Here is a 487,587-nt window from a genome sequence, read left to right as displayed (position 1 = left end):
CACAAACCCCTGTGAGCAGCGATAGCTACATCAGTGGGAGAAACTCTGTGCATGCTGCTGCTTATGCTAGTGTACCTTATTCTGCTCAGGGGGTTGGAATACTCACACCCCAAGTGACACAAGTTTTGCTGACCTAAGTGGTAGTGTAGACATGGGCTATAGCATGAAGAGATTTAGAAGCACCCACCCCATTGACTTCCAGGGAGATTTGTGCTCCTAAGTCCCTCAGACACTTCTGAAAACTTCCTCCTGCAGAAAAAATTTCTGGGGTTGGATAGAAAGTAGAAAGTACAGAAAATAAAATAGGAAAGACTGATTTTCACTGAGATACTGACGAGCTTAAGAACTGCCAGATACGGTCAGACCAATGGTCCATTTAGCCCAAAGGTGGGCAAATTCCAGTCAACGGGCTGAATCCATTCCACAGGGTTAGTCCCTGGCAGGTCCTCACCTCTATATTTACCTGTGCCTCCACAGGTGTTGGGCAATTGCAGCTCTTGTTGGCCACAGATCGCCATTCGCAGCCAATGGGAATGGCAGGAAGCGGTGTCCCGCCATTCCTATTGGCTGCGTACAGCGAGCCGTGGCCAATAAGAGCTGCGACCAATATCTGCGGAGGTGGAGGTAAATAAAGGGGCCTGCCAGGAACAATGGGCTGCATTTTTCTTTTATTGCCCACCTCTGATCTTGCCCCATATCCTGTCCACAGTATCTAGAAATTGTCCTCCCAACTCCTTTCCATAATCACACAAACTCCTTTGCTGACTAACTACTGGTACAGGCTGCCTGATATTAAATACATGAACTAGTGTACGGTCTGACTGGGAAAACTTTGCTAGACTATTCTCCTGTGGGTACTTGCAATTATATAAACCACAGAATGTGTGTGAAGTAACCCTTCTTTGACCCCTCGGCTTGTGTAGTGGTTTGCTAACTAGATATTTCCCCCCTTCTTGCAATTAAAATATACATTTTAAATGGTGAAAGGGGGAGGGGAGAAAAATATTTATTTTGCCGGTGGGACTGTAAAACTTCCCTCAGATTGGCCAGGTCACAAGAGACCCAAAGCTAACAAATTGATCTTAGTCATATAATAAACTAATTTATTAGATTTTTATTTTAAGAGATGGTGGCATTAATTAGACTGATGTGGGCCATAAATCACTTGGTTGGGATAAGTCCTCAGATACTTGTAATTTAAATTAATACAACTGCATCTTAATTAATCCGATTAAATCCCAGGCCCAGTCATGTACAGCCTGTACCATGTAGGAGGTAAGTGTCAGAGGGAAAAAGTATATTAATGAAAGGCAGATTTCTCATTGCGTGTTGGATCTGCTCAGCTGGTGGATGGTGGGAGGTGGGAGTTGAAAATGGCCTGCAGAGGAGGTGCCCTCAGGAAAAAATGGAGATGGATGACAGGTACGAAAATGTAACTAAAGCCTTGTGTTTAATGGACTCTTTCCCTGGATACAGCCACCAGCTGTTGAGTTATGAAACCTGAATGCGGTCTCACTCCTCAGCGCATGCTGGCAGTACCAGGAAGTACAACTTTATTGGTTCTTTAGATATTGGATATGACCAGAAAGGGGCTATCCCTTCACGCTAGTTCCCCTCTGGCAGTATGATGCACTAGGCTGTATGCCATGAAGCACTTGGGTTTTGCAATGAACACTGTTGATGAAAATGCATCCCCGCTCGGATGTTGGTTTCTCTGAGACATTTGCAGATATTGTTCTTTTCCCCCACTTGTTTTGTTCCATTTGTGTCTGGGTGACATGTATCCACATTGTGGGGGCTGTACTACTGTGCATGAGGGTTTAGATGGGTAGAGAATAAGACAAAGAATACTTTATTGCCTCTGTATACACCAATGGTACACCCACATCTTGAATACTGTTATACGGATGTGGTTGCCTCATCTCAAAAAAGATATATTGGCATTGGAAAAGGTACAGAAAAGGGCAACAAAAATGATGAGGGGTTTGGAATGGCTGCCGTATGAAGAGAGATTAAAAAGACTGGGACTTTTCATCTTAGAAAAGAGGAGACTAAGGGGGGATATGATAGAGGTCTATAAAATCATGACTGGTATGGAGAAAGTGAATAAGGAAAAGTTATTTACTTGTTCTCATAACATAAGAACTAGGGGTCACCAATTGAAATCAATAGGTAGCAGGTTTAAAACAAGTAAAAGGAAGTATTTCTTGACACAACACACAGTCAACCTGTGGAACTCCTTGCCAGAGGGTGTTGTGAAGACCAGGACTTTAACAGGGTTCGATAAATTCATGGAGGTTAGGTCCATCAATGGCTATTAGCCAGGATGATAAGGACGGTGTCCCCAGCCTCTGTTTGTCAGAGGCTGGAAATGGGTGACAGGGGAGGGATCACTTGTTGATTCCCTGTTCTGTTCACTTCCCCAGGGGCATCTAGCATTGTCCACTGTCAGCAGACAGGATACTGGGCTAGATGGATCTTTGATCTGACCCAGTTTGGCCATTCTTATGTTCTTCCTGTTCTTGCTGATATTTTCTTTTCAGACTTAACAAGCCAGAGTCTGCACAGCTGTTTATAGAACAACTTACTTTTGATCAAAGGCTCTGGGCTGAGAGCAACAGAGAAAGATGCTGTTTATTCTTCTGCCCACCGTGCATAGACAACTGCAGTTCAAGCTTCTCCACATCTCCCCACTAATCTGTCCAAATCCTGAGCTTGCGAGACCTCCCCTAGGAATTAAAAATGGAATTCATTTTCTGTTGACCATTCTATCCTTGATGCTTCTACTGAGTCTGCCCACAAGAGTTCTGAGCATGAGAGTGACATAGGTTTGATGTGAAGGACTAATAACTAGATGTCTGCCCCTATAGAGAGGTCACTAAATGCTCATGCCTGCTGATCACTAATGATGTAGCCCACGATCCATGCACTTCTGCATATATAACTAGGTTCCCTGAGCCAAACAACTAATTCCTCCATGGTACATGTGAATGAAACAGATTTTCTTTTCAGGCGGGAGGTTATTGTAGTGATTGCCTATCTACACAATATCCAATAGAAGAGGACAGAGGAATCTTATTAATCCAAAGAGAAATCTGATTTGTGGCTCATTCTTACAAGCTATCAATAAATGTATCCAAGAAAACCTTATGAGGCATGGATAGTACTAGCAAACCTTTTAGCTCAATAAATAGAAATTAAATTTCCCCACAGATTTCACTTTTAGCATGAAACAACCTCTTCATGTTACAGCTGTAGATAGTTGCTTTACACACATTTTGAATATTCTTATTCCCACCCCAGTTGGGAGCAGAACAATAATGCTGAAAACCCTAAACAAATCTAACACAGGAGAAATAATGGACCAATTAGAGGCAACGTTCTCTTAACGATCTCTGGCCAGCAGAGGAAGCACATGTAAAACAATAGCTTTATTTGTGGATATTTTAATTGGATAGCTCCCAGGGAAGCTGATGAGACGTCTCTGATTTCTTAGACTTAGCGGAACTTTTAGATCTGTTTCAAAAGCATTTCTGAATGCTGCGCGGCAGTCCTGCCTGCTGGCCAGGGCGATGACCTTTGGTGTTAATTAGAGTTTATGTGAAATCAAATTAGCTTGCAAAAGAGGGCTGTAAAATGAAGATGGCAGGGTAATTGCCGATTTGTGTGCTTCTAAATGAAAGGGATAAACAGGTCTTTGGATTAAGAGGTTTACATGAAAATAATTCTGGAGACGTTTTACTTTTTTGCTATGTTTCACTATCACTCCACATCAAATGATATTATTTCTCTTATTAATACTCAACGCTGCCTTCATCTTTGCTGAGCCCACCGGTCCATGATGCTCATTGGAACTTAAACCATAAACCAACACTGAACAATGATAAATTATTTATAGCAGACCTGTAGAGCTGTCAATAGTGCAAAGCTTTTCTTGCTTGTGGTCAGCAATCCATAAATAAATAGATCATTTACTTAGGTTTGTCGAGCAATCAGAGAAGTGGGAGCACCCTTCATCATTCAACGAGGGTACTGAAGACATTGTGAAAGATTTTCAAAGAGAGCAAAATTTTCAGTTCCAAATGACACGGTGAAAACCTGTTACTGTGAAAATTTAGCAGAGGACTAAAATCTGCACATTCCTAGTGTCCCTCCTAGCACGCACCAGTGGAACGTTATCAAAGAAGGCAAAAGAGATTGGGATCAATTTTCACTGCCGGAATAGATAAAAACTGGTTAGACTAATTCTTTGTGAAATATTCAACAAGTGAGGAAATCGTATGTCTCAACTAAATGCATCGGCAGGAGAGGCAGGCGCAAGAGTCGGCCTGGACCAGAGACACACAATTCATCTCACTGTCCAGATCTGAATTCCTGAACGTTTTAAGATCTGGGACTGTATGTAGGTTCAGTCTATACAGAGATCAGATCCAAACTTGTCCAAAGTTCAATAGTGTATCCATACAGGCCCAAACTTTGCTTCTGAAGTATCACCAGGTGTGATGCCAAATGAAGGCGTGAATGTAGAGGCATACATACAGACACCTCATTTGTTGGCAGGATCAAACGCAAGCCCATCAGCACAAAGTTCTGCCCTTTGAGCTAAAGCAGTTAGTCTGTTAGCTCTGACAGCTGGTTGTTATGTTTTCGGAGGCCAGCCACTAGAGGGCGACATGATCACATGTTCTAAACCTCTTTAAGGGTTTGACTATATTTTCCCAAGCTTGTCGTTTTACCATAATCTTTGCACGCTTTATGAAACACTGGAACAGATCTTAATTTTTGGCACATGGATACATTTGCTAGCACAAAGGCGCATGACTCTTATTTCTGAAGGCATACCCCGCTGTGCTGGACTCTTTGATGTCACATGTGTTATTTACACTGAAAACCAGTCCTGGTTAGTAAGTTTTGTAACAAGCTATGAAATGTGAGTAACTTAACAGATTCAGACTTCAGGGTGACCATTCTTTAAAAAGTTCTTCAGGGTAAAGCGTAGATATTCTTTTATAACACTGAGCAAATATTATTTTTCATAATCAGAATCTTGTAAACAGGCCTATCAAACTGCCACATAATATACTGAGATGTTTCCAGTAAAAATGTATTTTATTATATTGGTAGTGAATTTGTTTAGAAAAAGGGAGTGAACTAATGTGACGGTACAGGAGACTCAAACGAATTGGATGAGGCTAATCTAAAAGATGTCCTTTATGTGCTGTTCATATAAATCCTGCATAATTTTTGTGAATTTAGAATTTCATAAATCTAGCTCAACCCAGTAGTCCTGTCAGAGCTTCAATAATGATCCAATTGGGGGGTGTCTGTGTAAAAATTAAGGGAAGTTACCATTTGGTTCTACTCTCACAAACTCACATAGTTAGTCCCGTTAAGTAACTCACGAGCGGAAGGGTTCATTGCATTTAGAAAATACCAACTAGTAGAACAAATGCTGCATGTATTTTACGTGCGTGGAGTTTGAAACCTTACTTGTTTTGGTGTAACTTAAGAAGTAAAACCCCTTAAGAAGTAAAACCCCTTCTTCTTAGACTGTAACCCTTTTTATATAAAAATAGCTCAGTGCGGCAGTGGTATTTAAAATACTCTTTGGCCATACTATGTACCGTGTCGAGGTCTGACAATAGACCATGGTAAAAAAGTCCCAGCCTCCGTGCTATCATTGGATCTGTGCAGAGGCCTACGAGGGTATAAGACTCTGTCCCTGGGGATCAGATTTGGGGAGCGGGGCTCTAGTTTGCAGAAAGGTATCATGCAGTGAGCGTATTTTGAAGACAGGATGTCTATAGTTGCACTACTTTCTGCCTCTGTCCGGCCTGCCCGCCCTGGAAAATACAGCTGCAATTGTCCAGCTGTAAAGTCCTGTGTTAGGTGACATTTTATACTATTATGTCACTCTCATTTATCCCCTCTCCCTGACTTCCAGCTGCAGAAGGGGACAGCCGGCAGCAGGAGGCTGAGGACCAGAAGAGCAGGGAAAGCCGCCTGTGCATATAACAATAATGCAACACCCATTCTAGGAAGAATGATGAGGTATTATGTGTAATAAATATTTATGAGGGCAAGCATAATGAAATGAACGTGTATTATACAGCGGCTCCCTTAGGGCCTGGCTATCAAATGCCTCTCCCCTCGCCCTCCCTTTTTCTTTTCTGTTATACAGAATTGTGCTGATGTCCCTGGGTTGTTGAGCAAATTGCTTACTGTGCTGCTCACTTACACAATGCGTGTTATTAAATGTAAGCAGCTGCTCTCCGTTTGGCATTGCTCACACATACAGAACAGGAGGGCGCGGACACTGGGTTGTTGTTTTTTTCTTTCTGCATTTCCAGTAGCACACGCAGCACCACCAGATTGGAATAACATTGGCCAGGAAGATCTCCCTGGTCCCCAGGGCCACGTTCCCAGACGGACTCATTCTCCCAAGAGACAGAGCATTGGTGGCCTGTGCTGGGGTCAGAGAAATGCAGCAAGGAGTTGTATTTGGGAATGCCTGTGGGGTGTTATTCATGCTAGGGAACGAACGGCTTTGTGGTTAAGGCACTAGACTCCTGCCATATTTACATGCTCACTGTGTTAATCTTGGTAGGCAGATCATGGCTCAGCGCCATTCAGGGAGGTGGTTTTATTGTGTAGCCCTAATGGGGTACTTACAGCAGCTGAAGACAAATTTAACGCACAAATAGGGCAATGCATAGCAGCTTCCAGAAACCAAACTCTGTTCTGTAGACCAGCCCTACGACTCCAGAGTCTTATTGTCTCGGCCTCCGACCTTCTTGGTGACCTTGGGAGTCACTAAGGACTTACATACACAGAGACACTGAGGAAAGCTAAGGGTTTGTCTAGGCTACCTCTTAAGCTGATGTAAAAACTGCCCCCAGAGGGACGTCAGTCACGCTGACTTAAAGCAGCGTCTGTACAGAGATATGCTGCCAAAATAGCATCTGCGTCTCGCTGAGGTAGAGTAATTATGCCCACAGGAGAGTGCTCTCCTGTCCACATAGCAGGTCTTTACGTGCTGTAGACTAACCCCAAGACAAAGCAAGTCAAGGTGTGACATGAAACCCTATGAAACTCCCAGTACAGTATCCACCTAGACAAGCCATACGTTGCACTGTGCCTCCATTGTTCCTCATCTGTAAAATGGGGCTAGTCACTTTGCCTTGTCTGTCTTTTCTCTTCAGATTACTAGCTCCTTGGGACTGTTTCTAGTTGTGCATTTGTTCAGATTACACCTCTCCTGTCACTGCCAATACTTGTTCATCGACTGGAAATAGACTAGCACTACTGTTAAAAGCCTGAAGATCTTTTGGTTCTGACCATCTCTCGGGTGCTTGGATCCAAGGTTTAGGTTTTGATCCTCACCCTCCCCAACACAGATCGTTGCTCTTTGTCCATTTCTTGTGTCGTTAACGACAAACAATTGGTGGCGACACTTTAAAAGGGACGGGACCCCAATTGTTGCACTGTAGCTGCCTCTGCCAGAGCCGTGCTGAGCTTGGGGAGTTTACCGAAGCTTTTATGGCTTCCAGCAGGCTTGTGACAGGAATTCCCTCTGCTCTCTCTATTGCCGGGTTCTTATGCAAACCAGTATGCAATTTATTGCTCTTATACTTGAATTATTGCAGGGGTTTTGGAGTGCTGCAATGATGGCTCCAGTGTGGGGAACAAAAGGCTGCCCCACAAACACCTGCCGGTGCTGCAGCTGGTTTGTATCGTCCAGAGTGTGTGTGTGTGTTTGCTCAGCACACCTGAGGCTCTGCAGATACCGGAAGCTTGACTGAAGCTGCCTGCTGAAGGGAACGGAAAGTTCCTGCTGGTAACATCTGAGCTGTTCTACCATAAATTCGGCTGGCTTCTTGCTTCTAAGAAGGGTCGAAGAGGAAATGCCAGCACCTGGGACGGCAGAGCTCCTTTTATTGGCACAGTTGTGTTCCGAGAGTTTGCTGTGAGCTTCCTCTTGACAGGACATGGGATGCTTGAGAAATGCAAGCAGAATGCCTCTTCCTTCTGGCTTCCTCTGTCTGCAAATACCACAACAAATCTTCTTTAAAAAGGAGTAGGGCACCCCAGGGCTTTTAGAGCTAGCTACCTCACACCTGCCAGGGGTTCCCCGGGATTCCATGAAGGCTAGCTCCAGTTGTTGGCCATACTTCAGTGGGTGTTTTGCCTGAATAAATCCTGCTGGAGGTGGGCCCACATCTTCTCCTGAGATCACCGTGTCCATGTCCACCCCACAGGGGCCTTGACACTACACTTAGCAAATAGCCAGTTGCCGGTGAGGCCACGCCTGGCTTTGAAAGTCAGACACAGCACCTGAATGGTGTTTCTGATTCCCTCTGCCCAGGTGCTATTCATTCGTATATTGCTAGTGTGTAAGTCACTATAGAGGCGTAAGTCACTATAGTGTAGGAGACAGACCCTGTCTCAAATTGCTTACAATATACATAGGCAGGAGAGGCAAAGGAAGGGGAAAAAAAGAAGTATTATTTTATGATCATTTTATTTTATTAATTTTATTACAGCTGGTTGGAAAATGGAATGGGTCTTTTAATGGAAAATGTGCTATATTCTTTTTAAGGAAAGAATTACATTTTCTGCAGAGAACAGATGCTTTCTGTGGAAAACTTAGTTTAACGGAAAACCCAGCCTTAATTTTCATTTCATAGAATCATAGAATAATAGGACTGGAAGGGACCTCGAGAGGTCATCGAGTCCAGCCCCCCGCCCTCAAGGCAGGACCAAGCTCCGTCTACACCATCCCTGACAGATGTCTATCTAACCTGTTCTTAAATATCTCCAGAGAGGGAGATTCCACCACTTCCCTTGGCAATTTATTCCAATATTTGACCACCCTGACAGTTAGGAATTTTTTCCTAATGTCCAATCTAAACCTCCCCTGCTGCACTTTAAGCCCATTACTCCTTGTCCTGTCCTCAGTAACCAAGAGGAACAAATTTTCTCCTTCCTCCTTGTGACACCCTTTTAGATATTTGAAACCCGCTATCATGTCCCCCCTTAATCTTCTTTTTTCCAAACTAAACAAGCCCAGTTCATGAAGCCTGGCTTCATAGGTCATGTTCTCTAAACCTTTAATCATTCTTGTCGCTCTTCTCTGTACCCTTTCCAATTTCTCCACATCTTTCTTGAAATGTGGCGCCCAGAACTGGACACAGTACTCCAGCTGAGGCCTAACTAGTGCAGAGTAGAGCGGCAGAATGACTTCACGAGTTTTGCTTACAACACACCTGTTGATACAACCTAGAATCATATTTGCTTTTTTTGCAGCAGCGTCATACTGTTGACTCATATTCAACTTGTGGTCCACTATGACCCCTAGATCCCTTTCTGCCATGCTCTTTCCTAGATATTTTTCATATGGGAAACTGAGGCACAGAGCGATTAAATGATTCACTGAGCACAGGTGTGGGCAACCTTTGGCTCCTGGTCCATCAGGGGATGCAGCTGGTGTGGCCGCGAGATGCTTTGTTTACCTTGAGTGCCGGTAGATACGGTGGCCCGCATCTCCCAGTGGCGCTGTGTGGCAGTTCCTGGCCAATGGGGGTTGCGAGACGTGGTGCAGGACACAGGGATGTGCTGGCTGCTGCTTTCTGCAACTCCCATGGCTGTGAATGGCAACCACAGCCACTTAGAGCAGTGGGCAGTCCGACCTGTGGGCGCTGATGGTAAACAAAGCATCTTGTGGCCAAACCCATCTTAAGGGTCTTCAAGCAAAGCCACCCTTGCTCATCTTTCTAGGCTAGCTTGGTGCGGGAAACCTCAGTGGGTGGATTTTCCTTCATGGTCTTGATGACCAATGTAGATGGGGGTGCCGTGAGCCAGGTTATGTGTTTCAATATGGACACTTCTCTGGAGTCATTTTTCTGTCACTGGTTTCACTTATAGGCAAGTCATGCCTCTAGGCCTGGCTGTGGAACACCCTCTTGTGGTTCTGTGAGTTTGGAGGAAAATCCGAATATACCAGCCAAATCCTAGCTCTTGCTGCGGGTGCAGATTTTCTGATAGGTGCACAGATGCTGCACCTGTCTGAATTAGCCACAGAATTTGGCCCATAATTCCTAGGGCACCATATCTGGTCTCTTAATAGTCCTGAATTATTGCACTAGTTTACACAAATGAAGTGCTGTTAATCTTACCAGGGAAAGCCCATCTCTTCTGTGCCAGTTTAAGTCTTTCCTCATTTTTGTTGTTGTTTTGAAGATGGGGACTTTCAAAAAGAGCCCACAGAGGCCCTTAGCTGACCTTTATTGTCAGGGTGATTTAGGGATCCAGTTCTCTTTAGAAATCTTAGCCTAGTCAAAATTGCTGGCAAAGGAACCAACAGTATGCTGTCAAAAAGACAAAGGAATGTGGCCTCATTATAATCTTGTGCCCAGCAAGCTATACTGCACTGTATCACTAGATATGCAACAGAGCTGGGCTCTGAGCTAAGGCAAAGTTGAGAAATGGATCAGAACCTCCTGGCCCACCTCTAATGCATGCCCGAGACACACGTTCAGCCATAGCACCGCACTGTTGGCTCACAGTCTGTCAGTGCAGCCTGGTAACTAAGTGCCAAGTGCAAAGTTAAAGTTGCATAACTAGTAAACATGAGAAATTTGCTTCGCACATGCAACCTTTCTTGTTTTCATAGTTCACTGAGCAAGCTCATAAATAGAAAGCTCTGGAATAAAGAGGTTTCTTTGGTGCAGGAAGGGGTTTTTATTTCCACAGTGGTCAGCACTCTGTGGTTTTTTTTCACACTGCAGTGGTAAACCATCTCTCTGCACCAGGCAAACCTGTTTCCGACTTCCTAGCCCACAGCACTCAATCGCCTACCTGTGTGGGAGATGAATGCCTTCTGGTTTATGGAATGACCACGTTCAGGGTGCTGGAGGGCAAAGCAGTCACTGGGATGTTATTCTCCTCTTGGGCCAGAAATGCACCTGCGTGGATTTACATGAGTGTGCATTGAAATAACTTTTTGTTATTTGCCAAGCTACTGAGGCAGCGGTATTTTTGCAGCATCTCCCAATGCCTGAGGAATGGGCCATAGAATATAAGAACTGAAAGGGACATCTAGAGGTTATCAAGTTAAGTCCCCTGCCCTCATGGCAGGACCAAGCACCTGTCTGGTTCTACGGTACAGAATCCCTATGTTCAGAACAAGTGAAATCAATCCAGAGTAAAAGGCCATCAACTAGGACTATCCATCCCTGATAGATATCTATCTAACCTGCTCTTGAATATATCCAGAGATGGAGATTCCACAACTTGCAGTTTAAGCCCATTGCTTCTTGTCCTATTATCAGAGGCCAAGGAAAACAATTTTTCTCCCTCCTCTTTGTGACACCCTTTTAGATAATTGAAAACTGCTATCATGTCCCCTCTCAGAGTATGTTTACACTACTGCCATTTTTCCAGAAAAACTTGTTACGTCCACACTGCAACTGTGTTCTTTCAAAAGAAAATCAAAAGAATAGAGGTTTTTTTTCCAACATTGGTAATCCTCATTCTACGAGGAAGAAGCATTTTTCCGAAAAAGCTTTTTTGGAAAAAGGCCTGTGTCGATGGGGAAAGAGGGAATTCTTTCGAAAGAAGAGGAAAAAGCACAGGTGCCCTGGTGGCCACTCCCTCCATAGTAATCACAGCTAACATGCGAGATAGCGTCCATTCAGTGTGGACGCTCTCTTTTGAAAAAGCAGATGGCTTTTTTGATGTGCTTTTGCAGTGTGGACACTTTCTTTTGGAAGACGTTTTTCTGGAAGATCTCTTCCAGAAAAGCTTTTTCCGAAAGAAGCCTGCAGTCTAGACATAGCCTCGGTCTTCTCCTTTCCAAACTAAACACACCCAATTTTTCCAGTCTTCCTTCATAGCTCATGTTCTCTAGATCTTTAATCTTTAATCATTCTTGTTGCTCATCTCTGGACCCTCTCCAATTTCTCCACATTTTTCTTGAAATAAAAATCATCTGATATATTTTATTTAAAAAGCAATGAAGCTGTAAGTCAGGGGTTGCATATCACCAACACCAGGAAAGCCTGGAGACACATGACTAAGACCCCAACCTCACACTCAGGTATGTGGAGCTTATGGTTAATGACTGGCCCAGTTTGGATTTGGTCTTGTGGGAGTGATTTGGGGCTTTAGTTCAGGCCAGCAGCTCCAATTTTGATGAAAGTATAATCCATAGATTTTTAAAAAAAATACCAGATACATTCAAGTGCTTCTTACATTTGCATGATCTTTGGATCTAGATTCTAGCCAGGGCTCTGCAGGAGGGAGGAGATGGAATCTTTTTTTTCTTTCCTATGCATCCTGGTCCATTTTGACTGCTGCTGGCTCCTACCTCACACTGCTGTGCGAGTGTGGGGAATGTCAATGAATCTGTGCTGTCATGGTCCACCAGCTCAGCCTCTTTCCTGGCCCACTCCCCAAAATCCATTTGCAAATGAAAGAAAACGCTGCCCCCAAGGAATTCAGCCCTGTAGCTCCACATGGTACAAAGCTTCATCTTCCTCCCAGCTACCCTGTGCGCTGCTTCTGCTGTCTAGAGAGCCTCCTGCTCCCACCCACTGTGGCTGACTAGGATTTGATCCTTAAAAAGAGAATAGGGTGAATACATACGTAGGGCAAATATGACTGGACGTGGCCCCTATCTTGCAGCTGGAGCATTGGACTAAACTGCCACATAGCCATGCTCTGGAGTGACTTAGGAAGAGAAATGTTGGGTTAAAATTCTTGTTTAGCAAAATTATTTACTGTAGAATGTACTTGATTGCATGCTTTATGTCCAGCATGCCAAGGCTGGGATCCGTGCTCAACTATCCCCCTGCCCTAAATTCCCATGTAAGACAGCGGGCACTTGTCTAATGAAGACCAGAGTGAATAAAACAAAGGTCCTGATCCTGCAGTCAGAGACAACTGGGTGGGATTGGCTGAGACTCCACCCTGTTTGTTTCTAATCACGGAGGTTCTCAAGCATTAGCCTAATTCTGCAAGGCTTGGAGTTCTGTGGGGAAATCTTTGTTTCCCCCTTAAATATGCATTTCTCTCTAGCTCCCTCCTGGTAGCATTTCTTGTGCAATCTCTTTTGTAAAAGTGCAGGAGTGTTTCTCATTTCTCTCCCCAAAATATTCTCATCTGGGACTGAAATTGACCTGCCCCTTCTCGTAGGTGTTTGCAAAACACTTTGAAGAGGAAAAGTGTGAAGAGTGAAATGTTTATATCCCTCAAGCGCTCCCGATTCTTGGGGAAGGGGAAAGTCTGAGACTTTCTGAAGCTTTTAGCAACCTGTTGAATGAGTCCTTACTTTTAAAAAAAATGGCATTCTTGGGTGACGGTCACCCCGTCTTGCTAAGCTAGCGGCAGGGTGTGCAAGCGAAGATCTGAGCCCTCCAATTCTCCCCACTCTCACAAAAAAAATCCCCACAAAAAACCCAGCAGCCCTTTTATTTTTGTCACATTCTGGGGCTTGTTTGCTAACCCTGCACACAGAGCAGGGCTTTTCAGCAGCTGGGCGCTGCACAAGGAGTGACCAATCTGTTTCCCTCAAAGCTTCCAGCATGCGGCTGCATGGAGAAACAGAAAGGGGGGTGTGTGCGCTGGGTTGTTGGCAGAGGTTCAGGCGTCTCTAGTGGACACCTAAAGTGGGACTTGAGTGTGTGTGTGTGTGTGTGTGTGCATGTGTGTGTGCAAGCCAGCAACTCACATAGTCTCTAACATTCACACAAGATGGCGATGGAGTGGAGGGAGACTCAGCTGCCCTCTTAAATGTTCTTCTGGACATTCAAGGAGCCCTGCTTTTTTTTCCCTCCTGGAGATTTTAAGGGTTTACATGGCGCTAGAGGACTTGCTTTGTCTCTGTGTTTTCTCCTTGACCTTCTGTGTCCTGGCGGTGGAAGGTAATCAGTGCTGCGGGGGAGGCTCTTTTGTGTGGCTGATGTGGGCAGCGGAGGGGGGTCTGTATTTGGGGATAGCCCCCTGCCCCCCTCTTCTAGGCGAGCAAGCAGGGGGCTGGGCTGGGGCAGGCTTGGCCGCTCCCCTTCCACTCCCTGCCTGCCGGAGGAGCGTGCACCTCGCCCCTGACCACACAATACCGCCTCGGCGGGGGCTGCAGCGAGCTGCGCGGGGTGGGGATCGGCGGCCGGGAGCCCGGTGCCAGCGCAGCCCCGCCGCTGCGGGGACGGGCATGGCCCGGCAGCCGCTCCCGGGCGTGGTGGCCCGGCCCCTTGGCCCGCCGCGCCCGGGGGACACCCGCCCCGAGTTAGCGGGGCCGGGCTGGGGCGGGGGGAATTGGGTCCCCCCCCAACACACACCCCCGGCAGGCAGCTGCGCTGGGCGGGCAGCGGTGCCCGGGAGCGGCCGCTCCGTGCCATGTGCTGCCGGGGCGGGGGGAGCCGGGCTGGAGGGCCCGGGGGTTGCTTTGGAGTTGGGGAGACCAGGGCACAGGCTGGGGGGGGGGGGAAGATTGGCCCGTGCCCCCCCCCCCCCCCCGTTCAGTTCTCCGCTGCTGGCGCTTGGGGAGGGGGACCGTGTTGCCGACGCCACGTGCCTGTCCCAGCCCTGGGCAGAGCAGCAGCTGCGCCCTGGGGATCCCGGGGCTGGGGCGCGAATTCCTCTCTCTAGGGGCCGGGGCAGTGGGTGGGGAGCAGGGAGCAGGGAGAGCAATTAACCCCCTAGCCTGTGCCCCCGCCTCCTTCCCTCCCTCGGGGTGTTGTGCCAGGCTGGAGCGGGGCTCCCTTGCTAGCGGGGGTTCCGGGTGCCAGTGCTGCTGCTGCGCCCCTGTACACGGGGGGGGGGGGGACAGCGGTCTCTTCTCTCCACATTTAGGGTGGCTCATTCAGAGGGGGCATTTCCAACCAGAGGAGAGTGGGGCAGGCTGGAGGGCATCCCTGGCAGGGGCCAAAAAGGGGAGAGTGGGGCGCGCTTGTGGCAGGGAAGGTGCAGGCCACAGGAGAGGTGGAGAGGAGAGGCCAGGTGAGGCGGAGGACCAGGGAGGTGATGGAGAGCAGAATTTGGAGGCAAGGAGCAGCCTGAAGCTTTCTCCTGGCAGGGGAGAGCTTGCTGGTGGGATCTTACGATGCTGAGCACCCCATCAGCATTTCTGATGCATCCACTTGCAGAGTCCGTAGATCAGGGCCTGAAATGCCAGCGCCCGGCTCATGGGGGTGCAGCGGGTGCTCCTGCTGGGCTCCGCGAGGCCTTTGCGTTGTGCATGCTCCAAGTGGTGCCCAGCAAAACAGTCAGGTGTCCTTTTCAACCAGGGGAAGCGTGGTATAAAGCTCTGTGTAGCCAATTGAAACAGCCTCCCTTCTTCAAATGGGAACCTCTGGGTGAGCATGACATTTTGCGCCCAGTATTGTCCAGTCAGGCCAGCGGCTTCTTTATACCTTTTTTATAAATTTTGTTTTTAAAGGCACCATGACTCTACTTTCAGTTCACTTGCTTCCTGCTTACCAGCGCAGTTTTCTGAGTTCTACTGTATTAGCAAATATTTAGTTGATCAGTCAGGTAATCCAATAATAAACATACCGGTCACTCCCCTGTTTGTGAGGATTGGCTACATAAATGGGCGGTGAGCCTGCCTTCACATATCCATCTCTCCGATCTAAATCCTTGACTCTCTCTGTTTAGCCATGGAAGTGTTCAAGGTTTGTTCACGTTGTGAACCCTTTGGATGTGTTGCTTTTTCCAAGGTGTCTGTTTGCCCGTGTAAGCATTTAGCACTGTCTCTGGAAGAAGTATTAGAAAGGCATGGTTTGATAGAACTGCACTATCATGCACATTAAATGTCCACTAGACTTATGTGTTTGGTGTAAGATAAATGCACAAAACAAAAATGAAAGCCAGGAATGTTACGCCTGTTTCGCTGCCTGTACTTATTCAGTCCTCTGATTCAGTTTCAGCAGAGTATAAGCTTCCATTTCTTAAAGTTATCTAGCCCTTACAATTGCAAAGATAACCCCTTTTCATGTGTGTGCGTGGATGCTGGGATGTATTAATCCTGAGAGATATGAACTGCTGTTTTGCGAGAAGCTGGGAATGGACGACTTGGTTACTTGTTCTATTCATTCCCTCTGGGGCATCTGGCATTGGCCTCTGTCGGAGGACAGGACACTGGGCGAGATTAAGGATGTTAAATTGTATTTAATCAACTAATTGAGTAGTTAATGGAATTTCCATTGACTACTCGATTAGTTGATAAGAGGGAGAAACTGCAGAGCTACAGCTATGTCTCTGCCTTTTAAATGTAGTAAGAGCTGGGCAGCTCTTACTACATTTAAAAGGCAGAGGCGCAGTGGGGGACTGGGTGTGAGCCGGGATAGCTGAGTCCCCTGCTGCACCTCTGCCTCCCCTGCCCCCGTCCGGAGATGGTGCTGGGGGCGGGGGACCAGCTTTTAAGCTGACTTCTGCTCCCCCTCCTTGCTTCCTCTGATAGAGGCAGCAAGCGGGGGAGAAGCAACTAGTCAAGTAGTGGCTCACCTAGGCTTATTGGGCAGTCAGCTGTTCGATTAGTCGCTTACAACCTTAGACGAGATGGACCTTAGGTTAGACCCAGCATGTCTGATCTTATGTTGAACAAACAGCACAGTGGGTGGAGCCTTTGGGTACCACTGCAGTATTTATAACCAATAATAATGATTTTAAAAGTTTGAAACTTTAGTTTGCAAACAAGATTCAAAAAGAGATCTGGAATTCCTTCTCTAGGATTTTGTAATTGTGGCTTGCCCTGTTTTTGAAATCAGTGTAAAGAGAATAATCAAAATTTGGTTTTTAACGGTTGAGTATATGTTGTTGTGCAAGAAAAAAATTACCTCTACTGTAATATTGCTACTTGCCAGGCTCGCCGATGGCAAAGAAGACAATTGCCCCAGGGCCTGGCAATTTAAAGGCGCAGTGGCGGTGGCTGAAGACCAGGGCCCTTTAAATCACCGCTGGAGTGCCATGGAGAAAGCTCCAGGTGTCTCTGAGGGCTGGATTCCCCGGCCCTGCCTCTTCCACCAGAGGCCCCGCCCCTTTCAGGAGTGCAGAGCCAGCCCCTCCCATACCTTGTCCAGGTGCCTGTGGAGGCTTTCAGCTCTCCTGCTACTTGCTGGTTTACACCAGTGCGGGAATATCCTAGTGTGCAGAAAGGTTTAGAAGCAAAGTTGTCAGTGGTGGTGGAAATGTGTGTCGTCAACAGGTGGATTTCACTGTGAAAACAAAAGTCTTGAGTTACTTTAATCTCAAATTCATTCTCTGAAAAGTTGAAATGCTTTTGAAAAGTTGTGAACTTGAACCCACGGCCACTTATTTTCAATCCAAAAATCAATCATCAGGTGGCATGAGATACTTCTGAAGAAACTGGAGTGGAAAAATCCTCTCCCTATTTACTTTAATGAAGCTATGCTGAGGATCGGGCCCAATATTTTTCAAAACCGCCTGTTGTCTAATTTGACACAGTTTTCCTTGAAGAGCCAGGAAGGATTTTTTTTTTTGAAAGACTCTAGCTTGGCCCTGCTGAGGAGATTTGTATGGCTTGCTTGACAGGGGGCTCTCTAAAGGGATACAGCTTGCACTTGGGCAGCGGGAGGGGGGAGTGCCGGCTTTCCAATGGAATGATCAGATGAAATCCACCTAGATTGTTGTAATTGGTGTCTTGTAAAATCCCCTATGTGGTTTCTGAGCTGTTTTTCTTCCTAAATTACCTAACTTTTCACTCTGTTTTGTTCTTGGTGCATTCTTTCTGGCTCCATAGCACTGCGGCGGGCTGAGTACAGTTTCGTGCCTTTGCCTCGGAAAGTCAGTTCTCACAATTGTTGCAGAGGTCACATGTCTTGTCTTTTGCTATGGGAGCCTGTTTTTTGCAGTCTGTCCACGGCATGCAGATTCGCCTACTCTGCTGCCTGCACTCATGCAGTGTCACCTGATTGCAGTCTTGTTTTGGTGATGCGTGAATTGGCAGTTTGTTTGGTGAGCCGAGGGGAGCTGCGTGGCTCAGGACTCAATTTGCCATTACGTTTGAGATACGCCCGGAGCATCTGCCGTGCCCTTGTGAAAGGCCATATACTGATGCACACAGGAATCTGATTTCACACATGGCTCCTGTCCAGGTGCAAGTCTTTCCCATTCTTGAGCTTGCCGCAGTGGTGCTGTGGCGGTTGGGAGAGTTTTTTCTGGCAGATCAGTAGGTCACTTCTAATGTCAGGTCTCTAAAGAATAAAATCTGGCCGGCGTAGTTTTTTTTCTTTACACCAGGTGAAGGGGAATATTGACTGTGTCGGGGTGTCTCTCTCCAGCTCCATACAGAGAGACTTGCTATTGCTTCAGAGCAACTCTCACGTTACTCTGAAGCAATAAGAAAAAAGAAAAAGCTAAACTCTTAAATACAAAACCCTCCCCACTAGGGATGTTAGCGACTAGTTGACTAGCCGATAAGCATAAGCTTACTGGGCGTTTGACTGGAATATCGACTATTCACCCTCCCCCCTTTCTGCCTCCTATAGAGGCAGCAAGGAACAGGAACTGGTACTGGGGGAGCGAGCTTAAAAGCTGGTTTCCCCTCAGCATCATCTCCCCGGTGCTGCCTGCCCGCCCCCCCATTGCCTTTATCAGAGGCAGTGGCGGGTGGGAGGCTGTTGCAGGCAGAGGCTGCTCTGGCAGCAGCCCATGTCTGCGAGGGTCGCACCAAGCAGCCCCTGTTCGTGGCAGCCTGAGCTGGCTGCTGCAAACAGGGGCTGCTGGAGTCAGGGCGAGCCAGGACCGAGCAGTCCCAGCTCGTTCTGCTCCGGGACACCGTGGCTCTGTATTTTAAATGTAGTAAGAGCCTGGCAGCTCTTACTAAATTTAAATTCCAGAGCCTCAGTATGGGTGGCTTGTGCCTCTGCTCCTGGCGCTACCCCTGCCACGCTCTGCAGAATGGTCCTTATTGGCTAATTGTGCAGTTAGCCAGATAACCTCATTTCAACATCCTTACTTCTACTTTTCTCCTATTTTTTTGTAGTGAACTTTGCTTCCAGTTACGGGGTGCTTGGTCTAGTGAGTAGGGCACTGAACTCTGTGTTCAGTTGCCAGCTCAGCTTCTGCTGAGAGTATGGGCAAGTGACTTAATTTACCTTTGTGCTCACGTTGTCCCTCTTAGAATCCATTAATGATTGTGTGGCACTTAAATGCTGCAATGATGAATACCAGATGGCACAGAGATGGGTGCGCTAGAAAACCGTAAAGACACAGATTGCCGGCTTGCCGGGTGTGCGTAGAAGTTTGATTGTGACCCTTTGGTACTGGTGCCACTACAGCCTTTGTGTACAATAGCAGAAGCTTTTGAGTGGTGTTCCTGTAGGTCAGCCATAGGAAGGCAGCTAGCTGTGCACTGCCACAGGCAAAATGCAGCTGTATTTATTTATTTGCATCATTGCAAGTACTTGGCACCCTGAAAGGGCCAGGACTGTACACTTAACACACTTTTCTGGCTTTTAATGGCTGTGATACCGCTGAACCTAGTCCTGGTTATATAATGAAGATGGGAATTAATATTTAATCTGGTTGTAATTTGTTGTTGGAATCCATCCCAAACCTTTGCGTGGGTGTGTGTGATGGAAGTGTTACAGTCAGGGGATTTTTGCGTGGGTAATTGAGAGATTCTTAGCCCTACTGGGGAAGGGTAACCCAAACATTTACAAATCCAATCTGATCATCTTAGTCATTTTGTTATCTGTAGAAAGCAAATGTTTGCTTCACAGTCAGCTGTAGTACTTAAGGGAATATGATAAACCTTTGTTATAAGTGCTTGCCTAGTACATATTAGACCAAATCCAACCCTGATGCAACTCCATCATCTTCAGGAGAGGAACTTGGCCCAATGTCTGTAATTTTTTAAAATCTAGTTTTATGCTTCAACAACAACAATCCAGAAGCATGGTGCAAGCACTTGTGTCAAGTGGCTGCCTCGCTATTGTGCTCTTAGGGGTTTTGGACTGCCATATGATGAGCGATTAAAAAGACTGGGACTTTGCTGCTTTAGAAAAGAGGGGACTAAAGAGAGAGTATGATAAGAGGTCTATAACATCATGACTGGTGTGGAGAAAGTGAATGAGGAAAACTTATTTACTTGTTCCCACAATATAAGACCTAAGGGCCACCAAATGAAATTAATAGGCAGCAGATTTAAAACAAACAAAAGGAAGTTCTCCATACAACACAAAGTCAACCTGTGGAACTCCTTGCCAGAGGATGTTGTGAAGATCAGGACTTAAACAGGATTAAAAAATGAACTAGATGATAAATTCATGGAGGTTAGGTCCATCAATGGCTGTTAGCTAGGGCTACATCTACACTGCTTCTTTCTTGTGCAAAAGCCTTTGCAAATGAAGCATGGATTAGCATATTGCCATGTTTCATTTGCATAATTAATTAGGAGCCGTTTTTGTGCAAAATGGCTCCTAATTAATTATTCGAATGAAGAGCGGCAATATGCTAATCTGTGCTTCATTTGCATAGGCTTTTGTGCAGGAAGGAAGCAGTGTAGACGTAGCCTAGGATGGTTAAGAATAGTGTCCCTGGCCTCTGTTTGTCAGAATCTGGGAATGGGTGACGGGTGGGATTGCTTGATGATTCCCTGTTCTGTTTATTCCCTGTGGGGGCACCCAGCATTGGTCACTGTTGGCAGACAGGATACTGGGCTAGATGGGACCTTTGGTCTGACCCAGTATGGCCCTCATGTTCTTATGCTCTTTCATTTCTTGTAGCGAGAGCATGATTTGAAAATAGCATTGAAAGCCAAGAATCCCTGTGCTCCTACATTGACACCCTTGGATCTGGGCAGGCTATTCAACCTCTCTGCCTCAGTTTCCCCCTTTTTAAAGGGCAGATATTACTGTTTACCTACCTGGCAGGGAATGTCATAAGGTGCTGGGAACGTGTGGAGAAGTCTGTCACCCTAAGGAGCTTTATTGCCTTTATTTGCCTCCTATGCTTCTGTAACCCCAAATACACTCCTTTCTGATTTATCCACCTGCAGCTGGTTTATGTGTTTAAATAATGGTGCCACTCCTTGTCACTGAGGTGCTACAGCCTTCCAGCCTCTGAATTATTCCTTTAAAAAAAAAAAGCCCCATTTTCCTCTGATTTGCTTTCCTTTTCCCACGTAGAAAAGAGCAGCATGTAATGGTTTGTATAGCATGCTTGTACTAGGGATGTTAAGTAGCGATTCATTTGGTAGTCAAGTAGTCGATGGAATTTCCATTGACTAGTCAATAATCACTTCCATGTTCCGCCTTGGAAATGTACGAGAGTCCCCCGTTGACCCCAGGCTGCATGCTGCGCTTCCTCTTTGAAATGCATAAGAGCCCCTGCTGAGGGCTCTTGTACACTTCAAAGCTGGTATGCAGTGTGGAGCCTGGGGACAGTCCCCAGCTGATCCTGGGCTCCATGTGACGCTGCCGCTTTTAAATGCTGCAAGGAGCCTGACGCCGGGCTCCCTGGGGCATTTAAAGCGACAGCGCTGCACGGATCAACTGTCCCCGGGCTCTGTGCGGTGCTGCCACTTTTAAGTACCCCTTCTTCTCCCCCCACCCTGCATCTATCAAATAGAGGCAGCAAGGGGGGGAGCGACTAGTTGACTATGCTGTCAGCTAGTCCTTTACATCCCTAGCTTGTACCGTGGAAGGAGAGCTAGAAAAGTGGCAAGGAATTGTGTTGTTAGTTTCACGTGGGCAGTGAGAATTTGTGAGTCCGACGGCAGTGGTGGAAGGCGTAGGCACCCCGCAGGATTGCCTTTTTGTCTATTCCGCGTGTTGCGGAAATTGAATCTTGGTGCTCAGGCCCACAGTGTGGAAATGCTGACTTTGGCCTCGGTCCTCTGTGTTATCCAGAGTGGTCCTGTCACTGAGCTTTATGAGTCTGGTGCCATGCGGAAGCTCTAGACAGATCCTAGGAATGCTTAACGGCATGCTGGGGATTGCGTCCTGGTGGTAGGGAAGAGACCTCACCAGCATTTACCCTGCCGGAGTGCTGAATCCAACCCCTGTCGCAGTTCTGTGGGCTGCTAGCGAGAAACGTAACCGTCGGGGAAGAGCTAATCAGTGTTTACGTGAGGCAAGGTAAAAACCAGCTAGAGTGGCAGCTGCTGAGAAGTGAAATTCCCTGCAGGGCTTGGCTTGCTGATTGTGTGTGGGTTGACAGCAAATCCTCATTACAAGGCAAATCTGAGCAGAGGGGGGAATCTTCGGCATGCCACCTCCATGCTCGTTTCCCCTCCCCCTGACTTTCTCGCCCCCGCTTCCCCCCACTTCGTGTGTGGCTCTCAAAGCACTTTGCCTGCGGAGGTTGGATGGGCGAGGTTCCTAATTTACAGACGCTCCTGTGAACTTTTTATTTCCGGGGCTATGATGCGTGTGGCTGGGCTTCTCTCTGTTTCTAGGGCAATGTGCGATCCCATTGATCCACCCTGGTAAAAGTCCAGTCCTGCTCAAAGAGTGCCACGGATTGCAAGTGGTTGGGGTGTGATTACTCTGCCTCATTGCCCATCTTAATTAGAGATGTAAAGGGTTAACGGTTTACCTGGTAAGCATGCATTTTACTGGCACGCTTACTGGGCTAGCTAGTTAACCGGCGGAGGGCTGCGGCCAGGCCTGGCTGGAGCAGCCTGCGGCTGGCCTGTTCGTGTCCTGCTGTGGGAGGGGTCTTCTCCACCCTGGCTGGGCTCACCGGGCCTCAGGCCGGGTGCTGCTCTGTCCCAGCTGGGCTGGAGCAGCCCCCCACCATGGGGGTCACCATAACTGGTTAAACGTTACGTTAGAAACGGGATTTTATATCCCTGATCGGAATGGGTGATAACATGGTCTAGTGTTCATCATGGAGAGGGAGTGGTTTTCACAGGAGATGCGCTCAATTAAGAGCTGCATTTTGGGCCCAAATTACCTGGCCCTGCCTCTTTAAATGTGTGTAACCCAGGTAGTGACGCTCCTGCCCTAGCTTGTGCTTATTCTTTTTTAAAATTCAGTGACACAGATTCATGGCATGAGGGCTGTTAATATTTAAGAGAGCTGCTCGTCCTGCGTAGGCCCTGGTGGGGCTACACACTAGCTAGGCGGTTAGCCGCGGGTAGGGGAGCAAAGTTTGTTCCAGGCACAGAACCTGTCAGGGCTTGGACTCTGGGATCAGAGGCTGCAGCAAAGTCAGCAGGAGCCTACCCGGCTGTCTGCCCAGGGGGCGTGTGCCCCACACGACCTCCTGCCACTTCCCCACACCCTTCGGGCCTTAAACACGGTGACCATGACAACGTGGCTGTGGCCGGAGGTTTCTTTGTGCAATGGTGTTGCCTGAGCTCCCCCACCCTAGGGGGGCAGAACTGGAGTACAGAGAGGAGTACCCCTTTACACCAGCTTCACCCCCTTTATGCTCAGGCCCCCCTCAGAAGGCCATTGATTGTGAGGTTCGGCAGTGCTCCCCTGCTTTGCTTCCCTGCCCTCCCCAGATTGGCTGGGCTTTCGTTCCTGTAGCGTTGGAACCATTTGGCCAGGGATGGTGGGTGACCCATGGCTTGGGGAGGCAAGCCCCCCCCCCCATGCCTGCCCATGAAAGACCCTGCGTCCCCTCACACACTGTGGCTGGCTGGCCCCTGCCCTGCCACCTCCTTCCCCACCTGTTACTCCCTGTAACGTGGCTGCTGGCCCTTGCCCCCTCCCTGCCTCAGGGTAGCAGCACCCAACCTCCCCTGGCCCCAGAGCTCCGGAGAGCCAGTTGGCAGCGTGGTCCCAGCCCCAGAGCTCCAGAGAGCCGGTCGGCAGCCTGGTTCCAGCCCCAAAGCTCTGGAGAGCCGGCGGGTGGCATGGCCCCAGCCTGCCCCAAACTGGAACTCTGGAGAGCTGGCCAGACTGGGCACGGGCGTGGCCAGTTGAGGCAGTTTCTGCCTAGGATACCTGCTGCTTGTGCGTTTGGCCCCATTTTAATTTTACAGGCCAAGACCTGAGCAGGTTAAAATGCATCGCCAGGTGGGAAAAGGTCTCAGGGACTCTTCCTGGTGAAAAGCAGCAGTCGTGTTTCACCCGTTAGTTGTGAGTAGGAGAGGAAGGACCAGGATACATCTGAAGGGGACAGGCTGTCTGTACTTGAGGATCTGCCCCCTTGCTAATCTGTAAATAAAAAAATCAATAAGCCATTCGGTTAATTGGTGTGACCAGATAGGTCTTTCTTGCCAGGGTGGGTTTCTCATGCTGTCTCCTCTGAGTCTATTAAGCATTTTGGGCCAAATACTTTGGTTGCCTACAAGGACTTTGGTTATCTATTTGTCAGGGGAGCATCCTTGGTGACCAATGTTCTAATTTTTTCCATCCATGCACACAATACATTTTGTTATGTGCACTGAGGCATGTGCAGATGTGCACCACCAGTAGAAACACATGGTGTGTTGGCTGTGAGTGCTGTCCTGATAAGATGGGTAGCATTTGAATCGCTCCTGAGCGGCTGTTCAAGTGCTCAGCTTACAGGGAACACTGGTGGTGACTCCATTGTTTAAAGCTGCCTTTATATTTACAGTTAAATCAGGACTAACCTCAGTGGTTCCCAACCTTTTTGAGCACACAGACCCCTTTTCAATGTATTACAGTTTCACAGACACCCTTTGCCCCCGCGGTCTATTTTTGCTAGTAGCCCAACTAAACCCTTCCCACTACTCTAATAGCTTTTGAATGGTTACAGCAGGGTGACATATTTAAAAAAGTGGTAAAAAGTGACTGTCCCATTTATAAGCCGGCTCCAGGGCACAGTCACAGCTTGTCAGCTTCAGCGTGGGCTGATGGACGTGCAGACTGCAGAGCACAGAGCTTCTGAGGTCCCGTTGGCTTCTGCTCACCCATGCTGCTTCCTCTGCTGCCGTCCCCTGCCCATCCATGGAGCAAAGGGACTCTCGTAGCCAAAGTGAGCTCTGGAGTTGCCAGCTCCTCAAAGGTGGAATTTGGGAGGGTAGAGGGCAAGGGCAGAACTTTGGCAGTGCAGAGGGGTTGGGCAGGGCAGTGGCCATGTGCTCTGGATTGTGCCTTACTTTTAATCCTGTTCCCCGGACATCAAGGGAGCGAGGGGAAAGTGCTTGCATGCCATGCATGCCTCACACATCAGCCAGGTGAGAGGGGCATGCATGGTATGCAAATACTTTCCCCGTGCTCCCTTAGCTTCTGGAGAATGGGATCAAAAGCAAACCGTGTCCCGGCGTGCATGGCAACTGCCTCCCCGCACTCCAGGAATGGGGGGGGAGATGAAAAGGAAAAGAAAAGTAAGGATTGGGCCCACTGCAGTAGACCTGATTCTTTCTGTGGACCCCCTGCAGTGCAGACCACAGGTTGGGAACCACTGCACCACACCTCGCTGGTTGAATCAGATCACCAGATTGGGCACACTGACTCACCAGAGTGTAATAGAATTTCCCATGACATCTAAAAAAATGAATACACATGTTGGCTTTAGCCGAGGAAAGAGTGAAACCTGCAGCTTTTGGAAATTTCTTTGGGTTAATCAAAGCAACCCAGAGTTTCCGCCGAGCCTCCACTGTGATGCACTCCCCATTCTGCTAACATTAGAGCCACCTGAAAAAATGCGACACGGGGTTGTGCTCCTCATCAGAGTCATCCAGGTGAGCTGTACTAGTTCCATTAGCTAATTTGGTTCCCAGTCACTGCCAGGCTTGCATGCTAGCCCTGCTCCTGACAAAGCTTTGGGAAAACATGCTGGGCGTCCGAGGAGAGGTGGAGCTCGAGGAGAGGACAGATGCCTGGGGAAGCAGAAGAATGAGCCAGGCGTTGGAGGTGAGAGTGGTTCTGCAGGGGGTGGGAGAGACGTAGGTTTACCTTGAAGGCTGGGGCTCACTGCAGGAGATGGGGCTGATTTGCACATGTTCACAGCTGTTTGCCAGGACCTGGGTTGCAGGAAGCCCAGTGCCTTTTGCTGGGTTTTGTTGGCTTGTCCAGTATTATTCCCCTACAGGGTGTGGTGTAGTATTCTGCCAGTGGGGTCAATTGTCCACTCCTGCTCTAGCTAGGGATGTAAAGGGTTATGCTTATGGGGAAGCGGTTAACTAATGGGCTGGAGTAGCCGTGGTGTCGTGGGGCTGGAACAGCCTGCAGCCATGCATGGGAAGTTCATAGAATCATAGGACTGGAAGGGACCTCGAGAGGTCATCGAGTCCAGCCCCCTGCCCTCAAGGCAGGACCAAGTTGCTGGGCCAGAGCAGTTCCCGCGGCGTGGTGAGGGGGGGTTGCTTGGCGTGTGGGAAGCTGCTCCAGCCGAGCTGGGCCCACTGCGTTGCCAGTGCTCCAAGGTGAACATTTTAAAGCTAGAGGTTAACATTTTAAACAGTGGCTTAATAGTTTAAAATAGTTTTAAACAGTTTAAACAATAGTTAACATCCTAGTTATAACACAGGAAGTTCTGTTGTTACAGATGCCCGTTGACGGTGCTACTAGTCAAGGCGTGATTTCACTAGGGAGGGAGCGTTTACTAGTCATCTGCTAATCCATTGCATAGGCTTCTTTGCATACTTGCATGGGCTGCATGCGTTATTGCTTAGTCAGTGCCGCCTCTGAGATCCCTGCATCGAAGATCAGCGGGTCCAAAGCAAGCCAGTGTCCGATCAGATACTGACTGCCAATCTCTCTCATCTGGGCTGGCCAAGAAAATAGTTGCAATCACCCTTCCCAAGCATGATTTTGTAAACATAACGCAGGCCATTAGGCAGTGATAGGAAAACGCTTAGTCAGCTCAACGAGGTCCTGCTTGACAAGTTTATCCCGCAGGCCCTTGAGATGGTGTAAACAAGGAAATACTTTAACAACGGGAAAAGATCAAACAGAGCGATGGGCAAGAGGTGCTAAAGAGACAGCTACTGAAGGGAACTATTGACTTTGACAAAGAAGCCAATACAAATATTAAAATCTGAGACAGAAGCTGGTGGAGTCAGAGGCTTTGTCTACGTTTAACTGTTTAAAGCACAGCCGCACCAGTGCTTTTAACTAAAAGGATGGCCATGGCACGCGTGCTGGGAGAGCTCTGCCAGTGCTCTGCGTAAACCACTTCTGCAAGGGGGGTAGCTAACAGTGCGGTAGCCTGGTTCCCACTGGCACTTTTCAGCACTGTAACTTGGGTGTGTGTGTGTGTGTGTGTGTTAGTTAGTTAGTTAGTTACACCTTGGAGCCAGAAAGTCACAGCCCTATAAAGTGCCAGTGTGAACTTAGCTCAAGTGAATGGAGAAATGCCAAAAGCTTGAGCTGATGAGACCTAGGATGGGGAAAAAGTCTCCAGAACACAGGAAATCTGAGATGAGAGTCAAGATACCTAAGAAAGCTGGTATAAGTGGCTGCAGTAACTGGTGATGTGGTACAGGTGGAACCTCTCTAGTCTGGCACCCTCCGGACCTGACCGGTGTCAAACCAGCGAGAAGGTCAATATTGTCTAGGAGCATTACCAACCTTTCCACTGCTCACTGGACTTTGAGAATACATTTTGGGATAAATTAAAGCTGAATAAAGCTCAGAACACTTCAGAGGGGTAGCCGAGTTATTCTGCAACTGGAAAAAACTTTAGACTAACAAATCAGGTAGATGGTATCATGAGCTTTCGTGGGCACAGCCCACTTCTTCAGAACACTGAGAGCCAGGACTGGTGGCTGTAAACAAACTTTATGGGACCGTGGGAAACTTGGCCACACCCATGGTAAGTGGACATTCGGCTAACTGAAATCATGCCGGACCATGGATGTTGCTGGAGCAGAGAGGATCAACCTGTACATTTCTATCAGCCAGAGGCAGTCCACTGCTATAGCATTTTAAGTAGAATAAAGAAGGTGGTTGTGGTGAATCTGGATTTCAGCCCACAAGATCACGTGCTGGCCAGATTTCCACGTTTAGAATGATCGTCAAAGGGCAAAAAACACTTCAACTTTGTGGATTTCAGGAAAGTATTTCACAGGCCCCGTTGTGGTTCATTCTGGAACATCTTGGAGTGGCTACAGCAGGCCATCAAATAGCTTTAGAACAAGATGAAATTTGTGCAGTTAAAATAAATACAGGCTTGAGTAAATGGCTCAGACATAGACACTGGTGTCAAACAAAGATGGATTTTTTCACGTCGCTGTCAGCTTCCCTATGTGAATGAGGCTAGATGGGTACAAAACAAGCACGACGAGGTGCAGCAGCAGTCCACAAGAAGCTCTAGGTTTTACTGTTGATATAGCTGTTTTCTCGACCAGCACCCAGGTGACAGCTGCCTACAATGCAACAAAGTGGGATTACTGGGAAAACCAATCTTAATTTACCCCCATGACTTTTGAAGGCAAAGGAAGACAAGGTACGTATTTCAGCAGGAATGTGCAAACCAATGGGGATGTTCAGATGGAAATAATGTCACAAATTATATGTGGTGAGCTGCATTCATCAGCTTCAATAAGTTTTGGTCCCTGAAAAATCTGAAGTTTAAAGGCTGAATTACAACTCTTCAACTTCAGCGCTGTTTCCATCCTAGCATTTGGATGAGAGAGCTGGAAATCCACCAAAGGGAAGGAGAGACTTCTGAATGCCATAGAAGAATACTAGCTCTTAAGTGGAATGAGCTTGTTACAAACGCTGGGGTTCGTCTCACACAGTTCAATAGTCCTTTATCTCTTGAGTTATTCAGAAAAGAAAATGGAAATATCTGGGACATGTGTTAAGACTGATTCTGCTAGGGCAGGTGAGCCATTGGGCAACTGAAAGAACACGTAAGAAGGGTTGACCAAATAGTATTTGGAGGAATTCATTTGGAGTGGGAAAATGTATGGGAATTAACACAACAGAAGAGACATACAAAGAACAACCCAGGATAGATATAGAGTGCAGAGCCTTTGTATGCCCTAAGAGATATTTAAAAATGAGTAGTCCTCTAGCATCTTAGAGACTAACAAAAATCTCTATGGTATCATGAGCTTTCATGGGGAAAACCCACTTATATTTTTGTTAGTCTCTAAGGCTACGTCTACACTGTGATCTTCCACAAAAGATCTTGCGTAAGAGAGGGTCCAAACTGCATGGATGCTCTTGCGCAAGAAAGCTCTGATTGCCATTAACAGAATGGCCATCAGAGCACCTGTGCTTTTTCCAGTAGGCTAGTTTTGCGCAAGAAACCCGTTTGCCATCCACATTCATCTTTTTGCATAAGAGCTTTTGCACAAAAAGGCTTATTCCTCGTAGAAAGAGGAATAACTCTTGCGCAAAAAGCCCTCTCTTCTTACGATGTACTGTCAATTGTCTTGCGCAAAAACATGCTTTTAGTGTGGACACTCTGTGAGTTTTTGTGCAAAAACTCTGCAGTGTAGACATAGCCTAAGGTGCCTCAGGACTCCTCGTTTCTTGAGGTGAGATGATAGAAGAGATATTTAACAGCAAGGGAAGAATTCAGGTTTAGGTATTAGCAATGTGAATTACTGTGATGGAAAAGTAAGTGTCTTGAAACTCTGGTTTGATTTTCTTCTTAGGGTTCCTAGCTAGTTGTTTATTGATTGCAGCTTTTGTTAGAGGACACAAAATATTGATCTGAATAATTTAGCTTCATTTTTGTAGAGCAAGGTAAATCCAGCTTGTTTCTTCCTCTCTGCCCTCTCTTATCTCTGAATAATGCACAATGAACATTTTGCTGAGGAGAGAGACTTTTGGTCCAGAATATCAAATGGTGACCTATTAGTGAATGGCCTGTAGGAGCACACTTGGTATCTTGTATCCTTTCAAATGTTACTAGTTGAAAAGCAAATTAGGAAGGTTTCAGAGAGGTAGCCGTGTTAGTCTGTTTCAGCAAAAACGATAAGGAGTCTAATACCTTCTAAATTGGTTAGTCATTAAGTGCCACCGGACTCCATTCAAATTAGGAATGTTGTCTCAAGCATTGTGGTTGGTATTTCTGTGGAGGTTGTGTCTAGCTGCCAGCACAGAATAGCTTCCAATTTAGGCAGTGTTTGGGGTGTTGTCAAAATGTTTTGTACTAGCAGAGATCCTTCTAGTAGTGTGAAAGGCTTTCGGCAACACTTCAGCTGCATGGTGAGCTGTCCAATTGTTCATTTTACTCTTTGTTCTTCTGGAGGGCTGTGCCTAGACTGGCAAGTTTTTCCACAAAGGCAGCTGCTTTTGCGGAAAAACTTGCCAGCTGTCTACACTGGCTGCTTGAATTTCCGCAAAAGCACTGACTTCCTACTGTCTGAAACCAGTGCTTTTTGCGGAAATACTATGCTGCTCCCGTTTGGGCAAAAGTCCCTTTTGCGCAAAGCTTTTGTGCAAAAGGGCCAGTGTAGACAGCTGAGATTTGTTTTGTGCAAAGAAGCCCCGATCGGGGCTTTTTTGTGCAAAACTGTGTCTAGATTGGCACGGACACTTTTCCGCAAAAAGTGCTTTTGCGGAAAAGCGTCCGTGCCAATCTAGACGCTCTTTTCCGCAAATGCTTCTAACGGAAAACTTTTCCGTTAAAAACATTTGCAGAAAATCATGCCAGTCTAGACGTAGCCGAGCAGTCCAGACACTTTGGTCAAGCTCCTTTCAGCCCTCAGGCGGAGACGTTGCTGTGGCACTGTTCTGGTTCACCACACCCACGTTTTAGTCCCTGTGCAGAACCAGGGTAGGTAGGGAGCCTGGCTTAGCCTTGGGCCATAGGCCCCAGGAGGCACTGGGAGGGAGGGGGAAAATTTGTTCGGCTGGGCTTGTGGACTCCAGTCATAGGTGCTGGGAGGAGGAGTGTGCGGGTGCTCTAGCACTCCCAGGTTTTGCACCCAGCATGGCCCTGCTCCAGGGGCTCAGCTGCCAGCTCCGGGGTCCTGGCCGTCGGTCCTGGAGTCCTGGCCATTGACCTGGATTGCAGTGGCTCCATCCCTGGCCCTGGAGATTTCCTTCCAGGCTTCTGCCTGTGGCCCCAGTCTGGGGCAGTGTGGGTCACGGAGAGGAGCAAGTGGGGGGGTACAACTCAGTACCCCCAAAAAAGATTGTTCCAGCGCCACTGCCCCCAGTTTGAGAAGGATCTTCCCTAATAGCCCCCCTCCCCCACAGATGCAGCAGCGTAGAGGGCTGCCTTCGGCAGATGCAGGATAACTGGCCACTGGTCACCTGCAGCCAACCCTTGAGGGAGCCCTGCCTCCCCACCTGGCCCTCAACTCTCCTTGCTGGTGAGTCTTGGCTCTGTCCCGTTTCCTGGGGCTGAACGGAGCCATGGTTGGCAGGCTGAGCATGCAGAGCCAGGCCTGGTAGGCTCAGCCACACGAAGTGTGTGGGGCTTACCAGCTCCCGGCCCAGCTGACAGGGAACACTGGTCCTGAGTGGAAAAACGGGGCACCTGACATCTTTTCACCAGCAACGGGCAGGGCAGTACAAAGAGTGGCCGGGGGCACTTTGCGGGGTAAGCCACTAGAGGAAAGGGCTGAGCCCAGATCATTTCTGCAGGCCTGGTACGTGGTCACTAAGGCGCGAGGCTTTTCGATTGGACTCTGTACCTAGCTGGGGTGAGGGTCTAAGCATCTTGGCCAAAGGCCTGGGCCAAAGAGTGACCAGCAGGGGGTGACCGAGACAGAACGGTGGCTGTGCTGTGGCCAGCCATGAGGGGACACAGACATTGGGGACTGAACTTTCTATGGGCAGGAAGAGTGGGATCTGAGACCCCTTTGTGACGCCAACCTGTCCCCCCTTGTGAGATGGCCGACCGCCCAGTCTGGCCAGTGGAGCGACAGTGGTCATCACAGGAGTTCTGGTGTCACTCGGCAGGGACCCAGTGGCTGCAGCAGGTTCCAGACTGTCATGGGTGGTGGAAGAGGAGACCAGTAGTCTGGCCAGGTGGGTGCATGGACTGTGGGCAAAAGAGGCGTGTAAGTGGTGCCAGCCCCTTGAGGAACTGTAGCTATAGGGATTGGTGGGTGACATGTAACACTGGGGAATTCCAGGCTGTTGCAGATGCTGCGAAGCCAGAGTCCGGGTACCCGCGTAGCTGAAGGAAGCTGAATGGAGGAGCTTTCTCATGTGGCTCCTAGAATCCCTGGCAGCCTCCTGGAGGCTCTTTACCCCCGCTGCCCTCTCCCTTCAGGGCAAAGCCCAGTGGGGGATTATGCTCAGCCTTGCAGCTCACCTCTCTCACTCTCTCCCCATTAACCCTTTATAGGAACCACCAGCTTGGTTCTGCCCAGCTGGATCCAAGTCTTAATCGAGGGGCCACAGAATAGGCTAGTTGGCTTCACTGGCTCCCATGAACCATGTCACTCCCAGAGTGGTGTTTATACTCCGACCACTAAGGATGTTCAGGAGCAGGTATGTTGCTAATCGTGTAGTCGATACAATTCGTATTGACTACAGGATTAGTCAATAAGGGGAGGCTCACTCTGGGCCACTGCGCTTTCTGCATTTTAAATGTAGGAAGAGGAGCAGCAGTCCTGCACCCATACGAACTGGGACTGCTTGGTCCCGGTTGTGCCGGGTCCAGCAGCCCTATTCATGGTGGCCCAGCCGGTCGGAGTCAGGGCTGCTCCGGCAACAGCCCCTGTCCGCGGCCAGCCCAGGCTGTGGTGAACAGGGGCTGCTTCACAGCAGCAGCACCTTCCCCGTCCTGTTTCTGATAGAAGAGACAGTGCTGGGGGAACTGGCTTTTAAGCTGGCTCCCCCCACCCTTGGCTCCTGTTTTCCCCTCCCCTTGCTACAGAGGCAGTGGGGGTGGTGGGGAAAGCAATTGGTAAATTACTCCACTTGACTACCTGACAAGCTTATGCTTATGCTTGTTGAGTAGTCAACTACTCACTTTCATCCCTACCTACCACACTTACATATATGTTTATAATAGGTTGTGGTTTAAAAATGTACATAGCCCAGTAAGGCATATTCTCATCAGAAACTAGTTAGACTGGAAATTTCACATTATTAATTTTATTGCATTTCCTAAGCTGAACTAATTGGGTATTTTGGGGAGGGGGGGGGGAGTAGTGTGTGTATGTGTTTCTTGTAGATTTCATTTAAAAAATGTGACTTGGATTATCCTAGATCTGAGCGATACATGTAAGAGCTGTATTGGAAAATGTAAGTGATTATAGGCTGGTAACTAACGAATAATCCCTAGCTAATGTGAAGTGAGCTCAGTTAAGGCTAATCCTGCTCAACGGTAGTGAAAGTTGGATCAAGTCAGTGAGCCTTTGCAAGGCTTTCCTGGCCTTTCCATGAGAGAGACGTGCGTGGGTTGGTGGGGAAATAGTCCATTTCTTTTTGTGTTTAATAGGAAAGCAGAATGTCCAGAAGTTTCAAAGTGAAATGAAATTTGTCCTGCAGTCAAGATGCATGCTGGAGCAGGTAGGCCTTGTGAGCCGCACCTTGGGCAGTAGCAGGTTGTTCTGATTTATGGAAATACAGGCAGTCCCCGAGTTACGCGGATCTGACTTATGTCGGATCCGCAGTTACGAACGGGGCCCTCCCTCTCCCTGGTCTCCAGCAGACCAGGGAGAGGAAGCAAAGCGGCGGAACACGCGGGCAGCGGACAGCCCAGACGCGTCTGGGCTGCCCGCTGCCCGCGTGCTCCGCCGCTTTGCTCCCCGTCCCCCTGGTCTGCAGACCAGGGGGACGGGGAGCAAAGCAGAGCAAAGCCACGGAGCCCGAAGGCAGCAGGACAGCCACGGCGCGTCTGGGCTGTCCCGCTGCCCCCGTGCTCCGCGGCTTTGCTTCCGATGCCTGTGGTACAGCAGCTGGGGCGCTGCCGGTTGGTCCCGTAGCGCCGCTCTGGGCGCTACTGGACCAACCCGGCAGTACCCCAGCTGCTCTGCCCCAGGCGTCCCCATGTCAGCTGCTGCTGAAACTGACCAGTGGCTGACTACAGGAAGCCCCTGCCCCGAGCTTCCTGGAATCAGCCGCTGATCAGTTTCAGCAGCAGCTGACTTGGGGATGCCTGGGGTTCTTAAGTTGAATCTGTATGTAAGTCAGAACTGGCGGTCAGTTTCAGCAGCGGCTGAATCTGGACGCCAGTTCCGACTTACATACAGATTCAACTTAAGAACAAACCTACAGTCCCTATCTTGTACGTAACCCGGGGACTGCCTGTACCAGTGTTTGGGTTTTAGATACAACTGAGACTTGGCCCTGCCCAGCGGAGCTTGCAGGAAAAAAAAGTACTGATTAGGAATGTTAAATTTCAATTAATTGACTAATCAAATAGTCAATGGAATTTCCATCCACTACTTGATTAGTCGATAAGGGCACGTCTGCCTTTGAAATGTACAAGAGCCCTGGGGGGCTCTTGCACATTTAAAAGGCAGACGCACCTTGGGGAGCCAGTGGGGGACTCAAGCAGTCCTCCCTTGACCCCTTGCTCTTGAAATGTACAAGAGTCTTGTATATTTCAAAAGCAGGGAGGGGGGGGAGGGCGGGGGATGACTACGACTGCTTGAATCCTCTGCTCGCCCTACCCTTCTCCTCAGCGCTTCCGCTTTTGAAATGTACGAGAGCCCAGCTCTTGCTACATTTCAAAGGCGGAAGTGCCACCAGTTCCTGCCTGAGCCCCTATCTCCTCCTCTCTCCCCCACGGAGACGGTGCTGCGTGGAACCGACTTTTAAACCGGCTCCCCCCTAGCACCCGCTCCTGCCCCGCCCCCCCACTTGCTGCTTCCCTCTGATAGAGACAGCGGGGAGGGGGAAAAGCAACTAGTTCCTTGCATCCCTAGTACTGCTCCTCCCTCGTGATTCACACGGGTGGACCTTTTACACTTGCATGGTGCCCTGTTGACTTCATTTGGTTTATGCATGGATGCAATAGGATCTCCCGGCTGCCCTGGTTCTAGACATGATTCAACAAGTGCAGCAAAGAGCAAGGAGGGTTGGAGCAGAAAGAGAACCCAGGGGTTGCAAAATAAGGGTATCCTATGTGGCACGAGACTCAAATTATGCAACAGGAACCTCAGAACTGTTAACTGTGGTGTTTAAAGCATCTTGTCTGGGCTTCCGTGTGACCTGCCCAGCACAAGAAACAGGCCAGTGCCCAGCTGTTTTGTGTTTGAAGGTTTTTGTTGCCACTGGACAGGCTGGAGATGTAAACTTTTTGGTGGGTGTTACTGAAAGCTGAGATTCCAGAGCACAGTGAGTTACGTGCCAGATGTGAAAAATGAACCAGCAAGTTCTGTGGCAGGTCTCACAGCCATCTAATCACAGCTCTGAAACCCCAAAGCCCTTGTAAGAACCAACACCTAGTTACGGGCACATCTTGATGGCATTGGAGTGTAAAGTTTTGTTCTCAAGTCTGCGTATCGTGGCCTTGTGTTTTCCCCTCGTGTTTTACAGTGGAGCGGTGTGGCTGTCTGACTGCACCTCGATGATAGTTGTCCTTAATTATGTGAAGGGAGAAGGGTAGCTAAGGCCAAGCTTTTTCCCTCTCCATCACGTGAGGCTGGCAAGTAGACTCAGCTCCAGTCTGCGCCCAGGGCAATGGAGGAGTATCTGGGTTTTGTGACTTGCCCACATCCATGCTGTTGAATGAGCGATTGAGCCGGGTCTAGTTCTGACGTGCTCCATCCTCCCAGACCATTCTGGGTCTCTAGCGTTATGTTAATGAGACCCTGGCAGGTTCCCTGTGGTCATGACTCGGGTCGGTCCTGGGCACCTATGCTGCCACGGTAGTGGAGATGATCTGTGGGGTCTTTCTCTTTTCTCCCGGGCTGTGTGCTGTTAAGGTGGCAGGAGACGAGTTGTGATACCATCGTCCACAATGAAATATTTAAATACATTTTCCTATTAGTTGTCTTTGCTGCCACATCGGGCTGCATGCCAGGTCATTATTTCTCATTAAGTCCTAGTGTGCCCAATTACCTGGGAAATGCAGGGTGATGAACGGAGACTTCATGTGCCTGACTTCTCTTCCCAGGCATTAGCGTTGACTTTGTAAGTGCAGCGAATGATGTTTGGCTCTCTCACTCCTGGAATACTTATGGATGCACGAGGAGCTGCCCGCCTGCTCCTGTCTAGTCCTAGGTGTTCCGGTTGCTAGCTGTATTATTGTCTGAGCAACGGAAAAGAACGAGAGTTAGATACAGAGGCTCCCTGTCCAGTTTTCTCACATTCCTCGCGGGACCGAAACAGGAGCTATTCTGGGGAGCAAGTCTTGTGGCTTAGGTGTATGCTGATATTCTACATCGTACCCTGGAGAGAATTTGCCGCTATTTCAGACCCATGTGTCAGCACATGAGGCGAAATAGCGCAAAGGAAGAGAAAATGGCAGTTTAACCTTTTTTTTTTAAAATAAACTTCAGATTAGGGATGTGAATGGTTAACTAGTGGGGGCTGGAGCGGACAGAGGGTTGCTCTTGTGGGGCTCTTCCCGAGGTGGGGGCTGCTTCAGTGTCTGGAGCAGCTTCTGTCCGTGGTGGGCCCGGCTGCCCCACAGGCTGGGGCTGCTGTGGCCCGGTTGGAGCAGCCGCTGTCTGTGGCAAGGGGGATACTCCAACCTACTGATGGGTGCTCGCTCCCCTTTAACCGGTTAATCCAACGGGATTTTACATCTCTACTTCAGGATGTTTAAATATAACTGAGTTGCTTTTAGTCTCTACAGAGGCTTCCAGTTTGTCTGAGAAATGATTCCATCTTGTGCCCAGGAACTGAAGTGTAATCAAGCCCTTGTTTTCACTTACACAGTGCTCTTCACAGCGCTGCCCACGGCACTCCTTCTAGGGAAGTCGGACACCCGTCACTTTATCCCCTTTTTTAGAGAGGGAGAAACTGAGGCCCGGCTGGTGAAGTGACCTGCTGGATTAGTGATGTCAAATCATCGTCATGTTTTGTGCAGTCGTTCCCCTCTCGCGTGTGGCTGCATTTGTGCGCTACGTCCACAACCCCTGCAAAGGCTGAAGAAATGAGATTGTGGTTTGACAGTAGGGATGTAAAATTCCATTTAATTGGTTAACTGGTTAAACAATATATATTAAAGCACTGTGTTAACCAGTTAAAGGGGTGTGAGGGGGGTCTCTCCAGGACTTCTGGAGTGGCTTCCCTGCCTGCTGCTGGGCTGGAAAAGTCCTCCCAACCGTCCTACGCCCTCCCGTGGCAGGCAGCGGCTGCTCCAGCCCCTACGGGTTAACGGATAACATGTTCACATCCCTATTTGACAGATAACTCTCAGATACGAGATTTTGGCTTGTCACAGCAGAATGGGCTTCCCTTGTATAACGCCGCACTTTCTTTTTTTTTTTCCCCATGTGAATTGTAAAATCTTCATTAGCAACAGCAGTGGCAGCACTTTGAAGATTTTCACTCGGATCATGCGATTTGTGCTCTGTTTAGAAGTGGAAATCCATTGTGATTTTTTGTTATGCCCCTGGGATTATTATTTTTTTTGAACCGTCTGGGGAGCATGTGATCTGTAACCCTCTGGTTTGCACTCCCAGCATAGCTTGTGCTAAGCAATTGCTAACCGGCCTGTCCTAAATAATTCTTCAGAGGGGTAGCCTGTACAGGATAAACTTTAAAAACAACAAATAGTCTGGTATATTCTCAGGAGGCAGAAGAAGTAGAGAAAATGTTTTAATTTGAGTGGGAAATGGACAGGTCAGAGGAACGTGGGGGTACGCAGGCCCTGTTCTGTTTAGCCACAGATCATTTCTGGAGAAAGATGATTTGGAGAGGGGTGAGACTCTGGTTTTGGCGAATGGAGAAGAAAGAGGCAGAAGGGCTGCTGATGAGAGAACAGAGAAGGTGGTAAGGACTGATAGAGAGGATGGCAGCTACTCTTGCTGGGTGAGGCATATTTTTATGTTGACTGGAATTGGGAATAGAATGGGATTGGCAGTGTAAAGATTGGTGGTGTCTGCAAAAAGAATGAGACTTTAACCTCTTTTGAAAAAACAACAAATAGTCCCGCAGCACCTTAGAGACTAACAAAACATGTAGACGGTATCGTGAGCTTTCGTGGGCACAACCCACTTCTCCACATGCCCGGAGTTAAAGGTCCAGGGTACCAATAAATAGCAGAGAAAGAGAAGGGATGGAGAGGGAAAGAGAAGAAAAAAATATTGTCAATTAACGTGTCCATGCAAAATGAGGCTAATAGAATGGGCTCTAAGTCTTTCTCTGCTATTTATTGGTACCCTGGACCCCTTAACTCCAGTCATTTGAAGAAGTGGGCTGTGCCCACGAAAGCTCATGATACCATCGACATGTTTTGTTAGTCTTTAAGGTGCTGCAGGACTATTTGTTGTTTAAGTTTTTTCAGTTCTAGACTAACACGGCTACCCTCTGTAACTTCTTGTCAGCCTCAGCTGATGGGCAAAGGAATATATGAACTGTGAAGACCTGAATTTTATGATATCCCCTCAGCTTTACCTGGTCCATGTGGGTTAGGGTGAAGCACTGTAGTAGGCGGCTTTTGGAGCCATGCATTACCATGGCTCATGGTCCTGCCCTCCTTTTAGGAAAATCAGGCACCTGTCACAAGTTCTAAATCTACCAGGATTATTATTCCTTTATTTGATTTTCTTTTCCAGTGGTGGTTTTTGTAGAAGCACACCCACTCTGACAGCCCAGGGCCTGGTAGAGGCAGCTGAATTTCCATTGGTTGAAATACTGCTAGCAGCTATGCATATGCACAGCTAGGTCTGTGCATGCGAGGTGTCCATGTAGGCAAAAAGCTCTTGACACTTAATGTCTGGTTCAGAAGGATCTGGTGTGTTGGCCTCCTAGCACCTGTACATTGAGTGTGTGATTGTTTTCTTGGCACTGTCAGGTTTCTAATCCGCTACTTAAATTATTCAGCTCTAAGAAGAATGCAGATTTTTGAAATAATGACAATAACTAGCAGTGTTTGAAGATCAAGTTCTTCATAGGTAGATCTCAACACACGATGCAAAGGTGGGTAAGTATAATTATTCCTGTTTTGGAGATGAAGTGTCTTAGAGACAAGAGAGGTTGAGTGAAGACAGTGAGCCTAGTGACAGTCAGGCATGGAAATCCGGTCTCCTTCCTGGTGTCTTGTTTCCTGCATTTCTGCCATACTTCTTCTTGGCAAAGAACGAAGAGACAAACCCTATAGTCAACTTAGGCCAGGTCTATACTGGGGGGAGAAATTCTATTTAAGATACACAGATACGAGATTTACGATACAAGAATAGTGCAGCTGAAGTCAACCTACCTTAAATCAAATTTTCGTGGCAGCCCTACTGGAGGAGGTTGATAGAAGGAACTCTCCCATCAACTTCCCTTACTCCTTATGACCATATGAAGTACTAGTGTTGATGGGAGCACTGTCAGTGTTTGATTTAGCATGTCCTTACTAGACCTGCTAAGTCGAACCCTGGAAGATTGATCTGTGACGCATCGATCTCTGAGTAATTATAGACAAAGCCATAGTGATGCTGACACCCCTTCACCCTCTGTGTGGACAAAGTGCTTCTGTCAGCAAAGCTAAGCTCATATCGGCTGGGGAGGTGGCTTAGCTGAGCTAGCAGAATTTCTTCTGTTGGCTTACGCTGCATTTCCATTGAGGGCTCTGCCCTCACAGTGATGCCATTTGAAGTATGGAGAAGCCCTAAGTATTGTAACTGGTTGCAATACTAAGCAGTGCTTTCAGAGCTAGGTCTGCCATGACTATTTACATATGACTGACCTGCTGGTCTCTGTCCAGTCCTCCTATCTGTTCTGTTGCAGGCAGAAAAGATTGTGTAACCTCTATAGAACATAAGAACGTCCATACTGGGTCAGACCAACGGTCCATCCAGCCCAGTATCCTGGCTGCCGACAGTGGCCAATGCCAGATGCCCCAGAAGGGAGGGAACACAATGGCTGTGTCTAGACTGGCCAGTTTTTCCGGAAAATCAGCCGCTTTTCCGGAAAAACTTGCCAGCTGTCTACACTGGTCACTTGAATTTCCACAAAAGCACCGACTTCCTACTGTAAGAAATCAGTGATTTTTGCGGAAATACTATGCTGCTCCCGTTCGGGCAAAAGTCCCTTTTGTGCAAAACTTTTGCACAAAAGGGCCAGTGTAGACAGCTGAGATTTGTTTTCCGCAAAAAAGCCCCGATCGCGAAAATGGCGATCGGGGCTTTTTTGCGGAAAAGTGCGTCTAGATTGGCCACGGACGCTTTTCCGCAAAAAGTGCTTTTACGGAAAAGCATCCATGCCAATCTAGACGCTCTGTTCCGAAAATGCTTTTAACGGAAAACTTTTCCATTAAAAGCATTTCCGGAAAATCATGCCAGTCTAGACGTAGCCAACAGGTAATCCTCATGTGATCCCTCCCCTCCAGATAAAGAGGTTAGGGACACCATTCCTACCCATTCTGGCTAATAGCCATTGATGGACCTAACCTTCATGAATCTATCTAGCTCTTTTTTGAATCCTGTTCTAGTCCTAGTCTTCACCACATCCTCTGGCAAGGAGTTCCACAGGTTGACTGAGAGACGAAAACTTCCTTTTGTTTGTTTTAAACCTGCTGCCTATTAATTTCATTTGGTGACCCCTAGTTCTTATATTGTGGGAATAAGTATATAACTTTTACCACACCAATCATGATTTTATGGACTTCTATCATATCCCCCTTAGTCTTCTCTTTTCTAAGCTGAAAAATCCAAGTCTTTTTAAACTCTCTTCATGTGGGACCCATTCCAAACCCCTAATCATTTTTGTTGCCCTTTTCTGAATCTTTTCCAATGCCAATATATTTGTTTTGAGATGAGGCAACCACATCTGTATGCGGTATTCAAGATGTGGGCGTATCATGGTTTTATATAGAGGCAATAAGATGTTTTCTATTTTATTCTCTATCCCTTTTTTAATAATTTCTAACATTCTGTTTGTTTTTTGACTGCTATTGCACACTGAGTGGATGTTTTCAGAGAACTATCCACAATGACTCCAAGATCTCTCTCTTGAGTAGTGGTAGTAATAGAGAGGTAGCCGTGTTAGTCTGATCTTGCTAAAACAAAAGGAAAAACTATGTAGCACTTTAAAGACTAACAAGATGGTTTATTAGGTGATGGGGATAGAGATGTAGCCGTGTTGATGAGCTTTCATGGGCCAGGCCCACTTCCTCAGATCATATTCTGGAAGAGAATTGGCATGACCATATATACCAAAGGAATACAATGAAAAAAGTGAACACGTTATTAAACTGACAAATCAGATTTAGTACAGGGAGAGGGAGGGTTTGAGACTCTGGATAGCATAGCATTCAGCGCGTCTGAAATTATATGTCACTTGTTGTTGTTTGTGCATAATGTCAGTCTGTGCATTGTTGCCCCATTTAAAGGATAGGTTACAAGCCACAGCTATTAGTTCCTCATTTTCACATTTGAGTTCTTTCAGAACTCTTGGGTGAACGCCATCTGGTCCTGGTGGCTTGTTACTGGTAAGTTTATCAATTTGTTCTTAAACCTCCTCTAATGACACCTCAATCTGGGACAATTCCTCAGATTCGTCACCTAAAAAGAATGGCTCAGGGTTGGGAATCTTCCCCCAGTATCCTCAGCTGTGAAGACTGAAGCAAAGAATTCATTTAGCTTTTCCGCAGTGACTTTGAGTGCTCCTTTAGCATCTCGATTGCTAAAGTCGTGTCCACCATCTAGGTCCCTTTGGCTTGCTCAGCAGAAGGGGGCCTCATTTGATAAGGGAGGGAGAAAGAATTGCTTTAATAGTTTTATGTAAGTGCAAAATACCAGTGTTCAAATCATACAGACATTCGTTTTCTTATTCCTTACTGGCAGCTCTTATCAACCCGACAAAGCATCAGTGATTCTAGATTAAACATAAAGCAAGTGTTTGTACACTCGATGGAAAATCCTGCAAGTGCAATTGGTGTTCTTTGTCAGCTATTCTTCTGCTAAATGCATACGCAGCATAAGCTGTTATTGCAAACTCATGAATGCTGCTCAACAACTTTAACCTTTTCAACTGCCTTTGGAAGATCAGTCCTGCATGTTTTGATCTCCTTGTTGTTCGGTCTTTACAGTCACATGAATAGGATGCTGGTGAACCCCTCTGGATTAATTTAGTCCACAAAATGTTTGTAACAAAGCACTTAAGAAATCTGCTACTTTGAAGCCAACTGAGGTTGTGAACGTAATGGATCTTACTTAGCCTGGCTTCATCAGAGCTTCTAAGGAAAATGAAAACTACTGCCTGGTTCTCCCACCCTCCTGTTTCTGAAATTAAGCAGTTTGTTTTTGAAGGCTTGATGGAGTCTTTGGGTCAGATCTTTACGGTCATCTTTGGTTAAATTGTCCCTGCATTAGCTTGGAAGCAGCCTCTGAGTTTCCTTGTTTGGGAGAAATAAAAGTGAGTCTCCCTCCATGCTAGTGTTATATGGCAGTGGGGGTATGTCTACACTAGCTTGTTAGTTCGAGCTAAGTAGGCAAATGAGGGCAACCGGAGTTGCAAATGAAGCCCGGGATGTAAATATCCTGGGCTTCATTTGCATTTTCCTGGATACCGCCATTTTTAAATCCCCCTTAGTCTGAACTCCGGGCCCACGGCTACACGCGGCACGGAGTAGGTAGTTCGAATTAGGATCTCTAATTCAAACTACCTACTCTGTACCACGTGTCGCCGCGGGCACGGAGTTCGGACTAAGGGGGATTTAAAAATGGCGGCACCCGGGAAGATACAAATGAAGCCCGGGATATTTAAATCCCGGGCTTCATTTGCAACTCCGGTTGCCCTCATTTGCCTACCTAGCTCGAACTAACGAGCTAGTGTAGACATACCCTGGGGTATTAATTTAGCTTAATCAACTAATCGACTAGTCTGTGGAATTTCCATCGATTAGTCAATAAGCATGGGAGCCACAGCGGGGTTAGCTCCCGACCCCAGGAGCTAACCCCGCTGTTCTTCTGCTTTTTGAATGTATTAAAAGCCGGCAGGCTCTTAATACTTACAAAGCAGAGGTGCAGTGTCTGAGAATGTGAGCTGGGAATCAGCTGATTCCCGGCTCGTGCCTGGTCCCCTCTGCCATCCCTGCTTCCTGTGGAGACGGTGATGAGGGGAACTGGCTTTTGAGCTGACTCCTCCCAGCACCGGCTCTTGCTCCCCCCACCCTTGCTGCCTCTAATAGAGGCAGCAAGGGGTGGGGGAAGAAGCGACTTGTCGACGATCAGATAAGCTTATGCTTATCGGATAATCGACTAGTCATTTACATCCCTAGTATTAATAGTCATTTTTGTCTTCGCTTTTCCCCACGAAAAGGGAGTTGGGAGACTAAGATTGCAATAGCCACATGCAACATTTGCGGATTTTCCTTCTGTACTTGTAGGTTAATGAGCAAGGGTATTCAGTTACATTATTTATTTTGGCATAACTCAGAAAGCCCACCAAAGGGATTTCCCTTCAACTTTCACTGTCCTGAGATTTGACAAAGAAAGTTTGAACAAAATAAGTGAGTGAGGCCAAAAGGCTGTAATAGAGATCATTTTACTATAGTAAAAATGATCTTATATGTTGTTTCGGAATCCTCCTTGTTGAAAAGGGCCCATCGAAGAGAAATGGAATGGAATATGGGATTTTATGAATGGTGTATAAAGGAACGGCATACACCCGCATGCCCCTTCCCACGAGAGTTTTGTCACCTTTTTGCCAGCATTTCTCTGTGAAGCCTCAGATCCTGTTTGACTTCCACTTGAAGTAATAAAGGGAGGGATTCACTTCATGGTTCGATGGGTTTAGCCTGCCTTAAATGAGGATCTGGATCTTGTTTTCTATTCTGACATGATTTATATCTCAGGCCATAGCTGGTGGGACGGTCATGGTTGCAGTCACTTTTCCTCTCTGCCCCAGTATTATTAGCTGTGATAGTTAGATGGGAAATTTGATAGAACGCAGACCTGGAGACTGTGGCTGCATTATATGTGGCTGTTAGGGCATGTGATGCAGCCAGCATGCTAATTGCTTTTAGTCTTATCTCTGAAGAAGTAGGAGGTACTGAGCAGGGTTAGGGTGAGTCACAAGGACAGATGGGAAATCTTTGAAATATGGACCATTGTATTGAGATGTGTCCGAGGATGGAATATTGACAGACAATGCAATATTGACAGACAATGGTATCTCTAAATGTTGCATATCAGTGTGAGCTGGGGATTGTATTCGGGCTCCCTTGAAGAAGGTCAGAGAGCTTTTTCCAGGAACTAAACCCAGTGAGTGGTAATTACAGCAAAGCCCCGAACAGGCAAACAGCTCCAGAGAAGTGCCACCTGCTGCGCAGCAATGCATAGACTTGTTCAGACTTGTTTTAAGAGACCCAAGAGAAAACAACAGGTACAAAGGGGCATCAAAGGCAGGAAGAGGTGGGGAGGCAGGAGCCGGCAAAAGCTGGTGGGAGCCAGCACTCCTGGGAAGCCAGCTATCAGAGGCAGCAGCAAGGGGTAGAGAACAGGGGAGACTGTCACATCATGGACAGATGTTGGTCTAACCTTGTCTTCAAAACTCTCAGTGCTGGGGACTCCACAACTCCCTTCTGAATCCTGTTCTAGTACTTGGCTTTCCTTATAACTAGCTTTTTTTTTCTGCCTAATAGAGTAGCTAATCTAAATGTCTCTTGCTGCAAACTAAGCACCATTCTCTTTATAACAGACCTTTTATAGTTGAAGACGACTATCATGTCCTGTCCCATGCCCTCAGTCTCGTCTTCCTTAGGCTAACTGTGCCCTGTTCTTTCTCTCTTTCCTCTCAGGTCATGTTTTCTAAGCTCGGTATAATCTTTTTTGTTCTCCTCTGGACTCTCTCCAATTTGTCCACATCTTTCTATAAACTAAATATGTGGTGCCCAAAATCGGACACAGTTCTCCAGGTGCGACCTCAGCCGTTCTATCAAACCAGACAGCTCTCCTAGTGGGTTATATGGATGGAATTTCTAGAACAGCAATGAAAGTGATTAAGTGGCTGGAGGAACTGATATAGGAGGGAAGATTAAAAAAGTTAAATATGTATAAGCTTGGTTCAAAGCTTATTAAGAGGGCGGAAAAACATGAGATAACCGGGTGCTTGTGTTTGAAAGGTGTAATGGGATGAAATTAAGAATGGGAAATAAAAGATTGAATGTCTGGCCAGTGAAATATAATAGACTGTAGACCAGTGGTTCCCAAACTTTTCAGCATCACGCCCCCCTTTCTGATTTTTGAAAAACCCTCACGCCCCCTCCCCAAAAAAGGAACTGAGCAGGGCAGCAACACTTGACCTGGGGGGGGAGGGGCTGGGTCACCTCACGCCCCCCTTGGAATTTCTTCCCCCCCTCCCCCCCCAGTTTTGGAATCCATGCTGGAGACTAACGTCTCAAGGGAGTTGGTGGGAATGCTGTCGATTTGAACTCTGCAAGCTAGAATATTGTTTCTTCTCCGAGTCGAAACTTTGTGCCCACAAAGGCTGAAGAAACAGCATGGGGTGGCATCTTGAAATATTAGGTGGGACCCATGCCGTGACTTCCATCTCAAAGCTCTTTGCAGCCAGTCCTCCCTTAGCACTGCTGTGAAGTAAGACAATATGGTCTTACAGACAGACAAAGGAGTGATTTACCCAAGATCCCACAGGGGCAAAGCAGAGCTAGAAATACAAGCCAAATCTCCTGAGCCTTGAGTCTGTGTTTTAGCTGCAAGGCCACCCTTCCTTCCTTGGAATGCGATGAAATGGTGGAGAGGCAATTTCTAATCTGTCCCCTGGAACATAGTACTTTAAGGTAGACACGGGAGATCTCCCAAAAGTTCAATCGAAAAGGTGCGGTCAGTATATTCTTAACAGCAGGTATTCCAGCCCATTCACCTTGGCCAAGAGGCTCCACATCTTTCTGTAGAACAAACATCTCTAACTGAGCCAATCCATTTGAAAAAAAATTGAATATTTAAATGATCTGAAGGCAAACAACAAGTGGTAGGCGCAAAGGAATATTGCAAATTGGATAATCAATAAAGGACAGATGGACGGGGAGTATCTGTGCTATTTACACTGTTTTCCTGCGTTTTAGAAATGGTTTTATTAAAAAGCACCTCCCCCACCCCGCAGCACTATAACGAGGCATCGCTTAAGTACTGACACTGAAGGGGAAACGTGCCTTCCTTTAAAATAAATCACCACCACCATTTCCTGCAGTTACCTGCATTTTCCTTGCGTCAGCAGCTAAATACTGCATGGGTCGGATCGTGTTTCTTTTAATTAATAAGATCAAAACCAGAAGAGGCTGTAGGCAAGAATTTGTCTCTTTGGGTAGTTTGTGCAGGAAATCTGCCCCCGGCAGCGAATCTCAGAGCCTGGGTCAACCGAGGCAGGCCCCAGGGACTTGTGTTGCAGGGCTAGAAGTAGCCTCGTAGACACTTGGGCTTGGGGTGGCGCCCGGTCTCCAAGAGCTTACCCCTGGATTTTTTTGGTTTTCTCCACTGCTATTATTGCCCCAGCAGTGAGATGCCAAGGTAGATGACCCAGACTCCAAGAATTGTTGACTTGCGAGATTTTCTGCTATATAGATGTTCCTTTCTATGCCAAGTAGCCTTTTGCCTGAGGTCAGTAATAGCATCCTGGCATGCTATGTTAGCGTACCTTGGCTTATACAATCTCGAAGTCACCTTCCTGGGGCACCCAATTACCAGCTCATTGCACGGCAGCCGTTCCACAGAGATATGTAGATCTTGTGAATGTGGCAGGTTGAGTTGGCACAAATGCTCAGTAAACAAAGGGGACCCTGGGGCTTGAACGAATCCTCACGTTATTGATGTGCTGCTTTGCACTTGCATCCGGCTGGCCTCTAAAAAACGATCATTTATTCCTACTAACACACCTCTGTGGGTTGTAGATCTAGAATACTGATGGTGTAGTCAAATATATGTATGGAGAGAAATAATTCTTGCACGTTTGCCGGGAAGAAAAATAATTCTTCCACATTTGCGGTAACTCCAAATCTCATTCCCTTGCAGTGGGCTCCGAATTAGCAGCTGGAAGAATGTAATTTTAGAAAACAAAAGCTGTTTGGGATTTATCAGTTCAGATGCCAGGCAAAAAAGCAGCAGAAAACATATTTCCCCTTCCACCTACCATCTCCTTCTACGTTAATATGGACAAATTGATTTATAATCAGTTCATAAAAATGTATTTCCCACAACCTGTATATATACTATTGAGACTATTCTTTTCTAGAGAACAGGGGTTTAGGCATGTAATCCTGGTTTATCCACATGACGACACACCTATGTTTTAACTGGAGCTAGAGTTCGTAATAGTTATAAACCTTTTAAGGCTGGATTTCCTAATGTTAAACAGTGAGGCATCATTAAAGTCTAGCAATGCAAACATACCACTGTAATACTGTCATTATCAAATGCCAACTGCCTTATTATTCTACACCTAACTGGAATCATTCAGGCTGGTGAGAGATAACATACTGTCTCTGAGAAGGCTTTAGAATGGGCTTAGATTAGAGGCTAATTTTAGTTTCTCAGGCAATTTCTTCCTTTCCTCAGGAGAGAGATAAGGAACCAGCTTATGCTGTGTTATCTCGTCTTCCCTGACAGAACAACTTGGGGGGAGGAGCAGCCTCGGAAGAGCAGACTAGAGTGTGTATGATCTGGAATAAACCAGCCATTACCGAGTGGCCTCCTACCCTCTGTTCAGAGCTGAATCTCAACTGCCCCAGACTTGGGTGGGGTGAGAATGCTTTTGGCGCTAGAAGTTGGGTTTAGTTCATCACGGAGAGATGGGCAGTACCAGACGGTACTGAAATGTCCTCTAGGGCTAGGTCTACACTACAGAGTTTTTGCACAAAAACAGCTGTTTTGAGGCAAAAACTTGCAGAGCGTCCACACCTCAAGCGCGTTTTTGCACAAGTAAAACGAAAGAACAGAGGGGTTTTCCGGTGTAGGTATTCCTCCTTCTACAAGGAATAACTCCTTTTTGTGCAAGAGTTCTTGCGCAAAAAGGTGTGTGTGGACAGGCAACAGGGGGTTTTTGCACAAAAACAGGAAAGAGGAAAAAGTACAAGTGCCCTGGTAGCCATTCTGTGGATAGGGATCAGCACTTTCTTTTGAGAGAGCGTCCTTGCAGTGTGGACGCGCTCTTGTGCAAAAGTGCACTGCTTTTTTCAATGCGCTTTTGCAGTGTGGACTCTCTTGCGCAAGAAGTTTTTGCAGAAGATCTCTTCCACAAAAAGCTTCTTGCTCATGAAGCCTATAGTGTAGACATAGCCTTAGTTTGTGAGGGCTTTAGGTTATGTGTAATTCTCTCCTATCCGCACACACGTTGCATTAGCTTGTAGGCCCAAAGAAGGAATTCCAATGAAATAAAAATTCCCCACTAATGCATCTTCATCCAAATCTGTGCTCCACTTGCGGGGATTGGAATTTGGATCTTGGCCTTCCAAGCCTGCATGTCCTGGCCCTTGTTGCGTTTCTGAAAGGGTGGTATAGATAGGTTCTGGAGTTGTCAGAGCCTAGGTCTCTATATTAGAGAGAAGGGTTGCTGTCTGGGTTCAGGGATGCTGAGGGGGTAAACCGTAAGGGAAGGAGAAATAATTAGACCATTTAAAAATATTCCTTATGCTTCATCTAGTACTGAAGCCCTGGTCCTGTAGGCAAAGCCCGGGGTTGGATGACAAGGTTCTATTCCCAGGTCAAGTCATTTCATATCTATGGGTCTCCTGCCCTTAGTTCGTCTTGTCTGTTTAGAAGGTTCTCGTTAGTGCAGGGACTGTCTCTAGCTCTTTGTACAGCCCCTAGCGCAGTAGGTCTACCAGCTCAGTCAGGACCTTTTGTACAGTAATACACATCTAATATCTAATACTCCTATGGAATCTGTCAGAGTTTTTTTCAGTGCTAAAAGGAGGTGCCTTTAGAACAGGGGTGGGTAATAATATTTTGCTTGCTGGGGGCCACTTCAGAAATGTTTGAAGTGGCCCTGGGCTGCACCGGAAGGGACAGGTCCTCATGTGGAAGGGTGGGGCCAGGCTACTTCCCTGCTTCCCCACCCACAGACCATGATTGGTCTGGGGGTGGGAGAGCGCCAATGCCCCCTCGCAGAGGTTCCCCCTAGGCATCCATGCCCCTAGTGGTGGGAGGAGAATTTGTGCGCTTCCCGTTCTGCTCCCACACCAATCAGAGTTTGGGGGCAGGAGAGCATGCGAAGTCTCCTCCTGCCCTGTCAGGAGGGCGTGGTGCTTCTAAGCGCCATATGTTCCTGGCAGGGAAGAGGAAACTTTGTGCGCTTCTCTGCCGCCCCCGGCCCTAATTTGCCTGGGAGCAGGGGAGCGGCAGGCCCTCTGTGGGCTGGATTAACGCACTTGGTGGGCCATATCCGGCCCGTGGAGGCCCTTTTGCCCCCCCTTGCTTTAGAACAGGATTTCCCAACCTATGGGTTGGGACCCAAATATGGGTCATCATTACATTTCAAAAGGGTTGCAAGGTGTCTCCCCAGGTGGCTCTTAAGGAGCCCTTCACACATTTTTTGAATTGCCCTGGGTCACCAAGTCTTCCTGAATTGTCAAAATGGGTCTCCATCTGGAAAAGATTGGGAACCGCTGCTTTAGACATTCAGGACTAGAACTTGGGATATTTGGCTACTCCTGGCTTTGTAGCCGATTTCCTGTGTGACGTTGGGCAAGTCAGTTGCTTTGTGCTTTGCTTTAGTTTCCACATCAGATGGGAATATTGATGCTTCCCTACCCCACAGGGGAAATGTGCGATATATTAATTAATGTGAATCACTGTTAGCTCCTTGGAGAGAGGTGCAATATTAGTGTCAAATCTTATTTTAAATATAACATCAATGGCTTGCCTAATAGTCAGGTTCGTTTTCCCTGGAAGTAATTGAGGTATTAAGTACCTGATCACGAACGAAGAGCTAGTAATTAACAAAAGCTTTTTAATGCTTAAGAAACTCTGAAGTAAAAGAGAAGAATAAACTTTGACTCTAGATTTTTCAGCTGTTTTCTCCCCACTGATATTTCCCAGAGTTCCAGATGATATCACCATTCTGTCTTTGCTTGGTGCCAGCTAGGGATGTAAAAATGTAACCGTGTAACCACTAAAAATCCATAAACGTTTCAGAAAGGCAGTGAGATGTTGCCCAGGGTCAATGTGAAACATTTCAGAGAACTCTTCTTGACGTGGAATAGGGCCCATCCTTTCGGTGTTGTGAAGCCCCTGGGGTAAGTCCCGTGGAAATGAAGATGTGTCAGGAGGACTGGTGTGATTGTAGCTTTACAAATAAGCACAGTAGTGAGCATGAGCCACTAGTTTTCAGAACCCCCCTTTTGTTTGCTTTGGAAGTTGTTCGCCTGAGTGCAGGTGCCAATGTCAGCGCCAGTGCGTGAAGCTCACGTTGCAAATGTGAGATTACAACTGTGGGCTGATTTAAATGGGTGTCTGTGGAGACCGTGCAGTGGTGCTGGGAAGCAACCCATGGCACAACGTTGTGATCGCCAGCAATGCCCCCTGCCATGTACCTTGGACAGTCTGGACTGTCCTTATGCAACAGAATAAATGGCCACAAATCAGGCATCAAGAATGGTAACATACAAAAACAAGTGGGAGAACGTTTTATCTTCCCTGGAAACACAGTTGCAGACTTGAAAGCTGCCATCCTCAAGAAAAAAAAAATCTTCAAAAACACGCTTCAAGGTGAAACTGCTGGGTTGGAATTCATATGCAAATTTGACACCATCAGAATGGGTCTGAATAGGGACTGGGAATGGCTCTCTCATTACACTCATGACCATCAATGGAGCCATGTAGATTAGGCTGATCGGCAAAGGGAAATGAAGCCGCGATTTAAATAATCGTGGCTTCATTTAAATTTAAATGGCTTCCGCGCTGAGCCGACAAAAAGCTGATCAACTGTTTGTCGGCTCAGCGCGCTAGTCTGGACGCTCCCGCGCCGACCTGAAAGCCCTTTATCGACCTCCCTGTTATTCCTCGTAGGATGAGGTTTACCGGGGAGGTCGATAAAGGGCTTTCATGTCGGCAGGGGAATGTCCAGACTAGCGTGCTAATCAGCTGTTTGTCGGCTCAGCGCAGCAGCCATTTAAATTTAAATGAAGCCGCGATTATTTAAATCGCGGCTTCATTTCCCTTTGCTGAACAAACAAATCTACATGGCTCCGTTGACAGGGCCATGTAGTTTAGACGTACCCAAGTAATTTTCCACTTTAGGTATTCTCACCTTCTTACCCACTTCCACCCTCATTGAATTAGCTCTGATGTACTCTCATCTCTGTATCTCTCCTATCTTTTTCTTTTTCTTTCACTTCATGCATGTGATGAAGTGAGTTGCAACTCACTTGAACTTTATGCCATAGTAAAATCGTTAGTCGTTAAGGTGCACCAGACTCTATGTCCCCTGAAATCGTCACCAAGCAATTGTGATGGGAAAGGGTTTTTTTCCTTCCCAATAAAGCAGGGGTGGGCAAATTCCTGCCTGTGAGCCAGATACGGTCTGCAGGGTTAGACCCTGGCAGGCCCTCACTGCTATGTTCACCTGCGCTTTCACAGGTGGAGGATTGCAGCTCTTGTTGGCCACGCATTGCTGTTCCCGGCCGAGGTGAGCAGCGGGACGTGGCATCCCGGTCCATGCTGCTTCCTGCTACTCTCATTGGCTGCGAACAGTGATCCGCGGCCAATGTGAGCTGTGATGGTTCGATACCTGCAAAAGCACAAGTAAATATGGGACAGCGGCCCACCGGAGACCAACAGTGGCGGGCTGCCACTTTTTTTATTGCGCACCCCTGTTCTGGAATGACGTGTACAGGTGGGCGTCTTTCGTAGATAACTGCGATCGACGTGCTAGCTGGGCAAGGCAGAGGAGCTCTGCCGTGGGGGAGACCACCCCAATCAATCTGCGCTCTCTCTGCTGAATCGGCCAACCGTCATGGCGTAGCGCCGTCTCCGATATTGACCCTGTCTCAGAAGAGCCCAACTTCGTTTCACTGAAACTGCCATTATCAAAGGGAGAACTGCTCTTGATCACTACCTACTCAGAGCCCTTTCCTGGAAAGGCTGACATAGGTGGGTTCAGTCAGACCCTGCGCAGGGTGTCAAGCTCTTGTCTCTGTTGGATAAGGAAAAATGTTGGCTTTTGGTCATTAGTTCAAGTGCCTGAGTCATTGAGTCTGCTAAGTGGAAGGGGATAATACCACGCTGGTTGTATAGTACTTTCCAGTGCCAACTCACTGTGTGACCGTTTGCTAGTCCTCACAACGCCTTGCTGAGGAAGGAAAAGAAGTGCTGGCCAATGTTCCCTCTAATTTTTCCACCCATATGTGCAGAATAAATTGTATGTGCACTAAGGCATGTGCAGGCATGCACCACCAGGAGAAGCACATGCTGCCAGCTTGGCTGTGGGCCCTCTGCTAATCAGGTGGGAGGCATTTGACACTCTCCTCTGTGGCTGCCCAAGTGCTCAGTTTACAGGGACCACTAGCACTGCTGGCCTTACTGGCTTTTGGGATTGGCTCCTATTTCATCCATTGGTGGTTGATCACTGGGGTGGCTGCACGGTTGCAATCTCTACTGTAGACTGGAAAAGCTGTTATTTGAACTGGGGACATTTATTTCTGTTGGAAACTGTGTATCCTAATGGCTGGCCACACTGGTGGCTGAAATAAGGCAGTGTAGACAAAGCCTTAGCAAAGCATTAGTGCATGTCAGCAAATCAGTCTTCGCTCCTTCCACTGAGTGATGTTTAAAAGGAGGCTGGGGCAGGAGAGCAGTTTTCATTTGTAGATGTAGCTGCCAGTCAGTGAGTTTAGGAACTTTAAGAGCAGATCTGCAGCTTTTTTAGGGACAGCGAGCAATTTAAAGTGCATCCTCCCAATGCAAGTCAGACCTGAAGGAGGTTGGTTGTTTTAATCTGTTGTTTCATATGGAGTCAGTTGGATTTTTTTTTAATGTTTCCTTCTGGAAAACTTCCCCTTTTTTCAAAACTGCTGTGAAAAATTGTCAGTTTTGTTGAATTCTTCTTCTTCGCGGAAAACATCAAAAGCATTATAAAAACAGCATGACTGCAATTTGAAAACCTGGTTGAGAGGATTTATGTCAGATTTTTTTTTTTTTTTAAAAAGCACATTTTGAACCCTTCAGTATGAAGACAACTCCAAGATTTTGAAATATTTCAGGAAACCTCTTCAGTTGTTACATGTAAATAGATTTAGTCAACAAATGAAATGACTTAAATGGATCAAAGTTAGAAGAAAAAAGTGGGCTGTTTTTCCCTAGTTGTTTTCAGTGAACATTAAACTGTACTATGTGCATAGCTCCCAACTCAGTATGATACTTAATAGGATTGTTAAATATCGGTTAATTGAAAAGTTGATTAACCTCATGAATTCTTATATGTTGGTCGACAATTCTATAGTCCTCAGGGGTGGGATTGGCAGCCAGCTCCCCATTCCCAGGGAGCCCTCTGCCACACCGTGTGGCTGCCTCTTTATCAGAGGCAGCAATGCAGGGAGCCAGGCAGGAGCTGGTCCTCGAGGGGAGCCAGTTTAAAAACCAGCTCCCCTCGTGAACTGGCTGTCTGTCACCTTGGGCTGCTGCCTCTGATACAGAGGCAGCAGCACGGAGTGGCAGTAGCCCCTGTCTGGGGAGGACTGAGTTCCCAGACCCAGTGTGAGCTGGAACTGAGCTGGGCTTCCTGCCCACCTGGCTCCCAATGCGCTTTAAATACAGAGCCGCAGCAGCGGTAGGTCCTGGACCTGGCGCAAGCTGGGACTGAGCTGGGCTGCTGACCAGTCTGCTAAAATATTTACTTGGGGGGGGGAGGAGGGGAAATGCATGTAGTCTATAGCATTCACCCAGGGGTGGGCAATAATTTTTGACCGGGGACCATTGCAGAAATTTCTGGAGTGGCCCCTGACTGTCCTGGAAGAGGTGGGGCCAGAACACTTCCGCGCTTCCCTGCCCACAGACCCCGATTGATCTGGGAGAGGGAGGAGAGCGCATGAAGTCTTTGCCTCTCCCACAGAGAGAACCACCAGGTGTTCTGAACAGCTGATGGTTCCCTCTAGGTGCCTATGCCCCTGACAGTGGGAGGAGACTTTGCATGCTCCCCTCCATCCACGGCCAATCAGGGCTTGGGGGTAGGGAGGAGCATGTGAAGTCTCCTCCCACCCTGCCCTTGTCCTGCAAGGAGTATGCGGCACTTGGAAGCGTTGTGCCCCTTGCAGGGTGGGGGAAGCGCACGAAGTCTCCTCCTGCCCTGCCCTGTTCCTACAAGGAGTGTGTGGCGCTTCTAAGCACCTTGTGTTCCATGCAGGATGGGAGCAGGGTGGGAGGAGACTTTGTGCGCTCTCTCCCGCCCCCAAGTCTCTTGCTTCCTGCCCTCGGGCTTGTGGGGCTTAGACTCAGCCACCAGGTTGACTCTAAGCACTGCACGTTCCCCGGTCTCTAGGCCCTGATTGGCCTGGATCCGACCCACAGAGGCCCTTTTGCCCACCCCTGCATTAACCTATAAGCTTTTGCTTATCAATTAATCAATTAATCGACTGTGCTATTACATCCCTAATACTTAAGCACATGAATGTGCTAAAAGTTATGCTCACGCTTAAGTACTTCTCTAGATCTGGGCCATGGTGAGTTCCCCTTGTTTGTGTGGGTTTTTCATTCAGCAACATGGTACAGAGGCATATTTTTAAAATTGCCTAAGGTGTTCGGGCAATAGTAATACCTGAAACTACTTCAATTCAGGCTTGACGTTGATTAGATTTTATGCTGCCAGTGTTTTTCCTAAATTCCAGATGTTCACATTGAGTTTATGGCTAGCAAAGGCATCCAGCCATGTCCACGTTCCCTAGCCTGGCGGTGAGTGTTGCATCCTTTGTTCTCGATGTTGCTGTGTGTCATCGCAAGATTGTGGGCGACTGCTTGAATCCTGGGTCAAATGTGTAAAACTCCCCAGTGAAGGTTTCCAGTTTATAGAGCAGCTTCCCTCTAGAAGGTTTGCAAAACTCTTACGAGCCCTATTGTGTAGCTGTTGTGGGTGTGGAACTAACATCAGTTTTGTCATGATGATTGCTGCATTGAGTCCTTATGCAGTCATGTACTCTGTTTCTGGTGGTCCTCTGTTCTCATTCCTTTAGGCTATTTGCAGGAATACGGGATCTCTGTACTAGACAACTTCAGGTGGATAATAAGCAGCCAGAGGAGGTGAATGGCTGAGAAGTGGAACTTCTGTTTCCATGCAAATAGCCCTTGTGATAAAGAATAAAAGAACAAGAGGGCTGCATGCAGACGGCAGATGGTCTGTAAACAGAATTGTTTCTAAGTAGGTTATCCAGGAGGCGGCAGCAGCAGCTCCTCCTCAAGGACATCATTTCTGTGCTTAAGTGTCAAGTTGAACACAAATGCACGACAGCTTTTGTTAGTAACTTCTCTAGGATTAAATCCGCAGCCCATTGAAGTCAATGCGAATTTTGCCATGGACTTCAGCGGGATGAGGATTTGACCTTTAGGGCTTATCAGTGCTGCAAAGTGAACTTGAGTTCCCTACGCGAGTTGCCCCATTAGAGTCAGAGTGACCACCTAGAGAAATAACCCTGGAGCAGTTGTGTCCACATGGAACGGCACTCACTTGTGTGGTGCTAAGACTTCTGAGACATATCTTGGGGTTCTTAGAACTGCAGTAAGAGGAGCCTCTCTCATTCTCTCCCTGTGAATTGTGGGAGAACGTGTCTGTCCTTTCTAGTCACTCAGTGGGAATTGTGGGAAGACATTGGTGGACTTTTGGTACTCTGATGGAGCCAGCCTGCTGGAGTGATCGTGTTAGCAGCTGACAAGCTGTGCGGACTTGAGTTGTATCCTGTACACCTCTGGAGCCAAGTAACTCAAGTTAAAAGCACCACTACTCTTGATTTAAGGGGTTCGTGTATGGAGAGTCATGAGTTAGGCGCAACACTCTTGTTAATTTTGCAGTGAAGACAAGCTCTTAGTTGAACAGTGGAGTTAAAAAAAAAAAAAAGCCCGTCTTTTCTCCATGATTTTATCTGTACAGATTTGGGTTCAGACTAGCTGTGTATACATGTTGGAACTCTCTCTCGATTGCTGCTCTATGTTATATGTTGACATAGAGTGCAGAGAAAGTTCTGTAAGCTGCACTGTTTACCTACAGTAGACTTGGTAATTTGCAGACAAAATATGATTCCTCCCTACTCTTCAAAGATTGAACAGTCGTGTTGTCTCATAACTCCTAAGACCTCATCTATGTGATAGAATTACTATTAGGGATGTAATAGTGTAGCCATTTAAATGGGCAACTGATGAGCTCATGCTTATTGGTTACCCAAACGGCTACATGTAGGTCAAGGTTTGGCTCCTAGGAGTGGTGTGGCAGGTGGGAACCCATGTGTGCCGGGAGCTGGCTTAAAAGCCAGCTCACAACATGTACCGGCTCCCGGGGAGCTGGCTGCCGCCCTGTGTGTAATCATGTAATCGCTGATACTTTCAGCGGTTACAGAGTTAATCAATTACTTGCGTTTTAACATCTCTAATTACTATACAGATCACTTCCTAATTTATTATTCTAAGTAGAAAATAAGCTACATTTGTGGCCCGTTACGTTTTATCCATTCACGTACTTGTCAATTGAACAACGTCCGTTGTTTTTGTTTGGTCTCCTCCCAGGCATTGGAGTGCAGTTGGGAGGTTGTACCTTTTGGGTGTTTTCTCTCGTGCGTATAGGCCAGTTATTAGAGACTGATGCTTGTTTTGTCTAGTTGGAAAACCACTTAAACATGGCGCGTTTAAAAATTTGAGTCCCACTAGAATGTTATCAGAGAAGTGAGTCATTAAGGGGAGACTGGGGGAGAACGGGATGTGAAATGGAGCACCAAAGAGAATTATAGAGGAAAAAATAAATATAGATAGTGTCAGTGGACACCGTTGTTTGCCAGCCTGCTTTGGGGACAACCCCAGGAATAGTTTAGAGCAGTGTTTCCCAAATGGTGCTCCGCGGAACCCTGGGGTTCTGCGAAGCGAACGTAAGGGTTCCGCGAGAACCCGAACGCTCCCCTCCCCCTGCCCATAAAGAGACAGAGGAGCCCAGCGCGCAAAGACGCTGGCTCCTTCCCCACTCCCCTTTCAGACATCTCCCGCGTCCCCCGCTGCCACTCTGCTTTTACCACTGGACCTAGCAATAGCAACAGCTGCTTGTCCCGCTTCTGCCCGATCCACCCAAGATCCCTCTCCCGCGTCCCCTGCTGCCGCTCTGCTTTTACCACCGGAAAAAGCAGAGTGGCAGTGGGGGATGCGGGAGAGGGATCTTGGGTTGATCGGGCAGAAGCGGGACAAGCAGCTGTTGCTGCTGCTAGGTCCCTTGGTAAAGGCAGCATGTGTGTGTGTGTGTGGAGGGGCGGGGGGAGTACTATCAGTGAGTGGAACACCGGAATTCCTACTCACTGTGAGGATCGGAACAAATCCCCATACACACTGTGAGGACACGTGGCTCCTGTGTGTGACTTTAAGTTTAAAAATTCAATCTAATATCAAAATTCCCCATGGATTGTTGGTTAAAAGAAGGAACTTTAAAGAGAAAAGTGAGTACTTCAAACTCCAATATTTTTACTGAAACCAGCAAGGAAAATACTGAGGCAGCTCAAGTTAATTATGAAAAATTTCAGCTGACTAATAAGAAACGCAGGTATTGTGAGGACTATTTGGCATTTGGATTCACAAGCAATGGAAATGAAGATGCTCCAGGTGCCCAGCGTGTAGTGTGCAACAAAATATTATCTAATAGTTGTTTAGTTCCTGCTAAATTGCAAAGACATTTTGAAACAAATCATCCAGAATACAAAGATAAAGACATTAGTTTTTTAAGCAAAAGCTTGAATCGCTTGAAAAAAGTAAACTCTTCATGTCAAAAATTGCCAAATCTGATAATGAAAATGCAACAGAGGCATCTTACAAAGTAAGCTATCGTATATCGCTTGCCGAAGAAGCACACGCTATTAGGGAATCACTCATAAAACCATGTGCAAAAGATATTGTGATGTGTATGTTGGATCAGGAGTCTAGTAAAAAAGTTGAGGCTGTGCCACTATCAAACAATACTGTCACATGTCGTATTCACGATCTTGCTGCTGACATCGAGAAGGAGCTTATTTTTCGGCTGCATTTATGTGATGCATATGCATTACAATTAGACGAGTCCACTGACGTTGCAGGTCTTGCAGTTCTGCTTGTATTTGTCCGTTATGATTTTAATAGTTCTATTGAAGAAGACTTACTTTTATGTGAATTTTTGCAAACCAATACAACTGGTGAGAATATATTCAATTGTATCAATAACTTTATGAAAACACATCAAATAAGCTGGGAAAATTGTGTTGATGTGTGCAGTGATGGTGCCAAAGCAATGGTAGGAACAGTGGCTGGCGCTGTAACACGAATAAAAAATGTAGCACCAAACTGCACCAGCAGTCACTGCATTCTCCACAGACACGCTCTGGTAGTTAAGAATATTTCTCCCTCTCTTAAAAATGTGTTGGACGAAGCAGTACAGATTATTAATTATATAAAAACTCGACCATTACAATCAAGACTGTTCAAAATTATGTGTGAAGATATGGGTAGTCAGCACACAGCCCTGCTTCTACATACAGAAGTCCAGGTGGCTATCATGAGGAAAAGTGCTGGTTAGATTATTTGAATTGCGTCATGAGCTCTCCGCAAATCTGATGGATCACAAATTCCAACTGTCTGATCATTTAACAGACTTTTTGTGGTTATCTAGAGTTGCGTATCTTGCAGACATCTTTACAAAACTAAATGAAGTAAATATGTCGCTGCAAGGAAAGAATGTAAATATTTTTAATGCGAAAGACAAAATTTTGTCATTGTCACGGAAGCTACAGTTTTGGATCTCATTTGTAGGACGAAATGATTTGGATTGTTTACCAACTCTGAATGATTTCCTTGAAGAAAATGGATACAAACTTGATGAAGATATTCACAGCAACATTGCAGATCATCTCTGCGATTTATACACGAACATCATTAAGTATTTTCCAAACATCAATGACAACAATAACTGGATTCGAAATCCATTAAGTTTAACAGAAAAGCCAGTCAGTTTTTCTACACAAGATTATGAAAACCTAATTGAAATTGCTTCAGATGGCCAATTAATACAAAAATTTAAAGAAGTTTCTCTGATTACATTTTGGAGTGACTTATGTCAAAGTCAAGAATATTCATCTTTATCAAGACGCGCAGTTCGTCAGCTGTTACCCTTTGCCAGTACATACTTGTACGAAACTGGGTTCTCGAACTATGCAGCAATGAAAATGAAATACAGAAATCGACTGAATGCTGCGCCAGATATGCAAATCCAACTTTCTAGTATTAAACCAAATATAAAAAGAATTTGCCAAGAAAAGAAGAAAAACCACTCTTTGCATTGAAAACTATGAATATAATTAATATTATTTGATAGTTTTATTTTTTGTACATATTTAATATGACTTTTGTTGAATATAAATGAATGGGGTTATATTCATTATGTTGAATTTAAATGAATGGTGATCTCATGACCGTATTTAGCATCTTATTACTACCAATTGTGGTGTACTGGCAGTCTGTGTGTGTTTGGGTATGGTTTTTTTTTTTTGCTTGCTCGACAAACTTAATCCCTGGCTAGGGGGTTCCTTGAAATTTTTCTGAGTTTGAAAGGGTTCCGTGGTCACAAAAAATTGGGAAACACTGGTTTAGAGAGACGCTCCCTTCTCTGCTGTTGATTGTGGGAGTGCTTCAGTATACAGTGCCAACAGGAGTGGATGGTATATAATTAATTTTCTTTTCTTTTCTCTTTTCTCTTTTCTCTTTTCTCTTTTCTTATCAACTAGTGTTAGTGTTCCACACTGGGTGTGAGCGCGTTGTCGATTTGCTGATCTAGTTAACCCCCCTGGAAAGTGCCTGTCACTGTGGTATCTAAACATTCTCCATAGTTTAGTTTTTGTTTGCAGCATTTCTTCAAGGGTCGCGAGCAGGTTGCTCTAGGTGTTGGTATACATGCTAGGGGTGATCTGCCTCCAGTACGTGTGTTTGTACAGTCACTGTTCCACCAACCCGAGTTCTGCTCTTGGTGGCATTGTAACAGAGAATGTGGCTCCCGGTTTCCAGCTCATTTCTTTGTCAAGTGCTTAGAGAAGTTTGGCGCATGAAAGATGCGATATAAAACTACTCTCTGTTCTGTTCTGTTCTGTTCTGTTCTGTTCTGTTCTGTTCTGTTCTGTTCTGTTCTGTTCTGTTCTGTTCTGTAGTAAAACAGTCCTGGCAAGGCCAGGAAGACCCACAGTGACTACAGCATAAGGCCTGATTTAAAGGCAACCGCTTCCCTTCATTTATTGAAAAATATTACCCAGTGGCATGGCTGAAAGCCAGATACGGGCTGATAGAGTGATTATGACAAGCAAGCGGTGTTCAGGACTGTCCAAAGAAAGATTAACTTTTCAAGTCAGCTTTGACTGATGCAAACTGTCAACCACTGTGTTGCAATAAAGAGTAGAAATAACTAAATACGATACACTGACCCTTAAAGGGGTCACGGAAAGTGTTTTGTGTTGCAAGATGAAATGAAAATGGTTTTGAAACGGTCTACTGCGTTTACTTTTTAAAAAGTGAGTTCTGCCAACTGACAAAGTATTGTCAACACCAGATCAGTTCATAGATATTAGGGTGAAATAGATGCATCAGAGCATCTAGCCCATGTTGAAGGGCCAGTGCAGGATTGTTCCTTAAACGTTATTGTTTTATCCTCCATGGTTTTAAAAAACACCAGAGATTGGGCTTCCACCATTTTACTTGGGTGACAGTTCCACGGACCATTACATCTCCCAGTCAGGAAGGTTTTTCCTGACGTTAAAGAAGTGCTCTCTAAATGAGCTGTCTGCACGTATGTAAAGAGTCAGTTAATAGATAAATTGCCATTAGATGGCACTCAAGAATATGTAGCATGGTACCTGGGTTTTGTAGGATCAATACAACTTGTGGTGCCCTCCAAATAGTGTCCTCTTTCTTAGAGTTCTTGACCTCTAAACTCCAGCGTGATTCTTTTTTCTTTGCTCGTTCCCATCCTTGTCCTCACTGCTCCCTAATCCCTGTCCCTCTACAATGATTATTCATCCCATAAACAGGTGTTTATTAATTCCTCAGTTATTTACAATGGCACTCTGTTTCTTAAAATTTCCCTGTCACCTCCCCTTTGTGTTCTCCAATCGTATTTTACATTCTAATCTAAAACAGTGAAGTCTTTGGGTCAAGGACTTTTGTCTTGACTTTTTACTTCTGCGTCTGTATAGTGCAGGGGTGGTTAAAATAGTTGTAAATATAGCGCAAAGAACCAGGGGGAAATAGCTGTCGAGCAAAAAGGAAAAAAAAAGATACTACCCCTTTAAAAAAACATCAGGTTTTTGGCCACATCAGGCTGGTGCCATCTTGCAGGCACCATTTTGCTTTGCCACGCCGAAAGGCTCCCCAGCACCCAGAGAGCACAGGGAACCGGGGGCCGTTTTTAAGGGTGCAGGGGCAGCTTCGCGAGGCGCACTTTAAGGGGGGAAGAGCTGCATACAGCTTGCGAGCCACAGCTGGTATAGTGCTTATTACAGTGAGGCTACAGTATGAAATAATGTATGAAAACCTCTTAGGCAAAGCCTTTCACAGTTTGGAGGGTCAGACTCATGACCAAGCTATGAAACGGGTTCTGTTGGGCTGAGCCAAAACTGTGCGTTCAAACCTCTCAGGCTTTTTCAGAAACTTGCTGCAGCTTTAAACTTTGCAGCCTCCAGTTCCTCTCTAATTAAAACCATTGTGCCAAGCTCTCATGAAGCCTGCCCCAATGCCTTGGCAGGTGATGTAAAGGACTAGTCGACTACCTGATAAGCAGGTGCTTATGGGGAAACACTATCAACTACTCACTCATTTCCACACCACCACCCCGTGTTTTTAAAGGGAAGCCGGCAGGAGAGCTTGCTGGATGGGTCCCCAGTTTCAGCACTCACACTCGCTTCCCTTTAAAAATGCAGAGTGGCAACCAGCGGGGAGGGGTGTGGGTGTGGGTGTAGACCCAGGAACAGGGATTCAGCCAGTGTTCTCTACTGCTGGCTTCCCTTTAAAAATGCCAAGTGGCAGTGGGAGGTTGTGCTGAGACTCGGCGTGAGCTGGGAGGGAGTGCTGACACTGCCCTCCTTTATCGACTAATCGAGCAATTGATGGAAATTCCATCGACTACTCGATTAGCCAATTAACCGCTACTTAACATCTCTAATAAATACAGATCAGTGAAAACTCTGGCTAACCCATCCATGCTATGTAGTCATAAGAATCTTGTTAATTTTTAAAAAGCCCTTGATGCCCACTAATCCAAATCAATTTTCATTTCTTTCATAAAGTCGAGCTTCCATTTAGACTTCAGCTAAGAATTACGGCTAATTTGTTCGATTTTATAACAGTATAATTGAAAAAGTGATTTGAATGCCCTGGCAACCGTATTCCCTTTCTTTGGTTGTTAATGAAAGAATCCATTAAAGTTAAATGATTTGGGCACCGTTTCAAGTTGAATTGCCTGAATATTCTAGGAGAGTGTTTCTGGCCATCTGCTGTTCCGGGTCCGTCACCAATGTTTATATTGTAAATGAGGATGAGAGAAGGACTTCGTATGTCTCCTTTGTGCCGCTGAGTACAAAATATCTTTTTAATTTTCAGATCTCATTGTAAATGGTGGAAATATACCGGAGAGCTAAAGCTGTTCTATTCTGCAGCATCCTATGCTCATAAATATCATTTGACGAGCGCTCTGTGCATGTGGCTTTCAGAGTCTGCCTGTGGCTGTTTGTATTGATTCACAGTACATCATACAGTGGTGCATTTAAGGATGTAAAATCCCATTTAATTGGTTAACCGGTTAAGCTTATTGTTTAACTGGTTAACCGAATAAGGGGACGGTCGATGGGGGGGGGGGGGGTCACTCCAGCTCGGCTGGGCTGGAGCAGCCCCCCTGACTGCTGCTGGGCTGGAGTGGCCTCCTGCCACGCCGTAGGCACCCAGGCCTGCCACGGAGAGAAGCTGCTCTAGAGTTAGGCCCCTGGCCGAGCAGGCAGGGAGTTGTTCCAGCTCCCACCGATGAACCGGTCAGCATCACCTTTAACTGGTTAACCTTTCACATCCCTAGTTGTGTTGTCATTTTTTTATGACAACTCACGGTAGAGTCTGTGAAGGGTAATGTACATTTGAAGGAGAAGTAATTAAAAAAAATCCACCCTCAATGTGTTTATCGAGTTATGGAATGATTCCTCGTTGTGAATAGTGTGGAACGGGGAAGCCTTGTTAGTTGCTGAATTTTGCTTTTTTAAATGAGGGGAGTGATTAATCAGAACTTTCTTCTCATCTTCTTCCACATCCTGCCATCAGACTGCACAGGTAATGAATGGGGAGGCTCTGATTCCAATACCCAAACCCAAGGCTCTCAAAGGGAATGGTGAAACCCCATCATTTAATTTCCCACATGGGGTCAGAGGTATGACAGGGCCCTGTATACCTCGACAAGGTAGCCGATTAAAGGGTCAAATTCTGCTGCCACTTCCCAAGTCAATGTTGTGTGTAGTCATCATGCACATCACTCCACATGCCCTTGTTTTATGTGTGTGTCACTTTAGTAATATCACTGGGAAAAAGATGACACAGATGGAAACCAGCGGAATCTGGCAACCCTGCGTGTGGGCAACATTAAACAAAATGTCTCACAAGCCACACATAGAACCCTGATGGGGCCGCATGTGGTCCGGGAGCCACAGGTTGTCCACCATTGATCTAAGTAGAGCTCATACTGTGCTCCTTCTATTCTTTGTATCATGACTGTGGACTGTTTATAGAAGTGGTTAATGTTTATCCATTCAGTTCTGGGCCACACTGTTCCACTCTCTCAGGAATATGTATAATACAAATTATTCACCAGTAATTTACGTACCAGCCTTGCATGGAAATCACCCACTGTACATCCCGGCTGGATACATAGAGGCTTTTAAAAAATGAATAGATTAGGGCAAGACCAACTCTGCCACTTAGTTTCGCAGAAGTGCGAGTAAAAATCTTCATGAAATTTGCCTTGGGGAGGTATACGTTCAAAGAGGTCAGCAGCCTGGTGCGGGGCCTAGAGCAGTGGAGGCGTCAGGAAACCTGGATTCTTTCACCAGTTCTGCCGCTGAGGCCTTGTTTATATTAGCCGTTGACCTAGGTGACACAACTTCAGCTATGTGAATAACTTAGCAGAAGTTAATGTACTTAGTCTGCCTTACTGCGGTATCTTCATAATGGTTAGTTGACAGCTGATGCTCTCCCGTTGACTCTGACTACTCTTCTCATGTTGATGAATTACCAGAGTGGACAGGAGAATACTCAGTAGTCGATTATTGTGTCTGTACTAGACACGATAAATTGACTCCCGCTGGATTGATCCCTGCATGTTAATCCAACGGGTAGTGAAGACATGCCTTGAACAAGTCACTTCACTGCTCTCCATGTCAGATTCTCCATCTTTAAAAAAGAGATGGCAATCCCTCTCTTCCTGTGTAAAATGCTTTGAAATGTACAGATGATGACCTGCATATTATTATTACATTTTTTGGTTTAATGTTTTTGGAGTACACAGAAACCTCTGGGAAAGGAACTGCAAAATGTATTCCATCTATTAAGTACAGAATTGGAATTGTTAAGAAATAGCCAGAATACTTCTTTACCCCTTTTCTTTCTTTATTTTTATTTAGGAATATTAGGTCCAAGTTAAAGAAGTGCTGTCAACTAGCATACATTTTTGTATCAACCCTCGTTTAATTTAATTGCTGTAAAAGCATTGAGACACAAAGATGCTAAAATTAGAATTAATTAGCGTAGGCTCCATATTTAGATGTTAGGTAACTTTGTAATAATACGTTTCATTCAAGCTCCCCTCTGGCATTTGCATCCCAAGTCCTTGCAACCTTGCAAATGCATGACAAGACTAATTTCACTCTTTCAGGCCAGATCTGTAATATAGGAGAAGGTCAGCTTAAGGTATACAATTCCAGCTATGAAATGCTCCCATCAATTTCCCTTACTCCTCGCAACAACAGGGAGTACTGGTGCTGATGGGGGCACTCTCAATGTTCGATTTAGTGGGTCTTTTCTAGACCCGCTAAATCGAATGCCAGAAGGTTCACTGCCATAGTATCGATCTTCCCGCAAGTGTAGGTGTGGCCTAAACCAGTGGTTTTCAACTCTTCCAGACTACTGTATTCTTTCAGGAGTCTGATTTGTCTTGGGTAGCCCAAAATTTACTTCATTTAAAAACTATTTGCTAACAAAATCAGACCTAAATATACAAGTGTCACAGAACAGTATTACTGAAAAATTGTTTATTTTCCCATTTTTCCATATAATTATAAAATAACCAATTGGAATATAAATGTAGTGCTTACATTTTAGTGTATAATATATAAAGCGCGATAAACAAATAATTGTCTGTATGAAATTTTAGTTTGTTCTGACTTCACTAGGGCTTTTATGTAGCCTGTTGTAAAACTAGGCAAATATTATCTAAATGAGTTAATGTACCTGCTGGAAAATATCTGCATACCCCTAAGGATACACGTCGCCCTGGTTGAAAACCATTGCTCTAAGCTGAAAGAAATGCAGAAACTAATTGTGTTTGTAAATGTTGTGCATGAAATTCTGAAAATCTGGACAATTAATTTTAACCGTACAATCCCCTTCTAGATTCTTGAATCTCAAATTTTAGTTTGGACCACAGTTTAGCAGCAAAGTTTTGAACACCTCCACAAATGGAAGTGGTATTAGCAACATAGGGAGATAACAGTAATGGGATCACTTCTACACTACAAAGTTTTGTCAACAAGAATTATGGCAGCCTGCAGCCGCTGCGGGTTGTATATTGCTTGTGCACTTGCACACTTGGTTCCTTGTGTTGGCACCAGACACACTCACCAGGAGCGCTTGTGTCGCTGCACAGTGTAGTGCATGATGGGTAAATCATTGTGCCACTCACCACTGTTCAGCGCACTGTTTTTTGCATAGTTTTGGCAGTGCATGGTGGGGCAGAAATAACTTGTGCAGGGGTGCAAGACACACTACAGGAAACATGCTGATTTCCTGGCAGTCAGCTTGCTGTGGGACATAGCGAGAACCAATTCATGGTGGTGGTTGGCATTTATTGAGCAGCTGCAGATGGTAGAATGCTGATTTTGGGCCTGAGAATGATCACTCCCTGATGGGACAGTGAGCAGAGGCTGCAGTATTTCGGACGCAGAAGGTTACATTTCTAGATCTGTGCGCTGCGCTTGCCCTTGCCACCCAATGTGGAGCTGCAGGGACAGGGTAGAAACAAGTGGTGATCACACTGTGGAAACTTGCAGTGCCAAATTGCTACAGGTTGAACCTCTCTAGTCCAGCACACTCGGGACCTGACTGGTGTCGAATCAGAGCATTTGCTGGACCACATGAGGTCAATATTGTAGCAAGTGGGTCTTTATTTTTATTTCGCTGAGGCGACTAAATGGAACAGTGCTTGCACTGCTGCTTAATAATGCAGGACTGTACTGATATACCTATATAAACCTACGCCCAGCTCTTTTCATAACAACATGTTAGTGCCGTTACACAATCTTACTATATTGGCACAAAGAAACAAGTAGATAAAGCATGAAAGCCACGCTTACGCTTTGTGGCATTATCAGTACTTCCACTGCTTACTGGGCTCTTAGAAGACACTTAGGGGTAAATTAGAGCTAAATAACAGCACAGAACATTGTGAGCCAGGACTGGTGTCTGTAAACAAACTTCATGGGATCACGAGAAACTTGCCCACATCCATGATAAGTGGCTATCCAGCTAACTCAAATCATGCCAGACCTCGGATGTTGCCGGACCAGAGAGGGCCAGACTAGAGGGCTGTGTCTACACCGCACCCCTTTTCCGGAAAAGGGATGCAGATGAGACAAGTTGGAATTGCAAATGAAGCGGGGGATTTAAATATCCCCCGCTTCATTTGTATAAACATGGTTGCTGCTTTTTTCCGGCTCGGGGCTTTGCCGGAGAAAAGCGCCAGTCTAGATGGGGTCTTTTGGAAAATAAAGCCTTTTCTGAAAGATCCCTTATTAATCAGGAATAAGGGATCTTTCGGAAAAGGCTTTATTTTCCGAAAGATCCCGTCTAGACTGGCGCTTTTCTCCGGCAAAGCCCCAAGCCGGAAAAAAGCGGCAGCCCTGTTTATACAAATGAAACGGGAGATATTTAAATCCCCCGCTTCATTTGCAATTCCGACTTGTCTCATCTGCATCCCTTTTCCGGAAAAGGGGTGCAGTGTAGACACAGCCGAGAGGTTTAACCTTTACTGGTCAGTGAGAAGCCATTTAGGAGTGGGACAATCAACTATGAGGGCCATTGTCATGCAAGTGTGCAGGACCTGCTGTGCAGGACTGTGACTCTCAGCAATGTGCAGGACTGAAGGGGTGGCTTTGCAGGTATGGGGTTCCCAAATTGCAGTGGAGCAATACACAGTATGCGTATCCCTGTTCTGGTCCCACACCACCTTTCCATAGAGCACACCGACAGAAAGGGCTGTTGTCCTGTGGTTAAGCCAGTACCGGCAGATCTGTGGGGATGCTCCAGTGACCTCAATGGGAAGGTGCAGGATGCAAGCCTGTTCAGAGAGCTATAAACAGAGACCTTCTCTCCTGACACAGATTACCAGGGGTGACTGCTGAGGAGGGACACGTGTGGGTGGCAGCTCCTCCCCATGTCACCCCTGACAATTCCTCTCAGCCCCACGCCCTGCTCAGCCTGGGGAACTAGTGGGGGTCTGGTGTTGGCAGCAAGGGTCTTCCCCCTGCACACTCCCCGGCAGGAAACAGAGTGATAAACCAGGAGCAGGGGACCTGAACAGGAGAGGGCCATGTCCGTCTCCCAGGACACCTCATGTCCCTGCTCCCCTCCACACTTGGCCCCTGCAGATTGCCATTAGCAATGTTGAAATGCTCTTAGTGGTTCTGGGGATCCAGCCTGCTCCGTACTCCCCTGCTCACAAAGCTGTACACTGGAAATGGGTATCAGAGGCAGCGAGCGGAGGGTGAGGAGGAAAAGGCAGGAATTGGTGCCTGTGGGCTTTTAAGCCGGCTCCCTGCACATGCTGGTTCCCATGGAGCCACCTCCTCCCCACCCTGCTTCCTTCCACAGAGGCAGAAACCCGGAGGGCAGGCTGGAGCAGCCTGCCTCCCCACTCCTGCGCTGCTGCCTCTGATAGAGAGGCAGCAGCGTGTGATGGCTGGGGGCTCCCCAGGAGTGGGGCCAGGAGCTGGGAGTGCACTGGCTGCCAGCCCTGCTCCTGGGGTGTATTTTAGTCAAACCAATACATGTTTTTGCGGCTACATGATTACTAAAATAAACGCGATTAAACATCCCTAATTTAGATGCCCTTGACAATGGGCTTAGACCCCCTCGGTCTCTTAAACCCTTTCGAAAATGTAGTTTTATGCGGTTTGTAAAGGGGACCTTAGTGTGACACACCACGACAGTGAGGGGCACACACAGACACAGAGGTGCTAGAACCAGGGGTGCTGAGGTTGCTGCTGTCCCCCGCTCCCTTCCCTCTTGGAGTGCTTTCCATTATACACAGGGTTAACAGTTTGGTCAATGGCTCTCATACAAATTGTTCCAGCACCCCTGTCCAATGGACAAAGACAAACCATTCACTTTGCATTCAGTCCTAATTTGGATAAAACCTCTATAGAGGGTCCTGATGAATGTTCCCTCTAATTTTTTCCATCCATGTGCGGAACGAATATTGTTCTGCATACCAAGGCATGTGCAGATGTGCATCACCCATAGAAACACTATGGCTGTGTCTACACTGGGCCACTTATTCCGGAAAAGCAGCCGCTTTTCCAGAATAAGCTGCGAGCTGTCTACACTGGCCCCTTGAATTTCCGGAAAAGCAGTGACGATTTACTGTAAGAAATCAGCTGCTTTTCCGGAAAAACTATGCTGCTCCCGCTCGGGCAAAAGTCCTTTTTCCGGAAAACTGTTCCGGAAAAGGGCCAGTATAGACAGCACAGTAGTCTTTTCCGGAAAAAAGCCCCGATCGCGAAAATGACGATCGGGGCTTTTTTCCGGAAAAGCGCGTCTACATTGGCCACGGACGCTTTTCTGGAAAAAGAGCTTTTCCGGAAAAGCATCCTGCCAATGTAGACACACTTTTTCCGGAAATACTTATAATGGAAAACTGTTCCGTTTTAAGCATTTCCGGAAAAAGGTGCCAGTGTAGACACAGCCTATGGGAGGCTGTGCCTGCTATGCTAATCAACAGGGCGGCATTTGAATCTCTCCCAGGCAGCTGCCCAAGCACTTCTCTTGTAGGGAAAACTGGTCCTGATGAAAGACTGAGTTCAGACCTGTAGTTTTTAGTCCACGGTTTAGTACCTGCGGGTTTAAAGAGCTTTCTGGAGGCGGAGAGAAGGAGAGTGAGCGACTGCCATTTATGAAGCTGTGACAGACACTGATAATTCAACACAATGAATAAATTATTATTGCTATTGATTTGTTTTATCTTTCGGAGAGATTTGTTTTCAGAGGATGTGCTGGAGGAGCTGAGTTGCAATGAAATATAACATCCATTCCATGTGAAATCTATTTGTGTATAACCGCTCTCTGGAGTGTCACAGTACGTAGATAAAAGCGGGTAGGCAATGACAGCCAAGCGCGAGACTCGCATGGAAGTGCCTTCCTGTCATCCTTTCTAATGGCTGATCTGCTGCAGAATAAATCTACTGCTGCTGCCTGCTAATGGCGTTATTCCTTTTGCTCACGACAGAGAGTTTTAACGGTGTATTGGGCTGCGTTAGTAGGAGCATTGCCAGCAGATCAAGAGAAATGATTATATTCCCTTCTATTCTGCACTGGTAAGGCCGTGTTTAGAGTATTACGTCCAGTTCCCCTCCCCCCCACTACTGAATCAATGTGGACAAATTGGAGAAAGTCCAGCAGAGGGCGAGGAGACGCTGAGGGATTTGGGCTTATTGAGTCTGCAGAAGAGAAGAGTGAGGGGGGTTTGTTAGCAGCCTTCTACGATCTGAAGGAGGTTCCAAAGAGGGCGGAGCCAGGCATCTCAGTGGAGACAGATGACAAAACGAGGAGCAATGGTCTCAAGTTACAGGGGGGAAGGTCTAGGTTGGATGGTAGGAAAAATGACGTCCCTAGGAGGGTGGTGAAGCACTGGAATGGGTTACGTAGGGAGGTGGTGGAATCTCCATCCCTAGAGGTTTTAAAGGCCAGCAGTCTTGACAAAGACCTGGCTGGAGTTAGGGATCTAAACTAACATGTATTTGTGTAAATGTGTAACTGCTGGGTTTTTAGTAGTTACACGTTTACACGTTGAGGGGCAGGTGGGAGCCAGTGCTCCTTCCCCTTCCTCCCCCCCCCCCCCGCAGCCTCTGACAAAGAGGCAGCAGCAGCGCAAGGGGCGGGTGGCTTTGCGGGATACTTGCAGGGAGCTGGCTTGAAAGCTGCTTCTCGTGTGTACCGGTTCCTGCCTGCCTTCCCGCCTTCCCCTTTGCACTGCTACCTCCCACAGCAGAGAAGGCATCTGGCTCTATGGGAGCCAGCACACACGGGGGCCTCCCCAAGGGCACCGGCTCCTGCCCCCTCTTGCTGCCTCTGATACAGATGCAGCAAGGGAGAGGTGCATGTCGTCCTTAGGATTAATTGATAAGCCCAGGTTTATTGCTTAATTGTGTCACCAACTACACGCTAACCTGCCTGGCTGGGGCGATTTAGTTGGGATTGGTCCTGCTTTGAGCCAGGGTTGAACTAGATGACCATCTGAGGTCTCTTCCAACCCTCATCTTTTATGATTCTATGTAGTCTCCGCTCTGGTACTCGAAGTACTAAGTTCCAACCCTGCTGATGATCCATGTGGGTGGTTTTCATGTAAGCCTGAGATCAGAACTGATCTAGTTTTATATCACTTCTTTGAATTTATATTGGGTTTATACCCCTGTCTGACTGCTGGGTAGGAGGATTGTTCCAGAGATCAGCTCTCCATTCTATAATATGTGCAGCATCTTCAGCTCCCAGTAATGTGAGAGGGATTTGCAATCACCTTCGTGTATCCTAGAAATTGCTTGACACCTCTCCAGATTGGACACAGGCTGGCTAAAGCAGTCAGATAGGTATAAGACCAATAGTGAAAAGGGATGGTAGAAAGAGGGAAGAATCAGCACAAAATGGAGACATTGAAAACAGAATTAATCAAGGAGCTAAAGGATGTGAAGAGCAGAAATTCTTTAGTTTCCTATATACCAATGCTAGGGGCTTGGGGAACAAAAGGAGTTGGAAATACTCATTTAGGAGCATACATTGTATCGAGCTGGTAATACTGAAATCTGCTGGGTCGTTTCTCATTCCTGAAATGTTAGCATCAGGGGATATAACCTATTTAGGAACGAGTGAGTGGACAAAAACAGAAGTAGCACTCTGTGTTAAAAATCTGTTTCCAAGCCACCGATACCTCAGAAGACAGTGATCTTGAATGCTTATGGATCCTTGTCCTGATCAGCAAAGCGCAAGATGGGACATTAGTTGGTGCCTGTGGTAGATCATCGAATTACACTGAGGAGGAGGACGACGTGCTCCCTATGCACCTGTCTGTAGTGGGTAGGAAAAAACTGTGAGATCGTGGGGGACTTAATTTGACTTCCATGTGCAGGAGGGTTCATGGCTCCAGGACTAAACCATGCTCATTACTAACTCAAACAGTGTTGCATCCGAGATGTGGGGACCTTACCTTGACAGATAAAGACAGAACTGATCGCGGAACTAAAAAGTAGTGATCATGTTGTTGCTTGATCATGTTTATAGTGTGTAAACAGAGTGAAGTCCAGACCAGTGAGATTATATATTTTTTTCCTGGTGTTTTTAAATGGGCCAGCTTCAGAAAGCTGAAAACTACTATTAGCTAAATGAACTGGGAGGAATCATTTAATCAAAAAAAGGGCATGATAATTTCACATTAAGACCTCTCATTAAGAATCCCTAAGCGCCGACTGAGGAAGAAAGGCCATATTGGTTCAAAAATCAACCTGGTTTAGAGGGGTTGTGAAGGCAGTTGTACAAAATAAAAATAAAAAAGCAACATATGACAAACAGAAGAAAGGGGAAATTGATCGTAATGAGTATGAATCAAGAGTTGGCTGCCTCTAGCCTTACCCCTTGTACCTGAGGTCCCACCCCTTCCAGGGGCCTGGAGCCAAGCCAGCCTGTGCTAGGGCTACAGCTCGCTGCTTCCTGCTGCTGTGGTGAAGCAGAGCAACTGGGCTGGCCTGGGAGACGGTGATGGAAAGGAGAAGGCTGTCACACAGCTCCGCTTCCCCATGGCTCTCACTCCGGTGGTGAGCATGGGGAGGGGCCCAAAGCCCACATCACTTGGGGGAGGGCAGAGCAGGAGCAGGAAGATGCACAGCGGAGGCAGAGCAGGGCTGGACTTGGGGGAAGGGTATAGACACCTCCCCCAGGACGGCAGGGACTGATGTGCCATCAGCCATGTGTGGATTGTGGAACTGCTCGGGTCACGGATGAAGTCTGGGCCATGAGTTTGAGACTCCTGTTGTAAACAGTAGAATCTCAAGTAAGAATAGTTTGTTACCTGCGTATTTGGTACTGGTGCGACTCCTGCTGAAATATTCTGTCCAGTTCTGACAGTCACAATTTAAGAAGGATGCTGATAATTTGGAGAGGGTTCAGAGAAGGAGCCACAAGAATGATTCAAGGCCAGGAAAACCTGTTTTTTAGTGATAGCCTCGAAGAACTCAGTGTTTGGCTTAACAAAGAGAAGATTTAAGGGCTGACTCGACCTCAGTCTATAAGTATCTTCATGGGGAACAAATATTTAACATAGACTCTTCATTCTGTCAGAGAAAAGTATTACATGGTCCAGTGGCTGGAAGTTAGACAAATTCCGGTTGGAAATAAGGTGTAATTTTTTTATAGTGAAGGCAATTAGCTAGAAGAACAGTTTTCCAAGAGTTGTTGTGGATGCTCCATCACCGATGATTTGTAAATCAAGATTGGATGTTTTTCTAGAAGCTCTGATCTAGGAATTATATTGGGGAAGTTCTAAGGCCTGTGTGATACAGGAGGTCAGACACAGCTAGTTCAGATGGCCTTTGAATCTCTCCACTTGCGGACGATCAACATTCTGGCAATCGATCTTCTGGGGTTTAATTTAGCAGGTCTAGGAAAGACCTGCTAAATCGAATGCTTCGGGCACCCATTTCCTACTCCTTTCAAGGAATAAGGGAAGTCAATGGGAGTATTTTTTCCTGTCGACCTCCCACTGTGAAGCTGCCCCAGAAAATTGGTGCAAGGTACGTCGACTCCAGCTATGCAATTCACGTAGCTGGACTGGCATATCTTACACTGATTTTCTTTGCCATTGTAGACTTGGCCTATGACTGTAAAGCAGGTGTGGGGATCCTCAGGCTCAGGGCTGGATGCGGTCCCTGGCTTGCCTGGATCTGGCCCCCAAGTTTCAGCCCCCTCCCCAAGCATTGGGGAGTCCACGCTGTGCTTCAGCCCCCCACTGTACCAGCACAGAGCTGGAGCATGCAAAATCTACTAGTCGTCTTTCCCCCCCAAGATCTGGTGTGCAAGGGGAATGTGAGGAGTGTCTTTCTCCTTTTCAGTCGGGGCCACATTTTTTTTTCTTCTCACTTGTGTGCGGTCCCCAACTGATTTTTCTGTGGTTCAGTGGCCCCCAACCCAAAAAAGGTTCCTCACTCCTGCTGTAAAGGAAAGTGATATCTCATCATGACACCAACCACAGTCTTGCCACGCCCTAGTATGAGAGGTGGCGAATCTTGGCAGCAGTGCTTGATTTGAGAATGCTTGAAATAGCAGGAGTGTTGCAAACCACAGCTTAGTCGGTAGTTGTGGAGAAACAGTCTAACCTATATTCATTTAATTGATGCTGTGTGCGCCATGCACCCGCCCAATGATATTCATCTACCAAAGTGACTTTGGCAGCCTTTGGAAACATTTAGAGAAAAGCAATGAATAACACACTGTACCCTAATTATAGTTTCAAATAGCTCTTGTATGCAGCTATGTCCTCTGCGCAGCAACACAGCACAGTGGTTGTTGAGGCATCTATAATGCAAGTGCTTTCTGGGTTTTTTCTGAGTGTGGAAGAGGTAATGGAAAACTGATCCGAAAGAGAAGCAAAATAAGTGTAAAAGATTTACCTCAGCTCCATTATTTAGTGGCAAGTATCAGTGGGGTAGCCGTGTTAGTCTGAATCTGCAAAAGCGGCGAGGAGTCCTGTGGCACCTTATAGACTAACTGAAGTGTAGGAGCATAAGCTTTCGTGGGTCTTTGCCCATGAAAGCTTATGCTCCTACACTTCAGTTAGTCTATTATTTAGTGGGCGATGCTATTAGCGTCGGGGGAATGCCATTACTTCCTTCTGATTTATTTAAAATGCACACAGAGTCCTAGATGGGCCCGCGCAAATAAGACCAGCCACTGGATGGACACACTGGATCAATGTCCCACAGCCTCCTTAATGCAGCTCCCCGCTCACAGTTGCCAAGCACTTTACTGTCAGCCGCCTGATCCTGTTTTGCCATAGGCCAGGCTGTTTGATTTGAGAGCCAGTGGAGTGCTGGGGCAGTGTGGACCCCTACACAATGCCTCCAATAAGGCAGTGAGGAGTATGTTCTGAAGCGGCATCTGCCACCACTCTAGAGAAGTGCAGCAGGGCTGTTCTCCCCCTTGTTTAGAAGGAGAACTGGGGCCACGCTCACACAGGAAGTCTCTGGAAGAGCAGGGATTTGACCTGGGCTTTTCCCAGTTCTAACATAGCACCTTAACCACTGAGCCATCCTTTGAGTACGTTGTGTCGTGCTCTAACTGCTACGCAGTACTGCCTCCACAGTATTGCACAATACTTTTCCTCCTCCGAATGCAATACGATACTGCAATTTCAGTCCCCGTGTCTTTCCGAGACCACCCTCCACAGCGTGTGATTGTCCGGAACAAGGGTGGAAGCCAAGCTCTTCCTTTTTTATTGAGCAGTGCTTCGGGTTGTCTGGAAGCACATGATGAGGACGCACTCAAATGGAATTGCTCTTTGAAGTAGACAATAGAATTTAAAGATTTAAGCTCAGAGCACGTGAAGAGTTGCAGCAGAAATGTTACACTGCTGGGAGGAAAATGCAGCAGTATTTGGCTCCCTGATATGGTAGGAAACCCCTTTGGAAGGGAGTAACTTTTGTTTGTCTTCAATGCTATTCACTCCTAATTAAATGAGCTGAATCGTGCTGTTGAATCTCTTGGTTCGACCTCCAAAATAAATACATAAATTAAGACAGGAGACAATTTAGAGGCTTAACTGTTATTTGAATTTGTGCCCATACTCTGCAAAGAGAAGGGGAAAAAAGCCCTTTAAGAGAAAAGTGTGATATCTAGCAGAACACACACGATTAGGGAGCGTTTTCCGCATGCTGTTCCAAAAGCTTTTCTTGCTTTTTGGAAGGTTTTCTTTGGCTTGGTTTCTGCAAGGTGCACAAGCCAGTTCCAATGTGCCAGATGTGTATGGAATAGGAAATGCACTGGCTGGTCTCCAGGCAAAGTGGGACCTGTAGCACAGTAGCAGCTCTCCAGGAAAACCTCTTGCTGCCAAGAACGAAAAGTGATGTCAGCGCTGGAAGTGTGTCAGATTAGCAAACTTTTGTGCTTTGCTCTTTGTGAAGCATTAATCTTCCAAGGCCCATGGTATAATGAGTCCTCTCTTGCTACATCCTTATTTTTTTTAACTGCATTCAAAGATTTGCACATAAATACTTTGGAAGCTTTCAGCTGGTGATAATTTAATTTGGGGCAAATCCTGTCCAAAAGCTGATCCTTGGTATCAAGATACACTCCAGCTATGTTAATAGTTGGAATCAATGTACCTTGATTCGAGTTTCCCAGCCATCCTCACAGTGGGAGGCTGACAGGAGCAAAAGCTCATGTTGACTTTCCTTACTCCTTGCAGGAGCAGGAGAACTGGCTGCTGATGGGGGCGCCCTCTGAGTTTGGTTTAGCCGGTCTTAACTAGACCTGCTAAATCAAACTCCGAAAGATTGATTGCAGCAGCGTTGATCTTCCGTGTACTAGAGCACCTTAGGGTAATGGCCCAGAACATGACAGCATACAATGGAGAGAGTTCATGCTTGGGGGCATGTTTATAGGTGGCTTTAGCGATTTTTGTCAGAGCAGCAGGATTCCTACTTAGGTCAGTGCAAGTGAGGACTTTGGCTCATTGTGAATAATAATTGATTATTAACCCGAAACGAGCATTTAGAGTCCTTGTGTAACAGCACTACTCACAATTGTCATTGAGGCTCAGAACCAGAACCACCTAACAGACCTCTGCTGCTTCAGCTGAAGGAATAACTCCATTAGTAACTGGCAGTAGTAGGCTTGTACCTTCTATGTGGACCAGCCACTTGATGGAAGACCAGACAGACACTATGCAAGGGTATGTCTACACTACAGCACTAATTCGAACTAACTTAGTTAATTAACTAATTCGAATTAGTTAATTCAAACTAAGCTAATTCGAATTAGTGCATCTAGACCTAAAAACTAGTTCGAATTAGCATTTTGCTAATTCGAACTAGCATGTCCACATTGAGTGGATCCTGAACCGAGGTTAAGGATGGCCGGAAGCAGTGCCGGCAGGGCATCAGAGTAGGACTTAGAGTGTGGAGCTGTTGTCTCAGGCTAGCCGAGGGCTGTGCTTAAAGGGACCTGACCCCCCACCCCGGACAGACTGTTCTCAGGGGTTCCCAGCTTGCAAAGCAGTCCTGGCTTGGAGTGCCCTGAGTGCCCACACTCGGCACATCACAGCACTCGGCCATCAGCCCGGCTGCACTTGCCGCAGGCTGCCATACGGGGGAGGGCGGGTGGTGTCAATTGGGGGGCTGCAGGAGAGCTTCCACCCCGAAGAGCCCGCAGAGCCAACCCAGTCCTCCCCATCGGGGGCTCGTGCCCCATTCCTCCCTCACCTCCTTCCACTTACCCCTCCCTAGCCCCCTTTCCTGATGTACAAAATAAAGGACAAGTGTGTTCAAAAATAGAAACTCTCTTTATTGAACAAAACTGGGGGAGACTGGGAAAAGGAGGTGGGAGAGGGGAAGAGAGAGGGTGGAAGAGGGGAGGGCAACTAAAATGATCAGGGGTTGGGAACAGGTCCCATATGAAGAGAGGCTAAAGAGACTGGGACTTTTCAGCTTAGAAAAGAGGAGACCGAGGAGGGATATGATAGAGGTCTATAAAAGCATGAGTGGTGTGGAGAGGGTGCATAAAGAAAAGTTCTTCATTAGTTCCCATAATAGAAGGACTAGAGGACACCAAATGAAATGAATGGGTAGCAGGCTTCAAACTAACAGCAGAAAGTTCTTCTTCACAAAGCAGATAGTCAACCTGTGGAACTCCTTGCTGCAGGAGGCTGTGAAGGCTAGAACTATAACAGAGTTTAAAGAGAAGTGAGATAAAGTCATGAAGGTTGGGTCCATGGAGTGGTATTAGCCAGGGGGTAGAAATGGTGTCCCTGGCCTCTGTTTGTGGAAGGCTGGAGATGGATGGCACGAGACAAATGGCTTGGTCACTGTCTTTGGTCCATCCCCTCCAGGGTCCCTAGGGTTGGCCGCTGTTGACAGACAGGCTACTGGGCTAGATGGACCTTTGGTCTGACCCAGTACGGCCATTCTAAGCTCAGGGCTCAGGGTTGGGGGGTCTCACTGGACCACCTTGATTTTCATGCAAACCTGCTCCTGGGTGGCCACGCTGGCAGCTCTCCTGCCCTAAACGGCCACTTTCCTGTGCCTAGTGCGGAGGTCGTGGATGAGGTCCATGATGTCCGCACTAGACCAGGTGGGCGCCCGCCTCTTGCAGACCTGTGCAGGCCCCCGGGAGCCGCCAGCCTGGTCCCGGGAAGAGGCGGAGGGCTGGGTGACAGCGGGTGGCTGGCTCGAGCCGTGCCAGGTGCAGGGTCTGCTGGCTGGGTGCTGGCAGGCTTGCACCTGGCACGGGCACCGTAGCCAGCCTGTGCCCCTTTAAGGGCTCCGGGGCCGGGAGGGGGGCGGACGAGTTTCCCTGGTGGTGCCCAGAGTGGCCATCAGGGAAAGCTGGGGAGGGCTAGCCTCCCACTAGTTCGAATTAAGAGGCTACACAGCCCTTAATTCGAACTAGTTAATTCGAAGTAGGCGTTAGTCCTCGTGGAATGAGGTTTACCTAGTTCGAATTAAGCGCTCCGCTAGTTCAAATTAAGTTCGAACTAGCGGTTTGTATGTGTAGTGCCTATCAAAGTTAATTCGAACTAACGGCTGTTAGTTCGAATTAACTTTGTAGTGTAGACATACCCCCCAAGTGTGTTGAATGAATATAACTCCTACTTGCCTTTTCATGGACTCATAGACTACTAGAACTGAAGGGATCTCAAGAGGTCATCAAGTCCAGTCCCCTGCCCTCATGCAGGACCAAACAGCATATCTAGATCAGTGTTTCTCGACCAGTGGTATGAGTACTCTTAGGGGTACTCGAGAGGAGTCTGGGGCGTGCGTCAACACAACTGAAATGTGAAGAAAACTGAATTTTTGTTTTAAGTTTCACAGTGCTTTATTATTTTTGTACTTTTTACACCCAAAAATTTCATCGCCCACCCGGCTACAATTAAGTTGTTTAAACAAATGTATTGCAATGGTAGAGGAAAAATGTTGTGTGTGTGAAAACTGTAGGTACTGGGGGTACTTATAATTTGTTTTTAATGGGGTAGTTAATAAAAAAAGGTTGAGAAACACTGATCTAGGTCATCCCTGCCAGATGTCTGTCTAACATGCTTTTAAATATCTCCAATGATGGAGATTCCACAACTTCCCTGGGGAATTTATTCCAGTGTATAACCACATTTTCCTAATGTCCAACTTAAACTGCCCTTGCTGCAATTTAAACCCATTGCTTCTTGTCCTATTATCAGAGGCCAAGGAGAACAATTTTTCTTCCTCACCCTTTTAGATACTCGAAAACTGCTAACATGTCCTCTCTGTCATCTCTTTTCTTAACTAAACAAGCCCAGTTCTTTCAGTCTTCCCTCATAGCTGATGTTTTTCTAGACCTTTAATCATTTTTGTTGCTCTTCTCCGGACCCTCTCCAATTTCTCCACTTCTTTCTTGAAATGTGGTGCCCGGAACAGGACACAATACTCCAATTGAGGCCGTATCAGCGCAGAGTAGAGCGGAAGAATGACTTCTCGTGTCTTGCTCCCAACACTCCTGTTAATGCAGCCCAGAATGATGTTTGCTTTTTTCTTTTTGCAAGTGTCACACTGTTGGCTCAAATTTAGCTTGTGGTCCACTATGACACCGAGATCCCTTTCTGCAGTACTCCGTCCTAGACAGTTACTTCCCATTCTGTATGTGTTCCCGTTCTGTATGTATTTTCATTGCCTTTCACTCATTTCTCAATGTTTTATTCCACTGCCACAAAAATGCAAAAAAAATGTGGCAAAGTAACAAAAGGGCCAGGCCTGATACGGCAGGGTCCTTTACCCCATGATGATCCAAGAGACATAGCACTCTCAACCACAGAGCCAGCCTGCCTGCCTTTGCCCAGTTGCAGCCTTCTGGGGCTGCCCAGGGAGGCATTTGTTCCTCCTCCCTGCAGAGCTGGGTCTAGCTGGGAATCAGAGCCAAACATTAGCTCCTGATCAGTTGATTTCCAACAGCTGAGGGCTTGCTGCTACCTGGCTCTGCAGGCCCTTAAGGGGCAGACTGCGCTGCTACCAGCCCTTCTCTGTGCACACCTTCTCTCTCCAGAATCTTGCCTGTCCGCTCAGCTCCATAACCTGGGCATCTGCTTCAGCTTGGATTTCTCTCTTGAGCCGCACATCCTGCCTGTGCGTAAATCTTGCCTGTATTTCTCTACAGCACCTGTAAGAAGCTGCCTTTTCCCCAGCTAAAACCTCTTCTCCAAGCTCTGCTCCAATCACATCTTGATCCCTGCTCCATCTTCCTCTCTGGGCCTTGACAAACACAATCTTGCCCCCCCCTCAGAATAGGGATGTGAATGACTAGTCGCCTATCCGCTAAGCAAATTGACTAGTTGCTCCCCCCCCCCCCTTGCTGCCTCTCTCAGAAAGATGCATGCGGGGGGGAAGGGGAGGAGAGAAGAAAGGGGTACTTCAAAGTGACAGTGCCACCACGGGCTCCACATGGTGCTGCCACTTTGAAATGCCACCATGAGAGCTCAGCATCAGGCTCCTCCCGGTGTTTCAAAGCAGTAGAGCCGCATGAAGCTCAGGGTCATAGGGGAATCCCCAGCTGATCCCGGGCTCCACATGGCGCTTTCGCCTTTAAAATGTAGCAACAGCCCTGGGGCTGTTTCTACACTTCAGAGGTGGAGACGCCCTATCGACTAGTCATAGTCAATGCAAAATGCATCGACTATTCAATTAGTCGATTACCTGCAATTTAACATCTCTAACTGAGAATGCAACTCTGACCACGTCACCTGTCTCTTGGAATCTCTCCACCTGGCTCCCCCTTTTCTTTCACATGTAGCTTAAGCTGCTGCTTGTCACTTTCAGGGCCTTTCATGCCCTGTCTCCACTCTGCCTACCATCTTGATGTCACTAACAATTGATTGTGCTGCCAGCCTCCATCCTTCATTTGATACATTTTCAAACAAGACCTTTTGTGCTTTCTCCCCTGCTAACTTACATGCTTGGGAGAAGTTCCCTGCACACAACTACAGATTTCACTCAGGCCAGGTCTACACTATGGGGTAATGGTGACCTAAGGTGCACAGCTCCAGCTACGTGAATACCATAGCTGGAGTTGACATACCTTAGGGTGAGTTGCCACAGGGTCTTCACCAGGAGTTGATGGGAGAAACCTACCTTTTCTTGTTTTGTTCTTGAGAAGTTATCTTAAGATGTTCTTAATTACTCTCAGGCAGTTTGTGGATAGTGGGTAGCAAGGTCAGAGTATCCCTGTGGTCTAAAAAGCTGTTTTAAATTTAGCACTTCATGGTGCTGTCCCAGAAGTTCTCAGTGCTGGATGTGGAAGTCCATGCAAGTAGAATATTTTATGTCATGCTGGACATTTGCACTTGAAATTATCATGCCGCTAAGAAGAGCCAATTCTAGCAAGCAAGTTCTAAATTCAGAAGTAAATATGATTCATAAGGCCTTATCTTGACTCCTCAGAGGATCACTGCTGCCACGATCAATATTCCGGAGTTTGATTTAGCAAGTCTAGTTAAGACTCACTAAATCGAACTCAGAGGGTGCCCCCAGCAGCGGCTGGTACTTCTGCTCTTCTGAGGAGTAAGGGAAACTCCTGTTGGTCTCCCACTGTGGGAACGCTGCCAAGCTTGGCTTAAGGTAAGCCGACTCTGTAGCTGGGGTTACGTAACTTGAGCTGAGCAGCTGTGTCTAGGGTATACCTGGCCTAAGTGTCGACTCTGCGGTTAAAACATTTGACAGCTGGCATCTAGAGAGACTTTGTGACTATTGAATCATGAGTCCACTTAATTAGAAATAATTCTGGAATAACCATTGTTTGTATATTAAAAGCACATTCTATTAGCTAGTAAATTCTTTTCAGTTTTGATTCATTAGTAAATTAACTCCAGCAGATAGGTAGCTAGGTATGTGGGTTTAAACAGCCATATCTCTTTCCATCGGTACATAATAATAAACAGAAATGGAAATAGTCGGCAACATTTAAGAATCCTTGATTGCATTTGTTTTTCCTCTGTTGTGATCCTTTTCCTTGAAAGTACTTTCATCTTGTTGTCGGGCGCACTAATGTATGATGGAACCAGCCCTCCTGCTACATCTCCAGATGTGGTGAGAGGTTTCTCTTTCAGTCCATTAATGTTTGCATCGTTCTTTGAACATCTAGGACCATATTATGATTATTTTTATCATAGAAGTGCCTAGCACTCAGTCAGGAAACAGAGCCCTATTGTACTTAGCACTGTGCAGATGAACCCCAAGTCCCTGCCCCCTGGAACTCACAATCCAGGGTTTTGATAAAATGCAACAGCAGACGAATGGGGCAGGTGGGAGGATGAGGTGACTATAGAGAGGTGCAGTTACATGGCTATCACAGCAGTCATGTGGAAGTCAATGGAGCTGCATGTCCTTATACCAGTTCTGATTTAGGGGTGTAAAAGCCCGTTTAATTGGTGGTAAACGTAATGTTTATCCAGTTAACCGATTAAAGGGAGAATGGCGGGGAGGGGGAGCCCAGCTAGGCGGAAACAGTCCGCTCCCCAAGGCGGGGACTGCTCCAGCCCAGCCGGAGCTAGGTGATGTTAAATTTATATTAATGGGCTAATCGAATAGTCGATGCAATTTGCATCAACTATTCAATTGGTCGATAAGGGCGCTTCCACCTTTGAAAGTGTAGCAATAGCCCCAGGGTTGTTGCTGCATTTCAAAGGTGAAAGCGGTGGTTCCGTGCTCCCTGTGGCATTTCAAAGTGGCAGCGCCGCATGGATCCCGGGGTCCCCAGCTGACCCTGGACTCCATGCGGCGCTGCTGCTTAGAAGCACCCCCTCCTCTTCCTCTTCCCCTTGCTGCCTCTTTCTTATAGAGGCAGAAAAGGGTGGAGGGAGCGATTAGTTGACTAGGGTGTCGACGCTCAGATAAGCATTTGCTTACCGGATAGCTGACTAGTCGACAAGTCGTTCACGTCCCTAGCTGGAGCAGCCCTGCCTGCGCCCCCTCTCCCCCGAGCCCGCTGTGGACAAGGGCTGCTCCTGCCATGAAACATGATGCTTACCTGTTAACCTTTCACATCCCTGGTCTGAATGTGGGTTGTCAAGTGCTATGCGTAGTGCTAAGCAATGGTGAGTTGTCACATGTGTCTGAGCAGAGATTCTTCCTCGTTAGGACTCATCACGGTCAGACACTAACCGGGCTATTAATTCATAGACTGTAAGCAATTTGAGAGAAGGCCTGGACTTTACTTGTCTCCGTGGTGAAGCACATTTTGGATGCCAATGAAACGCAGCTAATGAATTGTAGCTGCTCAGATATGGCCATATGGCTTCTGCCAGCCCTTTCCTTCAGATGCTACAGTTCTTTCCTCTCCACTCCTTTGCTCTGTGTGTCAGCAAGAGCTGTATCTCTAGGCAACTCCATCGAATAACGGCGGAGCTGGGACCGCTTGGAGATGCTGATGGTGTCCTGTCTTTGGCTCTACTACTGACTGGCCTGTTCTGGAGCCAGTGGGACTTTAATGGCAGGACAAGGTCTGCAGGTGTTGCCAGTGCGAAATGTGCCTTTGGCCAGCACCTGTGTGTTCTCTCAGGGCCTGGACATTGGCATGGCGAACAGCGCACATGTGAGGAGGCCCACTGCATATCCATGCTGGTGCGGCAGGTTGGGATTAGAGATGTTAAAAGGTAACTGGTTAACCAGTGAGCATATGCTTTCCAGCTAACTGGAGCCCTCACTCCCTTGCCTGTGGCACAACAAGGCTGGCCAGAGCAGCCCCTGTCACCCACAGCGAGCTGGGGCTGGAGAAGTCCCTGCTGCCCGCGGCATGGTAGGACTAGGCCGAAGCAGTCCACGCCTCCTGCAGCAAGCTGGGGCCGGAGCAGCCCCCACCTTCCGCGGCTGCGGCATGGTGGGCCTGGAACAGCACCTGCTGCCCACAGAAAGCCCAGGCTGGAGCGTCCCTGCTGTCTGCCATCTGTGGTTAACTATTCTGGGTGGTTTTTAACTGAGTTGGGGGGGGCTTTGTCTGCTGGGATGCAGGAGTGTAGACAGCCCATCAGAGCATTTCATAGGACCTGTGGCTTGCTTTGGCACAGTATACTAAGGGCCACTTCATTAGCGTATTGTCATCATGTTTACATCATTTTAGTGTCCTCGGGTTTAATTTATATAAGAAAGTATCAAAAAATACTTAACAACAAATAATCTAGCAGCATCTTAAAGTCTAACAAAACACGTAGATGGTCTCATGAGCTTTAGGGGCACAACCCACTTCTTCCGATGACTGGAGTATTAAACATCCAGATCCAATACTGTGCATGGAGACTATCTAGCTATCTAAATAAGCTGAACATAAAATGTGAATCAATACAAGAGACTGCAAATATTATTAAAATATATGTAGAATCTGGCCTGCACAAGATTGTGCCCAGGTCTGTACGGCCCTTCTTCCTGGGTAATAAGATCGCATTAGCCCAGCGGCGCCCATAGGGGATGGGAAACACGGTTTCCCCGAATTGGACTAGAAGACAGACCCAGCAAATTCTACTAGTTGTGTGTGATATGAGCGCATTAGTTCATCACCAGAGCACAGTGCTGTGAGTGCAGGACAAGAGCCAATATTCTGTTACCAGCGGTGTTCTCTGTACGCTGGGCTGCTGCTGCGATTTGATGCAAGGTGCTTCCCCATGGAACTCAATGGAAGTGGGTGTTTGGCTCCCATTTATGCCTTTGACAATGACCCCCGTAGTGTCTGCAATGCCTGTATTTGCAGGGAGACCAAGAGAGGGAACAAGATGTTTTGCTTGCTCAGCGCTGGGGGAACTAGCTCGTTAACGCCAAACATGCAGGAACTTGTCCAACGGCCACTTATTCTTGTGAAATCCTGACCTCTGGTGTTGCTCGTTCAGGTCAGCGAGGCCTTTGGTGATCTGCTTGAGTGAGTGCTGGCCCCCAGAATGACCCATGCCTATGGTCACGTTTGAACTCCCCTCCGCCCCCGCTTCTTAAGGTGATGGTGCGGGGACGTGCACCTGCGTGCGTGCCCCGGTCTTACTGGTAATGGTGATTAAAGTGCACGAGGCTAGGGTGAGAAACAGACTTTTCATTTTTGGGGGGATGGTTTCTACTGTTCACCTTCCAGGGTCCACGTCCCCCTTCTGTTTCCCATGCCAGGCATGTCTGAGAGGCGTGTGCATGATTACGTACAGCTGTAACACTTCTGGGTGCGCTGGAAGGGTGCCGCAGGCATTTCAGTGTAGGGATGTAAAATGTCAATTATTCAGCTAATCGAATAGTCGATGCAGTTTGCTTTGACTTTTCGATTAGTCGATAAGGTGCTTCTGCCTTTGAAGTGTAGCAACACCGCTGACCCCAGGCACCACCTGGCGCTGCTGCTTTGCAACACCGTGTGCAGCCCGGGCTAGCTGCTGATCCTGGGCTGCTCGTGGCGTTTCAAAGTGGCAACACTGCATGGAGCCCAGGCTCTGGCCCCAGGCTCCATGTGGCGCTGAGGCTTTGAAGCACTTCCTTCTCTTCCCCTCCCTTGCTGCCTCTTTCTGATAGAGGCAGCAAGTGCAGGAGGAAGCGACTAGTCAACTAGCCGAGCGTTTCTCAAACTGTGGGTTCTGACTCCCTGGGGGGTCGCGAGCAAGTGAGAAGCTGGTTGCAGCAATGGAGAGGGGGGTCGCGGTATCACACGTTTGAGAACCCCTGGACTAGCCTGTTGACTATCCGATTAGCGTTTGCTTATCAGATAGCTGACGAGTCGTTCACATCCCTATTTCAGTGTAAAACTTGTCCTTGTGTCGAGGGGCTGAATGGCTCAGAGCATGGGAATTGTAGTCTGAACAGGTTAACGTCTAGGGCGGCAGCTGTTTCGACGAGGAATGTAAAATCTATTCTGTATTTTGATGAGATTGTTTGTGGCAAATAGTCACACTTCATGATTACCTACAGATATCAAATTTTGCATAAACAATTCTGCCACGTAAGTTAGCTGAATGCACTACTTTTTACACCAGAATATGCTGGGTGAAAAGTTTAAATCAGTGGTTCCCAACCTATGGTCCGTGTCAGTACTGCAGGAGGTTTGTGGAAAGTCCGTGGTGGGCCCAATCCTTACTTTTTCTTTTCTTTTTCTTCCCTTGCTTTTCCTTTCCTCTTCTTTTTTTTTCCCCTCCCCTACGGAGGGGGGTCCATGACATTTTAACAGATTGAAAAGGGGTCCTGTGAGGGGTACGATCACCCCCTCCAGAGCGAGAGGGGGGCTCGGTGAACCCCTTTGCCCTCTTTCCGCCAGTATCCCGTCTCGGGCCTCTGCTTGTGAGCCCGGATAATTGGGTGCGATCACCCCCCCCTCCAGGAGGGGAGGGGGGTCAGCGGACCCTGCAGTTATCACCCGTCCCTGCGGGATGGGGCCTGAGCCCACAGTCCAGCCTCCTCTTGTTTGGCTGTCGCCTGGTTCTATCGCACGCCTGAGCCAGCGCTGCCCAGGACGGAATGCTCCTCGGGGGTGAGGGAGGGGGACTCGGTCCCACCCTCTCTCCGGGTCCCAGCCCGGGGCCCTCAGCATCAGGGCTTGCTCGCACCCCGACGCGGTAGACGGGGGTCACTCCTGCCGTGACCCGTCTACCCACGGACGCCAAAAGAGCCCCGCCCCGGGCTTCTTCCTCCCTTCCCAGGTACTTTCGCACCGTCGTCCTGTCTCCCGGAGCCTACCCTGGTTCAGGAGTCCGGGTCTGGAGTCGCTCCGGCGATGCCTCATGGGTCCGCTCCCTCTGCCGGGTCCGATCCCTACCGGGCCGTTCCTTCCAGGGCCGGCGGGGAGGGGTCTAATCCCCGTCGGAGCCGGGGCTGGTCGACTGCAAGCTGCGGTGGCTGTCCCGGGAACCCCTGGGCCGAGGCCGGGCTGACTGCCGGCCTCGGTGTCGTTCGGGGTCCGTCTTGGGGTCGGGGGTTCTCCTCCCTCTTTGGCGGCGAGCCTTTTTAAAATGGCCCGCTGCGCCGGACGCCTCCCGGGGCTCCGCCCCTTCCGGCGGTGTGCCGGCATTCTGAGCAGCCACCTGGCTGCATGGCTCCACCCAGCGCGGCCCCCAGGGAGGGACCAGCAGTTCCCTGCCGGCGCAGCCGCAGGGACTGAGCATGGCCCCGCCGGCTTCCCCCGCTCGTGCCAAGGCTGGTGGGAGGGGCTTGGGCCGCGCCGCCGCTTTCTGCAGCCCAGCGGCCCCAGCCGTCGGCCGTGCGGGTCGCTGGCGGCCCGTCACAGGTCCGTATGCTCGAAAAGGTTAGGAACCATGGCTTTAAATCACTGTTTCTCAAACGACGAACCACAGCCAAAGGGAGTTGTGAGGCGCCGGCGCTCCGGAGCCAGTGAGTAAACAAACCAGAATGGCCCAGTAGCAGCGTTCTCAGAGAGGGTCCACGGATCACTTTGAGAAACACGGATTTAAATCATTATTTTTGTTTTTCGTCAGAAAAAAGTCATGACTGTTATGATTAGAGTTCATAAAAATATTTGCTAACGATGGGTCTCACCTTCTAGTTAGTAATAAAACATGGGAAAACAGTATAAATCATAGCCATCAAAAGGCCCAGGATGCAAGGTACTTGTGCACAGCTTGTGAAATATGCTATGGCCACAACTGAGTGGCTTCGGTGGGCGTTGGGGGTGGGCAGCATTTTGTAGAACTTTGGCCCCAAGGAAGCTACAAGAGAAACAGTTTGTTCCTGTCTGATCCACGGACATGTATTTATTGGGATAACAAATGGCTTTACCCTTGTCGAGAGCCCCCACTGGATTTGTATTGCTTGAGTCTCAAATCTCTGTGTCTCATGTTTTCATTCTGTGAGAAAAGACGAGTAGGCACTTTTACTCTGCTAATAACTGGTGCTATACTGAACACACACCCTGCTGACCGTGTTCAAAGACTTCACAGATTTCAGTCCTCCAAACACCGCAGGCAGGACAGGCAGTGAATATTACACGGGAAGTGGTGTTTTAGGGTAATAAGAGAAATGCAGTACTCTGAAAATGCCAGGTGGGGTAGTAGGTTTGATGCAAGGCAGAAGGTAAACTGAGGCACGAGCAGGGCTCTACTCCAGGTCTGAAGAACTAAAAAATGTATTTTTGAGGCTGGATGCAAATTAGTTTCTTAATCATCAGAACCTTTTAACTCGCTGTTAATTTTCTTCTTGGCTACAAAAAGCCATTGTTTGGATGAAAAGGGGGTGGGAGGAGAAGCCATTATAATCTGTAGGGGTGTGTCTACACTGCACCCAGAGCTCAAAATAAGCTACACAGTCTGAGCTACGCAAATTGTGTAGGTTATTTCAAGTTAATTTCAAAATAGCTTATATTGAAATTTGGCGCTTATTTCAAAATAAATCGCTATTCCGAAATGTCCCTTACTCCTCATGGAATGAGGTTTACAGGGACTTTGGAATAGCAAGCCCATTATATTTTGAAATAACGGGTGCGCTCAAAAGACATGGAATAGCTATTTCAGGATACCTCTGGTATCCGAAAATGGCGCTGCAGTGTAGACGTAGCCTAGGAGAGTAATAGAAGAGAACATCTCTGATTGTGAGTGTGAGCCCATGTCTATACTTACTGGGCTGGAGATTGATCTTCTGGTGTTCGACTTTTTTCTTCACGCAGTGCACAGTCAACTTGTGGAACTCCTTGCCAGAGGAGGTTGTGAAGACCAGGACTTTAACAGGGTTCAAAAAAGAATTAAAGAAATTCATGGAGGATAGGTCCATCAATACTTATTCGCCAGGATGGGTAGGGATGGTTTCCCTAGCCTCTGTTTGTCAAGGGCTGGAAATGGATGGCAGGAGAGAGGTCACTTGATGATTACCTGTTCCGATTCACTCCCTGTGGGGCATCTGGCATTGGCCAGTGTCAGCAGACAGGACACTGGGCTAGATGGACCTTTGGTCTGACCCAGTGTGGCCATTCTTATGTTCTTCTGATTAAGTGGGTCTAGTAAAGACCTGCTAAATCAAACGCTGAGTGTGTCCTTGATTGGCACCAGTACTCCTTGGAGTCGCAAGGAGTAAGGGAAGCTGACAGGAGCATTTGCTCCCATCGACCTCTCATTGTGAGGACGGCTCCAAACTCAGCTTAAGATACGTTGGCTCCAGCTACGTTATTTATCTAGCTGGAGTTGCGTACCTTAAGTCGACCTTCCCCGTCTAGTATAGGCCTGGCCTGAGTTGAGACCGCACATCAGCAGGCCTCTGTGGACACGAATGCCTAGCCCTGAGCTAGCTGCAAGCGGACAGGTTTTCTGCACAGCTGGGGAATCACCAAATTAACGGTTCACTTGTGCAGTGCAAATTCATTCTTTTCAGTTGCACCTGAAGTTCCCACTGCCTGCCTAGAAACAATGCCATTCCCCTGCCTGGGTAATTTTGCGTGTCATTGCCCCTAATTGCATGCTTAAAGTGCGCTCTTTTAAAAGGCAGCCCTTTTATCAGCCGTAGGTAGTAGCAGGTTTAATAGAGTGTTTGAATTCCTATAAAATTAATCTGTAGCTTTCTGTGATAGGGGACGGGCAGAGAGCCATGTGGTTCATATCCAGTGTTGATAAACTCGTTAGAGAGGCAGGAAACATTGTCGATTGGAGCAGTGACAAAATAATTTGGAGGGGAGCCATAAAAAGAGTGGATGTGATGCTTCTAGCAGAGTGGAGATTGAAATTGCTGGTGTGTGGAAGGAGCACTGCCAGCTAACATTGACTTAGTGTCTCTGGAGACCTGTAATAGCAAATGCATTTTATTAATGACCATATTCTTTCAGGAAATGCTGAGGCATTGTTGTTAGAGGTGGAACTCTCTTGCAAGTGGAATTGGGTGTGTGGGTTTGGAAACCCTCCTGACCAAGACCTGTTCAAGTTCACTGTCTCCCTGCTGGTAACTGATCAAACATCTCATTGCGGCAAGCAGGCTGCGATCAGTTTGGTAAGAAGACATGGTGCTGGCTTATCAGTGTGCAGTTATTCCTTTTGGCCGACAGTGGAGATACGGCACTTTCAGACGTGCTTGCAGGTAGGGGCGTAAAATCCTGTTTAATTGGCTAACTGGTCACATGTAGTGTTTAACTGGTAAAGGGGCGGTGGAGGGGTGGGGGGTGGGGTTAAGCAGGGGCAGGAGGGGGTGGGGCACTGCCGGCTCCTGGCCCCTCGCAGGGTGGCTGCTTCTGGCCCGGTCTGGGGGTGGGCAGCTCTGCACAGGGGCCCAGCGGGGCTGGAGCAGCCCTGTGCCCAAGGGCAGGGGGCTGCTTCTGGGTATCGGAAAACTGTTACCCAGTAAGCATCACATATTAAGAGTGATGCTGATTGGGTAACTGGTTAACTGGTTACCCATTTACATCCCTAATCGCATGAGTCATCAAGGGATTATAGTGCGAAGACAGTGGGACCAATATTTTGATAGTTTTTCTGTTGCTTGTTCACTTCTGACTGTGCAGTTATGTTATGGTAAACTCTAAGCCTTGCATTATTTGTTACTCATTAAAGCAGGAAACAGATATTCCTACTTTTAACTTTTTTCACCCTTCTTGTCCCTTGCTGTGTTTCTCTCTTGATTTGTTGCTAATCAGCCCTTGACCTTGATCTTGTTGATGTTCGATCTCTCTGAATGAATTTTTTTGGAAGACAGATTTGGTTCTCAGCTGAGGACTGCACTGCTCATGTCCAGCTGTCCAGGTTTGATTTTTCTCCCGTCCATGTGATGGAGGGGTGGTTGTTTCATGGTGCCCTGCTCTTCAGTTTTCACCAGTTGACCCACAGCGTTGGAGTTCTGCATGCAAACATGTAAAATGCCCTTTCTGTTAGAAATAGTGACATGCCTGAATCAGATCCCTAGGTCTGACCCCTGGATCTGAACTTTGTGGCAATTTACATCTGGATCCACTTATGGACCTGAACTTCTTTTCTTGTGCTTACTTCGATAGGGGGGGGTCTGAAAACCCTCGAAGTTAGGGCTTGGTTTATAAGTGCCTACTCCTGGGGGAATTTTGCGCCAAAAAATTAAGTCCTTTGTCAAAAAGGGATGTAAGTGGCTAGTTGACTAGTCGACTATCCAACAAGCAAAGCTTATCAGATAGTCGAGTAGTGACTCGTTGCTTCCCCCTCTTGCTGCCTCCATTTCCGTGGGGGAAGCAGGGGTGCAGCAGTGAAATGGTGTGAGTGGGGATTGAAGCAGTTCTTGCTTGCACCGGTTCCTGCTGCGGCGCTTCAGCCTTTGAAATGTACAAGAGCCCGGCGGGGCTGCAGTGGGAACACGTGGCCAGCGGGGACTGCTTTAGTCCCTGCTGGCTCCATGCTCCCTGCGGCGCCCCCCCCCCCCCACATTGCTACCTCTATGAGAGGTAGCAAGAGGCGGGGGGGATTAGGAGCCAGTGCTGGGGGGAGCCGACTTAAAAGCCAGTTCCCTCAGTACTATCTCCAGGGTGCCTCCTGCTCCCCCCCGCTGCCTGTACCGGAGGCATCAGGGTGGAGGGATAGGGGAGGCTGCTGCGATGCAGCCCCTGTCCTCAGGGTCCCAGTGGGGAGCTGGGTCCTCCCGCGGACAGGGGATGCTGATGCCAAGCAGCCCCTGTGTGCAGCAGCAAGGGCCGCTGTGACCAGAGGCTGCTTCAGCACCAGCCCGTGTTTGCAGCAGAAAGGGCTGTCCACCCGCAACAGGGGTTGCTGGACTCAGCACCGAGCTGATCTCTGCCCCTCTGCATTGTAAATATCGTAAGAGCCCGGGGCACTTTTTGCATTGCGGGTGGCGCACTGTTTCAAAATTCTGCATATTTGATTTGTCGGGGTAACGCTCCACAGTCATGCCAGTTTCCGTTATTATGGTGATTCGTTTTAGCAAACATACCTGTCAGCATGTATATCTGTAACAGGACAGACACACAGCAATTCCCCCAGGAGTAGAGAGTTAAAGAACCCCCTATGACAACCCACTTCCTGTTTGTCTGCCTCCCAAAAGCCCAGCAGGGGAGGGGGCAGATACCCATAACACCTGCCCATGAACCCGACATGCCTCCCACATGTTCCCATGTCCCAGCCAATACACCCGAACCCCCTCTAGCCCAAGCCCAGCTATGGGGACCCCCAGCCCGGATATCTGCACCCCAGTTGCCCCCCAGAGCCCAGTCAGGCCCCGCCTGCCAGTCCAGACACCTGTCCCCCTCCTGCCCAGTGATCCAGAAAGAGAAACAGCCTATTGCTGGCTCCCAGACCTGTGTACAGGGATCTGCAGCTGCTAAGAATTCTCTGCTCCCTGCTCCTTCCCCACCTGTAGTGTCTTCTGTGTGCCAGCTGCGTTCTGCTTGGTCCAGGTGCCTCTAGAGGCAGCCAGCTGCACTGCAACCCATTTCTGGTGGCAAGGGAGGGGGGCTGGGATTGGGCACACAAACCATTAATTTCTGCAAAATTCTGCATTGCGCAGACTTCCCCCCCGGAAGTAGACTACCCAAAATAGCCCCGCTCCCTCCGTGCAGCCAGGCTAAGCGGCATGGCTGAGCATTCTCAGCAAAAGACTTTTGACTAAAATTCTCTTCTTTATGGAAAAGTTCTGCAGACCTTAATAAGGGTGAGATCGGTAGGGTTACACTATCAAATTAAAGGAGCTAAGAATATCAAAGACTTTCTATAGGCTTTTAGCCATCCTAGAGAATGCTGTTGCAGGGCTATCCTTCTCGGTTACGTCTTATAAGGCAGTTAAAGTTGCTAGGAAAATCTGATTTTCTTTAATTTTGGAGGACGATAAGAACGGCCACACTGTGTCAGACCAAGGCATATTGAGCCCAGTGCCAATGCCCGGCGCCCCAGAGGGAATGACCAGAACAAATAATAATCAAGAGATCCATCCTCTGTCGCGCATCCGCAACTTCTGCCAGACAGAGGCTCCGGACATCACCCTGCTGATGTGTCTGCCTGACTTTGTGCAGCTCTGGGTGTGACATTTCATGTTAATGTCTTGACTAATTTACATACTTGCAGAGAATTTGTCCATAGCCATACATTTCAGTGTATGTGTAACCGCCTGCAGGCAGCACCGAGCCTGGAGCCTCTGGCTCTCAGCTTAAGCTGTAGAGCTCACTCGTTCTGATCTCTTGCCGTAAGTGGTCCAAGGGCCACTACATGGGACAGTGAATCACACCGACTAGGGGTATGTCTAGATTACATGCCTCTGTTGGCAGAGTCATGTAATCTAGACATACCCTAAGTGTGTATGTTCCATATGCTCAACACACCCTGCCCTCTAGCTAGGGGTGTCACAGGGTAACGAGAAGCCTGGGTGTATCGGTTACATTCAGGCTCCTGCCCCTTTCCCGGGAAGCGGGTTGCTGCTTCCTGCTGCGGGCTCTGCATTAGAACACGCAGCCTGGGGCAGCAGCCAGCTCCCTGGGAGCGGGGTTGGCAGCTGGCTCCCTGGGAGCAGGCTGGGAGCCAATATGCACTTGGAGCCAGCTTAAAAGCCAGCTCTCGGCACACACCGGTTCCTGCAGAGATGGCTGCCACCCCTCACTGCGGGTGTGTGCAACTGCTGACATTTTCAACAGTTACCCAATTACCTGCTTTTGAACATCCCTACCTCTAGCAGGGCAAAGGATTGGACAGGGGGCTGTAAGGAACTGGACAACTGGCTTGAGGAGGCAGATGGGTGTCTGGCAGTATAGGATCGCATGGGGGGATGCTGAAGGGAGTGTGGGGGTGCTGGGGTATTTGGGATCGCTAGATGCTGTGGTGGAGGGATCGCTGGGGTGAGTGGATGGGGTGTCTGGGAGACAGGTGGGAGAGACCGAGGCTGGTGCTTGCTCCCCATTGCCCTGTCTGTCTGATGCCGCTGTCCCTGCCACCTCTGCGGCCTCCTGTTGGCGCCATCGCCACTTGGCTCAGCACAGGTGTAGCAGCCTGGGAGGCAGAGCGGCTGTCTGCAGCACTGACCCCGTAGCCTGGAGGCCATGCTGCAGGTCCTGTCTGTAGCCCAGTGTCATGGGAGGCAGCTCAGCCGTGCAGGAGAGAAACACCGGAAGGGCTGCCCCCGGGAGTGACATGTTGGCTGCCAGGCCTCCGTCTGGGCAGACGTTTGTGTTATGTGCGAAAAGTCCCATCCCTCCTGATTGCCCCCCGTCTTTTTCCAGCAGGGAAGCTGTTGCAGGAGTCGTCTCTGGAGCTGAGCTGCAGCGCTGCCTCCGCGAAGGTGACCCTAGAGCCGAGCCAAGCCGTGGTGTTGGACTGTAACCTGGCTCCCGCCGAGCAGCTCATCAATATCACATGGAGGAAGAACGGGCTTCCATTAGTGGAGCAGGAGCACCTTCACATGCTTCCCAATGGCTCGCTCCTCGTCTCGTCCCCGGCTGCTGCTAAGGAGAGCAAATACCCCGAGAGGCCGGGCACGGATGGTAATTACTCCTGCGTCTCCCAGAGCTCCTTAGGTGCCGTGGCCAGTCAAACGGCCGCAGTTCGATTTTCAAGTAAGTATTTTTCTGATCTTGATACTGACTATTCAGCCCCGACTTCAGAGCTGAGAAAGAATCGTCTGGAAAAGTGCGGTGCCTTGAAACGTCGGCAGACCTCAGAGTGGCCTGTAAAATAAGTTACGACAACGTGTTCTTTTTCTCCCTTCCCAGTTACGTTTTAATTTGCTCTGGAACCTTTCCAGATTCCCTTCCTGATACGTCCCTCCTGTTCTCAGAAAGCCTGCCTTTTCCCTTGGGCATCGCCTTGTCAAGTCCTTTTTGTTTCAGGACATTCGGTCTGTATCCAGCATGCCCTATATTTCTGCACTAGGTTCAGTGAGGGCTAGATCGTTAGGTGGCCTAAATCAGTGGGAGTCAAGGGGGTTACACCTGCTTACACCCTCGAGGATCTGCTAGCGTTCCTTCAGCGACAAAAAGCCGTTCCGTCCTGTGGTAAACTGATGTCCTTCCTCTGTTAGTCAGTCTCTTAATTGGTCGTTTATGCTCCAGTGTTATTACAGAAACTGCGGTGCTGGGTTTTGTGAAGATGAATTATTCTGGGGGGCATATATATCTAATTATCCTGGCACATCCGAGCTGTCCTTTGATTAGCTGTTGGTATTAATTAGTGTTACCCCACCCGTGGCAAGAAGAATAGCTTGAAGCGTGACTTACATGGGACCTGAGTAATGAGATCAGAGGTCAAAATATTTTCTTAGCGTGTCACCATTCAGTTATTTCCATTGGGATCTGGTAGATGATTAGCTCTGCTTTATGCTCATCTCATGTGGGGAAGTGAGAGGTGCTGTAGTCTTTTCTCCTTTTCTTTAGTATTCAGATCGCATGTTAGCACAGAGGAGGGATGGCATGGGGCGGGGGGAAAAGGGAAAACAATACTCAAGAACAATGGATGCTGAAATAGACCCTACTGAGGAACAAGGGGAAAGAAATAATAAGATTGGTGCGTGTCTTTGAATAATGCAAAGGCATCACACATTCTGACTTCTCCTTAAGCTAAAAATTCCATGCCCTCATTGCAGGCCATCTGCTGTGCCATGGTAGGTCCCGTCTCCCTGGGCCATATATAGAGATTTGGGCGCCTGCTACAGCCTTGGTTAAAAAAGCAGAGGCCCTGTAGCACAAACAGTAGAAAACGCCGTATTTAAGATCCAGAAGTCCTTGCTTTGTTCCCCACTTGGGAGAGCAACCCACACAGGTGTGTCGTATTACACAGAACCAGTTCATCTGTTAACTTTTTCTTATTCCATGTTTTCTGTCCTTGATGGTGATGTTATTTTTTTAAAGCTACTGATAGATACATCAGCATAGTCCCCTTGGAGTGTGCCACAGGGTCATTTGTGGAGACTGAAGCACTTTTGGCTCATATAACAGCCCCTCCCCCGCACACACTTTACAAAGCTGTGTTGACTCTTCCCTAGAAAACGGTTCATCTACATGTCTAATAATTCTCTCCTTTTTTTTTTTTGCTATTAGTTTTAGTGTCTTGAGCTAGCTGCGCTTCTAATTCTCTTGGGGTGTGTCTAATTAAACGGGACTGTCTGGCCCCTTCTCCTAACACCGATTTAAGGAACCAGGTGGACATGATCAGCTCCCAAAAGATGCTGAGATACAGCCACATAAAGAGCAGCAGGTGAAGAGGTGCATGATGAACGTCAGGGTTGGATTTGGTCTATATTTAAAGCAGGGCCTCCATCAACAGAGCTGTGTGAAAAATACACTACAGGGCTAGAGAACTTCCGGGCGGTGGATACACACGGTGCGTGTCTGTGTTTCCAGAGATTGAATTGAATTGGAGATCACCTGAGCTAAAAGCACATGTGTCTACTGCTTGAGCTAAAGAGAGCCATGCTCTCTAGTTGGGAGATGCAGCCGTGGTATGCTCCGTGAATAGGTCTGAGAGAGGGCACATTGTACACTGTCTCTGTGTGGGCTGAGAGGAAGGCATGGGTGAGCTAAAGCGAGGTGAAGATCCTAAGACCCAAGGGCTGCATGCGGCCCCCTGGCTTGCACATCACTGAGGGTTTTTTGTTTTGTTTTGTTTTGTTTTTTGCTTCTCACTTGTGTCCGGCCTCTGGCTGATTTTTCTGGGCTCCTGGCCTAAAAAAGTTTCCCCACCGCTAAACTAAAGACTAATGAATGGATATGAAACAGAAAGATAAACCACAATGGGATGGAGCCTCTCAAGACAAGAGGGAAGAACAATTCTGTGAGATCCTGGCATAGCTGGTAGCTACAAAATTTCAGAGACCTAAAGATTCGGCAGCACCATTTCATTGCCAGGAGCCAGATTATGCACTGGGGTCCCACCTGAAGAATGGATACTTGCCCTACCGACCTCTCCTTTCTCCCCAGAAAGAGCGTTGGCTGCTTCGGTTCTGCTCAGACCTGGAGGATTACGCTCTCTAGGCAGGGCCAGTGCACACGCATGCCATGTCCACCCCTCAGAGAGCCAGGGGATGCAGTGGGGACTGTATTCACCCTTGTAGTCCCTGTATTCACTCTGTTTTGTATTCACTCTGTTTGCTCTGTTGTGTTGTATGTGATTCTGCTGTGCTGTGCTGTGCTGTAGTAACTGTGTGTGTGTGTCTGTGTGTGTGTCTGTGTGTGTGTGCGTGCCTGCCTGCCTCAGTTTCCATGGGCACTCCAACACTATCTGGATGAGGAGGGGAATGCTGAGCAGGACTCACTGTGGAAGTATGTTCAGTCTCTCACGTCCTCAGGACCAGGTGACAGCAGATAACACCTTGGGGCCAGGAAACTGGACAGAGGAGTGGGAGGGGCTGCCTAGAGGGCTGAGACCAGTTGCTGGGTGTGAGAGTTCAGTTTTTTGGCTGGCTTAGGGAGAAGGGAGTCTAGCTGGCGTGGGGGGCCGGGCAAGGGCCCAGAGCCCTGGCTCTGGCCCCCCTATCCCGAAGATGGATCGTACTGACTGCTCCTGGTACCTGTAACAACAAGTCTGGCTACTCTCTGTTCTACCTGCTGTCTGAGAGTCACATTTGGCTGCGGATGGGGGTGACTCCCATCATACTCCGTGACTCCCCTACACCCCAGTGACTCCCCCATACTCCGTGACAGATGCATGTTGGGAAAGGCCTTTAACGGCAGGGAGCGGGAAGCTGCTTCAGTCAAAAGAGGTTTCTGATGACAAGTAAGATCTTGCACCATGAGTGATTTCATTGTATGACAGAGTTAATACGTAGAAAGGCCTGACCGATAACGTGCTGCGTGGATGGCTGGCTTTCATTTTTTGTCTTTGTTTGTTTTGTGGTACCTTATCTAACGGTTACCTCTTCCACACAGTAAATGAGACATGCTTTGGTAAATAATGGAGAGACGCTAAGTGGCACTTTTGCAAAATGTACAATAAAAATCAATGCCTCTGCCCTGGCTGGGGAGTTTGTTGTAAATTACAGAGCTAACGTTTAAAGAGCAAATAATTTTAAGGACGTTGGCAGCTTGAAAATCACGCTTTTCTCCAAATGGTTGAGTTATTGTGGGTTGTAAACTTAGAGAACAATATTTGTGCCTTTCTCTTGAGTAGCTGCTCTCCCCTGTAATTTGTTTTGAACTTTCTCACATACGTCTTCTTCGTAGCATATGTGCAACATGCTTTAGGAGGCACGTGACCGGGATTCATCACCGAATTTGGTCCACTGGTTGGATCATTAGCTTCCCTGGCCCGGGCCAGGTACTGACATGGGACATGACATGAATGTTGATCCATGCCCCCTATCCATTGTAAAAATTGATAGAAAACATAAGAAATAGACATGGTGACACCACAAAGCCCAGCAAGGGGATTCAGGGCGGGAAACACTATCTGCTCTTAAAATGACTTGATTTCAGATGAATAATATTCCTTTGATGTGAGTGTTTGCCTGTTCATTATTATTATTTGTATTTTGGACCACAGTCCCTTTGAGCTACATGTTATACAAACACATAGATAACTTTAAAAAATGTATACCACAAATGACAGAAAACATGTGGTAAGAAATCTTAATGGTTTAATTAACTATATGTAACTGTGTGACATACCTGTGTGGGTTGTCGGCCCAAGTGGGGATCAAGTCAAGGACTTCTGAGTCTTAAATATTGTGTTTTCTACAGTCAGCGATGGAAAGGCCCTGGCTCTTTTAATCAAGGCTGTGGCAGGCTCCTTGAGCTCTCAGTGGAAGGCTGCAGCGTGTCACTAGGGATGTAAGTGACTAATCGACTCTCTGATCAGCAAAAGCTTATTGGACGGACGACACACTAGTCGACGAGTCACTTCCTCCCCCCTTGCTGCAGGCTACCTTGCAGCTCCCTGGGTGGGGGCAGGGGCGCAGTGGTGGCATTTCACCTTCGAAATGTACAAGAGTCCCCTCTGGGACTCTTGTATATTTCAAAACGGCAGCGCCACATGGAGCCTGGAGCCAGCGGGGACTTAAAGTTCCCACTGGCCCCAGGTTCCATACCGCATTTCAATCTTGTACATTTCAAAGGCGGAACACCTTTGAAATGTAGCAACAGTTCTTGCTACGTTTCAAAGTGGAAGCGCCCTTATTGACTAATTGAATAGTCGATGGACATTCCATCGACTGTTTGATTAGCTGCTTAATCTAATTTTAACATCCCTACGTGTCTCACAGAGTAAGCCTTGGTTACATGGGTAAAACTGAAAGGACCCTCTCTAGATGATGCAGTAGATGGATTGATTGACTGAGAGTATTGGATTCTTATAGGGAGGTAGTTCCCTTGCAGGATGTGGCCTGATGCACTAACGGGCTTACTTGTGAACTGTAAAAAGGAAACAAAATAGTAGAAATGTCGAGTGCTGCGGGTTGTAATCTAACTTTTGGTGAATAGGCTTGTATGGGAGGGGTGTGTTTCCCTTTAAAAAGCGAGGCCTTCATTAAGTCAGTGTGTGCAAAAAGCCATCAAAAAGGAGAAAGGGGGGGGGGTTGTTCTAAATGGCATGTTAGACGAATTAGTGAGACCTGACCTTACCAGGAGTCCTGGCAGGTGAAATTAGCCCGTACGTTTTGTAAAACGAGTTCTTAGGGAAGCCATCAGTAATCTCATTCAGCGAAACAGAAAATGTGACAAAGGAAAATGCCGAGGCGTCCCAAAGTGCTCAGATATGCTGGAGGTGAGCGCAGAATGGCTAGACAGACAGATGGGCGTGCTGAGACAGTAGGTCCTCCAGGACTCAACATTGGACAGGTATGTTTCCATGTCTCTCTCACAAAAAGCCAGCAAAAAACTTTTCATTGTATTTGTAAGGTATGAAAACATTTTTATTACTCAAGTATCAGAGGGGTGGCCGTGTTAGTCTGAATTTGCAAAAGCAACAAGGAGTCCTGTGGCACCTTATAGACTAACAGATATATTGGAGCATAAGCTTTCGTGGGCAAAGACCCACTTCGTCAGATGCATGTAGCGGAAATTCCAGAGGCAGGTATAAATATACAGGCATAAGAAAAGAGTACCAATCAAGAGTAAGGCTAGAGATAACGAGGTCAATTCAGTCAGGGAGGATGAGGCCCACTTCTAGTAGCTGATGTGGAGGTGTGAACACCAAGAGAGGAGAAACTGCTTTTGTAGTTGGCTAGCCATTCACAGTCTTTGTTTAATCCTAAACTGATGGTGTCAGATTTGCAGATGAACTGTAGCTCAGCAGTTTCTCTTTGAAGTCTGGTCTTGACTTTTTTGTTGCAGGATGGCTACTTTTAAATCTGCTATTGTGTGTCCAGGGAGATTGAAGTGTTCTCCTATAGGTTTTTATATATTACCATTCCTGATATCTGATTTGTGTCCATTTATTCTTTTACGTAGGGACTGTCCAGTTTGGCTGATGTATATAGCAGAGGGTATGTCTACACTACCCTCATAGTTCGAACTAGGAGGGTAATGTAGGCATACCGCACTTGCAAATGAAGCCCGGGATTTGAATTTCCCGGGCTTCATTTGCATAAGCAGGGCGCTGCCATTTTTAAAACCCCGCTCGTTCGAACCCTGTGCAGCGCGGCTACACGGGGCTCGAACTAGGTAGTTCGGACTAGGCTTCCTCATTCCTTGTGGAATGAGGAGTAACGGTAGTTCGAACTAGGAAGCCTAGTTCGAACTACCTAGTTCGTGCCCCGTGTAGCCGCGCTGCACGGGGTTCGAACCAGCAGGGTTTTAAAAATGGCGTCTCCCCGCTTATGCAAATGAAGCCTGGGAAATTCAAATCCCGGGCTTCATTTGCAAGTGCGGTATGCCTACATTACCCTCCTAGTTCGAACTATGAGGGTAGTGTAGACATACCCTCTGCTATATACATCAGCCAAACTGGACAGTCCCTACGTAAAAGAATAAATGGACACAAATCAGATATCAGGAATGGTAATATATAAAAACCTGTAGGAGAACACTTCAATCTCCCTGGACACACAATAGCAGATTTAAAGGTAGCCATCCTGCAACAAAAAAAGTCAAGAACAGACTTCAAAGAGAAACTGCTGAGCTACAGTTCATCTGCAAATCTGACACCATCAGTTTAGGATTAAACAAAGACTGTGAATGGCTAGCCAACTACAAAAGCAGTTTCTCCTCTCTTGGTGTTCACATCTCCACATCAGCTGCTAGAAGTGGGCTTCATCTGCCGTGACTGAATTGACCTCGTTATCTCTAGCCTTACTCTTGATTGGTACTCTTTTCTTATGCCTGTATATTTATACCTGCCTCTGGAATTTCCACTACATGCATCTGACGAAGTGGGTCTTTGCCCACGAAAGCTTATGCTCCAATATATCTGTTAGTCTATAAGGTGCCACAGGACTCCTCGTCGCATTTTTATTACTGTGAGATTTCTTCATATAATTTAACAAAACCTAAATACTGAAAACAGTTCTATTAATATTGGATTTTGAAAAATAATTGAATGAAATCTAAATAGTGAGTGGTGTCCCTTTAATTATAATTGCCTTAGAAGGCCACCAGGGACTGTAATTAGAAACAGTTACTTTTACACTAGTCATATCAAGGTTACTCTGAAATTATAATTGCACAATAACTTGTTGTTGGTAATAAAATACTGTAAATGTATCACTGTTCTTGGTAATGGATAACCCTCAAGGAAGGATTTACTGCAACATATTACTTATAAAGTTCCAAAGCAGCTACAAACTATGTTTTCTTATTTCTGTCAGTCCTGTATATTTGCTCCTTAACCACAACTTGGGTATTGTGGTTAGTAGTGCCAGTCTGAGCAGAACTGGTCAGGCTGGCCAAGTGACTTGCATGGAATGTTTCTACAAAAATAAATCTAGGGGCTGCTGGGAAAACTGGTGGTTCGTATGGAGTTTATAATGATAGCCTATTGCAGATTCCCAGATGGGCGGTGGAGATAGAATAAACTACCTTTAAAAAGCAACTTAAATTTGATCTGTGTGGTGCTTTTCTGGAGAACACTGGCGGCCATGACCGGGTTCTGATCACAAACGCACGGTAATTTTCTCAAGCACGCCTTTTGGTTTGGAGATGGAGATTCTAGAAGGAGACGGTGTTGACAATTCCAGCAACGATGAGAGCAGGCAGGCAGAGAGGGAGTGTGGGTTTTTAAAAAGGCAGTCCCTAGCCCGTGGCATGCTTTGCAAACCAGATTGGAGGGGGCCTTTCTAGAAAAGGTCTTTCAGATTAGCCATTGAAACACTCGGAGCTTACTGCGCATCCTTGTCTGCCCAACTGGAAGCTGCAATTAGGCTGCAGGTGCTCAGTCCATCTTCATCCAGGGGGAGCTACAGCAGCCCAGAATCGTAGCAGCATGATGGGCCCAGTCCTACTCGGTTACTAATGCATGTTGCTTCTCTTGCATTACTTGGGAGGATCAGGCCGGTGTGGAGTGCAAAGGGACCCAAGAGCTCCTGCCATTGGATTTTCCGTGGGAGCCCCAACGAAAAGTTAAACCAAGAGGCACAGCCTCACCCAGTATACATTGCCACACTCCTGTTGAAGTCACTGGAGCAGTGGCAGCGGATGCCAGCAAGGGATCTGCCCCCAGACAAATTGGTTAAAGATGTTAATGAAGCAGTTCCCATGAGGCAGCAGTCCAGGGAATTTGATGGGCCACTTCAGGGTTAGAAAAGGGCTCTGAATGGGCCAGGACCTGATGGATCTGATACAGGCACAGGTTGGTTAGTTTGGAGGTGGAGTTACCGTTCGGGAGCTGGCGGCTTCTCTTCATGTAGGTGGGGAGCTCTTCTTTGGCAGTGGTGCCTTATGTTTGTGAAAGCTAAGCTCCGCCCCCGGCCCTGAGCAAGGTGGGGGGTGGAGCTCTGCTCTGGGTCCCCAGAAGTAGTGGGGCTTCGGGCAGAAAGGGCGGGGCTGAGAGCTAGCCCCCATCCCCGGCTCTTAGGGTACGTCTAGACTACAGGCTTTTGTCGACAGAAGTTTTGTCGACAGATACTGTCGACAAAGCTTCTGTTGACAAAGAGCGTCTAGACTACATCCAGTTCTGTCGACAGAGCAAGACGCTTTGTCGACATGACCGTGTAGATGCAATAATGCCTTCTGTCGACAGAACTCTATCGACAAAAGGCATTATTCCTCGTAGAATGAGGTTTACCGCCGTTGACAAAACTGCTGAGTTCTGTTGACATTATGTCGACAGAACTCAGTGGCAGTGTAGATGCAGGTATAGTTTTGTTGACAAAAGTCCACTTCTGTTGACAAAACCCTGTAGTCTAGACACGCCCTTAGTGCCACCCAGACCTGTGGCGATTGAAAGGGCCCCGCGCTCAGGGCAGCTATCCCCTTTACTCCTCCCTGTCAGCAGCCCTGGCTTTCCCTTTGCTCCATTAAGTAGCAGCAGGGCAGGGGTTTAATGTTTGGCAGAGAAAGAGATGTGAGCAGTGTCCCAGCTGGCAATAAAGCAAGAACAGACGGCTCTTGTTCTCAGGTGTCTGGTGTAGTGTTCTACGGCACCCCGGGAAGTGGCTGAGAGAGGTAAAATGGGTTTTGGTCCCAAGCTTTACGTTCCTTTAGTACAACAGCTCTGATTGCGGGTGCCAAAGAAAACCAGGTGGTGCCTTTATTCGCCAGGCTGCTGCACAAGGCAATGCCAATGAATCCAGCCCAACACAGCAGGAGCAGTCGGGAGGAGATAGAAATGCACCCTCCGCCTTCCAGGGTAAGCATCAAATCTTCCGTTTGCCATCACCATTGAAAATGAGGGCAAGACACAGCCCGCCAAGCCTTTTAATCAGCCCTGCACCAGAGCAATCCCAGGCCACGTAAAGCGGCTGGCTGCTCCATGTGGCTCTCTGTGCCGATTGGGAGTGGGGGAAGCTTCATGCGCTGCTCCACCCCCAGTTCAGTCTCTCAGCTCCTATTGGTCAGAAACTGGCCAGTGGGAGCTGCAAGACTGTTCTGGGGGTGGGGACACTGTTCTGGCCAATAGGAGCTTGAGAGATTGTGCTGGGGGGTGAAGGCAGAGTGGAAGGCCCCATCCCCACCCTCCCCCGCAGTGCAGAGAGCCACACAGGAGCTTGCCTGAGAGTGCTGCAGGGCTGCCGGCTGAGAACTGCCTCGGTAAGCATCTCCCAGCCAGAGCCTGCCTCTGGCACCCCAGCGTCTCCCTCCCTCCAACTCTCTGACCCAGGTTACCACCTCCATGTGCCCCAAGTCAAAAATCAAAATTCGCTGCATCCCCTCCCACAACTCGCTCCCAGACTGTTCACCCCCTCCTAAACAACTCTCCCAGGCCAGAACCGTCTCCGGCACCCAAACCCTCTCCCCGACCCTGCACCCCAATATCCTGCCCCAGGTCACAACAACCCCCTCCTTTACCCAAACACCCTCTCAGACCCCAGACCCTCCCCTGCACCCTAATCCCCTTCCCCAGGTCACAACAACTCCCTCCTTCACTCAAACACCCTCTCAGACCCCACACCCTCCCCTGCACCCTACTCCCCTGCCTCAAACTCCCTTCTGCATCCAGCTTCCATCCCAGACCCTGCACCCTTCTCCATAGAAAAGCGCGGCCCTCGTCCACTTATCAACATTTTGGAGTGGGCCCCCCCTCAACAATTATTGCCCACCCCTGTCGTAGATGGAAGTGGCAGTAGAGGCCTCACCCTTGAGTGCTCAGTTGGAACTTTCCCGAGGAGAGGCACAACCGAGACAGGGCAGGGATGAGCCCCTCAGGCCTTCCTGCCCAATCCCCTTCTGAGCCACCTTGGCCCCAGAGCCAGGATTTAGGGCTGCAGGCTGAAAATTGTCCTTTGGAAGCTTTTTTCAGTGTGTCCTGAGAAGTGTCTGCTTTCTAGGGATGTGATATTGTACACAGTTAACTGTCACAGCACACACACCCCCAGCCCCCCAGTACTCAAGGGGAACCAGCTTTTCCTTCCCCCACCCCCTACGCTGCTGCCTCTGATACAGAGGCAGCAGGGCATGCGGGGGTACGGCAGGCTCACCGGCTCCCTGGGAACCACCTCTGCCCATGAGTGAACCAGTAACCGCTGTCAATTTCAGCAGTTACATGTTCACCCTAATAAACACCTTTTAACGTCTCTATTGCTTTCTGCAGAAGAGTTCGAGGTTTTGACAAAAAATGATCTTTTTTGCATGTGGGGGGGGGGGGGGGGGGGAAGAACCCGGCTTTCCATTTGTCCCATTCTGTCTTTTTTTCTTTTACTGACCTTTCTGTAAAAAGTAAAAAATCAAATCACATAAAATCTGCCCTGTGTTGAGTGAGGACAATAAACACTCAGCCCCTCCAGCTGTCACCAACCTCAGAGATATGTGTCCCCCTTCGGACGGGCGGCTTCCAGTGCAGGACAGGCTAGAATTGTAGGGGATGGGCATGCATCCAGAATATTTGAATCGTGCGTTTCCAAACCTTCCTTTCTTTTCACATTCAGAGTAATCCCTGGGACTGGATTGAATTGGAACAGGTGTGTTGGTCTTGTTTTTAAAGGGTGTCTTTGAGCAGTGGGGGTCACAACCCTGTTGTTGGTCCAGAGGCAGCATTCTCCACTCTCCTTGGGGGGGTGCTGATGCCTAGAACTCAGCTGCTGTGTCATTAGAAGTGCTCAGAGCCCGGTAGCCCCCGGGCAGGGGAACTGTGCAGTGAAGACATATCAGGAGAGAGAGCATGGGAGGGACCTAGAGAGGTCAGGGAAAGAAATAAGAGGTTGCATTCTGCCGTAAGGGTCCATGCCTGCAACTGAGCATCACGGGTGCTACTGAAGGCAGAATTTGTCCCAGTGTCTTTTCATGCAACAGCCAGGAGGAGGAGTGGTCACGTGTGTCTGACGGCCCCTCTCTTGTGCTCCAGGGGAAAAGTTCTAGACAGTGAGGAGCAGTAAAAAGCGGGAGCAGCTGTCTGTTGCAAGGATTCTGCATCTTCTGTGCCGTTTCGCAAGGTGACTATCCATTTATAAAAGGAAGCAGAGATGAAAGGAAGGGCTCTCCAGTTCTGGCTGGTATTAATTTTAGGCCCAGAAATATATCTCTTAGGATCTGAGGAATTGCAATAATAAAACAAAGTAATATCCTAGATTAAAGACCCTTGCATTTGGAAATTGCCCCCAGAGCTTTTAAGAATGTGAGAGCCAATAAATAACCAGTCCTTGACTTAAAAACGAAGCTAGGAGAGGAAATAATGGGAATACGGTAATATTTTTCTGTGCTAGAATGCCGCTCACCCTGCGATCTTAGTGTCTGCTAATGAACGCGAGGCAGGTAAGTAATATTATTATCCTTGTTTGCCACTGGGGAAATTGAGTTACAGATTGGTTTGCATTTACACAGCATCTGCAGTAGGATCAGGGATGGGACCCAGGTGTCCTGACGTCCAGACGAGGGATGTGAATATTTAACTGAAGCTGCCTCTGTCCGCAGTGGACCCCTCTTCCCTCCACTGACAGGGGCTGCTCTGGCATCCAGAGCAGTTTCTAAGTTCATGATGGGCCTGGCGCCCCACAGGCAGGGGCTGCTCCGGCCCCTCTGCCCACCTCCTTTAATCGGTTAAACATTACGTTTAACTGGTTAACCAATTAAATGGGATTTTACATCCCTAATCCAGGCCTGTGCTTGATCCACTGGAAGACAATTACTCTAAGAGAAGGACAGATAGTCCCGTAGCCTGTCAAACATGTGTTTAGCTGTGTGCTGTGTGAGCTGTGCCTCTGAAGCCAGTGCTACTCACAGTGCGCAACATCTTTGCCAGATTGGAACTGTAATCCTTTGGCTCTCAGTTGACGTAAGCTTCTGTGTAAACCAGTTGGTTTGCTGAGGATATATTAGTGACAGTGTACCCAAAATGGTTTCCCTTCCCATTTTCTCTTCCTTCAATACCAGATGGATAACGACAGGCAGTATTTAATAAACTGGGTCACTTCTGGGGCTTGTGTCATGCTGGGGATCGGACAGGAGAAAGACCCGTATAGTGCAGTCAGACAATGAGCAAATCTTGATGGTTAGAGCTGGAAAAACCACCATAGGTCCATTCAGCCCTTCCCCTTGGTAGTGCAGGATTGCCTGTCTGCCTTGCACTTCTCTCAGACCGGACGGAAAATTTCTCACCTTACATAGCAATTAATTTCATTCAGAGATTCTAAACACAAATGGGCTGTGTGGATCATAGGTCCTAACGTGTTAGGCAACCATGGTCATTGTGATAATCAACGTTCCCTCTAATCTTTTCCATCCAGGTGTGGAATAATTTTTTGTGCACTGCGGCATGTGCAAATGTGCACTATTAGTAGAAACAAAAAACCTGGCTGGGGGCGTTCTGCTAGTCAGCTGAGCAGCATTTGAATTTCTCCTGAGTGGCTGCACAAGTGCACAGTTGAAAGGAAACGGTGATAGTCTAGTCTGACGCCCCCATGCCCCTGTACAAAATCAGCCTTAAACCTCACCTGACAATTCCCACATCAAAGCCAGTAACTTCGGGTTGAACTAGAGTGCATTTCACAGAAGAGATGCCTCCTTTGAGCTAAGGTCTCTGAGCGAGAGTTAACCACATCCCTTGGTAAATTATCCCAAAGAGTAATTACTCTCACTGCTAAAATCTTGCACTATATGATACAGCAATGCACTTTACAGTCTGCTTTTGTTGACTGGTTCCCTCTAGGGCAGACCAATGGAAAAGATACTGGCTCAAAAACAGGACAACGTCCTCATTTTTTTTTAAAAGATCCCAACATTTTTGTCTAGCTCTTTGAAAATGGATATTTGTAAGAATATGGGGAAAGACAGCCCTTCCCCCTCCCCGCCACGCTGAAAGTGTCACATGGCATCCAAATTCAGACGAACGAAGACTTGTCGCTCTTCATGCATTCATTCATATGTCTCATTTTATTCCCGTCTGCCTTGGGAAAGTGCTCAGTCCTCCAGCGAGCACTTGCACCTGACATAACATGTTTATTTCTGAATCAAGGGTGATGAGGAAGTTGATGAATGAAATGCATCCCCCCCCCCCCCCCCCCCCCCCCCCACGCTCATTTTGTTTTTTGCAGGCTGGAGAGCAGTGTGTGCGAGATTAGCATGCGTTTTTGTGGGAGTGGCGTATTCCAAGGGCTCTGTTTCTGGGCAAGCGGAATGGAGCCCTGTGTTCTATCAGATGCAGCTGAAGTTATTCTTTATCCCAATTGCCTCGGCCCTGGCTGATTAATATTAGGTGATAGAACAAGACTCATCTGAAAGGCAGGGGAGAGAAGTCAGCCAGCAACCTTTTGCTCGGGGGGGGGGGGGGGGTTCTGTCACTATATGGGCCTGTGCTGAAGATCATCAGTATGGCTCTGGGACTCTTTTTTGATCACTGGGATGATGCAACAACAACAATAATAATTAATGACAATACTTGGCTCTGATAAAGCATCCAGACGTCTCCAGGTGCTTAATATGAACTTAGCATTGTAATATCAGTGATAGGACAAGAAGCAATGGGCTTAAATTGCAACAAGGGAGGTTTAGGTTGGACATTAGGAAAAAGTTCCTAACTGTCAGGGTGGTTAAACACTGGAATAAATTGCCCAGGGGGGTTGTGGACTCTCCGTCACTGGAGATATTTAAGAGCGGGTTAGGCAGACTCCTGTTAGGGATGGTAGTTCAGTGGTTTTCAAACTATGGGTCACGCCCCAGCACTGGGTGGTGGAATGTCAGGTGCTGGGTCTCCTTGCTGCAGGGGGATCAGGTGGCCGGGGGATGTTAAGGCAGGATTGTGCTGCACCCTGGAAGCAGCCAGCAGCAGGCCTGGCTCCTAGGGAAGGAGAGTGCACAGGGCTCTGCCCCCGCACTAGCTCCGCACTCCCATTGGCTGGGAACCTGCTGCCGGCTGCTTCTGGGGCGCAGCGTGGTCTGCGGTGCCAGGAGAGGCAGGAAGCGGCCTTAGCACCCTCCCCTCCCCCGCTGCACCGCTGACCGGGAGCCACTGGAGGTCAGCTCCTGTTGCCACAACCCTGACCCCCCTCAAAAGCTGGAGCCCCCTCCTGCACCCCAAAGCTCCTCCTCAGCACCACCCTGGAGCCCACACCCCAGTCAAACGACGTTGGGTTGCGGCATCCACAATATTCTTCAACTTGGTCATGAGAAAAAAAGTTTGAAAACCCTTGGGCTAGATGGTGCTTGGTCCTGGCGTGAGGGCAGGGGGCTGGACTCGATGACCTCTCGGGGTCCCTTCCAGCTCTAGGATTCTAGGGTTAAGCAGGGATGTGAACTCCTGGTTAAACAGTTAGCCAGTCAAACAGTAGGTTAGCCTAACGTTCAACTGGCTAACTGCCTAAGTGGGATCCGGGCAGGGGATTGCTCCAGTACAGCTGGAGCAGCTCCCAGCCTGTGGGGCTCCTGCTCCCATCCCCGCACTAGGGCTGGCTGCCCGCTCCCAGCCTCTGCCAGAGCAGCTCCTCTGCTACACACTGGGCTGGGCTCCCTGCAGACAGAGGCTGCTCCAGGGTCTGTGCCTATGGGGCACTAGGGCCCACTGCGGACAGAGGCTGCTCCGGACGAGAGCAGCTCCTCTCCATGGCGGGGCCCCTGAGGGGCTGGAGCAGCCCCCACCATAACCTGTTAACCTTTCACATCCCTAATGTGAAGTAGGGAACTATCGTGTTCACAAGCAAAGCAAGGGTCTGCCCGCTAAGTGGGCCAGTCAGGTCACAAGCTTCCTGCAGAGTCAGTAAGCCACTCGCATGGATTCTGCCGGACACAGGAGACGGTGGCTATGGAGCAGGAGTTTATAGTCTCAGAAATTTGGGATCACTGTGACGTTTCCATTTATAAGGACTTTTGGCTCCCACACTGGAGAAGAGAAAGTATCCGATGGAAACTAGTTGAGAGTCTCAAAGAACCTGAAGAGCGGAGACAGTCTGTCTCACCAGGAAAGTTTGCAAGTGGCTAGGTTTGGAAGCTATGTACAGGCCTGGCCGCGTGACAAGGAATCCAATGTCATCAGAAAGAGCCGAGTGTTTTTCCTTAGTTTATGGGATTGTGACAGCTGTTGTTAGAAGAGGATACGTTGGACAAAAGCTCATTTCCTTTATAGGATCGTATTTGCCAAGATGTATGGGTACTTGTCCTGTGTGTCGAGCTGTAAGAATTGCTCTATCGTAAGAGTCCCTGGATGCATGCAGCCCAGCATCCTGTCTGGCTGAGACTGGGTGCTTTAAAGACAGGTGGAAGTGTTGGCAATGCTGCTAGACAATATTGGCCTCCTATGGTCCACCAAATTCCCTGATTTGGCGCTGGTCAGGTCCCGAGGGTGCCGGACTAGAGAGGTTCAAGCTCTAGGAGCAGGCCCGTGGAGAGCAATTCCAGGCCTTAGAGCAGAACAATCAATGCTCCCCCCCCCCACACTGTCCCATCTAGTGCACTTAGACCTCTTACAGCAGTGGTCCCCAACCTTTCATGGCTGCCGGACGCTCAGGGGTGGGGCCGCTCACGCACTGCGCTTCTGGGGGTGGGGCCATGCATGTGCCATGCGCCCGGGGGTGGGGACCCCCCACGCGCCCTGCACCCGGGGTCGGCCCTGCGCATGTGCCGTGCGCCGAGGGCGGGGCCAGCCCAGATGTTTCGGCGGGCGCCCGTAAATGCCCCGACGGGCGCCATGGCACCTGCGGGCACCGCGTTGGGGACCACTGTCTTACAGCGAGAGAGAGAATGAATCTGCTCTACAGCCTTAGCTGAGAGCCAGCTGGCTTCTAGCTCAAGCATTAGAGACTCATGCACTAAAGCTTATGGTCCACTATAGCCCCTAGATCCCTTTCTGCCGTACTCCTTCCTACACAGTCGCTTCCCATTCTGTATGTGTGAAACGGATTGTTCCTTCCTCAGTGGAAGTGGAATCGTATTAAGTTGTATATTTTCCGTCAGGCAAATGGGCATTCTTATCCGGCTCTTTGTTGACTTGTCTGAATGTTGATGTAGCTTGGTGCTTTGGTTTGAAAAGGTTGCCGACCCCTGCACTATAGCCTCAAAGGTCCCAGGCTTGGTTCTGCCTGGCGGCATCACACTGGCATGACCAGGGCTTCTACATGTTTCACCAGCAGGGCTGCCAATTGTCTAATCATGCAAACCCAAATACTCTCATCCTGCCTCTGCCCTGAGGTTCTGCCCCATCCCACCTCTTTCCTGAGGCCCTGTCCCCACTCCCTCCAGCCCTCATCCCTCTATCACTTGCTCTCCCCCGCCCTCACTCGCTTTCACCGGGCTGGGACTCCTGGGCCCTTTTAAATCACCCAGGCAGCTGGGCAATTGTCCCCTGTGCTCCCCTCCCATCAGTGGGCCTCTGTGGCAGGTGATACTTTTGAAACCTTTGCAGCATAGAGATTTGCTGCTACGGTTACAGCCTTGTGGCGCTGAGCTGCTGCTCCTTTTCCTGCAGCATGTGGGTTTCCTTTACCCTACCAAGACTGGCTGCACTTAAGTCTCTGCTGCCTTTGGACTGATGCACCCCATAGAAAACCATTTTATCCCCAGGTTCAGCCCCCGGATTCAGCAGAATGCAGAGGTTGGCTCCTGCGGCCGAACTTTTATGTTCTTCTGAAATCTGGCTGCCTGCCAGAGACAGAAAGACAAAGCGAGGGGAAGGACGGGTCTTTTCGCAGCCCCCCTCGGGAAGGATGGATTGCTCACTCTTCTGTCCAGCGTTTGGCCGGTTTCCGTTGCTTCTCAAGAAGATTGTGCTATTGATTTGGGACTAGTTCTCGGAGAGGACCACCTTGATTCAGGTATCCAAGTGTGTACGTGACATGTCATCTGCCCTCTTCTAAATGGGAATGATGGTGGATAGTTGCTTGGATTTCTTCTTTTGCCAGCCGTGTTCAGACGTAGCCCTAGCCACCTGATGGCATATAGGGACCTGTGTTCACAGTGGAACACGGGAGACAGTGGGTACTGAGTCCTGTCACATGCAGCAGTGTGGGATAGTTCACCTTCTCTGAGTGGTCAGCAGTACTGGCTGGAAAATTTGGCAGCACTTCCTGGACTTCTCTGGCAGCGTTATTCCCAAACCAGTGAAGTTGGGTGGCCTCATTCTGGCCAAAGGTTCAGACACAACTTAGTACGTGCTGTGCAAGAGAGGCAAGGTGAGTGAGGCAGTATATTTGTATTCTGGGACCGATATAGCCACAACAACATTGTGTACAACATGCAACAAGGCTGGTCAGAGGCTGGTTTACAGAGTCCTGTGCGGCTACAAAATGCAAAAATGAGCCGCAGATATCCATATCCACATCTGCAGCTATAAAGCGGATATCCATGGATGTGCAGAGCTCACCTGATTTACTGGTGTCAGTCAAATGCCCTGTATCAGGGATACAAAGGGATGGATTTTACCCTGGCCACTTGGCAGAATTAATATGCTGATTTTAGGGGTTACTGTTACAAATGAGACAGCGTTAATCTGTGATGACTTCTAGTTCCAATCTGTTTTCTAGGTGAATAGATGTTGAGTCAATTAATTAGATTTGCAGGTTTCTCGAAGCCCTAAATACTCCCCATTTTTGCTGCAGAAAGGTGTATCTCTGCATTTTAATCACGCCGTTTGTCAAGTTTTGTGAAAGCTGTGAATTTACTGTAAACAGTTTTGTGAGGGAGAATCTATAAAATTACAGTAATTGTGGCCTCCGGGTGAATGTGTTTGCTGTGTCTGGAAGGAGTGGTGCTGGAGCGTATCACGTTTCTGCCGACAGAAGCTGAACATGAATGCCAAAGTGCTGCATTATATGCATGATATTTACTTTGTGTTTTGGGTGTCATGCGATTGTGTTAGAAGGGTCACACAAAGCTTACAGAGGACGTAGAAGCAAACTTGATTGTGGGTTTGTCTCTCCTGCATTCCAGCTGCTTGAAGAATTAGCGATTGTAGTGAATTTGCACGGCCATTGATTTTAAAGGACACGGAGAAGTGAAGCCATGCAGAGTCCTAAAACATTTTGGCGGTATCTAGACTGGCCAGTTTTTCCGGAAAATCAGCTGCTTTTCTGGAAAAACTTGCCAGCTGTCTACACTGGCCGCTTGAATTTCCACAAAACCACTGACTTCCTACTGTAAGAAATCAGCGCTTTTTGCGGAAATACTATTCTGCTCCCGTTCGAGCAAAAGTCCCTTTTACGCAAAACTTTTGTGCAAAAGGGCCAGTGTAGACAGCTCAGATTTCTTTGTGCAAAAAGCCCCGATCGCGAAAATGGCCACTGGGGCTTTTTTGCACAAAAGCGCGTCCAGATTGGCACGGACGCTTTTCCACAAAAAGTGCGTTTGCAGAAAAGCATCCGTGCCAATCTAGACGCTCTTTTCCGAAAATGCTTTTAACGGAAAACTTTTCCGTTAAAAGCATTTCTGGAAAATCATGCCAGTCTAGATGTAGCCTTTAAGTGTGGATGAATGATCCCAGACTGGCAGCCCCAGAGAGCAAAGTCCTCACTGCAGAGTGAGCTGTGCAGCGGTAGTGCAAGCTCTTCTCCTTGCCCACCAGTTATGGAATGAGCCATTCTGGAATGAGCACCTTCATTATGAGAGGGTAGTTTCACTCCTTGGTCCATTTACTCCTGGGTGTAGGCACAGATTTCCCACTCTCGCTTCCGTAATTGCAGTGGTGTTTTGGGGGACATCTACTGAGACTACCAGCTCATTGCACACACGGGCCATGGGACAGTCACCAGATGTTACTTTGAGTCTGACCTGGAAGCAGAAGACTCGAGGTCAAAGGCGCTGCATGTCATTAGTAGTCGCTGGGAGATTGGCGTGTGCAAGAGACCCAACAAAACTTAGAGGGGCAAGTGTGGAGAAGGTATCAGGCTCCGGCTTAGGAGATCTGGGCTCCATTCCTAACTGCTACTAGTCTGCTGGGTGACCTCTGGCAAGTCCGTTCCTCTCTCCAGGCTTCTATTTGCCTCCCCCGCTCTTTGCTAGTCCGGTCAATGTAAGGCAGGGTACTCAATTCGCGGCCCGTGGCCCGCTTACTTGCGGCCCACGGTGCAGTTCGGGTTTACCCGGGGCTCAACATGCAGCCCACGGTGGGATCCTTTGAACATGGCTCCACTGGGAACACGCTCCACAACGGCGAACCATCTACCAGGCGGGGTGAGCACTGAAAGATGCAAGCGGACGGGCTGGCTGAAACAGACAGGTACAGGTGTCGGCATTTCTAGCCCCCAGGGAGGAGGTGCTGGGAGCACTGGGGCATTGTGGGAAGTCCTTTGTATTCATGCCCGTCAGTGTGAAAGAAGCTATTTGCATATATTTGCATGTATATGTGTATGTATATGCAACTACACTTAAGTTGTGGCCCCCGGGTTTCCAAAGTTGAGTAGCCCTGTTGTAGGGCATGCAGGGGTTTTGTTACAGTGGTTTCCTACAGTGTCCTCAGCTGGGCTATCTGGATGGTACCATCCTATAAATAAATACTAATAATTGTAACAGGAACAAAGGGAGAAAATACATGAAGACAGAATTTGGTGGCAAGATGAGAGAGGCATTTTGAGAAGGCTGAAATTCCACTCATAGAGGGCCTTTTCTGACCAGGGTGTAATGTCTCTGGCAGGGAATCTCTCCAAGCTCAGAGCTCTCTGTACTGCTCAACCTGACCTTTGGGGAGAAGGGTGGGCGGTCGTCTCTCGAGACAGGTTAAAAGTCTGATTGGGCGGGGGGGAGGAGGGCTTAGCTCCAGCTCAGTGTAAAATGTCAGCGGAAGGCCGTGCGCTAGATTTGAATGTGCCATTATTGACGTGCAGCCGCTTGGGTTCCGTTTCATCCCCAGGCAGGCTTGCAGAGTGGCACTCGCTCACCTGCAGCATGCTGCTTCGGCGACCGGAAGGTAAAATAAGAAGCTTTTCGTTCTAGTCATCGTCCTGGGAAGGGCGGGGATGGAGGTTTTCTGGCCAGCTGAGTCAGTTTTCATGACAGATTTGCAAGGCTGAAGGGAGACTTCCAGCTAAACCCGACAGAGTGATTTAAACGATGACATTCCTGTCTTTCGCCATTGCATGCCAGCCACCTTGCCTTTTCAATGCCCACGTGGTTGCAATGCTTCACCATTACTCTCCCCACTGGAGTGTACTGCAGGACTTATCCAGTCCTTCATCACTGAGCCCTGGAAAATGGCCTTCTAGTAAAATGGTCCAGGCTTTGCTCCTGGATCCTACCTTAAGGTCAGATTTTGATACCCTGAGGAGCACTGTAATGCAGGGGTGAGGAACCCAAGGCCCAGGGGGCTGGATCTGGCTCGGCCCCCAAGGCTCTTCAGCATTGGAGAGTCTGCATTGGTGCTCCAGCCTCCCCCCCCCGCACCCCTCACTATTCTTCCGTGGGGCTGGAGCACACAAAATCTACTAGCCTGGCCCCCCCCCAAGCTCTGGTGTGTAAGGGGAATGTGGGGAGTGTCTGTCCCCTTCTCAGTTGGGGTCCGTGTCAGCGCGGGATTGGTTGGGTTTTGTTTGCTTCTCACTTGTGTGGCCCTTGACTGATTTTTCTGTGGGTCAGCGGCCCCTGGCCCAAAAAAGGTTCCTCCTCACCCCTGATTCAATGGATAGTCTTGCTTAGGGTTCCCAGATGGTTTCAACAAAAATACCGGACACACTTGACATTCCATCACAATCGACATTCCATCTTATTTAGAACATACCGGACGTTTCTATTTTCTCAGTGTGTTTCCCCAACAGAAAGCTCAAATACTGGACTGTCCGGTTCAAAACCAGACACCTGGCAACCCTAGTCTTGCTGGTTTCAGTGAGACTCCTAGCAGAATATAGTACTCCCCCCTCTCCCCCTCGGTCCCACTGATTGGGGCGGGGAAAGGGGTCAACTGCCCCATGGCCTGGACTATTGAAATGGCTGCCAGAGCCCCAGGTAGCATGCTCCGGATGGCACTGGGGGGGTATCCGGGCTGCACTGAGGGCCAGATGCCTGGCCCCACCCCTTCCACCTGAGACCCCGCCCTTTCCAAGGAGGGGTTTGCCATTCAGTCCTGGGGCTCTCTTCTGAGATTGCCAGCCTGGGGCTTGGTCTACACTTACCTGTTTAGAGCGCAGCCGTGGCAGCGTTTGAAACGGAAAGTGGCCACGACGTAAGGGGAGTAGCTAATAGTGCCGGGAGTGCAGCTCCCAGTGCTGTGGCCTGGTGCACGCTGGCGCTTTACAGCGCTGTCGCTTGCTGTGCTCCGGGAGGGGCATCCGCCCCGCCGAGCCGGTAGCCTATAAAGATCTAGTGTAGACTTGGCCGCAGGGGAATAATTCTTGTGGGGCAGACACAGGCCCTCAGAGTACCACACTGATACCACCATCTGCTCTCGGGTGACGTAGGGCACTGGAGTGGGAGAAGGTTGGGGCCCCAGGGCAGGTGTGACTGGACACTCACCCTGGGTGAGACGGGAGCAGGAAGAGCAGACGCAAATTTCCACCTCCTTACTCTAAAGAGTAAAACTTGACAAGGGGGCTCTGAGGCTTGGGTGCGTTTTAGGAGGGAAGCCCAGTGCTCTTCGTTGGACCGAGGCCTCCGGGTACATCCTCTGTGGCCCCACAGCCAATCAGCTCCTTGGCAAGAGGGAGAAAAGCCCAGTGGGTAGAGCAATGGCCTGGCACTCAGTAGGCAGGTCTCGGCTTCTGGCTCAGACACACTCGCTGTGTGACCGTGGGCCAGTCCCTTCACCTTTCAGTGCCTCAGGCCTTCGTCTGTCCAGTGCCAATAATAATACTCCCCTTGTCTGTCTGTCTGCTTAGCTTATAAACTCGTCGGGGCAGGGAGTGTGCAGGCCGCCACCAAGGGGGTCAAAGAGAGCAATTGCCTCGGTGCCCTGCAACTGGAGCAGAGGCGGTGTCCAGAACCCCCCTCTCCTTAAATTGCTAGCCAAGTGCCGGGCTGCGTGCTCCAGGAAGCACTAAGGGTTGGGGGGGACAGATATGCCGTGTTCTGGGCAGCACTGAGGACTGGCGCCCTTGGCTCTACCCAGTCTACCCTTGGCCCCGCCCCTTCCACCATTGGCTCCACCCCTTCTGGGAGCACAGAGCTCCCCCTGCCCCAGCCTTGTCCAGGGGCTCGCGGAAGCTGTCAACTCTGCTGGGAGTGTGTGTCCTTGTGTGTCTGTGCCGTGCCTAGCCCAGGGGGCCCTGACTTGGGTGTGGGCTCTAGGTGCTAGTGTAATGTCAATGGACAAGCGGGTTTTCCTGCTTTACACCTGTTTGTGCAACACATGTGCTGGGCAGTGCTGAGCGGGTGAAATTCACCCTTCTCTGCACAAATTGTATGGCTCATCCAAAAGCAACCTGGGTCCAGCAGCAGCCGGCAAGTGGGAGCTGGACTGAAAGCTGCGCACGGCAGGGACAGGATGGGGCTGGTGGGGGGACACTCTGGGGCTGGGTCCGGGGGGAACGCCCTGGGGCCGGGGTGGAAGGAGGCGCAGTGGGGGGGTAGCATGAGGGGGCTGGGGCCTGCTCCAGGTGGGGCCGGGGGAGAGACCCAGCTCCAAATATTGCTGGAGCAGGGCCCCCGGCTCTGAATATTGGTGGAGCAAGGGCACCATGAACCCATGTAACTCGCCGCCCATGAATGTGAATTCTCTTCTCTTCTCTTCTCTTCTCTTCTCTTCTCTTCTCTTCTCTTCTCTTCTCTTCTCTTCTCTTCTCTTCTCTTCTCTTCTCATCTAGCTTCTCAAACAACTGAGAATGCGTTTGTTTCTCAGAGCACAGATGTCAAGCAATGAACTCTTTTCTTTTTTCCAGGTTTATCGCGTTTTTTTCAACAGCCAGAATCCCAGACAGTGGAAGAAAATGGTATGGCTCGATTTGAGTGTCGGATCGAAGGATTGCCCACCCCTGTCATCACCTGGGAGAAGGATCACACAGCTGTTCCTGCAGAGCCCAGGTAAGTGGCCTGTGTTTTTCTGTAATAATACAACTTTACTACTAACAAGTTGAAGTGAGCGTCTTTTATAAAAATGTGGTATTTAAGGTCCAGTGTTAGGGCAGTTTTGGACCTAAAATGTAGACTTTGTAAGGACAGATGTTTTCAGAACCACTAGAAATGTATCCATAAAACTTTGGAAAAAGAAAACAAATTTCCTTCCCCCAAATGTGCCCTTCCCCTGCAGCATTTGCTACATTAGATCTACTGCATTATAAGTGGTAATGGACAATTTCATAGAAGTGAAATTGACTAATAATGAAAACCATCAAACAGGGCTGTGGCGTGCCGGTTGTCCATTCATCAAAGGGCGGTGTTCAGTGTAAGTCTGTAAGTAAGCATGTCTCCTTTTGTCCATTCAGTGTGTTTAATGATTGATTGGAATTAGGCACTATGGCAATGGAGAGAACTAGCGAAGGAGACAAATGGCATAAAGCGTGTCAAGGAAATGCAGCTATTTGATATTCAGTTGAGTTTTTGGTCCTGCAAAGACTTAAGAGCACGTTTAACTTCCACCCAGTTACCAGCCCCATTGACTGACCTGGGTCTGCTTACCATGTGTAAAGTTAAGTCTTTGCAAGGGCTGTTGCTGAAGGCAATGTTTTGTAACAAACTGAGACTGTGTGTGGCTGTCTCTAAACTGTGCACTGTGGGATATGGTGTTCGCTGGTGGAACTGAGTGCAGAGTTTGGTTCTGAAGACATTTCTGGGCCAACTGGTCCAAATTCTCTTTCTTTAACTATTTTGCTCGGAGATGTAACAAGGGCTAAAGATTCTGTTAGCGGATCCTCTGGGACCATCCAGTCAGAATGTGGACTTCCTCTTAGCAAAATATATAAATACATTTTTAAAAATCCTTCTGCCCTGCTTCTTTGTCTTAATCAAAGTGTATGTGGTTTGGGAAAGAGAAGAGGACCTTCTTCTAGTGGCGGATACGCAGACTTCACAGGTCTCTGCGGATCTAATGATGACATTGTTCTTCAGTCCCTTAAAGTTCATCAGGTTTCACTTTCTGAGGAAAGAACCATTCCCTCAGAGGAGAACGTTAAACATGTGATCGCAGGGGGAGATAAAAAAAACACCCAACAAGATTCAGAAATGATTTGGGAACAAAGGCTGTTTCTGCAAGAATAGTTGTTTATATCCTTGAGGCTGTCATGATATCATTGGTATTACAGAAACCTGGTGGGATGGGATGCATGATTGGAGTGTTGGTATGGAAGGGTACGGCTTGCTCAGGAAGGACAGACAGGGAAAAAAGGGAGGAGGGGTTGCCTTGTATATTAAAAATGTACACACTTGGACTGAAGTGGAGATGAACGTAGGAGATAGCTGTGTAGAGAGTCTCTGGGTTAAGCTAAAAGGGGTAAAAAATGAGGGTGATGTCATGCTAGGAGTCTACTACAGGCCACCTAGCCAGGTGGAAGAGGTGGATGAGGCCTTTTTTAAACAATTAACAAAACTATCCAAAGCCCAAGATTTGGTGGTGATGGGGGACTTCAACTATCCAGACATATGTTGGGAAACTAACACAGCGGGGCACAGGCTATCCAATAAGTTTCTGGACTGCATTGGAGACAACTTTCTGTTTCAGAAGGTTGAAAAAGCTACCAGAGGAGAAGCTGTTCTGGATTTGATTTTAACAAATAGGGAGGAACTAGTTGAGAACTTGAAAGTGGAAGACAGTATGGGGGACAGTGATCACGAAATAATAGAATTCATGATCTTAAGGAAAGGTAGAAGGGAGACCAGCACAATTGAGGTAATGGATTTCAGGAAGGCAGATTTTGATAAGCTCAGAGAACTTGTAGGTAAGGTCCCATGGGAAGCAAGACTGAAGGGAAAAACAACTGAGGAGAGTTGGAAGTATTTCAAAGGGACGTTGTTAAGGGCCCAAAAGCAAACAATTCCGCTGTGTAGGAAAGATAGAAAATATGGCAAAAGACCGCCTTGGCTTAACAAGGAGATCTTGCATGATCTCAAAATAAAAAAGGAGTCCTATAAAAAATGGAAACTAGGACAACTAACAAAGGATGAATATAGGCAAGCAACACGGGAATGCAGGGGCAAGATTAGAAAGGCAAAGGCACAAAATGAGATTAAACTAGCTACAGGCATAAAGGGAAACAAGAAGACCTTTTATAAATACATTAAAAGCAAGAGGAAGACCAAGGACAGGGTAGGCCCACTGCTTAGTGAGGAGGGAGAAGCAGTAACAGGAAACTTGGAAATGGCGGAGATGCTCAATGACTTCTTTGTTTCGGTCTTCACCGAGAAGTCTGGAGGTGTGCCTAACGTAGTGAATACAAGCAGAGAGAGGGTAAGTTTAGAAGATAGGATACACAAAGAACAAGTTAAAAATCACTTAGGAAAGTTAGATGTCAGCAAGTCACCAGGTCCTGATGAAATGCATCCCAGGATACTCAAGGAGCTGATAGAGGAGGTATCTGAGCCTTTAGCTATGATCTTTGAAAAATCATGGAAGACAGGGGAGATTCCAGAAGACTGGAAAAGGGCAAATATTGTGCCCATCTATAAAAAGGGGAATAAGAACAACCCAGGAAACTACAGACCGGTCAGTTTAACGTCTGTCCCAGGGAAGATAATGGAGCAGGTAATTAAGGAAATCATATGCAAACACTTGGAAGGTAATAAAGTGATAGGGAATAGCCAGCATGGGTTTGTGAAGAACAAGTCATGCCAAACTAATCTGATAGCTTTCTTTGATAGGATAACGAGCCTTGTGGATAAGGGAGAAGCGGTGGATGTCATATACCTAGACTTTAGTAAGGCATTTGATACGGTCTCTCATGATATTCTTATTGATAAACTAGGCAAATATAACTTAGATAGGGCCACGATAAGGTGGGTGCATAATTGGCTGGATACCCGTAGTCAGAGAGTTGTTGTTAACGGTGCTAAATCCTGCTGGAAAGGGATAACAAGTGGAGTTCCTCAAGGGTCTGTTTTGGGACCCGTACTGTTCAATATCTTCATCAATGATGTAGATATTGGGATAAAGAGTACGCTTATTAAGTTTGCAGATGATACCAAACTGGGTGGGGTTGCAACTTCTTTGGAGGATAGGGACATAATTCAAAATGACCTTAGCAAATTAGAGAAATGGTCAGAGGTAAACAGGATGAGGTTTAATAAAGAGAAATGCAAAGTGCTCCACTTAGGAAGGAACAATCAGTTCCATACATACAAGATGGGAAGCGACTGTCTAGGAAGGAGCATGGCGGAAAGGGATCTCGGGGTCATAGTGGACCACAAGTTGAATATGAGTCAACAGTGTGACGCTGCTGCAAAAAAAGCAAATATGATTCTAGGTTGTATCAACAGGTGTGTTGTAAGCAAAACTCGTGAAGTCATTCTGCCGCTCTACTCTGCACTAGTTAGGCCTCAGCTGGAGTACTGTGTCCAGTTCTGGGCGCCACATTTCAAGAAAGATGTGGAGAAATTGGAAAGGGTACAGAGAAGAGTGACAAGAATGATTAAAGGTCTAGAGAACATGACCAATGAAGCCAGGCTTCATGAACTGGGCTTGTTTAGTTTGGAAAAAAGAAGATTAAGGGGGGACATGATAGAGGTGTTCAAATATCTAAAAGGGTGTCACAAGGAGGAAGGAGAAAATTTGTTCCTCTTGGTTTCTGAGGACAGGACAAGGAGTAATGGGCTTAAAGTGCAGCAGGGGAGGTTTAGATTGGACATTAGGAAAAAACTCCTAACTGTCAGGGTGGTCAAATATTGGAATAAATTGCCAAGGGAGGTGGTGGAATCTCCCTCTCTGGAGATATTTAAGAACAGGTTAGATAGACATCTGTCAGGGATGGTGTAGACAGAGCTTGGTCCTGCCTTGAGGGCGGGGGGCTGGACTCGATGACCTCTCGAGGTCCCTTCCAGTCCTATGATTCTATGATTCTATGCGGAGATCTGAAGCTTGTGGGAAGCTGTTGCTTTGTATGAGAAGAAAAATAAGTGTTTTTTAAAAAAAAGTGGGGGCATGGGGGAGGGGAGACGCATGCCATAGATAGGGCAATGGCTTTTTAATATGACAGCTCGATGGATGTTGTGAAATTACTTGCTTGGAGATTGCTTTCAACATAGGCGGCTTGAAAATTGCTTTCCTTGTAACAGCCAGGCATAATCATTGGCTTCAGAGCTTGCTTTTAAATCATGTTTAGCTAATATACTATTTCAGGGAGATTTGCTTGCTGGGGTTGACTTTATACAATCAGCTTTTGAAAGAATTAAGCGCTCAAAGACATGTTGGCTGCGGAGCATTTGCGGTGTCCATCAGCCATACCTCCCTGTGTCTAAGGATCTCAGGTTGCTGACACCCAGAATCTCTCTACAGTACCAGATTCCAGGCAAACCGTATGCTGGCCATTGATTTTTGCAGCTCACCCTTCTCGAGGCATCTGATTGGACCTGTGGAAGTGTGTACATTTGTGCACACAAATGGGATGAGTTAGTCACCCAGTGCTTTGACTTGCACATCCAAAGTTGGAGGGAAGAGGTCATTTGAGCAATGATAATGAGATAACTTAATCATCAAGGAGGGAAAGCAGTTAAACTATCTATATGAGCAATAGTGTTTCATCTCACATTGTTTTAATCACTTGACATCTCTAGTCATTTGTTTAACACCCGGTTTTTCAAGGGATAGTTTTTCTGCAATATCAAAGACTAGAGCTGTAAACATGACCCTTACTTGTATCTTAAGGTATCATTGCATTTACTTTCCCTGAGCCATAGCATAAGCAATGTGCTTCCGTTAAAATAATCCTGCCTTTGAGATCCATTCTTCATTGCTTTTTGATATTGACTTGGGTCCATAGATGGTCCTTTGGGTGCCGGTGGGACACGGGACTGCTGTCTCTCTAATTGGAGAACTACGCATGAGCAGATGGTTGCATTTGCCAGGGTTTGTGTTATATGAGACCCGAGCATTGGCAAGGCGCTTGTTTTCATCTACTGTATTGTGCGAGAATCCCGAAATCTTGGAATGCAAAATGGCATTGAGGCCCCTCGCCGGCATTTCCTGTGGGACACCAGATGGAGGGAATGTCTCCGAGGGCCAAGCCCTCAGACGGAGGGAGCTGCTTTAGCTGTCATTGTAAACATCAGCTGCTCACCGTCCCTGTGGGCCCTGCTAAAAGGCACCCTTGCGGTTTTTGGACACGCTCCCTCAAGGTGTCTGCTGCTGCAATGGCCAGTAGGTATTGCCGGTGTTTGAAGAGAGAGGCCTTGAAGTGAAAAGGAAACTTCTAGAATAGCTGTGGGGACTCATGCCTCCGAGAGCCGAAGTCCTCAATGGCAGCTACGGGGTTGCAAGTCTTGTGGACTAAACTCTGCCTCTGCAGATTATGCTGGGGGCTTGGCTGCGTCTTTTGAAGCGGGGTATCCAGTAAGGATGTTAAAATGCGATTATCTGACTAATCCTATAGTTGATACAGTTTGTATCGACTGTACGATTAGTCGATATGCGCTGCTCTGCAGAGCCGCAGCAGGGTAGTTCCAGCAGCTGACTCGAGCCGGGACTGAGCAGTCCTGGCTCATGCTGGCTCCAGAGCAACCAGCACTGTGGCTCTGCATTTTAACTGTAGTAAGAGCCGCCGGGCTCTTACTACATTTAAGATGCAGAGGCACAGTGATCAGTGCGAGCTGGGACTGCTCGGCTTGCGCTGAGTCCAGCAGCCCCTGTTTGCAGCAGCCAGCCCTGGCAGCAAGGGCAGGGAAGGACTAGTCGAGTTGCTACTCAGCTATCGGAGAAGCGTTTGCTTATCGGATAGTCAACTAGGCGCTCACATCCAGAGCCGGCCCACAACATTTTGGCACCTGAGGTGGGGAGCACAAATGACACCCCCATGGCCCCTCGCTTGGGCCAAAACTTTGAAAAGTCTCAATTCTGCCTTTTTCCTGTTCTACTCCTCTCCTAGTACTGCTCTGCTACCTACATATGCACCAGCAGCAGTCACAATTTTCTACACTCTGGGTCCTAATGGCACCCCCCACAGTCTGGCACCTGAGGCGGCCGCCTCCGTTCACCTCATGGTAAGGCCAGTCCTGCTCCCATCCCTAGTATCCAGCTCAACCAGCAGGTTTCAAGTTAGATCATGAGGTTTTCGGGGTCTGCCTTGCAGTTGTAGTACAGCACTGAGCACCCGGGGCGTACTACCAGAAATCGGCCATGAGAGTTAAAGTCCCTCTGCAGATGTTGGTGGGTTTGAGGTTGGTTGTTTTTATAAACTGGGTTTCCGTTTCCTCGTGGAGCAGGAAAGTATTTACGCAATGGATCTCCACCGTATGCGTTGGGAAGTGTGTTTGACTTCTATGTTTGGAACCGGTAGATGCCTTTCCTAGTGTTTGAAATTACTGATAGTAATTATGCACACTCAGAGCAGATGTGTGATAAAAATAAATCTTATCGCACTGGGGAGCTTTCTCGGCAGAGAGAGAGAGAGACAAATATTTGGTTTAGTGCTGCTGCATTCGCAGTGGTTCTCAGGATAACACTGTCCTGTCCGGAGCATACGTGACCCGGTCCTGCAATCCTGACTCCAGTGACTGGACACATTGGCTCCAACAAGACTGCTCCTGTCAATAAGGACTGCGGGTTGGGCCCCATGCTGACATCACTCCCCTGGCTGAGCTGCCTTAAAATGCTCTCTCGAAGTCGCCAGCGTACACAAGCCGGAGGAGCTGATGTGTGAGTATCGAGCGGGATCAGTGAACAGAGCACCCATGACTTGTGTGCTGCTACAAACAGCTGAGTTTCCCATCAGGATTTTGTAGAGTGGAGCATTAGCGCAGCGGGACCATGAAACTAGCATTCCTGCTTTATTGCTCCTCTCCCTTCCACATGTGCAGAATATCCGCTGCCTCTTCTTTACCTGTCCTCTTCGCAGGCTGATAACCCACAGCTGCCTCTCAAAGCTCTGCAGCTCCATTTATAGCCGCCTTCAATTAAAACTGGGTCTCCTCTATAATTAAAAAGGCTTGCGGAGGCTTGGGCCTCATATTAAAAGATAAAGAGGCTGTGGTGTAGGAATCCAGGCAGCCACCTTGTTCTTTGTGCTAATGGCTAATCAGGTGTATGATTTAGAGTGATACCGCATAAGCTGGGTTTTTAATTACAGACCAGTGTAGCCGTCAATAGTCGGCCACGGCAGCCTGGGTGGTAAGAGATCAGAGCAGCGCTGCCACTAATTCCTCAGTCTCCAGGAGCTACCTGCCAGCACCGCAAGGAACTGCATGAAACTTCTCGGGCACATGGCGGCCTGCACGTGTGTTGTGCAACATGCCAGGCTGCGCCTTCGCCCCCTACAGGCTCGATTCGTCGGCGTGCACAAGCCCAACGGGCACCTGCTGGGCATTCTGGTCCCGCTTCCACCTCTGTTCTCCACTCCCTCGACTGGTGGCTTCAGCCTCAGGACATCCGTGCTGGAGTGCCCTTCACCAACCCTCCATGGCTCTGGTCACAGCCGCCTCTGAGACAGGCACCTGGGCGGTTCCAGAAGGCAGGGACTCTGGTTGCGAGCAGCGCTCTCACTGCACGTGGATGCTGGAGAGTTCAGAGCGGTTTGCCTTGCTGGCCACACCTTTCTGCCCCAGCCACAGGGCAAGTGCATCGCAGTACTGACAGAGCACACGCAGGGGCGTGCTCTATAGACGGGGCGGCGCTCGCTCCTCTCCCCTGGACCTAGAAGCCCTTTGCCCTACAGGGTTCCTACTTGCCAGGGTCACAGAACAACCTGGCCGACCGTCTCAGCCGCTCCTTCAGCACCCTCAGGGCAGACCCCAGAGGTGGGGTCATCCCCATATGAACCTCTTAACCACAGGGAGCAAAAGGAAGAGCCACTGGTTCTGCTTCTTTCGGAATCACAGTCCCGGCTCCTTGGCAGACACGTTCCACCTCTTGTGGTCCAATCACCTGCCTTACGCATGCCCACTCTTCCTGCTAGGTCCCAAGATCCAGCAGGACAAGATGGCGATCATCCTCCTAACGCCCACGTGGCTCCAGCAGCATTGGTTCACCAGACTGTACAGTCTATCGGTAGACAAGCCAATAGTCTTCCTGCTCTATCCTGATCTCATCACTCAGGACCGTGGCCAGTTGCAGCATCCTAACCAGGAGACCCTTCACCTCATGGCATGGAAACGCCATGGCTAAACCAACTGGAGCTCCAGTACTTGGACTTGGTCCTGATAGGTAGTCTGGGCAGCATACCCAGTGGGAGCATTTCTTGGTTTGGCTCCTCCAGAAGGACATTCGCCCACAACAGGCAGCCATATCTTTGGTGCTTGGATACCTTTTACACCTAAAACACCAGGGACTGGTACTATCCTCCATTAAGGTCCACTTAGTGGCCATTTCCACCTTTCACCCAAAGTGGAGGACAGATTTTGGTTTGCCAGCCTCCTGGTAGAAATTTCCTCATGGGTCTGGAGAGGCTGAGACACCCTGTTCCTAGGTGGGATCTTAACCTGGTCCTACCTCAACTCATGCCTCCTCACTCTTTGAAGACCTTGTGACCTGCTCTCTGTCCACCCTGGATGGTGGTGGCCTTCTGAGTGTTTATAATTTCAACCAGATGAGTCTCAGAGCTCCAACCCCTTATCTCCAAACCCCATACATTGACTTGTACAAGGACAAAGTGCAACTCTACCCTTACCTGGCATTTCTGCCCAAGATAGTCTCCAGCTTCCATGTCAACCAGGACATATTCCTACCAGTGTTCTTCCCAAAGCCACACACCAACTCTCAGGAGCAGGTCCTCCATTCACTAGATGACAGACGCGCCCTCGCTTTCTGTATTGAATGCACAAAGCTCTTTGGTAAGTCTCTGCAGCTGTTCATTGCAATAGTTGACAGGATGGACTCCCCATCTCAACCCAGTGCTTCTCGTTGTGACTCAGATCCTACATCAGAACCTGGCCCTGGCCCTGGCATTGACAGCTCACTGACTGAGAGCACAGGCTTCTTCAGCAGCATTCCTTGCACAGATCTCCATTCAGGACGTTTGCAGGGCAGCAACGTGGTTGCTTTGCGTCGCGCTATGCCATCACTCAACAGGCAAGGGGTGGCACATCGCTTGGTAGAGCAGTTCTTCTGGCAGCAGCGTAGTAACTTATGACCCCTTCTCCAGGTAAACTACTGGGGAGTCACCTGCTGAAATGCACCCAAGCAATCAGTGGAAGAAGGACAAGTGGTTACCTGCCTTACCTAACTGCTGTTCTTCGAGACGTGTTGCTCTTGTCCATTCCAGTTCCCACCCACCTCCCCTCTGTCAGACTATTCCAGCAAGGAGAAACTGAAGGGGTGGGGGCAAGGGAGTAGGCAGAGCCCCATATACTGCCCCAGGAAGGTGCCACTCTAGGGTGCTGCATGGCTTACCCCCTTGGTACCATGAGGAGTAACATGCAAAAGGTGCACGCATGTAACTGGTGGAATGGACATGAGCAACACTTCTCGAAGAGCAACAGTCACAAGAGGTCGGTAAACCATTTTATCTTTTGAAACAGAACTTTTTCACACCCCCATCGTCAATTCTGAGTGACTTCAATAGAGTTTCTCAGGATTTAACTGAGATCTGAATTTAGCCCTTGCACTATTTCAGGTATTTTTTAATTGTCTGGGAAAAATAGGAACGGCCTTGGTTACATAGCATGTGCCAGACTGTTTTAGGACTCTGAATTTTTTGTTTTCAGGTGCAAAGGGTTAGGAAAGTAGGGGAGGAGTAGAAAGTGCAAACGGGAAGGTGTGGAGAATAGGGGCGTGAAAGAATGTGAAAGGTTAACCGGTAGGCCTCACCTTTAACGGTATGCGGCAGGCCCAGCCTGGCAGGAGCAGCTCCCATCCATGGAGGGAGGCAGGGGGTGCTCCAGATCACCCACCCCCATTTAATCACATTTAACTGGTTCAACAAAGTTTTATGTAGGGGCCTAAAGGAGGGGCAAGAAAGAGCTGGGCTGGGCTGGGCTGGGCCGGGGCAGGAAGAAGGAGTGAGAGTCATGGAGGGGGAAAAGCTGGGGCCAGGGTGGCCTTGGCCTGGGTCCCCTCAGGCTGGGAGGGGTGTGTGTGAGTGTAGCAAGCAGGAGGCTCAGCCCCCTGGTATACTTTGAAGCCAGATGGACATAGGAGATGGAAGTGTTGAGAGTCTCTGGGTTAGGCTAAAAGGGGTTAAAAACAAGGGTGATGTCATGCGAGGAGTCTACTACAGGCCACCTACCCAGGTGGAAGAAGTGGATGAGGCTTTTTTTTAAACAACTAACAAAATCATCCTAAGCCCAGGATTTGGTGGTGAAGGGGGACTTCAACTCTCCAGATATATGTTGGGAAAATAACACAGTGGGGCACAGATGATCCAATAAGTTCTTGGACTGCATTGAAGACAACTTTTTATTTCAGAAGACTGAAAAAGCTACAGGGGGGAAGCTGTTCTAGATTTGATCCTAACAAATAGGGAGGAACTGGTTGAGAATTTGAAAGTGGAAGGCAGCTTGGGTGAAAGTGACCATGAAATCGTAGAGTTCACGATTCTAAGGAAGGGTAGAAGGGAGAACAGCAAAATAGAGACAATGGATTTTGGGAAGGCGGATTTTGGTAAGCTCAGAGAGCTGATAGGTAAGGTCCCGTGGGAATCAAGACTGAGGGGAAAAACAACTGAAGAGAGTTGGCAGTTTTTCAAAGGGACATTGTTAAGGGCCCAAAAGCAAGCTATTCCGCTGTGTTGGAAAGATAGAAAATATGGCAAAAGACCGCCTTGGCTTAACCACGAGACCTTGCATGATCTAAAAATAAAAAAGGAGTCCTATAAAAAATGGAAAGTAGGACAAATGACAAAGGATGAATAAAGGCAAACAGCACAGGAATGCAGGGACAAGATTAGAAAGGCAAAGGCACAAAATGAGCTCAAACTAGCTACGGCAGTAGCTACCAACCAGTAGATGGGGGTCTACTGGTAGATCTTGGCACCTCTGACAGGTGATCCTGACAGGTTTGGCTGGGAGGCTATCAAGTGCCGGCACTGCCCCTCTCTGCACTGCCATGCTGCTCCTGCCCTCTGCCTTGGAGGTGCCCCTCACCCCTGAAAGCCTCCTGCTTGCTGTACAGCACACAGGAAAAAGAGGAAGGGGTGCTGATGTCAGGGTGCCCCTCCCTCCACCCTGTACCCCATCTCCACAGAGCAGAGGGGGGTAGGGAGGGAGAGAGAGTTTGCTGGCTGCTTTTAGGAGTGGTGCAGGGCCAAGGCAGGGATGAGCCTGCCATAGCCCTCTGTACCCCCACCCAGAAGACACCTGTGGTAAGCAGTGCCCAGCTGGAGCCAGCATTCCGAACCCTGCTCCCAGGCCCGAACCTCTCCTGCACCCAAACCCCTGCCCCCAGCCTGATAAAAGTGAATGAGATGAGGGAGGGAGGATGAAGTGAGCAGGGGCAGGAAGGAGGCAGGTAAGGATGTTTGGGTTTGAGGTAGATCCTGGATTGCACTTAAATTCAAAAAGTGATCTTGTGCTTAAAAAGGTTGGGGACCACTGAGCTACAGGAATAAAGGGAAACAAGAAGACTTTTTATAAATACATTAGAAGCAAGAGGAAGACCAAGGACAGGGTAGGCCCACTGGTCAGTGAGGAGGGAGAAACAGTAACAGGAAACTTGGAAATGGCAGAGACGCTTAATGACTTCTTTGTTTTGGTCTTCACCAAGAAGTCTGAAGGAATGCCTAACGTAGTGAATGCTAGTGGGAAGGGGGTAGGTTTAGAAGATAAAATAAAAAAAGGACAAGTTAAAAATCACCTAGAAAAGTTAGATGCCTGCAAGTCACCAGGGCCTGGTGAAATGCATCCTACAATACTCAAGGAGCTGATAGAGGAGGTATCTGAGCCTCTAGCTATCATGTTTGGAAAATCATGGGAGACAGGAGAGATTCCAGAAGACTGGAAAAGGGCAATATAGTGCCCATTTTTAAAAAGGGAAATAAGAACAACCCAGCAAACTACAGACTAGTTAGTTTAACTTCTGTGCCAGGGAAGATAATGGAGCAAGTAATTAAGGAAATCATCTGAAAACACTTGGAAGGTGGCAAGGTGATAGGGAACAGCCAGCATGGATTTGTAAAGAACAAATCATGTCAAACCAATCTGATAGCTTTCTTTGATAGGATAACAAGTCTTGTGGATAAGGGAGAAGCGGTGGATGTGGTATACCTAGACTTCAGTAAGGCATTTGATATGGTCTCGCATGATATTCTTATCAATAAACTAGGCAAATACAACTTAGATGGGGCTACTATCAGGCAGGTGCATAACTGGCTGTATAACTGTACTCAGAGAGTAGTTATTAATGGTTCACAATCCTGCTGGAAAGGTGTAAGAAGTGGGGTTCCTCAGGGGTCTGTTTTGGGACCGGCTCTGTTCAATATCTTCATCAGCGATTTAGATATTGGCATAGAAAGTACGCTTATTAAGTTTGCAGATGATACCAAGCTGGGAGAGGTTGCGACTGCTCTGGAGGATAGGGTCATAATTCAAAATGATCTGGACAAAGTGGAGAAATGGTCTGAGGTAAACAGGATGAAGTTTAATAAAGACAAATGCAAAGTGCTCCACTTAGGAAGGAACAATCAGTTTCACACATACAGAATGGGAAGCGACTGTCTTGGAAGGAGTACGGCAGAAAGGGATCTAGGAATAATAGTGGACCACAAGCTGAATATGAGTCAGCAGTGTGATGCTGTTGCAAAAAAAGCAAACATGATTCTGGGATGCATTAACGTGTGTTGTGAGGAAGACATGAGAAGTCATTCTTCCGCTCTACTCTGCACTGGTTAGGCCTCAGTTGGAGTATTGTGTCCAGTTCTGGGCACCGCATTTCAAGAAAGATGTGGAGAAATTGGAGAGGGTCCAGAGAAGAGCAAAACGAATGATGAAAGGTCTAGAGAACATGACCTATGAAGGAAGCCTGAAAGAATTGGGTTTGTTTAGTTTAGAAAAGGGAAGATTGGGGAGGGGAGACATGATAGCAGTTTTCAGGTATCTAAATGGGTGTCATGAGGAGGGAGAAAACTTGTTCATCTTGGCCTCTGAGGATAGAACAAGAAGCAATGGGCTTAAACCACAGCAAGGGAGGGCCTGCACGACCTCTCCACTCCACCATTGACTTTCCAATATGTTGTATTCCACACCGTTTGCACCCCTTTTACATCCAGTGGGCAGCAATTACCACGGACCACTGTGTCCTAGACATTATCAAGTGCGGATACTCCATTCCCCTCATTTCTGTCCCACTAGCCTCCCACCCTTCTCGTCCCCAGTGGGTGCTTACTTCACATGGCTCCTGGAGCTGGTCGGCATGTCCCTCTTGTTCCTAGGCACAGTGCCAGCCAAGCGGCTCTGCCGATGGGTTCTCGGCCAACGGGAAATGCAGAGCCAGCACTCGGAGTGGGGGCAGTGCGGTGAGCCCCCTGAGCATAAGAACCAGAGGGACATGTTGGCCACTTCCTGGAGCTGTGCAGAGCCAGCTAGGGAGGGAGCCTGACTCTGCCGCCAATTGGACTTTTAATGGCTCACTCGGTGGTGCTGACCAGAGCTGCCAGGGAGCCTTTTTGACCTAGTGGGAGGTAGGTAAGTCTTTTATAGGCATGGTTTTCAGTCGGGCACGTCGGAATCTTCCGCGGGTAAATCAGCTCATCTAGCTATTTCTCTTGTTTTATAACATGCTACGTAAAAAGCACTAGTAAAGTCTGTAGAAGCTAGACTTTCATACAGACAAGGACTTGTTTATACTGCTTTATGTACTATACGCTGACATGTAAGTGCAATATTTATACTTCAATTGATGTATAATTATAGGGTAAAAATGAGAAAATCAGCAATTTTTCAGTCACATTGGGCTGTGACACTTTTTTTTGTATTTTTATGTCTGATTCTGTAAGCTAGTAGTTTTTCAGCAAGATGTAACTTTGTGATACACAAGAGAAGTCAGATTCCTGAAAGGGATACAATAGTCTGGCAAAGTTAAGAACCACCGCTTTATGGTATTTTACCAAAGGGAGAAACTGAGACACAGACAGAATAAATGACATGCCTGAGGCTAGCCAGTGAGTCAGTGGCAGAACTGGGAAGAAAACCCATAAGTTTGACTCTCAGTCCCTCTCTCTATCCGCTTACTCCCCTGTGGAATTGCTAACGCAAGTATGCTATGAGCATTACTTAGTCTGCAGTTCCCTTTCGCCTTACCCAACATTCTGTTACAAATGGCGTTTGCTGACCAAAAGATCATGGCTTCCAAGGCAAATTCCTGTTTGTTTTTGGAACGGTTGTGAGGAGGTTCTTCCTTACCAATATCTAATTATTTTTACATGCGTTGGGTGCACGATCCCCTGCATTTAGCTTCCATGCAGAAAATGCAGCTTCCCGCTTGGAGACATCAGCAAATCATGTAACGAAGAATTAATTGAAAACAAGTGTTCTTGGATCCTTATCCTAGGGCAACCCCCTGAAATCCTCTTAGCGGGGGGAAGTTCTTAGAAGTTCTGGCCCCTTGTTCAAACAAAGGCAAATCTAGTGGGTTTCTGCAGCCAGGAAGGCAAATTAATGCTACCACCTGTCTGCATGTGCAGCCAAATATATTTGTTATTCATTCTTGTGTGTCCGATGGCACAGAAAATAGATTTTTCAGCTCCCGTCTCAACAGCTGGTACAACCCTGATTGCTGGGACTTCCTATTAATCAAGGCACCAAGACGTGCCAGTGGAGTAGGTAACGTTAAACTACATTGGTTGTTGGCCTCATTCGCTGCCCAGTGGACACTAAGCTGGAGTGAGCCCCTGGTGGGGAGGAAAGTTTGCCAGTAGCTGGCTCAGTGGGTTTCTAAGCAACCCCCACAGCACTGGGGGATCTGGACCTGGACAGGGAGACCTAGAGATGGAGCACGGACAGCTGAAAAGCTGGCAGGGCCAGGGGTCCTGCTACCTGGGGGAGATGCTGAATTAGTGCCCTTGGGGATGACTCTGGCACTAGGGGTCTGATCCTGCGAGATGCTGAGCTCCCTCAAATCCAGATCAATAAGATCCAAAGGGTGCTAAGTGCCTTGCAGGATTGGGCCCTGTTTGAACGTGCACAGTGCTACAGTGGAGGAGGGGTTTTCTGGGGGCTGGAATCTGCTCAGGAAATCTCCGGGATATCTCAGCAGCCATGTCTCAGTGAGGTGGGAGTGAAAAGCCCTTTGACCTCAGAGAAGAGCCTCCGCAGCAGACCGTAAGCTAAAGAATCCATTTGCAACGCATAGCTGCAGCTTCACCGAACATGCAGATTTATGAGCATTCATGCCCTTATAGGATCGCAGATGGCATTCTTCCTGCTAACCATCAACGTACTTTAGGGATGCGAAAGATTAACTAGTTAACTGGTAAGCATCACCCTTAATGGGTGAGGCTTACTGGTTCCGGTTAACTAGTGGTGGCAAGAGGGTCAGGGCCTGCCGTGGGCAGAGATCCCCCTGTCTGCCCCCCCTTAACTATTTAACCAGTTAACCAATTAAACGGGATTTTACATTCCTAACATACATATGCACACCCACACTCACATACACATTTATATAACACGTATACATGTGTGGGTGCATATATTTTTCAATATAGAGTGCTTTCAGCAGCCAAGATCTGTAGGCTTAGTTTTATTGCTGCATCAGAATTCACGGCTTATAACGGGTTGTACATTTTGCTTTATTTAAAGCTCTTCTATTGGGAGGTTATTGTCACCCACTCTTCTCTGCCAGGACTTGGGTGCTGTGCACATCATACTTTCCCAAGTACAGTAGACCTCCGATAATCCGGAACCTTTGGGACCTAGGTGGTGCCGGATTATCGGATATGCTGGACTATCAGGAGGTACTATAAGCTGGTTATATATATACTGTATACATTATACTGTATATAAAGTGTTCTTAACCCTTTTTATTGTACATACTGTATACAGTATACTGTGATGTTTTAGGTTTTTTAACCCTTTTTTACCCTTTTCGCTCGGTTCAGCTGCTGCCACTGTTGCCTTGTGACTTGATTTTTGCCGAAACTCACTCACTAGGCTCTTGCCATTTTGATGCCGGACTATCAGGAGTGCTGTACAATTGGATGCCAGACTATTGGAGTTTTACTGTATAAGGAAAGGATAAAAGTAGCTGCAATCCAGCAGCGAGGGTATGAATTGTCTTAGCTGTGAAAAGCACATCTCATGCTCTTTATTTTACTTATTCAGGTTTATAACTCTCCCCAATGGTGTCCTCCAAATTGTAGATGTGCGGGAAAGCGACGCCGGGGCCTACCACTGTGTAGCCACCAATGCAGCACGAAAACGCTACAGTAACGACGCTATTCTTAGCGTCCTAAGAGGTAAGACACACAAGGGCATTTTGTGTGGCTGTGTACATCTGAGCTGGGGATTCTGCTCTCTAACGAAGGAAGAGCTTCCAGGAAATGCTGATGATGGTGTGTGGGTGTGACTATGGTTGTGGGATAGCTGGGCTGTTTCTAGGGGTGCTGTTAAATGACTCCCTTTATAAAAAAGGAGTATCCTTGCATCTGTTACTTAAAGTGCTGAACAGACTTGCACAGCTTATTCACGCATTGTACTCGGTGTGCAAAGATGAGGTGTTTTTGCCCAAGAAGTTACCAACACGACTGGGATAAAATGGTGTCCCTGGCCTCTGTTTGTCAGAGGCTGGAGAGGGATGGCACGAGACAAATCGCTTGATCATTGTCGTTGGTCCACCCTCTCTGGGGCACCTGGAGCTGGCCACCGTCAGCAGACAGGCTACAGGACTAGATGGACCTTTGGTCTGACCCAGTACGGCCGTTCTTATGTTCTCATGTTTGCTGTACTTGGTTCTAGCGCCCTAAAGCCCATGGAGTTGACCAGTGTAGATTCTCTGTGTGTCCACAGTGCATTGAGCTGTGGATGGTTCCATGCTGCGGTGTGGATATCTGGCGTGGATGCATCCTTAATCCGGGATTTTCAAAGGTGTCTCACCCTGGCTCCTTTGACTGTCCCAGCCTGAGTCCCTGTGCACCCTCTCTTATTGGGGTTGTGGCTGCTTCATGCAGGAGTCATCTGTGCGTGCGGCTGAACGGGGGGCTGCACAGGGTTCGCTGTACAGCCAGGAAATGGGTGCAAACCCATTCTGGGGTCATCTGTCCTGGAGGTAAGGGTGAAAGGATCCAGATAAGTCACACCCTGTTCGTCCTGTGACCGCCAATGGCTCTGTCAGAACCCGGCCTTTCTCCCAGGCCTGCAGGGTGACCTCTAGTCCAGTGTTTTGTAGCCATGTCAGCTGGAAGGTTCCCATTCCTGTTTGGTGCATGTTTCCTGACTCTAGCGGGGAGGGAGCCTCTCTCGGAACTGAAAGGGGGAGGAGATCAGGGGTGCACAACCTCTTCTGTGTAATAGTGTCTGCCGGGCTGATTTCTCTCTTTTGTGTGCCATTCCCGTGATTGCTTCTTACCCCCTTACTAGGGATTTAACCTGTTCCTTCGGACCCGGGGAGAGAGGTAGGGTCACAGAGATCCCCTTGGGACTGTCACCTGAGGGGCTGATCACACCACTGAACCCACCTCCCTGCCCTATAGCTCTGGGAGGGTTCAGTTACAGGGACTTTATAGCACCCAGGTGCACCACCCCAATGGGACCAAAACCCCAGATACATCCGCCTCATTCTATATAAAGGTTCTGCATAGAGAAAGCTCATAAAGTTCGCTTCCTTTATCAATGAGAGATATGTACAGCTCTTGTCCCCCACCTCTCCCTCGTTACAGTTATTTACACTGGGTTTGTTAATAAACAAAAGTGATTTTATTAAGTATAGAAAGTAGGGTTTAAGTCATTGTAAGTGAAAACAGAGCAAAGTAAGTTACTAAGTTAAAATAAAATATGCCAGCTAAGCCTAATACAATAAGAGAAATTGTTACAAATCATCATTTCTCACCCTAGTTCTTATTTCAGGTGAAGTTCTTCTCAGGCCGGAGCTGATATTTTTTCTGACCTGAGTCTAGTTGTGTCTCCCTCTCTTGTCAGAATTCTTTTGTTCCCAGATCTTTTCATGTGTCCTCTTGTGGTGGGGAGCAGTCTGTAAAGCCAACTGAAGACAATCACTGTTTGGTTCCCATTCCTTTAAATAGAATTTCCCCTTTCTCCCTCCCCCGGAAAAAATACAAAATTCAAAATGGATTCCAACCCCAAGTTGCATGATTACATGTCTTTGTAGGATCAAGCATAGTTTAGGCGTTCAGGAAAAAGCAAAAACAAAAGGAAAAACTATGTAGCACTTTGAAGACTAACAATATGGTTTAATAGGTGATGAGCTTTCATGGGTCAGACCCAGGTCCTCAGATCTGGGCCATGAAAGCTCATCACCTATTAAACCATCTTGTTAGTCTTTAAAGTGCTACATAGTTTTTCCTTTTGTTTTAGAGAGATCAGACTAACAGGGCTACTTCTCTATTACTATTCAGCAGGAAAAAGCAAGACTATTTACAGATCATTGTCTTGAGCACCAGGCTAATGAAGTCCTTAAGTACCACTAATGGCTCTCACTAGAAGACCTAGATTAATAAACAGGTTTACGCTTCACATTTATAACTTCACATACAAGAAAGATGCATGCGCACAAATAGAATATACACATTCAAGGAATTACAAGCTTTTGAATGATAGGTCACATGCCCCGATTTGCATAAACCATATTTGAGTTATGCATATTCATACTCAAACCCACATTTCCATAAAAATATGGGGGCATGGCACCACACCCAGATCCCTTGGTCTCTCTCATAACTCAGGCCTTCATAAGCCATTGTCATTGTGATATCTGAGAACTGTATGTGTAATGTCCTGCCATCCCTGGCCAATGTATAATTCATTTTGGTGGTAGGTGAAAGCCAGTTTTCTTCCTCTGACCAGACATGGTCAGGCAGGCTGTCATGGGCAGGGGTTCAAAAATCATGTGAGATGACGATTTTAAAAAACTCTTGCTTAATCACCCTGTTTAGAAAATGGAATTGAGTTGTCTGGGAAAATATCAGGCTTGTTTGTCTTTTGGAAGTTTGGTTTCTGTGTTCCATTTCTGTTTCCCCCCTGGGTGTTTTTCTTGGTGGGAAGGAATTGCAGAAGACTGTTTTAATTGGAGACCTCTTGAGCCAGAAGAGTCTTGGGAGCTACAGCATGGATATTTCCCTCCTTACCAAAATCTAGCAACATACAGAGCTTTCCATGGTGGATTCAACTTTAATCAAAGCCCATCTGATGATCCCATTTTCAGGCATTGTGTATTAAGGAGATTTGGATGTATGCATTCCTTCTGACCCCTCCTAAAAAGGAGATAACTCCTTCCTCAGGAATTCAGTTGTAATAACTATAGGTCCCTGGAATTCAGCCTAGATGACTTCAGCTCAGGAATAGACAGCAGATGAGCCTTTTAAAGGCCATGGTCTAGTTCTCATGCAAAGTGCAATAGGCATGAGCTACAAGAATGTTGCATTGGTGCTTTCGGGTTTGGTCCATCACTAGATAGGCAACAAGAGGCTAGAAATAGAGAAAATTGCACCAGATGTTAATTCGGTCTAAGCAGGACGTTTTCCAAAACCCCGTTTGCTCTTTGGGATGTCCCTTGCAGGGGAAGGAGGGTAAATGTGACACTCGAAGGCTTTTAAAGACTTTGGCCTTCTCCATACTCAGATGCTGCTGTTGGGCACGGCACAGAACAGATCACGTCCTTTCCCAGAAGCCTTCCTTGTGTTTTCAAAAGCGGCCCCATGTCTTCCACTCATCATCAAGTTTACAGATGGAGCAGCCTTAGAATCTGTCCAAGGCTCCTCTGGTCGGCTGACGCTGCCTACGGCTTTGCCAAGGAGACCCCAAACTGCAGAGCAGGGGTTGTCCCCAGAGACCCCACAACGCTGTCTACACCATGTGATGGTTGGGCTCTGAAGGGCGGCACCGGCTGGGCCCAGGCAGTAGTCTTGCTGTACGAGGGAGCCTCTCCATTGGCCTCAGAGCAGTGACCCCTGCTGACACAAGGGGTGATATCATCCCAGTGGCCTGCAGGAGGTACAGCAGGAGGTTACTGCTCCGTGAGCTTTGGGTGAGAGGATCTCTGGATGGCTGGATGCAGGGGGCCAGTTACGGGGCTGGTTAGAGTGGGACTTCCTACCCTACATTAAAGTACCAGATCTCTGCTTTGGCCCATGCCTCTTGTTCAGAAAAGTTGAGAGGAGGATAGGACCAGAGGTCAGTGTCAGAGCCAGGATTAGACGCCCGGGCTCCTGACTTCCAGTTCCACAGCCTGTTCACGAGACCTTGCTTCCCCCTGAGTGTTATCCCCATTGGAGAGTCTGAGGCACAGAATGGTTAGAGTGGCGGCCAAAGAGCCAGGTATGCTGGATGTGCCGTCCATAGGGCAAAACTCCCGTGCAAGCTCCAAGATCCTCCCCGGTCCTTTTTGTAGAAGCATCTTGCTTGTTCCTCGGCTGCTCGTGCGTTTTCATAGAGATGTCTTTGCCGTTCATCTGTCAGCAGAGAGTGTAATTAACTGCGGAGTCCAAGAACATACCTTTGATCAATGAACTGAGTTACAGAGGTAATCTGTGTTCAGTCTCCAGAGAATTCTCGAGGAGTCTTATACTCTATCTAATTACCAAATCCCGTGCGTTCCTAATGAAACACAGGGTGCCGGGAACTCTTGTATCAGGTGCTTCAGCATCCCATAGACCCTCCCCACTTTGGCCTGATGTGTTATTGATAAGTCCTATCGATCAAGCCACACTTTAGATAACCTCTCCCCAGCACCATTCGTCGAGATTTCTGCGTAATTATAGCTTGGAACTTGAAGGCGTTTACTCTGCTTTTTCCAAATTGAAAGCAATCAAAGAGGTTAAAAAGGGATCATTCCTTCTGCCACGCAAGCGAGTCTGAGCAGGTTTCTGGTTTGGTTTTTCTCCTCCCTCACTCCATTTCTGAAGCGTTAAGCTGCCCGGTGATTAGACAAAGGAATACTCTGGCTTGACATTTTCACTGGATTTAGCAAATAGTGATGAAAATCATGTCTCTGGTAAATCTCTGGAGATTTTTATAATTGGGAAAAGGATATGCGAGTCGGGTGGAAGGCAGCAGAGCCCTCTGTGGGTGACTCACCTTTTGTTGATCGTTTTTTCAAGGGATTTCCAGAAGGTGTATGTTATTTTTGGCACCTTTATAATCCCAGCAGGTGGCTTATTCACTCCCTCGCAATCTGGTTTTCATCTGTAAATGGTAGAGGATGCAAACAGGTAATTAAAAAACCCCTTTGGTTTAGAATAAAAAAGCAAAGAAAGAAAGAAAGCTGTTGGGTGTGGATAAAAGATGCCTAATTGAAATCGTGAAGACCAGCCTTTGTGGGCATCTGTGGTCTTGGTTTGCCTTGATCCTGTCTGTTCTCAGCCTGTGGACACAACAGTCCACTCCCCAGAGAGGTGCAATAGTTTGGTCTAATTCTGGTTGTGGAGCAGAGTGTGTGGGGCAGTTGCTCGTGGCTTGCGATATGCAGGAGGTCAGAGTAGATGGTTGTGGTCTATTCTGGCCTTAAACACCATGACAAGCTCCTCCGTTCATCCACCCAATGGTGGGCAGCAGCAGCTAACCATCCCATCACTCCCTTACGGTGTGTAATGAAGAATTGACTTGGGAGCAGCGAGTCCAGCCTCTAATCTGGCCTGGGTCTCCACTAGCTGCTTCTAAAGACACTAATTGTGTGGATGGTGATTTGTGACCTGACAATGGGACCGACTGTGGTGGAAACATGGCCGCCAACGGAGGTGGGGAAGGGAGCAATTGCCCTGGGGCCCAGTGATTTAAAAGGGCCCAGGGCTCCTGCCCGCTACCACTGTTACCATGGTAGCAGCAGCATCCGGAACTTCGGCTCCATGTAGCATGGTCCAGGGAGGGCTGGGTGGGAGAGGCTAGTCCCAGCCCCGCCTCTTCCACCTGAAGCCCCACCCCTTCCAGGGGACCTGGAACCAAGCCCCACCCCTACTTGCCCAGAGCCTGGCGAAGTCTGTCATCAGTCCTGAGTAGAAATGTTGCCACAGCCACTACATTGCAAGCCACCAACCTTCTGAATGCAGGCCCGGGAATCTCGCTTGTGGCCACCAGTCACTTCCAAATGGAGCTGGATTTGAATGAGCAGCTGCTCCCTCTTAGTGAAGGAAAGGCTCTGTTCCCCTCAGCCAGCCATCCTCTGGCTCTGGCCAGTCTTCCTGTTTTTCCGATCCAGATACCGTCCCTGGGATAGTGTTACATTTTCCTTGTTAGGTAAATGTCTTTGCTCGGCTGAGAGGGGGATTCTCTTCGCACTGTTCTGCATCCAGATTTTCTGCATGAGCTAACAAACCAAGCAGATGTCATTTCCCTCCACTGAAGGCCTGGCGACCCTGGGAAAGCCCCGCTGTCTCTCTGCGACTGGATGTGTGCTGGGATCAGATGAACAGCGGGATAGACAGCATCTGTGGCAGGCAGCGCTGTGTGTGCTGCAGATGTTTGGGTTGCACAGCCGTCACGGCGTAAATTTCCAGACATTCCTTGGGGAGCCGCAGTTTGAGCAGGAATGAGGATACCAGGAGGTAGGGCAGGATCCAGGCATGCAGCCCTGAAACAGAGCTGTGTCCTGCTGCTGCGGAAATAGAAACAGAAGAATACGTTAGATTTACCTCTTCTCTCTGTCGCTCGCCAGGACGCTTGGCTCCGTGGCCTGAGTGCAACACACACCTGCCGACTGTGTCCCCGACGCCTTCATCTGCACAGATGGGAAACAGGCTCCCGATCCCCACTTTTGTTTTTGCCAAAAATGGCATTGGGAACTGGCCATGGAACGCTTTGCTCTGCCCTGTGTAAGTTCCCCCTTCTTCAGCTTCCTACAGGGGAGCGCTATAGGGTTGCCTTTTGGTATCTGTTTTCGCCCTTTGGCAGGGCACAAAGATTTGCTCCAAAGCCAGCACGTGAGGGGTGTGTTGTAAGAACTTCAGAACATCCATGTTGGGTCAGACCAAAGGTCCACCCAACCCAGTATGCTGTCTTCTGACAGCGGCCAGTGCTGGGTGCCCCAGAGGGAATGAACAGAACAGGGAATCATCAAGTGATCTATTCCCTGTCACCCACGCTCAGCTTCTGGAAACATGGGAATCCATCCCGCCTTCCCACGATAGAGCTCTGAGGTGCTCTGGTTAGAGGAGGAGGGCTCTGTTGGCTTACCTCATAACCAAATTGAGCAGAATGACCGATAGAAGAAGAGGAGGTGAAGCTTAGCAGGGCATGCTAACCAAGGCCACACCTCCACCTACGGCAGGATCAACACTCTGGCCATCAATCTTCTAGGGTTTGATTTAGCAGGCCTAGTAAAGACCTGCTGAATTGAATGGTGAGGCGCCCAATTGCTGCCGGTACTCCTTGCGAGGGAAGTTGATGAGAGCGTTTCTCCCATCAACCTCCTGCTGTAGAGACTGCACCAACCTCGGCTTAAGGAGTTTACTAAGGCCAGGAAGGTCGACTTAAGTTACGCAGCTCAGCTTACCTTAAGCTTACCTTAAGCTGAGCTTGGCGGTGGCCCCACAGCTGGAGGTTTGCTCCCATCAGCTTCCCTGACTCCTTGTGACTGCGAGGAGTACAGGTACCGGCCAGAGCTGCCCCCAGCATTCAATTTATGGGTCTATACTAGATCCGCAAAATTGAACACCTGAACGTTGAAGACGTGTCCCAAGATCTACTAGGATAACCACACTGGGCAGGGTGTGGGTCTGTGATGATGATGTGGCATTATGGTCTAATAGGGTATGTTTACACTAGCCACCCGAGTTCGAACTTGCAAATGAAGCCTGGGATTAAAATATCCCGGGCTTTATTTGCATGTTCCCGGGTGCTGCCATTTTTAAATGCCCCGTAGTTCGGACTCCGTGCCCGCGGCTACACGCGGCACGGTCTAGGTCATCTCTCCTGGCCGGCCACACTGTCCCCTCCCCCTCTCCCCCCATCTCCTCAGGCCAGCCACGCTGCTCCCGAATCCCTCCCCATCTCCCTGGGCCAGCCGCACTGCCCCCTGCCCGCCAGCCTCTGCCCCTCCATCTCCCTGGGCCAGCCACGCTGCCCCTGACCCCTCCCCATGTCCCTGAACCAGCTGTGCTGCCCCCGCTCTCCCCTCCCGGCCAGCCCAGCCCCCCTTCCGGCTGGTCTCCACCCCCCCCCCATCAAGTGAGTCCAGTATTTTTTCTAAACCTACCTGGTAACCCTAATACCAGGGCGGGGTACAGCTTGTTTTCAAGTACTTTGTCCAGCTGACATTTCAAATGTCGCAAGCACTGGAGTTTCCACCTCTGCCCTTGAAAGGCTGTTCCTCAGTTGTCCATCTTTCTTGATATCCATTTCAAATTCCCCTTTCCTTAAATTCATGCTGTTCTTTCTAGTTACACATTGTCCAGCCACCCTAAGAAATCCCTCTCTCAATTTGTGGATGTTTTTGTTGCTGTGGCTTCAGAAGAGCTTGACTTAGGGAAAGTTCGAGATAAAAGCAATTTCACTTTTGAATTGTGTTTGGACTGGGCTGGGAAAAGTGAAAGAAAAGCGATCCATTTGGAGTATTCTGGCCTCTCTCCATTTCTCATCCCTTTGGAGGGCAGCATTTATTTCTAGTTATGGTCGTAGTCAGCTTCAGGATAGTCTACCGGATAGAGCACAAGTCTGGGCATCAGGAAACCTGGGTCCTTGTTCCAGTTCTGCCAGTGACTCCATGCCACATTGGCAGAGTTGCTTGCCATTCCTGTGTGTCAAATTCTGCCTCAGTAAAATGAAGCCAATGATACTTATCCAGCTTATAAAAGTACCTTGAGGTTGACAATAGAAAGTGATAGATAAATATGAAGGATTTCAACTATTACAATATTTGGAATTTGAGTGATAAGGCTGTGGCGCTACCTGTGTGAATTTCTTAGGCACACTGCCAAATGGCAAATTTGTGTGATTGCCGTTATTGGTAAGCTCAACCATTTAATGTTGCATGGTTTCTCATGGGCCATTTGCATGTGCAGTTTCCTGATAGGTGCGCATAATATCAGACATTTGGTGCAGGAATTTGTTTGAATGCCCATCCCCTTGGTTTTTGTATGTAGCCTTCAAATAAAGCCAACTTGCGAAGACTGGGGAAGGAACAATGGTTTTCCTTCTTATGGCTACAATCATAGAATCACAGAATACTAGAACTAGAAGGGACCTTGAAAGGTCATCAAGTCCAGTCCCCTGCCCTCACCGCAGGACCAAGCACCATTTCATCCATCCCTGATACATGTCTGTCTAACCTGCTCTTAAATATCTCCAGTGATGGAGATTCCACCACCTCTCTAGGCAATTTATTCCAGTGTTTCACCACCCCAACAGTTAGGAGGTTTTTCCTCATGTCCAACCTAAACCTCCCTTGCTGCAATTTAAGCCCATTGCTTCTTGTCCTATCCTCAGAGGCCAAGGAGAACAATTTTTCTCCCTCCTTGTAACACCCTTTTAGGTACTTGAAAGGTGCTATCATGTCCCCTCTCAGTCTTCTCTTTTCTAAACTAAACAAGCCCAGTTCTTTCAGTCTTCCCTCATAGCTCATGTTTTCTAGACCTTTAGTGATTTTTGTTGCTCTTCTCCGGACCTTCTCCAATTTCGCCACATCTTTCCTGACATGTGGTGCCCAGAACTAGATCCCTTTCTGCAGTACTCCTTCCTAGACAGTCACTTCCCATTCTGTATGTATTCCAGTATCAGGTGGGTTGGCTTTTAAAGGCTATGGCTGCTCACATCGACGTGTCTTCCAAAAGCAGACACAGGAATGGATGGACAATTCTCTGGGATGGACTGAGAGAGGGTGATCCTTGTGTCTGGACAGAGCCTGCTTCTGTGAAGGCTTTCTGCAGACAAGCATATTCCCGGTGGTCTGGGATGTAATACGCTGTTCTTAGAGACGATGCTGGGAGATTGCCCTCGGCAGAACATTTACATCGACAGTTCTAACAGCTTGCTGCGTCAACGTCCCATGAAATGTGTTTTCAGTCAAATATTTGTGTGAAATACGATAATTGGGGCAGAGCTGAAGGTCGGTGGTGACACTTTTTGCTGTGAGAGTGAGGCTGTGGAATCAAACACAGTGGGTTAGGGCTGTGATGTCTTAAGGTGATCTTGCCTCTTTTAGTTCTTGTGGCTTCAGCTACGTTTAGATTAGCGAAATCTCTGCCTAGTGGGTAAAAATACATCCCCATCCAGTTTCTGATTTACTGTGGCCGTTTGTGTTGCTGTAGTGCCTAGCACCCTCATCCTTCTCAGGGCATTGATGGATTCTAGAGAGAGCCTCGTGCAGCCTTCTTTTGCAGGAACGCTCCGAATGGGAGGCTGGGCCTTTGGAGATGAGGAGGCCAGAGGAGTATGGAAAGCCTCGTGGAGAAGAACGTGGCATTTGCTTGCCTTGAACGTGCAACCACTCTGTGGAGTCTTTCCAATGGCACTGGGAAAGGATTCCCATGTTAACAGGCTGCAGGACAATGAGTTTTCCTCATCTGAACAAGACCTGCAGGGTTTTCTTGTTTATATCTGAGAGAAACAGCTGGCAGCTTTGGTTCTCTGCGCCAATCGTATCCCCCCGGGCTAGCTCAGAGCTGCTGTTGTAAAGGACACGCTCCCGCCTTGTTTTATGAAACATGGAAATGTTGCCATACCCATCTTTCACGTGATTGGTGGTTTTCATGCTGAGCAATTCTGCTGTCCTTGACACTGTAGGTCAAAATGTGTTTTCATTTACACTGGTGTAAATCCAGATCGACCCTATTGTTTTTAAACAGAGCTCCTTAAAGTAATGGAGTTATTCCTGTTTTTACACTAGTGTTAAATAAAGGAAAGCAGAATCTGGCCTGTTTGGGATCGTTTTGACCTACCATTATATGTGCATCGACTTCTGATGTGGAAGGAGACAACTGTGCTTTCATTCTGAGGTTTTAATTTTAAAATCCATTTAAAGTTGCTTCTGCAAAAAGAGGTTCAGGTCCAATCATCCCTGCATTTATTGTAACTTATTTTGTAAGTGACACGATCTGTTCCTTTTTCAGTGCATTTTCCCAGTGGGGCTGATAACCCTCTTTTCTAGTGTTGTGATCTCTCACTTTTTTCCATTTCCTTTTTACTTGCTATTAAATAAGGTATTGTAACCCATTTGAAAATAGTGAAAGCTCAGCGTTGGGCAGACTCAGTTTACATGAGGTCAGGTTTCTCAGGGGGCTGCTATTTGAAGTTGTTTGCATAAGGAACCTGTTGGGTCATTAAACATGCTCCTAATTTTTTTTCCCTCTGGCAGGAAGTGGTAAGTGATTCTGTGACTCTAAAATGCAGAGAGGGTGTGGGATGAAATGCAGACCTGTTCTTTTAAGGCCAGAAGAAACCATTAGATTAGTGTTTCTGAACTAGGGGTACTCGAGAGACGTCTGGGAGGTATGTCAACACAACTGAAATTTGGAGAAAACTGAATTTTTGTTTTAAGTTTTACAGCGTTTTATTATTTTTGTACTTTTTACACCCAAAAATTTCATCGCCCACCCGGCTACAAGTAAGTTGTTTAAACAAATGTGTTGCAATGGTAGGACGTTTTTGTGTGTGTCTGAAAACTGTAGGGGCTCGTCTACATTGGCCCCTTTTCCGGAAGGGGCATGGTAATTTTTGAAATCGCAATAGGGAAATGCGCGGGGGATTTAAATATCCCCCGCGGCATTTAAATAAAAATGTCTGCCGCTTTTCTCCGGCTTTTAGAAAAGCCGGAAAAGAGTGTCTACACTGGCCCCGATCCTCCGGAAAAAAAGCCCTTTTCCGGAGGATCTTATTCCTACTTTGAAGTAGGAATAAGATCCTCCGGAAAAGGGCGCTTTTTCCGGAGGATCGGGGCCAGTCTACACGCTCTTTTCCGGCTTTTCTAAAAGCCGGAAAAAAGCGGCGGACATTTTTATTTAAATGCCGCGGGGGATATTTAAATCCCCCGCGCATTTCCCTATTGCGATTTCAAAAATTACCATGCCCCTTCCGGAAAAGGGGCCAATGTAGACGTAGCCTAGGTGTTGGGGGTACTTATATTTTTTTTTTTTTTTTTTGAAAAAGGGGTACTTTATAAAAAGAGGTTGAGAAGCACTGCATTAGATCATGTAGTCTGAGCGCCTGTGTAACACAGAGGGTTAAATTTCATGCACATCGCTCTGTAGTGAACCCAGTAATTTGTATTTGATTAAAACATATCAGCTCTTCTCAAATGGACATGAAATGGTATTTCACACTGCTAGGTATTTTACAGATTATCAAAAACTATGATGAAGATTAATATTTTATTACTGATACAGCTGGGGGGGTGGGAAGAGTCAGGATTTGTGCCCTGTAACTCTGTCTTACTGAGCCCCGCTCTTCAGCCTGTTTCAGCACAGGGACAGGGCCACAACCCCAAAGCTTCAGACACACACACCCAGGTGCTAAATCCTGCTGGAAAGGGATAACAAGTGGAGTTCCGCAAGGGTCTGTTTTGGGACCCGTACTGTTCAATATCTTCATCAATGATGTAGATATTGGGATAGAGAGTACGCTTATTAAGTTTGCAGATGATACCAAACTGGGTGGGGTTGCGACTTCTTTGGAGGATAGGGACATAATTCAAAATGACCTTAGCAAGTTAGAGAAATGGTTAGAGGTAAACAGGATGAAGTTTAATAAAGAGAAATGCAAAGTGCTCCACTTAGGAAGGAACAATCAGTTCCATACATACAAGATGGGAAGTGACTGTCTAGGAAGGAGCATGGCGGAAAGGGATCTAGGGGTCATAGTGGACCACAAGTTGAATATGTCAACAGTGTGATGCTGTTGCAAAAAAAGCAAATATGATTCTAGGTTGTATCAACAGGTGTGTTGTAAGCAAAACTCGTGAAGTCATTCTGCCGCTCTACTCTGCACTAGTTAGGCCTCAGCTGGAGTAATGTGTCCAGTTCTGGGCGCCACATTTCAAGAAAGATGTGGAGAAATTGGAAAGGGTACAGAGAAGAGCGACAAGAATGATTAAAGGTCTAGAGAACATGACCTATGAAGCCAGGCTTCATGAACTGGACTTGTTTAGTTTGGAAAAAAAGAAGATTAAGGGGGGACATGATAGCGGTTTTCAAATATCTAAAAGGGTGTCACAAGGAGGAAGGAGAAAATTTGTTCCTCTTGGTTTCAGAGGACAGGACAAGGAGTAATGGGCTTAAAGTGCAGCAGGGGAGGTTTAGATTGGACATTAGGAAAAAATTCCTAACTGTCAGGGTGGTCAAATATTGGAATAAATTTGCCAAGGGAGGTGGTGGAATCTCCCTCTCTGGAGATATTTAAGAACAGGTTAGATAGACATCTGTCAGGGATGGTGTAGATGGAGCGTGGTCCTTCCTTGAGGGCAGGGGGCTGGACTCGATGACCTCTCGAGGTCCCTTCCAGTCCTATGATTCTATAAGCAGCACAGTGTAAGCCCTTTTCCCAGTACTCAGGTACACAGCCCCTCTGAAAGCTGTACCCTAGATAAATCTGTCTTATGCTGTAGAGAGATCTCTACAGTATAAGCTCATGAAATGTACCCTCTTTCTCCATGAAAAGAGATAAATGCACAATTCTTTGCCCCCCAGTAACAATTATTTACATTGTGTTCATTAATAAACAAAGTGATTTCATTAAATATAAAAAGATTAGAAAGTGGTCCTAAGAGGTAGCAGACAGAATAAAGTAAGTAACTGAGCAAAATATAACAGAACACACAAGCTAAGCTTAATACACTAAAGTAGCTAGTGACATGGAATATCTCACCCTAAAAGTTGTTCTAATAATACTCACAGACTAGACATCCTTCCATCCTGGACCCAGCTTCTTCCTCCCATTCAGTCTGAGTTATTTCCAGCAGTCATCTTGGGCAGGATACCCAGGAAGATCTGGCAACCTGCATTACCTCACTCTCTACCCTTAAATAGATTTTGCAAAAGGTGGGAATCCTTTGCGTTCATTCTAAACTTTCCCTCAGCTCATGTGGAAAAATTCATCATCCAAAGTGGATCCCAGCATCAGATAACATGGCCACAGGTCTTGGCGTGTATTGGCAAATCATTATCCTGAGTACCGGGCCATTAAGTTCCTTGAGTATTACTAATGGCCATCACTTAGTATGATTACATTATTAACGCAGGTTTATCTACATTATATTTTAGAGAATTTGTGCATCTGTCTGTGTGTCTGTCCATTTGTCCAAAAACTCTTTCTAAATGGTAAGAGCCAGGATCACCAAATTTGGTATGCAGCTTCCTCTTATCATAACTTAAAGTATGGTCAGTGTTTGGCTGTGCCAGGAGAATGGGATGTGCATGGAATGTTATTGTTTTGCATCAAACAGAAGGGGAAAGTTGTGGTAATAGTGACCGTTATACTCATGAATGACCATGAGGGGCAGCGAGGGCCCAAGGAGATGAAGCTGAAGAAAAGAAGGTTTGGTGTATGGGCTATTGAACAAAATGTGCTAACAGCATTAGTGGGAGCTGGCCAGCAGTTGTTCGTTCATAGAATAAGTTCATGGACTTCTGAACTTTTTCTAGTGATGCTGCCACTGAAATGACCTTTACCCCTAAAGGGTTTGGAAGCTGGAATTTTCCAAGTACCTGAAAATTTGTTTCTTGGAAGAGCCCAGCCTGTCTTTCTTCTTGTTTCTTATACTTTCTTCCCTCCATTTTTTCCCTTCCTAACTGAAAAATGTGGCGGCAGCCACCACCACAGCACCTTTGGGACCTGCACAGTGAAGCAGAATTTGGTTTTTTTTCTTGAGGTTTCTGGTCCTAGCTTGAGTCTGGGGTTTGATTTTAGTCCTGTTAAAAACAGAGGGAGGGAAGAAAGAAATGGAACGATGCCAACCTGAGATGGTCCTTCTAGCAGGAGAACTCCCAAGAGAGGCAGTGCCTAAGCAATGTTCCCTCGAATCTTTTCCAGCCACGTGTGGATTTTTTCCATCCATGTGCAGAATAAATTTTGTATGTGCACCGAGGCGTGTGTGAACGTGTATCACCAAGGGAAACACAAAACCTAGCTGTGGGCAGTCTGCTAATTGGCTCGGCAGCATTGAAATATCTCCTGAGTAGACGCACAAGTGCACAGCTTACAGTAAACACTGCTGCTAAGGAAACTGCTGTGTTTATTGTAAGGGGCTTTCACCACCATTCTTGTTTGTGTTGTTATTGTACCTAGCTGCACAACCAGGGTCCTAGCTTCATTGTGCATGAAGCAGGATACACTCATGGTAAAAGGGTCCCTGTCCCAAAGAGCTTACAATCTCAATAGATAAGATAGACGGTGGTAGAGCTGGGTTGTGGTGCAGCTCTCCAGAGCTGGAGCTCACAGCAGCTGAAGGTAGAGAGGTTGGCTGTGGCTCAGTGGCCTAATGCATAAGGCATCAGTTTCCAGAGCTTGAGATTGTGGGTTCAAGTCCCTCCCTGGCATTAGAATCTCCGACCTTGGGTATCCTGACCTCTTGTCAGATCGTTCTGGTTCATCTGGCATCCAACTTAGAATTTGCCCTGGATAAATTCCAGATGTTTCAGCATAAATCACAGATTGTATATTTGTTTGTCACATTCCCAATCCATACATATGCAAAGCAAGGCTCATTTGCAGAAGCAAATAAGTGGCTAATAAACCCATTAAAGAACCTGGTGATCTGCTTATGGGTGGATCAAGAACTGAAAAATAAGGTAACAGCCATGGAACTAATGACTCGTTGTGAACGATTCACCCGGCTCCAACATCAGGGGTCTAAAGGGAATGGCTCACATGGTGAATTCCTTTCCTGGGAGAGTTTTACACAGCATAGTTGAGCGTGGCAAAGAAGGGGGAGCAATCGTCGCCCAAGTTATGACCTAGTGAATGGAAGGAATGGCCGTCAAGTTTGCTGAGGCAGCAGATCCACATATGTACCCATATTGTGGTTAGGAAAGGCATGGCACTAAACCCAAGGGACAACTTTACTTAGATCAGCAGCAAGAAAGCTTCCACGTCGACCATATGAGACTTTCGTACTTCTTGGACAGTGGCAATGACCATGAAGAACAGAAGAATTTCCCTCGGCTCGCCAACCAAACCAAACCTTATTTGCAGATCTGCAGGGTCCCATAGGATTTGATCACAGCTTGAGAAATCAACTCTTCGTCTTTTCAAACTGCCAGTCTGTGACTCTTCCAAGGAAGAGCCATTCAGAAAGGTCATTAGTGAATTTCCAAGATTGCCTGGAAAACACTTGGTCTGTGTCTTCACTAGGAGAAAGGCGCTTGGGTAAAATCTTAGTAAGGACAGAACAGTTTGTAGCTTTCACCCACGTTAACAGGTTGAGTTAGAAACTGGGCACCCCTATAGCCATTAACTTGCCCTTGATTTAAGAACATACCTTTTTTTAAAAAAAATTCCTAGTCAAGATAGGACCTTGGTCCTGGTCTACACTAGGGCTTTATTTTGAAATAACTGGCTGGTTATTTTACAATCTGGACTGCTTTTCTCGGGCAATAACGCTTATTTCACAATCGTTATTTTGAAATAGCGGTAGAGTGGATGCTCTGCTGCTGCTCTTTTGAAATAATGACTCCCCAGAGTCATTCAAAGTAATTACTCCCCGGTGCTTCCTGGGGCTCTATGTCGAGGTAGTGTGTCCACATTAATGGACCCTGCCTCGGACTAATTTTGAGGCTCCCCCATAGTGTGGACACACTTTCGATTTTGTAAAATTGGTAGTTGTCCAATTTAGTTATTTTGAAATAATTTCCTAGTGTAGACGTGGTCTTGGAGGGGATGGGATTGTCTGCTTTTTGCAGTGATCTACCCTTAGGCTCTCTGCTTTTTCTGGAGAGTTTCAGGAGCAGAGTCGTCCTACCCAGCATGGCTTCCTCCCCCAGAAACGAACCCCATAAAAAGTGCATTGAGGTGGCCAGACGCTTCAGAGACATTTTTAACAGGCTCAAAAAGAGATACTTTGTCTTCTGCTTTTAATCCGACAGTTGGATCCCGACAGGATCTTCTTTCTCAGAGGTCTCCTTTATAGTAGCAGCTTTCACTCTCTCTTCTTACTCATTATATCTGAACGCCTCACATACAGGGTGGACAGTCCCCATTCCTGAGGAGATATTACTACATTTCCTTTTTCTTCTGAGGGCCAGACCTCTTTCTGGGCTTTCCATGGCTGGGCGAGCATCTATTTTTTAAGGCATTACATCTCTTGGTTTTATTTTTCCTGCCAAGTAGCTGTCATGCATTGTTTGCCCCCCCAGCCCCTCCCGATCCCCCTTGATTCGCTATTAGTATGACTGTAGTCTTCCCGACTAGCGGTTGTGACTCCTCAAATGCAACGCTCGCTTGGCTCTTCCTCCAAGAAAGCACTCTGCATGACCGGACACTGACTGCAGAAGCAAGTTTGTGTGTGATATGTGGGGGAGACCTGAAAGGTTTTTCTTATCTGCCCCCGGCTGCCTCAGCCCCTGCAAATTAGCATTGTTTACCCAACACCAGAAGTGTAAAGCTGCCTCTGTCACCAGGCAGAGCGCCATCAGTTAATGACCCTTATCAGAAAGCAGCATGTGCAGTGTTTTGCTGTGTAACCTAGAGCCATAAATATATTTCCCTGCTACTCCTCTAGATGTACGGTAGTCGGAACTGCAACTAGATTTCAGCCCAACTGGAAAACTCACCCGTGAAACCCTGAGAAAATCTCTGTGCAGCTGCATAGGGGGCAGCGATAGGGCTGCTGATCTGTGGGGACAAGGGGTATTTTCTCGAGCACTCTTCTCTACGAGGTGTCGCACAATATCCTGGGCTGCTCTGCCGTGTCCCTGGAAGTATCTCCTTCAACAGCACCCTGGAAGTTGAATCGCCGGCACTGGCCATGCAGGGTTGGCGGGGCAGACATGATTCCAGGGAACCGATGAGCCGAGGTGGGTACATGAGTCCGTTGCCATGTGTTGGCATAGCTGGTTTTGTTCCCTCGCACCTGGGGATTTCAGCCATACCCCCCTTGCTGCAGAGGATGTCCCTGGGCATGCCTGCTTTGGGACTTAGTGCTGGTGAAAGGTGCCAACGTCACAGCTCTGGGGACAGGAGTCCAGCCACCGAACAGGTGATTTCAAGCTGCCCAGGACTTCCCTCTAGTGTTGGGAGAAGACCTTTCTGCTGTGAATGACACAGCCCAATGATGCTGTCTTACCCCTTTCAGCCCTGCTGGCTCTTGCACATGCGCCCAATTCCTTCTCTTCCGGCCCTTGTCTCCACTCCTTAGGCCTCCCGTGCCTGAGATTGTGGATTTGAGATCCCCCTCCCCTGCCCCAGGAGCAGCTGGGCAGCTTCCAGCAGCTTCCCCAAGTCCCTCCCTGTTTAGCCAGATCTCCAGTTGGATTTGATAACTGGCCTGGAATCCCTAAACTGTTGGCTGATGTGTAGGGCCTCCAGTAGGGAAACATAAAGGGCCACAAGTCTCCTTTCTAAAAAGGTGTCATCTTTACATAGTTATTCTTCGGAATGGAGCCCACTGGAAGATCAAACACACACCCTGCAAAGCTTGGCTGGCTAACGTTTGAGCAAGTCTTCATGTTTATGAGTGAGTAAAGGGGCATCCGTAGCGCAGTCTGGCTGGCACTGCTCCCTTTTGGCTTAATGAAGAACAGTGCGAAACGTGTGTAGGGAAACAGCGAGCCATTGTTGACAGCTTTACAGGAGGCTGACTGGCGGGCAAAGCGTACCCTGACTGATTAGCAGCAGACCTTAAGGGTGCCTTTAAATGCAGCGTTGTGCCCGGAGGCTTCAAGGCTTCTTAAATAAATAAATAAATAAATAAAAACACTCAAACCCAACTCAGTTCCTGGAAGAATGCCACGGCTCGGTTTCTTGCTGGGCTTCTGGGAACACATAGTTTAGAATGTTGACTTCTTAGCTGAATCAGTACATTAAAGGATTTTATGTCTGAGCAGAATCCATGTTGGCTGTGTAAGGAAGCAGAGAGAAATGAAACAGAACTGTCTGGTGGCCTCTCCTTTCCCCGGGATTAAGTTCCATTTGCTTCCCAGAGCTTCAATTCAAGGGCACGGGGAAGGGAAAACTATTTTCCAGAGTTCATCTCAAGCCAGCAATCCTGCTCCCAGCAATCCTGCTTAACCAGTGTAATATTCTCTGTAGAAACACTTTGGAAGTCTTTTGTGACTTTTACCCTGTGTGCATGCACACGTGCTTTATGTACTTTCTTTGATCCTCACGTTGAAAGAGCCTTGAATGAGCCTTTTTTTTTTGTTTGTTTCTTTTGAAGGTGCCATTTTATCCTTCCACTTTGATTTCTAAGTACTTGACTTTGCTCATAAATCAGGTACTTATATACATGTGTACGAAGTGGTAACATTTGTACCAGCTGTTATGCATGCAAGAGAGCGGCTGCGTTTTAAAAGCGGGAGTGGATTTTTATTTGTTAGTGACTTGGGGATATTTTTTCCGATGGTCTAGACTTCCAGCTATTGCAGTTAAGGCTAATGATTTGGGTGCCGCAGGTGAAAACTTGAGTCTAATCTGCATACCTTCACTGGCATTAGGAAAATCATTTAACTTCTCAGTGCTTTTGTCTCCCATTCTCTGTTTATTATCATCCCTTTAAATACTTATTACTTTTTAGTAATATTCATATTACCCTAGCATGGACCTGATATGGAAAGACGCATTCTCTGTTCCAAAGAGTTAGAAACTAAAAGATGGTGATATTTTCTTACCTGTTGTCTTGCTCAGAGAATCTTTACACTGCCAAGGGCTTAGCTGTCTACAAAGCAATGGAAAGTTATGCAATATAAAAGATACAGTATTAAAGCTCATGTATATAGTGGGCAGAAAAAGACCAAGGCTGGCTAATGCAGCACCCTCTGTATAATCAAAGCAGAGAGAAAAGCATCTTCACATTCAAAAATCGTCCTTATGATGCCTTTGCTCACTGACCCACCTGCTCCACTGCAGCATAAGAAAGAAAGACATGAATGGAACGAGGAACATTGGCATTGCCCGACCCCATCAGCGCAATGGTCTGCGTAGCCCGGAGACATGTCCCCAACGGGGCTCTTGTACATTTCAAAGGCTGAGGTTCTGCACTCTCTGTGGGGTTTCCACTTTTGAACTATAGCAAGAGTCCAGTAGGGCTTTTGCTACAGTTCAAAGGAACAGGCACCCTTATAGACTAATCGGATAGTCAATGGAAATCCCATCAACTATTCCATTAGTTAATTAATCTGAATTTAACATCGCTACTCTCCAGGCTTCCTGCCAACACTTCCTGCTTCCCTAGTATTCCCGGAGACTCTCTAGGACCCAATCTCTATGGTGTTAACTCTAACAGGCCAGTTTGTTAACTGGCTGGCTGGCATGTCTGGAAAAGGGCAGTACTCCTCCCATTCATCACAGCCCACCTTGAGACCGTCGGAAGGGGCCTGAATTTCTACTGTCTCGAATGGGCCGCCCCGAATCTCTAGCTGAAAATGTTGGTGACAGGACTTTGTTCTGGGGCCAGCTCATGTCTGGGCCACTGTGTGTTGTGTTTCCCTGTGGCCCGGAATCACTGTGTACACACTCTCGGTGTGTTCTGACAAGACTGCATGAAATGCAGCGTGACACCGCTTTGGAGCCTGTTGAGTAGATTGTTCCACAACAGTTCATGGCAGAGTTTGACTATGTAGCTGTGCAAGCACCCAGCTCCTGAGAGCTTAGAATCTAATTATTCCAGACGTCTTTACTCTCCAGTTCTTCCCCAATAGGCAGCATCCATAGGAACCACTCATAGACAGTGCCACAAGAGGGAAAGGCAGCTTTGTGGGTTGTTACTTTTCTTCCTTTGTCATCATCAGCTTTTTCTCTGCACGATCCATATGGCCCCTGAGTTGAGGGGAATTCTGTAGGCACAATGTCTGCATTTCTGAAGGGGCATGCTTTGCAATGGATAATCTGTCTCTCTATTGTCTGCAGAATAACAGGAGCAATAGTACTGACTTTTTCTATTGAACAGCTGCTCAGTGCTAGTCTCTGCTCCCAGAGGGGATCTGTAAGGATGAATTGATTTCAGACTCCTCCTCTGGAAAGGGTGAGAAAGTTCATGGAAAAGAAGATTGAGATACTGAGATCTGACAGTCAGGCAACAAAATGTTGATATGTGAGAGCTGGCTATACCGTGTCATGTGTAACCTACAGTGGCTTAGGTGAGGCAGGGTATTTATGGAATTCACGGGAGATGTGACAATTCCATCTCGGAAAGAGGTCCTCTAGTCACTGAAAGTGACAGTCAGAAATTAGCTGAGGAAATAGCATCCCCCCCCCGTTGCATTTGGAGTATTTTAGCTGATGCTCTACACTAACAACAACCGAAAAGGATAATGGATAACTTTTTGTCTGCCGTTTGGCCCTATTTTTAATAAATCGGTCTCAAAGTTTTGAGATTGCCCATTTGTCAAATTTTCAAACAAGCAGCTGCATCTTTCTCCTGCATTGCTGCTCATGCCGGGAGACGCTCCCTTTAAAAAGGCCTCAAAGCCACCTCATTGTCTTCCTTCGGATTCCTGTTTCAAACTCTGCTTTGCTGTGATGCCTTCAAAAACCTGACAATGGTTAGTTATTTGGTGGGCTGAGAGACCGCTGTCTGTCCTTGTACTCTCCTGTCTGTCTGTATCCATGTGTCCTCTCTTAGCTTATAATTAGATTCTAAGATCTTTGGGGCAGGAAAATGTCTTTATTTTCTCTTGTGTTGCACCTAGCCAGAATGGATTAAATCAAGGTAATTTAAATCACAAAAAAAAACCCCAAAAATGTAATCATTGATTTAAATCAAGTTTCCCAGTGATACGTCGTCCCATATTTCCTCAAACAGTGGTGCAAATCTGATCTCTAAAACTTGTTAATTCATAGCTCAGCACAGCGTTTTACAACATCTAGGAGGGGACACGTGTAATTTTTTAGATAAATTGATTTTTATTAATTTAGAAATGGTACATAATAGTCATTACCCTGTGTCAAGGTGCAGATGCAGCAGCAGTACCTTAGCAATGGTAAGAACTAAATCACACACACAAACACAACCGCACTTGTAACATTTAAGATTTAGTTTAATAAGATACGTAAATGCTTCACATTTGCAGTTGCAGTAAGTAGTCTCCTGAGTTGCTGGCTGACAGCTGACCTTAAACTTTTTTTTTTTTTAATTTTCAAATGTTATAAACTCCAACAGACAAGCCCTCAGAACTCCAAATGTACTGTGTCCTTAAAACTTCTACAGCTAGCTTGCATCTTCCCCACTCCCAGTCATTTTGATGCAGATCTGATTCCAAGTTACCAAAAAAGCTAAGACTGAACTGCTTAAAGTGCACTTAATTTTGGAATACGCCCCATTGAAAACTAGTATAGGATGAGGGTTCCTTTGGGAAAGCTGAGTTATGCTGAAATCAAACAGGGAATAGACTTATGGCATCACCATTATGGGCTGTAGCCATGATGTTCCAAAATAATTATCTCATGTAGTATAAAAAAAATGACATTCAGTGGCAACTGGCAACTCTAGATTTCTGACTACAGCTTTCTGTACTCTACACTTGGGTGAGAGATTCTTAATTTAGGTAACTAATTAAACAAGCCATGAGGATTAGCGAAGCTAAACTTCTTTTTTAGCAACATCCAACACAGCAAACAGCTTGGGAATGTACTTGTCAACGCACACTTACAGTAAAGGGCACGGAGAGAGTCTTGAAGAATGATTCATCGCAATTGTTCTTCAGGCAGATGCACATCTTTGTCTTTCTCCCAATCAGCAGTTTTCCTTATGATGTTTCATTCTTGCAGCGAGATCCTGCATCTTCTTCTTGCCCTGCTTATACTTGGTGCATTTTCCGTTTTTACCCAGAGAGCAAATTTCTTCAGATATTCCCAGGCAGGATCTCTTTCGCACCCAGAGACCATGACAGTTTTTCTGTGGCAAAAGTGTAGGGGAATATAGAAAGCTGTGAGTATGCTAAATAATGTCTCCCCTTTTTCTTTCCAGTCCACTCCACTCTTCCTTTCTACGGTGCCTCTGTCCTTTCCTACGTATTGTTTCTCTGTCTTGAGACAATGTCTTAACTAGGGATGTAAGTGACTACAGGCAGTCCCCGGGTTACGTACAAGATAGGGACTGTAGGTTTGTTCTTAAGTTGAATCTGTATGTAAGTCGGAACTGGCGTCCAGATTCAGCCGCTGCTGAAACTGACCAGCAGTGGCTGAATCAGGACGCCTGGGGCAGAGCAGCTGGGGTGCTGCCGGGTTAGTCCAGTAGCGCCCAGAGCAGTGCTACGGGACCAACCGGCAGCGCCCCAGCTGCTGTACCACAGGCGTCCGGAGCAAAGCCGCGGAGCACGGGGGCAGCGGGACAGCCCAGACGTGCCGTGGCTGTCCTGCTGCCCTTGGGCTCCGTGGCTTTGCTCTGCTTTGCTCCCCGTCCCCCTGGTCTGCCCGCGTGCTCCACCGCTTTGCTTCCTCTCCCTGGTCTGCTGGAGACCAGGGAGAGGGCCCCGTTCGTAACTGCGGATCCGACATAAGTCGGATCCACGTAACTCGGGGACTGCCTGTAGTTGACTACCCAATAAGCATATGCTTATCAGGTAGTCGAGTAGCAACTTCACTAGTCACACTGCGCCCCCCTCGATCAGAGAGAGGCAGCAAGGGGGCGGAGAAGGAGCCACTGCTGGGGGGAGCCAACTTAAAAGCTGGTTTCCCCCAGCACTATCTGCACAGAGGGGCAGAGGCATAGAGGGGGCACTGGGTGCAAGCCAAGTATCAGCTGTCCTGGCTTGTGCCCGATCCCAGATGCTGCACCTGGCGGCTCTTCATACATTTAAAAGGCAGGGGTTAGCCCCAGGACCTAACCCAGCTGTGGTTCTGCAGTTCCCCCCCTTATCGACTAAGCGAGTAGTCGATGGAAATTCCACCGACTACTCGATTAGCTGATTAAACTCAGTTTAACATCCCTAGTCTTAACTAACTCCTCTGCCATACTTAGCCTAGCTCCACCACCACATAAGCACAGGAAAAAAAGAATCCCTATCCAGCCTGTGCCTGTTTTCGCACACGTCAGTCTGCTGAGAAACAGGCTACGGCTACACTGCCGCTTTTTTGAGGAAGAGGATATGCAAATTGCACTCGCATTTTCATATCTTCTTCCGATTCTTTTTGCAGAAGAGGTTTTGCCGATTAAAAAGCCCCATATAGACGGGGCCATTTATCGGAAAAAAACCCTCTTTCGCAAGATCTCTTATTCCTCAAAAATTGAGGTTTACAGGATCCTGCGAAAGAGAGGGTTTTCCTGACAAATGGCCCCATCTACCTGGGTCTTTTTATCGGCAAAACCCCTTCTGCAAAAAGAATCGGAAGAAGATATGCAAATGTAAGTGCGATTTGCATATCCTCTTCTGCAAAAAAGCATCAGTGTAACTGTAGCCACAGAGATTGAAAGCCGAGAACTTTCAAGAGCAAGGGCTGGTCATGAGGCTGGACAGACTAGAGCCATTAATGCATTGTTACGAGGCTGCAGGTGTAGCATGTTTGTGACGCTATTTAATTGCAATGATTATCTATAAATGAGAAATGTAATATTTTATCGATGATTTAAAAATATCTGATTTTAAAAAACCTGATTTAAATAAAAAATCCACATTTTAAATTTTTAAAAAAAGTTATTGGTTTGTATCCACTCTGCACCTCGCACAATGAGGTCCTGGTTCATGACTGGAGCTCCAGCAATACAGATAGTAATGATGTTAGAATCTCAAATCTGGGTTTGATATTTCTCCAGTATTTATTTGATTACTCTTCTGATTGAAAACAGGAGCAATCTTTCTGATGCCTGGAAACACTTTCACCAAAGGCTTGGAAGATTTTTACAAATCACATTCACTTTTCACTGCTTACACTACACAACAGCTATTCCCATGTTGACAAGACACTTTTCAAGAGCTACAGAGATAATATTTCTGGACACGGTTAATGATTGCTTTTTGAAGCAGCTAGTCCTGGAACCACAGAGAAAGAGGCAATTCTTGATCTAGTCTGAAGTACAGCAGCTCGAAAATAAGCAAATACGATATTTTGTAGCTTCAGGGGGTAGCCGAGTTAGTCTGTTACAGAAAAAAACAACAAATGGTCTGGTAGCACTGGTCATCTGAAGAAGTGGGCTGTGCCCACGAAAGCTCATAATACCATCTGCATGTTTTGTTAGTCTGTAAAGTGCTACCAGACCATTTGTTATGATATTTTGTGTTTGTGTTGGGGTAGAGGGGCGGGGTGTTGAGATTCCAAAGAGCCCACTATTATAGCATTTAACTTCAAAAATAGGAACTACATAGAATCATAGAATAATAGGACTGGAAGGGACCTCAAGAGGTCATCGAGTCCAGCCCCCCGCCCTCAAGGCAAGACCAAGCTCCGTCTACACCATCCCTGACAGATGTCTATCTAACCTGTTCTTAAATATCTCCAGGGAGGGAGATTCCACCACCTCCCTTGGCAATTTATTCCAATATTTGACCACCCTGACAGTTAGGAGTTTTTTCCTAATGTCCAATCTAAACCTCCCCTGCTGCACTTTAAGCCCATTACTCCTTGTCCTGTCCTCAGAAACCAAGAGGAACAAATTTTCTCCTTCCTCCTTGTGACACCCTTTTAGATATTTGAAAACCTCTATCATGTCCCCCCTTAATCTTCTTTTTTCCAAACTAAACAAGTCCAGTTCATGAAGCCTGGCTTCATAGGTCATGTTCTCTAAACCTTTAATCATTCTTGTCGCTCTTCTCTGTACCCTTTCCAATTTCTCCATACATAACAAAGTTAAATGGAAATTAAATGGAACAAAGAGTGAAATACCTGAAAGCTTCATAGTAACTTTTTAAGAAGAACAACTACAAAGCAGTGAGAATACCACCATGGCTAAAAATTGCAAAAGAATCCATTAGAGGCAAAAAGGCATCCTTTAAAAATTGGAAGTCAACTTCTACTGAGAAAAATACACAAACACACAGATACTGGCAAGTCATGTGTAAAACTATAATCAGGCAGGCAAAAAAGCATCTGAGGAGCAATTAGCAAAAGACACAAAACCTCACAGTAACATTTTTAGGTATATCAGAAGTAGGAAGCATGCTAATCAGTGGGGCCGTTGGATGATCAAGATGCAAAAGAAGACAAAACCTTTGTGAAGAATCAAAATAAATTCTTTTCATTGGTCTTCATAGCACAGAGTGGGAGGGGGATTCCCATTCTTGATTTGTTTTTTGGTGACAAATCTAAGGAGCAGTCCCAGTGTTACAGGGTGCGTGGGCGTGCCCCACCTGGGGCTCGCAGGCCCATGCCCCAATATCGGTTCCGTGCACTTAAACCGCGCGCCGTGTGCTCCCCGTCACCCACCCTGCCCCGAGTCCAGCAGGGTTGGTCCACTCCTAAAGGAGCCTCTCTCTCCCGTGGTGTCGGCAGGCTGGCGAGGTGAGGTTGGGGGGCTCGGGCCTGCCCTCATTCCGAGCCCTGACCCAGGGCCCTAAGGTCTGGTTGATGTGGGGAAACCTCTGCCCTGAAACACACCAACCCCCCCCCCCCCCCGGGATCAATACCCTGCCCTAGGTCGCTTCCTACCTCCCCCGCCGAGTCGCGGTGGCAGACTTGTCCGGTGGCCCCTGAAGGGGCGGCTCGTGCAGCCTCCGCGAGGCCCTCTGTTGGTCGTCTCCCTCCGTCTCCTCCACTCTCCTCTCCTCTGGGCTCCGCACCTCTGGGTCCATCAGTCCTCCTGGGCTCTCTGCCCCTTGGCTCCTCCTTCCCTGCTTCTGGTGGCGGCGCTCCTCTTAAGTGTCCCGCTGCTGCTACATCTGGTGCGCCAGGGGCGGAGGCTGCTTCCGCTCCTCCCGACGCCCCCCTTCTTGGCCTCTCCGCCGAGTCCGACTCGGGTCGGAGCCGCCCTGAGTCTGCGCATGCGCCACCCCTGGCCACATCGGTTCGCCGACCCCGCGACTTCCCCGCTCTCGCCGGGGCCGTGGGCACTCGGGCGCTCCCTGCCCATCTGCTCCCCCGGCCCCTCCTCTGCCCGCGGCGGAGCAAGCCGCGCAGGGCCGGAGCCGGCGCGGGGCCGCCGCTTCTCCCCAACACACCGGGGACAGGGCTGCAATCGTGTGGGGCGTGGCAGCCGCCCCGTCATACCCAGACTGAAATATCAATAGAGGAGGCTTTGGAACAAACTGAAAAATTAAACAGTGGTAAGTTACCAGGACCACATGATACTCACCCATGAGTTCTGAAGGAACTCAATTATGGAATTATAGAAATACTAACGATGGTATTGCACCCCACCATCAACCTTAGCCTAGACCAGTCCACACAAAAGATCCACTTCCCTGACACTACAGTACAATTAAATGATGGCCACATTTCCACCACCTTATACCAGAAACTTACCGACTGTTATACTTACCTACATGCCTCTAGCTTCCATCCTGGACACATCACCCGATCAACTGTTTACAGCCAGGCCCTAAGATACAACTGGATTTGCTCCAATCCCACAGACAGAGACACACACCTACAGGATCTCTGTCAGGCATTCTTAAAACTTAAATACCCACCTGGGGAAGTGAAAAAACAGATTGACAGAGCCAGACAAGTATCCAGACATCAGCTTCTTCAAGACAGGCCCAACAAACAACATAACAGAACACCACAAGTCATCACCCACAGCCCCCAACTTAAAACCTTCCAGCTCATCATTAACAATCTTCAACCTATCCTGAAAAATGACCCCTCACTCTCACAGGCCTTGGGGGACAGGCCAGTCCTCGCCTACAGACAACTCCCTAACCTGAAAAAAATTCTTTCCAGTAACCACGCAATACCTCAAACACACTGTCAGGAATCCACCCCTGCAATAAACCCCATTGCCAGCTCTGTCCACAGCTCTACACAAGCGACACCATTACAGGACCTAACCACATAAGCCACCACATCAGAGGCTCATACAACTACACATCCTCTAAAGTAATATATGCCATCAAGTGCCAGCAATGCTCCTTTGCCATGTAAGTTGGCCAAACTGGACAGTCTTTATGACAAAGGATTAATGAACACAAATCAGATATTTGAAATGGTAACACACGGTAACCTGGGGAACATTTTAACTTGTCAGGACACTCACTAGTGGATCTAAAAGTTGCCATCCTCTTACAGAATATTTTCAGGAACCAACTAGAGATAGAAACTGCAGAACTGGCCTTCATGTGCACATTTGACACATTTAAGCCAAAGACTGAACAAAGACATGAACTTGATGGGCTGTTATATTCAGGGTTTGCCGAGCAGCGGTGAGCCCCGCTTGCCAGCTGTGCGGTTCTGTGCTCTGCGCATGCGCAGATCGTTCTGCGCCAGCTCGTCCGAGTGTAATCTACTTGCCACGGGCGAGTAGATTACATTGTTTGTCGAGCACTGGCTATATTCAACACCCAAATTACATCAAAAGCTAAGTATCAGCATTTACAGCCCACTTTATCAGCCTCATTTAACATGGACACGTTAATTGACAGATTTTTTTCCCTCTTCCCCTGTCCCCTCTTTTGCTGTTTTATATTTGAACCTCTGTACTTCTTGCTCCATTTTTGTCATCTGAAGAAGCGGGTTTTGCCCGTAAAAGCTCATGATACTATCTATAGTTTTTGGTTAGTCTCTAAAGTTCTACAGGACTGTTGCTGTTTTTACGTTGTTTTTTTTAAGTTACAGAATAACACGGCTACCTCTGAGACTTTTAACTGTGGTATGTACCTATTGCTTAAATCAGCCTCTGTACCAGGTGACTGGAGGGTAGCTCACCCCTGGTATTCCTATCCACTGTAGTTTAGGACTTCAAACTGTAGCATAATTTGGCAGCTGGGACACATAAGCTAAGCTTGAATGCAGCTGCATGCAGAACTCGAGGAATGAGGACTGAATTGTTTCCATAGCAACCACTAGCCAAAGTGGCGTGGCTTTCTGATTTTATGGTAAAAGATCCAAAAATTTATGGCAAGTTGTAACACCCTTTTGGAAAGTGTTGTGAGGCACGAGGATCCATTTTACAGAAAACAAACAAACCCTGAAACGCTTTAATCCCGCACCTCCAAACTCTAGCCCTGGGGTTTACCAGGTGCACCCAGAAGATTCCAGCAAAGCTTTGTGCTGGAAATTGGTGTCGGTCTGATTAAGCAAACTGCTTTCAAAGTGCGCCGCCGCGCTCTGTTCTGAAGCAGTGCAAGGGGGCTGCAGAAGGAGAGCTGGAGTAGCAGCTGTGAACCATGGCTGAGAGGAACATGAAAACCTGGGCACTTTGGCTCCCCGCCCCCTGGAGTTGGTTGGGGATTCTGGCACCGCTCAGTAATAGCTTCGAGGAAAGTCTTAAAACAGGCAGAAGAAGAGACATGTCCATTAAACTCAGTGATCGCGACTGCTTTGTCCCATGCCACGGTTAGTGAGCAACAAGGGGCCTCACTGGCCCAAGCAGAGGGGAATAGGGCTCCGCTTTATCACTGGCTTCTACTTGGAAATGCACAGGCTGGCTCCGGAATGGCCACGCTCATGCCTAGTTCAGTCAGCACAGCAAGCTGGTGTGTGTGTGTCTTTGGTGCTGTATGCACTCTGTGAAGAAGGCCCTGAACAGCTACAATGGGTCTACACCAGTGGTCCCCAACCATTAGAGGTTGCCGGGCGCCAGGGGGCATGGCCGTTCGCCCACCGGGCACCAGGGTGCAGGGACACTTGTGCACCCGGGGGCGGCCTTCCCCATAGCCGCATGCCTGGGGCCGGGGCACCCCCATAGCCATGGGGCCGGGGCGCCCCCATAGCCACGGGGCTGGGGGCCCCCCCATAGCCACGGGCCGGGGCCCCCTCCAAGCACCGCGCGCCCGGGGCCGGTGCTCCTCCCCCAAGCGCCGCATGCCCAGAGCGCGGGCGGCCAATCCGCGGCACTCCTGGGGCCAGCGCTCACCATGCGCCATGTGCCCGGGGCCGGCTCCGGCACCGCGTATGCGCCACGTGCCCGGGGCCAGGCCAGCCCCGAGCACTTGGTGGGCGCGCACAAATGCCCCCGCGAGCACCGTGTTGGGGACCACGGATCTACACCAATGTTCCCTTTAATCGTTTCCATCTCTGTGCGGAATAAATGTTATGTGTACCAAGGCATGTGCCAATGTGCACCACCACCAGAAACAGAAAACCTAGTTGTGGGCACTCTGCTAATCTGCTGGGTGGCATCAGAATTTCCCCTAAATGCCTGCCCAAGCACCCACTTACAGAGAACCCTGGTCCGTACCCCATCCATGCTACCAGCCTTAAAGAGGGCTCTGCACAAGAGGTTTTGGGGGCAGGCCCAGAGCAGGCCCGTGGGGCTATGGATGTTAAGAGGCAGGTAACTGGGTAAATCGTGTAGTCGGTACAATTTGTATTGAGAACACGATTCGTCAAGAAGGGAAGGCGCTCCGAAGGAGCTACCCCCGCTGCTGCTCTGCAGTTTAAATGGTTAGAGCTAGGCACTCAGGCAGCCCGGCTCCTACTACATTTAAATTGCAAAGCTACAGTGCAGGGTAGGTCCTGGACAGGGCACAAGCAGGGTTTGTTCAGTCCCAGCTTGCGCCGGGTCCAGCAGCCCCTGTCTGCAGAGGGAAAGGGGGTCGAGTGGGGAGCTGGGAACCTCCTCCCCCCCCCTCCCCCCCCCTCCCCCCGTGGCCAGGGGCTGCTGCAGAGCAGCCTCTGTTCGCGGAAGCCAGGGCTGGCAAGTGGGGGAGGGGCAAGCGGCACCATGGAGATGGTGCTGGGGGGGGGCACTAGCTTTTAAGCTGACTCACCTCAGCACCAGCTCCTGCTTCCCCCCTCCGCCGCTGCCTTTGATGTAGAGTAGTCGACTGGTTTCTCAGGTGGCCAAGTAACGGACTACACCTTTACATCCCTCCATGGGGTGTGTTTGTGCCCCGCGCCAGAGGCCCAGTTCTCCCTGGGAGGGGTGCAGGAGGAGTGTGGGTGCCCGTGCAGCTCACAGGTGTGTTAGATTCAGAGGGTGGACTGGGAACTCCGTGGCTAGCGGCTTCCCAGGGTAACGGGAACATAAATAATAACAACTCCCCGACCCCGTCACACGGCCAGAGCAGATGTCCCCCTGCATGCATGCACAGACACCTGAGGATGTGCCCACCAGGTGACTCTGCCCTAGATCTGCTTGCATGTTTGCAGCATAGTGACCCACTCTGGTGTCCTCCACTGTCTCCCTTACTCCCTCCCTCCTTCCCCCTGTCCCCGGTTCCCTTCTGGTTCCATCTCAAAACTACCCTCCCACTTTCCATTTGTTGAGAGCTCCCTCCTTGACCTTACGTCACCTCCTTCCCAGTTGGCTCATTTAGAAGGAGCCTCCTTGCCCTCCGTGGAAAATGCCCACCCTGGTGCAGAAGCTTTTTAATCTGCAGCAGGGGCAGCCTCCCTGTGTCTCGCCACTGGAGCATTTCCTTTCAAATCTGGGCTGCAAACCTCCCTCCCCTGCTCTCCTACAAAACCTCCACTCTGCACCGTTTCTCCTTTCATGGAACACTAGAACTGGAAAGGACCTAGTCCCCTGCCTTCACGGCAGGACCAGGCACCGTCTAGAACAGTGGTCTCCAACCTTTCCAAGGACAAGATCACTTTTTTAATTTAAGTGCAATGCAAGATCTACCTCAAACCTGAATAACCTTGCCCCTTCTCCGAGGCCCCACGCCCCAGCTCACTCCATCCTCCCTTCCTCCTGCACCATCCCTCATTTTCACTAGTCTGGGGAAGAGGGTTGGGGTGCGGGCTCAGGTCTTGGATTAAAGGATTTGGAGTGTGAGAGGAGCTCTGAGCCCTGCTGGAGTGCCAGAGGGAGTTCTAGGTGCAGGCTCTGGGAAGGTGCAGGCAGTTTGGAGTGCAGGATGGGGTTCGTGACTGGGATAGGGTTTTGGGATGTGAGCACCAGCTGGGCACTGCTTCCCTCAGGTGGCTCCTGGGTGGTGGTGCAGTGGGGCTAAGGCAGGCTCATCCCTGTCCTGGCCCTGCACCTCTCCCAAAAGCAGCCAGCAAGCTCCATCCCAAATCCTGCTGTGTCCCCTCTCTGCTCTGTGGAGATAGGACACAGGATGGGAGGGGGGCACCTGTACATCAGCAGCCCCTCCTCTATCTCCCCTGCACTGCACAGAAAGCAGAGGCTCCCAAGGGTCAGCTCCAAGGCAAAGGGTAGGAGGGGCGGGGCAGCTGAAGTGCTGGGCTTGAGAACCTTTTGGCCAAACCAGTCAGGATCACCTGTCAGAGACTCCAAAATCCACCAGTAGATCCGGATCTACTGATTGGTGACCACTGATCTGGAATCATTCCTGAGACATTTATCTAACCTGCCCTTAAATCCCTCCAGTGATGGAGATTCCACAACCTCCCTAGGCAGTTCATGCCAGTGCTTAACCACCTGACAGAAGTTTTTCCTAATGCCCAACCTAAACCTCCCTTGCTGCAATTTAAGCCCATTGCTTCTTGTCCTAGCCTCCGAGGTTATCATGTCCCCTCTCAGTTTTGCAAACAAAACAAGCCCGATTCTTTCAGTCTTCCCTCACAGGTGATGTTTTCTAGATCTGTAATCATTTTTGTGGCTCTTTTCTGGACCCTCTCCAATTTCTCCATGTCTTTCCTTTTGTTGCGGTGTTATTTCTTGATCAAAAGCACGGTTGGGATATAGGCCCCCATTCAACCCAGCACGTGTCTGGGAGTAACATTTCCCCAACGTGCTCAGTTGTGTCAGTGAACAGAGATAGCGTTGCTCATGGGCTGTCCTGAAGCTGTAGTTTTGAAGAAAGATGCTGTTCAGAACAGTCACCTCGATTTGATACTTCAGCCAACGTGGCTCTTTTTAACGCTCCACGTACATTTTTATGTTAAATGCCTCCCGCGTATTTCAAGGAAATCCGTGGCCAAGAACAACTGCAATTGGGTGTTACAAGTAGCAAACCCGAGGGCTTTGCTCGGAGTGACAGGCAGTGTCTCCGTTGCATTGGCACGCTTATCGCTGATGTTTTCTAACACATACCCGAGTAACAGAGCGAGTGTGGTCCTTAGTGCCTGATACCCAAGCAGCATACAAGGGGAAACCCCAGTGACTTCAAGGTAGAGATTCAATCTCCTGGAGGCCAGATTTTTGGCTGGCATAACTCTACTGAAATCGGTATTTGGCCCAGTGGGTGTAGCAAGGAATACAGTGGTCTCCAACCTTTTTACACCCAAGATCACTTTTTAAATGACAGACCAAGCCAAGATCTACCGCCCCGCCCCTTCCTTGAAGCCCTGCCCTCTCTATTCTCCTCCTCTCCATCACTTGCTATCCCCAATCCTTATACTGCTCCTTTAAAAAAAAATTCCCACCATTTCTCGCAGCTACTCACCTGTGCTATTGCTTGGTGAGTAGCTGCTCCTCAAATGAGGAAATCTAATAAATGTACTGCGCAGGCGCGCAGTTCGGAGAGGGCTCAAGAGCTACTCTGAGAGCCTCCGAGATCTACCGGTAGATCACGATCTACTGGTTGGTGACCACAGGAATAGAATGTCTGACCATCCAAGGTATCCTAGCCAGGATGCTAATCCAAGTATCTCTTGAATACTGCTATAGCGTGATCAGCCCTTTGGCTGTTAATCCAAAGGGGTTTGTAACGCTGTGTGTGATAGACGTTGGCCTGAAAAGCTAATGTAATTGAATGTAGCAAAATCCTGTTCAGCTCCCAGCATATTATCAGCATGAAACCAGATCACTTATGTTCCTTTGTCCATCAGCCGTTCCTTCTCATGTGTGAAGTGATGATATGCACTCAGACCTAGCTGAAATACCTACTTTTTTCTGTGAACTTTGTTGCCCCTTTGCTTGGGTGTTTGGAAAGCGTTTGGAGGTTAAATCGTAAGACCATCCCATATAAATGTTCTTTGTATCTCTGCCTCCATCTGGTGGACAAATGCTGGTTGCTGGTCTTTTGCTGAACAGGGTCCTGACTCAGGGATTTCCCGCAGTCCTCTGTTAGAGGACGTTCCTGCCGAATTCTAGAAAAGAGACCTTCATACAAACTCACCTGGGACTTCATCAAAATTTGGATCCAGATTTGGACACGACTCTAGTAAAAGTCCATATTCATTTTGCAGTATGGTGGGTAGAATGGATTTCATACAGTGTGTAAACTTGGTGCCTTGTTGGGCTAGAGGGTAGGAGACTGCAGAAGCAGCCTGTGTTTCTGGAAGTCCACTCTCTAACACTGCAGGAAAATCTTCTATCTTAGAGTTTGAAGCTGACGTGCCAATGGGTTGAATTTCCTAATCCCAAACTTCCTTGTCAATAATCCTCCCACTCTACACTAACATAATTTGTGTAATTTCTAGATTGAGTGTTTACTTGTGCATAAGATTCCATGTTTCCTTGCTTGCCTTGGAGTTTGTGTTAACACCAAGAAAGAGGTTAATTAGGCACTTTGATACCATTGGGCTAGGCACCGGCATAAGAACCAGAAAGCTAGAGGGCTGTGCTAGTTAGTAAACTGTAGATACATGCTTATTCTGCTAATATGGTGTCTCCTGGAAGATTTTTTAAATCTGACATGCCACTCATAAAACCTGCACCTGATATTTCTCTAATAGGGTTACAGGGATGAGATTTTTTGCTGTCATTGTACATGCAAATGAAGGGATTCTAATTAGACCAATGAAGGGTGGCCAATTGCTGAAAATGATTTTTATTCATAGATCACAACAGCAATGTTATTCTGCTAATTTAACCTACTTATTAGCAACATCGGCACCCTCTGGATTCGCCAGTTTGTGATCACACATAGTAGCAGCCTCACTGTCAATGTTGCTTTAGCAATTTTTTCCAGTCCATTTTTGACTGTCAATAATCCTCCCAGCAGTGGACAGCTTTTCTAATACTTAAATGACCACCCCACTGTGGCAGTGTCCCCTGTATGCTAAATGCACTGAGGAGAGACCGAAATGCTGCCCAGTGATTAGCAGAGTGCCCACAGCCGGCTACTGGTGGTGCACATCCACACATCTTGGTGCACATAACAAAACTTATTCCGTCTTTGGATGGAAAAAATTAGAAGGAACCCTTGCTTACTGGTGGGGTGGCTGTGGGAGGTTGTTGTGGCCAGCCTGCTGTCCTCTGTCCCCTCCCCTTCTGCAGCTGTGGGAGCCTGGTAAGGGTATGTTCTGCACACACACCTACCAAAAGTTGCTGCTGTGCTGATGCTAGCGATGCCAAAGAAGAGTTCAAAGTTGGAGGCGGAGAAGAGCAGCTCTTCATTTATGGACAGAGGACTGTTCTCTCGGGATGGACTTCACCTAAGTAGGGAGGGAAATAGACTTCTAGGATGGAGGCTGGCTCAACTGGTTAAGAGAGTTTTAAACTAGGTATTTGGGGGAGACGGTTGGGAGATGTCCAGGTAATCTCTACGCCGGATTTTAACACTGAGAGGGAGGAAAACAAAGTAAGAAAGGATATAGCTGGGGGTAGGAGAATGTACATGAGGAAGGGTAGGGTGGATACTAGTCTAATAGGTCATATTGGAGGTACAATGTCCGGGCCAAATTGGGTAAAGAATGTGAATGAGGCCAAACAGCAAAAATTAAGATGTTTGTACACCAATGCGAGGAGCCTAGGTAACAAAAAGGAGGAACTAGAGCTATTGGTTCAGGAAGTGAAACCAGATATTATAGGAATAACAGAAACATGGTGGAATACTAGGCATGACTGGAGTACAGGTATTGAAGGGTACGTGCTGTTTAGACAGAAATAAGGGTAAAGGTGGTAAAGGTGGTGGAGTCGCATTGTATATCAAAGATGAGGTAGATTGTAAAGAAATAAAAAGTGATGGAATGGAGAAGACAGAGTCTGTTTGGGCAAAAATCACATTGGGAAAGAAAACTATCAGATCCTCCCCTGGGATAGTGCATGGGGTGTATTATAGACCACCAGGATCCAATTTAGATATGGATAGAGACCTCTTTAATGTTTTTAATGAAGTAAATACTCATGGAAACTGCGTGATCATGGGAGATTTCAACTTTCCAGATATAGACTGGAGAACAAGTGCTAGTGATAATAATAGGGCTCAGATTTTCCTAGATGTGATAGCTGACAAATTCCTTCATCAAGTAGTTGCTGAACCAACAAGGGGGGATGCTATTTTAGATTTGGTTTTGGTGAGTAGCGAGGACCTCATAGATGAAATGGTTGTAGGGGACAACCTTGGCTCGAGTGATCATGAGCTAATTCAGTTCAAATTAAATGGAAGGATAAACAAAAATAAATCTGAGACTAGGGTTTTTGATTTCAAAAGGGCTGACTTTAATAAATTAAAGAAATTAGTTAGGGAAGTTGATTGGACTAAAGAAATTATGGATCTTGAGGTGGAGGAGGCCTGGAATTATTTTAAGTTAAAGTTGCAGAAGCTGTCAGAAGCCTGTATCCCAAGAAAAGGGAAAAAATTTATAGGCAGGTGTGTTAGACCAAGCTGGATGAGCAAGCATCTCAGAGAGGTGATTAAGAAAAAGCAGAAAGCATATAAGGAGTGGAAAATGGGAAGGATCATTAAAGAAAGCTACCTTATTGAGGTTAGAGCAGGGACAAAGTGAGAAAGGCTAAAAGTCAGGTGGAGTTGGACCTTGCAAAAGGAATTAAAACCAATAGTAAAAGGTTTTATAGTCATATAAATAGGAAAAAAACAAAAAAAGAAGAAGTAGGACCGCTAATTACTAAGGATGGAGTGGAGGTTAAGGATAATCTAGGAATGGCCCAATATCTAAACAAATAATTTGCTTCTGTCTTTAATGAGGCTAATGAAGAGCTTAGGGATAATGGTAACATAACAAATGGGACTAAGGATGTGGAGGTAGATATTACCATATCCGAGGTAAAAGCCAAACTTGAACAGCTTAATGGGAGTAAATCGGGGGGCCCAGATAATCTTCATCCATGAATATTAAAGGAACTGGCACATGAACTCGCAAGTCCATTAGCAAAATTTTTTAATACATCTCTAAACTCAGGGGTTGTACCATTTGACTGGAGAATTGCTAATATAGTTCCTATTTTTAAGAAAGGGAAAAAAAGCGACCCGGGTAACTATAGGCCTGTTAGTTTGACATCTGTAGTATGCAAGATCTTGGAAAAATTTTTGAAGGAGAAAGTAGTTAGAGACATTGAGGCTAATGGCAATTGGGGCAAATTACAACATGGTTTTACAAAAGGTAGATTGTGCCAAACCAACCTGATCTCCTTTTTTGAGAAAGTAACAGATTTTTTAGATAAAGGAAATGCAGTGGATCTAATCTACCTCGACTGCAGTAAGGCATTTGATACAGTACCACATGGGGAATTACTGGTTAAATTGAAAAAGATAGGGATTAATATGAAAGTTGAGAGGTGGATAAGCAACTGGTTAAAGGGGAGACTACAGCAGGTCATACTGAAAGGTGAACTGTCAGGTTGGAGGAAGGTTACTAGCGGAGTTCCTCAGGGATCAGTTTTGGGGCCAATTTTATTTAATCTTTTTATCACTGACCTTGGCACCAAAAGTGGAAGTGTCCTGATAAAATTTGCGGATGACACAAAGTTGGGAGCTATTGCCAATTCAGAAAAGGATCGGGATATCATACAGGAAGATCTGGATGATCTTGTAAATTGGAGTGATAGCAATAGGATGAAATGTAATAGTGAGAAGTGTAAGGTTATGCATTTAGGGATTAATAACAAGAATTTTAGTTATAAGCTGGGGACACATCAGTTGGAAGTAACGGAGGAGGAGAAGGACCTCGGAGTCCTGGTTGCTTATAGGAAGACTATGAGCCGCCATTGTGACATGGCCGTGAAAAAGGCTAATACGGTCTTGGGATGTATTAGGCGAGGTATTTCCAGTAGGGATAAGGAGGTGTTAGTGCCGTTATACAAGGCATTGGTGAGACCCCATTTGGAATACTGTGTGCAGTTCTGGTCTCCCATGTTTAAGAAGGATGAATTCAAACTGGAACAGGTACAAAGAAGGGCCACTAGGATGATCCGAGGAATGGAAAACCTGTCTTGTGAAAGGAGACTTAAGGAGCTTGGCTTGTTTACATTAACCAAAAGAAGGCTGAGGGGGGACATGATTGCACTCTTTAAATATATTAGAGGGATAAATACCAGGGAGGGAGAGGAATTATTTAAGCTTAATACCAATGTGGACACAAGAACAAATGGATATAAGCTGGCTAGCAGGAAGTTTAGACTTGAGATTAGACGAAGGTTTCTAACCATTAGAGGAGTGAGGTTCTGGAACGGCCTTCCAAGGGAAGTAGTGGGGGCAAAAGATCTATCTGGTTTCAAGATTAAACTAGATGGGTTTATGAAGGGGATGGTTTGATGAGATAACATGATTTTGGTAACTAATTGACCATTCAATATCAGTGGGAAATAGGTCAATGGAGGGATGATAGGAGTTACTATAGAGAACTTTCTGGGTGTCTGGCTGATGAGTCTTGCCCACATGCTCAGGGTTTAGCTGATTGCCATATTTGGGGTCGGGAAGGAATTTTCCTCCGGGGTAGATTGGCAGAGGCCCTGGAGGTTTTTCGCCTTCCTCTGTAGCATGGGGTACAGATCACAGCTGGAGGATTCTCTGCATCTTGGGGTCTTCAAACTATTTGAAGGCTTCAATATCTGAGATATAGGTGAGAGGATTATTCTAGGAGGGGTGGGTGAGATTCTGTGGCCTGCACTGTGCAGAGGGTCAGACTAGATGATTGTAATGGTCCCTTCTGACCTTAAAGTCTATGGCTACGTCTACATTGGCCCCTTCTCCGGAAGAGGCATGTTAATTTCCAACTTCAGAATAGGGAAATCCGCGGGGGATTTAAATATCCCCCACGGGATTTAAATAAACATGTCCGCCGCTTTTTTCCGACTTGGGGAAAAGCCAGAAAAAAGCGTCTAGACTGGCGCGATCCTCCGGAATAAAGCCCTTTTCCGGAGGATCTCTCATTCCTACTTCAAAGTACTTCCCTATTCTGAAGTTGAAAATTAACATGCCTCTTCCAGAGAAGGGGCCAATGTAGACGTAGCCTATGAGTCTGAGCTCTCACCGACCAGCAGCAGGTTGGAAGGAGTCCCCACTAGGAGAATCCCCCTCTCTGTCCCTGCCCCAGGAATTGTAGACTCTCTGGAGCAGCCCTGCAATACAGAGCTTTACTTTTCAGCTTAGAAAAGCAGAGATTAAGGGGGGATATGCTAGAGGTCTATAAAATCATGACAGGTGTGGAGAAAATCAATAAGGAAAAAATATTTACTTGCTCCCATAACATAAGAGCTAGGGGTCACCACATGAAATTAATAGATAGCAGGTTTAAAACAAACAAAAGGGAAGTATTTCCTCCCACAAAACATAATCAGCCTGTGGAACTCCTTGCCAGAGGATGCGGTGAAGACCAGGACTTTAACAGAGTTCAAAAAAGACCATAAATTCATGGAGCATAGGTCCATCAGTGCTAGCTCCTGTTCGTGAGAGGCTGGAAATGGGTGACAGGGGAGGTGTCATTTGATGATTCCCTGTGCCAGATCATTCCCTGTGTGGCACCTGGCATTGGCCACTGTCAGAAGGCAGGATACTGGGCTAGATAGACATTTGGGCTGACCCAGTATGGTTGTTCTTATGGCTCCTCACCTCCTCTACAAAGCTCTGATATCTAAATATTTTTACAGACAAGTTCAATTTTCGCTCTTTTTATGGACTGCCCATGAATTTACTTATGGTTAGCAACCCTGGACTAAAATGTGGGGGGGGCAGAGAGGGGGGCTAACATCACTTGATACAGTCAGATCCCAGCAAAGAGGCAGAACTCAGCTGTGAGAGGCAATCTGGCTTTGATGCCAGCTGCCATCCAGGAAGACTGAGAAGTCCATGGACTGTCCCAATGCTTATGTGCTTTGCCCTCCTGCCTGCTCCGGAGTTGATGCGCCACTTCCGCCGGCCTGTGTCATGTCTTGGTCTGAGAGAATTTCTGGGCTGAGACCAGTTTCTGGCACATGGCTGTCTGCAGAGCTGTGACTCTGTGCACCATTGTCAGGGAGCTAGAAACATGAAGGTGTTTTGCTGACTCAGGGTGAAATGGTTGGGGGGCTGGCCCTGCCCTCAGAGGAGCCATTGGACTGGATCTCATCTTTTAAAGGACCATCTTCTGTTAGGGAGCAGTCTCTTTCACCAGCCGATGTTGGTCTAATAAAAGATATCACCTCACCCACCTTGTGTGTCTAATATTCTGGGACTGTCCCAGCTACAACCACGCTGCATATTTACCCCTGAGTCACCATGTGGACAATGCCCCAGCTAATCCTTAGGAGCACATGCATTGCCATAACAGAGGCACTAGCCCAGAGCATCCATTGTTCCGCTGCTGATCGGGACCCAGGTTTCATACTTCAGAGCCCCCTCCTGCTAGTACAGCCCTCTCCCCCTGCTAGTACAGCTTGTAGCTCTGCAGTGCTGTACCTGTAGGAGAGCTGGAAAGCGTGCGAAGTGCACGTCTGTATGCAGTTCCTTCCTGTCCCCCACCTGATCACTTTACCCTTTAAAGCATAAGATTCAACTCCCCTTGTTTTAGCTTGTGTTAGGCAGGGGCAGACTCTCATCTCGTGCTGCATGTGGCTTTGTTGGCTGGTTTGTTCCAAAAGAGGTGACGCATTGCAATGAAAACCAGTAACTTAGGGTGTGTCTAGACTACAGGGTTTTGTCGACAAAAATGGACTTTTGTCGTCAAAACTATACCTGTGTCTACACTACTGCCGAGTTCTGTCAACATAACATCAACAGAACTCGGCAGTTTTGTCGACGGCGGTAAACCTTATTCTACAAGGAATAACGCCTTCTGTTGACAGAGTTCTGTCGACAGAAGGCGTTATTGCATCTACACTGTCCTTTGCGTCTACACTGTCCTGTTGACAAAGCGGCTTGCTCTGTCGACAGAACTGGCTGTAGTCTAGACGCTCTTTGTCGACAGAACTGGAGGTAGTCTAGACGCTCTTTGTCGACAGAACTGGAGGTAGTCTAGACGCTCTTTGTCGACAGTAGCTTTGTTGACAGTATTTCCTGTCTCCCTAACCTCTCCTTATAAACTTGGCTGAGAGAGTCAGACGGTCCACTTCAAACAAACAAACAAAAGCCTCTGTCAACAAAAGCCTATAATCTAGACGTACCCTTAGAGTGTTGAGAGACTTGGGGGCGGGGATAGATCCTGACCTTTTTGGGGTCCATAGCAAAACTTCCTTTGATTTCATTGAGATCACAGTTTCACCCAGATCATTCCCTCCCTCTCTTTGCCCTAAACATGGTTACGTGACCCTTTCCCCTGCCAGTCGTGGATGGGTCCGGAAGGTGCATTTTCATTGCTAGTGGGAAGCTGCTGCTTCAGGATTAGGAGCCAGGAATTCTTCCACTATCCCTCCCCATGGTCTGTTTGGCGTTCTCACTCCTCTGCTGAAGGGGGAGGGATGGAGGTAAAGTGGAGAGATTACTTACCTATCTTTATCAAGTGCTTTGAGATCTATGGATTAAACGCTGCTGTACCTATCAGCAAAGTACTGATGTTAATGGGTGCGTTTTGCAATGCACCGGGCTGACAAAGAACGTTCCCTCTTGTATGAGGGCTGTGCCTCCCAGCAAAAAGATGTGCAGCTTCAATGACTTCAGCAAGCAGGATCTAAAAGAATGACAGCATCCTTGAAGGCACCCAGTAGCCTTTGTCAGGAATGAGAGCACCCGGAGCAACCTTAAGGGAGGCTGTAATTACTTCTAGTGTGCAGCACTGCAGATCGCCTACCTGGTGAAGACAATAACAGCATCCTTCAGAAAGCCGTGTGAACCTCTTTCATTAGCTGCAGAGAGAACAGGCTTCCTAGTGGCAAAGCTGCTGTCAACTGGGGAAAAAAAATCTATCTCATCAAAGACATTTCCTGTCTCCCTAACCTCTCCTTATAAACTTGGCCGAGAGAGTCAGACGGCCCACTTCAGACAAACAAACAAATCCCCACTTCTGAGTGTCTGGAAGAAGGGAAACATATTGCACAGTCTCAATACATAAACACTATGCATTATCTATATATACATCTATACTGTGTGCATTGTGTGTAATGTAATGTACAGGAAGCCCCTGACTTGTGACGCGATTGGTTCTGCGGGAAGCATCGCAAGTCGGGGCGTCGTAACTCAAACCCTCGTTTACGATAGGCGCCGTGCGCTGTCGTAAATGCGGGCAGAGGATGTAAGTCAGGGGTTTCTAGCCCCTTCCCCACTTACAACCATTTTTGTAAGTACGGGGGGGTCAGAACTTGGGCGGTCGCAAGTCTGGGGCCTCCTGAATAGGACTTGTTTTACATGCACGAAGGTGAAGAAGGTGCCATGTGCAGAGAACTGATACCTCGGTGATTTTCTTTATAGCAGTGATGGGCAACTTACGCTAGTGAGTGGGCTCCATGAGGAACCCTCCATCTCCGTGGGCTGCAAGATTGTTGTAACTGGGATGGTCTCCTAGGCTAGGGCAGTTTTGCTAATGGTCCTTGCGTACCTAGAGTTTGCGGGGTGACGACAGAGCCGTAGCAGCGCTCTGATTGGATGCAGAGGGAGAGCCGGCTCTCACAGTCAGTGTTGTGTGCAATCCGCACCCACCTCGCTTCACATGGCCTCGCTTTACATGTGTGTCACTGGTAGGGAAAGAACTATGCAGATGGACTCCATCAGAATCTGACCACCCTGTGTGGTCTCATGGGCCACACATAGAACTCCCGTGGTCCACCGGTTGCCGCTTTAAAACCTACTAGCTGGTTCTCCAAGTGTCATTTTTAAAATTTTCATATTAAAAAAGAGGGCCTCTTTTCTGCTTCAAGATGTGATTCAGCTGTTAGCAGGTGAATGCAAATAAAGGATTTCTAGTATTTTAGTCGGTCGCTTGCTGAGAAGCCTTAGAAAAGCCTTTTCTGACCACAGTTCGGTGCAAAACTTTGCCAGTTTAAACACCTGTGGAATTGTTGGTCCCTCATTTTGTGCACAGAGCATTTGAGCTAAAAACCCCTTAAAATTCTGGCCCTTTGTGCTTGCTAGGAATGCTGTCAATTAGAGTAAGTTTGAGATTTCACAATTTTAAGTAATTAAATTGAACTTTTTGTCCTGAAGACAAAAATAATGGCGATGCAGGTTGGTTCCCAGATTTAATGTGATAAGAAATTAGATGCACCTAAGATGTAGATTCCAGATCAGATGTTGCATAGGAATTCCTCTAAGATTGGGCATATTCAGATCTGGGCTTCTGGTTTGGTTCACTATAGAGGTGCTGAACCACAAAGTGCCTGATCTTTAGAGCCCTGCAAATTTGAGGAGAGCTCCTTTTTATCTACGTGTATCTGCACTCGTGGATGTGGACGCCGATATCGGCGGCTTGTTTTGTGGATACGGATGCGGATACATAATTTGTATCTAGAACCCTGCAAATTTGTGGATATCTGCTTTATAACCAAGGGTAGCTGCATCCGTGGATGTGGATGCAGATACCCATGGCTCATTTTTTCAAGGACAGATGCGGATACAATTTTGATCTTTCTCTTGGGGCTGTGTGAATGGGATCTGTGGCTAGAGCAGAACTTCAGTAGGGTTCCATGCATGCATCCTCTTCCACTCTCGTGGATCTGATTTGAAGGATCGGGGCAGATCAGGTTCTGACCTCTCTGGGGCTACTTCTAGACTGCAGGCTTCTTTTGGAAGAAGCTTTTCCTGAAGAGATCTTCCGAAAAAGCTTCTTCAGAAAGAGAGTGTGCACACTGAAAAAGCGCATTGAAAAAGCGATTTGCCATTTCGACAGATAGCGTCCACGCTGAATGGATGCTGAATGGGCGCTCTCTCGCATGTCAGCTGTGATTACTATGGGCGGAATGGCCACCAGGGCACCTGTGCTTTCTCCTCTTTCCTCTTCTTCCGAAAGAACTCCCTCTTCCCCCTCCACACGCGCCTTTTTCTGAAAAAGCTCTTTTGCAAAAAGGCTTCTTCTTTCCAATGTCGGAAAAACCCCTCCGTTCTTTCGATTTTGTTTCAAAAGAACGCAATTGCAGTGTGGACATAAGTGACGTTTTTTTGGAAAAATGGCCATTTTTCCAAAAAAACTCTGTAGTGTAGCCATAACCTGGGTCTCACAGCATGTGGTTTTGGGCTTGCAATTCAAGCCTTGAAGCATTGTCCTGAAATAGAAACTCGATCCCCGGAAGTCTCCTGTGTCCATTCCAAACCCAGCCATATGGCACTCTTACCTGGAAACCAGGAAGTGAAAGTAACCAGAAAGAAAGGTGAAATTGACCAGACTGGTTGAGTGACCTGCAGAAGAGGTAAACAAACCGTGAGGAAGAAAAGTCTGTTTTCTGTGATGGTTTGAGATGAAGGTAAAAATGGTTGGTTTTTAATATAAATGGAATGTGGCCCACACTGCTTTAAAGAGATTGTTTTATCCCTCTCTCTCCTCCCCCGCCCTCCCGGTGTGTATTAGGTTCCCAACCAGCAGTGACGCGGGATGTCGCTATATTTGCTGCTCCAGAAAACACCACTGTGGTAGTCGGAGAGAGTGCGGTGATGGAGTGCATGGCCTCTGCAGATCCTACCCCATTTGTCTCTTGGATACGACAGGGTAAATGAAGATAATTATTCTTTTGATGTTGAGAGGAGTCTATGGACACTTTGTTTTTAAAATCTATTAAAAGGGAAAGCGCTGTTCAAGAGAGGGCACTTTTTTAAATTGCTTATATGCATAGGGGCGGCGGACCTGGTGATCTGGAGCATCCTCTCGGAGCTGGGATTACTAATTGAATCTACAATGCTATAAAGCATGCAACTTATTTGATAGCTGTTTGATCTGTAAACTACATGAAATTCTGGTTGCTGGATGCCTTTTGATCTAAATTAGTCATGGCAGTATTGTATGAGCCAAAGCCATTGAGGGTCACCCTAGAGGGGTCGGGTTTATGACACTTCTTTTGTAGTGGTCCAGAAAGGTTTGCGGGAATTCTAACACATCTGCAGTTGCTTTGTAAAAATAACGTGTGCTATCTTGCAGGGTTATAAAATGCGATAAAGATCCTTTAGGCATTTAAGGGGCCTTGTTTTCAGAAGTAAATCCTCTTGTGGTCAAGACGGCGCTTCAAAATGAATGAAGGTCTGAGAAACAGTCAAGATATCTTTTATTTAGGGCCTATAAACGAGCCAGACTGACTTTCATGCATCAAGGGCTGATCAGCTGAAATCAGTAGGGCTGGTGTCACTGAGCTCGTGTCCCATGTGTCATGTGAGCTGTTAAATATTGAAGCTTGCCACGTGGGTTCTCGGCCCAGGAATCATTTCTCAAAAAACATATTGAATTGGCTTTCAAAAATCTACGTTATGACATAAAATTCTTTCCCCGCCTTTATAACCATATAATCAAATCAGTCTTTAGTTGTAGCTTGCCAGCTTCCGTAACTCTTCGTTAATGGCAGTGTTTTTGGACACGCTAAGATTTCCTCCCCAGAACAAAAAATCTTGCAGGACTTAGTGTAGGGAAGCAAAACAGGGAGGATGAATCATTTAAGCAGAGCTGGAAGCTTGCATTTCATCCGGTGTATTTAAGACATAATTAGCAATGCCCAGCTTTCCCATGCTAAATAATTTATTCATTGCAACACTGAGAGTGGTAGGAGCCCAGAGTATTTATAATCAGAGTCAATTAGCACCATTAGAGTGTAACGTTAGAGTGCGTATTTTTTTATTAAATGAGCGTTGCCTCCTCTTTCATGCTCTGTGTTTTCAATATTTGCTCCGTGCCCTCGGTTTTTCTGTCCGGAGGTCCTTGGCGAAGTGTGGATGGGTCTCTCCAAACTTCGTGTGGTTATTTAACTAGATTTGCTTCCAAAATTGCAGTAAAAAGCAGGACTGAGAGTCTCCATGCAGGAGTAAACGCCAGTATCATTGAGGATTTCACCTGTAGGTTGCCGGTTCAAATTCTCCCATGGTTGGTATGGACTGTCAGTCAGTTCCACTGGGGATCAGATTTTCAAGTCACTTGTGGCCAGGGGTATGTGCAAGTCGTGCTTCTGAATTGAACACCTGGTTCCTGAATTGTGGGCCCCTCTGGGGACCAGGGGAATCAACAAGTCACCACTCAGTGGAGGTTGCATCTGCCCACCCCTGGAAGGCAGGAAGCTTGTCTCAGTCTCCACGTCTAGCTGAATGCAGCCAGCAGTGGGGTGTGGAGCTAGCCAGGCGTTTTGGCCTCACTCTAGTGCCATGTGCTTGGGAGGGGGGCAATGGCAGAGCTCCCTGCTGGTGTTTTTGTCATTGCTTGCTGTGGATCACAGCAAGGAGGAGACCTTACAGAAGCAGCAGGGATGCTAGCGCCAGTATCAGTGGAAAGCAAGGGGTAGCAAATAACATGGTTTCTCACCGTGCGCTGGAAGCTGGTGGGTTATTTTTAAAACCTAAGCCAAAGTTCTACCATAGTAAATCGTGCGTGAGTGCAAAACCTGAGCCCCCAGCCCTGTGCAGCTCAGCCCGACAGCAGGCAGGCTGGATTACGAGTGCCCAGAGAAGCCCCGCCTCCTCCCAGCACATTCACCCACCAACTCAATCTTGCCCCAAGTCCCCCGGCTTTGCTTAAGCCTTGACACGGATCAGGCTGGGGATTCCCCAACAGAGGAGAGACTTGGGTGGCAGAGAGTGAACTCCCTCTGGGCTCTGTTGGGAGCAAGGAGGGTGGCAGGAGCGGCCGGGGAGGCCTGCGTGGCGATCCATCTAATCCCTGGTTGGCAGAGGGGCCAAGGGTTGCTTTAAATCACACTTGGGCCATTTTGATTCGTGACCACCCCTGAATCAGGCTCCCCCCCACACCTCACCCCGTGTTGCTTCCTGCTCTCAGCTGTGCGGAATAGCCGGGCCTTTGGCCCAGAACTGCGCCTTCAGCTTTGGAGCGGTGACATCACTGTTTACGGTGTTCTGGGAAGGAACAGATGTTGGGCATCGTGCCTCTTTCTCCCATGCCCCGAGAGGCCCTCTGGCAAAACGAGGCAAGGCCAACCCAACTCCTCCTGCCTTTCGGGGGAAGCGGAGATAGCTCACTGCCTCCCAGGATCAGGCCGGGAAGCCCTTCGTTACTTTCTCCAAGAACTCAGTCTCTTTGCTGAAATGTCTCATGTCCAGAGAACGGTAGCACCCCTGGGCTATCCTGTTTTTGAAGTGACAGTGCAGTGCGTGGCGGGGTCCTCTCCGCAGCAAGACGCTGCCCCCAAGTCTTCAGATGTAGCCGATTTGACAAATCTTGGCCGGTTCCGAGCGAAAGGCTCATGTGGAAAATTCATCCTTTGCGGTTGGTGACAGGGTTAGGTTTCAAAACCCGTCCAGTAAATTCCCGTGTAATCAAACTGGGTAATACGTTACAGGTCAGTAACCAGAGCAGGCCCATAAAACTTTATTAGCGGCTTTGGCAAATTCATTGCATCCCCGGTGCATTCAGTCCAGCTCCCAGGAGCCGGCAGGAGAAAATCTCTTTCCCTTCGTGGTGATTCAGGGGACTGGCTCCTTGTCAAGCCCAATGTCTGAGTGCGGCGTTAGCAGACAGATACATGCTGGAGTCCATCCTGCAAGGTAGCAAGCCTCTTCTGCACAGAGGTCGACAGGTGTGGTCCGAATCCAGACATCCCGGAGCAGTTTGGCCCCAAGTCAGAACTTTGGCACTAGTGGGCTAACCTCAAATCCGAACTTGGGATCAGTTAGGCTCAGGATAAGAACTCGTGTGGGTCCAACCCTTGGAAACACACAAGGGTGAAAATGACAAGAACAGGCTCTCTCCTTGCCAGCAATATAGGTTCTTCTTGGGACGTGCTGGGGTGTGCATTAACTCTGGGATTGAATCTACACCACGGCTCTACATCTGGAAGGTGCCACCCGTTGCTTAGCTGCAGGACAGCTTGTACTTTCACTGGGGTGGAGCACCTGCTCTGCTCCAGTTAAGGTTGGGTAGAGTGCTAGCATAGACCTGGGAGCTTAGCACAAAGAGGGCACAGTTAAGGTTATTTTGTGGGGGTATTATCCGAATATACCCTGGTTTTCAGAGGTTTGCGTCAGCCACTCTCCATATCCTGGAAAGGTGGTCTGGGGTGGGCAAACTTTTGCTCTTTGTTAATGACATTTGGGACATTTATTTTTTTATCAAAGAGACTATTAAAAATTGCTTGGGTGCCACATTTTTCTCCTGGTTGATTTTGCGATAGGCAGTGAATTAAAATAAAAAATGGTTTCTGCTTTTTCCTCCATTCTCCTTAGTTATTCAGCTGAATTACCCATCTTTTAATAATAGTTAAAAACTGCCTTTTATTGCTGTTTCATTTATTTTTTGAAAGGTTTTTCCAGGGCGCTCCTTGTCCATAGCATCAAAGCACCTCACGGACATTGCAGACTCTTGCTAGCCATTCAGAGAGGCAGGGAAGTAATACTCCCCACATTCAAAGGAGAACACCGAGGCTCAGCGTGATTAAGTGACTTGATTGAGGCTACACATGCAGGATGTCAGTGGCAGAGCTTGGAAGGGAAGCCATGTCATTATTAATTATATTACAGTCGTCCCTCAAGGCCTCAATCAAATCAGGGCCGTGTTGTGCTGCACAGACATGTAGTGAGATCCTGTGCTGATCTTCCTGCCTCAACAGTCAAGACACAGAATGGGTGAGAAATAAGTGCTCTTCATTCCCATTTCACAGATGGGAAACTGAGGCCAAGAGAGACTCGCTCAATATCACACATAAAGTCAGAGGTAGAGTTGGGAAAGGAACCTTTTGTGAGGGTTATGAGTTTAAAAACTGGGATCCCTGATGTAGCTGTTCCATCCATGGCCTGTGTTTTTGTTCTCCACAGACGGGAAGCCTATTTCCACGGAAGTGATTGTGTTAGGTCGGACAAACCTCCTCATTCCTCAAGCACAGCCCCATCACTCCGGCGTGTACGTCTGTCGGGCGAACAAACCCCAGACCAGGCAGTTTGTTACGGCGGCGGCAGAGCTGAGTGTCCTCGGTGAGTTGACAGAATAAACATTGCAGATGTAAGCCCCTCTCCGGATAATTGCTTTTCTCTTAGACTCCCGCTCAGAGGCTCCCCCAGAAGCGATGCTCGCAGCTCCCTGGCTGTGTCTAAGAGGGGAACGTAATTAGAAGAAAGCCCTCCGGTCCCAATTATTCAATCGGTGCGTGGAATAGTTCTCGGTGGCATTATTACCATGTCATTGTTTTTTAACGTACTGAGGCATTTTTATTTCTTTTTGCAGAGTTCCCCTGTAAAAATCAGAATGCGCAACTAACAGCCAAGACTAGGGACAGGGAACGGAGGCTGCGAGTAGATATAGATTTGGGGGGGGCTAGTCTAGCCCAGCAGGTTTCAAACTTGTTTTCTCAGAAGAAAATTGTGGATGTCACAACCCAACATAGTTTGACTGGAGTGTGGGCTCCGGGGTGGGGCTGAGGAGAGCTTTGGGGCATAGGAGGGGGCCAGGGCTGGGGCAGGCCAGGTGGGGCTTACCTTGAGCAGCTCCCAGTCAGCGGTGCAGCGGGGGTGCTAAGGCCTCTTCCTGCCTCTCCTGGCACCGCAGACCAGGCTGCGCCCCAGAAGCAGCCTTCAGCAGGTTCCCAGCCAATGGGAGTGCGGAGCTACTGCTCAGGGCAAGCTCTATTCCCTCCACCCCCTCCAAGCCAGGCCTGTTGCCAGCCACTTCTGGGGCGCAGCGCAGTCTGTGGTGCAAGACAGGCAGGGAGCTGCCTTAGCCCCCCCCACTGCTCACCTGATCCCCCTGCGCCCAACATCCCATCCCTCAGTCCAGGGTCGTGACCCATCGTTTGAAAACCACTGGTCTACCCTACGGTGTACTGGCAGCTGTTTCTGACACTATGTGGCCTGGGAGGAAAGGGCTTGTCTTGGCTTTTTCTTTTACATGTTCATTTCTCTGCTCTTCCTTCAGCGCCTCCCAGCATCACCCAGTCCCCCGAAACCATTTCCCGCACCCGCGCCAGCACGGCCCGGTTTGTCTGCAAAGCAGAAGGGGAGCCAGCCCCCGTCATCCATTGGCTGAAAAACGGCGAACCCCTCCTCTCCAACGGCCGTGTGAAAATTCAGAGCAGCGGCAGCTTGGTGATCAACCAGATCGGGCTGGAGGATGCCGGCTATTACCAGTGCGTGGCAGAGAACAGGCTAGGCATGGCGTGCGCCACAGCCAAGCTCTCGGTCATCGTGCGAGAGGGCTTACCCAGTGCTCCCAAAAAGGTGTCGGCTGTCTCCCTCTCCAGCACCACCGTCTTAGTGTCCTGGGAGCGCCCCGAGTACAACAGTGAACAGATCATTGGCTTTTCCCTGCATTATCAGAAGGCCCTGGGTATGTGCTCGCGGTTTGCGTCATTGGGGTTCGTCACCCCCACGGTAGAACAGCAGCGATAGCACCAACCCACGTCCTGCACGCCCCTTTTGGGGCTTGCGCTTCGTTCTTTATTTTGTAGCAAGATCGTGTCCAGACAGAAGGGCTGTTTGCGTGTTCTTATCACGTCAGACAGGGTGTGACCAAACTGGGTGTGTTCAGCCGCAGCCTGGAGGCAGTGGCATTCTGGCGTTTGCAGCCTTTTCTTTGCTTGTCTCTCGTGCTATTGTCTTCTCCCTGCTAGGGGCCGATAATCTAATGATTCAAAGGGGTTTCAAAGGTCTATAGTGCAGCAGTGTTTTGGAAGCTCAATTTCTATGGCAGATTTGTAGCTGCTCCCCAACTCTCCCATGCACACTTGTTAACACTGGTGTGATACTCCTGGGATGGAGCGAAGGATTCGGAGCCTGAAGACCATCTCTGTCGTTGCACGCCCACTTTTGCACATGCAGTTCATTGCACCCGCCAGTTTTGCACGTGCATATTGGGTGTTTGGGTGCCCATCTCCCCATTCTGCTTTTGCAATGCAGTTGGTTGCATGAGCAGAATGGGCTGTGCACAAGTGGAAGGCTGGAATGAAAATTTGAGTTTGAGTGTCTCTGGGGGGTGCATGTTCGAAACAGGCCCTGCTGAACCCCACAGATGCAATGAAGAAACAACCATGTTGGGATTCTTATCTGGCATCCCAGCCAGACTAAGCAATCTCCCACCTTCCACACCTCTGCTACGTCCTCCGGATGGCTGTGAAAAACTGAGCCATGAGTACGTGAACCTCTACAACGTGCTCACTCAGACACTCCTGAAAATTTTACTCTGCGAGATTTATAGGAGCTTAAATCCCAGAGATATAGGCACTTCTGAAAACGTTGCTGTTAGCCTGTCTTCTGTTCTGACCCTGGTGTGCTTTTGATTTTGTGTACCACATTTATTATGACCGATGAACCTCTGAAACACCAGAAAAATTCTTGGTGCCAAGAGGCAACGACAATGGCTAAAATGGTCAAACTCAGGTCCCAAAAGCGAGGCATCAAAATCTACAGTTGAGGGTCTGGCGTTCAGAGAATTTCTCGCAGAACTTCCCACTTCTGTGGATGTCGGTGGGAAGCAAGAGCTCAGCTGAAAAATCAAGTGTCTGGTGTAGGTGCCTTAATATGGATTTAGGTGTCAGTTAACTGTGGCCAAAATGTTCGCACGTGGGCATCTAATGTCCCAGCTCAGAGAGCTCAGTGCTTAAGATATGATGGAACGTGACAGAAGAAGGTGGTAGACACCAGGGAGGGTGGCAGAGGAAGGACCAGAGTCAAGCCATAATGGTTTCAAAGAGGGAAAGCTACAGTGTGTTGGCCTTGTGGACGAGCAAATTTTGAACTTGACAGGTGTCTTGCTTCCTACTTGCTGTACTGATGATGGGTTTGTGCCTTGTCTCCAGGAACCGACAATGTGGAATACCAGTTTGCTGTCAATAATGATACCACTGAGCTTCAAGTAAAAGACCTGGAACCCGACACCAATTACGTTTTCTACATGGTTGCATACTCCCAGCTAGGAGCCAGTCGGACGTCCTCTTCCGTTATCGTGCGGACACTGGAGGATGGTGCGTTGAGTAGACCTGCACTGACTGGGGTTTCTGAAAATGTTTTCAAACAACCAATAAATCAACGAGTAGTCCTGTGGCACTTTAGAGACTACAAGCATATAGAATCCTGAGCTTTCATGGGTAAGACCCACTTCATCAGATGAGTTAGGGTATGTCTACACTGCCACCGTAGTTCGAACTAGGGTGGCTAATGTAGGCATTCGAACTTGCAAATGAAGCCCAGGATTTAAATATCCCGGGCTTCATTTGCATGTTCCCGGGCGCTGCCATTTTTAAATGCCCTGTAGTTCGAACTATCTGCCCGCAGTTACACGCGGCCCAGGCTAGGTAGTTCCAATTAAAGCTCCTAATTCGATCTACCATTATTCCTCCTACAAGGTATATTTAAATCCTGGGCTTCATTTGCAAGTTCGAATGCCTACATTAGCCACCCTAGTTCTAACTAGGGTGGCAGTGTAGACATACCCTTGGAGTGGAAATAACTGAATCCGAGAGAGAGAGAGAGAGATAACACAAAAGAATTACAGATTGTACCTCCGTTACCGAGGCTCTCCAGTTTGGCAACATCCATGGTCTGTCTGGGACCAGAGAGCCCGGGTATAAGGAAGTCGGGCTACGGGGCAGGAGTTGGGGGAGGGGCAACAACTTAGCCAGGAGCCTTGTGTTGAGGGAGGGGCAGGCAGCGCCCTGCAGCCAGGTGGTAGGGGGAGGGCCAGCAGCAACTGCAGAGCACCGGCCCCAGCCACAGAGTCCGAGGGCCTGCCGCAGCAGCCACAGAGATCCAGCTGTAGCGCTCCGGTCCTGGCAGCAGCAGCTGTGGAGCTCTGGCCCCAGGAGTGGCAGCTGCTGAGCTCCGGCCTGGGGAGCCACAGCTGGGTAGGAAGCAGTGGAGCTGGGCTGGAGTCCTAGCCAGGGGCAGCACGGGCCATGTTGGGAGGGACCTCCCCTTGTTTGGGAGCAGTCAGGTTCCAAGGGTGCCCGAGGAGGGAGGTCCAACCTGTACCTGTCAAATTTAGGACCTGTGTTAATGAAGCTAATTAAGTGGGTTAGATGTTTCCAATTCATAGCATATCCATAGCAATTCTGCATATTCATGTGAAAATGCAGATTTTAAAGTCAGGGGAAATTGGCTTTGTAGTGCGTTAGCTAGTTAATGTCTTTATTCAAGCCTAGGGTAACAGGGTCAAATTTGTAGATGAATTCCAGTTCTGCAATTTCTCTCTGTAACTGGCTGGTGAAATTCCTTTGTAGAAGATTGGCTATTTGTACGTGCACAGTTGAATGACTAGGTAGGTCAAGAAATCGTTATGCTTCCACAAATGGAGACATCACAAAATGCCCTACACAGAATGGCATCAACTTGCAGAAATCAAGGTGTATTGCTAATGTGGCTTGTTGCATCTGGGTATTTATTTAGGCTTTTTGTTCATGGAGGGGGGACTAGTGATCTGCGGAGCAGCAGAAGGCTTTAGATGTTATCTTGCTGGCTTCTGATCCTGGTTCAGTTGCCACACAGGCACCGTTACTTGCATTGCAGTCAGCCATTCTGGATTTTACTTAGGCATCAGTGATTTCACTCTGCGTGAACTTGATCCAAAGCCCATTAAAGTAAATGAAACGACTCCCATTGACAGCAGTGGTTTGGGATCAGGCCTGCAGTCAAGTTTATGTAAAAAATAACATTTAGCATTTCTATCCCCTTTCTTTCCAAAGCAATTTATGCACAGTATAGACAGAATGCTACCAAAAGGCACCCACCCAGGCATAGAGGGCACAGGCCAGCCATCCCACAACATGCTATATGATAGTGGCATTAAGGGGAGTTTTGGGCCACATACCAGGCAAACCCCTTCGGTTATGGGATCTGTCAAGTCCACACATGACTTGTAAAGTTTAATCTGAAATCCACTCATATAGGGCACGTCTACACGGCAGGGCTAAAGTCGAATTAATCTAGGCAACTTGAGCTACATCGGTTGCGTAGCTGAAGTCGAAATAGTTTAACTCAGCTTTTGGCGCTGTCTATGCAAGCCCTGCCTGCTCCTGTCCAGCTGGTCCTCGTGTTCCGTTAGACTTACCCAGTCGAGATGGACTCCCCCTGAGGTGCAGTAGAAGGTTAATTGGCCCCTCATGAGCCACCGTAACCCCGTCAGGGCTGGCATGGAGCGCACTCCCCATCACATCCTGCCTCGGAGTAGGAACGGCTGCCTGGAATACAAATCTGTAGTTCCAGGGAGTCTTGTGTTTTTTCAGACCCGATGCTTAGATCCGTGAGCCTTCCCCCGTGGCCTTCAATCTTTCTGTTTCCGTGGCAAAAAACTGAAAGCAGGCAGGCCTGTCTGAGTCCAACTTCCCCATCCGGAGTGGAAGCGGGAGCATTTCTGAGCGTCGGCAGGGTAATCTGTGTTTACATTCGGGAAGCAAACGGATAACGGGACAGCGAAATGCCAGGAGAAGGGGTCCAGCTTGGGCAATACTAAAGCTGATGCCAGAACCCCTGAAGCCCTTTGGCTCAGACCTATGCGCTCCAAAGTGGAGCTAGTCCCTCCTCCGGAAGCAGCGTGTGGCTCTTGGTTTGGGTGTGAGGCGAAATCTCCTCCGTGTGTTGCTCCTGTCCTAGTTCCCAGCGCTGCTCCTCAGCTGTCTCTGTCGAGCACCACCCCTGCCGATATCAGAGTGACGTGGCTGCCGCTTCCACCGGAACTGAGCAACGGGAAGATCACGAAATATAAAATTGACTACTGTACCCTGAAGGAAGGTGAGGAGGAAAGGGGCTCTGTGGGAAGCCGAGAGGGGGTGCATGAGGGCAGTTCTCAGGAGTGGATGCCTTTAATGCTGGCCAAGGAGCTGGGCTGGGCCCTTTGGGAGCAGACGTCTCTCTTTATCCACAGGAGATGCACAGCTTAGAGAGCCGTGCCGCAGGCCTTCCTATACTGCCCCACCAACGTGTCTCAATCCGCCCCTGAAAGGGTGAGGCAGGAATTCAAACCCCAGAGCCAACCCGTGGCTGTGGATTTTGCCCCGTGGGCCTGTGGCCACGTGGGAGCTGGACTGAGCGTTGCATTTCATGCAGGCCAGCATCAGAGGGTAATTGGTGGGTGGTTTGGCAGGGGTTTAATGTTTCGGGGGTAGATGGGGAAGTGCAGTGGATGAACTGGAATTGGAATTACCTCAGATCATGGTGTCCTGGCAAGCCCATGTAACCACCATTGCCAGGTTTCAGCTTTGTCTGGCTTTATTTGTGGAGTTCGTACAATAACCCTTCAGTGGGGTCGTGGATGCTTTCTCCTCAGGGCCGGCGTCCCAGCCCCTATCGCGTTCCTAGCTCTGCGCCCGCGCCCCATGGCTGTGGGGAGGGGCTAGAGAAGGCGGCAAAGTGTCACATTCCCCTGGGTTTGCGCTGTGTTTATGTTCTGTGCCGTGACGCCTGCTTCTTGGTGCTCAGAGGTGGCGGCTCACAACCTGATGGGCCAGCGGGCAGCATTTGAAACGTCTGCGCCGCGGCATGTGGGCGTGGTGTCTGCACTGCTGCCGGGAGGTGGGATTCCCAGCATGGCCAGAGGAGCTCTGCTCCTGCTAGCGTGCCAAAAATAGCAGTGTGGATTTGGCAGCCTGATGGGCGGCTCCTCTAGCTTCCCAGCTCAGACCTACGGGATCAGGTGGGCATGGACTTGGGAAGCTACTGCCAGACCTGCTGCTTCGATAGCGCTGTTTTTAGTGCAATAGCGTGAGCAGAACTAGCCTGCATCTGTCTACGCGCGCTGGGGGACGCCTCCCGGCTGCAGCGTAGACCCTGCCTTAACGTTAAGGGCAGAATGCCCCCGGGTGCGCAGGCAGGATGTCATGTCGCTCCAGTGGAAACCACCAACCAGGCTCTGTTTAAAGCTTTAGCTAATGGCACCTTATAGCAGGGATGATCTGAGGAGACCGTGTTCAGATCTGGGCCTGGATTAGATTTAGGCTGGATTTGAAGGGCCACGACTCAGGGCTAAGGCCCTTGGTTCGTATCGGTTAATTACGACAAGCCTTTGGCTGCAGGGTTGATGGCGCCGAAATCTCAGGAGGAGCTCTTCTGAGATTTGTCCCAAGACATTGCGATGTCTGGCAGCTCGAATGATGGAAATTTCACCCCCTCAGCTGTTCCGGTGAGATTCCGGCTGTCTCCAGCTAGGAACGGTGGGGAGGGGGGAGTGCGTTGTGGAGCACAGACCCCTTCCAGTGCCGAGTGCGACCCTGAGTCACAGCAGGAAAGGGATTCCCGAGTCCCAGTTCCCACACGGGCCCCTTTCTCATTAGAAATCAGCCTTGCGCTGTTGCCTGACCGTGTGGCGTGGAGGGACGTTGGCCGCTGGGCAGAGCACCATGCGAGTCCCTCCTCCTCCGAACGTGCAGCATGGGGCTTGCGCTGCTGGCTCTGCGCCCCAGGGCACGTGCGCCCTGCTTGGAATGGAGACGTCTCACTGGCGTTCCCTTGGCTTTCGCAGATCAGATCTCCTCCACCGAGGTGGGCGCGAACGAGACGCAAATCACCCTGGAGTCGCTGCATCCCAATAAAGTCTATAAAGTGCGCATTGCGGCCAGCACCAGTGCGGGCTACGGAGCCCCGTCGGAGTGGACGCAGCATCGTACTCCGGACAGGGACAACCAAACTCACGGTAGAGGGCTGGGCGCGGGCAGCCTCCCTCGTTTCTCTGAGCTGGGGCTTGTAGCAGCTTCCCGGTGAAGGGGGGAGATCAGTCCCCTGGTGCCCATTTCACAGCCGGGGATGCGGAGGCAGGCAGACTAGATGACTCACTCAACCTCACGTGGCTTGTGTCTACCTGAGGGAATTGCCGCGCAGGGTCGCGGTTGCACCAGAACTCCTTCCCTAGTTTCCCATTTATGGTAGAGAACCAGAATTGTTTCTCCATGTGCCTTGCTGATGGGTCCTTCCCCCACCTCCCAGATCTGTTCAGGCTGCAGGATTAAAAACAAAGACTCATGACAAATGAGCATGGGGATGTTTGGAGGTGGGGAGGCAAAACGGACGTGCAGAGATGAACACAGCACCAACGGCTACCAGCCAGGCAAGGGAGCACTGCAGCTGACTCAGACTAGGGCGGGCAAACCCTCCCCCGCCTCTGTAGCTCCCAGTCTCTAGCTCTGCCTGCTAGATTGCACCCCCTTGGTATGTAGATGAACATCAGTTGCATTCGTCTGTGTTTAGCTGCTTGGCCCATGCAGGGATAGACTCATCACAGCGCCTCTGCACCAGGGGTGGACAGATCCTTCCTGTCCTTCTGAGGTGGAGAGAAGGAAGCCCCTTAGCAAAGCAAGGAAATTACTAACCTCTCTGGTCTGGGACTCTGAGAAGCCCGGCAGCAGAAAGCCCCAGAAGAGCAGTTGGCTGCGGAACCCCAGTGGCCATGGGTTGAGTCTCTGGGGCAGTAGAGTCCTTGCAGCCCGGTGGAGCCAGGAGCGCAGTGACCTGGGGACAGGGAAGCCTGACAATTTGCTGGCAGAGACCGTGCATCGGCAGAGGGGCCCAACTCCCCTGATCTGGCAAACTCCCCCCTTCAGGACCGGTGAGGTCCCAGAGGTTCCAGACCAGGGAGGTCTAACGTGCACTGAGCAGTTGCTGAAATGTGGGTTTCTTTCCTCTTGTTTTTCTAGTTCCATTTGCCCCGACGGAATTAAAAGTCCGAGCGAAAATGGAATCCCTCTTGCTCACGTGGCAGCCCCCAGCCAACCATGGCCAGATTTCAGGCTACAAGCTGTACTATCGGGAAGTGGGCACAGAGGAGGCAAGCGACGAGAGCCCGTCCGATGGCACAGAAGAGGAGAGCTGGGACGTGGGGCCCATAAAGCTCAAGAAGAAAGTGAAGCAGTATGAGTTAACTCGTCTAGGTGAGCTGGTTAAGTCTACTTCCTAAGGTGTGCTGGTGCTGCGGTTCCACCTGGCCATGCCAGGAGGTTGTGATCAAGAATTTCTACAAAAGGGCAAGGTTTTTTGGCTGTAAGACCTTCAGATGTACCCAGGGCTGGACTGAGCCATTCCAGCGCCCCGGGCAGATAGTTTAATTGCGCCCCAGGTTGGGGGAGGGCGTATGCGCGGCTCCGCCCCCACGCCGGCGTGTGGGGGAGGGCACACGGAGCTGGTGGCAGCAGGATGCACGTGCCTGACTCGGCCCAGCCCGGCTACCACCACTGGCGTGCACCCGGGGCGGGCTGAGCCAGGCCGTGCAGGGCCCCGTGGCCACGGGGGGAAGGGTGCTGCTGGCCAGCGCTGCAGGGAGGCCGCTGGGAGCTGCTGCAGCCTGCGATCTGGGGGCCAGGTGCACAGTGCCTGATGGCAGCTGTAAGGGGCGCTGCCCGCCCCTTACAGCTGCCATCAGGTGCCCCCCCATAGGTTGGCACCCTGGACAGCTGCCCAGCTAGCCCATGCCTTAATCCAGCCCTGGATGTACCATTGCGTCTTACAGAGTCTACAAAATGTACCCGCGTTCTAAGCTCCTCCCATGGATCGTTTTTTAGCCGACTGTTCCAAGGTGGAGTGTTCTGAGAGCGCAAGGGGCAGACATTAATCTCTGTCTCTTTCAGCTTCTCGTAAGACCCCCTGTCGGTGCAGGATCCAAGCGCTGCCTTATTTTCAGTAAATGTTTTTAAAATGTAGAAAATCCTGGCCGTGAACGTAGGAGCAGATGGTTCTTTAACCAGCGATTACCTTATAACTGGTGACAGGCACCTTGAAATGGTGGGAGTGTCCCTACATTCTTATCTCATAACTCCGGGCAGAACAATCACCTATCTCCGACCTATATCATTGTAAGAACTTCTCTAATGCAGCCAAGCTTGTATGTTACTTACGGTACTAAAGCTCCTGATTAAAATACAACCCTGAATTAACCCTCACCCACCCCTCTCTCGTATTATTTCCCCCGTTTTACAGATGCAAAAAGCTTCAGAGTTGGCCGGTCAGAGAATGAGTCTGGGATCAGCTGCAATTAGATCTTTAGCTAAACTTTAGCTAACAAGATGCTTGTAACCATTTATAACAACAGACTATTTGTATCGCATCTGATTATCCTAATTAGTTAATTAAGCAACTGATAAGAAATCAGACACGCCACATGTACTCTGGAAACAGGACTCTCTTCCTTCGTCTGTTTCCGTCCTCTGCTCCCTCCAACCACCTCTCTGTGTGGTTGTCACATCCTGTAAGTAGTTGGTTAATTACTAGACTCAGACTTACAGTATATGGGCTCTATGGGTGTGAACTTCGGCTGATATAAAATCAACGTTATTCCCTTGAAGTCAACACAGTTGTGCTGGTTTTCAGGAGCTAAGGATCTAGCCCAGGGTTTCCCAAGCTATGGGTCGCGACCCAAATGTGGGTCACCATTACATTTCAAAAGGGTTGCCAAGTGTCTCCCCAGGTGGCCCTCCCCCCCTCCCCCCGTTTTTGAATTGCCTTGGGTCACCAAGCCTTCCTGAATTGTCACAATGGGTCCCCAGCTGGAAAAGGTTGGAAACCACTGATCTAGCCCCATATAATCCAGCATTTTGCTTTGTTGCCAAAGGCCAGCAGTTCAAACAGCAGCCGGTGTGTGATGTACACACCTAGCATCGCGAGTGGATGGTTTAACAGTCTGAATACAGCACCGGAGAGGCTGACTTGTGTCACCACGAAATAAACTTCCCCTCCAGAATGGCAGTACAGCTGGGTCTCCTCGGAGCATTGAGACGGTGTTAACAGTTACATGTCGTGCTGAAGAATTTAGGTCTGGAATTACTGCACTGAGGAAGCCCACATCTGTACATCAACCCTGCGAGGATGGTGTGAATTGGTTCCAAATGCTCAGAACATCACTTGCCCGAATGTAGGGAAGTAATTACGGATGAACAACAGTCCTCTCTGGATGGTTTCCTTATGCCTGGGCTGCTGTGGATTAACTAGCGTAACTCCACGAGGAGGCTGAAATTTCTGCCAGGGGGGTTTCCTCTTTCCCTTTTCTTTGGAATGACGTGCTCCTGGATGCCTGGAGAAGGGAAGGAATAGAAGCGCCTAGAGCATGCCGAGAAGGCAGGAGTGTGAAAATCCATCCCCTTTGAAGCAGGAGCTTGCTCGTTTAGGGCTGGGCTGTGCAGCCCACGCACTGGGGCGTGCCCGCTCGCACGAGCAGGCGTAGCTTTCGGCGAGGTTATATGTGCGAGTCAGGAGTGCACGACGTGGACCGTGGGCATGTGGTGAGGTTATTGCCGTTGCGATACAGTTGAGATGAGGGGTGGGATGATAAGGAACTGCAACGTATTAAAAAGGGAACAGAGTTGGGAAAGTCATCGTACAGGAATTGGAAACAGGCCATTGTAATCAACCCACGTCTGTCATTCTGGGCTTAACCCTGAGACGTGCTGAGCACCAGCAACTCTCAGTGGACATCCTAGCTCTGACACTAGCAATTAATCACCACCACTAACAATGCAACAGCCACGGCCATGATTTAGGAGAAAAATAAACACCGAGGGCCAGTGTTCCCTCCAAGCTGAGCACTTGGGCAGGAGAAAATGCCACCCAGTTGATTAGCAGAGCGCCCGCAGCGTGTGTTTCTGGTAGCGGTGCACATCAGCACATGCCTTGGTGCATGTAACAAAATTTATTCTGCGCCTGGATGGAAAAAAATTAGAGGGATCATTGAGGTCCTGATTCTGTCATTGATGTTAATGGCTGGTGTGATATAATGGGGACTGTATGCATTAATGAAATCCTTGTATTCACTCTTTTATATTCGCTCTGTTTGCTTTGTTGTGTTGAAGGGCTGTGGTGTTCTGTAGTAACTCTGTGTGTGTGTGTGCCTGCCTCAGTTTCCCTGGGCACTGCAACATTATCTGGATGAGGAGGGGAAGGCTGAGCAGGACTCACTGTGGAAGTATGTTCAGTCTCTCATGTCCTGAGGACCAGGTGACAGCAGATAACACCTTGGGCCCAGGAAACAGGACAGAGGAGTGGGTGGGGCTGCCTAGAGGGCTGAGACCAGTTGCTGGGTGTGTGAGTTCAGTTTTTCGGCTGGCTTAGGGAGAAGGGAGTCTAGCTGGGTTGGGGGGCCGTGCAAGGGCCAGAGCCAGGGGTCTGGGTCCCCCTGTCCTCAAGATGGATTGTACTGACGGTTCCTGTAACAACAAGTCTGTGCTACTCTGTGCCCCTGTCAGCAAATAAATCTTCTGTTCTTCCTGCTGGCTGGTAGATGGGGGTGTAGGGCTGAGTGATTCCCCCACACTCTGACAGCTGGCGAGTGGTATCACACTTTGGGGTGGTACCAGGTACCTCTGGGCCTGAGCCAGAGTGGGAGAAGCAACACCCAAACAAGCCTTTAAAAAATGAATGCCACAATATATATTCGTGCATTGGAAATATTTATCCAGACCCCGTATTTGAAATGATACAGTCTACAACAGAGCCTTGCCGGGCTACAAAATTGGTATCCGCATCTGCATCCAAAAAACCGATACTCAGATATCTACGTCCATCCGGATATAAAGCGGATATCTGCACATTTGCAGGGTTCTAGATACAAAATTTGTATCCACAGCCGCAAAAATGAGCCGCGGATATCTGCATCCATATCTGCAGCTGTGGATACCCGCACCTATAAAGCGGATATCTGCAGTTTTGTAGGGCTCTAGCCTGGCTTATTCTGGGTCTGTTTAATATAGGCATACACATACATGAGGGGATGCAGCAAAACCTGTCGGTTTTCACTCTGCCTGCTAGCTTTGCTGGCACCTCTTAGCAGGCTGATAAAAGTTCAAGTCTGTTCGCTTTCAGACCCGGACCTTCTGGGCCTAGATGATAAGAAACAGGAGCGCAAAGCCAGCCCACGTGGCCTGGTTTTCAGGAGTGCGGTTGCTTGGTTGTGCCGTGGAAATTATCTGGGTTCGTGTGCCAAGGTCACAGGTTCAAATCTCACCTGCTAGCTGGCGTAAGTGGCACAGATTGATGCTAGGAATCTCTAACGTTAGATCGGCCGCCCCGGTAGAAAAGTTGCAGTGGGAAACCTGACATTTCGTAGTCTCTGTTAGCGAGATGGGGGCAGATTGTCCCACTTCGGCTGGCTGTGGGGTTTCCTGCCCCTTGCTGAAGCATATGGCATTGGCCACTGTCCCCGACTGGGCGAAATGGACCTCAGATCTGGTCCAGTCTAGCAATTCCTGTATCAGTACTGAGCCCCCGGTGGCAACTTCTGGTGTCCATGGGATCCGCTGGATACTTCATGTCTGGAAATGAGCCATGGATTTGAGTGCCTAAATGGGGGATTTAGGAGCCTGACTCTCATCACTGTAAAATGTTGGCAATGAGGTTTGGAAGGAAAAAGTTCCTCTGTGAACAGCATGTGGGCAGAGTGAGGCCTGGCCTTTCCAGCCCGTCTTCATGCTGTTTCTCCCAAGGCAGGCTGTCCGCTACGGTCACCAGCGTCTTTTGCCCTGACTCTCCCGCACCCGAACCAGACTCATTTCCCTCTGACGCTTTCGTGCAGCTGAAGAAACAGGGCCCAGAGTGAAGCTGAGCCAGGCCACGGATCAGTTACGTTGCACTGAGCCTGGGAACCTGGTGACGGCACAGTCCACCAACGATAGCCCTTGCCTCGGTGAATTTGAGTGGCTCTCCTTTGCTCCACGGAGGCATGAATGCAGGTCAAGCAGTCTGTTTTCATCGTAGCGCAACACCCAGGCGGCTTCTGGAGGAGACAAAAGGGTGTTTGCTTTGGGAAAGCCTTTCAGCAAGAAAAATGCGGCTGACCTGTTTTTAGATTCCGAACGTGAACACGCATTGTGAAGCCGGGGCCGCCTTCCGAGCACTCGTTGGGTAATTGGCACCAACAGGCCCAGGGAGCATAATTGGAGCAGTAATAATAAAATTGGCATCAATGAGACAGGCTTTGTGCTGCTTACGTTGGCACGGCGAAGGAGCCGGTGAGCCGTGGGGGCAGGAAATGAATAAGCATATCCCTAATTAACAAACTTCATCAACTAAATGCAGCCGGGGGAACCAAAGAGACAGTGGGCTGCTTTCAATGCATTTCAGGACAAGGGACTAGATGCCCAGAGAGAGAATTGCCAGTTTCTCTCTATTTCAAAACTTTGAATCTTTTAAGTAGTTTCCTTGAATAAACATCTCGGCTAAAATGTCCCCCAACATGGCAGGCGAGAGTTCTCCTTTGTGAAAGACGGGAAGAAAGAGCAGGCGAGCTTTTGCAGCAGCCTTTTGGACTGCACGAGCGAAGTTTGGTGTCTGCTGTAGGACTGACTAACGCGCAGCTAATGCTGCTGGGAGACCTGCAACCCCGTTTGGGGTGAGTGGAAGAGCTGCCCTTGAAACGGGGCCCTCTGTTTCCTTTCCCAAGTTGCCTGATGAAAGCAGCTGGAGGCTCTATGGAGGCTCCGTGGGTCGGGGGGCACCCCTGAGTTTCTATGAGTGTAAGAATCTTGGTCGGCAGGTCAGACAAGTGGGGACTGATCCCGCATTTCTTTTGGTCCCAAAAACTCTTGTTGGCGTCACTAGAAATTTTCAGGGTGTGAGGAATTGCAGGATCCAGCAGCCATGTGTTTAGTTGTTCCCCCATGGGGCTGTGTGTCCTTCCGATCGGGATTCATGAACTGAGCTGTCTCTGAGGGTGGATGACTGGCACAGTCACACCATGAATCGCTTAGAGGGAGGTTCTGCCACCACGCTAGGGGCCCTCTCCATAATCAGAGGGCCGTTGGGCAGTGGGGCCCGCAGCGTTTTGTAGATTCTTGGGGGTGTGGTTGAGTTCAAAGGATCAACTCAGTGCAACCCTTTTGCATGCTTTGAGCGGTCAGCTTTGTTACACGCCCGTGTGTGCGTGTGGGAGAGAGAAATAAACACGCCCCTGTTCCGCTGGAGGTCAGTCTTGCAGGGATGCAAAGTTAGTAAGAGCTAAGAGATTTCTTAGAAGCTCGTTAGTGTGTTATCTAAGCAAATAATCTGAGGACCAGGCTCTAAATTCCTGGGTAGAGTAGCTGGACCAGAGTGTGAATGTTTCACCTAGCTTTGGAGAAGCCACTGGGCACCTATCACCCATCCAGGTTTTCCCAGGATTCTCCTGGTTTTCTCAGGATAATCCAACTCCAGTGCTTGCAGATCATTCCTAGCTCCCCTGTCAACTCCAGGTCCTCTTAAACACAGTCCTCTTGCACTGTGGGGGCAGGTCATTAGGGATGTCAACATGTAGTTGAGTACACGATTAACCGATACGCCTGGGCTAATCGGTTAATCTTATCGACTACACGCACTCCCCCCCTCCCTTGCCTCCGCATGAGAGGCAGAAAGTGTGTGTGTGGGTGGGGGGGGGGGGGGGACCAGCTTTTAAGCCAGCTCTTCACAAGCACTGGGTCTGTGGAGGTGTCAGCCCCTCCCCCACCCCAGTGCTGCTGCCTCTGATAGAGAGGCAGCGCCTCAGAGGATGAGGGGAGCAGGCAGGAGCCAGTCCACGTGGGAAGCCGGCTTTCAAGCTAGCTCCCTGTGCCTATCAGCTGCCACGAGCCGCTTTCCCCTTCCCCCCACCCCATTGTTGCCTCTATATCAGAGGCAGCTGTGCGAGGTGGGGGAGACGGAGGAGCCGATACACATGGGGAGCCAGCTTTTAAGCCAGCTCTCCTCACATTCCTCTTGGGGAGGGGGGACAGGGAAGACTGCTGCAGAGCAGCCTCTGTCCGCAGCGGGCCCAGGCTCAGAGACAGCTCTGTGTGATGCTGGTGCAGCCTCTGTACCTGGGGAGCTAGGGCCCCCCGCAGATAGAGGCTTCTGGCTCTGATACAGAGGCGGCAGTGCAGGGTGGCTCCCCGGGAGTGGGGCTGGGAGCGCACTGGCTGTGGGGCCCGCTCCTGGGGACTATTGAATAGTCGTGTCACTGCTACTGTTTTGTCCAGTTACATGACTATTCAGTTAATCGCTGTCTAACATCCCTACAGGTCATGATGAAACGTTAAGGCAACATGATGCTCCTTTCAGTAAGCGAGGCAGGCACATGGGCTTGGGGGCAGGAAATCGCGTGTTCTTACCCTACCGGCTTTGCCACTGACTCGGCCTGTGACCCTGAGCTAGTCCCTTTGCCTCTCTTGGCCTTGGCTTCTCCATCAGTAGCAAGGGGACAATAACACGGTGTCGGGTGTGTGTATCCTATCGACTTAGCTGGTAACTGAACCGAATGGCGGTAAACCAGGGCCGCTCTGTGGAGATGCCTGGCCGAAGATTAACTTCTGCGGCGTATTTATTCCAAAAAGCGATGTTTGCAGCCCAAAACCTTGTTATTTTTTCCAGCCCCCGGGAGACTTTATGAGGTGAAGCTGGTGGCGTTCAATAAGCACGAAGACGGCTATGCAGCTGTATGGAAGGGCAAAACAGAAAAGGCACCCGTGACGGCCGTAGGTAAGAAATATCCCCATGACTCGCAACCTTCTGCCCGCATGTCCAGCTCTCTTCTGCTCTGCCCCTGGTTCTGATGGCGCGAACAGGACACAGAAACGGAGGCAGACCAAGAGACGGCTCTAGCCCTGGTGTGCAACGTGCTCATTCCCCATTGAGAAGTAAGGGGGCTTTCCAAACTCTCAGAGCCACCAAAAATTGTTTCTTGGGTGGCAGCTGGAGAGTTCAGCATGTTATGGGATCAACCTTAATTATTCAGAGTAAAGCATCTTAGAGCAGGGAATGTCTCCCCTCTGTGTTACTACAATTGGTTGCCACTGCACTTAGATGGTCTGCATCCCTTCGGGTCCCTCTCCTGCCCCTGTAGCCCTTTCCCAGAAACTCGGGGGGAGCTGTGCTGGAAATGCAAGCTAGCTCTAGGTTCCACCCATTGTGCAGGGAAGGTCCAGCTGGCAGCATAGGCCCAGGAGTGGCCCTCTGGGGACCTGGGTTCTATTCCCAGGTCTGACACCAATCTGTTGTAGCAGGCCCTTTAATCCTGCTCCTTGGGCCTCTCTCTCTGCTCCTGCCCTTTGTCTGTTTAGAGTTTAAGCTCTTTGGGGAGGAACTTTTTCGAATTCAATGTTGGTACCTCACCCTAGCACGGTGGGGCCTCTCGTGGCTGTTGTCCTGCAACACATAAATCAAATGCAGCTACCAGGCCGAGTTTTTGAAGTGTAATACAAATTTGTTTCTAAATGTGCCAAAACTACAAATTTGGTGGTCTCATTTGTACAGCGCCTAGCACCGTGTTGTCCTGGTTCAAGACTAGGGCTCTTGGGCATTAGGATAATACAGATACATAATAATACAGACATGCACCAGTTTGTTTGTCTGGAAATGGGTGACAGGAGAGGGATCATGTGTGGATTAGCTGTTGTGTTCCCTCCCTCTGGAGCACCTGGGATTGACCACTGTCAGAAGACAGGATACAGGGCTAGATGGACCTTTGGTCTGACCCAGTGTGGTCATTCTTGCGTTCTTATTATTTCTTTCCCTTCGTGGTGAAATTAGGCTATTCTTGCAATCCCCAAAGCATCTTGTGTGTCTATTCATGATGATTGTGTGGCCCAACACTATTTTATCTGATCACCTGACAACCTTTAGTGGATTTCTCCCACACCGCTGACAGGCAGGGCTGTTATCCCCATTACACAGATGGGAAACTGAGGTAGAAGGTAACGAAGTGACTTGCCCGAGGTCACAAAGGAAGCCTGTGGCGGAACAGAGAATTTCTCCCATGTCCCAGGCTAGTGCTCTAACCACTGGGCCCCTCTTCCTCTTGATTCATCAGCATGAATATTTGTCTCCCATGCCTCTGATACTTGGGTATTTCTTTCTTCTTTCTGTACCATAGACCCGCCAGTTCAGAAGGGCCCCCCACTGCCCCCAGCCCATGTCTATGCAGAGTCCAACAGTTCAACCTCAATTTGGCTCAGATGGAAGAAACCAGACTTCACAACTGTCAAGATTGTCAATTACACCGTGCGTTTCAGCCCTTGGGGGCTGAAAAATGCCTCTCTCGTCACTTATTACACAAGGTAAGAGTGTCGCACAATAGGCCAAGACAGACAACGGCTGCCCTGTTGGAAAGCAAAGAGGCATGCAGGAGAAATGCAAGGGAACCTTGGAGCTTGGGGCATTAGTAGACCCTGTGCCTTTTGTGTCCAGGATGCACATGTCTCTGATTTGTGTCTGTTCACTTAATTTCTGAGTCAGGCAAAAAGTGGCTCCGGGAGAACCATCCATATCTGAAACACATAGGCTGTGTCTACATTGGCACCCCTTTCCAGAAAAGGGATGCTAATGAGACACTTCGGAATTGCAAATCCGCGGGGGATTTAAATATCCCCCGCGGCATTTGCATTTACATGGCTGCCGCTATTTTTCGGCTCGGGGTTAAGCCGGAGAAAAGCGCCAGTCTAGACGCGATTTTCCGGAAAATAAACCCTTTTCCGAAAGATCCCTTATTCCTACGCTTGAAAGTAGGAATAAGGGATCTTCCGGAAAAGGGTTTATTTTCCGGAAAATCGCGTCTAGACTGGCGCTTTTCTCCGGCTTAACCCCGAGCCGGAAAAAAGCGGCAGCCATGTAAATGCAAATGCCGCGGGGGATATTTAAATCCCCCGGGGCATTTGCAATTCCGACTGGTCTCATTAGCTTCCCTTTTCCGGAAAGGGGTGCCAATGTAGACACAGCCATAGTGTGGGCTTAGGAGAAAACACGTTTTTCATCTTTATTTACAGGGACCAGGTTGCCTGCTGGGATTTGTAATTCCCATGTTTTTATATTAAGGATAAAGCCATCTGTGGTAATGCCAGGTTTCTCCAAAATGGAGCTTTGCTTTAAAAATCCTGGTGTGTGTGTGTGTGTGTGTGTGTGTGTGTGTGTGTGTGTGTGTGTGTGTGTGTGTGTGTGTGTGTGTGTGTGTGTGTGCGCGCGCGCACACATGTGCGCGTGTATTTTTGGTGTCTTGTAGATTTACCTTCCAAGTTTCGATGCTTTTGTGGGTTCACGTTGTCCAAATTTTTCTCTGCAACAATCCGTACATAAAAGAATAACCACAAAGACTAGAAATGTTCTATTTTTGTGAATGGAGGCTGAGTCTCACATAATCCCATGACTCCTGGAGCTTGGGCTTTAAGAAACATCGGAAAGGTTGTGAGACTTGTGATAGGCTCGTGAGAGATGGGAGCACTCCTGCTTGGATCCGCTCCATTGCTGTTGTGGGTTCCGGGCAAGCTGCGGAGGCAGCTGGCGATGGGCCGCCCCGGCCTGTTTTAATCTGCTCCTTGTGTCTGTGTGCCTTGGCAGTTCTGATGAAGGGATTCTCATCAGCGGCTTGAAACCCTACACCAAGTATGAGTTTGCAGTCCAGTCGAACGGAGTTGGGATTGACGGGCCGTTCAGCAGCGTGGTGGAGAGTTTCACCCTGCCTGACCGTACGTACCGCCGTAATTGGGAAAAAATAGATCCCCAGACTCATGGAGAAGGCCAGTCCCACCCCATGTGCTTTGCCTGCCAGTGGCCTCTCTAATGACTGTTCTCAGCTGCCAATTCTTTTGTTCCCACGGTGCACTCAGGGGGCAGATGGAGCGTACGTGTGCAGTGAAAGGCTCGGGTGTCCTCTTCCCTGTCACTTGTCGCCCCTTGGTCCTCTTCTGCTTAGAGGTGTTTGAAAACACGTGAGCCATTCCAAAGCACAAGAAAGAGAGGCTGCCACTGGGCATGGTGAGCCCAGGAGAAAAGAATCAGAACTCAAGAGGAGCGACTGATACGAATCAGGGCAAACGTGCTTAGTGCAGATTTGGGTTTTCTTTTATTTGGGGGCAAGGTTCCCCCCAGAGGAATCCGGCTTCTAGTGAGAAATTGAGCTGCCCGAGGGCAGCTTGGAGCGATGGGCTAATGTGGTGAATGCCGACCAATGTCAAAAAGAGAGTAGCTGAGCCCAGCATGATGGGGTAGAGACCGTGGCAGGCGTTCAGACCTCCTGCTCCACCCTAAGGCTGCCAGCGGCTGAGCTCCCTTGGCTCTGGCCTACACTAGGGCTTTTCTTTTGAAATAATCCCTTGTAGGTCGAATTAAGAAGTGGAGCGTCCACACTCCCAAGCCTGTTGTTTTGCAATAAGGAGCCAGTTATTTTGAAATCTGTACCCCTGTTTTCCTCGGGGAATAGTGCTAATTTTAAAATAGTTATTACAAAACAGCGGCGGTCTGGTCACTCTGGTGCTGCTATTTCGAAATAACAACTCCCCAGAGTCATTCGAACGAATTACTTCCCAGTGCTTCCTGGGGCTCTATGTCGAGGTAGCGCGTCCACATTAATGGAACCTGCCTCGAACTCATTTCGAGGCTTCCCTGTAGTGTGGACACGCTAGTTCGATTTTGTTAAATCGGGAGTTAAGTCGATTTAAGTAATTTCGAACTAGTTTCCTAGTGTAGACATGCCCTGAGAAGCACTGCTAGTTCCAGGAAGCCCAGGGACAGCCTTTCTTGTCCAGTAGCTACCTCCAGAGGCTGCTTTGGGAATGAGTTTACCGCCAGGGTGGCCTCCCCAGCTAGCATTCCTAAGCCAGCTGTGGTGCCAGGAGAGCTTGATGGGAGGGGAAATTCAAATCCAGAAGGATGCATGGGGTGCAGAGGATGAGAAAGGTATCCGCATATTTTTTATCCAGTATCTGTTACTGAGCTGTGCTGCTGCACCCGCGTTTTCCTGCTGTGCCTTTGCTCGCTGGGCGAGACAGCCAACCTCCTCCACCTCTTGTTTGTGCTGCCGAGAGCAAGCCCTTCCATTCACTCCGAAGCGAACAGTGAGCAGCCCTGTTTGGGCACCATTCGCATCCACCAAAGTAGGTCCGTGTCTCCCTGGCACGTGCAGGTCACATCCGGCCGCCCAGCTCCCGTCGGCAAAGGCAGCGTTGGCACATGCCTGCTTCTGGGGTACCAACTTGGAGGGGTGGCCCAAGGAGCGGCGTTGTCACCGTTCCCCCTTTTGCTATCGGCACGCCCTTTCTCCCTCTTCAGGGCCGTCGACACCCCCCTCTGACCTCAGGCTGCATCCAATCAACCCGTACGCCGTACAGGTGCACTGGTGTCCCCCGGTCGAGCCCAACGGCATCATCGTGGAGTACGTCATCCTGTACAATGCGAACGACACGCAGCCCGACGACATGTGGACGCTGCTGAGGAAAGAAGGTGAGCCCCCGGCGTAGCTCAGGAGTGTGTCCGTTGGGTCCTGTCCACAGCAGAGGTGCGTTGACTTTGATCCCAGGTGGGCACATGTGCCAATCCTATTAAATGTCAGTTCAAAATCCCCCCTTTGCCCTCCCCTGTCTGCTTTCTATCGGAGGAGCGGGGTCGTGTGTCTGCTGTCCAGAGACATCTAATGAGCTGGCGGGCAGATAACGTCAGACAAGGCTGAGCTAAGCTGCAGGTGAATTAGAAATACCAGCCGCAAGGGAGCCCCGCCACGGAGAGCGAAGCATGAGCACTGAGAAGAGACTCTTGTGGGAGAGGAGATGGGTTGAGAGAGAGCTGGCTTCGCTTGCCAGCCGCCTCTTTAGCCAGGCTCGAGTGCTCTCCGGATCGGAACTGCGGAGAAACAAGAGCCCACTGCGCGCGGAAATTTCCATTGACAGAGCGCCTGGGCTGTGGCTCAGAGATAAGAGAGGCGACGAAAGCGGCAGGGTCGGGCACGTTCGCAGCTGCTCAGAAGCGAGGCTCTGCGAGCTAGAGGCTGTGAGCACTTCGGCTTCCTGAGATCATCCAGAAAGCCCCCCGCCAAACAAGGTCGCGCCCGGGTGTATCAGTTTTCACTGACCGCGAACAGTGCTGGGGCAAAGCCGCTGGCGGGGGGTGAAGCTCCTGCCAGTGACACAGGTCGGCGGGTCTGCTCCATGCAAAGGGCAGTGAAAAGTTAAGAGCCCCCCTGCTCGTTTCTTGCGGTTCGTTCACTCACTGGCCTGAAGAGGGACCGCACTTTTCAATAAGCTGGGCGGGTACGACATCAACAGGGCGCACACTGCACGGGTTACAGCCTGCCTAACCTACAGCTGGGTCTCCGGGTGTAACTCCAGTGGGGAATCCGCTTCCAGCGGGGGTATTTCTAGTGGGATCGGTTCTCAGCCTTACTCTGTGTGTCCGTGACCTGGAAGAAAAGAACCGCTACTGAGGAGGGGGAGAGACGACCCAGAGCGTGCGGGAGGGGTAAGTAAGGAAGAGGATAGGTCCGGGAGAGAGCGATCTGGATTGCTTGATAAGCTGGATGCAGACAATCAATCTGCATTTAGCACGGCCCAACGCTAAGGTAGATAGCTAGGAACAAAGACTGGGGGTCTGCTTACCAGCTGGGGGGCACGAGTCTGGGCAGCAGGGACGTATGTCTGTATTACTATTGCTGTGGATTACCCTAATGCCCAGGAGCCCTGGGCATGGACCCCAACAACACTGTGCCAATCAGCTGTTGGATAGTCAGCTGACCACTGTGGCCAAAAGGCCTAATGCCGTCCTTGGATGCCCAAGGAGGGATACTGATAAATGGAGAGGGTTCGGCCAGGGCTGTCCTTAGGATTTAAAGGGCCCTGCGCAGTGCTGTTAAACTGGTGGCCCTATGTCCGATGGCAGCCCATAGCAGATGACAGTTTTTCAAAGATGTGATTTTATGATCTTCAGCAACACGCTAATGACCTATTTTTAAAACAGATTTTAAACTCAGGTCCTGTCGACTAACACAGTACATTAGGAAACTGACAGCATATACCTGGGGTTGGCAAATGCCTGTTAAATGCCTTCATTACACCTAGACTGGCTCTTTCACAGGTTTGATGTTCTGCTAATAGCTCTGGCAGGCGTCTTCGCTTTTAAGTTAGCCAGATCCTCTCTGGAGGAGGTAGAGCCTCAGAACAGGGCTAGGAAGAGGCAGGTGGGTGGACACAAAGACCCAGTGCTGCCCCAAAATTTCAGGTGCCCTACACAACTGAGTCTTCTGCATCTTGGCAAGGACGGCTCTGGGTTCAGAGCTGAGCCACGAGAGTGAGTAAAGGACGTAAAGGGGGAAACCTGCCTTTCAGCGAGAGACACATGTAGCTCAGTCAGTTTAGCGTCCCAGGCAGGTTGCGGGGTGACTTGGCTGCAGTTGTTGAGCACTTCCACGGGGAACAGAAACGTGAGACTAGAACTGTGTTTCCCAAATGGTGTTCCACGGAACCCCAAATAAGGGTTCCACGAGAAAATTCCATTACAATAACATGTTATGATTTTTAAAAAATTAATATTTAAGCATTTATGAATGTTATTGAAAACAATTTCCATGTATGTTTTTCCATAAGCGTCCCTGTGTAATGTCAACCTAGCCAGAGACTGGAGACCATGATGTCACTACTCAGTCAGTCAGTGGTGCGATCACCTGTTATATACCCCCATAAATCCCCCTACTCACTCTCAGGGAGCGTGGACCCCGTGGGTGATCGAATACGAATATACTAGCACCGTGTCGGACAAAGTCGAAGCTTCAGCTGTCAAACTGGTTGCTTATTATTCTCCTTACTTATTTGTAGTGTACTTTTTCAGCTCTGTATATAAAACTGTTATTAGGGGGTTTGCAAAACTCTTTCAAGATTGAAAGGGTTCCGTGGCCACATAAAATTGGGAAACACAGACTAGAACCATCTCCAATGGCCGGCCTTTGAAACTAGATCCATTCAGACTGGAAATGTGGCACGTGTTTTTCATCGTGATGGTAACTAACGATTGGAGTCGCTTGCCAAGGGACGTGGTGCATTCTCCCTTGCTGCAATGTAAGCCAATTGCTTCTTGTCCTGATTGTGAACTGTTAATAGCTACTCTCTGAGACTGCTTATCCGAACAGTTATGCACCCACCTTATAGTAGTACATGAGTGAAGTTTCACACATGCTGGACCTGGCTGCTAGCAAGCGTAGTCGTTAGCGAAAACTTAACTGCCCTGGGGTAGAGAAGGTACCTCCTTACGGTGTGCTCCTTATGGTGCAGCAAAGAGAGCGGAACACAGTTCTGCAACCCCGCTCCCCCAGCATTTAAACTCTAACCATTAAACCTTCTTGCCTGCCTTTTTGAACAGGAAATATTTTCAGCACGGAGGTACATGGCTTGGAGAGCGACACCAGGTATTACTTTAAGATGGGAGCGAAGACAGTGGCAGGATCTGGGCCGTACTCGAACGTAAAGGATGTGCATACCCTCCGCGAGAAGCTGTCAGGTATTCCAGTGTCTGCTACCCACGGCACAGCCTCGAGGAGTCACGCCGAGCATTGAGACACGCTCCTTGCGTGCCCTTAGTTAGTCGTGCCAGGTAGCTGTGTGTGCAGGCGAATGCGTGAAACCACCTGATCCCGCCATGTGCTGCACACGGTATGAACATGCTTAAACCAGTGCAGGGGATCGAGACAAATTCAGTGCACACAGCTCCTGGTGGCAGTTGCCTTTATGTGTCTCGGGGCAGGATTTGGTTCTAATTCCCCACTTTGTGGCAGCCACGTTAGCTCACGTAGTGTTAAGGCCGCTGTATTTTAGACAGGTGCCGGTTTGTATCTGCTTCTGCGGTCACTGCCAAGTACTTCTTCTAATAGTGTGCATATTGGTGTGTGTTTTACGGGTCCCGCTGGAGGTCAACTCGTCCCATTTCCTCTGGGCTTTGGGGAATACTAGATCTCAATCAAGTATCAGAGGGGCGGCCGTGTTAGTCTGAATTTGCATGAACAACGAAAAGTCCTGTGGTACCTTATAGACTAACAGATTTATTGGAGCATAAAAAGCACAAAAGCTTATGCTCCAATAGATCCGAATCAGTAATCGGTGCCTATAATAAACACTCCCAAAGTTGATCGCGTCAGATGCACTGCGTCCCTTTCCTGTTAGAGCGCAAGACACTGATCATCTCTGTCCTTCACCTACTAGATGTTCTGGACATCCACTCGGTCACCGGGATCATCGTGGGAGTCTGCTTAGGTCTCCTCTGCATACTCTTCTGTATGTGTGCCAGCTTCCGCAGCAGCAAGCAAAGGTATGCATTGCATTTCTGGACAGCAAGTACTTTGCAGTTTCTTTCCCACATTGAGAGAGAACAATTGCATATCAGGCTCTTACAGATGCAGGCTGTAAGAATAATCTAGGCCATTCAGTATAAAATTCCTTCTCTGTAATGTTGCTTTGAGGGGCGTGCCTGCCAAGGAGCGCTTCCTAGTGAATGTCGTCTCCTCTGCTGGTGTTGCATGCTGTTGCAGTTGCTTCTCTTTAATTAGTATTGTTAGAGTAATTATCTTTGGACTAAAATAGAACGCTAATTGCCAGCAAAGAACATTGTCTTTTCCTCGTGTCTATGGACGCGCAGTACGGCTCTGATGTGTTTGGGTGCCCGGCTGATCATTAAAGACAGGCCCCGAGCTTCTTGCTGGGAAGTCTAGTACAGGATTCCCTTTCTTCCTGACGTAACGGAGCGTGTCAGCAGGGTCAGACCAGATCCTCAGTGGGGGTATGTTGGCCGAGCCAAGTTCTACTCTCTGTGCCAGCACCTGCCTGGAGGTGCCGAGAAAGGAAACCATTTGAAGTCCAACTTTTGACATCAGCTGTGGTTGTCGAGAGAGGCCTTGTGAGTAGGGATGTTAAAAAGCGTTTGTTTTTTTCAGTAAACGTGTAACCCCTGACATTTTTACCGTTTACACGTTTACCGTGGTGCTGTATCAGAGACAGCGAGGGGTGGGGGGGCGTGTGTGTAACCAGGAAGTTTACCCATGAGCCCATTTAAATGTGCACACTATCACCTCCCTAATTGTGAGCGGGTGGATTGAGCACAGGGCTGGGAAGTAGGAGCTCCCGAAGTCTCATTCGGGCTCTGCCCCAACCCACCCCCTCCCACAGCCTCTGACATGGGGATGACGAAACGTGTCAGCTCCCCGCGGGCGCACTCATCGTGAGGTGAATTCTAGCCGTTTTGCTCACGTTACAGGGCACGAAGCACCAGCCGGTGGGATCCGCTGGCCGGGGGCAGCTTGTAGAGACCGCACTGTGCTGGCGACAGTGCCCTGGCTCAGGGTGTATTGGCACAGGGCGCAGGCATTGGGTCTGAACCCTGAGCCCCGCACCCCGCGGAGCAGACCACAGCCGAACAGGTCCAGAGCTGGTGCGAACAGCCCAAGCAGAGAGGGGCACTTTGGTCCAGCAGCTACCAAATGCTCACAAGCTGGGACAGGAAGCACCTTGAGCTCTGATTGGCTGGCCAGGAGAGCACAGAGCTGTCAGCCCTCCGAGGTGCAAACCTTTGTTTGTTTCCTGTCCCCTGCAGGGAGGCTCTGCCGGGCCTAGATTCTCAAGCAGCCGGGAACCACCCCTCCTATCACCGGGGCAGGCAGGGACCGCCCGGGCCCAGCGCCAAGTCCGATTCTCATGAGCTGGAATCGCTCATGTCCCCGCTGTCTGAAGAGGCGCCCTTGCCCCTGCTGGACATCACGGAGCTGACGGAAGTGCACAGCCTCATCCATGCCGGCCTCCCCGATGATGGCGTTCGCGGGATAAGAAAGGTATTGCCCGTGCAAACGCTCCCCGCCGCCTGGCTCAGATAGGCCTCGTAGCCTGGAGCGGCATCACGGAGCCACGCTGTAGTGCACCGAGTCAGGGTCTGATTTCCCCTCTGGCTCTGGAAAGTGCTGGCCTGAATGCCATGCTAGCAAGGCGGGCTCCGGAATCAGCCGAGTATCCGTCACTAGAGAGTATTTCCTCTCGTGTGGCTATCCTGAGCTATTCCCCCCCCCCCCCCCAACACGCTGCTTTTCCTATCCAGCTGTGGTAAAAATTCCCCAGTTCCTACAGAGAGACCATCTCCTCACCGGTGACATACCCCTGCGATGCTTTGGGGGTCCACCCAGACTATTAAGGGGGTGAGTCACCACCTGCCCTGTAGCTCTGGATGCTTCTGTGCTGGGCAGTTTTGACTCAGAGCTCCACCACCAGCAGCCGCTCTCAGCACAACGACCTCCCCATGGCCTCCACCAGCCTGATTCCGCCTTGCCAGGTGACATCAACAGCCCTTCCAGTCCTGAGTCACTGCAAACCATCTCCCTTGCAGCATCCAGCCCCCCTCACAGGAGTTACCATGTTCACTGACTCCAGAGAGACAGCGCGCACGCCAACCTGCTAGAAGAGCAGAAGCTGCTGCCCTTAGGCTTAATACAAAATACTGAGAGTAATACAAGAGTAAGGCCTTGTCTTCACTCCGTGGAAGATTGACGCTGCCACGATCGATCTTCCGGAGCTCGATTTAGCGAGTCTAGTTAAGACTCGCTAAATCAAACTCAGAGGGCGCCCCTGCTGGCTGGCAGCCGGTACTCCTGCTCTTGTGAGGAGTAATGGAAGCCAACGGGAGCGTTTTTCCCCCATTGGCCTCCTGCTGTGGGGTTGCCGCCAAGCTGGTGTAGCTGGAGTTGCGTACATTTAAACCAAGCTGCCAAGTCTAGTATAGACCTGGCCTATGTCTGTTAGCAAAGGGCAGCGATGTAAGTGATAGGCAAGCAAGCATAGAAGACGCAGATGTGGTTCCAAGTCCAACCAAACAAAGCACCCTTTCTGCTGACAAAACCTCCCTCTCAGCCCCTTACACCTTTAGTCCAAGGAGGTTTCTCACTCATATTATGTCTCCAGCAACTCTGGCCTTCCAGGCTAAGAGAATGCAACTCTCAAGGCCTGAAGGGTGCTGTACCCCATTGTCCTGCAGTGGTGGACACCTCAAGTCTTTGGACGCATCAAGTCTCTCAGCAGGTCCTGATATCCTCAAGGTTCATGTCTGTTTGGAAGCCCTGCTGGGGGTTTTGCTCGCTGTGTTCTCCAGGGAGCTGATGCCGTGTTAGTTTTGGCAGTCCCCTGGGAGTTTGCAATGCAAATGGTATGCCTGTGGTCCCCGAAGTAAATGGACGTTCTTGCTTTGTGGTTGCCTCCAAGAGGTGCTGGCCATTCTCCTTTAGAAAAACCTGCTTTGCCTCCTTGGTTTGTTTACCAACTCCAAGGCAGAGAGTATCCAGAATGTCACGTACAGCGTCACATTCGTACACTTAGTGTTGAGTTTAACGGCCAAAGTGGGGTTCAATCTCAAGGCACCTTTTAAATAAGTATCATGACAAGAGAGAGTGAGGTGTATTTAGCTGATCCATCCAGGTGAGTTTTAGGATTTCAGGCTAGAGGGCCCTTTGCCACCTGCTCTTAGGGTCACATCCAGTCTCCTGTGTGCTGGAGAGACCCAACAGAAAAGCAGGGGAGAGTCCCGGAGCTCAGTCTGCTACACTCCTGTGACGCTGATCCATAGATGCTGTTGTAGCTTCCAGACGGGGTAGATCCTCTGGCTGCCAGGATACCGTCTTGGGGAGGGACGGAATAGTGGCTGGAGCTTCATAGTTATAGATTCGTGACTTGTGGCTTCTTCTGCCTCAGTTCAGCTCCACCTCCTCACTGGGGCACAACTCTGGGGCTAGAGCAGAGAGTCTGGCCTCGCAGAAGTGCAGTTCTTCTGCTCCATCCAGGTCCTTCGTGCCCAAAATGGAGGAGGGTCAGGGTTTGTTCCAGGCTTCTGTATCCAGTCCAAATGTCCCAGTGGCCTTCGCAGCTAGAGAACCAAGGGGAGAGACAAGGGGAAAATGTCTCACCTTCTCAATCTACTTAGCACCATCATGAGTCCACTCGGACCAAACCATGATCGGCCCCTAGAATTTCATAGGGTTGAGACTAACCGAGTTCTGTAGGAAACAATTAGGGATTTTTAGAAATTAAACCTACAGCATTTAAAAGAGACATAATAGGCTTTCTTTAGCTTTTTCCATCCTGTGGAATGAGGACATAGGAGAGATTTCAATCTCCACACTATTCTATGAGATGGTTAAAAATACTGTATAGGAAGGTCCCAATGACCTAATTTTGGACTTTCCCATAAGGGTTCTGCTGAAAGCCAGACCTTACTGTCCTGCATCAGCCAGCCGTGCAAATTGTGCAGAGGGATTCCCCTTCTCCAAAGGCCAATAGACGTGCAGAATTGTGCTGGGGTTTGGCCTGCCTATAGGACAGTGACAATATCATTTCCGATTCTGATGTTTGCTAGCAATGAGCCTAATGAGGCCTTTCTCAAAGCCTGATGCTATTCCGAACCGGGCCTGGATTTGGACCAGGCTTTGGTGTTGATCAGACTGATCCAAAGGCCAATAAGTCAATATAAAGGCTCCCCTTTGACTTCTGTAGAATTTGAAGGAGGTTCCTTCTTAGCTCCGTGAGCTCTTCTGTAAAGCACGTCTCTCAGAAGACCCCGCAGTATCATATTGCGATTCTACGAAGGAGAATTTCCTCCAGCCTTTTGGTGGACTCCACTTTGTTGTCTGTCTGGTCGTTACTCTGGTTCCTTTGCAAACCGGGTGCAATTTCATCACCTTGACCAAGAAACTTGACTTTCCTCTTAAGACTAATAACTGTACCAGGATCTTGTGGCAATCTGTAAATGAAAAGTGTGATGCTCTACCTGAAGCAGACATGATGGGCTTGATGCAGAAATGATGGGGTGAGATTGTAGGGCCGGTGTTAGGCAGAAGTTTGATCATAATGGTCTCTTCTGGCCTTAGAATCAGACGATGCTGGCAGTTTCTCTTTGGATTGAAGCGATAAGAGTCTCCAGTTAGTTAAAAACTCAGACAATGACGCTCAAAAGGGAGAGCATTGGGAGCAAAGCCAGAATGCTGGGTCTGAGCATTTGTACTGAGACATATCTGAGGCTTTTTATAGAGGAAATTGGTTTGACCTGTTTGATATTGTGGATGCTCTCCGGAGCCAATCCCTTTTGTGAATCTTGCTAAAATCTCAACCTCCGTGAGATCTTGCGGCCATGAATACCACAGATTAACAATTGGATTTCCAATGCAAATATTTGTGATAATGAATTTAAGTGTGCTTTCTACAATATGCTCTCCAGTATTCATTTAAAATGGGCCGTTTATATAAAAATGGCATTCTCTAGCATCGGGCGAATGTAGTTGAAGGGAGCTTGTGTTTTTATTTGTGGAGCTGTGTGTTTGGAGGCATTCTCTGAGCATTGTGTAATTTGCCTGACATTGCCTCATCTTTCTCGTCTCCCTGCCCCCCCCTTTCTCTCTCAAGCTTGTCTGAAGCATTTCATTCCATTAGGGAACCTTTAATTGGCCTAATTTAGTTAATCTGTTTATGTCTTTCTTTGTAGCCCGGGGAGAGTGTGTAAGGTAATTAGTAGGTTGAGTAAAACAGGCGCATTGTGAGCACCTGGGATCTCATGTTTGCATCAATCATACGCTTGTATGTCACTGGTGTTAAGGTGTATTCACGAGATCAAACTTTAATCAGATCTAAGTGCCAAATAAAGGAGATGTGCGAGAAGCTAGTTCTGCAGCCCAGCCTTGGAGAATTTGCCTCTCCAGGGGAGAATGCGCAGACTCATTCTGTTGGATACCTCACCTCCTTATCTGCCGTAACCGTCACCAGGGTCCGAGCGATTCATCTTGGTTTCCCAGATGTCCCATCGGATCAAGACTAACAGGAGAGAGAGCATGAGGTTTCCAGTGTCGCGAGCACAGCTCATGGCACTGTTAGTATCTAAGGGTTGGGTAACAGCCCTTTCTATGAAATGAGTTACGTAGCCCCAAAGCTCTGATTCAGGGGTCCTGCAGGTAAAACTCTCATGATTGAGCGACTTTTTTTCCAGCCCTTTGGGGATAATCCATCCAGACCTCTCTGTAGATACTGCCCCAGAATTTAATGTCTAGAAACACAAGATCTGCTCCCCGAAGGAGCGTCAGCTACAGCAATGCCAATCACAGTCTGTTCCGGATTTGTCTGGGGAGAATTTAGGGTCCCAAAAGCTCCGTGTTGGAGTCCCATCTTGTGGCTGGGCAGATGGATTATCAAGGATCAAAGGTTTGCAAAGTGGGCAGCCAGGCCATAATTGAATCTGCTGAGAAGGAGACTGGCTAATGTGCCTACATCCAGCATTTCACTTTCATTCCTCATCTGCTAGAGCTGCTCATAGCTCAGCCGGCCCTGGCCGCCTGCGTGGTGGAACTGTCTATGCTATGGAGACGCACGCGTTCTATTCAAGCACTGTGATGTCTTCTGCAGCCCCTGGTTTTGATTCCCAGTCTCCAGAAATCCAGACTCCCCAGTGAAATTATAGCGAAGACCCTCCCGGACTCAGCGAGCAGGAGAAATGTGTGAAAGTTAGCTTCTGGAGGCCAGAAGTTTACAACCTACTAAGAACCTGGACCCCAGAACTCAGACAGGAAGAAACTTTCTTCTTGTACATGGATTCAATCAGTAATGCATTTCTGGGGCATCTGTGTTACCCACTAGACAGCAAACTGTATGTCTTAACCTGGAGAGTGCCAAGGAGAAGTGCACATGCTTGGGGCAAAATCTGCCACCAGATGGGATACATTAAGGCTCACAGCACTGGCCTCACACGGGGCAGGGAAGGGAGGCTACCCCCTGAAAAGGCTCATACAGCAGCAGTGCACTCTGGAGTCTCAGGAGGCATTGAGTCTGGCCAAGCATAGAGCTCCTGCTGACATGGGGCACATCCCTATAGCTCCAGCTGTGGCTGAGAAGAGACAATTTCTTAACAGAGGAAGGCTTGCCCACTGGTTCGGGCACTGGACCATATGGGAGACCTGGGTTTGGTTCCCTGATCACCTATGGCTTGACAGTGAGCAAGTCACTTGAGCCTCCCCGTGCCTCAGTTTTTCTCTCTGTAGAATGGGGATATGAACATTGCACTGGTGCTCAGGCATGAATAAAGACTGTGAGGTGCTATGAGGCAATGGTGAGAGGGGCTAAATATGAGTGGTGGCCATTACAATACTCGTTAACCTTTTCTTGGTTTGGGTTTTTTTCATGACTATCTCTAGTCTCTTCCCTAGCAGAACTGTAACTCTGCACCATCGTGCCGTGGTGCACACTGAGAAGCAGCTACCACCACTCCCAGTCCCCATATGGAGCACTTCAAAATCAGGTAGGGGGGCCACTGAATGCTAAAGAAATTATATCGCTGCTTGTGTTTGGGAAGAATCAGGCCCTGAGTTTGTGGCAAAGAAAGGGATACAAACGTGAGGGAGCATGTCTTCAAAAGTGCATGTGGGATGAAGCCTATAGATAGGGCCCTACCAAATCCATAGCCATTCCAGTCGATGTCATGATCATAGGATATTGAAACCTAAAATGTCACGTGTTGCAATTGTAGGTATCCCAAAAAGGAGTGGGGGAGAAGAAAGTAGGCGTGGGGGCGGTCCTGGTACCCTGCCCTCTGAGCTGCTGCAGATGCTGGGCGGCTGGAGGGCAGCAGCTGCTGAGCAGGTGTCAAGCTTTGAAGGAGGAGCCACCGCCAGCAGCCGCACAGAAGCCCGGCATGGTATCGCCACTCTACCTTCCATGCTGCTGCCTGTAGAGCTGGGCCCTTGCTCAGCAGCTGCCACTCTCCTGCCGTCCAGCTCTGCAGGTGGAATACGGATGGCATGGTATGGCACAGCCACGCTCACTGCTGTGCTGCTGCCGGCTGGCGCTGCCTTCAGAGCTGGGCATCTGCCAGCAGCAGCCACTCAGCTCTGAAGGCAGCACAGAAGGGAAGCAATAAAGCAAAACCTCTAAAATAACCTTGTGACCCCCTCCCCCCCCCACATCTCCTTTTTGGGTCAGGACCCCCAATCTGGTCTTCACCATGGAATCAATTTCAGATAGGATCAAAGCGCTGAACAGACCAGATTGCACAGATTTCATGATCTGTGATGCGTTTTTCATGGCTGTGAATTTGGTAGGGCCCTATCCATGGGGTCATTCTCAAAGCAGAAGAGGCTACTTGCTGGGTGCAGTCACTGAGAGGACTTCCCCGTGTGTGTCCCTGTGGGGGCTCCGTTACCCACCCTCCTTCCCCTGCTTTGCAGTCCCCGTGTGCACACGCAGTGAAGCGAGGCCCGTCTGCCCGGGCAGCAGCATAGAGCCTCCGTGCGGGACACAGGCCCCGTGGGGGTTCCGTGCATGCGTGAGACAAACAGGCACCGCTCTCAAAAATCACAGAAGCGCCGGAGGCATTGGGCACCAGAAGTGAGAGCCAGGCGGGGACGCACGTCTCAAATGCAGCTGGGATTTCCGAGGCTGAGGAACCACTCCCCTCTCTTGGATCGCCGTGAAGGGCACCGACAGAGAGAGAACAGCAAGGGGGTTTCTTAAGTGATTTATTTGCCCGATTTTAGGGCGCAGGCCTGACGTGCCACCACTGGGCTCTGGACGAAGTCACGGTGCAGAGTCGTCTTAGCTCCATATTGATTCATCTCCGGGTTTCCACTGGATGCGTCTTCACTGCCACGTTGGCACATTGCCCGCCCGGACCCTTGGAACTCAGCTAGCAGAGGAGACACTCAGGAACTTGCCACTTGCCCGGCTCCTGTCACTGAAGGAAGAAACCTCCCGTCACCTCCCCGATCCCTGGGAAGCTGCAAGGGAGACGCACAACGGCACAATTTGCAAGGCTTCTCGTCTGTTCATTGCTACACCCAGGTCACAGTCTCTGTGGGGAGGAGGGATCCGATTCCTGGTGTTAGAAGGTTTGGGGTTGGCCATGCTACAGTCCCATATCTCTCCCGTGCTCCCCTCCTGGCAAGCGGCCAACTCTCCAGAGCATCCGCGTGGGACCCTTGGAGGAGACTCGGCATTTCCCACGTCAGCCTCCCCAAAAGTGGGGGTTAACCCGGATGGTCTGGAGATCAGGGAGAGCTCTGTTCCCTCCCCACGCCGCCGCTGGGCGCAGTCCCCGGGAAAGGACAATGTGAGACACGTCTCTGAAAGTGCCCATTGATTCCGTCTCACTGGTGCAGTGTCCCTGGGACTGTCCCCCTCACTCCACCCTTCACTCCTCTGCCACTCAGGGCAAGAAGCCGGGGTGGCCGTGACGACTCAGCTAGCCCATGCCCCTGCTGTGACCGGAATCGGAGAGTTAAGGCCTTTGCAGTGCACAACGTGGCCGTTCCCCTGCGCTTGCTCGGAGCGAGCGGGCACGGCTGTCTATCCTCCGCCAGAGGCTACGCCCTCTTCGCCCCTGGCAGTCGACCTGTGGGTGCAGATTGGACAGTCGCCAGAGGGTGGTCTCTGCTGTCTGGAATCAACACAGACACTAGCCCCCGGGAGAAGCCTCTAGCTGGTCCCCCTTGGGGACAAGGGCGGGTTTCCCCCCCTATACTCAGCCCTTACCCACTAGTCTGAGTTGCACTGTCTCGTGGAGGGAATTCAATGCCGCTCAGAGTGAGGGACCCCAGCAGAACTAGGCGGCTGTTTTCAGCTCCTACTGATCTCTCTCTCCCTGTTGGGATCGAGTGTAACCGTTCTGCCCAATGTCTCCTCTGGGCTGGGCCCTTCCTGGGGTAAGTGCCCTGCCCTCCCTAGGCTCCCCCTGGTGGCTTTGTGGGGGAAGAAGCGAGCGCTCTGCTAATTTGCATATCTTCTTCCGATCACTTTTTTGAAAGTGTTTTTTTCAAAAGTGAAAGCAGTTTAGACTTTTTTTTTTCGAAAGAACCCTGTACACCTCATTTTTTAGGGAAGAACGGTTCTTTCGAAACCCCCCCATCTAAACTGCTTTCGCTTTAGAAAAAAACGCTTTTGAAAAAGTGATCAAGAAGATATGCAAATTACCACCAAATCTGCATATCTCCTTTCAAAAAAAGAACATAGTCTAGAGGTGCCCTATAAGTGTGTTTCTGTAAAAATCCCGTGGCCACAAAAGGCTGGATTTTTTTAATAACTTATGAGCACGATTTTTCCTTCCCATAGATTTTTCACCAGTGTAATCTCATGGGCTAATGTCGAGTTACTTCCGGAAAGTGAGCCAGAACTGCATGATATTTAAATGGCATGACCACCATCAGGAAGAAGAAAGTAGGAGATGCAAACCCAGTGGACACCCAGAGAGGAAGGATTAGTGCAACTGACGTAACAGAGGCGAGATCAAAGGCTCAGTAACATTTCCTGCTCCCCGGTTCCGGACAGCGGGGAATGGGAAGGTGACTGCTTTGCTCTTAGTAACGGGAAAGTTTCCATCATACGCGGATTTACAGTTTGGTCCAGTGGCTCTCAGCAAGGCGCCCCCTCTCCAAATGCTTCCCCGTTACTAAGAGCAAAGCAGTCACCCACCTTCCGTGCTGCTGCCTGCAGAGCTGGGCCCTCACTTAGCAGCTACCACTCTCCTGCCATCCAGCTCTGCAGGCAGAATATGGATGGCATGGTAGGGTATTGACACCCTCACTTCTGTACTGCTGCTGGCGGGCGCTGCCTTCAGACCTCCTAGCCAGCAGCGGCTGCTCAGCTCTGCAGTGGCAATACTGCAACCCCCGAAAATAAACTCGTGGACTCCCTGCAACTCCCTTTTGGGTCAAAACCCCCAATTTGAGAAATTCCCTATGAATTAAGCACTCAAAAGACCAGATTTCATGGGGGGACACACCAGATTTCATGGCTTGTGACACATTTTTCATGGCCATGAATTTGGGAGGGCCCTACCTAAAGGGTGGGCAAAATACAGCCCGTGGGGCGCTTCTAACCTGCCGAACATTTGGATCTGGCGCACAACGACCCTCCAGGCCACGGATGTCCTGCAGCTCAGCTGTCTGCCTGCTGGGACCCCATATGCTACTCAAAGCTGCCGGCTGCTGGGGCAAGTGTTTCTCTGCATGCTCCTTGGGGGAGGAGCCGCAGGGACAGGGCTTGCAGGTGGGGACAGTGCTCAGAGACCCTCTGCATTCCTCCCCCCAGGGGCCATGCCGGGACATGCTTGCCCCCACAGCTTTGAGCAGCATATGAAGCCACAGCAGGCAGACTCCTTTAGCAGGCTGTTGTAGTTGCTGGCCATGGGCAGCAGAGGGAGACATCGTGACACGGCGTGAACGATACAGACACTTCTAAAATTCCAAACGGAACCCGTGCACTCACCCTCCAGTCGTGTGCACGCCTCCGGTGCTTTTTGCGTGCAATCGGGAGCATGTGCATCCGGGCACACTAGCAGAAAATGGTCTTTCCAGCAGCTGCTTTTTTCTGCTCTTTGGTCACTGGCGGGAGGCATGGCCTTATGGCTGCAGCTCAGGGCTGTGTGTCAGAGAATGACTTTGTTGGCAGTTCTGACACATTCTTCACGTGGCCTTTGTCAAGTCACTTAATGTATCACACCTGGGTTTCCTCCTCCATAAAATGGTGATGATGCTACTTTCCTACAGCAGTCGTCATTACAACCAGGATGTGGTCTCCTCTGTAGCTGTCACATTTCCCATCCTAAGGAAAGGGAGTCCTGTAAATACTAAAGGGAGCTATCAGACTTACCCAGCACAGTGATTTGCAAGCCTCCCTTGGACTGCATTAGCCTTCTTTCTGGCTTCCCTGCCTTTTTCTCTCTCAGCTTTCTCAAACAGACTATGACAGAAATTCTTTGGACATTAGCATGGCCCGGATGCTAATCTGTAAATCCATTGGCACTCCGGGGAACAGCTGCATGGAGGGGCATGGCTGGCAGACGCCCTGCAATCCCATGCGGATGGTTGCGAAGGCGCTCTGCGTCTGTCTACAATGTACATGGGGAATGGATCAGGAAGGGGTGGAGCTCAAATTGATTGGTGGTTGCATGCAGCATCCTCTGTGCAGCTTGTTTCATGCCACTTAGCCTAGACGCTGCTGCTGCAGGTAGTGTGAATACATGGGCCAGGAACCCCGGGGAGCGGGGAGGAGGGGAGTATTGCTGGGGGGCGTTGCTCTGTTGTGCTGAGGAGCTTTTGGCTCTGAGCGGGGAGTGGGCAGGACAGGGGGCGGGGCTTAGGAAAGTGACCTCACTTAGGAAATTGCATCATCGCCCGGAGTTTGGAGCTTGCTCGCCTTTTCCAAGCCTGCGTCTGAAGCCTGCTGGGAGAGGGGTACTGCTGGCTGTGTGGGGTGGCCTGATGTCTTTCCAAATGAGGGACGCTGTGGGCAAGTCTCGCTCCCGAGATGGATGGAGCATCCCCCAGAACAGGACTAAGGCACGTCTACACTGCACGCTTATTTCGGAAAAGGCTGTTCCGGAAGAGATCTTCTGGAATAGCTTATTTCGAAATAGAGCATCCACACTACAGGGAAGCCTCAAAATGAGTGCGAGGCCGGCTCCCCTAATGAGCACGGCTACCTCGACTTAGAACCCCAGGAGGCGCTGGGGAGCAATTACTTAGAACGGCCCGGGGGAGGAGCTGTTTCGACATAGCGGCAGTGGAGCGTCCACACACACCCTCTTCTGAAATAGCTTTTTTGGAAGATGCGTTCTTCCTCGTGGAATGAGGTTTACCAAGGCCGGAAAAAGCCCCCCGTTATTTTGATTCTCTTTCAAAATAACGCAGTTGCTGTGTGACCACTAGGATTGCTTTTCCGGAGTAACGGTGCCGTGTAGACGCACCCTAACGCTCACGACAGCTCCCCGCCCTGGGCTTCCCTGCCTTCCCCACCCCCGCCCCTCCAGACTGACCCCGGGTAGTGAGGAACTAATTCCTCCTCCACCCCCTGCTCTGACATGTCTGCTAAGAGTCCTGAGGAGGCTGCCCATTGGTCTGGTGGTCCCATTCCCATGGCACCAGACAGCCATGTGGTGGTAGCAGCTGGACTCAGAGCAGGCCTGGTGACCCAGGGGTGAAAGGCTCTCCTGTGTCCCTGCTGTGTGCCCAGCCACATGCTGCGCAGCCCAGCAGGCCCCCGGGAGCTGTCCCTTTCTCAGGCAGTAACTTGCCTGTGGAGCGGAGAAGGCTTCCGAGCCGTGGAATTAAAGTGCGGCTGGAGGGCAGGCCTCTTCCTCCTCCTCTTCCTCTGTAGCCAGCCACTAGGACAGGCAGGAGCCCAGTGCATGCTGCACTCTGCCCTCCTCTCCTTCCCAGAGTGACATCCCCACGGCTGCTCCCAACCTGGGTCTGTGCGAGGCAGGGCGCCCTGGTCTGTGTGTGACGGAGGACTCCGGGCTGTGCATGGCGAGGCGCCCTGGTCTGTGCATGGCGAGGCGCCCTGGTCTGTGTGTGACGAGGCGCCCTGGTCTGTGTGTGGCGGGGCGCTCCAGGCTGTGTGTGACTAGGCGCCCTGGTCTGTGCATGGCGAGGCGCCCTGGTCTGTGTGTGACGAGGCGCCCTGGTCTGTGTGTGGCGGGGCGCTCCGGTCTGTGTGTGACGAGGCGCCCTGGTCTGTGTGTGACGAGGCGCCCTGGTCTGTGTGTGGCGGGGCGCTCCGGTCTGTGTGTGACGAGGCGCCCTGGTCTGTGTGTGACGAGGCGCCCTGGTCTGTGTGTGGCGGGGCGCTCCAGGCTGTGTGTGACTAGGCGCCCTGGTCTGTGCATGGCGGGGCGCTCCAGGCTGTGTGTGACGAGGCGTCCTGGTCTGTGTGTGGCGGGGCGCTCCAGGCTGTGTGTGGCGGGGTGCCCTGGTCTGTGTGTGGCGGGGCGCTCCAGGCTGTGTGTGACAAGGCGCCCTGGTCTGTGTGTGGCGGGGCGCTCCAGGCTGTGTGTGGTGGGGTGCCCTGGTCTGTGCGTGGCGGGGCGCTCCAGGCTGTGTGTGGAGGGGTACACTCTCGCCCACTGCATCATCCAGCCATCCCTGCAACCCATGGCCTGCAAGATATTAAAGTAAAGCAATTGCCAGAAGGGACTGAGATGCCCTCGTTCTCTGGGAACAGGAGCAGCATGGCAGACTTTCCTGGCGTGCCTGTGCGCTTTCAAGAAGGGCCTAGTTACCAGGAAGCTGAGTGTGGGGAAGGAGAGCAGGTCAGTCTTCATGACCCAGTCACTCCTGACCTTCTGTGCTGTGAATGCCAACCCGATATTCACACCCAGCAGGGTGTTCCTGTTCCTCGGGACTGGGATGAGACAGCTCCTTTCACTGCGCTGTCCTGGGTTTGCATTCAAACCATGTCACGAGAGAGGTCACTGAACTATCCAGCCTCTTCCTGTTGGGTTTTGACGTTAACAGGAAGGCAGTGCAGCCTAATGGCTAGAACAGAAGCGCGCCAGTCACAAGATCTACCTCTTCCATGGGACTTTACAGCAGTAGACTCCAAGGAGCTCAGTGTCATTAGGGCCTTTTTGCAGATGGGAAGATTGATGCCCAGAGCTGTGAGGTGACTTGACCAAGGTTCCCCAACAGCAGTAGCAGAGCCAGGAACAGAAGCTGGGCCTCTTTAATACCAATCCAGGGCACCACCCCCTTGGCCACATGGATGCTGGGGAGCTAATTCCGGCTGTACCACTGATGCAAACACATCACGCCACTTCTCTCTGCCACAATCCTCCATCTGTCAAATGAATACTGTGCAATTAATAGCATTTATCAGCCTCTCAGGGTTATCAGAGGACCTTCTCAATTTAAAATGCTTGTGAGACCCCACTGAAACAGGCAATCTGGTATTATTCTGGATCAGGGTCTCCTGACTGTTCAAGGTCCACCATACGTGGCCTGTACAATCACCGTTACACAGTGTGATGTAATGGGGATGCCAAGACGTTTGTAACTAGCAATCTGGATTTGAAATCGTTCAACCAGAAATCTGCTGTGCTGTGAGCACCTTGTGCTGGGCGCCACAGCCGTGTTCAAAGAGCAGCTTTCAGCACTGTGGGGTCTCTCTCTCTCCATGAATTCACGCTCAGGCTCTGGGCTGGCTTTTGGTCTTTATGCCCCAACTGAGACTGTTGCACTAAGTTCCATATCCGCTCTAGGGAAGTGAAGGGTTAACTGGTGGGGGCTGGAGTAGCTCCCCATCCGCTGCAGGCAGGGGGCTGTTCCAGCCCCACAGGGCCCACTGCGGGCACAGGCACTCCAGTCCGGCCAGCACAGCCGCTATCTGCGTTAACCAATTACACGGGATTTTAAATCCCTAATCAGCACCCAATTAGAATCATAGAATACTAGGACAGGAAGGGACCTCGAGAGGTCATCGAATCCAGTCCCCTGCCCTCATGGCAGGAACCAGCACTGTCTAGACCATCCCTGATAGACATTTATCTAACCTGCTCTTAAATATCTCCAGAGATGGGGATTCCACAACCTCCCTGGGCAATTTATTCCAGTGTTTGACCACCCTGACAGTTAGGAACTTTTTCCTAATGTCCAACCTAAACCTCCCTTGCTGCAGTTTAAGCCCATTGCTTCTTGTTCTATCCTCAGAGGCCAAGATGAACAAGTTTTCGCCCTCCTCCTTATGACACCCTTTTAGATACCTGAAAACCGCTCTCATGTCCCCTCTCAATCTTCTCTTTTCCAAACTAAACAAGCCCAATTCTTTCAGTCTTCCTTCACAGGTCATGTTCTCTAGACCTTTCGTCATTCTTGTTGCTCTTCTCTGGACCTTTTCCAGTTTCTCCACATCTTTCTTGAAATGTGGTGCCCAGAACTGGACACAATACTCCAATTGAGGCCTTATCAGCGCAGAGTAGAGCGGAAGAATGACTTCTCGTGTCTTGCTCACAACACACCTGTTAATGCATCCCAGGGTATGTCTACATTACCACCCTAGTTCGAACTAGGGTGGTAATGTAGGCAACCGGAGTTTCAAATGAAGCCCGGGATTTGAGTTTCCTGGGCTTCATTTGCATCTTGCCGGGTGCCGCCATTTTTAAATGTCTGCTAGTGCGGACTCCGTGCCACGCGGCTACACACGGCACGGACTAGGTAGTTCGGACTAGGCTTCCTATTCCGAACTACCGTTACTCCTCATTTCACTAGACCTTTCGTCATTCTTGTTGCTCTTCTCTGAACCTTTTCCAGTTTCTCCACATCTTTCTTGAAATGTGGTGCCCAGAACTGGACACAACACTCCAACTGAGGCCTAATCAGCTCAGAGTAGAGCGGAAGAATGACTTCTCGTGTCTTGCTCACAACACATCTGTTAATGCATCTTAGAGAGTTCTACTCCAAAGAGCTTACAGTCTAAGACAGGGAGGAAGATAGTATTATCGTATCCAGGCTACCGAGGAGGAAACTGAGGCACAGAAGACTGTGTACAGGATGCGTCTAGCAGAGCCAAGAACTGAACAGGCCTCTCCAGCCAAGCACCTTTCCCACAAAGCCATCCTTTCTCCTTGCTTATTAATAAACCAGGGGTCACCACCCCGTAGATCGGCATCTATCCCCTCTGACAGGATCCTGACTAGTTTGGCCGGGAGGCTTTCAAGTGTCGGCACCTCAGTTGCGCCCCCTTCTGCTGCCTTGCTTGTTCTGCCCTCTGCCTTGGAGAGCCTCTTGCTTTCTGCGCAGGGTGGGAGAGGTTGGGAAGGAGGTGCTGATGTCAGGGTGTCCCTCTCCATCCAACTCTGTGCCTCATCTCCATAAAGCGAGCTGGGTGGGGCAGGGGAAAGGATGGTGAAGGAGGCAGGCGGATCCTGGGTTAACTTCAATTCAAAACCTGATCTTGTGCTTAGAAGGAAATAAACATTTGAGCCACCCAGCTGCAGTGCGAGCCAGGGGAGGCTCGTGCCTGTTCTGTGATCGTTTTTTGTCTGCTGGATTCCATTGGTCACGAATGCACCAATAGGCTGACTTCTCACAGCTTCCTTGCCCTCCCAAATGCACCTCCTAGACTCCACTGCCTTAGGTATCCAGGCAACACACGATGTTTGGAACCCAGCAGCTAAGGATGGTGCAGCTCTGTCTCCCTCTAGTAGGCCGGGTAGGTCGCACACTTTCTGTCGAAACTGTTTTGGACTAAATTAAATTTTTTCGTAAAACGTGGGCCCTTTCCATGGAAAGTGTTTGTCCAAAAACTGAATGCTCAGACAGCACTTTCGGCCAACACCCAACGTTTTTTTATTTGGAGTACCTCATGGGAGTTGTTGTTCGGCTGCCTTATGCCTCTTTTTCTTGATAGAGCAGTGGACTGCAGTTTCCATGAGACACCACAGCGGCTCAGGAAGAGGGTGGGAAGTAGTGCATCATGGGAGATGTTTTTCATTTTAGTTGAAATTTGGTGTGCATGCGGTAGTGGTAATGGGGAATATTCCATCCAGCTCTCAGTAGACGTCCTGCTCCTGCTGACAACTCATGGAAAATTTCCTTTATCTGAAGTGGTAGAGGCCAGAGCTTTGTTTTATATTGGGGCAGCGGCGGATTTAGGGCAGGGCAGGCGGGGCGGCTACCCTGGGCCCTGCGCTTCCCAAGGCCCCGCGCATGCGCCTTGGCACCACGGCGCATGCACTGTGTCAACGGGGGGGCCCTGCGAAATTTTGCTGCCCGGGGCCCCGCGGCGCTGCCCTGGGCCCCGCGACACTCTCATCCGCCCCTGTATTGGGGTCCAATGTTCCTACATTGTCTCCCTGCTGCCTACCATGAGGTCTGTGTGTTTGTGTAACAAGGGGTCACTGTACCCATCTACAGACGGAGGCACAAAATCTGTGATGAATCAACTCTTTTCGGCACGATGCACTTCAAATGGGCATGGCAGAAATTTCCCAGGGTTGCCTTGCACGGCGTTTAAATTGAGTCTAAGCAGATGTGGTCCCAGAGCAAATAAGGTTTCAGGGTGGGCTGATGATGTGAGAGGCAGTGTTCTTTAGACTCCTTTGGCACTTGGGGTATAAATGGCTGTGTACGTATTTGAAGTGTGGATCACCAGCTAACAGAGTTGCGGGAAATCACTAGCTGTTGCTGATGAAGGAAACATGAGCCAATATCAGGCATAGCTGATACTACAAAGAAGTTGCAATGAAAAGATCTGTTTGCTTTTATACGAGTTTAACTGAAACTGAAATGTCTTTGCTAGCATTCCTTTATTGGATGATGGTTACGTTTTCATTCTCTTGTTTGACATGAACAGTTTATTATTGGGAGTGACTTCCCCCCCTCGAAATTAAATCTAAGACTTACACTCCCTTCTCTAGTTAATATACTATAAAACTCCAGAGACCTTTTTCCAAACTTCCTACAACCTCTCCCCCAGCCTTCTCAAACTAAGCTATAACAAACAGACCTGAGCTAATTGTAAGTGCTTGACCTAGGAGATATTAATCCCCAAGGAAGGTTTTTTTTTGTAAATGAAACCTTTTTGAGTAACACGGTATATGGTTGCCTGGCGATGCAGCTTTTTTTTAATTTGTTTGAAAATAGAAAACGGGTACTAAAAATTTTTTGCTTTTCCTCACAAGCTAATTTCAGCCGGGGCTGAACAGTTCGTTCCCAGAGTCATCAAAACCTATGTAAACACGGCAGATTGACGTTTCCGCTAGCAGCTGTTCCTGTGGCAATTGCACCGGGATGGCTGTTTCTTGCCACATGTTTGCTTTGCACAGGAAGCCTTCAAGAAGAGTGTGCGAGCATTCAAGGGTTGTGGGGGTGTTATGTGTGTGCAGATCTCTCTGGTAGTGTGCGCGTGTGTGTCTGCACATGCATGTGTGTCTGTACCGTCTCATTTGAAATGTCCAGTTTTTGTTTGCTCAGTAATGGTAGGATCTTTGGAACAGGTCCCTAATCCACCAGTCATTGACCTATCAGCAGAAAGCCACGCAGATGGTAGCAGGAGCAATTAGTGTAATTAAGTACTGTTCCATTTATTAATATTCCTTATTGTGTTTCATCCCACCCAGCTATCTGTGGTCATCAGGCCCGCTGACCGAGGAGGGGCAGCTGCAGTAGTGGTGGCCGTCGGAGCCCTGGGCCTTTAAATCTCCGCTGGAGTACCATGCGGTATTCTCTGGGCAGCATTGTAGGCTGCACAGCTCCACCCCTTCTGTCTGAGGCCCCGCCTCTTCCAGGGCATAGAGCAGGGTCCACCCTGCCTTGCCCAGGAGCCCAGCCAGGCTGTCAGCCCTGCTGGTGATCACTGATCTGGTTTTGCATTATTTACGGTTAGCTTCATTATCACTGACCCAAACAAAGGAGAGGAGCGAGGGGTATTGGTCCAGAACAGGCTGTGTTGTTAATGTATGTGAAGTGAGCCGTAGCCGGGATGCTCACTCCAGGATTAGCACGTTGCGTGCATTGAAAATGGGTACCTGAAATCCACAACTTTGGATTGACACTTTTTTTTTTACCCCCCTCCACCCCAGAAACCCACTTCTGCATAAACAGCTGTGAGATTTGGCCTCTTCAGGCCTTAGCCTGTAGCAATGGGACTTCAGTGGGAGCAAGGTTTGGCCCTAGAGGTCTTTGTGCAAAGCTGTTAGCATCTAGAGAGGTGTGGTCCTGGGAGATGCTCAGCACCCTCAGTTGCTGTTGGATGTCAGAGTGGGCTGAGGGCACTCAGCACCTCCTAGGCTTGTCCAGGAGCATTTTGTTTTTATTTTCTGGGTGCCGGTCCCCACCTCCTGTCTAACGTCCGACTTTTGTGAGGGACTGACTTTGAAACGCTCGACTTCCATGCCACATCTGGTGCTGCATTTCTGCCTCATTTCCAGCCAGATGGACTGAGGCTCAAGGAGGTCAAATGACTCATACAAGGTCAGCAGCGAGACACAGGATCTGTAATATGCTCACTGAGCATTAGCTGTAGGGAGAAAGGGAGAGAGACGTTCCTCCATTTAAACCTTACACCTTCTTCCTCACCCCCATGCTCTTCTCTTGTTCTCAGGGAATGTATTGTTTGTGGGACAAATTGACCCGTACAGAAAAATGGGGTGACGTTTCTGTTTGACACCCTCCAAGACAGAAAGTGGAGTTGCTCTAGCCGTGCTAAGCTTTTGGTAATAAGGTGAGTCCGCATAAACACGAGGCTGCCCCGTAAAATCAGGCCCTGAAAAGAAATTACCTCTGCCCATGAACTAACAGTCTGAGCTGTGAAATAATCCGAGCTCTTAAAGGCACACATTTCCCGTGCACAAAGGTGTGCATTCAACAGTTTATTACAAGGGGAAGGCAAGAGAACCCAGAACAAATTGCATTCAGCCCATAGAATTTAATTAGATCTACAAACAAGGTAACACTGGTTGCCGGAGGGATTTGAAGCACAGCTAAGAACAGCTTGGTGGTCTGCTTAAAAAAAAAAAAAGTCTCCCCCCCAAAATGTGCTGCTGTATTGGTGAGGCTACCACATTGCTTGGGTGGGCTCGAACTTGAAGCAGACAATCCGTTCATATAGGAGTGATGAGCCAAAAGCCATCTTCACACCTGGACGTGACTGCGCCTTGATAGCATGCTTGTGTGAGGAATCTTTCTCCTAGTGCAGAATACTGATTGCTCCAATCACCAAAGTAAATGCTGCCAGGAGACAGCTCTGAAATACCCATTTATTTCCCAAAAAGGGCCATTTGTTTCTGTCACTGAATTAATTTTCAACAGACTAGAATTGTTCCTGGTTTCTTTCTGGTCTCACATTTCTCCGCGTGGGGAGTTGGTACATTCTCCCACAATAAAAATCTACGTGTTTCCTTTCTCCCACCAGGAAGGTACCCCATGTATCAGCTTCTCCCTTTCTCTCTCTCTCTGATTTTCTCAAGCCTGGTCTCCCACCCTCTTAGCTCAACCCAAATGTCACTGCTAACTTGTTCCCATCACTCGTTCCTGTGCCGCTGTAGTGCATTAGTGAACGATGGTAGAACGTCTCCCATCGGAATAGTTAATCCACCTCCCCAAGAGGCCGTAGCTATGCCACTCTCCCGTTTACATAACGCTGTCTATGCTGGGGGTTAGATGGGTATACCTGTGTCACGCAGGGGTGTGGATTTTCACACCCTGAGGAAAGTAGTTGTGATGTATGGTGTAGACCTGGGCTAAGCAGGCAAGTTTATTTTTAAGATGAAAGCATTACAGAGAAAAGATCATAACAATAAAAGTTCCTGGACGCATGCTAAACTCTTACCAGAGGCCACCGATCAGTCTTATGGGCCCGCAGTAGGGATGTGAAAGGTTAAGCGGTAAGCCTCGTCCTAAACGGGTATGGCTTACCGCTTCCGGTTAACCACGGGTACTGGAACAGCTCTCTGACCGCCTCAAGCGGAGGATTGCTCCAGCCCCATACAGCCCACCGCAAGCAGGGGCTGCTCCAGAGCAACCCCTGTCTGTGGCAGGCCCCGTCCCCCCAACAGGTTACACGCTGGCTCCCCTGGAGTGGCTGTTGCCTGCTATGCTTCCAGGGAAATGGCTTCACTGTGGCAGGGAAACCTCCTCCGTGGGGAGGCGGAGCTGGCAGTTCCCCGCCGGCGTGGTTCCCAGGGAGGCAGTTTTGCTGTGGCAGAGAAGCCACCTCCTCCCGAGCTACTCCTGGGGAGGCTTCCCTGCAGGCTCTGCTTATTTAAGTTTGATATTGCAGCGCGTGGAGCCGCGGCGATTTTCAGCCGTGACACGGTTACCTTTGTCACCGACTTTTTACATTCCTAGTCCTCAGTGGGCAAAGATCTTCCGACCCGTCCCAGGAAGGCCTGGGGTCTCTCTGTGACAGATTAGAAAGACATCCCTTAGTCAGTTCAAACTTAGGGGCTGTGTCTACACTGGGCCACTTATTCCGGAAAAGCAGCCGCTTTTCCGGAATAACTTGCCAGCTGTCTACACTGGCCGCTTGCTTTTCCGGAAAAGCAATGACGATCTACTGTAAAATTGTCAGGGTTTTTCCGGAAAAACTATGCTGCTCCCGTTCGGGCAAAAGTCCTTTTCCGGAAAAACTGTTCCGGAAAAGGGCCAGTGTAGACAGCACGGTAGTCTTTTCCGCAAAAAAAGCCCCGATCGCGAAAATGACGATTGGGGCTTTTTTCTGGAAAAGCGCGTCTACGTTGGCCACGGACGCTTTTCCGGAAAAGCATCCTGCCAATGTAGATGCGCTTTTTTCAGAAATACTTATAACGGAAAACTGTTCCATTTTAAGCATTTCCGGAAAAGGGTGCCAGTGTAGACGTAGCCAGGCTGTTTGTCCAAAAGTTTTTTTCGTTGTTTGTTGGTCTCTGAGGAATCCAGTTTGAACCAGTATATGCAAGCCTGTTCAGGTGGTGGTACATCTCTGGGGCTGTGTCTAGACTGGCCAGTTTTTTCCGGAAAATCAGCCCCTTTTCTGGAAAAACTTGCCAGCTGTCTACACTGCCCGCTTGAATTTCTGCAAAAGCACTGACTTCCTACTGTAAGAAATCAGCGCTTTTTGCGGAAATACTATGCTGCTCCCGTTCAGGCAAAAGTCCCTTTTGCGCAAAACTTTTGCGCAAAAGGGCCAGGGTAGACAGCTGAGATTTGTTTTCCGCAAAAAAGCCCCGATCGCGAAAATGGTGATTTTTTGCGCAAAAGCGCGTCTAGATTGGCCATGGACGCTTTTCTGCAAAAAGTGCTTTTGCGGAAAAGCGTCCATGCCAATCTAGACACCCTTTTCTGAAAATGCTTTTAACAGAAAACTTTTCCGTTAAAAGCATTTCCGGAAAATCATGCCAGTCTAGACGTAGCCTGGAAGTGTTATACTTGCACCCAGTCACCCCTCACTGATCTTAATTCCTGAGTTTGTGGTCCGCATCTCCCCTGGAATTACAGATAATCCCTGGCCCGCAGTGATACATACACTTGAGATCAACCAGAGAGACTGTGGGATATTGTCATAGCTATCACAGCAACTCATTTACTGTCCTACGTCATTCTGTCCTGCAGCAGCTCTAGGCAAACCAATTGCCGCAACGAAATTCTTTTTAACTTTTTTAGAATAAAAAAATTGGCTTTCTGACAAAATGGAACATTAAAAAAAATTGTAAAAACGTGTTTTTTGTTTGATACATATCAAATAGATCTCTTACAAAATCCCATTAAAGCTTTCAAAGACCAATTGCAGTGGAGACAAAAAATTTTCATTTTTGGTGATATGTTTCATGAAGGAAGAAAATAAATTCCTAACCAGTTGTTCTAGGCAGCCTTCAAAGTAAAGACGGAGCCAATTGATTACTTTCTCTTACTGCACAGTCCTGTGCCCATACAATGGTAGATAAATAGTAATGATGTACTGATAGAACTTGAGTTTTGACTTCGATCCTTCCATCACAGAAAGTATGGTGCAGGTTGAACCTCTCTAGTTCAGCACCCTTAGGACCTGACTGGGTGCCAAATGAGAGAGTTTGCTGAACTACGGAAGGTCAATATTGTCTAGCAGCATTACCAACACTTCCAGTGCTTACTAGTGTCTTAGAAGAAAGTAGGGGTAAATTAGAGCACAGAACAGACATCCACAGAACACTAAGGATCAGGAAAGATTGCTATAAACAAACTTGGAACCACGGGAAACTTGGCCACACCCATGGTAAGTGGACATCTGGCTCACTAAAATCATGCTGGACCACGGATGTTGCCGGATCAAAGAGTGCTGGATCAGAGAGATTCAACCTGTAGTTAAAGTGTCGAGAGAGACTAGGATAGCTAGAATAATACAAGACAAGCATGTGGCAAATTTGCTGGTGAGTTATGGATAAATGCCTATAATTGTCATGGTACAGTTTATTTCTCAAATAACATTCATTGTCCTAAATGAAAATGTTACATTGCTTATTCCCATAGACAGCCAATAATTGTTCTGTTCCATCCAGGAGAGTTACTATGTTGTTGTTGTGTAATAACTTGAATAGAGAAAATGTTGAAGGTGTTTCCTGTTTATAAGGTTACAACTGAGTAGCCTGAGTAACTCCAAGGTCAAAAGTGGCTTGTTAGTCCAGAATACTGTTGTTATTGGGTCAAGAGAAGCACCTCAAGTTACAGTTATTATACAGAAATGTCTAACAAAGAGATGTTTGAGACACATAATTGTGTTTTTTTTCTGTCAGTTGGATGAGACGAGAAGTTGTGGCAACCATGTTTGTTATGGGCATGTGGGTGGTGAGTTCTAAGGACAGTAGCCAATGAGAGTGCAGTAATTTGCATACTGTGCAAGTACTGAAAACTACCATGCCCATTAGTGAGTCAGTAACTGTGCAGGGTCCCTGCCCTCCGATTTGTTTAGCCATTGCTATTTTAGTATAATACACAGTAATGCTGAAATTAATTTGTCATTGCTCCGCATATGTATCGATTGTAGCTTTGCTGAACTTGGTTAACCATTTTGCTAACAAAGTGTGTGAATAAAAATCGGCCCATGTGCACCAGTTTCTACTACAGTGCATTTCAAAAGTAACCTACCTGCTTTGTCTGCTGTTGCTACTGCTAGGTTTCCTAGGATGAGATTCATAGCAGAATTCATTAATAGAAAGCACCTTAATTTTTCAGCCCACAGACTCTATGTGCGCACATACAAAATTGCACGTGCACACACATGCGTGTGCTGCAAGTTTCAGGGTCAAACATTTGCCTACACCGTGGAACACCTCTGCATGCTCAAGGGTTAAAATGTGCCTCCGCAAAACCCCTTCACCTTAATGGAGTTTGCAGGTGCACATTCTAACTCGTGCGTGTACGTAAGTGTTAAACATTTCAAGATGTCGGTGTTTGAGCCTGCAAAGTGTGGGTGAATAGAGGCAAGTGTGGCGTTTTCTTATGCACACTCAAAAGGAAGCGTGAAAGAAGCTCAGCGGAAGATTTGACCTGAAATGGGATCCTTCCTTCTACAAAACATGCAAAATGGAAAAGCTCAACTGATAAAATGCTAGAAGATTCTAGTTGTTACAGGGGAGCTTAGCACAAAGAAGCAGAGTGGTGTATTGGAAACTGACTTTATAAGCCTAACTTTTTACTACTGAGACACTATTTGATATTAGGCAGGTCAGGTAGCTTCTCTGCACCTGAGTTTCTCCATGGAGATAAGAATCTTTATTCACCTGTATAAAGTGCTTTGAGATCATTGTATGAAGTAGCTACGGACGTGTAGAGTGTTAGTCCCACTGCCTCTGACCCACGGCCATCTTGTACATGCAGTGGAATCTGATGCCAAACTAACGGAGTTAAAAAACATTTTCCCACTAACTTCAGTGGGCTTTAAATGAGGCCTTCAAAAGGAAAATGCCTACGGTGTGGGGCTATGTGATCAACTGTATCCTGTGGGTCTTGGAATCAACTTTGATCTGATTTGGAGCATGAGCTCTTACTGTAATGTGACACAGACAGAACAGTATTAGCAATAGTGGGTCAGAACTAAGAAAACCCCCATTGTCCACTTTCTCTCCACCAGGCCATAACAAATCACTGCAGTCAACCCCCAAGTCCTCTGGTAATAATGTCAGTTTGATAGGGTTAGCGTTGTTTTGACATCATTGAAAGTGTGTTTGCTGCATTGAACCGACCTCTTTAAGCAATATGGGATTTCTCCAACGTGTGTGTGTGTTGAACTGCCTGTGCTTTCGGGCCTGTAGAGATAAGGATCTGTGTCTCAGAAATAATCTGATCATTGTTTCCCTTTTGATTATGCAGTCTACATGGAATAAATCAATTAACCAGAACTGGACAAGTAGCATAGCCAGATCTGGAGATGCCATTACAAAAGGCCCTACCACTGCTGTGAATGGAACGCTGATGCCGCCTTCTAATGCCGGACAAAAGCTTTTGCTACAAGCCCTGGTTTACGATGCTGTTACGGTGGGTGTCTTTGGTTCTTTAGTGTCAGCAGCTTGTGCGCTATGGTACCTTTGTTATGTGTCTTTTGTCCTTTCCCCTGCTTCTGGAGGGAGAGAAAATATTTTCCCCTTTGTGTTAGTCGGTTTGCTGATTGTTGTTTTTGTTTTGTTGCCCAAGTATAACACTGCATGTTATTTAATTGTAAAGTTGTTCTATTTTTCAAGAAGTTTTCTGTATCTCTGAGGTCCAGCAAACCCCGTGTTCTCACACCTCTACTTTCCCCAGCCCTAGAGGTCTTGAATCAGTACTCTCATATGGGGAGCAGGAATGACGCTCCAAAACAGACTTGGTTTTTTTTTTTTTGTATGTAGCAGTATTGTAAACAACATGTGAAATGAGTTAGGATCTACAATACCCAGCATGGAGAAGGAATTGCATTTTTGCCTTTATTAAGAGTCAAAAAGCAAGGCTTGTTTTAAATTCCTCTGAAAGGGCATGTAAAGCACTTCCCATTAGCCATCATCTACAGATCAGGAGAAAATGCAGGCATCCTCATTTCCAAGCCCAGAAAGGCCCACTGCAGGTTTGACCAAAGATGGGGGGAGTGATTTTAACCGCGAAAGCTCATGATTCTATATAATTTTGTTAGTCTCTAACTACTTGTTTTTAAAGTTACAGACTAACACAGCTACCCCTCTGAGACTGTATAGCATAAGATAAAAGCTCCCCAAAGACCAGATTTGCATGGTCCATGACATGGTTTTTTATTGCCATGAATTTGGTAGGGCCTTACCTATCGCTTAGCCAGGTTTTCATCCAATTAATGTGTTAATTTTATATAGTTTTACCTAGAGGAGAAAGTAAGCAGGTGCGGCTCGTGTGCCGCTCCAGCAAGAGCTGGATGAGCTGTGGCAAAAGCCAGTAGGGAGCTACGGAAAGAGCTGGCAGATACCCACGTTGCAATAGGACGGTATCTGTACTTTCACCGCTGGTTCTATATCTTTCTAATTTTTAAATAAAATGTGTGGTACTCTCAAATGCCTTACAGAAATCCAGCGGATTACATCAATATTATTACCCTAGCAACCAAACCTGTAATCTCATTAAAAAAAAAAAGCTATCAAGTTTGTTTGACATGATCTATTTTCCATAAATGCTTGTTGATAAGTGTTAATTAAATTACCCTCCTTTAATTCTTTATTAATCATGTCCCATATCAGCTGCTCCATTATCTTGCCCAGGATCGATATGAAGGTGACAGGTCTGCATCACCCTTTTTACCCTTTTTTAAAAAATATTGGCACATTTGCTTTCTTCTAGTCATCTGGAACTTCTCCCATGTTCCAAGACTTAGTATTGAAAATTAACAGGTACATTTCTGATGTTGTGTTCTCAAACTTGGGAATACAGATTGGTTCCAGCGAAGCATTGGCTAAGATCGTACTCTGTGACAATACCCCATTCAAGCTCTTTGATACAAACTCAGACTGATGCTATAAAGCCTGGTGTAGCTTTTAGGTTTTGTCTCGTCTAATAAGTACCTCCACATATCCCATGTCTCCTTCCTAGATAGCAGTGTGAAAATCAGTTATACACAGGATGTAATTAATGTTGTGTAGAGAGCTGACACAATGTTTTACAACCGAATTATAGTGTGCCAGTTACATCACACTTTAGCTACCCACCAGAGTTTGTCAACAAAAGGAGAGAAGTGTTAAAACCTGTAAATGTTACATAAAATTGGTTTAAATAGGAAGCCGGCGAGTTACACATAGGTTGGTTCACTTCCTTGTTTTGGATTGTTTCCTTTTAGTAAGCGAAGTTGTTAACTAGCAAAGGCAATAAGCATTGAAAAGATGTTAAAGCTAATTGTCTAGGAGACTCTGCATAGGCTTTCAAAATAGAGAAATCTGCTTCGTTAACACATTGTAGTTGAATCTAGTAATAGCCTGCTTAAAAATAAAAGCAGACGATGCATGTAGGCAGGGCACTATTTAAATGTTGTGTGAGCGAACTCACTTTGTGCGTTGTTTGGTAACAGCGTTAGCCAATTATAAAATAGGATTAAGGTAACCTGCAAATCTTGCTCTGCTTGTACACTGAAGCCAACGTTTTCAGAAGCAAATAGACAAATTCGGTGCCTCGTGTTTTGCCTCATGTGCCAGCTTCAGATGTGACAATGGGGTCTGATATTTAGCCAGTGCCAAACACACGCCTTCTGAAAATCTGTCCCTTTAAGCACCCGAAATCACTAGGATTTTTGAATATCTCAGCATTTGTCTTTAGAGGGGGCGAGCCTCGCGGAATCATTGCAGTGTACATGTTCCAGTGTCGATGCAGGTCGAACCTCTCTAGTCTGGTCCAGCAACATCTGTGGTCTGCCATGATTTGAGTGAGCTGGATGGCCACTTCTCAGGGTGTGGGCAAGTTTCCCACAGTCCCATAAAGTTTGTTTACAGCCACCAGTCTTGGCTCTCACTAGGGAGGTCAGATATCGGGTAGTAGAATAGATGAGTAATCACATGAATTCTCATTGGTTACTTGACTATTCTATAGTCCCCGGGGGCAGGGCCAGCAGCCAGTGCACTCCAGACCCAGGGAGCCCCCGATGCCCCACGCTGCTGCCTCAGTATCAGAGGCGGAGGTGCAGGGGAGCTGGTTTGCAAGGGGATCCAGTTTAAAAACCAGCTCCCCTCGTGGACGAGCTGCCTGCCACTCCATACTACTGCCTCTGATACAGAGGCAGCAGTGCAGGGCGGCAGCAGCCCCTGTCTCCGGGGGTCCGAGCTCCCTGCAGACAGAGGCTGCTCCATCTCCCACAGAGCAGCCTCTGTCCACGGCAAGCCTCCGTGGGAGGCGGAGCAGCCTCTGTCTGGGGAGCTCAGGCCCACCATGGACAGAGGCTGCTTCGCGGCAGCCTCCCCTGCTCCCCCCGCTACTGCTGCTCGAACTCATGAATTCTCAAGGCTCAACACCCTAAGGCAAATAAATCCTGCACTTGCCACTTTTAAAACTCTCCTCAGTCTTTGGAACCTGAGTCATGACCTTTGAATGCTGAGGGGGAAGGCGGGGATTGGCAGTACCTCTCTCCTGCCACTTAATGTCACTGTACGCCATTGGCCGGACCTTTAAGCCACCTCCTGGTACAGTTGGCTGGGACCATGGAGTCGAGTCCCCTTTCTGCCGCTGGGTAACCCGTGGAAGTCTCTGCACAGCTTTGTGACTCAGTTTCCCCACGGGTAGCTATGTGGGTTGTGAGGCTTCTAAAGCATCCGGAGGCCCTGTGGTGGCAAGTGGTGTATAAGTGCAGAGGACAGGTATCTGGGCACACTCTCCCTGCCCCGTTTTCAGTGTGAATCCACTGCACTCCTTGCCAAGGGAGGGCTTTCGCTGTCACAAGCGGGCACTCTGCACTAGGGATGTAAATAGCTAACCGGTTAACCAATAGGGGCTGGAGCGGCTCCCTACTTCCCCAGGAAGGGACTGCTCCATCCCCATGGGGTCGGTCCCCCCCACCACCACAGGCAGGGGTTGCTCCATCCCCATGGGGTCGGTCCCCCCCCACCACCACAGGCAGGGGTTGCTCCATCCCCATGGGGTCGGTCCCCCCCCACCACCACAGGCAGGGGTTGCTCCATCCCCATGGGGTCGGTCCCCCCCCCACCACCACAGGCAGGAGTTGCTCCATCCCCACGGGGTCCATCCCCACCACCATAGGCAGCAGCTGCGTCATCCCCATGGGTTCCACTTCCCCCCACCACCACCACCGTAAGCAGGGGCTGCTCCATTCCCATGGGGTCAGCCCCCACCACCATAGGCAGGGGCTTCTCCAGCCAGAGCGTTCCCCCCCCACCCCCCCGCTGCAGGTTATACTCTGGCTCTCTGGGAGAGGCTGTATAAAGCTTATTTACCTGCAGCGTGTAACCAGGTCACAGCTACGATTTTTAGCAGTGCCACGGTTCCATTTTTAAATGGAGTTTTACGTCCCTTCTCTGTGCACAGTGTCTGCCCTGGGGATCAGCCGTCCAAACTGGGGAGATGACTGCAATACCTTGTGTGTGCTGACTTCAGAGTTGCAAATACAGTTGACCACACAGCCCTTCCGACCTCGCACACTTGCCAAGCCCCGACCTTAGGAAATATTTCCCCCCTGAAATCATTGCCGGGCTCACAACAGTCTAAACTCATAAGAACAAACGCCCGGAAATGCTTTGGGCTATTGATCTGCCCAGGCTTTTGTTAGAGTGTTTACCTTTTAAAATGACATAGCCCAATGTTTGTTTTTTAAATGACGTATATAGTTTTGGGCGTACAGTGAGCTCCGTTTCCACCATTAATTGCCAAACGCTGATGGAAAATCTGGCTGGGACTGAAAGGACACACTGTGGAAGACACCTTGTGAGGCGGAGAAGCCTCTGTCCGTGGGGAGCTCGGATCCCCGCAGAGAGGGGCTGCTGCCGCCCCGCACTGCTGCCTCTGTATCGTACACTCTTGTTCCTGAGCGGCCCAAAGTTGTCATGCCTTTAAGCCAGTCTGCTGGGCGACTTGGGCTGTTGCTTGTATCCCAGCCTGAGCCGTGTTTAAGATTCCAATCCAGTAAGGCATATAAAACTGCACTTAATTTTAAGCATGTGCGTAGGCCTATTGAAATCAGTGGGCCTACACGTGCTTCCGGTTAAACAAGGGCTTCTCCGTTTGTCGGGCTCCAGGGGCGACGTGATCCGAGTTTAGTCACTTTAATCCCTTTGCTTTCTGCTTCACAACAGAACGAAGTGGTGAAAACTCAACCGCCCATCGGCCTCCATCAAGTGGAGGCCGAAGTCATCGTCCATTCCGATTTTTCCGCCGCTGACAGAGACTGTGGCTCTCGGCTTCACCCGCTGGACATTGAAGAAACGGAGCCCGAGGAGCACAGCCCAGACAACTTCCCCTCCGACGAGCCGCTCCTGGACACCTCCCTGATCGCCAGGTCGAATGTCAGCAAAGCGATAGTGGACAGCCCTGGCCAGCCTGAGCGGCACGCCCAGGAGAGCCCGTTAAGTACTGACAGAAAAACGAACAAAGTGGAAGCCGTCGGCACTTGTGGGCTCACCAATGGCTTCCCCAGGCATGGAGAAAATGGGAACTCTGTGGAAAGTGGAGATTCGGGCTGTCTGCAAGCCGGCCGAGGGAACATCCAGCCAGCCAAGTGCCAAGCTTTTCCCACAGGCCCACAGGACGCACCTCTGTGTAGTATCTCAGCGCTAATCAATTCATCCTCAGCATCTGAGAACGTGACGCGTGTCCATAACCATTAAAGAGGAAATTAATCTGATTTTGATCACGGGAGAGCTGGAAGAGGGAGGCGCGAGCTACGATGGGGGCCAGATCCGGGGGAGAGCTGTGAACAACTCACCTCACAGTCAGTTCGGTGTGGCTGAGGGTGTTCAGCACCTAACGGGACAGGTTCCTGGACAGGCGAACAGCCCTAAATCCACCCTAAATAAATCAACGTGTAGATTGGCATGAGCCCAGAACTCAAACAGACCCTCCCGCCCTCAGCTGTGCAGGGGTTTCCATTTGTTCCATGCGGAGGCCTGCCAGGACCTTGTTACAGGTGGCAAGAAGGAGATGACATTAAGCTTCTCTTCTCCCGTGTTGCTGTTCATCAGGGCAGAGGGCTGCTGCCTCACCTTGCCCTCTGCAGCTTTGTGATGCATTTTGTGGAGCAAGCAACCCAAGCAGTTGAACCAGCCCCCTGCCGAAAGGCAGCTAGCTATAGCCAGTGGCCTTCTCCGCTCGCCCATGGTTAAAATGATTTTAATGATCCCTTTGTACACTACCACAGTAGATACTACTAGCAGGCTGACGTAGTGGCCTTTTATTACACACTCTGCGAGTGCTTCTAACAACTTGTACGATATAGAACCTTTTCCAGCGTCTCGGTCACTTCACCGAGCTGGACTTTGTGTTACGTAGGTTCTTGTACCTATCATTTTAGGTACAGCCTCTCTCCTTTTAATGTACGACAATGTATTTTTATTTCCTCGGAGCATCTTTATATTATTTAATTTTATAAAGTGGAGTAGCGTGTGGTATAGAGTAGCATTTTTACTACTTCTCTCTTTATTTTTTCCTCCTTAACAACGCAACTACCTCATGTCTGTTGGAGAGAAAAAAAAAAAGCCGTAGATTTACTCTTTTGTTATAGTCCATTTTAGTTTTTAACTTATTCTTATACTGCCTTTTTCTAAAGAATATGTTTGCACTGGTTGTGGACTATTTTTTAATGAATAGCGCTGCAGGTCTGACGTCTCGCTTGCTTTGTTTCTTCTTAATATGTTGCTGCAGGCCCACCTGCCCTAGGACTGGCGTGTCGGATGTGTGTGGCCGTAGAAGCCTGTGCTTTGCAAAAAGGCCATGTCAGATGGGGAGATGTTCAGCAGCATGTTGTTAAGGGGCTCGTATCGGTAAAGAGAATGGTGCCGCGATGTTTGGAGGTGTTACTTTGTTTGGGCTCAGTGTGCGACACTTTAAAGCAGCCGGATTGTCTGAGGGTGGGTACCCAGGGGTTTCAGAAAATCGGGTCCCTTTCCAGTGGCTCAAATTAAGCAGCCAAAATCACGAGTCATTTGGCAATATTGGCCCAAGTGCATTGTTAGGCTGGGTCCAGCATGCGGGCAGGGGTTGGAGGAGACTGACTTACTCAGAGACAACCGAGAGAGGGGGGTAGAGCGAGAGCAGGTGGCTTCAGCAGTGTTATTGAGCATGCTCCGTCCATGTGAGCTGCAAATCAGGGGGCGAGGGGACTTGGCTCCCCCAGCAAGTCACCTCTGCTTACACCAGCTGGCATGAAGTGTGAAAACAGAGTGTGGCCATGGAAGGGGCGAGCCTCCCCCACTACGGACCCATCTAAGACCGATGCCACATAGTCACGCAGCTGGCCTGTTCTGCTGCTCGTGCCCTGCACTGCGCTGTTTTTAGCACACAGGGTCCATCAGCAGGGGCGGCCCGTGTGTATAGGCTGACTCGGCCGTCACCTAGGGCGCCGCGTTAAACGGGGCGCCCAGTGATGCCATCACGCCATTGAGGGCTGTGGAGGTGGGGGCGCCGATCGCGCATTCCGCCTGGGGCACCAGCTGCCGGCAGCCCGCCTCGGGCCGCCCCTGTCCATGAGCACGAGCATGAGTCTGCCCCGTCACACTGGGATTCGCACCTGCTGCTCGGAGTGTGAATTTACCCTGCAAAGGGCAGTGCCGAGATTTGAAAAAAAATTTTAAAAAATCGTGCGTTCTTGTTCAAACAGCACCTTGAGTTCCCACCGACAGATTTGAAAGAATCTCGTCTGCTCTTCGTTATTGATGCTGTTTCCTGAGGGTCTTTTCTCTCCGCTTGACCCGCTGAAAAGAAAGGAGTCACTTGCCGCCTGGTCGTTCGCCGGTCGCTTTCAGATTCTCAACAGCCATGTGTAAATAGGGCACCTTGCGGACTGCGCCAGACCGGGACAGGCGCTGAGGGTCTGAATGCATTGAACAGTGCGGGTGTTGAGCAGACGTGCCCCCACCCGTCCCAACCTGGCTTCCATTGGAACTGGCCAGAAAAATGTCCTGGAGACCTTCGTGCTGATCTGTGAAAGGTTCCTCCATCTCGATCCAGCCCTGGTGAGCAGCAGAGAACCGTGTACTCACAGGCAGCCCGAGTCGCTCCCCCTGGTGCAAGAGGCCACTTACAGCAAACGTTTTGCAGGGTCTTCCCATCCTGCAGGGCTAGTCTTCCCGTACTGCTTGCCATTCCCATTCGTGTTAATGGCGTTTCCTGGGGCACGGCACGGAAACAATCAGATACCTCTTGAGCAGGCTGGTCCTGCCTCAGGTTCTTCCGGGAGGCTCCCTTTGATTCCAGGTGGAACCCGATGTGTGTGCCCAGCCATAAGGCTGAACTAAAAGGCCCTGTCCAGCCAGGGCCGGCCCAAGCCATTCTGGCACCCTGGGCGTGCAGCGCATGTGCGGCTCCGCCCCCAACTGGCCTGGCAGCACCGCGTGGCGCCCCTCAAAATCGGGCACCCCGGGCTGTCGCCCGGTCAGCCCGTAGCTTGGGCTGGCTCTGTGTCCAGCACCCAGTCAAGCCCTGTATGAGCTAACCCACGTTTAAGGATCTTGCTTCCCCTGCCATTGGGCTCCCTGTCTCTGGCGTAGAACTTCTGTCCCCAGTATTGTAAGTGATCCCTGCCACAGCTCTGTCCTTCCCGCCCTTGCCCAGCCCCGGGGGGAAGCTAGAGTAGGCTCTGGAGCACCAGTCCACGAGCTGCCACAAAGTGGCAGACACCAGTGGCTCCCCGCACCGAATGGAAGGGCTTGTCTGTACAGAGCGGCAAATCGGGTACCAATCTACGGCGCTCTAGCCTTCCGCACGCTAGCCGCCAGGCGGGCCCTGCCACCCGGCTTTGCCATCGGCACGGCAGCCTCGTGCTCTGTAGATTGACACCCCAGTCTACTGCTCTCAGCCTCTCCCTACAGGCGAGCGCTGCGGTCCCCTTTGACCGGGCCTGTCGTTTGTCGCCATTGCCTGAGAGACCCTCCGGCGCGCCTGCCCCTCTGCCACGGGATGGTAGAGTCAGTGCCGAGCTCAACAATTCCATTAAAAGAATAAAAAGCGGCTCTGCTCTTCCGAAAGAGCCTTTGGAGAGGCCTGGTTGTGCCTGGTCTGGGGGAGTCTCCCCGGGGCCTCCTGTTTCGTGGGTGGAGAGCTCACACTCTCACCGTTCTGTGTGGGGCACGTATGGGCAGGTGCAACCTGGCTGCCATGCCCTGTGAGATCGCAGCTGCCCCTCGTGTCTTCACGACCTCATCCATGCCCACATTTCTTTACCTACATGTCGATGGGTTTTAAATTCACTGGACCCACTCAGGAAGTAACCCTGGCTGCCAATACAGCCATTGCAGTGGAAACACGTGTTCGGTGTGCTGCAGCAGTCAAAGGGGGAGGGGGGGATAAAAGCAAACCAGATGTTTGGCGTACTTAAGAAAGGGATAGAGAGCAATTCTGGAACCCGGAGTGCCATGGGCTAATTCGCGCATGCTAACTCTGTGCAGAGACAGTGTTTAATGTGGGTTCCCCTGCTCCGAAAGCCTCTGGGAGAAATTGAAAGGCTGCAGGGGAAGGCACCGGCCAGGATTAAAGGCTTAGACAGGAGATTAGAATAAAATAGAGCAATATACTCTTGTGGGGACAAGCGTCCCGTTTCCCACCGATAACTAAGATTGGCGGCGAACTAACCTCCGTACTTACGGGACTCCTCGTGCTAGGACTAGGAAAGGCTAGTGCCGCTTACGAACAGCGATTACCGTTTTGCTGGGAACCAGTCCCGTCCTATTGATCTTAATGTCAAGGGAATGCAGATAGTGGCCGCAGCACGTCGCCACTCACTGGCAGCTGCTTCTGGAGGAAAGGCCTCCACCATGGGCAGGTTTGTGAGGCTGCAGACAATGAAGGAAGCTCTGAACGATCCCTTCCCTACCTGGAGCCACGTAGACCTGCCGAGTGGCAACAGCTGGAGAAAGGCCATTTGTGGCCGGCAGTGGAGGGGTGGCTAATGAACAGGAACACGTACAGAATTGGAGTCCTGTTCACACACGGCTTTATTAACGCTGGCACCTTCCTAAGGACTACCACCATAGTTTAATGATGGGCAGATCAGAGGAGAGATGGTTAGTTGGGAGCTCCTCATTTATTCATGTAATACCAGAGCAGCGGGACACACACAGAACTGTAACAGCACCCAGTCTGAAGTGGATGAAAAGAAATGAGTTCTCAACAATGCATGATTCAGCTGTGGAACTCAGTGCTGCAGGACATTTTGCTAAGAGCTTAGCAGACTGGAACATTAAAAGATGAAACATTCCATGGCCCATAAGATCAACCCACAATTACATGAAATAGGATAAAATACATTGGGGATATAGCCCCTTTTGTTTTAGTGCATAAGGCAACTACTAGCTGCCTGAGGTTAAGAAGGAGTTTGCTTAGATGCACCATAATTCCTCTATGGGGCTTTCGGGGCCTTCCTCCAAAGTATCTGGTAGTGGCCACGCTCAGAGATGGGATCACAGACTATATGGATCATTCACTGGTATGAGCCATTTCACCATTTGCAGTGTTCCTATTTGTCCCTCCTAAATTGTGGGCGCAAAACAGAAAGAGGCCACGTCTCGAAATCAGTCTCTTTACTAGACCGGCCCACTGCAGTTAAGGGAAAGACCAGCTTTCTGTTTAAATCTTGACTCATTTAAATGCTAGTACTGACTTATACATCATTCTCTTCTCACTAGCCAATAGCAATTGCTGATTTCCTCCGGCCTGATGGAATCGAGAGACCTGATTGGCTGTTACTGTACTAACCCTTCTCCCTGCTCTGCTCCAAAGAGTACGAGTCTAAGGCTACGTCTAGACTACATGCCTCTGGCGACAGAGGCATGTAGATGAGGCTACCAGGCATAGGAAAATGAAGCGGCGATTTAAATAATTGCCGCTTCATTTAAATTTACATGGCTGCCGCGCTGAGCCGATCAGCTGTTTGTCGGCTCTGCACGGTAGTCTGGACGCGCGGGCGTCGACATCAAAGGCATTTGTCGACCACCCAGGTAAACCTCATTCCAGGAGGCCCTGGGGAGGAATAACTTAGAATGGCTCTGGTAAGGGGCTATTTCAAAATAGCAGAAGGGGAGCATCTGTACACACCTTATTTCGAAATAGCTATTTTGGAATAGGAGTTATTCTTTGTAGAATGAGGTTTACAGATTTCGGAATAGACTGCCCATTATTTTGAAACTATTTCGAAATAATGGAATGGCTGTGTAGATGCTCGCATAGTTATTTCGGAATAACAACCATTATTCCAAAAGAACTTTGCTGTGTAGGTGCACCCTTAGAAACAAACACTGGGGCGATTCTTATACAACTGGAAATATAATCAAAGAGAAAAACTATGGTAAGTTGATATGTAATCGTTGGGTGCATTTTTCCAGACAGAAATGATTGGTGCTGGTCGCTGAACCGCTGTCCCATCTGACCCTTCCAGTGACACACTTCTCTGCTCTGTAGTTTAATTCACATTCAGGAAGGGAGTTGAGTTTCAAGACTAGGGTGTAGAACTAGCATCCAGGAGTTGTGGCTTCTGCTTCCCACCTCTGCCACACTGACTTGCTGTGTAACCTTGGTTAAGTCATGTAATCTGCCCGTGCCTCGGTTTCCCTATCTGTACAAAGCTACCTCACAGGGTTTTGTGCGGCTTAGTTCAATGCTTTGCGATCCTCAGAGGAAAGATGCTATGAAAAGTGTGAAGGATTCTCTTTATGCTCCTGACCGCTACTGTGTAGGCAGAAAGCTTGCATCACATGGCTACTTTGTTTCCTTGCATCCAGCCTTCTTCTTCTCCTCTTATTCCACCAAACCCAATTGTTCCAGAGCATGAAACGTACAGCACTTGGTACATCAGAGTACGGCCGTGACCCGGGATTGGTGAGAACCATAAAAGCAAACGAATCTATTGGTGTCAACCAGTGTCATTCCCGTGAGGCTGAGGACCTGAACCCAAAACTGTACTGAAGTCACTTTTTAACATGATCTTCCACATTAGCGCACACAATGGATTATGTCCAGTGTCTGGTCACCTAATTTATGTGGCTGTTTCCCTGCCTCTGTACTTATTCTACATGTATTGGGCTTTTACGTTTTCCTTGTTGACTAAAAGCTGAAGAAATGGGGTAATATGCATTATGTGTACACAGCTGAAATAACCAGTGCATATATTTTTTTATCATGAAATGTTTCGAGAAGTAGCTTTCTTGCACCTTTCTCACAGACATACAAAAAAAGTTGATACCTTTACTTATACATCAGAGTTCATGTATCTTACTAAAAGTTAGCATTATTTTTTCCTCTACCCGCCCATTCTTTTCCTTCAGTAACACTAAAGATTATTGCTAGTCAACTTTTTGCCTATATATATTGTTTTTACATTGCTTAAATATCAAATCTGTCTCCCCAACTTAAGTTTTGTAGTGTTAATGTTACCATTGGGTTACGCAACTACATTTTCCTTGATGCCGTGAAAGTCAAAATTCTGATTCTTTTCTTTGAATTTCTTATGTGAAACATGATTTGGTTCTCAAAAATCTGTTTGTCATTTTTTTTCATTTTGTTGATTTGGTTTCTTTTCTTTTTTAACAGAGTGTAAAGTTCTGGTTTATATAGTTACAACTGAGCTAATTTGTAACCTTCTAGGTTTTCTGATTTTTGAAAAGTAAATAATTAATAACTGATATCAGCCCATACAGGATGTATCATAGGAAAGCGACCACTTTTATATAACACTATATATATATATATTTTTGTTCTCATTAGAAACTGATCCCTTTGCAAGGATGACTGTGTCTTTTCTAACCAGGATCCTTGTTTGAAATGAGAAGTTTAGTCCAGCAAAATCTTTTATCTAGTTCTATTTGTGTCATTTTCCCCTTGCTAATATTTTAAAATTTAATTTAATTTACTATTTTTTACACGATGCATAAGGAAGGGTAACCAGAACTTGACCGTGTTAAAAGATTGTCTGTATTTGGTTCCATGCTGTATTTAATTATAACTTTCTTTCTTCAGAGACTATTCTTACTTCACAAATACTCTTTAGTGTTAAAATGTAAGAAGAAATTGTCCTTATATTCCTTAACTAATGTATTATTAATAAAATATTTACAAAAAAGATAGAGTCCAGTTTCAGAGTGACTCTGTATGTAGAACTAATTCTAAAGGAAAATCTTTTCCAGGTGGGAGATGGCTTTCTTAACAGTGTTTGGGCTACTGAGTTGTTGAAATCAGTGGGAGTTTTGCTATTAAACAGTGGCACTTACTGGGTACGTCTAGACTACATGGCTGCGTCGACGGAGCCATGTAGATTTGTTTGTTCGGCAAAGGGAAATGAAGCCGCGATTTAAATAATCGCGGCTTCATTTAAATTTAAATGGCTGCCCTGCTCTGCCGATCAGCTGTTTGTCGGCAGATCGGGGCAGTCTGGACGTTCCCCTGCCGACATGAAAACCCTTTATCGACCTCCCCGGTAAACCTCATCCTACAAGGCATAACGGGGAGGTCGATAAAGGGCTTTCAGGTCGGCGCAGGAGCTTCCAGGCTAGCGCGCTGAGCTGACAAACAGCTGATCAGCTGTTTGTCGGCTCAGCGCGGCAGCCATTTAAATTTAAATGAAGCTGCGATTATTTAAATCGTGGCTTCATTTCCCTCTGCCGATCAGCCTAATCTACGTGGCTCCATCGATGGAGCCATGTAGTTTAGACACACCCACTAGGGGCAGTGGATGAAGGTAAGGCTGGGGGAGGCAAGCCCCCAGCCCTGCCCCGTCTGCCCAGGCCCTGCCTCCCATGGGAGCCAAGCCCTTAGAACCCTCTTATGCTCTTTGGTTCAAATGTGTTGAGCTGCACAAGATTCCTGGTTTCCAACATTTCAAATCCAGAGGATTGTCTGCTGGAGCAACACCTGCCTGCGGCCAGCCGAGCCTCTGCAAACAGGGGCTGTTGGACCCGGCGCGAGAGGAGACCGAGCAGTCCCCACTCACGCAGGTCTGGGACTGCTGCGCCTCTGCATTTCAAATGTAGTAAGGGCTGCCGGGCTCTTGCTACATTTAAAATGCAGAGGCGCCGTGGCCCAGAGCGAGCCTCCCCTTATCGACTAATCGTGTAGACCAGCGTTTCCCAAACTATGGGCTGCGGCCTGGTACCGGTCCGCGGGAAAAAATACCAGGCCTCGGCATGGCTGCCAGGATGTTCCGGGCTCCTGGAGTGCCTTGCAGTGCTGGTCCCCCAAGCCCTGGGCCGGGCTGGGGGGAGGATGCAGCTGGATGTTCCAGGCTCCCGGCAGAGGTGTAGCGGGGGGCAGTTGCCCCCAGGTGCCGCACTAGGGGGGCGCCAGGCTGGGCTGCAGTGGGGGGAGGTACAGGGCCCTGAGCTCAGCTGGGCTGCAGGAGGGAGGTGCCGGGAACCCAGCCCTGGACTCCAGAGGAGGGAGGCAGGGGCAGGGAATCAGCGCTGGGCTCGGTATGTCTGCGCGGTTTGGGGGGAGGTGCAGGGAAACGGGGCTCAGCTGGGCTGTGGGGGAGGCATGCAGGGAACCAGGGCAGGGCTCAGCTGGGCTGAGGTGAATGGGGGAAGGCAGAGGGAACAGAAGGGCAGCTCAGCTGGGCTGGGAGGGGCTGCAGGGAACTGGTGCTGCACTCCCTTGGATTGGGGATGGTTTTCCGCGAGGTGCAGGGAACTAGCGGGGGTGGGCAGCTCAGCTGGGTTGCAGAGCAGGGAGGTGCAAAGAAGCCTAGTGGGGGAGGGGACCCAGGAGCCCTGAAATTACCTCCCCTGATCCAAAAAATCCCTCATCTGGGACCAGTCAGGTCCAGAGGGTGCCAGACCAGGGAGGTCCAACTCCTACCCAAGTCCCCTCCGTGCACCCTCCCTCCTAGCCAGATACCCTACCCCAATCTGCTCCTGCCTCCCGGAGTGCCCGTGCGGCACCGGCTACCCCAAGCCCTGGCCCGGGCTGGGCAGAGGATGCAGCCAGGTAAAACTGAAAACTTACTTGTTTTTCATTCTTTTTTTATATGCGTTTATATTTTGGGGCTGCAAAAAACAGTACTGAAAAAACAGGTTCCAACTAAAGTAAAAAGTTTGGGTAACCCTGGGTTAGCCAGCTTTCTATCCATCTTACAGTCCATGTATCCAATTCATACTCCCTTAACTTGCTGGCAAGAATATTGTGGGTGACGGTATCAAAAGCTTTGCTAAAGCTGGCACTGGGGGCTTTGGGAGGACCAGAAATATCTTATTTGCATATTAATCATTTGCTTAATGAATATGCAAATGAATGTTACCGGTCTTCCAAAAGCTTGTGAATGGATTTACTGGTCCCCGTATCAAAAAGTTTGGGAACCCCTAGTGTAGACAATACAAATTGTATTGACTACACAATTTGCAACATACCTGTTCCTTAACACCCTTACATAGATATGGGGGATTTGATCATTAGAAACATAGCTAGCTGGGCGGGTGATAAGCGGGAGAGCCTCATTGTGACTTGCTGTCTAGTACAAAGGTTGTGGCTCTCTTGAGAGATCTAGATAGACTTGTGTGTAGTGCTGGGGAGGAGCTGGTGGTCATGATACATGTAGGTACCAGTGACATAGGGAAGGATAGGAGAGAGGTCTGCAGGCCAAATTAAGCCACTAGGTAAGAGACAGAAGACCAGGATCTCCATGAGAAGCTTCCAGTTAGTACAGAGCCAGTTAGACAGGCAGAACCATGGGGCAACACTGGGGAGCCGGCGTTCCTGCCTGGCAGCCCCTCTCCTGCCAGATCCCGCACCCCCACTCCATTCCTGCACCTACCTCCAGCCCAGCTCTCCCACCCTCAGCCCTCTCCTGCACCCTTCCTCCCACCCAGACCCCAAGCCCACTTCCCGGCAGCCCACTCCCACACATTTTGGCTCCACCCAAGAGCATAGGCAGACCCACAAAATCTACTAGCTTGGACCCCTCTGGGCTCTGTATGTGTGGGGGGGAATGTGTTTTTTTTTGTTTTGGGGGGGATGGGTTGTTTGTTTGTTTTTTTGTGTTTTGGGGGGTGTAGGTTGTTTGTTTTGGTTTTGGTTTTTTTTTCTTGCTTCTCACTTTTGTGCGGCCCCCTACTGATTTTTCTGATGCCAAAAAAGGTTCCCCACCCCTGGTCTATAAAACCATGACTGGTGTAGAGATTAGTGATAGAAATGTAGCCGTGTTAGTCTGGTGTAGCTGAAACAAAATACAGGACTATGTAGCACTTTAAAGACTAACAAGATGGTTTATTAGATGATGAGCTTTCGTGGGCCAGACCCACTTTTTTTGATCTGAGGAAGTGGGTCTGGCCCACGAAAGCTCATCGTCTAATAAACCATCTTGTTAGTCTTTAAAGTGCTACATAGTCCTGCATTTTGGTGTAGAGAAAGCGTATTCACAAGTGCTATTTACTTCTCATGACACAAGAACTAGGGGTCACCAAAGGAAATGAATAGGCAGCAGGAAGTACTTCTTCACATGGTTAAAGGAAGTACTTCTTCACATGGTGCACAGTCAGCCTGTGGATTTTCTTGCCAGAGGATGTTGTGAAGGCGAAGTTGATAACTGTGTTCAAAAGAGAACTAGATAAATTCGTGGAGCATCAATGGCTATTAGCCGGGATGGGCAGGAATGCTGTCCCTAGCCACTGTTTGTCAGAAGCTGGAATGGATCACTTGATGGTTACCTGTCGTGTTCATTCCCTCTGGGGCACCTGGTGCTGGCCACTGTCAGGAGACAGGCTACTGGGCTAGATGGACCTTTGGTTTGACCCAGTGTGGCTGTTCTGATGTTCAGCCTTAAATCACGTGTCTGAACATGCCAGCCAGGCAAATCAGCAGAGCTAGGAACAGAATCCAAGAGCCTGGTTTCTGAGTTGCCTGAGCTAATCACGTGGTCACAGAGCAGCACATGCGATTTAACTGCCTTGCGTCATGAGCGGAGTGAAACCTTGTTCTGGCTTGTGACCTCTGTTTGAAAGAGACGTGCTAGTCCTGCGATAAAGCAGTGTCCCTGGGGAGAGATCTCTGCTCCTGGGGCGCCACAGGTGTCAGATCGATGGGCTGAAAGTCACGCTGGTCGATGCAATGAGCGCGGGAGGCTCTAGGAACACACGGAGACTGACGACAGAACCATAAATACGGCCACACGTACGAAGTCTTGACTGTCGTGTACGTTGTACTAAGCAGATGATTGAGGTTACCACCAAGTGCACAAACCCCGAGAGAGTTCATGCCATAGCAATTGCTGTGTTCATACTCTCGTTGGCTGAGGTGTTAGCCTCTGGTGGCTCTCAACAGGTGGTCGCTGATAGAGGGGACGTTCCTGCAAGGGTCTTCCTTTGCTAGCCAGACCAGGAAACCCTGTGTTTATGACCATGTCCAACCGTATGCCTATGTACGAGGGTTCAAAGCGTCTGTTCCTTACCTCTACTTCCATATTGTATCTATTTTGGGGTGCCCCACTTTTCACAGATTGTCCCCTCATTCTTAGAAACATTTATGGAGGCATGTTCCCATGGTAACCCACGATAAGAGCAGAACTTTTCATGACACTACCCTCAAGTGCCTCGTGTGGGCTAGCCAGGCACTTCGCAGTCTGGTTCCTTGGAGCGTCACTTAGTGCCACGTGCTTGACAGGAATCTTGTCATCGGACTGGCATACGATTCCTCCTGGCTCATCTAGTTGTGTCAAAAACCTTGAGGCCTACTATGGCCAAGCTGAAATCTTACAGGCCTCTGCCTGTAGCCTTGTATTACATACCTAGCCAGGGTCGTCCTTACACAGATTACGCAGCTGTGTAGGACAGCCAAAAATTTGGGGCACCGTTGGGTCCTAACGTCCACCCATCTGCCTCTTCCTAGCCCTGTTCTATGACTCTGCTTCCTCCGGAGAGGATCTAGTTAACTTGCAAGTGACAACACCTGCCAGAGCGATTAGCAGAATACTGGACCTGTGTCCTGGAGCCCCTTTAAATCCCTGCCAGAGCACCATGTGTCACACTCCAGGCAGCACTGAGGGCAGTTGGGGGGCGGCACAGCCTACTTGCAGCCCCGCCCCTCCCACGTGAGGCCCCGCCCCTACTGGGGGTGCAGAGCAGGGCCCTCTCCCACCTTGCTCGGGGGCCTGGTGAGGCTGTTAGCCCCACTGGCTGTGAGAGCAGAGTGTAATGCTGGAAAACGCTAGAGAGTGTCTTGGCTGAAGAGGCTTGGGGTGCAAGCGAGGCAGCTGCTCCTTTTGTTCTTGCGTGTTCAGAGACACAAGACCTTGGCCATGGTTTCTAAACAAACAAAACAGCACAGAGAAATACCTGACAGTGACCGATTTCTACACCCAGTTGGAACATCCCTAGAGCCCCGAAATCCAGCGACCCGCTCTGGGTGGAAAGATGCAGCCCTGTCTTTACCAGAGAAGATAGCTTCCACTTCTCTCATCGGCAGCCAGGGGCTCTTTCTCTCCATGTTAACAGAGAGGACTGGGACTTCCTTCTTTTTCTTGCCCTCAGAGGGTTAGCAGCTTCCCTTACTTCTCTGCCTGCACATCTGCAATAATTTGTCATCATGGAGCTGGGCCCTCCAAAAGGCCAGGATCTGAATGAGTCATTCGTTTGCATTTCCTTCTCTCTGCTATCTTTTATTACCCCCAGACGCTCTGTGTTACAATACAGCTGGCAATACTATGACAGGCGTGGGGCTAATCGGCTCGGAGGCGTGATGTAATTCAGTAGCTGTCCCATGCAATGAATTACACAGCTCCGCGCTCTGGCGCGTGATATAATGAGATTCAATTGGCTGCAGTGCAAGATGGCCCAGTCAGGGACCAGCCAAGCAAATTCGGAGGGATTGTGTGTAGCCCGTGAAAGCCGGTTGTGGGATGGGGGGAGGGGTTCTCTGAGCTGCTGCGCCAGCAGACAGTCGTTAGCGGTTGCTGATTCATATGACGACGACCCCTGCCTGCCGATAATGGGGCACAGAGTGAGGTCAGCCAGCTTCAGCAGTGTTACTGAGCATGCTCAGTGCAAGCCACGCAGCAAATCCGACGGGGTGGGAGGATGTGACCCTGCATACAGAGCTGTATTGACACAGGGGCCCAGGGCCTCAGGCAAGGCTGGGGGGAAACCGCAGGCTGGATGGGGCCCAATGCTTCCTTTGATCCTGCCTGTGACCGTGGAAACCAGCCCCAGAGCCCAAGGGGTTGGAGCTGCAAGCACCAGCTTGCCCTTTCAGTCCCTTGGTGAGGGGTGTTCAGGGATCTCTGTGCACTGTCTCTACCTCCAGGGCTGGCTCTGTAGCTCCTGTTAGTTATGGCCGGAGGGAGCTGTGGGGTTGGGCCGGAGGGCATGGGCAGCGTGCACCACACAGAACGACCTGACCCCTCTGCCTCGGGACGACATGCCGGCCACCTTGGGTAGCAGAGCAACACAAAGCCAGGGCAGGCAGAGGTCCTGCCTTAGTCCGACTACACCACCGACCGGGAGCCTCCAGATGTTAGCGCTTACCAGCTGGAGCCTGCACCCCACAACCCTTCCTGCACCCAACCCCCCTAGCCCAGCCTGGAGCCCACTTCTGCACCCCAACTCTTCCCAGACCCTGCCCCCCAACTTCCTACCCCATCCCTGGATCTCACCCTTGACCCATCCTCCCACCTGGAGATGTATCCCCTCTTGCACCTCAATCCCCTAAGCCCACTCCTGCACTCCAAACCTCCAGAGACCCTACAAAATCTAATAGCCTTGGGTCCCAGGAAAATTAATCCAACTCTGCCTGCAACACCCCCCAGTGCATTGTCTCTGGCACCATAGATGCCTACAGTGTTGCACAAAATGAATTAAAACAGTCCGTTTCCAAAGCTCTGAACAATGAGACTAACAGGAGGCCATTACATGGAGAAAGGCTTCTGGAGAGAGAGGAAGGGTGAAAACAAGATGGCGGTGTACGTGAATGTTGCATAGGGTCCTCTCTTCTGTTTGCAGAGGGAGAATGGTTCTGTAGCTAGTGAATCGACAGCACGGGTGAGCTTCCTCCAGAAGTGATTTTCACAAAGGGCCTTCAATGAGGAGAGGGCAGAGTCGTGGTGGCGAGGAATTGGGTTCCAAGGAAAAGAAGATGTTGGAGCCTTCCAGTTTAGCATGGAGCGAGGGGCAGGAAGGAATTTAAACCGTGACAAGACTCAGCTCATCAACAAAGGTGTGAATTAATGCTAGAGCTAGGGCTGGTTTTCTGAGGGGTTGTTTACATGGGGTTTTTTTCAGCTGTATAATTACACCACAATAGTTATATCAGTGTAACAATCGCGTTAGGCATTCCTATTCTAGACGGCATGGTTTTGTTGGTGTAGCTTGAACTCCTCCTAAACTACCAGTTGAATTGGAAAAAAAAAGTCAACTTAGACCATCGTATGAATGTCCACATGGTCCTGCTCAGGAACAGCAGTACTCAAATTGCGAGCCCCAGGAGCACAGGGTGCCTCTGATCTCCCACGCATATACTTTATAATGTTCCATTATAATCGTACCTAATGTGTTAATAGGAACACAAAAGCCAAATCTGCTGCATTGTTCACACAGTGACAGGTTGACATTTTCTGCATAAACTACAAGGTACGACTGTAATATTTTCTTGATGTAAAAATGACAAGCATAAATTGGCAAGAACTCAGTTTACTACCAATACAATTAATGTATTGAAGGTTGATTGACTGATTTAGAAAACGAGTGCCGCTGTGTTTATGTTCATTCTGTTATTGCACGTGTAATGATGATATCTATCTGACAGCATAAGACTTTCCTTTGGGTCAATCAGCATCTGCTGGCCAGCCGTGGTCTCCGTGCACACCCTCTGCGGCAGGATGGCCGAGTGCCCCTTGGACTGGACAAACCAGATTTTCAGTGTTGGTCCTCCGAGGTCAACAGAGCAACATTGATTTCCTCCTGCTGGGGAGCTGACCCACCATGTGCAGTGATCTAGAGAAGCAGAATTATCATTAATGCTTTTATGACATGCCTTCCCTGCCGTGGGCCTAGGTCCCATTGCATGGCACACGCCACTGGCAACTGAAACTGAATATACATTGAATTTCCACAGCACCCCCCAGCCCAAAAGTCTCCAACCACTTTACACACTTTAACCACAATTAAGCCGCATATTATCTGCATGAGCTATTATTCTTATTTTCTAGCTTGGAAGGGGGGAGGGGAAAGAGGCTCATCCAGGTTAAGTGACTTGCCCAAGGGCCCAGGGTATGTCGGTGTCAGAGCCTGACTCCCTGACAGGCACAGTACTGCCATGTGAGCCTCTATCCTGCATGGCTCTGAGCAATTCCTGAAATATGCTGCCAACTACTCCAGTCAAAGTTGAGGCCATGGCACACCTTGCAGTATCTGACCTGTGGGCTAAATGGGACTCTATTGGCCTGAGCCAAAGCTCACAGAAGTCAATATGGGCAAACTTTTCTAAAGCACCAAGTGATTTAGGAGCCTAAATCTCATTGCAAATCCTAGGGATTTAGTCTCCTAAATGCCCAAGTCGCTTTCTGAAAACGGGACTTAGGTTCCTAAATCACTTAATCTCAAATCCTCCAAGGGAAATACATGAGCGTTAGGCACCTAAATGCCTCTGACAACCTGGGCATTAGGCACTTTTGAAAATTTTACCCTGCTACTAGTTCCATTGACTTCAACAGATGTTGAACTCCGGCCAGGTACCCAATGCTGACCATGGGCTCCTTGAGCTGCATTCTGATCTGCTGTCAGGGTTTAGAGCAGGGAAAAAAAAGAACTACAAATCCCACCCAGCCAAGCTCTTCAGATCCCAGTCAGATCAGGTAAATTAGTCTACAGGCATTCTTGGTGTGTCGTGCTGCAGCTGATGATCATCGGCATTAATGCATCATCTCTTAAGTGAGACGCTAATGCAAAGGGGCAAAGGAAAGAAGGGATGTAAAATCCCATTTAATTGGTGAACAGGTTAAACGTAGTTAAGCCTCTGCTTGCAGCCCCCCCATGGCCCACCACAGACAGTGGTTGCTTCAGTTTGACCACAGCAGCCCCTGCCTGCAGCACCCCCAGCTGTGGACAGGAGCTGTTCCGGCTGGGCTGGTCCAGCCCCTGTCTGTGGCGGGCTCTGTGGGGCTAGAGCAGCCCCCTGCCCGTGGCAGGTGGAGACTGCTCCATCCCCCAGCGGTTAACCTTTCACATTCCTAGGAGGCAGGGGAGCTAGAGTGTCTATGCCAGAAGGATACTTTGTTGGATTTTCCTGGCTCATCTCATTGGCATGGGATGTTCAGTCGTGTGCCTCTCTTTTCTCTAAGGAGTCATTAATGCAGGTGCCACATGCTCATTTCCGCTGACAGCAAAACGGCAGGCTCACCGGGGCAGTTGCTTGCAATTAACTGAGGCGATATAGCTCCTCCTCAGCTCAGACAGCTAATGGCCATGCAAAATCTCCCACTGTTTGCACAGCAAGGCACAGTGGCACCGGACACCCTGGCTATGTCTACACTGGCGCGATCTTGCGTCAGAAGTATGCAAATGAGGCTAAGCGTGGAATATCGCCGAGCCTCATTTGCATATCCAATGAGCTGCCATTTTTGCGGAAGAGGCTCTTGCGTCAGAAGGAGCATCTACACTGCCCCTTCTTGCGCAAGAAAAACCCTCTCGCGCAAGGCCGTTATTCCACGCTTAGCCTCATTTGCATACTTCTGGCGCAAGATCGCGCCAGTGTAGACATAGCCCCTTTGTTTCCATCTGTAATGAACTGGCTAAGGCTGTTCTTTAACAACCACTAGTACTTGCGCAAGAGGGCTTATCCCTGAGTGGGAGCGTCGGCATATTTGCGCAACCACTGATTTTGTACAGTACAAAGTCAGTGTTCTTGCGCAAATACTCACTGCCAGTCTAGACAGGCGGCAAGATTTTGCACAAAAGCATTCGCTTGTGCGCAAAATCTTGCCAGTGTAGTCACAGCCTTTGTGTGTAGAGGGGCTCAGGGTTGGGGCAGAGGCTTGGGGTGCAGGCAGAGGCTGGGACAGGGATGCAGGCTACAGCTGGACACTGCTTACCACAGGTACCACCACCTGGGTGGTGGTGCAGTGGGGCAAAAGCAGGCTCACCCCTGCTCTGGCCTTGCACCCCTGTCAAAGCAGTCAGAAAACTCCCTACATACCAAGTCCTGTTGTGCCCCTCCACCCCTGTTCTGTGGAGATAGACTACAGAGTGGGAGAGGGAAACAGCTCCAAGGCAAAGGGCAGGAAATGCACAGCAGAAGTGGGGAGAGACATCTGACGTTCTAGAGCCTCTTGGTCAAACTAGTCAAGAACACCTGTCAGAGGTGCCAAGATCTACCAGTAGATCCCGATCAACTAGTTGGTGACCGCTGCCCTAGTGAGTATCCCGAAATAGCTATCCCACGTCTTCACAGCAAGCCTGTTACTTTGGGCTTGCTACCCTGACATCCCTGTACACCTCTTTCCACAAGGAGTAAAGGATGTTTCGGAATCGCGCTTTATTTTGAAATTTGGCGCTGTCGACGAAATATGCTGTTTTGAAATAGCATCGCAATAAGATGCACAAGTTGCGTATCTTAGTTTGAGCTACGGTGCAATGTAGATGCACGCGAAGGCACCTCAACTGGTCATCTGACAGCCTCCCGCACTTACGTGTATTCCAGGCAGGACAACGTGAAAAGGGGCCAGTGTAGACGAGCCCGAAGTGTTTCACTGGTACTTTTTGAATTTCCCTTTGTACATCTTACCAAAAAAGGGACCAAAGTTACTTCTTTTCTCATCTGACCCATGTTCTTTGTGAACTTTCTGATTGTTGGGCACAGTGAATTAAATTCAAGGGAACAACATTCAAGGCATTTCAATATTCAAAAGTCCTAGAGGGATAGCCAAGTAGTCCTGTAGCACCTTAGGCTATGTCTACACTGTGGAGCTATTTCAGGATACGTCTGGTATCTGAAAATAGCTATTCTGCATCTTAAGAGCAAGCCTGTTATACTGAAATATAACGGGTTTGCTGTTCCAATGTTCCTATAAACCTTATTGCACAAGGGATGTTTTGGAATAGTGCCTTAGTTCAAAATTTGGTGCTGTGTAGACAGTGCCAAATTTCGAAATAAGGTATTTTGAAATTACCTCTAAATAAGCTACTCAATTTGCATAGTGCAAATTACGTAGCTTATTTTGAGGTAAAAGTGCTGTGTAGACTAACGATAGTATGATGAGCTTTCTTAGGCAAATCCCACTTTCTCAAATGAGCAGAGTGGAATTTTTCTCATGATACTATATATCTAGATCTTGTTAGTCTAGGGCTTCGTCTACACTGCTGGTTTTGCTGGCAGTGAGTATGCAAATGAGGCATGGATTAGCATATCACTGTGCCTCGTTTACATAATTTATGCACACCATTTTTGCGCCAAGGGTTTTTGCGGGAAAAAGGAGTGTGGACAGGGTTTTTTTGTACAACCTCCCCCCCCATTTTCCACAAGATCCTCATTCCTCTGTGGGCAAAAAAAGTGTGAATAAATTATGCAAATGAGGCAAACAATATGCTAATCCACGCCTCCTTTGCATACTCACTGCCTGCAAAACTGGCAGTGTAGACGTAGCCTCGGAGTGCATCTACACAGCACAATTATTTCAAAATAACTGACTTTATTTCAAAATAACAATGTGGGCGTCCACACAGCAATACTGTTATTTCGAAATAACTGATGGCTTATTCTGACTTCTGTAAACCTCATTCCACGAGGAATAGTGCCTATTCAGAAATAGCTATTTTTAAATAGCTGTAGCGTGGATGCTCTACTGCTGCTATTTCGAAATAGCTCCTCCCAGGGGCCATTCAAATGAATTACTGCCCAGTGCTTCCTGGGGCTCTAAATCGAGGTAGGATGTCCACATTAGGGAAGCCCCCCATGGACTAATTTTGAGGCTTCCCTGCAGTGTAGACAGCTTATTTCAAAATAGCACATTTCAGAGTACATCTTCCCGAATAGCTTATTTCGAAATAAGTGTACAGTGTAGATGTACTACAGGGCTACTCTTAGCCCTATTTAAAAAACATCCCAACCAAGACACCAAGCCAATAGAAAAAAAGCCATTTCCTTCAGAACCTGACCATAGAGGGTCATTAAGGAGAATAACTTTCCCCTGAGAAGGTATGTTTAACTCTGAAAGACAAATCGCTCCTTTCTTGAGTGTAAAATCATTTGTTTGCTCTTAATTTGATCCTCTAGAATTAGCATGTAAAGCAATTGTCACTTTTCTTTCAGGGCAATAAATCAGTCCATTATAGCCAGATACGTTGTTTATATCCTGTAAAACAGTGTCGCGGGTGGGGGCACCTGGGAGTTAGAGAAGAACTCCCTCTATGGCTTTGTGTTTTAGCGAGCATAGAAATCAGGCTTCAGCTTCTTGCATAGTGAAGCTCTTTCTCATAGATGCAGCAGGTAAATGCATAACACACTTCCTCCTGTAATTCCGCTCTCTCGGAATTTACTGATTTCGAGAGCAGAGCTCGAAGTTAACATGGGTCACATGGCAGACGTTTGTTTTCATTAATTTCCAGAGGACTAAACTCATCCGTGTTATGTACCTGCATTGACTCCAGTCAAGGCACAACACAAATACACGCCGCCGAATAGGTCTTGGGTGACTTTTTTCCCAGGGTCTGGAGGAGGGAATATTTGAATCCTTTCCCCTGCAGCCTCCTAACTCTTCAACTCCCTTCCTCTGCTCCCCCCCGGTAGATAAGTTTTACCATATGAAACGGGAGATTTTTCCCCCTCGCTCGTTGCATCCCGCCTGCTCTGTCACACACCCCAGCATAAATCCGGAGGAATTCAACGGACACACAATGCAAAGTCTCTTTTGTGGAGCCGCGTGTGCGATCCGAGCTGCAGCCTGGGATGCGTTGGCACAGGGAAATAAACGGGGAGGGCGGAGGCTTTGCAAGTTGGGCCATATGAAAACGTGTGTGTGTGTGTGTGTGTGTGCGCGCGTTGGCACAGGGAAATAAACGGGAAGGGGGAGGCTTTGCAAGTTGGGCCATATGAAAACGTGTGTGTGTGTGTGTGTGGGTGTGGGTGGGTGTGTGTGTGCGTGCGCGTTGGCACAGGGAAATAAACGGGGAGGGGGAGGCTTTGCAAGTTGGGCCATATGAAAACACGTGTGTGTGTGTGTGTGTGTGTCCGTGTGTGTCCCCGTGTGTGTGTGTGTGTGTGTGTCCCCGTGTGTGTCCGTGTGTGTGTGTGTCCCCGTGTGTGTGTGTGTGTGGGTGTCCCCTTTAATTATTGTTTAAAACTCCAGTGCGAACACGAGCATCACTTTCCCTCCCTGCCTTTGCTTTGGGGCGAGGGAAAGCCGCTCCCTGCCGGGGCACAAAAGAAAGCGCAGGAGGCTTTTGATCTGCCCCGGCAGCAGCCCGGCTCCAGTTCAAAGCCGGCTGGGGCAAGGAAGGGGGGATCCGCTTGCTTCGCCGGGCCATGTCCAGCCGCATAAAGCGCCGCTTGGATCTTTTGTCCCCCCAGAAGGGGCCTCCAGGAGAGAGGGCGGCGAGTGTGGCGGGGGGTAGCGAGGGCTAATGCCTGCGCGCTTGCAGGGAGATGCTGACAGATCCCTGATAGATGTGCAAGATGGCGCGAGCTCCTGCCAGCAGCTCCAGCCAGCGATGGTCGTAGGCAGCCGCCTCCGCACCGGGAGGGTGTAGCCGGGCTCCCAGCTCGGCGCTTGGGTGCATTGGGAGGGGGCTGAGTCTTCACCCCGGAGAAGGAGCAGCACCAGGGAACGTGGCCCCCATGGCTGCCCCGGACTCGCCTCTGCCGGCCGGCGTGCTCGGATTCCTTCTGCTCGCCTTCGCGGGAGGTAAGCGGGGCGACCCCCCAGCCCATCCACCCCGGCTCCGGGCGGGCTGCTGAGCCGCTCCTGGGGAGGGGCCCCGTGCACCCCCCCGGGCGTGGGCTGCCTGGTTATTTTTGCTTTAAAAGGGGACCGAGGAGGGGAAGGGGGGCGCTGGCCAGCGCCGATCCAGCCTCACGCTCCCCGCCTGTGTTTTGATTTTCCTCGCTGCTCGGCGAGGAGCACATGGCTCTGTCAACAAGCTACTTTCCAAGCAGGGAAATTTGCCAAACCGCCGTGAATGCTGCTGCTGCTGCTGCTGCGCGCTCTCTCTTTCCACACACACACACGCTGGGTTGTTATCACCCCCCCCTACACTCACACACACACTCACACACACACACACACACACACGGTGCCTGATCTCTCCTTTCGGAGCCCAGCTAGGCTCCTGCGATCCTTGGGATCCGCGTCTCCCCTGAAACTAGGCCAGCTGGCTGCAGGTCGGCAGCGAGGAAACTTTTTCCAAAACACCCTCTGTCGATCACGCACCCAGGCATGGGAGTCCAGCGCGCCGCATGGCTGCGAAGTGCGGCAAGATTTCTTCTCTCCCGTGGGCTCCTTGAAGAGGGGGGTGGGGGAGGGTTGAAAAGCTACAAACTGTTTAAAACGTGCCCTGCACAGGTTTGGGGAAGTTCGGCTTGAGTGGGGAAGATGGTGTGGGGCTGTGTAGGATGGAGAGAAGGGGTCTAAATGAAATAATGGGGGGTCTCCTCCTTCCCCCACCCCCAGCTGTTCCCCTAGAATTTTATGCTGGCCTGTCAATGATAAACCAGTTTAATTCGGGTTAATTGGAACGGTCCCTACTGTTTTGGAAAAGCTGTACGTTTAATTGGAAGAAAGGACAGAATCCCCTTGACTATAGATTTAGAACATACCCCATGGCATTCATGATCACCGACGGGAATGAAAGTTGGAGTTACTGAGTGGTCTGAGGATTGCAATGCTGTTTGCATCACACCTACAATATATACAAAGTGTGTGTGTGTATGTGTGTGTTTGGGAGGGAGAAATCCTCCCCTATAACAATGCACCATCTTTGTCATTGCAAATGATAGCAGAAAAAGGGAAGAAGAGTTATAGTAAAAGTTACAAGGGAAATAGCAAAATATTTTAAACCTACAAGTGTTATGCTTTTATGTAATGTTTGGCTTTAGTTCACACAAAAACGCCAGCACTGCCAGTAACACCCCCATAGGTCTAAGACTGAATTACAAAAACATCAAAGGGATTTTCCCCTGGACCTACCACAAACCCTGCTGATAAAGTGTAACGTTTTCTCCTCTACTCGGGGTGCTGTTAAAAATACAGAATCAATGTAAAAAGAGAGCCAAGAAAGGCAGTGATCTTCTTTGGTAAAAGAGGAAATACTGATGTGGGAAGATGATTTTCCCCTTTACTCCTTCCCTCCTCCCCCTTAATAGAGGAACCTGAACAAAATACAGTATGAGTTGTTTTAGAAACCACTCAGCCTTCTCAGAGTGGGAGGAACAGTGTTACACTTAACCTGAGAGTATGAAAAATGTCTAGGAAATCAGCTTGTTGGGTTATGAGGGTAATAAACCTGCTGCGTGGTCCTTAGCAGCCAATAGTAAAAGATGTGTGTGTAGCTACTGGAAAATTATAAAAAGAATGATGAACTGAGCAGTAATGAGACAGGTCTCCTTATTACAATCAGCCTCGTATACTTTCTGGATAGATAATAGTGCAATTAAGGTGATTGAAATAATACTTCTGGTGTTTTTAACCGCTTTTTTATGGCAAGTTATTGAAAGTTTAACCTTCAAAAATCAAGCTCATTATTAATGTATTGTCTATTGAGCTTTTAGATTGTATCTTGTTTTTATTTGTATTACAGTGTGTAAGTTGTATTGGCGACTTTGTGGTATGCTTTCCTGGTCTTTCTTAGGAACATTTGGCTGCGGTTTAAAAGGTTACCTCCCCCTCCTCCTCCTCCTAGGATTTTTTGTTCCCTCCGTAGGCTTCAACACAGTAGAAACAGTGAGTGTAAGTTTCTGTGCTCTGCTGAATTTAATAAAACATTCTATGTGCATGTCAATCAGTAACTCAATAGAAACCTTTTCCACGGTGAGGAAATCTGTGACTCAGAGGTTCTGCATACAGGAGGTACTGTGTCATGTTGGATTTTCTTTTTCTCAGGATGCTCTCTCTGCTCGTTACATAATGCTTGAGTTCCATCCTCCTGTTTTTTCAAACTTTCCAAAATTAGGCTGCCTCTTAAATAAACTAAGTGAAAGCTGAACCCACTCGGGGCTCGGTTCATGGGAGCCGGGTTCTGCTCCAAGACAGAATTTCCTCTTCTTTTAATTTCCTGGAGTTCTTTGTTCTGGGTGACGGACAGCTTTTGTCTGTCATTGCTGAGCCCTGCATTCAAAGAAAGGCACAGGATATGAGATGCACCCAGGTTCTGCTTAGTAACAGCCTTGGAATTAAATGCTGTCATTTATATTTAAGTAGGCTTAACTTTTTAAATTATTGAAGCTATAAGCTTTCGCTAATTCCTATTCTCTACATGGCTTTAGGGTTTTGTTCTTAATGTGGTAAAGGATTGCTTTCTCCTAAATTGGCATAAGACCTGTCTTTTCTCTTAAAATACATACAGGGTATCTGGTATCATTTCCCTAATAAAGCTCAAAGACAATATATGAAATTCAAACCCTCATTCAGCCTTTGTTTCAGGCGGGAGTTCAGCTTGAGAATGTGTTTAAGTGCTAAGAGCTGCTCCGTTTTCATTTACAATCAAAATCTCATGGTTAATAAAATGACAGGCTGGGTTGTCTAGCAATAACTAAGTTGCATGTAAAATATGAGAGGGCTGAAAAGAGAGTGTGTCGAGTGTACCTGCACCTCTGCATTGTGTAAATACACAATTTTGTTACCAACACCATGTCATCAGCGTACCTAGTTTTATGATTATTTAATATTTAGGTTCAGATGTGTTACCCACATACCCAGTGTGTGGGTTACAGATGCACCTAATGGCTAAGGCAGATATTGCTTCGTTGCATTGGGTGCTGTAGAAACACAGAGTCAGTCCCCAACTCGAGCAGCTATAACTCTCAGAATAATGGTAATACACACAGAAATGTTATACATCTATCTAATAATTTCTACCTGTTCTATATTGCCTATCACCCTCCTGTCCTTCTATACCCAAAACTCCCTGCAAAGTCCACTGGGAGTTCAGCGTGTGTAAAGAATATGGATTTGGGCCCAGGGTCTACACTACAATCCTGACCCCGCCCCACCATTTCTGCACCCACCCACCTGATTCCACTGCCTTTATTGGTGTATATGAGAGCAGAATCAGGCTCCTGGCAGTAACTATTGCCAAAGAGGGGAGCAGAGGCTTTTATCGTACTCGTACGAACCAGGAACTATCTTTTTTCCTTCGCACTGACTTTTTACTTTTCGGATTTTCTTCTTTGCGCCTGGAATTTCTCTCTCCTTCTCTTCCGCTTGAAGCATGCTAAGTGCATCGCTCCGGCCCCTGTGCAGTACCAGTCCCTGCACAGCTATGCTCTGCAGATACTTTAGAAGTAGTTCCATCCAGTGTGTGCTCCTTTATTCCCCCCCCCCCATGCTTTCACTTCCCCAGGGCCCCAAAGGAACTCCTTTGTCTGGCGTGTGGAGATCAAGAGAGCGTGTCTTTCTCACCATGGTGGAGCACTGACATTCAAAGGCTGGCTTCTGCTCCCTTGAAGTCAATGGAGCTTTCTTATTGACTTCAGCGGGAACAGGATCGGGCCCCAACCGTGTGGTTTCTGTGTGAGGAGCAGCGTGGCAGGATAGCGCCATGCTGAGCGTCTGGCTTTCTCCTGTTGAAAAGCAGAGAGCTAATTCTGCATTGATTAGAGGGCATGCCATGCATTTCATTTTGTAGATTGCAGCAGCCTCAGAACATGAGCCGCTTTGTGTTTTTTGGATCCATCATATCACCCTTTTATTTGATCTTACCGGACAAGCCTAGCCAAGCTTGTTCAGATTAAGATTTAAAAAAAAAAAGAAATTAAATTAGCCTAAATCCAAATGTGGTGGGAGGGGAAATAGTCAATTCAAAATTACTTTGGAATCACAAACTTATTTAAACTTTACTGCGGCTTGTCGTTTTACAGAGTTTTGAGACTAATAAATTACAGAGCAGCGCTCATGAAAATCTACCCAAGTCACTTTATCCAAAAGAATATGCAACATTTTGGTTTTTCAGGGAAATAAAAATAATTGTTGACACATGTCCGGGAGTCACTGGCAAGCATATAAACCCAATGTTTAAGGGGAGGACATGTCAATAATTGCACTTTAAAAGAGGAGTGAGGCAAACAGGCTGACATATTGGGGAAAGCACATAACTACTAATCTGGCGTTGCTATTATATCAGATGTCACGGTTCCACCGCAGCATGCACTTGACTGGAGCCTAGACACTTAACAGTCCAGACCTGCTGCTGCTTTGGTAATTTAAAACCGGAGTTTCATAGCAGAGGCCAGGATTAATTTCATTTTTGCTCATTGTTTTGATGAAGCTAATCGTAAAACAAAAGTTGGGGCTTTTTTTTTTTCTTTCTTCAGCAGAAGCAGTGGGACTGGACAACAGGGGATGGCTCACTCGATAGTTGCCCTGTCCTGTGATTTTCCTCTGAAGCATCGGGCACAGTGTTGGGTGCTGGGTTAGAGGGGAGGTTGGTTTGACCCTGTTGGGCAGCTCTTACATAAAGCAGTGCTTTTGCAAAAGAAATCTTTGCCTCTCACACCCACGCAATGAGTGTGAAGGGGCAGAGTGTTGGTACTTCATCAAAAAATAAAAGGCCCTGATGTGTGTCCCACTCTACTGATGCCCCCTGGAGGTGGAGCCCGGACTGATCAATCAGCCCTTCCTACTTTTCAGTAAGGTGTGGAATGAGAAATGATAAAGCAAAGAAAATCTAAGGGTCTGGAAAGTATTAGTGCGGTATCGTTCATTTTTCACATCCCCTGGAAATTAATAAAACAACTCAAAGATTAGATTACAAATACGCTGGGGATTTTTGACTCCAAAGAAACCTGCTGTGTCTATCATATAGTCATCTTCCCTTCCAAGACAGCGTAGAGAGACTCTTGGGGTCGGCTGTCGACTTCACACGTTGTGAGGCTAGAGAGAATTGTGAGGTCTCCATAGGCATGTCTACACAGCAGGGCGAAAGTTGGAATAAGCTACACAACTTGAACTAAGTCAATTGCATAGCTCAATTCGAAATAGTTTATTTCGGCTTTTGGCGCTGTCTACACAGCAGGAAGTCGAAGGAAGAACACTCTCTGTGTGAGGCACCAGGCACCCTGGGGTGCCACATAGAGACGGTTTAGCTGGTTGCCCCATGGTGGCTTGGATTCCACTGCTATCTCTGGGCATTGGTTAGCATAGATACCTAAAGGTAGCAGTTCTAGCCCACCGACAGCCGGGTTTTCCCCAGCATCCCTGGAAGTCAGTAGGGGAAGGATCCCATTCACTTTCTGAAAGGTCAGGGGGTTACACAAGGTTACGTACAATGTACCATGTTTGGGAGCTGGGAAGAGTCTCTAACATGTCATATGAGGCTATCAACTTAGTTGTATTTGGAGTGGGAGGAGCAATTGCACTTTGGTCCCGAAGGGAAAGAGGAGAGGACCAAGGTGGGAGCCAGAAGGGAAAGAATGGTAAAGAGAGAAAAGGCTAGTGGTTTTTTTTAAAATGAGGGAGAAAGTCAGATTAAAGAAGAAAACTTTACTAGGAACCACTAGATTCTGCTCTCTTCATTAAATGTAACTTTTCTGAATTCAGAAAGAGCCAGTTGTGCAGTATACTACAGTGTAGTCAGTGATGCGGTCAGCTTCAGGAAGACTTGAAGAGACTCTGTCAAGATATTTAACACCCCAGTTTCATTAGCCTTGGAACAGTTGTAATCTACTTAAGAATCTCTACTAAGAACTGAAGAATGACCATATTGGGTCAGCCCAACGGTCTATGTAGCATGGTACCTTGACTTCCTGCAGTGAGCAATGCCGGATGCTTTAGAGAGAATGAACAGAACAGGGAAATTGAGTGATCCACCCTCTTTTGTCTGTCCTAGCATCTGGCAGGCAAAGACTCGGAGTCCCAGAGCATAGGGTTATGTCAGTGATCATCTTGGCCAGTAGCCACTATAGACCTGTCTTCCATGGACTTGTGTAATTATTTTTTGAAGCTAGTTATAGTTTTGCATGTCACGAGATCCTCTGGCAAGGAGTTCCACAGGTTGATTCTGAGTTGTGTTAAATGTTTCTTTTTGTTTGTGTTAAACCTTCTGCCAATTAAATTTGCTGGGTGACCCTGTTTCTTGTGTTGTATGAAGGGGTAAATAACATGTCCCTATTCACTTTCTTCACACCACTCATGATTTTATAGATCTTTATCATATTGCCCCTTTATTGTCTTTTTTTCAAAGATGAACAGTCCCAGTCTTTTAAATCTCTCCTCATGTGGAAGCTGTTCCATACTCCTAATCATTTTCACTGTACCTCGTCCAGTTCTAAATAGTTTTTTTGAGATGAGGCAGTGACAACTGCATGCCATATTCAAGGTGTGGGTCTACCATGGCTTTATACAGTTGTATTCTGATATTTTCTGTCTTATTAGCTTATCTCTTGCTTAATGGTTCCTAACATTCTGTTAACTTTTTTGATTGCTGCTGCATGTTGAGTGGATGTTTTCAGAGATCTATTACAATGATGCCAGGATCATATCTTGAGTGGTAGCAGCTAATTCAGAACCCATCATTTTGTATGGCTAGTTGGGTTTATGTTTTCCAGTGTTCATTACTTGGCAGTTATCAACACGGAATTTCATCTGCCACTGTGTTGCCCAGTCACCCAGATTTGTGAACTCCCTTTGCAGTCTGCTTTGAACATTTATCTTGAGTACTTTTGTATGATCTGCAAACTTTGCCACCTCACTCTTTACCCCTTCTTCCAGATAAGTTATGAATATATTACACAGCCCTGGTCCCAATACAGACCGCTAGGAGGGACCTAGTTATTTATCACTGTGTACTGTGAAAACTAACCATTTATTCCCGTCCTTTGTTTCGTGTCTTTTAACCAGCTACTGATGCATGAAACGACCTTCCCTCTCATCCCATGATTTCTCAGTTTGCTTAAGGCTTCCTCAAAGGCTTTCTGAAAGTCCAGTTACACTGTATTCACTTGTCCACATGTTTGTTGACCCCCTCTCCCATTTTATTAAAACATATCTCTGTGTTACAGAATCATTTAGAAGGCAAAAAGTAGCCACTTTTTGTAGGACCTCACAAAACCCAGTGGCTGCGTCTAGACTGGCATGATTTTGTGCAAATACTTTTAACGGAAAAGTTTTTCCGTTAAAAGTATTTGCGCAAGAGAGCGTCGATACTGGCATGTGCCTTTGCGCAAAAGATGTGCTTTTGCGCAAAAGCATCCATACCAGTGTAGACGCTCTCTTGCACAAGAAAGCTCTGATGGCCATTTTAGCCATCGGGCTTTCTTGCACAAGAAATCAACTTGGCTGTCTACACTGGCCCTCTTGTGCAAGAATGCTTGTGCAAGAGGGCTTATCCCTGAGCCGGAGCGTCGGATTATTTGCGCAAGAACCACTGATTTTTGTACAGTACAAAGTCAGTCTTCTTGCGCAAATACTCGCGGCTGCTTTTGCGCAAAATCTTGCCAGTCTAGACGCACCCAGTAGGTTTGTACTTGTCATTTTGCTGGCTTTGGAGTTAATGATAGTTCTGTGGGTAATACACCTTGGGCTGAACTCCTCATTGTGTTTCTTACCTGGTGAGGCTAATTGGTTACCAGCGGGTCTGCTTCATGGTGGGCGGAAGCTGGGAGCCACTACTGGTTAACTAATTAAATGGGATTTTACATCTCTATATAGGATTTATGAGGCTGGATTCAGTACTCTGACAAATTTGCGTTGTGCCAAGGTAAATTTAAACCTTCCGGAGAGGTTTAAAACTAATAAAAGAAAGTTCTTCTTCACACAGCGTGTAGTCAACCTGTGGAACTCCTTGCCAGAGGAGGCTGTGAAGGCTAGGACTATAACAGAGTGTAAAGAGAAGCTAGATAATTTCATGGAGGTTAGGTCCATAAAAGGCTATTAGCCAGGGGATAGAAATGGTGTCCCTGGCCTCTGTTTGTCAGAGGCTGGAGAAGGATGGCAGGAGACAAATCGCTTGATCATTGTCTTTGGTCCACCCCCTCTGGGGCAGCTGGTGCTGGCCACTGTCAGCAGACAGGCTACTGGGCTAGATGGACCTTTGGTCTGACCCAGTATGGCCGTTCTTATGTTCTTCTTATGACCAGAACATTCCCCCTGTCAAAGGGGATTTTCTTGAGCCTAAAGCTGGCAAAGGCTGTATGGTCATGTTATATGCCAGTGGCCACTCCTCCCACAGCATAGGTGAGGACAGGAGGGGGCATGATGGAACTGAGCTAGACTGGAACTTATTTCAGTTTTTGGCTCTGCCACTTACTTGCTATGTGTCTTTAGTAAGTCAATTAGCGCAGTATTTCTCCACCAGTAGTACGAGTACCCTTAGGGGTACTCGAGAGAAGTCTGGGGGTGGGTAAGTCAACACAACTGAAATTTGGAGAAAACTGAATTTTTGTTTTAAGTTTTACAGCTTTAATTATTTTTGTACTTTTTACACCCAAAAATTTCATCGCCTGCCCGGCTCCGATTAACTTGTTTAAACAAATGTGTTTCAATGGTAGAAAAAATTTGCGTGTCTGAAAACTGTAGGTACTGGGGGTACTTACAATTTTTTTTAAAGGAGTACTGTATAAAAAAAAGGTTGAGAAACACTGAATTAGAGCATGTCTACACTAGGAAATTATTTCAAAATAACTAAACTCGAAATAACTCCTGAAATAACTATTTCGAAATAAGCTTATTCCCCAAGGAAAGCAGGAGTACAGATTTCAAAATAACCAGCCCGTTATTTGGAAATAACAGTAGTTATTCGTAGTGTGGATGCTCCACTTACTATTTTGAAATCATAAGGGGGATTATTTCAAAATAACGCCCTAGTGTAGGCCAGGGCTTAATTTCTCGATTCCTACCCCTGTGAATTGGAAAAACTCATAATACTGGCTCGGTCTGCTTAGACCCAGGGTCTCAAACTCATGGCCCCTCAGCCATTTGTGTAGTTCTGCAATCCAGTCCACACATGGCTGTTGTCCCTTGAGTCCCTGTGGCCTTGAAGGGGGGTGTCCGTCTCCTTCCCCCAAGTCCATCCTCTGCCCTGCCTCCCCCCCCCATCACACCCTTTCCCTCCATCTCCCTCCCCCAAGGGACGTGGCCTTGGGAGTTACGGGGGGCCTGGCATGAGGCAGCAGCAAGGGTCAAATCTCCTGTGCTCACCATGGTGATAGGAGCCATGGGGAAGCAGGGCAGTGCAGCAGCCTCTGCTCCCACCACTGCAGTGTGTGTGTGTGAGGGGCGCCTGACCCCAGGGTCCCACAGGTTAACCTGAGTATGGGGGGGGGCTCCTGTCCATAGGACGGTTGAGGTGGCCATCGCGGGGTTCCCCAAAACACAAAGTACAGGACAACTCTGCACACATCTCCCCTGGGACACAGTGGTTTAGAACTAGCAGCTGGAACCGCTCTAGCTCTGCTGCGCTACCAGTTGTGGGGTCCCTGGGTGTGTGTGTGTGTGTGTGTGTGTGTGTGTGTGTGTGTGTGTGTTAAATTGCCAGCAGGTGGCAGGCAAGGCCCGGGAGCATGTGGGGGAGCACAAGGGCCAGCAGGTAGAGCTGGGGGCGGGGGAACACATAGAGACACCCTCTCTTAGAGCCCTACCAGAAGGGGGTGCCCTCTGGTCCACTAAAAGGATTTGAGGGCTGGCACTGGCCATGTGGTAAATTGAGTATGAGACCCCTGTCTTAGACTGTAGGCTTTTTGGGGCAGGGAAGAGCTCTCTTTCTCTGTGTTGTACCTCGCATAGTACAATGGGGCCCTGATCTGAGCCGGGGTCTCTCTAGAGAAGTTACAGCAATACAGATAATAACAATAATTACTCTTGTCAAAGAAGACTTTTTAATGTCGCCTATTTTGAAAAGCACAGGAGGGGGAAAAGGTTCCCAAATGGAAAATGTCAACATCTAAAGGAAATCACACTGACTACCTTTAGTTTAAAAATATTAAAATGATAAAAAATGACTTGAAAGTGTCGCTTAAGCTTTTAATTAATTCAAAGTTAGTTCTCTTTTAGCATGAGGTAAATCTTGTGGTTCCAAAAGTGCTAGCGCTAACTGGTTTCTCTGTGTGCTTTCCTGTGTGATCAATATTAGATCTCTTCTGTGAACTAATCATAAACATCCTCACACACGTTGTTCAGGCAGATGTTAAATATTTCTCAAAGGGGAGTTGTAGGGTGAGGACTCCAAGTCATTTTCTCTTTTCTTTTGTGTCCGTGCTAATAATACTCACCCCCCTTCCCTTTAATAGAAGGTAAAGCAATTTTCCCTCACAAATTCCAAGGCATAGGCAGCTGGAGTTAAGACATGCATTTGTTTAATTGGGTGAACACTGCTTGGTTACTCTGAGTAATAAGTCAAGCTGGCTGTGGAGTAGTTTTAGAAACGTTTTGCATCTTTTCAGGCAGTGAATAAAACATACACTGACTCAGAGAGTCTATTTCTGTAAATCCCTCTTTTCAGGGACTTTGCATGGGATGATGTTAGGTTTGATATACAGCCAAGAGGTGGACGGGCATATCAGGGAATCAGACTTTTCTAATGAATGCATATGGCCTGAGTAATTACCCCCCACCCCAATTAATTACAAAGTTCAATGGTTTACATTTGACTAGAAAATGGAGTTTATTTCCACTTTGCACCAAACTGGTGGCTTCCTGATCAATTTACTCTGCTGTTTATGAGACATGAGTTTACATTTGTTTGGTCCTTATCTGTCGCATCTGTCTGTCTAATCTGTTCATTCTCACTGTATCCAGGTTGACTTCTAACGTAAACATTCCTTTGTCTAAAAGGAGGCTGCTAGTCCCACAGGGAGAATTATTGTGCTAATGTCATCATTCTTTTTTACTATAATCTTGACTGTCATGGAGAAAGCCTGGGATCAGAGTTTGGAATCTGCTTTTAAGATCCGGAATCTGATAAGGGATTCCTTGGTTTTACTTCATGGGAGTAATCCCCTCCACATTTTAGAGGACTTGAATTTCCCGGTATGTGTAAAGCCAGATGGCCTTTGAAAATCTCCCTTGTGGTACAAAGGCAGGGTCGCTGCCCTGCTCCCTTTGAAAATCAACTCCCATTGGTGCCTTTGAAAGATCTTACCCAAAGAGAGAATTCCTGGGCCAAAAATGCCTTTAGATCAGGCTGTTCCTGGGACAGATAGTGCCACCCTTCCCTGTGTCATGCGATGGCTTGGAGAATAAAGTAATACTGAGGGTGAGCATGGGGAGCCGGTTAACCGCCCTGCTGCATTGCACCGGGGGCAAGGGAGCCGCCGGGGCAGCCCCATACCAGGAGCGCGGTACAGTGGGCCCAGCTAGGCTGGAGCAGCCTGGCCAGGCAGGGCGCCAGTGAAACTGGTTACTAGTAAGCATCATCCCATAAGGGTGATGCTAACCAGGGAACCAGTTAACCAGTTACATCCCTACTGGAGAACCCCACTGATTTTGTGAACAAGGAGGTGCGGAACTGAGCCTCATTCAATGAAAGTTTTGTCTGATTAAAAAATGTGGCCAGATTCCGCCACATTTGACTCATGCTCAGTCGTATGCTTGTTCCAGGGGCACTCAGAGTGTTACTTCCTACATGGTGCGATTGGCTGTTACACCGAGTGTTCACTACTGGACAAATGGAGACGTTCCTGAAGGTCAGCACACAGGAATCTCTCTGTTTAGCTTAGGTACTTATAGGACCTCATTTTTAGTCTCTGAGCACCCCGTAAACATCTTAACGTGGGAGGCAGGTCAGTGTTGTTCTCCCCATGTCACAGACAGGGAACTGAGGCCCAGAGAGACCCAGGCCTGGTTTTTAAAGGTACTGAGGCACTTAAAACATACACAGATGCCCAGTGGGATTTTCCAAAGGGTCTAAGTACATAATTCCAATTGAAATCTATGGGAGATAGGCACTTAAGAGCTTCTGAATGTTCCACTAGCCATCCCACTACATTTCTAGGCACCTCAGTACCTTCACAGATCTGGCCCTAAGTGACTTGACAAGAGTTATGCTAGAAGTCTGTGGCAGAACAAGGAACTGAACTTCGGTCTTCTAAATCCTTAGGCTAGTGTCCTACCCTCAACTCCATCCTGCCCGTAAGCAGGTGGGTGGTGGGGTGCCTGCTATTCCACATGCCCACAGAGTAAACAAGTGGAGGGGGCAGGTGGGCAGAGCCAGGCCTAAGGTGCCAATAAGCAGAGTTAAGCCAAGAGAAGGCTGGGGAGGTGTAATTTGCTTCTGATCTAGGTTAGGAGGTATCTAGTCCCCTGTCCACCAAAGGAAGAGGGAACTGGAGTAGGATTCAGGCCCCAGCGAAGTGTCTACGAGTTGCAATGCATCGGCGGGGGGGAACAGTCCCTCCCAAAGGCACAATCCAGCACCTCCCTAGAAAAAAACACAGTGAAGCTCAATGATCGCGGAGCGTCCAGTATGGGCCTGAGAGTAACAGACTTTTTAAAATGATGAACTGCAGCCCTTTTCCACACAGCCAGGATCAAGGCAGAATGTTTACGGAGGTAAACATGATTATCCCCAATCACAGCCCCTAATGATGGTTATTATAATGACAGCGATTGTGGGGAAAGGGGGTGTAATTACGCTGATTCTTCTCTTTATTGTACATATAATAATAAGCAATTTCATGCAACAGACAAGGGGGAAGATGGGGCATTTATTTCATTAAGCTCTTCAGTCATTGGCGGTGGGGGGTGGAGGAGGTGGCCAAATCCTGAAGTCTTTATTCAGTCTTTACTCGGGCAAAATTCCCACTCCACTCCTTGAGAGAGGAACGAGCGAGAATGTTGTTCTGAGTCCAGAAGTCTGCAGCGGAGAATGGGGCCCCGTTGTGTGAGGTGATCTTTAGACTCTGGCCCGCGCTGCAGAAAAATGCTGAGCATTCGTCTAATTCCTTAATTTGGGGGGAAATGTAATTGATGGTTTGTGCCGACTGTACTCTGTCCTGCTGAGAGAGCTGCAGGGCTGTCTCTTACAAAGGAGCTGGAGGGTCCAGTCGGTCGCTGCGGTGTAGGATGTTCTGAGACAAGCACGCTCTCCCCCCATGCTACACACCCCTTTATTACTTATTTTAAGGGTCTGCTCTTAAGTGGAGTCTCTCCCTTTCCTGTGCACGTGAGTCCATCTCGAGCAGCACCTTTGACATGCCATGGCCTCCTTTGCCTGCCCTGCGCTTTCTCTCCGGTTACACTCAGTTTCTATCCCCGGTAATCCAGTCTAAGTTGCTGTAGATAAGTGACGGCAATAGGGGTGTAAGGGTGTAGCTGTTTAAACTGGTAACCGATAAGCATGAGCATGATAAGCGTGAATTTATCAGTTACCCAACGGCTTCATGTGGCTGCCGGTCTGGCTCTTGGGGAGACACCTGCCGCCCTGCACTGCTGCCTCTGTATCAAAAGCAGAAGTGCAGGGTGGCAGCTGGCTCCCTGCGAGTAGGGTGGCAGGCGAGAGCCAGTGCGCGCTGGGAAGGTTCCTGGAATGCACCGGCTCCCAGGGAGCTGGCTGCCATCCCATGTGTAACTGCTCATCAATTACACGCATTTTAACATCCCTAGATAGGAATTTTATACATATAAAATGAGGGAAAGCATTCCGGGCTCAGAGAGCAGAAGAGAAGGTGATTTTGTTTTAACTCCAACTAAATCAACCCAGCCAGGGCTTTGTCAAGCCAAGACTTAAAAACCTCTAGGGATGGAGATTCCACCCCCTCCCTACGTAACCCATTCCAGTGCTTCACCAGCCTCCAAGGGAAATAGTTTTTCCTAATATCCAACCTAGACCTCCCCCACTGTAACTTGAGACCATTTCTTCTTGTTCTGCCATCTATCACCACTGTGAACAGCCTCTCTCCATCTTCTTTGGAACCTCCCTTCAGGAAGTTGAAGGCTGCTATCAAATCCCCCCTCGCTCTTCTCTTCTGCAGACTAAACAAACCCAAATCCTTCAGTCTCTCCTCATAGGTCATGCGCTCCAGCCCCCTAATCATTTTGGTCGCCCTCCGCTGGATTCTCTCCAATGCGTCCACATCCTTTCTATAGTGGGGGGGCCCAGAACTGGACACAGTATTCTAGATGTGGTCTCACTGGAGCTGAATAAAGGGGAAGCTGGTGTGGTGTTTTAGATGCTGCTTGCAATTATTAGAACTGGGAGCACTGGCTGTTGGGAGTCTGGAAGCACAGGAAACAGGAAGGAGGGGAGAGAAGATTAGCCTGGGGCTGAGTGAGAGCTACAGAGGAGTGCAGAAGCTTTGTAAAGAGGTTTCACTTTTGGTAAATAAAGTCCTGTTGAAGTTTGTTAGTACCTTGCTTGCATGATACAACAGTTAGCATCTGGCTTCTTAAGGGGGCTAGGCCTTAAGGCCAGGAGGGCCACAGAGAAGTCCTCCAGGAGGCTAGAGTGTCTGTGGAGGAACCAGCCAATCAGGAGTCAGGAGGGACTATATAAGAAGCTGGAGGCCTAGCACCAGGTCAGTTGCAGCCCAGACCTGGAAGGGAGAAGGTCCAAGGGGCTGGTTGGGAGAACTGAGGGTAGCTCAGAGTAGGGGGCTGTTAGAGCACTGTCTCCAGCAGGAGAAGCCCGGAACGCCCCACTCTCCTACTGAGTGGGGAAACAGATTGAAAGACTGGATTTAAAGAGACACTTTACAGAGGGCACCAGGATGGGCCCCAGTTAGAGATGTACCTTGGATGGGCTTTGTGATTTCACACAAGGCTATGTGACTCAGCTGGAGGGCTGAGTAGCTGCAAGGCTTTTTAGAACTGGGGCAGTGCAGGAACCCGCACTTGGCCAAATGGAGGCCTACACAGGAGGTGAGTGCCGACCCTGATACAGGCTGACAGGAGTGTTCCGAGTTGGGTTTGGCTAATGGCCTGTTTCGTTCCCTAGTGTTTGTGTATAAAGTGTGGTGGGCCTGAGTGGAGCGACTCGATAAGGTGTTCCTGTCACTCGTGTTGGCAGCATGAACGTTGGCCTGATACTTGTAGCTTATGGTTTTGTAGCAGAAGTTAGCTGAAAAGTACCAGCTTAGTCGTTACGTGGTCACTATGGTATCTATGAGCATGGCAGTAGGATCTCTTCTGCATCCAGGGAATTTGCAGCAATGTAACCACATCAGTGGAGTCCCTGAAGACGAAATCCCCTTCTCCATTCTAGAAGGGGACTTTCCAGGACCGGGTTGAGGCTAGGGATGCAAACATCCAGGGCTTATCAGTTAAAGATTTATTAACTTGATTTGGTCTGCTTTTTTAGTGTACTTTGTCTTACGTGGAGCGTGACACTGAATGGAAATACCCTCCAGAGAGGAGCATTTAAAATCTGTGGCAAACCTCCCATTGACATTAGGGATGTAAGAGACTAGTTGCTTCCCCCACCCCTTGCCGCCTCTGTCAGAGAGAGGGGATGGGGTTCAGGATCCGGTGCTGTGGGGAGCCAGCTTAAAAGCCGGTTCCCTCCAGCACTCTTTCTGCGGGGAGGCAGGGGATGTAGAGGCACAGCGGGAGCAGTTCTGAAGCAGTCTCCGATTGCACCACTTCTGCTGCGATTCTGCTTTGGAAATGTACAAGAGTCCCCCCCAGGGCTTCCAGTGAGATTGTACATGCCGCCTGCAGCTAGCAACCTACAGAAAACTAGAACGTGCAGATGGACGAGGCATGTTGGAAGTTCTGGTACCTTCCTGGAACTGCAGGATTGTTTGACTGCATGTCTCCTTGTGCTTGAAAGCAGGCTTTGATGAATGTCCCACATGAGGAGGCCTTCCCCACAGCTCTTGGGAGACTGTTATGAAATAATTGCTGGGAAGGCTTTTCCTGATACTCATCTTAAATGTTCCTTTTCTCAGTGTCTTGACAGTACCTCTAGTGATCCTTCCTCTTAACTCTCCTAATATATTTCCTAGCCACGGTGTTTACACCCTTCAAATGTTTATATTAGGACACCTGTTCTTTCACCTTTTACACTTCAGGTCTGCATGTAAACCAGTGTGTCTTAAACTTTCTGAGACCACTGAACACCAAACCATAATATTTTTTTATGTAGACCCCCCTATGAAAATTTTCTTCAAAAAAAAAAAATCAGATGAAAAGACAAAAATAAAGAAGAGGTTGTGGCACACCTGCAAATTGTTCATGGAACACCAGCATTCTGCAGAACACAGTTTAAGAAATGCTGATGTAAATGCTTCTTCTGGGCTGTTCTTAAGTGCTGGCCCATTTCCACCTTTCCTTTGAGTCTGTAATCACCACTGTGTTGCAAATGATAGCCTAAAAAGGTGTGCTGGACTCAATGAAGCATGAAATACAAAGGACATAATGTTTAGAGACACTGAGAAAATTAGTATGTATCTTCATGATGTGGATTTGCTTTGTATGGTTAGCAATGCTATGTTAACGCATGTTTTAAGGATGTCAATTAGTGTAATGGGCTTGCATGAGAAGGGCTGTGGGCGGTTTTTTTGTGCCTTTTGGCTAAGATCATGTTGATTAGCTCAGCTGGCTAGAATGTGGTGCTAATAACACCAAGATTGTGGCTGTGTCTAGACTGGCCAGTTTTTCCGGAAAATCAGCCGCTTTTCTGGGAAAACTTGCCAGCTCTCTACACTAGCCGCTTGAATTTCCGCAAAAGCACTGACTTCCTACTGTAAGAAATCAGTGCTTCTTGTGGAAATACTATTCTGCTCCCGTTCAGGCAAAAGTCCCTTTTGTGCAAAGCTGTTGCGCAAGAGGGCCAGTGTAGACAGCTCAGATTTGTTTTGCGCAAAAAAGCCCCGATCGCGAAAATGGCGATCGGGGCTTTTTTGCGGAAAAGCGCGTCTAGATTGGCACGGACGCTTTTCCGCAAAAAGTGCTTTTGCGGAAAAGTGTCCATGCCAATCTAGGCGCTCTGTTCCGAAAATGCTTTTAATGGAAAACTTTTCCGTTAAAAGCATTTCCGGAAAATCATGCCAATCTAGACACAGCCTGTGGGTTTAAGCTTGTGCTGGCCGTTCACTGGGCTCATGGAAGGGGCTTGTTCTCACGTATGTACACTTGTGCTGTTCCATGTCTGACTCTATTAAACTTCCTGTGGGTGGTGTACCTGAAAACACCTATTCTGTACTGCTTCAATCCTCTCACACCTCAATCTGGGACAACACTCATTATGTATCTTGTCAAGGTTGTACCCAAGTCTTGTAGTTCTTGATAACCCACGCTTGATCCTGGATGTACAGTGCCTTTCCTTCTAAACCCGTGTGTAATGTGAACTTGATTTCGAACATTAGCTTTACACACTTTTGGAATCTGCCTCTTTGTGGTGTGAAGTGTGGATTTACTTCGTGTTAGAAACCCCATGTTAACTGATAGTCTAATTATGTCAATTAGTCTAATGGGCTTGCATGAGAGGGTTTGTGTTTCTGCGCCTTCAGGTGGTGAGTTAATATGACCGTGCCTAATTTACTGTTCGTTACCAATGTAATAATGGCATCATGTGACTGCTAAAACACAAGATTGGCCAATGACACATTGATGTATTATGAGGTAAAAGTCAACTGCCATCTAATTCTGCCCTGTAAGAGGTTTCCCTCTGGAGGCCCCGCTAGCTTCCTGGATACAATAAGTTGCCAGGAACGTGCAGCTTGAGGTCATGACCTTCAGGGGCTGTTGTGATAACTCAGGGGGCTGTGGCCGGCACCCCTTTCTGTAGGGCTAGAGGAGCAGCTGAAACGTTTGGTGCGGGAGAGGTGGAGAATAGCTGGTCTAAAGTAACAGATGCCCATTGTGCGAGTGAATCCTCCTCTTACAGATACTGCCTTGCTGGCTGGGGCTCAGGCAATAGCCGCTCTGGAAGTGGGACAACATGGCTGAGCTTTTCCAAGCCACAAGGGTTTGGTTGTCCATTTCTCATTCATTTCAGTCCCTTTGCCGGCAACCTTGTTCCAAGATGCGTAGCGGATCCTGGTTTTCCCCCCCGCAGCCAGCTCCATGCTGACTCCAGGGAAACCCAGACTCTGAGCTGCATGTGAGCAGGAAGCAGACTTCATTCTGGGGGTCCTTCAGGGTGTCAGAAGCCCTTGACCAACCAAAGTGTGCACACACGCTTCTGCCCACTTCGTAGGAAAGGCACGGTCTGCAAACAACAGAGTGCAGCCTGTTTCCAGACAGGTGTTTTGAATCCCGGCTCTTAGCCAAAGCTTTAACTCTGGAAGTTTCTTGCGGAGTAAGTGACTTTTTTTTGTTTTGTTTTTTTCCCTCTTCCTCCCCCCCCCCCCCCCCATTGTAGATTTTGGCCATTCCGCTGAGCTGGCCTTCACTGTGGAGCCCAGCGATGAGGTCGCGGTGCAAGAGCGGCCGCTGGTGTTACCCTGCCAGGTGGAAGGAATCCCACCCATCAGCATCACCTGGCGGAAGAACGGGGCGATGATCGTGGACAATGAGAGCGCCTTTGTGCTGGCCAATGGGTCGCTGTACATCTCCCACTTCCAAAAAGTCAGGGGAGATGGATCGTCGGATGAAGGCGAATATGACTGCATGGCGCAAAACCACTTCGGGCTGGTGCTCAGCCGCAAGGCGAGGATACAAGCAGCCAGTAAGTACTGTGCTCACCCTGCCCGGGCTACCAAATTCCAGCCGCGGGTGGTCTCATTTTGAAGCAGACATGTTCGTTCGTTCGTTCGTTCTCTGGTCACCTTCAGGGATGCCTAGCTCTTGTTCTGGCTGTAAGTCTGCGGGGATCTAAGTGATATGAGCACTGGGGAGGGGACCAGCACTGTGGAAAGCTGGGGGTAAGGAAAATCATATGGGTGCCTGTCACACCTTGATTATAGAACTTACACAGGCACACAAGCTGTCCCAGAGCTAATGTGTTTGGAAGGCTAGTGTCACGCGCCACAGGGAAAACTATCTGCCCTCCCTATAGCTGGTGCATAAAGGTGTGATTTGGGTGTGCTTTCAGAACTTTCCTCTGGCTGTTTGGCTGGCACAGACCCCGGATCTCTGCCTCCTTGATGCTGTCATTACTCACGCAACGAGCGTGGCCAATGGCCTCTTTGTGCTGGTGCTCCTTTTTCTGCAGATCTTACGGGCATGGCTGGAGAGATGAAAATTAATATATGGGCAGGATTGCTAAACAGTAAGAACCGAGCCATTTGCAGGGTTCTGTCAGGAAACATGAGTGGGGGGTGGAGGAGGGGTTAAGAGTGAGTGAAAAGGATGGGTGGGGAGCAGATGTGGGCTATCGCTGTGATCTAATCTTCAGAATAATTGTACTCATGTAAAAGGAGAGCTAATCAGCCCTTGCCCAAGGAGGAGAAAACTAGAGAGACCTCATGGTAGTAAATCCCCGGTCCCAAAGGAGTGAGTCCCGGTCAGGCACACGGCAAAATGCTCCATCACTCATGTCCCGTCTGTTCTGTTTTGAAACCTCCTTGCCTCTCGTCGCTGCAAGGTACCGTTCATAAGGCATCGCTTTTCCAACAGTAGGCAAAGGCCTTTTGAAGGTCACCGTGTCTTTGTTATTTAAGGCAGGCAGCACGGAGGCAGCAATTCTTATTTAGTCCCCGGCATTGCTCTGCCTTTGGGGGCAAGGATAACAACACAAGACAGATTTTCTGTTGTTGGAGCCTGGGGGGGGGAGAGGAATGAAAATGTCAAAGAGTGAATGAAATTAAAAAGAAGACACAAACTACTGAGCAGGACACGTGATTGTGATTCCGTGGCCTGCCTGTGCAGACAGGCAGCTGCTCTCTTATTTATCCCATTGTATTGGGAAATGCTGCTCCTGATGTTAGTTCTTTGAGTGGCATGTGCTTTCCTAACTGTGTGTCCTTTCTGTCTCTAGTGCAGTGGTGACCTAGCACTGGGTGGTGGAATGTCGGGCGCTGGGTCTCGCTGCTGTAGAGGGATCAGGTAACCAGTGGGGTGGTAAAGCAGCTGCCTGCCTGTCCTGGCACTGCAAACTCTGTTGCACCCCAGAAGCGTCCCGCAGCAGGCCTGGTTCGTAGGTGGAGGAAGGGGGAGTGCACAGGGCTCCACACACTGCCCCTGCCCTGAGCACTAGCTCCACACTCCATTGCTGAAGGCTGCTGAAGGCTGCTTCTGGGCACAGCATGGTCTGCGGTACCAGGAGAGGCAGGAAGCTGCCTTAGCACCCTTGCTGCACCGCTGACCCGGAGCCGTTCAAGGTAAACCCCAAAGCCGGAGCCCCCTCCTACACCTCAAGGCTCCCATCCAGAGCTCACACTCCAGTCAAATTATGTTGGCTCACAGCATCAATGATTTTCTTCAACTGGGTCATGATGAAAGTTTGAAAACCGCTGGTGTAGGATACCTGCAGCTGCCTGAGGTCCAGGAGTGTCCTTTTTGCATTCAGCCAGTCCTAGTGGGTGTATATATAGGTGTGTATTGGATGTACAGTTCAAGTAAGATATTACCTCCCCCCCGCCTATCACCTGGCTGAGGTCCCTCACAAATTCTGGACCACCCTTATGAAAAGACCCCCAGCTCCTTTACAAGAACACATTTTACTCACTCTTGGAGTGGTCCCATAACCCCACTTCCATTGCCTTTGTTGGTTGTTTTAAGATCTTCTACGGAAGATACTGGCTGGGCTTTTGTGCTGCTTCCATGAGGAGTGAGGAACTTCCCTCCTTATTGCCACCGAAAAATCGACCACTTACACTCCTTCCCTTCCTGCTGGGGGTTTTGGCTTGCTGCCTGCCCTTAAAGGGAATGCCCTGCCATCATGCTCCGGAGTGTACTAAGAGGCCATCAGTAAACCTCGCTGTTTAGTTGTGTGAGTAATCACAGTATCGAGGAAGTAAGGGTTTTGGGTCTGGACCAGGGAAGCAGCCAGATCTATCACATGTCGGTCTTTGAGGACAAACCTCAGCAGTTCTGGCAACCGGTTTTGTCGTGAGGTGGGAGATGGCTGATGCATAAACACGTCAGACTTCTTGGACTTGTATGTGGAAGATGTAAGAGCTGGAGGTATCTGTCACTCTATAGCAGGGGTGGGCAATAACTTTTTACCGGGGGCAACTTCAGAAATTTTTGAAGTGGCCCTGGGCTGCACCAGAAGGGGTGGGGCCTCAGATGGAAGGGGCGGGGCCAGGTTACTTCCCTGGTTCCCCACCCACAGACCATGATTGGTCTGGCAGTGGGGGGAGCATGTGAAAACTTTGCCTAACCTCCCCTCCCCCCCGAGGTTCCCCCAGGCACCCAGGCCAATCAGGGCTTGGGGGCAGGGGAGCGCGCAAAGTCTCCTCCTGCCCTGCCAGGAGTATGTGGCGCTTCTAAGGGGCAGGGAAGCGGCAGGACCTCCGTGGGCCAGATCATTGCCCTTTCGCCCACCCCTACTCTACAGTGTTATCTAGGCTGCCATGTCAATATGGACGTGAAGAGCTGTGTAGCATTTCCTTTAGTAACTAGGGTTTAACGACAAAAGAGAATCGCATTGAAAATACTCTGGACCATATTCCAGCTTCGAGCTTGGAACATCATAATTTCTTCCCGTGCTCCGTTAACCCTGTACAGAATATACTGTCTTCCCTTCACCCTGTTCAATGAGATCCCACCTGTAACGGGAGTCTCTGCAGGGGGTTGTGGTGCATGGAGCAGTGTATGTGTACTTGGGCCAGTGTAAGTTGCTGTTAATTGTTGCGCATCCTGGACAATCCATAGCAAATATGCGTCTGCCGCAGGTGCATGCTAGGGACTTTGTTTGGTGGCTTATTCTCTAGGGCTATGTCTACACTGAGTTTTTTTTTTTTTTCTAGGCAAAAAAAATGAGGGACTCGTGCATGAGTTGCGATCTCATTTGCATATTTTCTGCCGCTCCATTTTTGCGCTGGGGTTTTTGCGCAAACACAAGCAGTGTGGACGTTTTCTTTTTGTGCAAAAAACCCTTTCCCCGCAAGATGGGTAAACCTCCTTTTTCAGGCATAAAGATCTTGCAGGAAAAGGGTTTTTGTGCAAAAAGAAAACATCCATACTGGTTGTGCGTGCGCAAAAACCCCAGCGCGAAAACGGATTAGCAGAAAATATGCAAATGAGATCACAACTCGTGCACATGAGTCCCTCATTAGCATATTTTTTGCTGAGAACTCGTAGTGTAGATGTAGCCTAGGTCTCAGGTTCAGCCCTCTCTGATCAAGATGAAGCTGTTCTCCCTGACTTCAAAGCTTCCCCACCCAACTTGCTTTTTCTTTTCAATGTAGAATGCATCCCGGATGACTGGGTATCCGGGTGTGTTTTGAGATTTTTTTTTTTTTTTTTTTAAATTGAAACAGATAAAATTGGCATGAATTCATGAAACAGTTCAGTGGCTTTTTTGAAACCTTTTTGCAGCCCCCCCAAAAAATTTAGGTTGGAACAATTTTGCCCAGCTCTTATTTAGAAGCAGTTTTCTGAGAAGGTAGAAATTGGTTTCTAGTCTCTTCTGCTGGGACTTTCATGTGCCAGGGCCACTGGTTATTTGCACTGTCAAGGCTCCACTGTGCTAGATGTGGTACAAGCACATCCCCAAAAGGGTCCTTGCTTTGAGGAACATACAGCATCAGTTTTCAGCAAGTCGCCTGCCTCATGCACTGAGCATGGAAATTCCAGTCGCATTACTTGTTAGTGAGTGCTTGTAATCTTGGGCACGTTGTGTAGCTTGGGCACTCTTTTTCTTTAAAGATGACAATGTGTGTGTGTGTGTGTGTGTGTGTGTGTGTTTTTTTTAAATTTATAAGTCCTTCATGAAAGAGTTAAAAACATCTAGGGGCTAAATCCTGCTCTCCCAGCAGATAGGACCTTTGCTCTGTCCTGACAGCTGAGCAGAAAAGCGGAGGAGAAATGGGGAAAAAAACCCAAAAAAACAAAAAACAAACCCTGCACGTTGATCAAGGCTGCACTGCTGAGAAGTAAAGGAATCTGACAAAGCAGAATCCCCAGAGAGTGCTGCTATACGTTTCTCTCTGTTCAAAGGGATGCCGTCCGTCTCAAATCATTATTACAGACTCTGGCTTTGTAATGTTGCCTGGCCTATAATCTCCTTGGCTTTGTGCAGCATCCGTGCTTGCATTCAGGAAGTGTCGTTGCATATCACTTTAAAAAAAAATTTCACGTTTACTTCAACACATTGGCATTGGGTAAAATTTAACTGGAAAAACAGACTGATCCCAGATGATGCACGTATAATGCAGGGTCTTCCTGGTGTGAATGCTCAGATTTGAATTCCTCAGAGATAGAGATGTTAAAGTGTTTATTCATGTGGACATGTAACTGCTGAAAATTCAGCAGTTATAGGGTTACGTGTGGGAGAGGCAATGCCCTGGAGCCAGAGGAAGCAGTGTGTGTGTGTGTGTGTGGGGGGGGGGGGGGACGGGGGACAGGCGGCTCCATGGGAGCCAGTGCTTGCAGGGAGCCTGCTTAAAAGCTGGCTCCCTGTGTGTATTGGCTCCTGCCCTTCTCCCGCTACGTCTGATACAGACGCAGCGGGCGGGGAGGTGTTTGTGTGTAACCTTGAAGGCTGATGAGCTCAGGTTCATCCGTTCACCATATGCATGAATACACTATCACTTCCCTACTCCTAGACTTGCATTTTGAGCCATACATCTCAGGGAAGGTAAACTTATGCTAGTCTTGGATAGGCAATATTTAGACATCTCCATGATGCCATGACTTGGGAAATTTTAATAGACACACATGGTTTGAACATTGAAATGGGGCCAGACGTTCCTGAGTCAGCCAGGATTTCAAATCCCAGCTCTGGCACTGATTTCTCCTGTAGACTTGGTCAAGTCATGTCATTTCTCTGCTTCAGTTTCCTCATCTGTAAAATGGGGATAAACTGTACTTTGGACCTTCTTGGCTATCAAATTTACTTAGTGAAAAGGACTATATAACTGCTATGTATTCTCAGTGATAAAACGTAGGCTTCTCTTGTGTACTTGCATTGCCATAAAATAGTTTTGCCTGGAGGAAAACTGGCTTGTCCTGTTATGTGGATTTTCAGTACACATGCTCACGGGTGATAATAGTGTTTTAATAATGCACCATATTTCTGAACAAGTAGTACATGTGATTTTAAAATAGAGACCTTTGATGTTTGTACCTGCATCTAGCAAACTTCTTTGCTTGTCCTTGCTCAGAACTTTCCAGTGGTCCCTTTTTTGTTTATTTTGTTTTGCCCAACCTCAGCTTGTGGGTTTGAAAGGTCGCAGCATACAGTATGTTCTCTTATAATCGGATTATGGTATTGAATACAGATCTTTTTTTCTGACGGGTAACAGAACAGTTCCACAATGTATCTTCTCTCAGCGCTCCTCTTTCTGAATTAAAGTCAGCTTCACATATCTATAGTTCTCCTGAGGGAAGGCTCACTGAGGCTGAGAGTGTCTGTATAGGTCTGGCTATGGCTGGAGGAAGAGGAATCCTTGTCTAGGTGCACCAGCAGCTGGACTGCATTAAAGACCTTTAGTTTGCCTCCCCGGAAAAGCTGATTTAGAGGCACTTTGATCAGGCATTTTTATTGCTCATTTCACACTGGCTTCTCTCTTCCCCCTCCAGGCCTTCAGATGCTGTGTTTAACTAACGTTGCAGTGTTCAATGGGCAGGCCACTGGTCAGACTTGGAATCAGTTCCTGGTTCTGACACTGAACTCCTGGGTGACCTAGAGCAAGTTACTCCCCCCTTCTGTGCCTCAGTTTCCCCATCTGTGAAATGGGAATGATGACACTGACCTGCTTTGTAAAGTGCTTTGTAATCTATGGGTGGAAATGCCATCTAATCCCTGGGAGTTAATGAAAAGGGTGACTTTTTTTGTTTTGTCTGTCCCTTTCTGGGGATAAAAGAGATGCAAAGGGCTTGATTGTGTCTGTAGACCAGGGATGACCAACCCACGGCTCGTGAGCCACAGAAGTGTGGTTCGCAAAACTCTCCTCTGGCCCAAACGCCCTGCCCTTGGCTCCTCTGTGCTCACTGGGATGGCGATTCAAAATGGCACTGAAGATGCAGCTGTCGCCTGACATGACCAAAAAGCCTAAGCTTGTTTCTTAAAGGGGCAGCCTCCTTTTTTTTTTTTTTTTTTTTTTTTTTGGTGACTCTACAATTCTGGTGCGACTCGTCGCATTTTTTCTGCCACTGTTTCGGCTCTCTGTTAAATGGGTTGGCCACCCCTGCTGTAGATGCAGCCCTGAGCAAGTGCTAGTCCATAAACTGTAGCATATCAACACTACCCTCTCCGAGGCACAAATCTATCTCTGCTTCCTTCTCCTTCCTGTGGAAGAGGAGTTTCTGCTGGCTTCTTCTGCTGGCATGTAAGCATGCTGATTGGTGGAGCTCAGGCTCCGCCCACTTTCTCTCCTCCCACCGACCTGCTCAGGAGAGGGAAGATAAATGGCTCTAAGACTTGGAACCAACACCCTTTGTCTTATCTGGGGCTTATCTGGCATCAGAGTGGTTTCTTGTAGGAGGTGCAGCCTTTCCAGCTACACTGTAATTTGAGAGCGCCGCCCTGCATCCTCATAAATCACAGCCTGGCCTGTGGAATAGAGGACCCATTGATTCCATCGCTATTTGGAAATCCCTGTCCGACTGGAGGCTGGGTCAGGTGCGGCACACCTCGGGCCCAATGTTTGCAAGCTGCATAGTCTGATCTGGTCCTATTAAAAAAGACAGTTGCATTGCTGCATTCTATGGGTGGCTGGTAATGTAGGCAAGGGAAGAGGCATGACCCACACTGCCCAGGCCGACACTGCCCAGACTCCCTTAGGGGTTGGGGCCAGACCTGTATCCCTGGAGGCTGGGAAAAGCTGGGGCTTAGCTGGGAGGCAAGGGGGAAAGGTTGTAAAGGGGCATTATCTCGGGGGAGGGGAGTGGCTTTGGGCAGAAGGGGGGGGCTTCAGCTGCTTTCCCCCAGATGTGTCTTCACCTGCCACCCATGCTTCATTCCAGGTGGGTTTCCTGAAGCCAGGTGCAATGTGCTGGCCTGATGCTTTGGCTCTGCCCAGGCCTTATCTGTCCCGCAAGAGTTTCCTCCACCACCTGTTGTCCAGAGGGCTCTCACTTACCAGGGCTATAGGCCTCCACCTCATTTCCCTTATTTGAGCAGCTCCCCAGTCCCTTGCTTTCCTCCCACTGTGCCTGTGTGTACTGATGGTCTGTGACAGTCAGCAGCACCCTCTTCCCTTGTGAACCCCGAGGCCATCACTCCTTCCCCACTAACCTCTCAGCCTCTGCGACTTGGAGGGTGAAGATCTCAAGGTCACTGGCAAAGTGTACTGTCCCCACATGCCTGGATATCCTTTGGCCTTCTAGGCGACTTGGTTGGAGAAGGAGTGTTTTTTCTTTCAAAACAGCAAAGATCTTCCCATCATTTCAACTCCTCTGCATAGGAGGCATTCAGGCCATTTAAATGGCAGCCCCTTTAGTTCTGTGGGGTGTTGGGAAGAACTGGCTGAGTCCAGATAATGGGAGAATTGATGGGGGGGGGGGGGGGGAGAGACAAGAAGGAAGTCTAAAAGGATTAAGCAGAGACAGAGAGCTGATTATTTTATGGGTCACAATACAAGGCATTAGGTTGAGATCACAAAGGGCTGTAATTACCAAAGAAGGCTGGATTGGAGGGATCCTGCCAGGATTAGAGTGGGAAATGTTTTTACACAGTTTTGTTCCACTCATTATGAAGTTAGCATGTTAAATTAAGGCTGAAATAAGGTGGCACCAGTGTTGTCACCCAGGTATTTCCTGGGCCGTGCCGCCCTTTGGCTGCAGCTTGCAAACCACTCTTCAGAACTCCAAAATCAAACCTCAGACCCACGTCCCTGGTTGGGTTGTTTCTTTCAAGCCGCAGTAGAGCACCGTCTTCTCTGCATTGGGGTGGGAAGCTGAGATCAAGTCAGCACATTTCCAAAGTTAAAAACTTTTGGGGTCTTTTGTGGAGACACTTTTACGAGGCATGAAATATTTGCACAAGACAACAGCGTGTTTAAAATAGCTCCTTTGGTGTTGCTATGGCCAACGTCTGGCTCAAGAGTGACACTAGCAGACTACTGCTGGAGGAAGACCTTTTCCAGTGAATTCAGGCCTCCAGTGCCCACTGATTTCAGTGGGGGATAGGTGCCTACATATCTCTGACTCGGGGCTTTGGTGTCCAAAATGCGCACTGACCAGAGATGCCGCATAGTGTCACTTTGAGCAACAGAACTGCTTTGAAAATGTAACTGTTTAAACAGTGAACCAATGCGCCTGGGCTCCTGGTCCTGGTGCACACCAGCTCCTGGGGAGCTGACTGCTGCCCTATGGCTGCTGCCTCTGATACAGAGGCAGCAGGTGGGACCCAGTACGCACAGGGAGCCAGGTTAAAAGCCAGGTAGCCGTATTAGTCTGAATCTGCATAAACAACGAGAAGTCCTGTGGCACCTTGTAGACACAGATTTATTGGAGCATAAGCTTTCACGGGCAAAGACCCACATGCATCTGATGAAGTGGGTCTTTTCCCACAAGAGCTTATGCTCCAATAAATCTGTTAGTCTACAAGGTGCCACAGGACTTCTCATAGCTTAAAAGCCAGCTCCCAGTGCACACTGGCTCCTGGGGAGTCGACTGCTGCCCCACATGTAACCACTGAATTTTTCAGCAGTTACACTGTTACTTAATTACATGCATTTTAACACTCCTAACTTGAATCATATTTGTGCTCCTCCCATTGTTCTCCTCTGTCCATCTATTCTTGGTAAACCCTGAGCAGATTCTATTTACTGTACAATGTGTCTTGAGCGGGAGGTCGGAACAACCAACAATGTTTTAGTTATAAAATCAGCCGAATGGTTGGATTGGTTGCAGTGGGGAAAAAGCAAGAACACTTTGGGGAGTCCTGCAAAGTTCTTGTGACCCAGCAAAACCACACGAAACAAACAATTGTCTAGGGAAAAATGGGACACACGGTTTGGATTTTTTATTAGATTTGCAGATTTAAAAATAGTTCCCCGACTCTCATTAAATTTCAACGTGTGCCTGCAGTACCTTTGAAAGCTTGAAATGCGGTGCTTGTTTCATCCTTTTTTTTTTTTCTTTTTTTTTTTTTTTAGTTAAAGGGCGCTGGTTTGTAGCAGCGTGATGTTCATTTAAATGTAATCTCACTCTTTCCTGTAGTGTCTGACGCAGGGAAGACGTGCCTTAGCTGCAGCAATGTTTTCTCGCTCCTAGGAGTGTTTGCTCTTCGAGCAGTAATGGCACTTAGTCGTTTACAGAAGGCTCCAGGGAAATACATCAGAAGAGTTTCATTAATGGTAGCTCTGAGTTATTTGTCTCATTTAACCTTTGTTGCAAAGCCGAGGAAGTTTTGACATCTCTAAGGTCAGCAGGACCGAAATAACTGAATTTTAGACGTAACCAGAGCCATTTGAAGGTGCTTATTTTTTTTTTAAAGTCTACATCCTCAACTGGTGTAAATGGGTGCACAATTGAGGTCTCTGCTGAAGTCAGTGGAGCAATGCTGATTTACATCAGCTGCGGTTCTGTTCACTTGTGCTTCAGATTCTTTGTTCTGTCCCTGCGTGATGTTGCCAGCACATCTGCCAAGATGGTGGCCCTTGTACTTGGCAAGTGTGGGGTACTGACGTTCCTTATGTTTGCAGCAGCACTGTTCCTAGTGTGTGGAGCCAGGGGATTTTCATTTTCATCTGCAGGATTGGTGGTTCTCAACCTCCTGGATGACTGTACCCCTTTCAGGAGTCTAATTTGTCTTGCGTACCCCCTCACCTCACTTAAAACAGGACTTGCTTACAGAATCAGGCATAAAAATACTCACGTGTCGCAGCCACCCTAGTGGTGAAACATGGCTGGCCTTCTCATCTTTACGGTAGAATTATAAAACATCAATTGGAATAGATGCATTGCACTTTCATTTTGGGGGGATGCTTGAGTCTGATTTTTACTTGAATCTTGTCTGAAGCCCAAGCCCTGGACACCGGGGCTGAAACAAGTAACTTCTTGGGATCCCCTGTGGTGCGGGTCCCCGGGAAATTGCTTTGCTTGCATCCTGGGATGCCAGCTCTGCACCTTCAAAGTCCATTCTATGCCCCCTTGGGAGAAATACGGATGAAGAGACGTTGAGAACTGCTGGTAGATTTCAGGGGTATGTGTGCCCCAGGTTGAGAACCACTGTACTGGTACCACCATTTTCCAAGACATCAGGTGACCTAAAACTATTTACTAGCTGATCAAGTTATCTGCAGGGAATAGAGAAGGGAACCAGCACGTCTGAACTGCGAGGCTGTTTGGACCTATGACAGACCCCTCTGCCTCCTATTACAATCGGTGTCCATCTCCAGGCATTGTGCCTTGGTTCCATCTCTAGCAGAGTGACAGGTTTCAGAGGGGTAGCCCTGTTCGTCTGTTTCAGAGTCTGATTTCCACTGGCTTGGTCTGGTATAACTCCAAGAAGAAAAATTGGGTATTGTTCCAAATACGTTTTAAGAAGGGACAGAAGGCCAGATCCTTTCAATACAAAGCTCCTTTAATAGGGGAAAGGAGCCCACGAAGCCTTAGTGTAGACTCCTCCATCCCCGGGGGCTGGGTTTTAGGTTTACAGCCTGAGTTGCTGTGTGTTGTGCTGTCGTCTTTCGACAGCTTGAAACCTTTACTGCTAAGGGGCAGAAGACATGGTGATAGGGTTGTCAGGTGTCCAGTATTTGCGGCCTCTGTCTGGTTTAAAAAAACCCCAGAAAATACCAGACTGTTTGTCCTTCTTGGACAGAAGGCTGTTTGGGACATTCTTTCCCTGCCATGTCTGGTGGGGGTGGGAAGCGAGGAGCATGGGGATTTAAAGGTGCAGTGTCTCTTTTGTGTGTGTGTGGTGCGCTTTTTTTTTAACCAATTTTTTTCCCCACCATGTTCGGTATTTTTTGTGCAAGTATCTGGCAACCCTACACAGTGAATACAAGCTGCTTTATCTGCACCAACAGGGAACACGTTCCTGTGACCTGGTATCCAGGAATCCAACTAATGCGTCTCTAACTTCTGCCCTCCATTTGGAACCTTAGAGCCCGGAATAAACGTTTGTTGCCAGGAATCTCCCAAATGGCCAAATCTTCACAGCAGCTCTCATTCGGCACCGCAGGTTGGCACCTGCTGAGCTTCAGTCTTGGAAGTCTGTGGGACTGAGGCCTGTGCTTAAATGCTTTGCTGAATCCAGGCCAGGAATTCTAGATTTGTACATTAATTCCTGCTTCCACATGGTCTTCTGGGCAGATGAACCAAGCACAGCGAGAGTCTGTTGCACATGTAAAATACATGCTGCAGTCTGAGGGTAAACATGTGCGGGGGGAGGGGAATATGGCGTGTCTGTCAAAACTGTCTGGGAAGTTGCATGTGGTGCAAAACGCAAGGGTTGGTTGAAAAAAGTCACATGTTAGGTGCAGGGAAACGATGTAATTATAGGGTTGTAAATATCTACATCCAAGAGAACATTTTGAGACATACAAGCCCCCATCTTGGCCCATTAAATTAAAAGTTTATTGGCTACTTCATAGCAGGACTGTCCTAGCTGGGGGTGGGGGGAAGGTAGGAATTGGGGAGATGTTTCTAGAAGCTTTACTGATCTTTTGACCAGATTCTGTATCCCAGAACAACTTTGCTACTTTCACCTAGAACAGTTTGTTAGCTTAAGTTCATTTCATTTGATGTGGTCTTGTGGTTGGCTTAGACGGACTTCAGTGAGGAGTCTAAGGTTGTAACTTCCTAGGTTCTTTTCCCCGCCATGAATTGCTGTGCTAATGACCACTGTGTGACCTTTGCAAATCACCTAGGGTATGTCTACACTACCCTCCTAATTCGAACTAGGAGGGTAATGTAGGCATACCGCACTTGCAAATGAAGCCCGGGATTTGCACGAGGAGTACAGCTAGTTCGGATTAGGAAGCCTAATCCGAACTAGCTACTCCGTGCCGCGTGTAGCCGCGCGGCACGGGGTTCGAACTGCCGGCATTTAAAAATGGCGCCGGCCGGCTTCATGCAAATGAAGCCCGGGAAATTCAAATCCCGGGCTTCATTTGCAAGTGCGGTATGCCTACATTACCCTCCTAGTTTGAATTAGGACGGTAGTGTAGACATACCCTTAGAGCAGCTGAGGCCAGGTAAGTTATCTGTAAAATGGGGATAGTGTTTCCCTGGGCAGCAGGAAACTGTGAGACTTAATTCGTTAATGCTCTAAGTGCTTTGGGAACCTGGACAGGTCCGTGTGACAAGAGCAAAGAATTAGGCAACATGATTGACTGGGAATTTATTTTGCCTTGGATCTAGAGAAGCCATTAAATCTTAAGCTTTGCTTTCTTGCGAGCCTATCCGCATGCACATAGTATTAGGGATGTCAAATACTGGTTAACTGAATAGTAGATTAATCTAATGAATTCTTATCGGTTACTCGACGATTCTATAGTGCTTGGAGGTGAGGCGGGCAGCCAGTGTGCTCCGGCCCCACTCCCAAGAAGTCCCCTGCCAGGACTGAGACGGTCTGCTTACCGGTCTGCCAGTAAATTAACAACAAGCTGGCCAGCAGAGTGGGGGAAATGTGTCGTCTGTAGCATTAACCTATAAGATTTTGCTTATTGATTGACTGCACTATTGCATCCCTTCATAGTAGCCAAAGCAGTGAAGTGGCTACCATGAACTGATGAGAGGGACGCTTGTGGTTTTTGTTTTGTTTTTCTTCACCTGTTTATTGGAAAGACTGAGTAGGAATTATTTTTTCTGGAGCTGTTCAGCCCAGGAAATCAATACTGTTGGTCTGGTGGGTAACTAGTGATTCTCTGTAACTTAAAAAATGCCTGGCTTGACACAGTGTACATTAATAATCCTGAGCCTGACCTGTGGCTATTAATAATGACCACAAAAAGGAGATGAAATAGAAGACACTTGAAAAGCATCTTTAACCTGCCTGCTGCCATTACAGCTCCTCCCCCACCTCTCCCGCGGGTTTGGGTTTGAACCTTTTTTTGGTGTATATACTGTTTCACAAGAGACTGGCTGCTGAGTCAGGTAGGCCCTTTGGAAAAACAGATCCATCACAAGACTACTTTGCCCTTCAAGTCTAGTGTTCCTTCCTTTGAAATCAATGGGAGGAGTTCCCCCTGCAAAAAGTGGAACTGGCTAAAGGATTTTGGGGCCCGTGTTACTTGATGAATCTTCATGCACCTCTGTGAGGAGCAAGCTCTAGGCTCCCTGTCTTTTCAGGTGGGCAAAGCTGGGCCCGGAAAGGTTAAAACACCTTTTTTCATCTCAAAGATATATTGGCAATAGAAAAGGTTCAGAGAAGGGCAACTAAAATGAGGGGCTTGGAACAGGTCCCATATGAAGCGAGATTAAAGAGACTAGGACTTTTCAGCCTGGAAAAGAGGAGACTAAGGGGGGATATGACAGAGGTCTATAAAATCATGAGTGGTGTGGAGAAAGTGAATACGGAAAAGTTATTTACTTGTTCCCATTATACAAGAACTAGGAGCCACCAAATGAAATTAATGGGCAGCAGGTTTAAAACAAATAAAAGGAAGTTCTTCACACAGCGCATAGTCAATCTGTGGAACTCCTTGCCTGAGGAGGCTGTGAAGGCTAGGACTATAACAGGGTTGAAAAGAGAACTAGATAACCTCCATGAATTTAAGTCCATTAATGGCTATTAGGGTAAGGATGGGTAAGGAATGGTGCCCTTGCCTCTGTTTGTCTGAGGGTGGAGATGGATGGCAGGAGAGAGATGGGGCTTGATCATTACTTGTTTGGTTCACTCCCTCTGGGGCACCTGGCACTGGCACTGGCACTGGCAACTGTCGGCAGACACAGTACTGGGCTGGATTGGACCTTTAGTCTGACTCAGTATGGCCGTTCTTATGTTCTCCTAGGGAGGAGGGCTGGGAATAGAACCCAGAACTGCTAGTCCCTCTCTGCTCCAGGGAGGAGCATGCAGAACAGCTTGAGAGTGATGCAGGGAGCAGAGAACTCACCCGCTGGCTGAAGATAAGCAACAGGTTTCATTAGGGGAAAGTGCTGCCGAGTGAGCCCTGCTGTGAGCACAGGTGCTAGCCTGCTCTGGAATGGGGACTTAAAGGTCAGAGCAGGGAAGGGAGTGTTGCATGATCCCTTCCCCCCTCACAGTGCACTTAACTCTCCATGTCAGCCCTCTGTCTGGGCGTGGGAGATGCTCTTGCTCCCTCCAGATACGGCACATGCTTTTCCAGGAGGTTCCTCCTTTAAACCCAATTTTACAGTTGGGTTGACTGAGGCAAAAGGAGGTCAAACGATTTGCCGGAGGTCACTCCATAAGTGGCTTAGATTAAATCTGAACCCAGGACCCTCCCGGTTCCCAGCCTTGGCTGTGGCTGCCAGACCAGATGGCCTCCTGAATGCAACTTAAAGATCCTCAGCCTTTTCTCTCCTTCATTGTTCTCTTTTGTGCGGCTTTGAATGAAGGACGTTGAAAGTGAGAGTCGGTTGGGATTTGCCGAGTCTGGCTGACTTTGTTTAATGACGTGGGTTCTCAGGAGAGGGTTTAAAGCTGCTTCCCTGTGTGCTGGTCTGTAAAAGGCTTCAAAATCTCCTTGCTCTCCATCACTGGGAGCGGTTTTCGAAGCATAAAAGCTGCTTTTCTCTTGCCAAAGCAGCAGCAGGTGAAAATGGACCTCGCGTACGTTTCATCTGCGCGGCTGTTGCACTGTGTAGCCCCCTGCCAAGTGGCGATGGGTAGAGAGATAAGGGCAGGGGTGAAGTCTGTCTGAAGCAAAACTTTTTTGGCCCAAGTCCTATGAATGGCCTGTCAGGGTGATGTTTGCCCCAGCCCGGCCTCATCTCTAGGGGCACAGTGAATGGACATGCCCTGTTCCTCCGGCTGTTCACATGCTCCTCTCTGAGCAGTTTCAGTGCAAAAGCTGCTGAACTAAGCTGTGACTTGCACTGGAGTTTTAAGACCCTTTCTCCTGGGAACACGGTGCTCAGAGGAGCTGGCTCCTTCCCCCCAGGCCGCCCGCCAATGCACACGGAAGGGATGCTGGTGGGGGCTTGGTGTGGGAAGGTCTCTTCAGTCCACACGATCCCACTGCATCCCATTTCTGCAATGTTTTGTGTGTCTGTCAACCCTGTCCATGCCATGTAAAGGGGTAGGGGTGGAGGGTAGCATGGTAACAAAAGGGAACAGATGTGTAGAGTTAACACACAAGGGAGAAGGAAGAGTTTACTGACCATGAACTCTTGAACATATGGAGGCGGCAATTTCTAAGTTTCGCCTCCCTCCATCCCCTGCTCATGTATGATACAAAATCTGCACAGGCTGCCCACACTGGGTGAAGTTGTGACCTTTTTGTGACTCAGTTTCCCCGTCTATGAAATGGCGGGAGGGAACTGACACTATTTCTGTAAATCGCTTAGAGGAAAGGTACCATATATGGGCAAAGTCTGAAGGGAACAGCTACATAAGCCACTCTGTGCTCCAGAAATGGATGCTATTTGGGTATTGTTTCCTTCCCCGTCACTTGGACAGCACAGAAGAGGACATGCCTGTACACTGGCACTGGTGTTCCTTGAAGAGCCAGGGAAATTCCTTTCCTAGGGCTGGATAGCTCTTCTCCACAAGCCTCCCTTCTCCTCCTCCTTCTAGAGGGCCTACTTTCCCCACCGTAGGGACTCAGGCCTGAATAAACTGGCACCTCTGAGTGTTCCTTGATTAATGGCATTTCTTTGTCCATCCTAAGAGGCCCCTATTATGTCCCTTTGATGCTGCGTTTTGCACTTACCACTGTCACTGAGCTCAATGAGGAATTTTCACAGGTCACGGCAGAGGGACAATGGATCAGGCTACGTTTGGAAGAAACAAATGAAATTTTGCTGCAACTGAGCGCGCTAATTAAGAGCAAGGATCAATTCTGGCACACAAAGGAGAGAGTTTGAGGCGGGTGGCATGTAACCGAGTGGTAGTGCTTGCAATGAGAGACGTGTGCATGGATATATGCTTTCCTGCAGTCTCCTTCCCAGTTGCATTCGATCATCATGCTTCTGTGCTTATTCATTTTGGAAGCACATGATGTTTTCCCACCGAGTGTGGCTTAGGTCAGGCATTTAATTCTGAGAAGACTTATTAGATTTACTCCATTGCCTGGTGAATGCAGCATTGTCCTGTGTAGTACTAAAAATATCAAGCCAGCAGGCTCACGTTCCACATGGTCATTGATTCATGTACAAACATTTCCACAGCAGGGCAAACTTATCTGGTGCTTTGTAAACACAGAATCGGATGCAGTCCCTGCCCCAAAGAACTTGCAGTCTGAGGCCAGTCAGTGAATGCCGTTCCTCAGTGTATTTCCTCACTCCACTGGTAGCAGAGTCGCAGTCCAGGTGAGTGAGGAGGGCAAAATCTGGCCCTAAGGCAGACCAGAACGCCAACAGTGCTGGGGAGCAACAGTGAGCCGAGGTGAGTGAAGGGGGAGGAGAAAGGAAGAGTTTCTGGAGGGACCGGTGGAAGAGCAGGACCAGAAGCAATGGGCTTAAACTGCAGCAAGGGAGGTTTAGGTTGGACATTAGGGGAAAAACTTAACTGTCAGGGTGGTTAAACACTGGAATAAATTGCCTGAGGAGGTTGTGGAATCTCCATCACTGGAGATATTTAAGAGCAGGTTGGATAGACATCTATCAGGGATGATCTAGATGGTGCTTGGTCCTGCCGCAAGGGCAGGGGACTGGACTCGATGACCTCTTGAGGGCCCTTCCAGCTCTGTTTCTGTGAGAGGTCATGCCAGACAGGAAGCCAGGAAAGTGTAACCGTTGGGAAGGGAGCAATAAGGAGAACTTAGACTGTCTTGTGTGTAGGCTCCATTCACAGCAGCTCTTTGTGAGGTTTTTAAAAAGTTCAGGGACTGCAGAGTTGCACATTGTTGTGGACTGTCTCTTCAGCCGTGGTGACTGGTCCCTGCTCACTGGCTGGAGAGGGAGGCTCTCTTTTCATCTCAGCAGTAGCCACTAGTGGGTGGAGTCACTCTTTACTTTCACTGGCTAGATTTTCATTGATCTTTTATGTTCACCAACCCGTCTTTGCCAGGACGGAATACATTTCCATTGCCTTCTTTTGGGCGTGTTCAGAATGAAAAGGCTTAAAGTGAATGAAAACCAGCTGAATAAGGCAGTTGTGCAAATATTGCGCTCAATCCAAAATCCAGCGAAGGCACACGGGGCCGGCCTTTGGACACAGGCCCAGTTGGCCCAGCCCTGGGTACCACAGGCAGAGGGCAAGGGGTGAATGGGCATGGGTGTTGCGAGGCAACGAGGGTGGAAGGCCCTGGGCAGTGTGGTGGGGCATGCTAGAAGCACACTGCTAGTAGGAAAGTGCAGGGGTGGGGATGGAGGGGGGGCACTGTGCAGGGGTTAGTGGAAAAGGGGGCACAGGATGGGGGTGCAGGAGTTGGAGCTCATGGGTGCTAGGGGAACTGGGTGGTGCTGTGCTCACACGGGTTGGGGCACCAAAGCACAGGTTTACCCAGATGCTGTTTTGTCTCAGGCTAGCCCCGGGGGCACATGGTCACTGCTGAAACTTCCTGAGTTTGAATCCTGAAAGGCCAAGTCTGTTCTCAGGGACCCTTCCCAGAGATGCTTTTGTGTCAGTAAAGGCTCCAAAGTATTTGGCTGAAATGGGGGTTTTCATATTTAGGAACCGCCCCCCCCCAATGGATTTGAAGTCCATTTACTGCTCTTGTGTTACGTGTTTCCTGGGCATGGTTTGCCTTTTTTCGGGACTGACTTGTATCAGGGCACAGAGTTTCTTCCATACTGCCCATCGTGGTCTCCTCTTTGCTCCTAAAGGAATCTTCCTGACTGTACTTCCAGACCTCAAAAGGCTTTGATGATCATCATAATACTTCCTCCTTATTCATTGAAATCAAAGTGCTTTTCAAAGGAGGTGTCAATATTGTTGTCTCCTTTTTACAGATGGTGAAACTGAGGCAGGGGAAGACCATGGCACATTTCTTGGGACTTCAGCTCTGCAGGGGAGATCCTGCCAGGGCTTAGAACGTCAGCCATGCTCCTGCTGAAGCCCTCAGCCCCCCAGGAGGTGCCTCCCATGGGGGTGAAATTCACTGGGCAGAAGCCCCTCCCCCACAACCTAGCGGCAGGGTAGAAACCACCCCTTCCATAAGCCAACCTTTAAATTTGTACTGCTGAATCAAGAGGGCGCTGGCTGCGTGTCTGTGTTCCTGAGCCACTCTTTGATTTGTCCATTGATGCTGTCTAAGCGTTTTAGGGCGGGGCTGTTCCACTGCATTTATACAGCTCCCAGGGCCATGGGTTCCCATTCTCTGAGGGGGCCCCTAGGCACCACCACAACACAAATCATTATGGTAACAATAAGACACGAGAATGCGAAGGTGAAAGCTTTTCTTCATACACCTGCTGCATTCATAGCAAACCGTTGCCCCAGTAAAAAATACTGAGCCAGATCCTAACCTGCCTTGGACTGCACCAAGAACAAGATGGCCGATATTTTGAAACCTGGTCTCTGATATTTTTTTTTTTTTTGGTTTTTTTTGGACTGCCTTGATTCTCCGGCGCCCCCTTGGAAGTGGGTCCCTGCTGCTGCTCTTCGCATCAGGTGGAATCCTGGGTCCTCAGCATTCCTGAGGAGAGCTTTGGGGAGGGGAGTGTCTTAGCGCAGGAACCTACAAGGAGAGGTGCCCCCACGCCAGCGACCGCTTTTGAAAATGTTAACATCCAGCTATAATGCCCTGAAAGCAAAGGAGCTGTGTGGGCAGCTGGTTGGAGCCCAGCTCACTCGCTCGTGCATCCTTATGAAGGTTTCTCTTTAATGCCTGACAACCGCCTGAAATTTAGGTTTCAGGATCCATGCTAGCTCCTAGTTCTGCTCCTTTATTTCCTTTTCCTCAGCCGGTTAGAGTCCATCGTTACAGCTGCTGTGGTCTTGAGCTCTCCTCAGTCTCGCTGTCCCATGATGCTCAGCTATGAAGGAAAGTCCAGTTCCTTTGTTCCATCCCATTTGGCGGTTCCCTCTGAGACAAGAATGCGTGCTGAGGCGTTTTGTTTGGCCAGAGCAGCGGAGTCCATCTAGCTCACCATGGTTTCCCATGGAAATGTATAAAAGGGGTGGGAGTGAAAGTCCTGATTGTGTCTTTCATTTGTGATCCTAAGGCCCTGAGAGAGAGGGTGGGGAAAGAGAGAGGGCCTCCACAGGGGTCAAATCGGTCTCTTGCTCAAATAAAAAAAAAAAGAATTTCTTTTAAGTGAGCCTGGTTTGAAGCTAATGAGATTTGGAGAAGTTTAATGAGTGTGGGGAAGAATCTTTCTTTAACTTCATATGCGGGGTTAGACAGGCTCTTGCGGGTTGAGGCAATTCGCGAGTTTATAGTGGGAGGCAAAGGTCGATTTTTGGAGGGTCTGTTTCTCTTTCTTTCTCCTGCAGTGAATTCCTGCTGACGAAAAGGAGCTGGGATGGTAAAGTAGAAACAAGGGCGGGAGTTGCACATGATCAATAAGACTAACCCAGGATCTGATCTTGGGTCAGGCAGCAGCAGTTGAGCTATGCAAGCAATGCTGGTTGGGCCCCCGTCCCTAAAGAAAGAGGAGAGCTCAGTGGAGGAGCTGATCATAGCAACACTTTGACTCACTGTTGTCGCTGACTGGTAATTAAGGCCATGTCTTTGCTACAAGGAAGACGGCTGCTGCCACAATCGATCTTCTGAAGTTTGATTTAGTGGGTCTAGTAAAGACCTACTCAATTGAACTCAGAGGGTGCCTCTGTTGGCAGGCAGTACTCCTGCTCCTGTGAGGAGTAAGGAAGGCTGACAGGAACATTTGCTCCTGTTGGCCTCCCGCTGTGGGAACAGTGGGGAGATTCGAATCAAGGTACATCAACTTCAGCTACATAATTAACCTAGCTGGAGTTGCATATCCTGATTCAACCTTCCCCTTCAGTGTAGACCGTGCTCAAGCTTTGCAGCAATGGTTGTACAGTTCCTCTTTGGCTATACTCTTGACTTCCCCAGGGAATCTTCTCTAGCCAGTTTTCCCTTCCCATTTGTAGTCCAGGGTGTGTGCATGTTTTCCCTTGTGGCGAGCTAAGCATGTTTTCCCTTGTGGTGTCAGGGGCTTCTTGCATCAGTGGTGATATGAGCTCCCTGTGGCCCAAGCCCTGGACTCATGAATAGCTCCAGGCAGGTGCAAGGAGTTCACTGCAAGATCAGAGTCATTGTCGGCAAAGGGGAAAATGTGTGAAAAGCTGAAAATCAAATGGAGGCTGCAACTCTCACTAGAAATAAAACCCAGAGGCTCATGTCCTCCTCTGAGGAGATACCAAGGAGTCCTGTGGCACTTGAGGCCATGTCTTCACTAGGAAACTATTTCAAAATAACTAAATTCAACTTAGTTCAAATTTGTAAAATCGGGAGTTAACATGCTCACACTCGAAATGAGTCCAAGGCAGGCTCCGTTATTGTGGACGTGCTACCTCAGAGTTAGAGCCTCAGGAAGCACTGCGGAGTAATTAGTTCGAATGATTCTGGGGAGTCGTTATTTCGAAATAGCAGCACCGGAGCATCCACACTACTGCTCTTTTGCAATAACTATTTCAAAATTAGCATTATTCTTCAAGGGAAAGCAGGAGTACAGATTTTGAAATAAGTGGCCCGTTATTTTGAAATAACGGGCTTGGTAGTGTGGATGCTTGACTTATAAATTTGACCTCAGAGGAGTGATTTCAAAATAAAGCTGTAGACCAGAGACTAACAGATTTATTAGGACATAAGCTTTTGTGGATAAAATGCACTTCATCAGATGAATTGGACTGGTGGTTACAAAGGCGTGGGTGTATATATCTATATCTATATCTATATCTATATCTATATCTATATCTATATCTATATCTATATCTATATCTATATCTATATCTATATCTATATCTAGAGAGAGAGACAACAAAAGAAAGAGGGTGCTTGTGTAAATGAGGTTACTTGTGCGGAGATAGGTAAGGGATTGTGAGGTGATATCAGACAGAAAGGACACAACAGGGGCCAAAAATTAATGAACCTCCTGAGGTTGTGCCTAGGATCTTGGCTCAAAGCAACACATCACGGCTTCTTTGATGCTTGAATCAAATTAAATTTTAACCAAAACCTATCTCTCGGAAGAAACACTCATCCCCTCTGTGCTAACAAACTGTAGCTGGATGAGGCACTGCTGGATTTCCAAACAGCGGGATTTGCAGGTGCACAAGCATCAGTATGGACTTGAGAACCTGCTTTTTAAGATTCATCTCTGAAAAGGTTGGGTTTCTGCTGAGGCCTTAGGCGCTCAGGAGACCTGGGTTCAATTCCTGACTATGCCACACATTGTCTGTCATCTTGGGCCAATTGCGTAATCTCCTTGTGTTCCAGTGCTCTATCTGTAAAATGAGAATACTTGTTCTCCCAGCTTTTGTCTTGTCTGTTGGAATGCAAGCTTTGCAAGGCAGGCACTCTCTCTTCCTATGTGTCTGTACAGTGCCTAGCACCGTGGTCTTGGTTGGGGCCTCTAGACATTACTGTACTGTGTGTGTATTTATAGATAGTTTGTCAGCTGTGGAGAATATGCACAACCCCATTCATGTTTTTAAAATCTCTGGTTAGCATGTGTGTGGAGCAACTCAGTGATTCATGGATCTTCATTGTGAACTGCAGGAGGAACATGGTATCTTGATATTGAACCATAGCATCCAGCTGTAGAAGAAGCTGGCAGCCCTCCCACCCGATGCCACTTGTGGCACCGCACAAGGCTGCCACCTCCCAGCCCACAAGCCTTTGCAGGCTGGGAGTTGCTAGCCAGCTGCGCCCCCTCACTTCCCCCCTCACTGCTGCCGCTTCCAACCCCCTGGGAGGCTGCTGACTTGAGCCTGCAGCCCCGTGGGGATGGAGCAGCCTTCCGCCTGTGGCAGGCTGCTTCTAGGTAAGTTAACCATTACCATCAATCTTAAGGGGTGATGCTTACTGGGTAACCAGTTAATCCATTACCTGTTCACATCCCTAGTCTTGACCAGTGTTCCCTCTAGTCTTTTCCATCCGTGTGCAGACTTTCCGTCCACATGCAAAATGCATTTTTATGTGCACTGAGTCGTGTGTGCACCACCAGTAGAAACAAAAAACATAGCTGCAGGGGCTCTGATAATCAGCTGGATGGCATCTGAATTTCTCCTGAGTGGCCGTACAAGCACATGGCTTAGAGAACACTGGACCAAAGTATGGATGTCCTCTTCATTTCCAGGACGATGACTAGAGTTACAAAGAAGATAATCTAAAATGTATGGGTAGGCTTTCTGTAAGGGGAGAATAAACTACAGGCAGTCCCCGACTTACGCGGATCCGACTTATGTCGGATCCGCACTTACGAACGGGGCTTTCTTCGCCCCGGAGCTCGCAGGCAGCGGTCCCGCCACCTCGACCTCCGGGGCGAGAAAAGCTGCTCCCGGTGCCCCTGGTCTGCTGGAGACGGTCTCCAGCAGACCAGGGACACGGGGAGCAAAGCCGCAGCCGCGGCGGGGTCCCGTGTCTCAGAGGCTTTGCCAGAACAAAGCCTCAGAGGCGCGGCACCCCGCTGCCGCTGTGGCTTTGCTCCCCGTGTCCCTGGTCTGCTGGGGGGGGGGGCGCACAGCTAGTGTGCCCCCCCCCCCAGCAGACCAGGCTTTTGTTGTGGACCCTGGGGCAGAGCAGCTGGGGTGCTGCTGGTTGGTCCCGCAGTGCCGCTCTGGGCACTACTGGACCAACCCGGCAGCACCCCAGCTGCTTTGCCCCAGGCGTCCTGATTCAGCCGCTGCTAAAACTGACCAGCGCTGACTACAGGAAGCCCGAGGCAGAGTTGCTCTTCCCCGGGCTTCCTGGAATCAGCCGCTGATCAGTTTCAGCAGCAGCTGACTTGGGGACGCTTGGGGTTCTTAAGTTGAATCTGTATGTAAGTCAGAACTGGCGGTCAGTTTCAGCAGCGGCTGAATCTGGATGCCAGTTCCGACTTACATACAGATTCAACTTAAGAACAAACCTACAGTCCCTATCTTGTACGTAACCCGGGGACTGCCTGTAGAATACTGCCTTTAAAAAAAAAAAATTAAATTCCAGTTCTGGGTTTTGTCATGTTAAAATCTGTTGGGATGGCAAATGTAGACACATTCTAAATCTTTCATGGGCAGAGAGGTGATTAATTGGAGAAGGGATAGAAAATGCCACTTTGGGTTAGCTATCCTATTTAGAGAAGGAAGGGAGCAATAGGAGTCATTAAATTGAAAACTAGGGTAAAATTGTCCTGGGATTTGCATTCTAAACAACCCCCCCCCCCCATATCCATCTTTTGCAATGATTTTTTTTCCCATTTAAAATATACTGGTCTGAAATGTATGAAACTCTTGCCACAACATTTGCAATCCATGTGGATTATTCATAGTCCAAAACTAAGTACCGTATATTCCGGCATACAAGACGACTTTTGATGTTAAAAAACATCCCCCAAAAATCAGGGGTCGTCTTGTGCGCCGGGTATACATCCCAGGCACGCCTGGGATGCCCCGCCGCCGGCTTCCCCCGAGGCTTTGCAAAGCTGCTGCGGCTTTGCTCCCAGTGCCTCTGGTCTGCTGGGGACCATCTCCAGCAGACCAGGGACACCGGGAGCAAAGGAGGCGGAGGGGCGCTGGGGCTTAAGATGAAACCCTATCTTTTAATTAAAAAATTAGGGGGTCGTCTTATACGCCCAGTCGCCCTATACGCCGGAAAATACGGTACATAATCTATGATCAGTAAACTCTGTGGCTGAACTTGGGAGAGGAAATCGGGCAAGTGTCTGTATCCTAGAGATGAAAGTCTAGAATCGTTCCATAAAACGCAGCCAAGGAGCCTCTAGGTTCGGAGTCTGTTTTCCTGCATAATGATTGCGATCGCCCTGTCTGTCACAATTAGTCGCTAGAAAATTCAGAACACATCAGACGAAAGGCACTCCTGTGGCTTGGAGACAGTGTATTCTCTCCTGATGGCTGCCGTGAATGTTTGTGCTGAGTCTGCCTCTTGGCTTTGTTTTGTCCAGCTGTTGCCGCTGCTAGGGAGGCAAAATGATGCTGATTGCTCTTGCTCATCCTTTGTGGCAGCTCCAGTTGATTGGCAAGGGATCTGGAGGAGAGGGGCTAAGTTGCATTTTTTTCCCCTCCTTGGTGGCTTAACAATTAGATTTTTAAAATGGAGGAAAATTCATTAAGGCGGTTAAATTTAGATTAATCAACAAATTTGAATAGTGGATGCAATATAGATCGATTAGTCGAAGAGGGCACCTCCACCTTTGAAATGTAGCAAGAGCCCTGCTGGTTCTTGCTACAGTTCAAAGGCAGAAGCGCCGCGGGGAGCACGGGGCCAGGGGACTGCTTGAGTCCCCTGTTCTTGCAGCGCTTCTGCTTTTGAAATGTAGCAAGAGTAGAGGTTTTCTTGCTAAGCAGGTCTTGGGTTTGTGGTGGTTCTCACACCCTGCTGTCTGCTGATGATACTTTAATGCTGTACAAATTCTCCGCAGAATTCTTATTTGAGAAACTTAACAAGCAGGGTCCACTAGAAACATACGAAATTGGATCAGCATTAAAGTCCAGCTTGTTCACTTATGTTTTTGACAGATGCGTCAGGGGAAGATACACAACCACGATAATGGGCAGTTCTGAGAGAGTCTGTCCCCTTAAAGTTTCCTCCTGATCCTCAATAGTTATAGGTTCACCGATGCCCTGAAGCATGGGAGGTTTTTACCAATAGTGCCATTTCAAAAGGGTGTGTGTAGAGGTGGGACCAGCAGCCATGCCCTCTAGGACACAGCTAGCTCTTCATCCCATTTCCCGGATGCTAAGGGAGTGAGGGGAAGTGTTTGCATTCTGTTCGTGCCCAGTGCTTGCATTCTGTGCGTGTGGCTGCCAGCCTCCATCCTGCTCAGAACCTCCCTTCACACAGTAGCTGGGATTCCTGTGGTGTAGACGTTTTGGGTATTGCAATATTTTTGCATTGGCTACTATTAGATAAATTGCTTTTCGTCAGCTAAACATCCTTCCCATAAATTATTGTGGTGGTGTTGCAGATTTGAGAGGATGTCCTAGATTTGTTGCATTCTAAGGTGATGTTACATTCACAGCTTTGTAATCGAAGTGGCAAGTTGGTTGCACAAAGCAGTCCTGTTTACAATTTCTTCCTACAGAAGCACTTTCATTTTTTTATTTTAAAGAGGATTCCGGGGCAAATTTTCCTTCAATAGTTTCCATCCATGTGTGGAATAAATTTTGTTACATGCACTGAGACATGTGTGGATGTGCACCACCATTACAAACACATGCTGCCAGCTGTGGGCGTTGTGGGTGCTCTGTTAATCAGCTGAACAGCATTTGAATCTCTTCTGGGTGGCTGCCCCAGTGCTCGGCTTACAGGGAACACTGTTCCGGAGTGAGTGCTGCAGCCTGCCTCAGCTGCAGAGCCAGAGAAACATTTGGGTTCCAAGGCCAAATATGTAAAGGATGTTACAAAGATGATGGTGATCAGTTGTTCACCATGCCCACTAAAGGTAGGGCAAGAAACATTAGGCTTAATCTGCAACAAGGGAGATTTCGATTAGATGTGACGAAAACCTTTCCAAATCTAAGGGTAACTAAGCTCTGGAGGTTATGGAGTCCACATCAACTAGAAGCTTTCATGAACAGGTCAGAAAAACATCTCTTGGGGTGGTGGAGGTTTACTGGGTGCTGCCTTAGCATAGGGGGCTGAAGATGACTTGTTGAGGCCACTTCTAGCCCCAGCTGTGCATCTGGCCTTGCTTTTTCTAACTATAAGAAAACAATAAGGATCATTGCACTGTGTCTACATGAGAGTTCATTGTCTCTGCCTGTTGGATTGTTTGCACGATCTGTTGCAGGCATCCCCATCTTCTGGAAAGTCTCTACCGTTCATTCACCATTCGTAATGCCCGGAGTAGCCCATGTTCCGAGCTGCATGTCTTTCTTTCTGGGCTTTGCTGTTACTGATGGGTGTTTTTTGCAGTGGCGTCCTGTTACTTGCTTGTGGCGTAGGAAGGATTTTGCTGCTCAATACTGCACTTGCCGTAGCAGGCTAATTGTAAATGCACATACACAGTATCCTAAAGATAGAACCATAAACTGGATTAATGTGCATCGATTTTTTTTTTTTGAGGGATTGAGGAGGAGGAGGAGGGAGAGGCCTGACTGCCAACTAGAGCTAAGTCTCTGAATGCTCTCAGGTTGGCTCTGCCATGGGTCAGCACTTACCTTACAACTCCCTGCTGCCTAACTGTTCTTCAAAGAAATTGTCCTTCATAGCAGAGATGAGGGGAAAGTGTGCAAGCAGGAAAAAAGCCAGTTACCCATTGTGCTCCCCCACCGATTTCTCCCATGCCCTGGACCAGACTTTCCATTGCTCCTCTGTGCTACTCTAGCAGCAGATCTTTCCCGGGGCTTAGAGGTGCGGCAGGGAGGGAGTTGGCAGGGAGGAATGCTGCAGCCCTCTGCTTGGCTTCGGAGGTCCAAGGCTCCAGGGGGAGCAGATGGGTGTCCTGAGCATTATCTAGAGATGTCCCAAGGTTGGGTTTGGAATAGTGGAGACCTCCAGCCACTCAGGTGTTACCTGCCTTTCAGGCAGAGCCGAGAGTTGTGCTTTCTCCTTGTTCCAATCCATCCGCCCCCCCATTTACTAATGACATCAGACTAGGCTGGTGGGCATCCTTGATGGCAGGGAGTTAGTTCACGTCTTTCCTGCCCAGCTGCCTCTGAGAGCTCTCCTGATGACTTCCAGTTCCTGGCTCCTGTGACCCAACCCAGAGTCCTTGGCGCTCTGCATGCGGAGGATGCTGGGAACCTCCAGCAGCTCACCTGTGTCACGAGCAACAGTCGTCCTCTGCAGGGATGTTAAATATCGGTTAATTGAATAATCAATTAACTTCATTCATTCTTATCAGTTACTGGACTGTTCTATAGTCCCTGAGGGCAGGGCTGGCAGCCAGCGTGCTCCAGCCCCACTCCCAAGGAGCCCCCTGCCGCTCTCCACTGCTGCCTCTGTATCAGAGGCAGCAGTGTGGGATGCCAGGTGAGAGCGGTCCATGAGAGGAGCCAGTTTAAAAACCAGCTCCCTTGTGGACTGGCTTCCTGTTGCCCTACACTGCTGCCTCTGATACACCCCAGCAGTGCGGGGTGGCAGCAGCTTCTGTCCGGGTGGGGCTCTGAGCTCCCGGACCTGGCACGAGCCAGAACTGAGCCAGGTTGCCTGCCCGCCTGGCTCCTAATACACTTTAAATGCAGAGGCACACAGCGGTGGTAGGTCCCGGACCCAGCACAAGCCAGGACCGAGTCAGGCTGCTGACCAGCCTGCTAAAAAATGTATATTGTGTGTGGGGGAGGGGATTGTGCATAGTCTACAGTATTAACTCTAAGCTTTTGCTTATCAGTTAATCAACTACACTGTTACATCCCTAGTCCTCTTTCAGCTGCTGGCACGTTTCTCTCCGATTATCTTCCCAGCAGCCAGTCGCTGCTTTCACACACTTCCCCCTTCTGACCTTCACCTTACGCCTGGTCTTGGGTTGCTGTGGGTAGGTGCTCACATAGCGCCTGTCTGTTCAGCACCCCCCATTTTCCGAGTGCACCTTTCCCTTCCCGCAGGAGCAGGCGGGAGGGTGGAGGGGATCTGAGCATGGTAGAGGCTCCCATGTTTGGTACCCCCTGTTTACCGGGAGAGTGCAACTTTCCCGTCCTGCAGGAGTAGGTGGGTGGGAGTGGGGACTGAGTCTGGGGCATGGCGGCAGGGCAGGGGCTCAAGCTGTGCTTCTACGGGGATAAGCAAGTGGAAGTTTACTGCAGAGGTGTCAGCTAACAGCTTCCCCTGCTTCATCCAAGTTGTCGCAGAATCATAGAACTGGAAGAGACCTCAGAAGGTCATCAAGTCCAGCCCCCTGCTCTAGGCAGGACCAATCCCAACTAAATCAACCAGCCAGGGCTTTGTCAAGCCGAGCTCTCAGTCTTCTCAGAGGTCACATTCCATCTCCTGACATGTTAACCAGCTGTTCTGGAGACACCCCCGCTGTTCCCCACGCATATGCAGAAGGGCCACACCCAGTTGCTTTAACCCATTTTTTAGCAAGATAAAAAAGGTGAACTCACCAGAAGTGGCCTCCCTCGGGTCAGGGTCCGACTGTGAGATGTCCTGGGAGGAGGGAATTGTCTCCAAAGTTATAAAAAGTTCTTGGTGACACGAGTTGCCCCCCTCACCTGCTGACCATCCTCCTTATCCACCTCTTCTTCATCCGTGATGTCCTCCACGCTGCTGCCCTGGCTGCCTGAGGAGTGTCTTGAGAGGACACATTTCAGTGGTTACACGCTGGCTCCTATCCCTGACCTCCTGCTGCTGCCTCTGATTGAGAGGCAGCAGGAGGTGGGGGGCAGGCAGCTCCATGGGAGCCAGTGTCCATGGGTAGCTGGCTTAAAAGCAAGCTTCTTGCATGCATCAGCTCCTGCCTGCCCCCTATGTTGCTACCTCTGATACAGAAGCAGCAGCGTTGGGGTGGCGGGGGGGGCGCATGTAACTGTGTAATCTGTTGCACTTTCACATCCCTAATTTGACCAAAACTCCCAGTGTAGACCAGGCCTAGCTATTTAGACCATGGACTATCTCTTATCACGTGTATAGGCAACACCTAGCATGATGGAGCCCTGGTCTCAGCGGGGGACATCTATATTCCGCTACAGCACAAATCATGATCATTTGCAGAACACTGTGTTTTTTTTCTCACTAATGTTGCTTCATTTTACATGGTTAGGTGCAGGTGGTAAATCTTGGTCTTAGTTTGGAAATTATTTCCACTCATCAGATGTCATGGTCTCCAGATGTTTGATTATCTGTTTTTGGTCCAAGGAGGTTTTACATTTTTTTTTTTCCCAAAAAGAAAGCCAAGGGCTTCCCAGGAGTCCTGACAAATGTCACATTGTCCCCCACTAATAATGTGTAATTTCTCACAAGTGCCTGTAATCTCAGCCTGTTGTAATTTTGTCTCCTACTCTGTCTTACTGTTAGTAGGATGAATAGTGACAAGAAAACTCCACGTAGGGCCAGCTCTGGCTTTTGTAACAAATTGCCCCCCAAAAATGAGGCGCAAAGGGTAGGGAGTGGATGAAAATCCTGACATAAAGTGACTTTTTGTGTACTGGGAATGCTTGGCTGGCCGCCAATGACAATAATGGCCCGGCGTGCCAGAATTAACAGACAAATAACACTTTCCCACTATGGCGTAATTATGAGACGCGCTCTTAGCAGCACTCCTTCCTGTCACGCATTCTCTTGTGTCCAAAGGAGCTGTCAAGGGGGGGATGTCTGGGTGTTGTGACGGGGCGCTATGAAAACATGAGTGGCAGTTTGACAGCTTGACTTCAGGTACTTACCGCCAATGTAAATACATTCATTGAGACAAAACCAGGCCTTTTAATAGAAAATAAATGGGGAGGGGGGAGCTTAATGGCAACATTTTGGGGAGGGTTTTTACAGGCTTTGCCCAAAACTCAGCGTCTTGTGGAGGGTGAAGTGGTTCTCAGTCCTCGGTGGCTCGGAGCACAGATTTCTCCATCCAATTGCTTCCTGCTTGCCCCAGTTCTAATGCTAATATCTCTCTGAATGGCGCAATAAGCCAGCCTGGTCGTTCATTCAATGCACGTATTAAGCCGCTGATAAAACCCATCCCTAGCCATATCAAGGGTGCTATGAGCAGCCAAGAGTCTCTTACCCAGTTCCATGCCCCTGCTTGCCCTTTGTCTGGAGAGATGCTACTTTGCAGGAGCGAGGGTGATCGAATCAGGCCCTTTCTAATGAGTATTTTTCACAAGGTTGTATGTGCTGGGGGGGGGGGGGGGTTATTACCCCTGTTTTTATCATGTCAAAAGACTGTCCTCAGACTTTAACCAACCGGGCTATCAGATGCAAACACAGGCTCCGTTTGCACTTTTCCTGGATACAAAAGTGGGTGTCACATAACGTGACTGTCAAAAGCGTGAGGCCTTTCTCTGTCTTCAACCCAGCATGCTGAGGCCACGTCGACACCGGCACTTACGTCAGCAAAAACTTTGGTTGCTCGGGGTGTGAAAAAACACCCTGCTAAGGGACAACCGTTTTGCCGGCATAAGCACTCGCATGCGCAGCGCTGTGTTGGCGGGAAACGCGCTCCTGCTCCCAGCACAGCTAGCGCGGCTCATCGGGCTGGTTTTATTATGCCGGAGGGAGAGTTCTCTTCCCCTCGGCACAACACGGTTACCCAGGCGATCTTCTAGTGCAGGGGTCTCCAAACTTTTTAGCCCGAGGGCCGCATTAACTATCAAACAGCAGTTCGGGGGCCGACTACACACTTGAGGTCAAATAAAAAACAATCAAAACATGGATGTTGTTTTTAATTATTTAATATTATTTTATTCAGTTATTATTTAATAACACATTCATACACTACACATGAACACCTGTATTAGTGTGAATGGTGAAATTGTTTCCTGGATGCCAAAATAGCAGACATTTCTGGCTTTAGATTTGTTGTCCCTAACATCAACAGTGACCTGAGATTATCATCGGACAAGTTTGTTCTCAAATTGTTCTTCACGTATTTCATTCTTGAAAATGTTTGTTCACACAGGTATGTTGTTCCAAAGATTGAAAGGTACCTTGATGCAAAAGTTTTGACATTAGGAAAGTCTTCCTTGGGCAAAAACTGGTAAAAACCCACCAGTCCTATTTTGAACTTGTCCCTAAGGAGGTCATTTGCTTGCAACTCAATGACTTCCAGCTGCAGTTCATCTGGGCAACTGGCCACATCTGCTTCAAATGGGTTTTGAAACAATCTCACTTCTTCTGCCTTTGAATCCAAAAAGGTCTCCACGGGCCGGATGAGAGGGCCTCACGGGCCGCATCCGGCCCCCGGGCCGTAGTTTGGAGACCCCTGTTCTAGCGGCACAGCTGTAGCAGTACGGCCACGCTGCCAATCTGAGCCTGTGTCTGAGCTCACACTGGGGTTGGCTGGCTGGGTGACTCCAACAGCTTCTCTTGTGTTCCTAGGGTTTGTCTCCAGGATCTCTCCTGTTTAAGTTTTTCCAGTTACAGACGGATTCGGCTGCCCCGCTGAAGCTTTTTTCTCCTGCCTTCGTTCTCTGTAGCCCAGAGATCCATTTCTGTTCCTTTTTTGATCCTGCTTTCAGCTCCACTCTTGGGTCCACCTCAGGTCTGGACAAACGGCAATGACTGTCTTGTCCCATGCGTGTCCTCGTCATCTGAGCACCTTCCAGTTTGCGTTGGGCAGCATGATTAATATCCGCCATAACTTTTGCGCTCTCCAGGGGCAGAGTGCAGCATGGGTGGTGGGTATCGCAGGCCGGGGGACACCGAGCCTCCGCAAGCAGCCAGATGTGGCCCTGCCCCCACTCCACCCCGAAGCCCCTGCTAATACCCACTGTACCTCTGTAGCCTGGGCTTAGGCTGGGGCAAGAATGGGCAGGCCTGGGGTCCGGGACTTGGGGCCGGTACTGGGGCTGCCTGGTGCTGGACCACACTGCCTGCTGCTCTGGGCCTGGGGGCACCCACCTAGTACCATGGAGCTGGGGCCAGCTGCCTGGGGATGGGTAGCTGAGATGGGGGCTCTGGCAGAGGAGAGGGGAGGTGGCGAGGGGGCAGGAGTGGGGACAGGGGCTGGCCTCCCTCAATGGGTGGTTCATGCACTGCCAGCGGCTTGATGTCTTGTTTTGGTAGGGTTGTAAATGTTGCTCTGTATGTCATGGAGAAGGCAGGGAACCGAAATGAGCCTGGCCTGTGGAGCAGAAGGTGGTGGAGAGGTGTGAGATGGTCCATAGTGCCCGGTGGAGGCCAGCCTTGGAATGGTTCCTGGGAATATTCTGTCTCTTCCCCCCTCCCGCCCCCCAAAATGGGCTGTATCTTATTGCAGAGTGTTCCCTTGGGCCAGCGGTGAGAAGCCATCCCACCCCAGTGACCCTATCCCCCTGCAATGGGTACAGGACGGGTGATCTTCAAGCAGCCCAGCACCCAACTCTCATTCAGCACAGGAGTGGGATGAGCTGGGACTGTTCATTTTCTGTAAGGGCTTCGCTCTGCTCCCCATGGAGTACAACCAGGATCGCCTCCAGGGGTACTGAGCCAAGCCGTAATGGCATCCTTTTCCTGGGAGCAGAGGTGACAGGAAGCGGGGGCGCCCTGGTGCGCACCTCTGGCAAGAGCTGGTTGAGCTGCGGCAAAAGTCGGCAGGGAGTTATCTCAAAAGCTGGCAGGAACCCAGGTTGCAATAGAAATGTAAATTCCTTTCACCCCCTGCTTGGAAGCACCCTGGAGTGCAAATGGATTGCAGCTGCTCTGTGCCTGGTGGAGCCACGCGGCCACGCTGCAGCCTCGGTGGCCTGTCGGGGTGCAGAACGGGCTTCTCACCTTCCACCGTACTGGGAAGCGTGGCGCAAAAAGTCACGGCCCAGGCGACATGTTTGTCGGTCCAAGTCTCCTTAACCGGGGAGAGCCTGAAGGCGGGGGCAAGGGTAGCTGAACGGCGCACGCATGCGTGTAAAGGGGGATTCAGGCCAAAGCTCTCGATAGACGCAGAGGCTTGCTGTTCCGCCGCTCCTCCCACAAGGGGCTTCCATTGCCTTGCACCGAATCCCTGCGGAACAGGTGGGATATCGAGGCTCTGGGACTGTAGCACCGATGGATGAGGGGCAGTGTATGATGGCAACGCTCAAAACAGAGATGAGACCTGGGGGCTCATTTCCCTTTTTCCTCAGGCCGCATTCTGCTGAGCTGCAGGGAGCCTGCAGTTTCAGCCACAGGTCTTGCCTCTGCCAGGTGGAGCTGCTCTTCATTATTATGACCGGTGAAGAAACGAGCCAACCAGACGCACAGGGCTCAGGGGGCCTCTCTTGTGCGGGATATTGTACAGACCCATAACAAGACAGTCCCTGAGTCCAGGAGCTTGGTATCTCAGTTCCTCAAAGTTACAGAGTATGTGGCTCTGGGACTTTGGATTGGACTCTTCTGCTCTACCTAGGGGAGCATCGGTCGAACACTGTATCTGGTCGGAGGACAGACAGGTGAAGCTCACCCAAAGCCAGATCCTATCTCTGCACGGCAGCGCACATGGACTCCAGTGCAGACTTGTCGAAATCAGTTAGAAATACTCGTCCTTAACTTGCAAGCTCACTGGATCAAGGAGCTATTTTGGGGGAAGCCCTGAAGCCTACCAGGTGAGGGCTCCAACATACAAAATAATGGCACACATCCGGGAGGAATATAAACAGAGTTTAGTGGGAATACGTTTTGTGTGAGCTCACTTCCCCAGGCCTGGGTAGACAGGACATAGACAGTTTCACCCCATGCTGGTTCTGGTTTAGCCCTTGCATTCAGTATGCAAGGGGAATAAGGGAAGCTCAGTGTAATGGGACAGCTCTTTCAAATACAGCCGTATGTCAACATGCCCTGTAATAACAGAAACTTTCCTCTAACAGTATAAAAATGTGTTTGGAATTGAGGCTGACGGGCTGTGTTGGATCTACCTGCAGGTGGCCACGCCCTGCTAATCATGTTAAGCTCTGATTATTTTTTTAAATTTGTAAGCCGATTTGGAGAAACTGCCCCCCTATTCCCATATCTCGCTGGAGCATAAAGTCTCTTTTTTTCTGTTTTTCATAAAAACCTCTTCAGAACCTTTCTCTGCTCCTGGATTACATGGTATGCAGTGCATGTCAGGAAAATCCCTGGCATTACAGCGCATCCTATTCAAATAAACCAGGGTGGGACATCTGGTTTACCTTCCAGCCTCATCTGAAATCCCTTAATTAATGAGACTGTATCTATGTTTAATAGAGTAGGTGTTACAGTATTCCATTGTGGGGCCTATCCCATAACTAGAGCTAATGGGAGACTTTTTTGCTTCGTTTTTCCTTTTGTTTTAACTTCATGTAAAAGCACTTTAAAGACTAACAAGATGGTTTAATAGCTGATGAGCTTAGTGAACCTCAAAAGATTTGAGTGGATTGAATACAGGATAAGGGTCTGATTCTGCTTTCACTTGCCCTGGTGCAAGTCAGGAGACACTCCATCGACTTTAGTGGAGTGGCCTGCGGTTTGTATTGGTGCAAGGGAATAGAGAATCAAGCTTGTGATTCCTGTTGAGGAATTACAGATGGCTTCCTTATTACATGCGAGGTCCATGGACCACATTTGGGGGCACAGAGGAAGGCAACAGCTAAGCAGCCTTTGTCTCTTCTTTTTACACCGGGAGAAGTAAGTTGGAGGAATACTGTAAGAGCTGGACTTTACTTGTGTGAGAGGGGGCGGGAAGATAAGTGGGACTGATACAATTTCACATATGCACAGGCTCTTTCAGCATAGGCAATACACGTCCGGGGGACAGGAGTACATAGGAGACCAGCTTTTCAGAGCACTGAAGTGTGGCTGTAGGATGTGTAAGCTGTTAAAGTCCCGATCAGAGAATATAAGGCCAGAAGGGACAAACAGGTCATCTCTATTACTAGTCCAACACAGGAGTTCAGCCGACACCACCCAGCATCTGCACACTGTCCCTAACCTGTCAAGGTAGAGTTTGTAGACAAAACCCACAAGGCTAGTGCCTCTGGATGTGTATGACAAGCCCAGCGCTTGTGACTGGGTGACTGATTTGGATTGAGGCATGAGTGGCCAGCCAACCTGGTGCTGGCAAAGAGGAGAGGCATTAGTCAGTTGTCTTGGCATGGCTCCGTGAGCTTTGTTGCGTATCTGTTTTTGAGCCATCCAGCGGTGGTAAAACTGAGGGTCACTCTGGGACTGTAAGTGTAACACATAAGACATTGAGCCAAGTGTGCTTATCAGATGCACTTTAAAAAATATATTTATTCTGTCTGTACTCCCACCTCTCACCTTGCACTTAATCACTTCCCTCGTTTGTTCAACTTACTCCTGGGTGTACAGCAAGACTGCACTGGTGCTGCAATCCACCAAGTAGCCAATGCCACATCAATTTTAACAAAAGTAAAGCTGCCTGTACCAGTTCATCTATGTTCACAACCCCATTTTTCAACCCTTTTGCCTAACGACTGAACACAGAATAATTCCAATTGGGCGTAGCGCCAGCTGAGTAGCTGGCCAAACCTCGTATAATGATTAAATAGCGGATCCTCCCAGCATCTCTGGGAGATGGGTAAATATCACCTCACTTTACAGATGGAGGAGAGGCCATACAGAGGTTAAGGAACTTACCCAAGGTGACATGGGTAATCAGTGACAGAGCCAAGATTAGCACCTGGGAGTTCCTAGTTTCTACAGGTTGAACCTCTCTAGTCCAGCACCCTGGGGATCTGAGCAGTGTTGAACCAGAGAATTTGCCAAACCACGGGAGGTCAGTATTGGCTAGCAGCATCACCAACCCTTCCACTGTTTACTGGGCTCTTAAAACACACTGAGGGGTAAATTAGAGCTAAATCACAGCACAGAACACTAAGAGCCAGGACTGGTGGCTGTAAAGAAACATTATGGGACCACAGGAAACTTGGCTGTGCTCATTATAAGTGGCCATCTGGCGAACTCAAATCATGCCGGACCATGGATGTTGCCAGACTAGAGAGGTTCAGCCTGTAGTACCTTGTTCAGGTTCCCTGTCTCTTGTCTCTGCATAAGAATTCCTCCCCTCTTCCTATGTCTGATTCACACCAGAAGCCAGTCTGAACTATTCTGGTCTGGTAGCATTTTCCACCCACTGTGCAGGGTTTTCACCTTGTTTAGATTGTATCTCACCATTACTCCAGGGGTGCTGACTGGGAGCTTAAGTGCTACAAACCTAAGGGGAAAACCCATGCTTGGTGCAAATACTTAGACATGAATCTGGCCCCGGATGCGTCTTGCTTGGAGTTGTAGCTGTGTCATTGCTGACCCCCCCATGAGTACTGTGTGCGTCTACCTCTGCCTGTGGGGAAGGAGGCAGAATCAGGCCCTTTGTAAGAGGCAAAGGGGGCTGTCAATATTTCGTGCTATCAGAAGTTGAGATATTGTAGAGACAAATAGCCCATGAGGTCAGCTGTAAATAAACCTCCAGTGCGCTTGTTGCTTTGATGTGGGTTGCACTTGCTTGTGTTCATGATGTCATGTGCCTCTAAATAATTCTTGCCAGTGAGGTGACTGGCTGTCGTTCTCCCCCCGCTTCCCCCCCCTCCCCGGAACAAGCAGAATGGGATGGGGTTAGACAAAACATCTTCCACCAGGCCGTTCCAAACTCTTCTTTCTCCCCCTGGATTTTGACACCGATTCTGGACGCTGACTCAATTAAATCAAAGAGTTTTTGGCTTGGAACCATTGCCAAGTGAGGGGACAAACGAACTCTGGAGGCGGGTGCTGAGGGGAGGGGGAGACAGCTCTTTGCTTAACTGCTCTTTCAGGAAATAGCTAGTGGCGCAGCTAAGAACTAGGCAATTATTTTCCATCCAGCCGGGCATTGTCACCTACCACTGCACATGTGGCGCGCTACTTCCCCCCTTTTTTCTACTACAAAGCATGAGGCAACATTGTTCCCACCCTGCGAGGCGTGCAAAATCCCCTTTGCGCTGCTAGGCGAAGAGTGGAGCCGTAGCCATGGCTGCTTAGTAAGGCCTGGCGGAAGACTAGGCAAAAGCTCTTTTGGCTTATGGGCGGGGGGAGAAATCGTCTCCTCTTGGGCTTAGGTGCTCCCCTCAGGGCCGGCCCGCAACACTTTGGCACCTGAGGCAGGGAGCTCGAATGACGCGCCCTCGCTTGGGCCAAAGCTTTGAAAAGCCTCAATTCTGCCTCCTTCCTGTTCTACTCCTCTCGTGGTGCTGCTCTGCTACCTACATATGCACCAGCAGCAGACACAAGTTTCTACACTCCTAGTGGCACCCACCACAGTCTGGCACCTGAGGTGGCCGCCTCAGTTCGCCTCATGGTAAGGCCAGTCCTGCCTCCCCTCGGCCAGCCCTGCCTCCCCTCTGCCACCCGGCATCTAGAGACAAGGCCAAGGGTTGTGTGGCCAAGGCGACGGAGGAATATGCGGCAGGCTTCTTCCCTTTCATCTCCTGGCAGTGGACTACACGTGAGAACAACGCATATTTGAGGCAGTGCTGGGGCAGAGCTGTAGGTTGGGCTACTCTGCCCTGGAGAAATGTAGCTTCCCTCCAGGAGCATCCCAGTGGTTGATACGAGGCCGGGAGTGGGCAGTAAGTGGCCCGCAGGCCAGGGTTAGCCCCTGGCAGGCCGCCACACGCTTGATTTACTGCCCGTGGCAGCTCTCCGTGCTGCTTTGCACAGCTCCCGTGGGCTGGGAATGGCGATCCGCGGCCAACGGGAGCTGCGTGCGGCCGGACACACAGGGAAATCAAGCATATGGTGGCCTGCCAGGGGCTAACCCTGGCGAACAGCCCGCAGGCCCCTTAGTGCCCTCCCCTGTGCTAGGCTGTTTGGCGTTAACTCCTCTCCGTGCATTCGCTGGCCTGGGAACATAAGAACATAAACATAAGAACGGCCATACTGGGTCAGACCAAAGGTCCATCTAGCCCAGTAGCCTGTCTGCCGACAGTGGCCAGCACCAGGTGCCCCAGAGAGGGTGGACCGAAGACAATGATCAAGCGATTTGTCTCCTGCCATCTCTCTCCAGCCTCTGACAGAGGCCAAGGACACCATTTTATCCTCTGGCTAATAGCCTTTTATGGACCTAACCTCCATGAAATTATCTAGCTTCTCTTTAAACTCTATTATAGTCCTAGCCTTCACAGCCTCCTCTGGCAAGGAGTTCCACAGGTTGACTACACGCTGTGTGAAGAAGAACTTTCTTTTATTAGTTTTAAACCTGCTTCCCATTAATTTCATTTGGTGTCCTCTAGTTCTTCTATTTAGGGAACTAATAAATAACTTTTCTTTATTGGCCCTCTCCACACCACTCATGATTTTATAGACCTCTATCCTCTCCCCCCTCAGTCTCCTCTTTTCTAAACTGAAAAGGGTAGGACTAGGCTGCTGCCATGCAGCCATCCTTCCTAGTCCTTGAGCCAAGCTGTGGTGTCAGAGCATGCAAGGGTCTGGCTTCCATCTTTGCCAGCCCATTATCTAGGTCTCATTGATATTCTGGGAACCTGCAATGGGGAGCGGGGGGCTGCTCCAGGCTAGTGGTGGGTGGTGGGGCTGCTCCAGCCAGTCTGGAATAGCCCACCCCCTTAATCGGTTAACCAGTTAAACGGGATTTTACATTTGTAGCTGATAGTCTGCCTAGCTGGTGGAGGTGAGTGCTCCGTGTGGGGGGTGGTGGTAGTGGTGGGGGGGGGGGGTGCCTCTAGAATTTCTAGTCAGCTAGTACTTTCCCCTCAAGTTTGAATGATAATTTGGCTCCCATCTCCCCATATGGAATCATTGAAAAATGCACCGACACACTATACAACATACTGCTGACAGAAGCAACGGGTATGTAAGAGTATTATCAGAGCACACGCTCTCTGACTCGACAACTCTCCCCCCACTGCCCCTTGACTGTCTTTTTAACTTTCTCACACACCATCACGTCCCTCCAGCCTCAAACAATCCCTCCAGCCCTCGCCTTTCTAGTGCCCCGGGAACTGCAGATTTGCAAACCCCACAGCTATTGTTAGCCCACTGCACCCCCTCCCTCCGCTCTCCTTTCACTGCCCAGCTTTGCTCCAAAGGCGTTTTCGAAGCAGATGTCCGACAAGAGCGTTTCCCAAGTTCTCACCCCACTAGAGACATTCTCAAGAGGAACATGCCTCAGTTTTATAATGTAGATGAGCCTTTGTCAGTCTGCAGCCAGGCTGTGAATTCTAAGGCGTGGGCCAAGCAACTGCACAAAGCTTACTACAAACCCATCTCATTGTGCAAGGCGGGCATTTGCAATTTTAAGCAGAGAGGGGAAGAGAATGATAATAATAATAATAATGGGGGGAAAAACCCTCCACCCTCTCTTAGCAAATGAATTCCGTTGAGGTCCGGATGTTTCCAGACCACCCTGCCCTGCACAAACAAATGAGTTACATGGACCGAAATTCCATCCCTGCCTTTCAGGGCTTGCTGGGGGAATTCCTGAGTAATGGAGGTTGTACTAGGTCATGAGGGCAGTGGGGAGTGAATCCTCCAAGGTTCACTCTGGCGCTAACTCTCCTTTTAAGGCCTGTAAGAGGCTTTTTGCCCCCCAACCTGAGAACAATACCTTGGTGGAGGCCGAAGGCGGCAGTGTCAAGGGCCCTGGCTGGCTGTGTGCAAAGCCCTGGGGCGCAGGGGAATGAAGGGACATGTGAAAGAACGGGGCTTCCTCTTGTTGGCGCTTGGTGGAATCAATGTGCATTCAATTAACCCCGTAAACCAGCCAGGCGCTTGAGAAGGTCCAGGAAAAGAGGCTTTCAGGGATTGTACAGAGAAAGTTTAAAAAAAAAAAAAGCCACTGTACTGATTCCTGTTTCAATAGAGCCCTCTGGGCTCAGAGCTGCATAGTGGGGAAAAAGCCGGGGAGGGGCTGTTCTGAACATCGAGTTCAGGTGAATGCCAACAGGGCTGGTCCTGCGCCCCTTGAGTCAGGCGAATGGACACAGCGGGCCTGAGACAGAAATCCTGACGGTGTCTGTACTCAGGCCAAGCTCCCTGGGCTCCTCTGAAGGAAAACTGCATGAGGTTGCAGGGGTGCTGGAAGAATTTGTACCGTGAGGGTGCTGAGAACCATTGAACCGGACTGTGAGCTCAGTGCCTGATGGAAACCATTTCAAGCCAGGCAGCCCCCCAGCATCTATGGAAGGATCTTTCTGAACTTGGTGGGAGTTTTGCCTGTGGAAGGAGTTCTGTTGCAGCTCTGTAGTATAGTTACTAGGGTTGCCTGGTGTCTGGTATTGACCTGGACCGTCCGGTAAAAATATTCAGAAAATACTGGACACGTAAAATGTCCGGTATTTTCTGAATTTTTTTCCCCTTCCAGGAGGCAAAAATACCGGACACCTGGCAACCCTACGACATGCTCAGCAAATGGGCCCAGCCCCCACATTACCTGGTTCCGCAGGGTCTTGTCTTGTGGCTGGAAAGAAAAACAAAATGGCCACTGGCAAAAAAGCCTCTTCTTAAAGGGACCATGCTGATATATATTTGCTTAATAACTGCTGTCGGGGTCCTTTTTTTCCCCTCAACAACTTTGGTCTCCCCCCTTTTTTTTCTCAACAGAATTTTTTTCCCAGTGTTTTTTTTGGGGGGGGTGGGTGTCGGTATTTTTGGTTAAACCATCTGGCAACCCTAATTATGGTGACCATATTTTCCGTGCCAGATTCTGGCCAATGGGAACATAGGGGAAAGCCCCAAGGAAGTGCGTCCCTGCAAGCCTGCTCCCCCAGCCGGGGAAAGGGAAGCAGCAGGGTGCGGAGCCGCTTTCTGCTTCTGCCCTGCAAGCTGGATCCAGCAGGGAGCCTCAGGACTTTCTCTCTTCCCCTCCCCCTGCTGAAATATTGGAATTTCTGGGACATTTCAGTGCTTTATGAGGACAGTGGGACAGAGTGTTTTAAATTGGGACTGTCCCGGAAAATTGGGGTCATATGGTTGGTGTAAATATAGTAGGGAAGATGGGCTGGGAGAGCAGCGGAATTTAAAATCAGATTCATTGCACCAGCAGGAGGGGCTCAGAGGCTAACGAGGGAGGGCTTGCAAACTGAGCTGCCCTCTCAACTTTAGAGAGGGTCCTTTCAGCCCCTCTCAAAACTGTGAGTGAGACAGTTTTGTGACAGTATCATAGAATACTAGAACTGGATGGAACCTTGAGAGGTCACCAAGTCCAGTCCCCTACCCTCAAGTCTAGACCATCCCTGATAGATGTCTGTCTAACCTGCACTTAAATAGCTCCAGTGATGGAAATTCCACAACCTCCCAAGGCAATGAATGTCTACAGTCTCCATGCAGGCACGGTTCAGTAGGTAGGGCACTGGGCATTGAAAAGTTGCATTCTCAGTGCTGTCATATAACAGTTTTGTACCTCAGTTTCCCCTTTAAAAAAAAGAAAAGAAAAGAAAAGAAGATCTAGGGTAGGAAAACGTTAAGTGGACCTTTTCTCCAGGACTGTTTTGCAACTTTCATGAACACTAAATTCATGCAGCAGTTTTAAAATAAAATGATTCCAAGCACTTTGTGAGTGTTCCCTCTGATCCTTGTGATCTGTTTGAGGCAGATACGGAACACAAGCTGGGAGAGGTTTCATTAGAAAGCTAGAAAATATGGATTACTGGTGCACACACCTCAAAACAAAAAAGCCCAACAGCCCCTCAAAGCATATCTGTGTTAAGTAGCCCCTGTAGAATCTCCACAATACATTTGAACAAAGACTTTAAAACAGTCAAATCCCTTTCGTTGCATGCAGATGATGTTCACCTGGAGAAATCCAGTCATTTGTGGATATTAAACTAGACACCATAATAAGTTCAGTACGTATTTCAATTTACTTTGCTGCAAATAGATTTAATTTACCAACTGCAGGGATTTAGATTTAGTATTTCTGCCTTTGGATGCTAGTTGCCGAATGCATTACACATAATGTTGTAAATGAACAGACCAGTCTGCGATGTGTTGTACAGGTGCCATGGATGGGCAAGTAAATTAACGATGAAGTCTTAGCAGCACATAGTTTAATTATATTTGCAGATGAATTAAGCAGTCCCCTATTCCTTTCTGACTGTGATAGATGATTAAAAGTATATTTTCACCCAAGGCATGAGAAGTAATTAGCGCCATTCTCTTTGGAAGTTTTGTTACACTCGGTGAATGGCTGCAACTTGAATCCACGGCACAGACGTGGCTCAGATCACCATCCTTCGTTTCTAGTGTATTGTTAGTAATAATTGCGATTTGTTATGTTATATTATCACTTATTGACAGTGTGATAGCACATGAGGGCCCCCACCAAAGATCTGTCTCTGATTAACCACAGCAACATAGTTAGCAAAGTAAACATGGGTACTATGAGTGCTACCAACATCAGGCTGCACAGATGTGGCAGAGGGGGGGCTCTGTCGTCTTCACTGGGCTCTGGAAACAGCATCCTTTAAATGTGCTTCTTCTAGTGAGGTACTGGTGAGCTTCACGGGGACGGCTTTGTCCTCTGTGGTCTCGTGCAGAAGTGAAAGGATCAAGACGTACTTGAGAGAAAAGGGAGTGCTGGTGTGAGGCCACATTCCGACCTGAAAATTGGCACGTCTGCGATAAAATAGCCCCGTCACCAGCTCAAAGAGTCGACAGGTCTCACCAGCTGGGAGGCCACATTACATGTGGCTGAGAGCAATGTTCTCTCTGTGTGCGGAATCATTTTTTCAAGTGCACCAAGGCAAGTGTGAATGTGCACCACCACTAGAAACACAAAACCTAGCTGTGGGCACTCTGCCAATCAGCTGAGCAGCTGCACAAGTGCACAGCTTACAGGGAACACTGGCTGACAGTGCATGTTTTGGGGGCTTGGCTGGGCACTGGGTCACGTCGTAGGTTGAAAAATTCCAATATTTCAGTATCTCCACCATTGTTCCCTGTTCAGCTCTGAAGACACGGCGGGTGTGCTCGCTCCACGCTCTCTATGGTAAAATCTCTGCTGCTTCTTTGATTGGCTCCTGTGTTTAGTTGTAGCAATAAGCCTGGGATTGTATGTTGCAGGTTTCATAGCTTCTAAACTTTAAAAGTAGTTTCCATTTCAGTATAAACTTAAAAAACAACACATGGTTTTTATAGACTAATAAAACATATAGATGGTATCATGAGCTTTTGTGGGCATAGCCCACTTCTTCAGATGACTTCCATTTCAATGTTCTTTGCTTTCTGTGAAAGTGAATTTCATTCGTGTTTGATATGCCTGCCTGTTCATATGATTTAAGTGATACCCCATTTGAAGTAAGGATGTTATGCTGATTTACACCAGTTGTGGAATTGGCCAAATGGAAGTAAACTGGGCGAAATCCTGGCTCCATTCAAATCCAAAGGGAGTTTTGCCATGAATTTCAATAGAGCTAATATTTTACCCATGGTGATGTGGAAAATAGAAATTAGAGAAAGGTGCAAGCTTCACAAGATCCAGAAACTGCAGTTGTGGGTCTGGATTTAAATCCAAATTCATGCCCATCGGAGAAAAAGAAATCTGGCTGAAATCTAGCAGTGATAGGTTTTCTAAAGGGAAAATGCATCTCTTTCCCCTGGTGATGCTTACCTAAACACTGCTTGGTTGTCGATAGCTTCTCCTTAGTCATTGTTTTTTTTTTCCTTTTTGAGTAAACTTTATTTTCTGCAGGCTTTTAATGATTTCCTTTGAGTCCACACACACATTCAAACAACCCCGTTGCCCCTTGACATTTCATGTGGGAGTGGGAATGTGTGTTCAGCATTCGTACTTAACAGTACCCTTCAGGCACTGATGCTGGGACCTTGGATAAACTGGGGATTAAAAATGAAGCAGATTTATACTATAAAAAGTCTCCATTTTTCAGGTATGCAAGTAACAAATCGGAGAGGCCATTCCTGCTAATGGGAAATGCAGTGCGTTATCTGAAGAACCTTTTAATTAACAAACGAGAAACCTGTTTACTATGAAAACAAATGGCAGTTTCACTAATGGGCCTTTCAGTGTCTAATGCGGAATGTATGTCTTTGAAAGGATAAAAGCACCAGCCACGAGTCGGCATCAAATCTTAACCAATCAACCAGTTTGGGGAGGCAAAGAAATCGAGAGCCATTTATCTTTTACTAGCAGGTGAGGCTTGTTGTTGGCCAAGCAAAGTCATTTGGCCTAGATTACACTTATAGGAAAGTTCAAGAAATTAAATATATGTCATAGAATTCTTTTATTAATGTGCTTGCAAAAAGGAAGTAAAAACAATTTTAAATTTCTAGGATTTCAGCTTCAAACATTATTCATTTTATTGAATAATTACTATCCATAGTAAATTTGAATCAGAAATGTGTAAAGCTTCCATTACTCTTTCCATAACTAATTTGAATTATTTTGTGGTTTGTAACAGTAACAGTAACAATTTTCTTTGCACTAAAATGACAGTTGAATGAATAGACGACTCGATTTTAATTTTGTTAGCAAATATTTTTTTATGAACTCTAATCATAATAGTCATTACTTTTTTTCCAATGAAAAGCAAAAATAATTATTTAAACCTTTCATCCAGCATATTCTGGTTTAAAAAATAGTGCATTCAGCTAATTTAAGTGTAGGATTGTTCATGCAAAATTTGGTATCTGTAGGTAATTGCGAAATCTGACTTTATTTTGCACAAACAAATCCACAAACAAACACACACTCTTCAAAATATGTAGTAGATTAAGAATATGCAACTAGACTTTCTTTTATATAAACACCCAGTGTGAACAGAACAATTAGCTGGTCTTGTTCAATCAAGATACCATTATAGAACTGGAAAATAGTGCACCGCACATGGGTAGAATCAATCTTAGACACAATGTTAAGTGCCAAATACTTAAGATATTTTTTAAAAGCTTTTTACTTACTCCTGACTTTTTTCCTCCTGCTCTCATTTCCAAAGTAATATATATAACTTCACAGTGGGCTCCCTTACTGCTCAGCTCAGTTGCTGGTTAATTATCGTTCTGATAGATGGATTGTTTTAGTCGTTGTGGTTTTGATGGTTGATACTGTAGATACTCTGCCATTACAATCTATTTTTTCAGCCAGGGCCAATTTTCATCACAGCTCTTTGGTGTTTCAGAGGAGGGATGCAAAATCCCATTTAATTGGTTAACTGTTTAAATGTTAAGTTTAACTGATCAACTGATTAAACAGGGTGCACTCTTCCCCCTCCCCCCGCTGCAGGTGGTCTGGAGCACCCCTCGTCCACCCTGCCGTGGTACGCCTGTGCCCGTGATGGGCCGTGGTACGCCTGTGCCCGTGATGGGCCGTGGTACGCCTGTGCCCGTGATGGGCCGTGGTACGCCTGTGGCATGCAAGGGCTGCTCCAACCCCTTACTGGTTAACGATTATCATCTCTAGTTTAAGCAAGAAAAGTGTAACCTGTTGTAAGCCACCATTTGAGAGTGAGCTCGGAAATGGGGGATGCTGTTCCTTTAACGCTGCCGTGCACGTAGCTGTTTCCACTTAAAGCTCTGGGAACACATTGTCTCGCCCCATAAGGGCCTCACTTTCATCATGCCTCCCTCTCCACCCTCCTTGGAGTCCTGCAAGTCAAAGGCCAACGGGGGAGGGGAGGGGTGACAGAAAGCAGTGACCTCTGAGTAAGTCCTAGCGCAAATGGCTCTGCTGCTTCCTCTGAGTTTTTCTCTCATGGGCCTGGGGCAGGGAGCCGTGACCTTCCCTTTAACTGAATGCCCCGACTATGTGACTTTGGCTTTGGCGTGCTCTTTAATAGGCGCATGTTATCCCTCTTTTGCCAAATGCATGGGAACCTAGATTCATGTACATGGAACTTGAAGTAAAACTTCAGTTGTTGCTCCTAGTGCTGATCAAGGACGGTGCACTCATGGACAGGTTTGAAGTCTTTTAATTTTATTGAGATTTCTCCTGCGAACTGAATCGGGGACCTTAGAGCATGAGCCTCGACCGCTTGAGCTAAAACGGCTGTAGAGGCAACTCATTCTTTCTCTTTGTACGTGGTCTGAGTGCCTCTACATGGGACAGAACACCGCACTCAGTAGGTGTGTGGGTTACACTTTGTAAAAAGGTGCGCGCACGCACACACACGAGTCCCCGTGCACTGGGTGCACAATCCACATTTGATTTTTCGGATGTCCGTTTTGTACACACCACACAGGAGTTCCACTTGATGGCACTACCCCTTTCGTCATGTAGATCGTGCCAACCACTGCTGTAGATAATGGAGAATAGCTTTCCGTTAAACCAGGGGTGGGGAACCTAAGGCCGGGGGTCAGATGTGGCCCCTGGCTTGCCTGGATCTGGTCCCGGAGGCTCTGGGCTCCCACGCGGCATTGGGGTACCTGCACTGGCACTCCAGCCCCCCTGCTGTTCCCCTGTGGGGCTGGAGCACACAATCTACTATCCTGGGCCTAGGGTTGCCAAGTGTCCGGTTTTCTACTGGACAGTCTGGTTTTTGGGCCCTCTGTCGGGTAAAAAAATCCAGAAAATACTGGACATGTGCAATGTCCGGTATTTCCTGGTTTTCCGGCTGGGCGCCGGACGGAAGTCTGGTGGGGGCGAGAAGAGTGACTGGGAGGCAGGGCGCGATCGGTGCTGGGAGCCTTGCTTGCGTGTGAGGAGGAGGAGGGGCAGCCTGGTCAATGCTCCTGCGCGCTGGTCAAGCGCGTGGTGGAGCCGCAGTCGGACTCTCGCGCGGGACGGGAGCGCCCTGAGATCTGCACAGCCCGGGTCAGTCTTGCTCCCCGCCGGCTGATTCACTCCCCTGCTCCCTCCGCCAGCTCTGTGTCCTGCTGGCCGGTTCCTGCTCTAGATCTTCCCCAGCCAGTCCCTCCCTCCCCACCCCCTCCGCGGCCAGCTCTGCATCCTGCTGGCCGGTTCCTGCTCTAGATCTTCCCCAGCCAGTCCCTCCCTCCCCACCCCCTCCGCGGCCAGCTCTGCATCCTGCTGGCCGGTTCCTGCTCCGGATCTTCCCTGGCCAGCCCCACTGCACCCCCCCCCCCCCGTCAGCCCTGCTTCTGGTGCCCAGTTCTCCCCTCCTCCTGAGCTCCTCCAGCCAGCTCCGCCCCCACTGGCCACCCCCCCACCCTGATATCCCACAGCCAGCCCCTCCACCCCCCACACCGACCAGCCCTGCTTCCCGTCGGCCCCCCCATATCCCCCGGCCAGCCCTGTTGCCCCCCTTGTTAGCTCTGTTTCCCGGCCCCCCTCCCTTTCCTTCCTGGCCCGCACCGCTCCCCTCCCCTCCCCTCCTGGACGGTCCTTCCCCTCTCTCCCCCCATGAAGTGTGTCCGGTATTTTTTTTTTAATGACTACCTGGTAACCCTAGCAGTGATCCTATCCCCGTGATTACCACAGATTTAAATTGAGAAGCAACTTGCCTCCCCGCCCCCCTCAGTCCTCCCCTCCCCCGCCCCCCCCCCCGGCTCCCAACACCCCCAGAGCCCATGCCGACCTGGTTCTGCAAGGCTGCTGGAACAAAATGGTCTTTTTTTTTTTTTCTCAACAACTTTGGTCTGTTCCCCCCCCCCCCCCCCCCTGCTTTTTTTCCTTCAACAGAATTTTTTTCTCTGTGGTTTTTTTTTGGGGGGGGGGTCAGTATTTTTGTTTCAACCATCTGGCAACCCTACCTGGGCCCCCGTGCGCTCTGGTGTGGGAGGGGAATGTGGGGCATGCCTGTCTCCATGTCAGTAAGGGGCTTTTGTTTTGTTTTTGCTTCTCTCTTGTGTGTGGGCCCTTGACGGAATTTCCTGTGGGTCAGTGACCCCCGACCCAAGAAAGGTTCCCCACCCCTGCGCTAAACACTGGTAGAATGAGGGTTCGGAGCCTCTTCAGAGGTTTCTACACACTACAGCAGGGGTCCTCAACCTTTTTCTTCTGAGACACTCTCCCCGCCATGCTGTAACAACTCCACAGCCCACCTGTGCCACAACCGTTTTTCTGCATATCCAGGAGATTAAAAGCCGGGGCCGGCGCTGGGGTTACCAAGCAGGGCAAGTGCCCAGGGCCCCATGCCATAGGGGACTCTGAGAAGCTAATTTGCATGGGATTTGGCTTTCAGCCCTGGGCCCCAGTGAGTCTCTGGGTTTTTTTGGCAGATCCCCTGAAACCTGCTCATGGCCTCCCAACGGGCCATGCACCCCTGACTGAGAACCTGATTGCTGCACTAGAGGGTGACATCGTCATTAATAGTTCACTAATTCTAACTCTGGACACTAGGGGTCAGTGGTGACACCAGCTCATTGGCTAAGCTAGGACATTACAAGGCTGTAGAATGAAATGATGCCCTATAGAGGGCCAGATCCTGTTCTCATTGAATTAAATAGGAAACCTCCTAGGAGCAGGGATGGGTCAAACATAGAATTGTTGTAAGTGGGTCTTTGAATCCGCTGTTTCTGATACCGTCGTCAGATGTTGTTACGGCTCCATTCCTCTACAGCAGGGCTACTCAACACACGGGCCGCATGCGGCCCATTTGATTGCGGCCCACAGTGCGGTATGGGTTTACGCGGGGCTCAACACGCGGCCTGCGTGTGGGACGCTTTGAACATGGCCTCCGCTGGGAACACTCTGCACAATATAATGCTCTTCTGTTGAAATGTATGTTACTAGTTAAATTCCTGGATTGTCATTGCTCGTTAAGTGTGTGTCTAGGCTACAGGGTTTTTTTCGAAAAAAGTGGCCTTTTTTTAAAAAAACCCTTCCCCTGCGTCTAGACTGCTGCCGCCTTCTTTCGAAAGTAAATTGAAAGAACGCAGCAGTTTTTTTGACCACGGAAAACCTCGTTTTACGAGGAATAACACCTTTTTTCAAAAGTGCTCTTTCGAAAAAAGGCGCTATGTAATGCAAACTATGCTTTTTCAAAAGAGAGCATCCAGACTGCCTGGGTGCTCTCTTTCGATAAAGCGGCTTGCTTTTTCAAAAGTACTGGTTGTAGTCTAGACGCTCTTTTTTGAAAGTATCTTTCGAAAAAGCCTCTTTCAAAAGAGGCTTGCAGTCTAGATGTAGCCTAAAAGTGCTGTCTTATTGGTGGAAATCGGGTAAATGTTGCATTTTATTAATATCAGCAAAACTGACTTAAATGACTTCAAACTGTGTAGTTTTTCCTTAATCTTTGTATTCATACCCGTCAGTGTGAAAGAAGCTATTTGCATATAATTTGCATATAATTTGCATGCACATGCAACCACACTTCAGTTGTGGCCCTCGGCATGTGAGTATCATTGTGGCCCCTGGGGCTTCCAAAGTTGAGTAGCCCTGCTCTGCAATCTGCCATTTTTATGTCCTTTGCTACTTTCACGTTGAGTTACTGGAGCCGAGAAGCATTATGTGAGGTTTATGGTTGAAGAGGCTAGTTTCCGCACCAACACTTGGGGCAAGGAGGATGTACTAATAAATAAGGATAATGGCTGAAGTGCCTTATAAAGTCAGAGCAATCCATTCATGGAGCAGATAAATGTTTCTCCGTGAGATAGAGGGAGCCTTAGTATTTCCAATAAGATCTTCTGATAGGTCTGCTGCTCCCATTAATGAAACCGCAGTTGGTGTTGTTAGAGGAGCCTAAGTTCATATGAAAGCAATTTGCTTGATAACTGCAGCCTTCCTCATGCATTTCCTGAAGAGAGGCTAGAAACACCCGAATTTTAAGCAGAACAAGAATGCAGAGGAGAATGTGGAATTGGATTTTTTTTCATGAATGACCAGTGATGATCTTAACCCTTTGAACCTGGGTAGTTTCCAGGATCTGTCATCCGGATGAAGGGTACATTAATGCCCACAGTCTCCAAATGGCTGAGCACCTGAAAGTCATTTCAATAACTTCTCTTTAATACAAATATAAAGGCATAGGTAGGTAGATAAGTAGAGGGCAAGGCTAAGGTGAACGCAACTTCATGAAGTGTCAGTGGGAGTGGCATGTCATTACACCAGGGCTGAACTTAGCCCAAAGACTTTAGAACCTTTAATTTAAAATATATATATATATATTTAGCCACAGATCCCTATTTTGTGTGACAAATTCTCAGAAGAGAGGGCAGTCAGTGCTAGCTAGGGCTGATGGTACCCTTGGTTTTTTTGATTGCCCATAGCTCATGTTCCTGTTTTCAATTAAATTAGAAAGTATTTGTGGATGAAGTGACCCATTAGTTGGGTAATACCACTGCCTTATCACGCCTGCTTATCAGTATTAGTTATGCACTATCAAACCCATACCAAAGCCCTTGGGGGAATCAATTACATTGGAACTGGCAGCTCTCTGTACGTGTGAGAGAACCATTGCTACATGGGAATCACACTTTGTACACCAGACTGTTCTGGATAACTGCTTGAGTCTCCCTAGCTGTGTGCCAGTCCTGCCTTGAAGCACTGTGGATCACAGATCTCCCTAGTCTCTGCCATGTGCCACACTGAACAGAAAGAAATCAGCCATAAATTTGCAGATTATGTGCATTTAGGCAGTCTAACTCCCTTAATGGCCTTTATGATGGTTGTGGCAGCTAGTGACGGAGTTTTGCATCCACAGCTCCTAACAGGAAGCGGTTGCTTGTTCACGCTATACATCGCATTAAATAAATTGGCACCTACTGTAACTGACTGCAGATATTAAGCTTAACTGTGATAGATTAGGGAGGCCTTCTTTCTCTACTCTGACTTCATGGGAGGGTGAGCACTGGATTTAAGGCAGTAATGGGCAGGCTGCAGGCTGCATGCGGCCCATTGGGTTTCTACATGAGTCCCACAAGCCATTTTGTTTGTTGTTGCCCATGTGCTGGGATGCTAGATTACATGGGATTCTGTCCATGTTGTTTTTCCCCCCCTACCACTCTGACTAAAGTGACACACACTGAAGGTAAGGACATATGAAGTGAAGTGTGTGCTGATTGCACACTCAACAGTGTGGGAGCCGTGTGCTCCCTTTGTATCCAATCAGAGTGCTACCATAGTTCAATTGGCACATCCCACAATTCTAAGTACATGAGCACAGTTGACAAAACGACCCTATCTCGGGAGGCCATCTTGATTAGGACAATATTTGGGCCTCGGGGCCTCAGGCACTGGTTTCAGTTGGAAGAAGCAACATGAAGACCAAGAACCGTATTTCTAGCAAGGTGTTACCTGATGCCTGCATTCCCATTTCTGTTGTTCCTCTCTGGAGTGACGTGTGGTCTAAATAAATGGAACGAACCAACAGCATTGTCCTTTTTGACTTTCTAAGAGCTAACTCCTGCTCCTGATGAAGTCAAGGCCATTTTGTCATTGACTTCAGTGTCTAGTATAAAACATGGAGACAAAGAGATTGACCCACTAACGTCTCAGATTGAGAACCACCCATCAGACGAGCCAGATATGATCAGTTCACTGTCCATTTGAATCAGTAATGAAACCTGATAAAGTATTTAGGCTCCAGTACTTCACCGAGCGCTAACAGCTGATCAGCTAGAAGGAACTGGATTTCTGCTGGACATCCTGTCAGCCTTGTCATTTTCAGTTAGTCTCTCGACCTCGTATCGGGCCTGAAACAGGATGATGAATATCTCTTTCCTTGATCTCCTAGGGCCAGACAAAAAGAAACCAAAGTGGTGACTTGCCACAAAAAAACCCTAAAATCGGCAAATCTCAGGGCCCACATAGTGACAGATCACATTTCAGCATTGCAGCAAGGAGCGGGTGAAAGAGAAAACACAATCCCGGTGAGAGGGAGGGGCACTAAGAACAGTTTAATCCCAACAAATCCGCACTTTAGAAGGCCACAACACCACCATTTTTGAAGGGACGCTTTGGAGTCAGCTCACATTTCCAAGATGTTGCATTTTCTTCTGGAGGAAAACATCACAGCTGTGGTTTGGATCTTACATTCGGAGGCGCTCTGCTTTGAATTTGAGAAGCTGCAACACCTTAAGGTCAGGGCAAGGGGCCCCTGTGAGTGGGCTAAGGGGGAATATGAGGGGAGGGAGCAGGATGTCATTTTGTCATTAGCTGGGCTTCAAAGCAATTGAGGCATTTGGATGGAAGGGGAGTGGGGGTTGATGGGCGGCTGTGACCCAATTAGAACCGATTCTACATATACACACCACTGGATTTATTCACCCCGCAAACAGTTGCTGCTCCAAGGGGAAAAAAAAGCAAAATAAAAGCAGAGAATGAGACAGGCAGGCCGTGGTACAGAAAACCACATGGGCTGATGCGCTTATTCTAGCAGCCTGGTTAACGGTGCTGAGTGGAAGGCCACCTGTAGCTCCCAAGTGATACCAACACTCATGTTTAGCACCAGCAAATGGGGGGACAGAGGTGTGGAATGCTGCCCTTTGGAAGGGAGAGCAGCAGGTCCTTTCCTAGGAGTGGCAGCCCGTACAGCCTCTCTCAGTGACTGCCTAGCCAGCCTGCATTGCAGTGAGAGATGGCGCTGCTGACGGCCGGTCCTGGCAGCTGAGCTGGGCGTGCTTTGGCGCGTGCACTACAGGATGCCCACCCTCAAGCCTTTAGAAATTGTGAGTCAGGCCCTTCCGTATCCTGAGCCTGGCTGAAAAACCCAGGAGGTTTAAAAACCACACGGAGTGGTGGCTTCTCGTGATTTGGTGGTCTGGCTTCTGAGCCCTAAGGGGACACTGGGGTTCCAAGCTTGTCTCTGCTCAGACACTTATGAACGTAAAAAGGGCCACATTGGGTCAGGCCAAAGGTCCATCTAGCCCAGCATCCTGTCTTCTGTCAGCGGCCAGTGCCAGGTTTCCCAGAGGGGGTATGTCTACACTGCCACACTAGTTCGAACTAGGGTGCCTAATGTAGGCATTCGAACTTGCAAATGAAGCCCGGGATTTAAATATTCCGCCTTGCAGGAGGAATAACGGTAGTTCGACTTCGGAGCTTTAATTCGAACTACCTAGCCCGTGCCGCGTGTAGCCGTGGGCAGGTAGTTCGAACTATGGGGCATTTAAAAATGGTGGCGCCGGGAACATGCAAATGAAGCCAGGGATATTTAAATCTCGGGCTTCATTTGCAAGTTCGAATGCCTACATTAGCCATCCTAGTTCGAAGTAGGGTGGCAGTGTAGACATACCCAGGGTGTGAACAGAACAGGAAATCATCAAGGGATCCGTCTCCTGTCACCCATTCCCAGCCTCTGACAAACAGAGGCTAGGGACATCATCCCTAGCCATCCTGGTTAATAAGTATGGACGTTGGCATGCTTGTTCAGTCTCTTGGTTGTAGCATTGAGAAAATCCATATGTAGTGAGACGATAGAGCTGGCAACAACCCAGCCTCCTCACCAGCAGCCGTCAAGAGTCAGTCCCGGTCTGGCCAGGTGTCGAGTTAGATGGATTCCAGGAGGTTTCATCACATGACATAATTCTTAATTAAAGATGAATTTAATTTAATTTCTGAAGGTTTGGCCAGCCAGGAGGCGTCCATGTTAGCTGCTCTCCGAGCTGTTTCTGTCTAGGATCCAGAAGCCCTGGGTAGAGACAGCTGAGGACACCTTCAAGGTTGTTTTGCCATGGGGTTTCTGTGGTGAGGTGAGAGGATTCCAACTATCGACGTGGAGAGTAGGCCTGGATTATGGCCAGTCCATCCCCAGCCATATACTTGGTCTACCTCATCAATACGACTTTACCCTCACTAGGGATGTTAAATATCGATTAATTAATCGAATAGTCCATTAGTTGATAAGGACTAGTGCATATTCCACCTTTGAAATGTACAAGAGCCCCTGTTGGGGCTCTTGTACATTTCAAAGAGGAAGCGCTGCTGCTGTGCACTTCCCACGTCCCACGGAGCTGGAGCTGGGGGAGCCGGCTATTAAGCCGGCTCCCCCCCCCTTCTTGCTGGCTCTTTGTGATAGATACAGCAAGAGGGAAAGTAACTAGTCTACTAGTGTGCTGATTGTCCGATAAGCTTTTTCTTATTGTCTAGTCAAGTAGTCGATTAGTCGCTTACATCCCTAACCCTCATGCCTGGCTGCAGGGGCCTGGGAGCAGCAGCAGAAGCAGGGCCACAGCCACCCAGCAAGGGACAGGAGTAGTCGGAGCTGGGTACCCAGTGAGGGCCTAGTGGCCCTGCTGGTGCACCCTTCACCTGATTCCAGGAAGTAGCCAGATCTCCCAGAACAACCAGAAAAGAGCCTCAAGGAGCCCCCAGAGAGATCTGGACACTAGCCCAGGTAAAATGCCAGAATCAGACAAGAGCATAGTGATTCCTCTGTTTGCAAAGCTCGTTCCGTGCTACAGCCTCGTCAGGCTCTGGTAATTAGGATGTTCATTTATGTAGATAAGATAAATACATATTCATCAACTATGTAAATTAGGACATTAAATCATTTCCATGCAACCTCATGATTTCTCAACCTTCAGCCACAACACATGGATTCCGCAGCAGACACTTAGTTAATCATTCTGTTTATGCACAAGGCCGGGTAGACTCCATCTCGCTCTCCCACAGCTGTTTCAGCTCTGCCGTGCAGAGAGCAGCAAATAGGGGCAGTGGCTTGTTTTGGTTAGTGCAGCTGAATACACTCCAGGCTGATCGTGGGGCGGAGACACTGCCACTGTTACACAGCGCATAACTAGCTATTAAATCTGGTGATAAACAACGTACCTGCCTTTCCACAGAACTGCATTCGTTGTGTGCCGAGCAATTGCCATGCTTGTGTCGGACGGCGGACGATAACTCAAAGAAAGGGGAGGCCCTGCCTCTGGGCTTCTGTTCCCGCCTCGCTCGACATTGTACAGCACCGTGCACGGCCCCAGACTGTAAGCCCAGGGTTCTGAACAGTGCGTTGTGGAGCAGCCAGAGAATGGAAGCAGGGGCGGTGGGCATCACAGGCAGGGGAAGGCATTGCCTTTCCAAAGCGCCAGCCTGGCCCCGCCCAGACTCTGTCCCCAGAATGCCGACTGGAGGCGTCGTGTTGCTGCCCCCACATGTGCACACTTTCCCCATGCTCCATGGGAGGCTCGGGCCACACACCTCCCACCCTTCAGCTGTCCCACCTCCCTGTCATGCCCTCGGGGGGGAGGGGCTTGGCTCCCATTGGGGGTGGGGCCTGGGGCGGGGCTGGAGGCTTGTGTAAGTCTAGAGATCCTGGCACGAGTAGGCCTTGGTCGGGGGGGCGGTGTGGAGGAGTGAGGGTTTTCCAGGAGCTGGCCATAAGCCTCAGTGCGTGACTTAGCCTGACGCTCCTAGGAGGTTGGTTGCTGATGTCTGTGAGCTCTGTGCTTGCATTGGGAGGCAGAGCTGCTCTAGGGAGGCCGGCCCTCCAGGAGGATCCTGGAGTCTCCAGGTATGAAAGATTAATCTTTAATGACAGATTGTCACACGGAGAAACCTCCAGGAATACGTGTCACCAAACTTGGCAAACCTATGCTGAGTGAAACCTGGCCTCTCCCGGGAGCTGAGTGCGGTGCATGCAGTGCCATCGGGTGACAGTGGGGGGGTGATCGGGAGGGCAACCCTCTAAGGTGAGCGCTTGGGCAGCCACCCAGGACATATTCAAATGCCGCCCAACTGAGTAGCAGCAGCTGGCAGAATGTGTTTCTGCTGGTGGTGCACCTCGGCACATGCCTTGGTGCACATAACAACATTTACTCCACCCATTGATGGAAAAAATTAGCGGGAACTCTGGTAAGCATGCCAGCAAGAGGCCTTGTGCAAAGACTCCACAGGGCAGCGGCTGCAGCAGCTCCCTGCACGGGTGTGGAAGGAAGAGACTCCGAGTGAGCTGAGGGCCGGACAAAGGTGTGGCTTGTGAGGACTGTTCGAGCTGGGTGAACATAGACGTGCTGTTGCTGGGATGTGGTAGCAGCTGCAGAGCATTGGCTATGGGAGAAATGGGGAAGAATTCCAGGTTCCCCGTTGCAGGGACTTCTCTGACCAGCTCCACTGGCTGTGCCTTGGTACAGATGGCCAGGAATTATCCCAGTGACTTCAGAGGGAAGTTGTGCATGATCCAGGACTGCAGGGCCAGTTAGCCCAGACACAGTGGTGTATCCTCCAGTGAACTGTCCTCAGGAGAAACCAGGGGCTGTGCCTGCAGTTATGCTAACAATGGCAAAGGACCCAGGTAACTGGCCAACAAATTGTCTTTTTCTTTTGGATTCATTCTGGGTTGTGGGTGTCCAAATGCCAGCCCTCCCCGCCCCCCCCCCCCCTCATGGCTGCAGCTTCCAGGCTATGAAACTACCCAAAGGAAAATGCATAAAGCTCTGAAACCCTTTGCCTGCAAGTAGCTTAACAATACCTCTGAGCATTGCCTCAAATGTGTCTAAGAAGTCCGGACTAATAAAGTAACGAATTTATGAGCTTTTTAAAGATTTTACTAGATAAATTGAGGCTCTAATAATGTGATTCGATTTCTTAATATAAGCGATGTATTTACCGAGGCCTCTTAAAAACCGTGCCCTAATGTTAAAGCTGAAATTGCAGCCTGTGATTTATATTTCTGCTGCTGGAAGCTCTGGCTTTCATTATCTGTGTAAGCTGCAAATCCAATTATATAATAGATGCGAGATAAGGGATGTAATGTTTCACATCTAATTGTTCTAACATGCAAATTCTTTCTCAGGCTGGCATATATTAAGATAAAAGGAAGGGGTGGACACATTCGATGGCCGTGTTGCGGAGGCATGCACATTGCAAACCAGTGGGTACATAAGCCTGTTTGGATTGGGCTTTTTGCACAGCAAGACGCTTGAAAGAACTCAAGTCCCAAACAGAGACTGTAGCTATGCTACAGCTTACATCGGGGTAACTTATGTCACTCGGGTGTGAATAAACTGCCCTGCTGAGCAACATAAGTTACACTGACCCTAAGCACTAAGACAGCTACCACTGGGCAACAAATTGACAGAGGAAATTCAGTGTTGCTCATTGCAAAGTAGTGCAAGTTGAGAAACATAATCCCAACTCTACAGATAAAATGTTGGAGTCTAAATTAGCGGTTCCCACCCGAGAAAGAGAATTTGGAGTCATTGTAGATAGTTCTCTAAAAACATCCACTCAGTGTGCAGCAGCAGTCAAAAAGGTTAACAGAGAATAGGAAACATTAAGAAAGGAAAGATAACACAGAAAATATCACATTGCTGCTGTATAAATCCGTGGTACGCCCATGTCTTGAATACTGCGTACAGATGTGGTTGTGCCATCTCAGAAAAGACATGTCGGAACTGGAAAAGGTTCAGAAAGGGGCAACAAGAAAGATATGGAACAGTTTCCATGTGAGGAGAGATTTTTCAGCTGAGAAAAGAGATGACTAAGGGGGGATATGACTGAGATCCCTGAAATCACAAGTGAATCATAAGGAGAAAGTAGATAAGGAGGAGTTATTTACTCATAACACAAGAACTAAGGATCACCAAATGAAAGTAATAGGGAGCAGGTTTAAAATAAACAAAAGGAAGTATTACTGCACACAATGCACAGTTAACCTGTGGAACTCTTTGCCAGAGGATGTTGTAAAGGCCAAGACTATAACAGAATTCAAATAAGAACTAGATAGATTCATGGAGGATAGGTCCATTAATGGCATTGGCCACTGTCAGAAGACCGAACACTGGGCTACATGGACTTTTGTTCTGACCCAGTGTGTCCATTTTTATGCTCTAAGTGAAATGAGTGTGTGCACTGAATTTTTAATATGTACAGTTACAATGTCAGCGCTTACATCATTAAACAATATTGGATCCTACTTTCCCATGGATTTTCCAACTGTTGATCTGCCATCTCAAGAAAACAGGCCGTAACGTAAGGAATTTCTTGCATCTGCCAATTAATTGCCAAGTTACACCTGGACTACTCTATTATATGATAGACCTCCCTTCTGCTAAGCACTAGAATGTCTTGGCACAATGGAGCAGGATCTGCAGCTTCATGTCTGTCTGGGAGTGCCCAGCATACAGTGAGAACTGGTTAGATGAGAGATCCCCTTCTCTCGCCTCACTTCCGCTGTGATCAGGTGAGGCCTTCAAGCAAACCGTTGCGTGATTTATATGAGAAGGGCTGGCAGTAGAGCATTGCCAATGTCATGCCTTCATCTCTGGAACTTGCCTCTCTTTTGATCTGACGTAACCTAAGCCAGCTGATCTTTGCTGTAAGGAGTAGGGGGGAGGGTGTAGGTTGGTGGTTGTTGATGGTCCTGCTTGCAGATAGTACCAGTAAGTTAGGGGAAGGCAGAGTTTGTCATCATGCATCTGTTTATTTTGCAAGCTATGTAGCTGGTTTCTGTGGTGCACACTCATGAAGAGCAGATTAGGTGCATTTGAAGCGATCAAGATAAACGGGGGGTGGGGGACATCAAATCCTGGTTAAGCATATCCAGCTCTTTGGAAGTCCATATTCAGCCATGGTTGCATCTGGCCTATAAGCATGATTTGGCGGGGGTGGAAACACTGGACATATTTTTAAAAAAACGGAATACAGGTTGAACCTCTGTAGTCCGGCATTCTCTGGTCTGGCAACATCCATGGTCTGGTGTGATTTTAGTTAACCGATGTCCACTTATCATGGGGGTGGCCAATTTTCCTGCGGTCCCATAAAGTTTCTTTACAACCACCGGTCCTGGCTCTCAGTGTTCTGTGCTGTTATTTAGCTCTAATTTATGCCCAAATATCTTCCCAGAACCCAGTGACCAGTAGAAGGGTCAGTAATGCTGATAGACAATATTGACCTCCCGTGATCCGGCAAATTCTCTGGTTTGGCACCAGTCAGGTCCTGAGGATGCTGGACTAGAGAGGTCCATATCTTCTGCCTCCTACAACACCCATTCATCCACTGCTGCTCCTGGTCTCTGTCCCTTTATTTTATTGGCATTGAAGGCACCAGGCAGTGAATGGTTCTGATACCAGCACTGGGCTCTTTTGACGAAGATTCCCACTCGTTATCTCAAAGCTAATGGACTCTGTGATCTGGATGTGAATGGGTCCCATTGAGCTTTGTTTTATTCATCATCAGCAGAGCATGAAATTGCAGTGGAAATGCTAATAGATTTCCTAACAACTTAATATCTACTTATGTGAAATGGTTATCTGTTGACTAATTAGTAAGTTAATTGCTTTATGCTTTATTGAGGTTAGGGGTTTTTTTTTTTTGAAAGGGAGGGTGAGTGTGCGCTTCTAAACAAGGCTCCAGTTTAATGACCAGACTGCAGGACTTATCTTTGTTGGGTGGACAGAAAGAGGAAGCAAAGCCAGGAAGGGCAGTGGCATCTCCAGAGAAATGATCTCGGGCTGGCCTGTGGGAGCAAAGTGCCGCACCAAGATCTGAGGGCGACAGGTGGTGACGGCCAACTGGAAAAACGTGTTCACAATCGCGTGCTTAATTTGCAGTGGCATTTACTGAGCCGGTGCATGCAAATTGGATCTTGAGGCCTGTTGACAAACCGGGTGTGCGCGCTCGGCAACGCGTAATTGGCTGTTTGCTTATGCAGATCGTAGCGGCTGAGTGTGGAATTTGAGCCTTCGGCGCTGCACTTCTGAGCTGTGGACAGCGAGGCCTGGAAGCCTGTTAAACACATTAATTGAACACCAGGGAGATACTGGACTTCTAAGAGGGCAATCCCCTGCCCCACCTCTACTTATGACTGGTCAGCATCCCCTCCCGCTTGCACCACCAGGGCCCTAGACATGGAGCTCCATGAAGGAAGATGGGAAGGACCGGGAGAGTTTCCCAGGAACTAGGGTTGCCAGGTGTCCAGTTTTCGCAGCCTCTGTCCTGTAAACTCCCTCCCCCCTTTCTCCCCGAAAATATGGATATTTTCTGTTTTTCTCAGAAGAAAGGCCGACGGGGACATTTTTTCCCTGCCACATCTGGCGGAGAGCGTGGGGATTTAAAGGTGCAGCGACCTTTTTAACCTTTTTTTTTTTTTTTTTTTTCACTCAACAAGTTTGGTCTCCAGTTTTTTTAAATTTTGCTGAACAACTTTGGTCCCTCGTTTTGTTTTGTTTTGGCTCAACCAATTTTTTTCCCTGCCATGTTCAGGATTTTTTGTGAAAGTATCTGGCAACCCTACCAGGAACCTAGGGGGAGAGAAAAGGAGCGGCAGAGTAGCGCAAGGGAAAGAGCTGCTGGAAACAGGAGGAGAGTGGGAACTGTGAGCTGCTGGTGATGAACGCCTGGCTGGCTTGAGTTGGGGAACCCTGGCCAGCTGCAGGACGTCTTGTGCAGAGGCCTCTCGGAGTGAGAGGGAAATCAGTGTGGTCAAGCTGTTGACTCTGACGGGTGCCTGGTGGAGGACAGGCCCGACAATGGCAATTAGCTCAGACGGTCAGGGACACAGCCTGATGCTCTGTATGTCCATAAGCCTCTGACTGCCAGGAGCTGGGACTCGAGGATGGGCTGGATCACTCAGTAATTGCCCGGTGTTCATTCCCTCATCAGCATCTGGCACTAGGCATTGTCAGCAGGCAGATGCTGGGATCGATTGACCATCAGAGCGAAGCAGTGTGGCCGTCCTTGTGTTCTCCAGGGGCAGGGGTAGGTCTCATGGCCGGGAAGGCTTTGGTAGCAGAAAGCTGTAGAGCAGCCTCTGGCAGAAGACCTGCATGGAGGCTGTAGGAGGAGACCAGGAGCAAGGGGATGGTACGGGAGGGATGTTCCTCTAAGCTGGGGTGGGACTGACCAGTAAGGGGGCCAGGGAGAGTAAAATGCTTCAGGGAGCTTTCTCCCAGGAGACCTGACTTAGTTGGCCTGACCTGTCCAGGTATTGAACCGGACAGTCTGGTATTTGCGCCTTCTGTCTGGTAAAGAAATCAAAAAAATACTGGACGTTTTTCCTGGCCTTTTTTAATTTTTTTGCTCAACAAAAGTTTTTTGGGGATGTCCGGTATTTCTGGTGAAACCATCTGGCAATCCTAGTTAGTGCTAGGGGAGAAGACTCATGGAAGAGAAGCAGCTCTTGGAGACAGCAGAGCGTGGAGCCTGGAACAGGGATTGATCAGTGATGCTTGTCTGTCTCGTTTTGCTTTGGGGATATGAGGAACTGTTCCACTGCCAGGGATCAGCGGACTATGGCACTTTATAAAAGCATTTGAAGGTGCAGCTAAGAGCGAGACAATGTTCTTTTGTCCAGCAGGAAGATAGGGGAAACTGAGGCAGGCATGCCTGCTGCAGAGGGAATGGGAGGGCTGATCTATGATATTTCTCTGTAATATTAAGCAGCATAGGCAGTGATGAAAGGTGGAGGGACCTGGGCTGGGCTGGCTAAGGGGCTATAGTGAAAGGCTGTTCTAATCTGAGCCAGCTGGAAGTCCGATGGGCCATTACTGTAGCTGAGGATTTCTGGTGCGCATGGACACTTCCCTCCACACCCCATTTCCCTATTCCTCAACCCTTCCTCTGGCCTCAGACGGGGTCTGCTTCGCTCAGGGCTGGCTTGGATGGCAGCCCGAACCCGTGTATGCATGAACGTTCCAATCGGAACTGAAACAGGCCTTGGTGGCAACATTCCAATCCAGATCTAGCATCCCAGGGGTGTTTTGGGCCCGGAGTTGTACTCCAGGCCTGTCCCTAGCAAACACTGGTGGTGTGGACGGATTTTCTGTGTTTAATTTGGTAACGGTTACATGGCCAGTCTGCTCCTCTCGGCAGACCTGCTTACACACTGCAGCTGCACTAATTAAAACCATCCCTGACCTTAAAAAAAAAAAATAAATAAAAGATCCTTCTGAAAGAAAGGAAAGATCTTGCCTTCCTGGAATTTATGATGGAACATGCACTTAACTCTGCCTCACTTCTCCCTGGCATGAAACTTTCCTCCCTTCTGCTCTGATTTATGTGATTTGGGGGAGGAGGGCGGTTGATTTTGGAGGGACTGCAGTTGCAACCATTTTCTGCCTCCTTTCTGCCTGCTTTCGTCCTCCTGCTTTGTTTTGTTCCTTTTACCTGCCATGCGTGCATACGTGAAAGCGAGAAAAAGGAAAAGTCAGACATGGGTGGGAGAGCCTGGAGATGTGCTTTCTCTGGCAATATTTATTTCTCGATTTATTCTTTCTTGCTTGTTTCAAGCATTTCTAGCTTTGTTCCCTGTAATGCTACCTCTCTGGGGATTTGCTGCCTTAGATTTTGTCATACCCTGTTTTTGCTTGGTTTGTGTCCCTAAAAAGCAGCAGCCATGCCAGGATGCCAGCAATTGTAGTGACGCTATTATAAAATACTGGCCTGGCACATTTGTGGAACATTAATGTCACTCCATCCTGTTACTTCCAACTTGCATGAGGAGGTCCCCTGAGTTGCAGGCAGTTGTGAAGAATACTGCTGGCCGTGTTTCAGAAAGGATGCAAAGTTGAGCACGTTTTGTTCTTAATGGGTTCTTCCTTTGGCTTTCCAGAGGTGCCACTTGGGACTAGCGTCGCCAAATTTCTAATCGCACACAACTGAGCCCCCCGCCGCCCCTTTTCTGAGCCCTACCCTTGGCATGCCCCTTCTCTAAGACCCTGCTCCCACTCTCTCCACCCCCCTCCATCCACTGCTCCTTTCACCCTGACTCACTGAGGCTTGGTCTCCACTACATGGGAAGGTTGAAGTAAGATGCACAACTCCAGCCATGCACGCAGCAAACGCTCCTATCGGCTTCCCTTACTCCTCATGAGGAGGAAGAGCAGAGGTGCCCTTTGAGTTCGATCTAGCAGGTCTATGCTACACGGGCTAAATTGAACCCCGGAAGATTGAGTGCGGCAGCATTGATCTTCTGTGTAGTGTAGATGTGCCCTTACTCACTTTCACCCAGCTGTGGCCGGGTGTTGGAGTGCGGAGGTGGGTGAGGGCTGCCATGGGAGTGTGGGCTATGGGTGGGGCTGGGGATGAGGATCTTGAGGTGTAGAATGGGGGTTCTGTGCTGGGGCATGGGGTTGGGGTGCAGAGAGATGGGGCTTCACATGGGTATGTGGGCTCTGGGATGGGGCCAGGGTGAGGGGTTGGGGTGCAGGAGGGGATTCTGGGCTGGGAGAGGGGATTGGGATGTGGGATCTCAGTGGCCCCTACTGTGGCTCCCAGGCAGGGCCAGCCTTACCATGAGATGAATTGAGGCGGCCGCCTCAGCTGCCAGACTGTGTGTGTGTGGGGGGGGGGGGGGGCTCCACTAGGACCCAGAGTGTAGAAAATTGTGTCTGCTGCTGGTGCATATGTAGGTAGCGGAGCAGCACCATGAGAGGAGTAGAACAGGAAGGAGGCAGAATTGAGACCTTTCAAAGCTTTGGCCCAAGCGAGGGCGCGTCATTTGAGCTCCCCGCCTCAGGTGCCAAAATGTTGTGGGCCGGCCCTCCTCCTGGGAAACAGCTGCCAAGTCCTTGCAGCAGGGTTGCCAGATGTCTGGTATTAACCCGGACAGTCCGGTATTTTCGCCTCCTGTCTAGTAAAAAAATTCAGAAAATACCGGACATCTAAGATGTCCAGTATTTTCTGATTTTTTCCCCCTGGCCAGGAGGCAAAAATGCCAGGCACCTGGCAACCCTACAAACACTCAGCGCCCGGCCTCCCCCCTCCAACGCCCCCAGCCCCCCAATCCCAGACCCCATGCTTACCTGGTTCCGCAAGGCTGCCGGCACAAAATGGCTGACAGCAAAAAGATCAAGGGGAAGCAATGACTCCCCTGGGCCTTAGTGCTCAACCGCTCCCCTGTTCCTATCCCTGCGCTCACTCTTAAAGGGACATGCTGTTTTAATGTTTTTTTTCTCAACAACTTTGGTCTCCCCCCCCCCTTTTTTTCCTTCAACAGAATTTATTTCTGCTGTTTTTCTTTTTTTGAGGGGGGGGGGGAAGTGTTCGGTATTTTTGTTTCAACCATCTGGCAACCCTACTTGCAGCCCCTAGATGCAAGAAGGCACTGTACACTGTCCTTGCACACACAGGTCCCACCCCGCAGCTCCTATTCACTGCGGTTGCTGGGAGCCATGAAGCCAAAACTTGGGAGGGAGCCAGTGTGCAGAGCTGGCCTGTGCCTAGGGGCCACAGCTACCTAGTGGCTGCTTCCAGGAGCCATGTGGTGCCAGGGCAGGTAAGGAACCTGCTTTAGCCCCGGGCCCTCTTTGCACCACGGACCAGAGCTGCCGGCGTCCCTTTTCAAACAGGTGTTGCTTAAAAACCGGGTGCCCAGAAGCCCCGCCTGGGGCCAGCCTTACATTGCCATTGTGTTTCTGCCTTATCTGTGGCACCAAAAGCCATTCTTTTGGGTTCCCCATCTGATCAGACTATTTCTAAAGCACCAGTTGCCTTCCTGTGTTAGCCCCGGCATCTCAGGCTTTGTCTACACTTGCCCAGGTAGGACAGGCAGTGACACTGGCAGAAAAGTGCTTTTGCTGGCCTAGTCTATTTTGGTCCAGTAAGTGAAATGGCCTATACCATTTATGCCAATACATGAGGGATATTGTGGCATAGCTACAGCGTACAGAATCACTCCCTGAACGGACATAGCTGGGCCAGTAACGCATGTAGTTGCAGACCCAGCCTTGCTATCTGTGGTACCTGCATGTAACTTCTGGGAGTGCAGCAGTGGCTCTACAGCAGTGTTTCTTAAACTGTGTTCCCTGGCACACTGGTATGTTGCAGTTGGAGGTGTGCTGCGGAGAACAACAGAGTTGCCCACCCTTAAAGGGGCAGGTGACCTTTTTTTTTTTTTTTTCCCTCAACCAAAAATCCTTGGTGTTCCTTATAAAGAAAATTATTGTTTGGTGTTCCTCGGTCTTAAAAAGTTTAAGAACCACTGCTCTACAGGGATAGCTAGCCTGTTTCCTATCTCCAGGCTTGGTTTGTAGGCCTTAGTCGGGATGTGAAAGTGTAACTGTGTACCTGGTTAACCGATATGCCTGGGCTGGGCTCATTGGTTAATCATAGAATACTAGGACTGGAAGGGACCTCGAGAGGTCATCAAGTCCAGTTCCTTGCCCTCATGGCAGGACCCAGTACTGTCTAGACCATCCCTGATAGACATTTATCTAACCTACTCTTAAAAAGTAACAGAGTCAAGATCCCACAGGCATTTTGTCCATTGTTTTGCTTTAAAAAGGGCTCTGATGTATTTTTTTGATTGGGTCACTGGCTTGCTTTCTTGCTTTAGTTTTGAAAGCGTATATGATACAGGACAGCATGGGCTCCAACCTGCAGACTCTGTGAGTAATGTGCACAGTTACACACAGGCTCCCAATACACGAGGGGAGCCAGCTCCACGTGTGCACCAGCTCCTAGAGAACTGCCTGCCTCTCTGTGCTGCTGCCTCTGATAGAGAGGCAGCAGTGCAGGGGAGTGTGGAAGGAGCAGGTGGAGCTGCTATGTGTGAGGAGACAGCTTAAAAGCCTGCTCCTTGCATGCATTGGCTCGCGTGTGACCACTGACAGTCAGCAGTTACACAATTACTTAATTAAATGCATTTTAACATCCCTAGTACTTAGACAAGCAGCATTCCCACAAATTGAAATTAATCACAGAGTCTTCAGGCTGTGGCCCGTGCTGTCCTGTATCATATACCCTTTCAAAACTAAAGCAAGAAAGCAAGCCAGTGACCCAATACAAAAACACGTCAGAGCCCTTTTTAGAGCAAAACAATGGACAAAATGCCTGTGGGATCTTGTTTTTGTTACTTTTTACTAACCCCATATCAGGTAAAAACCTTTTGGGTGCATTGGATCGGCGGTAGCAATCTCCGTGCCATGAGCTAAATGAGCGAGGACCAGGACAAGCTGTTTCAAAATATGTTTCCAACCTGCAGCCGAGGGTGACTTGGACATTTCAGGACAGCCCTGCCTGATTTACCCTACCCGTGGGCACACATGGATTCATTTTCTTCCTGTTTATCCCAGGTTTCTTGTTAGGTTAAGAACCGCAGCTCAGGGATCGTCTAGGAAGGGGCTATAAAAGTTTTATTAGTGAAACGGAAAAATGTTTGTAGTCCTATTGTTCCTTGTGAAATAAAAGCTGAAAGGGCAGATAATGGCATGCCTCTTTATTGGACTGAGAAATCAGCTATAAAGCAGGAGTGCCTATGAAACTGAACCACTGTGCCTCTCGCTAAAGTCAAATCAACGGTACCCAGCCATTTGATTGGAGCCAGTGGGGCTAACGAAGGATTAAAAGGAGACTCTCCAGGGCTGTCAATGGACTCCTGTTCCAGCTGGTTAGAGGTGGGAAAACACCAAGGCCGTCTCTACGCTAGGCGATTATTTTGAATTTACTAAGTTTGACCCGATTTGACACATTCGAAGTTCTGTGTCCTCACGACGGGGAAGAATTGAATGTAGTCCAAGGCTGCACGTCCACATTAACGCAGCCTGCCTTGGACTCAGTGCACCAGCAATCACTCTGGGGAGGCCTCCCGGAGACCAATTAGTTTGAATTAATGGCACCAGAGCATCCACACGAACGTTACTTCGGCTTTGTTTGGGAACAGCGTTACCCCTCCTGCCACGCGGGCCTACGGAGTTCGAATTCTGCAGCCACTTATTCCGAAATAATGGGCGTGGTAGCGTGGATGCATCACTTAAATAATCAACCCTGGGGGGCTAATTTCAGGGGTAGGGTCCTAGTGTAGACCAGGCGCAGAGAGCAAGCTGCCCTTCAGTGATCTCAGAGCTGGTTCCATACTGACCCATGGTATATTACAGCACCTGGGAGCTATTCTAAACTCGCCCGGCTGGCAGGGCCTGCCAGGGCACCAAGAGAAAGTGGGTGGCTTCTGGAGCACAGTGCACTTTGGCTCTGCCCCTTTCCCAGCATGCCCTGACACCAGGCCTTGCTGTCGGTGTGCCCCGGAAGCTGGCTCTGTGCCTGCTGGGGAATTGGGGATTGGAGATATGACCAGTCTCTGGCCTTTTTGCACAACCCGAGCCATGCAAAGGGGGGTCGGGTCGGGACGGGCGGCCCTGGGGCAGGCGGGATAAAGGGCCCGGAGTAGGAAAGAGACTCTCCCCTTCTGTTACCTGTCCCGTGAGCTCTGCAGTCGCCTCTGCCTCTAGCAGCTCTTTGTAGCAAGGGTCAGTTTATGGACATTGAATGATTAAAACACAACCCTGTCCTAGCTGGACAAGTGTTAATGCGCTGGGCGACCTGCCAGCCCAGCACACACTAGGGTGTCCAGTTTTAGACTGGAGCTAGTCAAAAGGGGATCCTGGCAGCTCAGGTTGGCTGTCTGATTAGCGGCACCGGCAGGCAGGTAGGTCAGGAAGCAGCTGGCATGTCCAGCTCCTAGTGTTAGGGGCTGTTGGGGGGCAGGGTAAGAGTGGGACGCTGCCCCGCCCCCTGCCTGTGTGCGCAGCTCCCATTGGCTGGGTCAAGGCAGGAGAGGCGCTAGCATGACTCACCAGCTCATCAGGCAGCTGTTGAGAGGTCATGGGGCAGACACCTCTCCTGCTGTCCGGCCCTCTTCTCACGCCCCTCGTGCGGCACACCCGCTGCGGCGAACTGTGCCCGGCCCATGGCCCATTGCTGGCACCCAGGAATTTGGGGGGGTGTATCTCTGTCTCCGAGTGCTGGGCATGGGGCTGCACCCCCCTTGCTGCATTAGTGAACAGCAATAACAACGAAAATGGAGGTAGTTACAAACAATGGGCAGAGGGGAAAGAAAATATCATGAAAACGTTTGTGAAATTTCATTTTTTAAACAATTACCCCTTTTGACGATTTTGCTGCCAGCTCTAGTGTCCTATAACAAATAAAACCTAACTTTAGCATAATACAACTGTAAAAACAATAAATATACCAGTTTGGGCCATGCAGTGCCAATGAGCATGTGAAAGAGGGTGAAGGGCGCGCAAGTGACGGAGAGAGGCGGGATGGAGTGAATGTGGGTGGAGCCTCAGGAAAGAGGCAGGGCCAGGCTGTTTGGTTTTCTGCACTTAGGAAGTCGGCAACCCTAGTATGCAAAAAGCTGTCCATCTCTCAGAATAACTGGGTTGAAACCAATGACTGTGAATGACCTCTAACACACAATGAAGACATTTCATTTTGAAATGTTTGCTCACCTAGGCCAGTGTTTCTCAACTAGTGGTATAAGTACCCTCAGGGGTACTCGAGAGACGTCTGGGGGCGGTATATCAACACAACTGAAATTTGGAGAAAACGGAATTTTTGTTTTAAGTTTTACAGTGCTTTATTTTTGTACTTTTTACCCCCAAAAATTTCATCACCTGCCCGGCTACGATTAAGTTGTTTAAATAAATGTGTTGCAATGGTAGAAAAAAATGGTGTGTCTGAAAACTGTAGGTACTAGGGGGACTTATAATTTTTTTAAAGGGGTACTTTATAAAAAAAAAAGGTTGAGAAACACTGACGTAGGCCACAGATGCCATTAGTGTACACTGCTTTGCTTCCATCTGGCAGCTACAGCCAGCACTGAAGTTTTATCAGATGTTAAAGATGTTTGAATTTTCTCCTAGATTAGAATGTTAAATGAACCCATCTTCCACAATTCCCCCCCGCCCATGTTGTTTTCTTCCTGGCAGCTTTGGATTTGATTCCATCTCTCTGTTAAGTTTTCCGTCTGCCTAATCTGTACCTATCTCGTGTTTTATTGAGCATGAATGAACAGTGATGCCTTTTAGATGAGCAATATTGTCCTCTGAAGATGCTTGTTTAATATAAACTTCTGCTTAGCTTCTCTCCCTGCCGTGTTTGACAGGTATCAAGAGATTATTTCAGTCTCTCACCAAACTCACCCTCTAGGGACAAGAACCCTTTTAGAAATCCTTTTGGGGGCTGTTTCTAGCATCTGGGAGTGTCCTTTCAAAGACTGCTTATCAGCTGTTAGACTTTTGGAAGTCTCCTTCAAACCCACTGTGGGACGGAGTTTCACCACTCTCACGGTTCTGAGCTAGCCTCTGGAATACGTATGATGCTACACACTGGGGCTGTGTCTAGACTGGCCAGTTTTTCCGGAAAATCAGCCGCTTTTCCGGAAAAACTTGCCAGCTGTCTACACTGGCTGCTTGAATTTCCGCAAAAGCACTGACTTCCTACTGTAAGAAATCAGTGCTTTTAGCGGAAATACTATGCAGCTCCCATTCGGGCAAAAGTCTCTTTTGCGCAAAAGTTTTGCGCAAAAGGGCCAGTGTAGACAGCTGAGATTTGTTTTCCGCAAAAAAGCCCCAATCGCGAAAATGGCGATCGGGGCTCTTTTGCGCAAAAGCGCATCTAGATTGGCCACGGACACTTTTCCGCAAAAAGTGCTTTTGCGGAAAAGCGTCCATGCCAAACTAGACGCTCTTTTCCGAAAATGCTTTTAACGGAAAACTTTTCCGTTAAAAGCATTTGTGGAAAATCATGCCAGTCTAGACGTAGCCTGGGAGCATTTCTCCCTCTTATACCAGTGACAGCAAAACAGTCTCTTATTGTGATGTCATAGTGCAGCCCGCATGGTTTGTGGATCTCTGGGCATTAGGTGTCAAGCATTTGCATTTTGAAATGAAACATTTCATGGGTCGCATTCATTTTCTTATGCCTTGTGTTACCCTGGGACGCAGTAACGATTAATTTAGAATTTAATATTGGATACACCCCGACTTATATTAGAGATGGTAAATGTCCCAAGTCCCAGAAGACAGGATCGCCTGAGGCTGATTGCTCGTGGCCGAATCTGTCACCGGCGCGTGGTTTTCCAAACAAAAGAAACTTCGAGTCTTAATTTGGGGCCAAACCATATAAGATTTTTTTCTTTTTTTGGGAGGGGGGAAGGGCGTTCAATATTTTTGGTTAAACCATCTGGCAACCTTACTTTCTGCTACAGTGGTGGGTACGTGGGTTCCTTACAGCTTCCTGGGGTTGGTTATGGCATCAAACATGTACCCTAACGATGGCTCAGATTGCACCCTACGGTGGAGGAGGCACACTGAGACATTCCCCGCGTGCGCGCGCGCGCACACACACACACACACACAAGCTATGTCTACACTTGCGCAAAAAGTTCTTGTGCAAGAGCGCGTCCACACTGCCAAGTGCTTTTGCGCAAGAGCGTCCATGGCAGTTGTGCAAGAAACCCCTGTTCCCTGTCCACACATGCCTTTTTGTGCAAGAGCTCTTGCGCCAAAAAGGCGTATTCCTTGTAGAAAGAGGAATAACTCTTGCACAAAAAGCCCTGCGTTCTTACGATTTACTGTACTTTTTCTTGCGCAAGAACACACTTGTAGTGTGGATGCTCCGCGAGTTTTTGTGCAAAAAAGGGCGGTTTTGTGCAAAAACTCTGCAGTGTAGACATAGCCACACAGAGCTGACTTCCTCCCTCAGGGTGAGAGCTGACCCTCGACTGGAAGACACAGCCGGCATCTCCTCAAAATGCATGGCTCGTCCAGTCTCTGGGGTCTACTTTGAGAGGAGCGCCCAGCCTCTCTGTTGGAGCCCACTGTGGCGTCCCTTAGTGTCTCTGAGTTGTACTGACTGGGCTTCTCCTGGCTTCAGACTCTCTCCTTCCTCCGGTGTCTCAGGAGGAGCCAGGCCGAGGTTTCCCCTTAGACAGACCAGCCCTAGGCAATGAACGTCTCTCGTGAATTGAAGCCCCAACTGAAACAGCCTTATTTTCTAACACCTGGCCAGAGAGACTGATGGAAGGCCCAAATGAATGTGGCCTTCAGCTTCATGACTTCTTTCTCTGGCAGCACCTTCTTGCTGGCACCTGTCCCCTCCAGCCCTTCTGGGTCTTGCTCCATCCGCCATGCAGGATTCTCTGCTCTACTGAGGACCTCACTCTGAGCTACTAACATTCGATTCCAAGGTGCTAACCCCACTGGCTTTAGCGCGACACTGAGGAGACTCACTCCCGTTGGGCCTGACTGGCTTCTCACTGAGGTTGTAAGGGACCCGGCTGGTGGCTGGGAGCCCATGGCAGTGCGACAGGCTGTGGAAGTGTAGTCAGAGGCTAGGACTCTGCCAAGGCCGGCGGCCAGAAACCAGTGACAGTAGGGTTGGCTGTGGCGGTGGGGATGGCTACCTGGACCCTACCGAGAGCACGCAGTGGCAAGGCCAAGAGCAAGGGAGGTTTAGGTTGGACATTAGGAAAAAATGCTGTCAGGGTGGTAAAGCACTGGAATAAATTGCCTAGGGAGGTTGTGGAATCTCCATCACTGGAGATATTTAAGAGCAGGTTGGATAGACACATATCAGGGATAATCTAGATGGTGCTTGGTCCTTCCATGAGGGCGGGGGACTGGACTTGGTGACCTCTCGAGGTCCCTTCTAGTTCTAGTGTTCTATGATTCTATGACCCCGCTGGCAGCAGAGCTGGTGGCTTGGAACCCACCAACGGTAGGAGGGTTGGCAGCCAAGAACGCGTGGCATGGTGCCAACTGCCGGGACCTCAGGAGGTCAATATTGTCTGGCAGCATTACCAACACTTGCACACTTGGGCTCTTAGAAGACATTTAGGGAACTCTGAGAGCCAGGACTGGTGGCTGTAAACAAACTTTATGGGACGGCGGGAAACTTGGCCACATCCATGGGAAGTGGCCATCTGGCTAACTCAGATCACGCCGGACCATGGATGTTGCTGGACCAGAGAGTGCTGAATTAAAGAGGTTCAACCCCAGGAGGAAATCAATGGGATTGCTCCCATGGGTCCTCAGGACAAGCAAGGAAATCATAGGCCAGATAACACAAATCAGTGGGACGCTACTTGCAGAGTGAGGGCTGCAGAATCTAACCCGGAGGTGCTGATCCCAAAATCTGTGCCCGGGACCTAGTCATTTCCTAGCACAGCAGTTGTCATTGGACATTAGAGAAGCATGAGTAAATGGATGAGATTTTGGAGCCCGGTGCACAGGCAGAGCAGTATTCATCTGGGTTGTCCCTGCTGCTGCGGCAGCATTTGCATGTGGCCTCTTGAAGCAGAAAGCATCGTACGTCTGTCAGGAGAACACTGGCCATTTGGCTCGCTTGTGGAGAGACGTTGCATTGGCAGAGCCCTTTGTGCACAATATGTCATGCAAATGTGCAGCGGAGACTTTCCCTTCCCTTCGAGCAGCTTGCCAAGCGGTGACTCGGGGCTGAAATGCAGCTGGCTTTGTGCCACACCCAGCACACTCTTCGCCCGTCTTCTGCCTGTGGGGCAGATCCACCGGTCAAGCCATGCACCCGCAATGTTTCTCCCAAGCAACCACGCGTCGGCATTACGGGGTGTAACGTGGCCAGCTCATCTTAGCTGGCTTCCCCTGCCGGTCTCTGGGTCAGCTGGGCGGCTGCACCCTCCGTTTAGCTGTCCAGCACAGTGCCAGATGGCGGGTTATGGTTTGTGAAGGCCACCAAGCTGACAACCCCATTGTGCTTATTACAAAAGAGAGGCTGGCTGTTTGAAATTCTGCCTTCATTTGCATTGCATGCTGTCACTATCATAGACAGTTCTTGGGGCTTTTGCTATTTTTTTTGCTTACTCGTTAACATCAATTTTTGCCTTACATTTTTGTTGCCTCTGTCACTTTCTACCTAGATACCTCTCTCTTGCCCCCATCTTTGCTACAAAGCAGGAGCCCCCCAACGTGCGTGCGCGCGCGCGCGCACACACACACACACACACACACACACACACACACACACAAGCAGTCTTGGGCTCAGATACGTATACCCAGGAATCCGAGCGGCAGTCAGTTTGGTCACATAAACAAGTTATTAAGGTATCCTAGTTGGTCTCCCAGGGAGCCATTAGGCGCAACAAGGTTTCTGTAAGATAGACTTAATCGCCATGCTCAGTATTTTTGGGTGTCCAGGTGGTTTTATAGAACACTAATAGTCTGAGTTAATATTACATGTCAGCTGCTGACTTTGCATTCCCTTTGTTAACACCATCGCTAGGCCCCTGTCCGGGGCTGAGTGTTTGTTTTCACAAAGATACAACTCTCGGAAGAGAATCCCTGCTCCCCACATCTAATGGAGTCAGGGCTGAGCTATTAGCTTCTGGGATTCCCAGGAAACTGATGACAAGCTCGGATTGACAAATCTGGCAGCAGAAATGGTGACACCGAACAGATTCAGAACGCCCAGTCATTTAAAGACAGACACGTGTGAAATCTGCCGGCTCAGTAGAAATGTGAATTCCTTTTGGGCGTTGGCCATGCTTTAATTCATGATTGCTCTCTCTCTCCTTCCTAACCCCCACCCTGGGCACATAGGCAGTGAGTTCTAGGGGCCCACGGGTTCTGGCACCAGGAATATTTCTGACCCAGGGCTGGGTTCCTCAAAACTCGCTGCATGGCCCTGCATCCCCTGGCTTCCCTGCCGCCCTGCGTGCTTCCCCTCTGGCCTAGCTCCTGCAGGAGCAGGGCTCTCCGGGTTATTCTTCCCCTTTCCCCGCACACTCAAGCTCAGGAGTCTGAGTTCCCAGGTCACTAGACTTCTCTCCTATGAGAGTTCTCATGTCAGAAAATCCTTGAGAGGTTTCCCGAGCCAGTGAACAACATGGACACATGTGTAGCTGGATAATTGCAGGCTCTGTGCAGCCCCCCTTCACTAAAACCCACCTTTGAAATCACCTAGGGACTTGAGTTTGGTTTGTATGGGTGCTCTTGAAGTGTCGAAAGCCTTTCCCAGCAATCGTTCTGTTTTATTTAGATATATTTATCTCCCTAAGGGCTTGATCCTGAGAGCTGCAATTCCCTTTACTTCAATCGGCTCTGCAAGTACTGAGTGCCTCGCAGAATTAAGCCCTTTAGGGCTTTGATTATTTTACAAGATACACTCCTCAGTCTTGTGAACCATGCTATCGCATTTGCTCTAGGGATGTAAATGAGTAGTCGAGTATACAATTGACCCGATAAGCCTAGGCTTATTGGATAAGCTTCCTGACTACTCACATTCCCCCTGCCTTGCTGCCTCTGTATAAGAGGCAGCAACAGTGTGTGGGGGGAAGCAGGAGCCAGTGCTGCCTGCTTCATCTTCCCCTTGCTGCTGCCTTTATCAGGGGCAACAGCACAGGGGTGGGGGAGGACAGGGGAGGCTTCCGCAGTAGCAGTCCCTGTCCGCGGGGGTCCGAGCTAGCCTATTCTTCCAGGCTTCTAATGACTCAGAATCCCCTTGCCTCATTATGGAGCCTCCTAAGGCTAAGTCTAGACTGCAGCGCTTTTCCGGAATATCAGTGGTATCCTGCAAACGCCATGCCATGGCCAAGGAACATGTCCGCTTTTCCGAAAAAAAATTCTCCATCCCTGTAAACCTTGTTTTATTAGGAAGAAGAGATGCATCAAAAGAGCAGGTTTTTCTGAAATTTGGCATTTTGTAGATGCACCAAATTTCAGAAAAGCCTCTTTCGACAGAAAAGTGGGAAAAGGCACGTAAATTGTGAACCGCAATATGCATATCTTTTTCTGACTTACCTTTGTAGTCTAGATGTAGCCTAAGAGACCATCGGCCCAGTTCTCCAAACACTGCCAAAGGACTTCAGAAAAAGAGAGACGACGTAGAATCATAGAATCTTAGAGCTGGGAGAGATCTCAGGAGTCATCAAGTCCAATCCCCCGCCCAAAGCAAGACCAACCCAACTCAATCATCCCAGCCAGGGATCGAGATTCTGCCAGCTCTCCACTTACCCCATCCCAGTGCTTCACCACCCGTGTAGTGAAGTTGTTTTTCCTAATATCCAATGCAGACCTCCTCCACTGCAACTTGAGACCATTTCTCCTCGTTCTGCCATCTGTCACCACTGAGAACAGTCTTTCTCCATCGTCCTTGAAACCCCCCTTCAGGGAGTTGAAGGCTGCTATCAAATCCCCCCTCACTCTTCTCTTCTGTAGACTAAACAAGCCCAAATCCCTCAGCCTTCCCTCATAAGTCCTGTGCTCCAGCCCCCTAATCATTTTGGTTGCCCTCCGCCGGGCTTTCTCTAATGTGTCCACATCCTTTCTGTAATGGGGGGGAGGGTCCAGAACTGGATCCAGATGTGGCCTCACCAGTGAAGAATAATCACTGTCCTAGATCTGCTGGCAATGCTCCTCCTAATGTACCCTAATATGCCATTAGCCTGCTTGGCTACAAGGGCACACTGTTGACTCATATCCAGCTTCTCATCCACTGTAGTCCCCAGGTCCTTTTCTGCTGAACTGCTGCCTAGCCATTTGGTCTCCAGCCTGTAACAGTACTTAGGATTCTTCCGTCCCAAGTGCAGCACTCTTCACTTCTCCTTGATGAAACTCATTAGATTTCTTTTGGCCCAATCCTCCAATTTGTCTGGGTCACTCTGGACCCTGTCCCTACCCTCCAGCATATCGACCTCTTGCTGGGGGTGCAATCCATCCATACCTCTTGCAGAGGGTGTAATCCTTGGCCCTAGAACTAACCCTTTGGGCACTCCACTTGATACCGACTGCCAACCAGACATCGAGCCATTAATCACTACCCACTGAGCCCAACAGTCTAGCCAGCTTTCTATCCTTCTTACAGTCCATTTATCCAATTCATGCTTCCTTAACTTGCTGGCAAGAATACTGCGGGAGACCATATCAAAAGCTTAACTAAAGTGAAGGTATCTCACATCCACCGCCTTCCCCATGCCCACAGAGCCAATTACATTCTCATAGAAGGCAATCGGGTTGGTCAGGCCCTTGGTGAATCCATGTTGACTGTTCCTGATCACTTTCCTGTCTTCCAAGTGCTTCAAAATGGATTCCTTGAGGACCCCTCCATGATTTTTCTGGGGACGGAGGTGAAGCTGACTAGTCTGTAGTTGGCTGGCTCCAGGGGCGGCCTGTGAGCCTAGGCAGACTAGGCGGTCACCTAAGGCACCGCTGGCCCGGGATGCCCGATGATGACATCACGGGGCGCCTGATGCTTAAGTCATGGCCATTGACGGCTGTGCAGGCGGGGGCACCAATTGCGCCTTCCTCCTGGGGCTCCAGCTGCCGCAGCCAGCTTCGGGCCGCTCCTGCTGGCTTCTCCTTCTTCCCTCTTTTAAAGATGGGCACCACATTTGCCTTTTTCCAGTCATCTGGGATTTGCCCAGATCACCACGGGGTTTCAAAAGTAATGGCCAATGACTCTGCAATCATCAGCCAACTCCCTCAGCACCCTCAGGTGCATTAGATCTGGCCCCATGGATTTGTGTATGTCCAACTTTTCTAAGTAGTTCTTAACCTGTTCTTTCTCCTACGTGGGCTGCCCACCTCCTCTCCATACTGTGTTGCCTAGTGCAGTAGTCTGGGAGCTGACCTTGTTTGTGAAGACACAGACAAAAAAGCATTGAATACTTCAGCTTTTCCCACATCATCTGTCACTAGGTTACCTCCCTCATCCAGGAATGGCCCCACACCCTCCCAGATCACCCTCTTATTGCTAATGCGCCTGTAGAAACCTTTCTTGTTACCCTTCACATCCCTTGCTAGCTGCAATTCCAATTGCTCTTTGACCTTCCTGATTACACCCCTGCATGTTCGAGCAATGTATTTATACTCCTTCCTGGTCATCTGTCCAAGTTTCTTGTAAGCTTCCTTTTTGTGTTTAAGCTCACCAAGGCTTTCCCTGGTAGCCAAACTGGTTGTCTACCATATTTGATTTTCTAACTGTGCATTGGGATGGTTTTTGCCTGCACCTTCAATAAGGCTTCTTTAAAATACTGCCAGCTCTCCTGAACTCCTTTCCCCTTCATGTTAGCATCCCAGTGGATTTTGCCCATCAGTGCTCTGAGGGAGTCAAAGTCTGCTTTTCTGAAGTCCAGGGTGTGTACTTTGCTGCTTCCTTTTTTCCTTTGGTCGGGATCCCAAAATTGACCATCTCATTATCACTGCTTCCCAGGTTGCCATCCACAACTACTTTCCCTACTAATTCCTCCCTGTTTGTGAGCAGCAGGTCAAGCTGTGCATGGGCCCTGGTTGGTTCCTTCAGCACTTGTACCCCAGGAAGTTATCCCCAACATTCACCAAAAACGTCTTGGATTGTCTGTGTACTGCTGTATTATTATTCCTAATAGGGTGATTAAAGTTCCCCAAGAGAATCAGGGTCTGTGATCTGGAAGCTTCTGCTACTGATGTTCCTCATCTTGAAAGAGAGAGAACATAAAAGAAGGCTTTAAAAAGTTGGGAGGCACAGTGAGTTTGTGGTGTTTTTCAGTTTACCTCAAAGAATCCACAGTAGAACCCTAATTCTTACACGAAGCAGACATGTTTCCAAAGCACCTTGTTAGACTGTGACAGAGAACAGTGAAAAGACACTTGAGACCGATCTCTATCCTGGATATAGATTAGGTGTTGGCTGATGCACCAGTATTAGTGTTGTCTTTGTGTTGCAGATGAGCCCTCTTGTTCAGGTTTTATGCAGCTCCTGTAAATCTTATTGCATATCTAAAACACAGATGGAACCTCTCTGCATGAGGCTGTGATAAACTGCAGAAGCTTGTGATAGAAAGGGGCATGATAAATTCATGTATCTAATCTTTCTGATCTCATCTCTCCGCCTTTCTTGTATGTTTCAGTGTCTATTTAGACCTCTGAAGTCGCATTCACTTTATGACCTTAACTACATGCCATGGCAGTTAAGTACATTCGAGTAAAAAAGCAGAAGACTCGGCTGAAGTGCATGGAAGTAGCAGAAATACTGCCACCATGAGCTGCAGAAAACCCTCTTCCATCTCTTATTTTCCGACAAGCCTTTTTTTTTTCTCCCTTCAAAAGGAAACAGGTGCAGTTGAATAAACTGGTGTTTGGGGCTGCCTAGATGGATCTGTCCCTACTGGTGCGTGACACCATTGTGAGCTCTGTAGCCAAAGCTTTCCTTGTTCCTAGTCACCAGAAGCCCATTCTTTTCTGGGTAGTTCTGGTGTCTGGAAATCATTCATCTTTCTTCTTTGATATTAGTGTTAAGGAGGAAGATAACGGTGGCATGGTCTATATTATAAACCATCTTAAAAACTCATCTCCTCTTCATCTCCGCACACGCCCTAGCCTTAACTGTTGCCTTGTATCCTAACCAATGCTGTCTCCAATCTTTTCCAGCCATGTGTGGATTTTTTCCCATCCATGTGCAGAATAAAATTTTGTTACATGCACCGAGGTATGTGTGACTGTGCACCACCAGTGGAAACAAAACCTGGCTGTGGGTGCTCTGCTAATCAGCTGAGCGGGATTTGAATCTCTTCTGAGAGGCTGCACAAGCGCACAGCTTAAAGGAAACACTAGTCTTAGCGTGTGTTTTTCTTATTTCATTTGGAGGCTTCCAGGGCTGGGTCTAACTCTTGCTTTTCTAGCACTGAGTAGCTTGTGGTGCTCTATTAATGTTTCCTGAGCTGCGTGTCTATTGTGTGGGGAGAAAAGTAGCAAAGGTTCTCCATTGAAGCATGGGAATTATGAAACTTTGGACCAATTCACAAAATGAGAACTTGGGTAAGATGCTTGTTATAGGCGATAGCTACTTCGTGCGCGGTGCTGGGCCTTTCCGTATGCCATTGTGGTTGTTACAGTAGAATCTCAGAATTACAAATCTGAGTTACAAATGGTTCATAACTCTGAAATGTTCATAACTCTGAACATTGGTTTAATAGTGCTTTGAAATTTACCATTCAGAAGAAAAAATGCTTTTGACCCTCTTACTTTAAATGAAACAATCACAAAAATAATTTCCTTGCCTTGTCAAATCTTTTTAAACTTTCCCTTGCATGTTTTAGTAGTTTATATTTAACACCGTACTCTCCTGTATTTATTTTTTTTGTCTCTGCTGCCTGATGGTGTACTTCAGGTTCCAAATGAGGTTTGTGGTTGACCTGTCAGTTCGTATCCAGAGTCCCCTCTAGTTGTGCGGCTGCGTAGTAGGGCTGTGAATAGGTAACCTTAGTGGGTGATGCTTACCGGGTAATGGTTAACTGGCGGCCAGGAGCAGCTCACCACACTGCAGGTCGAAGCAGGAGCCAGCAGCCTCATATAGGGCCAGCAGCGGGAACCCAGCACGGGGCCAGCAAGCAGCAGCCCCACAGGCCGGGGGAAACTCCAGCTAGGCTGGAATGGCCCCCTGTCTAGGGTCCCGGTTAACCAGTTAAAGCTAATGTTTAACTGGTTAACTGATTAAATGGGATTTTACATCCCTACTGCTCAGCAACCTTGGCTGGGACCTGCTTGGCTGTGAGAGGGATGTCCTGAAACCAGCCATGGCCCAGACCTGCTGTGGCCAGGGGAGGGGCTCCCATTCCTCCGCCCCAGCTCAGCCCTGGAGCTGCTACCGTGGAGAGGCACCTCTTTCTCCACAGCCCAGGTGCTGCAGGGAGAGAGAATGGTGGGGCAGGGGCGGGGAGACCTCTCTTTCCACCATGGCCCCAGAGCAGCCTGGATCCCACATCCCTTATCGCCTGCCCCACCCCAGAGCCCGTACTTCCAGCTGGAGCCTCACACTCCTGCACCCCGACCCTGTGCCCCGCTCTGAGCCCCTGGTCTCCAGCTCTACCCGAAAGCCTACACCCTGAGCTGGAGTCTTCACACCATATCCCAACCGTCTGCCCTGACTCTGAGCCTCCTCCCACACACTAAACCTCTCGATCTTACCCCCAGAGCCGTCCCATCCATAGGCCAGTTCAGGGCGGCTGCCCCCGGTCCTGCACTTTGCCCCCCCGCAGCCACCTCAACCATCCTAAGGGCAGGATCCGTGGGGCTTGGGATTATCTATTGGCCTGCGCAGGGAGTCAGAGCTGAAGTGGGGTGGGGGCAGGGCCTGTAGTGGGGGGTTGCCCTGGACCCTGTGCTGGCTCAGTAGGGGAGGTTGCCTCATGCCCCGTGTCCCTCTAAGGACAGCTCTACTCACCCCCACCACGTGAATTTTGTGATGCACCCTGACATGAAGGCGATGTCACACATCACCTCCGCATGGGTGCACATAACAAAATTCATTCCACACACGTGTGGGGAAAAAATAGCGGGAACACAGTTTGTAATGCTGGTGTGCGTCACTCTGAGGTGCCACTGTATTTATTATGTGTATTCTTGCTAGTCTGGGGGGGCCCATTACGTTAGGCGCTGTGACAAACATAGGGCCAAAAAATGACCCCAGGGAACTTCCACTCTAAGTAGGAGACAAGAAAACAGAGGGCTACAGACCGACGAGGGAGGGCAAGAAAACACGAGACAGCCTCAGTCAGCATGACAGGCTGCCTTGTGCGCGCTAACAGCAGAACCCTTGTCAAGTGTTCTGGAGAGGTCTGAGGGGGGATTTGAACGTGTCTAAGGGGGCTGCTCCGAAGCCAAAGGGAGAAAGCACCAAGGCGCGTGTTCAAAAAGGGAACAGTGTGGAGGCTGAAGTCAGGGCCGAGGGGAGCCAATATGACCGGGGGAGGGCAGGGGGAAGTGGAGATTACCGCACAGAGCCCTGAAAGCGAGTGCAAGCAGCTTATGTTTGAAGCAGCAGAGCCATATGGTGAAATGGAAGTCGCGGCCTTTGGGGCTTTAATGAGCATCAGCGCTAGGTTGTCAAATGATTACTTACCAAGGAGTTTGGCAGGGGAGTGGATTGAGAGGTGCCTGGGTTCGTTAGCCAACCCCTAATGCAGCAGTGCTAGCAGAAGGGCAAGGAGAGCGTTCACCCCAGAAGGCATCTCCGCAGAAACCCAATCCACCTCGCCGGGCGGCTCGCGGGAAGAAATCCAGGCCAACGTCAAAACGCACCGTACTGTACAGCAGAGAGCTGATATGCTTGAGTGGCGCACTTCCTCTCTGCGGCAGCAATAGCTTGGCTAGCCGCCAGCAGCAGCAGAGTAAGCAGAAAGGGGGAACTTCCACCGATGAGCTATTTTCAGCCAACAGGGCTTCTCTCTGGGAATAAATAGAATAAAGAGCAAGGCCTACATATGTGGTCATGTGTCCTGCTTTTGTGGAGTTTGGCCTATTTTCTGAAGAATGGCCTTAATTCAGCTTGAATTTCCTTGACGCTGTGCCAGCAAAATAGGAAGCTGTTTCTAGTGCCAGAGGAGTGAAGGAGAATATGTCGTAACGCAGCCTCATGGAAGAACTGACAGCTACGGGCTTGGTTGTGTCGAGGGGGAAAATGAAACTAGAGGGTGGGCAGTGGCTGCACTTACTTGGTGTCGCGGTAGGTCATTCCAGCCTTCACTTCCCTAGCATCGTATTTTCACCTTGAATCTGAATTAATTCGTATCCGCACATGGTGGCGCAGATCATACCAGGTAAGGTGAGCACCTAGGAGTTGAGAGCCCTACAGCATCTGGTGGAATCAGGCCCGGAATGGACACATGAGACATGTTCAGTGGTGCAGAGAAGGAGGACTATTAGATCAGGGAGGGCTAATCCCAGCTCTGCCACTGGCTTGCTCTGTAACCTTGGTGAAGTTATTTCATTTCTCTGCCTCACTTTCTATTTGTGCGCAATGAATATAATACTTTCCTACCTCACGGGGGCCTAAGGAGGCTGAGATGGCTAGTGTGATGTGACCACAGCACAGATTTATTAATATTTATTTATAGTCATTTCTATCTTTTGCTGAAGTAGAAAGAATGATTGTCACGTTTATTTCATCATTTAATCACAAAAGCTATAACTAAAATCACAGGGCATCTAAAGAGGTGCTGAGTATCAAAATCCTAAAACAATTAGGAGAACTGGAAGCAGTAAATGTTGAACCTCTTTAATCCAGGACTCTCTGGTCTGGCAACATCTGTGGTCTGGCATGATTTGAGTTAGCTGGATGTCCATTTATCATGAGTGTGTCCAAGTTATCCGCAGTTCCATAACATTTGTTTACATTCACTAGTCGTAGCTCTCAGTGTTTTGTGCTGTTATTTAGCTCTAATTTATCCCCGACTGTTTCAGTATGCAGTGGAAGTGTTGGTAATGCTGCCACACAATATTGATCTTCTGTGGCCTGCCAATTCTCTGGTTCAGCACTGGTCAGATCCTAAGGGTTCCGGGCTAGAGAGGTTCATTCAACCTGTACAAAGAGGGGAGTGGGCAATCATGTAGCATTCCCAGCCCCGTTACCAAAGGAAACGGTTGGATCTCTATCCACAGCCTGGCTTCTCTTTGTTTGAATCTTTGAAACCGAGAAGTAAGCAAATGTCTCGCCTTTTTCCAGAAGTCCAGCACCTTGAGGGTTTTGAAAGAGTGGGTCAGAAAAGCAAAACGAAGCATCAGCATAAAGGGATGTTGCATTTACAGTCTCCTTGATCACCATTAGGTCTCCTTGGTCAGGTTGTTGAAGGATGAAGGTTAAGCTGATACGAGGGATCAAATGGAGTAATGGACTAGCCTTTCGCCAGTAGCCCTACCGGACAGGAAGGGGTGACAAGACATTCAGTATACACATCATGGCTAAAGTGACATGCATCTGACGAAGTGGGTCTTTGCCCACGAAAGCTTATGCTCCTACACTTCAGTTAGTCTATAAGGTGCCACAGGACTCCTCGTCGCTTTTGCAGATTCAGACTAACACGGCTACCCCTCTGATACATGGCTAAAGTGGGTTCTTCAGGACAAGTAGACCCCTGCTTAGATTCCCCAGAGACCCCTGGAATCAAAGGGAAAGGGGTCTCTACTCGTCAGAAGGGATTTTTGCTGTGTGAAATAGGTAGTGAAGTCAATACTACCCTGAAGAGCTTGGGGAGGTTGGGTATTTTCGTGGACACAAGTCTTGTAGGTGAAGCTGTTTCCTTTGGAAAGATGGGAGTTCTCCCTTCTGCCTTCCAGCTGGATTACACACATTGGTGAGGGTTTCCTCCAGCATGGTGCAGCCATGTCTTTCTGTGATACCATTGCAAGGCCGGTAATTCTATAGCGCAGCAGAGCAGAAGTTGCATGTCACGCAGATGTGGAGTAATGCAACTGGGACCCTCTTATCTGCTCTGCAGTCTCTGTTCTCCACCCTGGGCAACGCAAAGGGATGATCTTGAGGTGCTAGAGAGTAAATATTTCCCAGGGATGTTGTGTCTCCCTGATACCCACGTACGTGAGGGCTGAAAAAGTATCCTTGTGCCTCGTTCTTCCCGGAGAGCCTCACTCAGAAGCATGTGCTGCCACATCTTGGATCGAGAGCTTTAGATAAAGATAAAGGGCCTGACCTTGGAAGTGCTTATGCTTGTGAACATTCCTTCACAGCTGAGAATGGTGTTGCACCAGGGATTTCAGTGAAAGTGCTTGCACGAGCAAAGGTTCCTGGATTGGGCTCCAAGATGATTAGTTTTGAGCCAGATCTTGAATTCTTTACTCCTTACGCAGGTAAAAACTCCCACTGAGGAAAGACTGGGGCTGCGATTGTAACAGAACCGGAGAGGAGAGAGTGAATTTAACTGCACTGATGTGGTAGCCCCGATAAAAATGGCACACTGCCCTGGTGTTCTATAAATCACAGGTTCCATTCAGAGAGGAGTTTTCTGAGGTAATTAATGAGCCAGTATAAAGACATTAAATGTAGAATGTGCCATGATAGAATGGCTTGTCATTCATGGAGCCATCTTCCCTCATGTGAATAACCGCAAGGGAACAAAGGCCAGCTTTCCTATAGACTAAAGTGCACTATCTCTGATAGCTGGGAATGAAGTAATTCTCTGAAAATAACAAAGGCCCAGTGAAATACATTAGTAAGCTAATTACAAGAGAGCTGCTGAAAACAGATGCAGAAAATTTCAGGCTATTATTGAAATGATTGCGAGCAGAGAAACTGGTATTGATGACAAAAAAAATTAAAGATGCATTTCATTTAAAATTCATTAGCCTTTGTAAATCAGGGCCATTCCCTCCTCTAAAAGTGGGTCTGAAGGCATTTTGGCTAATTCGGGTACTGCTAATTCATGGCTTTCTTTGCTTTGCTTTCCTACTAAATTCTGTAATCGCATGTCACCTTCCCAGAGGCCAAAATTAAATATGCACATAATCCCAACCTTTTTTTTTTTTTTTTTTTCAAGGCAAACAAATGCAGCAAATCATCTTCTGCAGGCAAATTGTTATACTTCCTGCAACCTGTGGTGAGCCTGCTCCCACAGAAACCTCTGTGATGGTTCCCATTGACCTCCGTGGGGGCAGGACAGACCTCTGTGCCATTTTGTTATTGCCGAGTGGTGCTAAGAGAGTTCTCCTCACCTGAAAATTGTCAACATCCCTCTTCAATATCAGGCTAGATTATACCCAACAGGTAGTGGCTGAGGGTACGTCTACACTAGCCCCCTAGGTCAAACGGGAGTTCGAAGTAAACCCCTAACTCGAATTAGCTGTTACTCCTCGTGGAATGAGGTTTAACAGCTAATTCGAGTTAAGGGGTTTACTTTGAACTCCTGTTTCACTGCCGTGTGTTGATGCGGGCAGTTATTCTGGGCTAGTCGGTTTCCAAAATGGCGATTGCCTGGGAACAGGGTAATGAAGCGCGGGATATTTAAATCCCGCACTTCATTTGCAATTTCGGTTACCCTCATTAGCCTCCCTAGTTCGAAGTAGGGGGCTAGTGTAGATGTACCCTGAGTGCAGAAAATGGGTGTTGGGGAACTTCCGATGATACCATCAGCGTTTGACGGTGGAGGTAATACGGTTCTTATTGTACAACCAATCACAATGGCAACCCAGTAATTTTAATTGCATGTGGCAGGGATAGGAGAATAATCGAAAGAAGATGCGTCTGCTGGCAACGTGTGGTTTTGTTTGGTTTGCGCCTTATGATTCGCTCTTTTCTGGAGGTGTCCGGGCAGCTTCTTCTTTGTGTTTTCATTATCACGGGGGACGGTCAGAGTTAGTTGAACGAGATGATTCACGATCGCAATCTTCACCCGCAGTGTGAGGTCAGGTGCAACACAGTGGAGGGACGTTCCCCCGTCAGGATAGGTGCCTGGTTAAAGCCAAACCGAAATCGTTCAGAGCTCGGTGACTCGTTCTGCTCCATGGGGATGCGAAGCCATCACACACGTGATGGGTTTAATGTGTGTGCTGCAAGACCTGTAAATTATCACCCTTGTCATCATAAGTGGTTGCCTCTCTGCTCTAGATGTGGTAGGTGCTTGCAGGAAGCAGTACACCCAGGCGTGCGCTAAAATATCAGGCAGGGAAGAATGGGGGGGGGGTGTCTGCTCCTGAGCTCCAGCAAATCAACTGGAGGACATCCCCTGTGCTCCTTCGTCCCTCCTGCTACTGATGGTGATGAGCGTTGGCTTGGGTAAGGGCCACAGGATTTTGCCCATTGCTTTGTGGGTGCTCAGTACCACTCAGGATCGGGCACTGCAGATGTGTGCCTTCCCATCAACTGACGGCGGGGACGGGAAGGGCTACAAGGAGTCAGTTGGGACAACAGCAAAGTGACAGGAGCAGACAGCGGAGGCAGCTCCTTGCTGTCAGGGGGCTGTGCTGCCGGTGTGACGGGCCTTGTGGCTCTCTGTCGCGGCTACAGCATCCACAGGAGAGAGAAGCCAGCCGGGGCTCCATCGTCCACAGGTCCCAGGCTTACCCTGTCAGTCTCGGGGCAGTCTTTTGTCCAAGCACAACCGCCTGGTATAGGCCGCACTTCCGCTCTGGGATCCACCTTCTCACCTAGAATGACTCCCCACAGGACGAGCAGGACTGCTGAGCATCCTCACACCAACCGGCGCCACCGACTCAGGGCCGCGGCGTCGCCATGCTGACAAATAACCTCAGAGTGAACTTCGCGAGCCCCCTGGGCAGTCCTCCCAAGCAAATGAAGAGCTGTTTATGACATTTCATACTCCTTTCCCCCGCAGTGGAAGGGCAGGGGGAGCCCAGCCTTTGTTTCACAAATGGTCGCCTCAGGATACATTAAAAGTGGTTTTGGAGTCAGAGAACCGTTTCTTCCTGAAAAATGGCTGTCCTCCAGCCTGCTGGGGAAGGCCTCTCCCAGCGAAGTCGCCTCTCTGACAGAAACGTCTGCTCTCCCCTTCACCAGTAGGAGAGTGCTTAAAGGGCTGTTTGTCAGGAGAGTTCACGGTGAAATGTGTTGAGCGGAAGAGCGTGCCGAAAAACAAATGTGCCGTTGTCCTGTTTTGCAGCTCCAGCCCTCGCAGGTGACTGGACGGAAGGCTGCGAGAAGCGACAAGCCGGTGCTGTGTGAAGGATGAGAGTGTCCCAAAGAGTTACCCTGTATTCCATTGACTGGCACCATGTATCTTTAAGAGCTAAAGTATGCAGAGCAGTGAGGCCTATGGGTTAGAGCACTGGACTGTGACTTGAGGGTAGAAATTCTATTCTCAGTTTTGTTTCTGACCTGGGTGACCTTGAGTAAATCTCTCTCTTGCTCTCTCTCGCTCTCTCAGCCCAGTTTTCCTCATATTTAAAAGGAGCTCTCCAAACATCTGTAAAGTGCTTGGAGATCTCTGGCCGGAATACTCTGTCAGAACTGGGGCTTATTTCTGGTAGGCTTCTCACTTTTTCTCAGCATAGGATTCGGGTGGAATTCACAGGGAAAAAGCATCTGTAAAAGCCTCTGGGCAGCAATGGCCCACTTAGGCCGTGGGAGTGGCCCTCCTCCACCTCAGCGGGCCGCAAGATTGTTGTCACCAAGACAAGCTCCCAGGATGGGGTAGTTTTACTCACTGCGCTTCCGTGCGTAGAATTTGCAGGGGGGTGACGACAGAACCGCAGCAGCGCTGTGATCGGGTGCAGAGGGAGCGCTCGGCTCTCACCGTCAGTGTTGTGTGCGATCAGCACGCACCTCACCTCCCATGCCCTCGCTTTACAGGTATGTCACTTTTGTAATACCTGTAGGGAAAGAAAAACTACACAGATGAGAACCAGCGGAATGTGCAACCCCGCGTGTGGGCAACGGTAAACAAAACGTCTTGTGGACCACGCATAGAACCCCGATGGTCTGCATGTGACCGTGTGGCCGCAGGTTACCTACTGCTGATCTAGGGGAGCACTGGAACTGCCGCTGCCTGGCCTTTTACAGTTGAACGGTGTATTCAGTGTGAACCAGCCTCTTGTGGTGTCTGATCCTTGGGCTTTCCATGCATGGCTCACAGGTTGTTTCTATCCCAGTAAAGGTCTTAGATTCACAGGAGGTTGTTCCTCCATCAAAAATTAATGGTGTGGTAGCTATTTTCCAATAAGTGAGCTATAATCAATACCATAAATCTACTAGATATTCCTTCAGACTGTCAGAATGGCTTGTATATGTGTGTTTGTGTGTGAGACACAAAACATGCACGTGTGTATTGAAGAGAAGCCCATCCGTGTCTGAATTGTGATGTAGGAGGGGATGTGTGTGCCTATGACTCAGTATAGTGAGGTTAGTTGTTCTTCACACAGCGCAGTCAACCTGTGGAACTCCTTGCCTGAGGAGGTTGTGAAGGCTAGGACTATAACAGGGTTTAAAAGAGAACTAGATAAATTCATGGAGGTTGAGTCCATTACTAATGGCTATTAGCCAGGATGGGTAAGGAGTGGTGTCCCTAGACTGTTTTGTCAGAGGGTGGAGATGGATGGCAGGAGAGAGATTGCTTGCTCATTACCTGTTCGGTTCAATCCCTCTAGAGTACCTGGCATTGGCAGACAGGACTCTGGGCTGGATGGACCTTTGGTTTGACCCAGTGTGGCCATTCTTATGTTCTGCCCTAGAGAGCAGTAGTGGCTTGAGGCTGATTGGAAGGGGAGCAGTACCTTTATGGGGGCACACAGTGCCTTTAAGCCAGGGAGAACCTAGCAGTGTAAGGTGGAACTGAGCCACTGCCAGAGGACACGAAGCTGTTCTAGTTGCCTCAGTCCCAGTTCCTCAAGGGACTCTCATGGCGTGTGTGCCAGTGAGGGAGTCCTACCCGCTGGAGCTTCCCCTCCTGGGGTCAGTTTGGCACCAATGGCCTGTGCAGGAGGTTGGGGGACATGGTCTTGTCTTCACTCCTCATCACCATTCCTGGGGTGGCTTGTGTTATGGGCAAGACATACCAGCACAGGGCTTATATTCCCCCTGGCCCTGGTGTTTGCCTCCTTCTGCTACCTTCCTTTGCTGCCTGCTTGGGACCATCCACAATCTGGCTTGCTGGGCCCCTGCGGGTTTATTGCGGCAGTACAAATGATTGGCGCATCCTTCCTTTTGCAACCTTTATGGGATGGAGTCATGGGAGTGGTTTGGGAATATTTATCACTGGGCACAGAAATATCCCCCTTATGGTTCTGCATCTTGCCACCTTCCACCTGGGCTGTGCCCTGCATGGGAAAAACCCACCTATTGGAGAACGGGACCCCTTTCTTATAACTGTGTTTGGAACCAGCGCTTCTTAGCTCTAACCATCAGTGGTGATGGATCTCAGGCCAGGAGGAAGGAAAGTCTGGCTTTGTTCCTTCCTCTATGGTCTGCCCAGATCTGAGCTGTCTGCTCAAGAGAACGGGGTGAGCAGAATGAACCTTTCTCCCTCTCACTTGCGCAGGGATGAACCACAACCCGGGTAGGCAGTGTGCTCGCCATGTCTACGGCGCCTGCCCTGGGCAGCAGCCACCGGCACTGGGTTTGTGTAGGAAGAGTGCGCTGCACACCCCCTCTGAAAGTGGAGGAGCCTTGTGCGAATATGGATTTCCCTAGAGCCCTGGGAAGAATTCTAGCCCGCCTTTCCCTCCCCCCGCCTGTGAAATTTCCCCAGCTTCCCCCCCCCCCCCACCCCCAGCGTGGCTGTCTTCCCTCACCCCAGGACCTTCCAGCCAGTCTGCGCCGAAAGAGGGAGGGGTGCAGATTGCCTGGGTTTTGGCACATGGCCACGTCAATTCTAATGTAAAAAGCCAATCACGCTTGACACAAATGAAGTGATTTCATCTTGCAGTGAGGATGGGAATGCTGGGCTTTTTTTTAAGGTATCTGCTGCTTATTTTCTCCCATAGACAGCTGCTCCCTCACGAGATGGGTTATTAGAATGCGGTGCAGCGCCCCAGCGCTATTCAAACTCAATCAGTAGCTCCTGTCTGCAGGGGGCTTAGAACTGAGCAGCAAGAATAAATAAATAAATTAATGGAATAACCCTCCCTCCCCTCCCATCCCATCCCCTCCCCCCAATCCACTCCAGTGGAAACGTGGCATGCTGGCCTGACAGCTGCTCTTGATCTGACTTGCTTTGGATCCACCTTCGGTTGGGATCATCTCACTCCATGTGGGTCAGGGTGAATCCGTTCTGGTGGGTTTTCGAAGTTGCAGGGCAGCCAAGAAATCAGGAGAAATCTTGTTCTCTGGGAGATTTTTGACAATGAAAAATTTCCAACGAGCCCGATTCTGCCACGCCTCCTTCTCCTGCCTTGCTGTGGGAATAATCCTGTTTTTTTCCATTATGGAGCAGGAAAATGGCTTGACTGAGAGTAGCAAGCGTGTTGCTAAGTGGAGTCAGGATTTGGTCGGAGGCGCAGGCAATAATAAACACCAAGCTGTTGGGCCGTTGTAGCCTATTACGAGCTTTGGGCCTGATCCTGTGTATTTTTTACTCCGTTAGTCCCATTGAACTCAATGGCACTGCTCTGGGGAAATGTGGGGACTAATGTGAGTGTAGGATGGATCTCTGTGTCCTTTCGGGACCCTCCCCGTTATGGTTGGGAAGCACAATACACACCAAAAACTTTCCCCCCTTCTTATGGTGGCTAGCTGCACTTCAGTACATCGCATTTATCCAAAATGTCTTTGCTGCCGAGTCTCACGGCCAATTTGGTTTTCAGATTTGAGACCCACCCTGGACAATGGAGATTTGGGATTTTTAAACCTCCTTATTGGGGGGGGGGGATATTTCCTTCATGGGGGAGAGAGGTGCTGCGGCTCTCTAGTAGCTCCCTCCCTTTTTAAAGCTGGGAGAGAGGCAATTTTTCATTTCCCTCAGCTGTGAGTGACGGCCCCCACTCCTGATACTCCTGGAGAATTAAATAGATAAATGGGCGGCGCTGGTGTTCACGCTTCACTATGCACAAAGCCGCATGCATTCAAAATAGGGCTCTGTCGCCATTCAGCCACGGCCTCGCACAATGGCATCATTAGACACGGAGAGTGAGTTTCCAGTCAGGGTGAGGTTGCTGTGCAGCTGTGAATAGCCACTGGGCTGTTGTGGGAGGTGGGTTTTTTAATGCATCTTTTTAAAGAATGTAAAAAGAAGATACAGTGTCTTTTCTTAAAGACTCATAAAACCGTTTGGCTTTGAAAGCAGGGGTCATTGAGAGGAGAGGAGAAACCCAATGGAATTTTCTTAGTCCCTCCCCACGGGCCCTTTTTTTATGTCCGGGACTCCTTCTATTCAGGCCGATTCTCAGCTCCCAGAATGTGAAGGGTAGCAAATAAAATGACCTTGTCCAAGATAAGAATTTCTCTTTGCAGAGCAAGCAGACTCCATATTTATGAAGCCTTAACCTGCCTGCTCCTTTGAAAATAGCCCGTTAGTTTGCTAGGTTAATGATGCCGGTTCTCTTAAAGCGGTATGGAGTGAGGAGGGACAGATTCCTTGGGTTTGCTATGGGAACTTGGCCATTGGAGATGGGTTGAGGGGTGGTGTGGACTGCCAGCATTTAGGAAGCCTAGCGGACCCCGAAGACGGTTTCTCACATGCCTTTCAGCATGAGTTTGAAACACTTCAGATGAACTTTTATTTGGTACCTTGCTTCATTACAGGGTGTCCCTGCTGTAAGTCGCCCTGGGGTACATCCGTTCTGCACTGAAGTCGTTGACACTTGTAGGAACTGATGCGTTATAAGTCTTCCCATTCCCCATTCTTAAGTCGTGCAAAAAAAAAACCCACCCCAATTTGCACAAATGGAAGTCAGCCGCAAGAAAAAAAAATCCCACTTTAAGTTGTTTCGCTATAAGTCCAAGTTTTTTTGACCATATCTTGGACTTATAGTGAGAACAGCCTGTACTCCATGGTAAAGAACCCCTAACTTAAATTGCAGCAAGGGAGATTTAGGTTGGACATTAGGAAAAACTTCCTAACTGTCAGGGTGGTTAAACAGTAGAATAAATTGCCTAGGGAGCTTGCAGAACCTCCATCGTTAGAGATATTTAAGAGCAGGTTAGACAAACACCTGTCAGGGACTACCTAGATCAAACAATAATTTTTTTTTATTAGGAACACCAAGAATTTTTTGTTAAGCAAATAAAAAAAAAGGGTCAGGGGGAAAGTTATTGGGGGGGAGTGGGGGAGTTCTTTTTCCCCCTGACTTTTTTTCCTCAATAAAAGGTCACCTGCCTCTTTAAGTGTGGCCATTTTGAATTCTGTTGTTCTCCGCCGGTGTGCCGCGGAACACAGCTTAAGAAACACTGACCTAGATGGTGCTTGATTCTCCATGAGTGCAGGGGACTGGACTTGATGACCCCACGAAGTCTCTTCCAGTTCTAAGCCCAAGTCCACACTACAGCCAAAGGTCAGTTTATGGTATACAGTTCCATCCACGGAATCGTAGCTGTAGTCGACAAATCTTAAGCCGAACATCGCTGCTGTCCTCACAGCGGAAGGTCAATGGGAGAAATGCTCCCCTTGACTTCCCTTATTCCTTGTGAGGAGTAGGAGTTCTGGTGTTGACATGGGCGCCCTCAGCATTCAATTTAGCAGGGCTTTATTAGGTCCTCAGAACTGAACTCCGGAAGATCGACCACCACCAGGGATGAACACTAGGAGTTGCGAGATTGGGCTGGGGGCGGGGCCAGTGCAGAAAACCTCCCTGCTCTGGGCTTGCAGTGCTCACAGAAGCATGTATGGCCCTGCAGCTAGCTGTGCGGTGCAGGGGCGGGGCAGGTAGAGAGCCTGAGGCTCCTGCTTGGACTGTGGGCCAGATGTGGTGGCTTGGCAGACTTCGTTTTTCCCACCTCTGCTTTAAGAGAACCAGCTCTACCACTGTCTTGCTCTGTTACTTGAGGCAAAAAGCACTTGTGTGCCTCAGTCATCTCATCTATAAAATGGGCTTAATGGTACACACCCTCCCTTATGAAGGACTTCAGAGGAAAAACTGCCTATCAAAACTAAGTATCGCGACTCTTTCCCCTTTTACACACTCATTTGCACCAGTGATTTGCACTTTCGAGAGTCTCTGAGATGCTGGTGGACAGAAATGTGGAACACTGCCATCCCCGTGACATACCATTTTTCACACGGTTGGATTTCTATGAATTTTGAGGGTGCTTTGTACTGGGCAGCACATGCCCTTTAAAGCTATGTTGGATCCCTGCATTGTATCGCAAGTGACTTGGGAGCCTTGTTTTCTGGAGTAATGGGAAACGCAGCTTGATTACAGAAGTAGCAGGGCTTCCCGCTCTCCAAACACTGCGCTTTGTACTGAGCCTTCTGAGGTCTTTTCCCCCCGGTGTCTGCAGTTGATAATAATGTTTGCGTTTTAATGATTCTAACAGGCATGGGATTTGCTTTGACATACCGAGTTAATGTTTTCTTTTTCTACATCAGATCTAGGTCAATCTCTTGCTTAGCACTAATGCTCTGCTGAACAGAAAAGGATTGGCCACTAATGGTTTCAATTTAGTTTTTCACGGAGGAAAGAAAATTTCATTCAATACCTATTTTCATTTTTATTACATCAGACTTTCCGTAGCATCTGTTCGTCTGGGGAGAGCATTTGCTCTTCCATTATGGAAGACCCAGCACACCGGTCTGCGGTAATAAAGCCTCCGTGAATAAGGACGAGGTCGAGATCGGCGTCTTACCTGGGAAAGGCTGCAGGTTTAGCGCAGCGTCGTGAGGTCTTTTTCAGAATCCTATTGCAATGGAATTACGGGGTGGAATGTGGACATCCGGCTTGCTGATGCAGGAGGGCAAAGGGGCATCTGCTCCAGGGCCTGGTGATTCATAACAGCCGGGGGCTCCCCGCCATTGCTGCCGGTAATGCAGCAGTCCTGGGCCCTTTAAGTCACCATTGAAGTCCCGGGCAGCGTGCTCTGGGTGGTGCTGAGGGCTGGTGGTGAGGCAGTGTCGGAGGGACGGGGGGCTGGCCAGCTCTGGCCCCGCTCCTTCCACCAGAGCTCCCATCCTTTCGGGAGTGCAGCACCACCTCCCACCTCGCCCAGGGGTCCACACATCTGTCGGCCCCCCCTGTGGTGCAGTGTACTCGAGCAATGCCCAGCAAAAGTTTTAGGAAGAAGCAGTGAAGGTAATTTCTGCATTGAAAGTTCAAGTTGGACATAATGTAAATACCCCACATTGGGGAGTCTCCAGGACACAGAAACTAGAAAACTTCTTCTGTTATGAAGAATGCTCTTCCATAACGAACAATGGCTAGCGCCTTGGATTTCTAGCTTGTTTGAAATATGGGGGTCTGCTGCAGCGAGCCCCCTTCCTACTACTACGCCATATTGGCTCGGTACTGAGTTAGTAGGAACGGTGCTGCCTTACAGAATCGTCAGCCCTGCCTCTGGCAGCATCTGGGGCCCAGATGTGTTTGCCGGTGGGTGTTCCTCTCAGCCCTCTTCCTCCCTTGTGCGAGCGACAGGAAGGGCTTGGGGATAGGGGCTGAAGTGGGGGGCAGAGCAGAGGCAAGGCCTTGGAGTGAAGAGGCTGGGTGGAGTAGTGGGCGGGGCCTCAGGAGGAAGAGGCGGAGCACAGGCGTGGCCTTGGAGCAGAGGAGGGGATCCTCTGGGGCGTCTTTGGGGTTCACACATCCCACCGAATTGCGTAGAAGCTCATGAGATCACCCCGGTGGCTGCCTTCTTTGGGAGTGCTGCTCGTGCGGCTCCCAGGCCTTTCCAGCAACCCTTCCTCTGCTTGACTCTCTGTGCTCTGCATGAGGCACTGCAAAAAGGCCAGGAAGGCTCGTTAGAGAGAGTTCTGGGCCCAGTCGCTAGGGTGAAGCTCTGAGACATCTCAGGGTATAGTCGTGTTCTGGAGATAGGTACCAACAGAGTCTTTCTGGGCTCTCTAGGCCTAGGGTGGTTTTTTAAAGGACTTCCCGCAGCGTGGAAGATGCCACGTTTCCTGTAGACCTTCTCAGGATGATTGATGTTCACTGTAGCAGGATGGATTTGATTGAAATCATGATTTAGATCACTAGTCAGGAAGATGCAATTTAATCATGGTTTTCTACATAAACATGCATTCTAGTGAGGGAATGGTAGGGTGGATTTCAAATCAATGAAGGCCACACTCAGAGAGACCTCAAGACTTCTGGAATATGCTGCTCAAACAGTTTCACGTTTATCTCCAGACGTCTTCTCCTTGTCCAGATCTGTTCTGCCTCCAACAATCTTCTATTCGTTGAACTTTTTGCAACTTGGCACTTTGAGAGCAAGGTCGGGGATTAACTCTGTGTATACAAATTTGCAAGGGCACAGTTGGGTTGAGGCCAGTTATTTCTCCCCTCTCTATATTTATGTATTTTAAAATGTCTTTGCTGTTAAGAAGCATGTTATCTCTGGAGACGCAAACCCACAGTTTGAGAACTACAAAACTAAGTGTATCTTCTAGACTGAGCACTGAGTCCCATTGGGTAGATAGAAAGATTCACCTACATTGGAGGTGGGGAACCTCAGGTCCCTGACTGATTTTTCTGTGGGTCCGTGACCCCTAACCCAAAAATGTTCCCCACCCCGATGTAAATAATCTATATTAGCAGTCTCTTGAACCCCATAAGATTGAGTACACAATCCATGAACTATTGCAGGGGTAGGCAATATTTTTTTGCCGGGATCCACTGACAATTTTTTTGAAGTGGCCCTGGGCTGCTCCGGAAGGGGCAGGGCCTCAAACGGAAGGGGCGGGGCCAGGATGCTTCCGGGCTTCCTCACCCACAAACCGTGATTGGGCATGAGGGAGCCCTGTTGTCCCCTCCCCAGTTCTGCCTAGACACCCACACCCCTGGCAGTGGGAGGAAACTTCCTCTGCTACCTCACCCCCAAGCCAGTCAGAGCTTGGGGGCAGGAGAGTGCACAAAGTCTCCTCCTGCCCTGCCAGGAGCATGTGGCACTTAGAAGCACCACGTGCTCCTGGCAGGGTGGAGGAGTAATTAGCCTGAGGGCGAGGGAGCAGCAGGTCCTCTGTGGGCTGGATCAACCGGATCCAGCCTATGGAGGCCCTTTTGCCCACCCCCTCTTGCAACTCTTTTACAAACCTTGTCTTAAACATTCAGGCTGTGTCTAGACTGGCAAGTTTTTCCGCAAAATCAGATGATTTTGCGGAAAAACTTGCCAGCTGTCTACACTGGCCGCTTGAATTTCCGGAAAAGCACTGACGATCTCATGTAAAATCATCAGTGCTTTTCCGGAAATACTATGCTGCTCCCATTTGGGCAAAAGTCTTTTTCCGAAAGACTTTTGCGCGAAGGGCCAGTGTAGACAGCACAGTACTGTGTTCCGCAAAAAAGCCCCGATCGCGAAAGTGGCGATCGGGGCTTTTTTGCGGAAAACCGCGTCTAGATTGGCCACGGACACTTTTCCGCAAAAAGTGCTTTTGCGGAAAAGCATCCTGCCAATCTAGACGTTCTTTTCCGAAAATGCTTTTAACGGAAAACTTTTCCATTAAAAGCATTTTCGGAAATTCATGCCAGTGTAGCCTACGTGAATTAGAATTTATAATCCCTCTTCTGTGATGAGATATCTTTGAGTTTATGATGTATGTTAATTAAAATTATCTTTACATTGTTTTTTTCCCCCTGAAAAACACTTGATCAAAAAAAATCCAATTGAGATAAAAAATCAGACTTTTTGCATTTTTTTTAAATAATTGATTTTTATCCGCCCTGCATAAGGCCCCATAGCTACAGGCCTTTTAAACCATCACATCAACATTGAGGGGGCCTTGCCTATACTAATACTCCCATTGTTGCTACCGCAGATGGAGCTGAGCCAGTGGAGAGTTTTAAGCAGGAAAAGCCCCCTTAATGACAGGTTAACGAAACCAGCCAGCCATCTCTATTCACCCACTGTTACTCAGATGCTGCAGCGGATGGTTGTGGATTAGGTTAAATAACCTTGGTAGATGGACTAGATAATGTTTCCTTGTCTAGGAGCCTATGAGTGCAAGTGACTATTATAGGTCCATGCAGTTATTTTAAAAATCATTATGTAAATGTGCATGCAGATTAGATGCAGCCCTCGGGCTCATGGCAAGTGGCTGATGCTGCCCTTGGAGTCGAGAAGGCGCAAGGCAGCCCTGCTCCTAGCTTAGGGTTATACCATTAAGCCTCCCTGATAACGGGGAACCCGAGCGTTTCCTGCAAAAAGGCAAGCGAGTCAGAGCAGCTCGTGCTCAAGCAGTGAGAGTTTGGAGCGCAGTCAGGTGAGAAGTACATGGGATTGTACGTGCAACCACACAGATTTATCTCCCTTGCCGGGCGTCCCATAACGCAGTCAGCTCCCCGCCCCTTTCTGCTTGGCACTCTGCGGTGATTGATTTCCAGGTTGGGAACCACGTCCAGGTGCTTGCTTGCGGTTAACTGCTGTGGCAGTGTCCACGAGCTCCAGCAAAGCTCTTTGTCTTTGTAAGTGTAAATAAAATTTCAAAACTGCTCTCAAAAATAGCATTCATGTTTAACGCGGATTCTGAAAACCGGCTGCCTTGGCCAGGGTCATGGGGTTTCCTAGGCCTTTACCATAAAACAGTGCTTCAGAGCCACATTACAGGGTCACTGAAGAGTAATATTTTACTTACCATCCTCGTAAATGAATTATGTATAACCTCACATGTTTTATTCATGATCAATATGAATACCGGTGTCTTTAAGAGTAGAGGTTATCTCTGCAGTTTTACCTATGAGAGAGATTATTGAAATAAAGGAATGGAAATGTGTTCCTTACCCAGGGCTATTTTCATTCACATTCTGCGCCTCAAATTAACCCCTTCCACTACTGTTACATTTCTATATTGGCTATTGCTAGAGAACAGCATGTTCATTTTTCCTGCCTGTACTTTCTGCATGCTTACAGTGAGTCGTTAGGCACGGCAGCTGCATTGCTGGCCTTTCTGTTTTCTTATTTAACTTCATACCGTTCCGGTGAGTTCATGGCCAGTGTGCTCACAGACTGTCCACAGGGAGTTGGTTACCTACAGGTTGAACCTCTCTAGTCTGGCACCTGACTGGTACCGAACCACAGAATTTGCCGAACCATGGAAAGTCAATAAAACCAACACTTGCACTGCTTACTGGGCTCTCATAAATCATTTAGGAGGAAGTTAGAGCGAAGTAACAACACAGAACATTGAGAGCCAGGACTGGTGGCTATAAACAGACTTTATGGGACTGCAGGAAACTTGGCCACACCCGTGATAAGGGGCCATCTGGCTAACTCAAATCATGTGGGACCATGGATGTTGCCGGACTAGAGAGGTTCAACCTTTATCAAGACTGTACTCACTTTTGGAGACAGAGCATGTCTTTTCACTATGTTTATACAGAACCTTACACTATGGATTCCTAATCCTCGAGTAGGGGCGAGCATTATGCAAGTAATTCATGCTTCATCATAAATTTATTGGGCATTCTGTATTCATTCCCTTCATGCTGGAGCTTGATTTCCTTCCATTTCATTGTATCTGATGAGAGCGCTATTTATGGAACTATAGATCAGTTTAACGGTATGAAAATCAGTAAGTCGCTAATTTTATGGGGTAAAAAATGGGACATGATCCAGCTCCCACAGATTTGGATCAAGGCCTTCACGAGGTGCATCTGTTGGGGCAAGCCCAGAGAATCTGTTGAGGATTGAACAGAAATCTGCATTGGGTAGACACACAATAAATTACCTCATCCTGGCCCTGTGCTAACAACCACTGAAATGGAAAGTGTCTCAGTCATTCCAGTGGACGTTGGACCAGGTCTCCTTCTGGAGCCCTTCCCTCTGTTGATGAGCTCTGGCTGACCTCAGTGGTCCCGTGTGCAGTCAATGGAATAGCTTGTGCAGGTGCTTGTCAGGGTAGTTCTGGGGCCCACAATCAGGCAGGTGGCCCCTTTGAGAAAAAGGGATAAGGGATCATTTAAACATTAAATCAGAAAACAGGTTTCGTCAGTTTTATTGGTGGCGTCAGAACCAGTGTTCCCGCTAAGATGTTCATCCATGTGTGGAAAACATTTTGTGATGTGCACCACGGCATGTGCATTTGTGCACCACCTATAGAAACACAGGCTGCCAGCTATGGGAGGCGGTGAGCGTTCTGATCATCAACTGGGTGACATTTGAATCGCTTTTGGGCAGCTGCCCAAGAGCTCAGTTTACAGGGACCACTGGTCAGGTCCCACCTCCTCCCCAGAAATATTCCCTGTAGAGAAGACAGAAAAAATGTTTCAGTAGGTGTGTGTGTGTCGTTTCCAGGTTAACATGTTTTCCATTAGATTTCCCATCGATTAGGCGGGCTGTAATCCAGTCGTGCAATATTCGTCGTGTTTCTGAGGGTTCCGGGCGGGCTGGGTGTTGCAGCTGCCTACACAAGGCCGTATGGCAAGGGTAATTCACAAGCAGTGGAAACAAAATGGATATTAATGAAATACTTAGAACCAAAGAGCAGCATCCAGGAGAAACCTTCCCACTCCTCACACCGTCCCGTGCTGGGGCTTTTCTACCAAGTGCTGTGCAGGCGGCTTAACAGATCTTTATGTAGGGAGTTGAGACTAGTGCTTTGGGAAGCAGAGTGGGTTAATGTAGCACATGTTTAATGGATTGTGATTAGCAGCCTTCCATCTGCCCAAGCCCAATTGGAATCAGCAAAGGAGTGATGGAGCAGATTCCTGATGCATTTGTAGCTTGTCCCTTAGCAGGTGCACATTGATTACCCTTAACACACGTAAAAGGATGTGGGCTTTTCTGTGAGGGGGAAAGGGATGGGAAAGCAGAGCTAACGGGTAGGTGATGTTCTTGGGGGTTGTATAATGTGGTAATTTAGAATCATAGACTCATAGGATTGGAAGAGATCTCAGGAGGTCATCAAGTCCAACCCCCCGTCCAAAGCAGGACTAATCCCAACTCAATCTTCCCAGCCAGGGCTTGGTCAAGCCGGGACTTGAAAACCTCAAGTGATGAAGATTCCCTCTCTAGGGAACCCATCCCAGTGTTTCCCCCCCTCCCTCCCCACACACAGTAAAATAGTTTTTCCTAATATCCAATCTAGACCTTCCCCACTACAACTTGAGACCATTGCTGCTCATTCTGCCATCCGTCACTACTGAGAACAGCCTCTCTCCATCCTCTTTGGAACCCCCCTCCAGGTAGTTGAAGGCTCCTATCACCCCCCACCGCCTCACTCTTCTGTAGACTAAACAAGCCCACATCCCTCAGCCTCTCTTCATAGACCATGTGCTTGAGCCCCATGATCATTTTTATTGCCCTCCGCTGGACCCTGTCCAATGCATCCACATCCAACGGGGGGCCCAGAATTGGACGCACTACTCCAGATGTGGCCTCACCAGAGCCGAATAAAGGGGAATAATCACTCCCCTAGATCTGCTGGCAATGCTCCTCCTAATGCATCCCAATATGCTGTTGGACATATACACAGGGCTCCTCCCGTGTATATGGTACTAAAACTGAATCATGGGCTAAATAGAGGCTCTGGGGCATTTATTAGCCCATGACATGTTATGCTTATTACAGAGTCAGCATCTTCCAGTTAATTAATAGTAGTAATTACTGCATTCTGATTATTATTATTTATATATCGCTACCAGCGTGCCAGGCACTTTACACACACAAGATTATTATTTATTGCACTGCGAAGGATACTCTTTCTGCTCCTTCCTTGCTGCTGGGAACATTATCCCTTACAGCCAGCAGGTCGAAATGAGAAGCCAAGGTGACCCTGAGGGCACTAATCCTGCAAAGCCCTGAGCAGGGGCGGATGAGAGTGCCGGGGGCCCAGGGCAGTGCCGCGGGGCCCCGGGCAGCAAAATTTCGCGGGGGCCCCCCCTTTGACACAGCGCATGCGCCGTGGTGCCAAGGCGCATGCGCGGGGCCTCGGGAAGCGCGGGGCCCAGGGCAGCCGCCCCGCTCGCCCTGCCCTAAATCCGCCGCTGGCCTTGAGCATTTTGTGGCAATTGCTACAGGCCTATGGGTTGAAGAGGATGCGTGTTGGAGATTCTCACCACCACGCAGGCATGGGGGAAGAGTCACCGAAAGTGTCCCTGAGGACGGCAGCTCCTTTTTATTGATTGCCTAGCAAAGCTCAGACTTGAAGCCGTTGGCCTGGTGACATGGTGACTGTAATGCTAGTGGCTGATCACCAAGGCAGCCCCATCCATGGTCCCAAAGGCAGGAGCGCTTCTCTGCACCATACTGCAGCGCCTTCGACCAGTGTTTATCAAACTTTTTTTATAAAGTACCCCCTTTTAAATATATATATATATACCACCAGTACCTACAGTTTTCAGACACACAATTTTTTTTTCTACCATGGCAACACATTTGTTTAAACAGCTTAATTGTAGCCAGGCAGGCGATGAAATTTTTGGGTGTAAAAAGTACAAAAATAATAAAGCGCTGTAAAACTTAAAACAAAAATTCGGTTTTCTCCAAATTTCGGTTGTGTTGACGTCCCTCCCTGAGTTCTCTCAATTACCTCTGTGGGTACTCGTACCACTGGCTGAAAAACACTGCTTTTGACCCTTCCTCTCCCGACTCCCAATCAAGACTCCCCTCTGTGTTTTACGGCGAGCCCAGTGCATGCTGGAGCAGGAGGCATGGGCGTTAGGAAATGCTGGGTGAATTCTACTGGGCTGGCTCACGCTCCTAGTGCCGAACACAGCTATTAAGGTCCGGGGACTTGAGTTGGGCAGCTTAGAATTTGTCCTGTTCTCTGCGTATTCACTGGGTCGCCCGTTCTCTGTACTGACTAGGTTGTCACCTGTGCAATACTGAGCTGGCGCTTTGGCTGCTATTAGGGCGATGGGGGGAAATGGACGTTAAAACTGGTTTTGGGATCATGTCTGGTGCTGGACAGTGTTTGCCAACTCTTCTCGCTGTCAGGCTGAGCCTTTCACAGGAACAGCCCTGACTTTATTGAGGCTGTTATCTTCTGGATAGCGGAACCTTGCAACGAGAGAAGACTGGCTGGAGTGTGTTTCGAGCGGAAAATCACCTGCCATAAAACACGCGGCTGGCCTGGACTTTGCACGCTTTCTATGGGGAGATGAAAATAAAGTTCATGGGGAAGTGAAGTCAAACACCCAGACAGGATGTTGGCGGGGGAGATGGTGGCAGGGAATTGACAGTCTAGGGGTGAAAAGCGCAGAGATAAGGCCCTTTCTGCTGGATGGCAGCGTCTCAAGCCCATTGAGACTGATGACAAAGACAGTCGATGGGCGATCCTGCGGTGGCAGAGCATCCCGCTGACCCCTGCTGTGATGGTGGGATTGCTCGGCCCGATTGTGGAGCACACAACTCCTGGAATCACAAGCTTCCCGGCCTGCTTTCTATGCCAAGCTGCAGCTTTTCCCGTGCCAATGTAACCCGCACACTGACTGGGTGCAGTGCACTGTCCCCCGTGGCGACACAGCATCCTAAACTTGAAATAAGATACTCCATTTGTGCTACGCAAATTGCGTATCTTATATCGGTGCTATTTCGAAATAGCTTTTTTTGAAATTTGGCACGTCTACGCAGCCCCAAATTTTGAAATAACGTGTATTTCGAGGCATCAAGGGCTAAGGGATGCTCAAATAGTGTGCCCGTTAATTAAAAAAATATTTCAAAATAACGGGCTGCTTGTTAAGACGCAGGGGTAGCAATTTTGGGATACCTCTCAAAATAGCCGCACAGTGTAGATGCACCCTTAGACCCCTTATAAAGAGACCAATGAATCTGCGCTATAGCCTTAGCTGAGATCCAGCTGGCTTTTAGCTCAAGCCGGAGAGGCTCACGCACTGAGATCCCAGGTTCGATTCCGCCTGTTGGTGCTACACAAGCGTCTAGTGTCTAAATAGGTGACTGGTGTTTCTTCATGTGGGTCCACATTCAGATCAGGTCTAACCCGTGACAGTGTTGTTTGCTGGTTTCAGGCAGGAGGAGTAGTGGCTGTTCATGCCAGGGTGGGTCATTGTGACCCTTCCTGGCAGTGCACATGCTCCGCACTGAGCTGCTGGGATCTCACTCCATGCCTTTGTTTCTCTTCCTCCTTCCTCCAGCTATGTCCGACTTCCACATTCACCCTCAGAACGCCGTGGTGGAAGAAGGCGGCGTCGCAAGGTTCCAGTGCCAGATCCATGGCTTGCCAGAGCCTGTCATCTTGTGGCAAAAGAATCAGGTCCCCATCAACACGGATAACGAGAGGTAAGAGGCGCGTAGGGACCTCAGTTCCCCTCCAGCCCGCTGCTGGAAATAGCAGGCCAAAGGCTGTCTTGCTGGTCCAGGGAGCTGCTGCATGCCAGACCAGGGTTCACCTGAGAGAAGGCTCTTCCTTGTGTTTAAATAGACGCACGACCTCCTCCATCTTTCTCATGAAACAGTTTGTATGCGGGAGGGGGAGGGGTGCCGAGCAGTGTTTCTTGTAAGCTGAGCTCTTCGTCAGCTGCCCAAAAGAGATTCAAAGGCCACCCAGTTGATTACCAGCGTGCCCCCAGCTGGCAGCAGGTTTCTATGAGCGGTACGCATCTGCACATGCCTTGGTGCACATCACACAATTATTCCGCACATGGATGAAAACACGTAGAGGGAAGCTGCAAGCCATTGAAACAAATGGCAAAGCCTGTGCAAGGAGTGCTCCACCTCCCCCAGCACCCCTCGTTCCAGCACCTGTGCACCTGGCTAGGAGATGTCCCGAACTAATGCATCCTTACACCATCCCGGGGGATGGGAGCAGGCTGCCCAGGCAACTCTGTGGTGATAGCCTTGATCCCTTTCTGCCGGGGCCTCTCCTGAGCGGTAGCTGGGGAAGTCGTTGTCCACGTTTTGGCTTAGACCAGACAGGGTTTTTTAATCTGATTCCCCTGCACAACATGTGCCTGCTGCAGGTTGACTCTCCTATGCTAGCAGCTCCGCATAAGGGCCGGTCGGCGGAAGTTAGCGCTCGCCAGCACGGACAGCGCGTTGTACAATAAGCTCCTTTGATGCGCGGTCGGCTTAACACACAATCTAATCACTAGCCTGGCCTTCCCAAGGAGCTACAGTGTAACAGCTCCACCTTGGCGAAGAGACCAGTGGAAAGGTGCCAATGCAAGGCCTTTTTAGCTCTTTCCCATTCAGTCCTCCTTAAAAAAAACAACAAAATTGCTTCCCCCTTCTTACCACCCCCCTTCCCGCTTGAAAACATGAATGGCATGTCCTTGCTTCCTTTGTGTGACAGCCCTTTGCTTAGGAAGTGCCGCTAAGCCTGTTTTGATCTTCTGAGTGCCGGCCTGGAGTGAGGGGACAGGTGGCAGGCCACCCCCGTCCCGGTCCCGGGGAAGAGTTTCAGCACGTAACAGGAAATGCACGATGGGCTGGCTCCAGTCTGTGATGATCACAGCTGCAGCCAGAGATCCCCACCGCAAAGCTTCCCAGCACCGGCCCTTCCCGGCACACCTTGAGGGCTGCACGCTAGGGAGAGATGAAACCTGGAAGCTGTAAATATTTTTTTCCGGAAGGGCCCCTGTTTTTTCAAATGTCAGCTAAGCCCGAGAATGTGGCTGAATTCTCTTGGAGCTAAAACAAAGCACACATGAACCAGAACAATGCTTGGCCTTTCCAGCTCTCCTGTGAACTTAGGGAAGCACCCAAGAGACCAGCCGCAGAGTATAAAATGGCAACAGTTTGATTTTCCTGGTTTTACCCTTCTTTTAGCCTGCTGGCATTATGTCTACACTTCAATAAAAGACCCTGGGCATGGCCATGCTTGGCCTGGGTCAGCTGACTCGGCTCACAGGCAATGTTCCCTCTAAGAGTTTCCATTCATGCGCGGAATAAATTAGGCACGTGTGGATGTGCACCACTAATAGAACCACACACTGCTGGCTATGGGACGCTTTGGGTGCTCTGCTAATCAACTAGGCAGCAATTAAATCTCTCCTGGGTGGCTGCCCAGGCACTCAGCTTACAGGCAACGGTGCTCAGAGTGTGTGGGCTCCGCGGCTATAAAATTGCAGTGGCCACATCCCCCAACGGCGAACACTGACCATGAGCCTGGTAGTGATTTGAGTGAGACCCCCCCACACACGTTTATTTAGCTGAAGCTCGAAAGGAACAGCCACTCTATCCAGCGTGCTCTGATAGCCAAATCTATGTGCCCAACCTGCTGTCTACTTTGCTTGTGAGAAGGAGGAATAGTTGAATGCCTACCAAAGAGATCTTCCGAAAAAATGTCTTCTGAAAGAGAGCGTCCACACTGCCAAAGTGCATTGTAAAAGCGATCTGCTTTTTTGGCAGATAGCGTCCACACTGAATGGACGTTCTCTTGCGTGTAAGTTGTGATTACTATGGGTGGAGTGGTCACTAGGGCACCTGTTTCCCTCTTTCCTCCTCTTTCGAAAGAACTACCTCTTCCGCATCCACACGCACCTTTTTCCGAAAGAGCTCTTTTGGAAAAAGACTTCTTCCTTGTAGAATGAGGATTACCAACACCGGAAAACCCCCGCTGTTCTTTCAATTTTCGTGCGGAAGAACGCAATTGCAGTGTGGATGTAATTGACGTTTTTTCAGAAAAACGGCCATTTTTTCTGAAAAAACTGTAGTGTAGACATACCCTAAGTTAGCATCCTTCTACTTGTGGTTGGCATCCTGATTTTGAACAGATCCTGCTTCTTTTAGAGTGAAGGTTTTTCACATCAGCATAGTAGATAAATCCTGACATTTGCAGTCTCTGGCACCAGTGAGATTTGCGGCAGAGGGTTTGCTTCCTTCGGAGCTAAGTTGTAATTCTGCATTCGCCGGGGTAGGTGCAATTCGGTGTATAAATTGTACATACATTTGTATGCTGAGTGATCCACGTTCAGGCTTTGAAGACAGCATAATCGCTTTGGAATTGAAGCTTCTAATGCGTTGGGCAGATTGTTAACAAAAATGAAGGCTTCTGGCGGTGTAATTCATCCAAAATAAAGGACATTTCAAAGTCCCAGCGAGATTGCAATCAACTTCAGTGCATTCAAAACTGATTGCTGTCACGCCGTCTCAGACACTTCAGCCCCGCTCTTGGAACCCTTAGTGAGAGCCGGTGAGAGACACTTAACCATAGGAGGATCTAGAAAAGATCGTCTCGGTCTACCAGGCAGAAATAATCATTAACTCATCAAACTGTAATGACCTACTACCAGCTACCTTAATGACAGGGTTGTTTAAAAAAAACCGCCAGACAACCTATAATAAACATATAGCTTTGAAACCCACGTACACACGTGTTTAAGGTGCCACAGAACTGAGTCATGACATCCAGGACATTCAGACTTTCCAAAGCCTACAAACGCTGTGTGTAACTCAGCCTGTTGCAATATAGCAGTACCGCATGCAAGGCGGCGTGTCATGGAGAGACTTCTGCATCCCTTTGAGTTAAAGAGAGAAGAGTATTTCTGCTTTAACGTTGCATTCCCTGGCTTTTCTTGGTTTGTCAGCTCATTCATGCTTTTCAAACTAGGTTGTTTTAGGCAGTTTGTTTAATTGTGCTATTGACATATGGTGGGAGACAGTTCAAGGTTCTTTCACACCTATATCATGAGGATCCAGGAAGTTAAATTGTTTTCTTGGCAGCATCCATGGCGATAGACACCTGGTGGAGGTTCTGGTGTGATTTGCCAGTGAATGTGGTCAACAGCCCAGCATGTTACAGATCCAGAGATCAGGCTAGGGGGTAGACAGAAGTTACCATTTATATAGCCTGGTGCAGCTCCATAAAGCCAAACGGACCCCTCTTGCACCAGCCCCAACCTGTTGAATGTCATATGCACTTCCCTTACGGGTGAGTTTTACTATATTAAAGACACTTTGGAAGGGAGAATATCCTCCCCTTGGAAGAGACAAAGTTTGTGCATTATGAGATCAGAGATTAACATTGAGAATCCTTTGGTCTGGCTGAGCTTGCTTGGTGCTGTACCAGGTTGTAGAGCATCCTTATGAACCTCGAAACCCTGGGGCTGAGGATGTGCAAATAAGGCTCCAATTGGCTTACGGTTGAGCAGTGTTTCCCAACTGGGTTCCGCGAATCAAAAGTAAGGGTTCTGCAAGAACTTGGCACTCCCCTGCCCCCTGTTAAAGTGACAGAGCCTTTTTATGGCAGGACTCGGGTTTTGTTTTGTTTTTTTCTTGACAAATTGCGGCGGGACTTGGCCAATTTTACCCTGGCAATGCTAGGAGTTCCTTGACATTCTTTCAAGCTGAAAAGGGGTCCATGGCCAAATAAAATTGGGAAACACGGTGGTAGAGTAACTTAATGTGGGAGGTCCCGTTCTCCATTCTGCAACTGTTTCTATGTCTCCCTTTCATGTCCTCTAGGTACACGCTGCTTCCCAAGGGAGTCTTGCAGATTACTGGACTCAGAGCAGAAGACAGTGGAATTTTTCACTGTGTTGCTACCAACATTGCGAATGTGAAATTCAGTCGGGAGGCCAGACTCACGGTGTCAGGTTAGTAACAGTGAACACGATCCAGATGGTCTTTCGCTCTTTCTCCGTCTGCACATCTGTCATGGGGCGGGACTCACTGCTGCTGCGCCTCCTGCTGGTTGCAACAAGGAATTAGTTCTGGCGTCAGCATGGTGCCTCCTTGTGGCTGGTGTCTCTCCTGTCCTCACTCCATGCTTGCGTTCTGGACCCACGTCCTTATATAACAGGGCTGCCCCAGAAAGCTGACTCTGATAGGTTCCTTAAAAGCTCCTCCTTGATTGGCCAGGGTTCTGTGTAGGCTCTCTCCAGCCTGCTTTCACTCTGTCGTGGCCAGTATAGGGCAGTCGCCCCACCACACCATACTTCTGGACCAGCTCAGTTAACAGAACTTTAGTGATCATAGAATTGAAAAGCTTCCTTCTGTCCATTCATTGTTCTGTTTGTTGTTAGTTGGTGCGAGATTTGCCCATTTGATAGCTAATAAACCTGTCTCTTTGGCTTTTAATTAATGTCAATTATTGGGCAGGAAGGAAGAGGATAACATGAATTATAGAAGGGAGGAAAGGGAGAATCAGTTATAGCTGCTTTACATTAAATAAGTTCTGTCTCAGAATGTGAAAGATTCTCCATTTTCTTACAAACTTAGCCTACTCTAGAAGTAACTGCCACACAGGGTGTTATCAATTATTTATCCAGTCAGGGAAATACATTCTAGTGCTGCAATACATCCAAGTGCTGACCGTAAAAAAAAAAGAAAAAAAAAAGAAGCAAACTATACTCAGAGTGTTAAGTTGAGGTTTTATTTTATTTTACCCATCTGAAGTGAAATCCAGTCCTACTGAAGTTGCTGGGACCACGTTTTCTCCCCTGCTAGTAGGGGAAACTGGATGGGAAAATATAGCAGCATATGAACTGTTTTCCAAAAAGTTTCCTGTGTTGGCGTGCATGCTGTTGTTTGCCAACCAGGTTATGATACATGACTGCTTCCCTTCACAAATGGAGTATGCACAAGATTTGCATGCACAAATGTCGTCATTTTGTGAGAGTGCAGGAAGATGAAGCCTGCAGGTGATTTCCATGCATACAGCAAAGAATGGATTGAATTGCCTTGAAAATATGGCCCACAATGTTTCCATAGCATCATTAGATTCCAGCTTGTCTGTAGTGTTCTGATAGTTTATTAGACTGCCCTTTTAGCACACTTGTAACTGTCTACACCAGTGTTTCTCAGTCAGTACGAGTTCCCTTAGGGATACTCTAGAGATGTCTGCGGGGGGGGGTTCGTCAACACAACTGAAATTTGGAGAAAACAATTTTTGTTTTAAGTTTTACAGCACTTTATTATTTTTGTACTTTTTATACCCAAAAATTTCATCACCCACCCAGCTACGATTAAGTTGTTTAAACAAATGTGTTGCAATGGTAGAAAAAAAAAATTTGTGTGTCAGAAAACTGAAGGTACTGGGGGTACTTATAATTTATTTATTTTTTATAAAAGGGGGGTACGTTATAAAAAAGGTTGAGAAACACTGGTCTAGAACTATGTCGAACAGTTGGCTCATCAACAATTTCTGCCATGCCAGTCATCTTAACATCAATTGAGTAGCCTACGAGTTGGCTTTTCAGCCATTGCTGTTGGGTTGCTCCTGTAATTGAAAGCACTGGTAGCTTACAAAACCCATTTCAATGTTTTCAATCACCTTTCCTTGTGTGATGAAAAGGAAAGTAAATATGAAGTCAAATCCTGCCTCCATAGCTAAGCAAGCAGTCAACGGTAGATGATAATTTAGTGTCTTCTCCTGCACAAAATTCTTTCTGTTCTCAGCTTTGTTTTAGAAGACACAGGTGGCTTGCTCCTTGGTGATTTCAAACATCAGTTTCTTAATGTCTGTTGGTTGCATACTTCCTAAAAGGCCACTTATGGGCAAAAACTCCCACCGCCTGGATTTCTTCTCTGAGATATAGACACCTAATTTACATGTAAATTTCAGATAAGGATTAGACTGCAGAACGAATGGTAATCTGGGAGCCTATTTTAAAAAAAAAATGTTTGTCAAATTGTGCGTGGAAAATAGGTGTTCCACAGAGATAATCACGCATGTCAGTGGCCAGTCAGACACACAACTCCGGCTGGAATTTAATCAACCGTTTTTGTGACGATACCCAAGCAGGAATAGAATCCAGTTTCCTTGTCGTACGTGTGGGGGCCTATAGTGCTGACAGGCAAAATAAGATGTAAAAATGTACAACAGGCAAGCAAGCAAGCTGATCTGCCATTGATTATACCGAAGCAGTAGATCCACTAAGCAGGAAGGCGCAATGTGGACATAGTATAGAACAGCACACCGAACAAACAGATGATGGGATTTTTATAGCTTCGCATGTCCCTTAGTGTGACAGAGTGAGGCAGGATTTTTAGCCTGAGAAGACAAGCACCACATCTCATTATGAGTGTTCATGATCCTGTTGTCTCACACGGCTCTGCATACTGAGACCCTGGACTTGCAGGGCTAGAGGTGTGTCACCAAGCCGGCTGTAATCCTCGCACGTGGCCCTGTGGCCAGAGATGCTGTTGAGCTGGGCTTTTTCTTTCCTGAGTGCAAGTTTGTCTTTCGGCCACAAAAAAACAGCCATTGGGAAGTAGGAAGTGGCTGGGGCAGTGAGATGGTGTATATCAAATCTGAGGGGAGAAGAAAACAGCTGAATTGGTTCTGAAAGGCCTGGCAGAGTTGGAGGCCAGTTCTGTATCTGTTTGCTTGATGTATGTGAGCAGTAGCTGCAAGGAAGGGGAAATGAACAATAAATTACCAGCAGGCTGAAGTTCTGTTTAACAATTTACTGCTCTGAGTTATTATTTCACTCAGGGCATAAAGTGCTAGCTGCTCTCCTCTGGCCGCCTCTCACGTTGAATGAGTATTCTCCTGGTTTCCTTGCTGTGCAGCGTTTGTGGTGTGGGCTTTCCTTAAAGAAACAAATCCCATGATGCTTTTGCCATGCTCTGCCTTGCCTCAGTACACACAAGAACATCAGAACGGCCACACCGGGTCAGACCAAAGGTCCATCTAGCCCAGTGCCCCGTCGTCCAACAGTGGCCAATGCCAGGTGCCCCAGAGGGAGTGAACAGAACAGAGAACCGTGATGCTGTTCCACATCAGAGTTGCACTGCTACCGTAGAACACAAAATCACCTCGCAAGCCTTTGCATCTGCTTGCCCTGGGATGTGATGGTGGCGGGCAGATAAGAATTACTCCTATTCGTGTTCTGCTCGTTGCTTCCATTGCCGGGGCTATGAACTGACAGCCTTTGTGACCCTGCAAAGAAATGGACCCAGGCCAGTTCCTTCTTGGAGCTTTGGAAGTTGGTTTCAGGACCCAGAGTTTGCCAGTAGAGAGAGAAGATGAAGCTGGCTTTTGACCAGCGCTGGAGCACCCAAATGGGGTGGACTGTCCTTTGTTCTCACGGGGATGCTGGCAAAAGAGAGACCCCTGAGGGACCAGATCACTGGTTCAAGAAGATTCATTCTTTACGACTGTTTCCTGGGAGCGTGGTGGCACCTGCGTAGAACCACTTGAGATGAACCCCAAATGGATCTTTCAGAAGAGTTTGGACAACTTTTTAATCCGTTCTGTTTCCTTTTTGGTGGCTTCCCCTGCCTTACCATTTCTGGTGCTGGACCCAACAGTAGGGATCTTGGGAAAACGGGGTATTTCAACCTTGTCTGGAAGTGAGACGTTATCAGCAATCTTGTGAGAGAACCTGTTCTTGTGAGATCTCCAACCCAGGCCTGCAAATCCAAGAGTTCTGCATGGTTTGGATAAGGAACAATGATGTTTTTGAATTGGTCTTGGAGTTAAAACACAGCACAGCGGGGAGGAGGACAACTGTGTTCCTAGCTCAGCTTGGGAGTGAACTGGGACCTAGATTTAAAAAATTGGGGGCTGAACGTTAGATTCCTAAAGTAGTGTGTAGGCATTGTGGAGAGCATCCGCTAACTTCAGTGAGACATGCTGCATGTTTCTAGTGCTTTTGCAAACCAGGACTTTTTATTTCAGAGCCTAAGAAGGGATGGAGGGGTGTGATTTTCAATGCTCTTACTCAGCGCTTTGCATCAACAGATCACAAAGCGCTTTACAAAGAAGAGCAAAATCTTTATCCCTATTTGAAAGGGGAAGAAATTGAGGCACTGGGAGGAAAATGACTTGCTCAAGATCACCCAGAAAAGCAGGAATAGAACCATGGCCTCCTGAGTCCCATGCCAGAGCACTAGCCACTAGGACACACTGCCTTCCCTCCACCTAGACAAGTCAGTGATAAGCTTCTAGTCATTTCAGTGGGAGCTGAGTAAGGGCAAGGCCAGGTGCTTCTGAAAAGTTCACCCCAGGAGCTGAGCCCCGGCACTGGATGCTGCTGTGATGCTGCGGAGATTGTTTGGGAGGTGTTGAGATCCTTGGATAGAAAGTCTTGTTTTTCAAAATTTCCAAAGTTCACCCGTTGTTAACGGCCACAAATTGCTCTGGTTTGTTTCAGAGATGAGTATTGCAGTGTAGGGCAGGGATGGGCAATAATTTTCGAAGGGGGGGGGGCACTTCAAACATTTTTTTAAGTGGTTGCGGGCTGCCCAGAAGGGGCGGGACCTTGCGTGGAAGGTGCGGGGCCTTTAAATAGCAGAAGTGAAAAGGACTCATGCCTCCCCTGCAGCTCCTAGACATTGTATTGTGGGGGTGGGAACTGTGACCCCTTTCAACTCCTGCTATTTTAAAGGGCTCACTGCTCCCGGCCTCGCTGCTAGCTCATTGCTTGGGAGCCGGGGACGTTCGAGCCCTTTCAAGTGCTTCTATTTCAAGGGCTCATGCCTTCCTCGCGTCTGTTGCCTGACAGGCGTGAGCCCTTTAAATAGAAGGCATTGAAAGGGCTTGTGCGTCCGGGCTCCCAGGCAACGCATTAGGGGGCGGAGCCAGAACTGCCACATGGGCCGGATAAAAGCGCTAGGTGGACCGGATTTGGCCCACTCAAGGCTCTTGCCCACCTCTGCTGTAGGGTGAACGGTACGTAGTAAGAAGCCAACTTTTAACCTCCCCCCAAACATATGCAAGTGATTTTTCTTGGCACTTACCTCTTCACAAATAACCCAACCTAGATACCACCCACAGTAGGGCAGCCATATGTAGGATTAACAAATGAGCACCACTGTCACGTCCCTTGACTTCAGCCCCAGCGGCAGTGTGAAAGGAAGAAGCTAAAAGGCAGGGGAGGAAATGAAATCTAATAGGAAAGCCCTTGCACCGGATGTTCAAGGCTGTGTTTCGGCTTGAATGATATTTGCATCCGTAAGATGATCCATGTACAAGAGCCAGTAATGGAGAGACCTTAAAGCAGAATAGCACAATACTCGACAGTAGGAGCAAATCAGACCCAAATGAACCTGGGCTGACTTAATCAAACCCTGCTTTACCTTGTCCTTCCCCTGCTGTTGCCCTCCAACGCCTAAGGATAGAAGCGGATGGAAATATTACTCCATGCAGGTGTACAGAATAGTCTTGCCACCGGCAATGGATTATTGAAATTCCTTCAATTCTGCTTGACCTCGGCATTCATGGAGTATAACCGGGGTCTCACCGTTTGGATTATGGTCACTCTAAAAAGCACCCGTCAAGCCATGACATTAAGCATGTGGATTGTCATGGCTTTGGGCCGATTTTGCCTGTCTGGCATTGGGCCCAGTTTTCAGTAACGACAGACCTTTATTGTGTGTAGTAAAGGGTTGTATCGTATTGATTCGCACTGATGTACAATGTGTCTGACAGGTTTTGGGTGTAGTGCACAGGGTGTTGATTTGATTTATCGCATTGTGGTCATGCCCGCAGGCCTCCGCCCAGATTAGGGCCACCTTATACTGTAAGCTGTGCGCCCACGTGCCGGGAGACAGCACGTGCCTTGAAGAGCTCGCCGTCCAACACAGGAAGGATTGTTATTTCCATTTTACAGATGAGGAACTGAGGCACAAAAAGACCGAATGATTTACCCCTCTGCCCACAGGGAATCTGTAGCCAAACCAGGAGTTGGACCCAGCTTCCTATACCCGCAGACTGACTGACTGACTGACACGTGACTTCAAACCACGCGGGCGGATGGCGCTTGAGCGTGTTTAGCTAGCGCTGTGGGAAGGCTGCGGCTAGTTGAGCACCGAGATGCAGCAGTTCTGGGTCGGAAGACAGGACTGTGGCTGCTGCTTCATGCCTTCTTAGCATCAAAGAATGTCACTGGCTGCTAAGCAGCGCTGCCACACTATAGCATTCCGAGTGTGACAGCAGTAACGCCTCGGTCTCTGATTCCTCCAGTGTACATCTACCTGGGTCTTCTCTTCCTGACTCCTGGGAGAAGATGGAAAGAACAGAAATCAGTCCCAGGAACACCCTCCTCTTCCAGAGCATATTTCAGATCTGTAGGAAGCACAAAAGGAAGGTTGGTTTCTTAAAAACACGGCACTGGGCTCTCACGAGATTTGGATTCAATTCCCCACTCTGCAGTATGCTTCTTAGGGCTTGTCTTCACTTACCAGGAGATTGACATTGCAGAGATCGATTTCCCGGGATTTGATTTAGCAGGACTCGTAAGGACTCACTAAATCACGTGCTGATCGCACCACTGTCAACTCACCTGCAGTGGATTGTATCTTAAACTGAGTTTTTGTGCCGTCCACACGACAGGAGGTCGATGGGTGCAAACGCTCTCACCGGCTTCCCTTACTCCTCGCGAGGAGCAGAAGTGCTGGCGCCGAGGGGAACATCTTCTTAGTTTGAATTAGCGGGTCTTCACTAGACCTGCTAAATCGAACCCCTATGCATCGATCTTCCACACAGTGTAAACATGGCCCCTGTGAACAACTCCACAGGTCAGAGGCAGCAGCTTCACCAAGTTCGAGGCCAAAGCACCTGGCTGTAGCAGCAATAAAAGCTGGTTCTGGATGCTGTGAGCAGCTTCATGAAGGGGGCAAAGATTGCAGCTTGCCTGTGTATGTCCAGGGCCCAGCATGTTATGGGCTACCAGTCTAACATCCCTGGGTGGAACGTACACACCAAGGGGACCACGAGAAGTGGCACAGGAAAAATATCTCATGTGAGGGCATACGAAGGTGAAAGATAAAGCAGTCCCTTCTCTGCTGGGTCTCACATCTCACACTTCCTCTAAGCCACTTCCCCTAGCACCCACTTCACATACATCTGTTTACACCCACCATTGTCACACACTTTAGCTAGCATTTGTGTCACCTCTAAATCTGGTCTGTAGCTTTTAACATTGCTTTTCAACAGAGATGGTGTTTATAACTTAGCCCATAGCCTGCCATAGGACTTGGGCATCACGTGCATTTTAGTTCAGAATTTGGTGGCTCCATTGCTAATTGGTGCTGTTTTCTCGTACTTTGCTGACGCGTGCAGGATATGAATTGGATTTACAGACTGTGCTTGGTCATTTCTGTCTAGAAGGTTATCATGGAAACGTCAATATGCATGTTTAAGACACACTTGAACCTATACCTGTTATATAGGCAATGCCTTTGTTTGGTGTCACTAATTAGTCATCTGTGGGCAGAATTGAACCTGGGATCTCTGGAGCTTAATGCATGAGCTTCTCCAGCTGGCTCTCAGCCAGACTTGTTCTTTCCTCTCTATAACTGGTCCAAGTGCCACTACAGGGGACAACGCACCACACCTAGCAGGTGTATGGTTACATATCTCCCCTTGTGGAGGATGGACATCTGGAGCTTCAGAGACTTCCCAGTTGAAATCCGGGCTGAGCCCCCTCTTGTAACGCTGACATACCCTGGTTGTCTTCAGGCAGAATCGAACTTGGGTTTTCTAGAGCTTAGGGCAGGTGTCTCTACAACATGAGCTAGAAACCTGCTGGCTGTAGAGCAAACCCAGTAATCTCTCTGTAAGTGGTCTGTGCCACTCGATGGACCAGAGCCCCACCCCCAGAAGGTGTATGGGTTTCAAATGCACGTAATGAAATCATTCGTTCTGGATTACATGAGTCACACCGGGCTCTCGTAGATGAGCCGAGCCCTGGTGGGTTGTCATTGTACTCTAGTGTCACATGTTGCAGTTAAGCACTAAGACCTGGCAGGTCTCCGTTAACAGTGACTATCTTTGCAGGCTCCCATTCTACAGCTTACAAGGATCCCATGATTCTCGTTGGCCCAGAGAACCTCACCCTAACTGTGCACCAGACTGCTGTATTGGAATGCGTTGCAACTGGAAATCCCAGGCCCATCGTGTCCTGGAGCCGACTAGGTGAGTAAATGGAGTGGCAGGAATTTCTTGGCTCTGTTGATTGTCCTTTCCTGGGAAAAAATTCTGTGACACTGATTATTTATGGCACAGAATGATTCAGACTTCTCTTTTCTGCTCAGGATAATTGTAGACTCAGGACTGCTTTTATCTTTCTGTGTGTGCCGTGGTGTGTACTACCTTGCCAGCTCCTACTTCAACTTGTTATTGAGGTGGGTTGGTTAAAGCTGCAGACGTTTTATGAAAGGTGATAATTTTATCTTTCCAAAAAGTGACAGCCTTTTCTTTAGCTGCATCACAAGCCTCCAGCGAAGCGCATTCATACCCAAACATGTCTTCCAACTCAAACAGGCTTGAGAGAAGCTGTTGATCTCTTGAGTGATTTAAAATAAAACCAGGGAATGGGAATGGTTAGTAGCTGCACGCATAAAGCTTTGAAGAATAGCTGTTCAGTGGTGAGGTCAACGATATTTGTTAATCCGCATGGAAAACGGAGCCACTGTCTCATCTGATCACACGAGGGGAGTAGTGCAGTGTTTTTGCAATGGGAAAATGAATGTGACTTTAAGCTCTGTCTGCTCGGCATTAGCCCAAGAAGTGCACACAGTGGAAGGGGGCTTTCCCATGTAACTGCCGAGTAGGAATCTTTCCCGCATCAATAGCTGGTGGCCTTGTGTTGCACTCTGGTACCTGAAAATATATGTGCATCTGTCCTGAACCCAGCTGATATTTCCAAGCCTTTGAGCTATTCCTCCTCAGAGAAGTGCATTGCAACCATTTCATTCTTGCAGGATCTTCCCACCAGAGTATCACGTGTTCCCAAAGGGGTGATGCAGGGAATGGGCTATGTGTTTGGGAATGAAGCGCACCCTATGTGACTATGCTCACCATAGAGTTCCTTGCTTTTTGTTCCTGAATCTCTGGTTCTCAGAATTTGATTCCTGGTTGTTAGCTTCCCAGACTAGAGCCTTCAGGGAAACAAGAAGAATACACTTACCCAGTGGGAATCCAGAAAGATTTTTTTTTCATGCTGCCTTTTCTGTTCAGATTCTGTAGCCTATTCATCCCATCTACCCACGTCTGTCACTACCTGATCTTTCCCCCTGAGCAATAATCATCATTTTTGTGCTGTTTTAAAACCCTGCTGGATATGCTACGCCACATGTTGCAATGTTCTTTTGAGCACCAGGCCCCTGTACCTTGACTCTCCACTATAATAAACTCCTTTATAATTTCCCTAATTATAACAGCTCATTGGCTTGTGCAAAACACTTGTCCCCATAGAATGGTGTAGTAATGAGGATACAGTAGTGTCAAGACATAGTACCTCTTTTAGATTCAGGCCAACACTGCTATATACCAAAAACCAAACCAAAACCAAAAACACAACAACTCTGCTGCAGAATTGGATGGAAAGCTACCAAGTCAAATGAAAAGCTCAGTGTGAATCCTTTCCTCCCAAAGAAATACATTTCTTGGTCTATGATGGGAAAGGTTGCTTATTGGTTAATGGCTCTAGGGATCCTTTTGGCACTTTTTGTGCTTTCACATCCTTGTGCTTTCATGATCAGAAGGAGTGGAAGGAAGACAGCACAACTTTGGAAGGACCAATTGAGGGGAGCCGGGCAGTTGAGATGAAAGATGAGGGGTTTTTATGCCTGATTAGATGTATACATGTGTAGCATCCTCGTGTATGAAAGTTACCTTTCTGAGGGTACATCTACACTGCAACACTATTTCAAAATAACTAGCGCTATTCTGAAATAACTTAGTCCGCGTCTACACAGCTGGCAGTTATTGCGAAACAGTGTCAAAATCCTGTCAAGCTGGAGGACTTCTTACTCGGACTCCTGTAACCCTCATTGTACGAGGAGTAAGGGAAGTTGGAGGAGGAGTGCTCTGTTTTGAAATAAGCGCTGTGTAGACGCTCCCTATTTCAAAATAAGCTGCACAATTGACGTAGCTCAATTTACGTAGCTTATTTCGAGTTAGCCCCTGCAGTGTAGATGCGCACCCTGAAGCACCTGCTGCGATGCTAGTTCATGGTAATTGCAGGAGGAATATTCTTAAATAACTGTTAAAGTAATACAGCTCGGAGGAAAAAAACCTTTCCATAGGGTATCGTGAACTTCAAAATATACAGCAGCGGGGTCTTAAAGGGAGGCAGCCAACTTAAATTAGGCTCAGTTTCAGTTTTCTTTAAATAAAACCTCATATAAGTGAATGATTTTATTGCCATTTAAAAAAAACAGAAAAAGTCTCCATTGAAATAGTTCACTTTTGCAGGATTTGGTTATTTTCTGAGGGTCCTTGCACCCCTTCATTTTTATTTTGTACGCCATTTCGATGAAATGCAATTGATTTAAACAGAAATGAGTGCAAGTGTGAATTTTTGCATGGTTTTCTGGGTAACCTGTCTTCTCTTCATAAACAGGCCCAATTTTTGCCCTGTCTTTACCAACTTAAAAAAAAAAGCCACCCAAACCCAGCCTGATTTTCGGTGGGAAATGGACCCAGTTTTGCTTGGGGAAAAAAATCACTCATATCATGAGTCCATTTATTTTTATTTCCTTGGGACTATTTTGTATTCCTCTGGCACAAAATTTCTGGTGTTGCCCTCTGCATGAAATGCTTTGCAAAGTGGAATGTTCAAGAGAGGATTTTGTTCCTAGAGACGTATAAAAACATTAAGGTTTAGGTTTGTTCAAGAAAGATAAGATTTGTCCTTTCACGACTGCACTCTGGAACCTGAACCTCTGTGTGTACAAAGATAAATATCCAAGGAACTCATTGCAAAGCCCGAAAAAGGAATGATGATTTTTAATGTACAATATTACGTATCAGTTCATCCTTTAAATTCACTGACAGGCGGCTGATCTGCCCTTCATCAAAGGTTCTGAGACAAAATAACACACTCTTTAAAGAGATCTAGAAATGTGAGACAAGGAAGAAAGGGCAGCGATTATCTGATAGCATTATACAGAAGTTGTCAGAAAGGGCTACACAATGGGAAGGAAATTACTAAAGAGGGAGCCATTCAAGATGTAAACTATACAACAGTTGTAGGAGCCAATTAATTGGTAACTTATTGGACACAGAAGCTTGCAATAGATGGCTGACTGGTTGACAGGAGCCCCATTCCCTGAAGTGTTTAGAAATAATAGAGTAAATTTCACCACTTCACACACTGAATAGTCAACTGTTGCAATGTATTCTAAATATGCTAATACATGGTGCCCAATGTCCAATGGAGTAGAAGACCCATGTGTCTAAAAAGTAGAAGGCTACTATGCCAGGGTACAAAGAATTCACAAAAGATCTAAATGGTCAACATTAGAAAGTTGTTACTTTCTTTCTACTTGCTACTTATCAAAGAAAGGCTTCCGCTTTGTTGCATATTCATATCGCCTGGCACGTTTTAACGAATTTCTGTAATTGGCGCCGAGGTGCCAGTCATTTGCTTAGGAGCCAGAATCCATTACAGTGGACAAGCATCACAGATACCTTGGACAATGAAATAACTTCTATCTCACGTTGCAGGGATCTTTCATCTGGATTCCACCCGGATGGGAAATTTTACAACTTTCTTTGTGTGCTGCCAAGAGATTCTTTGAGAGTGTCTCCTATTTGGAGGCTAGCCAGCTTCAATGTGACCAGTGTTGATTCATTAGTAACCCAGCTGCTCTTTGCTACCAACCAAAACCCGCATCTTAAAACCAACATGCAATTTAAGTCCCTAATGGTATTCCTCCTGTTGTTCTCTAGTTGGTTCATAGTGTTGTTTTGTCACAATCTCATCAGCATACAGTGAAATGGAAATGACCTAATTCTCAGGACAGGCACACGTGCTTAGGGCTTAGTTCTTCCTATAGCCTCTGGATAAACCATGTGACACTGGGACTCATAAATATGTTTCTTCTTCTGCTCAGTTGGACAGCTCATTGGCTGTCCAAACTATGGTCCATTCTAGTGGCTCATCAGTGCTGCTTTGATTCACTAGTCATCCTTTCTGAGACACCTGATAGGAACCAGCCTAGCAGACAATGAAGGTCACGAGGTAGGAAGATGTGGGAGGCCCACAAGGTGATTTCTGTCTCATGGCGTCATCCACAGAATTACATTGTTAGAGAGCTGAAGGGATAGCTGATTTCAGAGGGTACAAAAGGTGTTGCTTCTTGTTGGGGAGACCGTTGGGGTTGAATTTCTGGAAGGGACTGCTGCATGTAAATTTGCTGAACTCACTGCCCTCTCCCCCGTGAAAAGAAATGCTGTTTCCAAACTCGCTCTTGAGCAAGCTTCGGCAAACAGGATACAGTGAATAAGTCCGTCGGACTGGTTCTCTGTGGCTCACTGGTTCCAAATAATGTAAAGGACTCCTCACATTTGTGGAGCTTAGGGAGCCAAGCAGCAGCAATTTAAAGCAAGTTACTCCTGGCCTCACTTTGGGCGTGGCAGGATATTTTTCATTTTGCCTGATAGTCTGTTGCAGGGGGTTTCCACCTTTTTCATTTGCAGATCCCTAAACCTTCTGCATGGAGGTGCAGACCCTGTTTGAAATCTTCTCCCACAGACCACAGCTTGGAAACTGCTGCTCCGTTGGAAGCTGGGGGCCTGGTGATTTAACATGGGGAGAACAGGTTCCCTGGGTTCTGTTCCTAGATGCACCAGTAACTTATGGAGACTGCAGGCAAAGCTCTCTGTGGGGTTTCCCTGTCTGTACAATGGGTTTGAGAACATGTGGCGACCATGCCAGGGGATTGGGAGGTGCAGCTAATGTGTGTGGAGCCCTCTGAGCTCCTCAGAGGAAAGGCACCCAACCTGCACAAAGGGTTGTTTTTGTGCTCTCTCTGTGTTGATACCAACACCACTGGGGTAGATACGTGTGCACCTAGCTCCAGGAGAGGGTTCATGGCTGTGAATTCTGGGTGGTAAGAGGCCCTGCTGGGACCCAAGTCCCTTGGAGGGGCAGGTCCTAGGCCACCCCCTCTCCGTTTTTCATACTGGGAAGTTTAGGGAACGCCCCGCTCCGCATGCTGGCTCCTGGAAATCCCATTCGGAGGTTCCTAGCTCTCTCCATACATGGCCCCAAACCTGGGGTTGAGGATTTCCACTGGGCACTTAAAACTAGGCAATGCTGAGCCTGAATCCCTGCTGTGCCCTCGTCCTGAATATTTCCAGTGCTTTGTGGCCCTGCTCCCACCGAGGCCAACAGCAGAACTGAGTGTGTGGGGAGGGCGGGGGTGGGGGGAAGACTCGATGACCTCCTGAGGTCTCTTCCAACTCTAGGATTCTCTGAAGTGCCATAGATTCAGAAAGAGGAAAGAGCAGAGTCAGGGAGAGCAGACTGTGCCTCAGATGCACTCTGATGAGTACTTGTTTTTTCTTGAGCAGACTGGGGTTGCCAGGTGTCCAGTTTTTGCCTGGACAGTTCGGGATTTGGGTCTGGTTTAAAAAAAAACAAAACAAAATACTGGACATGTGTAATGTTCGGTATTTCCTGTTTCCCTTGGACGGAAGCCGGGCGGGGACAGTTTTCCCCTGCTGTGTCTGGCAGGGGCGGGGCAGTAAGGAATGTGTGGCCATTTAAAGGCACAGCCTGGCCTACCCCTAAAATTTAAGTCGGCCTAGCTACGTTGCTCAGGGCTGTGAAAAATGTTCTGCCTGGGCCATGCAATTAGGCCGACCTCACCCCCAGGATAGATGCAGTGAGGGCTCCTTCCATCGCTATAGCGACTGCCTCTTCAGGCGGGTGGATTTACGATGGAGACGGAAAACCTCTTCCATCGCTGTAGGAAGTGTCTGCACTACCGAGTGCTGCGGAAGCACTTGAGTTTCATCAGACCTTGGGAGACGGAGTGTGCACTGAGCCAGCAAACACTGCCTCTTATGATAATTAGCGACTGCAGAACTTGTGTGGCTTGCATGGTATATGCAGTGCAGTTGCAGCCGTGTCGGTTGCGGGATATTAGCGGGACAAGGTGAGTGAGGTGATATCTGTTATTGGACAAGCTTTCGAGCCACACAGAGCTCTTCAATACCTTCCCCAGTTCTCCTTACCCACCTTGTTTCTTGAATGGGGAATATGAGCTGGGAGAACTTTGTTTATTTTTTTGTTTGGATAAAAGATAAACTTAGCTGGCAGGGGAAATTTCCCCAAATCCTCACTCCTCTAATTAAGAGATGGCAGCCGTAGAAACCTCTAGACACTGATATTTAGACTACACAGTGAATCTGACACAGCCCGAGTCTTGCATGTTTAAATTATGTAGCATGTGGTAAGTAGCATAATAACCCAAACTGGCATGCAAGTCACATTTCTGTATTAGTTCTTAATTCATTTATACAGTCATGCAGGCTACCTGTCAGGTACAGCCGGCTCACATATTTCACCTGTTATACTTCCTCACAAGAGAGATTTGATTTTTACACCTGTTGTAAATATGGGTTTCAAAAATGTCTAATTTAAAAATCAAGTTCAATTTGAATTTAATTCAGACCTTCCTTACAGTGCGGTTTAAATGATATTCAAAAGGAACGGACCCTTCTTATTGCTCATTAAACACTGGACAGGTCGCGTTTTACTGTCCTTTTTATGGCTGAGCAATTTACTGCGGCAGCACATTGGCCAGCCATCCTGTTAGTTAATGGCATTGTTTTTCTCCATCTGAGAGACCTGTGCACCTTTCATGGTAATGTGAATAATGAAGTGGCTAGGTTCTGTCTGCCGGATGGAACAATGAAACCTTTGAGTTGAACATTTCCTGTAAAACGTTGCAAAGACAATGGGCAGCAGATGCTTCTGTAAATTTACGGGCATGTCCCCTCTTTGGTGTCTTTCACTCTATAGTAGCTTTTCCCACCACTCTCTGTTCAGGTGCCAGCTGAAATTAGAGGGTTTATTTCTGCTGCTCTAATGGGTGAACATGCACTGCAGGGCCTGGTGATTTTTTTTTCAAGACTTGGTCTCGTAACTAGTGTCCTTTGTTAGTGCTCCTGTTATTGAAGACTTAAGGGCCTGGTCTACATTACAGTGGAAGTTTAAGATATGCAACTCCAGCTACGTTAATTACGTAGCGGGAGTCGACGTATCTTAAATCGTGTTTCCGCGTTGTCCACTCAGCGGGAGGTCGACAGGAGCAAATGCTCCCGTCGGCTTCCCTTACTCCTCGTGAGGAGCAGAAGTACTGGCACCGACAGGGGCACCCTCTAAGTTTGATTTAGCAGGTCTTTACTAGACCCGCTAAATTGGACCCCGGAGGATCGACCGCGGCACTGTCGATCTTCCGCGTAGAGTGGACATGGCCAAAGCTGTCTTGGTGGTTTGGCTCCTTTGATAAGGGGTTTTGCTTTTGGTGTCAAAGGAATAGTTCCTGGAGTAAGGAAGAAATGGCATGATGGCATGCCTAAACACAAGTAGAAACAAACAGAAGAAATTGGTAGATGCCCAATATAGCACAGATGGCTTGCAAAGCGGCTTTTGGGTTGGATGATAGTTATTTGTCCCTTTCTGCTGGAAGAATGACTGTTCTGTAATCGCCCAATGTGACCATTTAGTTTGTTTTCTGTGAGACTGTGGTTGGCTCTGAATTCTTCAAAGGTAGGATAATGTCTTCTCCGTCCCCCCCAATAAAAGCTTTTAATTATGCACTACTGTATTATGGAAGGAATTTTCTTCCTGACCCCAGCTGCTAAGCAGTGTTGTTTTTGTTTTAAAATAGAACTGGAAGGGACCTCGAGAGGTCATCAAGTCCAGTCCCCTGCCCTCATGGTAGGACCCAGTACCATCCCTGACAGATTTGCTTGAGATTCCTAAGTGGCCTCCTCAAGTATTGAACTCTCAACACTGGAGTGAGCAAGCCAATGCTCAACCCACTGAGCTATCCTTCTCCCTGAAGCATGAAGATCAATAGCTAACATAAACTTTATAAATAGTGGGCTGTGGGCACTCATCACTGCAGGACTAGGGGGATACTTAGCAGCATAAAACGAGGGAATCTAAAAGGAGTTGACCTGGCCAATATGGGGTCTCAGCTGCTTGACTGCAGTGACCTGTCAGTCGATGGTCAGGGCAGTGTGTGTGTGTTACCCCCGAGTCTTCAACTGCTCGGACACAAGGTCCCCTCGCAGCGGGCAGTCTAGGGAAGGCTGACTGGCACCCCGAGAAGTTTAACGTCCGTGTCTTTGACTGCTAGGACCGGGATCCCTTCGCGGCGGGCAGCCAACAGGCCGACAGATGCCCCAGAGTTCACAGGGGGAGCTTATTACACCTCAGACTTTGACTGCTAGGATACATGAGCCCTTCGCAGCGGGCAGCCTAGGGAAGGCTGAGAGATGCCCCTACGGATCTGTCCTCTGGAAGCGACACGATCCAAATGCCCAGGTCTGCCTGTATCTGTCCCTTTTGACCGGCTGGAGTTCTTTTAAATTGTGCTTGGTTCTGTTACAGCAACTGAAGGAGTCAGGTTAAAAGCTTAAACATTTACAGGTTTATTAAAGGAAGCTTATAAATCATATGGTTACAATGGCTATTGCTCTATTTCTTAACTGCTAGCAAATACAGATCTTAAAATGGTTACAAAGGAAAAAGGAAGATAGAAAATAACGGTACCAAGTGACAGCTTAATCTTTAAAGAGCTCTATTCTACGCATGCACTAAAACAAAGGGACACATATGGGTACAATTTTTACCCCCTTCTGCGTCGCTCAGTCCCAGCATGTCAGGCCAGGATCGGTCCCTCAATTCCTCGGAAAGATGAAATACGAGGTGGGCGTCCCCGTGGAACCTCGGGAGGCCAATCACCTAACCCGACCAGCAGGAAAAGGGTGGATTGGCACTCAAAGTGAGTGTGCTGCTGGACCCATCTTTATACCCGTGGGGTCACGTATTTCTCTTTCTTATCTGTGATGCCAAATGGTATTGGTCCGTCTTTGTGACGCCAGTTCTTACAAGGGAGTTGTGAACTTAATTTACACTTGTAAGAGAGAGAACTAAATTGGGAGTACTGGGCATTCTTTTCTCAGTGGGATATTCCTCTCCCAGGGACGACTGTGTGTGATCGTATCAATATAGGTGCCAGCCAGGGCAGTTCTCGCAGCCTCGAGGTCAGCTTATTGACTTGATTGCTTTCTCTCATATCTATGTTTTCAGCTTACCCAGGGTCAGGTGAGCCAGCATATCCGGGCCTCTTGTCAAGGCTTCAAAGACTATGCTGATTTTTATTGCTCCTTCTCTGCCCTGTATGCAGGCACCTCAGAAGGGCAAACAAGATGGATGTGACAGAGGGGTGGCCTGTCTGGCTACATGACCCAGCCATATTTAAATATCAAAAACTTCATTTCCACACTGATTTGCACATAGCTTGCTCATCATAGGATTACAGTCAATATTGACACTGGAATTACTCTATGCTCCATGCAGACCTGGATATTTGTAAGCAGCACCATTCACAACTGCTAGGAGTACTGGTGCTGACTGGAGCCACCTTCAGTGTTTGATTTAGAGGGACTTGACTAGACCCGCTAAATCAAACGCCAAAAAAATCAATCTCCAGCGTGGCAAGTGAAAACATGGCCTAAGATACTTCAATAATTATGTATCCAACTGGAGTAAAGTCCATCCTAGAATCATAGGGCCAAATCAATGTGCGTCACAGGTGCAAAACATCTCAGGATTGGCCCAATAGAAATGGAAAGTAATTGTTTCATCCCCTGCCAGTGAGTGATTGTTACCTACGCAATGTTTAAAGGCTTTGTTGGACTTCCATGAGGTCTCTGGGGCCACTACGCCACAGTCTAATATAACTCACTGGCAGGAATTTTTCCTTAATAGCGAGCTTAAAGGTTCCTTTTTTGTCTTTCTATCTCAATAGCCCTTTAAATCACAACACACAAACTGTTTTGCTACATAGAGGAGCAAATATTTGGAGAGAGTGTGCTGTGGGGTAAGAACCCCAAGACTGGGCCTGCATGGTTTGGTTCTATAGGGTTTTTCAGCTTCTTTCTAAATGCAAAGGGAAGAAGGGGAGTGGATTCCAGTTTCACGTCTGATGAAAGGGCAGCTCCTCCAGCAAACAACCAGCTGGCTCTCCGCACATGCAAGGGCTAGTGCTGGTTTAGAGCCGTGTTTGTCAGGCGTGGAGTCTTAAAACACAGTCCAAAGGCACAATAAAAATGCAACAGCTTGATAGTAATGAAACACATTGTAATTGGGGGCAAAGGCTTAATTGAGGCTCTTGGACTGGCTTTTTTCCACGTCACCTGCATAGCTCGAGTTGCCCCGTGCTGGGCCTGAGCTACCAGTGGCTGACGTCAGTGGAAGGACTCCCCTGGAGTGTGATTCTCAGGGCTAACTCCCCAGTGTGTGGGCTAGAGAGTTCAGCGTACAGGCCCACTCAGTCGTTTTGTCTTGTTTCCTCTTCCAGATGGCCGCCCCATCGGTGTAGAGGGAATCCAGGTCCTGGGGACAGGAAACTTGATGATTTCTGACCTCACGGTGCAGCATTCTGGGATCTACGTGTGCGCCGCTAACAAGCCAGGCACCAGGGTGCGGAGAACTGCCCAGGGAAGGCTAGTCGTGCAAGGTAAGACAAACAGAGGACCGTGGGATCGTGACACTAATTTAACTGGTTTCTCCACCTCTTTCGCGCCTTGTGGAAAGAGCTGACCCTCGGCGGATTTTGCTGGCGCTCGTTCTGTTTTTTCCTAGATGTTCTCTGCATTGCACAGTGGTGAAGAGGGGAAAGTTTAAAAAGTCCAGTCCTCTCCAATTAAGAGAGTGAGGCTTACTACAGTTAACCAGTGGGGCTGCTCACCGGGGGCAGGAGGCTGCCCCAGCTCCTCGGGGCCCACCAGGGGTGGGAGGGCGCACCAGCCCCGTCAGAGAACCTCTACCACCCCACCCTGTCCCTGTTTAATCAATTAACTGGTTAAACATACAGTTTAACCGGTTTACTAATTAAACGGGATTTTACATCCCTCTCTCCAGTCCCCGGGGTAGGAACTAAGGTGGCCAGCCTCAGCTGCTGCCCATGCTGCTGTGCCCACTGCCTTGAGCGGCGCTCGTGCGCGTCTGTCTGCTTGAGCTGAGAGTGACAGCTCCCGGCGGCTGCGCAGACGGCCCTGGGATTGATGATGCGACACAAAACCTTTCTGCTTGGAACTCATAGCGATCCGAAGCCACTGACGTCTGACGGTTGTGAACCAGGTTGAAATGCCCCCTCCAGGTCTCGGGACCACACTCCCCGGTCATTCGTTAGCACCCCTCTTACCAGCACCAGCGGGGAGCCCGAAGGCTGAATGGGCCTGAGACTGATTTACTCTGCCCTCCACCAGGGACTCGCCCCAGGGCAGGGTGGAGTCGCAGTGGTGGGCTGGCATGGGGGACGCTGGCCGTGCTGTCGACGCTGCGTTCTACCTGCGCTCTGCAGATAACCGAGAACACGCCCCAGGGCATCTGTTACCAGCACGGAATTATTGTGTACAAATAAGACATTTAACACTGTGGCTCTAGATGGCCAGTGGGCAAGGGATCCACCTGCGGTGGCAGGTATTCTAAGCAGACATTGCCTTCCCAGCCTGGCTCTGACCAGAACACCTACTGTATGTTTCCTGGTGGTGGAGTGTTGCTGCCCCCAAGCACCCGCTGTACTCCAGGGCCGGGGAGATTGGGGCCACGTGCCCTCCTCCCTCCCAGTAGTGGGGGTGCTGGGGCTGTGCGCCACAACACTTCCCTGTGGTGCTGGCATGGGGAGGTGGCTTGGCTCCCATGGGGGCGGGGCCTGGGAAGAAAGGGCGGGGCTAGGGGCTTCACCCTCTGCCCATGAAACCAGCACGAGGAACCGAGGATACACCCCGAGCCACCCACTAAAGATTCGGAGGTGAGCTCTGAATTCCCTGCACCCGGGAAACCCTGGCTCCACCCCGGACCCACAGCAACAGCCCTGGCAGGTCGCCCCTCCTGGGCCTTCTGGCGATTCCACCAGCAGCCAGGACCATGCACTCAGACTCTCACGGAGCCACCCGCCCCCATGGCAAAGAACCAGGTGGCTATTTAAAAAGGCAACCCAGCTCACAGCGTGGAAGACCCTGATTATAGGCACTCACCTCCTCTTCAGGCAGGTCCACGTACAGCATCTCCTGCGCTCATCAGCTCGCTCATTAACTGCTGACCGATGATACGCCGCATCCCCTGCCGGAGCGGGCTAATTGGACCTTTCACGCTAGTGACGGGGAAAGTGCTCATCTTCCGCCCCGAAGGTCCCCTGCCAGCGCTGCAGGGCCACACGCTCGGATCACAGCTGCACCCCTGCTACCCTGCCAGAGGGAGACCAGCTTTAGGACCAATTTATCCCAATCCCAGAGTAAATGCATTCCTTCCCATGTGGATCTATGGAGCATGCTCCTGTCACAGAGGGCAGGTGCCTCCTTTTTGTTCCAGGCTACTGAATCCCATTAAAAGCAACCGAAATTCCCTCCCTGTAAGTAGTTACCCCCAGGTTGTTATACCACTGCCAGTGGGAGGGAAGGGGGTTACGCCTCAATCTCCCTAATAAGATGTGGCCCCACGAGTGGAAAAGTTAGGGAACCCCGGCATTAAGCATTTCCTTCCGTAGCACAAAATAACGGAGCATGGCTGTAAGCTCAGGTTTCGTGGTGGGATGTTTTTCCTCCGCTTGCACGCTCCGCGACAGACACAAGGGATGCTCCCCATTCGGCTTGAAAGTTAAAGGTGCTGAATAAAAGTGCTGCTCATAATTCAGAGCGGGAGTCAGACCGGTTCAGGTTTTGGAGCGTTAAATGAGGGACTGACTGGAATGCAGCCAGACGCAGCTACACAGTCTAAAGACTGGGGTAGAGTGGGGGAGTGGAAGGGAAGCAATTTAAAAGGATGAGACATCTGGTAGGAGATCTTTTCTGAGAGGATCCACGGGGCAGAGGCTATTGAACCAAACATGGGGAGCAGAAAAGGGAAGTTTCAAAAGAATGCAGCTAGTTGACGGCATTTCATGAAAGTTGCAAAAAAGAAAAGCTTTCCAGATTGCTGACTGCCTCCTCTTCGGCTACAGCAGAAGGGGGGAGGAACTCTAGCGTAGCAGATCTAATTACAAAGAGGCAGGGTTTAAAATCACAGCTTTGAAGACATGGGTTCCGGTTCCGATTTCAGAGATGCTGCTCCAAATCCAGAGTTGCTCTACTGATTGCTAGGGGGGCTACACTTGATTGACACGAGTCTACTGCGAGGAGGATCGGTTCCTCGGTTTCTAGTGGAAGTGCTGTCGCAGCCACCGGGGCCAGCCTCCTGGGGATGGAGCAAAGGCTTGTACATTGAGAACTAGACGATCAAAAGGGTCTATGACGAGGAGGAGCTGGCTATGCAGACACAGCAGGAGTATCCAGCTCTTCTTGGCACGTTGGGAACTGTTTGGAATTCACAGGTGCAGCCTGGGTCATTCGACCTAGAGTTTAGTCTCTTTCCAAGAGCTGAATCCTTCCCCTGTGGGAGCCAATGGCAAAATATCCATTGGCCCCAGGGTTGTGTCCTCTCTTTGCCAGCATCTTTTGCTTTAGTTGAGCTCTGTTCGGTCTGGGTTTCCCTGCTGCAAGCTGCAAGTGATTGTTGTTCAGACATAACTCAGAAGAAATCGCCTCCAATCAGTGACAAAGCCGACACAGTCGGTCTCTCCATCGAGTTCTCAAAGGTGCAAATTGCCCCGTGGAAGGGGAAAGCCCAATACCAACGAAGCAAAGTTCGTAATGATTTGGAAGGCAGGCTGCTGCTGTGTTGTGCCCCCAAAACAATGCCCAGGTGCCCAAAGTGCAGTATTCCAGTGCTAACAAATAATACTACCCATGAGTCTCTCAGCATGCTTTCCAGGCATAAATCAATTCACCGATGCAGTACCCTGCGACGAGGGCATGTTTGTCCATCTTTCATCGGTGGGCAACTGGAAACAAAAGGAGGCTGCTGTGATTTGCCTAGTGTCGTGCAAAAAGTCAGGGGAAAAGTTGGGAATTGGACCCAGGAGTCCTGACTCGCATTATGAACCTTCAGTCACTAAGGGTATGTCTAGACAACATGCCTCTGCCGGCAGAGGGATGTAAATTAGACTGCCTGACATAGTCAATGAAGCAGGGATTTAAATATCCCCCAGCTTCATTAAAATAAAAATGGCCGCCGCGCTGTGCCGGCTCAGCTGATCGTCAAGAGGCGGCTTGGTTGACAGGAGACGCCTTAGGAGCGGTTGACAAAGGCGTTCCCTGTCGACCGAGCCGCATCTTGACTGCCGCGCTGTGCCGACGATCAGCTGAGCCAGCACAGCGCGGCGGCCATTTTTATTTTAATGAGGCGGGGGATATTTAAATCCCCGCTTCATTGACTATGTCGGGTAGTCTAATTTACACGCCTCTGTCGGCAGAGGCATGTAGCCTAGACATACCCTAAGTAATGCAGCCTCCCAAAGATCTTAATGAAAATCTGGGCTGAGATCTTCCCATTTGATGTCCTCACTCTCTGTTTGAACACTTCTTCTGTTTCAGTGATAATTATCTTTCTCATTACAATCTCCCTTTTAGATCCTCTGTCTAATGCCATCTTCTTATCCGCCTGGGACGTCTCCCGCTTTCAAAGGTTCGGGTCTGAGACTCTTTCTGTCTGTCTCTCGCTGCCTTTCCTTGTCCCTTTCGAGTGCTTTGCTCTCCTTTGTTAAGACCCTGCACGGTAAAGTTTCCATTTTCTTCTGGGAGCCCAATACAGACATTTGACTATCACGTTGTGGCGTGTTGCAAGTGAAAATCGTGCGAGGGGCTGGGACGAGCAGCCTGTGTCTAACTACAGAAGGGAGGGGGTTTGTATGGGATGGGTGGGAGAAGCGGGGGTGTCAGTGGCTGTAAAGAAAATGAATCAAAGCCCTCTCTTTCTTTATCTCGTCTACCATCTATTGTGCTTTATTATGTGTTTGATGTCATAACAAACTGATGGGCTCTGAATGGCCAGATGGTCACCAGTGTTCCCACTCCATGCTTCATTGGCCTCGTGAAAGCTATGGAGAAAAATGAGATCCTATCTCGCAAACGGCTGTCCATCTTGAGAACACATTTTAGAAGGCCCTTTTTGACAATCAGCGCCTGATATCTCTGTTCTCCGCTTTCAGAAATGGGCTTTGTCCTTTTGTACAGTAGCTTCGGCCGCCCGTACACTCATGTGAGCAGTTCTGTTGATTTCATTAGCAGGGGAGAGGCAAGGTCAGGTTCCAGCTTAGAATTAATTCCCGGATGTGCTGCAGTCGCCATGTTTTGTGTTGGCGTTTTTGGCATTTGCATTGCCGGTGTTGTTTGCCCCACCTAAAGAGCTCCTACCATTTACTCTGTAAATTAATTCCATAAAAATGGGTTCACAATTTCATCATGAAAAGATTTGCATTGACTTCACCAGCTATTGGATCAGCTCCACTGACAAAGGGACATGTGCAAATTTCAGATCAGAGTTTGGCTTTTCAAACTCCCCCGAAGTTGCAGACAGTCAGCCCCATTTCTCCTTTCCGGTGTCGGAGACAACACCTGTGGTGTCAATCTCCATACAGATTCTCAGCCTCTGTGTTCAGAGGAAGCAGAATTTTACTTTGGATTATTAGCTCGTCTTTCCTAAAAGGCACGAGTCATGTTTTGACCAGTGATGGTGCCGTTTCCCACCATTCTTCCTCATGTGGGCTTCTGAAGTTTAGCCTCTGTTCTGATATTAAAACTCTGGACCAAATTTTCCAGTTTTTCCCCCTAGTGAGATGTCTAAATCCTGCATTATGGGTGCTCAGGTCAGTGTGTAGATACATAAAATGGCCACACACATGGCTACTCTAGATCCATAATTCAAAGCCTGCCTAGGCAAATAGGCTGTTATAACTGTTAACCATGTTATGGCTGTTGGGCCTGAAATGAATGGGGGGGGGCGGTGTCTCAGCCCAAGTCCCATTAGTATGGAATCATAGAAATAGGGCTGGAAGGGACCTCAAGAGGTCATGTAGTCCATCTCGCCACCGTTAGTCTAGTATACCTAGACCAGTGGTCACCAACCAGTCGATCGCGATTGACTGGTCGATCCTGGGGAGTCTCCCAGTCAATCGTGATCAGCATGATGCCTGTCCTGGCCCGGCCCCATGCTGCTGGCCCATTACAGTAAATGACCAGTGTGGCCCCGCAGCCCATGTGTGTGTGGCAGAGCAGGGGAGGAGAAGTTTCAGCATGTTGCTCCTGCCTGCAAACCCCTTCCCCACCTGTGGCTCCCATTGGCCAGGAGCGGGGAACTGTGGCCAATGCGAACTGATGGAGGTGGTGCCAGCAGAGAGGGGCAGTGCACAGAGCCACATGTTCCCCACCCCCAGGGCAACAGGGTGTGTTGGCACCTTCTGGGGCAGAGTGGCCGGGGCAGGCAGGGAGCCTGGCCCAGCCTCTCTGTGCTGCCAACTGGGAGCTGCTGGCGATAAGTGCCACGCAGCGGGAAGCTGCACACTGACCCCTATCCTCCTCCTGGAGCCAGTTTCCTGTACTCCCTCCTGCACCCTAAGCCCTTGCCCTGACCCCCCTCCCAGAGCGGTGTCCCCACAGCGGGAGGTCAATGGGAGCAAATGTTCCCATTGGCTTCCCTTACTCCTCGCAAAAGCGGGAGTACTGGACACCAATGGGGACACCCTCTGAGTTAAGTTTTCTGAGTCTTAACTAGGGCTCGTCTAGACTACGCCGAAGTTCTGCGTAAACATTTTTTGAGGAAGAGCGGCTTTTCAAAAAAAAAGGGAGGGGGATGCCAAAAAAACCTTGTCCATACTACTTTCACTTTTGAAAGCTCCACTTTCGAAAGTGAGATCGGAAGAAGATGTGCAAGTTCCTGCAGAATTTGCATATCGTCTTTCGGAACTTCGGCGTAGTCTAGACATAGCCCTAGACATGCTGAATCACGCTCCGGAAGATTGATCACGACAGGATAGGCTGGGGGCTGCTCCACCACATTTGGGGGGACACAGGTGGGGGGGCTGCTCCAGCCTGGCCGGGCAGGGCCCATTACACCACATAGCGTGTGGAGGCTGCTTCCGCCAGGCCAGGCCAGGCCAGGCCAGGACCCCTACTGGTTAACTGCTAGCCCTGGAAAGAATGCGAGTAAGGCACGTGTTTACTGGGTAACCTGTTCACCCTTTGCATTCCTCCCTATTAGTGCATTTGTTTGAACATTTCTGAAGAAGGCATTAAGCTTCATTGCTGTGTGATGCATATGTCATACTTTAAATCGTCGTGAAAACCGTGTGATTGCTTCCCTGCCTCTCGTAGTATCCTGGGTCATCAAGCTTTCCAGCCAGTTGCTGCACGTCACAAACAACAATCAGGTGTGTCCAGGCCTCATCACCACAGGTTTGCTGTTGCCACCTTCAATATAGCTGTGGTGCTGGGTGCAATGAGTTTCTCCCCATTCGGGCCTTTTGCCATGCTAAGGTGGAGGGCTTGGGGCGAGTGAACTTCTGCTCAGTGCGAAATAAGCATCCCCAAGAGGCTCCATCAAGAATGAATGGCAGAGGGGACGGGGAACCTGGACCAGAAGGAAGCTGGTGTGGGGACGGAGAGCAGGAACACGCGGAGTGTTGCACATGCCCCCTTCCTCCAGAGCCCTGCAAAGAGAGAAGGACGCTCAGCCGCTGTCAAGTGGGAACAGGTTAACGACTGGGGGAAGCGCCCTTCATCGAAGGAAGAAACCAGGCGTGGATGGGACAAAACAATCCTCTGTGCTTTCTTGGGCGGTTGGAGCTCCCCCAGGCAGGAGTCCTAGAACAGCACGAAGTGCTAAATCCTAAACAAGGCAGCAATTCCTTCCCTGTCACTTCTATTGGCTCTTCCCCGGACATAGGCTGGGGCAGCCCCCGTACAGCAAAGCAACAGCCCTGCTGCTTGAGACATACAGGGCGCCGGTATTAACAACTGGCTGCAGTAACTGCTCCATCCTGCCTTCCCCATGTGGGAGCTGGTTTGACTTCTGGGGCATCTAGTGTTGGTTTTCTGGCTGCTCCTGGGACTTGAACCCAGCAGCTCCCTAGGTGAATGCCCTGTCCCCTCAGCCACTCCCAGACCCTCCTCCACCTGAGCCCGTGCCCCTCTGCTGGTTTTGCCTGGCTGCTGTAGCTCTGGCTGAGATGAATAGAGAGTTACTGGCCCGTGGATCTGACCGCACCTGCCTCCAAACAGTCCTCTGATCGCGCTTTAGCTTCCCAGCCTCTATCAGTGTAGCTAGCGCTTAGCAGAGCTGCTATCTCTGCCATGCCCTGGATTCTGGGCTGCGCTGTGTGGGGAGAGGAGGCAAACGCACCTCTCTGGGGCCAGGGCGGAGTGTTGCTTTGCCCACTCTTGGCTGCCCACACCCAGAATCTTTCCCGGCCAAAGCTTCCCGTCCTGTCCCTCATCCCACTGCTGCTAGTGGCCGGCAGTAACTGGGCAGCGCAGTGACTCTGTGCTTTCCCCCAGCAGCTTTCTGCCTGGTCTGGCGTGGCCGATGCAAGCAAAACGCCTCAGGGTCGCTGCTCTCTGCCACCTCAGCTCCACCCCCTGCCTTTCCCTGTGGAAGGCCTAGAATTCGGCTGCAGGCCGGAGGTTACGATTAGACCGGCCGGGCAGGGCTCTTTCACAGGAGGGATGGGGCACCTGGCCATCCCGAGGCGGGAATTGGTCTCAGGGGTTCACTCAGGCAGAGGCAATAGGGAGACGGGAGGAGGGGGGGGAGAGGTTGCCGACAGGTGTGTCAAACCTGGTTCTTTCTCTGGAGAGTGTAAGCGAGTGAAGCCAGGCGCTGGGAGTTAGCTCTGGTTTTGTTCAGGGAAGCAGCCGAGAGCAGGAAGCCAAGCGGGGACGGTTTGCATCCAAGGGGCTGGCGTTCTGAATGGCGAAGCGCGTCCCTGGCTCAGGGCCAGTGGACACAGCTGTACATTTGGCTACCCTGGAGTAAAATACAACAGTGTCCCAATTGCTCCCTCTTGACACCGGCTAATGAGAGCGAATGGGAAGAGAAAGTGGCTCCAGCCGCGTTCTGCCGCATGGCTCGTTCCCTGTGTAAAATATGCTTTCCCTGGAACGGCGAGAGGGTTCAGGTTTTGGGCAGGGGCAGCAAAGGCAGACAGCCAGGTGGCAGGGCGATGTCTGTGTCCTCATTTGGCATCTTTTCCGGCACCTGCACCGCTGAGGGCAAAAGGATATATAGGGGAGGGGATGGGAAACCGTTTAGGGGATGGGGGACTGTTGATTCACCGAAAAATCAGCCGGGGGCCACACAAAAGTGAGAAGAAAAAAACCCATCTCACCGACACAGCCCCTGACTGAGGAGAAAGACGCTCCCCACCTTCCCTCACACACCAGAGCCTGGGGGGGCCCTGGCTAGTAGAGTTTGTGGGCAGAAGCCTCCAGGCAGCACTTTGCTGTGCCAGCCGGGGGCAGTGGGAGCAGCAGCATGTGGGGCTGCTTCCTCCTCCAGCAGGCAGAGGCCCTGGACCGTATGCCTGACTCCCGTCTGTGAGGTTCAGGGCTCCTCCTCCCACAGCGAGGAGCTGGTATAGATGCTTCAGCCCCGTGGGGGGAGCTGTGGGGGTAAGGGGAGGTGTGGGGCTGGAGTGCCAGCGTGGGCTCCCCAATGCTGAGGGGGGAGAGCCCTGAGCCTTGGGGGCCGGATCCAGACAAGCCAGGGGCCGCATCCGGCCCCGGGGCCTTAAGTTCCCCACCTTTGATCTACAGGCTCCTGTCAGAGCAGTCAGACATGGAACTACTTACAAAAGAACTGCGCTTGCAAACTTGCACTCACACGGAAGGTAGGGGAGGCCCAGGCATCGTTTGAAAACTGGGGCCCCACCATGTCCTGCTCTGACTGCACACCACTTAAGCAATACAAAGAGACCACTCGCTGCAAATCCGCCTCCATTTTAATTTAATTTATAAATTAACTGGATCTAGGGAGGTGAAAAAGTCGCAGGGTGGGGGAAAGAGAGAAAACTCATTGATTGGAATCCAGGGACGTTTCAGCAGGAGGTTTCAGGAATACATGGCCGTTAGGTTGCCAAGATTAGGTTCATTATTCGTCCCCAGCTCCTGACAAACGCGCCTGACAATGAACTCCGTTAGTGGAACACCCCCTACTGCTCGCCTAAGTCAAATCTACCGTGCTCCACTTCTCTTTGATTATAAAAAAATGAAAGAGGGGGGCTTTTCGGAGGCGTAGGCCCTCTACTTGTCGGGGGTTTTTTTGTATCGACGCTCTCATGGCTTGCAGTCTTTATGCCGTTGCTCTTTAGCGGCAAGACCTTTCACTTTGCTTTGGCCTTGAAGCGGCAGTAACGATGCCGCTTTCTGGTTCAACTTTGATGGTGAAAAGAGTGGGGCTTGGCGTTTTCTAGCCCCCCGCCAATTCCCTAACAAATGTCAAATGTGCACACAAAGGTGTGGCTCCCCCCTCAGGCAAGCTGGGGTCGTTTGGAAGCAGGGCCAGTGCAGAAAATGGAGCGACTTTGGTGCATGGGATTTACTGGCTAAGAGGAGAATCCGACCCTGCTTACGTTTTTTTTTTTTTCCCTCACCGGGAAGGGCGACTTATGGCCACGTGTGGTCAGACTTTCAAGGGAACAAACCACTGAGATTTTCACCTCACAGATAGTCTCGTTATGTTTTCTGTGGCCGCAGGTGGCACAGTGTTCCTATGCCCACCTCTGTCGGCAGAATTATTTCCCTTCTCTCCTTCCTGCGTTTTGCACGGAGGCCTCAAGTCTGTTTGCAGCATCGGGTGGAAATAATTTCTCTCCTGCGTTTGCAATTTGCATGGAACCATGGCCCTTGAACAAATTATTTTCCCAACAGCTGTGCAGCGGGCGCCTTCTGCCCTCCCCCCACTAAATAACTGGCAACGATCTACTTTTAAAAGACTGCTCCTGAATCAGGTTCCCCCCCCCCCCCCCCCCCCGGCTAGAGTTCTTTGCCCCCTGCCGTGCTGTCACCTGCATGAGGGTACATCAGAAGTGTCACAGCAGCCATTTCACCTGAGGCTGCGCACTAATTAGCACCCTGCTCGCTACGCAGGGAAGGACCTGATCTGTACAGGGCCCGGAAACTGTTTCCATCTGCATCAGTACATAAGAACGGCCGTACTGGGTCAGACCAAAGGTCCATCTAGCCCAGTAGCCTGTCTGCCGACAGTGGCCAGTACCAGGTGCCCCAAGGGGGGTGAACCGAAGACAATGATCAAGCGATTTGTCTCCTGCCATCCCTCTCCAGCCTCTGACAAACAGAGGCCAAGGACACCATTTTATCCCCTGGCTAATAGCCTTTTATGGACCTACCCTCCATGAAATTATCTAGCTTCTCTTTAAACTCTGTTATAAAGCGTTTAAAGTAGAGAGCAAATAGCCCCGCATCTAGCTACCCAATCAGCTTTTCATACCACCCCCTTAGAATCTGAGCAACTCCCCACGAGTAGCCCGCAACCGATGTTACAGCGATGGGTCCCGCTGTCAGAATTTGATTGGAAAGGGGAGTGGGTGGGTGGAAAGTCACAAAAAAGGCCCGTGGCCTTTCTTCCGGGCAGGCTGCAGGGCAGAGAGGAGAAATGCGTCCCTTGTGGTGGGATCTTTCAGCCAGGCTGCAAACCAGTCTCTGATGTTGCGGTGACAATGTTGTGACTCCACACGTATGTTTGTGTGCGCATACACAATTCCCTGACAATCAAGCCTTGCAGGGGATCTAATTTGCAATCCTGTGGGTGCTGTGAGGTGGGCGGAGGGTGCTACAGAAGCCAGGTAATGGGTAAAAGTAACTGAAATTTCTTACAGGCAGGTGCTTTTTTTGTAATGGTACTGCCTGGTACGCAGTACCAGCACCTCCAATCAGACCTCAACAACTTTTTCCCCTGAAATACCAGCACCTTTTTTTTTTTTTTAACAAAAAAAGCACTGCTTATAGGTACTGTCCTATCTCAACCTGGCTTCCTACCAGCTCTTTAAATAGCTCCCTGTCGGCTTTTGCCGCAGCTCAGCTAGCTGTTGCTGGAGGTGCGCGCCGGGGCATGCCTGCTTACTTTCAGCCCTGGGTAATAACAATGGAAATCACTGCAATGCAGTAACAGCCAAAGCCAATGGAAGTCCAGATTGTCCCACGATGACAGTTCTCTGCCCAGAGAGAGAGATTTTGTTCATGTGGGTGAAATTCAGGCCACTGCAGAGGGCCGGCATGACAGCTGTGTGAGACTTAAGGCTTCTGTGCAAGTCATGAGGTCTCGTCGGCACTTGAATGTTAGTTTGGACTAAGAATGGGTTTGAATTTAAAGTTCAGTAGCTATTCCAGAATAACTCGGTGTGGACAAGATCTTAGAGGATCATAGAACTGGAAGGGACCTGGAGAGGTCAAGTCTAGTCTCCTGCCCTCATGGCAGGACCAAGCACTGTCTAGATCAGAGCTGGGCAAAATACGGCCTGGGGGCTGGATCTGGCCTGTGAAGCCACCAGATCTGGCCCGCGGGATCCGTAGGCACACAGCTGCCATGGGCAGGTTTAAAGCACAGTACATGGCCAATAGGAGTTGACTCCGGCCAATTGACTCCGGCCAATTTCTCAGCTCCTATTGGCTGGAAACAACCAGCCAATAGGAGCTGAGAGTTTGGCCTGGGGGATGGGGACATCGCAAGCCTCTTCCCCCCATTGGGAGCTGAAAGCCACATGGCGGGAATAGCCTGCAGCTCTAAGTGATCTGGAGCTGCAACAGGTAGGGAGCCCAGCCTGTCGTGGGAGTGCTGCAGGGTTGCTGGCCAGGAGACACTTATGTAAGCACCTCCCAGCCAGAGCCTGCCTCTGGCACCCCTATCCCTCCCGCACCCCAACTCCCTGCCCCAGGTCACCATCCAAACCCTCCGCATCCCCTGCCCCAGGTCACAACTCCCTCCCAGACCGTGTACCCCTGTCTACACTCCTCCCCCAGGCCAGAATCCTCGCCTGCACCCAAACTCCCTCACAGACCCCACACCATCTCCTGCACCCTAGTCCCTTACCCTGTGCACTCTTCTGTACCCTGCCTCCATCTTAGACCTCTCACCTTCTCTACAGAAAAGTGCGGCCCTTGACCACTTACTAAAATCTTGGAGGGGCCTCCCCCACCAAAAATTATTGCCCACCCCTGGTCTAGATCATCCCTGACAGGTGTCTGTTTAACCTGCTCTTAAATATCTCCAGTGATGGAGAGTCCACGCCCCTCCGCCCCATGCAATTTATCCCACTGCTTAACCACCCTGGCATTTAGCGAGTTTTTCTAATGTCTAGCGGCCTAAACCTCCCTTGCAGCAATTTAAGCCCTTTGTTTCTTGTCCTATCCTCAGAGGCCAAGGAGAACAATTTTTCTCCCTCCTCCTTATAACACCCTTTTAGATATTTGAAAACCGCTATCATGTCCCCTCTCATTCTTCTCTTTTCTCAGCTAAACAAGCCCAGTTCTTTGTCTTCCCTCAGAGCTCATGTTCTCTAGACCTTTAATCATTTCTGTTGCTCTTCTCTGGACCCTCTCCAATTTCTCCACATCTTTCTTGAAATGCGGTGCCCAGAACTGGACACAACACTCCAACTGAGGCCTAATCAGCGCTGAGTAGAGCGGAAGAATGGACTCCTCATGTCTTGCTTACAGCACTCCTGTGAATGCAGCCCAGAATCATGTTTGATGTGTTTGCAACAGTGTCACATTGTTGACTCATGTTTAACTTGTGGTTCGCTCTGACCCCTGAATCCGTTTCTGTAGTACTCCTTCCTAGACAGTTGCTTCCCATTCTGTATGGGTATGTCTGCACAGCGTAGTTATTTTGAAATAACAACAGTTATTTCAGAATAACTTTCCTAGCGTCTACACAGCCATTCCGTTATTTCGAAATTAATTTGAAATAGCGGAGGGCTTATTTCGAAATTGGTAAACCTCATTCCACGAGGAATAGCGCCAATTTTGAAATTGTTATTTTGAAATAAGCGCTGTGTAGATGCTTATTTCGAAATAGGGGGCCTCCAGCCCTTCCCAGGGTGCCCTGCTGGCTGCCCTGGACACAAGGTACCTTCTGACCTGATGCCCTGCTGGAACTGGTTCCAACCAGCCTTAAGTGCGATTCAATGTCCACTCAGTGTGGACGCGCTATTTCAAAATAGAAAAATGCTGCTTCAAAATGCACTTTGTGTGTAGACCTGTTATTTCGAAATAAGCTATTTCGAATTAACTATTTCGAAATTAGATATTTCGAAATAACACTGTAGGGTAGACATACGCTATGTGTGACACGGATTGCTCCTTCCTAAGTGGAGCACTTTGCATTGGATCATTGACCTTGGGCTATGTCTCTGTACATAGGGCGAATTTCACCTTGGCTGACTAATCTTAGGAAAGATGTTTGTCCCCCACATCTCTGGAAGTGTGGTGAGGTAAATGTGGCAAGAAAGGGAGACGTGGAGCTTTCATGGCAGTACCCACTGAGCTTCTGCTTGGAAAATGCCTGTGTAGTGCGCGTCCCTCGCTAAATATCCTTTCTTTAGTCAAAAATATTTCCTGTCCGCAAATCATGTTCTGACTTAGGGCTATACATTAGGGAATTGCCTCCCAGCCAGAGCCTGCCTCTGGCACCTCCCCTCCCGCACCCCAACTCCCTCCCCCAGGTCACCATCCAAACCTTCTGCACTCCCCTGCCCCAGGTCACAACCCTGTTGTCTGTCTGTCTTCCTCGTCACTGCTGCAGGTTGCAATTGGATTTGGATCTTAGCAGCAATACGGAGGATATTACAGCTCTGCCTTTTGAAGTGTAACTGCAGTGTATAAACTCGGCTATTCAAGCATGCATTTCAGGGGCCGCATTCTGGATGCCAGGATATTGCTCTCGTCTGATAAATGATTTTAAGTCTCATCTGAGCCGCGTGGGGCGAGAGGGGAAGCATTTCCTGTTAGAACCCTATGAAAAGTAAGAAATGCTTGTGACTTTGGTGAGCCGAGCTGCAATTCGAACCATTCTGGCTTCTGCCGCTGAGAAATCTGGGCCCCAGGCTGGCGTGTGTAGGCATTGCTGCCGTACGAAATAAGAATCTTTGGAATGGTGCTGCCGGAAACACTCATCACTCTTGTCTCTCTGACTGAAGCATTGCTGATCACTAACCCTGCCTGATGGAGAGATCTCCAGACCACTCCACAGCCAGGCAGATGGAAACGGATGCAGCTCATTTGAACTGTATGTGCACGTATACTGCAATTTCCAGTCATCTCTACAGCTGAAGAGCTTGAGTGTTTAGAGAGAGAGAATAATCGTTATATTTTGCGCTTGAGCATCTGAACACTCTTTGCAAAACATTAATCTAGAGTGCAAAGATATGGCTTCTTGTGTTTTCACTTACCCGGTGAGGCACGGGGGTGGGAGGAGCTATCACTTCTAGCCCCAAGCACCTAGTGCAAGTATCAGGTGGGGAGTTTGACTGGGGTGGTACACCTGTCAAATTGTAATGCAGGTGTCCTACGGCGAGCTCAGGGAGGACAGAAACCTCCCGTGGAGCAGAAAGGCAAAAGCTCGCTTGATCTTGATTTCCAATATGAATACAGACCAGGAAAGCAAGGCCTCATGATCCTTCTGACTTTTTGGGTTTTAAGAAGGAGGTGTTAGAAAAGTTACCACAGAGATAACTGGCTTGTGGTGGCCAAGCGTTCATAGCGATGTCGCTTTTGATCCTTCCATGTCGGCTCTTCCTATCATTATGAAGCAGAATTCACCAAGCGTTGGGTTGTTCACCTACTAATAGGGCTAGATCGCTGGGGCTAGACTGTCGTGAGATAGTGGAGAAGGGTTCCATGTGAACAGCAGTTGAACGTGGGTCGGTCAGTCCTGAGAGAGAGGCGAGCGCCATTCCAAAGGGATGGGCGATGGCCTCTATTGCCCTCAGCTGATCGAAATGGAATAATTTGCCATTCCTGGCTGGCGGGAGGGGGTGGGAGACTTCAGGTTGAACCGCTCTAGTCCGGCACCCTTGGGACTTGACCAGAGAATTTGTTGGACCATGGGAGGTCGATATTGTCTAGCAGCATTGCCAACCCTTCCACTGCTCACTGGGCTGCAAGAAGACTGTTAGGGGTAAATTAGAGCTAAAGAAAGGCACAGAACACTGAGAGCCAGCACTGGTGGCTGTAAACAAACTTTAAGGGACTTGGGAAACTTGGCCACACCCAAGAGAAGTGGCCATCCAGCTAACTCAAATCATGCCAGACCACAGATGTTGCCAGACCTGACAGTGCCGGACTAGAGAGGTTCAATCCATAGTGCGTGGAAGGATGTGACAGTGGCCCTGAAAAGCTGTCCTCAGAAACACACTATATTTTGGGGCACACACTTTCAAATGGGTCTGCAAGGCTGCTGGTTGGGCAGCTTTCCCCGGAGCTTATTTCATGCCATGTACAAAGTGACTGACAAGGAGAAAGACGGAACGATCCCCAGCACATGTTGATAACACGGGAGCTATTCCAGCTTTTGCATTTCACCCCTGGGCTGGAATTCATTTGGATCAACAAAGCCCCAGCACTTTCTTCCAAATGTGCAGGATTTGTTTGCAAAGAGCCGTCACCACACGGGCCTGGTCGCAGCGTATTACAACAATTAACGCAGAGCATGGTAAACAGCCAGGGCCTTCTGGTTCAGGGGAGCCTCTGAGGAAACAAACAAGTGTCCAGGTCTCTTAAAGGGCAGGAAGGGGACATTGTGTTTTTAAGTGGCTAGACCTGCTCATCAGTAGCTCCTCCAGTTCATAGAATCACAGAAACCTAGGGTTGGAAGAGACGTCTGGAGTCATCGAGTTCAGCCCCTTGCCCAAGCAGGACCAACCCCAACTAAATCATCCCAGCCAGGGTTTTGTCAAACTGGGACTTAAAAGCCTCTAAAGTTGGAGATGCCACCACTTCCCTAGGGAACCCAACCCAGTGCTTCCCCACCCTCCTAGGGAAAGTGTTTTTCCTAATAGCTTAGGATCTCCCCCCCCCCATTGCAACTTGAGTCTATTGCTCCTCATTCTGTCTCGTTACTGAAAATCCCCTCTCCTTGATTAACCAGCCCAGCTCCGTTCTTTAGTTGGTTACAATCATGGATCTGATGAGCTGGATGGTTTTCTTTTGCCAGCCTTCGCCACGCTCACAAAACAGACTCGGGTTGTTTTACACCGAGTGATTAAAACCGGCTCAGTGCCAGGGCCATCGCTGGCTCCTGACAGTGCTCCTCATGCTTTAATTTCCTTCCCTTCACAGCCCCTGCAGAGTTCGTGCAGCATCCTCAGTCCATTTCCAGACCTGTTGGGACGACTGCCATCTTCACCTGCCTGGCCCAGGGAGAGCCGCCCCCTCAGGTCACCTGGCTGAAGAACGGGCAGATCCTAGAACCTACTGGTCACATCAAACTGAAGAACAACAACAGGTAAGTCAGCTGGCTACGGATTTCCATCTTGTTGAGTTGGGTGTAGGAACGACTGAAAGGTCAGTGTTGACGGGAAACATATAGTCGGAGTCTGATATTGCACGGGTGTAAATCAGGAGTAATGCTACTGAATTCAATATATTACATTGGTGTGAGGAGCAGAAATCTTATGTGTCGGGAATTTCACCAACCGCTAATCATTTTTGGGAAGTGTGCTGTCAGATTATTTAGATACAGACTCAGGATCAATACGGGCAGCAGGGCAAATTATTTTCACCTGCCCGTTCCCTTTTGAAGAGCAGGTTGTTGAGGCTACTTTGTTGTGAAAGCATAATCCCTTCCTTTTTAACTGAGGTGGTGGAAGTCTCCGTGAGTAATAGTGAATGACAAGCTTTTGCAGTGACTTTTGGGGACAGATGCTGACCATATTTATCCTGTGCACTAGGGATATGAAGGGGTAATCGGTTCCCTAGTTACACGGGAACAGAACCGCCGGGGCCAGCTCACCCCGTGCAGCTGGTACCTGGGCGCCGGCAGCCAGCCCTGCGCGAGGCTGGGAATGGGAGCCCTGCTGGTTGGCGGTTGCTCCAGCTGCGATGGAGCTGTCCCCCACCTGGGATCCTGCTTAATCTGTTAACCGGTTCAACACTAGGTTAACCTAACATTTAACTGGTTAACTGATTAACCAGGATTGTACGTCCCTACTGTGCATTGGCATATCTGTGTCCTAAAATGCCTCCGTGCTGCTGGTCGTTAGATAAATGAGTATTTTCAAGACACTTCCATTCCTGCTTCTTGGTCGCTTTGGAGAGCAAAAGTTCTAGCACAGCGTGAGGCTGGAGCAGAAGACATGGGGCACTTTCACACGTGCTCCCCGAACAAGGGGGCATTTGTAGCAAAAGACTCTCTGTTTTGCCTTACCAGAGAAAGCGGAACTGAGGGCCTTTATTAGTGACGATCAGGGCTCCAGTTGGGGGGAAGTTTCTACACTTTGTCAAACTCTTCAGAGTAAAAACCGTCTTAGCTTAAATAATTGCACAGCTCACAGCATAAGAGAACCCGCTTTTAAAGTACAGTATAAACATGGTGTCCAGTCTGGAAAAAAAAGACATTACGGAACTTGCTTCGGGGAGTTTCCATGTTTGCTGCATCTCTGTGATTCCGACCCCTGGTTTGCTCCGTTCACTAATAAAAAGATGTTTTTATTACCACCCGGCCTGCAAACCCAGTAAAGATCTGAGACCCAGCTTGGGTTCTTGGCTTGTGTGTAATTACCATAAACACGATGCTGTAGGCCAACTGCTGTTCTCGGTGACTTCTTTGCAACTCTGTTCATCTCAGATTCTGGCTTCAACTGCACTTTTGCAGTGTTGTTGCCTTTGGGGAGATGGCATGGGTGTAACTACAGGATGAACCTCTCTCGTCCAGCACTCTCTGGTCCGGCATAATTTTACTTAGCCAGATGTCCACTTATCATGGATGTGGCCAAGTTTCCCATTGTCCCATAAAGTTTGTTGGCTGTCAGTCCTGGCTCTCAGCGTTCTGTGCTGTTCTTTAGCTTTAATGTACCCCAATACCAATATTTCCATTTGTTCTGCAGAGCTTATGGGAGAAAAAAAACAATCATTGAAGTAAGCAAAGGTTACTCTGAATACACACTGAGAGCAGCTCTGAAGAACTCTGAGCAACTGGAAAGCTCATCTCTTTCATCAAGCAAAGTTGGTCCAGTAAAAGCTCTTTTTACACGAGGGCTGTGTCTACACTGGCATGAATTTCCGGAAATGCTTAAAACGGAATACTATTCCGTTTTCAGTTTTTCCGGAAAAGGAGCATCTACATTGGCAGGCTGCTTTTCCGGAAAAGCCCTTTTTCCGGAAAAGCGTCTGTGGCCAATGTAGACGTGCTTTTCCGGAAAAGAGCCCCGATCGCCATTTTCGCGATCGGGGCTTTTTTCCGGAAAAGACTACTGGGCTGTCTACACTGGCCCTTTTCTGGAACAGTGTTCCGGAATAAGGACTTATGCCCGAGCGGGAGCAGAATAGTTTTTCTGGAATAGCAGCTGATTTTGTACAGTAGAGCATCGTTGCTTTTCCGGAAATTCAAGGGCCAGTGTAGACAGCTCGCAGCTTATTCCAGAAAAGCGGCTGATTTTCCGGAATAAGTGGCCCAGTGTAGATACAGCCAGTCAGTTCCCAGAATACAACCACACTTCCATCTGCCCCTTCCTATCCAAGTTCAAATGTTCATGTGGGAACCCGTTTGAGGTAATATTGGCTCGGTAGCAGATTTTCACTACATTTGGGCCTTTTATTTCCCCGAGGAATAGTGTTTTCCACAAGCACTAAATAACTGCATTTCCGTGCTAAAACACAGTTGTGTTTGTGTTGCAGAAATCATATGGCAGGATGCACCCAGTGTGAAAATTATAAGTTTCTATGGAAATATCATGGGACAGCGTCCTGTGAAATAACAGTTGTTATGCCGTACACTAAAATTATCAGCAGAGCTTTATGGTCCCTGGTGTGATAGAAGGCTTACCTGTATTCGCTGTATGCAGGAATCCAATGAACACAATATTGGCTGAGAAAATTCTCTTCTTTCAGTTTTGTCCATCAGGAGAATGCAATGGTGGCATTTGTGCCTACGTCCTGGGGAAGCAATGTTTTTGTTTTTCAGAGCTTTCTCATAGGCGGGGGAGGGGGGGGTATAATCAGCCAGGGGAAATTACCAATGAACTTGGAAAGTGAGAAGCAGACCCTCCCTCCTTGGCTGCCCCAGAATCTGCATGGTGCATAGAAGCAGCTCAGGTTTTTTAGGCAAAGCTGTTGCTTTTTCCACTGGGTGGTTTGGTGTCTCAGGAAGAGACATGGTGTGTTTCCCATGTGGCAGCTTAGGCCAGCTCAGGAGGGCAGGGGCTGGCCCTGCATGGCTGGGGCTAGAAAATTTCAAATCTGAACTAGCCAGGGAATGGAAGAAAGGAAGTAATGTTATCCCCATTTTACAGATCACAGAACTGAGGCACAGGGCTCCATAGATTCCAAAGCCGGAAGGGACCATTCTCTGACTTCCAGTAGAACACGGGCCACAGCACTTCCCCCGAATAAGTCCGAGGGCAGATTTTTTAGAGGAACAGCTAGGCTAATTAAAAAAAAAAAAAAAGTCAGTGAGGAATTAAATTATTCCACAGGTGAATTAGTCTCACCATTAAAAAATTGTGCCTTATTTCTATTCAGAACTTTTCTGGCTTCAGCCTCCGCCCACTGGACTGCGTTAGACTTTCTTTGCTAGACTGAAGAACCCGTTATCGAATATTGGTTCCTCCTGTACATACTTGCAGACTGCAATCAAGTCACCCCTCCCCCTGCCCTTTGTTAAGATAAGGAGATTGAGCTGCTTAAATCTGTCACTATGAGGGAGGTTTTCTAATCCCTTCCTTGTATTGGTGGCTCTGCTCTGAACTGGCTGCAATTTACCAACATCCTCCTTTAATGATGGGCACCAGAACTGAACACAATAGTGCCAAATACATAGGTACAATCACCTCTTTACTACTTGAGACTCCCCTATGTATGCAGCCCAGGATCGCATTAGCTCTTGGAGCCACAGCCTGGGGAACTCATGGTCTGCTGATTATCCACCGTGGCTCCCAACTTCTTTTCAGAGAAACTAAGGTTACGGCTACACTGCAGCTAGAGGGGTATCTACTAGTGATGTTAAAATGCGTGTAATTGACTAACTGTATAACTGCTTAGAATCCCAGCGGTTCCACAGTTACACGCAGGGTGGCAGCCAGCTCCCTGGGGGCCGGTGCACACTGGGAACCATCTTTTAAGCCTGCTCCTTGTGTGTGCCAGCTCCCGCCTGCCACTCCATGCTGTATCAGAGGCAGCAGCACAGGGTGGCGGACAGCTCACTGGGAACCGGACTGGTTACCCATTTAAACAGCTACGCTCTTAGGGTATGTCTAGACTGCATCCCTCTGTTGGCAGAGGGATGCAGATTAGGCAGGTCAACATTGCAAATGAGGCAGGGATTTAACTATCCTGCGCCTAATTTGCATAAAAATGGCCGCCACGTTTTGCCGACAAAAAGTGGCAGTCTAGAGGGGGATCTGTCGAGAAAGAAAGCCTTTTTGATAGTGCCTGTAAACCTCCTTGCAGGAGACATAAGGGATCTGTCGAAAAAGGCTTTTTCAACAGATCCCCTGTAGATTGCCACTTTTTGCTGACAAAGTGCTGAGTCAGCAAAATGCAGTGGCCATTTTTATGCAAATTAGGCACGGGATATTTAAATCCCTGCCTCATTTGCAACGTCGACCTGCCTAATTTGCATCCTTCTGCTGACACAGGGAAGCAGTCTAGACATAGCCTTAGATCCTTAGTATCTACAACATGTGGAGACATAACTGAGCTCCCTTTGATCTAGCTGGCGTGAGTAGCCACAGCCGTGAAGCCGGATCAGCACGGCTGTCCTAGCCCATTTGGGACTCTGGGCAGGCTCACACACAGCTAGGCTGGTGGCTGCAGGGTCCCTGCTGTTGTTAGTTGAGCTGTGTAGACCAAAGTGAACTCATAGATGCCTACACCTGCTGAGATCATGCCTCTGATTGCAGTGGAGAAATAGGCTAAGGGTTTGCCTAAGAGACTCTGGACAGTGAATCCAGTTCTTCTTCTAGCCCAGCGCCTTCCCCACGAGAGCATCCTTCCTCTCCACCTGAGGAAGACGGTTTGATCTGAGGAAGTGGGTCTGGCCCACGAAAGCTCATCATCTAATAAACCATCTTGTTAGTCTTTAAAGTGCTACATAGTCCTGCATTTTGCTTCGGTTAGTACCCAGTGCTTGGAGAAACTCCAGTCTTTGGAGAGAGCCACCTCTTTTGGAATCAGTGTGGCTGACATGAGCATGCAACTCTGGGAGATGCAAAGAACAGGACCCGCCTGAGGGAATTTCCAAAGCCACTGATCCGAGAAATGCAATTGTGAGCGGATTGACGGAGCAGCTGAGTGCTGGGGCAAAGGATGAACCGGAGTAAAGATGGCAATCGTTTGTTTCCCTGCAAGGACCTTTTTCAGCATGTTCTTGGGTGCAGAGCTAAGTACTGTAACCTGCTTAGTTCCAGGCAAAGTGCATTTACAATCAGGCCTTTGGCTTTATCAGTCATTTGCACTCAGAAAATATTTGCCCATGTAATGATGGATCTACAATCTAATGGTAATGAAGCTACTAAACTGCACTTTAAGCTATTTAATTAGATTACCCCGTTTCCTGGAAAATTCATTTGGATTAAAACTCTGCCTTAATATGGCTATAAAGGTCTGAATGCCCCCAAAGGGGTTTTTTGGAAAAAAGAATAAATAATCCAAAGTCACGTTGTGCGTTAATTGATTTCCAGATGTACCACGTGAACAACCACGCTCCTGAAACTGACACAGCTAGAATGACGGGTAAACATACCAAGTGCTGGAGGCCGTTCAGAAAAGGAGCTCTGTCAGAGGAATGCATCGGCTCACAAAGAGCCTGTATTCTCTCCCTTTGCCCTTCTGCTGTCTGGCCTCCATTTGAGCTGTTGTTATGCAGCCGCCTACAAGAACAGTAAGTTGCAGCAGCCAGGAAAACTTCCCCAGTCAAACTCCTTTGGTCCTGCATCAGACTCTAACAAAGATTTTAAAGAAGTCCAACCGCAGGGATTTCCCCTCTTGAAATCGTTGTTACAAATCTGTCACCACCAATGCGAGCACTTCATGGTTATCACTACAGAGCACAGAAAGTGGGGAATAATTTCTGTGAATGGATCTCCCGGTTTGAAAGCAAATTTCAGTTTGTCTACGGGTACATCTACACTGCACCCTTATTTCGAAGTAAGCGATTCCGGAAGAAATACTGTGAACTAGCTTATTTTGAAATAGCGCATCTACACTGCAGGGAAGCCTCAAAATGAGTCCGAGGCTTCCTTAATCTGGACACACTCCCTCTACTTAGAGCCCCAGGAGGCACTGGGGAGTAATTACTCCAAAGTAGCTACCTCGGAAGAGGAGTTATTCCTCGTGGAATGAGGTTTACAGAAGTCAAAATTAGCTGCCCATTATTTCCAATTTATTTCGAAATAATAGAATTGCTGTGTAGATGCTCGTATTGTTATTTCGGAATAACTGTGCTGTGTAGACGTTCCCTATGTTTCTGACTCTGTTTGTCCTCTCCTGCAAACATCTGAGTGCCTAATGCTTATGAGAGCTAATACGCGTGACTAGCAACTGTTCCGTTCCAGTGACTTAATACTCGCCGAAGGCAAATGTCAGTTCATAGATTTGGTCCTAAGTTGTTGTTGATGATGAAGATGATTGAAATTTGCTTTCAAACTGGGAGACAGTGTTATGATTAATAACAGTTATCAATGTATTTATTTCTTGTTCCGTGGTAGAGGACTAGGAGACTAATCACTGACCAAGGCCTAGCTGTGGTATATGCTGCCCGCACATGTAGCAGAAACAGGTCCCTGGCCCAAAGAGCTTGCAACGTCAATATGAGACAAGACACAGCAGGTGGATGTGACAGCCTGATGGTGGGGAAGCACAAGGAAACCGTGATGATCCTGGTCAGCAAGGAAGCAGTTTTCATAGCACCCCATCTGCCTAGCCAGGGTGAAGTTGTTTGTAGACACAAAGGCAGAGGAGTCTTCAGGAGAGATTTGAAGGAAGACAATGAGGTGGCCTTGCAGATGTTTCTGGGAGCTCCCCTTGTGCGTAAGGGCCTTGCAGGTCTCACTGTGTTGTCTAGTTGCATAGGTCTGGTGTTATTTCTGCTCCTTGACTACTGTGCCATAACTACCACCACTGCACGTGTAACCCACACACGTAGGTACCTGCCATCGGAGCCACAGGTCGAGGGTTCGAGCCCCACCTTGGCACCCTTGTGATGCAAGATGGATAAGGGGGGCTTCTCCAGTGGTGCACTAGATAAGGTACCCATCCCATGGAGTGGCACTTAGACCACTTACAGTGAGAGATAAGAACAAGGGAGCTCTACAGCCTAAGCTGAGAACCAGCTGGCTTTATAGCTCAAGCTGTAGAAGCTCCTGCCCTAAACTCCAGAGGTTTCAGATTCAAATCTGCCAAGTGGTGGTTACACACATATTACCCATAGTACAGTCAAAGGGTATGTCTACACTGCGTTCCTCCTTCGAGAGAGGAATGCAGAGGAACGAAATTGCAAATGAAGTGCAGATTTGAATTTCCCACGCTTCATTTGCATAATCGCGTCCGGACGCTATTTCGAAATGCCCTATTTCAAAAAAAGAAATGCTATCTAGACGCGGTTATTTCGAAAGACACCCCTTCTTTCGAAATTTCCCTTATTCCTTATAAAATCAGGTTTAAGCGTAATTTCTCAAGAAGGGTTTTCTTTCGAAATAACCATGTCTAGACAGCATTTCTTTTTTCGAAATAGGGTATTTCAAAATAGTGCCTGGACGCGATTATGCAAATGAAGCGTGGGAAATTCAAATCCGTGCTTCATTTGCAATTTCTTTTCTCTGCATTTGCATTCCTCTCTTGAAAAAGGAATGCAGTGTAGACATACCCAACGAGAAAACCCACAATCCCACTGGTGCAGTGAGATTTGCCCACGAGAATTAATCCAGGCCCTGCAGAAGAAGGATACTGATTGTATTGATGCCCTACAGTAAATCTAAAGCAGTTCAGTAGTTGACTGGCAGTTATTATTTGCTCTACCAATTCCCTGATACTCAGTGTCCTGGGTGTCTGAGATACCAGAATGATGATTGCAGGCTAAATGCCCAGGCCGACAGAAGTGGGACTTACACCTGCTGCTTGTGTGCCTGTAAATACAGTCATTCTCCTAGCATGAGACAGTTCAGACAGAGACTCTTTGGCTACATCTACATTGCATCCCTCTTGCGCAAAAGCCTATGCAAATGAAGCATGGATTAGCATATTGCCATGCTTCATTTGCATAATTAATGAGGCTCCATTTTTGCACAAGAGCCGTTCTTTTTGAAAAAATGAGGAAGAACGGCTCTTGCGCAAAAGCCTCTCGTGCAAAAATCCCCCCTAATTAATTATGCAAATGAAGCGTGGCAATATGCTAATCTGCGCTTCATTTGCATAGGCTTTTGCACAAGAGGAATGCAATGTAGACGTAGCCTCTAAGAGGGTAGCTATTGCATTGTTTTTGCCACACTCCTAGGTATCATTCAGATCAAGAATTGATCTGTGTCTGGAAAATAAAGAAATGCCTAGCCGAGCCCATAGTGGGTAACAGGGAGAACTGGAAGGGGGGGGCAGGGTGTGAGGTGATATCCTACAGTTCCTATCCAGTCCCTTGCTCTGTGCTCCTCCAGCATTCCCCTGATGAAAGTTTCCCGACAGCCCTCTCAGAGATGTAGCCCGACCACACGTGGTTCAGATCCAAGCCAGCACTGGGAAGGTAGCATGCCTTGCATGACATACCTGCCTCCAGCATCATGCCAAACTGTTCAACCATTCCTCCTGCTTCCTTGCTCCTTCCATGTGTGTTTTGCCCATGTTGAGTAGATTGCCCCTCTCAGGCCCTGAGGTGCCCTTTAAAGGAGCCATGTCTCCAGATCGGTCAGGAACACAGCTGACCACAGAAGGGAAGGTTGGACTGCCTGTGAAAATGAGGCGTGTAATCCCAAAAGAGCAACGCTGTTTGTGTCCGAGGTCACAATTAGAGTTGTCAAAGTGTGGGTGGATACCCGATAAACTGATAAGCCTGGTCTTATTGACTACACGCATCCCCCCCTTACTGCCTCTGTATCAGAGGCAGCAAGGGAAGAAGGCGGGCGCCGGTACACGGGAAGCCAGCTTTCAAGCCAGCTCCCCACGTATATCAGTGCATGCAAGCCGCTTGCCCCCTCCTCATAAGTCATGTGCTCCAGCCCCCTAATCATTTTTGCTGCCTTCCTCTGGACTCTCCCTAATGCATCCACGTCCTTTCCGTTAACAGGGGGCTCAGAATTGGACGCCCTACCCTAGAATCCTATTGCCTCTTGAGGCAAAGGGGTGTATCTCTGCCTGTTTGTTCCTTCGGGGGGAAAGGAATCAGTTTGGGGTTTCGGTTTTGAGTTTATTGTGTTCTGTTTCCCCTTCCCTTTCTGCCCTCCCCCACCCCAACTAAACAAGGGAAAACTAGCCTGGAACTTTTCCTGCCATGTGCCTGTCCCAGACTGAACTGCGTCCTAAGGCAGGAGTAACTAGGCATTCAGGACCCCATTGTTTTGTAGTCTGAATGTAAAACAAGCCAACGCCACTTCAGAGGCGTTTGGGGTTGTTTTTCCTAGTACAGAAGGATACAGTGTTCCACACACTTTGGACTTCGGGGCCATTTCCCCCCAGGGCTTCCCACCCCAAAGTGCTATTGACATCAATCAGAATTTTGAGTCAGCGGTGAAGGAAGGAGGTAGAGCGCAGCCAGACAGTCGCTCAGAGGGCACAACTGGACAAAGCTGCGGCCTTAGGGTATGTCTAGACTACACCTTTTTTTCGGGAAAAGGTATGCAAAATGCGCTCTGCATGGCTCCTTTAAATGCGCTCTGCATTTTGCGTATCCTTTTCCGCTTTTTTTTTTCGGAAGAGGCTTTTCCAACATTTGGCTTTCCTACACTGGGCCAGATTTCGGGAAAAAACCCTCTTTCAGAAGAGCCCTTCTGCCTTGTGGAACAAGGAAGATAGGGTTTCCGGAAGAGCGCGTCTGCTCTCCTGTAAAAAAAAAAAAAAAAAGCGGAAGATCAAATGTGTTCCCTGGATGTGGTGGAGTTTTTTTGGGATACCTCTGGTAAAAAAAAAGAAACCCAAACCCCGCAGTCTATACGTATCCTTACGGAGGGCCCCTGGATCCTCTCAGAGGCCCGGGTGGATGTGTTCTTAAGTATCACATGGTGGCCAAAATAATTATGAGAAGGAGGAAATTTTAGGGGACACTTGGCTTTCAAATGTGTCATTGGTGCCAAGGTTAAGGCCATAAATGATCTGCCCAACATTTGGTTTGGACTCTCTTATTTTCTTGAAAATGGTTCGAGCCCCGTTTTCAAGGTGCAGTATCAGATTTTGGCCCATGAGTGAACCCCGGAATTTACAGCGGGGTTTTGGGTGGATGAAAAATTCCATCCCCTGCGGTAGGTGCAAACGACTGCTCTTTACAACAAAAACCTCCGCGCCCTTACTCAGCCAGTTATTTAAGCGTGCCTCATGCACGGGGTGGGACTACTGGCTATGTAATCAGAAGGACATAGGGATTCAGTTGCCAAGCAATGGATAGCCTTTTTGCACAGTAAGCTGACCTTTACAAGCAGAGTCCAAGAAGTACCCTTTCCATTCCCCCATCTGTAAAATGTGAATTCTAATTAGTGTAGGCTCTGAACATGAAAGAGCATCTGATGCAATGCCCTCGCCAGAGGTGGTGGTTTTGTTTGGAAAATGCCAGCTGTGTGGGAACACAATATCTGATCAATGCTGAGCAAAAATCAAAGGCAATTCTGGATCATGGATAATGGTTAATGAAAAATGCATGCGGGCCCCGGCTTAGGGAATGGTGGGATTGCCCATTAAAAGCTGTGAATAAAAAAAATCACTTTTCCTAAGAAGTAAGGCTCTTGCGATGTGATCCCTATCTCAGGCCTTTGAACAGCTCGTTGGAATTTGTTTCATCTACAGACTCAGGGCTGAATTCGGTTCTGGGATTCACGCAGGAGATTTCAGCTCTGATTTACTCAACCTGTATGTGCAGATTCCAGTGGGAGACACGGAGCAGGTAGAGCAGAGTCTGCACACACAGCACAAGAGCCTCAGCTCCATGGACATAAGTGGAATTATGCTTCTTTGCTTCAGCTGTCCCACACTGCCCTGGACTGAGAATACACGTTTGCCAGTGTTGTATACAGAGTGCTTGCAGAGGATCAGGATTGACGGTTCATTATTTTGCAGTTTACAACAACAAAGATGCAACTGCTTCTTAAGTACAGCTTGAACCTCTCTAGTCCGGCACTCTCAGGACCTGACTGGTGCCAAACCAGAGAATTTGCCGGACCACAGGGGGTTCATATTGTCTAGCAGCATTGTCAACACTTCCACTGCTTTCTGGGCTCTTAGAAGACATTTAGGGATAAGTTAGAGCTCAGCAACAGCACAGAACACTGAGAGCCAGGACCGACAGCTGTAAAAAACTTTATGGGACTGCAGGAAACTTGGCCACGCCCCTGATAAGTGGACATCTGGCTAGCTAAAACCATGTTGGACCATGGATGGTGCTGAACCAGGGAGTGCCAGTCTAGAGAATTACAAACCCACAGGCTAGGATAGTTTCCCCAAAGGTGAAACTGGCAAATTCGGACCCTTTTGTATTCCAGTGCAATCTGAGCAACAACATATCGTTACACCAGCGAACGGATGGTGCTTTTGGACAGGAGACATGAGCTTGCGCACTTTTCAAAATCACACAGTTGAGGTTGGTGGATTGAAATACCCCAGGAAAGGGTGAGGCATGAAACAATAACACATTTGCCACCATGAAAGGTTTACTGCTTTTCATCATTTGACCCATAAGTGTTCAGTAGATTGCAGGGGGTCATTTTCAGGCTAGAAATAAATCGCATTAAGGGGTTTATATCGCTAGGCTGCAATCACCATAACTTCAAGTAACAAAGGCCAATATCTACAGAGAAGGAAGGCTCTAAATATTGATTTTCCAGGAAGATTTTATTTACAAACTGGTAATTAAGGGGTTTCTATTATGCCACTGAAAAGGGTGTCAGAACAACTCAGGACTCAGTGACCTTCGCTTATGGATTGTCTCTCTTTAAACTCTATTACCTTTACGGCAGGGTTTCTCAAAGTGGTCCATGGACCCACTCTGCGAAAGCTGCTAACTGGCCATGCCAGTTTCTTTATTTATCTTTCTTTCTTTATTTCTCCAAATAGCTCCGGTTTGCCGTGAGAAGCCACGGCCCAGGCCACGCTGCTTCCTGCGGCTCCCCTTGGCAGCAGACGGCGAACCATGGCCAATAGGAGCCGTGGCTGCGGAGCCGGTAAATAAACAAACCGGAGCGGCCAGTTAGCAGCTTTCTCAGAGTGGGTCCACAGACCACTTTAAGAAACACTGCTTTATGGGTTGAACTCTTCTTATCGGTACTCCTCAAATGGCTTGCTGCAAGCGTAGTGTGTATTAAACCCTCATTGTAGAAAATAATACATTGTAAATAAATGTACAGAAAGTTTGAGTCCTTTCTGGGCTGAATTCTAGTGCACATACTGGATATCATGCTGATAGTTTTCCGTTCCTATCCACCTGCTAGTGTCTGTGCTGCATTGTCAGCTTTTGGATATCAAACGCACATAAGAGACCTGTTGCTCTTGCCACAGGGAGTAAAATAATTCAGGGGGTTGTTATGAAAACAGATAGGGGTCGACGGTCCTCGCAAGATCCTGCTAATGTGACTGAACTGCGTGCACAGATTTGGGGAACAGTCAGGCCCCAGCGTTTCAAGTCTAGAGGCCACCTAGAGAGTTTCCCTGGTTACAGGTCAAGGGGGCCGCATGGTGAAGTCTATTTCAGTTCCCAAAAGCATGAAAAATAAGGAAGACTAAGGAAGGTGGCGGGTTTAGTGGCTAAGCAGCTGCCCCTCGTGCACCGCTCATGCATGGGTTTGATTGTGGTTTGAAGAAATATGCAAAGCCTGCTTGGTAACCTAATTGCCTCTGCATCATGGAGCACCGAATCCCTGGAAGAGAGAACAAAGGCAGTAGTGCGACATCATCATAATTCAGGCTTCTCCGCCCTGAGCAGGGATCATGGATTAGGATCAGGTGGCTTTCTCCTGCAAGATGGATTTGCAGCAATTACAAGGCGGCTGACATTGACAGACCTCGGTCTGTCCCGTTTCATGTGTCTCGATGATTATTTTGCTGCCACTGTGGTTTTTCTCAGTGACCCGTTCTATCTAGCTGGTGTATTAATAACTTGCTGATTCAGTGTCATCACTCACTCGTGTATTTGTTATGTAGGGAAAATGATGCATTTGTAGAGGGGTTCCTAGTTCAGCACCGAGTAGCCTCCCCTTCCTCTTATTATGTCTTAACCTCCCCTGCTAACACACACAGCCAATGCACACCCCCCCAAATAGACATAAGAACTGCCAGACTGGTCCATTTTGCCCAGTGTCTTGATTTGTACCAGAGGTTCAGGAAAGTGTACAGAACCCACCTTCTGGAAGTCACAGGTTTAGGGTTGCCCCTGCATGGGGTTACATTTCTGACTCTCTTGGCTAGGGACCATTGATGGACCTATTGTCCATGAGCTTTTCCAGTTTTTTGTTGAATCCAGTTGTACTGTTGATCATCACAACAGCTTATGGCAATGAGTTCCACAGGTTAGCTGTGCGGCGTGTGAAAAGGTGCTTCTTTTCTTTTCTATTGCACTAGGAGGGTGGAGAAGCACTGGAATGGGTTACCTAGGGAAGTAGAGGAGTCTCCATCCCTAGAGATTTTTAAGTCTAGGCTTGACAAAGCCCTGGCCGGGTTGATTTAGTTGGGATTGGTCCTGCCTAGGGCAGGGGGCTGGACTTGATGACCTTCTGAGGTCTCTTCCAGCTCTATGGTTCTATGATTCTTTCTTCTCTGTAGTAAGCGATCTGCCATCAAACCGTGTAATCAAGAAAATTCTGTCTGTAATGGAGCTAGGCACTAAGCCCAGAAAAAGCCATAGAGAAGTCCCCCAGGAGGCTAGAGAGACTTTGGAGGAACCAACCAATCAGGGGCCAGGAAGGACTATATAAGAGGAGCTGCAGGACTAGAGGCAGCTCAGTTGCAGCCCAGACCACAAAGGTAGAAGGTCAGGGGTGGCTGACTGGCAGAACCAAGGACCGCTCAGAGTGGGAAGCTGTTTATGTGATGACCAACTGGATTCAACACTGTCTCTGGCAGGAGAAGCCCTGGAGGCACCACTCTCCTACTGAGTGGGAAAATAGATTGAGAGACTGGATTCAAAGAGACACGCTACAGAGGGCACCAGGATGGGCCCTGGTTAGAGATGTACCCTGGGTGTGATTTCACTGGGCTGTGTGACTCGGCTGGAGGGCTGAGTAGCTGCAAGGCTTTTAAGAAACTGGGGCAGTGCAGGAACCCGCGCTCGGCCAAACGGGGGCACTCGTGGGAGGTGAGTGCCGACCTCGTTACACTTTCAGTGGCTGCTGTTTAGAGCAGGCAGGCAGGCAGGCGACCTGGTGTCTAGTTCTCTGCAGGTCTAAGAAGACACAACGCCACAGTAGTGAATGGAGTGGCCCCTTCTGACATCCGCTTTGATGCTGACTTTTTGGGCAAGTCACTTAAACTTTCTGTGGCACACTCCCCCTCTCTACAAACGGAAGATAGTGATGCTAACTCACCTGTGTACATAGCGGTGAGATAAGGGCTGGGTATTGCTACAGATGGATCTTAATTGCAACACTGGCCCTAAATGAAACGCCTTCGGACACCGGGAAAACGCGATCCCGACCCAGACTGCAGCTCAGGACCATCTCCGTACGTGCCCAACTGAAACAAGTGCCCACGCACTCCGAGAAGCTTGGATTTGGGTTGGGATTTGTATCTGAACCGGCAGTTTGGACACCTGTAATTATTATTATTGTTTATTTATTACAACTGTCAAATCCTAAAGAACCTGAAGGGTATGTGGCCCATGACTGGGCGTGTTGCATACTTGTGTGTAGTGTGTGCACAGTTGTGTGGATGCGTGTGAAAGAACATGCGTTCCAAGGGCAGATTAGACTGCTGGTGCACTGAGACCACTGTCTGTCCTGCTGACCCGGACTGTCTCACTGGCCCCTTGTCTCCCACGTGTCTATCTGTTGTTTCTTACCTTGGGGCGGGGCTGCCTTTTTGTTCTGGGCTTGTACAGCACCTAACACAAGGGGGTCCTGGTGCATGAATAACTGTCTCTCAGCCACTTGCCAGCATGGCTAGAAAGAAGCGTTGGCCTGGAGTGGTGCATGATGATATTGTTTCAAACACGCTCCTCCTTTGGAAGCTGGACAAATTGGGATTGGAAACAAGGTGCAACTCTTTCTGAGTGAGGGTGATTGATTAATGGAAGACCCGTCGGAGGGATGAGGTGGCTCCTCCAGCATTTGAAATTGGGGATGTGAAAGGTTAACCCCTAATGGGTAATGCGTAGCAGTTCAGGTTAACTAGTAACTAGTGCAGGTTGGAGTAGCTCCAAGCCTGCCATGGGTAGGGGGCTGCTCCAGCCCTGCAGGGGGCCCGCCGTGGACAAGGGCTTCCCGGACAGCAGCTGGGAGCCGGCAGCAGCCCCAGCATGGGGCTGGGAGTGGAAGTCATGTAGGCTGGGGCGGGGGGCGCTGTTCCAACCAGAAAACACTGAACTGGCTCCCACAGCTAGTCCCAGGCCTGTCTCTGCGTTAGTTCCATCAGATTTTCTCCAGATCAGGAGCAAATCTCAATCTCCCTCTTTTTGCAAGCACATGTTGATGCCCTTCTAGGTAGGCCCCTCTTTGTCTTTGTGCCGCTGGATCAGTGAAGCGGTTTCCTTCACTTTGGAAAGCTGAGCTGTGGTCACTGGCCTAGACCTCTGACCCGAGTGAGATCAGTCATCTTGATTGCCTGTGAACCGAGAGACAGCTTGTGAATATGCTGCTTTTGAATGGCCCAGGCCTCCTGTTCCTCCGCTCCCCCTCCCCCCCACGTCAGCTCGGCATGGTGTGAATCGACAACAAGCCCGCCCCCCACTTTTAGCAATGCCTGTCAGTGCATTGTGCAGACATGCGATTGAGCTCTCTGCTCGCGGAGCATCTTGAGGGGCCGGCCGAACGCGTCCTGGCATCTTAGCACGGCCGAGGCGTGAACGTCGTCATCCGTCTGGCAGGAGCAGAAAAGTTTTCAAAGCGCAGATGTCCCAACGTGACAGATTTTCTGCTCACCGGGCGAAATAAAGGGCACTGGCGTGTTGCAGGCGTTTCGAGCCAGAGACACTCTGCGGCTGTGTGAAGGGAAGGGGGGTGGGGGACACAAGGCAACTAGACATTTTGCTTTTGTTTGAGCTTCTTAAAAAAAAAAACAGATTCTGCCCCAAAGGGCACCTGCTGCAGCCTCACTGATATTGGGGGTGATTCACACCTGGCAAAAGCAGGCAGAATTTGTCCCGTAAATATTTGAGGCAAACTCAGGGACAGGCAGTATGTGACCCGCAGTTAGACCCTGGCAGACAGCTGGATGCATTATTTATCCACGCGTCTGCAGGTATGGCTGCTTGCTACTCCCATTGGCTATTGTTCCCTGCCAATGGGAGCTGCGGGAAGCAGTGTCCTAGTCCGCACCGTGTCCTGCAGCTCCCAGTGGCCAGGAACAGCCATCTACAGCCAGCGGGATCTGCGAGTGGCCGTTCATGCAGATGTGTGGTTAGATAAAGTGTCCAGCAGCCCCAGAGGGGTTAAACCTGGGAAACCACATCTGGCCAATGGGCTGCTTATTGCCCACCCCGGGTTAACTGGCGCTCACTGACAGCCTGTTCAAGGAGTTGATCCTTGCGTTTTGACAAATTGTCATATGACTCGCTGTGATGAAACCCCTTAAAATCAGTGTAGGCCAGAGGCTGGAACAATGTGTATCATAGGCGTGCTGAGAGCCTTTGAACCACACAATAAACTGCCTAAGGGTGCGACTAGACTACATGGCTCCATCGACGGAGCCATGTAAAGTAGTTTACTTGACATAGTCAATGAAGTGGGGATTTAAATAATGCCCCCTTCATTAAAATAAAAATGGCCGCCGCACTGTGCCGACACTCAGCTGATCCGGCACAGCACGGCAGTCTAGACGTGGCGCAGTTGACAAGGGAAGCCTTTGTCGACCGCTCTGGTATGCCTCGTGTAGTCTAGACGCACCCTAAATGATGGAAACCACTTCAAGCCACATCCACTGCATTCCTAATTCCAGCTCCCATAGGTGTTGATGCTTCCACTGGGGATCAACGGGCCTTGACAGTCCATTTGGGGTGGCTGCAGGTCAGGTTCGGATGTGGTTTTTTCCTGCGTGTGTGTGTGTGTGTGTGTGTGTGTGTGTGTGTGTGTGTGTGTGTGAGAGAGAGAGAGAGAGAGTGCGAGAGAGAGAGAGAGCGAACCTTATGGTGAGATTACTGGTCCCTTACAGAAGGCATAGCAGCACTCTGCCTGCACCTCCGCCCTCAATTTCCACTCCTCATTAAGGTTTTTTAGGTGTTGCTGAAAAATTAATAATTATATCAACCCACTGTCTGTGTCCTAGTTCAAAGTAACACAATCGCAGTGGCCTCTATCGAGCATATTGAATGACTGTTCTCGGCCTTAATCATCAGCCACTCACGAGCCCACATTTTTTAACCCTCCCCAAAAGAAAAATGTGTGAAAGTCTGTAAGAAAGAGGTTTCAGCTGCCTGCTGCCTTCAGTGTTCACAGAAACTCTTGGTCTTCAGAAATGATAGTCTGCTCTAGGGGTGTTAGCTGCTGGTGTAAAATCGTACTCGCTATGATTCAGTTAGGAAGTTTAGTTGCTTCGTATGGCCGAGCCCAGTGACACCAGGGGCCTATTGGGAAGGCATACAGTGTCTGCGAAATATCCCAGGCTATGCCCTGCCCAGACCCTGATCACTTAGCAACCCCAAGGGCAGTTTAGCATCTGAATAACATGGTTTGCCCTCTGAAATCCTTTCTTCTGGATTTTCAGAGCATCGGGTGTACTGAGCCTGTCGTGCAGCAAATGTGTTGCCTGCCCTTTCACTCTGCTTGCATGCCGCCAAGATACTCTGCCAGCCAACGTGTTGAGGCAAGCCTCTTTCTAATATTGAAACAGCCAGAGGCAGATCCAGTTTGTATGGAGAGAATATAATTTCATAAGAGGATAAGAACAGCCATACTGGGTCAGACCAGTCTATCTAGCCCAGGAGCCTGTCTGCTAACAGTGGCCAATGCCAGATGCCCCAAAGAGAGTGAACAAATCAGGTAATCCACATGTGATCCCTCTCCTGTCACCCATTTCCAGACAAACAGAGGTTAGGGACATCATTCCTACCCATCCTGGCTAATAGCCATTGATGGACCTAACCTCCATGAATTTATCTAGTTCTATTTTTTAAGCTAGTTAAAGTCCTGGTTTTCACAAAATCCTCTGGCAAGGAGTTCCACAGGTTGACTATGTGTTGTGTGAAGGAAAAACTTTCTTTTGCTTGTTTTAAACCTGCTACCTATTTATTTTGTTCAGTGACCTCTAGTTCTTGTGCTATGGGAGTTTTCCTTATTCACTTTCTGCATACCGGTCATGATTTTATAGACTTCTATCATGTCTCACCTAAACTTACAACTTGATGCTGGCTGGAAAGTAGGCTCTTGTCAACTGGGGAAAGGGAGATCTAGGTCAAATTCAAGGCTTTGGTCCATGGGTTAGGTCTTGGTTACCTCAGAGAGTGTCTTTCCTTTCATGATCCACCAGGACAGCTGCACTTGCCAAGAATGTTGATGCTCTCGGTGCCTGGGATGAGATTGTCGTAGTAGAGGCAGAGTTCTTGGAAGTCTATGGCTCTGTCTGCCCAAGTCTCACTCTGTTGCTGCACAAAGGCTACCTTCCCCTGCAAACACCATTCTGCCATGGCAGGAGTCAAAGAGCAAATAAACATGGAAAACGCCTCCAGGAAAAAGCACCGAAACCTAGCCACGGCGATGAATAGGATCCATTGTGTGGGTCTCGCCAAGGGGTTGAGTTACTCCGAGCACTGGGATTCAGATGTGACGTCAGGGGCGAGGAACCTTTTCGATGTCGGGCAGCACGCAGTGGGGGCTGGAGTGCCAGCGTGGGCTCCCCAATGCTGGGGGGGAGGAGCCCCGGGGGACTGCATCTGGCCCTTGGGCCATGGGTTCTCCACCCCTGTGTAAAGTGATTCTTATCCCTGTTTGCTGCCTCTAGGGTATTAGAGAGAGAACACGAACACGGAGGTAAATCAAATAACCCTTCCGAGCCAGCCCAAAGCCGTGCTGGAGACGGTTCTCGGTCGAGCCTGACACAGACCGAGCTGGACCTGTCCTAGGTCTAGAGCAGGGCCGGGTAAGATGTGGCCCGGGGGCCGAATCCGGCCTGCCCAACACTGATCCAGCCAGTGGACTGCATCGGGCTTTCTATGTAGATCCTCCTGCCTGTGCCACTGAATTTCCGAGAGGTGGCTCAGGCAGCAGGATCCTATTGAAATAGCTCCCAGCTCTCCGGCCTGGCGCTACCCCAGCAAGGGCTGGAGCCATGAGCCTTTTAATTAGCTGCAGCACCCCCGGGCAGCTGCCAGGCAGCGCTGTAGTGACGGGCAGGAGCCGCAAGCCCCGTGCTATGCTTTTAATTCAAAGCCTCTGACCCCAGACAAGTCTAGGGGTGGCTGGTCCCTACCCTTGCCCCTTGCAGCCCCCTTCCCTGGGTGGAGCCGGTGCATAACCACATACGAAAAGTCATTAAGCACCCCCCCTCCCCCGCAAAAATGATTGCCCACCTCAGGCCTAGAGGCAGACACCACTTCCCCCCCTCCCCACCCCCGCAGTACTAACGTTAAAAGACCAAAAAAGTTTTTAACTTCAAATTCAGTCTGTGATTTGTGTTGCTGGACTGTTCAGACTCCACTTTGCTCAGCTTTTATTATACCAGCCTTGGACTTCAGCCGTAAAGAATTTGCCCCATGAAGAACACTCTAGTCTTCACAGCTGGCTTTGCATTACAAAAGGTGGCCACTGAGTGGAGTTGAATCAGATGCAGTGCTGTGATCTTTTTATTAATGGAGATTGCCTATCTCCTAGAACAGGCGGGGACCTTGAAAGGTCATCGAGTCCAGTCCCCTGCCTTTCCAACAGGACCAAGTATCATCCCTGACAAATTTTTGCCCCAAACCCGTAAATGGCCTCCACAAGGATTGAACTTACAACCCAGAGTTTAGCAGGCTAATGCTGAAACCACTGAGGGTACGTCTAGACTACATGGCTCCGTCGACGGAGCCATGTAGATTTGTTGTTTTGGAAAAGGGAAATGAAGCCGCTATTTAAATGATTGCGGCTTCATTTACATTTACATGGCTGCCGCGCTGAGCCGACAAACAACTGATTAGCTGTTTGTTGGCTCGCGCGCTAGTCTGGACGTTCCCCCTGTCGACATCAAAGCCCTTTGTCGGCAGCCCCAGTAAACCTCATTCCACGAGGAATAACGGGGCTGCCGACAAAGGGCTTTGATGTCGACAGGGGGAACGTCCAGACTAGCACGAGAGCCGACAAACAGCTGATCAGCTGTTTGTCGGCTCAGCGCGGCAGCCATGTAAATGTAAATGAAGCCGCGATCATTTAAATCACGGCTTCATTTCCCTTTGCCTATGTGTCTAATCTACATGCCTCTGCCGACAGAGGCATGTAGTCTAGACACAGCCTGAGCTATCCCTCCCCCTGGTCCTGGGATTAGATCCCTTTGGCAGGAGAAGCCCTCGTATTGAGATCTTGGCTTGAGGCGTATCTGACCTTTGGAGGGCGTTGCATTCTTAGCAGACTGTGCCTCCGAGGCGGTGTTCCCTCCTGCCACCAGAAATCAGCAGGATCACCAGCCTCTATCATTTGTAAGTTATGACACTTAACCTAACATCGGAGCATAAGAACGGCCATACTGGGTCAGACCAAAGGTCCATCTAGCCCAGTGTCCTGTCTGCCGACAGTGGTCAATACCAGTTGCCCCAGAGGGAGTGAACATAACAGGGAATCATCAAGTGATCTCTCTCCTGTCACCCATTTCCAGACAAAGAGAGGCTAAGGGACATCATTCCTACCCATCCTGGTGAATCGATGGACCAAAATTCCATGAATTTATCTCTCTTTTTTTGAACCTTGTTGAAGTTCTGACCTTCACAACATCATCTGGCAAGGAGTTCCACAGGCTGTGTGTGCCCCAGTAATGCATCTGCAGAAATACCAAACCAACTTCTTCTGGAACACGACCCCCAAGTGTGGGTCCATGCAGGGCAGCTGAGGAGTCAAGAGAGAGATGGAGAGTGTTGACTTCTGCTGGCAGCATTGGTGCAACTCTCCTTTAGGTAGCTGACACCTAGATGCTGTGGGGATTGGTGAATAGATACGATTTGGAGGCTCCTTCACATGCCATCTGGTGCAAGGCATAAATTAGAAACTGGCTGATTGCAGGTCCTGGGATTAGATCAGCACTTCCCCCTCTGGTGTCATGTGATTTAATGACAAGAGTGTTAGCTTTTTATTTTCAGAAAGCTGTAGCCATGTGGGAGAGCAGGGTGTGGTGCACAGCACTGGTAGTGTTGGGGCCGGTTCCTTACATTTTCAGGGGCTCTCCACGGCAGCCATCCAAACCACAGACCATCTAATGAGCCGCTGCCCTCTAAGATCTGTCTCAGATGGATCAGATCGCTGGAAGCCACGGTATGGATGCGTGTCTTGGATGAGGATCTTGAATGCTGCTTTGCAAGGGGCTGTATGACAGAAAGACGGCTGGCGCATCTGCCCTATCAATCCGAGAAGCATGAAACAAAAAGACAAAGTTGAAAAAGGTCCTTGCAGGAAAACAAACCGTTGGCTGGTTTTCTCCAGTTCATCGTCTCCCACAGCAATTAGCCGTTCCGTAAACCCACAAGCAATTGCTCTTCTCAGGTCCATGGCTTTGAAAACACCCTCCAGTGTGTCCAGTCCTTTCTACCTCCACTTCTGAAAGACAACCCCCAAATGTGGGTCCATGCAGGGCAGCTGAGGAGTCAAGGGAGAGACGGAGAGGGAGACAAACCCAGATAGGTCAAAAGATGTGGTCTCTCCAAATGTTTGAGTAACTCCAAGTAGAGAGCAAGGGTGGTCCACAAGGAAGAAATGGATTCTGTGACAGATTCCCCTGGGCAAAACCCTCAGGGTATGTCTAGACTGCAAGCTTCTTTCGAAAGAGAGCATCCACACCTCAAAACTGGATTGAAAAACCAATCTGCTTTTTCGAAAGAGCACCCAGACTGGAAAGAAAGCCCTGACTGCTATTCACAGAATGGCCACCAGGGCACCTGTGCATTTTTCAGTTGCCTCTTCTTTCCACACACGCCTTTTTTTTTTTTTTGAAAGAGCTCTTTCAAAAAAGGTGTTCGTCCTCGTAATTTGAGGTTTACCATTGTTGAAAAAAACCCGGCGTTCTTTCGATTTTAATTTTGAAAGAATGCGATTGCAGTGTGGATGCCGGTGACATTTTTTTTAAAAAAGGGCAGGGTTTTTTTCAAAAAAACAATGTTGTCTAGACATACCCTCAGGGTATGAAACTAAAGCTGCCCTTCCACTGTGGATACTTGTGGAAACAGAGAGATGAATCCCCCTGTATCACAGTGACCGCAGTAGGCCCTTCTGGAAGTTGTAATACACACGAGGTGCGGCGCTCCGGCCCTGCTCCCTTCCTACTGCCCTACATTTCAAATGTATGTTAAACACAGCTACAAATCAATGGACGCTAAATGGTTCCCTGTGTCGCTTTGTCTGCAATCGGGATGTTCTGCGCTCCCTTCTGCTTCAGAGCCCGCTGGGACCTGGCTGTCCTGACACAGATGCCCAGCGGATTCACGAGAATAATCCCAATATTGACACTGCGGACGGAAGCAGCCTCCCTGCTCCTTTCTCACATCTTCTGGTGTATGCAAAGCTGCACATACAGCTTTTGAATGGCGTAATCCTGCCTTTCTGCCATCTGGCCTCGTGGAAATCAGCTCTTGTTGACACAGTTTGACTGCACAGTGGGACTTCTTTTGCCCCTTTCCTTTTTCGTGTAATCAGCTCTATTGCGCCTATGGCTAAGAAGGGAGCTTACAGCTTGATGCGCTGAAATCACCGTATCAGCTGAAACCATCATATTTCCTATTCCATGTACAATGTTTCCAAGGAAACAAAGGCCTAGGACATCAATAGATGGCTGTTAAACATTGGCTCATGTGCTCCAGCCCTGATGATTTGCCGGGCAGAGATAGGAATGTTAACTCAACAGCAATAAAAAATTGTAACCCAGGAAGACCAATATCTTGCTACACTTAAAGGAATCCTTCATTAGGGTATGCAATCAGGCAATGCTGGGTTATTTATAATATACATTTTCTACTTAAGTGTTTTCACCGACCTAAACATTGCTCCTGACTCTGACCTCGCTCACACAGCCATGTCATTTCATTGACGTCAACAGTGTTGCTCCTGATTTTCTCCAGTGTCACAGAGATCGGAATCATCCCCAGTGTTTATCACTAATCTTCGCCTTAATGTAATAAAACATTGCTTAATGCTACAATCTGGCAGTCAATGTGGATTTGCTTACAGACGACACAAAGATCACTGACATCTGAGACATTATGATCCAATGAAAGTTACTGCCAAAGCACCGCCATTCAAAACCTGCCAAATGTGCTGAGCAGAACTCAGGATTCACCCGGAGAACAACCAGGCAAAGAGGCATAAAACCAGCGCAAAATGTATGTGGCCGCCACAATGTAGAACTGTAGCATGGGATACAGTAGTAAGCAGCGTTTATGTACAGTGATGCATGAAAAATGCCCTCTGTGAAACTATATATCCAGCAGGATTGTGTCAGCTTATGAGAAACATCCAATAGACCATGTAAGGTTAAAAAGCCAGTTCAAGGGTTAGTAAACACATTTCCAATGTCCAGTCTGGTCTGAGGTAAATGTACTGGTAAACCTCCCACCATCAGTCGGGAGAAGGCTCGGGCACCAGGTTTAGCACCATGTCTAACCTTTCCCAGAGTGGGGGCAGGATCTGGGTATTTGGTTAGGGTTTATCTCTAACAAAGACTTATTTGTGCTGTAGAAGTGACATATAATTTGCCATAAGTTTGAGATCGAAATGGTGTGAAGATGCCACGCACCAGGCCTGGACAAAATACGGCCCACTGGTTGCATCCTGCCTGCCAAGCCATCGGATCCGGTCCAAAGATGCTGCAGAGAGCCGCAGGCAGGCTCCCCGCTTGCTTTGCCCCACCCACACGCCACTCAAACGCAGGTGTGGGGCAGTTTCACTTTAAAAACTGAGCCCAGAGGGGAGGCAGGAAAGCTTTAGAGCTGTTCCTGCCCCCAGCACAATCCCATTGGCTGGCTTCTGGCCAGAAATTGGCCAATGGGAGCTGCCTGTTTCAGTAGCAGGCAGCCATGAAGCACAAGGGGCTTGTAGTTATTCACAGAGTGCATGGCTGCAGCCTGTGTGGGGGCGGGGCAGCCAGGGAGGCTGATTCAAGAACGGGCTGCTGGCTGTAAGTCACCTGGCCAGAGCCTGCCTCTGGCACCCCAGCCCCTCCCTTCTCAACCCTCTGCCCCCCACTCCTTCCCTTCTACTCCACATAACCAAATCCTCTGCCACCTCTCCTGCACTCACACCCCCTTCCAGATCCAGCACCCCAATCACCTGCCCCAGAGCACAGTCTCCTCCTGCCCTAGCTCGTAACCCAGACCCCTGCACCCCTTCTGTACCCCCGTTCCTTGCCCTAGGTCAGAATCCAACCCCTGTACCCCTGTCCAGTGCCCCAGGTCACTACTGCCTTCTTCACCCAAACTCCCTCACTTACCCCAAACTCCTCTCTGCACCCAACCTCCGTCTCCGACCCCACACCCCCTCCATTCAGATCATGAACAGGTGTGTCCCTCAACCACTTTCCAAATTCTTGGAGTGGCCCCCCGTCCAAAATTATTGCCCACCCATGTTCTTTTCCTTTCACTTCTTCCTGATCAAGGCCCCAGGCTGTGGAACCTATCTCCCCCAGAGAGGGGAGGGCAGGACACTTCCAGATCCCATCCAACTTCTTCGGCTGGCCAGCAGAGTTTCCTGCAGTCATTCACCAACCGGGGACTGGACACCGGACTCACTTCCCAGCCCCTTAGCCAATTTCTTTTGCACTTGAACTCCTCATTCGTGCCTGGCATCAGCCATGAAGAGACCTTGTCGGTATTGTTCAGAGAGGTTTGTCTCTGTTGCTCCCTGCTGAGGAGCAGTATTTACAGTGGCTAGTGTGACATATTATTAAAGCGGGGGGGCCTATTCAGTAAGATTTCTAAGTGGCTGGACATTCCCTTTAACTCTACGTACATCCCCCTCCCCCAGGAATTCCTCCATGGATGAGTTTGTTATTCCATTTAAGGCTAAAGGAAGGTAACCTTATATAGAAGTATTATAAAATGCTAGCTATGGTTCCAAACCCTACAATTTACAGCAGAAATGACATTCAACTCCAATTTGCAGCAGAGGTTTGAGCGAATACCGTCTCATATTTTTAAATAAAGGTTCTTACATGTGCTTCCGTACAATATAGTCTCAGACTGACCTGAGCAGGAATTAAGCATCAAATTCCCTCTTTTTTTAACAGAACAGTTACTTGATCAAGGCAGTCATAAATATATTGTGTTTGGCCCTTTCTTGAGCTATTGCATCAAGGTTGTTAAAAGCAACTCCAGTTTATTCTAGCTTCAGAAGCAAGAGTAGAATGACTGTGAGTGTTTGAAGGCTGAGGGATTGGATATTTAGCTGGGATTCCTTGTAACCATTTGATTGCCGTGATTTTAATCTCTTTGTTCTAAGCTTGATTTTTTGAGGAAATACATAAGAGCCTGAAAGACTAGATCGTATATTGTCTGCCCCATCGTGTTGCCATTTGCAAGCTGAAAGCTATAAAAATGCCGTTTTGAACATTAAATAGCAAAACAAAACAGGCAGGTTGCGACTAACAAGTGAGTCCTCCCCTCCCCGCTTTAAATTGATAGTTGCTGGCTCTGTTTGTCTAAATCTGGGCAGCTGTTACACCCCATTGGATATGAAATTGTCTCTGTTATAAATGGCCCTTGTCATAAAACCATGCAGTTCTTGAAGCAGCTATTCACTTCAGCTACCTGAGGTGTAAATGGAGTCTAATCCGTCCTGTTACCATCTCTCCAGTGAACAACCATCCTGTCACGCTGGCAGAATTGAGACACTAGCATCAATGAGCTGAGCCGCCAGCATTTTAGAAGTCCGGAGCATTTCCGGGTTTATTCTCTTCTGCAATGGTTGAGACCAAGCATCCAGTGACCTGGGTGACTGCCCTTAACCAATGATCAATTCCATCCCCCGCCAGTACGTTTGAAAAGCAGCTGCCACCATTGCAGTATTCAATCGGTGCTTTCAGTTGCAAGCCTCCGAAATGCGCGCCGAGGTTTTGTGAACACCTGAGAACCAGCTTTGGATTTGGGTTGGAAACGATCCGTTTTTTCGGCACTCGACAGCAAAGGATGGAGCTCCCTCCCCGCAGAAGAAGTAGCGTAATCCTAACGTTTCCCTAAGACCTCTATAACGTGCTGTAATATAATTACAACATCGCCAGAGGGCTTTGTGACTGGGGCTGAGTAGACTTGGCTTAAATTTCACATGCTCTGCCTTTGCCTTTGCCAGCTCGCTGTTGGTAAAGCTATTATAATGCTCCTCCCTAGCCAAGTTAACATCATGTGAACAGGCACGAGAACCTTCAACAGCTGAAGTGGGTGCCTCTCGAGGGGCTCTTGCCTTCTTGCCCAATCAGGCGCTTAGGCTATGTCTAGACTACGTAGAATTTTCGAGAGAGGATCTTTCAAGAGTGAAAATGGAAAAAAAAAAAAGCTCTTCCTTAAAAAAGGAGGTTTACGCATTTTTTTCGAAAAAGGGTTCCCCCCCAAAAAAACGCGTCCAGACTACTTTCACTTTCGAAAGATCCTCTTTTGAAAGTGAGATCAGAAGACGATATGCAAATTCCTGCAGAATTTGCATATCCTCTTTCGGAAAAAAAAACAGTAGTTTAGATGTACCCCAAGTGGGCCTAAAATCTTACTGAGAGTAGGGTTGAGAATTCAGGCTATCCAGGTGCGGTCTTGCATTCTCTCTCTTCTGAGCTTTCATTGCTTCCCGCCCTTGTGATAATACGATAGCAAAGCACCAGTTTCATATCTAGAAGCACAGCTGACGTAGCAAATGATCCCTGGTGTTAAAAGTTGCGGTGAAAACAACTCAGCTGGAGTTGTTTTTACTACCACTTTTGACACCAGAGATCCACCCCAGTCATTTGCCACTTCAGCTGGGCTTGGAGGGAAGGGCAGAGGGAGATTCAGTGGAGAAAAAGGGCAGGTTCTTAGCAAGATGATGGACGTGGGTCAGAAGTGGGAGTGCCATCTCTCTGTTCATCCTGGATAGTCCGCTGTTAATATAGCCGATGATTGCATTCTCCCTCTTAGCCCCACAGCACGAACTGCTCATACCCCCCGGCTTGCCCCAAAGGCATTTCAGAGTCGCAGCTTAGCAGGACACAGCTGCCCATCCTGTCACTGCGACCTCTGTCATCAGTGTCTAATTCTTTGTCTGCAGCCCCTCAGCAGCCCCTCGGTGCACCCTTCTTCCTGTGTAGCTTTAATTAGAGGTGACCACAATCCCTTTAATTCAAGTATAAGAAGGGTAGCTGTGTTAGTCTGGATCTGCAAAAGTGACAAGGAGTCTTGTGGCACCTTAGGGTGTGTCTAGACTACAGGGTTTTGTCGACAAAAGTGAACTTTTGTCGACAAAACTATACCTGCGTCTACTCTACCGCCGAGATCTGTCGACAGTAAGTTGACAGAACGTGGCAGTTTTGTCGATGGCGGTAAACCTCATTCCACGAGGAATAACGGGGCTGCCGACAAAGGGCTTTGATGTCGACAGGGGGAACGTCCAGACTAGCGGGGAGCCGACAAACAGCTGATCAGCTGTTTGTCGGCTCAGCGCTGCAGCCATGTAAATGTAAATGAAGCTGCGATCATTTAAATCGCGGCTTCATTTACCTTTGCCTACAACCCTAATCTACATGCCTCTGCCGACAGAGGCATGTAGTGTAGACACAGCCTTATAGACTAACAGATTTATAGGAGCATAAGCTTTCGTGGGGAAAGACCTACTTTGTCAGATGCATGTAGTGGAAATTTCCAGAGGCAGGTATAAATATACAGGCCAGAATAAGGCTAGAGATAACGAGGTTAATTCAGTCAGGAAGGGTGAGGCCCACTTCTAGCAGCTGATCTGGAGCTGTGAACACGAAGGGCATGTAAACTAGCTTACCCAACATAGTCAACAAAATGGATGCCACGCTGTGCTGACAATCAGCTGATCCGGCACAGCGTGGGAGTCTAGACGCGGATCGGTCAACAAGGGAAGCCTTTGTCAACCGCTCCCTTATGCCTCGTGAAACGAGGTTTACAGGAGCAATCGACAAAGGCTTCCCTTGTTGACCGATCCGCATCTAGACTCCCACGCTGTTCCGGATCAGATGATTGTCGGCACAGCGTGGCGTCCATTTTTATTTTAATGAAGCGGGGATTATTTAAATCCCTGCTTCGTTGGCTATGGCGGGTAAGCTAGTTTACATGGCTCTGTCGACAGAGCCATGTAGTCTAGACATACCCCAAGAGAGGAGAAACTGCTTTTGTAGTTGGCTAGCCATTCACAGTCTTTGTTTAATCCTAAACTGATGGTGTCAAATTTTCAGATGAACTAGCTCAGCAGTTTCTCTTTGAAGTCTGGTCTTGAAGTTTTTTTGCTGCAGGATGGCTACCTTTAAATCTGCAACTGTGTGTCCTGTAGGAGAACACTTCAGTCTCCCTGGACACACAATTGCAGATCTAAAGGTAGCCATCCTGCAGCAAAAGCTTCAAGACCAGACTTCAAAGAGAAACTGCTGAGCTACAGTTCATCTGCAAATTTGACACCATCAGTTTAGGATTAAACAAAGACTGTGAATGGCTAGCCAACTACAAAAGCAGTTTCTCCTCTCTTAGGGTATGTCTAGACTACAGGTTTTTGTCAACAGAGGCTTTGTCGACAGATACTGTCGACAAAGCTTCTAGACTACATCCAGTTCTGTCAACAAAGCAGGCCACTTTGTCATGTCGACAAAGTGGCCTGCTTTGTTATCATAGAATTCTATGATTCTATGATAACAAAGCAGGCCACTTTGTCGACATGACAGTGTAGACGCAAAGGACAGTGTAGATGCAATAATGCCTTCTGTTGACAGAATTCTGTTGACAAAAGGCGTTATTCCTCGTAGAATGAGGTTTACAGCCGTCGACAAAACTGCTGAGTTCTGTCGATGTTCTGTCGACAGAACTCAGCGGCAGTGTAGACGCAGGTATAGTTTGGTCGACAAAAGTTCACTTTTGTCAACAAAACCCTGTAGTCTACTCTAGACAAACTCTTGGTGTTCACACCTCCAGATCAGCTGCTCGAAGTGGGCCTCATCCTCCCTGACTGAATTAACCTCGTTATCTCTAGCCTTATTCTTGCCTGTATATTTATACCTGTCTCTGGAAATTTCCACTACATGTATCTGACGAAGTGGGTCTTTGCCCACGAAAGCTTATGCTCCTATAAATCTGTTAGTCTATAAGTGCCACAGGACTCGTCCCTTTAATTCAAAGTGCTGATAAAGCTGCCTGGTTAGAAAACCAGGACAACGCCTCCTCCTCCTCCTCGGCCACCTCCCTGGGCTTCCCTTTTCATGGAATCATCCAGCTGCAGATTCAGGGCTGAGCGCCTCGTCGTGGCTCCTGTTTGGCCCCGTGGGATGTCTTTCAGCGGTCTCTGGCTCAGTCTCAGCCTCGTGGGATATCTTTGCAGACCCATCGGGACGGGCCTCGCTGCGGTGGGCGGGGAGGGTTTGGAAGATGCCCGGTATTTCTAGGGAAGCGCGGAGCTAAGCCCAGCTTGTGTGTTTTGTCTGCCTCTATTTTCAGCACGCTCACCATCTCCGGGATCAGCCAGGAGGACGAAGCTATTTACCAGTGCATTGCGGAGAACAGCGCTGGCTCCACTCAAGCCAGTGCCCGCCTGACGGTGCTGTGGGCGGATGGGTTGCCCGGCCCCCCACAGAACGTGAAAGCCGAGACTGTCTCCGCAACCACCATCCAGGTATCCTGGAGTGAGCCTCTGCAGAATACCAAGGAGATCATCGGCTACGTACTGCACATAAGGAAAGCCGCAGGTATGGGGTAAAAAGCCGCATGCTCCCCCTCCTTCAGTACTTGACTGTTATGGCGATAAGGCCCATGTAAATGACTAGCTAGGGAGATGATCGGGTTATCTCCTCCCCGTCATCTGCATCCCTCGGAGGATTAATCGTTGTAGGCAGGGCAGCGAATAGGAGGTGAGGAAGCAGATTATTAAAAAAAGAGGCATAGCCTAATGGCTGAATACAAGGAACCAAGTTCTGGTGCTTCTTTGAGAGGGAAGGGAAAATGAAGCTCGGTGGGCCATAGTGAAAGGAAGTTGATAGTGAAACTCCCATCGGGAGCAGAATCAGGCTCTGGCACTTCCTTGGTTCCTTGGTTCCCACTTCCTAATGGCTCCCGGCTCTCCCTGTCTTGTGCCTTTCAGACCCCGTGGAGATGGAATACCAGGAGGCTGTCAGCAAAAGCACCTTCCAGCAGCTTGTGACGGATTTAGAGCCCTCGACCAGTTATAGCTTCTATATAAAGGCTTATACCTCCCGGGGTGCCAGCAAGGCCTCCGAAGTCATGGTGGTGAGCACGCTGGGAGAAGGTAAGGAGGCCGCGAGCTCGAGAGAGCTGATGCATGGAAGCCTGCGAATCGAATTATCATTTATCGGGCCGATGCATGTACCTGAATATTTTCAATTCTGTCTTCTTATTGTTCCCCCTTCTCCCTGCTGCACAGAATTCCCCTGTCATCTTGTGGCAAGGAGCTAGTGACAAGGAGTTCCTTGTCCTGGCGCTATCGTAACGGCGTGATAGCTGACCCCTCCACTATGGAGCCTAATATTGTGTAACTGGAAGTTATTGAGGGTTCTTTTTTTTTTAATGCAACAATTCCTGAGTTGGTTGTGTGACCTGTTGCAGGTGAAAGGCTCTTTATTGTTTGTAATGTAGCAAAGGAGAGTCTTTGACAGCAAAGTTTGGGAGTTTTCTCCCTATGTCTGTCCCCTTCTCAATACGCTACAGAGATCTCTACAATATTTTGTGCCGTGTAATGCCAGTGACTTCCACACACGGCCCTTTTTGTTCATTTCTCCTTACCCTTGGACAGTTTCCCTTCTCCAGAAAATGAGTGAATCATCTCAGCCTTGTGCCTACAATGCCCCCCCACCCCCGCCCACCAAATTCTGTATAGAGGTCTTGCAGGATCACGCCTTAGTGACGGGGGAAGTAAAGGCTGTTTGCCAGGTAGGGCTCCAGGTCTCTGGGACAGATTCTCAGCTGGTATGAGGTGGCATAGCTGCCGTGAGGGAGCAGATGAGGTAGAATGAAACCAGCAGGCTGCGTAGAGGAGACCCACAGGTGATGTTGAGTGGTCGGAGCTGCTCCTGGTTCATGGCTCCAGGGGTGAGGCTGAAGAAAGGCAAAAGGTATCTCTACGCTGGCAGCCAATGGGAATAGCACTGTCAGGCTCAGGAGGGCCCCATTGAGGCCAACGGGAGTTGAATGCTCAGCACGTCTCAGGATCAGGTCAGTGTTGTGTTGTAGCCTCATGTTTTAAACGAAGACTAAAGCCCAGCTCCTCCAAGCTATTCTGAGCTCCCGTCGAGGCTCTGGGTCTAAGCCCCTTCTCATGGTGCAAGGGTCTCAGGCTTCCCAAGATCCCGGCGAGCCAAACTGCTGTAGTGACGTAAGCACAACTCTGGTGTCCGCAGCTGTTCCTGACAAACCCTGTGGTGAACGTTCTTTGCATGAGCGTGGTTCTCCTCCAGGCAGCTGATGGAGAGCGAGTCCTTGCTACGTTCACGGAGCAAGTGGTGGTAGCGGAAGTTTTCCTCCCAGCCACAAAAGCCCAGCCCTGGAGTCACCTCAGCTTCCAGTTCGACCTGTGGGGGCCTAGTCATACCTGGGCCCTCTCTGTGGAGGCTGCCAGTCAGTGTCCCCACTGTGAAAGTGCTCTTTGAGATGGGAGATGCTTGTCCACGGGAAACTGGACAGAGACTGCCAAACCTGCTTGACAGGCCACCGTCCTGAGAAGTGGTAGTTTTCAGGCACTGCCAAGGTGCATGAAGGGGGAGCGTTTTCTGAAGGAATGGGTCTCTCTCGCTCTGAGCATTTCAGATACCGGATGACCCTGGGTTACCCCAACGGCCTTTTCTTTTGCTGCCAAATTCATAAGGGAGATGTGTTCTCCCTCAGGAAAGCACTCTGAATATGAATTTGAAATGGAAAGATCAGTGATACAAGGAGAAAAGGGTCTATTATAGGTACAGGGCTACTGACCTCAAGTGGTGGGTCAGATCCGAACTCTGATCTGCACTGGGATTTTGGCTGCTGTATTTAAGGAGAAGGGCTAATAAATCCTTACCATGGCATGAGCTGAGTAATTACCCTGAAAGGTTATTCATTCGGTGCTCTGGAATGAACCAGTTATCCTTTTAGCCCGGCTTTCCTTTCAGTGTAGAAAGAGGTGGAGGAGGTAAACTTTAAAATCCTTGACCCAAAGCTCTGAGTTCAGCAGCCGTAGCCAGCAGCCATGCATGCCTCATAAAACTTGGTGTTTTGGGGGCAAGGTTGAGGCAGGTTGGGTAGGACTTTTTGACCTTATTACCTTAAATCAGCACATGCATGTTTACGTATTTTGTATCAGGGTAATAAATTTCCGATCTCTTTGAAGCTTGAAGGCATCATCGTACAGCCCTACTGTCTTTAAAAACAGCACTGCCCTGTGTACCAAAGATTAACCACTAAGTTGCAATTTGAAATGAATACGTAACCCTCGCTAATATCCCATTCTTTCTCACTTCTTTTATATTTTTCAATTGCTGCTGCTTAAAGGGGCTCTTGTCACCTAGTTAATCCATAAAATGTTCTTCTAACAGGTTCTGCTAAGAACAGAAGTGTTTTTCTGACTATTTAAAATTCGGTGAAACCAGGTTTGGTTTGTGTTTTGGGGCGAGAGGGAGACAAGGAGCAACTTGGGGTATGTGTACATTGAGATAAAAAGGGAGCCTAAGTCAGCTGACGTGGGCCAGTCATGGCCATGCTGCTGGGCTTTTACTGCAGTGTAGACATCTCTCTTCATATACACAGATTTTTTTCTCTGGGATCACCGAGTGATGTCATCACGTCACTCTGGCTATGTCTAGACTGCAAGCCTCTTTCGAAAGAGGCTCTTTCGAAAGATACTTTCGAAAGAGCCTCTTTTGAAAGAGAGCGTCTAGACTGCACGCGGAATTTCGAAAAAGCAAGCCGCTTTTTCGAAAGAAAGCACCCAGTGAGTCTGGATGCTCTCTTTCTAAAAAGTCTGTTTGCTTTCAAGAACGCCTTCTTTCGAAAGAGCACTTTCGAAAGAAGGCGTTCTTCCTCGTGGAATTAGGTTTACCACCGTCGAAAGAAAAGCTGCATTCTTTCAATTTAATTTCGAAAGAACGCGGCTGCAGTCTAGACGCAGGTGAAGTTTTTTCGAAAAAACCCCTGAGTCTGGACACAGCCTCTATGTCCCACCGCTTCCTCTGCCCTCAGCCGCCCTGCCTCCTCCCTCCCTCCCTGCTGCCGCAGGTTGAGAGCCTCATGTCCTCCCCCCTCTTGGGGGGGCCAGAGCTGCACGGCCACGGCCACCCCCCCTCGCGGGCGGGGGGAGGCTGGGAGCTGCGTGCCCTCCCCAAACCCCCAGCCCTGTCACACACACCCTTGGCCGAGATCTCATATCCCCAGCCCTCTCACTCATACCCTCCAACTTGAGACCCCCACACCTCCATCCCCCTCACTCACCACCCTGCTGAGACCCTGCACCCCCAGCCCAGCTCCCTCACTCACCCCTTCCACTGAGACCCTGCACCCCCAGCCTGCTCCTGCCCCCTCTCCTGCTCTTGCACCCTCTTCTCTGGCCGGACACCTACCTCCAGCCTGCTCCTGCCCCCTCTCCTGCTCTTGCACCCTCTTCTCTGGCCGGACACCTACCTCCAGCCTGCTCCTGCCCCCTCTCCTGCTCTTGCACCCTCTTCTCTGGCCGGACACCTACCTCCAGCCTGCCCCTGCCCCCTCTCCTGCTCTTGCACCCTCCCCTCTGGCTGGACACCTACCCCCCGAGAGGGGGGTTGATGAGTGTAGCGAGCGGGGGGCACAGCCCCCTAGTACCTTTAAAAGGCCGTATTCTGAGTTGCTCTGTTCCTGTGTGTGGTGGAGAAAGAGAGTGTGGCAGAGGTGTCTTTAAGCCAACTTTGCAGTCCCTAAATTTTAGGCGCAAGGGCCTATTTACTTTCCATTCTGCTTCCCATAGCCCTCTCAGCACAGCCATTTATGCCTCCCTGATTTTGAGGGTCAGGCTTGATGTTAAGACCTCATTGAGCCATTGCTGCTTTACGTTTCATCACTGACACAGGCCTTGTCTTTACTTACCGGAAGATCGGTGCTCCGGAGATTGATTTAGCGGGTCTAGTAAGGGTCCACTAAATCAAACGCTGAGGGTGCCCCTAACACCCCCAGTACTCCTCAGAGTCGCGAGGAGTAAGGGAAGTCAGTGGGAGAGTTTCTCCCATCGACCTCCTGCTGTGGAGCCGCCCCAGAAATTCTGTTTAAGAATTCCTTATAGCTGGAGTTGCATATCTTAAATCGAATGTCTCTCCCTGGCCATAGTGTCTTTAATGGACTTCACACCAGTGGAAGAGCTCCTCTATGCCACATCCCCAGCTGGTGTTTTCTGTTCAAGGATAAAATATTCTATCTAGCAGTCTGAAAGGAATTGCGAGAACAGAGTCTGTGGCATCTCAGTTCCATAAAAACAGAGAGCACTAGACTTGGCTGATCACTGAAACCAAGTTTATATACAGGGGAACATATTCATATGGATGCTTAGGTGGCTGTTTTGGTGAAATCTTACTGACAGGAGAATACTTAAGCTGGACAGGACTGTGGGTATGTCTACACAGCACGGATATTTTGGGATCCCAGAGGTATCCCGAAATAGCTACCCCATGCCTTAACAAGCTGCCCGTTATTTCAAAATAGGTTTTGAAATAACAGGAGGCAAGCTTTTTCAGCATTCCCGTAACCCTCGTTCCATAAGGGTTAAGGGATGTCTCAAAATAGTGAGTTATTTCAAAATAGAATCGAAATAAGATACGCAATTTGTGCTACACAAATTGCGTATCTTATGTCGAGTTTAGGGTGTTGTGTAGACGCACCCTGTGAGTGCAGAAGAAATGAGTGTGTTTGTGAAAAGAGCTGACTGAATTTATTGTGACAGGAAGAAGATGTTGGTGCCCCTCTATACAGTATTCCAGGTGAAATGTCTTATCTGAGGCTGTCAAGTTTCCCTCAGGATGGCTCTGTCATCCTGACTCGGGGGCAGATAAATGGTGTCACTTGGTGTCACTGCCACTAAGAAACGTATTCGATGTGCTCAGCTTTGGCATGTCTGTGGCCTCATCCTCACAAAGCCACATCTTGACACGATTTTGTATCTTAAACAAAATGCCAAGGTGAGTTTTGCCCTGGCTTATGCTACAGATAACCCCAGCGTACGCTGTAGGGTTCAACGAACCCTCCATATCCTAGTCACTTCTGCATAGCTGTAGCCATTGCCGTTCCGAGCCAGCGGGTGAATGTCAGCACAATGCAGAATTATTACTTGGTAGAGCTCTCTGGGGTGTGATACGGTGAAGAAATTCAGCGCATCAAGAACAGGGCAACATACAGGCTATAGGCCTCCCTGCTTCTTGATGCAAACGGTGCCGAGACAGTTTACCAAAATGCCAAACAAAGAGACACTATTTGCAGTGCAGAAGTGAACTCTGCTTCACCAGAAAGTTGTGGATAAGGCCCCATGAAGAAGTCAGATGGAGCTTTTTGAGAGAAGATGAGTTGGATTTGGCCCTTACTTTGTAGACAAGAAAAGTTCCCATAACAGGCATTCTAGTGGCTGAGCCCCAAGCTGGGATGTGGCTTAACTTGGACTTACTTCAGATTTTGATGCCTGTAAGTGCATGTCTAGCACACAAATGTTGGCAGATGACAACCAGCCACATAGACTTGGCTCCTTCAAACCCTTCCTGTTAATGGACCCCTCCCATATTTTCTATCATTACTCTCAACGATGGCGCTTTCTGCTTCTTTCTTTTCACTTGGGTCATACTTAAAAAAATGAAGTGGTGGTAGTAATCATACTACCCAGGAGGGAAATCACATAAAGTAGTGGTTCACAAACGTTTGTATTGGTGACCCATTTCACACAGCAAGTCTCTGAGTGTGACCCCTCCCCCTTGTCAAAACACTTGTTAATATATAAATGCTGGAGGTAAAGGGGAGTTTGGGATGGAGGTTGACGGTTCGAGACCCACGCCCCATGTAGGAACCTTGTCACTCCAAGTTTGAGAACCCCTGAAATAAGGGATCTGCAGCCTTGGTAAGTGTTTGCCCCCAGCTCCACCCCTTTTGCTTGAGGCCAAGCTCCCCGACTTTCCCCAGGGGCCCCTTTCAGCACTTCGGCGTGGTCTAGATGAGCCCTTATATATACTTGTGGGAACACATACAGATATGTGTGTGTGTGTGTATATATATACATCTATACTGCCATTCTCTGTATACCTATTTATGTAAGGAACAGCACATGCCATCTACACGTGCATAGACATAATGAATACTATATAGTCCAGGTTTTAGTGCATACTATGTATTCCACATTTTGAAGGAGAAACATTCTTGTGGGGGGGATTTAAATGTCAGGCTCTGAAACAATAACATTAAACCAACTCTTCACCAATTGGGGTGGCCAATGTTAATGTTTCTTTGCCCAATGGATGATGAAGTTATTTCTCCCCCCACTAACACACATGTTCATTATGATTTAAGTAATGAGGCTCAGGCCCCCGACAGGGCAAAAGAGACAGTTGTCCCAGGATCTGGTGATTCAAAGGGGCCAGGACTCCTGGCCCTACAGTGGCTGGTGCCCCAGGCTCTTTAAATTGCCACTGGAGCACTCAACCGTGCACCCCATATGGTTCTGAGGGCTGGTGGAGGCTAGCACTGCGGTTCGGCTGGCTACCCTGGCCACGTCCCTTCTGCCCAAGGCTCCACCCCTTCCGGGGTGCAGAGCCTGCCCTCCAACTTTCCCCAGGGGCTTTCCCGATGAGGCTCCAACAAAGGGCATATTTTCCACCAGTCTACCATTGGGCATACCCACTTCTGCACGCACCACCAGTGCACACTCATTTTTTCCACCTCCCACATGCTTGTGTGCAGATTGGATTGTTGGGCGTCCACGGGGACCGATAAAGGGCTTCTTGTATGCACAGATTTGGGGGATGCTCACCTCTGAGGTGCAAACAGGTTCAACGTTGGGAGTCCAGCGTGGGACACGGAGCCAGCCCAAACTGTGCCCGCTGCCTTTCTGTTGATACATGGCAGTGGGTGCAGTTGCATCCCAGTCTCCTCAGCAGCATACACAAGCCTCAGCGAGCGGGTCAGAAAAGGCAGGTGTCCTGCACACCCCATGAGGCGTGCACTGTAAATGCTGGGTGCGAGGGTTGGCAAGAGAGAGCCCATAAGCGGCAATATTAAAATATTCAGAGGCTCACCGACTTGGCCCAGCTAAAGACTGCTATGGCAAAATGCCAGCAATGTGAGACTTGCATCCAAATTGCATACACCTGAGCTAATGAAAAGGCTCGTTGGATGCAGCTCTGTGCAATTCATACCTAGGGTTGCCAGATAGTTTCACAGAAAATACCGAACATGGCCGGAAAAAATTAGTTGAGCCAAAAAAAAAAAAAAATGGTGGGGGAACCAAAGTTGTTGAGGAAAAAAAATGCACACAAAAAATGTCACAGCGCCTATAAATCCCACACTCCCTGCCCACACCAGTCATGGCAAGGGAATAATGTCCCAAGCGGCCTTCCATCTGAGAAAAACAGAAAATACCGGACATCTTATATGTCCAGTATTTTCTGGGGTTTTTTTTACCGGACAGAAGCTGCAAATACTGGACTGTCCAGTCTAATACGAGACCTGGCAACCGTATTTGTACCATTGAAAACTGCCGGGCCCTTTTGACAAAAGGCATGGCCAGCATGACGAGCACTGTGGATAATAAAACCTTTACCAGTTGGTTTAAAGGCCCAATTCTAAATCTGCTAAACTTGAGGAAAATCTTGGATCCAAATCCAGAGTCAGGCTTTGCCGCTGGCCCTCACTCCTCTAATGGTCTAAATGACAGACCTCTCTGGGGGTATGTCTACACTACCCCCCTAGTTCGAACTAGGGGGGTAGTGTAGACATACCCTGAATGTCTTCAACGTTCAGAGGTCAGATTCGCAGGCCTGGTTCCGGGCTGTGACTGAGCTAGACATAGCTTACGGCTGCACTGGCTATCACCCCTTGGTCCTTGGCGAGGGGAAAGCCATAGAAGTGGCTGTGGCTACCCCCACTGCTAGTGGAGCCCTCTGTGCTAGGTAAATCCTGCAGTGGCCAGACCATCCGGGGTCCTTGCCGTGTCAGTGTGAAACCGCTGCAATGAGGCCGAACGTCTGCACCTTCCTGTCCTCAGCTGTTAAGCGCTTTACATACGTCCTGTCCCCGAGCAAGGTGTGTTAGTCTCTAAGGTGATTTCTGCACATGCTCCTCCAGGATTGCAGGGCAATTTAGCGACATCGAGGTGGTTTCTCCCCTCCCCCATCGTTTCAGCTTTGTTCAGGCGGCACAAGGCCAAGCACCCTCTGCTGTCAAATGAGATCTGATTACCGAAGGGTGCAGTCAGAGGTTCAGTTCCTGGGGCTGCCGAATGGTGAGCTCATCCCACAGAAGCGATGCATTATTTATCTGTAGCGGAGAGAACAGCGCCCGCGCCGAGCCCTCGCTCAGGGATTAACTGCAGGAGGTTATCTGAATTGAACAGCATTGTGCAACATCGGCCCGGTGTAGCCATAGAACCAGTCACTGGATTTATGCTCTGCAAGGGCTTTCCGTGGCAAAGGGTTCTTACGCAGGTCAGTGTTTTCTCCACAATGAAGCTGTCATCAGTTGGAATGGCACCTTGTATCCCCACTGGCATATAGAATGGGAACCAGGTACGAGGGGGATAATGTTGTCCACCTTCTTCCATCCTCCTTTAGCTGCACAGCTGCCTTCTGATAGCTCCCCGTGTTAGTTATACTAACGTGGGCGTCGTGACGGTCCTTGCAATTCTGTGCTCCAAACTCAGAGGTGAGGTGAAAGAGACGGTTTGATAAGCGGGTGTGAGTCTAAATCTAACTAATTAAATCCTGGGCTTTAACATATGTCCCATATGTTATAACAGGGACAAAATACCCCTGCTAGAGTGGTGAGAGGAAGCTCTTAGAGAGGTCCCCATGAATAGATGCCATCTGTGTGATGACACGATACAGATAAATAATGCTTTTTTTGTTTTTAAAAAAAGGTGCCGGTACTCCAAGAGAAAAGTTGTTGAGAGAAAAAAAAAGCCAGGGTGGGGCCGCCATTGCCCTTTTAAGACACGCGGCCCAGCAGAGATTTGCAAACGGAGTTGCCGGTATGCTCCGTTCAGAGGTACCGGGCAGTACCATCACAAAAAAAGCACTGCCTCTTTGGCAGATGACATCCATCCCACCCTCCACCTCTAGGGATTCAGTTTACTGGGCTATTTTTCACTTTAGGGTAGAGCAAGAAGTACCATCCCCTCGGCCGAGTCAAATGGCCTGCCTCAAAGAGGGGAGTCTAGGCCACCTCATCATTTTGTCCTAGAGGGAGGAAGAGTTATAGGAAAAATTACCTGATTGGATTTAGAAAAAATTGTATCTTCATTTCGGAGGAAATGTTTCAGGAGAAGGTTAATTCTGATCCATAAACAGGCCTCATGGATGTGCTGCATTTCACAACCAAACCCATGGTGCAAACAGAGTTCCATTTCAATAACCTGCGCACCTGGCTACTAGCTTGATAAGAAGACGACTTTTGATATAATTGGTAGATTTCCGGTAACAGACTTTAAGCCAGAATATCTTTTAACAAATGAGTAAAGCTGCCTGCTTTCTTATGTTTTCTACTGACCGTACATGGGGATGTTCTCCCAAGGGGGGGGTCATTGGGAAAACTCTGACTCATTGTTCCTTTCTGTTGCCTTACATGCAAGTCATTAGGAAAACTCTTTGGCTTGCCCTGCTTTTGCATCCCAAGGGGAGTTGGTGGAGCTGGGATACCTTTTTGGCAGGACATTTTACTGTGATCATAGAATACTAGGACTGGAAGGGACCTCGAGAGGTCATCGAGTCCAGTCCCCTGCCCTCATGGCAGGACCAAATACTGTCTAGACCATCCCTGATAGACATTTATCTAACCTGCTCTTAAATATCTCCAGAGATGGGGATTCCACAACCTCCCTGGGCAATTTATTCCAGTGTTTGACCAACCTGACAGTTAGGAACTTTTTCCTAATGTCCAACCTAAACCTCCCTTGCTGCAGTTTAAGCCCATTGCTTCTTGTTCTATCCTCAGAGGCCAAGATGAACAAGTTTTCTCCCTCCTCCTTATGACACCCTTTTAGATATCTGGAAACTGCTATCATGTTCCCCCTCAATCTTCTCTTCTCTAAACTAAGCAAACCCAATTGATGGCATAGAAGTGCCTCAAAGAACAGATTAGGTTTTGTTTTTCCACAACAACTGTACTTTTGTGAGGGGGGGGGGGGACCATTTACAATGCCTGGGAAATGTCAAGTCCTTCAGATGTGTTGCTTTGACGATAATCTCATAAAACTGTAAAAAAACCTGGGAAAATAGTTTATTCATTGCCATCAGGCTTCCAACTGGCACAGTCACATCTGTCAGCATTTGGAAACAAGCTTACCTTGCCTGTATCGCCGTGATCAAATGCCACTCAGCTCAATTAAAACCGGATGGATTAAAAATCAATACTATATTATTCAAGCATACAGCTATGTGCCAAAAGATATTGTCAGGACAAATATCTCAGTAAGCGTCGCTAAAAGCTAGAGACAAGATAGCTGAGGTCATTTCTTTTAGTAGAGCAACTTCTGTTGGTGGAAGGTACCAGCGTTCGAGACACTCTCCCATCGCTATTGGGGCGTTGGAGGTGTTGGAGGAGATACGCCACTTGTGGGAATAAGCATAGGTAGGATCCAGGGATATTTAAAGGTGTTTGTTGTGAAGGGCATTGATCTTTGTCTCAGAGCCAGGCCCACTGCCGGGGGAACAAAGGGGGCAGTTAAGTCTCGGCTTGACAAAGCCCTGGCTGGGTTGATTTAGTTGGGATTGGTCCTGCCTTGGACAGGGGGCTGGACTCGATGACTCCTGAGGTCTCTTCCGGCCCTGGGATTCTATGATTCTAATTCAAAGGGGCCCAGGGCTCCATCTGCCACAGCAGCAGTGGAAGTGGTCAGTGCTCTGGCCCCTTTAAATCGCTGCTGGAGCGCTATGACCAGGCAGCACTAATGGATGGGAGTCCTGCTGTGCTCCGGACGGCACTGGGGGCAGTGTGACGCTAGTGCTCAGGGCAGGGGCAGTGGGCAGAGCCCTGTGCACTCCTCCTTCCCCGACCTAGGAGCCGGGCTTGCTGCCGGCCACTTCCGGGGCGCAGCACTGTCTGTCATGCATGCCAGGCGAGGCAGGGAGCTGCCTTAGCACCCCCACCGGTCACCTGATCCCCCTGCAGCAACGAGACCCAGCGTCCGACATTCCACCCCCCCAATCCTGGGGCGTGACTCGTTGTTTGAAAGCCCCTTGTGTAGCAGATATCTGCCTCCTGCCTTACCCCAAACACTTCCTCCCTACCTTGGGAAGGCCCCCCCGCCAGGTGTTAAGGGCCCCGAGCTGGCACACTGGCCCCAGGAGAGAGCCCCCCTTTGACAAGGAAATTCTTTGCGGGCCAGCTGAGGTCTGTTTGCATTTTGGGCCAGAGCATTTGCTCCATCGAACTTTGTGGACGTCAGCAAAAGTGTTAATGGCAGAAAAACACCTATTGGACATCTAAAAAAAGTTGTACGCTGGAGTGTGGGGGGGAAAGAGCACAGACAGGAAGGGAAAAGCCTACCGAAAACCTCAGTCCAGACAGTCTTTTGTAACGTGGCTTGGGGATCCACTCACATGAGCCTCCTTTCTCTATGCCAGTGGCTTCCAATCTGTAGTCCGCGGATGCCTGGTGGTCCCCGGCAGTACTGTAGGGGGCTCTGCAGAAAGTTTAAAATAGAAATTAAAATAAATGTATGGAGCTTCTCTCAGCCTTCAACCCGTGATGTTTCCTGAGCGGGCTGTGGGACGTGGCTTGGGACGCAACGCGGGCTGAGGGATGAGCAGGTTGTAGGCCCAGCTATATTGTTTTGGTGGGGTGGGGAGAGGTCCATAAAATTGTAATAGATTGAAAAGATTGGGAACTATGGCTTCTATGCCTAAAACACAGCCTGGAGCGCCCATCGCTTAGGCCAGGCATGTCCAAAGTCCGGCCCGCAGGCCAACTGCGGCCCGTGTTCCGGTTTAATACGGCCCCACAGGTAATTTGGCAATATCTATCTTTTATGGCCCCCAACGAATCCATATGTATTGAGATGAATACATTGTAAAATCTCAGTTAATGTCAGTTGGTCTAAATCAGTTATAAATATATTTGGACACAACATGTATACTTGGTGTTATGTTCCTGTTCATATTTTTTGAACTTAAAAGTTGACAGACAACCTTTATTACCAATAATATGTAATGTACTTTACAATGTTCCTGACATATATTTCAGCTTCCTGGATTTTTTTTTCATCTGGTCTTCAGATATGAAAGGCAGAGTGATTTAACACTTGTTTAGATTTGTCATCCATGTGACAAAATGAAAAGTATGCCGTTTGCAATAAACTTTGCATAAAATAGTTAATTTGCATTTAATTTTAATGGTTCAAAGAATGTCAGGCAAAATGGTCGGCCCTCACGCATGTTCACTTCATAAAATCTGGCCCTCTTTGAAAAAAGTTTGGACACCCCTGGTTTATAGGGTTGCCAGGTGCCCGGCATTTTCGCCTCCTGTCTGGGGAGAAATTCAGAGAATACCGGGCAGCTCAGGTGTCTGGTAGTTTCTGAATTTTTTTTACCGGACAGGAGGCGAAAATACCGGACTGTCCGGGTGAATACCGGACACCTGGCAACCCTATCCACCACTGGGCAGAACTTTGAGACCGGGGCCCCCAAACGCCCAGATAATGGGACGTGGGGGACATGTGATTAGCACTAAGCCTGCCCAATGTTCTAACCATGAACCTCTCTGGAGTAACGGGGCCTGCATGAAGCAGGGAGAGACGTGGTAGCTCCAGGGGTGCTGGGGGGCCCCGCTCTTCATTACTACACCTCTCAGTGTAGTGGTGCCAGTGCATATGTTGGAGGATGATCCCCCCACAAATAGCTACTCACCCCATGGGAGCAAAGTACAACTGATACTAACGGCTCCTCCCTGGTCTCCAGGAGCCTGATCCCAAAATCAGTTGATGCCAATGGAAAAACTCCCATTGACTTCATTGGGCTTTAGGTCAGGGGGTGTCAGCATTATGGGGAAGAAGTGGGGATAATCAAGTAAGAAAGGGGAGACCCAAATGACCTGTATCTCCTTTGCCCCACCGCCAACCTCATGCATCCTTGGGATCAGGGAAGCACCCCGCCCCCACTTTGCAAAAAGATTAGGATGAAACTGGTTGCAAGGTAGCAGGGATAGACTGTGGAGAACTGTACTGCCTGATTGGAAAGACTTGGCTGCTCATGCCCGTCCCAGATCCATCCCCTTCTGTATGAACCTGTGGTGGCCTCTGAAACACACCATAGAGCAGACTTGTAAGCGCTGCATGAGCCATCAGCACAGGAAGCCCGTGAGTCAGCCGGTTGCAGCATATTTCACTTATTGCTTTAAGGCTGATGTCTCTTAACTCCGTCCTTCTGGTTTCTCTCTCCCTCAGGGATCAATCACTCGAAAAGGCTACCATTGCCCTGGGGGGAAGAGAGTGGAATCTGGAAATTCACTTCCAGGGCTCTTGCATTCCTGACCTGACCCTAGGGGGCCAAGAATCAAATTGCCAGCGAATCTACAAAGTAGATGCCCAGCTTGTTGAATGGGCCGTGCTGAGAACAGGAAACAGTTTGAAACTCACAGGACTTCTTGAAGGGATTTTGGGCTAGGAAAGCAGGATTGAGACTAAGCTAATTTTTTTCAGTCAAATGACTCTCTCACACACACACCCTGACGCAGCAGCTACCATGACATGCTGGCAGGGATTTCATTATTTTTCTTTGCGCTGCAGATTATGTTTAGGCTACGCGGGAACAGACATGACCCACCTTGTGAAAAACACACCTCTCTCTCTCTCTCTCTCTCTGTTTCAGTCCCTGCAATGCCATCCCTCTTTATTAAAGTGCTAAACAGCACCACGATCCAGGCGGTGTGGGAGCCCTCTGTCAAACTGGGCCAGCATGAAGGATTCAAACTCTACTACCGTAAAGTTCACCTGTCCCACTTCACTGGCCCTATGCTCCTGCCCAGCAACATTACATCGTATAACATAACTCACCTGGGTAAGTGCCGAGGAGGGTGTTTAGCCACATTACGTGCCTTCGCTCAGCAAGAAAATTCCCCTTTCTGTTGTCATTATAACAGTATGTCTAGTGGAACATACAACAGCTAGGAAATACATATCATGAGTGCCTAGCATGGTTTAGTTTCCATTCCTCCCTCCGATGCTCAGCCTGCCCTCAGTGATTTAAGTGAGAGGTGGTTCGGGTTTTTCTACTCACAGTGGCTTTCGCAATGCATGTCAGATGTTTCTGTTTTCGTGACAAGGGCAGGGTCAACGAGACTAGTCTGCTGTCGCTCTTTAAATGCCCTCCTCGTCTCTTTTCTAAAATAGACCCATCCGTGGTGTATGAAGTAAAACTCCTGGCATATAACCAGCACGGGGATGGGAATTCTACTGTCCGGTTCGTATCTCTTCGAGAAACTGTTGAACGAACAGGTAAGAAGAGGCCAAACCAGTCCAACTTCCATATTCTACGTGAAATGTCACAGCATAGCAGTGATATAGCAGGGAGGGTCTTCCTAACACACGGTTCATTTAATAGTGCATCCAATGCTGCATGCGGCTACTTCTGAACCCTCACCTTTAAGAAGTGCTTTATTTTCCGTGCAGCAAATAAATTGGAAGATAGGTTGCATGGAGAAGCAGTGCCCTCTGGTGGAGAACATAGTTATTTCCGGTTGCTTAGTCTGTGCATATTCATCTCTTTCTTTCTTTCTTTCTTTCTTTCTTTCTTTCTTTCTTTCTTTCTTTCTTTCTTTCTTTCTTTCTTTCTTTCTTTCTTTCTTTCTTTCTTTCTTTCTTTCTTTCTTTCTTTCTTTCTTTCTTTCTTTCTTTCAGACTGCAGGCTTCTTTCGGAAGAAGTTTTTCCGGAAGAGATCTTCCGAAAAACTTCTTCAGAAAGAGAGTGTCCACACTGCCAAAGCGCATCGAAAAAGTGACCTGCTTTTTCAAAAGAGAGCATCCACTGAATGGACACTGTTTCGCATTTAAGCTGTGATCACCAGGGCTCAACAAAGTATTGAATCTACTCGCCCATGGCGAGTAGATTTCAGCCGGGTGCCCCGTTCATTTGCGGCGCGCGCATGCGCAATGCGGGTCTTGCACATGCGCAGTGCAGGGCTGGCGAGCGGCTTTCGTCGCTGTTCGTCAAGCCCTGGTGATCGCTATGGACGGAGTGGCCACCAGGGCACCTGTGCTTTTTCCTCTTTCCTTCTTCCGAAAGAACTCCCTCTTCCCCGCCCACACATGCCTTTTTCTGAAAGAGCTCTTTCAGAAAAGAGCTTCTTCCTCATAGAAAGAGGTTAACCAATGTTAGAGCCCTATGCAGCACTATTACAATGGTGTCCCTATGCCTAACGACAGCCGGGGGAGGAAGGGGGGCGTGATGACTTTTTTGTACAGATGTGATTTTATAATCTTCAGTAGCACGCTAATGAAATATTTTTAAAGCAGATTGTAAACTAAGGTCCAGTAGCCTAACACAGTAAATTCAGAAACGGACCATGTATACCTAGAGTTCGCAAATGCCTGTTAAATGGCTTTGTTACCACTTGGATAGCTCCTTCACAGGCTCCGTGTTCTGCTAATAGCTCTGTCAGGCTTTGTCACTTGTAAGTTAACAAGATCCTCTCTGGAGAAAGCAGAGCCACAGAACAGAGATAGGAAGAGGGGGGTGGGTGGTCATTAAGACCCAGCGGTGCCCCAAAGTTTCAGGTGCCCTACACAGTTGCATATTCTGTGTATGGGTGAGGATGGCCCTGTGAGATTGTATTAATGATGGTAGTTTAAGGAGCTCATTTTTGTCCTCCTTTTCCAAATCTCCAAACCCGTGTTGCAGTGTGGGTGATAATAGCAGATAAAGAATGATTGTTTCTGGGGTGATTCTTAGCCATCTGGGACACTTTCATACAAGACAATCCCTCTCTGTCAACAAACAAAGCCAACACAAAGGAAATTCCCGTCCACAAGAGCCTGTCTGAAACTGACAAAGGAACGAAAGGCTCCGATGTGTAAAGGTATTTAATCTTTGCTCTGCTTAGCACTGCAAGACCTCGGTGACTTAGATGCCCTGTCCCATTTTCAGAAGTGAATTAGGAGCCCACATCTCTTTGGAAATCGAAATCACTGTCTGATTGGAGAAATGTCTAATTCCCTTTCCAAATCTGGGCCTGAACTCAAGCGCAGATTTGACCCATCCTTCCTATTGCACAGACATGATGTGACTAGTGTTTGGATTATGCTCAGCGGCATTATCAATTGCATATTGCAAGCGGCCTTGGCTTTGGTCCGAGACAAGCTCCTGGTCTCAGGGCCATCCTTCCCGATAAAGCAAAACATGCAGCTGCGTGGGGCACCAGAAAATTGGGGGCACCAAATTGCTCCAAATTTCATAGTGCCCCTGCAGCTGAATGCTGCATATGGGCTCTGGCAGCCCCCAGCCCCATCCTCTGGCTGGCCTCCTTCCCATGGGCTCTGCACGAGCTCTGGTGTCCAGCCCCCAGCTGCTCCCTCCCCTGCAGACTGGGCCCAACCCCCACTCACCAGGCAGCGGTGAGAAGTCTGAGCCCAGGCCAGAGGACTCAGGAGAAACAGAGGGCAGCTGCACAGCCAGCGACTGAAAGAAGCGGCGGTTTCCCCTCAGAGTGCTCTACGTGGCCGCCCTTGGCCCTTTGAGTCCTCTGGTCGATGCTCATGCTACTCACTGCCACTCGCAGCTTCCACCTGCTTCCACGGCAGATGAGCCTCTCTGCCTGCTCTGTCCTGCTCTAGGGTTCATAGAATCATAGAAGACTAGAACTGGAAGGGACCTTGAGAGGTCATCGAGTCCCGTCCCTTGCCCTCGTGGCAGGACCAAACATCATCCGGACTATCCCTGACAAGCGTCTGTCTAACCTGCTCTTGAATATCTCTAGTGACGGAGATTCCACCACTCCCTTAGGCAATTTATTCCAGTGCTTAACCACCATGACAGGAAGTTTTTCCGAATGTCCAACCTAAACCTCCCTTGCTGAAATTTAAGCCCCTTTCTTCTTGTCCTATTATCAGAGGCCAAGGAGAACAATTTTTCTCCCTCCTCCTTGTAACACCCTTTTAGATACTTGAAAGCTGCTATCTTGTCCCCTCTCAGTCTTCTCTTTTCTAAACTAAACAAACCCAGTTCCTTCAGCCTTACCTCAATGCTCATGTTTTAATTATTTTTGTTGCTTTTCTCTCGACCTTCTCCAATTTCTCCACATCTTTTGTGAAATGTGGTGCACAGAACTCAACATAATACTCCAAATGAGGCCTAATCAGCACAGAGTAGAGTGGAAGAATGTGCCTTCTCGTGTCTTGCTCATAACACTCCTGTGAATACATCCCAGAATCATGTTTGCTTTTTTTGCAACAGTGTCACTCTGTTGATTTGTGTTTAACTTGTCATCCACTATGGCCCCTAAATCCCTGTCAGCAATGCTCCTTCCTAGACAGTCACTTCCCGTTCTGTGTGTGTGAAACAGATCATTCCCTCCTAAGTGGAGGACTTCGCATTTGTCCTTATTAAACTTCATCCTGTTTATCTCAGACCATTTTTCTAGTTTGTCCAGATCATTTTGAATTTTGACCCTATTCTCCAAAGCACTTGCAACCCCTCCCAGCTTGGTATCAAACTTAATAATCATACTTTCTATGCCGTCATCTAAATAGTTGCTGAAGATATTGAACAGAATTAGTCCCAAAACAGATCCGAGGAACCCCACTTGTTATGCTCTTCCAGCTTGACTGTAAACCATTTTTAACTACTCTCTGAGAACGGTTATCCAGCCAGTTATGCACCCACCTTATAGAAGCCCTATCTAAGTTGTATTTCTCTAGTTTATTGACAAGAAGGTCATGTGAGACCATGTCAAATTCCTTACTAAAGTTTAGGTATACCACGTCCACCACTTATCACCTATCCGTGATATCCAATCAACGAAAGCTATCAGATTTGTTTGACATGATTTGTTATTTACAAATCCATGCTGGCTGTTACCTATCACCTTATTATCTTCCAGATGTTTGCAGATGAATTCCTTAAATACTTGCTCCATTATCTTCCTTGGCATGGAAGTTAAGCTTATTGGTCTGTAGTTTCCTCGGTTGTTCTTATTTCCCTTTTTATAGATGGGCATTATAAATGCCCTTTTCCAGTCTTCTGGAAACTCTCCTGACTTCCATGGTTTTTCAAAGACGATAGCTAAAGGCTCAGTTAGTTACCTCCTCTATCAACTTCTTGAGTATTTTAGGATGCATTTCATCTGGCCCTGGTGACTTGAAGACATCTACATTTTCTAAGTAATTTTTAATGTGTTTTTTTTTTTTTAAATTTCTGAACCTACCCCATTTCCACTAGCATTCATTATGTTAGGCACCCCGTCACCATCAGACTTCTCGTGAAAATTGAATCGAAGTCATTAAGTACCTCTGCTATTTCCAAGTTTCCTGTTGTTGTTTTTCCCTCTTCACTTAGCAATGGGCCTGCCCTGTCCTTGGTCTTCCTCTTGCTTCTAATATATTTGTAGAACGATGTCTTGTTACCCTTTGGCTGTGTCTACACTGGCCCCTTCTTCGGAAGAGGCATGCTAATTTCTAACTTTGGAATAGGGAAATCCGCGGGGGATTTAAATATCTCCCGCGGGATTTAAATAAACATGGCCGCCGCTTTTTTTCCGGCTTGGGGAAAAGCCGGAAAAGAGCGTCCAGACTGGCGCGATCCTCCGGAATAAAGCCCTTTTCTGGAGGATCTCTTATTCCTACTTGCAATTCCTACTTCCTCTTAGTTTTGCTTCCCATAGGACCTTACCTACCATCTGAGATTACTAAAATCTGCCTTCCTGAAATCCATTGTCTCTATTTTGCTGTTCTCCCTTCAACCATTCCTTAGAATCATGAACTCTATGATTTCATGGTCACTTTCACCCAAGCTGCCTTCCACTTTCAGATTCACAACCAGTTCCTCCCTATTTGTTAAAATGAAATCTAGAACTCTCCCAACAAGACGGCAGTGTTGTCTGGTCCAGCTGGTCCGGGAAAGTTGGCAACCCAACTTCTGCCACCGCATCTCCCCCCGCTGTGTCTTTTATTCAGAGGCACTTACAATGTGTGTCTTGCATTGACTTCAGTTGGAACGGTGGGCTTCAAATATTTTAACTGAGTTCTTTGGAGGGCATAGATGTTTGGTAGGAAGAGAGAAAAAAAATGGATGCATCTGTGCTACAGTTACCTGGAGACAAGAGAATTCTCCCCTTGGGGGAATCTTTAATTGCTCACTCCTTTTGTGTTCTTGTATGTGTTGAAAAATACCCTGGTGCTTTGGGAGTCATTTTAACCACTCTTCCATTGGGAATCTCTTCAAAATACAGATTGTTATTCCTCCTGTACCTCTAATGTAGTAAATATTAAGCTCTGTTGGAAAAACAGAGAGATCCATACGCTTCATACTCACATTTAGCTTTCATCATTTATGGGGATGCTACTAAATATAATATTATAAACTGCTCTGGCTTACTGCATTTTTCCTCCCGTGTGATTCACATCATACCCCTGACACCGGGAAAATGCAAAGTTTACAGATCTCCAGGCAGGAAGGCAAAATAATTGTATGTTATCCTTTCACTTTTCATCTGAATGCAGCATTAGAGATCAGAGATGCAGGCTCTACTTTTAAAGGAAATTGCTTGTCTCAGGAGAATACGCTGAAAGCTTTTGTTACCATGTAGCAGAACTGCCAGATTGCAGGAAAATCTTAGGAATTAGTTCAGATGAAAGTCCCTGCTGGCCCACAGAGAGGTGGGGGGGACACGCTGGCCTGTAAATAGCTCGCTGTGACATAGCGGGTGTATCTGGGGAGAGTGCTTTTCTGGCATGGAAAGAGGCGTAGCGGAGCTGTTGTTTTTTCCATGGCTTGCTTTAGTCTGTCCTTTAATAGGCTCACTCAGTGACCTCGGATGTTGTTACAATGGCAGTTTTAGGTGCACGTTACGGCAAGCGGAGCACGTGCGTTTATGAACAACGAGGAGTCCTGTGGTACCTCAGAGACTAAATTAAATCCATAGTCTCATGCACTCTCATGGGCAAAACCCACTTCCTCGAATGAGTTCATCTGAGGGACAGGTTTTGCCCATGAAAGCGCATGAGACTCTGTATTTTTGTTAGTCTCTCAGGCTATGTGCACGCTACCAGGTTATTGCGAAGTAAGTAGTTTCAAAGTAACAACTCCCAAAACAACTATTTCGAAACAAGCGTGTCCCTCTTCACAAGCAGGAGTTCTTATTTCCAAAGGACAAGCCCATAAGTGTGGACACTCGCCTTGCTTCTTCGAAACAAGGGGAGTTATTTCGAAATAACTCACCAGTGTAGACATGCCTTAAGGTCCCACAGGACTCCTCGTTGTTTTTAAAGTTACAGACTAACCCCTCCTGAGACTTTTTCACATGCATTTGTAGGGGGGTTTGGGCATCGCCTGGCAGTCTAAATAAAACACGTATTAAGCTTGGCAGCCTGATACCATTTCACTCCATTAAACACCAGCGCCCAAGGCTGTTGCCAATGCGAGCCCTGGGAGCCCCTCGGCTGTCTGTTGATGATCTTGGGGCATGACAGCTGGCCCAGACGAAAGCCACCCCCGCTTCCACACCCCGCACCCGCGCTGGACACGTACCCTCTGGCCACAGGCCCGGCGGAAGAGAGCACCACACAGCAAACGACCCCTCTTACGCCAAATCCTACAGAGCCGCCAGACAGGCTGTGGGCAGCTGGTTCCAGAGCAAAGAGCCTGCACTGGACAGGCCCTGCTGGTCACAGCCTGGACGCCAGCCCCCCCCCCCCCCGGCCCCCACCATAATGGGGCACTAAGGAGAGCAGGAGAGGCACTTTGATAGTAAAGCTGTGGAGAGAGACACCCCCTCATAGCGGCGTGAGGCCCCTTCTGCCCCCCCAAACAGTCCCTCCCACCCTGCCCCTTGCAAACTTCCCTTCCCCCACGCATCCCTCCCCCTCAACTCCCCCCCCCCCAAGGCTCTCAGCCCATCCCCTCCACTGCTCCCACCAAACACTCCCACCCCTCCCTCAAACACCCCATCTTTCCCTTCCTTCAAACCCCCCTGCCCTCCCTCCATCCTTCCCCTCCCTCAAACCCCCCATCCTTCCCCTCCCTCAAACCCCCCATCCTTCCCCTCCCTCAAACCCCCCATCCTTCCCCTTGCCCAAACACTCCATCTTCCCCTCCCTCCATCCTACCTCTCCCTCAAGCACCCCATTGTTCCCCTCCCTCAAACACATTGATATTCCTACCTCCTCTGTTTCTACAGTTTTTTCCCCCAAAGCTCCTTCCACACCTGTGTCCCCCACCCCAGCACTCCTCTCCCATCCCTGAACCTCCTCGGGGGCGGGGAAGTGGGCAAGAAGGTTCTGCTGCTGAGCAGAGGGTTGGGATGAGTCTCTCACTGGGAGCTGGCTCAGCCCCCATATCTATGGCTGGGGTCCCCCTGCTCTGCACTCTCAGCCTGGGGCGCGCTGGGGAGCTTAGCCTGCGGCTGTCTCCCCCTTGCCCGCCAGGCCCCTTCTCTGCTGCGTGTCCCGCCAGGCCGAAAGCTGAGGAGATGCCGCCTCCTTCCATCCACAATTAGGCCCAGGAAGGAGAGGCAGCCTCTGAGCGACTCCAGAACACGGCCTGAAGCCGGACGTCCAAGCTTTGGCTCATGCGTCCTGGCATCGGGAGCTGTGGATGGTTAACGTCTCCGTGACTAACGCCCTGTTCGTTGCTTCTCCTTCCAGTGTTGAACCCCCCGTGTGACTGCATGAAAGATGAGCAGAATAATAAGACCTCCACCACCGGGATCATCATCGGGATCCACATTGGAGTGACGTGCATTATATTCTGTGTCCTTTTCCTCATGTTTGGGTACAGAGGAAGGTACGGGGGGTCTTTCCCCACACGGGCTGGGTCATACGCTAGCTACTCGTATTGTGTTGGTGGCTTTGCACGAGTGGTTCTCAAGCGGTTTGAAGGGTTCTTGGACTATTTAAGTCTCAACCCTATTGCGTGCGCTCGAAGGTCTCATGGACCGCCTCCGTGTGTGAGTCCACAGCCCATGCTATGGTCCCCCTTGTGACTCCTTCTATGGGTTGTGGTGAGCACTACCTGCCCCTCCGTGGGGTTGTATAACATGTGTCACCCATGGAGTAATCGCTATACCGGAGTGGGCAATAATTTTTGATGGAGGGGTCACTCCAACATGTTGGTATGTGGGCAAGGGCTGCAGTTTTCCATGGAGGAGGTGCGGGGTCTGGGATGGAGGCTGGGCACAGAAGGAAGCTCAGGGTGGGGGATTGGGCTGCAGGAGAGGGTAGGGGTCTGAGCGGGAGTTTGGGCGAAGGAGGGGGTTTGCAGCGTGCAAAGCTTCCCCATCCCTCCCCCTGGTGCAGGGAGGTCATATCTTGCCTGCCCCTGCACTGTACCTGCGTTCTGATTTGGGATGTGAATGGTTAACCTGTTAACCTTTTAATCGCCATGTTTAACTATGGTTAACCGGGTAGCCAGTTGAATAAGATATTACATCCTAGTTCTCATCAAAGCCCAGTTGAGTCAATGGGAATCTTTCCATTAGCTCCAAAGAGTCTTGGATTAGACCCGAAGCCCATAGGAGTTGTGGGCACTCACTTGATTGTAAGCAGAGCTGTGCCGTCCCCTCCAGCTGGAGGCCTTTGATGTTGATGCAACATCCTCCCGCCGCCCCCCAAACGCATGACATGGGGCAGCTCCTGAGGTGACACACAGGGGGGGCACCGCCACAGGGACGAGCGCTTGGAAAACCGTGTCGGAGAAGTGGGTTCTAAGGAGGAGCGAGAGAGCGTGGCGCACTCCTAGAGGTGGAGGCTGTTCCTGGTGCCCCAGGGAGAAGGGACGAAGACGAGAGGCGGAGACAAAGGCTAGAACGGAGACTCTGTCGGCCGGCTTGTCTCTGAACCTCGCTCCTGTTGCGGGAGGCTGGGTAGGAGCTGATTGTTCTCCTGTAAGATGTGCCTGGCGAGGTGCCCACAGGCCACGTGAAGAGGCGGCGTGCAGCACTGGGTGGTAGGGATGTTACATTTAGATTAATTGGCTAATCGAATAGTCCATGCAATTTGCATCGACTATTCGATGGGTCGATAAGGGCGCCTCCGCCTTTGTAGTGTAGCAGCAGCCCCAGGGTTAGGCGAAAGCGCCACGGGGAGCACGGGGCAGTGCCACATTGAGCCCGGAATCAGCGGGGGAGTCCCCAGCTGGCCCCAGGGTCCACACGGTGCTGCTGCTTTGAAGCATCCCCACCTCTTCCCCCCCCCCCCTTGCTGCCTCTTTCCAATAGAGGCAGCGGGGGGTGGGGGGGAAGAGCGACTACTCGACTACCGTGTCGACTATCCGATAAGCATTTGCTTCCCGGATAGTCAGCTAGTCGACCAGTCGTTCACATCCCTACTGGGTGGTCCTTCACTTTCAGTTTCCTCCTCTCTCGGTTTTCCAGACTGCTGATGTGTAAAAATGTCCAGGAACAGCTGTCGACCCCACAGATCCCGAGAAGTCAGAGGAACACCACAGGTCTGGTTCTGAACGGAGCGGCTCGGCGGGACAGGGACGATTTGGACACGAGCGGGAAGCAAGTGGAGATGAATGAACTGGAAAGGTTGTTTCCAGCTTTGCCTTCCCAGGATCAGCAGGATAAGGGAATACGGGTAAGGGTCCTGCCTTAATGTTCATCATGGGATTTACAGGCCCTCTCCCACTTCAAACACACCTGGCTGTGTTCAGAGACGTATACATTTAATTCCCTTCCCTGCGGTGAAAATATAAATCCACTAAGCACTAATGTTTAATGCGTTCCACGCTAGGAGAGAGTTAATCTTTGTCCCTCGGGGGTGGCTAGTTCATAGAAGAAGTTAAGAGTCTACTACAGCTGCTAGCTAGAGGAATTATTCTTTTATCTCAAGTGGTAGCAGCTTGTGCTTTTAGCACTGACAGTCTCAAGTTTGAACCCCACTGTCTGCCCAGACAGGGCCAGTCATGACTGTCCAAACAATCCTTATTCCTGGCACAGGGATTAGAATTTAAACTGTTGATGTTACGGACATCTATGTAAGATGTGCATATTTGTTCCTGGACAAGCTGTATGATTTCTCAAAAGCCCAGCATCTTTGTAGCACTAGTAAAGTGCTAGATCGTCTTTGTACAGGTTGAACTTCTCAAAAGTGGGACTCTCTGGTCTGGCAACATCCATGTTCCTGAAACAGAGAGCCCCGAAGACTGGTGGCCGGAGGGTTGGTGACTGGGAGTCCTGGTGGGGCTGGGAACCTAGCTGGGGGCAGTGGGGCCTCCTCTGATCCACCTAACTCCCTCTTTTGGAATCAGTCAGTCCCAAAGGTGCCGGATCAGAGAGGTCCAACCTGCAACGGGATTTTTTTTTCTCCTCCCAGCCGGATCATGTCCCACCCGACTCACATGATGAGACCCAGATATCCACACTTCCACTGGATGAATTCAGCATGATAGAAGAGCAGCTTGACCCTTCCACCAGAAGTCTGGCTCCTGGTGACCAAGGTGGACCGCAACACAACTTTAACCAGGATGTCCCAGTTTTGAACCATAATCCCGCCAATGAAGGATAATTGCCAAGTCTTGAAGCCTCTTGTAGGACTCACCAAGAACCATTTCCATGTTTGGTGACGTCTTTACAATGATTCCTCGATCTCAGGTCAATTTAAGATTTCTACAGTCTGATTTTTTATGTGCTTTATTATTTCTTTTATATCAAGATACTGCTTTTTTGAGGCGCTATGAAGTTTATCTTTCTGACCTGTCTCAGGCCTCTCTGTGTATTTCTTCCTATAATTGCATGATCAAGGCTGGTCATGATGGGTTTTTTTTCCCATGGCTGCTCGGTATCAGACGTTACAAATTCTTCAGTTTCCATCAGTGATGGAACATGGTGGAGCCTGGTTCCCTTGGCATCCCTGACATGATCCTTATTAGCAGCTTTAGGACTACTTTGTGTTCGATTTTTTTATTTCAAGATGACTGGATTAAGATGAATCCTTCAAACTTGACTCCAAAAATTCAGGCCAGGAAAGGCCATCTCTCCATGGATTTGGTGATTTTGTACACTTTCTCTATTTCTCAGGATGATTTTTTGGTGATTGACTATAAATGTGCGGGGGGGAGGGGAGGGGGGAAGTGTGTCAAAAGAGGCCTGCATAAGGACCGCCGAAAGACTTGGACAAACAACCCGAGTAGACTCCGAACCTACCTCAACCAGAATGAATGTCTTCGGGGGAAGCAGCAAATATCTGTGTCTTCCTTTGTTTTCAAAACAAGTAGCGTAGCACTTGGTCTGCATAAGCTTGGTACTACCTCAGAAGTCATGCTCCATCTCTGCCATGGTGTTGTCATTTTTTTGTGTCGTCGTCATTCTAATGTAAAGCACTTCCAAACCTTGAAAGCAATGTTCTACCTCAAGTTTTATAGAGAAGCTCATTCGTTGGTGTCCTCAGACCTGCTCTTCTCCAGTGAAAACTGTTCAAAGAAAAACAAAAGGGCAGCGTGTTGGTGTTAAGTAGCGATTGTGGTGACATTTCATTAGTGTTCTAAGCTTTACATTTAGCCACGCTATCGTGCTTATGTTTGGTTTTGTGTGTCAGAGTTGTATATGATGGTTCTACTTTAACAACTGCTAGAGTTGTAGCAGATATACCACCACTCATAACCTAAAGATAATCTTCACCTGCCACATTAGGACCCTGGAGTGCAGGTGAGCTGTTCCGATGGTTCCCATCTATATTGTAAGAATGGAGGCCTTGATCCCGGAAGAAAGTAAGGAGTCTGGGTTTGATCCAACCACAGAGTCGATGCTTAGACAAGAACTAAGCATGTGTGGAAGTCTTTTGCTGAGTAAGGGTCAGAGTGCTGAGCTCTATGCAGGATCCAGCCCCAAGGGAATAACCAGTTTGTCTGGCTCCACTCTGACAGCCAGATAGATTAAAACTACCGAACCCATCCTTATGCACGTTCCTGTCCTTACTCAGAACCCTCATGTTCTGCCATTGGCTGTGTGGAATAACACGCTTCCAGCTGAGGTGATGGCACTTGTTGGATGCTGGAGAGGAGTGACCTTTCAGCCTCATTCCTCACACATCCAAGGAGGTGCCTGATTGTCTCACCCACACTTGACACATTCTCTGTCATGTGTTAAATGCCTCAGGGAAGTGCTTCGGGAAACAAAAGCGTAGGCTGAACAGTCCGCCCCCTTTTTCAGATGTTTCTAAAAGGTGTGTTGTCTTGATTAGCTTGATTGCCTTTCAGCCCCAGCGCATTACTCCTTTGCTTCGAAAAGAAAAGCCTGATTCCATGTGCGACTTTTTCTGAAAAAGCCCGTCTGAGCGTTCCAGGTTCCAGCTGGCTTGCTGAGCTGCCTAGGCTAACGTTGCATCTTTCAAGGGAGAAAGATTGCCCACTGCAGTGGAATGGCCTCCTGACTTTCATTAACACCTTGCCAGGAAGAGCATTGGTGGTTTTGAAAGGAAAGGGGTATTTTTTTTTCATGCATATATATTTGCTCAGTGTTTAGTCAGCCAGACTCCTATTAACTTCGGTGAGAGCTGTGTCTGGAAAAAGGCCCAAACAAGTCACTAAATGTCTGATTCTGCCTTGAATGATGCTAGTGCAGTCCTGATGGGTTAGTGCCAGACCTGACTCCACTGATTGCAACACCAGTGTCCTCACTTGCGCTGGGGTTGAATCTGGCTCGTTGTTATCAGGGAGGACACACACGACTAACAGAGAGTACAATCTGGCACATGCATCTCAGTGTATGCACTTCACCATTCCTCCTATGCCCTGTTAATCAGCCTATGTCTACACTATACCCTGGATCAATGTTCTGAGATTGATCCATCCGTGGTTGATTTAGTGGGTCTAGGTAAGACCCACCAAATCAACCACAGATCTCTGTGCAGTCAACCCCTCTACATTACCCCAAACGATAAACATAAGGGAAGTCAGCGGGAGAGTTCTTTCCCATCGCATCAACCCCCCCCCCCCCCCCATGGTGTAGATCCCATGGTTATGCAACCTAAGATATGTCAACTCCAGCTATGTTATTCATGTAGCTGGAATTGTGTAGCCTAGGTCAACTTTCTGCAGTTGTGTAGATGTAGCCTCAATCACCACTGATGTAGCCTCCTCTCTTGGCCCTTGTCTAACGTACCCCTTGGAAAGCACAAAGCCTTTTAAAAACAGATTCCTTCTACCAGAAAAGGAGAAGGCCCACATTGTTCAAAGGCAGTTGATGGGTACATCCACGTTAGATGTCGTATTAAAAATGATTAAGGGAATGGTCATAAAGAGAGCCTCCAGCAGCTATGAAATTATCACTTGGACGTGCAGTGGCTTTTTAATAGGAGGTTAGGGGAGGAATGCTATTTAGTCGAAGCATTAAAGAGCCAAGAGAGCTATGAATCTGGACCAGAGTTAGCAATGTAGTAGGGACTCAGCCTTTTTTAAAGATCACCTTTAAAACTCTATGTTAATCACCCTTTATTATGAACTAGAAGGTATCGGCACCCCAGGCCACGAAAGGTTCTGTTTGCTTAGCCACATGCTGTTTTGAATGGTAAAGCCTGAATTTAATTTGGAAGGCTGGGAAAAAAGCGACGGTTCAAAGTGTCCACAGCCGCCGTTTGCACAGTGCCGCAGAGCTAGCTGTGTCCCCATCCCCTCTAGAATTGGCCGCGTGGCACCAGCGTGGCTACTGGCAGCATCCCCATGCTCCTAACGTGGCCTCAGGCATGGAGCAATTCCTTCTGGCAGCTTATCTTTAGGCTATTGGTGGTGGTAACGGTTGTAGACTTCATGAAGCCTTAGAATCTAGTATAGTCAATAGGTGCATGTTGCTGGTGACCCCACCTCAGGACAAGGGGTCAAGCAACCTGGTGGCATTGAAACATCTGTATGGTGATGCTGAAGAAAACCCAGCTCCCAGCTGTAAACATTCAGGGCAGCCGTTTTAAGACGCTTATTTTAAAAATATTTTTATACAGGGGTGGTGAATCCGAGGTAACGTTTTTCACTTTTCTTCGGAAGTGAAAAGGAATCAGGAAAGGAAACTCGTTTCAGTAAAGAATGAACTGTATTGCCTTTAAAGAAAAAGAGTTCTCCATCTTCAGTACCTGTGGACTAGTCTAGTATGTATCAGCAACATGCTTATCAGCCCTTCTTAACTAACTCTGCCCTTTGGCGTTTGAGTACTAAAAAGAATTGCCATACAAGATCCAGCACAGTGAGCAGAAATATGGCGCCCATTTCCTTCCCCCTCATTTACTCCTCATGAGCGACAGAGCTGAGGGGGAGGGTCTGATTGACCTGCCTGGCATGAGCAGATGCAATCCCACTGACATCAATTAAATTGAGCAATATGCCCCAGTGGCGAATAGGAGCCCATGGTTACAAGTGTCCTGGCCATTTATAAGTCCTCTTGTCCTACCTACATGGTGTCTTTTGTTTTGTTTTGCAAGATTGGAGGGACTTTAAAGGGACAGATGTGTACATTAACGCACCCACAAATGCTCTAACCCAGCTAATCAAGCAGCGGCTAAATATGACCTCCGAGAGGTTCCTGCTCAAGCTTTTACGATATCCTGGGGGAGGGTTTTTTTCCCTCTTTCTAAATTTCTGAATTTCTTAAGTAACCAGCTCGCTCTCAGCTTGCAAACTGCCGCTTTAAGCCAGAACATCTATGCTCTTAGGCCCTGTGGTTGCTTGAATACAGGTTATTGTGGCTCAGCTGGGGATGTCTAGCCATCCAAGAAAAGTTTGCTTTGCTGGAGCCAGTTTATGCCAGTGTTTGGAAAGGCAAAGGGGTGGGGAATGGAGGTGTAGGGTGACTGTGGAGTGGAGGGAATATTGCATTATACGCTGTATTGAAGGAGTACGGTTAATGTGTATGACTAAAAGCCAAGGAAAGGGTTAATGTTAATGGTTTGAAGGGCTTGATACTCATGTGTCTCTTTTTATTGTAATCAAAACAAGAGTCGGCGTCTAAGATATGAAGTGTCCATTAGAGAAAGCTCATACTGCAAGATCTGAATTTCAAACCCTTCAAAGCTTGATCTTCAGAGCTGGGAATTTTGGTGAGGGTGCATCTCTAAGACTTGGAGTACTCACTTAACATCTCCAGAAGCATGCCACATGCACAGCGAGAGTATTACTTAGTTTACAATTGAATACCAGAAGGAAGGAAAAAGAAAATGAAGATCTATTTCCTCGTACATTGATATCAAAGAGAACTCAGACCCTCTCATCTGTACTCTTGTTTTTATTGTCTCTGTGTGTTATGACGTTCAGATTGAATAAAGTACTTTTGCCAAAGTGAACACATAATTTAGACTAGCTTTCGGCTCAAAATACCCGAGGCTGTGAACCTGTTATTAGTTTAATATCACATTATTGTGATATTGTAATAGTAATACATATTTGTCACTACTTCCTTTTATTAAAGGGAAATGCTGTGCCATTTGATTAGTTGAAATACAGTAGTATGTCAAGAGTAGATTTTTTTCTAAGATGCAGAAATGAACTGATGTTGATTATCTATTGGTTTGAGAGAGTAAAAGATATATGTGAACCTTTAAAGATTATTTTTAGATATTTAGGTTTTCCTCTCTTTGGGGTTTCTTTTAAGCTCTTGTAAATTCATAGCATTGCGAAATATCCATGGAAGTTTGTGATGGGCAAACCTCAAAAGGTGTATGGGTCCTTTCTGGAGAATTACGAAGGGGACGTTATCCTGCCTGAGTCTGCAACGCTGGACATGGAACCTTGCAACAGCAGGCATTGTCTTGTGTGTTTTTGAGTACCGTACACGATCATCCAGCTTCCAGTTAGATGGGAAATCACCCAAGGCACAGCTATCTCTTTGGCTCTTTGATGCCTGCATTTTTGATCCCAGCCTGAACAGAGCAGCACAGACCTGAGCAAAAAATAAACCAAAATGTTGGGAAAACACCAATTGAACTTTTTCAAGTCTCCAAAGATGCTGAATTTAGGTTTAGCTCAAGCGCTGGGCACAGATTCAGGTCAGTTCTTGATTTGCCCAAAGAGGTTCACCCATCTCTGATAAAAAACCTGAAGAACACGGTCCAGCTTGGAAGTGAAACCCGTGTGGTGTTCGAGGCTCTTCAGACTTATATGCCATCGATTTAGATGGAGTTTTACAAGGTGTTTAAGGGCAAATGTGGGTGTAAGGTCTTCAAGAGATTTTACTCCACCTTCATATAATATGGTGCCCAGTCACAAGGATCTGATTTAAGGTCAGGGCATGGGATGTTGACTTAAACAAATCTATTTACGTTTCAGAAAGGTTACTGGATATTTGCTAAAGTGGTCTTCCTATCATTCCAGGAAATGCGAGCCAGCACAAACCTCTTGTTTCCATATGCCAGTGATTCCATGTTATAAAGAACGCTTTATTTGTCCAGCCGTGCTGATTTACTTGTTCAAGTTAAGAGTGCAGCAAATGGTGGCTGCCTTGTGTACCGCACATGTGACGTTGGGAGTCATTCCTGTGCAGGGGGTGAGACCTGAAGTCATCAGCCAGTGCTCTATGTGCGATCCAGAATATCCTGCATCCAAAAGGATGTTGTGTGTCAGTGGTGTCCAGGAGCTGTGGCCAGGTTCCCAGGAGGTGCCGATGGCCAGAGCATCTTTAATTTCAATAGCGTCACAACTTTTTACACCTCCTGAGACTCTAGCCTTGACAAATGTGAGCACTGACGAAATGGGAAATGTTTGCCTTTGGAACAGCCTGGTCCCATCTGTCCTGAAAAGCATTTGGATTGACAAATGGACTTGAGTTTACCTGGCTGGGCTTCCTAAACCACACAATGGGCCTGTGAGGAACAGGCCCGTGTTATTGTCTACACGAGACTTCTGCTTGACTTGGACTTCAGCATCAGGGCACTGTCTTTCCCTCCATAAGATATGGCAGATAATAGTGGCATTTGCACATGTGAATGCACCGATGGAGGTAAAATCTTTGTGTTCTTTGCTGTACCTGATCTTGAGGACCTGACATCAAGATGGGGGTGTCTGAAGAGTAATTAAACGCTTCCATCCCATGCCATTGCGCTTTTCCCTGATGACTTATTCATGGAGCTCACGCATTATAAAACAACAGCAACAATTTTCCAGTGTGTTTTAAGTAAAGGAAATTGGAATGCTGCACCTTAAGAAACAGGGTTGGTTGGTTTCCTCCTGAGGATATGTCTACACTGTAATAAAACACTCCTGGCTGACTTGGGCTCACAGGACTTGTGCTGCAGGGCTATAAAACTGCAGTGGAGATGTTGGGGCTCAGGCGGGATCTGTGCCCAGAGGCTCCCAAACAGGCTCACTGATGGGGGGGAGGAGAAGTGGCCCAGACAATTACTAAAGGGCACCAAGTGCAGCTACAGCAGCAGAGTCAGTGGCTGGAGTCGCCGACCCTTTAGAAGCTCTGTCAGAGTGTCGTGTGCTCCACAGCCCTGCACAAAGTGCTCCGGCCAGCTCTTTGGGAGTGCCATGTGATCTGGGCAGCACTGGAGGCTGGCTGTCTTAGCCCCGCCCCTTCTTCCAGAGGCCCCACCCACATTGGCCAGGTCCTAACATGCTGTCGGTGGCTCTGGTCCCAGAGCTTGACTCCAGCCTTGAGCCTGAATGTCTTTTCTGCAGTTTTATAGCCCAAGGCCCATGAGCCCGTCGGTCAACACCGGCCAGTCCTAGCTGTTTCATCGCCGGGTACAAATATCCTTCATTATGGAGCTACTCTAGCTTTAAACTGCTGTAAGTGACAGCAGACCTTGTCCTGTATATTTAGCTAAGGAAAGCATTCCAGTGCTTCAAATAAACTAGCTTTGTTTACTCTCGCTTTCCTGGCTGCAGTGAGATAATGCTGTGGCAGGAAGTCTCCAAGACCTGGTTTTGATAACCCCAAGAGAGCATGACCTGTTCCTGGCGCTCTGTTCCCCAGTTTACCAGAGAGGGCTGCTACCTCAGGGCAAATATCTGCGTTATGTTTAATTCAACAGGGAAGAATTGTATGCTGTGACAGGGTATTTTCATTCTGCTGGTTTCAGGTATTTATTTATGAAACGTAGCTTTTTTCTTCTTCTTCTTCTTCGTCCTTGATCCATAAAGATGCTGGAGTTTTGTCAGTGTTAAAAGCAGGCTGGAATGTTTAAAACATCCGTCCAGGATTAAAGAGAACATGGATTTTACATTAAAGTCAGCAATAAGAAAAGAAACAGGGCATGGAGTGATATCAGCATAGAGCCTAATCCAAAGCCTATCACTATCCACAGAAAGATTCCCTTGGCTTCTATGGGTGCATTGTGAATCTGCAACACCATCGCCGGGTGTTTCCCTGTACATTTCTTTACTCGTGTAATTACATTGTGCAGTGATTTGAGGACAAACGTCTCTAACGCACTCCAGACCCCTGCCGTGGGGAATCAATATAAATCGTTTTTTTTATGTGTAGGAAGCGTATGATGGTTGTTAAGCAAAAAGCAAAGCACGCTGTAAAATTCATTTCCCGATTCTGTTCTGAGCTTCATCCTTTAATCTGGACTCATTAGCCTGTATGCAAATCTGGGTTTGTCTCTCCTATGTCTGGTTCCTTTGTAAGGCTCATGTTTTCAATGTGAATGTAAATAGACATGAGTTCTTAGCGTATATCCTCCTTGAAATAACTGTTTACTCCACTATTCTCCATCGCCTGTTGAATATGATTACATCGCCCATTTGGTGGTGACCTTTGCCCTTTCATCCTCTCTATATCCATCCTGTCCCCTTCTTGTCATCCCCCTTCATCTGCCCTACACACTTTGTCCATCAGAGCAAATAAAGTCTTTGCAAAGAAAGACCATTATATCCAGGTACGTTTTCTACCATGATTTGCCTTCAAATATCTTGTCAGCCCGAGATCACTGCTAGGGAGATTTCCGATCCCTGGAATGACTCTGCACAGCTGCGGTCTTTAAATGGTCTGCCATGTAAACTGTGCATGGGTGTCCCATTGTATCGTGTTATGCGACTCTCATATCTAGTGTTGCCCTTACTGTGTATATACTGTAGAAAGGAAGATGGAGGGAGGAGGTAATCCATATAAGAGAAAAATGCTGCTAGAGCTTGAACACTGGATTAAACTCAGTTGTACAGAGCTAGTTGGCATCTCTATTCTATATGGTCCGCTGTTACTTTGTTGTGGGTTACCTAAAACATTTTCAGTGTTAATGTTTCATGGTGTGATGGAAGAAAACTGTAACGGCTGGGACAAAGCTTTGGTTTATTTTTTACAAATTCTTTAGAGATCAGAGTATTTAAGCTCAGAGAAGCCCAAAGTTTGAGGTACTTACAGGAAATGTGATATTTGTGTATAGACTCAAGAAACAGAGCCGGAGGATGCTACTGTAGAGTTTGCTTTATATAGAAACTCACTGAGCCAAATTCCAGTCTCCTCTACACTGGGTAAGCCCTGAGTAACATTGTTGCTATCAGTGGAGGTGGAAATTAGACCTGGGTTTTGCTCTTTGAGTGACAGCCATGGGTTCGAAGGAGCGGTCATCATCAGCTGGTGTTATTAGTGGATTAAAAGCAAGTGTGAGTCTGAAAAGAACAGCAAAAGGGGAAAAATGTAAAAACCCTATAAAATAAGTGGTAAAAGGTGGATGGGGAGTGGTTATCTTGTAGGGCTTATCTGTGCAAAGAGTATTTGGAACTGTAACCCTCCCAATAAAGATTCATTAAAGGCAGATTAAAGATCTTACCTACCATCTTGGTGCCTCTTAATTTGTTTTCCCCACCCACTCAACAGTAAAAAAGAGGGAACGTGGATTTATGCCAGCTGGAATGGTGACCTCACTGGATTCCAGACACTGCTTTTGAACTCTGGAAGTGATTAAGTCAGAAGCACAGTAGCATCTTCAAGGGAAAGCTCTCCATTACAACGGCATCAATCTGCCACAACGCTGTAAATCAATGGAATCGCTCTGGGTTGATGCCAGTGTAAATGAGAGCCAAATTTAGCTCTGGATTTTTTTAAAGAAGAGATTTAGGGGCCTGATTCTGAGCCCACCGAAGTCAAATGAAAAGACTCACATTGACTTCCCTAGGGTTTGGATCCAGTTCTTTCTTACAAAACAAAGGAGTTTATTTTGATGGTGTTTACAGCACTATGTAAACTTGTAATATCTTTGCAGTTGTAATGAAGTAATAATGACTTTAATAAAACTCTTTGTCCCAGTCCTCTTCAGGAATAAACTGTTAAGTAAAAATAAAAACCGAAAATGCAAAGCACTTTTCTACTGTTTATTTTCTACCTTTCTTACTTTTATCTGTCTTGATATTTGAAATCCCACTGATCTTATGATTGTTAGTCCTGTATAAAAGGAAAAAAGAAAGAATTTTTTTTGTAGTTTGCTCTGTTTAGATTTTAGCCTGTGGCTACTTGTATAAGAAAAATAAAACTAGAATAAACTAGATCTACTGATTCATTGTGAGTGTTGCTTCATTATCCTTAAATCGAATGGGCAATTGTGTGTGTGGATTTGGTTTGCTTTCAAGCATATCAGTGCAACATTCCCTTTTGAACTAAAACTATGGAGGATTACTATAGATTTATAAGGCCAGAAGGAACTACTGTAAAACTCTTTTCTGACCTTCTGTATAACATAGGCCAAGTGACTTTACTTGAATTAATTACTGTTTGAATTAGAGCAGATCTTTTGAAGAAAAAAAAAGTCCAATCTTGATTTAAAAACTCCCAGTGATAGAGAATCCACCACAATCATTGGTAAACTCTCCCTGTGGTTAATTACTTACTATCACTGTTAAAAACCAACATTTTATTTCTAGCTTGAATTTATCTAGATTCAACTTCCAGCCACTGGATTATGTATTAGCTTCATCTGTCAGATGGAAGAGTCCTTTTGTTCTCAAAGTTTTTTCCCCAGTGAGATATTTGCAGACTTTGATCAAGTCCCCTCTTTGCCTTCTGGGGAGAAACTGGTTGCAAATCTGAAGATTGAAGGCAATTTGAGTGAATGTGATCACGAAATGACAGGTTTGTGATTCTGAGCAAAAGATGGAGTGGGAACAGCTGAATAAGGACAATGGACTTCAAAAAAGCAGACAAACTGAGAGACCTGAGTGGGTATGGCCTCATGGGAAGATGTGAGAGGAAACAGTTCAGGAGAGATCTGGCAGTTTCTAAAAGAGATAACTGTTAAAGATGCCACAGCAACCTATCACAAATGTGAAGAAAAGATAGGAAGAATAGCAAAAGGCCAATATGGCTTCACCAGGGAAAATTACAAAGGAATCCCCCAAAAGGTGGAAGCATGAACAAATCGTTAAGGGAAGACAAAGAATAGTCCAAGCATTTAGAGATGAAACCAGAAATGCGAAGGCACAGAATAAGTTCTGCCCCTTATCACCAGATGAAAAGCATCAAACTCAAGCTTTGGGGGGGAGGCACCAGTTAACCAAATAACCAGTTAAACATTGACACCCCTGCTGTCTACTATCAAAGACCCTGGTTAAGGAACACATTTATATTCAGAAAATGTATATTCACGTGCCTAAAAATAACCCATAGAGTTAAAGGCTGAGGGAATTGTTAGATCCGCAAATCTGACCTCCTGGCTATCTACATTTTGGCCAGTTACCCCCTGGCTTGACATCCAAGGGAATGTTATATATGTGTAAGTGCTGTCCTGAATCACAGCCAAAGACAGGACACAGTAGATGGAGTAGCTGGCACACTGGATTGTGCTGTTCTGGAAGCCCCTCAACCGCTGAAGCGGGCATTGGGAGAACAACCCCTTGTGTGGGGCCACCACTAGGTCTTATGGACTCATCCCAGTCTGCCAACGCCGCTCCAACAAACAAAAGGAAGTTTTTCTCCATGCAGTGCACAGTCAACCTGTGGAACTCCTTGCCAGAGGATGTTGTGAAGGCCAGGCTTTTACCAGGGTTCAAAAAAAGACCTAGATAAATTCCTGGAAGATAAGTCCATCAAGCCTTATTAACCAAGATGGTCAGGCATGGTGTCCCTAGCCTCCATTTGTCAGAAGCTGGGAATGGCTGACAGGCAAGGGATCACTTGATTCCCTGTTCTGTTCACTCCTTCCCTGTTCTGTTCACACCGGGTTGGATGGACCTTTGGTCTGACTCAGTATGGCTACTCTTACATTCTTAACTGCAGAAGCACATTTTGGGCTGGCTTTGGTAGAGGTGGCCAAGCCCCTGTCATTT

At 48.5% G+C, this 487,587-nt stretch overlaps 2 protein-coding genes across 7 annotated transcripts; both read left to right on the top strand.

The window, feature by feature from the left end:
- Window positions 1-13,521: 13,521 nt before the first annotated feature.
- Window positions 13,522-246,029, top strand: IGDCC4 (immunoglobulin superfamily DCC subclass member 4). Of its 4 annotated transcripts, none has more exons than XM_075896896.2 (20): window positions 13,522-13,922; window positions 93,914-94,246; window positions 117,433-117,574; window positions 133,877-134,010; window positions 178,337-178,474; window positions 182,725-182,880; window positions 183,818-184,228; window positions 185,697-185,861; window positions 188,485-188,622; window positions 190,349-190,519; window positions 191,517-191,750; window positions 199,180-199,287; window positions 200,681-200,864; window positions 202,138-202,265; window positions 203,848-204,018; window positions 206,920-207,057; window positions 207,756-207,861; window positions 209,140-209,374; window positions 233,150-233,314; window positions 239,624-246,029. In XM_075896896.2, exons 1-20 carry the CDS (start codon window positions 13,703-13,705, stop codon window positions 239,636-239,638), a joined length of 3,492 nt encoding a protein of 1,163 aa, XP_075753011.2. In that variant the 5' UTR covers window positions 13,522-13,702; the 3' UTR covers window positions 239,639-246,029. The 4 variants fall into 4 exon arrangements, with proteins under 4 accessions (XP_075753011.2, XP_075753010.2, XP_006129240.3 ...); XM_075896895.2 differs by lacking the exon at window positions 239,624-246,029 and adding an exon at window positions 238,060-239,580 and having other exon boundaries at window positions 93,917-94,246; XM_006129178.5 differs by lacking the exon at window positions 239,624-246,029 and adding an exon at window positions 238,060-239,580.
- A 13,280-nt stretch (window positions 246,030-259,309) lies between these two features.
- On the top strand, window positions 259,310-485,815 carry IGDCC3 (immunoglobulin superfamily DCC subclass member 3). 3 transcript variants are annotated; one of them, XM_075896898.2, is made up of 14 exons: window positions 259,310-259,781; window positions 278,326-278,631; window positions 380,555-380,699; window positions 384,825-384,955; window positions 393,088-393,225; window positions 403,644-403,802; window positions 420,511-420,676; window positions 450,503-450,750; window positions 451,143-451,307; window positions 465,061-465,249; window positions 465,582-465,686; window positions 473,046-473,184; window positions 474,773-474,980; window positions 475,719-485,815. In XM_075896898.2, the coding sequence occupies exons 1-14, from the start codon at window positions 259,715-259,717 to the stop codon at window positions 475,908-475,910; spliced, it is 2,358 nt and encodes a 785-aa protein (XP_075753013.2). In that variant the 5' UTR covers window positions 259,310-259,714; the 3' UTR covers window positions 475,911-485,815. The 3 variants fall into 3 exon arrangements, with proteins under 3 accessions (XP_075753013.2, XP_075753014.2, XP_075753015.2); XM_075896899.2 differs by lacking the exon at window positions 259,310-259,781 and adding an exon at window positions 274,574-274,880; XM_075896900.2 differs by lacking the exon at window positions 259,310-259,781 and adding an exon at window positions 277,595-277,686.
- The last annotated feature ends 1,772 nt before the right edge of the window (window positions 485,816-487,587 follow it).

The sequence above is a fragment of the Pelodiscus sinensis genome, chromosome 14, assembly GCF_052426305.1.
Source record: "Pelodiscus sinensis isolate ZL-2025 chromosome 14, ASM5242630v1, whole genome shotgun sequence".
In the NCBI taxonomy this organism is placed as follows: domain Eukaryota; kingdom Metazoa; phylum Chordata; order Testudines; family Trionychidae; genus Pelodiscus; species Pelodiscus sinensis.
This window is presented reverse-complemented; position numbering and strand designations above follow the sequence as displayed.

Excerpts from the sequence above, each read along its gene's own strand:
- IGDCC3 (XM_075896898.2), top strand. The coding sequence starts at position 259,715 with ATGGCTGCCCCGGACTCGCCTCTGCCGGCCGGCGTGCTCGGATTCCTT. Across the intron at positions 278,632-380,554 it reads GGCGAGGATACAAGCAGCCA|CTATGTCCGACTTCCACATT; the intron begins GTAAGTACTGTG and ends TCCTTCCTCCAG. Across the intron at positions 465,250-465,581 it reads GTATAACATAACTCACCTGG|ACCCATCCGTGGTGTATGAA; the intron begins GTAAGTGCCGAG and ends TTTCTAAAATAG.
- IGDCC4 (XM_006129178.5), top strand. The coding sequence starts at position 13,703 with ATGTGTGTGTGCAAGCCAGCAACTCACATAGTCTCTAACATTCACACA. Across the intron at positions 134,011-178,336 it reads TATTCTTAGCGTCCTAAGAG|GTTCCCAACCAGCAGTGACG; the intron begins GTAAGACACACA and ends GGTGTGTATTAG. Across the intron at positions 202,266-203,847 it reads GAGTTTCACCCTGCCTGACC|GGCCGTCGACACCCCCCTCT; the intron begins GTACGTACCGCC and ends CTCCCTCTTCAG.